The following is a 429,181-nucleotide window of genomic DNA, read 5'->3' as shown; positions in this document are numbered from 1 at the left end:
TTCTGTCTGTCTATGATGCCTGTATTTACTTAAGAAGAAATATGACCTCTAAAACACAAAGAGATACGGCAAGCATGATTAGATCAAACACAACGATGTTTTCCTTCACGCCCGTGTAATTTAGAGTTTCAATCGTCTTTGAAGACAAACTTGGTCTCCTTTTGTAGGGCTTGAAATAATAAAAGAAACTGAAAAATCTTAAGCACTTTGCTATAGAAAATTTCATCAACAGACTAAACAACATAAATACCGTTACAACAATAGAAAGCCTTAAATCTTCTATCAAAACGAAATGCATGAAAAAAATTAAAGATTAACGATAACTAACCAATGAAACCGAATTTAACAAAGGCAATGACATGTGAAGAAATGCCTCTCACTTTGGAAAGGTAGGCGAATGTACTCTGTCATGCACCATCAACTTGAAAAAAATTATAAACAGATAGAAACCTGAATTCAAAATTCAGTTGTTTCTTTTTCTTCAAAATTGTTTCGTTTCTTTTTTCTTTTTTTTGGAACAAATCTAAGCACTAATATAGAGTGGAAAAGGGAAAATGCACATACAAGCTTTGATATTTCTGAAAAAATGAGGGGATATTCCTAACGTTCATAACCACCTATATATGCTTGGACTTGTCTGTGACTTATCCACAAAACAAGATGTACATATTTCTGGTCAAGCTGCAAGTGTGTGCGTGGTTTTTGAAAATGGTAAAAATGGGATATACAATTTTCTCGTGACACTTATAAAGTGAAGAGTCTGTGCAAGTGTCAAAAGCCAAAGTCATATAAGTTTTGTATTTTGTACGGCTTGTAAAGATTTCCACTTTAGAAAATGTGAAGTATCACAAGTTATTATCAGAAACAGAAGTGGAACATAGGGGCTTGCAAGAAAGAAAATAACCCAGACAGTTGGTGACATCAAGAGTGCTAGAGACGGTACCCGAACTTGCTTGCTTGCTTACTTGAATTAAAGTGATTTTCGCTCTAATGGAGCATGTATCACTGGTTTAATAACGCACCGCGTGATTTTTAATTACTCCTGGGGAAGGAAAGAGAGCCTCATCCCCCCAGGGTTTTATGTACTCACAGACTACTTTTAAATTTAGCCAATCAGGTGTAGGACTAACTAGTCCTTAACAACCTGACTGAAAGGCTTTAAACATGAGTGGGAATTGTCTCACCACACACTCATTTTTCTATCCGAGCGTGGTAAAGGAGGAAAAAGGTGCTCAGCAAGACAGCCATGGATGTTAAGTACTCACCAAAACGCTAGCACGTACTTATTTCAAATCAAGTCGTGTCACCAAAAAAGACGACGTGTACGACATCAAAGGCATTGTCAAACGCAGAATGCCTCAGTGCTAACTGGCTAGGTCTGCATTTCTTGCTCCCGCTGCTGTTGCGTATATTTCTTCCCTCCAAAACTGAGAAAGACGGCTTACACCTACAACGTAAATGTATGAGTTCAAGTAGTGCGTAAAACTTAGTCAAATTAAATTTTTATAGTCAAGACGAAACGATCTCTTTTCGAACAAGAAAGCAGACACCAAGCGACAATGGCGATCCGTGTCACACAACACTTTTCAAAATGTATATTATCAGAGCTTTGTTCTAGCGATCTGCACGGTTAAATTAAATGTTGATGTATTTTGCAATAAGACGGACACAATTTCCATGGGATCGCCCATGGTACGAATGTTCGTGCATTAGTTTAATTTTTAAAAATATTTTTTTTATATAAATCGCCTATAGGATAGACCCAGTAAAGCATGGCCATTCTCGTCACTGTCTGAATAGCTACTCAAGTCAATTCGAAGCGAACGCGGTAAGAAAATAAGTATAGCCAAGGAAATGGCTTACAACGGGTGATGCATTGTTTTGTTCTAGGACTGTGTGGCATAATAATCCCTATGTTCTTGCGTTGTTACCATTACAGTGCAGACAGACTGAAATGTGAACTTACAAGCCCTCTTTGTGTGTGTTGTACCATTTCCTCTTACCACATCAAAATACTGAGCGTCACAGTATTGGTTCGCGTTTTCAAACTGACCATTTTTTTTATATCTCACTTAAACATTTCGACATAAACACTCACACTCACATCGGTAGAGTCAGAACAGACGTGTTACAGTATTGAGGGGCATGTTATCTTTTCGTTTTCAAACTAATAAATTTGGGGCTTGTATGAAGTAAAGAACCGAAAGTACAGTGAAACTCAAAGATGATGATCCAATCTGTCTGTCTATTGATGCCTGTATTTACTTAAGAAGAAATATGACCTCTAAAACACAAAGAGATACGGCAAGCATGATTAGATCAAACACAACGATGTTTTCCTTCACGCCCGTGTAATTTAGAGTTTCAATCGTCTTTGAAGACAAACTTGGTCTCCTTTTGTAGGGCTTGAAATAATAAAAGAAACTGAAAAATCTTAAGCACTTTGCTATAGAAAATTTCATCAACAGACTAAACAACATAAATACCGTTACAACAATAGAAAGCCTTAAATCTTCTATCAAAACGAAATGCATGAAAAAAATTAAAGATTAACGATAACTAACCAATGAAACCGAATTTAACAAAGGCAATGACATGTGAAGAAATGCCTCTCACTTTGGAAAGGTAGGCGAATGTACTCTGTCATGCACCATCAACTTGAAAAAAATTATAAACAGAGAGAAACCTGAACTCAAAATTCAGTTGTTTCTTTTTCTTCAAAATTGTTTCGTTTCTTTTTTCTTTTTTTTGGAACAAATCTAAGCACTAATATAGAGTGGAAAAGGGAAAATGCACATACAAGCTTTGATATTTCTGAAAAAATGAGGGGATATTCCTAACGTTCATAACCACCTATATATGCTTGGACTTGTCTGTGACTTATCCACAAAACAAGATGTACATATTTCTGGTCAAGCTGCAAGTGTGTGCGTGTTTTTGAAAATGGTAAAAATGGGATATACAATTTTCTCGTGACACTTATAAAGTGAAGAGTCTGTGCAAGTGTCAAAAGCCAAAGTCATATAAGTTTTGTATTTTGTACGGCTTGTAAAGATTTCCACTTTAGAAAATGTGAAGTATCACAAGTTATTATCAGAAACAGAAGTGGAACATAGGGGCTTGCAAGAAAGAAAATAACCCAGACAGTTGGTGTCATCAAGAGTGCTAGAGACGGTACCCGAACTTGCTTGCTAGCTTACTTGAATTAAAGTGATTTTCGCTCTAATGGAGCATGTATCACTGGTTTAATAACGCACCGCGTGATTTTTAATTACTCCTTATTTCAAGCCCTACAAAAGGAGACCAAGTTTGTCTTCAAAGACGATTGAAACTCTAAATTACACGGGCGTGAAGGAAAACATCGTTGTGTTTGATCTAATCATGCTTGCCGTATCTCTTTGTGTTTTAGAGGTCATATTTCTTCTTAAGTAAATACACGCATCAATAGACAGACAGATTGGGTCATCATCTTTGAGTTTCACTGTACTTTCGGTTCTTTACTTCATACAAGCCCCAAATTTATTAGTTTGAAAACGAAAAGATAACATGCCCCTCAATACTGTAACACGTCTGTTCTGACTCTACCGATGTGAGTGTGAGTGTTTATGTCGAAATGTTTAAGTGAGATATACAAAAAATGGTCAGTTTGAAAACGCGAACCAATACTGTGACGCTCAGTATTTTGATGTGGTAAGAGGAAATGGTACAACACACACAAAGAGGGCTTGTAAGTTCACATTTCAGTCTGTCTGCACTGTAATGGTAACAACGCAAGAACATAGGGATTATTATGCCACACAGTCCTAGAACAAAACAATGCATCACCCGTTGTAAGCCATTTCCTTGGCTATACTTATTTTCTTACCGCGTTCGCTTCGAATTGACTTGAGTAGCTATTCAGACAGTGACGAGAATGGCCATGCTTTACTGGGTCTATCCTATAGGCGATTTATATAAAAAAAATATTTTTAAAAATTAAACTAATGCACGAACATTCGTACCATGGGCGATCCCATGGAAATTGTGTCTGTCTTACTGCAAAATACATCAACATTTAATTTAACCGTGCAGATCGCTAGAACAAAGCTCTGATAATATACATTTTGAAAAGTGTTGTGTGACACGGATCGCCATTGTCGCTTGGTGTCTGCTTTCTTGTTCGAAAAGAGATCGTTTCGTCTTGACTATAAAAATTTAATTTGACTAAGTTTTACGCACTACTTGAACTCATACATTTACGTTGTAGGTGTAAGCCGTCTTTCTCAGTTTTGGAGGGAAGAAATATACGCAACAGCAGCGGGAGCAAGAAATGCAGACCTAGCCAGTTAGCACTGAGGCATTCTGCGTTTGACAATGCCTTTGATGTCGTACACGTCGTCTTTTTTGGTGACACGACTTGATTTGAAATAAGTACGTGCTAGCGTTTTGGTGAGTACTTAACATCCATGGCTGTCTTGCTGAGCACCTTTTTCCTCCTTTACCACGCTCGGATAGAAAAATGAGTGTGTGGTGAGACAATTCCCACTCATGTTTAAAGCCTTTCAGTCAGGTTGTTAAGGACTAGTTAGTCCTACACCTGATTGGCTAAATTTAAAAGTAGTCTGTGAGTACATAAAACCCTGGGGGGATGAGGCTCTCTTTCCTTCCCCAGGAGTAATTAAAAATCACGCGGTGCGTTATTAAACCAGTGATACATGCTCCATTAGAGCGAAAATCACTTTAATTCAAGTAAGCAAGCAAGCAAGTTCGGGTACCGTCTCTAGCACTCTTGATGACACCAACTGTCTGGGTTATTTTCTTTCTTGCAAGCCCCTATGTTCCACTTCTGTTTCTGATAATAACTTGTGATACTTCACATTTTCTAAAGTGGAAATCTTTACAAGCCGTACAAAATACAAAACTTATATGACTTTGGCTTTTGACACTTGCACAGACTCTTCACTTTATAAGTGTCACGAGAAAATTGTATATCCCATTTTTACCATTTTCAAAAACACGCACACACTTGCAGCTTGACCAGAAATATGTACATCTTGTTTTGTGGATAAGTCACAGACAAGTCCAAGCATATATAGGTGGTTATGAACGTTAGGAATATCCCCTCATTTTTTCAGAAATATCAAAGCTTGTATGTGCATTTTCCCTTTTCCACTCTATATTAGTGCTTAGATTTGTTCCAAAAAAAAGAAAAAAGAAACGAAACAATTTTGAAGAAAAAGAAACAACTGAATTTTGAATTCAGGTTTCTATCTGTTTATAATTTTTTTCAAGTTGATGGTGCATGACAGAGTACATTCGCCTACCTTTCCAAAGTGAGAGGCATTTCTTCACATGTCATTGCCTTTGTTAAATTCGGTTTCATTGGTTAGTTATCGTTAATCTTTAATTTTTTTCATGCATTTCGTTTTGATAGAAGATTTAAGGCTTTCTATTGTTGTAACGGTATTTATGTTGTTTAGTCTGTTGATGAAATTTTCTATAGCAAAGTGCTTAAGATTTTTCAGTTTCTTTTATTATTTCAAGCCCTACAAAAGGAGACCAAGTTTGTCTTCAAAGACGATTGAAACTCTAAATTACACGGGCGTGAAGGAAAACATCGTTGTGTTTGATCTAATCATGCTTGCCGTATCTCTTTGTGTTTTAGAGGTCATATTTCTTCTTAAGTAAATACAGGCATCAATAGACAGACAGATTGGGTCATCATCTTTGAGTTTCACTGTACTTTCGGTTCTTTACTTCATACAAGCCCCAAATTTATTAGTTTGAAAACGAAAAGATAACATGCCCCTCAATACTGTAACACGTCTGTTCTGACTCTACCGATGTGAGTGTGAGTGTTTATGTCGAAATGTTTAAGTGAGATATACAAAAAATGGTCAGTTTGAAAACGCGAACCAATACTGTGACGCTCAGTATTTTGATGTGGTAAGAGGAAATGGTACAACACACACAAAGAGGGCTTGTAAGTTCACATTTCAGTCTGTCTGCACTGTAATGGTAACAACGCAAGAACATAGGGATTATTATGCCACACAGTCCTAGAACAAAACAATGCATCACCCGTTGTAAGCCATTTCCTTGGCTATACTTATTTTCTTACCGCGTTCGCTTCGAATTGACTTGAGTAGCTATTCAGACAGTGACGAGAATGGCCATGCTTTACTGGGTCTATCCTATAGGCGATTTATATAAAAAAAATATTTTTAAAAATTAAACTAATGCACGAACATTCGTACCATGGGCGATCCCATGGAAATTGTGTCCGTCTTATTGCAAAATACATCAACATTTAATTTAACCGTGCAGATCGCTAGAACAAAGCTCTGATAATATACATTTTGAAAAGTGTTGTGTGACACGGATCGCCATTGTCACTTGGTGTCTGCTTTCTTGTTCGAAAAGAGATCGTTTCGTCTTGACTATAAAAATTTAATTTGACTAAGTTTTACGCACTACTTGAACTCATACATTTACGTTGTAGGTGTAAGCCGTCTTTCTCAGTTTTCTGGAAGTTCCTTTTTGCGTTTCTCAGATATGATACTATTTTTTATGGACCGAACGAAATTTCTTTTGGCATGAATCAGGACTCGTGGTTTTGTGGCATAATTGGAGAGCATTGATTAAAGCTCAGTTATGTCGTCTTCGAAATCGCTGACACGGATTTGAACTAACACTTCAGGTTTTGTGTGAGGCGATACGGTACATCATTGCTTTTTACTTCCTCAATGAAATCGTTTCATCTTATTGCAAAATTACATTTGACTAGGTTTCATACGCAGCAGGTCCCTGTATATAAGGAGAGTGTCTTAGCGTCAGAGTATTCATTCCGCTCTCAAACGATCAAGAAGATGGAAGAGTCAGCACAGATCGACCTGCTGGTCAAATATTTGTTAAAAGTCATACGAAAGCATAATTCACATGCGAAAGTGGCAACAAAACTTACTCTTTTGATCGTTGATTTGATGAGAGTCATACGAAAGTGTGTAAGTGCTAATGAAGTTTGCTATATCTGCTAAGGTAAATGGGTATTTGTCTCCAGAATACCTGCTTCGTCTAAGAAAGAGAGACAAAAGTCAAGATACCGAATATCGTTGTCAGGAGAAAGGACACTGGAATTCAGAGTGCCCTACGAGAAAAGAGAAGAAACAAAAACAAGACGAAACAGAGAAGAGGGATTCAGAAGAAGAAGAAATTGAAGATGATGAAGAACTTGTGCCAGTAAAGACATGGAAATGGAAAAATTGACAATGTGAGCCGATGCGTTGGCCCTGATGTGAAATTTCATACTACCTTCTAAAAGAGAATAGACCAGAAAGAAAACGTAAGTGTCTCTTGGTCTTGACATTGTATAATAAGGATGGCGTGTTTTGTTTTTACTCACACTTTATGAAATTGTGCTCTTTCACCTCTCTCTATCCCTCTGGATCATGTTTTAGTTAGAATTGAAATGGAAGGATGTTTTCCTTCACGCACGCTCTTTAGGCATGCAAGTCGGTAAACAATAGTCAGTCTATTCATCCATCATTTTGTGTCTTGATGTTTCCTAAATCACACACTGATGCCATAAAATAACGGGTTAAATGGGTTTTGTAGTGTTGGAAGTGGGGGTGGGGTGTCGGTGTTTGGCAGAGTTGGTCATTGCAGGTGAGGGCTTAGGTGCTTTCAAAAAACTTTTTCTTCTTCACTCTGTGTTGATAGTATATTTGGGGTTTGTATGCGTTGGCGTACGTTTGTGTGGATAGTTTATTTGGGGTTTGTATTATCTCCCTTCTGTGTTGATAGTATATTTGGGGTTTGTTTTTGCCTCTTCCCTCTGTGTGTGTGTATGTGTGTGTGTGTGTTTGTTCGCGTACGTTGTGTAGATCGTATATTTGGTTGTTTTTTTTCTTCTTCCTCCCGAGTGTGGATAGCATATTTGGGGTTTGTATGCGTTAGCGACGTTGTGTGACTAGTATATTTGGGGTTTGTATGCGTTCGCGTACGTTTGTGTGGATAGTTTATTCGGGGTTTGTATTATCTCCCTTCTGTGTTGATAGTATATTTGGGGTTTGTTTTTGACTCTTCCCTCTGTGTGTGTGTGTGTATGTGTGTGTGTGTGTTTGTTCGCGTACGTTGTGTTGGATCGTATATTTGGTTGTTTTTTTCTTCTTCCTCCCGAGTGTGGATAGCATATTTGGGGTTTGTATGCGTTCGCGTACGTTTGTGTGGATAGTTTATTTGGGGTTTGTATTATCTCCCTTCTGTGTTGATAGTATACTTGGGGTTTGTATGCGTTCACGTACGTTTGTGTGGATAGTTTATTTGGGGTTTGTATTATCTCCCTTCTGTGTTGATAGTATATTTGTGGTTTGTATGCGTTCTCGTACGTTTGTGTGGATAGTTTATTTGGGGTTTGTATTATCTCCCTTCTGTGTTGATAGTATATTTGGGGTTTGTTTTTTCCTCTTCCCTCTGTGTGTGCGTGTGTGTGTGTGTGTGTGTGTGTGTGTTCGCGTACGTTGTGTAAATCGTATATTTGGTTGTTTTTTCTTCTTCCTCCCGAGTGTGGATAGCATATTTGGGGTTTGTATGCGTTAGCGACGTTGTGTGAATAGTATATTTGGGGTTTGTATGCGTTCGCGTACGTTTGTGTTGATAGTTTATTTGGGGTTTGTGTTATCTCCCTTCTGTATTGATAGTATATTTGGGGTTTGTTTTTGACTCTTCCCTCTGTGTGTGTGTGTGTGTGTGTGTGTGTGTGCGTATGTCTGCGCGCGTACGCTGTGTGTGTGTGTGTGTGTATTGGTCTCTGTTTGTCCCTATAAAAACTCACTTTATCCCTATCAGATACACTCTACCTACCTACCTGCAGTAGCGTGTATTCAGGTCAGCCACTTGCAACACTGTTGACATTTATCCCCTAGTGTTCAGTACAGTGACGTCACTGACGCTGGAAATTTTGAGACTATAAATATCGACTTGGGGATTTCCACATTTTGTAGCTATACATATATACTAGAATTCATAAACAGGAACGTCACTCAAGCTGAGGCTATAAAAAGATAGTGGGATTTTCCAAAGGAAAAACCCACAAGTTGTAGCTATAAATAGATAGTGGGATTTCATAGGAATTTCAGCTGATTATAGATACATAGGTATTTATTCACGATCGTCACAGAAGTTGATATTGTAAGTAGTTACTAATTTTATCCATTTTAGTCTAAACCATTGTAACTTAATTTTCGGGGATATGTTTATTTTCCTTTAAATTCTGGGACAATTTCGTCATTTTAGCGTTACTTTTAGTCACATCCATTTTGTCGTTGAGCATTTCCTTGATTATAGCTATTTATAGCATCATTACAATTATGCAAATTTTTGAACACCCCAGCAAGATTTCAGGTCTTGGTAATGCTTTATATATAAATCTGACGCTTGTACTAGTGTATGTATGTTTCTGTCTCTGTTGTGTTTGACCCTCTACCATCATTGTCCCTAGACAATCCCACCATGTTCAATTCCCCTTGACGCTATACAGACCCACCATGTTCAATTTCCATATGTTCAATTCCCCTTGTCCCTAGACAGACCCAAACTCTATGTTAAATTCCCATTGTCCCTAAAGTGACCCACGATTTTTCTCCATGTTAAATTTCCATTGTCCCTAAAGTGACCCAGGGTGTTTTTTAATGCTAAGTCCCATTGTCCCTAAAGTGACCCCATTTACTACTAATATGTATTAGTTATGTATACTCCTTATAACAACATGTACTAGTCATGTATAATCTGTAGAGCAATATGTACAAGCTATGTATACTCTGTAGAGTAATATGTACAAGCTATGTATACTTTGTAAAGCAATATGTACAAGTTATGTATACTATGTGGAGGAACAAGTGCAAGTTATGAATCCACTGTAGAGCAACATGTACAAGTTATGTATTCTCTAGAGACCAATATGTACAAGTTATGTATACTCTATAGAGCAGTATGTACAAGTTATGCATTCTCTGTAGAGCAATATGTACAAGGTATGTATACTCTGTAGAGCAATATGTACAAGTTATGTATACTCTGTAGAGCAATATGTACATGTTATGTATTCTCTATAGAGTAATATGTACGAGTTATGTATACTCTATAGAGCAACATGTACAAGCTATGTATGCTCTGTAGAGCAATATGTACAAGCTATGTATACTCTGTAGAGCAATATATACAAGTTATGTATACTCTGTAGAGGAACAAGTACAAGTTATGAATACACTGTAGAGCAACATGTACAAGTTATGTATTCTCTATAGACCAATATATACAAGTCATGTATACTCTGTAGAGCAATATGTACAAGTTATGTATACTCTGTGGAGCAACATGTACGAGTTATGTATACTCTGTAGAGCAACATATTCAAGTTATATATTCTCTATAGAGCACCATGTACAAGTTATGTATACTATATAGAGTAACATGTACAAGTTATGTATACTCTGTACAGCAACATGTACAAGTTATATATACTCAATAGTGCAACATTTACAAGTTATGTATACTCTGTAGCACAACACGTACATGTTATGTATACTGTGACGAGAAACACGTAAAACTTATGTCTACTATGTAGGACATAATAGTACGTTTCTTCAAGATTATAGCTAACAAATAAAATACAAAGCAGAAAAAATAAAATAAATGTGTACAGTACTTACAAAAATTATTGTAATACTTATGTCATCTCATGTGATTAGGAAGAATCTAGTAAGCTCCGCATTTAAACATCAGAGTACCCAAATGACCAGGTATCCGTATATCTTTTTCCGAGAAATATATAGACAGACAGGCGTTGGGTAATGCTACTCAGTCATACTACGAGTTAATATGGTTATACATACTTTCTTCATGGCGTTGGGTAATGCTACTTAGTCATGCAACAAGTTAATATGGTTATACATACTTTCTGCATGGCGTTCTCATTCATGGATGTAGTTAATATAGTTATACATTCTTTCTGCATGGCGTTCTCATTCATGAATATAGTTAATATGGTTATACATACTTTCTGCATGGCGTTCTCATTTATCAATTGTATAGAAGAAAAGACATTTTCATCAGCTTGTTTGCAGAAAGGAGTTGTGTATTTATCGTTCTAGTCATCAGTATCGTCATTGTCACGTATATCAAGAAATCTAGACCAGATAAGTGTTTCCCGTGAAATATAGCGTGTTATATATAGTGTAACCCGAGTATTTTCTCGTGTGACTATTACTGTTATATAATATCATCAATAGGATAAAAAATGTAGTTGAATACGGCTATCTGTGATGTATAAATCAACAATTCTTCTACCAGTTTTACTATTCTCTTCATCACAATAATGTTTTGAAGTCTTAGTAAGAAATAAATGCATGGGTTGTACGCATCGGTTTTACGACCTGACGTTCATTTAATTGCGTATGCAGTCGAATAAACAATGATGACTCAACCTTGATTTGAAAATATTAAAAAGGAAATTAGTTTTGTTTCAGTACAGAGTTAAAGTAAATTATCGGTCAACCAGTAGTGTTTTCTGTTTAATTGTAACATTTGATTTATGCCAACAAGTAAAATTGTTCTTAAGGCCCACTTAAACCGATTTTACTTGCAAACCCTTTTAAATTTGATTACAAATTGTGAGCAAAATATTTTAATTTTCGAACATGAATATGATATATATATATATATATATATATAATATATATATATATATATATATATATATATATATATATATATATATATATATATATATGTATGTATGTATCATAAGTAGTAAGTTACATACACACACACACACACATACATACATACATACATACATACATACATACATACATACATACATACATTATTTCTTTCTGCGTGCAACGCTTGATAAAACAAGAAGTCGATAGTTCCAAACTCGCGGTGGCATCCTTTTTGTATTTTTTTTTATAATAAGAATTGTGGGGGTATTGTTATGTTCAAACTTACTTTTAAACTCCCAAAAGTTTTTAACTTTCTTTTAGTCAAGTATTGCTATTAGAGTTGCATTTAGTGTGTATAGATCAACAAGCTCTCTCCTCGGACATGATGAGACAAAGATAATAGCTATTCACAAATACTAAATTAATCATAATCTAAAGAGAACAGATCAACATAAATTATTGAGTTGCTCGCAATTTATTCGATTGTGTTATGAATGGTAGCGTATAAAAATGCTCGGTATTTTGGATTCTTTATTTGTCTTTTCACTTATCTTTCTGACATTCTCCGTCTATGAATCCCTCTCCGATACTGGTCCCTCTCAGATACCCGTTTTGCTTTCAATAATCTTATCCGAATAGATACGAAATTTGACAAATATAGAACCTCAAATTTATTTGAAATTTCCAGTACAAAATTTAATAATGCATTTGTTTAATTGAGAAAAAGTCAGTCTTAATAACGTCTCCCTTGTGTTAGTTTATTGACACGAGGTGTTGATTTTGGGCGTGTCTTAAGGGTAAAACCAGCTGTGGTTATAGCATGTCAGTCAATCGTGTCAGTCAGCTATATCCGTCAACAAATCATCGGTCTAACTGAGCCCAAATAAATAACAGTTCATGAATCAAGAATCGTAGTGAGGAAGCAAAGAGACAATTTTATTATTTTGCGGAACTCTCGGTTTAAGCGAAAAGTATAATAATATAACTGCACGGTATATTTCTTCTTTGTGGAAAATAAATCCATATTACCCAGGAAGTGCATATCAAGATGACCTGGCAAGAGCTTTTCGTTTTAGTGATGCTGCTGCTTTGTTTCATCCTAACTCATTATACAACAGGTATAACTTTTCTCTAATCTTCATTTTTCTCTTTAATAACATTTCACTTCCTCACTCTCGCGTCTGTATGCCGCTCTTACGATCCCTACAATTTTCACACTTTTACGTTCAGCGTACGTAGCATAATCCATCCATACGCACGTATCCATCGATCCATCAATAATACCATCCATCCATTCATATACACGTATCCATCCATACATACATCTATGCACGTACACACGCACACATACAAATGCACACACACACACACACACATACATACATACATACATACATACATACATAGAAAGCCGACATTCTTATACTAATATAAAACGTAAACGTTTGAATGTATAACACGGAAAGAAAATATTGAATTGGTTTTAACTCTAAACCTATTAATTTTATTTTAATCACTCTTGAAATGTCTTCAAACTTTGTATCCGATTTATATTTTGGTATAGTGTTCTGTACATTTATAATAGGCAAGTTCATTGTCCAGAAAGGTGTCCGTTTGTATCTGCGTTTATTTATTCATCTACCTAGGTAGCAAAACTTATCTATATCGTGGGTCTAACGGATAGTTAATAATATTGTTTGTGAACTAGCAACCTTACCCACGGCTTTAGTAGTGCATTAATATTCGTTTTTTATTTTTTTATTTTTGTTTGTTTTTTTCTGCGTGGGTAATCGATTTACGTACTGGTCTGGATCAATGGCCATAGGAATGCAATATTAAATGCTAGATGATTTACAATTCTTCTTTTTAAGCTGAGAAACACAGCAACATACATACATACATACCAATTCTTTTATTAAAATTGTATATAACCCCATGATATTAAGTCTATTGGGATACAAATTATCTAACCTATGAATCCAGTAACTTTCTTTAATCATTCTCCATGTACAATGTCAAAAGCATGAGAAAGAAAAAAAAATCTCGTCGAGTGATTATTTGTATTAAAATGTATTGAAACATTAGAGAAAAACTGAGAGTCTACACATTTGTTTAATATGAAAGCGATGATTATTCATTCTCTTTGAAGTTTTTGTCCAGCATATAGCGTGTTACATTTTTTTAATACAAGTTATCAAATAAATGACATCAGTTGATATGCAGTGTCATAATATAGAGGAAACACTTCTACTGGCGCTACGAAAATAAGTACTTTCTCTTATATGTATATATTGAGGGCACCGATATATGTTACATTTAGACGTTTTTTCATATTTTCGGTCAGTTTAGTTTTGATTATTTGTTTGTTGCAAATTCTTACGTCTTCTTTAAGCAATACTTGGTTGTCTTATATTAAGTGTTTTGAGACTGTTTTCATTTGATAAGTTAAGGAAACTCCAATATTTACTACTTGTAAGGCCTATATTTGGTAATGTAGAATTATTCTGTATTATGAAAGATTTTTGCTTCGTACATTTTGCCGTGTTTACAGACTTTTTTTGAATAAGATCGAAGGCTGTATTTAACACAGAATCATTTACATGTATAAGACAAATTTCTACCTGGGTAATTTGTTATAACTAATTCAAAGAATTTTGTAATTTGCAATCGCCTGAAATGATCCGTCGGTATCTGTTGACCTGGCTATATCGTACACCTGGGATGACAAGATGAATATTATACATACTGGTGGATATTTGTTTCTTTGGCATGAACATTTGTAGAGACAGTATTCCGAGTTTTCTTTTATTACATTTACATCTATAAATGATACATGCATACGATTGGCAATATAAGTAAATTTAATCGTCAGATGAAAATTGTTTAGGCGATAAATAAATTTGTGCATTTCTTCTTCTGCATGGTTCCGGATCATAAATATGTAATTTAAAAAGCATAACCATACAGATATATATATATATATATATATATATATATATATATATATATATATATATATATATATATATATATATATCACATTATGTCAGGCTACATGTTCTGACAACCTACCAACAGCAATACCCAGACTACACAAACAAGTGATTCGAAAGTGGCTAGAGTAAGACATACCGTGCTTAAATACAAATGAATAATTTATGGATATATCACACTGAAAAATGAATACAAAATAAACGTAAAATAGCTAAATTAAACAGGAGAAGAAAAGGGGGAGAAGGGGGCGAGACTCCGTAGCAAGTGATGGAGGGAGTTCATGCCAGTAGGTAGTGTGTCTTGGATGATTATTCAAATGTTTTAGTAATTTGAATACATATCTAAAAGATTTCAAAGATGCGAATGTTTACATCATTCGATAGTTCAGCTGATCCAAACAGCAAAACATTATTACTAACAGGAATGAATTCCTAGTTAAAGCAATCTTCGTGTTTGTACTGTCAAAATAATAGTAGGCAGTCTTCTCGTCGTCTTCTCTACATATGCACAGTGGTCTGTCAGTAAGAACATTTTAAAATAAACCTGTTTAAATCGTTGCAGTTGTTGCATATCGTAGAATGAAAAATCAATGTTATCTTGTTACCAGTGTAATAATATAAAGGGACATGATTATAATAGGTGATGTTAACCTATTACATATATGATAATGTAGGTGGACATGATTATGTATAGATGAGGTTACCCTATTTACAATTATGATAATAAAGAGGGACATGATTATGTATAGGTGATGTTATTCTGTGACAGATATGATAATATAGAGGGGCATGATTATAACAGGTATCGTTACCCTATTACAGATATGATAATATAGAGGGACATGATTATAATAGGTATCGTTACCCTATTACAGATATGATAATATAGAGGGACATGATTATGTATAGGTGATGTTATTCTATGACAGATATGATAATATAGAGGGCCATGATTATGCATAGGTGATGATGTCCTATTACAGATATGATAATAAAGAGGGACACGATTATAATAGGTCATGCTATCATATTACAGATATGATAATAAAGAGGGACACGATTATAATAGATGATGTTACCCTATTACAGATATGATAATATAGAGGGACATGATTATAATAGGTATCGTTACCCTATTACAGATATGATAATATAGAGGAACATGATTATGTATATGTGATGATGTCCTATTACAGGTATGATAATACAGAGAGACATGATTATAATAGATATCGTTAACCTATTACAGATATGATAATATAGAGGGACATGATTATGTATAGGTGATGTTACCCTATCACATATATGATAATTTAGATGGACATGATTATGTATAGGTGATGTTACCCTATTAACAGATATGATAATAAAGAGGGACACAATTATAATAGGTGATGTTACCCTATTACAGATATGATAATATAGAGGGACATGATTATGATATGTGATATTATCCAGTTACATATATGATAATACAAAGTGACATGATTATGTATATGTGAAATATAGCCATATCGAAATTTCTGGATGGGTTATTTGTTGAAAATTATTTCTTTTTCGTAAATTATATTGTGTTGTGTGTCCAATTAACGGATGTACACGTTCTTGGAGGTAAGAAGAAAAGAATCACATACAATTTGTGAAACTTACGGAGTTTTTGAAATTTCTTTCTTTCCGATATTGAGAGCCAATCGGTTTCTCTCTGAATATTGTTAGTAGAAGAGCCAGGTGCAAGCCCGGTTGCAATTCTTCCTGTTTTATGATGCAGTCTTTCGAGTCTAATCAGTCAGCGGTATGATAACAGCATACGCTCTAGGTGAGGTCGTTGGTAAGAGAGACTTTTTTTTTCTTCTCTCAAATGTTTCCTCTCTATATTGTATTTAATGGACCTCTAGAATTTTTGTGTGCATGTAAACAGTTATTATTGATATTCGAAGAAACCCCGGCCAAGTCGTACCACAAATTTAAAAATGGTACTAACAGCAGGGCACTCAACATTAAGAGGTTAGCGTTACGACTGGTCGGCTTGGGGTCAGGATAATGCGACAGGGCACGATGTCATAGTACTAACATCACTATAAACTGCCACACTGCAGACATCGCAGCGACATGAAAAATAACTACGTTAAAAATCCAAATCACACACACACACACACATGAACGGTGTTTGGGGGTGGCAAATGGGGCGACTGCCCCAGACCCACTATTGAGGGGACCCCGCGTTTCAGGCCAAGGTCGTCCTAATGAGTTTCTCAAGCTATATTCTCCGGTAAATTGGAACGCTGATACAGGCCGCACGTAATGCACGCAAATTATTGTTCTTAATTCGTGTCATGTTATTTGAAAAATGACAATAATAATTAGTTTACTAGGCCAAAGGCATTGTCGTCATGTTATTATTTCGATTAAAAAACCCGTTGTCCACAAACAGGATTTTTTAAAAAATGACTAACGAAAAGACTAAATCTAGATACCGATACTCTGGCCCCGCACACACACACACTACTCGAAAAGTACGGCGTTAGTGAATATTAGACCAATGTGTTTATGACGCTGTCGTTATTTTGGGGCTTAACACCAATTCTCAGCGCAAAACAGAAGTAAGAAATCGGGAAGGTCCCGGTATGAACCACTGGCCTACGGGAAGCTACCGGCACGCATTCTCAAATACCTGCATTGTCCGAGTCCGAGACTCGAACCCACGCACACAAAAGTGAGATGGCAGTGATCGATAAAAGAGTGTTTTAGACTCTAGGTCACCAGGGGTCCCGTTTATGATGCTCAGCAAAATGTAGAAGTTTATTTTGAAGCTCAAGCACGGGAAAAGCTGGGTCTAATTTGCTGGAAAAGAAAAAAAAAAAATAACTTCAGTCCTTGATGGGTTAAAACTTACTAGCTGTCGTTTGGATTATTGGTCTATAGTATAATGATCCGTGTTAAATACAGTCATTGTTATTGGACAGGTATTAGATGACGAGTGTCAAAGAATCTCTCTCTCTCTCTCTCTCTCTTCGCACGGAGAATTATGTCCTGTTGGAAACATTGTTTAGCTTTAGTCCAGAATTATTTCTGAACCAGTCTATACGAGTTTTACCAAACATTTTCTTAAATGCCTGTGACTGAAATAACCATACGAAAGCGTGGTTTTTATTTAAATGCTTTGCAACAGGATCGTCATCATTTCTAGTTTTAATTTTAGAAAGGCCCAGTTGTGTTCATTGGCGTCTTCTATCTTTTGTCCAATGGAAGATAAATACTTTAGTTGGTGAGCCTGACGTCACAAATAATGTTATTAAGTCATGTAATGTAAAGGGTAGAGGCCCATGGTCTCATCATAAATCAGTATTTTCACTACACTACTAACCTACAATCGTTGTATGTAATCACATGTAACAGGACAACGAATTCCAATGATGCTAATTTTTTTCTTGAAGGTCAAAATAATTGACTTTTGAGTCTGAGTTTAATTTTGTGTGGATTATATTTCGTGACCACAGGGCAAAATCATTTGAAAATAGGAACTCTACCTTTTCAAACTAATTGCAAAATTCCTCAAAAGTTGGATCATGCGCTTGAAAATGATGAATATATTATTAGAATTCAAATTATGCTCAAGGTTGTTTGGCATTTACGCGTACTAAGGTCGCCAAAACTGCACCCTCGCCTTAAAAATGAACAAATAAGCAAACAAAGTGCAAAAATAAAAGACTGCACCTTATCTATCTATTTCTATGGTTCAGTTTCAGTTGTTAGCATAGCTGACTCGTGGTCGAAAGGATGCAGTTTTGTGTGTGTGTGTGTGTGTGTACTTTGAATTTTTATTTAGATTTAACAATTTTCAAGTCATATCGCAACGATGTCTGCAGTGTGACAGTTTGTAGTGATGTCTAGCACTGAGGCATCATGCCGCAGACATGTAGCATGATGCTCCAGTGCTAGACATCACTACGAACTGTCACACTTATGTCCCACCCAGTCACATTATCCTGAGACCTAACACTAACCTCTTAATGCTGATCGCAAAGCGAGGCAGCTGCTAGTACCATTTTTATGTCAATGGTATGACTCGGCCGGGGTTAGAACTCGCGACCTTCAGCATCCGAAGCGGGCGCTTTCACCACTTAAGCCACCGGAGCGGTCGTTAATTGTTCCGAAATAATATATTTAAATGGCATCCTTGTATTGTCAGAAATATTTTTCCTATGTACATATTTCTGTTTTCCTAAAAGTACTGATTTTTACTTCATGCGAGCGGCTAAGACGAGGATTTTATAATATGCCAATATTTGTATAACTTTCGTCTATTCCTTGGATAATTAACTATTAAATATATACATTTACTAAAATAAGCATTTTACATGTGTTCATCTTGATAAGACTGAACATAATTTATGATCGATAATTTTATAATTTTCCCCACATATTTTATTTTCTTTTCTTGCATAATGTCACCGTGAAATAATCGAGTAATTATGTGGGACAAGCGTCAATATCGGTATTCAGAAAGGTTTTCCACTAGATGAAAAGAAGAAAAGTTATTTGTAGAATAACTACTTGCAAATAACGATGATATATTTAAAGTCGGTAATTGTAAATTGATAGTGAATTATTTACACCAGATTATGCTGTGGTGATCTCACCGCAACCCACAAAAAGCAAGAGATTTTACATCACAAAATCTACTGATAGTTGCTTCATGCATCGTGTTTAAACACCGCACGGTAGTTAATTAGATTATTTCTCATCCAGAGAAGATAGGAATCATTAAAAGTCGATATAGGTAATTAGGAATATCTTGTGAAATTACAAGCGGCAGGTATTGATGAAAATAAAACACTGGTTGAATGTATAAAAGGAATAAACTTAAGGCTTGTTTCTCTTTCTGGCAGTGTATCTACTATGTCACAATATCAGTTGTTTTCTTTCTCCTCTATATTTTGTGCCAACCAAACAAACAATGATCCCTACTGTACAATTTAGTTTTGATCAAAGATGGATTCCAACCAGTTAAAAAAACTGTATGTATGTATGTATGTATGTATGCATGCATGCACGGCCGGCACTACCATATAGGCAAACTAGGCAGCCGCCTAGGGCGCTGATTTCAAAGGGCGCATTTTTTAAAAAAATATATTGTTTATAAATTTTGAAATTGATATTTTCCGGGGGGAAGGACAGAATCTAACCTTGCCTAGGGCGCCAGATAGTCTGGCCGGGTCTGGCGCCGGCCCTGTATGTATGTATGTATGTATGTATGTATATATGTATGTCTCTCTCACTATATATATATATATATATATATATATATATATATATATATATATATGCACACACAACCATTTTCACATATTGTATACCGTATGCATTCATTAAATACATCCAGATAAAACAAAAGAAACTGATTTGTATTTGAAAACCAAAAGCCGGGTGGGGTAGGGCGTAAATGCAATTATCTTGGTCAATATGTTAATTACAACCGATAGTAGACATGCCGTCCTAGCTGTAACAGATTTCTTCGAGCATGAAGTGTATTTGGCTCTATCTTAACGAATGAATTTTTGTCATGGCTTGAGCAAACGTAGGTTATATACTGTTTATAGCAGTTTGCTCTATATAGATTTCAATGACCTTTAAAGGGAGTAAATTGAAAATGGTGATAAGAAATAATTTATAGTTTTGGTAGATGATATCAGAACTCATCTATTTTATATTTAAAGAAGACCACAGGTAAAGAAATATTAATTTTACGCCAACTTTGGGTGGAAAGATAACACCCAGTAACTCTTGAATCAATCTCTTTATTTTGGTTATCCGTTATACCATCGGAGATAGGGGAAGAGACTTGCATAACTATCCGTGTCTTAGTTGTATACATATTGTGATCTTTTGTGGTTGAACTATCTGTTGAAGAGATAAAATCTAACAGAGATGATATATTAAATACAGAGCAGTGGTATCAGCTCTTTACATAAAAAAATTAATTAGTTTTTCCATAGTTTCCTTATTCTTCTCCTCCCTCCTTTGTCCTTTAATAGTCCGCGTAACTTGTCAGCACAATACAACCACTAAAAGTCGCTAGAAACCTGGCAACCTAAGGAATTTTGCACCCATTTGCTAATGCCATCAAATGAAAGATGTAAAACCAAAAAGCAAACTCTATACACAAAGAAAACAGGATATTTTGCCATTCTCAGCAACATTTTGCGCGAGCTATCACTGGTGCCAAAAAAATTTAAAACGTGTAGCTTTCTCGAAGTTCGATGACGTGCTCTCCACACAGGCGATCAACCACCGTTTCACCAGTCCCCTCATGCTTTTCTTGTCTTTATTTCTTGCGGTGTTAAATTTTTCATAAATTCTCAGACATAAAGGATTATAATACGGTCATAGTATACATAATTCAACCAAACAAATATTGTTGCATCTAAAGAAAACTTGAAAATTTTCTAAGCTAAAATAACCTCCTAGATATTATTTTTTAAAATACAAAATCATAAGTTCCGAGAAGTAAAAATTAAAAAATGTACATTTAAAATTTGTATAAACTATGTTAGTTGCGCCGGACATCGTCGGATGTATCTTAAGTAATTAAGATAGTTATGCATCTCCATTTGAGAAAAATTTAGAAAATTAAGCGAAATCATGCTCTGGCCCCGTCTTCACTATATTTCTCCATTTTCCCCTCAAACAAAGTGTTTTATGCTTACAAACCAGTAAAATATTGAGACTTTAGTCTGGGTTAGAAAATATAAGAAATATAAATAATTATCCTTTACTTTTAATTCGTTACACCTGTGAACGTTTTAATTCATATAAAAATAATTAATTCCTTCAATTTGAAGAAGTCTTCAAATTGTCCACCGATATGTAACGAGAGTATTTATTGACTGAATTAAACACGTATTGTGATGAAATTCAAAGCCCTCTTTATGCCTGCTGAATATAATGAAAATTCATTGTTCCAAAACAGGTATTAGGAAACATATTTAAAAAATCTAAATTTTGAGGAAGAAAATTTGAGACGTTTAGTAAAAATAAGGCCTGGACGTCTTTGGTGTCAATGGCATGATCTCTGTAGAACAAAAAATTTTCACTTGGTGGAAATCGAAATTTTCGTTAGGACTATTCGGGCATCTTAGGCAGATCAGAGAACCTCCAGAATGTATGTTGAAAAACACACGTCTATATGTAGTCTCCGGGGAAGGAAAAGAAAGGCCTTTAAATTGTCTTTTATATTGCATACGGGAGCAAGGAACGATATGTACAATGGTAACAACCAGTCAAGTAACGACTACTACGATACAAACCAAATCACACAAGTTATTACAAATCGAGTTTAATGTATGAATTGCTGAAGCAAATGAAATAAACAGTACAACAAACATATCCCTGTAAGGACATACACAAATAAAGATGGAGTTTACTCTTAATATAGCAATGAAAGCTGCAGTATGAATTAAAACTAATAGCTTGATAAGCTGACTATATGAGGCCCCACTGAAATCACTGAGCATACTGAATGAAGATCCGTATGAATGAATTACTGGTAATTATCTGCAAGTATGCATAATCCCCTAGTCACAAACATCGTTTTTAATATCTGCACATCATTCTATATTGATCATAGAAAATGGGAAGAGGAAGCAATTTGCTCGATATTGTTAAGTTCATTCATAATGTTTTGAATAGCTCTACAGAGGAACATGGAGTAAAATTTTGATTTATAATATTTTGGAACCGCTGTAACTCAATTAGAAGTGCGTTGGACTCGTAATCTAAGGGTCACGAGTTTGATACCCGCCAAAGCCAGTTCTGATCGGTTCCCTTAATTTGTTCTTGGAGAAGGCACTTTGCTCCCGTTTCTTTGGCATGATATGGCCAATACTGGATTAGAAGTGCCTATAACCTCACCACTCAAAGAAAAAGAAATTTTTTTATCTCTAATGACCACGTATTCAAGACACCAAAATGCTTGATTTTTGTCATTATAATTGTCAAATTGTCGTAGTATTTCTGATACAAATCATGAAACTCGGACTAAATTAACAATTCTGACGAATGGATGGTCAGTGTTACGATGTTGACCAATCAAAGGGCGAAAATTTAAGTCAACTTTGAGTCTGAGAATTCTTATGATCTTGGGGCAGTCTATCAATGAATCATTGTTTATTCAATGAACCACTGTTCAATCTCGAGTTGGGCTGTATATGAATCATCAAATAAGGACACACTGGGTACAAAGCTTGTTTTGATATTGAAACAGTTCACCTGTGGTCTGATACCAAGGCGGTTTTCACTACAAAAGACATGTACAAAAATCAATTTGCCAAAACTTCACAGTATATCATTCTGCTTTTAATTGGTTCATTATACAAAACGCAAAGTTCTTCAAAATAAATGGGTAATAGTTTCATCACAGCATCTGTGATTATCTAAACAGACTATATTATGTTAATATGTAGGGGTGATGGTATAAACAAACAATGTTATGCTTATATGTAGGGGTGGTTATCACTGTTTTTTGATGCACTGGCAAATCAGGGTCTATGCTGTTCTCTTTGAAGCATACGTAGATTTATTTTTATTATTATTATTATTATTATTATTATTACTGCAATTTTGTGAGCATTGTTATTTACATATAACGAATTGGAAATATCAATATATTTTACAAAATGGGAGGTTACAGATATCAAAGGCGAGTGACTTCCGATTCTACATTAAAACAATCACCCATTTCCTTCTATAAATTTGAGTCCCATAGCCACATAGAAAAATAAACTTATAATAAACAGTATTTTAAAATAACCATGACATTCTCGGAGGGTCTGTAAGGAATGGTAGGGGTATATAGATATGACAGGACATGGCTTGTTGGCTTTACAATCCACACATTACAGCTACCCCTATCAGGATGAAGGAGAAATACTAATAAAAACTATATATACTTTGCTTACCTGAAGGTCACTGGTAGGAAAGAGGTAAATAGCCATGAAAGGCCAGAGGTTAGTGATTTTACAGTTCAACCATGACTTCTATACTTCCAAGGGTCTGGGACAAGAAAAAAACATCTAGAAAGCTATAACCAAACTTTCAATTTGCTGTCAGAATGAATGATATTTATGCCTTGCCAATGCTAAAGAAGGTAAGATGATTGTGTATATTCACTTCATTATTCATGCTGAAATCCATGCACATAAAAAATAGTAATTTTCTCGAATTCCTTATATTGATATTTTATCAAAACTAATCCAACTAAACTGACAGTCCCAAATGTCTAAAATGAAGAGAATACAATAGCGATGCAACAACCATAAAATATAACCTTTAATTTTATTTATTTATCTAAATTTCATAGGAGCAGACACTGTTTGTCCAAGGCCAGCTCCAAGACCATGATATTACATGGCTGAATAACCTTCGACAGGTAAAGATGAGTCTTAAAACTTCCTAATCATTAATGTCACACAACCATCATAATTCTGTTCTTTATTATCTTCAAGAGGTTTATTAACGTTGTTGTGTTACCTCTATGTATATGTGTACACATGCATACATATACACCTGCACACACAACCTGACATGTAGGTAGTGGTACGTATATCTGATTTAATATATATTTATTATAATTTAATTGTTTGTCAGTTTTACATTTTTATTTGTTTTACGTGCTATTGTAATGTAAAAATATTCACTAGAGATGATACTTTTTCAGAAAATTGTTTGACCTTGACTGTTAGTTTATAAACACCAGGTGTTGATCTAAATTCTGACCTGGATTCAAAATTAGTAAACAAATCTCTATTTTATTTAAAAATGATTAATTGTTGTCAAGGTCATGATGGGACTACGTGGGTTAAGAAGTAAACACTTTTTTAAAATTTGTATTCTGGGAATAAAATCATTAGTCTAATCAAGGCCACATCCTGTGTATGTGATAAAAACATGATCATGTGACCCCCTCTGATTTCGCAACTTGGCGGAATTTCGAAACTGCGTCTTATGATACAATATAATCTTTGTTTTGAGAAAGATTTCTCAGTTTTTGGGCTTTTCACACTGATGTCAAGTTAATTTGTTGTAGCCAGATCTTGAGCTATAATTTTCTTCAGATCATTTGGATTTCAAAAGGATTAATACTTTATTCTCTGGAAATATTTTGAGGAGTGCTCACACAGAAATTTTGGAAAGACATTGCTTGCAAATTTAATTTGGATTTCCAACACCGGAGTGCAATTATTTGTATTTCTACAAGGAACTGTAGATAAGCACAATAGTGACTACAGCATACGTCATCGTCATCCATCTTGGATTTTTCATCAGGATTCGAAGTTATTAGAACATTTATTACTAGGACTTTTGCAATTTAATTCGTGGATTATTCTTAGATTATTTTTGGAGTTGATTCTTGAAACCGTAAGTTCTTCTCCTTCTTTTAATTTTTACAGAATTTTCCAGGAAAATACTTTATTTGTTAAATTTTAAAAATCTTGTTGTTTTCATTATTTCTGTGTTACTGTTTATTTGAGCATAAACAAGTAACAGTATATAGAAAGTAATCAACACACGTGTATTAATCAATTAGGTCTTTTTTTTGTTCATCTAAAATTTTATTTGATCAGTATCCACTCTTATGGCTCATTTACTCAGCTTTAATCAATATGGTTCATTTAAATTTATTTAGCATCCATACTTAAGGCTCATTTACATTTATTCAGTATACGTCTTTATGGCTCATTTAAATTTATTTAGTATCCATCTTTTTAGCTCATTTCAATTTATTCCGTATCCGTCTTTATGGCTCATTTAAATTTATTCAGTATCCATTTTTATGGCTCATTTAAATTTATTTGGTATCCATCTTTATGGCTCATTTAAATTTACTTGGTATCCATCTTTACGGCTCACTGAAATTTATTCAGTATCCGTCTTTATGGCTTATTTAAATTTATTCTGTATCCATTTTTACGGCTCTTTTAAATTTACTTGGTATCCATCTTTATGGTTCATTTAAATTTATTTGGTATCCATCGTTATGGCTCATTTAAATTTATTTGGTATCCATCTTTATGGCTCGCTGAAATTTACTTGGTATCCATATTTATGGCTCATTTAAATTTATTAATTATCCATTATTATGGCTCATTTAAATTTACTTGGTATCCGTTCTTATGGCTCATTTAGATTTACTTGGTATCCATCTTTATGGCTCATTTAAATTTACTTGGTATCCATCCTTATGACTCATTTAAATTTACTTGGTATCAGTCTTTATGGCTCATTTAAATTTACTTGGTATCCATCCTTATGGCTCATTTAAATTTATTTGGTATCCATCTTTATGGCTCGCTGAAATTTACTTGGTATCCATATTTATGGCTCATTTAAATTTATTAATTATCCATTATTATGGCTCATTTAAATTTACTTGGTATCCGTTCTTATGGCTCATTTAGATTTACTTGGTATCCATCTTTATGGCTCATTTAAATTTACTTGGTATCCATCCTTATGACTCATTTAAATTTACTTGGTATCAGTCTTTATGGCTCATTTAAATTTACTTGGTATCCATCCTTATGGCTCATTTAAATTTATTTGGTATCCATCTTTGTGGCTCACTGAAATTTACTTGGTATCCATCATTACGGCTCATTTAAATTTACTTGGTATCCATCCTTATGACTCATTTAGATTTACTTGGTATCCATCTTTATGGCTCATTGAAATTTACTTGGTATCCATCTTTATGGCTCATTGAACTTTACTTGGTATCAATCTTTATAGTTCATTTAAATTTATTATTTATCCATCCTTATGACTCATTTAAATTTAATTGGTATCCATCATTATGGCTCATTTAAATTTACTTGGTATCCATCTTTATGGCCGATTCAAATTCATTCATTTTCAATCATTATGGCTCATTCAAATTTATTCATTATCCATTCTTATGGCTCATTTAAATTTATTTGGTATCCATCTTTATGGCTCATTTAAATTTAATTGGTATCCATATTTATGGCTCATTTAAATTTATTAATTATCCATCATTATGGGTCATTTAAATTTACTTGGTATCCATCCTTATGGCTCATTTAGATTTACTTGGTATCCATCTTTATGGCTCATTTAAATTTACTTGGTATTCATCCTCATGCCTCATTTAAATTTACTTGGTATCAATCTTTATGGTTCATTTAAATTTACTTGGTATCCATCCTCATGGCTCATTTAGATTTACTTGGTATCCATTTTTATGGCTCATTTAGATTTACTTGGTATCCATCTTTATGGCTCAATGAACTTTACTTGGCATCAGTCTTTATGGCTCATTTAAATTTACTTGGTATCCATCCTTATGGCTCATTTAGACTTACTTGGTATCCATCTTTATGGCTCATTGAACTTTACTTGGTATCAGTCTTTATGGTTCATTAAAATTTATTATTTATCCATCCTTATGGCTCATTTAAATTTAATTGGTATCCATCCTTATGGCTCATTTAAATTTATTCAGTATCCATCTTTATGGCTCATTAAATTTACTTGGTATCCATCCTTATGGCTCATTTAAATTTATTTGGTATCCATCTTTATGACTCATTGAACTTTACTTGGTATCAGTCTTTATGGTTCATTTAAATTTACTTGGTATCCATCCTTATGGCTCATTTAAATTTATTTGGTATCCATCTTTGTGGCTCATTTAAATTTATTTGGTAACCATCTTTATGGCCCATTTAAATTTATTTGGTATCCATCTTTATGGTTCATTTAAATTTATTCACTATCAATCATCAAGGCTCATTTAAATTTAATTGGTATCCATTCTTATGGTTTATTTAAATTTACTTGGTATCCGTCTTCAAGGCTCATTTAAATTTACTTGGTTTCCATCTTTATGGCTCATTTAAATTTAATTGGTTTCTATCTTTATGGCTCATTCAAATTTATTCATTATCAATCATTATGGCTCATTTAAACTGAATTGGTATCCATCGTTATGGCTCATTTAAATTTACTTGGTATCCATCTTTATGGCTCATTCAAATTTATTCATTATCAATCATTATGGCTCATTTAAATTTATTTGGTATCCATTTTTATGGCTCATTCAAATTTATTCATTATCAATCATTATGGCTCATTTAAATTTACTTGGTATCCATCTTTATGGCTCATTTCAATTTATTCAATATCCATCTTAAAATCTTATTTAAATTTACTTGGTATCCATCTTTATGGCTAATTTAAATTTATTCCGTATCCATCTTAAAGGCTCATTTAAATTTATTTGGTATGCATCTTAGTGGTTCATTTAAATTTTTTTGGTATCCATCTTTATGGCTCATTTCAATTTATTTAGTATCCATCCTTACGGCTCATTTCAATTTATTCAGTATTTAGTCTGCATCCAAATTTATTCAGTACAATAATGAAATCTAGGAACATAACAGCACTTCATATTTAGGTGTGTCATTAACACATTTGTTCCCATGTTTTTCTACCCTGTATTTCAATAATTAATACATTTCTTAGGAAGAACATTTAACAAGACTGGCAAATCTCAGAGCAAGCCAAATGTTTTCATGAAACCAGAATCTAAGTCATAACCTGCACGCTAAACATAGTACAACTTTGCTACACAACTCAATTACATTTGTACCTTCAACATTCTGGTTTATTTTCCATAAATGGCTAATTACATTCTGGTTTAATCTCTATAACCGCCATCTTATAATCTCAACAGAATTAGAGAACACTGTTGTAATTAGACAACTTTAACCTCTTTTAATACCATGTTACATGTCCAATAGAAGCCTTATCATAATGTTTTAGTTAGCCCATTCAATATCTTATAATAATATGCTGTTGGCTGAATAGAAACATATCACTGTTTTAATTAGCCCATTTAATCTCTATAAATACCATCTTATATGCCCAAAAGAACCATGAAACACTGTCTAAGTAAAGGAAAAAGGATATTTTTGGTCAGCATAGTTTGCAAATCAAGCAAAAGAAAACTAATTTTCTCAACAACTCCATGATTGCCAAAAGTTTTAGGTGAAAAGATGTACATGATATGAATGTTATCAACAACCTGAATGGGCAGTTCTGGAAGTTTGTAACCTGGATAAGATGTCTGTAGTGATGTTTAGCAAGTAAAGTTGTAATGCCCACAAATGAGGATATGGACTTGTGGATGGAATGCCAACAACTGAGCATGTGGACTTGTGGATGTAATGCCAACAACTGAGCATGTGCACTTGTGGATGTAATGCCAACAACTGAGCATGTGCACTGGTGGATGTAATGCCAACAACTGAGCATGTGGACTTGTGGATGTAGTGCCAACAACTGAGCATGTGCACTGGTGGATGTAATGCCAACAACTGAGCATGTGCACTGGTGGATGTAATGCCAACAACTGAGCATGTGAACTTGTGGATGTAATACCAACAACTGAGCATGTGGACTTGTGGATGTAATACCAACAACTGAGCATTTGGACTTGTGGATATAATACCAACAAATGAGCATGCTGACTTCAGGATGCAATGCCAGCAAGAGAGGATGTGGACTTGTGTATGTCACCAAGTAATTACACAGACTTGTGGACATAATGCCAGCATGTGAGCAGGTATTCTCAAGGATGCAATGTCAGCAAGCAAGCACACAGACTTGTAATGCTAACAAGTGGGCATATGGATTTGTGGGTGCTGTTTAAAAAGCACTGATGTTTTCTCAATAATTTGAAGATTGCTTACTGTTGGCAGCTATTATTTCTATCTCAAGTTTTAAAATCCCTTCTACTGGAATACAGTAACCACACTTCATTTATAGCATAGAATGAAAACACACATGGCATTTGTTTTAGAGGGTAAATATATTTTTGCCCACCAGTGATTTGCTAAAATTTGATGTTGCTAAGATGCCCAAACTAAAGATTCACTAACTGTTCATGTTGTTAATATGCCCAATCTGATAAGTCACTGAAATTTTATTTTGGAAATATACCCAAATCAAAGATTTCCTAAATTTAATGTTACTAATATGTCCAAATTAATGATTTGCTATAATCTTTTTCATTAATATGTCTGAATTAAAGACTGGCTAAAATCTGATGTTACTAATATGTTCAAAATTAAAGATCTGCTGCAATCTGATGTGCTAACATGCCCAAATTAAAGATCTGACACCAAAATATTGTAATTTACAGTATAGTTTATTTTGTACAACAATATCAAATTGAACAAACTCATACAGGAGCCAAGTATCTTCACAGCTTTCAAATTTTCTTTTTCAGATGGGGTCAGTGTCAAGCAAGCTGCTGAATGATCATGTTTCATCTCGACACAACTCAAGTTGCCTCAGAAAGTTATACCTAAACTATTTGTCTGCTATGTAAATAATAAAAATGATTTACACTTAAAAGTGTGCTTTGTTTCTCCCCCCTGTTGTTGCAGATAATGAGAATGAGTTGTGAGGAAAGAAAAACAAGAAATCTATATCATGTGTTAACCACTACATATCAGTCAAAAACCTTCATAACATCCAAGTGTCATAACAATGGTGTTGCCATAAGAACTAGCCTCAATGCAAGGACCCTGAAATACCTGAATTAACACTTTCTTGCCATTACAGCTGAGCTTACTCGTTATGCACTGAAGAGCCTCAAAGGTCAGATGTCATTTGGGGTAAAAGGTCTGCATTAGGTAGTTATTTGGCCAATAAAAGCTTAACTAAAGGAGACTATTATGTTGTATAGAATTTCATTTTTGCTATGGAAATGGGACCAAAATCTTCCATCTTTTTGTGCATTTATGCATTTTATGATGCAAATCCCATTAAGAATAATGTGCTTCTATCCCAAATGGCCATGACCTATTGCCAAGGGATGCAACTCACATGTATCCCTGGAGAATGTTTAGACTGGTGTGCTTACTTAGTATGTATTAACCAGAGATGATATATATGGTACACACCACTGCAGAACATTTTAAATAGGGTCTGAATACTTGCATTTGCTGGAGACTATGAACTGATGGATGATGAGAAATATTATCCATGTATTTCAACATCACAAGAAATATTTACATTGGATTCATTTTCTTAGCTTTCTCCAGATACAGACTCTCTCATGGCAACATTTAAAATATTACAATTTACAGAATTTAAATTAAAAAAAAAACAAGTTGGACAACAGTTAAAGATAAATAAAGCTTCAATACAAAATTATAATCATGCATATATATATATATATAGTAACTGCAACTACTAGCAAGATAAAAATCAGATGAGCCAAGGTTATTTGACAACTGATAGTGCCGAACAAAGCTCAATTTGTAATCGCTTTGCTTTCTTTCAGTAGAGAAGACACTACTCAATTGAAGAAACACACGTATTTGCTTTGTTTAAAAAAAACAAAAACAATTTCTCAGATAAAATTATCATTATTAAATTTATTGACAGATACCTACAATATTCATCAATAACAATGTTGGTTTCAACTTTATTTTTAAATTTTACATGTGATGATGTTCCTAAATTGATAAATTATAATAAAACCTGACACTGGATGTGGACATTTTAATGTCTGTACACATGAAATAACTGCCACTGCATCGGAATATGTGAAACAACAACATGGAAAGAAAAGCATTACTTTTGAACATGAGTTTATGAGGTGAGATGTACTATGAGTTTAAACTGGAATAATAACAGTGGTCCACAGTTATGTCAAGATGTCTTGAGCTTTGACCTCCAATAACCTCTCCATTTGAACAACATCTTCACACCACTGTTCCAGTCGCTTCTGCATGATGGAAATCTGAAGCAAGAGGAAGAAAACTGCATCATTAGAATAGAATACATCCTTTTAAAACACATGTTAAGGTAATGAAAGATATCATTGAAAACAAAACAAGTATCAGCTAACTCCAGGAGAAACCATTAGTAACTGAAATTCCGTCGTGACCATAGAATCTTAGTTATAAAGCACAGTCACACAAATGTAATATCTGTATGATTCAGAATTTTAATGTAGCTTTAACGATTTTTCAGTCATAGCGCTACAATGTCTGCAATGTGACAGTTTATAGTGATATCTAGCACTGGGGCATCATGCTGCAGACATGTAGCATCATATCCCACCCAGTCACTTTATCTTCACACCAGGCCGACCAGTCCTAACACTAACCTCTTAATGCTGAGCGCCAAGCGAGGCAGCTGTTAGTACCATTTTTGTAAGTCTTTGAAATGATTCAACCGGGAATCAAACCCATGACCTCCTGCATCTGAGGCGGATGCTCTAACCACTAGGCCACCAGAGCGGTCAATGTAAAATCTGATAACTTATTGACTAAGCTCATAATAATGGGGATAACTACCGTATATACTCATGGATCAGCCAAATAATTTAGGAAAAAATAAAGGCCTGGAAGAAGAGGGGTTGTTGGCTTATCCGCGGGCCAGTGTGTAAACTTAACAGTTTTTAGGTCATTTTGTTGACTACTGTAATGGCTGTAAATCTTGGGACATAAAACAATAATTTGTTCCATGTCCTAAGACATAGGCATGTAAAAAAAATTAACTTTCAGTGACATGATAATTATGAAACTGTTATAAAGTACTATGATTGATTTGGGGCCCCGAGTGGCCGAGTGGTCTAAAGCGCTCACCATTACGGATCACTGCCATCTCACCTCTGTCTGCGTGAGTTCGAGCTCAGGCTCGGCAAACGTGGGTACGTGAGAAAGCCTGCCAGTAGCTTCTCGTGGGTCGGTGGTTCTTCCTGGGGTTTTCCAGGGTTCTTCCTCCACCAATCATACTGGCCACCATGTATAGCCTATCTTGTGCTGAAAAATGGCGTTAAACCCTACAACAACATGAAGTTAAATAAATGTAAATACAGACTTCATAATTCGCGGGCCGGTTGAGTTTACCAGGGAAACCATGCTGAACTATAATGTACAGTACTTACACCAGTGATTCTCAAATTGTGTGCCGTGGCACATTAGTGTGCCACGAGACATTTGCAGGTGTGCCATGGGAGTTTTGAAAAATATTTAAAATTGCTAGCGTTTTGAAACCTTGAACATATCGAAAAATTAAATGGTAAATCAATGTCACAAAAGTTAAAAAAGTAACATATATAAAAACGAAAATTCTGTCAGTCTGTTATTCATTGGTTTCTTTTGTAACACGAGACTTGTGCGAGATCTCGGGAGAACTCGATCACTCTAATTATAATAATAGTATAATAACAAATACATGCAGCCCATTATACAGGTGTGCCGTGAAATTTTTTAGATCTTTTTGGTGCGCCGCAAGACAAACAAGTTTGAGAAACACTGACTTACACAGTGCAAAGCATCACTTAAATCCTTACTTATTCCCAAACCTAGATGCAGATTTTGCTTTATTCATTGTTTCGACCAAATTGCATTCTTCCAGATAACATTTCAGCTAGTCCTTAATAGCTGTTTCATTTACGTTGAATCACGCGCCCACGAGTTACTTATTTTAAATTATATAAGCGATCCTACAAATTGAGGTAATATTTTTAAAAAGGTATGCACGTTTATTTGTACAAAGCACATAACCGTCATAATTTACATGTTCCCAAAGAGTGGTAATAAAGGCTTAAATTCTCACAGAGATCAACTAAAATCAACATCAATCAATTTTAGTTTTGTGTTTTAGTTGAACAAATATAACTTTCCACACAATGGAAAGTTTGATGTCTCTGTGTCTCTTATGTTGATAGATGCCGAATTTGTCTTTCGTTTTGCGACAGCAGTGCAGGACACTTAATCATTAAAACCCTGAAACTGGCTTGTGATAGGAGGGAATTTTGACCGGTAAGTATACCAGTTTAACATTGGTATATACAGTATAATAATGCCAGGTGTTTACTCGTGTAAGTTTCTTTCGTGGGAATGGAGCTATAGCATATGGAGTTACAGCATTCATAGTGACCATTCTTGAAACTGAAATTAATTGTGGACGATTTTATTGTTGTGGTTTATCTTTTTGCTCTGGTATATTTTTAATTTTTTTATTATTGTAGAGGTAAAATTAACCATTAATTTATGTGAATAATGTTTAAACTTGTCATTCTATTTAGTGAAGAAGCGAATGCTTTATACTAAAAAAATTACTTCGTCACAACAATTCACAGGTGATACAACAGAACATGTAGGACTTTTCTTGTTTAGAAGAAATGAAAATTGAAGACATAATATAATAATCAGGAGTTCTCTACAAAAATCAGAACATATTATGAAATCAGGAGGTAGGTGAGGAGCAACCCCAAAAATCGTGAGTTTTTTTTCTCCTGGCGTGAAAGTTGACAGGTATAGTGTAAGGTCGCTTACAACACAGCAAACTACAACTCAGCTTTTACGGTATTAGCATAATTTTCGAAGCATTATTTCTGAAACTTTGTAAGAAAACAGAAAATTAAATAAATTACTTTTTAAACAAGTTATACCATTTCTTTTTAATAATCATGCATGCCAACCTTGAGATAAGTATACATGTAATTTTGTTAAATACAAGTTTATCTAAATAAATACATTTAGAACTTACCTCGTGCATCTTGAGATGCCTTGGAATTGTAAGTCGGCTTATATGTGGGTCATGCACTTTTTAGTGTTTATACCTGTTCAGTCTGGGGGGTCGGCTTATACGCAAATGGGCTTATGCTAATATATACGGTATACTGTAACTTAAAAAGCAAACTTTGTTCCGATACAAGTGAGCCATTTAATTCTGGCAATCAGGTAATCCACATACACATACAAACATGCCTACAAATTTAATTTGTCTATGTTATGTGGTTTTTACTTAATCATGAGAAAAAGCTTTTCATCCAAGAAAAATTAAAAGTTTTTATAATGAGCTGACAATCTAATCAGGTCTTCTACAAATACGCCTACCAAATTTTATATGTCTATCTCAAATGGTTTTTGCATAATTGTACCAATAAAGTTGTCTTTTCTTAAAGTCCAAAAGTTTTTACAAAATGTTTACAAAATTGAAACGTTCTTCTAATGGCCTAAAATCCAGACAGGGCATATATATATATATATATATATATATATATATATATACGGATCATGCCAGCAAAATGACAATTGTTCACACTGTGCAGTTTCATGGCATCTTGCTAAGATGCTTTTCAAGTTGGATGGACAGAAATGGCCAAATCAAGATGCCACTGCTTCCAGTAGTGGTGGCATAAACAGACCCCCAAAATACAGTGTGAGATCCATCTTTACTGAATGACCTTCATCTTCCAACATTATCAAAGACCTATGATCTCAAGTATTAAAGGAAAAAACAAAGAATAGTTTTTTCTTTACTAATGCAATGATTCATTATCCTTTTAAAAGAGATGACCCCTTACTCGAGTGAGTTTTGATAAAGCCATGATAATAATAAAGTGAATATTTATTTCTGATAGACTGTTGAGAGCTATTCAAAGTACAGTTTGGTCACTCGTGTACTGATGTATACATGAAGGGAGATAACTTGCATGTGTATTTTAATAATTTTGTTCCCTGTAGCCAACACAAAAAGATGGGGTACTGATAAATAAAGAAATAAATATTCGTCAGATACGTAAAACATTTTATGCCAATATTATTATATTTGAACTAGAAATATGCTGATACCCAATGATGCTTCCAGGTCTTCTTATTACCAAATCTGGTTTCAATCTGTTATGTCCTTCTATTATTACTCAACTGAAAATGAAGGCAAAGTTCTCAGCTAAACGTACAATTGTGCTGTAAATCATGAAAATGAAGCATAACCTAGGTCTTCCTAATCACTGTGTGTCTGTATTTTGGATTTTAATGTAGCTTTAACAATTTCAGTCATACTGCAACAATGTCTGCAGTGTGGCATTTGCTAATGTCTAGCACTAGGGCGTCATGCCACAGAAATGTTAGCATTATGTTCCACCCAGTCATTCTGACATCAGGGAAACCAGTATAACATTAACATCTTAATGCTGAGCACCATGTGAGGCAGCTGTTAGTACCATTTTTTACAGGTCTTTTGTATGACTTGGCTGGGATTCAAACCCATGACCTCCCACATCCAAGGTGGATGCTCGAACCACTTTGGCCACGAAAAGACATCCACTGAAAAAACTGGATTACAGTCCAGTGAATCCATAAAAGTTGAGCAGAAATGAAACTGAAAAGAAAAGTTCCAAGTCATGTAGTGGCCATTACTCCATAAAGTTTTGCCAGAAAAAGTTCAAAATCAACCATTCTTCAAAAGTTACCAAGCTGAAATGAAACTGAAAGCTTAAGTTCAAATTCAACAATGCAATTCTGCTCCCGAAAACGGTGATAATCAAACCTAAGTTGTGAACTTGATCAAGGTCTTCTTAATGTCAAGCCTTCATACCAAACATAATTACCATCCATTAAGTCCATAAAAGGTTACTGTGCAGAAACAACATTACAGTCAAATTTTGAAAATCAAACAGGAATCATAATTACTGTGGCATGCCTTATGTATAATGACCACACAAATGATTAAATATTTTAATTAAGCTAATGACATGGAATATTTTAATACCTAATAAACATGTATCATTATGGTAATGTAATTTAGAGAGGAAACCTTTACAAGTATAATCTAGTACAGTTACTACACTCTGAATAGCTTTGCATCTACCATTACAGCCTACAATATGTCTAGGGAGAACTCTGATACACAGATGGACTCTATTTGTCTCACCTGGAAGCAGCAACATGATGCATTTAATGTGTTTTCAAAGACTAAAAAAACAAAATTTTAATATAAACAAAGACACAGTGATTGTCATGGCAACATTCACTCCAGGAAAGTAATGCCTGTCTTACTATTTACAGGCAATATAACTAAAGAAAAACTCTAATTTTTTCTTCACTAAGGATGCAATCATTCCATTACCTGATCGAGATCCAGAACACGGGGCTGAACCCAGGTCAGATGAACTTTGCGGTCCACCTCATCCAGCGAGCCTTTGACAAGTCCCAGACTAAGAGCTTTCATAACTAGCAGCTCCACCTAGTGAGCAAATTATAAAACTATTGAAAAAAATCTACCAGGTTTCCTATTCATAAACAACATAAGTATATATTGGGAGTCATTTTTACATTGACAATAAAAAAACATACATCAACTAAAATGTGTAGATGGGTGAGTTATGACTATTACTAACTCAATTGATTATTCAACTAAAGTATCTGAAATATATGGTTTGACCACCCCCATCCTCTCCAGCAAAACTTGTGAACCTAGGGTTTAGTCCCAGGAGGTAGACTAGTTTTAACTGCTCATATGAATTGGGGTTTTCATGTCTAGTAAGTATGTGTCTATATATATATATGCCCTTGGGGCATGATTAATGGGCTCCATTCAAATCCCCATCTTACTTGTGTCCACTATGGGGTCAAATTCTCTGGTTCCTGGCAGTGGCAGAGGTTACATTATATTGTTGACTGAAGTCATAAGGCCATTTCACACATACTCCAGCGTACATTGTACATATAAGATGAGGTCATTACCTGTGCATTGGGTCTCAGCTACAACAATTATTTATCAAGTCTGAAGAGTTGTATGTGGCTTAGCAGAAACTCCAAAGGTCTAATTTGGGACAAAATCACATCATGCATCAGTCTGTCAAAAAGTCATGTCTGGAATATTGTTGTTGTTTTTGTAGAGTTTAATGCCATTTTTCAGCACAAGATAGGCTATATATGGCGGCCAGTATAAATGGTGGAGGAAGAACCTGGGAAACCCCCCGGAAAGAACCACCGACCCAAGAGAAGTTACTGGCAAGCTTTCTCACATAACCACATTAGCAGAATCTGAGACTCGAACTCACGCAGACAGAGGTGAGATGGCAGTGATCCGTAATGGTGAGCGCTTTAGACCACTCAGCCACTCAGGACCCCTGTCTGGAATATACTAGTATGACAAATTCTAGAGACCTGCAATCAACACATCCAAATTTAATTAACCACATGTCTGTGTGATTCTGATTGTGAGAAAATCATTTCCCAAAGACATTTATGAGACAATTCACACATTTAATTGAATAGGTAATCAAGTTTCTGCTCTTCCTGACCATCCTTCTTCAGCACTAAAGGAATCTTTATTGCTGTATTGAGTTTAAAGATAAACAGGACATAATAACATCTACAGTCATTTGATTTTCAGTTTTAATTCACAAAAGATACTATTCTCCTAAAATGTCATTTACATCTAGCATGCTATGTTCAGTCATTACAATGTGGCTTGAAGGGGTGGTGGTGTGGAGGAGTGTCACTAAAAACCTAAGTAGACAAAGAAAAAAGAATGGATCTAATACCTCTATGATGTGTGTGTTTGTGTGTATGTAGTAACATTTTTTGGCACTGCTGCAAAATAGAATGGATCTAATACCTCTATGATGTGTGTGTTTGTGTGTATGTAGTAACATTTTTTGGCACCTCAGCAAAATAGAATGGATCTAATACCTCTATGATGTGTGTGTTTGTGTGTATGTAGTAACATTTTTTGGCACTGCTGCAAAATAGAATGGATCTAATACCTCTATGATGTGTGTGTTTGTGTGTATGTAGTAACATTTTTTGGCACTGCTGCAAAATAGAATGGATCTAATACCTCTATGATGTGTGTGTTTGTGTGTATGTAGTAACATTTTTTGGCACCTCAGCAAAATAGAATGGATCTAATACCTCTATGATGTGTGTGTGTGTGTGTGTATGTAGTAACATTTTTTGGCACCTCAGCAAAATAGAATGGATCTAATACCTCTATGATGTGTGTGTGTGTGTGTGTATGTAGTAACATTTTTTGGCACCTCAGCAAAATAGAATGGATCTAATACCTCTATGATGTGTGTGTTTGTGTGTATGTAGTAACATTTTTTGGCACCTCAGCAAAATAGAATGGATCTAATACCTCTATGATGTGTGTGTGTGTGTGTGTATGTAGTAACATTTTTTGGCACTTCTGCAAAATAGAATGGATCTAATACCTCTATGATGTGTGTGTGTGTGTGTGTATGTAGTAACATTTTTTGGCACCTCAAAAAATAGAATGGATCTAATACCTCTATGATGTGTGTGTGTGTGTGTATGTAGTAACATTTTTTGGCACCTCAAAAAAATAGAATGGATCTAATACCTCTATGATGTGTGTGTGTGTGTGTATGTAGTAACATTTTTTGGCACCTCAAAAAAATAGAATGGATCTAATACCTCTATGATGTGTGTGTGTGTGTGTATGTAGTAACATTTTTTGGTACTTCTGCAAAATAGAATGGATCTAATACCTCTATGATGTGTGTGTGTGTTTGTGTGTATGTAGTAACATTTTTTGGCACCTCAGCAAAATAGAATGGATCTAATACCTCTATGATGTGTGTGTGTGTGTGTGTATGTAGTAACATTTTTTGGCACCTCAGCAAAATAGAATGGATCTAATACCTCAATGATGTGTGTGTTTGTGTGTATGTAGTAACATTTTTTGGCACTTCTGCAAAATAGAATGGATCTAATACCTCTATGATGTGTGTGTGTGTATGTAGTAACATTTTTTGGCACCTCAGCAAAATAGAATGGATCGAATACCTCTATGATGTGTGTGTGTGTTTGTGTGTATGTAGTAGAAAGTTTTGGCACCTCAGCAAAATCGTTTCTATATGGTACCAACCAAAAGTAAAATTTCAAAAAATGTAAAATGAACTGCACAAAAAATTAGGAAGATAAACCCTTCCAATTAAATGTAAACTGTAAAATGTATTAATAAAAACCTAATGGAAACATATTTAAGAGCCTTAAAAAAATGGTTATTTGCATCCTCTCCAAATATATTAAATGAATATTCAAACAGGAACATTTGGTATTTGTTTCAGCTCTAATATTACTTGCTCCATGGTCTGGACTCTTCTCCACCTCAGATTCTGATTTCTTCCTTTACTCTGGTGTGCACTGATTTTGCAAATCAATTTTCATTATTCTTCATCTGAAGAACCACAAAATCACATCATGCTATGGCAATTTGTTTTGGCAATAAAATGCAGCTTTACATCAAACATACCTCATTTTCTGGGAGTCTAGCCTCTGTGGCAATCTCCTGGAAAGTCAACTGTCTGTTTGTAGCAGGTCTCTTGAATGTCATCTGTAATAGACAGGTAAAAGTGTGAAACAGTCCCGTTTAGCAACAACATGCTTTTGAAACATATATTTTCACAATAATTAGTTTCAAGGTCATTAAGAAAAATCGTGCAACTTGTTCTAATGTAAATAAGCTTATCTTTAATCATTTCTTGGCAATATACAAGTATGTGACTATGTTATTGGAAAAGTATTGCTAGGTCAACATTGTCCCACTTGTCATTGCAGTGAAAAGCAATGTACATTTTCCAAAGAGATTCTACAGGAAATGTAAATTTAACATTCCAGAAGTGAAGGTAGCAATGAGATTACAAATGAAACATCAACTGAATCTTCTAGAAGTGCAGAAGTAACTTCATATGTTAAACAAATACAGTATTATCATTGTTTCCATGGACAGTTAAAAAAATACAGCATAATCTTTGTTTCCATGGATGGATAACAATAAAGTATTACCTTTGTTTCCATGGATGGATAACAATACGGTATTACCTTTGTTTCCATGGATGGTAAAAAATAACAGTATAACCTTTGTTTCCATGGATGGTAAAAAATTTTGTTTCCATGGATGGTTAAAAAATCACTGTATACTAGGTCTTAAAATTTGGGGTTTGTAGCAACCATAATCAGTTAAAAATTGGTATGCCATGAGAAATGGTGAACTCACAGAAATGTATCACATCTTGCACTTATTTGAACGGGAACTGGATTCATCCAATGCCATGTCTTGCATTTATTTCAATGGGAAATGATCTTTCATCTATTTCAATGGGAAGTGCTGATTATTTGCATCTTGGTTTAATGGGAAGTGCTGATTACACTGGTCAACAGTGAAATCATTACTGACTTGAAAAGGCCCTAATCTGTAGTATTTTGGTGTGCCGAACACGAATATAACCATGAAAAATTTGTATTGGCTCTCGTTTTGAAGATATTCATATACCTCATTTTCTATGTTTCACTGTGTAAATTTCTCCAGTAGGACTGCAGCAACATCCGGAATAATGATGTAACATTGCATAATACCATCATGCTCACATCATCCACAGTTGATTGCATCATTTTCTGATGCAATGCAATACTAATGCCATGCGGCTGCTGAAGTAAGTTGACGTCAGCAGTGTACTATACATGTGTAGGCCTATTATACTAATGCCAGGCGGCTGCTGAAGCTGACGTAAGCAGTGTACTATATAAAGCCCAATCAGATAGGTTCAGCATTTAAAATATTTTAGACGTTGTGCGAGACAGTTCAAGCTACTGTTACATAAAACTTATTATTTTATCTATTTACGTACAATAAAGAACAGTAATGCCTCGAAAGTGTGTTAATACCGCGGACAATTTTTGCTATATTTGTGGGGAAGTGACATTTGCCAACCAGAAGAAAAGTATCAATTCTCAAGTGAAGAAGGCATATCATCTTTACTTCGGATGCAAGGTTGGTGACCAAGACAAGCCTTGGGCTCCGCATATATGCTGTGCTACATGTACAACACAGCTTTCACAGTGGTTGAATTGCAAAAGGTCATCAATGCCGTTTGCAGTCCCAATGGTGTGGAGAGAGCCAAGCAACCACCTAAATGACTGTTACTTCTGCTTGGTTCCTCCTCTTTCCGGCGGAATAACGAAGCGAAAGAAGTCGAGAATAGTCTACCCAAACATTCCGTCTGCATTGAGACCAGTTCCACATGGTGAGGGACTTCCTATTCCAGAACCTCCAGCAGAATATTCTCTTGATTCATCTGACGAAGACAAAGGTGAGTCGACCTGTTCTTCTCCTGGTCCATCAGCATGCAGTGATCCAGATTTTCACTGTGGTGCATCATCAACCCCACACAGAATAACACAGGAAGAACTAAATGACCTGATTCGTGATTTGGACTTATCAAAGAACAAGGCAGAATTGCTAGGATCAAGACTCCAACAATGGAATCTTCTAGAAGAAGATGTCACAATTACTGCATATCGAAAGCGCCACCAGCAATTGGAGCCTTTCTTCAGAAAGGAAAGTAATCTGATATTCTGTTCCGATATTGAGGGCCTCATGAATGCTTTAAAAATCACTCATGACCCACAAGAATGGAGACTATTTGTGGACTCTTCGAAACTGAGTCTCAAGGCTGTGCTTTTGCACAATGGAAACATTCTTCCATCTATTCCAGTAGCGTATGCTGTCCACATGAAAGAGACATACGATAACTTAAGGCAGCTACTGAATTCCATTGAGTATAACAAGTACAGCTGGCACCTCTGTGGTGATTTGAAGGGAGTTGCCCTTTTAATGGGACTGCAGCAAGGATATACAAAATACATGTGTTTCTTATGCGAGTGGGATAGCCGAGCAAGGGAAATGCACTACATGAGGAAGGAATGGACTCACAGGCAGAATGTAGCCATTGGAGAGAAGAATATCCAACACCCAGCTCTGGTTGAGGCTCAGAAAATCTTGCTACCACCCCTTCACATCAAACTAGGTTTGATGAAGAACTTCGTGAAAGCCATTGACCGGACTTTGCCAGCATTCCGATACCTGCATGAAAAATTCCCTCGACTCAGCGAAGCAAAGATTAAAGAGGGAGTTTTTGTGGGTCCTCAGATTCGAGAGCTTTTCAAAGATGACCGGTTCAACAACTTGCTGGAAGGTGACGCGAAACAAGCATGGAATGCTTTTCGCCTAGTTTCTACAAACTTCCTCGGAAATGTTAGGGCAGAAAACTATAAGGAACTAGTAGAAGACATGTTGATGAAGTATAAGAAACTTGGCTGCAATATGTCTCTAAAGATTCACTTCCTTCATTCCCATTTGGATTTCTTTCCTAGCAACTGTGGTATTGTTAGTGATGAACACGGCGAACGTTTTCATCAAGATATCGCAACAATGGAACAAAGATACCAGGGAAAATGGTCCACTACAATGCTGGCTGACTACTGCTGGACACTCCTCAGAGATGCTCCCGAACAGCTGTACAAGAGACAGGCGAAGAAATCTAAGATGTAGTCAATGACTTGATTTTTTATAGGTAGGCTATTACAGTTGACCTTTTACTATTGGAATGCGTTTCGTTATGTAAACATTAATTTCTTGCAGATTACAAAAAAACTAGAGCCAATTTTGCAATTTGACTGTCATATTCGTGTTCAGCACATAAAAATTGATAAGAATTGACTAATTTTATTTCAGTAACATGACTTTTGTAAAAATGTGTTGTCCAGTGTTATTTGCATCTTGGTTTAATGGGAAGAGCTGATTATTTGCATCTTGGTTTAATGGGAAGTGCTGATTATTTGCATCTTGGTTTAATGGGAAGATCTGATTATTTGCATCTTAGTTTAATGGGAAGATCTGATTATTTGCATCTTGGTTTAATGGGAAGAGCTGATTATTTGCATCTTGGTTTAATGGGAAGAGCTGATTATTTGCATCTTGGTTTAATGGGAAGAGCTGATTATTTGCATCTTGGTTTAATGGGAAGACCCAATTCATCTATTACTATGTTCTTGGAAGTCTTTTCTTTTTCTTTCTTTCACAAAAGGTCAACACACATAATTTCTCATGTTCCTGTGTGTACATGATTGTGTTTTCCAGTGTAGAACAATCATGGAAAATATTTCTATCTTTCACTACATGACTGCTGTCTTTCATCACATGACCTTCCATTGTGATCAAAGTTACAAAACTCTAAAATCTCCTCAATTTCCATCATCACTTGAGCATTATTTAATAATACTAAAACTAAATATAAACTGCAACACATTCACATTTCAGAATACGTGGCAGTTATAGTTATCCTGAAAACGAGACATTTTGCACTGACTGACTTGGGCTTGGCCGATGTTGGCATGTAAGAAAACTTGACAGTAGCTTCCTGTGGGTTAATGGTTCTTACCTGGTTTTCCCCCAAGTTCTTACTCCACCCCTTATACAGGCCACCATGTATAACCTATCATGCACTGAGAAATGGTGTTACACCCAAAACAACAATATTCTGCACTCACATAGCTAAAGGTATAGATTCTGTAGTCCACTTTCAAGAGGAATTTTTGTTGTTGTAATCGTTACTTTTTTATCAATTCATCTTGTCATTATTTAAGAAGGGAAAAGGATTTCTAGATCAAAGCTCAATTAAAGACTACAACAGTATTTTTTAATGTCTTATGTATATTTAAACATAAGAGTGGACATTATTTTGACCTGCTCACATTTGCATCTTTGCACAAGCTATGTTGTCTGTACACAGTTATTGGTAGCTGGGTATGGTGATTACCTCGACAGTCTCAACCACAGATATTTGAACATGGATATGGGTACAAGTGTTATTTAAGTTTACACTGAAATTTTCCAAATAAACTGAATTTTTATGCTTCATCTCAAGGTAAAAAAATGTCAATGGATGTTTCATTGTTTTAAGGCTGCATCAGTATTCACAATATGCCTTTGACCTATTTGTTAGAAATGTGTGAAGAATAATCCTTCATTATGTGTCAGTGTTGGCTAGAAGAATTCCAGCCAAGGGATTATAATTTTCTTATCTTAGGTGAAATTTGTATATCCTGCCCAAAACACATTTGAGACATTCAATAGTTCTCTCTGACCAAAATATATCCACATGAAAAAGGTCTGTTGTGCTCTCTGACCAAACTTAATTGACATGAAAAAGTAAATTCAATGCACTCTGACCAAGTAAGTAAGTAAGTATGTATGTATGTATGTATGTATAAGTTATTTTTTTTTATTTATCTGGAAATGAACTGCAAGCATTTATAATAGTTACTGGGGAAAAATGCTTCAAAGTAAATGATGTATTTACAAAATGGACAATTTTCAAAATTATGATCAAATAATTAGTATTCATTATTATCACTGTATAGGAATGGTGAGCAATTTGCTCACGAAATATACCCCAACCTCTCCTGCATACCACCCCTAACACATGGAGATGAGTCAAAAGCATAAAGAAAAAAAGCATGTAACTATTCTGAAAAAAGTGTAAATTTTGGGAGGTGACGGTGGGTTTTAACAGCACTCTTAACAAATTATTGGCTATATATTGCAGAGGAAATGGAAGCCAAGTGACTTTGCCAAGAACACACTAAGTCACCAGAGTGTGTAAAATTACTGGTCAACATGCATTGATTTTGATGATGACTATAAAATGTACACAGCTAAAAAATGCTAATTAGTGCCATTCACAAAATTATGTTGTACACCACGTCCAGCTCTAGGTCAGAAAAGGACAATAACTGTTAATAAAATTGTGGGAGGAAAAAGATGTCAGTATGTGCATCTTTAGATGATGACAATATTATCAACAATGATCCATAAAAAAAACTGCAAGACAAGCTGGATTTAAATGATTCTGTCCAGCATTGTGTTTAGCTGTACAATATAATATAATGGCCAGAACCTGGACAAAAAAAATGACAGAAAAGTGATCTGTTGATTCATGTCTCTTCCAATGATGACCACAACATGTAATTAGTTTTATAACAATCCAATGAAAATGGTGGGTCTAGCTGATTCACAAGATTCTTTCAGCCACTATAACACATTTGAAGTCATATAATTCAACAATTAAACAAAATCACAGAAGAAGTGATTGGATGTTGTTATCTTCAGATGAAAATCATAACACTTCCTGTTTCATGATGATCCACTGAAACTGACATACTGGTTATGTTGTGAAGATTCTGCCATAAACTGCATTCAAGTAAGAAATGGAAAAGGTGGCGCTCACCAGATAATATGTACTTTTGAGAGAGTGACGTATGTAAGGTGAAGTAGTTCGCATTTAAAACATGCACAGTGGAGAGAACGTTTGCATACCTCTATGCTACATTAATGTAATGTGGATGATATTTCTTTTGGATATTGTACTTTTGGAAATTTTACATGATTTAAGCACGCTGCTAACTAAAATGACTGCTCCCTTGTGTTAAAAAATCAGTCTGAATTAGTCTAAAGTACACTATACATAGCAGCTATTAAAATAGGGAAAATGAATTTTGCCAGACTAGACAATACCAGCTTCTGAAAGTGCAATGAATGAATTACCAAATATATAAAATGTAAAAAAAGTTATCGGCTCTTTTTTATACAATTGACCTCTGAAGTTCAGGAAGTGAAAATGACCAAGTAGAGCTAGCACTTTTTTGAAAGGTGCACATTTGAAGTAAGGCCAAGCTGTATACTCTATAACCCATAGTACACCCATCAATCATACACCAAAATAAAGGGAATTAAAGGTTCTTTGCATTATACCTAAGATAAACAAGGTCTTTTTTAAATAGCCAGTATAACCAGTGAGGAAAACCGGGGACATTCTTTTTCTTTAAATTCCTAACCCTATGCAAAATGCAAAACTGTATAGCGCCACCTTAAAGAAAATAGAAAAATGTTTGCAATTATTTTTTTTTATTTTCATATAATTATGTATGATGTTCTGAATAAAATGGTACATTCATATTGTATTTAAGCATGAAAATAAGCTAATTATGATCATTTTTCTCTTGCTTACATAATTTGCCATGAGGTATGTTTGTGTGAGTAGTGACCTTAATTATGGGGAAATTAGAATATAGGAATAGAGTCAACTTAAATTTAAAACTGTTGCAATAAGTGACAGAAATATATGGTGAAAATGTTTCTTTTCATTTATTTGCAATGAAATAAAAAAATAAATGAAGAGAAAGTGAATTCGCTTCTTCCATATTAAACAATAGGCAAATATTTTACACTTTGACCTTTGACCTTTATGAAGCTGATGAGTTACCTCCCTTTTCTAATTGTAAAATTCATTGTTGATCCCTCAGAAATAATTCTGGCTAGTTTCATGTTCCTGTCATTCAGCATAACATTGGTTGTTATGTTTACAAAATGTAATGTGCATTCTTAAAATAGCTCACTTTTATCATGGGGGGGGGTAGGCTGGACTTGTTAGAGACTCTGACACTCATAAATACTGTTCTGTGGGGAAAAAGGCAGGAGAATTATTCATAAGGATTGTTTTGATGCTTGCGACTTAAATGTTTCAGCCATATAAACATAATTAAATCATAAAAAAATAACACCTACATCTTCTTTATGGTGGCGCTCACCAGATAATATGTACTTTTGAGAGAGTGACGTATGTAAGGTGAAGTAGTTCGCATTTAAAACATGCACAGTGGAGAGAACGTTTGCATACCTCTATGCTACATTAATGTAATGTGGATGATATTTCTTTTGGATATTGTACTTTTGGAAATTTTACATGATTTAAGCACGCTGCTAACTAAAATGACTGCTCCCTTGTGTTAAAAAATCAGTCTGAATTAGTCTAAAGTACACTATACATAGCAGCTATTAAAATAGGGAAAATGAATTTTGCCAGACTAGACAATACCAGCTTCTGAAAGTGCAATGAATGAATTACCAAATATATAAAATGTAAAAAAAGTTATTGGCTCTTTTTTATACAATTGACCTCTGAAGTTCAGGAAGTGAAAATGACCAAGTAGAGCTAGCACTTTTTTGAAAGGTGCACATTTGAAGTAAGGCCAAGCTGTATACTCTATAACCCATAGTACACCCATCAATCATACACCAAAATAAAGGGAATTAAAGGTTCTTTGCATTATACCTAAGATAAACAAGGTCTTTTTTAAATAGCCAGTATAACCAGTGAGGAAAACCGGGGACATTCTTTTTCTTTAAATTCCTAACCCGATGCAAAATGCGAAACTGTATAGCGCCACCAAAGTGATTTTCATGAAATGCACATCATCAGGTGATGACAATAATATTTATCAAGTTTTATGGCATTCTATCAAAATCTGGGACTAGTTACATGATTGTGTTTATGTGTCAAACGGAAGGATGGATTGATGGACATATGGATCACTATATGCCAACACTTCTAATGAGGTGACAGGCATAATTAATACATTTGATTCAGTTCTGAATGATAAGTAGAGACAGAGCTAAATTTGGGGATCTGGAAAAGAAATTAAATTCCTTTACAATGTAGCTCTCATGTAACTTTATGTACTATAGTTTAACATTTCTTTCAGCTTCTTTCACTAAATATATACACAGACAGAACATTTTCACCACATTATTTTTCTTCACTCCTTTGCAAATGAGATTATGCAATTCCAGTATACATTTGTATGCATTTCTGGAGAGGAAAAACCCTTCTTAAAAACTAAATGGCCAGATGCAAGCGTTCATGTGGAGTATGGGGTGGCAAGTGGAATCACTTTTTCAAAACTATTAATGGACGGTGAAGCAAAATCTCTCTGAAGAAACAGGCATGACACAGTTACCCAAGTATTTAACAGTCTTAAAGCTGGCTATGGCCTGCTTGTCTAGCCTGGCATGAGCTCAACAAAAAAGGCATTTATATAGCTAGATAAATACAAGTGCATACTGAATAGCCATAGTCTTAGGATTGTCATTTGCATGCATTTTCTAAAACCTTTGTACAGTCTCCTCATACTTGCCATGAATCTGCAGTGTCAAGACAAATGAACACAACTGTTTTGCAACATGCTTACTCAATTATGATCGGGGGGGGGGGGGGGGCAGGTCACACACTTTATAGCATTGCTTCAATCATGGGCCTGACATGCAGACCAGAACCTTCTTGTTTCAAAACTAAACCTGCTTATGGATGAGACAATGTTGATATTTCAATGAAATCTAAATCCCATACATGACATTATTTTTGTCCATATTTTAAAGAGAAATAGTTTTGTTTCCTGATCAGGATAGAGTTGTACTGACTACGCCACTAATGCGTCAGTACTTACCAATGAGCCTATATTAATCAAAATTAGCAATGAATCCATTCACATCATAATTAAAATGACCTGATTAAGATCAGTGTCTTTGCTTTGTCGACTCTGTAATGGTAATGTATGTAGACACCTAATTAACACATACCTCCATCAGACACAGAAGGGAGATTTTCTGCCTCATTTTAATTTCACTCTGTGCAAGATCAGGCTGAAATGAATGGTAGGAAAAATATTATAAACATTACAGATATAATTTGTGCTTTAACTCTATTTGTATAACAGTTAATATTTCATGAATGATTGTACCAGTAATATCTCTAGTGAATGAAACTTGGTTTCCCTTGTGTGAATATTTTGGTTCCATGTTAAATAAATGGAAATGCCACTTCGATGAAAGTGCCAAAAGGCCCCATAGCAAGTTTTAGAATATTTCACATGAAGCATAACAATTAATGATGATTATACCATTCCAGTCTGGTAGCCTAAGCTGTGTCATCTAATAAATCAAGCAAAATAAATGCCTTACATTTTGTTACAATGAATAAGATTCTTATATAGATAGATATATAGACAGGAAGGTAGATAAATGATAAATAGATATTCCACCTGTGTTGACCACTGCTTCTTCAACTCATCAAATTTAGTAATGTTTCCACTGTTGAAAGCATACAGTAAATGCACCAACCATTCTTTGTCTGTGTTTTTCAAAGACTCAAGGATAGGATGAGCCAACTATAAAGAAAAATACAATATTTTAAATAATATAATTGCAACAACAAAAAAATGACAACAGGTGAGGAATGTCCAAGTTTTAGAGAGTTGTCAAAATTACAAATACCATGTTTGAGGTCAAAAACATTCAACTATCTGATCCTTACTACAGATCAGCTATATAAAAATTGCAATCCCATACATAATTATGAATAAATTAACTTGTTTTTAAATACAGACAAAATAAGGCAAGGCCCATAACTCCTCAGTATGCTAAAGAATTTACAAAATCAAATCCATACCAAATAGGAGAGTTCTGTCCATCAAGTTCCTTTTAAGTTATTGTGTGAAGAAAAAAAATACAACAGAAAACAAGAAATATGAAAAACATACATGGAGACTGATTTCACACTCAATGCCACCCCATTACAGTTTACGGTGCAATAACAATAAAGACTGATCATATCATGCAGATTTTCATGCTCAGCATTAGTACAGTCAGATAATAGATATGTTGTTTATCAGATATAAATGGCAACAGTCTACTGGGAATGGTCAGTGGATAAAAAAACTACAGAATTTTCTGTGAGTTCTAATCTTGGCATTGGCATGCAGCCAGGCATGAGTCTTTAGTGCACTTTGTAGATAATAACCCAAAACTAATGATGGCATTATCATGACAACATCACATAAAAAGCATTAATATCATATCATGACAATTTTACACAAGAAAAGGCAATATCATAACATGACAATATCACACAAAATGTGGCAATATCACACAAGAAATGGCAATGTCATATCATGACAATTTCACACAAGAAAAGGGCAGTATCATGACATGACAATATCATACAAAAAGTGGCAATATCATGACAGTATCATGGCAATATCACATCATGACAATGTCATACAAAATGTGGCTGCCAATACCATAAGTATATCACACAGAAAGTGGAAATATCATGATACAACCATAGGCTTATGATAAAACCACCAAATATTTTTTCTCCTGCCAGGTCTGACAAAAAAAAGGGGCCATATGGCAGACGTCATTTGACAAATGGGGTCAATGGTGTGATCACAACTGACCTATCTCATTAAAATAAAGTGTCATTTACAAAGTCTATTTTACATGCTATCTGCATGAAAAACTAAAAAATATAATCATTTTTAATGCGGTATTCTCCATTTTGATGACTCCAACTGTGCAGAGAACTCCAAGAATACAACTGTTATGTCCCTCTAACATTAAAGTCATCAGTCTTTTATAAGTTTTCAGCTTTCCATTGATTTCTGAGGGTGGGATTAGTTTTTTTTTCTTTTCTTCTACCCCTGTGGAATGAAATTTTTTGTCAGAAGTTTCATTTTCTGTCTGACCTTTGTCTTGGATTTTGTAGATTTACCAGATTTTTCATATCTGCTGTAATTTTTATCACTTTTACTATCTGAACATGATAATCGGGTCATCTGTCATTCCATATCTAAGCAAAACTTTGCCGAGTTTACAAATAACTCTAGGTATCATGTGATTGAAAACATGTGTTTAGAGTAGTGAATCTTGAATTTGTTTAGTTTTTCATCCAGACTATTGTAATTCAGTCACATGCTGATTTTATTCTTAACCTTCTAGCCAAAAAATATTATGGGATATACCAAATATACAACTATTCTTGGACAGTTGCTTTACCATATATGGAATTAAGAGACTGGGGTATAATAGATAACTGAAGCACAGCAACCAGTACAAATGAAATAGATCACTTGATGGATTTTGTTCATTTTCATACAAATAATAATTGAGCAATTCAAACATTTAATGATTGGTTGGTGCATCTGTATCAGATTAAAGGTTTTAAAAAAAACAACATTCCTTGCTCATTTTTATCTTTGCTACATCTGGCACAATAAATCTCTTCTTTTGTACTTGCTGTCTATTTTGTGCAATTCCCACATGACAAGTTCTTCCCAACTCAGAACCAGTCCTCAAGGTAAAAGATATAAGACAAATAAAAACAGCAATAAAAAGAAATAAAATAAGGAATCTTTATGACTATCTCTGCTATATAAACATTTTGGGCTCTCCAGTCTGATTATTAAGTTATGAGAATTAATAAAACTTAAATTTCTCTCTGTTTATCTGCTCAACAGAACTCATCTCATGGTGAATTAATTGTTCATTTGCTTGTCTTGATACAAAATACCTTTTCTGGATAGATTCAATAATTGAAATTTGGTGTAAAAAGAGAACTTTTTACAAAAGTGCCATTGTGCAAATGTTCATTTCAGTTATTTATTCTCTGATTCCAAATGTTCTAGTCCTGCTCAATGAGGTACACCAAAATTCTGTTGTTCTTTTCTGAAAACATGAACCAGCCTGAAATTCCCCAAAACACATAAAGCCTACAAAATGATTTTAAGTCTCCACCTTGAACAATATTGAAGTAGTTTCATGCAAGCAATAACATACAAGCAAATACATGCAAAGAATCATACTCCCAAAGTTGTCTTTGCAACACATCAGGCAACAATGCCCATAAAATGTAAATGGTGTCTTTCAAATGTGTGAGGCAATAAGGTAAATAATATATAATGTTGTTTAAATGTGTCAGGCAACTATGTGTATAAAAAGTAAATGTTGTCTCTGAAATGTGTCAGGCAACAATACCCATAAAATGTCAATGTTGTCTTTGAAATGGCAAGCAACATTACCCATAAAATGAAAATGTCTCTAAAATGTGTCCGGCAACAATGCCCATATCATGTCAGGAATATGTGACATTTGACAGAATTGCACATTTAATGACACTTGACATGTATCCACTTTTGTCTAGTATCATGCACTAGAGTAATTTATACACACAGTAAGATACATTAGTATTACAACAGTACCAAGAGTACCAATGAATCAAAGCCACCTTAATCATCAACTTTTATCTTTGGTAATAACTATTCATGGCATGAGTACTTACAAGCTCTCCAAAGTTGTATACACCCTCTCCCAATACTGCTGCAAGACCCAGATTGAATGCTCTCTCAGCTTGTTCCCCAGCTGCAAAGTATGAACATTTTAATGTTATCTTTTCTCACTTTCAACAGCATGTGAGAAATAATAGCTAATCTGTTGGCATCTGTGTCATGATTGACAACACAACATGGCAAGTTTTGTATTAGTTTTGCATGACAACAATGATATATATGACAATAATACTTTTGCCACCATGTGACACTTCATTGTCTAAATGTTCCAGGATCTAACTTCAGATGTCTTGAAATCCCATCATGACAAAACAATATGACATTATTTGACCCTAAATAGTCAAAGTTTCCTCTGTAGGATTTGAAAATGTAAGTTCTGTGCCAAATAAATGTAAACTTATTTATAAATCTTGTTTGGCTTATTGTCAAGTTCAGGCCTATTTCTGATTCAAAATATTAGTAGATATGTGAAAAATGCTTCTGATTAACACAGAACTCCTAGTTTTCTTTTTCAATGCAACATCAATGTTTACTGACAACTGAATAAAAGCTGCTATATTTTGAAAGACTCGTACATTTTTCTCCCTTTGTATTAGCATTGATTAATATTCTATAGGAGATAAATTCCTGGTTTCAAATTTGTACATGTTATACTTTTCTTTACAAAGGCTCTCTTGCAGAACCATTTTTATTGTAAATTTGTAGGGTATTTTTTTAAAACTAGGACAGTAGGATGGCATGTCCTGACTCACATGGAATAGTACTGACATCTGTGCATCCCAGGAATCTGAGAGCTTCTTTGTAATATTCAGCATGGTTTCCCTGCAGCTTGTGGTAATTACTTGATAGTTCATAGAAACGACTGTGAACAGTTGTTACTCCATCAAATGAATCAAGAAGATTTCTGCATTCTTCTAGAATAGTCTGAAATTTCAAGTATAACATTATTATGCATGTGGTGGAAAAAGAAGAAATTTTCTAACAAGGCACACATCAGGGATGAAAATGGACTTTGTTGAAAATCCCTGAAAAGTTAGCTGGGGTTGGGTGGCTGCCTGGGCTCCAGAGGTGAAGTCCTGGTTATGCAATTGAAAGCACGTAGCATTGAGAATTTGAAAATCCAGAGCTCTGAGCTCTCCAGATCATCTAACAAGCAACTATGGGGAAAGGTTTATAAAATCTGGTGGGTCAAAGAACAGTACATTATATACAAATGATGCAACAAAAAGCACTATAACAAAACAAGGCAGTCCTATCCTCTGATACTATTTGTGTCAATCTAGATAAATGTAATCACCAGTATTGTAATCATTATCATCATAACAGCAGTTTGCATCATCAGCTTTGATGGATTTGCCAGTGAAAAGTATTGGTAGGTGAGATGCTCTCAACTTTGTCTTCTTAGCCTTGTATATATATTAGGTCATTAAGAGAATGGGTTATCTTTCATAAGGGGAATCCAGCCACTCAGCTCCAGAAGGATACCTGAGGTGAAGGCCTGATGCTCAGCATCCCCTCTTCCTATTACTTATTCTCCTAATGTAATGTGATTGGGGAATGTATTCAAAGGAGAAAGCAAATTTTAAAAGTAAATTATGTTTCTCTAAGAATACTTACCCAATCACATTGCTTAAAAACCCTCCCAACCACATCGCGATGTGAGGGTCCACCTTAATGTCTCACTCAGCTAAAAACGGGTGACACCTGGTGGTATCAAGGGGAGGTAATGACCAAGAGTTACTGCCCTTTGACTACCTAATGATAGACAATAAGACAAGTTTTGTCTTTTAGTAGGGCTAGAATCATGAGGTAGCAGGCTAATATTCCTAACATATTGTGATTGGGAATATTTGAAGGAGAAACAAGATTTTACAGATTGCTGCTATGGTGACCATATTGGATATCAGATTGACACAATTTTCATTTAGAACCAACTAGAAATGATAAGTCTTTCAGTAAAAAACATGACTTTCTGTTTTGGGGAACAGTAGTAACAAGATTTTCAAGATGGATGCCTTGGTAGCCATATTGGATGTCAGACTGGCAAACAATGTTGATATGACCATCCATTTAGGATGAGTAGCAATAAACAGATTTTCAAGGTGGCTGGTGTGGTGGCCACACTGACGCTTGTGCAGCACCATTTTCATTTATGGCCAACTACATCTTGGGATGGAATGTGTGTGCAAAGTTTCATGGCACTCCGCCAAGTAGTTCAGGACTAGCAATAATAAATTTGTGCTAACAGATGGTTGGATGATAGGCCAGTAGAGCTAAATAGAGGGTACCAGGTATTTAAAGGTGTGAAAGGACAATATCATTTGTGTCTTTTAGCAACAACTCCATGTTGATATGATCATCTATTCAGGTGGTGTAGCAATAAGACTTCCAAGACAGTTACTATAGTGACCATACTGGATGTTCCGGTGGTACCATTTTCAATTATGACCATCTAGACATTTTAAGAAGTCTTCCAATGAAAACCCAATGCCAATATGACTTTCCACTAGGGAAGAATAGCAATAACAAGATTTTAGCATGGATGCCATGGTAGCCATACCGGACATCCATTTAAGACCATCTAGAAATCAAGAAAAGTCTTTTAGTAAAAACACATGTTGATAAGACCATCCATTCAGGAGAAGAAATAACTAGGTTTTCAAGATGGCTGCTGTGGCAGCCATGCTTGGTGTTTGAGCAGCACCATTTTCATTTAGGATCAATTAGTACTTGGAATGAATGTGTCTGTAACATTTCATGGCAATTCTCCAGGTAGTTTCAAAAGAGCTGCAAGAACAAACTTGTGCTAATGGATGGATGGATGATACAATGATCAATGACCAGCTAAAAACAGGTATTTAATGGTGTGAAATAATAATTTATTCTCATGACAAAAGAACCAAAATGAATAAATTAATTCAAGTAGCAATGATGAAATAAAATTCAAACAATGAAATGAGGGTCTATAAAGTGTACTTATTTAGGAATGTATTTATTTTTCATACCTTTACATTGTCAACGTCTCTGTTCTTCAGCTTTATCAAGGCAATTGTTATCATACATAAAAGTTTGGCCTCATCATTACTTTTAGCCTGGAACAAAAAATAAAAATACAGTGAAGTTGGCTTTATTATTATCATAAGTATTTCAATTACACTTACAAATAAATTGGGCAATAATGTGCTATTCAGTGGTAAACAAAGTGGTTACAAGATCCCAGCTTAAGAATACCAACACATATAAAAAATATAGTTTTTTCTACTAAAAATATTTTTTTTAAACTTAGAGACAAGGAAATCTGTTGGAATGTAATTGACATGAAATTAAATTTCAAGATCGATGACGGCATCTGCATACAAGTATCATTATAGAAACATTAGCTCAGTGCTCAGCCTGCTAAATTCATCAACTGAAGGGTGCATTTTAAATTCTGCCAAAACAAGACCAGGTTGGCCACCTTTAGGTATCTCTGGCATTGCACTTTACTCAAAATGCCTCAGAATGAAATAATCTTTGATGAGTTGATGTGCTTATTAAATGCCAAAAACTGAACTAAAGCCATTTAACGACAAATGATAACAATACTTTATATGCTCCTATTGCTAAACATGGTTTGAATATTCCGATTAAGTTACTGAATATACCTGCTTACAAGTTGAATCAAACCGCAAATGACATAGACCATGATCAAGATGCACAATGCACAGACAGATCAGGGACCATGCTTTTTGTTTATTTATTGCTCCTAACAAGTTACATAAACCCAGATCTGCAGAAGCATTAAGCGACAGATCTGGGTCAGTGCAGTTTGCAGTTGGACTTGACTTATAAGCAAGTATAAAATTGTCAATAAATAATAGCATAAATGAACACACCTTTTCTTTGATCTTCTCCAGAAAGTCTATTGCTTGTTTTGGATCTGAAAACATTGATATAGGTTTAGAAACTTTAATGGGAAAAACATGCTAATTCTAATTAATAAATAAATGCATCCAAGTAGGTAGAGATTGCTGATTAATAATTATATGGTATGATCATTACATAACACAGGTGGAATGGGGTTTATTTTACTTCATAGAATGATATGTGTACTATGGTGATCTTTATATTTTTGGGGTTTGTTAACAGGTTGATACCATTCAACTCTAAAGCTTGTCTGAGCCAAATTTTACCTTGTCCCATGCAGTGGATTTGTTAATACTATTAGTACTGCAAACTATTTTTTGGTAAAAGGTAATGGACACTATGCCATAATCATGGATATATTCAAATCAACAGAAACAGTATATCCAAAACGTAACAAGAATCAAACAATTTTTAAAAACTTGTGATGGCTTACTTATATCCATGTCTGACTTCATTCCTTCGAGTCTAATATTAATAAATACAGTTATGGTTTTACTCCAACATATGATTTCATTCAAGTTTGATTTTACAGGAAATATTTGGTACTTACGATAATTCTGACACTTTTGCACACAAAAAAATTCCAATAGCCATGATCTGCTAAACAATGGAGCTTGTGCCATATTCTTAAAAATATTATTTCATGTGCCATTAAGGTTTCAAAGTGGAATCTGCAATAATCTTAAACAGAAATAGTAAAAAGAAACAGTGAGATGAAAATGTACATCAATAAGATAGTTGTTGCAATGAATATTGTGTGCCATGACAAAAAGTAGATGTAAACATTGACTGATTTTTATCTACTATAGCTGCTAATTTAGGACTGAAAACGAAGAAATAAAATAACATGAGAAAGACCATAATGAGTACTTACCTGATATCTGTCTAACAACAAAAATAATAATCTCTACCAAAGCCAGTGGGTTGATTCTGCAAAGAATAGATAAATAATTCACATATATTGAATTATAATTCAATTGTAGACATAATATATTAACCGATATGCTTACATAACACTGCATATTAAGTTCAGAAAAAAAGCTTCAGGATTTAAATGAAAATTATTGCAGTGTTCATGCCAAGAACAGAAGGTCTTAGAATCCATTATCTAACTCTTCACGCCCTACCCTGATTTCTGGCCTTAAATCAGTGTGTTCTCTGTACCTTTCCTAAAACCTGCAACCTTTGCTTTTTAGATTCTATGTGAAACATTGGACTGAGAAGACCAAAAAAAAAAGATAGATAAAGGAATTTACATCAATTAGAGAATTTACAGACAGTCTATAAAACAGTGATGTCATCATCATCATGCTTGCCAAACTAGGGATGTATTCACTGAATCTCCTAAATGCAAAAACTAACCAAGGTGTGACAGACAAACGAATGGACAAAAGTAATCCTACATGCCTCTACCATGGTCATGGTGGGGAATATCAACTACTTCCCTACAGTCTTTGAGATTTTAATTACACATAACTTACATAAGTTCTATTATTACCATTTCTTTTAAGCAACAGTATAAGTATACCTCTCATAACACAATGTGTCATGCTAAAATCACAATTATTTACCAACCCCAGACACAGTCATGTTTTGAAAAACAATTGTCAGTAATTTCAAAAAGAAAAAAAGACTACCTAAATAGGTGCATGTAGTATGTAATATGTACCTGTAACATGTAATATATATAAATGGCAAACAATCCTGGTTAGAGTGCATGTTGTTGTTGTTGTTGTTGTTGTAGGTTTTAACACCATTTTTCAGCATGTGATAGGCTATACATGGCAGCCAGTATTAATGGTGGAGGAAGAACCTGGGAAAACCCCGGAAAGAACCACCGACCCACGAGAAGCTACTGGCAAGCTTTCTCACATACCCACAGTGGCTGAATCCGAGACTCGAACATATGCAGACAGAGGTGAGATGGCAGTGATCCGTAACAGAAAGAGCTTTAGACCACTAGGGGGCCCCCTAGAATGCATGTAAATCAATCCTTGGATCAGTTTATACTGCTAGTTGTCACATCATTTTCCAGAATACTTAACTGGTCAACAACAGCTATGGTGATGTGTTGAGTCCTTTGAAGAGTACTCTGGTGGGAGGCCATAAACCTAATTTGTATAGGTGAAGTTCACAAGGTGGAATAACCCAATTTGTTTTGAGGTTAAGAAAACCACTGTCAGAAATGTTTCCTGAATAATAAATTATTATACACCACTGCCCTAAAGAAGAATGTTAAAGCCATCTTTATTAAAGATTTCTGGCAAGTTTGTGAACAGCAGCAACATTTCCTCCAACATTTTACTCCATATTTACTGCTCCGATGGCCTAGTGGTTATAGCGTCTGCCTCGGATGCAGGAGGTCGTGGGTTTGATCCCCGTCCAAGTCATACCAAAGACTTACAAAAATGGTACTAACAGCTACCTCGCTTGGCACTCCGCATTGAGGTTAGTGTTAGGACTGGTCGGCCTGGTGTCAGGAAATGTGACTGGGTGGGACATCATGCTACATGTCTGTGGCATGATGCCCCAGTGCTAGACATCACTATAAACTGCCAAACTGCAGGCATCGTAGCGATATGACTGAAATTTTTTAAAGCTACATTAAAAATCCAAATCACACACACACTTCATATTTAAAATCAAAACATGATTATTTCAGAATACAGAACAGTGTTCAACTGTGATTCATTTTTTATGGCAAAATGTTAAAATGCAGCTGTTGTTCAGGAAACAATATGCACCAGTGAATGCAGCAAAACAAAACTTCTGAACTCCTGGTTGATGGAGTTTGTATGTAACATAACAGCAAGTGGAAAATTTTATTCTTTGCATATGCTGTAAACACTAGATCAGCATTTGTCATTCTAGAGTGTAAACATCCATTGACATGACAGCACCACCTGTACGTAATATTGGGATAAGCCATAAAACACTCAAATGAACATTCAGGTTAGTTCTATTCATTATATTTTATTTGCATAATCTTGCTTAAATGCAAACTATCAATAGACCCATTCTTTTCATGATGATTTTCAACCATAAAATCAGCTGATTGAAAAACAGCAAGTACAGGTGCATGTTTACACAGTTCACTTGACGTGTTGATAAATAGATTGCATTAGCACCTGTACTGGACAGAGTATCTGTAAGGACCTCATTAAAGTCCAGTCACCCTCCCCAATGAACTGGCCATTCCTTAATGCAATGTGTATATTCTCTCATCTACAGTAACAAGTAAATCTTTTTGTCAAATTGCATCTGATATAGTTCTGACAATGACATCATTATGGCTGGCAAGAACAACTAAGTTATGAACAGGATTCACTCTAATGAATGAGAGAATCCAGTCTCTAAGAGTGCAAAGATGACCACAAATGACACTTGAATTACCTTGAAACCCCCTACTGAACTATTGCAAGCAGCAAAGACTGCATCCAATTAAGACAATATTCCATCATCCAATGGCTTTTAAAGGCAGAAACTTGTATTTTTTATTTAATGTCAGTATGGTTGTGATTATGCCTTTGCACATGTGTACGGTGTACTAAAAATTGATAATGCTGTCTACCAACTAATTTTCTGTGTGCAAGTGTATTAAACACTGTAACGAAAACATGTTATTTTCTTTTATACTGATTTTAGTTTATGGTAGTTTTTTTTACAGGCTTTTATGGAAAGGTAAAAAAAATAATTATTAACTGATGTTGCTTTTCTGGGGTTATTTGCACTGACCCCCCGCCTTAACGCCTTAAAACACTAATGGACTGTGGCAGGTACCAAGCCTTCCAATTCTGTTTGGGAATATGGCAGATGTGCAAAAAACAATGTTTTTTCTTTCTACATCATATTTATCTATAAATGATGAACATTCATTCTTTCAACCTAAATTATTCCATCCTAAATCACAGATTACTTTAATAAAGAAGCAAAAAGACTTTAAAGTAAACTCTAAGGAATCAAAGCTGAAGAAACAATTTATTTAGTTACAGGTAAGATGTTTATTTATTTGCATGCCATAGTCCTTATTAGAAGTTGTCAGTAAAAGGTTTTATGTAAGAAATCTATACCTGTGTTCAAAATCTGAGATAAAATTTTCATACATCTGAAATGGAAAAGACATGTTTCAAGCATTGAACAATATATGACTTGTATACAGAACGTCAAATACTTCACAAAGGAGAATATGTGTACATGATGCATAAATAAAACAAGGAAAATGTAAAATCTTAAAAAAATCCAACAGTTTCATATAAAATTATGTCCTCTTGGCTACTGAACTAAAGATGGGCTATTCTTATTTATGTTATTAGAAATTAATTGGACCCTGGATTTGCTAGGCACGGTGAAACATAAAATATATGATTCTGAACATAAGGCAAGGTTTGTTCTTATTCTTCTGTGTAGTCCGAGTTTCTTTGCCACCCCATTTTTTGATATTTGGACATTTATGTTGGGGTGTAGGGTCAGAGCGCATTTCCTATCGAAAAGCTGGAATTCGCCGACACCATTCAACATATTTCTACTTTGATCAAAATCAGATTAAAGATATGGCTGTAGAGTGATAACATCTTTGCCAATCAGATGCAAGAGCACCTAATTATGTGTGTTATCTCACCCACTATCAAACTTGTCCAAGATCTTGATGAAATGAGCATACATTCCAAGTGTGATCAAAACAGAAATATTGCTGGATCAAGCACAATGCCAAACATTTTGATGATATAAGCTCATATTACATGACTGATATTTGAAAGGACTGATGCTCTACTGGGCAGAAACAATTTCAGGAATTCAAGATAAGACCATTTTTTCTTTTTAACTGTCAAGTGTTGAAACCATCTCTGAGATTCTTCAGCAATAACAAGATTTTCAAATTAGCTGCTGTGGTACACATCTTGGAGGTCAACTTGGCATGATGTTCATTCAGGACAAAGTGGACATCATTAGATGTCTTTTGTTGAAAACCTCATGTCATAAAGATCATCCACTGAGGTGGAGTAGTGACAAAATGATTTTTAAGATAGTTGTCATGTCAGTGACAATGGATGCATGATTGGTACCATTTCATTTATTACCAACTAGGCATCATAAAAAATCTATTGACGTTGATCTGGCCATCCACTTGGATAGAAGGAGAGATAACAGTATTTTCGAGCCATGACCATCCATTAAGGAGTAGCATTAATGAGACTTTCAAATGGATTCTGTGATGACTAAACTGGATGTCAGATTGTCATCATTTTCATTTAAGAAAAACTGGATATCACAAGAAGTCTTCTGGTGAAAACCCAGCATCAATATGACTTTCTGTTTTAGTAGAGTTGTGATAACAAGATTTTTAAGCTGGCTGGTATAGTGGCCATACTGGATGCAAGATTGGTATTATTTTTAATGAGAACCAGCTAGATATTAAAAGAAGTCTTTTAGTGAAAACCCGATGCTGATATGACCGTCCATTCAGGAGAAGTTGCGATAACAAGATTTTTAAGATGGTTACTGCGGTGGCCATTATGGTAGCAGATCAGCACCATTTTTATTTACCATCAATTAAACATCACAATAAGCCTTTAGTAAACAAAACCTTCTGATATGACCATCAATTCAAGATCTTCAAGATGGCTGCCAGGGCAGCTATAAGGGATGTACTGTGGTGTCCATATTGGATGCCAGAGCAGCACCATTTTTGTTCAGGACCAATTGGACCATGTAATGAATGTGTGTGTACAGTTTCAGGGCAATCCTGCAAGTAATCTGGGAGAAGCATTTATAAGAAACTTGTACTATCAGATAGAGAGACGTCAAACTGACGACCCACAGGCAACACACCATTCCATAAGTCCTTCTGGTATACATCCAGTTGAACTAAAAACTGGATCAGTAATATGGACTCCAGTGGTAACAAGTTACTGATAGATGATGGGCCGTACCATAAGCTCTCTCTAAGTACTGCTATCAGGTTAATTTACATCAAAATGGTTCAAGTACTTTCTGAAATGGATGCCGAGCATTACATTTAATAGTCTGTATGAGAGAAAAGTATAAGGAAGTGTTGTCAGGATAATCAATGTTTTTTTCTGCATACAAGGCTATAATTTCAATACTCGGAATATGGACATTGTAGGTATCACCAACTAACTGCTTCCTTATATAAGTCCGTCAATTACTTCTACATTGGTGATGAAATACAGTGCATTTTTTAAACATCTTGGATGGGATTAAGTTTATCTAACTTATACAGGCACTAAGATAAACACAAAATGTCAAACAAGAGTCCCATGATGTGACCAACTGGAAAAGAATTTCCAGGAATTCAAAGCATGATCACTTTTTCACAACTGCTAAGATATGAAACATTAGAAGATATTCTTAAACATTAAGATTTTCAAATCAGCTGCTGTAGCATCTATGACTGTAAGACCAGTACCATTTTCATTTAGGACAAACTAGACATCAGTGGAAAAGTTTTGTTGAAAACCTCTTGCTGACATGACCATCAATTCTGAAAAATTAGTTGCAAGATTTTCATTATCTTTATTATGACAGCCATACTGGATGTCTGCAGTAAACCAGTTTCTTTTAGGACCAGCTAGATATCGTAAGCAGTCTTTTGGTGAAAACCCCATGTTGATATGAAAACCAATTCTGGATAACTAGCAGCACAATAACTTTCAAGATGGCCACCATGATGACCATGCTGGATGTCTGATAAGAATCATCTTCATTCAGGACCGACTAGATGGAATCATCTTCATTCAGGACCGACCTGATGGAATCATCTTCATTCAGGACCGACTAGATGGAATCATCTTCATTGAGGACCAACTAGATGGAATCATCTTCATTCAGGACCGACTAGATGGAATCATCTTCATTCAGCACCGACTAGATGGAATTATCTTCATTCAGCACTAAATAGATGGAATCATCTTCATTCAGCACCGACTAGATGGAATCATCTTCATTGAGGACCAACTAGATGGAATCATCTTCATTCAGGACCGACTAGATGGAATCATCTTCATTCAGCACCGACTAGATGGAATCATCTTCATTCAGGACCGACCTGATGGAATCATCTTCATTCAGGACCGACTAGATGGAATCATCTTCATTGAGGACCAACTAGATGGAATCATCTTCATTCAGGACCGACTAGATGGAATCATCTTCATTCAGCACCGACTAGATGGAATTATCTTCATTCAGCACTAAATAGATGGAATCATCTTCATTCAGCACCGACTAGATGGAATCATCTTCATTGAGGACCAACTAGATGGAATCATCTTCATTCAGGACCGACTAGATGGAATCATCTTCATTCAGCACCAACTAGATGGAATCATCTTCATTCAGGACCAACTAGATGGAATCATCTTCAATGAGGACCAACTAGATGGAATCATCTTCATTCAGGACCGACTAGATGGAATCATCTTCATTCAGGACCAACTAGATGGAATCATCTTCATTCAGGACCGACTAGATGGAATCATCTTCATTCAGGACCAACTAGATGCCACAAGTCTTCCGGTTAAAACCCCAAGTCGATATGACTTCCATTTAAATGTAGCAACAAAAAATTTGCACGATGGCTAACATGCAGCCATTATTGAGGAAACAAAGGTAACATTTATATTCTTTAACAACCAGACCATAATAACTAGTCTTCTGCTCACAGAAAAACATGTTGATTAGACTCACGATTTTGAAGGAGGACAAGTACAAAGATTTTCATGATGGATAGCACGGTGGACATAATCATGTCAGATTGGTACCATTTTTATTTAGAACCAAACTGTATTGAAGAACAACAAGACACTATACAGGTTAAAACCCATGCAGATATGACTTTCCAATCAGGAATAGCAGTAACAGGAATTTCAAGATGGCTGCTGTGGTGACCACTTGGACCAACTAGACATCATAAGAGGTCTTTTAGTGAAAGCCCACCCCGATCTGATTCTGGAGTAGTGACAAGATTTTCAAGATGGCCATTGTAGTGGCATGTTTGATGTCAGGTGGCACCATTTTCATTTAGGACCAACTATGCCTCATATGGAGTCTGACTGACAGAAACAACCTCATGCCAATATAACTTTTGCAACAAATGTCAGTGATGCTGGACAAGATACTGGCATTACTTTTGTAAGGCCAGAAGAGTCTTTCCATAAAAACCCCATGTTAATATGACCATCCATTTAGGACAAGTAGCAATAACAAGATTTTTTTTAAATGGATAACTTACCCGTATGAGAGCATCTCCTTTCATAAAAATAGGATTCTTCACAAAGTTAAGCAACCTTAGTGTCAGCTGATGCCATAATCTGAAGAGAAAAAAAAAAAAGAATACAAAATGCTTAAATAAAGCAAGACAGCTTTTTCTTTCAGGCAAAGTGTTAAAATATAAACAATATAAGCTTAAAAAGAAGCAGTCTCAGTAATTCAAATTTGGTCACCTTATCTGAACAACACTTCACTAAGCAGGGTTATGAAGCATTGAAAAAATATAACCAATTTAAACCTCCCATATTTCATATCATGAGATTTGACCTATTATAGTATAGTCTGATAAACTATTTTTCTAAAGTAAAATGAATATGCAAAAGCTTTTGAACAAAATGAAATTAAAATTTACTGGTTGTTGGTTTTGTTTTCTATTTTTAAAGGTCATGGGCTTTTTTATTCTGGGTAAATAAATCTGGAGAAGTGTTTCATGAGAAAATCAGATTGACTGTGCTTTGTTAGCAAAAATTTTTAAAAGAAACAAGTACAGTATATAAATTTCAAATAATCTGTAAGTAATGGCACTGAATAAATTAAATTCCTTGAAATAATGCACAATACAGATGATAATAAATTAATGAAACATGTTTCAGGCACATTAAACTGACAACATTGTAAACTTATTAAATATGTTACCAAACATATTCTTGCTTACAAACAGTTAGAAATTTAAAATGTGGTAAATATTTGGACATAAAACTCTGCATATAAATGTATATTCTTACCAAATTAATATCAATATTGGAAAGAAAAACAATTACTTGCAAAACACATCTACATGTGATGAAATTTTGATCCAAAATTAAAACACTGCACATAATTTATGCTAGCCTGCAATGTACATAAAAGTCAATATTTAAGCGATATAAGCCTATTTACTAAGTGTAATGAAAATCTCATCAGAAATAACTACTAAAGTGTTAACTTGTTCAATCCTATGCAAGATCAACTTCTCAACATCCACTGACCTCATTTAAAATTCTTTCCATCTAATATCTTGATGATTTAAGCTGATTTACAAAGTTTCATCAAATCAGATGAGAAATATGGCATCCAATGTGGCCACAAGCTCAGCCAGTCAGATACAAGATCACACCATAAATACACATGGATCATTCTCATTATCAGACTCCAAGATCCTGAAGATACATGCCCATATTCCAGGTCTTATCAAAATCAGGTCAGAAATAAGGCTTTCAAATAGGTAACAGGTTAATTGAATCTGGTGCATGACTACCTCTTTAATATGCATATATTTTACTTATTGTAACTGTGGTCCAATATTTTGATGATATAAACATACATTTCTTATCTGATTAAAACTTCTGATTTAGTCTGGTGGCGTTACGACCATTTTTCAGCACAAGATACATGGTGGCTGGTGTATCTGGTGGAGGATGACAACTGGAAGAATTATTGACCCACATGAAGCAATATACTAGCAAGTAGAGACTAAATGCATAACAAAGGTAATAAGAAATTGCGAATGGATAGAATGTACAACACACTACTGATTTTAGGGTCACACCACAAGCTCACTTGGCCTAATGACCAGGTGAGCTGAAAACAGAATGAACCACGAATACAAGGATACACAAAAACACAAAGTCTCTCTTATTGAGGAAAAACAACAAACCAGGCAGTTCAGAAAGTCAACTTGGTCATTATATGTGAGTTACCATCTAAAAGACATACCAGTACTTGTGTGGTCTGTCTACAAGGGGAGTCAAATGGTTCTGTTATATCAATCATATATAAATAATATAGGTAAAATAATTTAATTATCAGTAACTGGTTATATATGAATAAACCAGTAATCAAACATTTGGTAAACAATGAGTATAAACTGATTCAAGTAAATTATTACATGGCTTAAAAAACTTCAATGCACCAATTATTCATCTTGAGCCCTCAATACACTGATATAAGATCAATGCTGAATAAAGTGATATTCTAAGGAGAATGTACATCTTTAGTTGTTTCAAGTGATCTGAATGGTCCTGTTTTCATTGCATGTTGCCAGATGACTGCAAATGTATCTTCCAGCAACCTAAAAAGATCACTGCAAATGCATCTTCCTACAGACCTAAAAGGTTGTTTCCCGATCAATGCAAATGCATCTTCCTGCAGACATACAAACGGATGCTGCAATATCACTGCAAATGCATTTTCCTACAGACCTAAAAAGGCTGTTGCTAAATCTCTGTAAATGCATCTTCCAGTAGACCTACAATGGCATGTTGCCAGATCACTGCAAATGCATCTTCCTGCAGACCTAAAAAGGCATATACAAGTGTAAAATATGCAGATTCATTAATCACAGCGGGAATCTCCACAATTATAATAGTTTGTTAGTCACACAAAAGCTAAGGGTAATTTCTGGTTGCAAGTTCCAGTAACAAATTTAACAATAGCTGTTATATTTGAGATATATGGAGATGTATGCAGCATTCAGAAAATAAAACCAACTGAAAGCCACTGAGTGAGTGTGATTTGGATTTTTAATGTAGCTTAAACAATGTTTGAGTCATATCACTATGATGTCTGCAGTGTGGCAGTTTATAATGATGTCTAGCACTAGGGCATCATGCCAGACATGTAGCATGATGTCCCACCTAGTCACATTATCCTGACACGAGGCTGACAAGTCCTAACACTTAACCCTCTCAATGCTGAGTGCCCTAGCAAGGCAGCTGTTAGTACCATTTTTATGAGTCTCTGGTATGACTTAGCTGGGGTTCATGCCTGTGACATCATGTATTCAAGGTGGATGGTCTAACCACTGAGCCACCGGAGCAGTCGAAGGCCACCGATCTCTCATCTCTCTAGATTGTGATGAAATAAACTGACTGTACATTGACATGACAGTGACATTATACAACTGGAGATCACATTAGCAGATGTTAAGCCACAGTTATTCAGACTCAACCACCAGGAGGCAGAAATTTTGACATTGCTGGAAATCTTATTAGTTGTGAGGCCCATTTCTGCAGAATGTGAATGCAGGCTCAATCTTATGAACATTTTCACAAGGATAAGGGACTGACAATTTATTTTTTTTGGAAGGAGTGGGTGTGTCAAAAAGTAAAACAATATGGCCTCATCAGACAAGTGGATTTTAGCCAGGCAAATGATGTTAAAAGTCACTTGCCTCGGCCTGTGTATAAAAAAATTTCTTTGAGCACTGTTTCAGGTATCATTTCTGGGTTCTTCACAGGATTTTGAATGTTGCATACCAAAATAGGAATCCCAATAATGATACCTTTTCTTCATTATGCATTTATTGTATCACTAATAGAAAAAAAATACTAAGATTGCCAAAGCTCATCAAACTACTAATGGTCATCAGAGGGATATCGGAACACTTAATTACGCATATTTAGATGCCAATTTTTTATCTGGGATGCAGAAAATCAATGAGGTGGGAGACCTCCGTATGCATATAATAGGTGTGCGGAAAAATTCAAAGACTTGCGAGTCCTGCTTCCGCCACCTGCTTTGTGGGAAAATGTATTGATCAATTAGCTGTGCTAATATTTACAATGACAGAATTCAGTGACTGAAAGACCCCTTGATGTACATACATGTTGCCATTATAAGAGTACATCAAAAAGAACATGATGCAATAGCTGGGCAGCAAGTTCAAAGGCTCTGACTGATGGCCGGGTGGGAAAATCTACTGATATTTACAGTGATTGAATGAATTCGGAGTCAGAAAAAGCAGAGATGTACATGTGGTCATTTATAAAAGTACATCAAATAAACAACTTTACCTTTCGTTATTGTGTTCATTTCCAAATGTATCGGAATAATTAGTGCATGTGACCTCAAAATCAAAACATGTTGAGACTTAGACAAAATGCCATTCGTAAATTTGGATAAATATTTTGGGGTTAAACAGTAAACTTATGAAGTCTGTATCGAGATTCAGAAAAGTGCTAAAGCTGCTAGAATTGATATTTCGGATAGGACAGTAGCTAAATGTAAGAATGTGTGTGATGCCCAGCTTTGTGTTTGGAACAAGTCCTTACTTGGATTGACAAAATTCAGTATCACTCTGATGGACGAACAAGAGCTAGTTAAGATGTACCTTGACTGACCATACTTTTTTAAAATGCCCCTCGCCTTAGCCTGGTTAGTTCTAGTGTTGTAGCGAAATGGATTCATCAATACATCAGTAGCTAGGCCTAATTTTGATATCACTTACGTTGACAAACAAACTCTTGCCCATTCACAAGCATATGTTTTGATAGCTGATTGACCATTAACCCTTTTCCGAGTAAGGTAGCAACTATCAATTTCCTGCATGACATCCTTTGTTGATAAAACATACAAACTGCCTCTTGTACACTATTCTGTCATAAAATTAGTTTGAAACTGTAAGTGAACCAGTAGGCCTAACGGGAAATAATGGCAGACTTCACTAAGTCTGGGATGTACCAGTTTATTAGATTGTCTGTTTTCGCAAATCGGGCAAATATTTTCAGAAAAATATACAAATCATTGAAAGCAAAGCCAAGGTATTAATTTGTTAAAGATTTAACTTTAAAATGCAAATTATGTAGGTCAAAAACATATGGGACAATAGTATGTTGTGGAATTTGCAAGATGCGCTTTAAGGTCTAAGCTGTTTTCCGACTTGACACGTATGATCATCAGATTACGAATGCTCACTCTTTGTTAAATATTTTAAATTATAATAAAAGACAAAAGATCAAAGGTGATTGAGAACAGTGATAATTGTGACTATAACAATTCTCAATGTCTTTACCTTGCCATTTGTTAATTTTGTATCCAGCTTGAAGGAATCAAGGAAATTATGGTTTCTGTATTAATTTATTTAATTAGCTTAATTCCATTTCAAAACCAATAAATTTTCCAAGACAATGGATGAAAAAACAAATGACCAGATTTCCATTAACTAAATATAAATTATGTACTTTATATTTCAAGAGACACCAAGAAGCAATAAAAGGTAAATTTGGTACTATTAACTCTTTAAAACATGTCTTGATTCTTAGGTCATGTGCGCTTCTTATTCCACTACACTCGGAAACACAATAATGAAAGCTAAAGTTGTTTATTTATGTACTCTTATAAATGACCACATGTACATCTCTGGGTCTTTCTGCCTTTGAATTCAATCACTGTAAATATTAGTACATTTTCCCACCCAGTCGCCAGTCAAGCCTTTGAACTTGCCGCCCAGCTATTGCATCATGTTCTTTTGATGTACTCTAATAATGGCAACGAGTACATTGGTTCATTTCATTCAAGAAGCATATTACCAACATGAACCTACTTGAACTTACTTCGGCATACCTCGACTACCGTTGCATTGCAACAAATTCAAATGTATGTCAATGGAATGTAAAAATGTGTCCATTTGCTAATATCACATTTTCATACCGCCAGGATAAAGACAGCACAGTAAGCATATTAATTACACATAAATTAGTGGAAGAGTGTTGATATAGGCTGCCAAGTGTGCGAGATGGCCCTGAAACTTTGATTACGACATCGGAACACGCTATACAAGATGTTATTTGGATAGTAAGACATAGTACTAGAACAAAAACATGTGCTATGTCTTACACTGTAGGACTAACCCACAAACAGTCCATCAGTATCAACAGAGATCGTGGGTGGGGGTAGATTTACCTGACCGAGTTATATCCAGAAAATTCCCCCTTTTTGTCAAAGGAGGGGGGCAATTTCACCTCTCAATTTTTATTTTTTAAGAGGGATGCTGCTTGCGAGATATAAGCACTATGGCGATAATTGGTGCGTGCCTAAAGGTGGTTTGCGGCCAGTATTCCATTAGACACTAAAAATGCTGATTCATTTACAAGCCGGGAGATGTCCAGAATTAAAACGGACTCATTTGAAGATAAACGATTACAAATTCTATTAACTTTTTGTTGTACAACTCTTCCAGTAGTCCCCATTCCGTTGCTATTTCTCCAGTTGATTTCTTCTGTTGTTCAGCTAAATATGAACCTACGTCTTTCGGCATTTTCAAGCTGCAGCACTCCAGTCATGAGCGGAAGTAGTGACTGTTTATGTTTTCTTTTGTACATAGACTTCCAAGAGAGGTAACCCAATTTAAAACTTGTCATAATTATGTAGTGACATTATGCCATATATTTTACAGTTCGAAGTGTTTCGATAAACTTTACTTTATATTCATATTATAACTCTTTTATTTATTCAATAATTTTATTACGTTCATTTATTTTCTTTATTAGATGAAGAATTGATAAAAGTACTAGTAGTAACGAGTAACGTCTAGCAGTCTTCCTTAACTTTTGCAGAATTCGCTCATTAACGTTTTCTTTTCACGAAACTTATACAATTTTAATAGTACCTTTCTAACCTAGAATATGTGCAATGAAGAATTAATTGAGTGCTCGCTGTGGTAAAATCATCGCAAATATAAACTCAGAACTTTTATTCAAAGTCGGTACATCCAGTGTTTTCCTTCACCCTGATTTGTGCTTCAGGGACCCCCAAATGTCAATTTGACCCCCATTTTTTTTATATCAGAGTGTTTTCTTTTACTCAGCCTGACCCCTCAATACTGTCACCAAGGGCATTTTTGATTATCAGTCTTTTGCCCCTAGGGAATACACTAGTACATCATATATATATATATACATATATATATATATATATATATATATATATATATATATATATATATATATATATATATATATATATATATATATATATATATAATATAAGCAAGCTCTTCTTAGCCTTATCTACATTATTAAATTTTAAAAATAAAAATTCCCTACAAATGCACAGTTAAATTATTGTAAACTTAATGATCGGTGCCACCTACCCACCCATAAGGTGTGTACATGGTCTGTCGAGCACAGCTACAGGAAGAGTCAGTGGCTTGGCCCCGTCGGACTAGGTTGACTGCACACCGACCCTGTCTTGTCCGGAAACGGTTCAGTGTGGTCCACAAATGTCGCGGAAGTTTGAAGCCAGGAAAAGAGACAGATGGCTCAGATACCATGGTAGTGGTTTACAACATCTTTGAATACCGCTCGTCACTCCGTGCCGAAAGAGCCGTCCTGTCCTCCGGCAACGGACCTAGCCATATTGGCTGTATCGAAGCCAAGTGGACTGCTGGATGTGAGGTGATGCCCATATATAGTGGACGTCTCTCACTGGCATAAACCTTAGCCAGTAGTTTTGTGATTGCTTCCTGGCGATGGAGATGCGGAGGAGGCATGTTGCTGAGTACCGGCAGCTATAGTAAAAGAATAGAACATAGTGTTCCAGAGATTATACGCAGTGTTGTGTTGAGCTGGACGTCAGTTAACTTGATATGAGACGATCGAGTCAAGACAGGAGCGCAATGCCCTGCTGACAAATAACAGAGGGCCAATGCTGAAGTCTTGAGTGTCTGAGCACTAGCGCCCCAGGCTGATTGTTTCGAGTACTCAATTTTGCTTAAGTTTTCTTCAGGCGATTGTAGATTGTCAGTGATCTGTCCATAGTCACACCAAGGAATATTGTTGTTTGGTCGTGTTTTATGTGCTTCCCTATGAGAAGGATGCAAAGCTCGCGGTTCACATTTGCATTGTTAAAGTGAAAGACGCTGAAGACTGTCTTTCTTGTGAAAGTCTGTAGGCACCATTTCTTGAAGAAGTCAGACATTTCCTCCAGGTCCTTGATCAGTACCTCCTTAAGCTCAATACACGAGCGACTTTGGGTCCCGAGAGCAATGTTGTCTGCATACATGAACTTGCACGACTGTGTTTCAGGCAAGTCATAAACATTTAAGTTCTGTGGTGCCAGTTGTTGGAATGATTGGACCACCAAACTGACATGCGATTTAGTTTTCCTGCATCATTACCAAATATGACTGGCTATCGGCAGAAGTACCTATGAACTATACCTTAACGTATAGATAACGATTTGTACGGACGACTGATTTAACCCCACTGGCTGAAAAGTAGCATAAAATTAATTTCAGCATGTCAATCCTTTCAAGGCTTTCATTCATATTTTCTTGCGTAAAAAAAGAATGTAATAAAAGATTTAATTAATAAAATGTCAAATTAAATATGGCTTTATTCGTCATTGAAAATGTTTTCGGGGAAGGTTGAAATTGCACATAAATATTATGCACATGTAGTATTAATCAGAGTTTCTTCTGACACTTACCACACCATTTTTGATATTTGGACATTTCTATTATGGTGTAGTGTCAGAGTCATTTGCATATCGAAAATTTGGAATTTGCGGACAACATGTGGTATCTGCAAACGATAGCCGCTTACTAACCGGCCTAGCAAACTCGAACGGCCTTCCATCGTGATAAACCTGCGTGACATAGATAGGAATATGATTTATATTCTTGTAAATTGCGACTAAAGTATTCGTTATACCTAAAATCCGCTGAAAAACGAGACGAAACTACAGCGTTGATGAAAACTGACATGGAACTCGTCAGTCACATGATTATAAAAATCTTGCAACCTACATGTCCATGACACCAGATGTCAACAAGTCACGTAACAAGTAGTCATGTGACAATGTCAAAAATGGGAGAAAGGGTCAGAGGAAACTCGGAATAATATAGTATAAATAACAACTTTTAAAAGGGAATCCTTTTCGAAGCACAGAACACATGTTCGGTACAACCGTTTCGGAGAAGTACGTGCGCAATGTATGTCTTGTCGAGGATTCATCTAAACTAACCAATTCTCTGAAACCATCGATTGCAACAACACTGAAAGCTTGCAGATTTTTGCAATAAATCTAGCGATGGCAGTTGCTTTTCTCTTATGTCGAACACTTCTGTCCTTATACAAAGATGTAATTGCAGCTGCAACCATTGCCTGAATTGTCTTTGTATCACTTTTCACCATGGTCGAAGTAGTGTCACTGGATGGCCCAGCTTCTGATTCTGTCAACTGTCATATTGTGATGTCAAATTAGATGGATAATTTAATAGCTTGTTCCACCACCATAATTGCTTCAGTATTGCATTTCTTGTACACAGCAATACCTTCTTCAATTTCGCCAGTACTTTTCCTTTTCTTTAAACCGAAAAGATCATCCACTGCACATTTTGCTTTATTCTGTTGGAAATAATTTAAAAATTCATTAAAAAATAAAATAAATAAATTTGAAAAAAGGAATCGACGTTAATCGATTTTTGGAGACCAGAAAAGGAAGTTAATGCAACGTAAGTTCTTGGATCTGACTGTGCATGTATTTCGCATGGAAACAATCGGATGCAGCAGCTGTTCGTTTAAATATATTGCTCTCTTTTTTATTCTTTGCAGTTAAAATATCAATCATAACAGCAGATGTTGCATGCTTTGTTGTACGTACATTCCGGCATTGGATACAATTTATTTTATATAGAGGAATTTATATCTTTACTAACAAAGATTCTTGAGTACCTTTTATTTAGTTTCGTTTAAAAATGGGACATAAATATAGGAAAAGTGAAGTTTAGAAATTATTCGTTATAAGTGGAAAATATTCTCTGATTTCGACTCACCCCCTTCCCCTCGTTTTGGCTGAATAATGGTATTGTGCTTCTCGTTTTACATTCTCGTGCGGTCTCGTGCTAAGAGTGCATCTAGGAAAAAAATAAAATATGGTTCTTGAATTAAAATGGAAACATTTTACGATATACAGCGATTTTCTGGATGAAATCAAGACCTTGAAAAAATCGCGGTACCGAAACCTTATTGCGGTATGTATTGCCAGAACAGGAACCCGCAATATATCGTATATCGTTACACCCTACTAAAAAGGCAACCACAGGTCTACATACCTTTAAGACACGCGCTATGTACTGATCAGTTACAGAAATCAATATTTCCTTCCAATGATTTTCCAACAAATTCAGTTTGCTCAAGATATACTATTTCCTTCAAGTGTCTGGGGATACACTATTCTCTCCAACAAAAAAAAAAAAAAAGAAAAAGGAAAGACACTCATGGGAGTGACTAAGTACACTTAGAAACTGCCTGATGCGGATAGGAAAGTTTGCTGCCATGTCACAACCTTTGTGTGCAGTGTTGCAGCAGATTTCATGAAAGGAAGTCAATGAGAAATATTCAGACCTTTACACGATTACCAAAATGTGTTACAACTGTTTTCATTAAATTTGGAACGATATGTCGTGTGTGTGTGTGTGTGTGTGTGTGTGCGCGCGCTACTACCTTTCTTGGATTTCGTATACCAGCAGATTCATTGTGGACTAGTTGTGAACAGTACATGCAAAGACATCATCGTTTGTCACTCGTCCCACCTTAAATATGCATTATACACTCATTCTGTTAAAAGTGTTACGTTTCCTGATCGGTACTTCTCTACCTCTGTGCAAAGAAAATATTCGTTGCGCTTTAAGTACTGTGTATGCTTACCAACAAGTGTGTGTCGCTTGTGACGAGAACGAACACTGGAAAGATGTACATCATGAATACGTTTCGGCTTCAATGCCTGGACGCAAGAAGTGGCAGACTATGACATAGATTTGCACAGATAATTCAAGACAGTACGTTCGCTTATTGTGAACCCAACATTCAAGAGAATGTTAGAAATAGTTGAAGAAGAACCCGACACAGGAAAACCTTTTAGAAGTTCTAGACAGTACTTTCGTTTACATCGAAATGAACGAGGCAGAAAAAAACCGGAGGAGAAAAATAGAGACTGTGTATGGTGTAGAGACTAAGGAACATTAGAATGTGTACCTAGATTTCCCGGGTCAATACTTCGATCAAGTATATTGTACATTGAATTGTAGCAGCAGAGGAGGTGAACAGACCACTTGCCTGAAAGTCCATTTATGATAATAAAACCTCATACGAAAAAAAAAAACGAAACAAATAATGTCGATAACGTCAAACCGAAGCCTCTAACGTACCGAGAGTTTCTCTAATTGGGTTAGTTTTTTTTGTTACTTCATTTTGGTCGCTTGTGTTTTTTAAAATTTGTTGACCCACCGTGACACTTATTTGTGGTCGCACCCTCTCTGCTGCTATCAAATGTGTGAGTAATTAAATCATTATTATATCAACAATGAAATCTTACACTAGTAGATTAGCTAAAGAAAGATTAGAAGTAATTAGAAGATATCTTCCTGTTCACGATGCTCTCAAACAAAAACTGCAAGAACGACAAGAAGCACAAGTTGAATATGCAGAAGATAAAGAACGGTTTTTTAAAAACCTGTTACAAAGGTAACTGAAAGAGTTGCAGAAGCTACTGAAAGTCTTCTTCCGACAGTAAGACAAACTGCTGAGTAAACTGAAAAGATAGCAAGAAGAACCAAACAGACAAAAAAGATTTAAAAGATCTTCCAGCCATACCTTCGCCACAACCTTTACCTGAACTTAAAGGCGCTGTTAGTGAAGAACAACTTACAAAGAAATAAATGAAAGAAAGAATTAAATTGCTTAACAAATTTACCCCAAAAATCTATTGATGAAATAGAGGGACCACAATAATTATATCCTGGAAGATGTTTTTTTCTCCTGGGTATTTAGCCCATGGAATTCTTGGTAATTTTCCATATGAAGTAGCGATATCGCCACCAATTTTATTATTAGAAATAAATATATATTTTTTTGTATCACATTTCAAACATTTTCCTGTAAGTGCACGCTTTTTATTTTTTTTATTATTGTTGTTAATCCACATGTGGGGGTGGATGCTCTACATCGAACGCAATATAGATTCATATTATTTATTATATTTGTATAACATGGTGTAGTGGGGATATGAATATGAGTAGGTTCAAAAACTTTTTTTTAAAAGCACAATCTGCTTCACACGGATTTATAACAATAAATTTACATGATTCTCGATCACGATATCCTTTGGTCTTGATAAAATCTTTGGTTGAGAGATTGATTTAATTACTCAAACATTTATAGCAGCAGAGGATGCGCGACCTCAATGAAATTCCCGGCGGGTAAACAGAAACACACACAAATTTTAAAAATCACGAACAACAAAGATAAAATAACAAAGTAAACTAACCCATTTAGAGAAACTCTCGGTAAGTTAGAGGCTATGGTTTGGCGTTATAGCCCTTATTTTTTCCATTTTCGTAGGAAGCTTTATTTTTTCAAAGATGACGTTCTAGCAAAAGATCTGGTCACCTCCCTAGCTACGATGTCGTAACCTCAACTTGATTTGTTGTGGTTGAGGTACGAGTAAGGGTACTAATATTAGTACTAGTCACCTCCCCTGCTGCTGTTGTTTATATTCAGCTTTGTCAATTTTAATTTGTGTTTTATTGGTGTACATAATCATTTGCCACCTAGATTTTTGTATTTTAACATTTGTAAAGTTATATGAATACATATTAAATGTGTATGAAATGTATAAAATGTCTTTTTGTCGTCGATGTCATGATTCGTTCACTTTGAAAATGAATTGGATCCTAATGCTTAAGCTACACCCAAAACAAAATCCTCCCACAAAAGACTCCCAAAGATAAAGAAGAATGAGTGATGCCACGGCAATTGGACACCACACCAAAATTAAAAGCCCCAAGAAGAAGAAAATTCACAAGAAATAAGCATCTATCAAAAATAGAATCATTCCTGCTAGGACGCAACCTACTCAAACGAAACTAAAAAAACAAAAAAGACACACAAAAACAACAACAAAAAATACTGTCACCTTCTCCAATACCTTCCACTTCGTCTTTGACCATGATGAAGAACAAACATGATTTAACCTAAGTGTTTCCTAATTTGATTTAAACAAATGGAAACCCATTTCTAAATGAACTTCTCGAGCGGTAGCGACATCTTCTTCTTCTTTAGCTGCAGCTGCTGCCGCTAAAAAAAAGTGACCTCACCCAAGACCAGAGTCCAAGACATAACAGGAGTGTTACACCGTTTTTCGGATTTATCCAAACAAGAATTCTCATTTAGTCCGTTGAAAACATTTCAACGTCGAGTGATGCCCGTTATGAAGTTGATACGACGTACCAATAATAACACTGGACAACAAATTTTTACAAAAGTCATGTTACTGAAATAAAATTAGTCAATTCTTATCAATTTTTATGTGCTGAACACGAATATGACAGTCAAATTGCAAAATTGGCTCTAGTTTTTTTGTAATCTGCAAGAAATTAATGTTTACATAACGAAATGCATTCCAATAGTAAAAGGTCAACTGTAATAGCCTACCTATAAAAAATCAAGTCATTGACTACATCTTAGATTTCTTCGCCTGTCTCTTGTACAGCTGTTCGGGAGCATCTCTGAGGAGTGTCCAGCAGTAGTCAGCCAGCATTGTAGTGGACCATTTTCCCTGGTATCTTTGTTCCATTGTTGCGATATCTTGATGAAAACGTTCGCCGTGTTCATCACTAACAATACCACAGTTGCTAGGAAAGAAATCCAAATGGGAATGAAGGAAGTGAATCTTTAGAGACATATTGCAGCCAAGTTTCTTATACTTCATCAACATGTCTTCTACTAGTTCCTTATAGTTTTCTGCCCTAACATTTCCGAGGAAGTTTGTAGAAACTAGGCGAAAAGCATTCCATGCTTGTTTCGCGTCACCTTCCAGCAAGTTGTTGAACCGGTCATCTTTGAAAAGCTCTCGAATCTGAGGACCCACAAAAACTCCCTCTTTAATCTTTGCTTCGCTGAGTCGAGGGAATTTTTCATGCAGGTATCGGAATGCTGGCAAAGTCCGGTCAATGGCTTTCACGAAGTTCTTCATCAAACCTAGTTTGATGTGAAGGGGTGGTAGCAAGATTTTCTGAGCCTCAACCAGAGCTGGGTGTTGGATATTCTTCTCTCCAACGGCTACATTCTGCCTGTGAGTCCATTCCTTCCTCATGTAGTGCATTTCCCTTGCTCGGCTATCCCACTCGCATAAGAAACACATGTATTTTGTATATCCTTGCTGCAGTCCCATTAAAAGGGCAACTACCTTCAAATCACCACAGAGGTGCCAGCTGTACTTGTTATACTCAATGGAATTCAGTAGCTGCCTTAAGTTATCGTATGTCTCTTTCATGTGGACAGCATACGCTACTGGAATAGATGGAAGAATGTTTCCATTGTGCAAAAGCACAGCCTTGAGACTCAGTTTCGAAGAGTCTCCATTCTTGTGGGTCATGAGTGATTTTTAAAGCATTCATGAGGCCCTCAATATCGGAACAGAATATCAGATTACTTTCCTTTCTGAAGAAAGGCTCCAATTGCTGGTGGCGCTTTCGATATGCAGTAATTGTGACATCTTCTTCTAGAAGATTCCATTGTTGGAGTCTTGATCCTAGCAATTCTGCCTTGTTCTTTGATAAGTCCAAATCACGAATCAGGTCATTTAGTTCTTCCTGTGTTATTCTGTGTGGGGTTGATGATGCACCACAGTGAAAATCTGGATCACTGCATGCTGATGGACCAGGAGAAGAACAGGTCGACTCACCTTTGTCTTCGTCAGATGAATCAAGAGAATATTCTGCTGGAGGTTCTGGAATAGGAAGTCCCTCACCATGTGGAACTGGTCTCAATGCAGACGGAATGTTTGGGTAGACTATTCTCGACTTCTTTCGCTTCGTTATTCCGCCGGAAAGAGGAGGAACCAAGCAGAAGTAACAGTCATTTAGGTGATTGCTTGGCTCTCTCCACACCATTGGGACTGCAAACGGCATTGATGACCTTTTGCAATTCAACCACTGTGAAAGCTGTGTTGTACATGTAGCACATCATATATGCGGAGCCCAAGGCTTGTCTTGGTCACCAGCCTTGCATCCGAAGTAAAGATGATATGCCTTCTTCACTTGAGAATTGATACTTTTCTTCTGGTTGGCAAATGTCACTTCCCCACAAATATAGCAAAAATTGTCCGCGGTATTAACACACTTTCGAGGCATTACTGTTCTTTATTGTACGTAAATAGATAAAATAATAAGTTTTATGTAACAGTAGCTTGAACTGTCTCGCACAACGTCTAAAATATTTTAAATGCTGAACCTATCTGATTGGGCTTTATATAGTACACTGCTTACGTCAGCTTCAGCAGCTGCCTGGCATTAGTATAATAGGCCTACACATGTATAGTACACTGCTGACGTCAACTTACTTCAGCAGCCGCATGGCATTAGTATTGCATTGCATCAGAAAATGATGCAATCAACTGTGGATGATGTGAGCATGATGGTATTATGCAATGTTACATCATTATTCCGGATGTTGCTGCAGTCCTACTGGAGAAATTTACACAGTGAAACATAGAAAATGAGGTATATGAATATCTTCAAAACGAGAGCCAATACAAATTTTTCACGGTTATATTCGTGTTCGGCACACCAAAATACTACAGATTAGGGCCTTTTCAAGTCAGTAATGATTTCACTGTTGACCAGTGTAATCAGTGGAGACGAATTCCGGTATAAAAGGAAGTGACAGTGCGATTCACTTCATTGTTCTTACCCTTGGAAAACAAGATGTCTCCCTAAAAAAGTGCACATCATCATCTTCGTTGACCCCCCAAGACACCAAAAAAAGAAGGAAAAGGAAAAAGAAATGGACTTCTTCCTCGTTTAGTGAAACATTGGGGAAAACATTTCAAAGCGCCTAAAGAAATCATCGATACTGTATGTGAATGTTATTTGAATGTGTTGAAAGAATGGTACCTTCGTCCAAGCTACAATAAACGCTTATGAAAACATCGAAACGTTCTTCTCCAAACGGTGAAAAAGAAAATACCCATCCCTCAAAAGAAATAGATGCTTGTTCAGCAATGGAGGATTTCTACCCATGCTGACAGGACCTTTGCTCAAGATGGCTACTTCTTTTTTACGAGCGATTGCTGGACCACTTTTAGAAGGCGTCATGAGATAAGAGAGAAGAAGGTTAAAAGGACCCTTTTCTGGAGAACCACGATACGTATATCTTGGAATATAATGGAAGAAATAAAACCATGGGTCAAAAAGATGATGTCGACACTTTGTTTGGCAGAAGAAGAAAAAAGAAAGAAGGGAGAACAGAAGTGAAAAAGAAAGCAAGAAAAATGTCAGCCACAAGCCCCACTTAATCCAGTGGCTTGTCGGGCATATCAAACTTGCTCCGAACCACACGAATCGAAGAGTAGCATGTGGTGACATACGGAGGAGCCTCCGTCATGGAGAGCTGTTTAGCTATAATTTACTACAATCCTGCCCAAGATGTGGGTTACTTAGAAACGTTTTCAACCCACTTTCAAAGAACTCATGTGGAAGTATTTTACACATCAACACACTTTCAAGTACATCGGCATGTTTCCACATCTCGTCAAAGCGTACAATTAATTGTACCATCATATAATCGGATGTGGATTCCGAAGTGATCGAAGTGGCAGTGTTTGATCGATTATTTGCAAAGTTACCCTCTGCTGCACATAAGAAACGTGGAATGTTACAAAATGGAAGATTGGATTCACCTTTTTTTTGTCTTGTTCTCATTTCTTCCATTAAATATTCTAGTAACATCAACGCCAATCACGACCACAACAGAAACAGTGCCATTCACGACCACAGCAGAAACGGCCCTCCTTTGGAACATTTGTAAAATCATTCTCCGTTGACATGATGATAATGATGATGATTATGGTTGTTGTAATAATAATAATAAAGACTTTATTTAGAGAATGTAACTCAGTTACAGAACTAATATACCTTTAGACCTTATTATCTGTCATGTACAATATACACAGTATGTACAACATGATGTGAAGAATCTCGCTGGACACTATGTAATTAAGTGATTTTGAAAATCAAATGATCAAGCCTGGAACATATGCACAGGGAACTGTGAACACATAAACATATATAAAATATCATCCTGCATTGAAAAATTCAGCTGTGCAAATGATGCAAAATTACAGAAAAGCAGGCGGTATTTATTTTACTTGAACTGTTAAATTGTCTAAGTTTTCATTCATTTGAGACATTGATTATGAAAAGAAGAAATGCTCGGAGCCTGCCTATGGATTTTTCACTGCATTGATAGATTTTTGAGTGACTCCTCAGAATGTCGAACCATCGAATTATGAATAACCAGTTTTATTTAACATTTCCCACTGACAGTTCTATGGATGTATTTCCCAACAACACCTTATGTTGTACCACAGCCAATTTACCTCAAAAAATACAATTGGATCACGAAAGCTCATTGGAAAGTACCCTTATTAGAAATCATTCATCCTACGCAAGTCATGAATGTAAGTGGGAATCAAACTATTTTTAACCCTTCAAATCATCAACGAACAAGTGCAAGGACACCTGGATAAAATGATTATCCCTTTTACAAATTCAAAAGACCATTACCAGCCAATCCTCACTTGAATATATATTCCATAAAAATTCCTGGAGACGATTATTTTAGTTTTGAACATCTGATGATTGAAATGATTGCTGATATTTTTAATGATCAGTTTGGCAAAACCTTGGACAAAACTAAACGACGTGCACTGATCCAGTAAAATAAAATAGTTCGTCATCTGCAGATGAATTTTTCAGATGTCAGAATGTTGTCTATCATTTTTCTCCCAGTGTGTTTTATATTTTAGGTGGACACAAATAATAGCACCAAATTCAAACTACAACAACAACGAGCGATTTTACAGGTATAGTCGTCACTACGTTGAACTGACGAAGGCTGGAGTATGATGTTTGTGTACTCCTATGTAGTGGAAAACTGATCCACTCAGTTACTCAGAGTAATTCCTTTCAAAGTAGAATATGTTACTGCTGCTTACGAAGAATGTGAAAGAACGTTCACCGTGAATGTGTACGTCCTCATCATTGCGGTCAGGAAGTCGTATTTTCATACTGTCCACATTTGTATAAAGGGACAACTGGGATAAAATATTCCATTCTCGAAAGGACATTGCATGACTGTCCAGTGAATTGTAACCCGCGTATCCTTTGTACAAAGGAGTCGTTCGACAACGAGGATTTTGTTTAGGAGATATGTTAAAATCGGCTTAACGTACGGTTGAAACTCGAGGATTGTATGCTTTGAAAGATGCCGCTTTGACGCAAGAATTTTGTTTTCTTCGAAACGTAATCATCGACAAATAAAGTCCCAAAGATGCCTTCGTGAGAGCATTAGAAACGTGTACTTCAAACTGGGAAAGACCTTTTTTGATCGCTATGAAAAATACAATTTCGCTGCACTTTTTGGGCCAAGGTATTTTTTACTCTTCTATGCCACAGCAAGGACACGCAGAAAGAGCGGTCGAAACACCTTCAGAGTTCATCAACACGTTCAGAAAAGGAATAACAAAAGTGGAACAGAACAGCCAGAGATTTGGACGTATTTCATTACTAACTGAAACAGAAAATGATGAACTGAGATTCTTGCGAATGTTCCAAGTCAGAACTCGGTCTTTTTGCCATGTCAACTACCATGATGACCATGCAAGAATCCTAATGGGTAGAATTTCATACCGTGCCGTCTTTGAGTACCTTAGCTAAATCAAATTGGAAATCAAATAACAGACTGATAATTGCATTGATCTAAATAAAAGGCACTTGATCATGAAAGTCAAAGTTCGCACAACACAAATCCAGCAATTACAATCTATGCGTCAACAAGACTCCCAGTTGCCAATACTTTGATGAATATTAAAACTAAATCAATCGTACAAGGTTTGATGAAGATTTTTGTTGTTGTTTTGTTTACTCAATTAGGCTTTTCCAGATCTATCAAGTCTGATTAGGGGTAAAACTGTATGTCTGTAATTTTTCAGCAAGTTATGAATGAATTAGGCCTTAAGCAATTTAAGACTTCTGCGGGTCACGTAACCTTGCGTAAGAGTTTAACACTAGCCGCGTAAATCTTTAGACATCAAACACAACGCTGCGGTACAATTCAATGCAGGTAGATTATAGCTTATGTATGATTTTATAGCTGAGGCTTAGCAACGTGACACGCCCCCCACGCTTGAGAATAAAATCGGGGACCCCCCCCTCCATTGCTCAAAGTGCAAATGTGCGTTACTAAACGCAATAAAACAAACAAATTTATAACGACGCAACACGCTGACTGCGAACACCAATAAACACATAACATACAGTTATCTACTGAGCGATCTATGCCATGTCAGCGCTCCTGCTCATGAAATCGGCGCCTACGTTCTCTGTTCCTTTCACGTGTCTGACCTGCATCTTGTACTGTTGTAAGAACAGCGACCATCGCATCAAGCTTCCATTAGATAATTTTGCGTGGGGTTGGAGGTCGGTCTAAAATATGAATTTTCGCCCGTATAAGTACCGTTCGAACCGGGATATCTTGAACACGGTTCTGAGGTATTCACTCTATAATACGGAATAGTTCTTCTCGTCAGCATACAGTTTCCGACTGCCGTATGCGACGCGACAGTCTCCGGATAGCGCGTAGCGTAATCAACGACCATTAAAATATACCAATTTCCGTGTGCCGACGCGGGTTTTGTCGGTCCGATCATATCCATCGCGACGCGTCGAAATGGTTCATCGATAAAGGGTGTACTCCACAAGGGGACGGATCGATGATCCGTTTTTGGTGCCATTCTCTGACACTTTTCACAGAAGAGTCAGAACCGCTTAACGTCTCCTTGGATCCATGGTCAGTAGAATTCCTTGACAAGACGATCATGCGTCTTGGCGATTCTCATGTGTCCTCCCATGAGAATTTCATGCGGAAGTTTCAACATTTCACCTCACTTCTCCTTGGGCACGACGACTTGCTTTAAGTGCTCGTATCCTTTCCTGGCGTGGCGATACAAGATCCCCTTCTTGTATATGAACTGCATCGCGCCATTCGGAGTTTCTTTCTCTGTTCCTTCTGGAGAGTATTTATGCAACTGCGTCAGAGTTGCGTCTTTCTGCTAAAGCTTCCTCAACTTGGCCGGAAGTACGTTACTAACCGGTGTTGACGTAACTTCCATCGGGGTCGGTTTCGTCTGACGAATCTAGGACCTTTGACGTAAGAATTTTTTTTTCTTCGAAACGTAATCATCGATAAATAAAGTCCCAAAGAAGCCTACGTGAGAGCATTAGAAATGTGTACTTCAAACTGAGAAAGATCTTTTTGATCGCTATGAAAAATATAATTTCGCTGCACGTTTTGGGCCAAGGTATTTTTTTTACTCTTCTATGCGACAGCAAAGATACGCTGAAAGAGCCGTCGAAGCACCTTCAGAGTTCATCAACACGTTCAGAAAAGGAATAACAAAAGAGGAACAGCCAGAGATTTGGACGTATTTCATTACTAACTGAAACAGAAAATGATGCACTGAGCTTCTTACGAATGTTCAAGTCAGAACTCTATCTGTTTGCCATGTCAGCTACCATGGTGACCATGCAAGAATCCTAATGGGTAGAATTTCATACCGTGCCGTCTTTGAGTACCTTAGCTAAATAAAATTTGAAATCAAATGACAGACTGAAAATTGCATCGATCTAAATAAAATTCACTTGTACATGAAAGTCAAAGTTCGCACAACACAATCCAGGCGACGTTGCCTAAGTAACTCCCGTCAACAATTACAATCTATGCGTCAACAAGACTCCCAGTTGCCATTACTTTGATGAATATTAAAACTAAATCAATCGTACATGGTTTGATGAAGTTTTTTGTTGTTGTTTTGTTTACTCAATTAGGCATTTCCAGATCTATCAAGTCTGATTAGGGGTAAAATTGTATGTCTGTAATTTTTCAGCAAGTTATGCATGCATTAGGCCTTAAGCAATTTAAGACTTCTGCGGGTCACGTAACCTTGCGTAAGAGTTTAACACTAGCCGCGTAAATCTTTAGACATCAAACACAACGCCGCGGTACAATTCAAGGCAGATAGATTATAGCTTATGTATGACTTTATAGCTGAGGCTTAGCAACGTGACACGCGCCCCCCCCCCCGCTTGAGAATAAAATAGGGATCCCCCACCCAATTGCTCCAAATGCAAATGTGCGTTACTAAACGCAATAAAAGAAACAAAATTATAACGACGCTTCACGCCGACTGCAGACACGAATAAACACATAACATACAGTTATCTACTGAGCGATCTATGCCATGTCAGCGCTCCTGCTCATGAAATCGGCGCCTACGTTCTCTGTTCCTTTCAGGTATCTGACCTGCATTTTGTACTGTTGTAAGAACAGCGACCATCGCATCAAGCTTCCATGAGACAATTTCGCGTAGGGTTGGTGGTCGGTCTAAAATATGAATTTTCGCCCGTATAAGTACCGTTCGAACCGGGATATCTTGAACACGGTTCCGAGGCATTCCCTCTATAATACGGAGTAGTTCTTCTCGTCAGCATACAGTTTCCGACTGCCGTATGCGACGCGACAGCCTCCGGATAGCGCGTAGCGTAATCAACGACCATTAAAATATACCAATTTCCATGTGCCGACGCGGGTTTTATCGGTCCGATCAAATCTATCGCGACGCGTCGAAATGGTTCATCGATAAAGGGTGTACTCCACAAGGGGACGGATCGATGATCCGTTTTCGGTGCCTATCTCTGACACTTGTCACAGAAGAGACAGAACCACTTAACCACTCCTTGGGCCCATGGTCAGTAGAATTCCTTGACAAGACCATCATGCGTCTTAGCGACTCCCATGCGTCCTCTCAAGAGAATTTCATGCGGTAATTTCAACACTTCACCTCGCTTCTCCTTGGGCATGACGACTTGCTTGAAATGCTCGTATCCTTTCCTGGCGTGGCGATACAAGATCCCCTTCTTGTATACGAACTTCATAGCGCCTTTTCGGAGTTTCTTTCTCCGTTCCTTCAGCAGAGTATTTATGCAACTGCGTCAGAGTTGCGTCTTTCTGCTAAGGCTTCCTCCACTTGGCTGGAAGTACGTTACTAACCGGTGTTGACGTAACTTCCATCGGGGTCGGTTTCGTCTGACGACTCGTGGACCTGGTTTCCACAGCACTCACCGGCGTCGGTGTGCTGGATTCGGGGTTCGGTTGCGGAAATACATAACAACATCCCAGTATTGACGTCATGTGATAGCCCATCCAAGCACGCAGCTTCAATTTTCCCCTTCATGTACGGTGAATCGAGGTCAATGACAACCACTGGCAACGAGTCACGCGCGCTGTTCACGTACTGGACCTCAATTACCTCCCCTGTATAGTCAAGGTTTGATGGTCTACAGCTTGTCTCCGTCTCGCACTTCTTCCTAGCGACGGCATTCACCTGGGTCTGCCTGCCCTTGGGACAGTCCCTTGAAAAATGACCCGGGAGCTTGCAGTTTTAGCACGTCGGCGGACCTCGCTTGGTTTAGCTTATAAGAAATTTGACGGTGTAGTGTTGATGCTGAAGGAATACAATATTGATATTTTGCACATCAAGGGCAACGACGATTTAGTAACAGATGCACTTTCAAGTATAAAGAAATATTATGTTGTTTCAGGCATACTTTGTGTTTATCAAAGATTTCATTTTATGTAATTTTTATGACATGTATATTTGACTAATAGATACAACAAAACTGTAATGCATAAATCTTATGTGCTATGCATACTTAATTTGCATTTGTTTGTTGTTTTTGTGAATTTATTATATGCTCTTGGTTATGTAAAATGTATCTTTTAGCTGACCTTGTTCAAAATGGAGTTCATCCTGTACCTGACCAAAGTCATCGATTTTGTAAAAAAATAAATAATCTGTAAGCAACTAATACATAGCTAATATTTTCTCTGTGAGTATGGGTTAGGATCATTATTAATAGACGTTAATATAATTTTCTTGGTCTAAATCAATGACATTATGTTTACCATATTTCTATATTATAATTTTAGTAACTAATGTTATCTAGTAAACATTTGTATTCTTTCAGGATGACATTTTCAATCAGGTAATGGTGTCTGCTTATAAAAATAAATACTAATTGTGAACTAGGTCAGGTAGAGAAGGATACATTTTTGTTTACTGGAAAAATTACTTATTCGTACTGTAAGAGCTTGAAGCAGAATCATTGTTGTGTTCAGTGCTTGATTTGGGCTGAAATTATTTAATTTAAATGAGTCTTCTCTGGAAATACATAGTGCTTTATCAGCTTTCAGCGTTTATTTATTTTGGAATACCACTAAAGTTTATTCAGAACTTATTCATTAGGACTTCTGCGATATGATATGATATGATATGATATGATATGATATGATTCCCCACCTGTTAGAGTGCTTTGGTTATCGTTATCTTGGAGACGATCGACTTCCGAGCTATTGCTCGGGTTGAGTGATAAAGAACATAAAATATGAAATAAATGGATGGAATAAAAGGGATCTGAGCAAATATATAGAATAGAACAAGAGTCCCCGTGTGCAATATATAACACGTTAATCAGTTACATAGTAAAATTAAACTGAACATGATATCTGAATGATACACGTTCCATTACAAATAGAAATATAAAATTTATGCGAAATAAAATTAGTCGTTCTGATTTACAGATATAACAAATTTCATCTTACAATAGAGTAAATGATGGAACTCAAATTGTAGGCATGTCGCCATAACTTTTTTGCTTTCGGTCCTTTCCAAGTCACTTTTGGTGACAGGACAGCGTTGCCGTCTCTCTCTCTCTCTCTCTCTCTCTCTCTCTCTCCACCAACCTTTTCGTGTCCCCAACCGTAGCTTGGTTTCAGTCTGCACTCCCTCCCACGGTGTTGCACAAGTATGGGGCTAGTTTTCTTCTTTCAAATAAATATAATACGCAACCTAAATATCTGTCAGGTTTTTCTTCTCCTGAGATCGAACAGTATTCCTATTCTTTTTACGTCAGATATCTTCTTAACCATAATTCAACAGAAGTGAGCTAAGGTGGCGCTCACCAGATAATATGTACTTTTGAGAGAGTGACGTATGTAAGGTGAAGTAGTTCGTATTTAAAACATGTCAGAGGAGAGAATGTTTGCATACCTCTATGCTATATTAATGTAATGTGGATGATATTTCTTTTGGATATTGTACTTTTGGAAATTTTACATGATTTAAGCACACTGCTAACTAAAAATGACTGCTCCCTTGTGTTAAAAAATCAGTCTGAATTAGTCTAAAGTACACTATACATAGCACCTATTAAAATAGGGAAAATGAATTTTGCCAGACAAGACAATACCAGCTTCTGAAAGTGCAATGAATAAATTACCAAATATATAAAATGTAAAAAAAAGTTATCGGCTCTCTTTTATACAATTTACCTCTGAAGTTCAGGAAGTGAAAATGACCAAGTAAAGCTAGCACTTTTTTGAAAGGTGCACATTTGAAGTAAGGCCAAGCTGTATACTCTATAACCCATAGTACACCCATCAATCATACACCAAAATAAAGGGAATTAAAGGTTCTTTGCATTGTACCTAAGATACAGAAGGTCTGTTTTAAATAGCCAGTATAATCAGTGAGGAAAGCCGGTGACATTCTTTTTCTTTAAAATCCTAACCCTATGCAAAATGCGAAACTGTATAGCGCCACCTAATGTGGTCAGTTCACATCCTGATACACACACAGTCTATTATCATGAGATAATCGTCCTTCTCTAGCTGATAGCCGCATTCCTAACTGCATCCAGGACATAACTATTACGCACCACTATGTACTGTAAATTACTAGCTGAACGATGTCGGTCGACACACAGATTTTACTAGGTTAAGAGAATTTACAAGTTAATTGCACAAATGATTTGATGGACCTCACGTCTTGTCTTAACTACATTTCTTTATAATTAGCATTTCGTTGACAAAGACGTAGTAAAATCAATAGTAGTAAAGTGGGGCACATTAGGGACAATGGGAGTTAGCATTAAAAAGACCCCTGGGTCAGATTAGGGACAATGGAAATTTAACATGGAGAGAAATCGTGGGTCACTTTAGGGACAATGGGAATTTAACATAGAGTTTGGGTCTGTCTAGGGACAAGGGAAATTAACATGGGGAATAGAGTTTGGGCTTTTGGGATTTTTTTAAAATATTTTTTAAATTTAAATTTAAATTTAAATTTAAAAAAAGGGGTAGGCAATGGAAAGGCTATCTCTTTTCGAGAAATATGGCTGGCCCTGAAAAGGGCCTTTGGGTTTTCTTCTTCTTCTGCTTCTAATTTCTTCTTTTTCTCCACCAAGTTCTTATTTTATCTCCAACACTCTTTCTCTTCTTCTCTTTCTTTTTCTCCTGCTCTTCTTTCTTCTTCTTCTCTTCCTCCTCTTCTTTCTTCCTCTTTTCATTTTCTTCTTCTTTTTCAATCTTTTCGTTCCATTTGCTTATTCTTATTCTTTCCTCTTCATCCTCTTTCTCCTCCTTTATCTCTTTCATGACACCACTAATCTTGTCCTTTACCTTTTTTAAGTTATTAATTTCCATCTTTACACGATGGGGACTATAGGAATAATGGTCTTCAACTAGTCTTATTAACATCTGCTCCATCATTCCTAAGTTGTCTAAAACGTCTTGTAATGTTTGTATTTTGTCCATTTGGTTAGAAGCCATCTTCTTTTTTTATTCTTTGCAGAATGGTTTGAACGACGAATACTGTGGGTTCTTATACTTAAAGCGCGTACGTGAAGGAAAACATCCCCCTACTTTTTCATTTCATATAATAAAACCCAAACTATACTTTCTCATTTCATATAATAAAAACCCAAACTATACTCTTCACATACGCTAAGAACAATAAACAAATCCATAATCTACTATTCACACAATCGTACGTGAGCGGGTACAAACACAAACACAAACACACAAACACACAAACACAAACACACAAACACATACGCTAAGAAACAATAAACAAATCCATAATCTACTATCCACACAATCGTACGTGAGCGGTTACAAAACCCAAACTATACTCTCCACATACGCTAAGAACAATAAACTAATCCATAATCTACTATCCACACAATCGTACGTGAGCGCTTACAGAACCCTAACTATACTCTTCACCTACGCTAAGAAACAATAAAGAAACCCATAATCTACTATTCCCACAAACATACCTTAGCTCTTACAAGCACCAACACACAAACACATACCCTCACACTATCTTAAAAAAGAGTTAGTGTTTATAATCACACTACCCTACCTACACACATTGGCAAATCGATCGTTATTTCTTTTCTAGAGTATTGGGTAGCCCTGAAAAGGGCTGTTTTTTTTGGAACTTCATGGACACCTGGTTAATGGTGGCACCTTCCAGGCCTGGCGCCACATACACATCTTGTCCCCCAGTTACTTTTTACCTTTTTGGGGGAGAGAGCAGAGGCAGGATATGTCGCTTCAGAATCCCAATTTTCGCTCTCTGGGATTCTGAAATTTCTTCTTCTTCTCTCCTTTTCCTCCTCCTCCTCTTCTTTGTATCTTCTCTCCTCCTCTTTGTATCTTCTTTCCTCTTCTTCTTTATATCTTCTCTCCTCCTCTTCTTTGTTTCTTCTTTCCTCCTCCTCTCTTATCCTTCCCTCCTCCACAATGGCTTCCGCGGCCAGTTCATTTAATATGCGCCTGGCATATTCCAGATGCACATGAAGTTCCAACAGTTTCTCCAGTCTCGTGTTCATTTTTGGTGTTGATCAATCAACAAGGGTAGCTGGACTGCCGAACGAGTTTCAATTTATAGTGAAAGCGCGGACGTGAAGGAAAACATCCCCTAAAAACATAAAATTGATCTTACCTACATCATGACCAAAAAACAACAACGCGCGGACCTAAAAGAAACACTCACTCACTTTTTATGCTACCCATCACTATTTTAAAATTTTTTATAAATCACTTCAATAGACTATCCACATACGCAAAGCAATCCAATCTAACCCAAATTTACACCTCAAACACCAAAAAAAAGACATAATTTTAATCTACTATCCATACCAACTTACTTAACCACTTACAAACACAAACACACAAACACATACACTCTCACTATCAATAAAGAGTTAGTGTTTATTTTCACACTACTCTACCTGCACACATTGGCAAATCGATTGTCATTTCTTTTCTAGAGTATTGGGTAGCCCTGAAAGGGCTGTTTTTTTTGTTTGCTATGGCATTCTTTTTAGTTTCTAAGAATGCGATGTCCTCTGAGGATAGACTTTCTGGCGATAGGTCTGCTTCTTCGGAAAGAGAAGAAGAACTCTTTGGTGTCGATACGACAATCGACAAAGCCTCTGTCAGCTTCAGGTTGCTGCTGCTGCTCTTGTTGTTGTTGTTGCTGCTGTCTCTGAAGTCTGTACTTCTCTGTCCATTCTTCTTTTTCCCTGTTCATTTCTTCTCTGAAGAGCTCTTCTATCAGGTCTTCAGTGATTTTTAACATTCTCACATTCTCTATTTCTTCTGGCTTCGGTATCAGACTGTGTCTGACCCTATGCAAATTCACGTAGGCTTCGTTGAGTTTAGCTAGTTTGGAGCACATCTTCTTAGGAGGATGAGTCGACAATGGATGGTTAGACTGGAAACAACCCGGTTCTTAAAGTCAAAGCGCGGACGTGAAGGAAAACATCCCCCACACGGTTTTTGAGTCGCAACGTTTAGTGAGTGTCATGAGAGGGATAGTAAGAAATGAAAGAGCATCAATCCAACATTCTTATAGCTAAACAAAAGACAAAGGCATTTTTTTCAAAACAACATTTTTTATTCAAAAATCACTTAACACTAAACAACAACTCTAACATTTTTAACAATAATCCAACAATATAACATCAAACAATTTTTTCAAAACACAACATTTTTTATTCAAAAATCACTTAACACTAAACAACAACAACTCTAACATTTTTTAACAACAATGCAACACTAAAAGTTTCTCCACTAGGTAAAGAGGGATAACAGTCTTCCATGGTTTCTAGTAATCTAGGATGACTTCTCTCAAACTGTTGATTTCTATGGTATTATCGAATTCTGCATACAGGATGACGTTCACCGTTTCATCAGGGTCTCGGTCTTTAAACTGAATTTCCACACGAATCTGGCCGGATTTTATAGGGTGGAAATGTCCCTCGTCGCTGCCTTGGTCTGGAGTGAAATCGAAAGCCCACAAAGCGTAGCCTCCTGCATAATCCTCGTACGTAATACCGTGACTGGTGTTGGTTCCTAACTGTCCGGTGGCTTCGTACAGGGACAAGTACGATCTCAAGTAATTCTTCTTGGTAAAGTCAGGTTCGAAAGGTCGGGTACACAAGGTCTTGCCATCGCGACTGACTTCGATTTTGGACACACCAAAGTGTTGAAAGTAGAAAGGATTTTTTTCGGCAGCTCCGTTGAAGGCTGTATTCTCGACGATACCAACGATCAAACGTTTGGGTAACTGTCCTTGGAACAGATGATCTTCGATCATGGATCGCTGTCCCTTGGGAATGGTGAAGGTTTTCACTTCCACGCGTCGTATGGGATACTTGGCGGTCGTTCTGCTCAACGTCTGACTGATGTCGTTTCCCACTTTAGGTAACACTTCCACACGGCGTACGTAGAGTCTGGCTTCTAGGATTTTGGTTTTGTAACCGTCACTATCAGCCATCAAATGGAAAGCGGCACTGCTACTATTCAGTCTCAAGCGGACATCCACTCCGTTCAGCAAATACTTTTCTTGCAACCACATGTCCAAATGCAAACGATCCATCAGTTCTAAACTTGTGTCGGCTCCCGTGATTCTCTTTCTTCGTTCTACAAACCCATCATTGTTGTCTTTCTTTTCATCAGTTTCCAATATTTCAAACTTGGTAGGTTCGTCAGCTTCCCATACCACACAGGCATTGAGATGAGTGTTCCTGGCATCTATTCCGTACGTCAAGAGATTTTCCAGGTAGGCACGATAAGGGTAAGTATCCATGCTGCTACTGACCAGTTTGTTATTCAAGTACAAGTCCACTCCACTGAACAAGGAATGCATGAAATTGTTGACGGGAGCTACTGCTTCATCGTCTATAGCACCTCCAGTCTTATCTAGAATTTTGACTTTCAGGTACAAGTAACTGCTATTCAGATCGATGTAATCTTCGGGCTGTCCTTTGATTTCAAACTCGATGGGAGCGGAATCGGTCAGTGAGGAGACGGGGTGAAATTCCACCCACTGGGATTCTTGCATCGTCATCATCGTGGGGGGCATGGCAAACAGGTCCAGTTCCGTCTTGGAACAAGCGCAAGATTCTCGGTGCATCATTTTTTTTTGTCTCTTTTCTCAATAATCGAAAACGTCTAAGTCTCGAACGGTTCTTCTTTTCTTGGCCTTTCTCGCTTGAAGTCTGGTGAAAGGGTGTTTTCTTCGTCGTCTCTTTCTGCCTTGTCCTTGCTGAATGCCTGACTCGGTAGCGTGCAGGGCATTTATAGGTGTCTCTCGTTGGCCTAAAATGTCTTTGCCCGTTTGCAGCAAGACATTTTTGCCTGCCCTCATGAAGGCTTCTTTAGGGTTTTGTTTGTCGATGATGACATTTTGGAGAAATTCTTTGCCTTGCGTCAGTGCCGCATCTTTCAAGGCGTGCAATCCGCGTGTCACCATCGGTTTCAACACCGGGGCCACCGAACGAAAGGCCGATTTTAACATGTCTCCTAAGCCGTGTCCTCGCTGTCGAGCAACCCCTCGGTACACTGGATACATGACTTACTTACGAGTCGTGAGAGAACCGTTTTCGAAAATGGAGTTTCACCGTGACTTTTCCTTTGGTGAATGGAATATTTTGTCCCAGATCTCCTTTTATAGCAATGTTGACCGTGTCCAAATACGACTTACTGACAGGCAAATAGTGAGGATGGACAAATTCGCGGTGGACGTGGTAAGTGTTTCCACCTTCCTCGTCAGTGTTCGTGGCAGAATCCACTTTGAAAGGAATGACACGCAGTAACGGTACGGAGGTGTGTCCCACCACGTTGTACTCCACCACATCGGAATACACGAACATCAAATTCAGTCCTTGGTTCAGTTCTACCGGGGCACGAAATAACTTGCTAAAAGACTCGTTGTCGTAAACGATGGGTAATTCGTTTTTCTTGAGCATGGCCTTTCTCATGTCCATGTCTCCGCCCAACATGTCAAACAATTCAGGACAAAATAAAATGGACATGATTTTACTTCGTTCAAATTTCATCAAGAAGCGACGAGCTGTTTTGTGGTACTCCATGGTGACACTTTTGTTGACATGCTCCAAAGCTTTCAGAAGCACGACATTAAACCTGGAGGCTATGGTGCTGACCAAATGTTGACCACTAAAATAATAGCCTGGGGGAATGAACAAGTGATAGGTGGTGTACTTTTGTGTACGGGTTTTCTTGTCATATTTGACATTGCTATCCATCCACTGTTGCATTTGCTCATCATGAACTTCCACATCAAAAAAATTTTGATTGGGAAGGACATTGAGGACTTGGGTCGGGTGAATGATTTCTACTAAAGCCACTTCCCAATGGGCTTCGTGATCTAACTGGATGGCCTGAGGTAATTTGGCCGTGTAACAGCACAACGTGTTCTTGGGAAACACCTCCATGGAACTGTCACTGGGTAAAGTTAAGTAAAATTGGTTTTGGTGACTCATAATTCCAGAGTTCTGTGGCTGTCCGAGGGGTTACTGGACGTCAGAGGCGTGTCTCCGTCTAAAATGGGGTTCTGGTTGTGATTGAAGTGGTGACTGGCACTGGCACTGGACACAAGGTTCCCGGGGTTCCCGTTCGAGGTGAATTTCAGGGAGGGATTAGGAAGCAGGTAACCGATGCAACTGCTCAATAAAATGGTCCACAATTGTTTGTCTCCTTGTTGCAAACTCAAATTGGCGATGGCTGCCCCGATGACACAATACACCACGAAGATTTGGCAGAAAAAGACGATTTGCGTTTTAGGCACACGTTCTCCACACCACACCCACAAGGGTTGTTTTTGTAAATCTTGCACAGAAGAACTAGGTGAAGGAGGAGTGGTCGACGTAGCTGAGTCTGCTGTGTGAAAGGGCATGATGGTCACTTCTTTTTATAGTCGATGACTTGCGAAGCGTCGATCCAAGAATCAAAACTGGGTGGATATCCTTTCCAACGTACTTTGACTTCTTTGACACGTCGTTTGCCCACTTTACGGGTTCTGCGTTCGAGAATGCTTTCGATGTCGTACACGTCGTCTTCTTTTTTGGTGACACGTTGTAACTCGGGCAAATAAAACGTTCCTTTGAGCACTTCTCCGTTCATGTCTTCCAATTTATAGACGGCAGGATGACGGCCATGCACTCGTCCAGTGACGCGAAACAATTCGGTCGTCCAGTTAGGTAAGTAACCTTTGTCGAAAGTGCGTTTGGTTTTGCCAATGCGCACCCAATCTCCTACGGCCAACATTCCACTTTTCTCGGGGACAGCCCTCGTCGGGGACGTACCAAACAGACGCTCAAACACCAGCACTTCGTTGTCGGGAGTCACGTCTTGCGGGGCACGTCCGATGCTTCGATGGTAAGATTGGTTGTACGCTTGCACCAGGTGCGGTAAGATGTCGATGTACTTCAGAGTGTGGTGATGCGTAAAATATTTCCACATGCGTTCTTTCAAAGTGCGTTGAAAACGTTCCACGATGCTGGCTTTGGTTTCGGGATTCTCGGTGGAAAAAAATGAATGTCACGTTTCTTTAATTCTTTTTGGAAAGCTTGGTTCAGAAATTCGGTGCCTTTGTCCGTTTGCCATCGAAGAGGGTGACGACCGCTTTGTTTCAACACCCGTTGCAGGGCTCGCACTAACTCGCTGCTGGATTTGGAAGTCAAGGGCACGACCCAGGAAAATTTGGAAAAGACGTCGATGACACAAAACAAATATTTGTAGCCACGATTGTAGCTGGCCAAATGAGAGACATCGGCTAAATCGGCTTGCCATTGATGATCGATGCCTTCCACTCGGGTGCGACTTCTGGCAAACTTGCGTCGAATGGGTTTGTGTAAAGTGTAGGTAGCTTGTTCTTGTAACCATCGTTGCACTTGAGGTAAACGGAGACTTTTCAGTCGCGTTTTGGCAGCACGATACAATTTTTGAACTCCTGCGTAACCTGCAGGATGGGAGGGATCGTAGTAAATGCTGGCTAAGACTTTGTCCATTTTTCCATTTTTTTTTTTTTGTGTTGGTTGGTGTGTTAATAAGACACCCACTCTTGGAGGATGCTACTCTTTTTCTCTTGGGGTATTTTCTTGGATTGCAATGCTTTGCGTGTGCGGCCAGCAATAGGTGTCGAAGAGGAGAAGGATGACTGAGCGGGGGATATCGGTTCTTGTTTCACTTCTGTCTTCACTTTCTTTTTCTCTTGTGAGGAAGAAGGGGTGGCCATCATCTTTTTAATCCATCCAATTCTGGAGGTAGATGGTGTTGTTAACTTGCGTACTTTTTCTGGTGGAGTTTGAAACATTTCCTCTTCTTCTCCTTTTTCTGTCTTGGTCACGGGTACTGGTGGTACTGGTACTGGTACTGGTGATGGTGCTGGACTTTTCATCAAGGTCTTAAAATCTTTCAGAGTGGGTAGAGCTGTTTCGTCTAAAGCTTTCTGGTGAAAGAGTTGCAGTCGTTGCAAGAGTTGACCGTAGTTTTGCGATTTTTCTGTTTCGGACAAATCTTGGCGATCCATCAAGGACTGCAATTCGTGTTGTAACTGGGACATCTCGCTCAAATGGGGATTGGGAGGTAAATGCGGGGTGTGTTGTTCTTGCCACCGATGGTATTCCATCCATCGTTTGTAAGGCACTAAAGCTAGTTTTCGTCCTTCCATGGGGTTGTCAAGGGTCGATTCTGAGATCTTGGAACTTCCGAGGCCTTTTTATCTTGCTCCCACCAGTCCTCCCAACATGGTTCCCAAGACTCCTTTCAGTATGGGGCCTAACAAGAGAGGTAAAATACCTCCACGTTGCACTAACATCTTCTTTTTTTGCCGAATGGGAATTTTCTTTTGAACCATTTGGCGAAGAACGTGACGATGTTTGCCTAAGCATTGTTTCTGGTATTTGGACAAAGGGATCGTGCCTTTCAAAACGTTCAAACAACATTCGCACACGGTATCGATGACCTCTTTGGAGGCTGTTTGAATGAGTTTTTTTCGTAGGGGTGGAGAAGCTTTGGACAGGACAGATAACATGTCCCCATGTTTGGCTAAACGTGGTGGCAGTCCTTTCCTTTTCTTTCCTTGGGGTTTTCTGGAGGGTGACATCTTTGAGTCTTCACGAGCACCAAAAACACTGATACCCGACTTGGTCACAGGCCTTTTTTATACTGGAACGCGTCGCCACTGATTGTCTTTACGTCGTATTAGTTTGAGGACAGGCATGAGACGTCGTGCAGGGGTACGTAACGGACTACATCGAGCCAGTTCTTGCTTGGACAAATCCAGTAAACTTTGTAACATGCCCGATCTTTCTTGAACTTTGATTTTGGGTGAAGGTACTTTGTGAGCAGCAGCCACTGCCACTAAATTGGAAGGTCCTGCCACTGGGGAAGTTCTTTTGGGGGTCATCAACGGAGAAGTTCTTGGTGTGATCAACGTCTCCAAGTACTCTTCAGTTCTGGGTGTCATTAACGGAGAAGTGGACAAACGTGAAGCTGCCGGAGACTCAGTCACCGCTGTGGCAGGTCGTGGTTTGCGAGTGTAAGGTTGCGTCCTGGCCGAAGTGCCTCTCTTGCGACTAGTTTTCTGTGGACTTTTCTTTTTCTGGGGGCTTCTTTTCTTTTTCCGGGGTGGTGTCTGGTCAGAGGAGGGTCCTGCCACTGGAGAAGTTCTCCTTGGGGACCTGGTCTTTTTCTTCTTGGGGCTTCGTTGGACTTTTGTCTTGGGTATAACTTTGGGGGCATTAGGATCCCATCTTAAGAGTGAGCGAATGATGACCCCTCTTAGAGTACCGCTCCCTCCAGGTTTCAAAATGATTTGTTTTTTGGTTTGAGTGTCGATGCGGGGATCGGCCAGTTGGACCAAAGCGACTTTGTTTCGATCGAAAAAGCGTTTGATTTGATGAGGAATCTGAATGATTCCTTGGAGTAATTGACGTGCCGTCACCGTGAACCATCGTAAGACTTCTTTGAGACTAGCTTCTAAGACACGAGCTCGTGTTTGTGGATCTTTTTCTCGACTGATGCCATACAAGGCACGAATCAATTTGACGGGAAGATGCGACTGAAGGGACGTCATGTTCGCACTGAGAGTGAGACAGACGAAAAAGGGTCTGAGGTTTTTATAGATTTCTTTATGGGGAGTGAAATGAAGTCGAGGACGGAGACGTGTACAGGACAGGCCCTCCGTCTTGGCACCAGTGGTGAAACAAGTGGGTACGAAATCGCAAATCCTCGGGGGTCGTAGGTTTCAAATCGACGAGTAAATAGGCGTGTGGAGTTTGAGTGGCATCGTCGTACGTCTGGGTCAGCCAAGGCGTTCCTAACTGTTTGGCTAAGACTTGCACTTGCAATTTATCTCGAGGGCTTTTAAACAAGACCACGTAATGCGCATTGAGACTGATGGTGCGATGGGCTTTACTTTGTTGAAACAAATTTTGGGTGATGTAAACGACACTGGCATTACGGTGATGCCCTTTGCGCGTGAACCACAGTTTAATTTCTTCTTCGTCTTCTCCTAACATGTCGTCAAAAATGACCAAATGGGTTAGACGGGAGTCAGAGACGATGCCATCGTCTTCTTTAGGAATGCCTTCCACAAACACGATGGAATCGCCTTGACTTTCTCGCAAGAGGCTGTACACCGATTGCCACTCTTTGTAACACCACACGATTCGTTGAGGGGGTCGATCGATCAAATGATGTTTATGTTCGATCAAACGTTTGACGAATTCGGTTTTGCCTGAACCGCTAGGTCCGGCAATGAGCATGTTAAAGGGATGGCGAAGATACAAAGCCTCCCAACTGGCACGATCTAAGTGTTCGTCGATGACTTTGACAGTAGAGGAAGAGGGAGCAGAGACAGCAGAGGTAGCCATGGTGTGAGAAATGTCACTTGTGACACGAAAAACAAACAAGACAAGAGTTTATATACTTTTTCAGAACACGTTTATTGAATGTTTTTTTCAAACATGAATACGAAAGACAAAAATACATAAAAGCCAAAGGCTTATGTACAAGAATAAAAGGCACATCATAACCATGAACGTGGAATAAAAACAAGTGTCTGTACAACAACCACATGTTTTGGGTAATGTTCTAACCAGTTCTATAGTAGGGGGTAAGGTCACACAAGTGTCCTCCCGAAAGGGTCTTTCAGGCCTGTCCACGACAGTCCTGTCCTGGGTGACGGGTTCTTCTGGCACCGTCACTAACACAGGTTGAAAAGTAACTTTTTTCCTTGAATAACTCTCGTGCATACTGGGCCACCTCTTGTGTCCAAGCCTCAAAACCCTGGTCTCGGTGATGTCCAACATTTGACTCCTAACCAATCTGGTTTCTTCTTCGTCAACGACATGGTAAGTTACTTCAATGAACAATGAACTATCGATCTTGCCTAGGGTTCCTTTTCATATACAGACCAATACCGACGTGACCGTACGGCAACGTAAAGTGATTGGGAAGTCTCACTCGCTTCTGGTACACGATTTGATAGACTTTTTCCAATGGTCGACTGACGATGTGGTGAGTGGGTAAACGTACAATCTTGTTCGGTTGATAGGTAGTCACTTTAAAGTTTCCATCCTCTCCCGATTGCAAGGCTTCTTTCAATACCCCAAAGTTGACCACTCGACTGGTACGATGATTCAGAGTCAGTCCTTTCACTTTGCACGTCGTGTGCACTTCTCCTTGTTTGTCCCGGTATTCGTAGCCGTAATTTTTGGGGCCACCACTGACGAAACTTAGAATCTTGTCGTCGGGATGCTCGTCTGTCCAGGCTCCTAAACGGTCTCCTTCGATGTCAGGGTGATGTTGAATCGGGTGATGGATGTAAATGCAACTGTCCGTGTCAAAGTACAGGACGCGTTCTTCTAACAGTTCTAAAGCTTCGTACAATTTTAAGCGAGCATGGGCTGTCACGTAAGCCGCAATGATGACATTTCCAAAAGGGTCGTCTTGTACAAAGTCCAGATCTTCTTCGTAATTGACCAAGATCAAATCCTCTCGAACGACGTCCACGTGTTTCATGTATTTGGTTTTGTCGTGAATCATCTGGAAGTAGCGGGAAGGTTCTGTCAAATATTCCGTCTTGGGTAAACACGGTCGTTGTGCCATTTTACCCCACAAGCAATTTAACATCACTTTGGCAAACGATCGCCTGCCTTCGTTTTTCTCGATGTGGTCTAAAGAGATGCCTTCTTGTGCATAGTATTTCTCCTTGAATTGTATTTGGTCTTCGGGAGTGTGACACCAGGAAGGATAGCCGCTGGCTTCTTGCTTCAGTTTCAAAAAGGCATCCACGTAGTCGGCGAAAATGCCTTCCTGAGTAGGGTCACCCTTGTGGTACTGTTGTGTCTTGGGAAAGTGGCAAATTTCGTACACTTCTAACAGTTGGTATCCCATGTCCAGAGCTTTGAACAATTCTACGCTGACCCAGGTTCCCGTCAAGGCCCGTTCTTCCTGACTGTGATGACAAGGCTGATCTTGGTTGCACGTTTCGGCACAAGTACGGCACAAGGGAAACATCAGTTTGCCTTGACAATGGTGAGGTAAGACGGGATGGTACAGGTTCGTGGGAGGCAAAACTTTGCACTTGATCAAGCCTTCGTATTGTCGAATGTTTTTCATGTCGATGTGTTCCGTCAGCAATTGCGGGTGCCCTACAGGAAAGCGACAATATTTGCACACGTAGGGATACAACGAACACACGTCCAAGTATTTGATTTCTTCTCCTTTCTCTTCGTCGGCTTGGTACAGCAAACAGGTGGCATTGGTCCTTCCTCCGTACAAACTATCCCTCGGGTTCAGCGGGTCCATGAACTGGTAACTTTCCACGAGGCGTTTAAACTCGGGATCGGTTTTCATACGGTGATCGTACTCGTGTTCCCACATTTCCACCACTTGGTATCCTTCCTGTTCTAACTTTAGGCGTCGCTGACAAGTGTCCTGGTACAGGTCTTCCATGGTCCGTTGTAAAAACTGATTTTGAGTGTCACGGTCAGGGTAGCAGACGGGACATCCGTGAAATAAGCAACCGTTAAACTCGTACACGATCTTGGGGTTTTCTAAGCCACAGCCATCGACCGAATACGTTCCGATGGTCTTTTCGCCTCCTCCGTTGCGGGCATGCTGAATCCATTTATCTTCTTTGTCGCACAAGTAATGTAACCAACGTAGGGCTTTGACCGAGTATTGACGCTTGACATAGTGGGTCGTTTGAGGACTGATGACAGCCACGGTGTTTTCAGGCATGAATCGTTGGCGGTACACTAAGGAACACACTTTGGCAATGGTGCAAGCTTCTTTCAAAGGATCGACCCCTCCGTGTTCCATGAACAGTTCTCGAAATTTTCCAATGCAACGCCGTAAAATGTCCACGTCGGAACGACAATACTTTAGCATTTCTTCATGAAAGTCGAAAGGGTTCGAGGCGTGAGCTTGGTACCAAGTGTAGAAAGCTTCTCGTTGTTCGGTACGCATGTTGTCGGGGTCGTAATAGTGAGCCTCAGGTAAATGGGGTAGAACGGCGTGTTGATTGGCTTCCGTATTGAAAAAGTGAGGAAAGTACCCTTTAGCCATTTCTGTCATTCCAAACGTTTTAGGCATTCGACTCAAAGGCATGGCCAAGTAACTCATCGAATCTTTAAACTGCACTTGTCCCACTTGCATGAAAATGATTTTGGCTCCGTTCAAAGTCACTTTAGGACGCTCGGTGCCTTGTTCCGTATAGTATCTCAAAAGAAACTGTCCATCGTATCCGGAGAAATTGTGAGCCATCACCGTGGCATGACGATGACAATCTCCGTAACGTTCGATGTCCTCTTGGCTCCACGTCTTGTCGATGGGGTCTAAAACCCATTGGGCAAAATCGGCTAACGTGTTCTGTCCCCGAAAGATTTTTTCACGCCCTCCAGGAATCTTGCTGCAGTGAGGGCAATGACTGAAGATAGGTTCTTGAATGCACTTCTCGCACGCTCGATGAGCCACGCAGAAATTAGGAATGTGAATGCCGGTCTCTTGCATACATTCGAAATCGAAAAAGATGAAATTGCCTTTCTTCTTGTGACCGTCCTCTTTCTCTGGTGGGGGTTGGTATTTTTGCACGTAGCATTGGTGTTCCAAGTCCACGATGTGGTGACAAATGTGACATTTTTTCTTTCCTCGACATACGTGTGCCTTGGCATTATTGGTAAGTATGCCTTGTCCACAGGTAGGGCACAATCTCAGGAGTTGACAAGCACATTTCTTCTGTGAACCTTGTGTTTTCAAATGTTGTTGGTAACAGGTAGGGCTGACAAACGTGCGCAGACAAGTCGAACAAGGCACTGGTTCTTCGCTCAGACAGGGTGGAGAGGCCAAACATCCTGGGCATTTCCATCCACAATGTTTGTGTTGCTCTCGATTATTATAACCATAGTCACATTTCTCACAATAATAAGCATATCCCAGGAATCCAGTGATACTGGTAATGGTATCGAAATGGTCATCGTGATGATAAACATGAATGTATTTTCCGTCCTTAAAATGTTGGCCTCGAAACAACAGAGACCCGCGCATTTCTTGAGGGTGCACTTTCAAGGTGTAGCGTGGAGCTAGGGCATCTTGCAATTTTTGCATCTCAGGAATGCCACAGGGTGTGTCTTTGGACAGGCCAGCTTGTTGCAACAGGAGTTCTGCTTCGTTTCGTTGTTTGGTTCGGTTCGATTTTCGAATGTTCTCCCAGGTTCTTTTCCATTCTACCGTGTCGTTCTTGTTGGCATAGGTTCGTCCCACCACGATGGCACGGGCTAAACACATCTGGTCTTGAGGGTTGTTAATTCGGACGAGACTCTTTTTGGTGTTGCGAAGGTCGTTCACCAGTAGGACCTTTTTGCGTCCTGTCCCTTGAGGAAGAGAGACGTGAGCCATTTTCAGTGTGGCTTTACCATCGGTGATGTCAAACTGGTCATTAGATTGTTGTACGTGTTGAATCTTGTCCATGACTTTGGAAGGGGTTAGTTCTGCGGGTCTGCTAAACTCGATCCAAACAAGGGATTTCAAACCGTCGTGATCTATGGATAGTGTCAAGCGATCGTCTTCTTTGGGTTGACATTGTCGCTTGAGTGCGGTGAGCAAAGAATCCCACATCTCGGTGATAAACCCTTCTGCTTTCTCCAAGGGTACGTCGGCCTTGAAATCTTTAAACTTCACCGTGTAGGTGTAAGCCGTGGTTCTAAATTTTCTAGAGGAGCGCTTTTCCGTCTCTCGAATGGAATAGTACTTTTCAGGGTTGACTAAGGGTGGTGAACTTGGTTTAGAGGGTTCGGATTCTGGTTCACTCATGTCCTCTTCAAAATCACTGGCATGAATTTGTGCCAAGATTTCAGCCCTGGTACGAGGCGATAGATCACGTTTCTGCCTCTTACTTTCTTCTTCTTCTTTCTTCTCGAATGAATAGGATCGTTTCATCTTGAGTGCAAAACGTCAAATGACTCAAGTTCAAACACCATAGACTAATTTATAGTCATGGCAAACCAGCGTATATAAAAAGGGTGTGTCTTGTCCTTTCACTATTCATTTCACTCTCAAACCGAGGAGAACGATGGAAGAGACTACCCAGTTGGAACGTTTCGTCAGAGCTTTGCGAGGGGTCATTAGAAAATTCTCTTCAGACCAGCCGACGGACTACTCTCCTTCCTTTCGAGATAAGAGTCAGGATACTTGCTATATCTGTCAGAAGAAAGGGCATTGGTCTTCAGAGTGTCCAGACCGTCACAAAAGAAAAAAAACAGGGGCTAAAAAAGACAAAAGTCAAGATACCTGTTATTATTGTAAAGAAAAAGGACATTGGTCTCCAGATTGCCCAAAAAAGAAACAAGAGGAGTCAGAAGAAAAGAAGGATTCTTCAGAAGAAGAGAGGGATTCTTCGGAAGAAGAGAGGGATTCTTCGAAAGAAGAGAGGGATTCTTCGGAAGAAGAGAGGGATTCTTCGAAAGAAGAGAGGGATTCTTCAGAGGAAGAAGAGGAAGAAAGAAGACAATTTTATTTAAAAGAAGCAAAGAAACAGGAGAAGAAAAGAAGAAGGGAAGAAAATGAGGAAAAAACGGTGAAGAAATTCAAAAAACAGAGAGACTAAACAAGGAGAAAGAAGAAGTCAATGAACTTTTAATTAAAGTGTTCTGTGGTGAATTGTGAATTGGATTGTAAAAAAATGGATAAAAGAATACATGAATGATATAAGGTAAGTGTCTTTGAGTTTTGATTTTAAAATAAGAAGCTACACTCACGCACTCATACACAGACATGTACTATAAGGGTAAAATGGGTGGGTTATTTTTTTTTTTTTTGAGTTATTGGCAAATTGAAATTGTATTTCTTTTCGAGAAATGTGGGTGGCCCTGAAAAGGGCATTTTTATTTTGGTGTAGGGGTGAGTTTAACCAATCAGCTTTAACTGCCTTAAGCCTTTGCCACGGCCAAGGCCTACTTCTGATGATTGGGTTGAAATCACTAAGGGTGGTACGACAGGCTTAGTCACAGGGTTGGCGTGTTTAGCTCGGGAAGGTCGTATTCTCTTCGGTCGTGATAAAGAAGTCTGATACATTTGTTTCAGACTTCTTAACTCCGCTAAAATGTCCAACAGTACCGTAGCCGTTTGATTTTCACCCTCTTGTTTCTTTGCTGCTACTTCTTCTTGCTGTTGTTGCTGTTGTTTTTTTCTTACCTCTTCTTGTTGCTGTTGCTGTTGCTGCAGGAGAAAAGCTTGTTCCGCTTCCTTTTGTCGTTGCATAAATTTCTCCAATTCTTCTTTCTGTCTCTGTCTAAAATTCTCCACTTGCGGTAATGAAGAAGGTAACGAAGGTTCCGGAACAAATTCTTGCGAGGTAAGAAAATCCACAAAATCCCAATGTACCTCTTCTGAAAGTAAGTCCGGGTTCCCTTGGGCAGTCTCCCCTGCTGGTGCACCCCAATGGATCGTTTTCTGAGTTTCCGTCATGTTGAATCACTGTCGCATAGATTGACTGCACACAAGCGCTAGCGAATCTATATAGACCAACTGACGTCACAGACTACTCTCTTCGGATTGGATGCGGGCTGACTGAATTTTGTAACGCGTGTTTGGATTGGTGAATGAACTCAATCCGTTTCAATCCTTCCTGTACCTATAAATAAGCGCAGTTCACTGCATTGATTCACTTGTTCTCGTCGCTTCAAGATGTGGACCGATGTGCAATCTTCTACGCTTGTGTCTTCCATGATGTTCCGGACGGACATGCTCGTGTATGTCCGATCCAAGTGGACCGTTGTCCACAGGACAAACACCAGCCTGTGGATACGTAGGATCTACGTTGAAAGACAAGGATGCCTGAAAAGAGTGCTGATTTACGGACCAACAGTGAGACGTAGCCTAAGGATAAGAAGAAGACCAATGCGGTACCCTTTATGTTAATGAATACATTAACATAAACCCAAAGGCCCTTTTCAGGGCCAGCCATATTTCTCGAAAAGAGATAGCCTTTCCATTGCCTACCCCTTTTTTTTAATTTAAATTTAAATTTAAATTTAAAAATTTTTTTAAAAAAAATCCCAAAAGCCCAAACTCTATTCCCCATGTTAATTTCCCTTGTCCCTAGACAGACCCAAACTCTATGTTAAATTCCCATTGTCCCTAAAGTGACCCACGATTTCTCTCCATGTTAAATTTCCATTGTCCCTAATCTGACCCAGGGTCTTTTTAATGCTAAGTCCCATTGTCCCTAATGTGCCCCACTTTACTACTATCAATTCATACATGCCGCACATCATTTAAGACAAGAAAAGTTAGTTCTCACAGTTCGTATCAGAGTAATGCATGAAATTCCTACAAGTTTCTCTTAAAAACAAATCACTAAATACGAAGACATTCATATCAATGAAATATTTATGACAATCGTTCAATACATGAATCATTTAACATTCAAGACAATGAATGCACCATTAGCTTCTGAACTCAAAGAGAACTGAAGCATGAATTTAAAACGAATAAATTCAACAAATAATTATAAACTTACATCACTGAACATATTGTACCCGATTGAATCAATACCTTTGTCTTTGTGTCTTTCCGAGACCCGCTTTCTATGCAGCCGAATCTCTCTCTCTCTCTCTCCGTGGATCACAACTTCTTCCAGACCTCATCTCATAAACAATTTTAAAGAGAAGAGCACTTTTTACTTATCTCGGAGTCAAGATCCTTCCTATTCACAGAAAAGCTTGGATAGCCGAATGTCGGAAGAAAATTTTCTTAAAACATTGAATTTCGTCTGTGAAAACCATGAAACCATGTCGTCGCTTAGCTAAGCCAATTAGGATTATTTTTTTCTCTATCCGCCTACATTTTAACACTCCCACCCAAGTCAGAATAACTCTCTTTCCAGTCGGCCTTTATTAATAGCTGTGCTGGAAAAGAAAAAAATTGACACCTATTTCCAAATGGAACATATTTTCTCTGGATTGTCTCTTTGCCACTTCCTCTACATGACCTAACGTTAACATTTCTGTCATGTCCTAATTAAAATCCAGTCATGTATCCACAGAAGAGAGGTTAACCAAGCTACCAATTTATTGCGAGCCTATCCCATACGTCAGTCTTAATGTTGACGTGTCACTCCAACCACGACAAAGTGTACTACGACCAAACTTCTACAAAAATTTCGCACCTTTACAATAGCAAGCCAGGATCGGATCAGTGTGTGTGATCGTGTGTGTGTGTGTGTGTGTGTGTGTGTGTGTGTGTGTATGTGTGTGTGTGTGCTTTCCATGGCTTATAGCTCCTCCCCAGGCTATAAAAAGAAAAATAAGGTACACACGTTCAGACGTTTGAAACACTGATCATTTGAAGTTTGGACATCATTTTATACTTGCATACATTTATTGGGTATTATGCACACTTTGACTAAATAGACACATAGACTATTGATTTGGTTCCATTTTCAAAGAAAGTCATGGCTCTTTTAAAATATTGGAAACCCTCTCCCCGCCAACACAAGAATATAATCCAAAACAAATCGCGAATTCTTTAGATGAGGAAATGTCTTCTTGTAAAAGGGAGACAAGTACGTCGGTCTTAGAAGCGAGCTATATATTTTTCTTCCAAATGTAAAATCGTAGCCGACATCTTTCTTTTATGTGCTTTGTTTCCCAAGGTGTTTTAAACTCTTAAATATCACTTACAAACGGAATACGTGGTGTGCTTTTCTTTTGTTCTTTTATTTTCCTGTCTAACGGCATTTTATTCAACAGTGTGCAGCGTATAACTGTGCAAGCACCAACATGAGTTTTAAAAAATCAGGGTACTTGTTGCAAAGAGTTGTCAACAGATGGCGCTTCTCATAAGACAAACAGTCATCGGCAAATGGCGAAATGATTGAGGTGTGAATATATTTTGTGACTACCAATGTGAGTATATCTTCTGTTGAATGAGTTTAATACTTCTTGACATTTATTACAGCTTAGTCCGATGTTTACATATTTTCGGGCAGGATGTATGGTTCATATAAACTGAGAGGAAATTCAAAATTTGAATAATGATTGTGTGTACACTTTTTTTTGAAAACAATTGAACTGGTTAAGTAAAAGTTCTGTGCTGTAAATGGCTTTCAACAGGCGGCTGTAAGGGTGTCAGCAATATCTTGTCAAACTTGTAAAATGTCAATGTAAATGTAGGGAGACACCTTCACGTCCCAGAGGAAGATGCACGATTGCCTATGACAGTTTTATTATTTATGCACCAGTTGTTATGTTTTAGCAGAGGCTACTGTACCTCTCTTTTGGAATGTACAAATTCAATAATGTTAACTATTAACAAATATGGTAACATTGTTAAATTGTTAATTAAGTGATGACCACAGCGTTTATGTATAGATTAGTATATAACAAAATCAATGGTAAGAGTAACATGTGGACTAATATACCAGTATATAGAATAAGTACCCAATTGAGATTATAACAGGGGTATCCCCAATAGGGGATTTCCCATCTAATGTGAAGCAACATAACTAAAGTCTGTTTTTGCTATGAGTATTTACCATATCCAGATATATAATTTCTTAGATATAGTTTATTCTGACATGTCAATCTTGTTGGTAGGGGACAATAGTCTGACTATACATCCCCATTTGTTTGTACCCCCTACCGATTTAAATAGCGAAAACGTTTAATGTGATAAAAAGTGCACAGAACTAAGTCAACTGAATCTTTGATTTATAATTTCTAACCTGACTGACCAGAATGACACTAGTACTGGCATCCCCTGCGCATTTCATGTTTAACGGACTTTCCATACTAACATGGTACCATATTGCATATACTATGGGCTAGTTTATTTCCATCATAATGACGTTGTTCATCCTAATCGGTAACTGCTGTGTAATTCTGTAAATTACCATAATGTTGAGAGTTTGGAGTTATATTCTTACGCACACATGACCATAGAAATTAAACCGTTTGTTAAATCCATGTGAAAGGCAAATTTGTTGTTGTCATTATTTTCCTTTGCTTGATTCAACATTGTAAATATCGAAAGCAGATGACAAATGTATTTACATTTGTAGTCCTGCAGACCACTCCGGTGACCTAGTGGTTAGAGCATCTGCCTCGGATGTGGGATGTCGCGGGTTTGATCCCCAGCCGAGTCATACCAAAGACTTACAAAAATGGTACTAACGGCTGCCTTGCTTGGCACTCAGCATTAAGAGCTTATTGTTAGGACTAGTCAGTCAGGTGTTAGGATAATGTGACTGGGTGGGACATGATGCTACATGTCTGCGGCATGATGCCTCTGTGCTAGGCATCACTATAAACTGCCACACTGCAGACATCATAGCGATATGACTGAAAAGTTGTTAAAGCTACGTTAAAAATCCAAATCACACACACATTGTACTCCTGCACACACCTCTTTGCTCTTTGCTGAAAATAGACTTGTCCAGGAACTGGAAATGGATCTTGAGCATGTCCATCTATTTTATTGAAACTTTTTGTTAAGCATGAAACATGCAGATATTGACAGTGCTAGGGTCACTCTACTCACAGTCAGGTTAGAAATTATAAATCAAAGAATGAATTGACTGAGTTCTGTGCACTTGTTATCACATTAAAGATTACCATTTCTTAAATTGGTTGTGGGGTACAGGTTACAAACAAACGGGGAGGTATATTAAAACTATAGATAAACAAGTTTTTTGCCATTTTTCTGATACAAGTTGTGACCATTTTAGGACATACTTATATTATTCACATACCCTCCCATTTGTTTGTGCCACCCTATTGATTTTAAAATCAAAAGGCTTCAAAGAAATAAAAATGCATAAACTTAATCATTTCATTCTAACCTGATTGTTGCCAGCAAGTCCCAGACACTGTCAGCTTGTTGGCATTTCAAAATGAATGGGAGTTTCTTTAGTAACATCGTCACCATATTTGTATTGCAAGCCTATTTTCAAGCAACAGATCTGTAGTTCACTATCTTTCATAATCAAAATAATTTTGTAAATTGTAGTTTCATCTCTTTTTAAACACCTGTATCTCACTATGTGTTGCAGATATTAGACGCAGATGACAAAGTTTTTACCTAAATGGTTTTTTACTGAAATGGACTGTTCTGTTACCCAGAAAAGGACAGTGAGCAGCCAGTCTGCTTGTTTACATTGAGAGTTTTCATTTTCTTTGAAATGCCAATAAATTATTAACTAATTATTATTAATTAGTAGGAATGCTTGGTCTGTAATGTATTAGTACATGAATGTACTTTCAGATATTGATATAGTCCTTTATTTATATTTTGTTGCATTATTTTCATTTGTAATATATAATATGTATTATTTATGCATCTCTTGGCTTTTATGTATGCTCTGGTCAACTTGTTTTGGGTGAGTTCTGAACTAAGCATTTGCTGTCAAAGGAAACATTTTGATCCTTATTATTATCTAATGCTGCTGTTGCTATCAAGTCTCTTGACAGTACTCAATCACAATAAATTATTTCAGAATCTGATTTGATGCAAAGCAATGTTATATTGCTTAACAAAATAGACAATAGATAATTATCATATTACTATGACTGTCAATTCCGTTCTGTAAATGTTAAGCAAGTTGCACATGGAATTAATTAAATTATACACAATCCTTAATTGGAACAGCGGTATTTATTATAGGATTAAATGATCATGGTTGGGTATTTATCCAATAAATCATCGATAAATACCCAACCATGATCATTTAATCCTTATAGTTTCAATTTACTTTCTTTCTGTCATCATATAAGCAGATTTCATTAATAAAGCATTTTTTTGGGTAGCTTGAAGTTTTCTTTCATTAGCCTCTTCACTGCAATAGAATATAAAGCCCCATCTTTCTTAGTCCAGAGTGGTAGATTTTTATGTAGTAATATAGGGTAGAGTGTCATCGGGTCATGCCAGCTGTCTATGGAGCTTGTTATTATAGTTTTTTTCATTTAAAATAAATTGTTGATGCTGTTTAAATCAGGCTAATCCTGTTATTATAATTCCATATGGCACATGTTGGAGCATTTGTTGTTCATGCTTTATGTGCATTTTGATCTTTCAAAAGCAAATTTGTGTCCATTTTAGTGCTCATCATTTGACTCTTACTCATAACAACAGTTGTTGGAACATGTTATTGAAGCGAAAGGCTATAATTTCTGAAGACTGGCATGTAAAGCCTGCTGTATTTCTTCTTTGGCAAAAGGGCTTAGTGTTGGAGTGCAGGAAGGTCTGTGCAATTACATTGTTTTAACTTTTGATGGGTGATTTTAGTCTGGGGTATGTAAATTTTAGTTGGAAATCAGTTGTGCATGGGTGGAGGCTTGTTATTATTACAGTGTGAGGCGCTGATATAGATAAAACTTCCAGGAAACAGGAAACCAAAAGTAGTTCGCATAATTTATTGATGTGTAAAAAAATTCCAGATCTGTATCACTTGCCTATTTACATCCAATCTAATGGTAGAAAACATGGCTGCCAGTTAATACAAATTGGAATTATTTCAGTTTCATTAGGCGCATGTGAGTGCTATCCTCTTAAAAAAATAATTCACAAGAATGAAGTTTTTTGACTGCCATTTTTGTTCTGTCATTTTTAAATGATTGGCACATTGGTTGGTTAGAAATAAAAATTTTGATTGTATATCAAGAAAGACCATAGTCAATATTAGCTACTTTCAGGCATGTCAGTAAGATAAATTGGTATAGAATTTCAGTTATGTATATTAACATTACAGCTGTTTATGCACAACAATGTAAAAATGGATGAACACTTCTGATCTGTAAATGTTACGTAAAGCTAGTTTTTATGTCAGTCATAAATGACCATCTTGAGAGTGTAGAAAAAATACTGGTGTTCCCTTGCTGAATTCTTTAATTTTTATGGTCATCATTTACTTTTAATTGAAGATAAACATTATGTAAAATCTGTTTTTCTACCCATTTAAAAAAATTCTCTTATTTGGTCACATATCACATAACTTACCAGTTCCCATAACAGTCACATAACATCCTTACATATATTCTTAGCAAGCAAACAACATCTGTTTGGTCACATGATGTTTTTTGACATGATAGCAAGTGTGCTGTGTACAAATTGCAACTGTTTGGATTTTCAGTAAAAATAGAACTCAGACTTTTTCTCGTGTACTGGAGAAAGCTGATGGACATGGACAGTTTGTAAAGTCGTAAATTTGTCAAATGTTGAATTTATAAATGTATTTAAGTTTTCTTTATTCAGACACAATATAAAATGACTCAGCAATGTACATCTTAACTATTTAATTTACTGAAAATATTATGACAGGGAAAGTTGTTGAGCATCACATAACTGATCAGACATACGAATCACATGTAACAGTGGGGTCATAAAAGTTTAAGTTTTTAGCATTATTTTTCCAACCATCAAGACAATTAATGCATGTTAGAATACACAAGTTTGTACCAAACATCCATAGTTTTATCTACTAGCAGATATATATTTATAAAAATATTGTAATTTTTTTTATGTAGATGAGTTAATGTCCCATTTTGATCTGTCTGAAATGTAATGTTTTCAGAGATGACAGAAAATTAATAATTAAACAATTTTTATTTTATGACAGAACTGTCTTTATTATCGCAGTAGCACATGAGCATATATAATAAGTAATATTTTTTGGGAGGGTGCTGTCCCTGGTTGATCTGGCCCTCCTGCCCTACTTGTGGTTGTATATGTGCTTAATTGTTTGTCTTTATTTATATTTTTCCATCTTTTATTTGATTTCATATTATAATCTTTGTGTGTGTGTGTGTGTGTGTGTATATATATATATATATATATATATATATATATATATATATATATATATATATATATATATATCTATAGTTAATTTTTTGTTTGTACATATTGTATCTTTTTTTTATATGAGCAGTTAAAGTCTGAAATGCTTTTCAGCTATCATCTGATGGTAGACTGTACACAATGCCCAGAACAAATAATTATGAAAAGATTTGTTCCCACACATATTTAGTGCCTTACATGACACTTTACTAGGCCACTCTTCAGAAAGACCAAGACTATGACCTATATTTCATTGTCTGAGTGTTGAGTGGTCATTTAATCCATGAATGCCCCAGGACACCTAATACATCACCTAACACTCCAAGTGGTCAGGAACTGTCAGATAGATAGATACACCTGTTGGTAGGTGTTAGGGACACCTGCTGGATTATATCACTTTCCACTGTAGTACTTGTAAATTCTCATGAAGCCTATAGGCTAGAGAACTTGCTGAATATGTATTCTCCATGTAAAGCAGTTTCTGTTCATGGCTTTATAATAAGTTGCTTTAAAAATAAAAGCTACATACAGTTAATAAAGCTTTTATTTAGTGGCACTCTCAGCCTTCTCACTGGTTACTGGTACCCAGTACATTAATTAACATTTTACTATTGTTGCCATCAACTTTTTGCACACTTTTTTGGTTATATTGTTGCGTTGCTTTAACCTTGTAGTGTTTGAGTTGGCTGCTTCAAAAGCTACTCGGAGTGTTGCATACTACCTGTATGTCTTTAATGACAAATTGAGAATACTTTCAAAAGTTTTTGTGCCATAATAAAGCTATCTGTTGCAGACGCTGTAGGTTGCAGGTTCGATCCCTGGGTGAGTCATACCAATTACATAAAAATGGTATTTGCACCTGCCTCACTTGGCACTCAGCATTAAGAGGTTAGTGTTAGGACTGTTGGCCTATGTCAGGATAATGTGACTGGGTGAGACATGTTGCCACACTGCAGACATCGTAGAGATATGGCTAAAATTGTTAAAGCTACATTAAAAATCCACAGAACACAAGCACAGACACACTCATGTCACAGCTTGACAATTGTGACCTGCTCTGTCAACAGGTTTTTATGTACAGTTGGCACTTGCCAGATAGCTTGTCAGGTATTGCTGACCACTGGCTAGTCTGTCATGCATTCCCCTTTACTTAGTCAAGTACTTAGATGGGGAGGGTGAATTTTTCGGACAGGCGATAATCACCCAAAGCCATCGGTAATTGATCTCTGAGCAAGCTTGCATGTTTCTGCCAAATGATTATGCAAATCTGTTCCATACTGAGCTGTAATTTTAACTTCCTGCCCTTCTTTCAACTGTTCCAAAGTTCTTTAAGAATTTGCTTGGGACCTCATAGGTTTCTTCCATAAGTAATTAGAATAGATTGAATCCATTACTCTCGTTTGGAACTCCTTGATATGCAAAGAGCATTGCCAGAAGATATAAGTCCCAATCAGTCGGTCACTCATGCATCATACAATGCAACATGGTGCCATTTGACCACTCTATTAGACCATTGTCTGAGCATGATATGGACTTCCTGCAACTGTTGGATAGAAGTAGCCACATGATTTCTTCATGAGATCAGAGGTAAATTGTGCACCTCTATCACAGAGTATTTCCTCAGTGATCTCTACTCCAGAAAACATGTTAATCAATACCTTAGCCACAGTGGCATTGAATATGGCATAGGACTACTGCTTTGACCAAACAGGTTCATGGTCACTTGGTTGAAAGGAATGTCTGTCGCTGGCATTTTTCTTGTCTGGTTACTGGAATGCACCTGTTTTTTTTTTTTAAGCAAATGTCACACAAGGTACAATACCGTTTAGCATCTGCAACCACTCCAGACCAATGGAATGATTCTTATACCGTAGTGAGAGTTTGTTTTATACCTAAATGTCCACTCATAATACAGTCATGGGCATTTTGCAGGACAGTAGATCATAAATTAGCAGGTACTATTAATTGCAAAATGTACTACTGCAGTCGTTTGTGAAAAGGTGGTGTATCAACCATTTCTTCAGCTGGTAGCTTCTTGCATGTTTCTTAGTTTCCCTATTCTCTTTCATTTTTTGCTTTGGCAATTAACAGCTGATGAGGGGTCTGCTTTCAAACTCCTAGCTTTTTTGGAATTGATTTCCAGGTGTAAAAACATCAGAGTTTTTATTGGAGGGGGGGTTGTTTCCTTTTAACTACCTGAGCTTGTGTCTGTACTGGGCATGCAAGAATGGGCACAGTATCATCGACACTCCCAAAATTAACCAAGATAAGATTGACAGTGGGGTTATTGATTACCTGTGCCTTTACTTTGTCTTTGAAATTCATTGTATCTATTGATATTTCTGCTACCAGGTATTTTTCTACAGTACCAGGGAACATGACATTAAAGGCTGTATCTTCAGTATATTCATTGGGGTGCGTATCCCCACAGGTACATCCAGTGTCTCTTGAAACACTGACAATCTGGGTCTCTACTCTACCTTTGGTACTGGAGAGTGATCTTAATTCCATCATGTTTCTTAGCTACAAGTAGGTAATGGCCACAGTCTAATGATGCTTTCTTTTACAGTTTAATTCACTCACACCCTGGGCATCCATCACGAGGACTTATCCTAATTCCAGTGTTAGCGATAGCTGGTTTCTTACAGTCCCTAGCAAAATGTCCTGGCTGATTACACTTCCAGCATGTGTTGGAGTTAGAATTGTGCTTATTGGCCTGCTTTGTTGGACTGTAACATGCGGTAGTTTTGAAAGTACATGTATGGTGGCATTCTACAGTTTTGCATTTTGCACAGGGTTAAAATTTGAAAGAAAAAGAATTTCCCCGGCTTTCCTCACTGCTTATACTGGCTATTTAAAAAAGACCTTGTATATCTTAGGTATAGATCAAAGAACCTTTACTTCCCTTTATTTGGTGTATGATTGATGGGTGTACTATGGGTTATAGAGCATACAGCTTGGCCTTACTCCAGATGTGCACCTTTCAGAAAAGTGCTAGCTCCACTTGGTCATTTTCAATTCCTGAACTTCAGAGGTATATTGTATAAAAAAGAGCTGATAACTTTTTTTTACATTTTATATCTTTGGTAATTCATTCACTGCACTTTCAAAAGCTGGTATTGTCTAGTCTGGCAAAATTCATTTTCCCTATTTTAATAGCTGCTACAGATAGTGTACTTTGGACTAATTCAGGTTGATTTTTTTAGCACAAGGGAGCAGTCATTTTAGTTTGCAGTGTGCTTAGATCATGTACAATTTCCAAAAAGTATGATATCCAGTTTCCGAAGAAATGTCAGCCACATTACATTAAAGTAGCATAGAGGTATGCCAACATTCTCTCCGCTGTGCATGTTTTAAATGCAAACAACTTGACAGTACATACATCACTCTTTCAAAAGTACATAATAACTGGTGAGCGCCCCATCTATGAGGTGGCATTTGAATTATGGTGATACAGATACCCCTTCCACCCCTGTGGTTAAATATTTTTCCCTAAAAAGGCTAAATTATGAACCATGTTGGAGAGCAGGCGAAGTGAATCATTGACCAAGGGTGCTCTAAGGTGGTCCTCTTTTGGCAGTTACTTTCAGTCTTGAAATTTATTGGACTGTTTTGTATGTAAATAAGAGTTTTAAGTCAGAATGGCACACTTATAAAAATTGCTCATGCAAAATCAAGTCAGTCAGACCTTCAAGACTATGTTCGATTTTTGACAATTCAATCCATCTTTCCAAATAATGACATAATGCACATCGCAAAAGCCTGAAAAGTATCATCACTTTCAGGACACACCAAATACAATTTTGTACAGAAATTTTCATCTGAGCAATAAAAACGTTGAGCAGCCATTCTTTTAAGGCATCATAGATAATATTGGTTTTAATTAACCTGCGATAGAAAGGGCCTTACCAGTGAACAGTGTCAAGAAATGTAACCCAGTTATCAGAGACCTTTTACCATGTATGACCTGTTCAGAATGATACAAATATGCATCTATATCATCTGTTTCTTCCCTGAATGTAAGCATTTTTGGTTTAGTATCTGACACCTTTGGTACCATATGGCCATTATTTTGCTGCTGTACTGTTTGATGTTAAGACTTGCTACATACACACATTTTTTACAACCTCACACCCCACCAAACCCACACTCCTTCCCAGTACACACAAACACACTTTTACAGATTCAGAAAAACTGGCATAGCTGGTAAGGTTTATATTCAGTTGGTACATCAGTACGTCAAAGACAGTTGGAATTCATTTAGAACATTCTGTACTTTTGGACTCGTGATAGGACATTTAGAATTCTTTGGGATTTAATTTAAAATAATGTAAGTGTCTGTTAAATTTTCACATGTAACTTGGATATAATTTATCTGTTCAATTTGTTAGACTTGTTAGTTTGACTTCTTTTGTTACATAGTTTAAAATCTAGAGTTGAAACTTTACCCAGGTCAACACATTATCATAATAGTCAAGTCACTAGCTTAAAGGTCAGTGTCAGTGGGGGGAGGTTGAGATGAGTGTCATTTTTGACATTTAATGTATTGCTTTCTTGTAATTTTCTCAACAACATATGTATGAACAATATTCTTTTAATTATGTCAGCATTTGTATAAACAGTGTCCTGTATATTCTACCTTTATTCAACTACTTCAGGCAGTTTAACTACATCTCAAAAAGGAATTCTTTGTTCAGTGTTGAAATGGGATATAATTGTTTGCTTGTACTTCTGGGATCTTCATTCACATTGTCAAGTTGCATTGAAGTTTGTACTAAAGAACATTAAAAAGAGACTAGGCAGGACTCGAGATTTATCTTAAAAATGTTCACTTGTATCAGATTTAAACTAGAAAGTTAAACATTTCATTACATGTTATTTCCAAACAGGTTTGACCCCTTGGTTGAAGGAGGTTTATGTCATTGAACTATCTTGTAACTGGTCAGGTGTTAGCATTTCCCCTAAGGGGTAAAAAGGGTGAAGTAAATATCCCCCCAAACAGAACACTTTAAATTCCAAAAAGGGCAGTTTAAACATGTAGCTCTTGATGACAGTGGCACCTTTTTCATCATGAATTGTTGAAATCCGACCCTTCCAACATTATTTTTGATATTTGGACATATATGTTGGGGTGTATAACTGTCCAAATGTAAAAAAATGGGGTATAAAGGGTCAGAGGATAAACTCAGATTAGAAATGTTGTTGCTGTTATCATTATCATTATTATTATTATGATTATTATTTCAAAATTAGGAATTTATTTGAATAGTTTACATGTTATGTTGCAAAAATAATATGTTTGATACATACTAGACCCAAAAGAGGAAAATCTTTTCTCAGTATTAATTTTAATCTTTTTTTCATCTTTTCTTAGCCAAAGATGCATTTCCTAATTCTATTATGTTTTATATTTCTTTTCATTCTTTAAATGCATCCCTCGGATTCCACAATGAATAGTGATTGAATTTATTGATGGGGCTGGATCTCTGTTTGGTAGTTCATTAGATACTCTGGCTTTGGTCCGTAGATTGCTATTGTCAAGCATTCATAGAATGTTAAAAAATGTATACGTATTTTTAAGTTGAGGAACATTTGAAAATGTGAATTTAGTAAACGCCTGTCACATGGTATATGGCCGCATTTCAAGATTGATTTGATAGATGATTTTTGATCAACAGATTATATGATACAGAGTATTTAGGAATACATGTAGCTTTGCAAGAGATGTATTTTAAAAGATCCCACTGTTATGACATTTCCTTAACGTGTTGACTTGATGAATTAAGGTAGCAATTTGAAGATGATAAAATATGATAATCACATTGGACTCAGTCTTTCAATTTCTATTTTGTGACATCTCAATTCTGTATTGTGTTGAAAGGTTTGTACCTAATCCACATGCCAAACAGTAGTTTCTCGTTTTAGTATAAAAGGGTTCTTGCTGTATTGGTTCATCATTATTCTGAGGTACCCTTCTCGCTTATCCAAGCCAGGTTGATGGTATGGCTCTTCATGTGTCCTTTGTCCATTGTTTTATTGATTCCATTCACATTTGTTATTTGTACAACTTCTCAAAAAGTATTTGACAAATTTGTATATGATTTTACAGGGAGCATTCTGCTCTTTTGAAAATTGTGTTCATTGTTGTTGCTTTGCCATCCAACATTGCTGCCATTATTGAAAATAGAAAGATATTTGAACAACTTCTTTCAGTTTCGTTTCAATGATACCCATTCACCATTATAGACATACATGTATATGTTCACCCTCACTAAAAATAGAGAAACATGTAAATGACTTGTAAATAAATGCAAGCAAATTTTACCAGACTTGACAGAAAGCATCCTAACATAAAGCTCTTTAAAATTTGTACAAGTGATGCCAGTCTGCTTTGAAATACAAACATTGTTACAGAATACAGAGATACAGTTAAATGACTTCTTAAAATGGCTCAACAGAATTTGAGTGAATTTGACAGAAAGGAAATTGCATCATGGCATGAAGGCCATACAGATGATGCCAATCTGCCATAAAATATAGCTGCCATTACTAAAAATAAATGATTTATCAGAAACTGCTCACAATAAATTGACAGAAATTATTTTGGCAATATAAGGACATTGAAGTTTTCACTGATGTTGGTGATTACAATTAAATATAGTCACCATTACAAAAAGAAAATGAAAATCCTTTAAGTTAAAACTTCTTTTTAAAAAAAAACACCAATCATAATTTGGCCAAATTTGACAAATCATTCTGGCATGAAATCTTTTTAGCATTGTATAAATTATGCCATTTTGCCATCAAATATGGATGCTGTTACTAAAATGAGTACAGTTTTCAGCTTTGGCCTTAATTGAGTGTACACCCTTTTGCCTTTGAAGCCACCTTTGATCAGAATTAAGTTCTTGAACCATCACATACATGCTGGTACATTTTTACACACATTATGCTATTACTTTTCTGTGACTACCTCTTTTAGAGTTGCAACTACCCATCATCACTGTGTGTGTAAATCATGTGTAACTTGCAATTTCAACCCTATAATGTACCTGTAGTGAACAATATCAGAGATATTTTATATATAGGTAGTGACAGTTCAGTTTCATTTCTTATTTTAATGACTAATAAGTTATCAGGTTCCCACAAAATCGCTTTAAGATATTAGTAAGTTAATGCATACAAACAGCTAGGAGAAAGTGACAGCCACTCGTGCACATTGTGTCTCAAATTTTTATCTCCAACCCAGCTGGTAGAAATTTTTGCACCATAATCATCACCTTGTGCATGCAATGTGATGAAATTATGCATTCTTGATAACATTGTAATTTAACAGACAGGTACATAGAGATAAAGTATGGATGTCTCCATTCAAAAAGATTACCCCATGGCCAATTGCCTCAGATGTTTAGTGCAACCATAATAACTTTTGAAGTAAATCACTTAACAGAACTGATAAAATTCGATATAGAGAATGTTTTAACTTGAAGGCATTGCTCATTTATATCAATTTTGCCTGCATGTGTCTGCCTTCAAATATGGCCATCATTACTAAAAACACTTGCACATCTTCATCTAAAAATAAGAAACTGTTCTCTAGAATTTGGCCAGCTTTGACAGAAAGCATCCTGGCATAGAGTCCTTGCAATACTGGATGAATGAAGATAGAAAGGCTGGGAAATGTGTATGTACAACATTCTTCCGACTGATATTTCTTTGCAAACTGCACAAGAATTTGACTCTTAGGTAAAGAATTTAATGTTTTAAATTACGCCTTGCATCTTGGACAAGGTTTTCCAACAGTTTCGTACTTATTTTAAGTTGCCTCGGTTTACAAATTTTGAAGTACTAGGTATGGGCAGTCTATTACCATACGAATGGAGATACATGTACTAGTACTTTGTCATTGTTACTATGTAAAATTAACATTCTTTGGTTCCATTATTGTCTTTATTGTTTACGTTATTTTAAGATTGTTACCTATTATAAGTTTTCTTGTACTTCATGTTTACATTTATTTGGAAGGGTTTGTCTTCCTAATGTTCTTGTGCAGTTCTTAAATTTTACATTTTTGGAACCATATGGCTATTTTTTTGCTGCTCAACTTTTAGATGCTGACTTGCTTAATACATATAATTTTTTTACACCCCCGAACCACACTCCCTGCCTAGTACACACAGACTTTTGCAGGTTCAAGATGATTGGCATGGCTGATATTCAGTTTTTTGCTGGCCAGTCTGTTGTAATACTAATTTACTATTCAACAAGAATACAGCAATGCTAATTTCATCCAGCAATATGTGAATAAACTGTGAATGAAGATGATGTTGCCCTGTTGATTTCTTAACATCATCTTCATCTTTACTGGTCACTGAAGGTCAGTTTTATTCATTCATCTCTGAGGAGAAAACAGTAGTGTGTTGGCTCCTTTAATATCTTGATTTTGGCACGTCCTTAATAATGCCAAAGTACTTGAATAATTATGAAGGCTTTGGACTTCCGTCATGTGACATTACTTGTCCATGTCCTTGAATTTGATTGCAGAACAGTTTGTATTATTGAGCAGTTATGTAAAACTTGTGCGAAAATATTACATTTTTAATTTCTTGTATAGCTGGAATGTTTATAAATTTTAAAAACTTTGTTCACAGATTAAATGACCAGGACAAGAAAGTCTGTATCTTTTAGATGGGGCATATGAAAACAAAGATATTATGAATAAAATATGTGACATCATGGCCAAATTGATGTTTATGTTTTCCATTTTCCTAAATTTCAACTTTTTCTTCTGTCTGTTATTTTTCATTCACATTTTGTTATAGAACTTCACATATGGCATGAGACTTCGTATAACTCTACATACAGCATGGAACCTTGTGTCCAGTTAATTCCCAGGGTATTGAATTAAGCTAAGCACAAGTTATCCTTTGAAATAATGTGATAAACCAATTTCACAATGTATTTTATTACCTTTTCTTTACACAGTTTTTGTAATCTTGGTTATTTAAGATCATTTTAATTTGTCATTTTGATTTGTCATTCTGGGTCACTTGGTCCCAGTCCTGGAGCAGAATCAAGTGAACATATTTGAAATGTAAGACTTTGTTCCGCAATAGGCATTATATGGAACTGCATTCATCTTGCTGAAGAAGAATAAAATATTGTTTTGCATTTTTCTAATAAATTTGCTTTTTTTAATGGCTGTCCATCTACATGTACCAATTTTGACAAGAAATAGTTGTGTAGTATTAACAGTTTTTCACTTATATGATGCAAATACTGAGACTGCTTATGTAGCCTAGTGGTTAGAGCATCCACCTCTAAAGTGGGAGGTCATGGGTTCAAACCCCGGCCGAATCATACCAGAGACTTACAAAAATGGTACTAACAGCTGCTTGGCTAGGCGCTGGGCATTAAGAGGTTAGTGTTAGGACTGGTCGGCCTGGTGTCAGGATAATGTGACTGGGTGGGACATCATGCTACATATCTGCAGTATGATGCCCCAGTGCTAGACATCACTGTAAACTTACACACTGCAGACATCGTAGCGACATGACTGAATTTTTTTTAAAGCTGTGTTAAAAATCCTAATCACACACACATACACACACGCAGATACTGATGGAAATGCTGTACATATTTGTACATGTATGTAATTAAGCAGCTACTTCCAATTTAAACTATTGTACTATTACCATGTAACTTTCAAAGCATCAGGTACAACAAAGCCATATGTAAGTGTGACGGATTTAGTCCTTAGCACTGTTCTGTTGTTTAATGTTTTCCTTCATTGTGATAAGTAGTATGTGTTTGTTTGCCTGAAGGAATTCATACAAGTCTGTATTGTGTTATTTGTTGTAAGACAAAAAGGTGTCGTAATCTACTTTTGTCAACAAGTGCTCTTGCGTTATGTCAATTGGCTTTAGAAATGCTTTGTCTTGTCCAGTAAATATGCTGTGCATTCAACAAGGATTCTTTGTTCACGTCTTGTTATGGACTCTGCAGCCTTTTGTGGTTTTTACTGTTAAGAAATGTTTTTGCTGATAATACGATTCATACCATTAAGAATGTAGTCTTTGATTTGCCAGATAGTTAAGATACAAATATTTCATTTAGACTGGGTTCTTTAGGAAGAGTAGAGTTGTTAGATCCATGTTTTTTTTAAGTAAGCATTGGCTGCTATCATAAAATTTGACTAGCCCAACAGTTGTTTTTAGTTACCAGAGCTAGTAGCTGTCAGGGAACATTAGCAGGTTGGAGGTTAATCCGGTGGATCATACCTTGAATGTCCACCAGTAGATGCCATTGAACCACCTTGGCTATTTATGAAACAAATATTTACTGAGAAGTTGTGATTTTTTGTAAGTTACTGCACTGACATATGTCAGGAGCATATTTTTGTCTTGCAGAAATAGCCAAAGTGGTCTGTATGGATTCGGAAACTGCAGTTACTCAACTCAGGTAAAATACATGTATCCATGTTACTAGTGAGAAGAAAAAAATGCATTTTGAATTTAAAAAATTTGAATAAAGATGGTAGAACATCAGTCGAGGAAAGCAAAGTTATGAATCCAGTCTGAATATATACAAGGCTATGACGTGATAGCATACAGTATATATACAGAGTTATGAACACACAGTCTGCATATATACAGTTATGAACCCTTTGTCTGTATCCATACACAAAGTTAAGAACCCACAGCCTGAATACATACAAAGTTTTAAACCCTACTGTCTTCCTACATATATGAAGTTGTGAACTGACAGAAGTTAAGATCTCACAGTCTGCATATATACAAAGTTATGAGCTTCTCGTGGGTCGGTTTTTCTTTCCGGGGTTTTCCCTGGTTCTTCCTCCACTTGCCACCAAATATAGCCTATCTTGTGCTGAAAAATGGCATTAAACCCTACAGCAACAAAGTTATGAACCCACAAACTGCATATATACAAAGTTATTAACTGCCAGTATGCATATATACAAAGTTATTAACTCCCAGTATGCATATATATAGTTATTACCTGGCAGTATGCATATATACAAAGTTATTAACTGCCAGTATGCATATATACAGAGTTATTAACTGCCAGTATGCATAGATACAAACTTATTAGCTGCCAGTATGCATAGATACAAAGTTAAGAATAATGAATATCATATATTATCTTTTCATACTTAAAATGCAAGTTTACCAGACAATCTCAGTCTTTTTTTACCCCCTGGTTTCCAGAAAAAGAGCATCTGTGGACCTCCAGTGTGGAGTTTATATGGGCCTTGTGCACTTTTCAGGCCCTGAGTTGACCATGCCTATTATTTGATTATTACTTATTACTTAACAATTTTAAACATTTACGTGAAGTTCCCTTAAATTACAGCAGTACTAGTTCTCTTCGACACAAAAGTTTTGTTCAGTTAGTATTGTGCGAGCTTATACAGTGTTAGAATTTATACAGTACAAATACATGTACATTAGAATTGAAATAACATTACCTGCACACTGGTTCGAACCCCTATAAAAATGGTCAGTGTTAGGACTGTTTGGTGTGGTGTCAGGATAATGTGACGGTGTGGGACATCATGCTTCATGTCAGCTCATGATGCCCCAGTGCTAGACATCACTATAAACTGCAACACTGCAGACATTGTAGAGATGTGACTGAAAAAATTGTTAAACTACGGCAAAAATCAAAATCACAGACATAAACACCTCTGCACATGCAATAGTTATATTATTGTTGCAGTTAATAAGATGAAATCTTTATTTTTTGTTGTTGTTATTTTGAAACCAAACTTTCTTAATCTGAACAAACAATATAAGCAGAGTGTTTATTCCATTTTCTTGTGGATTCTTTACACTTGATTGCTGATTAAATTATTTCCTGGGATCTCTAAACTCATCATGCTTGCCTCGTTATAAAACCATCAGTTGTCAAAGCCTTCAGTGACTATTCAGTGTGAAAAAGTTAGCCATTATTTCTGTACAGTTTGCTCAATTACATCCATGTAGGAATTAATAGTAGATAACTAAGAGAAATATTTATACATACAGTTATTATAACTAATGGTAGAAAAGGGCATAAAGTTGCTTCTTCCATGCATTGCAGAGCATTGCCCTGCATTCTGCATCAGAACTTACATCGTACATGTATATACAGTATAAAAGGTGCAAAGGGCACATAACTTTACTATTTAAAGGGGTTTATAGGCATTTAGGATATTTAAATGGTAATGTTTACATGATATACAAACTGATTGTCTCATATCTTGGCAGTTGATGATGTTTTATGTATCTGTGTATTAGATGTGCCATTTTACTGTGAATGAATAAAAAAAATTACAAAATGAAGATTCTTCAGAAAGAAAAATTATAGTGTTCACTTGATGCAAAAATACACATGACATACAATTATACAAGAGGAGGAACTCTATCAAACGTTCAGATATAGTAAAGTCTGTGTTAACCAACAGCCTGAATAAACTACATCTTGCATACTTTAGCAATTTCTTGATTATCCTTTTAAGGTGTGAAATTACCATATGTTATATCTTTGATTCAAATTAAATTTAACTTGATACAAATAAAATATTGTAAAAATTTGTGTTCAGATAGTTATGTTCTACAGTGTGAAACAGCTGCCTACATGGAAGTATAGACATGACAAAATTTCCTTCCCAGTATAAGGCAGATTCCTTTGCCTTGTCCTGTACAACAGATAGTTGTTCTGAATCAGTCAGTTGTTGGTTAAGCATGGACAGTGGCAGAGATTTTATCAAAGACTTGAACAGAACTAGATAGTCATTGAACATGGATGCCTCACCACATAGCCTTAAAAAAACTGACCTAAACACAAAACTTTACCAAGGTGTTACATGTGGATGGATGGATCTATGGAGAGAGGGATAGGAGTAATTCAGCATGCCTTAACACTCATGAGCCTAACAAGAGCTTTTCATGATCCACATCATCAAGGTAGAAAACAGGAAGAACAGTCCTGGTTCTCATAGATCCCTATGTCTACAGGTAAAATAAACAGAAGAACAATCCTTGGTTCATATAGACCTGTGTGTCTACGGGTAAAATAAACAGGAAATAAGATAAGCAAATGAAGTAAAGAGGAAATTGAGTAAAAAATAGTAGTGATCTTAGTGATACAGACTTCACATGTTCATATATTGGATATTAACAGAACTCTACCAAATCTTACTCACTGTAACTTATCCTATAAGAAATTGGAGATCATATAATCTATTCGTAGGTTTATGGTGTGAAGCTCATTGTAGTGTTTTACTCACATCATGTACTGTACTTGTTGCTGACTCATTTTGTACAGTGACTCGGGCTAGGATTGTATCTTTAATTCAGTGGTATGGATTTGTATTAAGTGCAAATGAAAGGTGGAAATATCATGAGTGGGAATGAATAAAACAGCTTGTGAAAAGATTGAAGTATAGTTTATGTGTTCACTTATACTAGTAGTTTTAAAAATTGAAAACAAGGACATAAGTAGTGCACAGAAATTGGTCATTCCATTTATCATCCCCTAACAGTGTCATCCTATTAGCATTTCAAACCAGATGGAAGCTGTCATTTTATACAACAGACTGCTTACTATCATCTTCTAGTTCATAGACAAGTCCATGTTCAGTGAGAACTGCAGTCTGTCATTTTATACAACAGACTGCTTACTATCATCTAGTTCATAGATAAGTCCATTTTCAGTGAGAACTGCAGTCTGTCATTTTATACAACAGACTGCTTACTATCATCTTCTAGGGGCCCCAAGTGGCCGAGTGGTCTAAAGCGCTCTCCGTTACAGATCACTGCCATCTCACCTCTGTCTGTGTAGGTTCGAGTCTCAGATTTGGCCAATGTGGGTATGTGAGAAAGCTTGCCAGTAGCTTCTCGAGGGTCGGTGGTTCTTTCCGTGGATTTCTCTGGTTCTTCCTCTACCATTAATACTGGCCGCCATGTATAGCCTATCGTGTGCTGAAAAATGACATTAAACCCTACAACAACAACTATCATCTTCTAGTTCATAGATAAGTCCATTTTCAGTGAAAACTGCAGTCTGTCATTTTATACAGCAGACTGCTTACTATCATCTTCTAGTTCATAGATAAGTCCATTTTCAGTGAGAACTGCAGTCTGTCATTTTATACAACAGACTGCTTACTACCATCTTCTAGTTCATAGATAAGTCCATTTTCAGTGAAAACTACAGTCTGCATCCAATATTTGCAATGGCTAGTTTTAATATTTCTGTTAAAAAATTTGTGCAAAATAAAAAAGGTGTAATTCTTAAAAACATGTGTTCAGGAGATGCAACTCCCAAAGTTACAGATATTTATGGAATTACATGTGTTTGGATCTGAACTACATCACGTCTCTAAAAAAAATAGACTTGCCCAAATAAATATTGGGACCAAGTAGTAAGAAACTGTATAGTTTGAAACACGAACAAGGTGATAGTGTTAGAGACCCCTGGTAATGATCCAGTTAGAGATTATAAATTGATGAATAAGTGACTAAGTTTTCTGTATTTTTTATATCTTTAATGCCTTTGGTTTTTAAAATATGTATATGAGTACAATATGTCCATTGTGGATGGGGGTGTAAGTGAATACTATGATACATATTGGTTTTGTTTTGGACACAGCAATACAAATGGGTTATGTAGTCCTGAGGTGACTGGAGTAAATTACATTGCCACGGGCACATCTTGGTAACAATGCTGATCTAGGATTTGTTAGGATTCCAGACCTATCAACCCTTACAATTTTGCCATAAGTGTTATGGAAATATAACCCTTGAAATACGGACATAAAAGAATAAAAGCACATATTATGAAAAGACAATTGTTTGTGGTCAGATCTGTATACTGGCTTGTCCATGTTTGATTTGTATGTGTGTTTCATATTAGATTGAGTGGACTTTTTCAGGGAACCAGACTAACTTTATCAGAGTACCAACAAGTGACATGTTACAATGAATCGGACAATGATTCTGTAGTAGCGCCTTTCTGATGTCACTGCACTATGGGGAATTAGTCACAAGCAAGAGGGTTTCTTCTTTTCTACATTTAATGAATTATGTTGCCTCTAGTTCTTCATGCTGACTCCCTGCACTATGTTTGACCTGGCTTTTTTAAACAATCCTAGCTGACTTAAGAGAAAACATTCCCTGAAGACCTGTTCTATACTAATCTTCTGGTCTGATTGTGTTAGGTGCAGACCCTTTATCTAACTCTATTCTACATATCAAAATGCACAGTCTAAATTACGTAATCCAAAAATAAAGCCATATATGTACTCTCCATACACACTCTTTTCCCACTGATGCTGTGTGTTAGAATTTACAAAAATATTATTTTGAGTATGAAATTACTTTTAATGTTATCTTTTTGAGCAAATTAATTCAAAATTAAACTATAACTACCCAACTCTGTTTGAAGCACTTTAAGGCAAACTTGCTATAATTGATTTTAATTAGCTTTACAAACACATCTTCCAACTGTCCTACTGACTCCTTTGTTTCAATTTCTCTGGACTGTTAACTTGACACCATAGCATTTGAATAGCTGCTGGTAACCTAGTATTGACCTCAAATCTCTGCCTGTAAATCTATCGGCAGACTGTAGAGTTACTCCTCTATTATAGACATACTGTTATTAAATTTATGTAGAGAATTTAGAATTTTTTTTACACAAATATATCTTCTTTTCTAAAACTTATATAAATACCATAGCACCTGAAATAACTACATTTAGCACTATAATAATTCTCTTGAAAAGTTTTAAAAGTGCAGAAGAATAAAATGGAATAAACAGATTCTTGCAGAAAAAAGCAGGAAGGGAAGCAATTATGTTTAGTGGACATCATGTGTTGATTTGAGTATGTCATGTGGGGATAAAGATGATAGCCATCGCATGGCCCATGTGAATATTTTACAAAAATTTATATCAAGTTAAGAGATATCAAGAAGCCATTGGCTTCTTAGGGTTTGGAACTGTATTTTGTGAAACTGTACTGAAGATAATTTGATCAATTAACCTTAACAAGTTTTTAAGTTGAACATGATGTTTACTGTCGCTACTTTCATCTTGAAAAACACTTCTGGATATTTAAATGTGTTTCCCAACTGAACAATAGCTGTACATGATATTTTATTATGCCTTGCTGAAAACTGGTCCAGCTTATGGAAAAAAAATCAACTGCCTTACTGAGAAGTTTCATGTATGGGTTGGCAAGTGTTGCATTGGAACCTGTGCCCTTTTGGTTATTTTAGCATCCTAATTACTGCATCACCTTGGTTTTCCCTTCATTAGTCATCTTTCATGACATGCAGGAGAGCTCATCTTGCCTGTTTTATGTTCTCAGGCTTTCAAGGGCTTCAAAGGAATAACTATTGCAGTTAGAGTGGAGGTCTTGCCACCAGTAGAAAATTATGTTATGTTTTATGTAACATTGGGCTACAGGTAAAAAAGATAGAATAAAATGTTGACATGCAGATCTGGGTTTCAGTCTTTAGTACTTAATGATTAGTCTCGTTCTTTAGAATCTTTGTATGGAATAAAAAGTAAATTGAATGATTCAGGGCCCCGAGCGGCCGAGTGGTCTAAAGTGCTCTCCATTACGGATCACTGCCATCTCACCTGTCTGCGTGGGTTCGAGTTTAGGATTTGGCCATTGTGGGTATATGAGAAAGCTTGCCAGTAGCTTCTCGTGGGTCGGTGGTTCTTTTTGGGGTTTTCCCGGGTTCTTACTTCGCCATTAATACTGGCCGCCATGCATAGCCTATCTTGTGCTGAAAATGGTGTTAAACTCTACAACATCACAACATCAAAATCAGTGAAATTTAAAAAAGTTGTGATTTGATTGGTGAATGACAAGTTATGCAGAACATAACTTCATTTTAATGTCCATCAAATCTCCATGCAGGACTTTATAGATTTGATTTTGATAACAATGGACACAGTGTTCAGATGGTTCATGATTTTCATGGTGTTAACAAGCTAGCAAAAGAGTTAGCATTGGACATGGAACTATACACCGTACATCCATAATTACTTTGAGTTGGCAAAGAAAAGTACAAAGCTGTCCTCTCACTGTCCCAGTGTTTGTCAGATATTTTGTGGCACCTAAAATCTGTTCTACCTGGACAAGTGTATTGGACCCAATCATATAAACATGGTGCATATGGTGACAGCTGCTGTGTATGGTTCAGCGAAGATAAAACAAGGTTTGTTACATGTATGTAAATAGGAAACATTAAATATTGTTGTAAATGGACCCTATGAATCCACTTTGTTTTGGGGCCATGGCTGGTTCCTGAATTGCAGTGTTGTTTCAGAGGTTATTGGCCATTTGATGGGACATATTGTGCCTGTTTACATTCTGTAATATATTGTTTTATCTGTCTGGAGCTATAGTTTTGTGTCACTTGTGTAATCCTTACTACAGGGTAATGATGCCCCAACTTGGTCATTGGGGTCCATTAACTGTTAACAGCAGTTTTTACTAAACCAAACTACAGGGAAAAGGATAGAAAATTCTACAACACTATGAACAAGTGTTGGGGGTTGGCTGTGCTGGAGGTGGGTAGGTTAGTAAATAAGGAAAATCACAGCTAAATGTTTACTGCCTGCCAGTGTATATAAAAAATCTCACTTTAGATAGCCCCATTATTGGTGACAAATAATCAGTTTAGTGTAAGAACATTAATCATGATCTGTAAGCCATAGGTTTCTGCAGCATAACTAAAAATGTCCATGTCTGCTTGGCTGATGTTTTGAGTGGTGTCACAGGAAAAGGGACATCTTAGAAAGAAAATTGGAAAGCACTATGTGACTTATATTCATATTCTTCTGATGGGGGGGGGGGGGGCTATACATGCAAGTTTAGTCTGCAGCATCAGGTTTTCCCAAAAGGGAAACAGGTCAAATAGACAATTGCTTAAAATCTGCAAAAAGAGCAAGCACATCATATCAGTTTAAAATTGGTTTTTCAAGAGAATGCAGCTTTAAAATAATGAGAAGACTCATGCCATTAATGGTGTATTTTTATCATTATACGTTACATTATAAATCTACAGGCATCCAGATGTGTACACTTAACCTGCAGCAATCTCAACTTCTGCATGTTTTGCCATTTTTATGGTTATTATTATTATATTTTGCTATTATGGTTTGATATTTTTATTAATTATCCCCGTGCTGTTTCAAGGTGATATGGTGTTACTTGCCATCTGTCTGCCTGCCCACCTGTAACTCTTTCTGTCTTCTATAATTGTAAAACTGCTGTGTGGAATTTTAAAGGATATGTTTTACATTACCCATGTGATAAACATCTGCAAGAGGGGTATTGTTTGGGACCCATTTCCTGGTATTCCTTGATGGAAGGCAAGGGTCAAATACACTGAATTTAGGTTGACACTGTTTTGTTAAAATCAGGTGTGTTTGGGTCTAGGGCAATGGTCCCCAACCATTTTGAGGGTGAAGATCCCTTCTTAACTCAAAATACATTTTCTGGATCCACTTTCATAATCAGTTTAGTGTAAGAACATTTATCATGATCAGTAAACCATAGGTTTCTGCAGCATAACTGAAAATGTCCATGTCTGCTTGGACATTAAAATGTAGTACTAATAAACCACAACAGAAATATATAATTATCAACAGGTACAAACCCCATGACTCCCATGGGGGTCACTGGTCCACAGGTTGGGAACCAGGGATGTTATGAAAAGCATGTGTATTTGCCATGATGATCTATGGAAGTACTAGTCTTGATTTGTGGGTGTCCCAATGAATTTAATTCCACTTGTAGTTTTACCAAAATAATACTTATTTTGCATCTGGATGAGCTATGCTTCTTCACAAATGTTAGTACATAAATATTTTATAGTGAGATTCAAGTTTTCTTCAACCTGGAGGAAAATATTTGCATGGCTGGTGAATCAGATCTCAATATTTTCAACATTTTTGTGATAATAATATACATTTTGCAAGGAGCAGCTGCATCCTCTTCCCATAGAATAAACAAACCCATAACTTCCCTTAAATTGGTTGATATAGCTTGGCTGTTATATGGCCATGGCCTGGCACCATGTATTTATGGTAGCTAAGGTGTTGTTCACAATACCAGGAATTTTCTGACAGTTTAAAGAATATTGGACAAGACAGAAGAATGTGTATTGGGAATATCTCAGCAGGCTATTGTACCTGATGCAGCATTGTATGTGTAGTTTTATACATATAAAGTAGTTCAGACCTTGAATATACAGGGAACATTGATGGTTATGGCAGGGTATGACATTAGGTTGGCTGGAACTGATGCTGATCATTCATGGTTTTGATTTCTACGATGTCCATCCTGCTCAGATAGTCTCACCACGCCGTTATCTTTTTATTATGCTGCACATGCATTTTTGAGCTCTGCTGTTCATATTCATGGTTTATTTATTCATCACTGAGTCCATTCTTCTTTACAACCATGCATCCATCACATGTCTTATCTGTCCAGGCAATACTCGTTTGTACTTCATTGTACCTGTTGATAATTATATGTTTCTATAGTGGTTTATTAATACTGCATTTTAATGTAATAGGAGTTGTTTAGATTTCCTTTTGTTCTTCATGATATTTTAAGCTTTAATTGTTTGTGTATTGAAGAAGACTTTGATCCTTTTTCTGTTTTTGGCAATAAATGCAAATGAGCTTAAAAAGTGTTTTCTTTTTTTGTTTTGTTCTCATGAATCATGGGTTTTAAAATTTGGACTTGCAGTATTCAGATTTTGAATCTTGGAAATTTCATATCGGGTGCCCATGGCCTTTGAGTTTCAAGTCCTATGGGATGGAAGGACTCCTTGCCATATATCATGATCTGTTCACCTGTTGCCACCAAAGTTGAACTATTGAGCCTCTTGGGATGAAAGCATATTGTGAATTAAAATTAGATCACTGTGATTTACTTTCCATGATTAATTCAACATTGCTTTACAACAGTGAGACCTAGCACATGATTGGGATACATTGTCCAATTAAATTCATTGTTCTACATGTTCAGTAAATTTTATAGACATTGCTGTAAGTTTTCTGTTGATATCTGCATTGTATTTGTCAGCAGTTTGAGGTTTTGTTTACAGTTTTTCATTTGCTTATATTTCCATGATGACTGCTTAGACAATTCATCATATTACAATGCATGCCCCTATGACCTTTTACTCAAGGTTGTATTTTAAATAAATTTGGGTTAATGGCTTTGGCTCAGTCTTTATATGACCACATTAGATTATGATGTCCATCAGTCTGTTAGCAATTCTGTTTCGGCACAAAATCTTAAATTGTTCACAATCTACATTTGCCAAATTATATTGATGGTTTTCACTTTGGGTAAATGAAATGCACTAATTATTTTTGGGGAAAATTTTTTAAGGTCAATGTTGCTGTGACTGAAAGAAGAAAGATAGTTTCCACACAATCATCATGGAATAGGAAATTCTTACCATTCTCATGAGTTAAAAAAATGAGAACACAGTGGAAAATTATAAACTTTTATGCACATGGAAGGAATAATGCAACAGCAGTGCAAGGAACACTGAACTTGTAAAATTCAACATAATCAGATCAAGACAGGGCCATCAGCATTTAAAACAACAAACAGTACCAGGATTCATGAGGTGATGGAAGAAGGTCCAGAACTGAAGGATTTTGATCCTAATCCTGCTGTGGAGACATTTGTTAAAGTTTGTTCAGGAAAATAGTGAATGTATTGCCTAAAAATGAAATTAAAAAAATGAATGGAGTAAGTTTCTTTTTCTAATGTCTTGGAAAATTTATATATTTGAAATGGAATCAATCAAATTAAATTAAATGTTATATAGAAAAGAAGTGCAATCCCTTGATTCATTCTAGCTGCACACAAAGAATGGTATGGTAAAGGCATTGAGGATTGTTATAGCTGTAACAGCACAATCACAATTATCAAAGTTGTGAACTGCCTTTAATTTTTTATTCTATTACTATAATGCTAAATATTGCATAGTGAATGAACATTAGCAATCTGATGAGATCTGTGGCAAAATAATACATTCATAATATCTGAAATTATTGCAATGGAAAAAGTATTGTTATTGGATTGCAAGGTTTAGTGCTGGGACTGCATCTTTTTCAAGGAAACAGTTCAAGACTAACTTTCAAAGTCCTGTAGAGAACCCAGGAATGGGGTTTTCACTGAAAGATTTCAAATTATGGCTTTTTCGCTGTACATCATTAGGTTCTATCAGTCTATTAAATATTTTCTTGCCAGCTGAGTACTTGTTTTTTTATATTTATTGTCCCTATGTGATCGATGTCTTGCCCAGGTGTTGGTGTCCCACTCAAAGTTTCCTTGACTATTACATGGATAAATTATACACTTATGGGTTTTATCAGCAAGCTCTCTAATTTCAGTACAATGTCTTTTACAGGGTGTCAGTTACAGTATAAGCTGGATCATCCCACTTTAGTTGTCATTTTTAGATTAACAATGTATACAGCAATCAACATACACATACCAAATTCATATACTGTACTGACCATTTAATTTTCATAATTGGGGGGTGCATGGGCTGCAATTTTCTCTTAACCTGAGATATTTTACTTTATTTTATCTCAAGATAATTAATGTTTTCAAATAATATAATGTATATAATATGGTGCTATTTTACTGCAAATCAGAGCAAGATATTTTTCCAGCTATTGATAGACAGGCACCTGCCCCCAAAAGATGAAATTGTTGGTCCCTATTGTAATTGATGTATACCATAGGTCTCCTATCTGTAGAGTTGTGTGTATGTGTGTGTGTGTTTATGTGTGTGTGTGTGTGTGTGTGTGTTTTAAATCTGTATGATATCACCAATCCTCATTTTGTTGCCACTGTCATTGTAATGAATTGATGACAATATGACCATGGCAGTATATAACATCACTTTGCCATACATAATAATGTTGAACATTTTTATAGCATAGCTAAATCATAAACTGTTTTGCAAAACTCTGAAGTGTTGTACAAGTATAAGTTCCCTTTATTTATATGACCTATACATGTGTAGTCAGGCTATGGATTTGGACTGATGACAAAATTTCCTCTAGGCTGAATCACCTATGCAGTATCTCATTGTAAATTACTTTTATCATAATGAGATAGGGAAATTGAATATGGCCCAGACTCCTGGCTATGTAAAGTTGATATTAGCAGTATGGTAGCTTGTGTCAGATACATTTATAAAGTCAAGTCATTTACTCATCTTCCACTCAGCTTCATGTTTGATGAGGGTCATATACTGTTCAAATTTTGTATATTTACATTAAACAGGGGACATTGGGGTACTTTAAATTTGGTTTGGCTATGTCTTAACACATTAGTCCCTGGTGACTAGTTAAAGTTGCAGTAGGTAGTAGCTGAGCTCTGTAGTGTCAAGGTCATGTATGATATACTAAAGTGGGTGGTATTATAGAAAGGTAGACAGATGTAGCTCTACAATGATACCAAATAATCTGGAATTTCTAGTTGCACTACAATATATGAAGGGAAAAACTTTATTTTTAGGATCTGATTTTTTTTCTACCCAAAATTCGCTTGTGGTTGGAATCTGATTTTGTGTCTGGATTTTAGACTTTTTGGTCTCAGATCTAAGGCAAACCAGTATGAACTATAGACAGACTGATGAACCTTTGCAAAAAGTAGGATAAGATGGCACTTAGAATAAAGAGTAGTCTCGATACAAAAATAATGGGTCTGTTAACCGATTTGGCCCTGATCCTGTCTGTAGGCATGATGAAGCTGTACCCTATTTCTGAGCTCTGCAGCATCAAGGTCATTTAAGAGACACAAACATGGGTGGTATTACAAAAAAGCAGACAGATATAGCTCTAAAATGATATCAAATAATCTGGAAGTTTTAGTTGCACTACACAAACCGAGAGAAAAACCTCATTTTTGGATCCGTTTTTTTTTCTCACCCAAAATTTGCTCGTGGTTGGAATGCAATTTTTTTCTTCAGATTTTAGACCTTTTGGCCTCAGATCTAAGGCAGACCGGTCTTAAATGCTTATAGGTGGGCATTTGGAATAAATTACGGTCTCCATGTGAAAATGATGGGTCCATTAAGCAAAAAAAAAGAAGGAAAAAAAAAAGAACTCCAACTTTTACCCTTCTGCTCATGCACAAGCAAAATAACCAATGGAAAATGATGCTTCTAATACAATTAGGCATTAGTCTCATGGGAAATCTGTTGAAAGCTGATGTATTATGATGTATTCAGAAAAAGTCCCCCAAATGTCTTTCCTATGCACATTTCAGGCGAAAACGATAAAATCCTCTGGGGCCAAATGAATTAAGCAAAAAAAAAAAAAAAAAAAAAAAAAAACCTCCAACTTTTACCCTCTGCCCATGCGTGAGCCAATAGCCAATGATAAACTATGTTTCTAACACAAATAGGCAGTATGTTATTGCAAGATCACCTGGAAGTTAGTGTTTTCGGATGTATTCAGCTTTCAAAATGTGTTTTCTAGTCAAATGTCAGACAAAAATGACAAAAATCTCCAGCGGTTAATGTGTTAGGGTGGGGATTCTGTATCCTTTCAGCACTTCTCTACTTGTTATTCTCAGTGCATTAATGGTTAACTGGATATTTATGAATATTTATTTAATGATATATTTGCAGTAAGGCTTTAAATGCTTGAACTTGTCCAATCTTCAGTATGTATCAGTGCAGTGTTCGTTCCAGTAATGGTAAAGGTGTAGTTAAGTGTCCCCTTGTGAGGTCAAAAGTGGGACACTGAAAGAAGAAAAAAAGTGTCGTGAATATATGTACCTATTTTTTCATTATTCAGGAAATTAAACATGTATTATTATCACAGGCACTTGCATTATGGATTTATTAATTTGCAATAAATATTCCCATTTTTCAACATTACATGCTTAGAATTGTTGATGCAGACTACGGCATGATTTTGTACAGTTATCTTTTCTGCTAAGATAACAGGTCCGCTGTTCAGGACATGGTTATTGTAGTACAGTACATATAACTGCATGGTTTTCTAGTTTCCCGTAAAGGGAATGTTTTTCTCAGGTTTCCTTATTTACTCAAATAACCATGACCAATGCTCAGGACATGGTTGTTTTCACAAATAACTGTTGAAAAGTTGCTCTGATGTGAGTTCTTTTGACACGTCCACAAAAGATGCTTCAATGAAAAATTGTAGCAGTGGGTTAGTTTAGGGTGTTTGATTGTGGGGTTTATGCTAAGTTAATAAAAAAGCACTCCAAAAATAAACAAAATATGTGAAAGCCGTTCATTATATTTGCAAGCCCTGCCTTTATTTACTTTTTGAAATCTCTTGATTTTTATTTATTTATTCAAGTTTAGGATGGGATTTCCTCACAAAATTTCAGTTCTAAAATGGCCCTGCAAAGTGTATTTTTATTGAAATGTTGGATGTTATATAAATAACATCATTACAATGCAGATGAATAATTCTCAACTCACTGAGTTTGCGCCAGTTTTCTCCTTGTAGTATTTTTGAGTTGTGGGGACTCAGTGATGAGCATGCCGGACTTGAAGTGCATGGGTTAAAAAATCTTAACGTTGAATAGCATGGGTCAGCTACTATGTTGTTATCTTGGAGAAGGTGCATTCCGCCAGTTGCCTTGGCACTAAATAATTTACATGTTTTGCTGTATTTTAAAACACCAAACCGATTAAAAAAATACTGAGTATCACACTTTGTGCTGCTTTCATTATACATTAGTTTTTAGCTCCCATGTGAGGAATTCAGTCATTTGTAGCAGTGTAAAGTAGTCCCTGAAAATCAAGAACAGTGGTCGACACACAGAAAACAACTGGCCATTGAAGTTGCATTTTCTGATACAAGATCAGAGTCACATCCTCCCAGGATGCATTATTTTGGATTGTTTTGTGTTTTTTTTTTCTGAAAATAATTGACTCAAATGCACTGGATATTTTTGTGTGCAGAAAAACTCATTGTGGACATTTTTCTTCTTTTTCTTTCAGGTCCTGACTAACAGGTATTGGTGCTTGTTCTTAAAGGTGAACTCAGAAGGTACCTAATAGTTTATATTTTAATATAGCCATTAGCCACTAATGTTTTGGATAAATAAATATATAATATAGATAAATATTGATCTGTGAGTGAAATTGATGTGTATACTAACCTGATATTTTACTGTCTACAAAATAAAAGCATAGACTTTTATTTTTGTTTTTAGATTTGGCATATTTTCGTTGTTTCACTTGGTACACAACCTCAACTTAGTAAGACTCCATTAACTTCACAACAAAGGGAAGTAAGTAAAATGTTTTATTTTTGTATGAAATTACTTGTTGGGGCAAATTTTAATTCTGTTTTAAGCATGTAATTGATTCTCATATGGTCAGATAATGGTCATAACATGTATATTCTGGTGTCAGGTGAAACATAAGTTGTAACTTGCAGTAAATGTGACGGTTCAGTAATAGGCATTTCAATGTGTTTATCTGATGTGGACAGTATTTGGTGATGTATCCCTTTGCAGCTAAGACATGTCTTATTCTCTTGGAGAAACATCTGAAGAGAGATTCTATATAAGCTTGACTTAAGGAAACCTAGGTTTCCAGATCAACCAGATACGGTGCATTTTAGATTCACTCTCAGAAATCCACCTTTAATGTCAAATTCTAACTTGCGATATTACAATCTGTGGATTAAAAGGTCAGTGCCTTGGTCAGAGTTTTTGAAATCTCTTTACTAGATCGAATATGCAGGATACACAACCTGCCTCACTAGCGCACATACAGGAGGGTCTATAAATATTAAGAAATGATGGATATCAGTAGTGAGAAGTGGGTGTGAGTTAAGTGGTTGAATATTCATTTGAATTTATTTTTAATATATCTAATCTTTGAAAGATATCTGAAGCCTCATTCTAAGTTTTTTCAACATGCATGACAAGTGTACCAGCGAAAACATTATGCAGCATGTCATGGCTTTTTTGCATGTTAAATATGGATATATTTACGTATGATAAACCATTGATTTAGGTAAGATATTTTAATTATATTACATGTTCTTGCAGTGTTCTCAGTGTTCGATTATTCACTTGAAAGGAGTTTTAAGACAATACTGTGAGTGCAAGCTCTAACACAGGTAGGATTTGCATGTTTTTAAACTTTTTTATTCTCCCGCCTTTGCTTGATTTGATCAGCGTGATAATACAATGCAGGTCAATTTTTAATTGATTGTAACAATGCATCCAATGCATGATGGGGATGAAAACAAAGTCAGTACTTAACTAGGTTCTAATGTTGTAAAGCGCTTAGAGCTTGTAAAGATTAGGTGCTATACAAAGTCCTCATTATTTTTATTATTATTATTATTATTATTATTAATAAAAGCGCTCATGGGCATTGCCACCTTTATTTACTTCTTTATTTAATCTCAGGAATTGTCCCTTGTCCACATTTTTTCCACTGTTGGTGATGTGACACTTTTCAAAAGGTGCACAGTTCATGCAGATTTTCATATATTACTGATAGTTGGGGATGTTCCCTATGCTGTAAAAGAAATAACCAAGATTGATATTTTATTTCCAGATTTAACCATATTATTCCAAAGTCATACATGTAAAAGGGGACATTGAAGTACATATGAACACTTGAAATTATGAACAAAACAGCAGCAGTTTCAGTTATATATATATATATATATATATATATATATATATATATATATATATATATATATATATATATATATATATATATACGAACTTGAGGCATAAGAAACCTACAATGTATGTAGTATTCATTTTATTTTATTTTATGAGCTCCTAGTTTAGTTTCATTTAATGCAATTTCCTCCACTCGCTGGCTTTGGGTCCCCACATAATGTAAGCATAGGAAAATCTTATTAAATCAGTTTAGGCTACTGGTACTTGGCATGCAGTTAATGTAGTTTTGCCATGCAATGAGGTTGAACATCAGGTGAATGTATTTAGCTGTGAATGGTGGCCATGTGTTTCTAATGTTATGTTGGCTAAGTATGCAAGAACCTGGATAGAGGTAGTGCTTAAAATATATACCTGGAGAGTGAAAATGCGTGTGTACTATTGCTAGATAAATATGTATATATATGATCCTGAAATTATAATGGCTCTTGCTGTCTGGACATATTTTCCACAAAATTAACATGGCAGTCATATATTTGTGAAATTGAACTATAAAAACATTCAAAGGAGATATAAAAAGTTGTGACCATAAAGAAACTGCAGCTTTTGTTTTGGTATTATGCTTCATTGATTAACTGGTTTCATAGAAAGCTTATTATTCTTAAAAAAAATCTGTTGTAAAAAAAGTAATTATTGGTGGACAACAAGCTAATTTACTGCCTTGAAAATATATAATACCTAATTCACATTTTCATTAAAGTTGGACAGTGCAGTTTTATTTGATCAGGCATTCAAATAAGTCTTGGAGGATATAATACCTAATTCACATTTTCAATAAAGTTGGACAGTGAAGTTTTATTTGATCAGGCATCCAAATAAGTCTTGAAGGATGATAGTTGACGTTGTTGTGAATATCATTTTTCTTGATTTGAGCTAATGATGGAGATAAGGTATTCTAAAGTTATCATGGGTGGACACCCCACATTACACACCATATATGTGAAGGACAGATGTAAAGTTGTAGCGCAGGCCCCAGGGCAATCATTACATTGTAAGCATTCGTACCTCTTTTGTTTTGTGGCAGTCAAGTCTTGAAACAATCGGGGGAAAAACATGATGACAAACGAAGCTTAGTTGTTGAAACCTTTTAATTGGGGGCCCCGAGTGGCCAAAAGTGCTTTCTGTTACGGATCACTGCCATCTCACCTCTGTCTTTGTGGGTTCGAGTCTTGGATTCGGCCAATGTGGGTATGTGAGAAAGCTTGCCAGTAGCTTCTCATGGGTCGTTGGTTCTTTCCGGGGTTTTCTTGGGTTCTTCCTCCACCATTAATACTGGCTGCCATGTATAGCCTATCATGTGCTGAAAAATGGCGTTAAACCCCACAACAACAACACCAACAATAACAACCTTTTGATTGTCTGATAAAGAAACGACAAGTTGATGATATGTTGTTTGACAACTCCTATGACTGATGTCTGGTTGCTAAGAGTATGTGTCGATTAAAACCTTTGATCTACCTGTGTGTGTGTGTGTGTGTCAGTGTGTACTTAAGGTGCTTTAGTTCCTTCTGAATTTAGATCCTTTTTACATCAGACCCATTGTATTGTTAAACATAGCTAAAATAAACAAATAAATAATTCATCAGTTAACTTCTTGTGACAAAATGCTAAAGTAGAAGGCTGAGCTTTTTTTGGCCAAATAAAAAAAAAGTGCAAAATACTAAGTAAATTTAATCTTGGATTCATATTGCCAAAATATATGATTGTGTCACAAATAAATAAACCAAGGTGAAGGAAATGCTTTGCTTTCATACACTTGTTTGTGAGCTTTCACCAGTATAATCATTGGCTGGTCTGTTTAAAATTGTATAACTTTCTTGTATCTGCCTAAATATATGTGGTTTTTATAATTTTACCTGCCAGACTTGCACTGTGTGTTTGATGGTAGTCATTGAAAGCCATCGGTAGCCAGCAACATGTAGGAATAGACAGTAGAACATTGAAAATTCAGTGCATGATGGGCCCAGAATTTTAGCTCTGCAGGTGATAGACTAAGAAGAGCTTATGGGATGACCTGTTCTGTCATCTCACTGTTAGCACAGGTTTTATATTGCTTCTTTTACTAAACTAATTGGTGGATTGCCACAAAGAACTTAGCACACACATTCATGTTTGTCCTAAATGAACATGGTGCTGTTGGAACATCCACTACAGCATCAAAGTGGCCATCTTGAACATTTTTTATTGCTACTTCTCTTGAGTTAGAGTTTGAGTTAGATAATCATCATGGGTTTTCACTGAAAGACTTCTTATGATGTCCAGTTGTCCTAAATGAATATGGTGCTGTTTTGATGTCCATTTTGGCTGCCTTAGTAACCATGTTGAAATTCTTATTATTGCTACAATATTGATTTTAACCAAAAGACTTATAATGTCTGTTTCATCCTACGTCAGAACAGTGCTGCTTGGGTATCCATTATGTCTGACACAGTGACTGTCTTGAAAATCTTGTTATCACTACTTCTCATATCAAAGAAAGACATCTTATGATGTCTAGCATATTGGCCTTAAATGAAAATAGTGCCTATATGGCTACAACTGCAGCCATTTTGAAAATCTCATTATTGCTACTCTTAAAGTCATATCAACATTGGCTTGTAGCCCAATAAAACTACTATGGCAGCCATTTTGAAACTCTTGTTATTGCTACTCCGAAACAGAAAGTTACTTTGATATGGAATATTTACCAGATAAATTATGCATACATGCCACCCATTATGCTTTTGGGGTATTCATTACGCTTTTTTCCCACCAAAATGTATTTTTTACGCTGACCTGTGAATGGATTAAGCTTTCTTAGTACCATAAATAAAATTAAAAAGAAAGCAATAAAAAGTTGTTTCTGTAATTTTTATTATCATCTTGTTAATTCCACTCATAAAAATTTGATAATATTCTTATAAAGATTACTGCTGCATATGAATAACATACAAATACTTTCCTTACTTGCTATTTATAGCAACTGTATATTGTCCATTTCCTAGAAAAATGACAGGTTTCTTCAAATTTGAACTTTGCCTCACAGATTCATTATATTGATAAGCTATTAGCTAGCAGACCAGTCTATACTTTTAAAGAAAATCGTGCCACATATTAAGCGAAATACTTTACAGTGTGTTTTGTGGATTTTATATGACAGAAAATGTTTGAGCAGATGGATCTTTTTAAACTTCAAAACATGTCAGATCAGAAAAAGGACTAAGGAACACCACTTTACAAACTTTAAAAGAATAATATATGATCATGCTCATTGTAAACTTCCAGTTCACAATCATTTAGTGAAAATAATACATGTAGATTAGTCAGTGCTGAATACAAATAATTTTTCAGTATATTTTGTGTTTGTATTCTGGTTCTAATCCATACTTATTTTTCATGTTTTGACAAGACCTTTGACCAGCTGCAGAACCAGGTTTGTGGCAAAAATAAATGTATAATTTTCATAGATACTGTAATTCTGGCATGTAATATACAGATGACAACTTTTTATGCCCAGATTATGCTTTTTTGCCACTTATAATAGCAATAATTATGCTTAAACCTCTCAGGGTGTTGCCATGTATGATTATGATATATAATTGGTCTTAAATGAAATGGTGCAGATCTGATGTCAAATATGTTGGCAATAGCAGTCTTGAATGTCTTGTTATGGCTACTCTTCAGTAGAAAGTCATATCAACATGTCGTTTTCACTAGAAGACTTGTGATGCCTAGTTGGCGCTAAATGAAAACGATGCAGATCTGACAGTCCAGCTGTTGTGACCGTCTTGAAAATGCTGTTATTGCAATTTCTCCAGAATTGATGTTCGTATGAGCATAGGGTTTTAACCAAAGACTTCCTGTTATCTACTTGGTACTAACTGCAAATGGTGCTGGCCTTGCAAATATGGCTGTCATATTGGCCCCGTTGAAAATCTTATCGCTACTCGTCCTGAATAAATCATCATCTTGGCATGTGTTTTTCACCAAAATTCTTCTACTGATGACTAGTTTGTCCCAAATGAAAATGGTGCATCTTACATGCAACATTGCTTCCAGGTGGTGAATTTGAAAATTTTGTTGCGCTTGAAATGGTTTAAAAACTCAGCACTTAAAAATAACAAAACAGTCTTATCTTGAATTCCAGGAATTCTTTTTGGATAGTAGAGTGTCAGTTCCTTTGAGGGACTTCTTTTATTGCGAATGTTTGGTTGTTTTGAGCTTTCCCAGTTAGCAGGCAAGATAACACTTTACAGACAAACTGTAAAAGTCCATCTGGTGGTACTGAGTAGTCAAGATTTTAATTGTTTACTGACCAGTATATATAAAAGATCAATATTTTGTTATGCAAGTTACATTCATTTCTTTGTCTTGCCTTTGAATGGTGTGACTTGGGGATATACTTTTCTGATGGCAAGGTTTGTATTTGTTGTATATGCATCAGGTTTGTACTTTGTATGCCAGTATCCCAGGTGTTCTACCTTTGTCGTCATAATTGACCTATTGGTAGAGCAGACATAGCCCCCTACTCCTTGGCATATCACATCGTAATATCAAAGCATGTATGTTGACACTTGCCCAGTGTGAATTAGTGTTAATTTTTTAGTGCATAATTACAATTTCATGAAAAATGGTTGAAATATGTTGAAGTTACATGTATGATGATTTAAATTTACATAGGATATGTAGTGCCAGTCTGATAGGTGATGGACATCAGGCCAAAATGTTCGAAGTGATGGACATCAGGCCGAAATGTTTGAGGTGATGACATTAAGCTAAAATGTTTGAGGTGATGACATTAGGCCAAAATGTTTGAGGTGATGGGCATCAGGCAGAAATGTTTGAAAAGTTGCCATTGCACCAGTAAATTATATTATACTCACACCATTGCAAGTGATAGTATTAGCTAGCAGTTTATAGGTATTGGTATGTGTTAGAGCTTGAGTGAGATTGGGTGATACATTAATTCTACTTGTAGAAGAGGGACTGTGTTTCAGTTATTAGAATTGTATTGTTTTGACTGTGTAATGTTTAAAAAAATCATATGTTTGATATGGTACCTATTGATATGGACATAGGATAAAATGTGCTTGGAAGTGTTGAAAGGAGAAGGTGGATTTATGCATGGTTTTCTTTTTGGAAGCTATGACACATTTTTTCACTTCAGACCTCTGTTATCCATATAACCCATACTGCTTTGAAAATGGGTTTCTGGGCATATTGGGTGAGTAAAAGGCTTTTAGTTATATAGTTTTGCAGGTGTGGTTGCCGCAAAAGACTGGAGGATAAATAGCAAAGAGTGTACAGGGTGCTGGCTGTTGTATTACTGATCATATTCTTAATTGTCACCTTGCTGCCTGTATGACAACTAGATTAACCAGCAGGTGTTGATGTGCATTGGTGAGGAAGAATATCAGTCACTCTCACATCTGTGCTACATTAACTATTGATGTCAGGTGGGTGATATGAAGATATTTACACCTGCCTGTCTTGTAAAAGAAATTAAGGACTTCTCAGGTAAATTGGTTCTTCCGAAAGTAAATATTGTTACATGTACTGCAAATAATTCTCATGTAGAGAATGCTAGCAGAGTGATACACATACTGAGAATAGTGGTGTTGTACAGAGTGGTGCTGTGAGAATATTAGTGTCATACAAAGGGATATTGAGAGAATGCTAGTGTCTTACATGGGGATACTGAGAGAATATTAGTGTCTTGCTGAGTGATAATGAGAGAATGCTAGTGTCATACAGAGTGATATAGAGGGAATACTAGAATCATACAAAGGGATACGGAGAGAATATTAGTCTCATGCAGAGTGGCATTGAGTGAATGTTAGTGCCATACAGAGTGATGCAGAGAATATTAGTATCTTACAGAATGATATTTAGAGAATATTAGTGTCATACAGAGTGATACAGAGAGAATACTAGTGTCATACAAAGGGATACTGAGAGAATGCTAGTGTCATACAGAGTGATACAGAGAGAATATTAGTGTCATGCAGAGTGGTATTGAATGGTAGTGCCATACTGAGTGATACAGAGAATATTAGTGTCATAGAGAGTGATATTGAAAGAATATTAGTGTCATACAATGATACGGAGAGAATACTAGTGTCATACAAAGGGATACTGAAAGAATACTAGTGTCATACACAGTGATATTGAGAGAAAGCTGGTGTTTTACAGTGATACAGAAAGAATGCTAGTGTCATACAAAGAGATACTGAGAGAATGCTAATGTCATGCAGTGATATTGTGAGAATGCTGATAGAGATAATATTAGTGTCATACAGAGTGATATTGAGAGAATATTAGTGTCATACAGAGTGAATGCTAGTGTCATACAAAGGGATACTGAGAGAATATTAGTGTCATACAGAGTGATATTAAGAGAATGCTGGTGTCATACAGACTGATACAGAGAGAATATTAGTATCATGCATTGATACAGAGAGAATACTAGTGTCATTCAAAGGGATACTGAGAGAATACTAGTATCATCCAGAGTAATACAGTGAGAATGCTAGTGTCATACAAAGAGATACTGAGAGAATGCTAATGTCATGCAGTGATATTGAGAGAATGATGATACAGAGAGAATATTAGTGTCATACAGAGTGATATTGAGAGAATGTTAGTGTCATACAGTGATACAGAGTGAATGCTAGTGTCATACAAAGGGATACTGAGAAAATACTAGTGTCATACAGAATGATATTAAGAGAATGCTAGTGTCATACAGAGTGATACAGAGAGAATATTAGTATCATACATTGATACAGAGAGATACTAATGTCATTCACAGGGATACTGAGAGAATACTAGTGTCATCCAGAGTAACAGTGAGAATGCTAGTGTCATACAGAGCGATATAGAGAGAATGCTAGTGTCGTACAGAGTGATATAGAGAGAATGCTAGTGTCAGGAGTGATACAGCGAGAATGCTAGTTCATACAGAGTGATAGAGAGAGAGAATACTAGTGTCATACAGAGTGATATAGTGAGAATGCTAGTGTCAGGAGTGTTACAGCAAGAATACTAGTGTCATATAGAGTGATACAGAGAAAATACTAATGTCATACAGAGTGACATTGAGCTGTGCAAGTGCATGCACATTATTAAGTTAATTTTATGGGTTTTATTAACTTTTTTTTAAAGATTTATATAGATATTGAATGACCTTGACACAAGCCGAATAAAATGCCTTAATTTTCCTCATGGTGTAGTTCATCTTTTAATGGCTTCAGTGATGTGCTTGCATTTAGCTCAGAACTTTAAGGTTGGGGTATGTTGTATGCATAATTTCCTTCCTTTGGTCTGAAATTTCTAGAGAGGTTAACTATCATCTATACATGTACATACATTAGAATTCTAAGAGTTGATTGCATGGTGGCATTGGAGGCCTCAGCTATTGTGGCTACTCAGGTTTATGATGCATGAATTTTGACCATAAAAACATAGTATTGATGACTCCCATTATCAACTCACAACTTCTAAAGAAGCATTGTCTATCTGGTATTCTAGAACTGATAGTTTCACCCACCCCTTTTTAAAAAAGGGAGAAATTGTATGAATATAGGAGAGATTTGTCAAAGTAATAAAGGTTGGTCTTGAGTACTACTATGTGATTTTTTTTTTGTGTGGTGCATTTTTTTCATTTTTCAGTGTAATCTTTTAGTGTGAATAAAGCAGACACTTGTACTGAAATAGACCCTGACTCAACATTATTACTAATAACTGCAAAACATGAAGTTCATCACCAGCAGGGCATTGACTGTAGTGGCACTAGGCAATAGATTTGACCATATAATTGTATATAGCTGATTAAGGAACCTTTATCCTTATCACAAATTATGCTGTTCCAATGTTTTGTTGCATACATTTCTTTTTCTTAGAAATTTGCTGTCCTTTTTTATGCTTGGGTCATTTGCATGACTTTTTATATATTTTGTATTGACATAGAAGGGCAGTTTTAATTGAGGTGATGATGAATGATGGTTTAATTTGATGATTAAGGTGTACCAAATGTACCATGGGAAGGTTGAGTTAAATGGCCACATAGTATATTATTCAGTGCAAGGTCTTCGTCAGTTGAATGACCCTGTTAGGTTTTTTTTGGGGTGTGTTTGTATTTCATACATCAAACGAGAAACATTCAGAGACCCAGAGCTGTCTTTACATAATGCACTTGCAGATCAGAGTCCACTTTGTTTATGTGTGGGTCAGCGGCTTAGATTAAAATTTCTGAGTGCAGAATATGACTACAGATCAGGATCCATGAATTACTGAGGCATTTGGTTGTGTTTCATGCACAAGTAAATACATTATAATTGTGTTACCAGTCATGAATGGGAAGTGCTATAATTTTGTAGGTTGGGCTGTTGCAGTGTATAAATAATATATGATAATATATGATAAAACTGCTTACCTTTTGTGCTTTGTTGTATGGAACTTCAATCTCCAACATTGCTTGTTGAGAACTTGAATGAAATTCAAGGTAGTGGTATGAACTAGTTAAATCTGATCATTTCTTCTGTTTGCAGGTTAATTGCCTAAGTACTTTCATGCAATTATATATCAACAATTGGTGTCTTTTACTTGCCACCTTTTACTATGACCAGTCCCACAAGCCTTTTTAAGGGGATTTTTTAAGACTGTGGACAAGTGCTGTAAAATTTGCTTGTAAATTTTCATATATTGGACTGAGAACTGAAAGATGTTTATAAAACTCGTTTTCATTAGAGCCAGATTCTGATATAAGCTGTGTATTGGACTGAGAATTGAAAGATATTTATAAAACTTGTGTTCATTAAAGACAAATAAAACACATGTTCATTTTAGCCAGGTTCTGATAGAAACTGTATATTGGACTTACTTTAAAAACAAATCATTAGAGCCATTGTTCATTAGAGCCAAAATCTTACTTAAACTGTTTTGTAATGAGAAATGAAAGATATTTATAAAACTTATGTTTGTTAGTTCATTAGACCCAGATTCTAACATGCCCCAGCTACCAAGTGCAGAGTATCAATTCAGAAGTGTTCTTCATGGTATAGCAGTGTTAGGGACCAGCTTCACACTGCTAAAAGAGACCGCCGTAAAGCTGAGAGGCTCTGGCTTTCCACCAGACTCACTATTCATAAGCAAATCTATGAAGTCGCTAAGAAGAATGTCACAAATATAGTCCATGCAGCGAAATCAGCCCACTACACTACTAAGATCATGGAAAGTTCCAGCTGCAAAGAGCTCTTCGAGATTACTAACAAGCTAATATCAAGGAACAAATCTACACCACTTCCAACTACCTTCTCTCCAGTCGACCTTCTGGACATGTTTGCAAATTTCTTCTGTGAAAAAGTACAAACCATTAGAGATAAGCTTGACACCACAATTTCAGTTGACTCGTCGTCACCATACAGTTGGTATACAGAATTTGAGCGGCAACCATTAGCAGTATTTGAACCTGTCTCAATGGATTTCGTATGTACAATCGTGATGAAGAGTGCACCAAAGTCATGTGAACTTGATCCAATTCCAACATCACTGCTGCTTGAGTGCTTAGATCCAGTATTGCCTTCACTAACTGATGTTATTTCTCATTCACATCCTTTACCTCAAACAATAAATATCAGCAACGCCAACATTAAATTCACACAATCAGTACGAAACCTAGGTGTTGCTCTGGACAGTACTCTCACATTGCACCAACTTGTCATGAACATATGCAAGGCTGCATATCTTGAGCTGAGACGCATCAGCTCAATTCACAAATGTCTTTCAGTTGATTCCACTAAAACACTTGTGTGTTCGTTAGTACTTTCAAGACTGGACTATTGTAACTCAATTCTGTCTGGTTCATCTCAATATCTACTCCAGAAACTTAAGAAAGTTCAAAACACAGCTGCTCGGATCATACTTAGAATACCACGATCAGAGCACACCTCCCTGCTGCTCTGTACCCTAAACTGGCTATCCATTCGATCCAGAATCAAACACAAAATTTGTTCTCTGTGCTACATTTCACTGTCAGACTCCAGTCCAACATACCTATCTGACCTCACCCATGTGTACACGCCAGCAAGATACTTATGCTTCTCTTCTGACAATCGTATACTCATTATTCCCACTACGAAAACAAAGTCATATGGACAGCGTTCTTTTGCATAGCAGGGCCCAGCAATGTGGAATGAATTGCCCACTGAACTTAGACACAAAGACACAGTGATCACATTCAAGAGGGCTCTCAAAACTCACTTATTTCGACTGCAAGAACAAACTTAAAGACCTAATAATGTTTCCTACCTGAAATATTCTCAGCATGTTTTTTATTTTTTAATGTTTTTCTAATTTCATGTTGTTTGTTTTTGTAATAATATGATTATGTTTCTTATCTTATAGGTGTTGTCTAATGTTGTGAAGCGCTTAGAGCTTCTAAAGATTAGGCGCTATACAAAGTCCTCATTATTATTATTATTATTCTTACATAAACTGTGTATTGTAATGAGAAATGAAAGATATTTATAAAACTTATGTTTGTTAGTTCATTAGACCCAGATTCTTATATAAATTGTGTATTGGACTGAGAACTGAAAGATTTTTTTTTGTAAAACTCGTGTATGTTAGAGGCAGATTCATACATGAACTGTATTGGAATGAAAACTGAAAGATGTTTATAAAACCAAAGGTATTAAAAAATTGGTTGAAGTAGGTATAAGTTTCCTTAATGAAGTGAAGCTATATAATTGATTTCATCAACATTTGTGTTTTCCTTCATTTCATTAATTGACTTTGGCATTCCTCAGCTGCCATTGCATTTCCACAGACTGAAATGTATATCAACAAAATTGTCAAATGCATCCACTTGAATTTAATTCCATCAGGGAAAAAACATCATTGAAAGTATTGTCTGACTAAAACAATTAGACTTTAATTATTTTATCAGTGCCAGTATGGACCGCCAAGTATTTCAGAGATTCTTGAAAATTTGGCCTTTAGTTTTCCTGTCAGTCACTAGGAACATGCTGCACACAGTTTGTGTTGGAAGTAAGACATAGCACCCAATCAACATTAATATCGGGGTTGCATCTTACATTGTAGGATTAGATCTGAATGTAATCGGGACTAGTGTCATTGATAATGACCTGCACATTTCAGTAGGGTAATTTTAGACATAGAACCCAACTTATCATACAAAACTTAGTCTTACTTGTCAAGGTATTTATAATGCATTCAGGAAATTTCAAAAAGGCTTAGAGATCAAAACTAACTTGGGGCACTCAATTTTGTTGTTCTAGTTCATACGTTTTCTCTCTGTTATTTAATTGTCTCATTTCAGATGTGTATGGAACATCTGTAACTTGCCTCAATCAACTAACTTGCAATGATCCAATATGCCTTAGTCAGACTTGCAATGATCTGATTTATCATAGTCAGACTTGCAATGATCTGATATGCCTTAGACTTGCAATGATACATTATGCCTTAATCAGACTTGTAATGATCCATTATGCTTTAGTCAGACTTGCAATGAACCAATATGCCTTAATCAGACTTGCATTGATCTGATATGCAATAATCAGACTTGCAATGATCTGATATGTTTTAATCAGACCTGCAATGATACAATATGCCTTAGTCAGACTTGCAATGATCAGATATGCCTTAGTCAGATATTTATATACTTAGTCAGAAGATTACAATAACAACCTTGAACTGAATTCTTAAAATAAGCCCGTTTAATGCCTTTAATACATTAAAATCATTATTCATGTCTCATATATTTTATTTGCATAATCTGTACACACAAGTTTGCAGCTTATCTAACTGATTAGCTCGCAGATTTGTTCTGTTTAGTCATTTCTCTCCTTTCCCATGTCTCCTGTTTGTTTTGGTTTTGGACTGTGATTGCATAATCCTGTTTATTATAACCTGTACTGGTGTAAGTATTATTGATAGTTTCAGTTCATGGAGTTGTTTGTTGACTCTTTCATTCTTGCACTTTTGAAATGGAATGGTTTAATAATGACTGTGATATTACAGTCTTGCATTTATCTTTATAATCAACAGGTTAGTGAAGTGCCAAACATCCCATCAATTTAACTATTAAAACTGTATACCTGTAAGGTCTGTGCTAGAAGCGTGCAAGATATGGTGTCATTATTTAGACTGTTTACATAATCGAGATTTGTTCAGCTGATTGCAAAGAGGATAACATCTTCTGTTGTATGGTCATTTTTGGGTGACCAATTATTGGATCTTTGGATAAACAAAGAGTATTTTCTTGGAAGTTTTATTTTGAAATTGCCAAGATTTTACCAATAAAGCTTGCTGTCCATAAATTTTTAATATTTTGCATGCTCCAGCATCTTAATTTTCATTCACTTCTGCATCACAAATGGTGTGAAATTAAAGCCAGGGAACAGAGTTTACAAAGAATATTCTTCTGATTGTTGCAAAGAATTGCCTGGATAAGATTGTTTGGGTGTCTAGAAAGGTCTTGCCCAAGTTGAGTACTTAGCCATGGTTCTTCAAGCTATTGTGTCAGATCAGTTGTACATACTTTCCAGAACTAATCTGATTAAAATCAGATCTCCACTGTCGTACATGAAGATCTGACAGCAACTGCAATAGTGATCATGTTCTGATGACCTTTGAATTAGCCAATGGAAATACAGCTTTTAGAAATTTGAAAGTGAATCAGATTGTTCAGCACACATTGATGCTCTTCAGCCATACTACTCATTCACCCAAATACAGAGGTATAAGACTTCATCTGATTGGCTGATAAAATTAGTGATTATGGTAATAACATAGATCACCATATCATGACCCCTAAGCAGTCACGGTCAGATCTTCACATAGGACTGTGGAGATCTATTTAAATTAGATTTTGCCCAGAACATAGAAGATTCTGTTTCATACGCAGGACCTTATCATAATGTATCCATTGAAAAAGCTCCGCTTGGAAGTGTTTCAATTATCAGGCAAGCAATGGCCAACAAACTTACTGCAGTCAGTTTCTGATATTTTATGCTGCATTTGGAGACAGCACAGTTGTAATAATCGGACATATCTCCAGTGATGGCTCTGTTTTTATGACAAAAATCAGATGTATCTGTTTTGCTCATTGGTAAATTTTGTTTCAGAATTCTTAACTAGGCTCTTTCATGATGGAGAAGGATACTGTACTATCAACACAGCCAAATCTGCTATTAGCACATTTCCAGTTTTGTCAGATGGTTCAGTTTGCAACACCAATTGCTTACATGTCTCAGAAGCTGAGTGTTTCATGAGATTTAATTTAGCCAAGAATGTAGTCACATGGGATGTTGATATTGTGCTAAGATACAATTGCTTTCACAAGTTTGTAAACTTTCCTTGAAATTTCCCTCATATTTATTGGTTTTGCTTCTGGCATTGCTTTTAGTCAAAGAGGGCAAACCCTTAGTTTCTCAGATCGTAGGAATTTACATGTATAAATAAGAACATAGTTATCTTTAAACATGTACATGATTGGCATTTACTAGTGCTACTTTTTCTGACATTATCTTCCTGAAATATTATCAGAAACCTATCACATCAGACTTGACATTCAGTGCAGATCTGTTTGAATAAGCTCCAACCCAGTGTTATTAAATGTATGCTCTTGATTTATAATATCCAATGATTTGCCTTTTTACCATACTATGCTTGTGTCACATGATACTCTCTAAACATCGCATGGGGTCCCTTTGGGTACTAAAGGTTTAATGGAAAAGGAAAATTAAATGAGACTTGCCAAGTTGAAGTTTGATAATTTCATTGAACCTGTTGTACTGTTTGGGTCCTGGGGCCCCAAGTGGTCTAAAGCGCTCTCCGTTACAGATCACTGCCATCTCACCTCTGTCTGCGTGGGTTCAAGTCTAGGATTCGGCCAATGTGGGTATGCGAGAAAGCTTGCCAGTAGCTTCTCGTGGGTCAGTGGTTCATCCTCCACCATTAATACTGGCTGCCATGCATAGCCTGTCATGTGCTGAAAATGGTGTTAAACCCCACAACAACAACTGTTTGGGTCCACACACCCTCTCAGTGTCTCATCTTGTATCCATTGACCTCTCTAAAGACTGACCAGACACTTGACCTGTTCATCATTTTGTGTGATCCCTAAGAGTACTACAGGTTCAGTGAAATTACCATCAGACTTCAATTTGGCAAGTATCGTTTAATTTTCCAATTCTGTGTGAGTAGTTGGTAATGTTTACATCAAAGCAATGGATGAATTTCAGTTTAATTACTGTATGGCAGTACTGTACATGACTTTCCATAATTTCATCCCATGGAACATAAGATGTCCTTGAATTAATAGTATCTAAACTTGAAAGTTATTTAATATTTGCATTTATGAATTATTGAATGGCTGCGAAACTACATGTACGTTTGAATAATTAACTTTGTATCTTCAAGATCATGCAAGAGTTTAAAGTGACAGCAGCATTTTGTCTTTAAAAAAAAAACAAATTACTGAAGCATGTTAGAACCACACATTTTTCAGAGTTTCTGATTTCTGAAGACTTGAATAATGCTTTATGTAGTCACATGGTTCATTCAGCTGTTTGTCCTTACTTCCAAATAGGGTCAGTGGGATCCCATAATTTTTTTGTGCAACTGACAAGACCTTAAGGTCATCATACTTTGAGCTTCCGTTAATTTATTTTTGGTTTCAGTTTCAGTTCACATGAAATGACATTACAAAAACTGTGGCCTATTTGCTTCTGATTTAGGTTCATAACATCAGCACATTTTGGAAGACAGGTGCCGATCTATCAAATAGCTATTTTTGGATGTTCCCTTTAATATGGAGTTTCCAAGAGCTGTGGTAGCTCAGCATCAGATTTGTATTCCAAAGGTCTCAGGTTTGATAACCTGTCCAGACCAATATTATCAGTTGCCTCTGTGTCATTGGGACAATCACTTAACTCCCGCTTCTTAAGCATGATATACACAATAAAGAACTGTAAAATAGTATTTTAAAAAACAATCCTATAACATAATGAAACAGTGAGATTGTAAGATGAATATTACTGTAGCACCTGCAGGTCTACAGGTTTTGTTGATTGATGATCTCAGGACTGAGTACTGTGGTAGAATATAAACACTCTTGTTGTAACTCAAGATCACAAATTTTATGATCTCCAATAATAAAAAATAAAAAAAGATTTTTCCAGGTAGTTTATACTTTCTGCAGGTAAATTTTTCCACTGTGGTTCTTGGACTTGTGACCAGAAGAATGTTGATTTTATGCCCACCATTGCCAAGATCAGCCTGAATTGGTTACCGTGGTGTGCCCTGATGGGATATTTGTGTTTCATGAACACAGTTGTTGTTTTCTTTTCATTAAAAGAATTCCCCTCAATGGCAGATTTAAAAAAACAAACAAAACTAATGTGATCAGGAATAGTACAGTTACATGTACCAATAGAGATTTCAATAGGAATATGCAAATAGTGATGGAAAGTGTGCACCATTCTGATTAGTCAAATTATACACCAAATGATACCATTAGAGTCATTTGGTTGTTGTTATTGTCTGATTCATTTTGCCACTTTATAGCAAATTATGTTATGTTTGCATGTTAGTAACTTTGAATTTTTGTTTTTGTTAGCTGCTTGTCCTGCAGGGCAAGTAACTTTGAATTTGTTTTTAGTTGACTATTTGTCCTGCAGGCAAGCAACTTTGTAGTTTTTTTTAGTTGACTATTTGGCCTGTAGGGCAAATAACTTTGAATTATTTTTAGTTGGCTACTTGTCATGCCCTTCCTGTACCAATAGTACTTATTTTATGCTGTATAGTTTACTTTATCTGCTTACAGTGTCACTTGTCCAGTCAGATGAGAATCTTGAAATATTGACTTGCTCATTTGCAGCCTCCACTTGTAAATACAGACAATCGGAATTTTGTTTAAACACAATTTATAAGGCAAGGAAGAAAAAAATAAAAGAAAAAGTTCTAAAAGGTCTATGACAGGGTCTTCAACTATATATGCCACCACTGGATTTCTCCTGGTTGTTTGATAACATTTTCTACTTTGTTTATGTGATTCAGAAACTTTTTATGCTTCACTGCCAAAGGGTAATCAGTGTAACTATAATGTTTTCCTGAATACTGATAATAACAAATAATTTGAGTAAGCTACCTTTGATAGCCAAGGTGCCAAGGACTTGACACCTGATCTTACGCTGATAATTCTCTTGTAGGTCTTAATTACATGCATAATTCTTTGTTTAACTTGGAGGAGTTGGTGATTTCTGGGCAAGTCCACTTTGAACTTACGATGGAACAAGATGTTTTGTCATTGTATTGTATGTTTGTTAGAATTTTTCTCAGTGTTCCTTTCAAAGTTTAAATATTAATTCATTGATATGTGATTACTAAAAAGAGTTTACAAGTTTAGTTAACCATCCCAGCACAAAAATGGCTTAATTTAAGAACTATTTTGTAATTATACAAATTATTAAAGTCTTGAAACGTGTAAATATGTATGGCATGTAGGATGATTACTATGAAAGTGGATATTATATAATTTATCAGGTATAAAGTTACAAAATGATGCATTGTGGGGCACAATCATTGAAGCCACAGTTATTTATTTTATATTCCTTGTTAAGTATTTGAACATCTTCACCTGTTATATTTTCTCTTGTGGGACTAAATGTTAACATTTATTTGGAAAAGTACATCTTCCTAACATTTTTTTGGTCGCTTTCTACTTTAACAAATTTAATCAGCACTATTTGGCCACTATTGTGTGGGCATGCTATTAAACACACACACACACACACACAGATGGAAGATGGGAAATTTAAATGTATGTTGCATATTTGTATGATTACTTTGTATACATAACATCCATGGAATATATCAGGTACATGTCAAGATTTTATGGAATGATTGTGAATGAAGTAAAATTGAATGCTTTTGGTGGTGCTCTACAGTTTCGTATTTTGAATAGGGTTAGAATTTTTAAGAAAAAGAATTTCCCTGGGTTTCTTCACTGGTTATATTGGCTATTTAAAAAAGACCTTATATATCATAGGTATTGTTCCAAAAACTTTTAATTCCCTTTATTTTGGTATATAATTGATGGGTGTAATATGGGTTATGGAATATACAGCTTTGCCTTACTCCAGATGTCCACCTTTCAAAAAACCACTAGCTCCAGTTGGTTATTTTCACTTCCTGGACTTTAGATGTAAATTGTAAAAAAAAGTGAGCTGATACCTTTTTTCTACATTTATATGTTTAGTAATTCATCCATTGCACTTACAGAGGCTGGTATTGTCTAGTTGGGAAAAATTCATTTTTCCAATTTTAATAGGTGTAAAGATGGTGTACTTTAGACTTATTCAGGGTGAATTTTTAGTACAGTGGAGCAGTCATTTTAGTTAGCATTGTGCTTAGATCAAGTGCAATTTCCAAAAGTACAATATCTAAAGAAATGTCAGCCACATATTACATCAAAGTAGCATAGAGGTATGCCAACATTCTCTCCACTGTGCATGTTTCAAATGCAAACAACTTCACCTTACATAAGTCACTCTCTCAAAAGTACATAATAACTTGTGAGTGCCCACTTTTAACAAAATATTGGACATAAGGCCATAATTGTCAATGGCGCCTTCTCAAGGCCACAGCTAGTGTCCTCTAAATGCATACAAAAAATTTATCACTTCTATGGAAATATTTAGATCACATGTACATATTTGTCAATCATAAGTTATCCATGACATTGATAACAATCCAGAGCACTTGATTGATTAGATATTTTGCTCTTTGATTTGGAATTAATTGCATGTTTGAAAAATTTGATATGGTATTTTGTGAATGACACAAAGCATGAACTTAGAAAACACTCACTGAGCCAAAATCATCAGGATGTTAATCGTGCCTTTTAAAGTGCATCAAACTGCTTAGTGACCAAGACTACCTTAGTGTTGTTTGGGTCTAAATTGAGCATTTGTCTCGTTGATCATGCACTAGCATTCCAGGTATGCACAGAACAAGTCTCATAGTACTTTCTATTGATTGAAAAACATAGACTTAAAGGAAACGGAATATTCTAAAAAGCTTTTTGACAAAATGCTTAAATTTAAATTGTTTTGTGTAAAATGTATTTATGAGAATATTTACTGATGCATATTTTTAAAAAATGCTCGTCAAGTTTACCATTTTATCGTGGCTTTTTAAAAAATATTTTTTGACATCATTTACATATTGTACTACCATTATTAGGGTTTACATTTAGGAACCATATTAAGAAGCTGCTTCAAGGAATTAGGGACAAGAGCCTAAAATAATTTTTTTTTCAAATGATGTTGTTATCCTCAAAAAGAAATGTAGCAATAAAATGTAAATGTTAACTATTTTGTCTGATAATGAAACAGTAATAGCCTAAATATTTCCACCAATTTTAAATGACAAATTGCTTATTAAATTAGGATTGGCATCCCTATTTAATTCATAAATAATACAAGGCTTCAGTAGTCAAAATATTTAAATATTTCTCACTTTTCCAATTTTGGATCTGACTAAACATTTCATTCTTTAACATAGTACTCAAGAGCCTAGAGTCCTGCATCAGAGAAGCATTTAATTTTTCGAGTATGCACAGATCTTACTGTTTGCATGTGATCCATCTTTTTGATAATCGGTATTTGCAAAGAAGATAGAGTAATGGGCTAACAGTAAACAAACATGCAAGCCAGTGTGATTTCATCACAACCTAAATCACCTACAGTACCTGATATCTCAGTGTAACATCGCCTCTTAGTAGGAGGGGTGGTTAATTGGATTTGGCTGGCGTTATCTAGAGGATAACCTCCCTCAGTATTATAGCCTGGTGAGAGTGAAAAAAGAACAGAATTTCAACAGAGAACGGAGCAAGAATATTGGAAGAAATAAAGCAATACAAGCCCTCTTAGACAAGAAAAATAACAAATTTAATCAAACAAATTAAATGTGGCCATTCCAATTCAATCTAAATTATGTCAACAGAATTTAATAGTAGTGTCCCATTTGGATTTATTTCATCATAATAATGAGTGGTGAAAAGAGCACAATGTCCATGGCTGATTTGCATCACCTTCCTCCCCTTGATCATCGTCCTGTTTCCCCGACCCTTCCTATTCTCAACACTCCACCCCTTCCTGGACTTCCGATTCCTTTATTTTAAATTTGTCACTCCTTTTCTTTGGATTTATGTCTTTGGACTGTTGTGTCTCTCTCCCAGAAAGCTGTTCCTTAAAGGACAAAATTACCCCCAAATCTCTGTATGTACCACTTTCTACATGGACATAAAATTCCTTCACTTCTTTACTCAGAAGCACACTGGCTATCCACACACTGCGCAAATTCTGACCTAGTATGGTAGAACATTACCCTCGCTTCACAGTGACAGGTCATAAATTACCACGTGAATGTCTATCGAACATTACGGTATTCTTTTACCTATGCTACTACATGTTCAATTACTACTGCATTCACAAATTCTAACTTTACAGCAATCTCTAACCTACAAAATTAATTAAACATGACAAAATCAAATATAAATAGGTAATTATTGTTGACTCCTGATAATCACTGTCATCCTAACAGACAAAAGAAATTATTTCATATAACCCCATGAAATCTTACACATGAAATTTTGGATCACATGCAGTCAATTCTACCAATGAACTAATAACTGTAAAATTAAACTGTAAATTGCATAACAATTCTAGCATCAACACTTTTCCATGAAATTGAATAAATGATACATAATATGGAACCCAGTCATAGCAAACACATTTGCATAAAACGAACAATCAAAAAATAGAAAATTACATGGGAAATTAAAGTTGTGTATCTTAATGATGTTTTCTTTCAGAACTTTTGTGCCCTAGCACTAAACCCTTGTCTTTTCTCACAAGACAGACACCTGGCCCCTTTCTTGTTCATCGAGGAAAGCACTATTCTCTGTAGGCTTCCCCCGGAGCCAAAACTACTCCCCTCTCAGGAAATTAAGACTAAAGAATTCTGACTAAGGTCGTCACTTTAAATTCTCATTGCTTCTGAAGTGTAAACCTTAATTTATTCTGCCCAATCATAGGCAGTGGTTCATAAATTTTTCCCAAGATAATAATTTCTTCCATTAGATTTAGACAGCATAGAATCTGTGGACTATGGATTATATCAATTTCCCTTTGAAAAATGATAATTTGACATGGGTTCCTATCAAGCTGTTATGGTTGGTAGCTCAAATGTTTACATTCTCAGGACAGTGTAGCAATGCCCTTGATCAAATCTCACTCAATCATAAATTCTAGTCTTTAAAGTTTTAACACTGACACGGGGGGGCGGGGGAGAAAGGTCGAAGTGACCCTTCACCAGTGTTTCCCTTTACACACATTTGTGCATCAGTGATGCACGCTGGAGAAAATTGACGCACACATTTTTTTGCCGTGTTTTTTTTACACAAATGAGTCGCATAATGAGATCAGGATTTATTTAATATCCAATGCATTGGACAAGGGTGGCATCATGTATACTTCCAGCATAGGCATTGACTGGTTCCCCGCTTTGTTTACTCCCTGCATTGCGCTCCTCTATTCGTAAAGCGGAGGGAACATACAAAACAAGGAACCAGGCTAGCATAGGCAATGTTATGATGAAGTGATTTCCATCGAGCTCAGCAAAATGTCATCCTGATGTTTAACCTTAATGCTTATTGCACTAGAAAGTGACCTCCAGATTAAAACGTGCACTTAGAATCATTAGCGAAGAAGTGAAAGAAGCAGAACATAAAAGAGTAACTGTGAATCCAACTTCAAAAAATAGAGAAAATAATTCCCTTGACTGGAATATAGCACATCCATTAGGATTACCGGTGTGACTTCTGATCGCATCTTTGCCAGGACTGCAAAAGTGAATAATCCTTTCGCGACAGGGTGTAAGAATTTTAAAAAGTCTGCCCTCATTCACCACAAGATATCTTGAGAACACGTTATAACCCAAGACATTCTTTCACAAAAGAAATCAGTAAACTTGCCGAGAAAAATGTGTTTATTTGGATTACAAAGTCAGGGGGTCAGTGCAGATTTTGTTGGTTTTTAACTTTGCTGCAATAAAATAAAGATCTTAAAGTTCAAGTATAACTTTTTACAAACAAGATGAATCATTAGCCTCCTTGATTTTTGGATAAATTTGTTCTAGGACGAAGTACAACGAAACTGATGATAGTACACATTTTATGATGGCAGTAAATTAACTGCCATCTGGTTACAAAGATTTATTAGGCTTTTTGTATTGGCTTGTATGTAATGTGTTGGTCTATAATATTGCTTCAAAAAGGTTATAAAGAGACTGTTAAAAGTACGACTTTAAAAGAAAAACGAACTAATAAAATTATTCTTTGAATGGACAATGCATTTGTTTGTTAATTATGCATGTTGGTTTATTTGTATGTTTAGAGAGAGAGAGTATGTTGCGCACGTTGCATTATCCTATTTCAATCTAAAAAATTACAAGTCAAAGGAACATTTGTCAGTACATTTTTTACCCTGGAAGACACAATAACCCAAACACATGGACATGGAAGACACAATAACCCAAACACATGGACATGGAAATCACAATAACCCAAACACATGGACATGGAAGACACAATAACCCAAACACATGGACATGGAAGACACAATAACCCAAACACAAGGACATGGAAGTCACAATAACCCAAACACATGGACATGGAAGTCACAATAACCCAAACACATGGACATGGAAGACACAATAACCCAAACACATGGACATGGAAATCAAAATAACCCAAACACATGGACATGGAAGACACAATAACCCAAACACATGGACATGGAAGACACAATAACCCAAACACATGGACATGGAAGACACAATAACCCAAACACAAGGACATGGAAGTCACAATAACCCAAACACATGGACATGGAAGTCACAATAACCCAAACACATGGACATGGAAGACACAATAACCCAAACACATGGACATGGAAATCAAAATAACCCAAACACATGGACATGGAAGACACAATAACCCAAACACATGGACATGGAAGACACAATAACCCAAACACAAGGACATGGAAGTCACAATAACCCAAACACATGGACATGGAAGACACAATAACCCAAACACATGGACATGGAAGACACAATAACCCAAACACATGGACATGGAAGACACAATAACCCAAACACATGGACATGGAAGACACAATAACCCAAACACATGGACATGGAAGTCACAATAACCCAAACACATGGACATGGAAGACACAATAACCCGAACACATGGACATGGAAGTCACAATAACCCAAACACATGGACATGGAAGACACAATAACCCAAACACATGGACATGGAAGACACAATAACGCAAACACATGGACATGGAAGACACAATAACCCAAACACATGGACATGGAAATCACAATAACCCAAACACATGGACATGGAAATCACAATAACCCAAACACATGGACATGGAAGACACAATAACCCAAACACATAGACATGGAAATCACAATAACCCAAACACATGGACATGGTAGACACAATCATCCAAGCACATGGACATGGAAGTCACAATAACCCAAACACATGGACATGGAAGACACAATCATCCAAGCACATGGACACGGAAGTCACAATAACCCAAACACATGGACATGGAAGACACAATAACCCAAACACATGGACATGGAAGACAAAATAACCCAAATACATGGACATGGAAGACACAATAACCCAAACACATGGACATGGAAGACACAATAACCCAAACACATGGACAAAGTGAATCCGATATACCACCACTTACTGACATGAGAGTATAAAAGGAAATATTTTCAGCAGGCCACAACCCAAGAAATGAAGTTTTATTGGGGTTAATGAAAGATACTATTGAGAGAATCAAGTATAGCCTTGAAGATGACACAAACTTCAGACCTCTACCTACAAGACTTTAAATCTTTAGATAATAGAAAGCAATTAACTATTCACAGAAACTTATGCCATCCCAAGAATTATTATGAAAATTCTAAAACCACTCTGTATACCTAAAGACTATCCAGAGTCACATCCCAAAATGTCAAGTTTGTGTCTTTAATAGTATTGGAGATACTACGTCTTTAATGGTATTGGAGATAAACTGTATTACTAATGGAGGGACAGACATGAAGACATAATACTCACCTCTTTAAAAATTGCATCGGGATAACATTTTTTTCTTCTTATTTAAGCAAAAATAACACAAAACACAAAACATAAATCAAACTTTCCCTGTTGAATCTAAATCTATATTTACCTCTTTAAATTGGCAGAACTTGACTTTCAATAAGTGCCACAGAGCCAGTATTGTGTAGGGGTGAATGTGACATGAATTGGTATGTATTTCAATACAGAACCTTTGATAATCTGTATATGAATACATGTAAAGATTAAAAAAGCAAGTAACTAGTAAATACTTGTGGTAGGTGAAGATTAAATGTAACTGTTGCAAGTATTGTTTTGTATTGATTCTCCACCTTTTAAATCAGTTTGTATATTGAAATGGCAAAATTACTGATGAATCAGTAAACAAAATGCATGCATGCATACCTACCTACCTGCATGCATACATGCAGGTAGGCAGGCAGGCAGGAAGACAGACAGACAGACAGATGCAATAATGTCTGAAACATGACTTGCAGTTTAATCTGTGATTGGGTGCAAGTCCATCATATGTACATGATAACATTATTTGAGATATGGTACAAGGGATATCATTGTTTGCCATTCTTTCAAAATGAGTTTGTCTCTTGTCTAGCTTAGTAATACAACAATTATTATTGAAATCCCAAGGTAATCAATCTTAGTTCTTTACTTGAGTGATGACTGACAGGTACTGAAATAGTAAGTGATTGGTAGTGTTTGAATTATATTGACTGAAGGGCAGATTTTAATGAAGACCAAATTCACCATTTGATCTGTCAACTGTACAGCACAAATTTGATAAACCAAAAGCTATTGATCCTAATTATTGTTTAAATTGTACCAGTGCATGGCAAGAAACAGGTTAAACTTCTTTAAACCACTCCATGGGCCTAGTGATTAGAGAGTCCGCCTTGGATGCGGGAGGTTGTGGGTTCGATCCCTGGTCGAGTCATACCAAAGACTTTAAAAAATGGCACTTACAGCTGCCTTGCTTGGCGCTCAGCATTAAGAGGTTAGTGTTAGGATTGGTTGGCCTGGTGTCAAGATAATGTGACTGGGTGTGACATCATGCTACATCTCTGCGGCATGATGTCCCAGTGGTAGACATCACTATAAACTGCCACACTGCAGACATCATAGCAAAATAACTGCAAAATTGTTAAAGCTACATTAAAAATCTAAGTCACACACTGTAACTTCTTTTGCCAGGTAAATTTTTATGATTTGTTAGGCTTTCTGTAAAGTAAATGGGGAAGATTGTTTTTCTACACCCAGCACTTTCTTTAGTAAGTAGAAGATCCTTTGATTTTTTTAATAACATTTCAGCAACAAACAATTGTGACTCTTGGCATTTCTTTTTTTTTTATGTGTCATGTCAAGTTATGTTCTTCAATTGTCCCCACTGTAACCCAGCTACATCTGTTTACTGCGTACATGTTTGGTTCCATATGAGCATATTCTAATTAGGTATGGGTATGTATGTATTACCTAAAAGTACCTCAGCACAATAATGGCTATATAGTGCCAATTAAAAGTAATTTTCTTAAAATTTGAAAGTGGGGAATTATACAAAAACATACGGTGTTGAATATAGGTGATGACTGCACTATAGAATATTTCATTAGGCTGAACACGCATACAGGCTGTCCAGTTTGTCCTAAATGAAAATGGTGCCAATCAACCAGTATGGTTGTCACAGTGGCTAATTTGAAAATCTTGCCACTCAGGAATATGAGGGATGGTTTCAAAGAAGAAATGGTCGTATCATAAAATTCTTAGCAAATCTTATGGCCAACAGAACATCAATCTCCTTGAGAAACTCTTGTTGTTGGATTGCTATGAAACTTGATAATTATTATGGTCTTCATCTGAAGATGAACTTGTCAGCATATCACATTGTTCCTACCATATTTGTTAGAGTTATTGCTCTTTTTTGACGAGCTTAATGCAGTGCCTGACACAATACCATTTGTGCAACTAGTCTGCAGTTTTTGATCTTATGCCATGAAACTTCGTAAAAATTATGGTCCTTACCTGCAGATGTGCATGTTGACAAATGACTTTGCTCCCAGCAATTAGTTAATGCCATTGTTTTGTAACTTAATGTAGTGTGTGACAAAATCTTCTTAGTGGAACTAGTCCAGCAGTCTTTAGCTCACCTGACTGTTATTTTTGATGGATTGGTAAATGCTATGATATATGTGCAGATGCACATAACAAATCATTGTGCTCCAGCAGTTTGTTTTACAGTTATTACCCATTTTGTGTCTTGTAATTTATTGCAGAGTATGACAGTCTTGTTAGTAGAACTGGTCTTGCTGTTTTTTTGTTCACCTTACTGCAGTTCCATATGATCTTGTAAATAAATCTACATCTCTTACATCAGGGGTGTCCAAAGTCTGGTCCGCGAGCCAATCACGGCCCGCGGTAAGAGTTCATACGGCCTGCAGCTTTGGTCATATAATGTATCATTTATGGCCCGCTAGCACGCGAACCCTTCTCCGCTCATTTCTGCCATGGTGACTGAAAAGAAAAAGAGGAAAGTTGACAGTGAGGGCCGCCACTTTCAGGAGAGATAGGAATTACAGTACTTTTTCACAGAAAATCGAGGCAAATTGTGTTTGTCTCTTTTGTCATGAGACAGTTGCCTTGTTTAAGGATTTCAACGTAAAGATACACTACCAGACAAAACATGTAACACATACGACAAGCTAACAGGGAGTGACCGCGCTGAAAAAGTGAAGCAACTCCAAGCTGCTCTGGCATCACAACTTCGATTTCTGAAAGATCTTTTAAAAGACAAAAGCAAAATTCACTTGTTTTAAGCTTTAATGATAACAGAAAACTTTGCATTTTTTATAACTCCTGTTTAAAATGACCATGAGGCAAAGATATTTATCTAACGCATGGAAATTTAAGGTATTACATACAGTTCAATGTTATCTGACTCTCCAGATAGGAATGCAAGGCAGAATTGTGTTTTTAGAGTTGTTCATGTCTGCCTGAGTGGCTTATATTTAGTTACATTGCCATTTGAAAAATAAAGATGATTGTGACAATGAAAATTGTTTTATTTATTTATTGTTTATTTGTTTTTTATTTATTTATTGTTCTATAGCCGTGTATATTTGCATGTAACTTTTGTGGTTTGAAAAAAACATCAGAAGGAACTATTGGCCCCCGGGCATCTTCATTTTATCAAATCTGGCCCTCTTGGCAAAAAGTTTGGACACCCCTGTCTTACATCATCATCCCTCAAAAACTGCCATTCTAAATATTTTTGAAGAAGAAAAAAAACATTGGACCCATTTCAGTCAAATTTGATATCAAACATCCTGCCATGAAGAACTATTTCAGATGATGCCAATCTGCCAGATATGGTTGCCATTACTAAAAATTGTAGAAACAATTTAAACAACTTTTTACTAACCACTGAACTGAATAAATTTATGCAGATGATACTGATTTGCTATCAGATCTGGCAACCATTTACTGAAAATTGATAGATCTTGAAACATCTTTTCAAAAACCATATCCTGACATAGAAGGTTTGTGCAAATGAAATTGATCTGCTGTCAAACATGGCCACAATTGCAAAAATTAGAAAGATAGTGTACTGGCAATATCACATCTTGTGGCAAAGGGAGCTATGATGAGGACTATTGAAAATTACAGGTTTGGGGATATTAAGTGTTCATCCACTAGCAGATATTAAATAGATTTTTCAAAAGTAATTATAGATTCAGAATTTTAGTAAAAAGAGTTCTTTAAATTAGCAAAGTAATATACGCCATTAGGGTTTGATTTGAATAATTTGTAAATTGAGGTTGAAGAAAAATATAACATAGAGACACAGAGAAAGATTGCAAGTACATGTAGTACTCAAATTTAAGGAAGTTAATTGTGAATAAAAATATCATGGAAAAAAGTTACGTGTAACCAATCAAGGGATGGATTTTTGCTTTAATGCATCCTTTGATCAAACATCTTACTCTCATTGCCCAACAAAACATAACCAAAGCTTAACCTATACCTTGTTATTGTCGTAATATAAAGTTGGAAGTATTCATGTTTTTTCCCTTATGTGTATATGTGTATTTGTATGGCAATTAAACATTTAACTGACAGACTTATCTATTGCTATTAATCCAGATACCTGGAGAAGATATTGACTCTAGAAATTTGTGCCCATAAGAAAAGTAGAAATAAAAATAAACACAACAAGCAGATTTCACATTTGTAAATGTTGTGACCAGTTTTCATTTCATTTCATTCGTAGGCAATAGTTTTATGCATCTGATCTAAAATGAATAACCAAACATAGACAATCGATATTCAAGTATTCTTTTGTTTTTGAGTAGCAATTTGCATAACCAGCATAGTCATTGACTGTACATGACTTGTCATACAATTTTTGCATTCCAGTCAAGGGGCCCTGAGTGGTCTAAGGCACTGTCCATTATGGATCACTGCCATCTCACCTCTGTCTGCGTGGGTTTGAATCTCAGATTCGCCCAATGTCGGTATGTGAGAAAGCTTGCCAGTAGCTTCTCGTGGGTCAGTCAGGTTCTCTCCGGGGTTTTCCGGGTTCTTCCTCCACCATTAATACTGGCCGCCATGTATAGCCTATCGTGTGCTGAAAAAATGACGTTAAACCCTACAACAATAATAACATCCCAGTCAAGTTACATGACATTCTGTTCATGTGATTTTCATAATAAATAGATACTATATATACTTGGTTATGCATCAAGTCAGATTGCAGACAACAAAGATCCTGATCTGCTGTATCATAATATGCTTGCAGATTAGGGTCTGTTATTTGTTCTCCTGAGTACTCCTAACAAACTGCACAGACCCATTATGCAGCAGCAGATCTGGGTCTGTGCAGTTTGCAGTTGGATTTGTCTTATAAGTTAGTGCATATGGTAACTTTGTAAAGACTCTTCTGAGATAGCCCCAGCAATTAACTGAACAAGTAATTGAGAGTTACTGCCATTCTTGTCTACGCTTGTAACTTTGTTTGGTCATACTGGGTGGTGGAGTGGTCTAAGGCACTCACCTTTACAGATCACAGACATCTCACCTCTGTTTGCATAGATGTGAGAAGCAGACATGGCCAGCATGGGTATGTGAGAAAACTTGCAGGTAGCGTCCTGTGGTTTGGTGGTTCTTCCCAGGGTATTTTTAGGTTCTTCCTCCACCAGATATACTGGCAGTATAGCCTATCATGTGCTGAAAAATGGCATTAAACCCAAAACAACATCAACAAACATTTAGATTTAATCGAAATATATTCAACAGATATTTTTGAGCTGTATCATACACATTAAGATGCCCATCATCTAATTCATGTGCCTATGTAAATAATTCATTTTGACCAGTTTGTAATTCACTCTGACATTGATTTCAAGGTTAAAGGATGATAACACAAATACGATTCAGTGGATTTTTCTGAGATCCAGTTTTTTTGCATTCCTATTTCTAAAGAATATCTTGAATTATGCTAGCTGACTAACATGAGTTTCTTTTATAAAAAAATAAGATTGACAGATTTAACTCAACTTGACATGTGGGTATATCTGAGACCAGTTCAGTAATCTTCTGTGCATGATTTAATGACTAGGGTCAAAGGTATTGCTGTTGTCTTGCAAACATGCTGACAAAAATAATTTTGTTATAAAATTTAGTATGCTGGAAATTCCCAAGAAACTCAGGATTTTTTCAATAATCAGCAGTTAAAAGCAGTAAATAAACAGAAGAAAGGGATTTATTAGGGAATCCTGGAAAATACTTGTTCACCATGGTGTTATTTCCATGGAGGGAGAGTTACTTTTGTAATTTGTGTTTCTTATTGATGGATATGTGAGCTTGGCCAAAGGATATCACTGCATTCTTCAGAAACCCTGGAACAAAAGAGCATTTTAACATGCCTTGAGTAATATATCAGTAGATAAAGGAATGTCTTTCTTCAGACCATAACATGTGTGATCTGATATCATTTTGACATTTTACAGCTTTTTAACTGGCCATATGAAATTAGATTTCCTGTAACCTTACGTCCTTTGTTCATCAGGACAATAAGATGATTTTGTTAAAATGGAAATACCTATGAGGTGATACCAGTACAGGGACAGTAATTTTATCATCTTTGATCTTAAGACAGATTCCAACAGCATTTTTCTTGTAAACAAAGTTTATAATAATGAAATTTGATAGTTTTGCGTAATCAAATGTCTTGAAATGAAAAGCACCAAATATAGATTACCATATTAGTATTACAGTTTGGTGAAATTATTCAAGCATCTCATTATTTTTTGCATGTTACATTTTGATTATTGACTCAATTTGTGTTTGTTTGGAAATGTGATGCTGATGTCATTGTGCAAGTCTTTGTTAATGTTTTCTTCAAAGTTTTGTTATGTCACCATCAGGTGATCAGTGTTACATTGTTGTCTACTGAAGAACAACAAGAGACAGATTTCTTTGATAATTTGGGGATGCATTACTTTGTATGTATGGTATGTGTAGACCATGAATGCAAAACAAAATAGACTGAAATACTATATCGTATGTTGTGGTTTATAAATATGAAATTGCCCATCCTGCCACCTGATTAAAAAAAATACCTTGGTTGAAGATAAAATGAAAACTGCATAACACGTCTAAAAATATTTTGATGTCTACTGAACTTTTTCTAGTGGATTCCTATGGGAAGATTAACTATAGAATATATTTAAAAAACTGTTTTGAACTATTCCAAGATAATTAAATAACTGATAAATAAAGAGTCATGCTAACAAATATTGAAGTGATAAATTTATTTTCCTTTTCAATATTTAGCATAAATATATTAGGGTTTAACAGCACATCAGCACGATATTAACTATGTGGTGCCAGTTAAAAGTTAGTTATACATATGTAAATAAAAAGAATTACAGTAGATCATAGTTGTAATGGTAGCTGATGTCGTCAATGCCTGATTGAATAACTGGTACATGTGTAGTTGGGACAGTTGATATGGTTGAACTCTTTCCATTTTTCTAGTCTTGTACATAGTCATGTTGAATAGAACCCACATATCAAGAAATGTTCTACATCTGAAGTCAAAGAAATGAAAATTACAAGCCATGTCTTTACAGCACACTCCCCACAGGACCTGATGGGCATTTATCATTTGGTTTAGCAGGTCTAGCTCTATGATCTGTGTAAGTGAAAACAGGCATTTGTGTTTATGTAAATTAATTAAGTGATTATTTTCAGGACTTATAATCATTAGTTTTAGATTCTCAAAATGCTGATGATATTAGAGACAAGATAGTTGATTAAATGGATCTAATTACCGTATATACTTGTGTATACGCTCGTTCACATATAAGCCGACCCCCAAACTGAACAGGTATGAATGCTAAAAAGTGCATGACCTGTGTATAAGCTGACCCACAACTCCGAGGCATCTCAAGATGCACGAGGTAAGTTCTAAATGCATTTATTTAAGCAAACTTGTATTAAAAAAAATTACATGTACACTTATCTTGAGGTTGGCGTGCATGATTATTAAAAAGAAATGGTATAAACTTGTTTGAAAAGTAATTTATTTAATTTTCTGTTTTCTTATTGTTTCTGTCTAATTTAGATTTGTGTATAATTTGATTGAACGATGACAAGAATTTAGCAGTCGTGAGTTCCTGTAACATTACCTCTCTCTTTTGACTCGATTTTTTATTTATGCGTTATTGCATTGGACATTTTATATCAGCACACCAGTAATTACGTTTTTACTTTGCTTTGAAATTGTAACTACCTGAACTCATTAAAATGTAATCCCAGTATGACAACACAACAAACAAACAATACAGTTCAATTCAACGCTCGCAGTTAGGCTACTGAATATATTTACATAGTGGTGTCACCGCATCATGTACATTGTAGGTTTGATTACACGCTGAATTAAGTACATCCCTTGGAGTCAAATCATGGGCACCATTGTGGTCAACTTTTATGATAACTCCAAAATACAATAAAAAAAGTTTGGAAATAATGCTTTGAAAATTATGCTAATACCGTAAAAGCTGAGTTGTAGTTTGCCTTGATGTAAGCGACCTTACACCATGCCTGTCAACTTTCATGCTGGGAGAGAGAGAAAAAAAACTCCCAATTTTTGGGGTTGCTCCATGCCTACCTCCCGATTTCATAATATCTTCCAATTTTTGCAGAGAACTCCTGATTATTACCTTATGTCTTTGATTTTCATTTCTTCTAAACAAGAAAAGTCCTACATGTTCTGCTGTATCACCTGTGAACTATTGTTGTGATGAAATAATTATTTTTTAGTATAAAGAATTCGCTTCTTCACTAAATAGAATGTTAAGTTTAAACATTATTCTCGTAAATTAATGATTTTTTTAAACCTCTACAATAATACAAAAATACAAAAATAAACCAGAACACAAAAAATAAACCACAACAATAAAATCGTCCATGATTAATTTCAATCCCAAGAATGATAACTATGAATGCTGTAACTCCATTCCCACGAAAGAAACTTTCACGTGTGAACACATGGCATCTTTATGCTGTATACACCAATTTTAAACTGGTATAGTTACCGGTCAAAATTCCCTCTTATCACAAGCCAGTTTCAGGGTTTTAATGATTAACTGGCCTGTACTGCTGTCGCAAAACGAAAGACAAATTTGCCAACTATCAACATAGGAGACACCAAAACATCAAGCTTTCCATTGTGTGGAAAGTTAATGTTTGTTCAGCTAAAACACAAGACTAAAATTGATTGATATTGATCATAGTTGATCTCTATGAGAATTTTAGCCTTTTTTATTACCACTCTTCATGAACATCTAAATTATGATGGTTATGTCTTGTACAAATAAACGTGTGTACCTTTTCTAAAATATTACCTCAATTTGTAGGATTGCTTATATTATTGAAAATGAGTAACTCGTGAGCGCGTGATTCAACGTAAATGAAACTGCTATTAAGGACTAGCTGGAATAATGCAATTTGGTCGAAACAATGAATAAAGTAAAATCTGCATCTATGTTTGGAAATAATTAAGAATTTAAGTGACTCTATGCACGCTTTGCACCGTGTAAGTACTGTACATTATAGTTCAGCATGGTCTTCCTGGTAAACTCAACCGGCCTGTGAATTATGAAGCTTGTATTTACCTTTATTTAACTTCGTGTTGGAGAAATCAGAAAATATGCACATGCAAAATGTTATTGTTGTTGTGGGGTTTAACGCCATTTTTCAGCACATGATAGTATTAATGGTGGAGAAAGAACCTGGGAAAACCCTGAGCAGAACCACCGACCCATGAGAAGCTACTGGCAAGCTTTCTCACATACCCACATTGGATGAATCCTAGACTCGAATGCTCGCAGACAGATGAGATGGCAGTGATCCGTAACGGAGAGTGCTTTAGACCACTCAGCCACTCCTGGCCCCCCACATGCAAAATAATAACAAAATCAATCATAGTACTTTATAACATTTTAATAAGTGTCGGGTCATCGAAAGCTACTTTTTTGTTACATGCCTATGTCTTAGGACACTGACATTTTTTTTGTTATGTGTCCCAAGATTTACTACCATTACAGTAGTCAACAGAAAGACCTAAAAACTGTCAATTTACACATTGGATAAGCCGACCCCCCCCCCCCCTTCTTCCAGGCCTTTAATTTTTCCTGAATTCGGCTTATACAAGAGTATATGCGGTAGTAATTGTAACTTGTATATAGTTTTAAAGGATATATATATTTTATACTTGACCTCTGAGTACCTTTATATTTATTTTGAGGCATAGGTTGAAGTGAGTGCGAGTCTGATCAGATTTGTAGCATTCATTTCCATGTTTTCAAATCAACTTCATTATTGAGATATCAAAGGTTTAGTTGAACATAAGAAACACTGATTTGTGTATCAGAAACAATCAAGTCAGACTGAAGTCTTCGTGTGTGTGTGTGTGTGATTTGGATTTTTAACATAGCTTTAACAATTTTTAAGTCATATCACTACGATGTCTGCAGTGTGGCAGTTCATTTTGATGTCTAGCACTGGGACATCATGCTGCAGACATATAGCTTCATGACCCACCCAGTCACATTATCCTGACACCAGGCTGACCAGTCCTAACGCTAACCTCTTAATGCTGAGCGCCAAGCAAGGCAGCTGTTAGTACTATTTTTGTAAGTCTTTGGGATGACTTGGCTGGGGATCGAACCCACAACCTCCCACTTCCAAGGCGGACGCTCTAACCACTAGGCTGCCAGAGCGGTCACTGTGAAGTTACCTGGGCTGATATAAATACAGAGGCAGAAATGGTTAGAAGGAGCTTTTGAATTTGAATTTGGTCTAGTGAAAAGAAGCCATTAAATATGTAACCGGGAAGTTTGTTTGCTGTACCTGTTAATTCCCCAGATATCGAACCCAACACAACGCTTTAACACGTCTGTATGTGACTGGTTTATTTATTGTCAAGAAGTTGGCACTTTGATGTAAATACTACATATAAGTAAATAAAATCTAAATCTGCAATTCTGAAACAAGTTAAAATCTACATTCAATATGCAAAAAAGAAAAATGTTTGATGTGACTTTAAACAAGTCCATTTTGTTGTTGATTAAGTTCTTGTAGTGAATCATGTGGCTGACTAAATAGGTACTTTGATTTTTGGCAGCAGCTGCTGTTTAATTAAAGCTGCCTGATTCATTCCCAAAATGTAATATATCTGCTACCTTTCTGTCAAAGTGCCACTATAATGCTTTTACAGCCATCTCTTCATTCCAAAGAACTAGTTCTCATTTATCTACAGTCATACTTTTCAAATCTTCTCTGAGTTTACTTTTTCACACAGGTGTTTTTGTTTGCTAGTGAAAGGTTTTGAAACTCAAGGCACTTATCATGTAAGATCTATACTCGTGATCTCTGACACTTGTAGTTGAATAAAAATCTCTATTTTAGAGGGTTGTTGGTCTACCATACATGTTTGTATGATAGACTGGGTAATAAGTTTTACTGGATGTACTATTTGAGTATGGGATTGTCAGTTTTTGACAATTTTGGCCCATATCTTGACACCTGTGTACACTATGGCTTTATTTTTCATCCATTTTTTAAAATCAAAACAATTATGTATCTGTTTCAAATTTGGTGTGCCCTTCAGAGTTGTGGGACAGAAGGACACTGTTCCTTTCCTGAGGGTTCTAAGTGCAATGTGCTTGTATATAATAGTTTACTTCCACAACAATGATGAAAAGTAAGGTAGACATTCATTATGGATTATGAGTCAGCTATTGGCCATCTGATCAGGAAGGATGCAGCAGCTACATTGTGTTATTATAAAGGAAAAAGATACAATTGTGTAATAAACAAAGAAAGATGAAATTACAGATAAGAACTTGTGCACTTCCTAACCAGTCCACAATTTTACATCAGATTGACCTCCACTCAGTAAGCACTGTACAAAAGATCTTCTTAATATCAAATTTAGCACAAAATTCCATTACAGAACAGGCTATTCTCAATATATGGAAAAGAAATTCTTATGGTTGTGCTAGTGGCTTGGTTAAAGAGCTAGATAGTTGTAAGTGCTTAGTATGCATTGCACAGTTAAACAGTCATCTACCAGCTACCGTTTTTATATACATTGTGGGAAGCTTGATCAATGGAGTATGGTAATGGAATTAGTCACATGTGTATTTGTGATGGTGATTGTCCTCTCTTCCTCCCCCATATATATATATATATATATAATAGTTGGAAATATCCAGTCTGGAACATTCTGTATGCTCAGTTAGATTTTGCAGTCCATAGCACACTTTCTGTTCACATTCAGTCAATTTGTTACAGTATAAAACTGCCAGGAAGAACAGAACTTCCTAATAAATGTATTTGGCAGTCTAAAAGCAGAATTTAATGTCTGGACCAAATTTACCCTTCTAACTACCTAGTTACAAGTGAGCAACCTTGTCAAATACTGCATGCAGAAAAATCCAGTGGAATGGCATACTTAAGGTGTGGTGGGTTAACTGATTCATCTATGGAGATTCTTTTCTGTTCTGCTTCAAATGGGGGTAGGAAAAGCATTTTGGTGGGTACATCTGAATGCATTTAAATACATCAGCTTCTGATAGATTTTCATTTAGCTGGATGCCTAGGTGTATAAAAGACACTGCATATTTTCACCTGTCTCTGTGCAGTTCAGACCAGTCTCATTTAGATCTCAGGCCAAAAAGTCTAAACATCTGGACACAAACACTGGTTCTAAAACTGGTTATTTTTGGACTAAAATAAATTGGGTCCAAAAAATTATGTTTTTTCTGCTGTATTTTGTAATGTGAGTATAAAGTCCACTTTATTTTGAATCTTTGTACATCTTTATCCGACTACTAGTAATGTTCTGTATTACTACACACTTCAGTGTATTATAAACGATGTTGATGCCTCAGAGCTCAGAAGTAGGTTACAACCTTATGTTGTGTAGATGTGGCATACAGGGTTAATGAGTTCATATTTCTTTTGCAATACATATTGTCATCATTTTTAGCTTTACAAGTCCTGGACCAGAAGAGCTTATGGGATGGTATGTTGTCCATTGTCCATCTGTTAGCACCATCCCTCCTGAACTATTTAGAGGATTGCCATGAAACTTCACACACATTCATCTCATGGTCTTGTTGATCCTAAATCCAAATGCTGCTCACACATGGTCCATCCATCTGTTAGCACTAGTTTGTTATCACTGCTCCTCCTGAACCATATGGAGCATTGCCATGAAACTTTACACAAACACATTCAGCTATTGGTTTAGTTGGTCCTAAAAGAAAATGGTGCTGATCTGATGTCTAACATGGCTACCACAATGGCCATGTTGAAAATCTTGTAATGGTTACTCCTCCTGAATGGATGTTTTCACCAAAAGAGTTCTTCTGCTATCTAGTTGGTCCTAAATGAAAATGGTGCTAATCTCTTGGCTAATATGGCTGCCACAGCAAACATCTTTTCAATCTTGTTATGGCTACACATTCTGAACAATTTTTTAAAACCAAAAGACGTCTTATGGTGTCTAATTGGTCCTAAATGAAAATGGTGCAGTTTGTATATATCCAGTAGGACTGCCACTGCTGCTCATGCATGCATTTCAAACATTTTCTCCTGAATAAATGCCGGTTATATTATTAGTCTGGGGTTTTCACTAAAGACTTCTTATAATGCCTGGTTGGTCCTTTATGTAAATGGTGCGCATCTGATCTCCAATATGGCCACCACGGCAGCCATATTTTCAAAATGAAATGTCATATCAACGTGGGGTTTCACCAGAAGACTCCTTTTAATGCCTTGTTGGTTTTAAATTAAAATGGTGCTCTCTGACATCTAATATGACCACCATGATGCCATCATGAAAATCGTGTTATAGCTACAGCTATTAAACGAAAAGCCATTGTGACACTAGGCTTTGATTGGAAGAATTTTTAACATATCTAGTTGGTCTGAAATGAAAGTGTTACAAATTGATCCACAAAATGGCCAGCATTTTGGCCATATTGAAAATACTATTATCTCTACTCCTCAAATGGATGATTATATCAGCATGGGATTTTCACCAGTAGATTTTTATTGATAACCAAATTAAAATGTGTGTTGAAAACCTACTGAATGTAGAACATGTCATTGGTGTATGAAATAAAGTTATCTGACATTCTGTTTGATGTTGATGCTAGAGATCTCTGGATAAGATAGGATGAATTTTGAACACGGTCAGTGCTGTGGTCAGGTAGGTTAAAGTGTTTAGAAAACAGGTCTCCTTATTGCATGTATATTGATGATTTTCTTTTATTCTCACCCGGAATTCCCTTTTGGTCTCACTGAGATATTGTTTGCCACAGGTGTGGCAGGTGAGTAAGTAAATAAATTATGCATAGTACAAAGTCCTCCTAACTTAGAAGTATATTTGAGGTTTGTAAAGATTTTGGACTTATTCATTTTTGTGGAAAAGAAGCATTTAACAGTCTTGCAATTGTACTTTATTTGCACACAATTTACCCATTAGATTTACTTGAAAACAATCATTTAATTTTTGTTAATTTAAAGCCAGATCTGTGCAAAGATGGAAGAATTTTTGGAAAATGTCTGTAAAAGTTCAGTTGATAATTGGCCAAAGAGGTCCAATTGCACATTGGAGAAAATAATTATCTTTTTCATATGTAAAGAGATAGCTGGTATCAAATGATAATCTACATAATGCTCATCACAGAGCTGAATTCACAACCAATGACACATGTAAAATTTGTGTCACTAATTTCAACATTGCTTTGTGTGGACACATTTTAATATTTGATAGTGCAATGAATGTTTTTTTCTTTCTTTGCTGTTTAGTCTTTTTTGATTCAAAACTCCAGCTGAGATAGACCTTTGAGATATGTTGATTTTGTAAGATGTTTCTGTAAATGTTTCATAAAAAATTAAATTATTAATTCTTGCTAGCAGTTCCTTATCTAAATTAATTTGATTTTTTAAATATTTATTGTGGTCACCATGAACATTTCCAGGGGCAGATGGTATGCAATGTTAGGTAATAATATTGGACTCTCCATGACTATGCATGTATCTTTAATTTTTAATGTGGAATTACTCCCACAGCCTTTGATGGGTCGTGTTGAAACTTAGTAGGCTGCTGTTAGATTTGTTTTCTGCCTGATGAGTTCAGTTATGCATCTTTTCAATTATGTGTTAAAATCAGGGGCATCTTGGCCCTGTGGTCACAGTTCTGTTTTCATTACTTGTAGTCTGGATTCGTGTTTGATGGATCTGTATGAAATTGTTTTGTACACATGGGTCACATTGTATTTCTTATTTGTATGGAAGGCTCTTGATGACCTTTCAATGTTGACATGTGTCAAATTAACTTCATTTATTGGCTCTTGCCTGTAATTTGCTATCAATATTAGGTAATCTGTGATAGTATTTGCAGTACAAGGTGCCACTATCTGTTAACCTCCAGACTATCAGCTTGATTTATTGCATGTTGCATGATGTCAGGCAGAGGTCTTCATCAGTATCCCTATCCCATTAATAAAAAGTAGATCCTGTTTATTTGTAACAAGAATTTTCAATCTCATATTACAGTATCTCCATTTTTTATGTCAGGGATATTTTGATACTTTTTGTCTAATTGTCTGTCTGTTCATCTATCCATCCATCCATCCATCCATCCATCTGCACATCCACATTGCATGTTCTTAACTGCTGTGTGTAAATTGTTGAAATTTTGCAGTTGTCATATGGTTACATGTTGCCTTGTGGTTACAATCTTCTATTCGTGGGGTCCTTATGAGGATGCCAATGGTCAGATGAATAAAGGTTCAATTGCAATTACATTTTTAATTAAGACTTCATAGAATATATCAGTCATAGCAGGAAATGCATCCTGCATATACAGGGCTTTGGCATTTTGAACCCCAGTTACTGGGGATGGGCAGCGAGTTGGGGGAGGTGTCTTTTGGAGTAGGCAGTCATAGTGTTGGGATTTGAGATCGCAGGTTATTACATTTGGTATAGTTTGTCTTACGCTGTGCAGTTTTATGTTGTACTTGACTGATTTACAAGTTGTATATTTGGTCTTCAAATTTTACAGAAATTAATATTTTTTTTGGTGGTGTCTCATGTTGTAGCTCACACAATTTGTTGCCATTTTTTTCCACATGAATTCAAATGTAAAAAAAAAATACTTACCAAAGACAGATCACAGAGATCAGATTTCTGTGTTACATTGATTTTGTTTGTATCATTAATTGTAGAGCATCATTTGTCTGACACTGTTCCTTGTACAGTCATTAAAATTGATATTAAGCATGATTTGTTTGTTTGTAACACATAATGGCTTAGTTTTCTCACTTGTGGTCAGCTGGATTTTCACAGTATTTTCTTTAAATTCATGCTGTCTGCCAAAATGTACATGATCACAACCTCTACTGTAATTGTAGAAGTATTTTATAAGCTCTGTTTTAGTGTACCAGATGGTTTAATATCTCTTTTCTGATGTAGCTATTTCGGGACCATGTCTCATTCTTATGCTTTTTGGAACCATGCCATACTTGATTTGCCTAATTAAGATGATCCCCCACGTCTTGTGTATGTGTGTATGTATGTATGTATAAGTGAGTGTGTGTGTCTGTCTGTATATATATATATAATGTAAAGATTGTCTAGAATTTCAAAAACAATATAAAGATATGCATAATCTTCCTGATCGATAAATACATAAATGTTTACATTGAAGTTGGCCATTCAAGTTAATCACTGATCCATTCACCTGCCTTTGAAGACCATACCTTTATATATATTGTGACAGGAATACATAGATTACTCTAGCCTATATGCCTCAGTACTTGGGAGTATGTACATGCCTCCATATTTTTTGTGTAGTATAATGCAGTGAGTGACATTATTAAAAAATACAGCTTGAATTTGTGTGGATTAAATAATTAAAAAGTGTGCCAGAATAAAGGATCCTACTCCAGAAAGGAATATTATTTATTGAGGCAGCTCTCTTGACTAAGACATGCTTCTCATTTTGTTCTTGATCTGTGATGTTATTAAATGAAAAACAATGTAGAAAACAATCAGCTTTGAAGGATTTATAAGAAAATGACGAGTCTTTATGGACACATCAGATGGTGCTAATTGAACCAAAGAGTAGACACTGCATCGTAATCAAAGCCAATGAGACTTTATTCAGGACAAGATGGTGGTAAGAATGGTGAAGTAGTTTCTATCAGTTGCTTTTGTAATAGAATGTATTGTTCTACAGGTAATTTTCTTATAACTTTTGTTAACTGGGTGTTTACTTTAATGCTAATTTGATTCGATTTACAGTTGATAAGAATTTAATAAATTTATAGGAAATTAATAAATTAAGTATTTCAATCCCAGATTTAGAACTAGTTCTTGAAACATTAAAGTTGTATTTTGTGAACAATATGAAACACAACCTTATGATAGAAGACTTAGTCTTCATCATGAAGAGATTAATCCTTCCTTTTATAATGTATCAAGCTGCTTAGTGACCCTGATTTATTCAGGCTGTTTGATCATATGGTGTTTTGTCACAATTATCAAGTACTGTTAATTTGCACTTGCATGAACCATCCAAAAGTTGTCCTTATAGCAGAGTCTACATTGATGAAACATAATATTGTTAAGCATGGACTTTACCTTTAGGAAGGAAGTACATGTACGGATTTGTGCTTATTAACATTAAATTGATTTGCAGGATCTGTATGCATTAAAAAAATTCTTTATGCATTAGTGAATTTGTTGCATGTCTAGAGCACTGGATTTATGTACATGTGTGACATTATCTAAGTCTCCAAACCTGTCATCTGTTTTTCTTTAATGAAAACTTGAAGGTGAAAACAAAAGAGTTTTCAAAAATGGGGATTAAATTGTAGTGTAAGATGGAGCGAAAAAGCATGTTAGCTTTGCTCTGTTTCCTTTCCTTTTGAAAATAAAACACAATGCATAAATCTACTTAGAATGTTATGTTGACATTCTTGAACTAAAATCTTTACAGCAACCTAATAATCATTCATCCTCAAAGTTTGTCATTATCGTAATTATGGTAGCTTGTTTGTTCCTTCTTAACTACATCTTTAAAGACAAATTCAGTGAAACTAAGGAGGACTGTACATATTTCATGCATTTATGCATATTAAGGCAGGAGGAAAATGACACGCAAATAATTGCCCACCAACTCTTTGGAATTGAGGTATACATACACTGTATATAGCCTGCAGTTGTCTCTATATTTTCAAGGGGTGTAGTTTTCCTGTTATATTGGTATAGATCTTGCTTTGTATGCGTAACATGGTACATTGCCGATGAATGCTGTTACATATATTTGATTTAATTTATATCTGATTTAATTTAATTGTTTGTAAGTTTTAAAATATTTTTAATTTAATTTTATTACATGTCAAAGTAATGCAGTTTTGTTTACTAGGAATTTTATATTTTCCAGAAATTAGTTTGACATGACTGTTAGTCGTAAACACTGAACTTTGTATCTTTAGCCGACCTAGTTCCTGGCCTTGATTGAGAATCAAGTAAACAACTTCCTTTATTAATTCACTTTTAATGTGTGAATGATATTAGTGAAATCAAGGCTGACAGGGACTACATACCTTTAGATGTAAATACTTCTTCGCTGTTCTCGAAATTCTGGAGAGTTGACCCTCATTCGGGAATCTGTTTTGCATCTCAAGTTACTGTATAACCTTTCTCGATAGAGAAATTATGGAGTCAGGCTTCTAAACACTGGGATGTAAAGGTGTTCCTTTTGTTGTGATCAGTTCGGAGTTATATTTTAATTTTTATTCAAATTATTTGGATTGTAAAAGATTATTTCTTTATCCTGGAAATATTTGAGTGCTCATACAGAATTCTTGGACAAAGATTTTTCTTTAAATTTTATTTGGATATTCAAACACTGGAATATTGTTTGTAAATCAGCAAAGAACTGTAGACACATCCATAATATAAAGGCTGCAGTATACGTCATCGCCTTCCATTTTGGATATTTCGTCCGAACTCAAACTTGAGTTCATTTGAATATTTCATTACTAGGACTTCTAAAATTTAATTCGTGGATTATTCTTGGATTATTTTTGGATTTGATTCTTAAAATCGTAAGTTCTTATTTTTTTAGTTTTAGTGTTTTTCCAAGGAAATAAAATATTTGTTAAATTTTTCAAAGCTTATTGTTTTCAGTCTTTATTTTGTTACTGTTTATTAGAGCCTAAACACGTAACATAGGAACACACTTTATGGTATTTTTTTAATAAATAATGTATAAATCAGATTTTTACTTCAGCATGCATTTTAAGGTTTTGTCCCTTTTAATGTTTTTTGTTAAAAAAAACCCCACAAAGATGTGCCTGCCATGAAAATAGTTTAACCCTTTACCTCATGCAAGCGCCTTTGGACATCTCTACTCCATTCGCATGGAAGCGCCTTTTGACGTCTCTACTCCATTCGCATGGAAGTGCCTTTTGACATCTGCTGTAAACATCAGCCATTTTAAGCTGGTTTTTGTAGTGCCACCTTAGGGGAAAACCCCCTATTAAATGCTACATTCATTTCTGCGAATGACAATTATGTCAGATCACGTGGTCACTGTTTATGCTCTGGTCGATATCTGCTATTTAAAGTAACTGGTTCATAATCTACACTCTCCAAAATGGAGGTTGCGGATTTCATTCAGTACTTATGAAGTTTTCACGATTAGAATCACAGCTATGAAAGCTTCAATAACTTAGGTAACGGCTCTGATATTGATGTAGGCAGCAATTAGTTTTTATAAATTATCAAATTCAGATGACTTAGTGATGTAGACATGGACAAAAAACTTGTAAATTTCGAGTATGAGAAATGACAGCTACGGTTGGTCACGCGGTCTCACTGACTTGACGATGAACAAGTTCTCTCAAGATTTTAAAGCACATAAAAAATTCTTCTGTGAAAAATAATTACACGGCTATAACAATCAAACTTTACTCTTAAAATTTTCCACACATAATGTGTACCAAAAATGTAAAATGGTTAAAATTGCTGTTAAACGTAACATAAGCTACATTGCTTAACAGTTAACAGGCAGGCGTATGTGTATGGAGTCGAATAGGTAACAGGTGTTCTATTTATAGCACGCTGCACTTTGTAACTATGCTCTGTGAGGTAAAGGGTTAACTGAACTTTATCTCTTGCCTGTATAGTAACAACCGAGACAGAAGATAGAAATTAAACAGAGGTCTGTCTCTTGTTGCTCATATGTGCTAATATGTCTGGATGTCTTTCAATCATTGTTCACTTCACAAGATTTTTAAAAAATTGAACTCGATTAAAAGTTCTGCTTTAGCACTCTTGGTATTATTTTCCACTTTCTTCATATTCTCCTAATATATAGGAATACAAAAATTATGGTGATGTCCAATTGTAAATTTTTTAAAGAAATTGTCTGTGTGAAACTTTAAAATCATGTGTTCTTTTGCAGCACTAAATTAGAATCAAGGCTTAAGTCCATGATATAACTTGTAATTGAGGTAGTCCTATTTGACTCATTTATACTGAGGTAGTCTCACATTGACAGATCTAAATTGAGCTAGTCTCACTTTAACTTGCATTTACATTAAGGGGCCCCGAGTGGCCGAGTGGTCTAAAGCGCTGACCGTTACGGATCACTGCCATCTCACCTCTGTCTGCGTCGGTTCGAGTCTCGGATTCGGCTAATGTGGTTATGTGAGAAAGCTTGCCAGTAGCTTCTCGTGGGTCGGTGGTTCTTTCCGGGGTTTTTCCGGGTTCTTCCTTCACCATTAATACTGGCCGCCATGTATAGCCTCTCTAGTGCTGAAAAATGGCGTTAAGCCCTACAACAACAACAACAACAACAACATTTACATTAAGGTAGTCGGAGGGCACCAAGTGGTCTACAGCACTCACTGTTACGGATCACTGCCATCTCACCTCTCTCTGTGTGGGTTCAAGTCTTGGGTTTGGCCAATGTGGGTATGTGAGAAAGCTTGCCAGTAGCTTCTCGTTGGTTGATGGTTCATTCTGGGGTTTTCCCCGAGTTCTTTCTCCACCATTTATACTGGCCACCATGTATAGCCTATCTTGTGCTGAAATATGGCATTAAACCTTACAGTAATGACAAAAACAACAACATTAAGGTAGTCTCACTTTGACATATTGAAATTGGGCTAGTCTCACATTGTTTTACATGTTAAATGGGTTAGTCTAACTTTGAGCTGCATTTTAATTGGGCTAGTCTCGGACTTTGACACGTATAAATTGGGCTAGTCTCACTTTTACATGTATTTAGTCTTACTTTGACACATTTTAACATCCAGGGTTTTCCAGACTTTGTGCAGTTTCAATTAAATTTTCTCTCTGTATTGAAGATTTTCTCATACCATGCAGTATAATAATTTTTAGTTGATTTGTTTATTTATTAGTCATTTGACCTGATTCAGTCTGTACTTAGAGGTACCTCATAGTCTATTGGCCTGATTCAGTCTGCACTTACCTCATAGTCAGTTGGCCTGATTCAGCTTGTACTTACCTCTTAGTCAATTGGCCTGATTCAGCCTGCACTTACCTCTTAGTCATTTGGCCTGATTCAGTCTGCACTTACCTCATAGTCAGTTTTCCTGATTCAGTTTGTAGTTACCTGATGCAGGTGTTAAAAATGAAGCTGTTTGCAACAGCAGCTGCTGCTGGTGTAAACAGTTATTATGTACAGAATTTGTCGTGGAAATTACATATAATTAAACAAAAGATATAAGGAACTGAGCAACAATCTTAAGGTTATTTGGAGCTCTCTTGTCATTAGCAATATTTACTAGTGGTACAGCAATATACTGGTAGACTGGTATAATGCGGTTTGCTTTTCTGGTTATATATACCTCTATTTTATATTATACAATTTTCTGTTCCGCAGTTTTTTCACCATCTTGCTTTCATCTTACAAATCTGTATTCCTCACAATTTTTGCAGTTTCATTGAAGAACCATATTTTCTTTTTCTCATGGATTCACGCTTAGCACGAGATTGCAAGAGAATGTAAAAAGTGATGCATAGTTCCATTATTCTACCAGATTTTAAGGGGGGGAAGGGGAAAGTCAATATCAGGTGATATTTTTCCAGTTAAAAATAATAATTTATAAACTTCACTTTGCATCAGGTATTTATGTACTGTTCAGAATGACACTAAATGAATAGTACTCAGTCCAGACTTGATAGAGGGAAACATGAGGTTGACTTGTTTAGGAATGAATCCTTAATACCACTGGGTGAGGATCCTTTGAAATGGTTGAAAGCACAACAGTACAAGTTTCCACTCTTTGCACAAGTAGCTAGGAAAAGATAGTCATTAGTACAGCAGGAAGCATTGTTACTGCACAGAGGGCTTGTTTCATTTTTAAGTTAATTCTACGTGTTTGTTTGACTACAATTTGAAGAAATAAAAGGAAATATCATTTAGAGATGTAATTTTTCAAGTAGTAAATGTAATAGTGATTATTTTGTTGTTTTTATTAAGTGTTACTGTATTGCAATATGTATTGCAATTTTAGTTTGGTATATTGTAATATATCACATTACCTTTTTGGGCATATTGTTGCACTTCTAATATTTACTTTTATAATGTGACTGATGTGGTTAATGAAGGGGTAATATTGCAATGAAGCAATAAAAGAAATTTGTACATGCAATAATAATTTGTACATGCAATAATGCCAGACAGTAACCTGTTAGCATTTACAGCAGAAACATGTCACTGTTAACCGGTACTTGCAAAACATCAACCGAAGAACAAAAGAAAGAAAAAATATAAAGAAGTTGTCATTGATGGAGCAGGGACGGGGGAAGGACTTGTAACTTCAGCTCCGATATTATATATTTTTAATATCAAAATATATATAAGAGATATAAGAGCTTAAAGTGATGACTTAAGTAGTAATTGAGAAAATCTCTTAATTGTAATTATGTACTTATGCACAGTTTTGAAGATCTATCGATTGCAAGGGATTAATATTATATTTGTACTATGGGCAGTCAATTCCTATTGTTTAGTTTTTGAGGATAACATATTTTGCACATTCTATGATAAAATGCTTTGCAGTTTCTAGTTCACTGCATGAACATTATTGCTAGATGAAAATAGTTTTTGAAAAGTTTGTCATTTAATAAACTGCTACCAAGTAGAAGTCTTGTGTGCATAATTTGTGCAAGTCTTTCCCCATGTAATAGATCGGGACTTTTCCAAGATTCATATTTAGGATGGGGCCCCGAGTGGCTGAGTGGTCTAAAGCGCTCTCCGTTACAGATCATTGCCATCTCACCTCTGTCTGCGCCGGTTCACATCTCGGATTCAGCCAATGTGGGTTTGTGAGAAAGCTTGCCAGTAGCTTCTCGTGGGTCGGTGGTTCTTTCCGAGGTTTTCCCGGGTTCTTCCTCCACCATTAATACTGGCCGCCATGTATGGCCTATCGTGTGCTGAAAAATGGCGTTAAACCACACAACAACAACAAGAAGAACAACAACATATTTAGGATATTTACGAGTAAACAGAATTGTCGCCAAATTTCCATAGAGATAGATTCCATTCTCTGGCAGAATTTGGTGAAAATGAACTTTATTGTAGATCTGTCATGGTGAAGGACGTTTTGAGTTTTTTTCTATGATGATGTCTATTACTTGCTGGCTTACAAAGCTCACTGGTTTACAAAGCTGATGGTTTGCATCTGCATCACCAGGAAGCAACCACAAAAGTGTTGGCTAAGGTCTATGCCAGTGAGAAACTTCCACTGTACATGAACATCACCTCACATCTAGCAGTTGGCTTGACTTTGAGATGCCCAATCTGGTTAGGTTCGTTGCAGGAGGATATGACATCTATTTCGGCATGAAGTGTTGAGTGGTCTTCAACAGATGTTGTAAACATTTCCCTCATAGCTGAGCCATCTGTCTGCCCTCCTGGTTTCAACCTTCCACATCATCTATGGACCATATTGAACTGCTTTCAGACTGGACAGGGTTGTTGTGCAGTCAATCTTGTCCAATGGGGCCTGGCTACTGACTCTTCCTGTTGCTGTGGAGCTCTACAGACCATGTTACACGCTGTGTACAACTGTCAACTGACAAAGTTCCCCCGTAGACTGCAGGCTCTGTACCTTGCTGATGATGACGTTAAATGGCTGAGCATGTGCTGCACACGATAATATGATATATGTACTGGCTTGACAGTTGGTGAAATCAAAGCATGCATATATCCTGGAGCCATGCTGTGATACTTTTTTAAGTACGATTTTGATGAAATTCTTTCCCATTTCGTCAGTTCCAAAATTCCAGCACATGATGTAGATTTTATTGCCCCACAAAGAATTCTACCTGCTTCAGGTTGTATTTTTTCTATTTCATATTGGTCATGCTGGTGCATTTATCCCAGATAATATCACTATGCTTCAAAGGAGGTTCTATGATGGTGAAATAAAAAATATCGAATGATTTTGTTAAGTTTAAAATTTCCTACTTATTAGTACTGTATGTCTAACATTATCACAAGCATTTCTAGTTAATTTGTGTATATGTATATGCCAAGATAAAGATTCATTTAAAGTTAGGTGCAAGTGTTTATCAGAAATGGCATTCCAAATAACCGTGTCATTCGTTAAAAACGGGGGCTGTTGTTCCCCATGAGATTTTTCTGGATATGGTCATTGATTGTCTTTGCTTGGATTAAAATCAACTAACCATTTGTTAGCTAACAAATTGATTTATTGTAGGTTTTTGTTCAAAACACCAACAGTTAGGGTTGGGTCCTCAACAATAATTAATAATGATGTATCATCAGCAAACAGTCTTATACTGGACTCTCAGGACTGCTCTGGTGGCTTAGTGGTTAGAGCATCTGCCTTGGATGCAGGAGGTCCTGGTTTAGATCTCTGGCAGAGTCATACCAAAGACTTACAAAAATGGTACTAGCAGCTTCCTCACTTGGCACTCAGCATTAAGAGGTTAGTTCTAGGACTGGTTGGCCTGGTGTCAGGATAATGTGACTGGGTGGGTGATCATGCTACATGTCTGCAACATTATGCTCCAGAGCTAGGCATCAATATAAACTGTCACACTGTAGACACCATAGCAATATGACTGAAAAATTGTTGAAGCTGCATTAAAAATCCAAATCACACACACACACACGACTCTCAGTGACAATATCATTTATGTAATTAAAAAATAAGTGGTCAAAGTATAGGTCCTTGGGGCACACCAGCCCTGACATATTGTTGGTCTGAAGTACAGCCTTCTCAAACAACTTCTTGCATACTGTTTGAGAGATAATTTTCAAACCTTTCTAAAAGTCCATCACCAGTTCCAGTATTTCTTAGCTTATGAATTAAACCTTTGTGCCAGATTTCTCTGAAAACCTTATTAATATCACAAAACTGTGCTGTAATTTCTTTGGCATCATTGAATGCCTTGCAAGAAGCATTGTACATGTCATTGAAGTTTTGAGGGTAAAACCGGATTGAAGATAATTAATTAGGTTGTTGGCTGTAACACAATTGTAGTGTTTAAAGACATATTATTCAAATGTTTTTTCAAGCAGCTTAGTACTTAAATCAATTTTTAATTTAAACATTTTTTTGTCCCCATTTTAATGAATGGGAGTAATGTTAGCATCTTTTCACTCTGTTGTGGAATATGAAGATTTGAGCAAATAATTGAAGATTTCTGATAAATAATACAATAATACGTGAGTGTGCCTTCTGTAAGCATTAGGGTGGATCCTGTCAGGACCCCCTGCCTTACTGATGCTGAAATCTGAAAGAACATCTTCATCATCATTTTTACTAATGTAAATATTATAAAGGCTGATGTCATAGTAGTGGAAATATCTACCAAGGATTAATCAGAAAACAAAGATATTTATTAAATTACTTTATGAAAACTAGACTGAAAATATTGGCTATTATGTATCAGAAATGGATACTCAAGATTTTGTATTTTTTATTTGCATATGAAATGTGTTTTCATTCTACCAGATTTACTGACATTTACAAGCAGGAATAGAATTCATTATCAGTTTCATAATTCAGTAGCCTATGTAACAATGCATTTGAATTGTACTTATGCAAAACAGAAACACATGCTTTAGATAATTTGAGATTATACTTTATAGCTTCCACACACATATTTGATCTTCTACAATAACCTTGGAAGATAAAACATTTTTTTTTGTGATATCCAGATGAACTTAGGCTAAGTTGAATGTCTTCCATTACTGGGGAAGTTTAATATCTTCAACATTGCCTTCAAGATTGAATGCAGTCTCTAAATCTTTAGTACCACGGAAGAGGTTCACAATTCTCTGAGTCATTGAAATACCAGGCACTTTGCTTAGGTCAGGAACAATTTTCTTTTCATTTCTTAATTTATATTATTTTTATGTCATACAATTTTTTTTATTGATTAATTTATGTTATATTTTTATTTCATACATATTTTTGATGAATTCTAGATTGGTGTAATAAAGCATTAAGTCTAATGATGTTTGGAATTGCAAGAATGACATTTCATAAAGGTTTGTTAGACATGTTGATGGTAGAATTCTTTTTGGTGGTTTAAAAAAATTGCTGTTGTAGTGTGGATGCCTCATTATTTACACATTTACTTTCCAGAGGGTGAGTGGAGATGCACTATGGAGGGGAATGGGGTGAATGACCCCACATCAGAGCTTTTCAACAATTTTGTCAATTCCAATACATGCAAAAATATCCTCTCTTCATTCAACGCCTTATGTGAGGCTGTCGGCCTGAAACATGCAGACCACCGATATTTTTACCGACGTCTTAAGAGCCGGATCAACTCCTGGCAGGCTCAGTCGCTGTGGGTGAAGCTTGACAAGCGTGCTTCTCATAAAGAGTACCGCAAACAAGAGTCATGTGCTAATACTAGGGTAAGGCTGTAATTTGACAAGAATCATGTACTAATACTAGGGTAATCATGTAATTTGACAAGAGTCATGTGCTAATACTAGGGTAAGGCTGTACTTTGACAATAGTCATGTACTAATAGTAGGTAAGGCTGTAATTTGACAAGAATCACATACTAATACTAGGGTAAGGCTGTAATTTTACAAGAATCATCTACTAATACTAGATTAAGGCTACAATTTAACAAGAGTCATGTACTAATACTAGGGTAAGGCTGTAATTTGACAAGAATCATGTGCTAATACTAGGGTAAGGCTGTAATTTGACAAGAATCATGTACTATTACTAGGGTAAGGCTGTAATTTGCCAAGAGTAGCAGCAGGGGGGGGCGAATCCGACATTTTGTCCAAACGTCATTTGGCTTAATTAATACTTTCTGCACTCAGCGGATCCGGTGTCGTCAGCGCCTGGTAAAAAAAAAACGACGTCGTCGTCGTTGTCATCGTCGAGAGGCCAAATCGACAATTGTCCGGACGTCATTTGGTTTAATTAATACCTTCTGCGCGCCGATCCCCAGCGTCGTCAGCGTCCGGTAAACACATCGACGACCGCGTCGATGTCATCGCCCCCCCTGCTGCTATGATCTTACAAACAGAGTGATCACTAACTCCTCCTCTTGCAGATCAATTAGGTTATTTGACTGATCGGTAAGTCTGAAATTAATTCTCGTTAAAAGCCGATTATGGCATCGCATATAGACCGGATTAATCGGACTCTCAATGATCAAAAATCCCGGAGGGGCTGTTGGTGAAAACGAATAAAGGATATACCCCTGTTGAGCTTGATTTGATTGCTTGGTATCCACCTGGTAACTCCCTTCGATAACATCACACACCAGATTGATTGCTATCACCGATGCAATATTTACGTTGTATGGAGCAATATGCCTACCACCATCTCCGTTATCGTATCTGAGGATAGTTGATGGGGGGGCGTCCGCGGGTGGATTCTTAGGCCATCCTAGTATGGTTCTTATTGAACTGTTATAAATATCAACCATATACCCCGGTGTGCTTATTTCAATCGTCGACGATAACGTCGGTTCATGAACCGTAATAGCGATTTTTGATTCTTTTCCTGTGATCGATTTTATCCTGCGTTGAAATTCTTTATTGATTTGCTCTATTTGGTATGACCCAGTTGGTATTGTAACCTCATTCCAGTCTGGGGTCCCATCGGGCTTATTTGTCCATGCAAAAACCAGCGAGTTATTAGGTTGTTGTCCGTTAAATGCGTTCGCTCGAATATTAGGCCAACTGTGATATATTCGCAATTTTGCCAGCGCTATTTCCTTCACTGGAACCGGCGACGGGAAGTTCACAATGAATTCGGGTTTCGTTGACGTTATCGATATCATATTTGTTTGTACCGGAGTGGTGTTCTCCGCGATCCGTTGAAGCAACTGAAACCCTTCGGGGTTCAGCGACATTATTATTATTCGTTGTCTTTAGTGTCTAATTTCAGCAACCAGGTGGTTCCGGCTTCCAGTTCAAAATCCTCGATTTTTGACATTGCGGAGCTATACAACTGGACCATCGTGGAGAATTCAACATCGGATATGAACAAATTATCAATCGATAACGAGATCAACCCGGATAATTTCGAGTACACGTCGGATACTATTTGATGTTTTACTGTATACTCGTTGAGTTTTTTCTGAGCACACGATGATATCTTTTTAGTGATTGCGTTGGCGACTCCAGCAATTGTTGTCATCGCGGAGATAGCGATTGGAACAGCGATCGGGGCTATCGTGGTCACCGTGGATAAAATAACACCGGTGCCAGCTACTATACCCGACACCGAGTACACGACCGCGTCGATGGCGGTTATTTTACGACGGTATTTTTTTATTTTTGCACGGTATTGTTCGGAAAGCGTTTTTAAGTTCGCGGAGAATTCTTTTGCGGTATCGAATTGATATTGATGTGACGTCGGTGATACGTCTGATTCAATTACCTTGGTGGTCATTTTTATTTTAAAAGAGCTAGTGTTTTTAATTACTTAGATCCACTACAAATTCCGCATACCATGTGATGTTTGCCCTAAATAGACTGCTATCAACGGCTTTAATTATAAACCGTTCGATTGTATCCTTGTCGATGATTGTTGATATTGTATTGTTAAACCCGGATGAACTCGGCGATGATATACTGAACTGCATCGCCGAAATCAATGTCAATCGATAAATACCCTTAACAATTGCGGTGACATCTATTGCATTACGCGTAGGAGTCCAATCGAATGATCCGTATTGAACCGTGTATACGCCACTGCCGATGATCCCATGAGGTGTTTTCATTTTTTCGAGTTGCTCTGTCATTCTAGGTAGTCTGTCCTTAATCGCTTCAACATCAGTTTTGATTGTTTTTATTTCCCCTCCATACGCGTCTACATTTTTTTTGTTCGCTTCAATATTAGTTTCGAGTTGCTCTGTTATTCTCGGTAGTCCGTCTTTAATCGCTTCAACATCAGTTTTGATTATTTCTATTCTCCGCAAATTCGCGTCTATATTATTCTTGTTCGTTGCAACATTAGTTTTGATTGTTTCTATTTCCCGTGTATTCTCGGTCATACTTTTTTTGTTCGCTGCAACATCAAGTTTGATTGTTCCTATTTCATATGTATGCACGTCTATACCTTTTTTGTTCGCTGCAACATCAGTTTTGATTAATCCTATTCCCCGCCAATACGTGTCTACATTTTTTTTGTTCGCTTCAATATCGGTTTTGATTGTTCCTATTTCCTGTGTATGCGCGTCCACACCCTTTTTGTTCGCTTCAACATCAGTTTTGATTGTTCCTATTTCCTGTGTATGCGCGTCTACACTCTTTTTGTTCGCTTCAATATCAGTTTTGATTATTCCTATTTCTTGTGTATGCGTGTCCATATTATTTATGATCGTTGTAACATCAGTTTTGATTGTTTCTATTTTCCGTCTATGCGAGTCTACATTATTTATGATCGTTGCAACATTAGCGCCAATTATTTCTATTTCCCGCTCATGTACTACTACACCATCTCTGTTCTCTGCAACATCAAGTTTGATTGTTTTTATTTCCTGTCCATACGCAGTGATATCATTTATAGTTGTTGTAATCTCATCCAGCTTGGTATTTTTTTTACCAAAGAATTTATCAAAGTTGTCATCGATCCTGTTAACATTTTTTCGCAACGTGTAAAATTGGCCCGACAGCGTTGTAAACTCCGAAATAGTATTTTTTATTGTTGCAAGATTTGGTTCAGTTACCGTCGGGTACCCAAAAAAATTACCGATAGTTGTTTTCACATGCACGTCGAGTTCGATCATTGATCTATCCAACCTTATAAGATCGTCTTGGACTAATTTTATCATATCCTCTATCTCCAATATATGTTTACCCGGTTTGAGTCGTCCGTCGCCGGTATACAACACGATAACGTCCTCGCCGGCATTACGCTGTCGTGTTAAAACATCATTCAGTGACACATTACCGGATTTCAATTTACCCTGGCGGTCTTGAAATACAACTATTTCGCCCGGGTCAACACTTGTTAGATTCAACATATCAGCGATTTCATCCTCAATTAGTTTTTTTATGTCGGCGGCGGCCGTTTCCGTGGATTCTTTCAGCGCCGAAACCGGTCGTCCCCAGATATCAATCATTATTATTGTAAATGTTATTCTCTAAAATCCGTTGAGCTTCTACGACCCCACTAGTGTATTCGTTTACAACCACATGAGGTGGTTTTCGCGATGATGAAATCGCCGCAAGTACGTTTAATACCTCACTGACACATATCGGCGGGTCACTCAATTGTTGTGTTGGCAGCGTGGAATAAAAAACCCGGGCTGAACACGCCCGGATATACCGCATGAACTCTTTCGGCGGAGCTAACCCGTATGAATCAAAATAGACGATCGCACGCGGATCAATCGCGTATGCAACCCAATGAGTTCCCGCTCCAGAGGACCCATCGAGGTTAATTATACCGGTTTCAATATTTCTTGGTGCCGCCGGTAATTGATCCCTCATAAAAACACCTCTGAAGTTTTTTATCGCTAGCGCGTTTGCGGCGTCTATTAAATCAAAATTAGACATTGGAGTCATAGACTCTTGCGTTAATAAACGGTTCCCGGTAGTCTTAGACCCTTTCCCGAGTACCATGAATACGGGGTTCCCGGTAGTCTTAGACCCTTTCCGGCCACGGGTCGTTTTTTTTTGTAGCCTTTCCCGGTTGCCTTCTTTAATGCCATTCCCGCCGCGGTACCAACGGCCCCCAACGCAGCCGCCTTAGCCACTGCTGGTGCGGCCGCGGCAATCAACGCTGGAATCGCAGCTAACAGCGGAAATATCCCACCGGTCTTTTCCATGTTTTTGATTGCTGCGGCTGAAAAATCTATTTGAACACCCTTTTTATTCTTCATCGCATTATTGAAATGTTTTATTTGACGCGCCGTCAACGATATCTTATGATTACCACCCGCCATCTGTGACGGCTTCAGCGTTATTGTGGTCCCGCATTGTTTAGCCGACTTTGATCGTAATTTCTTGACTTGACCATCAGTCAATTCTACACTGACGACACTATACGACATTTTATTGTAAACGCGTTTGTGTTTTCAATTACATGTTTTCCACTGGCGCATCAACGATTCTCATTCGTCCGCCAGCACCTTCTAGCAGCATTGATTTATCACTGAGGATGACAGCAATAGCTCTATAATTAGCAATAGCGCCGCGAGTTACATTAGCTCGGAAGTGTATATCAACGACGGACTGTCTTGTTAAATCAAGATGTTCCAGCGAAAAGTAATAGATCGGATATAGTTCTTTGAAATCATATTGTGATATTTGCAAACCAGTGTCGACGTTTTGATCACGACTCATATATGACAGCAACCGATGGTACACACGTGCGACATGGTTTTGACCGTAATTAAGTTGTATATGCTCGGATGGTTCCTGCTGGCCGTTTATTCTCAGCGAGACGTCAGTAACGCCTAATCGATCAAATATCATATGGCTGAATAATTGATTATCAACTCTCGTCATATCCTGCAACGCAACAAATATATGACGCGGAGCCGAAATGCCTTGTTGTGATGCCAGGTTCCATGTGAATATACCATTGATATTTGATTGCTTAGTATCTGTTGTTGTTGTTAACCAACTTAGTAATGATTTTCCTCCCTGCTCCATAAAGGATAGCAATCGTGCCTCTGTGGTAATGGATGGAGTCATTACTGGCATCCACAATAATATTTTAGTTAAAACGACTTTACCAGAGTCATTATTTGGATTCGTAAGATCCGCTGGAATTCTCCAAATTGCATTTCTATCATCACCTTTTCGCACAAGCACCACGGTATGCTTTGCTCCGTAGATAACTTTTCGCACGTTCCTACAAAATCCAAATATATGATGCAGTGGAATCGCGCATGAGAAAGATCTACGCGCCCCTGTTAACATTGATATGCGTGTTGCAGCTCCGATGTTAAAATTAGGATCGCTGTTTATAATCATATTCTCAACATCAGCATCAGCGTTAGTAGCATTATTTCTTGGTCGCCTTACCACAAATTGCAAGTTTCCAGCAGTGTTTTTAGTATCCTTTGCAAACATCATAGATGGACCCGCTGATCTTGTATAATCGTCGGAATATCTTGCTAGCCCGATTATTGTTGTAGCAACATCAACATCGCGTTCTATAGACTCGATCTCTCGCCCGTCAATGAGATATTTTGCGCTCTCAAATAGCGCCATTACGCCGTTATTGACTAAGCCAACTTTGGTACCATCTGGATACGGTGCTGGTACAGCAGGAGTATCGGCCTCTGTTACAAGTTCTCCTTCGATTTCAATAAACGCTTCACACGGTAAAAAATATTTACTGGTATCATGGACTTGAAGTTCAATTCGCGATCGTATGTCGGGTTGTACTGCATGATAGGAATAAAATTGATAATTACGGACAGAATCATCCTTGTGCACTGGTGCATCCATATCAAACGCCGGGTCAGCTGTTCGTTTAAACATTTTATTTAATAATACGCTGATGCATCTAAATCATCGTCGTGGTTTTAAACCACTTCCCGCTATTATGTTTGCGATGTCATCTTGATTATTGTTTACCAACGACGCTAGTTTTTCTTCCACGGCGTTATTTATTACTTTACTGACATTCGCAGGCATCACTGTCGTTGATGGCATCACCGGTGGTTTCTGTTTTTTTCTCCTCACCAACGACATTAGTTTGTCCTTTGCTGCAGAAAGCGCCTTTCCGGCAATATCTCCAATAGCACTAATACCCTTATCACGAATAACATCAATAGCCTTCATTCCTAATTGTTTGGCTAACGGCGCTACTTTTGGGGCCATTCTTGTAAATAACCCCGCAATGGTGCTACCGAGACCATCTCCATAGTACGTGCGGTAAACAGGCAATCGCGAGTTTACCACGTAGACGAGTACTGGTTTATCGTGGTTGTAGTGTATGATCATCTTTATTATAAAAACACCAGTTTTTCAATTAGTGATTGTGATCACCAGTGATTGATCACCCCCTTCCCACTGCCGTGTGGAAAACCGGAATAAATTTTATCAAAATTTCCTGGGGTTTTTGCCCTCGATAAAAATCCGGTTTTTTTCCGGTTTTTTCTTGATTTTTGGTCATTTTTGGTCATTTTTTGTTGCCTATAGTCGTTTTTTTTCGATTTTTCAGCAAAAACATCGATTTTCTCTAAATGATTTCCTGGGGTTTTTGCCCTCAAAAACCAACCAAAAACGGTCAAAAAATGGCAAAAAACGGTCAAAAAACGACCAAAAACGGTCAAAAACGGTCAAAAAACGACCAAAAACGGCCAGAATTAACAAAAACGATAATTTTTTTAATCATCCACGAGTTCGTCTATGAGCGTTCGATACGCACTAACGTCCATGATACCGCCCGTAAATAACCGCTTGCAAATATCAGCGGCCTCATTGATTATTTCTGGAGAGTTATTTCCGGCTCGTTTTCCTCCGATTAGTACCTCTAGCCGTGATATATCACTGAGAACACTGTTAGGACAGGTAACGCCGTAGGATTCTTTGCCAACAGAGTATCCTTTTCCTTTTTTTTGTTTTACCCTTTTTTCAACTTTCTTGTGGAATGCGTCGTAATCGGGACCACCACCACGTGGTATTTCGTCCCTGTGTATCCTCGCTAAATGCACCATTCTTGTCCAATCCTTTAACGACTTTATATTTTTCTCGTAACCGCCATTGATATGCTCCTTATCTCGTATGCTCTTAGCAAAATTGGAGACAGTAAAATCAATTAATTCTTCCCCCCCTTGCTGAAGCCTCTAATTTGATCCCTTGTGCTCTTCTTAAGTACATTACGGGGTATACTCCTCTCTTTTTCTTCTTCTGGTATTTCTTCTTCCGGTATTTCTTCTTCTGGTATTTCTTCTTCTGGTTCTCTTGCGGTGGCGCCTAGTTCTTCCTCGTCGGCCATTGTAACATAAGGTTCTTGTGGTTCGGTTATAGCGAGTGGTGGTGGCCTCCGTGTTGCAGCAGCCGCTATTTTTGCAGGGAGTGTTTCTAAAGACCTTTTTGTTTGTTCGGTCTGAGCCGCTATCTTTTCAAGCGCATCGAGGACGGGTACAGTTGCCGCCGTAACATCTTTGGTCGCTTTAGTTACCGGGGCAAAGAGTTGTTCGCTTCCAACAGTAAAATCGGTTTGTAGTTGCTGCCGCGTTTGAAGTTGCTCTCGGACCCTGTCTCGTAACGGTATGAACTTTTTAAGCGCCGCTAGCCGCTCTCTGGCTAGCCGAGTAGTAAGTGATTCGCCTACCATTATTGCAATTGCGAAGCAATTTCTAATTTCTCGCCGGAATTTTCGTCTATAATCCTTCTAATGTTTTTGATCTTGCTAGAAATCTCCCGGCGTCGTTCATAAACACGTCCGAGTTTTTTTCGTATTATTTCAACGGCAGTAAATAGTCCAATGAATGCATTTGCGTCATTGTGGTACAAGTTTTCATTAATCTTATGTTGTAATCGTTATACAAAAAAGTACTCGCGGGCCAGGGTAAAACGTCCCCGTTTTGATTGCTCGTTAATAATTTCATAATCGGATAATATTTTTTCACTGTCGAGACCATCAGATAATTCAATTCCTTGATTTTTTAATTTTGAAATCTCGGCTAATATATTATTGATGTCTTCGATATTCATTATTCCTATAAAACATCTTGTTTTTAAATAAAAAAAAATGAAACCCCCGCGTATCAATTCCGAAGGTGTTTAATAATTCGTTTTCTTCCGGAATGGACAATTTATTGTCATGGCGACTTCGTCAGCGCCATAGGCGCCGGTGACTTCGTATCTACATATGAAAATCGAATTCTATGCCCGGTCTTTTTTGAGATTGCTGTTTGATATACTCGTTCTGCTACTTTTCGTATTGAGGCGATACAAATGTCAAAGTATCTACTGGCTTCATTCATCGACTGAAATATTTTTTCCTCGTGAGTTGTTGTATCAAATGACTTTACGGGTTTTGCTTTCTTTGGGTATTTACCGGTTTGGCCTTTTTTGGTATTTTGACTCTGCGAGACAGCTTGCAAGTTTATAAGAGAATTATCAGTCTTATTATTATTAATATGATCAATCACAAGTCCATTTTCGATTAATCCGTTGAATACCTCAAATACCGCCCTATGAACATGGTACTTCTTCTTTCCGGCACCAAACAACAGATACCCCTGATTACTTACGGTACCAACCGGCTTCTTCAGTTTGCGGTTTCTAACAATGCCGTCGCGAGATGCCTCGTAATTGACGAGCACAGGATGCGGCTGAAATTCTTGGTCCATTTGTATAATAATACTATTTGTCTAATTTATTATTTGGTTTAATTATAAATCTTTCAACGTAGTCTTGGGGGGTTTTGATGACGAAGTCGGCGGTGGGGTCAATGACGGCGTTTTTAATTCGCTTGTCATAATAGCGTTTTAGTTCCCTGTATCGCTTTCCGCCACAATTGATACACAACTGCGATTTTCCTCTTACACCGACGTGGCAAACCAAGCACGGGAGGGGACCAAGAGAACCATTACGAACGCTTTGTAAATGGTACCCGCAGAATTCACCTCTACATGATTTATTGCACGGGGTTGTCGACCCAATCATCAACCATTTGCAGTGATTCATTATACTATATTCTTTCATTTAAATACTTGTTTTAATTATATGGATGAGTTCGAGAGATTAGCAGCAATTAAGCCCCGGAAAAATATTAAGTTCAATTTCGATAGAGTCCTCAAGGACACACCAAAAGCGTTAATAAACGATAGAACCCTGTTGAGTAAAATACGCGATTGTATCGATGAATTCAAGCGTGATGGTGCATCTCATAGTTGGTCAACATTTCGAATTGATGGCGTTGTTGATGCTACCATGAACGACAACCGCGCAGCAACGATAATATCACAACTTGACGGTAAAAGGTATTTCTTCAGAGTAAAATTCATTGTCCGGGTGGAATCAGGTGATTGGATCATACGTGATAAATTTGAACCAGTTCTCAGCGAAAAGAAAACAGTCATTGTTAGCCGCGACTCCAAGCCGGGGTTGTTAACCGGAATTGACAGACCATACTATGAACGAGCGTATCCTGAAACAGCAGTTGTTTATGGAATATACCCGTTAAATAAGAAACCTGATATCGGAAAACTAGCGCCGATGAAACAGTCAACGGGGATAAATTGTGTAGCAGAACGAGTAACAGAGCATTTTACAAATGCGTGTCGAGGAAACAAGTTGACTGATTTACGACGTAGCAAAATCAACCGGTGGGAGGAGACAGTGCGCGAGCGTGGAGCAACCATCAGCGACATAGCGAGATTAGAAACGTCATTGAGATTTCCAATAACCGTTACAACGATAACCGGTGAAGTATTATACGAATCGAAGTACAAATCAAATGGATCCCCAATCAAAATTATTGATCATAACGAACACGCGTGGACGCCCGCGATCACAGTGTTTCCACGGGATAGAACGGTAAAGTATATCCCGGGGGAATTCCTGGAAGAGAACGGGTTTCTCGCGGAGAGGAAACTATTTGATGCTATCGCTTATTTGTGTAAAAACGACCCTGTATCAGTGTGGTTACTTCGCAGCGCTGATACCTTTGATCAGTTTGTAAGACCAAACGGCCAATTATATCGCACTGAAGCGTTTCACAACAGGATGAAAAAAACCGCCATAGAATTTGAAGAGCATGATGAACAACTGCTAACAAATTGTTTTTCGATTCCATCGGTTGCGGCTCATGTTGCAGCGAGGAAAAATGCGTGGAGTCCAACACTCAAGGAATTTCTACCGGATGTACAATCCAGTTGTTTGGAATACTATCACGGTGGACTATGGAACACTGAATACAACCGCGACGCTATGATTTCCGTTGATATGGTTGCCTGTTATCCAGCGAGTTTTCTCGGGTATGGATCCGCCGCTGAGTATTTCAAACGATTTGGACACCCCAGACATGAAATGACTCGTGTTGCTATTAATGGACCACTGCCTGATTTTGATTTAACCGGATTCGCTCGCATAGTATCATTTGAGTTCGCGGCAGGACTTCATCGCTGTTGCTATATTTGGATCGGTAGACACATGGCTGAAAAGAAGTGGTTGCCAATAGCGCTGCTACGGTACATGATTGATTGTAGCATGCTTGTATCGTTGATTGTCAGTGACGCGATTATATCATACCGAGCGCAGACTGAAGTCTGGTTACCAGAACCGGAGCGTCTAGATAGCATAATTGACGAGTCCAAAAAACACATCGATGCCGACGAGGAATATATCATCGAATGGTCCAGGAGGATATTCAACCAACGAAACCGCGAGGCAAAAGATCTCGGTAGAAGAATAATTGGTAAGTTCACACAAGGTGGAAAAAACTGCGATTACAAACGATATTGCTCACGGCTGATTATAGATGACGCAGAATATGATTTCGTAATCAAGGACGCAGTGGCGAAAAATAGATACGTGAACTGCGAAACAGCTTTCTTGTCCAATGGAACAAGGTTGGGTACAGTTGTTACCTACAGCGACGGAGACAGCCCGGCATACCCGCATTTGAGGGCGTCTATGCTGGGTTACGCCGCTATCAATTTATTCTCGATGATAAATAGATTCCCCGATACCGCGGTTAGAGTAGCCGTTGATTCGTTTTATGTTGACGTAGCGTATAAGGAAAACGTAGCCGGGTTTACTAGTCCGGACGAGAGTTGGGGTACATGGAGAATTAAAAATGAAATACGACGCGATTATTCCCCGTCAGCAAATGTCACCGTTGAAAATAATTACTTACGCGGTGATAAATTGTCAGAATGGTCTAATGCACCACCGTGTTCTGATCCAATTTGTAGACACAAGACGGTTTATTTAAGCGGCTGTGGCGGGTCAGGAAAGACGACTCGGGCAATTGAATTATTTCGAACGCGGGCAAGTATAATCGTGCTTACACCGACCCATAGACTAGCGCGAGAGATAAAACAACGAAATGTTGACGCCGTTACTTATCACAGCTTTTTTCGATACAGCGGTGGCGAGTGGACTCCTGATCGAATGGGTGAAAAATTTATTCCTGAAGTTATCATCTGGGATGAGATATGTACTGTTTCGTTAGATGTTTTACAAATGTTTCTTGAGTGGTTGCTGCGCGCGAATACAGCGGTGATCATGTGTGGCGACCATGGCCAACCACCACCATTTGTCGGCGAGGGTCCACATGATTGGTTAAGGGGTTTTGTGGACTATTATGAAGAAACCGATACTGATTACCGAGCACTTGATGAACAACTGCGCGGGGTTAAAAAATTAATCAGATTACAGCCGGATAGAATTCAATGTGAAATAATTCGCGAGGTGATTCCGGAAACGCCGTTAAATGAATTCTGGGAAACATGGAGACCAAACGATTTGATTGTAGCGAGTAGAAAGATAGTCAGAGACACACTTCAGCGGAAGTTGTTTGCGTTGCATAAGGAAAAGTTTCCAACGCGTCCAGTGCCGTTATGTTATAGACCCGCGGACACATGGCGGCAGAACATTGAAGTTGAAATCCCGGGCCGAACAGCGTCAGGGATAAAAAAACAAATTCTTGTGCTGAATGATATTGTGCTCGTTGATATCAGCGTCGTCGAGGACGCGCTACGTGCTAATAAATCCCCGTGGACGCTAGGATACGCAACAACAATACATTCCTTGCAGGGACTAACCATCACGGACACAATTGTTTGGATGGTTGATAATCGCATCGAATGGTCAAATCTAGTCTATCTTGCAGTGTCCAGAGTACGGAGGATAAATCAGCTTCGAAGAATTGTTATTGACGAAGCCACCGACGAAGCCGGCGACAAAGTCACCATCGATGCAAGCGTCATTGATAGAAAACTCTCTGGTTACCGCCAACAGGATAAAAAAAACAGCGGCGTTTTGATATTGATGCCGAATTAATAATTGCGTTACGACAACAACAGAATAATCACTGCGCGAGTTGCAATTGTGTAATGCGCTGGCGTTATTCGGATAAAGACGCTCGCCAATTTACCGTGGATAGGATCGATAACAGTCTCGGTCATGTCAAAACCAATGTGAGGTTGACATGTCTTGAGTGCAATAGACGCAACGGCGCTAGTTAAGACCACGCGGGGGTAATTGAGTATCGTCAGGTATCACTTGTAGTTGCTCGCGTGTAAATCCGCGCTGAGGAGCAGTTGAATCCAGTCTATAGATCGGTGGTCTACCAGTTGATCGTGTTATCGTTGATATGTTATGTGTGGTAACACTCCAGATAGGATCAGTAGCTCTTTTTTTACCGCCTTCAAGCTCTCCTGGTTCATACAGATATCTAACAGTGACATCGCCGAGAATCGGCTTGGAAACGCTATCTATTTTTGATCTTCCGGGTATATACTTTTCTTTAATCGCGTCGCTGGGCTTCATGTTGATTGCTCGGGTAATCTCGTTATTTAACGCGGCAATTACGCCTGGCAACCTTTTGACCCATTCACGAGATCGTTTTTCTTGGATGAATTCCTTCGCGTATTGATATCCAAATAACCGTTCAGCAACAGTCCGATTGAATCGTTCAACAATTGCCTGATCACGATGTAGCGCAGTATGACCTTGTCGTATCGCGACGCTATGATGTTTCAGCGTTGATAGAACAGCGCCGCGAAATTCACTACCGGGATCAACTTGTAATAGATTTGGCCAGCGCAGAGGACCTCTTCGATAAATTCTTTCAAACGCATCGGCTACTTCAGTTGCTGACTTTGTTTTCAACGGCTCCGCTTGTTTGTATCGACTCGCAACATCAACTACGGTTAGCGCGTATTTGTAACCGTTGTCATGCGGCAGAAATAATATGTCAGCCTGATGAACTTCATTAGGTACACTGACATCAAAGCGCGAAAAGTTGATTTGTTTAGGCGGTGGTAGATAAATTTGCCATATAGCCTGTTTGGATAACCAATTAGCCGCAGTGGCCCTCGTTACTTTTGCAGCGCTTGCAAGCTTACCAATTGCGGCCTTCCCCTTCCAGTATCCTCTCGGAGAATAATAGATGGATTCCATGTTGTTATTAATTACCAGCGCCCACCATTAATTTACCTTTCATAGCCGATTTTACCAACCATGAGGCCAATTTTTCTTTGACGGATTTATCAGGAATAGCATTTAATGCGTGAATTAATTTTACATCCGCGATATGACGCTGTTGCAGATCGCTACTTTTGTAAGCAACATCATGAGCATGACACGCCTTATCGATAGCGTTTATTGGATACTCACCGGGTTTGGGCTGATTTTGATCATCGAGTCTGATATCTAATCGTGTTCCGGGGCCACAGTAGCTATATCCTGGAAGGTGCTTTTCTCCTGGATACTTTGCCCACGGTGTTCCGGGGAGTTTTGATAACTTGGCTGCAATATCACCTCCTCGCTTTTTTTTAAAACATCCCCGGGTTTAATAGAAGTAAATCTAAATTTCTTTGTACCGCATTGTACACACCTACCAGTAAGCGCCGATCTATTATTTCTTGTTGTAACGGTTGTCATATCATTTGTGCCAGTACGCACTCTACACTTCACACAATATAGATCCATAATTTATGTATAGAGACATGAATATAATTGACTTTTCAGCGACTAAAACAAGAGAACCAGTTAAGCATGTTGCAGCGTTACCAAACTCGATCCGGATGATTATCATCGGACCATCTGGATCCGGCAAGACGCAATTGTTACTCAATTTAATAATGAGATGGATGAAGTGGGATAAGTTGTATTTGGTTGCTCCTAGCGTAGATGATCAACGATGCTACGAGGTGTTGAAAGATTTCAACGAGAATGCATCAGCGATCGCTAAAAAAAATGTTATTGAGTTTATTACAGATATCAATGATGCACCAGGTATTGATGATATTGATGGCGACGTTAACAATCTAGTCGTGTACGATGATGTTATGTTAGACAATCAAAAAAACCCAGCTAGGATATTTTCCAGAGGCAGGCATAAAAACACTGACGTGATATATGTCACTCAACGATACACTCAGATTCCAAAAGTAATCAGAGACAACTGTAATATTCTTGCTGTATTCAACGGCGTTGATACACACACGCTACGAAATATTTGGCAGACATGGTGCGGCGGTGACATGGACTTTAATGGTTTTCGAAACTTTTTTAGTCATGCTCAGTCGACCCCACATGGATTTGTAACGATAAATTTACATGATCCTCGGACACGATATCGTATCGGACTTGATCAAATATTTGGTTAGTTGTAACTAATTTTCATTGTAAATAACCACTTAGCAGCAGGGGGGGCGATGACATCGACGCGGTCGTCGATGTGTTTACCGGACGCTGACGACGCTGGGGATGGCGCGCAGAAGGTATTAATTAAACCAAATGACGTCCGGACAATTGTCGATTTGGCCTCTCGACGATGACAACGACGACGACGTCGTTTTTTTTTTACCAGGCGCTGACGACACCGGATCCGCTGAGTGCAGAAAGTATTAATTAAGCCAAATGACGTTTGGACAAAATGTCGGATTCGCCCCCCCTGCTGCTAGAGTCATGTGCTAATACTAGATTAAGTCTACAATTTGACAAGAGTCATGTGCTAATACTAGGTTAAGGCTACAATTTGACAAGAGTCATGTACTAATACTAGGGTAAGGCTGTAATTTGACAAGAATCATGTGCTAATACTAGGGTAAGGCTGTAATTTGACAAGAATCGTGTACTATTGCTAGGGTAAGGCTGTAATTTGCCAAGAGTCATGTGCTAATACTAGATTAAGTCTACAATTTGACAAGAGTCATGATCTAATAATGCTAGGGTAAGGCTGTAATTTGACAATAGTCATGTGCTAATACTAGGGTAAGGCTGTAATTTGACAAGAGCCATGTACTAATACTAGGGTAAGGCTGTAATTTGACAAGAGTCATGTGCTAATACTAGATTAAGGCTTCAGTTTGACAATACTCATGTGTTAATACAAGGGTAAGGCTGTAATTTGACAAGAGTCATGTGCTAATACTAGATTAAGGCTATAATTTGACAATAGTCATGTGCTAATACTAGGGTAAGGCTGTAATTTGACAAGAGTCATGTGCTAATACTAGATTAAGGCTACAATTTAACAAGTCATATGCTATTAACAAGGTAAAGCTGCAAATGGACAAAAGTCATGTGATAATGTAAGTATAAGGCTACAGTTTGACAAAGGCATGTGCTAATAGATAGTTCCTAAATGACATCATCAGGCGCCATATTTGTGGTCAGCTGGCAGATTTACTGTTGACTTTATATAGTGTTTGGAAGTTTAAATAAATCCATTGAATCTCAAGATACTTTTATGAAAATTACATGCATAAACAGAAAGCAATTCAAGTTTTCTGTTAGTATCTAAATTTGTGATTTATAAGTTGACTTTGCTTCAGTGTGCCTTGTTAAAAATGGTAAATTTTGGTTATCACATATAGAAGGCTACAATTTGACATGGGCTAATGCTAGGGCCATGTTGCATTTGGAATTTTTTGTTTACATGTTTATTTCTTGGTTGTTGGCCATCTTGGCACTGGTTGACCAGAGATTGGTTCCACACAATCATGACATTATATTTTATTGCAGCTGATGCTGTCTCTATGTGCATTTCAGGGTTCAAACTACACAGTAGCAAAAATATTAATTTTACTTTGTTTTATGGTTTTGTAGCCTCTGGGTCCCCTCAGGTCAAGAACAAGTCAGCAAATTTTTGTTTTAAGTCTGTGAAAATTGCGAGAGAAAAAATCCAAAGTCCTTGTTTATGGAAATTTTGATATGGATGAGTATTAGGGAAAATGTGTTGTGTCATGTCATTGGCTAGGGCTGCATTTTTTAAATCCCAAATTCAAATTTGAAACATTCAGTGAAGGTGTGATTATCACACACCATTGCTTATATCCTAACATAAAACTTTCATAAAATTTATTAAAGTGATGGAGTTAATAGTGGTTGTCTAATTCAAGTGTGGCCTTAAGATTGAAGAAATATGGTCAATTCAGTTGTTTGTCTGACTTTGAGATTACAATGTGTGGCCTTTGATAGGGTAAAGTCAGGAAATCTTGATTCCAGTAACTCATGGAAACCCATTACTTTGTGAAATATCTGATAGAGATTGCTTGCTGCCAAGAATTTTGTGAAAAAAGGTTTTGTTTTTGTGGGTTTAATGCCATTTTTGAGCACATGATATGCTTTATATGGCAGCCAGTACATTTGGTAGAGGAAGAACATGGGGTTACTCTGGTAAGAACCACCTTCTCATCATTTACTTCTTACAAACTGCATAGACTTAGATCTGTTAGTGCATTATTTGATTGAAGATCTGGTTCTGTGTAGTTTGTTGTTGGACTTGACTTGTAACCATATATAGATGGTAAATGTTTAATTCTAGCCCCGCTTTTCAGAGTTGATATATTTCTTTCTCTTTAAAATGCAAATAGCAGCTCTTAGCAGCAGCTTATTTTTTTTAACACAGCTCAGTCTCATGAAAAGATGAGTTTTTGTTTAATACAGTTTAAACAAAAAATACTACAGAAAATAATTCCTGGACTGGTTTTGTGAAAGTATTAAAAAAAATTTTGGTTAAAAGCGACCTTGCATGTAAAATATGAATGTTTCAATCTAAAATGCTTTCTAAGTGCTGATTGTTTTTACTTAAAGTAAATATAATCAAATTAGTATGTTTGTATCCCAGTACTCTGATGATATAAAAATCAGAGAGAGGAAATTCAAATCAGTTTGCTTTGTTGCAGGTTTTGATTATTGGTGGTGGGCCATGTGGGTTGAGGACAGCTATCGAGGTGGCATTATTGGGTGGCAAGGCAGTTGTCCTGGAGAAGCGTGACAGATTTTCACGAAATAATGTTCTTCACTTATGGCCATTTCTGATCACAGACCTAAGAAATCTTGGTGCTAAAAAATTCTTTGGTAAATTCTGTGCTGGAGCCATTGATCATATTAGTAAGTATTCCAGTACAATTAATTAATTGTAAAAGTTGGTGTATTTAGCTGTTGACAAGTCCATGGTTGATGATAAAATACAGTAATGTGAAACAAAATTGTGACATCAGTGAAAGTATATGGTATGTAGGGAGATTATTTTGTGGTTTACAACTTGTGCTCATTTAGCTGTACAGACTTTCTTTTAAAGAAAAACTGCTGTGAAGTCATTAATTGTGCCAATTCTGAACAAAATTTCACTCACCAGCATACTATTTTCTTTATATATTTGATAAGAGGAATCAGTCAGTTTCAGCCTGTGTAAATTAAATAAATATTTAAATATTTATTCAGCTTTTATTTTATTGCCAACTAGTGACAGGGTATACACTTCCTTAACTATTCTATGTAATGACCAGTACTTGTGCAGTAATATCCAACTAAGAATGGTGGAAGAAAATGCACAAAACCCCATATATTTTTAAGTGATTTTAGATTGCTTGAATTCTTAGTGATGTAAAAAAAATATTAAAAGAGTAAGATGCTCTAATATTTGACATGCAATTTTCCCTAAAAAGAAATATATTACAGAGGTCTAATTTAAATGGAAGTGTTCCAGATAGGTGGCTGGTCACTACAGACATTTAAAAAGAGACTTGTGTGGTTTAATTAAGAATGATTTGGAAATATAACCATTAATTCCTAATGGATACAAGTAACTTGAGGAAGTATGATCATGGAAAATGTAACCATTGATTCCTTATGGATAAAAGTAACTTGAGGAAGTATGATCACGGAAAATGTAACCATTGATTCCTAATGGATAAAAGTAACTTGAGGGAGTATGATCATGGAAAATGTAACCATTGATTCCTAATGGATAAAAGAAGATGTAACCATTGATTCCTAAGGTATACAAGTAACTTGAGGGAGTATGATCATAGAAGATGTAACCATTGATTCCTAATGGATACAAGTAACTTGAGGGAGTATAATCATGGAAAATGTAACTATTGATTCCTTATGGATAAAAGTAACTTGAGGGAGTATGATCATGGCAAATGTAACCATTGATTCCTAAAGGACACAGATAACTTGAGGGAGTATGATCATAGAAGATGTAACCATTGATTCCTAAAGGATACAAGTAACTTGAGGGAGTATGATCATAGAAGATGTAACCATTGATTCCTTATGGATAAAAGTAACTTGAGGAAGTATGATCATGGAAAATGTAACTGTTGATTCCTAATGGATAAAAGTAACTTGAGGGAGTATGATCATGGCAAATGTAGCCATTGATTCCTTATGGATACAAGTAACTTGAGGGAGTACCATATATACTTGCTTATAAGCTGAATCCAGCATACAACATAGAACCAGATTTGCTGATATATTATGTGATGGCAAATCAGGGTCTGTGTTTTTTACAGTTAGACTTAGTTTATAAGTGGGTATAGATAGTAATAAAAAATTGATACGTAAGTTGTGTCTACATTTTTTGTGTGACAAATTATCACAGTTTTTGTGATTTCTACAAACAGTGAATTGAAACTCACAGTAAATAAAGATGCATCTGTGAGGACAGTAGGACCCCACTTTTTCTAATCTGTGAATTTATGAGCCAAGAAAATTTTCATTTTTTTTGTGTAAAACCATGAAAATCAATAGTCGCAATCTAATTGAATTTGTAGTATACTGGCTTTTGTGAAAGACAAAAACAGGAAGTACTTTAGGATGATACCCTAGCTGTGTTTCCATTCAAAATACTGACTTTGTGAAGAAACATTGCAGTAATAACTGCCTGATACCCTACCTACCATGAACTTGTGTTCCCAGTGCATATACAAACTTCATGTTAATTTGCAAGTTGATATGAACTACTTCTAATTTGTCATCCTTGTGTTTCAGGTATACGACAATTGCAGTGCATTCTGCTAAAGGTTGCCTTGATATTGGGAGTAGAAGTTCATGTGAATGTGAGTTTTGTTGACCTTGTGCAGCCCACTGGGGACCACAGTAAGCATGGTACTAATAACCTTTATTATAGTTGTAGTTAATTCATGTCTCAGCTGTGAAGGGCATTGGTATCACTTTTCCAGTGATGTCATCATCAGTATCATGTCTGCATTTTGTGAAAGGTTTAATCTTTTATATTAACCATTGTATTCAAATGAAACTTTGGAATAATTTTAGGTGTCTGAAGTTTGTGTCTGGATATCCATGTGTTTCTAGTAATGCCTGCAACTGAAACATAGGCAGTAGCAATGTTAAGAAACACTAATTAGATCAAATTTGATACAAAGCACCATGGTATGAAGGGTTTTTAATTTGTGCAAGTGATGTTAATCTGCTATTAAATATAGCTGCCTTTACAGCAAAATGAAAAACATCGGAACAACTTTATTTAAAAGAGTCTCAAGAGAATATTGTGATGGCATATATTATTATTTTGCAGACTATGTTTTTGTACCATCGGTTATGGTTGAAAATTTTGAAAAAAATAGAAAAACCTCAAAACAGTTGTTTTCCTAAAATATTGGATCAGCAGTGTTGGAAGGCATTCTTATAAAATGCATTCTACTGACTTGGACATTTTGCCAGCTGCTTGCATTTAACTGTTAGTCAGATTTTTGCTTATTTTGCAATCAGAGGCACACTTGGGCCCCATACATGCCAACCTTTATGCTTTGAATCACTGAATTAATGTCTTACGCTTGCCTGTATATGGATTATGCTTTTCTGGCACTTAAAAAAAATAAAAATAAACTAACAAAAAGTTGGGGGTTTTTTTCATTTATATTAGCATATCTTTAATTCAGCTCATCATACAATTTTTAGAATATTTTAAAAGAAAGACTGCTGCATAAGAATAGCATAAGAACTAATTTGCCTATCATAAATCTACATGTACTTTCCTAATTTTCTTTTTATAGCAACTGTATATGACCAGTTTCCAATAAAACAGACTGGTTTCTCTAATTTGAAACTTTACATTGATAGTCAATTTAGTTAGTGGACCAGTCTGTTCTTTTATAGAAAATGGCACCAGATATTAAGTGAGACAGGCTTTTATTGTTTGACTTGAGGATGAAAGTTCTTAGAGCAGATGGGTCTTTTTAAAACTTCAAAGCATGTCTGATCAGAACAAGGATAAATCAACACCACATTACAAATTTTGTAAAGAAGAATATTAGAGTGATGCAATACAGCACTTTAATTGAGCTTATTGCAGAATTTATGTACTTCATGATCATTTGGCAAAAGTTAGACATGTAGACTAGTTAAAGTGAATGTTGAATATAAATAATTGTTCAGTATGTTTGTGTTTTGTATTTTGGTTCTAATTTGCATAGATTTTGAAAAAAATTGACAAGTATTTTGACCTGCAGATTCTTGTTAGTAGTAAAAATTAAATGTACATTTTTCAAATAATGTACTGTAATTATTGCATGTAATATATTAGCTACACTGGCATAGCCTCATTGAAGTAGGGATACTAATATTAGTACTTAGAATACATTGGGCCCCCTCTTATACAGCCACCCCTTCTGCACTGGGAAAGTGGCCTTATAAGACAGGTGGCCTTTCCAGAGGGAGACTAACTTTTTTGTGCGAAGTATAGGTAATGTATGTAGTAAGAAAGCTACATACTTCAAGGCATTTAATATCTTCATTTAAAAGTAACGTTAATTATTAAAAGGTTATTCTTGTTATAATAATATACTTATTTCAACTGAATATACATTAAAAGTTCTTATTCTTGGCAAAAGCGTGATATGTGAGTGGGTATTGTTGTCATGCACATTGCAGAACTCATTCAAAATGTCATTTAAATCTTGGTACATGCATAATTCTCTTTCCATTTGCTCTATTTTCCTACTGCTGCTGAATAACCTCCTTATTGGTTACGACATTTATTCTAGTCTTCTCTATATAAAATTGTTTGACAGGTCCCCCCTCCCCACCCCACCTGTTGTCGTTAGATAGAATAACTGACTTTCTTCAAAAATAATATGTCTCCATTTACATGTTGACATCATAATGTTTGGTAATGATTTATTTGGATGCTGCTAACTGTATGTAATTTAATTGTGCAGATGAAACTTTGGTAGAGTGGACAAAATGCCTTCTTCGTAAAGGAAGCGATAAATTTATTGTTACATGATTTTTTTGGTCTTTGTCTGGTACCCTGTTTAGTTCAAGGTTAATATCTCTTTGTATGTGTTAATCCACAAAATCTATTTTCAGCCTATGCTGACCATGTTATGATCTTGACAATTACATCTGGTTGCAATCATCAAAGATAAGAACTCGACAGAGGTGTGAACCCAAAACTCTATCATAACATTGTTGATTAACCCTATTGTCCTGATAACGTTAGCTTTTATTGATAATGATATTAATCTTAGTGTTACATGTACTTTAGTCAATACTTCTTTGAGTAATGGAAACCTGACATTCGGAGACATGTATCGACAGTAGAGATAATCTGATTACTTACCTTATATCACAGTATGAATTAGTTATTGGTTCTGGGCACATTTGAATACAGATCACATGTTTGATGCTCAGATTACACTTTTTTGCCACTTACATTAGCAAAAGTTATGATTATACCTCTCTTGAGGTTGGCATGTAATAGGCTCCTTGAGGATTTGCATATATTTCCTAAACTCTTTGATGGATTCTCATGATATTTGGCATGAACTATTAAATTCATTCTTTGGTATGTTGTGTTGTGTTCAGGCTTAGTCCACGATTGATTCTGTCTGTATGGCATGAATTATAATGCAAATTTATTCATACCTAGGATCTTGGAATCAAATATGCCCTGTTGATAATCAATTCAAGGTCAGAGTAAGAGGAATTAGTTTTTTAAGGTTTTGGTTAAAGTTACTTCATTTCTGTTATTTCCTAAACCCATTGATGGATATTCTTCATAGTTCGGATGAATCATTTTAAAGCTAAGGTAATTTATTCTGTGACAATGCTTGCTTGCCATGTTGACTTTGGTTTCAAGGTCACAATCATAGAAAATCTTTGTTATTGTTCTGGTTAAAGCTTTTTCATTTGCTTATATTTTCTAAACCCCATTTGGATGCTATTCATACTTGGAGTGAATCATTATCTAGCTGAAACAATTCATGCTGCAACATGCTTCCTCAACTGATTGACTTTAGGGTCAAGGTCACATTTTTTATAGCAATGCTTCAGTCCAGGACTTGACATGCATTCTCTTCCCTTATTATTTTATTTGATATTTTCTTTGTCTTACCAAATGAATGTCACAGTTTTGAAATAGTTCTAGTGATGTATTTTGTGTCAGATGAATGTGTGAGATAAATACTTATTCTGATTTATATTTTGTGTGTCATAGAACATGTTTTTCCAATATTACTATCAGGATATGGATGGCGATGTCTTACTGATCCAGAGGACCATGTTGTATCAGAGTATGAGTTTGATGTGCTTATTGGAGCAGATGGCAAGAGAAATACCTTGGAAGGTTAGTTTTAAGACAGAAATAGTACTCAGCACTGTATCACTTGTTAATTGTTCCCACCTAAATTTGGCCTGTCTTTCCATCAGTTTGTCCTTCCTTCTGTCCATTACACTTCAGTTTGTACACAGTAACTCCGTTGATTATGGTTATAATTTAACCAGATTTGGTACATAGATAGAAAATGTTGAGACTTTGGCTAAGTTTGATCATAAGTCTTCTATGTCATCAGAATTCAGGTCCCTAATTATCAGAATCTCTGACTTTCTTTCCCACAGAACAAATTCCTTGATTATAATTTGATTTTAACTAAATTTGGTATGCAGCTTGATAGTGACCTTGATCGAGTTTGATTTTCAGTATTCAGCATCATTTAGTGTTGCCATAGCTTCTGATTTGGGAGACTCACCCACTTTAATTTGTATGAAGTAAGTTGTTTGATTTATATTGTATCTCAACCAGGTTGTTTTCAGTATAAAGATAAGTACCACTTAACAAACCCAGATTTATTCATAGAAAAGTTTTTCAAACCACAGGGTATGGCTGTAACATTTGACCTTTCTTGCAAATTATTTAAGCATTATAATTTACTAAAACAAGTATTTACTTGTTGGTTATATATTATTTTAACAGAACTCTTCATAAGCCATAGAGTAAAATTAATTGTGAAGAAGAAAAAAATCATTTAATCTATGCGTGTCTTGAGGTGAGATTCTGTTACACTGATATATACCATTTTGTGTACTGACAGACTAAAATGTATTTCATGTATTGAAAATTAACTGTTTCATCATCAAAGTTTCTCATTAGCTAGCTTATTCTTTTTATGCAGTTGTGGTTCCTTACACCTGTTGATTTTGATCAGTGATTGATGGCAACTACATGGCACCAGAAGGAGAGTTAGCTTATCTCTTTGATGGATTCAGGCAATGTAATGGTATATACATGCAGTATATTTATGTCTCCTGAGAGTATTAGAATAAACAACATACAGTTAGGTCTGAATCTCCTTTGTTATCAAAATACTGAAACACAGTATTGGAATGCTGTTGCATGATGTGTAGTTTCTGTCTGATCAAAGCATGAAGCCACATAAGGCAAAAGCTGACTCTGTTTCTGGTGCTGTTGTATTTAACTGATTGCTTTTACGCGAAACAATGAAAATTAGCCCCGTCTCCCCAACCTCCTTCTACTTCACTGACGTTAACATTAGCTAAGTCAGTCGCTTTCTGCTTCATTCCATTTTAATGGTTTGAAGTCATGTCTCAGCAATTGATAAATTCATTTTTAAAAGAAAATATTAATGATAAATTGACAGTTCTCAGTATGATGCTGCTGATGAAAATGAACACAACATTCCAATTTCAAAGGAAGATTTATTAAAGGCTTTTTCCGTGGCACAAATTTCACATTCAGACATGGATAAATAAAAAACTGCCTGAAAGAAATTAAGAACTAAGTAGTACAGTGATGCCTGAGCACATGACTTTTCATTGCACCGAAGAGTCTGAAAGAAAAATAGTTATTTTATGTAGTTTGCAAAAAAGCAAAGAAAACAAATGGGTTTATAAAAGGATTTAAAAATTGTATATGATTGGTGCAAGTTGACCCTCAAAATAGTTCTAACCACATAAGTACAGTTGGAATCCATAAACAGCAGAAAACCTGCTGTTGTGGAAAACATTAAGAGCAAGACAACTTCTTTAGAACCACATATGAGGGCTGTACTTGGCTAGCTCCAGGAAATGTTGCAGCTAAGTGTTTCCTTGTTTGATGAAAATATTGAAAGATTGTGGATGCCAGTCTCTTCAAAAATAAAAGACATATTCCCAGCTAGACACAGTAGAATGGAAATCACCCATGTCAAAGCTACCATGGAAGAAATTGATAAGCTAACACTGAATGGCCCTATATAAGTATAATCATTGGTAAAACCATGAATTTGATGATTTAAAAAAAATCTGATTGTCTATTGGCATGTGATTTATTATGGAAACTTATTGATTGGAAATTTTACTGTCATCAGTGGAAAAGCTGAAGCAATTACAATGTTTGTGAAGTATTGACAGACATATTCCACTGAAAAAAGTTACTGGACTCTTGTACAATGGAACAAGTGTCATGAATGGGAGACATACAAGTATGTGGGTACATTTACATGAAGACAAACTTTTCTAGATACACATTTACTGTGCAGCTCATTGTGTAACACTCATGATGAAAGCTAAAGCTGTACAAAATTGCAGATTACAAGAACGCAGCCAATGAAGCCTTCTAGTTTTATCAGTATTCAGGAACAAGAAACCAGTGCTTAAATGAACTGCATAACATTTTGAGAGATGAAGAATTTTTAGGACTTAAGCATCCTTGTTCTGTACGATGGTTATCTCTTGGAAGAGCTGTTGAATTTCTGAAAGAAATAAGGCCAGATGTTGCGCTGGAACTTGAAGAAGAAGCCAGCGACTTAACAATGCTATTACCAAAGGACTTGTGCAAAAAATACAAATGTTGTCTTTCATTACGATCACCAACATAGTAACTGACATTTTGGCAGTCATAAACATACTGAATCTAGTTTTTCAGAGTGGTCTGTCAGTCTGAGTATTATAGAGTCAGTGGTTAGTTCCACAGTCCTTGAACTGGGCAATCTTGGTATGTCAGGAGGCCTGTTCAGAGCTCCAATCATGACTGATGGATATTACAGGGACATCAGAACAACAACTGACACTCAAGTCAGTATACTTGGTAACGATTGAATGAGAACAGAATTTATTCAGTCTCACTGGCAGCCTTTTAGCACATTTTTCAGAAAAAGGCATAGACATCATTACGAATATCAGTGCTGTGTTTAATGTTTGATATTTCTCATATGGAGTGGATGCATTGCATGATTACAGCAGTGATGCTGTTACATGAGTTGCAGACAGTTTTGGACAACAAAGGATGTCGGTGAGCAGGTAGGTAAAACCTGCAGTGTTTAATGAAGCCAAACTAAAAAATTGATTTCATCAGATAAAAATGAGCCTCAAGGGACATGGCCAGCTGAACTTTGATTCTTTTTGTGGGACATTATGAGAGACTATTGTGACATCATTCTGCAGTTTACAGAGAATGCAGATCGGATTAAATTTTCCACTAACCAGCGTACCAGCTGAGTATGATTCTAGTGCACAGAATCAAATAAAAGCTTTTGGAAGAAGTTGTTTGAAGGAAGTAAGAGTGACTAGATTGATGCTATTAGCAACAGAAACTTCATTCATTCCAATTCCAATTTCAACGGGCAATTACATATTTCAATTCAGTAAATCAGCATTAACACTTAATCAGTAACAATCAGACTTGAAGACCCACACTGACATACAAGCTTGAATATTTAGATATTCCTATTTTATGGTGTTTATTTCATCTGTATATCATGTGTACCTTTATTTCTTTAAAACAAATTAAATAGCCACACACTTGTTTGCTGAGGGATTGGCTTGGTTTGGATTTTCCCACTTTCTATTTTTAGCTGACCATAAGTCATGTGATCAATAAACAAAGCTGAAGTTGGAGGCATTCACTTGCACCAAGCCACTAAAACTAAACTTTGTGTATGGTGCATGTAAAAACCATAACTATTTACTTTATAAGTGAACAATCAACAAAAGTTGTTAATTGTTCGTGGAGTAAGCTATTGATGGACAGTCACGATATTGGAATGGTATTACTCTGTTGTTGTGGTATTGAAATTTACCCTTAAAATACACTTAACGGCATACAAGCAAAAACTACAGAAAAATGATCATTACCAAAAAATCTGAAAAATTTGTTCATCCTTGTTTGATTTGGATCTGGGTTTCGTATTAGAAATAGTGAAATTGGTCATGGAACCAGACTAACTTTACAGCAGCACGTCAGACACTTTAAGCTGCACATATTTTTTTAAAATGGCGTCCAGCAAGCATTGCATATTTAAGACAAAAGAGGAAATAAGGCTCTTGAAAAGTGTTAATAATCAACACAGAAAAATAAAAAGGAATATTCAGATTCTTGTGAATATAAGCTGGAAGGGACACAATTATGTTTATTGGACATCACATGCCAATTTGAGTATGCCTCATGGCAGGAAATATGATTGCCTTCGTCAAGTGAAATGGAAAAAAGAATTTCCAGTAATTAATAAGCCATTGAGCTCCATAGGGTTTGGAACTAAAATTTGTGCAACTGTACTAGTGGCAAATAAAGTCTACACGTACTTTACAAACTTTTTAGTTGAACATAATGTTTATCGTTGCTGCACATTCCGAATACCGAACTTTAAATTACGTTTTCCAGCTTTACAATAACAGTTTATGATATTTTGTTACATCTTACTGAAGTCTGGTCAAACTTATGGGAAAAAATCAACTGCCTTACTGAGATGAACTAGTCAGGGTTGGCAGGTCTGGTAATGACTTCTGATGTTCTCCATTATCAGCGCAGCTCCTGTAAAGGTCAAAAACTCTTTTGTGTCATTTTCATTCTCTAAAGTAACATGATTTCTCCACTTTATGCAAATGATAAACCATGCATTGATGAGATTGGTTGATTAGCATTTGTACTGGTAACATTTGGCCTTGTACCATTTTTTCCGTCCTTCACAGTATGATGTACCATGGCACAACCCTAGCGGAAACACAGCAGGGGAGATAATTATTTAATCTGTACTTTTGAGAACTGTCTACTTTTATTCAAAAGGATTCAGACTGGCAGTGGTCATTATTTCTTTGACTTGCTCAATTTTCGGGTAAACAAACAAAATCTCAGAAAACATTAAATTATTAAAAAGAAAATGATATTTAAGCTTTCTATATTTTTATGAGAAGTCTTTAGAAAGAATTTATCAATAGATGATTTGAAATCTGATTTCAAGGATATTTTTCTTAATAGATAAGATGTTTGGTAAGCAGTATTCTTGTACACACGTACAAATATGAATGTTAGAGTCATAAATCCATTATTTTTTCTCTAAACTCTCTTCACCTAACTTAACATTGCTGATTAATAAAAACTATTCAGAATGCACTTAACTAAAACATGCGTTTGCATTTCAGACTTGTTTTTCAGAAGCTTTTCAATGTAAGAAACTTTGAAAGTTTTAAAAAGAAAATAGTTAATTTTCAGTGCATTGTATTTCTTTGGTTATAATGTGCATGTTTTTGTTCATACATGTATTAACCCTTTACTGCACAATCCTGCCTTTTGACATCAACCCCTTTACTGCATATTGGCACTTTTCATGACATCCAATTAAGATACCCATTACTACCAAAATAAACTCTTTGTACGTGTAACTATACTTATACAACTGAGATAATGAATCTAGAAATAAGTATGAAGCAAATTATTTGTTTATTCAAGAGATTAAAGTTGCTGCAAAATTCAGGCTACACTCGTCCAATATATATTACTGTATCCGCCATTTGAAATGTGCTCTGCATCTCACAGTTACAACATAAAGTCAATTTAAACTTTGAATGTAAAGTTGAAAGATTTTCTATAATATTCATAGTTATATGCCATTCTTTTAACTTGTCCAGTTTATTGTTATCAAGGTTTCACAAAAAACAAATGGAATGTTAGAGCAAACTTCAAACCTTTGAATGAGACAATATGTTAAAAAATAAGTTACTACTGTGTGTTCATTTAGGTTCACATCTGTCATTTCTGCAAAAAAGGGATGCCCAAGAAGCATTGATTTCTTGAGAATATGGATTTTCAATTTTTAAGGAAAACATTTACTTGCTAATTGTAATATGAATTATAACAAAAAGTTTACAAATGAAGTCCTCAAATATTAGTCTATTTGTAGAAACAAGGAAAAGCCATTAGTCACATGGTACAGTAAATTTTACTCAACTCCACCAATTGATAGTGCATGTTTATCATAGTGAAATTTAGGATTTACCCTAAGTTAAACAGGTTTCAGTACTTTGAAATCTTTATTTAATGTCATATTTTTTAAAAGTTATTATATTTCATATTTGGTTTAGTTTCACATAAAAGTCAGTGCGCAATAGGGATTTGAAATCGATTAAAATCATTAAATGTACTAAATATTACACATCGATCATGATTCTTGCCCTGCCCCCCTTCCCCCGGTAGAACCTTTGACCAATGTTTAATTATTGCTAGTGAGCAAAGGATCCAATATGCTAGATTAATATTATGATAATTACATGTTTTAATTTTCTTCTTAATCTTCTCCCTCCTCCATTGTCCAGGTCACTGAAAGAAACCTATTAAACTGTGCTATGTTCTATTAATTTTATATCTTACAGTTTATGTTTTATTTAATATAAAATACTTTATAAGTGGAAGCTTCTTTTTTCTTTATTTTTAAAAGGACATCCTAAATATTGTGACCAAAAGTGATTTTTGTTGAAAAATAATTATTCCAGAATGTTAATTTTGTTATGTTTGAAAAATGACCCCTTTGTCCCAGAATGTGTCACTTTTGAACAAGGTTTTATTCTTGCATCCCCAACAAAATTTGATTTAAGAATAAAGAATAGATTTCAAAGAGGAGCACAATTGGATTTTGGATAAAGCATTCAGCATAAAATCTGTTTAGTTCCATGATGCAAAATAATAAATCCATGATCAGTAATTCACACTTGTATGAAGATTGCAACAACAGGAAAATCCTGTAATACATTTGAAAGCTGATCTTGATTTAAAAAAAAACATTTTGATATTTGGATATAATAGCTTGGTTCATTATCAGCAGATATTGTGGTATATTCCTTAATATAATGCATAAAAAAGCGCATGCATATGTATACAAATAAATAAGCATGACTGATAACACTTGTATCTTCATGCCTTTTATGAAGTTTTTGTCATTCATCAGCTTTCTTTCAACTTCTGAACTTGAACACAGACGTTCATATTTTAAAGTTGTCGTAAAACACAGCATTAATATCTCAATATTACCACTTCAGTTTTTATTGTTACCATAGTAACCAAGCTGTTTGGCATACATTTCAACAAATTCATTGTTAGACCAAAGTACTTTCTGATATTTGACCATGTGAGTACATTCAAGAGAAATATAAGTACATAATATACAGTCAAAACCTCATTATCTTTAAGTGTTCAGTTTTAACACTTCACTGGCAACAAAATACCTGTTTTGCCATTATTTGGTGGAACTTAAAATAAAATCAGAAAATCTCAGTCATAACATGAAACAAAATTCAAAGCATGACTGATCTGGCAAGATCAGTAGTAAGCAAGTAGTAAGCTTAATGGAATTGAATTCTGAAAAATATGTAATTTTGTCATGAAATGTAAACATTCTACGCTTGATTTGATTGCCAAGGCAACCAAAAATTTCTTCCCCTACATGCTACACTAAAGTATACCCAATATGCATCCAGCATCAACAACAAATTTCCTCCTATAAAGAATATTATTATTGCATAGGAAGTAAACTCAGAAGGGATGCCAACATGAGTTAATGGATAAATCCTGTGCAAATCAGGCAGTTCATCCTCCGGACTGATGTCCAGTAAAGGGTTAATGGAAAAGTGATACAAAATTTTCTGACAGATGCTCAGTATCTACTGTTTATTAAGTTTTGGTTAAAGTTTTTCATTTGCTTATATTTTTTAAACTCTTAAATGAATTCATATTATACTTTGGATAAATCATTCTATAAAAAGTGCAATTTCATTCTGCTTCACACTTAGTAGCACATTTGACCTTGGAGTTACAATCACAGTCTAAGAAGATTTGCATTATAAGTTTTTGTTGCTTACATTTCCTGAACCATTTAATGGATTCTCTTTATACTTGGGATGAATTACTATGAATCAAAGACAATTCATTCAGCAAATTTTTGCTCATCCTTTTCACCTTATTTCCTTAACCCCTTTTTGGATTCAGTTAGTACTTGTGTCTCATTATTGGCCAAGAGAGTTTATTGTGCTACATTTGCTAATCCTTATCATCTTGAGATCAAGGTTTAAAGGTTACCAGAATGCTGGCGGGGGGGGGGGGGATCTAGTTTTACTCACGCTTTAAATTGTCATTCTAGTTACAGCAGGATTTCAGTTCTATTGATCATATACTAGGATAGCTTATGGAATGTTGTCCATCATCTGTCGTCAGTCATTAGCACAAGTTTTTTTTATCACTACTCCTCTTAAACTACTTGGAGGAATGCCATGAAACATTACACAAAATTTCATCCCATAGTCACTTTATCCTAAATTAAAAAGTTGCTGCTTCCAAATACAATACAGCCATCATAGTGGCCTTCTTGAAAATCTTGTTATTGCTATTCCTCCAGGATGGATGGTCATATCAAGATTGGGATTTCTCTAAAATGCTTCATATGATGTCTAGTTGATCCTGAAATGAAAATGGAGCTGATCTGATGTCCATACTGTCCAGTTGTAATTTTCAGTACTCTGTTTAGCACTGCTTACCTTTTTGCATTAAAGCATCAAGCATCAGTGATTGTTTTGTGATGTTACCTCAAAAAGGTGACTTCTCACTGTTAAAGTATTAATGTAGACTTAGTCCTTGCATTACCCTTGTTTTTACATATAGGTATATAGATGTTTTTGAGTAAATCTTCTTTTCAGCATTCTTTTAGAGCAATGTCTTAGGATGTGGATAGATGTGGTCACAGGATAGACCCTTGGGATACACCCCACTTGCCTATCTTGTACTGTACATGCTGTTATGGAAGAGGTGGTTGTCCTTTTTGCAACCTATATTTTTATGTGGTGTGGGAGCTTGCGGAAAATAGACGTACCTTTCAGTGGAGGAAGAAAATTCTTTCCATGTCTTCCACAAGAAGGCTTATCAGAGTCTCTTTGTCTCAGAGGACCGATCCCAGGGGAGGTTATACAGGGTTTCCACGCTATCTGGAAAAGTTGGGAGAAATGATAATTCTTTTCCCGACCATGGAAAGTCCTTGAATTTTGCAAATATTGATGAAAGTTGGGAAAAACCCAGGAATTTTTTGTCACCACTTGACGCCCAAAACAATCATCTGAGTCTTAACTTACAGTGAGTTAAATTTATCGAGTTCTAACCAGAATATTCGGAGGGTGCAGTATGGATCATTTGGGTACTTCAAATAAACATATATGCTGAGTCAGTCCAAATGCTCAGTGGATTAGATTCAGCTAGTAGAGTTTTATTTTCAAACTCAGCTCGATACCCATATCTTTCGTTACATGGAAGGTATAAAAACCAATCTTGCATCAGAAGAAGCCAACATGCTCATGGCAAAGCGTGGCTTCTTACCAGATGGCCGAGCAAACTTAAACTTTGTTAGATCGAGTGATACCTGCATGATATTGATATGAAAATTACTTATTTTCTTAGAAATTGTGAGTATTAAAATCATTATGTCTTTAATCTGCTGAAAGACAAGATATAACAACGGCGTCTATGAAATGTTACCTGGTACTCGTGATTTGCATTGCTAGTCGCATAGTACACAAATCTAACAACCCACATTTTCAAATGTTGCAGAGAAAAAAATATTAAATGAAAGTCGTATGCTGGTTATGCTGTAATAAAAATACAAAAATGAAAGAACACAAAATTCTCCATGAGTTTTGTTGTATCACGTGACTACCATGTTGACATGTGCTCTCTGCTTCATAAATCAGACTGGCCAGATTGCTGGTTTTTAAAAAAATTATCTGACTTTTATTTAATGTAATTGAATTTCTGTACAACAAGATTAAAAATGAGTTTGTTGTTGATATCATGTGACTATTGTACTTCTGATGTCGTCGTTTGAGATTTATGAAGTCATGTGACTGGTAATGCAAATGTTGAGTACATGGTCAGGTTTCATCTATGCCGTAGTTTCGTCTATTCTGTCAGTGGATTAAAGACATAACGTTTATAACACTTGCCATTTCTGAGAAAATAAATAATTTTCTAATGGTTTGATGTAGGTTTGAGTCAATATAATATAAGTTTAAATTTGCTACAATATGTAGCTATGCACGGTGGCGGCAAATTCCAAATTTTCGATATGCAACTGCAATCACTGCACACCCCAACCTAAATGTCCAAATATGAAAAATGTTATGGGAATATTCAGAGGAAACTCTGATTAGAAAACGGACTGCTATTCGTTTTAAGCCAAATTTGTAGTCCAGATTGTTGAATCGCAGAGCTAAAATGAGAAATTTTCGTCCCTTGTATTATATATTAAAAAATGATACAAGCCCCTGTATCAATACAGGCGTGGGGACAGGTTAAATGAATTAAAAGAAAACAAGTTTATTTTACAGAAAATTCTGTCCTTGTATACAACAGTATTTAATCTTGGATGTCTTTTGTCAAAATTTAAATCAACCCGTTTCAAATGTTTTTGAAATGATGGATTTTTAAACAGATCGTCTTAGGTTGTTTGAAAAATCTTGTTTGGAATTTTATTGGCACAGATAAATAAATATAGGGTTAAACTCTTTCATTACAAAACAAGATTTTAATTATTTGCGTTTATTGTTTTTTTCCCTACTGTAATAGGAAATGTTTACTCTATAAGATGCTGTTGTTGTTGTTGTAGGGTTTAACACCATTTTTCAGCACAGGAAAGGCTATACATGGCGGCCAGTATTAATGGTGGAGGAAGAACCTGGGAAAACCCCAGAAAGAACCACCGACCCATGAGAACTTTATAAGATGCACACACACACACATATATATATATATATATATATATATATATATATAATTCTTTAAAATTAAAGGTTTGAAAGGAAACAAAACTATATTATGTTCATTATGTTGTTCCCACTTGGCAACATAATGCAGGTCAGCAAAATAATGTTAGAATTTTTATTCTGTACATTGAAATGACTTTACATGCCAATTCACAGGAATCAAACTTGTTTCATGTGATACATTTTGTGGTTTTGTACACGATCATCTTTTCGGACTTAGATGTTTTGGAGAGTCTTGAAAGAGAAACATCTTTAGATTTAGAAAATGCATGTTTTACAAGCTAAAATGTTCTTTAATTCCATTCAGTAATGATCACATGTGAACCTTAAAGAAATTGGAAAAGCCCAGGAAATTTATCTTTAGAAAACCGTGGGGACCACAGTTATAAATGTGTGGAAAGTGAGTTGCACCATCCTGTTAGGGAGGAGCAGACACTCCAAATTGTATAAGGGCAGAGACTGAGTTACTCTTTCCCCTGATGGAGGATCAATAATCAATAGCCACCCCCTGATGGAGGATCAATAATCAATAGCCACCCCTGATGGAGGATCAATAATCAATAGCCACCCCCTGATGGAGGATCAATAATCAATAGCCACCCCCGGATGGAGGATCAATAATCAATAGCCACCCCCTGATGGAGGATCAATAATCAATAGCTACCCCCAGATGGAGGATCAATAATCAATAGCCACCCCCCTGATGGAGGATCAATAATCATTAGCTCTAGATGGGTTGAGTGTTGTTTTTACCAACCTGCTGAGTCTGCTTCTTAGGACAGTCAGCTAGAAGAGTGGGAAGAATAACCAGTTCAAGTTCATCCTTATATTTTCCCTGCAGTATAGAGACAATGGGTTGGATACACCTGCCTCCCAGGAGAGAGTTGGATGAAGATCTTCTTTCTGTCCCAGACTCCTCGCACCTGTCAGTAACAGCAGCAGGGGAGGAAGAATGCTGGTCTTTCAACAAGATAGCAGAGCAACCTGCCTTGTGACCTGTGTCCCAAACCTTGAAGTTCTGGTGACTTTTTGAGGCAAATTCTTGACCAGATCTCTTGTTGCTTCCTTACTCAGTTATAATTAAGGTGTTGACGAGACCATGGACCAGGATAACACAGGACTAAATGATCTTGCCACTACTCCCAATGAACGATTAGGCAAAGTTGATGACAGAATTTCCTCTTTCAGCAGGCTGAACAAGGCTACTAAAAAGATTGGCCAGAGAAGCTATGTGCTACACTAGGCCTCTTTTCAAGGCTTGGTCTTTGATAATGGTCTATGACTAGGTCCTTTTTATTATAAAAGATGGCTACTGGATTTTGTTTTTGGATCTCCTTCCTTTAGCAAGGTCTTCCATTTTCTTCCCCCATTTAAATCTTGCACACTCAAAGGAAGAGGTTCACTCCCATATTCAGAAAGGTACAGTAGAGAAGGTGTTAAATTACCAATTTCTAGCCATCTACTCTCAGAGTTTCCTGGTTCACAAGAAAATAGGAATGACCCTTCTAATAATTGACCATTCCTCCCTAAATAGATCAAGCTGCACAATAGAAGCAGGTAAGTATTACATCATTAAAATTAGATTTACCCCCTCAATCATTAAAGTTAGATCCCCCCCCACACACACATATTGCTGAAGAAATCAGAGATGGTTTCAACATTCAACAGTTTAAAGGAAGAAATGTCTTACCTTGAATTCCTTTCAAGGAACTTTTGTTTTATTTAATGTATCTGTGGTTGCAGTTAACGTTCGCTTATGAACGTGTGTGAGTGTGTTTGTGTCGATTTGGCAGTGCTTTAAGTGTAAATGCTTACTTTAAAACTTGTATGTTAGAAAACCCTATGATTTTCCTTGATTTTAAAAAATACTGATGATTGCTATTCAGATGTTTATTGATTCAAAACTGGTTGCCCAATTGGACTTTGTAAATCACATGATTGCCCCACATGGAATCCTGACTGTATAGGCTACTTGTAGAAGAGGAATTTAATGCTCTTGATCTGTGTAGAGCAAGGTGGTCATCATCTAAAGATGGTCATTTTGATTACTGTTATACTCCATTACTGCTCAATGAAGTTACTGTCATTATTGACTTAAAGCTTTATATATACCAACCTCGTACATTGTGTATGATTACATTTTGAGAGCAAACTAGTCTCATAGTTTTTAACATTGTTTGATTCTTTGTAGATTTCATGCCTTAATCATAGCACACTTGATCAGAAATGAAATGCAGTGATTTAGAATAAATGATCAGCAATTAAAAAACTGATTATTTTTTAAACAATCCTTTTTTTAAAACTAAGTTCCAAGGTGTCCCTATATATGAACTAATTTTCTGAATTTACTGAGCAGAGGGTCCATAAGTCTTTAAAAAGTATGAACACTCCTGATCTGTTTTGGTGCAAAGGAAGGACTCTTGTCCCATGGGGATCACAAAGTGGTGTCAGAAACTAATCCCGCAGTGCTACTTCTGAGATTGGGTGGAATTTAACTGTCCAGCAGTATGACATAATATCATATTTTTTGAAGTAACCATGCTTCCCTGATGTGTGAGACACATGATCTAAGTTTAAGATAATACAGTCAGACAGGCATGTGAATAACAGTAAAATTATGGGGTCATAATTACTCTTAAACAGGTATCTTTAATATACAGGACTGGCACAGGGCCATAATTATCCTTTTAAACAGGTGTCCTTTACATACAGGACTGACACTTTGGTGTATTTCATCCTGTTGAAATACTTGGCACTATATGTATATCTGTATGTGTATTTCTTAATACATGTATACAATTCTGAAAGTATTTTTACACTGACAGACTTTTTAATAAAAATATATCAGACAAGTTTATAATGTTGAACAATTTTAGGTTATCATTTTCAAAAGAATTATTTTTATGTCAGCGATTCTTCATTAAATTTACCAAGAAATCTTTTATTTGCAGCCATCTTTTATTATATTTGTAAAAAAATATATTTGAAAATTATAGTTTTAGTCAGAGAATTTTGTTTTACATGATTAAAATGTCTCTTTGTAATGAACGCTCCGGGGACCTGAATGGTTTGAGGGACCACCTCGGATGCAGAAGTTCGTGGATTCAAACCCTGGCAGAGTCATACCAAGGACTTATGAAATTTGTACCAGCAGCTGCCTCATTAGCACTAATTATTAAGAAGTTAATGTTAGGACTGGTGGCCTGATGTCAGGATAACGTGACTGGGTGGGACATGATGTTATATGTCTGCAGCATGATGCCCCAGTGCTAGACATCACTGCCAAGGCTTACAAAAGCTGGAATTGTTCAACTTGTTTCATAAATTCAGTATTAAATCATTACCCCTTTGAGATCCTCTATATACAAAATGATTTACTATCTAGTACCCATGAGGCAGTGGCTACTCTAAGTGTCTTAAGAATATAATGATAACAATATTAAATAATAAACAAACCTCGATATTCCTATGGAACAAGCTTTGTCTTATCATTATTTCACCACATGAAAATGACTTATTTCATTAAATGACAAATTGAGTGTTTGATTATGACCATCCAAAAAGTCAGATTACTGAGGCTGTATTGTCTCTTTTTTTAGTATATTGTACATTCTGAAACAGACAGTGCATTTTTGTTATCAAAAGTGTAAATCATGTCTAAAAGAGAAGTGGTTCAATGGTAATGTTTAGGATGTGAAATTCATGTTGGCCAAGGGGATTTCTGACCAAATTGGAACGATAACATTCAATAGTTTTTGTATTCTATGTGAAATCTCAAGACCTAATTGCTTGAGCCCAAACAATGATAGTCATACATTGATAACTTGTACACAATATCAGGCAACATTTTCTGACAGAAAAGGCAAGAAAATCTGTAGAAGTAGCAGTACAAATGTAGATAGATTGAAATGTCATTTTTGTAAAAAGGAACTCAGTGTGAAAGGTCACTGATTGTTTTACAGTGATACATAGATTCTAATTGCTGGCCTCATCATGCAGATGATTTAATTATTCAATGAGTTTAATAATTTCATTTGAAATTAACACAGATGTAAAGTTCTGTTTATAACATGATGAACAGTATTGATTTTATTTGACAACACTGCAGAATGGTATAGTGAAATGACTGAAATATTCTTGAATTTCTGTTATTGCCTTACATGATGTCATGATTCATTTGGTTCTGTCATTTGTGTTACTATATATTAAATGTATAGAAATTTTAATATTGGTAATTAACCTTCATAACACAGTAGTCAGTATGTTAACCTAAAAATACACTACTTGTGTGATAAATTAACATGGCAGTAATGTACAACTTGATTAAACCTTTATCAGGCACATTTTGCATTACCCTGGCATGAACTTTGTTTCTTTCTCCCCCATTCTGTCTTTTCAAGATGTATACAGTAAACATATCTTGAAAGACCACTGCTACGAGTCCATCTGTCTTGTGAGGCATGGTGCCAGTTTCAAAGTTGTTCAGTTTTATGTTGTCAAAAAGAGATTATGCATTATCTTGTTTAAGGTATTTCTAATAATGTGATTTTGTGAGTCATATCTCAACTATAATACAAGGGATGAAAGACAACTCTTTGATTTTTTATACCGATGTAAAAGAGGGGATGAAAAATAACTTTGCAACATTGGTGTAATACAGGGGATGAAAAATAACTGATTGTAAATCTGATGTACTATATTGGATGAAAAATAAATCTTCGATTCTAACACAGATGTAATACAATGAATGATAAATAACTTGGATTATAACTGATGTAATACAAATAATGATACATAACTTTGATTGTAACTGATGTAATACAAGGGAGGATAAATAACTTGGATTGTAACTGATGTAATACAAGGAATGATAAATAACTTTGTAACTGATGTAATACAAAAGGATGAAAAATAATGCTTTGATTGCAACACATGTAATACAAGGATTGATAAATAAATCTTTGATTCTAACACTGATGTAATACAAGGAATGATAAATAACTGACTGTAACTGATGTAATACTGGGATGCAAAATAACTCTTTGATTGTAACATTGATGTAATACAAGGAATGATAAATAACTTTGATTGTAACTGATGTAATACAAGGGATGCAAAATAACTCCTTGATTGTAACACTGAAGTAATACAAGGAATGATAAATAACTTTGTAACTGATGTAATACAACAGATGCAAAATAACTAATTATAACTGATGTACACTGATGAAATACAAGGGATTAAAACTAACTTTGTAACATTTGCACACTGACGTAATACAGGCGAATACAAAAACTGATTTAGAATTTTACATTGATGTAATACAGGGGATGAAAAAGAACTTTCACTGTAAAATTTGCACACTGGTGTAATACAAGGAATGAAAAATATTGTTTTGGGTAAAATTACACACAGATATAATAAACAGTATTTAAAAATAACTCTTTGTAACATTTGCACACTGATGTGATACAGGTGATTAAATATAACTATTTGATTTAAAATTGTACACTGATGTAATACAAGGAATGAAAAACAATTATTATAATGTAAAATTGTACACTGAATACTCCAATTATTCTTGAAAAAAATGAGTTAAAGAATTCTTTTAATTTGAAGAGGTTTTGAAGAAGTCCCCAGTTCTTCATTAGAGATATTAAAACTAATTTCAGGAAATGCCTGCTCAATGTTCAGTGGAACACTTAATTTCAAATCATATGGTGAGACAGATATTCAAAAATTTTAATCTCAGGAATAAAATTCAAAACATTTAGTGAAACTGAGACCAGATTCATGAGTCAACCTGCCACATTGATTTATTGGTTATATAATGTTATGACCTGTCATTAGAGTCAACCTGCTTTGAGAAACCAGATTCTTAATGCATAGACTTATTGACTTTGTAATGTTATGACCTGTCTTGAGAGTCAGTCAGCCTTGAGAGACCAAATTCTTAATGCACGGATTTATTGATTATGTAATGTTATTATGTAATGAGAGTCAACCTGCCTTGAGAGACCAGATTCTTAATGCACGGATTTATTGATTATGTAATGTTATTATGTAATGAGAGTCAACCTGCCTTGAGAGACCAGATTCTTAATGCTAGGATTTATCGATTATATAATAGTATGATCTGTCATTACAGTCATCCTGCCTTGAGAGACCAGATTCTTAATATTGATTTATTGATTATATTAAGTTATGACCTGTCTTGAGAGTCAACCTGTCTTGAGAGACCGGATTATTAATGCATGGATTTATTAAATAATGTTATGACCAGTCATTAGAGTCAACCTGCCTTGAGAGACCAGATTCTTAAGGCATGGATATATTGTTTATACAGTGTTATGACCTCATGAGATGCCACCTGTCTTGAAAGATTAGAGTCTTCATGCTCAAATGCATTTATTATATAGTGTTATGACCTGTCCTGAGAGTCATCTTGTCTTGAGAGACCCAGTTCTTAATGCATGGTTTTATTGATTATATAGGGATATGACCTGTCTCAAGACACCACCTGTCTTGAAAGACTAGATTCTCAAGGTCAGATGCATTGATTATGTAGTGTTATAACCAGTCATGACATCCAAACATATTCTCATTGCATCAATTGATTAATTAATTATACATGTATAGTATTACAAAAGTCATGAGACCCAAACAGATTCTCATTGCATTGATTGATTGATTGATTGATTGATTATACATGTACAGTGTTATGACCAGTCATGAGACCGAAACAGAGGTGGTCTTTCTAGATGGGTTCTGCTGTATAAGATTCTTCTTACCATTGGGATACTAACACCTGCCACAGTTATGGCTATGGAATATTTGTTTCATTTTATAAAGTATTGTAAAATATGTAAATAACATTTGTTTAGAGACCAATATCAAGATGATGAAGATGATAAATCTTAGTGTACACTTGAATGTCAAGCCATCTTGTTTATCTAGTTCAATATATTCTTCACCGCTCCGGTGACCTCGTGGTTAGAGTATCTGCCTCAGATGCGGGAGGTCGTGGGTTCGATCCTCGGTCGAGTCATACCAAAGACTTACAAAAATGGTACTAACAGGTGCCTCGCTCGGTGCTCAGCATTAAGAGGTTAGTGTTAGGACTGGTCGGCCTGGTGTCAGAATAATGTGACTGGGTGGGACATCATGCTACATGTCTGTGGCATGATGCCTCAGTGCTAGACATCACTATAAACTGTCACACTGCAGACATCGTAGCGATATGACTGAAAAACACACACACACTCACAATATATTCTTCTCATAGCATCACTGTTAAAAGAAATATGCTTCCTGCATTTTTATTTTTATGGACTGACACAAATTCAAAGTATGACCTTTAATTTCTTTAAAATGAAAAATGCATTGATAGGTTTTACACTACCCAGATGTGACTGTTTTGATGGAGGAGTTGGATTGGATTTCTGCAGGGTCAGTTTTTGAAACGAAAATTAAGGGGGATATTTACTTCTCCATTTCAGAAGAAGAGGGTGGAGGTGGGAGTGTTTTAGATGTAGAAGGAATTGAATTAAGAAATGATACGTGTCTTGTATGGATAATGCACGATTTTTGCACTTAAAGTTTCAGCATGATGTTTTTAGAATAAATATGAATCTCACATTTACACAATGTGGAATAGACCTGGTTTTTCTGGTTAATTATTCTTTTTCTATTCATTTTGACAGGTTTCACAAGGAAAGAGTTTAGAGGAAAGCTGGCTATTGCCATTACTGCCAACTTTATTAATCGTAATACTCAACAAGAGGCACGTGTGGAGGAGATTTCTGGAGTGGCTTTTATTTTCAATCAGAAATTTTTTAAAGACTTGTATGAAAAGACTGGTATAGATCTGGAAAACATTGTCTATTACAAAGATGAAACTCATTATTTTGTTATGACAGCCAAAAAGACCAGCCTCCAGGACAAAGGTGTTCTTAAGATGGTAAGTATGATTTGATTGCTAGTCTGAATGTTGTTTATTAATTATTTGATTTGGTGGATGGATGGATGGATGGATGGATGTACATTAATTTTGGTCTGTTTATTAGGGTTTTTTTATACAAAGAAATGAAGTGATAATATATTGTTTTTTCCTTTCTACCCCAATCTCCACTTGCATGGGTTAAATTTTTAAATTTTTACCAACTATTAATCCTAAAAACTTTGTTTACAATGTAGCTAAAATACATATCCTAGGCTTGAATATTGATGAAAATTTAACAGCATATATTTTCTCCAATTAGCATTATTCACTTTGATACTGATCTGATGTACAGAATAGTCTGATCTGACATGCAGAACAGCAGTCATCTTGAAAATACTCCTCATAAATGGATGGTCATATTAATATGGTCTTTTCACTGAAAGGATTCATCTGATGTCTAGCTGGTCCTAAATAAAAATGGTGCTGATCTGAATCCAATATGGTCTTTATGGCACCATCTTAAATATCAACTCTACATAACAGAAAGTCGTATGGACATGGAGATTCACTGGAAGATTTCTTATAATGTCCATGTGGTCTTAAATAAATATCATGCTGATTTGACATCCATAAAAGGTTCTACACAGCAGCCATTTAAAAAATCTTGTTATCGCTACTCCTGATGGGATGATCATATCAGCATAAGGTTTGCACTAGATGACTTTTTATGTGTTGTTGGTCCCAAATGAAAATGGTGCTGATCTGACTTCCATTATGGCCACCACAGCAGCCATCTTGAAAATCGTTTTATTGATACTCCTCAGTGGAAAAGCATATCTTGAAAATATTGTTATCTTGACTCCATGTTTCACACTTTACTGGCTATATTATATCTTAGGTTAATGTTTTAAGATTGTTGATGCTGGAATCATTAACTTATATAGCAGATGAAGGTTACTGTGATGTGTATTTTACATTTTACTGCCTTAGGTGTAGATTCTACATAATACTTATTGCCAGTGATTGTGTTGAAAATTTGCATAATCAGTTCTTTTCTTGGGGATGTGTGTTCATGTTAGAATCAAGAAACTTGATAATTAAATGCATCTTTGTTAGTGCTATACCTTACAACCAACAAAGGTAATTATGAAGTACATTTTTTACTTTACTGATTTAAAGTATTTGTGTTAAGCTCATGAACACCTAGATTTTTCATGTTTTCTACACTCAAATCAACACAAAAAGCCCATTCAAACGAGTGCAATTTCAAGGAGGACTAAATATGTTTATTCAGTGGTAAACTTCCCGTATTAATAATTGTATATTTTATAATGTGATAGGCTACACTCAAGGCTTAACTGTGTATTGTACATGTTAATAAGTAGATGTTAAAAGAGTGGACTGCATGCATTTCATTTGAGGCTTCAGTTGTAGTGGCTAATCAAGGTAATTACTGACTATGAGCCATGCTTTCAGTAGTGGTCATACTTGCTGTCAGTCCGAATTTAGCTAAAGCATTTGACTTTTACCCAGTCAAATCCGGCTTCTAAGTGTAAACAATTCTAATAGCTTAATGATCAGATCTTATGAACATTTGTTTAAAGACTCCCCTCTTTCCCTCCAATGAATCCCTCGACATTAATGCATTATAATACTTCTGATTTGATATCCTGGTAAAGATTATGTTGCCTCTCTTCTCATCTGTATAAACATGATTAAATAGAAGTTAAATTTCTGATGGGGGCAGATTCATCATCTGTGGCATCAATAATGTTAAATTTTGTGCTAAACTTTTTGAAAGTCAAAGATACTAGCTTCACTGACAAGCATACAAATGTAGACGAGACAGTGGTTCTTTTGGAACTTATTATTGTTTTGTACCTTTATACCCTATCACATCAGTCAGTATACCATAGAATCAAGATCACTTTGGTCTGTTTTTATTTTCTGCATGATAATTAATGTTCTGCTCTCAGCTGGAGACCACTAAAACTTGTTGACTGTATACTAGTTTTCAAACTTAATGAAGACACTTGAAGCTATTGAACTTTACTCTTGAAAAGAAATAGTATTGTTACATAATTTCTCAGGATTCCAAAATCTGATTTTATAAGTAATAGGGCTGTGTGTGTGTACATGTATTACAGGATTATGTATCTAACTTTTTAAGTGAGGCCCAAGATGCATGAGCAGTTAAAAGTGCCAGCTTTTACTGATCACTGCCGTCTCACCTCTATCCTGATGGGCCTGGCCAGCGAGGGTATGTGAGGAAGCTTGCCAGTAGCTTCCCATGGGTCAATGGTTTATACTGAAATTTTCACTGGTTCTTCCTCCACCAGTTATACTGGCTACCATGTAAAGTCTGTCATGTGCTGAACAAAATGGTGTTAAACCTACCACCATCACAAGCTTTAAAGTAATGGGACTGTGTATGTATGTGTTACCTAATTATGCATCTAACTTTACAGGTAATGGGACTGTGTGTTACAGGTTTATGTATCTAACCTATTTTAAGCAATCGGACTGCATGTGTTAAAGGATTAGTATCTAACCTTTTAAGTAATGAGACCGTGTGTGTTATAGGATTATGTGTCTAATTTTTTAAGTAATGAGACTGTGTGTGTGTTACAGGATTATGCAGATACATCAAAATTACTGTCTATGGAAAATGTGAACCAAGAAGCGTTATTAGCCTATGCCAAAGAAGCAGCTGACTTTTCGACCAATCACCAGTTACCACACCTAGAGTATGCAGTCAACCATTATGGACAGGCTGATGTGTCTATGTTTGATTTCACCTCCATTTTTCATGCAGAAAATGCATCACGAGTTGTGGAGAGGAATGGTTACAAGCTTGTAATGTGCCTCGTTGGTGACAGTCTGTGTGAGGTAAATATTTTTTAGAAGATAAATCCTCTAAAGGACTAACAGAACTTCTCATGCAGGAAGCTATTTCTTTTTTACGAGATTTTATGTTTGCATTTGATTTTTATGTTGATTTAAGTATGTTTGCATTTGATTTTTAATGGAGCCAATGATCCATACTTTACTACTGTATAACCTTACACTTTCATCAGATCAGCTGAGTTGGCCATCCAGCTGTCTCAGTCAGGTGATCATACTTGAAGAACTGTATGTCTTGTCAGGCCAGTGGCTTTGTTTTCTTAAATTATGGAGGTCTAGATGATAGATACGTCTGTTCTACAATACTATGGTTGTATACAGTTACAGCTATGGGGATATCTTTTAGTGATAGATCCATCCATCTTGCCAGGTTTATGCCTTCATCTCTCTACAGTACAGGAGATCTTAATGATAGATCTGTCCGTCCTAGCAAGTCATTGCATTTGGTTGGCATCAGTGGTGAACTCTCCATCCTTCCAGTGGGGAATGCTAAGGCTTTCTTTTCGTAGAGCCAAGTACCAGCGACATTTTCGTCCTGCTGGTACAAGACGCATTTCATCATCTATCATACTGCACTCCTGCTATTAAATAAAAATTCAGTGGCAATTTAACATGTCTGCCCTGCTGGATAAAAAATGCGTTTCTCACCACATCAGAGCAGGTGCAGAACATTGTCACCATGTCTGTGATGTTGGATTTTACCTCCAAGCCAATTTTCCAACTGATGAAAAATTGGCCAAGCAGCATGCCTGGGAATCAGCTCCCAATTTACTCAAGCCATTAACAGAGCAACTCACCATTCAGTGGTGAATAAATTTACTGCCTCTGTCAATCTTGATTTGATACATCATGACAACTGTTTGTGCATCACATCACTAAAATCACATCAAGCTCTGTTTTAAGGATGATCCCATTTGGCTTGCCATTGCTGTTTGGGGGAAAACTGAAAAAGGTTTGGAGGCAGGCAGCACCAGAACTACACCTCCAGCTTGCCATTCCACCCTTATCCTCATTTTAAAACCAGCCATCTCAACTACAATGGAAGGTTGATAAGTGAGCCAAACAAAGGGGATCTTTTACCACCCAAATGCCATGCTTTATGCCAATAAAGAGAACAGCCAGTCTAGGCGGCACCATAACAGGGGAGGTAAGAAACCAAGTTTCTCCACACCTAAGCCTTCTCTCTCCTGCTGCTGACTTAACACTCCCTACAGCCTGCAGATAGTCGACCAGTTGTTACCAGACTACTGCGATTCTGATCAACCTTTTTCTGCAAAATCAATTAGTGGTCCTAGTCATTTCAGAGGGACTTCACATTTAATTTTTCCAACTCTTTCTTCCGCTCTTCTTCTAACAGATGAGCCATCAGTTCAAGAGAAGGATAATATTCTTTAGCAGGAGATACAGTTGCTTATTGACAAATATTGGTGAAAATTTACAAAAACCATAATGTCCAGGTTCTATTCACAGCATTGCCTTTCCAAACAGTTGAGGTAGATCTTAGAGTCACCTCAGTGAATTTATTCTTCCATCAATTTTCAAGATAGAGAGGGTGAGTTCTATATGATTTTTCAGAAGAACAAGTATGCCATCATTCTTGCTTTCACAGATAACTACTTTCTTGCCCCTATTGACATGGCATTGCGAAAGTTGTTTGATTTGGTTATCATGACAAAGTTAACAATTTAGTCCTTCTATTTGGTCTAAATATGAACCCCAGGGTTTTTATCCAATTCTAGATTTTGGTATCACCCCGTTCCAGTCAAAATCCTCTACAAAAACATATGGTATGTTTTGTTCTTCTCATGGGCATATCTGGACAGTCTCCTTCAAAAAACATTTGGTTAGTTCTATTCTCCTCAAGGGCTGAAATGATCTATTACTTTTTAATAATCTTGGTTTTCTCGTAAATATGGAAAAATCCGATTTTCATCCAGCCCACTGTTTTCTCTACCAGAACATGCAGTTTTATTAAAATCATATCTCATCCTAGACCTCACTGTAGTTGTTATCATACTAATCATATTTCCTGCATGTAGGGTGAGTGACTTAAATCAATTTTCAGTGGACCTGATATATCTTTAGTTTAGATTGAATGGTTTGGTGATCCTCATAACACAACTAGGCTTTGCAGCAAAGAACTGGTTACTGTCAGTGGGCAGTCATTGTCGTCAGGATGCTTTTCTCTGTTGATAATGCAAGAGCAGAAGCCATGCAAGATCCTATCCATGCCCTCAAGCACTACTTGAGACACGCAAAGGCAAGTCACAAATAACACTTTCTCCCCATGAAGGTGGGAAAGCATGATATCACCTCTCCAGCCTGATCTTCGTGGCTTAAGTGGGCTATACACTTGATGTACTCTGACCTCATGAGAAAATTTACTCATGAAATTAGAGCAGTCTCTGTGAGCCTCTTGTTCAGATGCAGAGTCAACATGGTAAAGTCTCAGTAATTCGCTCAAGTCTCATGACTTTGGCACAGTCATGTCTCAGTAATTCACTTGAGTCTTACGACTGTAGCACAGTCAAGTCTCAGTAGATCAATCGATTCTTATGATTGTAGCACAGTAAAGTCTCAGTAATTCACTTGAGTCTCGTGACTTTTGCACAGTAAAGTCTCAGCAATTCACTTGAGTGTTATGACTTTATCACAGTAAAGTCTCAGCATTTCACTTGAGTCTTATGAGTTTATCACAGTAAAGTCTCAGTAATTCACTAGTCTTATGACTTTATCACAGTAAAGTCTCAGTAATTCACTAGTCTTATGACTTTATCACAGTAAAGTCTCAGTAATTCACTTGAGTCTTATGACTTTAGCACAGTAAAGTCTCAGTAATTCACTAGTCTTATGACTTTATCACAGTAAAGTCTCAGCAATTCACTTGAGTCTTATGACTTTAGCACAGTAAAGTCTCAGTAATTCACTTGAGTCTGATAACTTAGCACAGTACAGTCTCATTAATTCACTTGAGTCTCATGACTTTAGCACAAATAGCTGTTCATGTTTACTTATAGTATGGACATTAGTAAAATTAAAATAAAGTTAGACTTTCTGACTTGAGGCAATACATGTTTTAGCTCATTCAGATGATGAACTTTAAGGTAATCTTTGCAGTAGAAGAGGAATGAAAGTGGTTCCAAAATATACATGTTACAGAATATACACATTGCAGTGTACATGTTCTGGAAGAAAGCCTTTTTCTTAAAACTGTGTTCAACATTTATAAAGTAATAACACTATGTTAATTCCAACATAAAATATTTCATTGATAGACATATATTCACTTCACACTTCAGTTAAATCATAAGATTTGTGATTTTGCATCATAGATTTTCACCATTGCAGCCCTTTTGGCCAACTGGATCAGGGTGTGCTCGAGGCTTTCTAGGAGCACTTGATGCAGCATGGATGATCAAACGGTGGGCATCAGGGAAGATGACAACCCTGGAAGTAATTGCAGAGAGAGAAAACATTTTTCAGCTACTGACACAAACAACACCAGAAAATCTCCACAAGAACCACTCCCAATACACTATTGATCCTAGCACTAGGTATGTTTTACATAGAAAGAAAGGGGTACAATTTTCTTTTAATTACGGCCTGTCTTTAATGTCATCACACCCCCACCCCCCGCCATTAAACTGAAACCCCTCAACCCTGAATACCAAAAAAATTTTGATCCCAAATTTTAATTTTGTTCTTAAATCTTCCACTTACAACCAAAACTCAGTTACACCTTGGAAATGCATTTTGGCTGCAGAATTCCTGAAACATGCTTGAACATATCAGTTATGGTTTAAGGGTACTGTAGTGGTCTGATCTGTGAAAGTAAACCCCAGAAAAAGTCCTAGCGAGCACATAAGGTTAAAACAATTCTTGACAACTGTCGACACAGATTAAGGGTGACAATATGCAAATCTGATTTTGAACCATAAAAAAGAGTCAGCTTTTAAGGTTAATTATTAATAACTAATTAAATGCCTGTAGGTGAATATAGATTATGTTTATCTGCTTAGTGTCTAATTGGGATTGATGCTGTTCATTTATGTTCATCATGATTAATAAAACATTTTTTAAATAAATTGATTACTGCATTTTATTAACCAGGCATATGGTCTTGCTTGTGATGGTTTATTGACAAAGCAGTATTCTAAAAGTCAGATTCACCCAATTTGCTTTTGATCTTTATACATTAAGAATTATATGGAATATTAAAATGGGAATGGAGTATCATTCATAATTCAAATAGACTTAAAGTTAAATTTAAGTATCTTGTTGCTCAAATGTTTTTTTGATGAGGACTGTATTCTTTGTGGAACAACTGTATTTATTCATGTGATATATGTGAAAACCTAGTGAATTGAAAACTCTCAAAACTGAATATTTTAGTCCTAATACTTTTAAGTTTTGATGGATTTCACTATGCATATATATATATATATATATATATATATATATATATATATATATATATATATATATATATATACACACATTAAAAATAACATGGCTGTTAAAGCGTTGGTCTAAAGCAATTTGATGTACCATACTATTGGTATATCAAATTGTGATCTGCCCGTGGCACAATAATACGAAAATATAAACGTTCTTGGAATTGGATACTGTCGGTTCTTTTCTTATAGATCATTGATGAATTTCCACTCATTAGTGATATGAAAATAACAATTAAAAGTAATAATAACCCCCATTTTCTAAATGTATTTAGCATGGTCTCATGCATAAGGGACAAAATATGCAGAAATCTGGAGTGAGAGAGTAAAAGAAATTGGGGTAGATGAAAATGTTGAAACTGAACTTGCACCAAGTAACTTGCAAGAAATACGGTTGTCATAATGGTATGTGTACAGTTCCCTTGGAATCTGTCTACAGTGTTCATATAATCAATGATGCAAACTTGCAATATCCCGTCTTGATTATGGGGCACATGTAATGTATTTAATGCTTTGTTGTTGTTTACTAAACCTTTTATAAGTTCTAAAAATTGATCATTAATTAAATATGAAAATGTCCAAAGCCCCCCCACCCACCCACCCAGGTGTGTGACCATCTTAGCAGGACAGGCAAAAATCCATGAAAAGACAAGTTTAGATGATTTTCGCTTGTGTCATACCATAATGTCTCTGGATCTATGAAGAATGATAGTAAAAGTTTCATCAAACCCACCAATGGTGGGGGGAGAGAGAAAAAAAAAAAATTTATGGTCAGTAGTAATGTTAAAGCAGAATAATGATGTGGGTCAATGGTAAATATATTAAAATATTTTAATTACCTCGTGTTGGTTCATCATTTCACTTAGTTTCTATTCCACACTAAATTCCATGCATGTGTACATCAGTGGTTGATTGTTCAGTGTTCAAGAATGTACGAATTTGTAGTGCTCTACTTTCATCATTAAAACCATCTTTCATGTATAAGTCATAAGTCTGTCTGATATTGATTTAATCAATATAGCGGACACACTCGGCAGGATGTGAGTTCATTCACTCGGTCAGTACACAGTTGCCCATAGTCAGTCTTAATTCCATACACAAGGCAAATATGTCTATCTGTTTGTGATATAAATAAAATATATGTATAGTATGTATGCTGTATGAATGATATAATACTCAAATAAATTTATACATCTTGTATGTCATTGGTACAGACTACATATATATATATATATATATATATATATATATATATACACACACACACACACCCTTCCCATCTGTTGATCTCAGAATTTTCCCTAGTCCAGTAAGTTGTTGTGGCATCTTCATCCTTTCCCCATGATGTTTTTTTATACCACAGTAACTTACATCCATGTACTGCATCGCTTTGATACAGCATTAAAAAGCATTGCACCAATCCACCCGAAGATCTCAACAGGTATTATTTAGTGCATATAAGTGGTTCTTTGCAAGCAGTGTTCAGAAGAATTTGACCAAATTTGACAGAAACACTCAGACTTAGAGGGCTTTTACTTTTCATTCCAATGATGCTAATGCACCGTCAGATATGGCCACCGTTGCACAGAGTAGAACAACAACGAATAGACTTCTGAAAAATTGCTCAACATAATTTAGTTCAACTTCACGAAAAGTACCATGGCATAAACGGTTTCCGTATTTAAATTTTGTACAAATAATGCTAGTCATCCATAAAATCAAAACAAAATTTACACATCAGTTGTCTGTTAACAGTTGTGAGCCAGATAATTGATCTCAGAGATGCTGCTAGAGAAGGTGGGAATTGCATGTGGAGAGCGGTGATGCACAAGAACTCCTGCAAATTACTTTAATGTTGTGCAAATAAAAATATACTCTGGACAATATGCAATTTTTATTTATCTGTTAACCCTGAAAGTGCTTGTTGCAACATTAGTCAAATTACATGGTAGAGGTTTCGCAGTACTTGTCTTTTTTCAGGTAGGCAATTGTTTATACATCTGGATTCTTCAGTTTAGCTTGAATGGTTCTTCAAAATGAATGTGATTGGCACATTGGGCCCTGGAACAAACATTCTGTCTTAGTTTGAACATTACATTGAGGCAATTTTAAAAATGCTTGTTTAAAAATCCAGGCTACTTAGAACACCAAAATGGCTTATTCCCAGTGTGGTTCTTCAGACGATGATTTCATTCAGCAAATTTTGGCTTATGATGGTGACTGTTTTTTGAAGTTTGAACTATATCAAATTGTTGGAGCTAGGAAAGTGTTAATGAAAATACCAGTGGAATGTGTACACATATCATTATAAGACTTGGGTTTATATATATTCAATCTTGTCATCTTGCTCAAATTATTTTTTATTTTGCACTCCACGTATTTCCATGTATTGTTATAGTTGTCCCATACAGCATGAGGGAGAGACAATACAGAAAGCAAAGGGAATTTTGAAGAAAAAATTGTGTAGCATGTTTAAGTCATTACAAAATGGGGAATTTTAAGAGTATTTTTTTCCTTTTTTTATATTAGTGATTAATAAGTGGAAATTGATTACAAATCTAGAGATTATAAAAGCAATAGTCCACTGCTGACCAGTAATTGTGTGTATTTTTATTTACTTTATTCCAACTCTTTAAAAGCTATTTTTAATGTGTGTGTGTAAAGTAGGGAACAGTTACGATTTATTTATTTTTTAAAGCAGTATAGATTTTTTTTAAAAACCTATCACAATGTACAGATGCTTAGGAACATAATGTAAGCTTATGTTAAACAGGTATCCCAATGTAAACTTCAAATGCATGAAGCCTGAGCAGGTGCGACATTTATATGACACAGATGATAACAGCTACAAGGATGAGATTGTAGAACTGCCTGCCAAACGATCTAGGAATGGTAAGTTTTCTTTCGAATGGCAATGAGATTAATATTGTATGTATGAACTTTGATCATGACAAATTATGTCTTCTTTTCTTGTCCACGCCAAAATTTAGAAATGGCCTGGTCTGTGGTTATTACCATGACCTGTTTTTTTTGCTTTGAATGACATAATTTTCCTTCTCAGGCAATAACCAAAGTATATTTCTAATGGGGATATTTCCAAATATTTCAGTATCAGTGCTGTGACTTCAGGGCCAAGATGTGATGGCTTTATGCAATTTATTAGTATTTCAATTTGGAAAGTGAGGAGTGAGGGGTGTGTCAGTATCAATATTAAACTTTGTTACCACACATCATCACGATCAGGATATTTTCTTGAGGAACGTTACGTTAGACTATCACACCAACAACAGCTGATGACTATATTAGTACTTCCAAGCAGATATATACATTTGTTGCACTGGGTATTGCATATTTTTATTCTATCACAGTCTACAACTGAGGACTATATTAATATTCGCAAGCAAATGTATACTTTTGTTGCTTCAGCTTCATTATGATTCCAGATCTTGACAACAATAATTATTGTTCTTGTTCCAAACATTGTATATTCTTATTTCAGATTTTGTGGATACCTACAACTTGTTGTGCTGGTGTCAAAAGGTCCTGAACACAGGAAAATACCACACCATTCACATTATGGATCTTACCACCTCCTGGCGTGATGGTCTAGCCTTCTGTGCCCTCGTCCATTACTTCAAACCAGAACTCATGTAATAAAATGGTTGTGTTAATATATATTGCTCTGAAATGAAACAGTATTTGTAAGATAGATAGACCAACAGATAAACCCACAAGGAAATTGCATCTGAAAAAAGGGCAGACATCACATGGTATCTTCATGGACAATCTTTATGGTTCTGTCAAGTAGCTGTTGAATTAGGTTATTGATAACCTAAAAGCTTTTTACCAGCATGTTGCTTAGTAAAGAAATCTGACATGTTACCATCTGAACCAATATAATTATAGGGAAATAAAATTAAGGAATAGTAATAACCAAGTGAGTGTCACTGTCAGCTGAGTGGTGAGTGGCTGTGAGGCCAAGTGAGCTTTTGGTATGGGTTTTGTCCATAAGACCTGTTGCATCATCTGTTCACAATTGTTATTAATAACTTTTTGAAAACCACTTGACCATTATACACATAATTTAGTATCATCCAGGCATTTCATATTTTTTGGTTGATACCCATCTGGCGTCTAATTTGGCCACCGTTGCTAAAAATAGATAAACCTTTAAATGGCTTCTCAGGAACTGCCAGGCAGAATTTGATGAAATTTGATTGGAAACATCATATCATAAAGCTCATTGAAGTTTATAAAATTGTGCAGAATTGCCATTGAATATAACTACCATCAAATGTTATGCAGAACTGCCATTAAAGATAGCTACTGTTGAATGTTATGCAGAACTGTCATTAAATATAGCTACCATTAAATTTTATGCAGAACTGCCATTAAATATAGCTACTGTTGAATGTTATGCAGAACTGTCATTAAATATAGCTACCATTGAATTGTATGCAGAACTGCCATTAAATATGGCTACCATTGAATAGTATGCAGAACTGCCATTAAATATAGCTACCATTGAATTTTATGCAGAACTGGCATTAAATATAGCTACCATTGAATGTGTGACAGCATAACACAATGACTTGACTTGGATGAATAAAGAATTTTTCATGTTAATTTATTTACATTCATTATTATAAATTGTTTAGTATAAAATTGCTAAAAATTAAAAAGGGTATTATGTTTTTAGAAACCATGTGAAACACAAGCCCATACAAATCGGTCCTGGTACCTATAGTCTCGAGGGATCATTGGCCACACATACCAGAATCCTATGTTGAACCCTGCTGGCTTGACGGCATTTCAGATTTGTACAAATGATGCTGATCCATCATCAGATATGGCTGATATTACTATAAAGATAAAAATCTTTGAAAAAACTACTTCCCAAAAACCGCTTTTCAGTATTTGACTATATTTGACAGAAGCATCCTGGTATGAAGACTTTTCAAGTTTATGCAAATGATGCCAATCCCTCATCAAATATGGCCACCAAAAATATAAAATCTTTTAAATGACTGCTTCTCAGAAATAAGAACGTTTACACAGCTGCTTCTTTGTTTTTGAACAGAATTTAAGCAAAGTTGCATGAAGTCTTTTTTGCATGAAGAGCTTTCAAGTCTGTACAAATGAAGACAGTCAAGGATCAAATATGGCCACCATTACTAAATTAGAAGAGCCTTTCAAAAACCACTGTGCAGAACTTTAAACCTTATTTAATAGAAATGTCCTTGCATAAAGCCTTTCCAATTTGTGCCAGTGATGCAAATCTGCCATCCTTTGTTGGGTTTAATGCCATTTTTCAGTACACAATAGGCTATACATGATGGTCAGTATATTTGGCGGAGGAAGAACCTGGGAAAAACCATTGCTCCAAGGGAAGCTACTGGCAAGCTTTTTCACATACCCAAGTTGGTCAAGCCAAGACTCTAGACTTGCATGGACATAGGCAAGATCCATGAGTGATTTGTAATGTTGAGCGCTTTCGACCATCCACAGCCCCTGAAGTGTCATCAAATATGATTGCTATAACTAAAAATAGAAAAACCTGTAAATGAGTTCTTACAAACCACTGGACAGACTTATACCATATTTGAAGGACAACCTCCTGTCATTGAAGGACTTTGAACTTTGTACAAATTGTACAGATTCACTATTTAATATGGCTACTGTTGCTAAAATTGGTCAAAACATTGAAACAACAACTTCACAGAAACTGCTGAATTAAATTTTAGCAAATATGACAGTAGCATCCTGGTGAGAAGACTTGTCATATTTGCCCACAAAGTGATCAGCCATCAAATGTGTGCTCATTACTAAAATAAAAACACAAAACAAAAAATAACTGTTAAATAGAATTTGACATAAAGCACATTTAGCACAAATGATTCTGTTGCAATAATTACTAAGGCCATATAAAATAAAAAAAAGTAAAGCCACGTTATAAAATAAAAAAGTAAGGCCATATTATGAAATAAAAAAAGTAAATAAATGATTTCTCAGACACTTCACAAAAGAAAATGAAAGAAAGCATCTTTGCATAAGGCTTTTGAAGTTTGCATAAAAGATAATGATCCGCTTTCTATTATGGCTGCCATTAGTAAAATAATTTAGAAACACTTAAATGTCAGAAAGCATCACATGCTAACCTAGATTTTTTGGCAAATTGTCCTTGCATTTAGGAAGACAGGTAGTGATCTCAGTGACACTTGTTCCTCTTTAAGTTACCATTCTTCTTGTTTTTTTTCTAAATTATGTATGTAAAAAAGTTGTTTCTTGAGTTGAAAATGGACTTGAAGTTTAGATCATGTGTAAAATAAAAAAGAATTTTGTCAAGAGCAGGATGATGGAGTTGACACTATCCAGATTTGAAATTTTGTATTTGTGCTAATTATATTTACATGTACATGTAAGTGATACTGTTACATTTAATTTCACAGAGACTACAACAGCATGAATGAAGCTGATGCTGCTAAGAATTGCCAACTGGCATTTGACATTGCCCAGCGTGAGATGGGCATCAATCCAGTTATGAAGGGAGACGACCTAACCATCTGTGATAAACCTGACAAACTTACCATGGTCTCATACCTTTCACAGTTCTATGAGTACTTCAGGAAGGAGCAGTTGAATAATGGCTGTATGTTCCATTACTTTACTTGGAGTTGAAATATCCATCTTTTTCAATCAGATTTGCCAGTCTTCTCACCTCAGTATTCATTATGAAGGCAGGCTTAACCTATTGTAGTGTCTCCAGGTCATCATCTGTTTGATGGGTATCTTTGGTTGAACTTCCTCATTGTGATAGATCAATCTGCATTTTTTCCATGGAGATGAGTTATGTTCCTTTGAAATTCGTTGGAGGTATTTGGGGTAAAATAAGCATTGTACGCTATCAGATGAATAAATAATAATCATTCACAAAATATTGAAGCATTTGGTTGCATTTCATTGTAGACTAAATTCTTCACAATATGTTTCAGATTCTGCAGCACATGCTAGAAATTGTCATCCACATTAATCATATCAGGTTTTCATGCTGAAAGGGAAGCCTATTCAATGATTATTCAGGAGAATTTTAATTTCTTTGGAGGTGAAGGATACTTAGAGTAAAAAATCAGAAATGTTCCTCAGTTTTAGTAGCTTTCTTTATGGTCAAAAAATGTAGGGCTGATCAAATCCATAGCCCATTGTCTCAGACAATACATTTTGGTTGTTGGACAAGTAAGGCCCTAGGCTGGGACAAGTAATTTTTTTCTTCCTATTTTAAAACTAGCTGGGCAAATGCTTATTTTTATACTGCAATCACTTAATCTAACTTTATTTGGCTTATCATGCCCACTGGGCATACAGAATGATCGAATCTACCTCTGTACATTCACATCCTGTGATACTACAGTAAATGGTCATTAATAATTGTTGCTTGTGCTCAAGTTCTGTTGTTGCTTGACTGCATACTGGTCAAAGTGACCAAATTATCAGTCAGTCAAAACAAAATCTGGTATGATTAATTAGCAATGCTTTTCATGACCTTGTTATGTTGTGTTTACTTAACATACTTATGAGGGTGATGTGTGTCATCCTTTGGTTCCACCAAATCAGTGCAGTGAAATTAAAGAAATGTCTGTTTTCCTTTATGAACTGATTCAGTGACTAAGACTGAGGTAACTGTTCCTTCAAAGAGACAAGTCTGACTCTGTGGCAGTAAACAATATAAAATACTGCACATCTTAAAGACATGCTCAGCGACATTGGGTTGATAATTATCCACATGTGACTTGAATTCATGGACTCTAAAGTAATGATTTCTGCAGTTCTTGCAAACAGTATCCCAAACTGGCACAGGCTGGAAATTCAGCCAGTTGATTTGTTAGTGAAACTGACAAATTCAGGATTTAATTAAGCCAGTCTTGTGTTAGGTTTGGAAATTCAGCCAGTTGATTGGTTAGTGAAACTGACAAATTCAGGATTTAATTAAGCCAGTCTTGTGTTAGGTTTGGACCTAATAAAACCTGTGCAGCACAGTGCAGAAAATCCCAGCAGTTAGAGTTGCTAGCACTCTACTAGGAAAGGCCAATTTAAAACTAAATGAGAATTAAATGAAAAACAATATGAGTTTCTCTTTAATTCAGCCTACACCCAAGTTTAATATGGAAAACTATTCTCCGATATTGAAATGCTATTTGCGTTCCAGGAGGAGAACAGTCTTAAACTTGATGCTGATTATTAGAATAGACTCAGTGTCAGTTGCTCAAGTATTGACATAAGAAGTTAAGGAAGTTCTGAATTCCTGAAAATATCGTTCCATTCATGCTGATGGATGTACTGATACTAACATATCTTAAGAAGAAATAGTGTGTATCAGATACCTTGAGAGTACCAAAAACTGAAAAATGTAACCATTTGAAGAAATAAATTAATTGTACATTCTTTTGTTTACAATATGGATTAAAGTGTATACATCATGCTAGAGATTGAAATTTTGGGACAAGTTAAAATGTAGGTGGGCAAGTGAATTTTCAGTGGTTTAAATGAAATTTGATCAGCCCTGAACTGTAAACAATATTTGACATGCCAGAATGTTTGAATAGTTATTTAATTACAAATGGTTTGGAAATAATTTGCCTTTAACTTTGTTGCATCCAGTTTGAGAATTGCAACAGAAATAACATAAACATGTGGTTGTTTCATACTCCTTGGTTAAGAAGAATTAATAATGGAACAATTATTCAAAGGTAATGCCTTCCAATTTTACAATTGTCCCATACTTTTTCAGTGGAGCAGCCAAGCTTCAACAAAAGCGGTATCAAGCTAGACGAGAGTATACACAGGCACAGATTACCATCACACAAGCTGTCCCTATTGCAGAAACTCAAAACCAGGGCCAGTCTCTCCAAACTCCGAAAGGTTTTTGTCTAGATGTCTTAAATGTTTATTTCACAAGTTCACAATCTTTTGTTGTTGTTGTTTTAGGGTTTAACGCCATTTTTCAGCACAAGATAGGCTATACATGGCGGCCAGTATAATTGGTGGAGGAAGAACCCTGGAAAACCCAGGGAAGAACCACCGACCCACGAGAAGCTACTGGCAGGCTTTCCCACGTACCCACGCTAGCTGAGCCTTGGACTCGAACCCACGCAGACAGAGGTGAGATGGCAGTGATCCGGAACGGCGAGCGCTTTAGACCACTCGGCCACTCGGGGCCCAGTTCACAATCTAACTTGGAGGTTAAATTAGAGCTGGCAAATGCAGGTGCATATTGCTTGTGGCTTGTGCTGCAGTGGACAACATGATGGCTTTTATTTTAATTCTTATTAAATATGGGAAAAGAAAAATAAGGAAGGCAAAGAATTGAGTTGAAGAAATTGATGTTTCTAATCATAAATATAGCAGACAATCTGTATCACCTACCATATGTTTTGATGTCCATCAATCTGTCTTTTATCAATTTAATTTCTGCACAGTAACTGGAGTTGTCTGTCATTTACAATTTCCAGGCTTTATGGATGGCTTTCACTCTGTGTGAGGAAGAAGCATGTTGATTTTGTTGGTCAATAGGTCAGGGTCATTAGCAAAAAGAAAACTGGTTTCAGCATGATAAAATTTGTTCTGTATCACATGCCTAGATCAAACCTAATGGATGACTTGAACTTGTGGTAAGAAAGAAGCCTATCAGTTATGGGGTCAAAATTTCAATGATCAAGGTAGAACACTTCTTTTTTTTGTACACAGAAAAATCAATTCTGTATCAGAGACCAGTATCAGACTTTGTAAATGGCTTGTACTTGCAAGGAAGAAGCTTGTTGATTTGGGTTTTAAAGTACAAGGTCACTGTGACTGAATAAAGGCAAATGGGGGTGGGGTGGTTTGCACTCAAATTTTATTTCTTTACCATATACCTTCAAAGAGGGTTTGGTAAAACAAGTTTTGTTCTAGAGTAATCTCCTTGATAAATCCTTGTGGATGGCTTGCAATTAGGGTAATACAGAAATTATTGTTTCTGAGGACTACAGTTTATGATCATGGTCAGTCTAATAAGACAATAATGGTTTCTGCATGGTAAATTTGGCTGAAGACCACATGCCGTTGACCCAAGGTCTAAGTCATTGAGACCCATTAGTGATCTCCATTGTCAACTATGCCTTAGTACTAGCTACATTGAGGGCTTTTAATGAGAGGAAATATATATAATCCGTCAGTAATGGTACTCTTCAGGAATGTTGTAAAAATCTACACCTTTTGATGCATTCATCAGTAAGGACATTTAGTTGTGGGCATATCTTGTATAATCTGTAGCAGTGAAGGGAAACATGCACCTTCTGATGGGTGCAGTAATAATTCTTGTATAATGTACATTCATTTGTAAGCAGAGTAGACCTTCTTTTGCTTGCTTAATGTACCAACAGATCAGGGTATATGATGTTTCTTGTCAGGAGTAGAATGTACAGCATAGACCCTGACCTGCTGGTTTATTATGCAGATAATCGATTCAGGTCGAAGCTGTTTGAAGTAGGGTACGAATTACATACATTGACAGATATGATTCTTTATAAACTGATTGAATATAGCCACCATGTTATTGTATTGCTGGAGAAGGCATAGGTGTCACTTTTCTTATGTTGGTGCTATTGGGATAGGTGCCAACATTAAGATTTTGTATTCAGCAAATTTTCTCAGAAGAGATGCATATTGAATCTTGAAACTTTTTTGTACATGTTTTCATCATGGAGTATTCTGTTCATCACAGACCAAAGGAAGTCACAGTGACCAACTTTTCATATTCCAATGACTTTGCAGTTTACAGGGAACATGGCTTTACACAGCAGTTGAGACACAGAATTCTGCAAAATTCTTTTTTAGTCTAATGTAGAAGGATAGAAATTAATAATCCTGTCTATATGTTTATATCCATTTTGCAGAAAAAAGAGATTGATGAAAGAGACCACAACAAAAAGAGCATTTATCATGTGGCTAGGAGCAACAGAGAGGAAATGGTATGTTTTTTTATATCATCAGTTATGTTATGTATATTTGATATAATTATATCTGATTTAATTGTTTGTAAGTTTTAAAATAGTTTGACCATGACTGTTCATTTTAGTAAACACCAAGTGTTGACCTAGATCCTGACCTTGATTCAAAATTAGTAGCAACCACGTAAATAAGTTCTATTTGTATTTTAAAATGATTGGTTGTTGTCGAGGTCATGATGGGACTACATGATTTAAGATGTAAACAATTCTTTTTATTTTATTTCTTTGAGTACAATGATTGGGTCTTATCAAGGACATACAGGGGCTACATGATGTTTTTTATATGTAAACATGACCATGTCACCTTTATCAGGTGTGTAAAATTCAAGTTTTAAACCGTCGTATTAGAGAAGTAAACACAGTTGGGTTATTACACTGGAAAGTGACTATTGTGCCGTTAGGAGTTATTTCAGATTACTTGGATTCAAAAGGATTAATTCTTTTTTCCTGGAAAATATTTGTGTTCATATGAGATTCTTAAACAAAGACAGCTCTTATAAAATTTTTATTCAGATTTCCAAATTGGGAGTGATTATTCTTGTTTCTACAAGGAACTGTAGACTTCAACACTACAGGTTACAGCATACGTCATCGTCTTCCATCTTGGATTCTTTGTTGGGACTTGAAATCATTAGAACATTTTATTATTAGGACTTCTAAAATTTTGTTCATGGATTATTCTTGGATTATTTTTGGATTTGATTCTTAAAACCGTAAGTTCATATTTTTTTCATTTTTACAGAATTTTTCCAGGGAAATAAATTATTATATTTTTCAGAGCTTGTTGTTTTCATTCTTTCTTGTGTTACTGTTTATTTGAGCCTAAACACATAACATAAGAGATATAACTGATAATAAATGCTTATAGTTTGTGTGTGCATGTGCCTACTGTCTGCAGCAGACAGAAGCATCTTTCTTGGCATCTGTCCATATATTTGTACTTCCATCATGAGAAGCTTGTTAGAAAGCTTGCACAAGAACCTCACAACACATGAAATTTTGCTGGTACACTTGAATCCACAATTAGATGATTTGATTAGATTTTTAGACCATTATATTCTTTTCTTTTTTTAAAGCTTCACATATTTGATCTTGGAAATGTAAAAAAAAGCATTGTTCTCTTCAAAACATTAAACCCAATTTGAGATTTTATTGGCACATTTATATTTACATATGTGTGTGTGTTTGATTTAGATTTTTAACTTTGCTTTAAACATTTTTCAGTCATATCACTACAATGTCTACAGTGTGGCAGTTTATAGTGATGTCTAGCTCTTAATGCTGAGCACCTAGTGAGGCTTCTGTTTATATTTATATGTAAATGAACTGCTAATTAGATGTTATTACCATTACAGAAATATTTAATTTTTCCTTCGAATATGTTCCCCAATCACATTGGGAATATTAGCCTGCTACTTTGCGTATCCAGCCTTACTAAAAGACAAAAGTTGTCTTTTCTGTATATTTCAATAGACAAAAGGCAGTAACTCTTGCCCATTACCTCCCCTTGGCACTGCCAAGTGTCTCTAGTTTTTAGCCTTGCTGCAGTACTAGATAACATTGTCCAGTTTATCCTCCACCATTCTAAGCCATTTTTGTGTTCTATGATTTTAGACTGTTTTTACAGCTTTACTACAAAATAAAAATTTATCAATGTATTAGTCAAAGTTAAGCCTGAATAAAATTCCTTCTCAAAACTCCTTAGCTAAGTTAATTCATTACTGTTTGCTTCTGCTGTAAATGAAAGTTTTTCAAAGAAGACTTTTTCAAACCTGATGTTATCAAACAGTCTCAACTAATTAGATAAGGATGGTGCTGTTTATGTATTGATTTCAAGGATCTGTATGGCAGTAGACATATTTGTCTTCAGATACTTTTGCCGGTCACATTAATGTTACAATATTATGATATAAGCCTGCTATCTCCTGAATCCAGCCCCTTGCCTCTACCAGTAACCTGTTTATAGCTTCACTTCCATACTGTCAACTTTGTATGGTCTACCTCCACAACAGTTCACACTGATATGTGAAAAAAATTTAGACATCCATTCAGGAATTTGGAATTATTGTAAGTAGGAACCATTCCTCTATAGCAGGGGTGCGCATCCTTTTTCAGCCAAGGGCCAGATTGCCTTTTCTAAGACCATTCGGGGACCGCAAACACAAATTTCTTTAATATAATTGCTGTTCATGGGCAAGATTTCTGTGTTGTATTAATATGCCCTGAGGGCCGGACAGAACACGCTCGCAAGCCGGATCAGGGCCATGGGTTGTGCACCCCTGCTGTGCAGCAATAATTCACAATTTTTTTTTCACGAACCACTTGAACATTGATGAGAGTTTCAGTGTACCACTTAATGACTGTTGAGGGTCTCTGTATAATTCCTCTTGAGAAACCCCAAATGGAAATGACTGTGTACTGGTGCCAGTATCTATAGTTGATGTGTCCACCTGTTGCTGGACTTTGATATGGTCATCGACTCATAGAAGCAAAGGGATCGGCCACATTAACCTTATTGAAATGAAGGCTGCTATCGATGCAATTCATTTCTGGATTAGCTTTCTAGAAAAACAGCTCAAGTTATGTTGGACAACTCTGTAAGGGTGACCTTCACCCTCAAACAGGTTGGTATCAAATCACGTCTTGTGCATTCTGATTTGGCAGTTTATATCTTGGCACATCTACATATCAACATATAAATCAGGCACATTCCCAGCAGACTCATTATCCTGACAGACACTATCCAGATTGGGTCTAATCATTCCTACAGAATGGTCTCTCCTTCAGATTAATCTTTCTTTTGGATTTGCACACTTTGGGATCGTCTAATGATTAATCTTTTTTGTGACAAGGTGGAATCACAAGTTGCCCACCTCTGTCTCACCAGTTTCTTTGGCCATTGATGCACTGCCAAACAGCTGAGAGGGTTTATGGGCCTTTTCCTACACCCCCACAATCCTGGTAAAAAAATAATCCAGAAGCTGCTGGGTCAGAACTGCAAGATGATTTCTGATAGCCCCTCTCATATGCGACAAGTTCTAGGTGACCACTCTACTCAGTCTAGAATTAGAACTGTCCGGGAAGATTATGTCCAAGTCAGATCTTCTCAGACAGTTGTGGTGGTGAAGTTCCACCTCAGCCCATACTGTCTTCTTCATGTTTATCTCTTGTCCAGACATCTTTGCAATAGAAAGAATTTAAACCTTTGATTGTGGAGAAAATCTTGCGAGCAAGTTGGCACTCCACAATGAAGGCCTATGAGGGAAAGTGGCATATTTTCAAGGATTGGTGCAGAGTCAAGAACATTGTCCCTTTGAGTGCCTCAATTCCTCATAAGACTGACTTTATCTCTGGTTCTCTGAGGAGAAACTGTTGATCCCAGTTACCATTAAATTACAACTCCATGATATTGTACACATCCCAGCATCATGGCAGAAGTGATATTGGTCACAATAAAGATTTATCAGACATTTTAGCCAGTTTTGATATGAATTGACCAAAATCCCTCACCCTATTTCAAAAAGGAACTTATTCTAGGTTTTGACCTAGGTTAGTTCAATGCAGATAAATCTGAACCTTTAATCTGCACTTAAATGAAGCTATTATCCTGATAACATTAGCTTCTGCATACAGGGTGAGAGAGTTACATGTCCTTTGCATCGACCTAAGCTATCTTCAGTTCAGTTTGGATGGTTTGGTGGTCCTTTTGATGCAGCCAGGCTTTGTTGCCAAAAATATGTTACTGTCAGCAGTTAGAGAGTTGTCATAGTATACTCCTTTCATCCACAGACATGTCAAGAGCAGCAGCCATGCAAGCCCCTGTTTGCACTTTCAAGTATTTGAAGTGCACAGGTGCAAATTGTGGGTCATCCAAGCAAATCTTTCTCCTGGTGAAACTCTAGAAGCAGGATATCACCCCTCAAGCCCTAACTTCATGGCTGAAGTGGGTTATATGCTTGGCATACTCTGAGGTCTCAAAGATCAGAGTGGCCTCATAAAGATCTCATTTCATGAAATCAGAGCATTGTCTGCAAGCCTCATGTTCGAATGTAACGTTTCGATCAGAGACATAATATAAGCTGTTGGCTGGTTTGCATAGTTACCATTCTTCCATTTTTTTATCTTGGAGATTTAGACTCACAGAGACAAAAATTTGAATCTGATGGGTCGGGTTGCAGTGGCTCAGATGATCACCAGGCCAAATTAAAAGTGAACACAACCTATTAACTTCACTGGATTCACCAAAGAAAGAAGATCTAACTAATCCTCTTCTTAACTGGGTATAGGGACCACAGATCATGTAACCATAGGCTCTGTTGCTTATCAGCAAGGACATAGAAGGATACCCAAGGTATAGGTTGGACATTCAGCATTCCATGCTCCCATTATCAATTCTCCAAATGTTAATATGATCAGGGAGCATATTTGAAGGAGAAGTCAAACTTTTTAGTATATTATCTTTCTCCATGAATCACTTACCTGATAACTTTACTTAACAACCCTCCCAACCGTTACCCAACCATATGAGCATCCTCATTGGTATATTGCTTGATTTAAAAATTAGTGGCACAGTGGTGGTAATAGGAGGTAACAGGCAAAAGTTATGCATGTGATATAGACAGAAAATACAAGTTTTTTACTTTTTAGTGGAGCTGGATTTGGGAGATGGCTAACTTGTATCCTAATAATATAATCGGTATTCTCAGAGTAACATAATTTACACAAAAGTTTGCTTTCTTTGTAGTCGCTCATTGAACTTAATGCTGATAAAATTTTACATTAATGACAAAGTTTATGCTTAATTTCATAGAATGGAGATGTACAATTGACACGTTTCTGCAAACTGCCAATGGAGGAGATAGCTAACAGGCTTTACACAGGGAAGAACAAGACTGATGAAGTTAAGGCACAGAAAGAGGAGATTCAGTCCAATGTCAAAGTTAGTGCCATGGCAGAGATATTGGTGTCGAAGCTCAAAGGCAACTTTGAGCAGCAACCCCAACCTCCACCAGAAAGGAAATTGGTAAATTGAATCGATTTATGTGTTTCTGTTCTTTAGTAAGTCATTGTTTGAATCACAGCAGATCACATTGTGAAATAGTTTGTGAAAAACGTGGTACAGAATATACTTGTAAGTCGAATACAGCTGCAAACTGTGCAGATACAGATCTGCTGTCACATAATGTGCCAGCAGATTGAGGTCTATAAAGTTTGCTAGGAGTAATTCATAGAACAAGTGAAATCTGTATATGACAGGTCATTACAATAGTTATTATTTTTTTAAAATATTGACAAATTTTACTTTTTTAATGAAAATTTTGTTGGCATGATTAATCAGCCACTACTTCATATAGACGTGATGAAATGAGGTATGCATAATTACATATTGGTAACCTAATTAGAATTATAGTAATACTTCAGATTTTGTTTCTAAAAATTTGAATTTTTTACTTGTACTTTCAGTCTGTATGTCTTCAGTGGGTCATGCATGCTTTACAAACAAAGGTCTAGTTTTGCAGATTAAACCATGATTTTAACAGTATTCAGAATGGCTCCTTGCAGTAATCAGAATGACTTCTTGCAGCTTGTCCAGTCTATTTGAACATAGTTTTATGAGTGGCTTAAAATTCAATCCAACATTGAATAATTGAATAATAATTCCCTAACAGAGTTGAATATTTATGGGTTTGGAACTTCTCCAATTTATTTGTACATCATGCTGTATTTGTAGAAAGGACAACCAACGCTGCTTGCGGCCCAGCCAGCTAGTGAATTCTGTTTCTTCTGTAAGAAGAGGGTATATATCATGGAGAGGATGATGGCTGAAGGAGTGTTCTTCCACCGGCAGTGTTTACGTTGTGACTTCTGTGATTGCACACTGAACCTCAGCAGTTATAGTGTGGACAGAAACTCCTATGGGGATGGTATGGCAAAATTTTTACTGACTTGTTGGTTACTGAAAATGATTTTACCATTATTATATTATTGAATAAATTGCAAAAGTTTCAAGAAAATTAATGATTTTTGTGAATAAAGAATGCAGTTTGTGAGGTACAAGATATGGTTGCCAGAGAAACCATGTTTGAATGAGAAATCCAGATTGTTTAGTAAAAAGTTATTGCTATGTCTTAAAAACGATTTCTTTTCAAAATATTGGAGTATTTAACTTAGTGAAAATTGGAGTTTTTAACATGTATATTGTATATTTTTACATAGGTTAAGTTTCCAAGCAGTCCAAAGTCTCTTAAAAATGCATAGATTAATGTGTGTTTCCTAAGGCTCTGCGTGGAATGAGTTTTCAAAAATTCATAAAACTTGCACAGCTTGAAAAGCATAGATTGGTCTGCACCAAAAAATGTGTGTTGTTGAGTGACATTATTCAGTATGACACATTTAATCAGATCACATTCTTTTTTCACAACAGCATGCCTGCACAGCCAATTTATGGCAGGCTATAAATCAAAAAAAGATTTTCAAGGCTGTCATATTTTTCAAAGACTTTAGTTCACCAGACTTGTACACGCCAACCATTACACTTTTTGTGTAATCATTTTGCTTTTTTCATCAAATTATTATTTATATGTATTTTGCTTTATTGTTTCAAGAAAACTAAAATAAAAATAAAGCAATAACAAGTTATTTTTGTCATTTTTATTATCACCTCTTTAATTCCACTCATAAATCCACTCATATATTCTTAAAAAGATGACTATTGTATAAGAAAAGCATAAGAGCACTTCCTTTATTTGCTTTTTATAGCATATATATATATATATATATATATATCCCATTTCCAAAAAAAGCAGACCAGTCTATGCTTTTAAAAAAAGTGGCACCACAAAACAAAATGCTTTACGGTGCAAGTTGTTGATGTTATATGACAGAAAATGCTAGAGTAGATGGACCTTCCCAAACTTCAAAATAACTTCAAAATATGTCAGATCAGAAAAAAGGACAAATCAACACTGCTCTTCAATCTTTAAAAGAAGAATGTGAGAGTAATATAGTACAGCACACTGAGCACATGATAATGCCTAATTTAAAATTCAAGTTCATGATCATTCAGTGAAAGTTAAACATGTAGACTAGTTAAAGTGAATGTTGAATATAAATTATTTTTATCATCATATTTTGTGTTTGCATTCTGGTTCTAATCTTTATAGAGTTTGTCCTTTGTGACAGGGGGGTTAGTAGCAAAAATAAATGTATCTTTTTAATATGTGTTTTGATTCTGACATGTAATATATAGGCTACACTTTTTACGCCCAGATTACGTTTGTTTGGCAGTTATAATAGCAATAATTACTCTTATACCTCGGGGTGGGTGGTTGTCATGTATGCAGACTGTTAGTGCAGTTACTGAAATTGTATACGCATATTTCTTTTTACATGTCTACCATTTTGGTAGAGTGTATTATGTTTTGACCATGTCTGTTTGCTTTTCCTATTTGCTTGTACATAGTGTTAATCATAGAGATTTTAGAGTTATTATGTCAGTGGTCAAGATCACTGACTGAAAGAAGATCATTGATTTTCTTACAGTAGTATTATTTCAGTATCACAGACCTATACTACACTTTGTGGATGGCTTGCACTTCAGGTAAGGGAGAAGCCAACCTGTTTCAGGATAAAAAAGTCAGAGGTCTAGATCGGTGACTGAAGTAAGAGAAACGGTATCGACACAATAACTCCAGTTCTCCAGAATGTACAGTTACCAAACTTTGGGAATGGTGTGCACTTGGGGCTAATTAAAAAAACCTATCAATTTGGAGGTCAAATGAGGGGTCACTGACTGAAAGAAGAAAAATGGTTTTGCACAATAACTCTAGTTCTCTGCATTTGACATGTACTAAATTTTCTGCTACCAAATTTTGTATGTGGCTTGCACTTGTGGTGAATAAGACCCTTTTCAACTTTGGGGTCAAAAGATCAACAATCAAGGTCACTGTGACAAAGAAAAACATTTCCGTACAGTAATAATTGTATGTCACAGAACTGGACCAAACTTGGTGGATGGCTTGCACTTCAGTTTAGGAAAAGCCTATTGATTGTAGGCAAAATTCAAGGTCACCAACTGAAATGGTTTATGCTTAGAAATTTCAGTAATTAACATATACCTTCACCAAAGTTTAGGGATGACTTGTATAACAAAGCTCTCTCATGATTTCATTTTCAAAATTGTAAATATTTAAGATCAATGTGACTGAAAAAAGTAAAGTGGTTTTTGCTTAATAACTTCATTTCTTGACTTATTACCTGGATCAAAGTTTGTGGGGATAAAAAGGTCAAAAGTCAGAGTCACTGTCATTTTTATTTTAAAAAAAGGGTTTTGGAGAATAACTTTTGTTTTTAAATAATTTGCTTGACCAAATGTTTTGACGGGCTTGTACTTAGGGTAATAAAGAAATGTTAAATTCTTGAGTCTAAAGATTTTTGTTCATTGTAAATTAATCAATAAGTAATGGTTTCTGGTCATGAACTTCATACCTTGATCAAAGGGTGTGGTCATTGATACCTGTTGATCACTAATATCTCAAGTAAACCATATACTATTAGTGCCTACAGAGTGAAACATGTGGAGGGCATAAAATGTGCTGTTGACAGTACTCCTGTTCATTATTTTGTACATGACAGAAGTTGCAGCCATAGTCTATTATGTCCAGTTTCTCCCAGAGTTCCAAGTACTATGATTTATCTAGGTAAAAAATTACTTCATTTTGATGGCATCATAGCAAAGTGAACATGATTCAAGCTGCACTGTAAGCAATGCTTTTACACAAGTGGACTTCTTAACATGAATTCATTGTGTGTGTGTGAGTGAGTGAGTGAGTGAGTGAGAGAGAGAGAGAGAGAGAGAGAGAGAGAGAGAGAGAGAGAGAGGTAACAAATGATGGAGAGATGGAGAGAAAGACTTGTTTTTGTACTGTTCGTGTCATTCAAACTTCACAGTAAGCATTCATCTGCACAAATGGACTTCCTTTACGTGAGTTTAGTGTTTTTATGTGCATTCGTATGAAAGAGAAAGAAAGAACGACAGAAAAAATGGTAACTTGTACTAGACATGTCATTCAGGCTGCATGGTAAAAATTGGTTTTGCAACAATGGACTTAGCGTGAATGGAGACTTTTGGTGTGTATCAGAGATACTTTTGTTTTGTGCTAATCATGTAATTCAGGCTAGAAAGTAAGCATTTAGGTACACAAATGGACTTCCGTAACATGAATTAAGGGTTTATGTTGTTGTTTTTTGGTTTAATAACATTTTTCATCACATGATAGGCCATAATATCTGGTGGAGTCAGAACCTGGAACAATCCCAGGAAGAACCAGGAACCTATGGAAGCCACTTTGCAAGCTTTCTCACATACTCATGCTCTCCAAACCCCATGATTCAAACCTACAAGGACAGAGGTGAGATATCAGTGATCTGTTAAGGCAAGTACCTTAGACCACTTGGCTACTTGGAGCTTAAAGGGTTTTAGTGTACAAGTGTATGTATATGATAGTGAAAGAGTGCGACTTTTGTTTGAACACATCATTTTTCTGTATCCAGTATGAAATCAGAGAAGCATATAAAGATGAAGAAATGTTTGGGCTTGGGTTCAAAATGAGTGTTCCATTTACAAATGTTATATAGTATTCTTGTGTATTCCCAGTGAATATGTGGAAAGGTCTATGAAATTTTCTTAATATGATCGATTCTGATTCATCAGTTAACTGTTCTTCTTTCATCTTGACAGCAATCAGATTCTTCTGTTTCCGCCATGCACGAGCAGAGAGTCGTGTCGGCAGATCTAAGAGAAAGAGGAGCCCTGGTGCCAGAAATGAAGTTGTTTCCAAAGTAAGTTTGATAAATGGTATAGGTCTTACATGTATAGAATATTCATTAATCTGGATCTTAAAATAACAAGAAAAAAATCATTGTTTCTTTGTTGAAAGATTTTTAAAAATATAAATTAAATACATACATTTTATGGCAAATGAAGGTTTTATTACTGGCATATGACACAAAGCCTGCAAAGAATGTAATGGTAGATGTATAGAAGATGTAGATTATATCTGGAGTGTATCCGTCTTTAAAAGTGCTATAGTCCAGACAGTGTTGATATAGAGTATACACTCTAAATTATTCGGTTTTGAAGGAGCAAATGAATCATCTTCATATTGAAGTAACACTTTTGCTGGCTTTTGGAGATGAAAAGTTATTTATCAACATAATTTGTAAGATAAAAGACAAAAAAATATAATGATTTTTTTAATATTTCTCTTGAGGAAATTTGCTAGGGTTTTTGGAATTCATCCAGTAAGGAACAAACTTTTAAGATTCAAAAATTGGGAATTCTGTATGATTTTGAAATATTTTTCATTTGGATGTGGGTCCAGTTATAAGCCCACTTGGAAATTGCTCTTTCAACTAAATGTGTATCAATCATTAATCCTAATTGCATATAATAGAAATATGCTAAAGTTGGTGGGGAAGTATGCTACATTTTGATTAGCATTTAAAAATATGGAACTGACAATGAGTACTTAAGTAAAACTGCATACAATTCAAAACCTGATTTCTTCTTTCAGGAGAACATTCCAACTGACTCAGCAGATGAGGCTGGTCTGACTCCACCAAAAATGTGCACACCAAATACAAGGTCACCAAAGAAAGGTACACCAGGTATAGATGCGGATTTATTTTTTGAGACATGCATTATCTTGAATAATATTTTGACCGTCACTGATAATTTTCATAAATTTGGAACTGGTTTAGATAACTGTTAGTAAATTTATGGGAAAATCTTGCAACAAACATAGACATATGTTGAGTTTGTACACAACTGTTTTAGATAAAACTACTCATACCGTTTTGCATTTTGTTTAACATGAAGCTAAAACATTATCAGTAACAAATATCAGATAAGCACAGATACTGTATATGTAATTAGCACAGATACTGTAATATAATACTATAATGTATACTGTTGCACAAATTATGCCTAATGAATTGTGTATTCTTTTATTTCTGTGATTGTATGGATTAGTTAGCCTATGTGAGAAAGCCATATATCCCATTTGAGTATGCTCATTGACAGTTAGTGATTGTATGGTATAGTTAGCCCATGTGAGAAAGCCATATATTCCATTTGAGTGTACTCTTTGACAATTAGAGGTATCATCATGTTCGTGACCTCAGCATTTTTTCTGGCCATTTAATATTAACAGCAAATCTAGTTTACAGCAAAGTCTTCGGTATGTTGTAAACTGAACTTCTTATTCTCTGATGAATAAAGGTTTTGGTAGATACACCATAGTTGTATAGCTACATCCAAATGAGGACTCTTGTCAGCTTGTTATAAGTTCTTGTTTTTATTAAGAAATATAAGATAAATGAGTCGTAATAAGCTTTTGATGTGGGATGAGGAATTCCTACTCTTGTGGTGAGAATTTGTGGGTTAAACTGTAAGTTCTTTTTTTGACCCCAGCCCCCTTGATGCCAAAGTCATTGGCTGTACCAGAAGATCTCAGTGGTAGTTTGAAGACTCCAGAGAGAATAGAGTTTGAGAACACCATTAATGGGCTGCCCGAGGAGAGTGAGGAGGAACAGACTGAGTACAATCTTCTAGCCTCCGTCTCTATGGACAACATATTCATGGATGAAGAGGAGGGTGATACTGATTCAGATTTAGAGTAAGTTCTTTTTCAATTTTAAAAACTTTCAGTTGATTAATAATAATTGACTTGTGTTTTTTAACTTTTTTTCTTCAGTTTTGATGGCATCCCCATTTCCCATAGTTTTTTTAAAGTAAAGTTCCCGAAATTCAAAACATTCAAGGAAATAACTTCCTTGAGTTGTATCCTTTTTAATTTTTTATTATTATATAAATGTACATTATAATTATGAAATTTGACAGTCATATTTGAGGTTACTTTTAAATGATCTCTTTCTCTAAGGTGATTTTAAACATACAATGGGTATTAAATCTCAAAACTTTCTTCTTTAACATAGACCTGTATACTGAAATATTTCTGCTCAGAACTTATTGCAGATTTATTTTAATTTGGATTTCCAAGCTAAACTTGTATAAACCTGCTGTGAGGTAGAGTGTTATTTGTTATGATGTTGTCCATTCCCTTGTCTGCCCTTTCATCCATCTGTCTATCATATATCTTGTACCAGTTTCATTATCACATAATAACCTTTAGTTGTGCACCATATACATTTACCAACCTTCTGAATTTCGGTGTCAGAAAGTCAAAGGTGAAGGTTACTGACTGAGAGAAAGAGCATTGTTTCCACACAAAAACATTAGTTTCACATCACATATCTGGACTGGATCAAACTTTATGGATGGCTTACACTTGGGGAAGAAGCCTTTTGATTTTTGGGATCGAAAGGTCAAAGGTCAATGTCACTGTGACAGAAAGAAGACAAAATTGTCTTTACAAAATAACTTCAGTTCTACATAAGAGACCTCTGCCAAACTTTTGTGGATTGCTTGCACTTGGGACCTCCCAAGGCAGAAGCCTTTTTATTTTGGGGACAAAAGGTCAGTGGTCAGAGTTACTAACTTGACGAATGGTTTTTGCACAAAATTTAATTTATTTACATAGATGACTGTTAAGTACAGTGTGGCGTATCATTTACAGTTCACAGCACTCTTGTTTCTAGAGACATGTCAATGTCTTTCAGTTCATCAGGTTTGTCTGTTTTAAAAAAAATTCAACATTTTACATGTACTCAATAAATTAATGCCTATTTTTGTGCCAAAATGTTATCAAAAGTCTTTCGGTTATTTCATCCACTGTATGTTTTCAGTGATTTCCTTTCTGAGTGCTCTGATGCAGACTTGGCCTCAATTCTCTATGAGTGGTAATTATTTTTGGCAAGCTTGTGTGATGCATATGCAAATTTGAGATTAGTTGCAAATATGTATGCAGAATTGTATGGTTTAGTATAAGTTGATATGTGTTTATATTTCAAGGAGTTATTTTGTGGAACAACCCCTTGTAGCAGTGCAAGAATGAGATCAGCATGACAGTTTTGTAAAATTCTATGGTTAATATGTGTTTATATTTCAAGGAGTTATTTTGTGGAACATCCCCTTGTAGCAGTGCAAGAATGAGATCAGCATGACAGTTTTGTAAAATTCTGATGGATGAAGATGATAGTTGTGATAATGGCAATGATGAGTTTAGTTATTGAGAAGCTCTTTATTTTTTGGCACGGAGGAATTTCACTACCCCTTAATGTTCATTCACTCTGAAATATTGTTTGTATTGCTTAAATTGATTATGATCTTGCTACAATTAGTAACATTTTTAGATCATTGGTATTTAGGTATATAAAAAAATTGTCTCAAGAGAGGCAAGTAGAATTTAGGTCAGTGATTACGCATTATAATAATTATCTCTCAAATAGTAATGCTTGAAACAATAATAATGCTTTTGAAAGGAAATCATAATTCCTTCAGGAATAATTCAAATAGATGTTAATATAAATCATGTGGCAACATATTCAAATAAAGAAGGGAAAAAAATAAAAAATGTAACAATTCAGATGTTGATATAAATTGTGTAGTGACATAAAAAAGAAGGAAAAAAATAGAAAAATGTAAAGATTACTGAAAGCAGGATGTTCAAAATTGTAATAATTTCTATGAATAGCAGCATCTGACCTGATGTAAATAAGTATAACTTGAAACCTCTAATCCATCAGTATTATCAGTACTTTGATTGTGTGAAAACACCCACAATGGCAGTGATAGAATTTTATTAGCATTGCTATTTTGCGAAAAGTTAATGATGATGATGCAAGTTTAATTAAAAAGTAATGCTTTTGTGCAAATCTGACAGTGGAATAATGAAATATTTGTAAGTATTTTGCTACATTGATTGAGTGATGATGATGATGATGATAATGGTGACAAAAGTTACAATGACAGAGATCACTAAAATGAAAAAGGAGTAATGTTGGTGCTCCCTCTCTCTGTGTCAGAATTAGATTTGTGTAACATAGTGAATGATGGTCATAAAGACAATGTTGATTATTATATAGAGGAATTATGTCTGCATATCACCCACTGTGGCATTGCCAGACTGTGATTTGCATGGAGACAATGGTGATTATTATATAGAGGAATTATGTCAGCATATCACTCACTGTGGCATTGCCAGACTGTGATTTGCATGGAGACAATGGTGATTATTATATAGAGGAATTATGTCAGCATATCACCCACTGTGGCATTGCCAGACTGATTTGCATGGCTGTTTTGCAACATAGTGATGGATGATAATGTACTAAAGAGAGATAATGTTACTGATGACTGCAACCACAATCACTGAAACAACACTTGTTTTTGAAACAACTTGTGTTTAGCAGTGCCATATTGAATTAAGCATGTTTGCTTTGCATTACAGTGTTGATGATGACAACAGATATAGATTTCTTTATAGAAGTTTCCTTCCCAGTAGGATTTATGTCTAATAATGTACTCGCTTTCCTCCAGAAATAAAAATGATTTCAACTGAAGTTAATATACAAATGTATTTTGTAAGTCTGAACAATATTATATATTTGAAATGAATGTTCCGTGAGGATCAGAACTTTTTCCTATTCAGGCAATGATATGTTTTGTGCATATGACTGTAGAGATAACATTGTTATAAACAATGGATTTAGATATAGTCATATCAATAAATTTAATAGACTGTAATCCCCAAATTATGTTCAGTTTATACATACAAATGTATCAGATTATTGGAATATTTCTTCATATGACTGCTTTATTCTTTAGATTCATTAGCCCATGTCACATTTCTTTCCAAATATTCACTAACATGATATCACAAATGGTGTCATGTGAGATACAAGCATAATATCCAAATATCCAGATTTATTGAAAAGTATAATATCCAAAGTATCCAGTATTTACTGAAAAGTATAATATCCAAAGTATCCAGCATTTACTGAAAAGTATAATATCCAAAGTATCCATTATTTACTGAAAAGTATAATATCCAAAGTATCCAGTATTTACTGAAAAGTATAATATCCAAAGTATCCAGTATTTACTGAAAAGTATAATATCCAAAGTATCCAGCATTTACTGAAAAGTATAATATGCAGAGTATCCAGATTTGTTGAAAAGTCCAGTCACTATTTTGCAATTTTTGTAACTAACCTGGTCAGGAAGCCAACTGAATCTTAGTGTGTTTCATAGGTCATTATTTTCAACTTCTCAAAAGCCATGAGACCAGTTTCAACCAAATTTGTCATAGAGCATCCTAGCATAAAGTCCTTTGAACTTTATACAGTTTATATCAATCCATCATGTAAAAAACTGCCATTACTAAAAGTAGAAGAATGTTTAAATCTCCTTCAAAACCATTGAACAAGATGATCAGGTTTGACGGAAAGCATCTTGGCATGAATCTCTTTCAGGTTTATACATACAGCGACGATCCACCATAACCAAAAGTAGACAAATTCGTTCATCATTAATTAAAATTGCTATTTTCAACTTTCTTTAATGAACCAAATGACCAGTTTTGACTATTAAATATTTGGCACAGAGCATCCTATCAAAAATACCATTTATGATCGTAAAAATGAGGCAGAACTGCATGCAGTATGGTATGGCCAGTTACTCAAATACAGAAACCTTTAAGTGTCTTCATCATCAACAACAACAAAATCTGCCAGAGTTTGATTAAATTTGACCAATTATCCTGACATGACAACTTTCAGATTTGTAAAAGAAAGTTGCTAATCTGCCATCAAATATGACAGACATTACTAAAAATAGAAAATCCTTTTGACTTCTAAAACTCTTTGGATAGAATTTGACTAAACTTGACTGAAAGTATCATGGCATGAAAACCTTTCAAGTTTTTACAAATGATGCTGATCCACCATAATATTTTGTTTCTAAAATTTGTTTTAATCAGCATATTATTTATTGTCCCAAATCACTGAATATAATGTGACCAGAAAACCTCATGGCATGATGGCCTATTATTTTATACAATCGATGCCAAACTGCCATCAGAAATTAAATCAAGAAAACCTTAAGTAACTTATTCTAAATAACTGTTGAACAGAGTTTGACCAAATCTGAATACCTTTCAGACTTATACAAAGGATGTAATTCTGCCTTCAAATATTGCTGGCATTACTAAACAAATAAAATAGAATTTTTTAAACACTTTTTGTGAAAAATAAACATGCTGTGCCATCACATAAGCTATAGAAAACTTGAAACATTTGTTTTTATAACATGCAACTTACAGTGCTGGAAAAATGCAACAGAAACCATCCTGCTGACCCATATTTTTGGCCTACTTTTCATGTATTTGGCCTACTTTTAATGCATTTGGCATTTAGGTAGAGGTCAGTCTGGTGAGTGATCTTGGGCCCACTTTCATCTCATGTTAAATACGTATTGCACATTGCATCATTTGATGTAAAGAATCTTACATTTATGAACATTTCAAAGTATGAAACTTTTGAAAATACTTTTGTTGCTTGCCATTGGTAAAAAAAGAGAGGGAAATTATCTAACTGGTTTGTAATGTAATTAGATACATTAAAGGTAGATAGAGTGTAAGCTATTTAACTGTAGTTAGATACATTAAAGGAAGATAGAGTGTAAGCTATTTAACTGTAATTAGATACATTAAAGGTAGATAGAGTGTAAGCTATTTAACTGTCATTAGATACATTAAAGGTATACAGAGTGTAAGCTATTTAACTGTCATTAGATACATTAAAGGAAGATAGGGTGTAAGCTATTTAACTGTCATTAGATACATTAAAGGAAGATAGTGTGTAAGCTATTTAACTGTCATTAGATACATTAAAGGAAGATAGGGTGTAAGCTATTTGACTGTCATTAGATACATTAAAGGAACATAGGGTGTAAGCTATTTGACTGTCATTAGATACATTAAAGGAAGATAGGGTGTAAGCTATTTAACTGTCATTAGATACATTAAAGGAAGATAGGGTGTAAGCTATTTGACTGTCATTAGATACATTAAAGGAAGATAGGGTGTAAGCTATTTAACTGTCATTAGATACATTAAAGGAAGATAGGGTGTAAGCTATTTAACTGTCATTAGATACATTAAAGGAAGATAGGGTGTAAGCTATTTAACTGTCATTAGATACATTAAAGGAAGATAGGGTGTAAGCTATTTAACTGTCATTAGATACATTAAAGGAAGATAGGTGTAAGCTATTTAACTGTCATTAGATACATTAAAGGAAGATAGGGTGTAAGCTATTTAACTGTCATTAGATACATTAAAGGAAGATAGGGTGTAAGCTATTTAACTGTAATTAGATACATTAAAGGAAGATAGGGTGTAAGCTATTTAACTGTAATTAGATACATTAAAGGAAGATAGAGTGTAAGCTATTTAACTGTAATTAGATACATTAAAGGAAGATAGAGTGTAAGCTATTTAACTGTAATTAGATACATTAAAGGAAGATAGAGTGTAAGCTATTTAACTGTAATTAGATACATTAAAGGAAGATAGAGTGTAAGCTATTTAACTGTAATTAGATACATTAAAGGAAGATAGAGTGTAAGCTATTTAACTGTAATTAGATACATTAAAGGAAGATAGAGTGTAAGCTATTTAACTGTAATTAGATACATTAAAGGAAGATAGAGTGTAAGCTATTTAACTAGCGGTTTGAGCAAAGTAAGTGTCAAATTGCTGGATAGTTTTCATTTGCACAGTTACTTGTTTCTTTTTTTATAATTAGAATCAAGACAGGTAACAAGATAAAATCAGTACACATTTGACTTCTATGCTAATATAGCATGCTATGCATGGGAAGGACCAACTTAATTCACTTTAAGTTCTACTGAACCTAAATGTCCTAGAATTTAATATCTTGAGGGGAATTGAAAATAGTTATTGCATGGATTTATAACAAGAAAAGTTTAGAAAATTGTGTTGACCAACTTTTCATCAGGTCATATTAAGTAGAAAAATCAGTGTTGGATAAAGTAGTCTGCATGACTTATAATAAGTATATAGTGCTCATCCTTTGTTTGTCTTCTCTAATTACATTGTACAAGCATAAAAAACTAAATTTCTAAGGAATGTGAATTTGATCATTTATATGCATTGAAATGAATAGTGGTTTGCATGTTACTTTCATTGTCAATATAAATGGGTTTTGAAAGACATTTTACTGTTATGTAATCATATAAATCATGCTAGTTATGATTATTATCTTTATTGAAAATTGAAGACAAGTGTTTCTTTTAGTAAGAATTTCAGACTTGCTTGATCTTGTTTGATTTGCTAAATGTTTCTTACTGTGTGTTGAGAGTGAAGCTTTATTCCCATCCAATGAATTCTCTGCAAAACACCATTATATATGCCTTGTCTTGTCACTCCCAAAGCTAATTTTTTTTTTAATTAATTTAGTGGTATGGATGTTGAATTTATTGGAAATCAAGTTTGTAGGCAAATGATTGGTAGAGCCGGTTACAGAGGTATTTGTGACAGTAATCCCACTATCTTTTTCTTAAATAAATACTCCAAAGAAAGTCTTGTTAGTGTGCTTCTTGACAATATCTTTAAGTTTATGAAATAAGTAATACCAATTTTATTATAGTTTTTGTTATTTTGCTCTTTTAACCGTGTTCATCTTCAATCAGATGTTCAACTTGGTATTCCTATTGTCACAGCAGCCTTTGATTTTTTCCCCACTAAAATGAAGTACGGAGTATAATGTGCTTAGCTAATGGAAATGTTAATGCCATTCCCTTGTCAGCATTATTATTTGGTGTTGGGACATCTCAAATATCTATAGTTATGGGATCTTAGTGATAGATCTAACCATTTAGCCAGTGTGTGTGTGTGCGTGTGTGTGAGAGAGAGAGAGAGAGAGGATGGAAATTTTATTAAAAAAAACTGTGAGTATGGTGAACTCAGTGGTCACACATGCCAATATTGATAAGGATGGTAACAGAAAATCTTTCCATCCACCCATGCTTCTGACACACTGGTATTGAAGCTGACCAGTGTGCGAGAATCATTTCAGCAAGAAAGTTTTTGCATCTCCTTTGGTTACTCAATGTGGCAGCAGATCTGATTCTGCTGGGCTGCCTATTATAAATGATTAGTTCACCGGCACCCCTTTTCCATTCCACTAGACCAGAAGGTCAATATCTTGAATGATGAGGTATGATCATTCCTGTTTTGTTGGTGCAACCACAAATTGCTTATGACAAATTCCACCAGAGAAACACCAACCATACATGATGATATGTACAGATGCCAGTACATACGGGTGGGGAACCCACTTGCTTCTGGGATTCAGCTTGGTCAGTGGCAAATGGTGACCAGGCGTACAGCCTCTTCTTGTCATCTTTCTTGAAATTAAAGCTACTGTAATGCATTTCACCTCTGGAAGGACCAAATCTGATTATGGTGGACAACTTTGTAGTGGTGACTTACCTCCTCAAACAGTGGCACCAAATTGCCTGATCTGTGTGTACTCGTTTGGCAGTTTCTTTGTTGGTGTTATCACTTTAAATTCAACATGCAAATCAGACACATTCCTGGCTGACACAATATCCTAGCTGATGTTCTGTCCATACAGGGTCAGGTTATTCGTATGGAATGCTGCCTTCATCCCTGGCTTTTTCATCTCATTTGTGTGCTTTGGGGGGCATATGATGATCAACCTTTCTTGCGAGCTCCCCACCTTTCACTTGCCAGTCCTGGAGCCAGAAGCTTGAGGAATGGATGTACTATCAATAAATTGGAGGGGGTTATGGGTCAGTGCTTTGCTCTCCCCAGTCTTAATATTGAAATTATGAGAAAATAAGGGGTCACAACTACAAGATAATTCTGATAGCCCATCTCAGAAGGGTCAGAGATCATACTTGAGCTAGTATAGACCTACCCATAAAGATTATGGCCAAATTGAATATTCTCAAGCAACCAGTATTTCCAGATTACAGTATTGACCTTGAGTTATTAAATACTAGTAGTTGTGTTAATCGCTAGGAATGAATCACTGTTAGAAAATGGGGAGAGGGGGCATCATCCTACGTGACTCATTTTTTGTTGGGGATTTAAATTCGTGGTTTGGGGCAACAATGAAAACCACAAAAATTGGTCCTCCACGAAAATTGATGATACTACAGTAAGCAAGTACCCTTACTTTGAGTATTCATACTCGTACCTTCTTTTCAAAATATTTTGGCTTGATACCACCAACACTGCTGCTAACAGAAAACATCATGCTTACTATGTCTTTCATTTTGCTTGAAGAAAAATGAGACAAAATTTTAAACACAAGATAACAGAGAGAATCGACATGTTTTCATTAGATCAATTATCTGAACTACAGCCACAGAAATGCAGCCAGTGCATCATTCGTCATTCCAGGACAAGTAGGAGAATATGTGATGAACTTGTCTGGTTATCTATCATTACTTTTCATCTGATATTATAAGTCTGCAGAAGGATATCTGTTGAAACCAGTCATCTAGGCAAGAAATAGGAGTGGGTTTCATGGGTCTACCTCTTAGGGGAGGGGTTGAGGGGTCTAAAGTTTACATACTATGATTTATGCAACCTTGAAAAGTCATTTGTTGATACACTCTTATAATGGTGACAAAAGGCCACTGAATTTATTTAAGGAAAATAAAACTTTAAAACAAAGTAATATATCACTTATTAAATTATGAATTTTGTTATTTACATATAAAATTTGGTAGCTTAAATGATGGCCTAGTGGTTAGAGCATCTGCCTCAGATATGGGAGGTCACAGGTTCTAACCCCGGCCGAGTCATCCCAAAGACATATACAAATTGTACTAACAGCTGCATCGCTAGATGCTCAGCATTAAGAGGTTAATTTAGGACTGGTTGACCTGGTTGTCTGCGGCATGATGCCTCAGTGCTAGACATCTCTATAAGCTGGTCCACTGCAGACATCATAGCAATACGACTGAAAAATATTTAAAGCTATTTTAATAATAAAATTTTAAAAACACTATCAACTGCCACACAGCAGACATTGTAGTGATATGACTGATTTTTAAAAAAACTATGTTAAAAATCTAAATCAAACACACACACGTGTGTATGATGCCCTGGTGCTACACGTCACTATAAACTGCCACACTGCAGACAGAGAAGCGATATAACTGAAAAATTGTTAAAGCTACATTAAAAATCCAAATCACACACACACACGTTTTGGTGGCTTATGTTAAACTTTTGCATTTAGTGCATGAACACGTACTTTTACTGCCTGTAAGAATACCATTATACTGGGATAAGTTCTACATCCTTATTTTAAAAAATAGATATGTGACCTATATTTGATTCTCCAGTGACTTTCTGTAAATTTTGTGTCTATAGTTCAATTATTGGGTAATATTTATGATTGGATCATGAAACTTTATAACTGGACATGTCTCTGTTAGTTTACACTCTTATAATCAAAGTTCACAGTGACCTACATTGTATGCTTTGATAGCATGAGTTATGTTTTTGTGTTTAAAGACTGCATAGATTCTTCCATAGTATAAACATCTAAACATACTCTGAAGGTTCTCGCAGACCAGTGCAAAGGAAAGTAGGAATAAATATGTTGATTCATTGGTAACTTTCCATATTTATGACTGTATAACATATTGTGATCAGTTACCCTCAGCAGGTTAATTGTATATTATATATGGGAATTATTATAGGACTTAGATGTGTGCACTGCAAGCCTCAGCTGTAGTGGCTAATCAAAGTAAATATCAATGCATGAATTATGCTTGTATGTATTGGCTGTCACTCAAGGGCTACCAGAAGCATGTGACTAAAGTTTAGTAAAATCAGGCTTCCAGAGGTGGACAATGATAACAGCTTCTGAAAAAAGGTTTTAGGAACCATATTAGAATTTTTTTCTATAGTTTGAAATCTTTTATGCTCTGTCACATTTGGCAGGTAGGTTGGTGAGTGGGTATGTTGTGGGGGTAGGTGGTTTAACATTATGTTGGCAGAATACTAGCTATATCATGCCAACTGAAAGGTAACATTTAAAATTTCAGCTAGGTTAAGAGTTAAACTGTATAAACCAAATACCTACAAAACTTGAATTAGAAAAGGGCAAACATGTCATTTTGAGGATCACTTTGGTCTAATCTTACTTTCTGCATGATAATATTTACATTGGCTGCAGGAGAGTACTGAGATGCTTTTGATGCAGATTTCTGGTTTTGTACGGAGTTAATATCACTGTTTAGAATACTGACAATGCAGAACTTTGTTTCAGGTCAGATGAAGAGTTAAAGGAGGCAGTTGACCTTTTCAATGAGGGTCACTTGGAAGAGTCCATCTGTCTGATGAAGGAGAGTATGAGAAGGTCCCAGGACAACCTCTTTGACTTTCATAAACACGTGAAAGACAATGGCTATGAGGAAATGACAAATGGAGAGCCAGAAGAAGAGGATACAGAAAATGATGGTATTAGAAGTCATAACCAAGAAATATGTATTTGAAGGATAATTACGTTTATCCTATAGATATATATGTGGGAGTGATATGGTATTAGCCCTGCCAGACTGACCTGTCCTGTCACATGATGAGAGTACTACCCATATGGATTTGCTCTGTCCTGTCACATTATCAGGGTATTACCCATGTGGATCTACTCTGTCCTGTCACATGGTCAGAATATGATCTATGTGGGTCTGCTCAGTTCTGTCACATGATCAGGGTATTACCCATGTGGGTCTGCTCTGTCCTGTCACATGGTCAGAGTATTATCCATTTGGGTCTGCTCTGTCCTGTCACTTTATCAGGGTTCTACCCATGTGTATCTGTTCTGTCCTGTCACATGGTCAGAGTATTATCCATGTGGGTCTGCTCTGTCCTGTCACATTATCAGGGTTCTAGCCATGTGGGTCTGCTCTGTCCTGTCACATTATCAGGGTTCTAGCCATGTGTGTCTGGTCTGTCCTGTCACATGGTCAGAGTATTATTCATGTAGGTCTGCTCTTTCATGTCATACTAGAGAATTGTTTCCAGTCAGTAACTTTGAAACACTAGTATGAAGCTTTACATTAAGGATCTTATTTTCATCATTGTCCAAAAACATGTAACATATGAGTTATGAACCCTGTTTGACTTGAAATTGTGCCATTTTATTGAATCATAATTTAGTTTTCTCTATAACTTGTGGAGAGCATGAATTCAAACCAAATTTGATATGTTGCTTTATGATCAGAAAACCTAGGTCAAGTTTCACAATGTTCCACCGGATGTTTTTGAGTTATGGCCCCAGTTTGAACTGGAACTTTATCCTCTGTTAGCGTCAGAATTTTATTTCTATTCAAGGATTTTGAAATGCTGAAGAATTGAACTTTTCAAAGTTTATAATTTTACATAGCTAAGGGTCTAAATGTACAAGTTTTTGTGCATTTTCTTGTACTAAGTTTAGTTGAATATCTAATTAGTATCTTAAAATTCATCAAATTTGCTTTGATTAATATTATTGTACAAAAGAATGAGCACTTTCTGTTTCCATGTTATAGTCCAAGCAAATGTTTTTCCTTTTAAATAATGTACAAGTACAACATGAAACATGTCTGCAGGCGTAAGAAATAAGAATGACTCTAAAAATTGGAATGAAAATTGATTACTCAATTTTCTCTTTATTTACACCTTCTATTACCACTCTATTTTCACAACATACCCCCATGTGACAGATGATACTATTCTGTTTCAAACTACCTATTTATGTGACCTAACTCATTCAATAGGAATTAACTTTATTCTTCTAAGATACCACCTGACTGATCTGTCCAGTGGGACAAAGGCAGAATCTTGTAAACATGTTTACTAATAATTATGTTATTATTAACTGTCAAGATGTACTTGAAAATCTAATTATAGTTCCTGTGCAATTTTGCATTCTTTAATATCCCTAAAACTGTCCCTAGTCATGTAGGCTTAATCTAAAGATAATCAGTGCAATTTATGACCATGAATAAAACTTACAAAAATTAAATAAAATCATGTATCAGAAGTTATAAAAAATGATACTATTTAAGACCTCCCCTCATAAGGAAAAGAAACATTTATGCATTAAAGCTTTCTTTTTCCATATTAATCAAACTCACAAATGATATTGATAATGAAATTAACAGGAAGATGTTGAATGTACAAAATTGTCTACAAAATAAAGCAATATAAAACTCGATACACATGAAAATGCATCTGTGATTAAATTTTCTTTTCCTTTGATGTGTTGAATGGTGATGTTATATTATTGCAGCATCATTCTCCGTTCCAACAACCTCTGATTTTTAATTTAAGGTGGTTGTGATCACTGAATATAAGAATCAGAGAAGGAGCAGAATTAATTACTTCATAGTGTTGTAAAGTCAAAATTAAAGCCAAATGCTCCTTCTTCATATTGGAATAATTTCTTTGGTGCTTATTTAATATTTTGGAGAAATAGCACACTATTTATAGATCCTATGCAATTTTACATTCTTTAATATCTCTGAAATGGACCCTAGTTACATATGCAAAATATAACTAAAGATAATAACTGTAACTGAGTGCCATGAATAAAAATTAAAAATTTTAGATAAAATCATGTAACAGAAGTTACAAAACATAGATATACATAACAATTAAAATTGTATAAACATTTTTCTGGTGTTTGTTGGGGGAAGGGGGATGAACTTCATAACAGACAAAAGTCACAATGATGACATTTTATGTCCAGTCTTTCTCCAAGATTGCATAGCACACTATGCTTAAGTAACAAGTGGTATAAAATCAGTATGTTATGATGTAGTGATCATATCATTTCAAACTGCATAGCAAATTTTGATCTTTCCATTCATTTATCCTCATGATAGAGGATTATGGGAGCATAACCCAAAAACAATGCTCTGAGTTACTTTGATGCTTAATGACATGGTTATGGTTTGAGTAAGTTTCTTGTTTTTAGTATGGATACATTTTCAGAAATGTTATTTGCTGTTTATTTTGTTAACCCTTTACCTCATAGAGCATAGTGACAAAGTTCAGCACGCTATAAATAGAACACCTGTTACCTAGCAGACTGCATCCACATAGGCATGCCTGTGAATTGTTAAGCAATGTAGTGGTGTTACGTTTAACAGCAGTTTTAACCATTTTACGTTTAAGGTAGACATCTATTATATATGGAAAAATTGAAGAGTAAAGTCCAATTGTTATAGCTGTGTAATTATTTTTCACAGAAGAATATTTAATGTGCTTTAAAATCGAGAAAGAACTCATTCACCGTCATGTCAGTGAGGCCGCGTGACCGACCGTAGCTGCCATTTCCCATACTCGAAATTTACACGTTTTTCGTCTGCGTCTACATCACTAAGTCATCTGAATTTGATAATCAATAAAAACTAATTGCTGCTTACATAAATATCATAGCCTTTACCAAAGTTATTGAATCTTTCGTGGTTGAGATTCTCTCGTGAAAACTTCGTAAGTACTGAATGAAATCCTGCCTGTGAACTGTTAAGCAATTTAGTGTATGTTACGTTTAACAACAATTTTAACCATTTTACATTTTTGGTACACATATATTATATGTGGAAAAATTTAAGAGTAATGTCCGATTGTTATAGCTGTGTAATTATTTTCCACAGAAGAATTTTTTTATGTGCTTCGAAATCTTGAGAGAACTCGTTCACCGTCATGTCAGTGAGGCCGCGTGACTAACCGTAGCTGCCATTTCCGATACTCGAAATTTACAAGGTTTTCGTGTGCGTCTATATCACTAAGTCATCTGAATTTGATAATTTATAAAAACTAATTGCTGCCTACATTAATATCAGAGCCTTTACCTAATTTATTGAATCTTTCGTGGTTGTTATTCTAATCGTGAAAACTTCGTACGTACTGAATGAAATCCGCAGCTGCCATTTTGGAGAGTGGAGATTACGACCCAGTTACTTTAAATAGCAGATATCGACCAGTGCATGAATAGCGACCACGTGATCTGACGTAATTGTCATTCGCAGAAATGAATGTAGTATGTAATAAGGGGGTTTTCCCCGAAGGTGGCGCTACGAAAACTATCTCAAAATGGCTGATGTTTACAGCAGGCGTCAAAAGGCGCTTCTATGCGAATCTTGCAGAGGCGTCAAAAGGCGCTTCCATGCGAATGGAGTAGAGGTTTCAAAGACGCTTGTATGAGGTAAAGGGTTAACTTATTTTACTTTATTTAAATATCATAAAAATGTATTTTAATTACATAATAACATTTAGAATTAAAAATGTATTGCTACTGTTAACTATGAGGAAAAACAATTGTTATCAGTAACTAAAAGTGTTTTTTTATTGTTGTTTTTTGTATGATGTATTATAGTATTTGCACACACCCATATGTTTGTACCCCCTTAGCAATTTTGAAAACAAAAAGCATCAGGTGTATAAAAAATGTACAAAACTAAGTCATTTTCATTCATTGACTTATAATTTCTAACCAGGCTGTTGCCAAGGGGTCCCTAACACTGTCAACTTTTTTATTTCAAAGCAAACGGAAGCTTTCAGTATAAACAAGCAAACAGACTGTTCCCTCTTTCTTGAATAGTCCATTTCAGTGTTGTATACATCCATTACTTGCAATGTCTATTTATAATATTTATAAAACAAATTAAACAAATATAAAGGAGCAACTCTTGTATAAATGTATTCAAACAAATTAAGGCCAAAAATATGGGAATTATTGGGACTATCAAAGATGGTGAACTACATGACATCTGTTGATTGAAAACACATTTGCTCATGCAAATTTTGCAGACCATGTTACTGAAGAAACTCACATGATTCAAAATACCAACAAGTTGACAGTGTTTGGGACTCCCTGGTGACAGTCGGGTTGCAACTTATAAATCAGTGAATGCAACTAAGTTTTATGCATTTTTTTATATCCTTAGAATCTTTTGTTTTTAAAAGTATATTTTACAAAACGATAGTGAGAACATCCTTTATGGTTTTTATATAGAGTCAGAATATGAGACAGATGAGGATGAAGATACTGATATGGGGGAGTCTACAGAACCAACTAACAGTAAAACAGAGCCATATTCCTCATCTAGAAGTGACAAGAAAAGCTCGCTTGAGGTCATCAGTGGCAGCGCAGTTCTTTCTCCAGCCAGTCCAGGGAGCCTCAATTCTGCAAGGGCGAAGTTTTTCACATCCCCAGCTGAAGTGGTGAGGCTGGACCCATGGAAGATGTTTGCTTTGGATAAGAATAAAGAGGAGGAATCCCATGAGGCAATAGAGGACAAGAAAGAAAATACAAAGTCTTGGAATGACTCCGATGGAGATGCTACTGAAGGCACTGATAATCAGGTGTGACACTGATCTGCTCTAAGCCTTTCTTTCTTTCTTCCAGCAAGAAAAAGAGCTGTGAAGTATTGGTTAGGTTACTCAAAGGGCAAGAATTGGATTTTCTTCATTCTCTCCAGCATGACTTGCTGTTTAAGTTTCAAGGATTTGATTTCAGATAACTTAATAGTATTCTTAATTGTTCATAATTTTTTTTAATTCATTCTTGCTACTTCGCCAAGCTGTAAGGGCTGTTCCAGTAAAACATATACCCCCCCATGGGGAAGGCACTTTCAAATTCACCCAACCCTCAAAAGAAGCAATTTAAAAAATTTGATCCACCACCAGATATGGTTTAATCAAATAACACTGCCCCCTACAGACGCGTATTTTTTTAACATAATTTCTGGCTATGGGTTAGTGGGCAGTAGAAGCAATTTCAATGTTGGGTTGGGGTCAGAAGCCATTTAAATGACAGCTGGCTGGAGGTAATCTACTGAATTCTTATACATCACATAATCTACTGTGTATTTTGATTTGTATTCATTCATTATAATCAATCTTTTGTCCTTTTGTTTGTTTGTCTGTCATTCATGTATGTTTCTGATACTGTGAAATTGCAAATTTTCATGGTGGCTTATTATTTGTATATGCCATTGATTAGTCCCTTAATACCTACTAATTTAATGTCCATGAATACAGATTTTACAGTAGGGATTTCTATTCTAATTCAGACATCGTGAAATTGTACCCTTACTAATTTGTGTGTTTACTAAAGTGATCACTATGTTTTGCTATTTTTCTTTGTTCTCAGGCATGCTGCTTTTGATTAGAAAAATAGTTCAGTCTTGTATTGCTTTAAATGTGTAGTCAGATGCTTTGATTCATTGTTATTATTTTTTTCAATAAATGTTTTGGTAAACTTATAATACAAGACTAATATAAAGTTTAAAAAACAAAAGAAATATAGCAAGTCAAATATTTTTATATCATCAATTAGATTATTAAAAATGGATGAAAGTCCAGGAATCATTTTTCCCAGAGTACTTGTAAAATCAATGTCATTGCAGTTAATTGTATTGTCAACAACATTATCATCATCACTGACTGCCTAGCAGTAACACTCTGCACTTTCAATCCAGTTGCCACAGGTTCTATCTCCCACTTCTAGTCTTTCATATGAGACTTATACCTATGGCATGAGGGGCTTTCATGGCAGAGTGGTATGAGATGCTTGTCTTGTGATACAGATCTGAGGGGCTTCCATGGCTGAGTGGTACAAGATGCTTGTCATGTGATTACTTGTCTCCAATGTGTAAATGAGAATGTTGTAAGTTACTTGTGGAAGATCAATGGTTCTACATAAGTGGTGTTTGGTGTCTCAGAAATACTTGGATTTTCTTCAGCAGTAAAACTGGCTGCCATATATAGATTCTCTTCATCTGAAAAATGGTGTAAAGGCCATAATGATCTACCAAAACCCAAGATCTCATGTCTAAATGACTTTGGCTGTTGGAGATAAACATCAGATTAACAGAGGCTTTATGTGCCCATGTGTACTCAGGTGCTTGCTTTTACATCACTTGCACATCTCACAGAGTGAGTTTTTGTCACAGATCAACCAATTTGGGTTGGTGGTCTTTCAGGGTTTTTCCTCCACCTAATATATTGTTAAAAAACCTACGAAAAAACCCAAACCAGACTAAATCAACCAACTAATCAACTGTGACAACAACAGCAAAGGTACTAGTCCATCATTTTTGCCACAGCTGTATGAGTTCATAAATTTTGACTAGTAATTTTTGTAGACCTTTGAATATCGTCAATTATGCCTTTCTGACAGTTACCAAAAAGTCATCATCAGTTGGTACAAATGGATTTTTCATGGTGAGCATATGAGATGGAGAAGTTTTAAGGAATCCTGCATCACATGCTGCCAAAAAGTTTACATTTTAGCTCACTTAAATTTTCTCTAACAATGTCCATTGTTCCAACTACAACTGTTATAACTTATTCAAGCTATATAATATTCATTGATATCTGGAGATATACATTTGTAATAAATATTTGTAACAAAGTATGAAAATGCATCATTGTTTTTCAGTGATGTATTTGAATTGAGCAGCAACAACAATCAACAAACCAATAAATAAAATTATTCACATCTCTCAGACTGAAGTACAGTGTATACTGGTAATCATAATCTGCAAAATTTGCCAATTTGTTTCCAACCATACTGATTCAGTGGACATAATCATCAGAACAGATATAACCAGAAGGTTAAAATCGATTTGACACATCTTTTATGTAGCTATATTCACATGGTTTAGTTAACTGTACACCCTTTGTCTTCCCTTTGATGTAATTTCTTATTGAACCTGAGAAAATAATGTTGCACACATAAAAAGAGGCACACTTCTTCTACTCGTTTTTATTATATATGTCCATTCCAACCTGTTCTTATGATCTTGTCCCCCCCATACTGTTTGTCTTGTTTATGAAAGGTATCTAAATTAACCCCTTACTTTTACTAATATACTAATTGTCTGTGAATATGCATATCAATGTGAAATGCAATGGGGAGACTAAATCCTAGATTGAAAACCTCTACATTTCTGGATGTATTCTGCTTGGATTCCATGTTTCTGCACTAAACTCAAGAAATCAGGACTTGCTGTACTAATTCAGTAACCACTGTAAACCTGTGCAAACACCATGATATTAAAATTTCAAGAACTTAAATTTTTGAGTGCTCATGATCAAATTTATATCAGTATAGACACATCTATGATGACAGCTTTTGTGAAAAAAAAACCATAACAGCTGCACCATTTTCTGGACCTACACAAGTTTGAAATGTGTGCTTTCAATACAGCAGCAGAGAGTCAGCTGCTGATTCAGTAACAAGTCTTCCAAACTCAGGTCTGTAAAGGGGCGGAAATTATGTTAATAAAACAATGTCCCTCACCTTTTTCAGTTACAAGTAGGACAAGCCCTCAAAAGAATCTTTTTACTAAAATCTTAATTTCATCTTCAACCAGTCAGGGACAGTCAAACCCATTTATACTCTAATTTATCTTCACTGATTCATAGTATGGTTCTCGTTCTTTCATATCTATAGTAATGGGAGTCCTTCATCAACTTCATTGGTTGTAAGCCTTTCTCGACCATGCTGACTGGACACACTGTAAGATAATGTTCATGTAACAGAAATATCATGCGATAACCAGAGACCAATAAAATCAAATAAAATAATTATCTCCCATGCAGGGATGCTGCCAGGATTTCAGTATTTACTCTAAATTTTGTGTGTGTGTGTGATCTCCAGTGAGGAAGTGGAGGCGGGAGGAATAGCCATTGTTAAATATCTCCCTGACACTTAAATATCTGTCACTCTTTCTTACTGTTCCACTCTGTTATGGCTCTACTGAAATCAAAATACTCAAAGAGATGTCATCTCGAGTTGTATAGCAATTATTACTGTGATGTCATTGGGCATGGTCACGTGGTTGTGGTGGGTCTTGGTTGGGATGAAAGAAAGACCATAGGCTTACTCCATATTTGACAGTTAATTGCGATGTTGTCAGAGGATTTTAAATTTTTCTAACAATTCAGTTGATGTTTATTTTGGAGCCATGTTCCTCCATCACATTCAAGATTTGAATATACCAAAGGTGAAATTAGTAAAGTTGCATCCAAAATTACTATCATGGCTACTTCAAATGTTATTTAATGTGATACTTTAATGCCAGAACTCATAGCTTCAGTGACTTTTGGGTTAAAAAGAAATTCTTCTCAAACAACTCAATTTGGTGCAGATTATGTTTTTTTTTTTGATGATACCGTGAGAATTCTTGATGTGTAAAAATTGCACAAGAAACGAACAACATCAGATCAAAAATTAATACCACTGGGAAAATACTGATAGGAATATACAGAAATAATGATATTATTATTTAAATGGAATATATGGTGACAATACAAGTGCTGGTTCTACAACATTGCAAAATACATCTTGTTCAACTATTCTGTTGTTTCTAACAACACTGTAATATGGCAATAATTTCTGCACCCTTGCTAATTAATAGTTTTAGAGTTTACAACAAAATTAAGCACATTTTAGCTTTTGACAACAACACATCATTACAGATATTTAGATTGCAAGAAAATAGAATTTTTCAAGTATTTTTTAATCAATTTCATCATTAGTTAATGATACTGCTTCAAAATGTTGTACTAGATAATAGCAATCCATTTTGCAATACAAATACCAAATGTTGGTTTGGAACTAAGTGCCAAAAAGATCTGCAAAAAATATCACTATGACTAAAATATACATAGGAAGAACCGAATACAACAGGACAGATTTTATCCATCTTGCTTTGAGTTTACACAGATCAGTCAGTTTCTTATGTTTTGTTGTCATTTAATTTTGCACAAAGAGAGCATGTACTTCATTTGGTAATACATGATATGAAAGTTTTTCTCGTTATTATTTTGTTGCCATAGTGGTTCTGCCAACTAGATATCTACACACACGTAATTATGTTGTATGGGGATTCTTTGATGTTCCCTGTGAGCATTAATCAGTTAATTGTTTCTGAATTTAATATGCTCTTTCTCTGGGCACGAATATTATTCTGTGCTGAAAACTCCTTTCATTGTCTGCTGTCTGAAACGCATAGGCATAACTAGCTTGAACAAGTTACTGTTCTTTATGGTTGTGCAATTTTCAACATCTCACAGGTATGACCCCGTGAGTATTCTCTCTTTGATTTCTCTGTTCCAAAAGAAACGTTTTGCAGAGGTCTCACTAGGACTTTAAAACTAGGAGTACAGGACTCCCATTCTGGTAAAAATAGGAGTCCTACCAGCAAAAGTTGCAGTCCCCTCCCAGAAAACTATGCATATTATAAGAACTATTGGTTGCCAATGAGTTTAATTCCTACATTCTTTATAACACTGACATAGCTCTTGTTTTTCATCAGAGTGAGTCTGAATTTTGTCAATCTAAGGAAGGTCTTATTCAAAGCACTAAGCTAGGCATTACACGCTTTCTTACACTTGGCTACTGTCCCATCCAAACTATCAGTTCTAACAACTTTAGCACTCTCCTGAATCTCATTACAATCTTTGTCAGTTTACCGTTGAATCCCAAAATATTCATTCAAGTCTAAGTCTCAGCATGTCATGATTCTGAGGTCACGTGCACTGCTTATTCCGTTACACTCGGAAATGAACACAATAATGAAAGCTAAAGTTGTTTATTTGATGTACTGTTATAAACGACCACATGTACATCTCTGGGTCTTTTTTGCCTCTGAATTCAAGCACTGTAAATATCAGTAGATTTTCTCACCCAGCTGACAGTCAAAGCCTTTGATCTTGCCACCCAGCTATTGCAACATGTTCATTTGATGTACTCTCATAATGGTGACCTGTGCAGGGGCGGGGGGCTTTCAGCCACTAAATTCTGTCGTAAATATCAGCACAGCTAATTGATCAACACATTTTCCCACTAAGCAGGTAGCTGAAGCATGACTGGCAAGTCTTTGAATTTTGCCGCCCACATATTACATGTGTACAGAGGACTCTTGCCTAAGTGATTTTCTATGTCCCCAATAAAAATTTGGCATCCAAATATGCATGATTAAGCATTTCTGAAACCTCTGAGTTTTCACTAACATGAACTCTGCCAAAGATTCACTTCATTGAATCAGTGCTTTGCTGCTTCTTATGCCAGATTTTTTCTCTTCCATAATGCTGCATTAGGGTTTTAAGCTCAACATTCCCATAGTCTGCTTGTTCAAACATGGGTATCTTGAATAAATATAATCGGCATATTGTCCATCCAAACATACATCAATTTTGGGCTGAAAATCACACACTGGTATTTTCCAGTGACATTTGCCCAATGTCCAACAGATCGATATACATGAAATTCATTGTCATCATAGCTGTCACCAGCCAGTATTTGCCAACTGAAAATGTCATCTGAAGACAAACCCTGTTGTGATTCAGCTATTTTGGTTTCCTATGTGGCTCTTATTCAAAGCACGCATTTGTAAAACTTCCATGATGAAAATAAAGTTAAAACTACCATAAAATGCTTGTTCCAGGGCCCAGTGAACCAATCAAATTTAGTTGAACAGCCATTCATGTCGAACCGAAGTATATAGCTATCTGAACGTCACATTAAGCGCTGTGAGACCACTTCTGGCAGTGCGAATTATGTTGCGAAATGCTAAAAGTTAAAAGTTTTATAAAAATTGCATACTGCTTAAAGCATGTTTTATATCCGCGATGTTGACATAATTTGCGGAACGCGTATCACTGCTTTCAAGGTATGCAAATTCGTACAAATTACATGCACTCGTGTACAGGCATCATTTTCTGACCCAATGTTTTATTCACATTAGACCACTAGGAGGGGGTTAGATGCAATTTTAAATATATATTCATTTTATTTTCTGACAACCCCACCAGCAATTTCTCATTTTGTTAACACAACCCACAGTAGAAGTGATTTTCCTAACCAACCTTCCACTGTCAGAATTAAAATAGATTGAAACACAACCTCCTACAGAAGCTTTTTGAAGTGCCATCCCCAGGGGGAATATGTTTTACTGGAACAGCCCTAAGGCCTAGTGAGCTTATGGTATGGCAGTCAATCAACGTTTGCTTCCTAACCTTCTGTTGGTCATGTTTTTCATTCAGTTTTGATCAAACTTTGGGAGTATAGGTTTATATCACCATTATCTTAGGTGAGTTTGAATATCAGTGAGCTGGACACGTATATGAGATGATATTACATCCAATTGGCTTAGCTTGTTGCCTCTTTGGAGACAGTTTGCTCGTAAGATTTTGATCGAGTCAGTAGTGAGCAGGATGCACAATATTACCGAATAAATGATGTAACCTTGAATTTGATTGGCTGAGCTTATCACTCTGGAATCCATACTATTTTTAATCTGATTTTGATCAAACTTGGAATAAATACTTTTATCATTAAGATCTTGGACAGGTTTGATAAAGAGCAAGATGCACACATACTGATGATGTGGTCTTGAACCGGATTGGCTGAGCTGTTTACCATTTCTGAAACTCATATTTCTGATCTGATGTTGATCAGATGAGAATATGGCCTTATATCATCAAGCTCTTGGATGAATTCAGAATAGACAGCCATGAATATTAATGTGGTGATCTTGTATCTGATTGGCTAATAATGTGAACACTCTTGTGGCCATAAGTCCAATCAGATTTGATTTGATATGTAAGCAATACATTGGATGAATTTGATTAGGAATAGCCATGGTGCATATTAATGAGATGATAATACATGTAATTGGCAGAGGTTTTAAACACTCTTGAGGCCATATTTGTATTCAGATATTTAGTATGTTTGTATTGTCAGAATCTCAGATGAGTTCATCTATGAGCAAGATTCAATTAAGTTAAAAAGAAAGGGGCTGATAATGTGTTGTTGTTGTTGTTGTTGTGGGGTTTAACGCCATTTTTCAGCACACGATAGGCTATACATGGCGGCCAGTATTAATGGTGGAGGAAGAAGCCGGGAAGACCCGGAAAGAACCACCGACCCACGAGAAGCTACTGGCAAGCTTTCTCACATACCCACATTGGCTGAATCCGAGACTCGAACCGGCGCAGACAGAGGTGAGATGGCAGTGATCCGTAACGGAGAGCGCTTTAGACCACTCGGCCACTCGGGGCCCCCTGATAATGTGAATTGAACCCTCAACCTTCTAGTCACAAGTCCAATACACTAACTACTGAGCCACTCCTGCTGTATGGTTATTAATGGTTTCCAAGTTCATGATCTAGGGGTGGGAACATGGATGGCTGGGTAAAAATAGATGCCCATTATCCATGGTGACTGACTTAGAAAAACTCACCTTATAGGGCCAGGTAAATGTATTTTAAGAGTGGTATTCTGAACAAGTTATTAATTGGGGCCTAGACCGCAGAAGGTAGAAAGAGACTACTTACGTGTCTTTTCTTTTTTATGTCAAGAAAGTGATATTGCATACAGGTGACATTTAATTTATGCCAGTTCGATTGATATGCTTTTATTTTAATGCAATTTATAAAGAAGAAATAACATTCAACTCATGCCATCGTGCTTGTTTTTATGCCATTGCTTGTGCCATGTGCTGTGACTCATGCACACTCACATAATCTGTTTGAAAATTATGCACAAATAATCATTACTTGAAAACTCAGACGTATAATTTTCCCAAGAACTTCCTTAATTTACAAGTATCCTATTGGAAGATCATTTCTTTATTTACACCATAACCTCAGGAATGCAAATCAAGCATCACCTGTATATGGCATTAGAAAGATGTCTGACACCAGTATTATACAGAAATGTATCAGCTATGTATAATTTTTCTTTCCTCCACTAAAATTTCAGTATGTGTTAATTCCTTCACAAGCTGACATATGTCTGTTACTTGGGTGAAGGATATTAGGCCCACTTAGATCTCTTGTTTGCATCATTTTGTCCCAACCACCAGGTTATTTTTGTTCAGGCTGCTTCCTCCAGCTTAAACTGGTACCAACTGATTTTATACTAAGTAGACGTTAAGTTAATTATCTTCATCCTATTCATTATTTAACAATCTAAATTCTTAGGTGGAGCCACACATTTTGGATGAAGTAAAGGAATTGAGAGCTGGAGATAAAGAAGTCAATACAGAGGAAGAAATAGATGAAGTTTTTGTCTCGGCAAATTATGAATCCATTTCTGATGAGGAGGCCATGGAAAAGATGGCTGTAAGTCAAGCAATGGAAGTTCTTCTGGCTCAAATGGACAAAAGATCATCAGTCAGATCATCAGTTGGCTCAGTGAATGATGTATTCAAAAATGGCAGTGGGAGCAATTATGAATGTAATGTGGACTCCCTGGATGAAATAGGAGATGATGAGGTTTTCCGAGAAAACCGAAGAATTTATTCCAGTCGATCCTCTCATTCACAGTCAGGGAGTGAATATGGCAGTGGAAAGCACTCCAAGGCTTCAAGATCTGGTAATGAAGGAATGGGACATAAATTGAAATCAAGATCAAGTGACATGTCATTTCTTGGCTCAAAGTTGTATGATGAATATGGCAAAGATTCAGTTAAATCACAATCCAGTAGTGACAGAGACACAGAAAAATTAGTTTTACAAAGTGTTCAACAAATGAGGGATAATACAACATCTGGATCAGGGGAGACAACTTTTCATGTATTGGAGAGTGTGGAAGCTTTGAAAGATTCTGAGGAGAAAGATATTAAACCATGTATTCAGTCTCTGGATGATAGATTTGTGACAAAAAGACCAAGAAGGAATGCTTGTAGGAAGAAAATGAAATCTTCACGGCAGAAATCTGTGGAGTCAGATTCCAGTTTTACTATTTCTACACCTAGTCATTCAACATTAAACTCCTCAGCCAGCTCTTTGTCGTCTGAGTCTGAAAACGGTGATGTGCAGATTGCAGATGAAATTGAACAAGAGGAAAAACCTGATGCAGATATGATGAAGGACTATTTTTTGACAGTCAGTCAAGCTTTAGGTGAGGATGAAAAAATGGAGCACTTGGAACAAGATGACAATATAATTATATCTAGGGCTAATGTAGACCTGGATGAAACCTTGCATGCAGAGAATGAAATGGACATACAGGCTGAAAATCTTCATGCAGATGTATCATCACCAGGGCTTAGTAGTCACTATGAGACACCAAATACAAGTTTTGGTGAGCCAAGTTTTCTTAGTGCAAGATCAGAGCAATCCATAGAAACCGAGACAAGCAAACAATATTCAAGGAGTCCTTCAGGAGTTAGACCCATAATAGAGGAAAAGAAACCAAAAGTGAACTCAGACTCTGTGGAAAGTGTTCACAAAAGAGATTATTGGAGGTCTCCTAGTTCTGAACCTGGTGCAGATCAATCTGCAGATGAGGATAGATTAAGAAATATTAAGGGAGCAGACCCAAGTGCTACAACTTTGGTACATGTTGATAGAGACTCTGTGACCAAAGGAAGGTCAAATAGATTAAGCAGTGGCAAAAGTGATCATTTATTCATTGAAAGAACAGGTAGATTAATAAGTGGTAGTAAAGACACTGTGAGTTCAGTACGGAAAGATAGATTAAATAGTGGTGAAAGAGATACTGTAAGTGCAGAAAGGATGGATGTAGCTGGAATTGTTGATGGTGAACCTGCTATTAAAGGAAGGACAGATAATTTTAACAGTGATAAAGACACTGTTAGTATGGAAAGAACAAGCCCCTTACATAGTGAGGATCTGGAAACTCCCAGGACTTCCCAAACAACTTTCTCTAGTGGCTTGAGAAAAAGTGATTGGAGACCCCTACCCCCAGTGCCAAAGGCATCAGCCTTTTCACCTCAGATGTCAAAGAAGAGTAAAGTTGGGGTTGGAAGAAAACTGCCTGAGATAAGTAACTTGAAAAGTAAAAATTCAGTGGCCTTTCAGAGCAAATTTATGAAGCAGAATTACGTGTCACCTTCCAACTCATTTGAGAAGAAAGAGGGTGAGTTAGAGGAGAAGGATATAATGGAAACTTCAGCTGTTGTTAGTCAACCTCGACCATTGCCCCTGCCACCAATGGAATGCAAAGATCAACCAATAAAAGGTCTACACCCAAGACCCCTAGACATAGCTGGTAAAACCAGAGTCAGTGTGGACTATAAAAGTATCAAGTCTTTCTCAGACAGCAGTGGTGAGGAAACTAGACTTAAAAAGATTCCAGTGGATGTTTCAGTTATAAAAAGTGTGAAACAAAATAGTGTTGAGGACAATGTGGATGATTTTCCCTTTGCAGATGATACTGAGGAGGAGAAAAGGTTGGAAGAGAAAATTTACACTTCATTGACAAACAGGCCGCAAACAATATGTACAGAAAAACTTCAAAGGGACAGTCGTAAAAGAATCTTACCAACTCCACCAAGTGACAATCCTTTAATGTTGGGTGCAGAGCAAATCCGTGAAATTAAGAGAATTGAAATGGACACTGCTAGAGAAAGAGCAAAACAGAAAGCTCGACTTAAGAGTGATGAAGACTTAGGTTTACAAAATATGGATTATGCTTCTGGATCAGCAAAAAAACTTGACATACATAGACAGTTGAGTAGAGAGAAAAGTGCTGGCACTTCCTCCCACTCCATGTCATCACACAGCAATACCCCAAGTGTTAGTGACCATGTTACTGATAGTGATGATGGTCAAAGGGCATGTCCATTTCTTACCTCAACTCCAGACATTGTGCTGTCAAGTACAAATCCAAAAGAGAGTAAAGAAAAAAATAAGAAAACGAAAGATTCAGAAGAATTAAATGTATCAGCAGAGTCTGGACATTTGGACCATGGCAGCAAGGTTGCAAAGAAAAAGCGGTCTTTGCTAGCAAACTTGCTCTCAGGTCTTACACCGGAAAAAGGGAAGATCATGAAAGAAAAAGACAGGTCATCATTTTATGATATGTTAGATGAAAAAAAAACAAAGAAAAAGAAATCCCCCAAAAGTTCAAAAGCAGAAAAAAAGGAAAAGAAAAAGAAAAAAAGAATCTCAGGTGCTGACAGTTTAGATCTCTCTGACAATTTCAAAGAAATGAAGATTGGAAGTGTTTTCATTGAAAGTCGATCGTCTCGACGGCCTGGTAAAGCAGTTCCATTACCTCCAAAAGCATCAGGTAACCTTTCACTAATTCTTTAATGCTGTTGATTCTTTGGTCGGAGGAGGAAGTATGTGAATGAACAGATAGGTGTATGGATAGATGCTTCTATATTATGGAACATTGAAATTATATATAAGAAAAAATTAGATTATTTATATATAGACTTATTAAGCATATAAACTGTTCAGCAAGTTTGATAAATTCAGTTGGAATCAAATCAAGAGGTAGTGATATATTTTGTTTTAAACAGTTTAGTGGTAAGATTTAAGTTATTTATGTACACCTCAGATGCTGCATGTACCATCATGATTTCTTTTTACCTATCATGTAATTTTGAAAGAGAGATTGATTTATGAAATTTTGTGATTGACTAATGCTAAAACCATGACATAATTTTGTTCATAATCATACACCCCTACCTTTATCATTTCCAGCTTATTGACTTTACCTGTTTGATATATTGTAATCATTGATCAGGGTCATGATTTTGATTACAACCATGCAGATTTATGTTTTATCATTCCCAGCTTATTGGTATTAACAATGTATCACTCATACCTAAATGCAGAACGGCATAGATCCACATCCATTGTTACATAATATACCAGCCAGGTTTTTTCAAAACATTTCGCTAAGAAACTCATGCTCTTGCTTGAAGTCCTCAATATTTTGACAGTAACTTTAATTAGAATAAAGGTAGAGGTGCAAAACTTTGAAATATTTCTCGAGTCCGGTTACTAGACTGCCAAAATTTTATGGTGTAATGTACTGTTTCATATCTGATTTGGTGATTTTCAGCTTGGTCTCTAGTGTCTTGTTTATTAGTTTTGAATTGTACATGATGAGCTTCTACACCATTCAGTTTATTTAACGATTTCAAGTTAACAGCAGTTGTATTCAGGCTTAGTGTCCATGGTGTTTATAGTTAGATATATGCACATTTTGTTGAGCCCATATTCATGGTAAATGGACACGGCAGTTACTTCTCTGGTATCAGTGTTATTGTCATCCTCATTTAAGATTTTTGTTTAAGTAGTTTGTGATATTTGAGTATGGCAGCTTGGAGGAATAGGTTTCAGAAAAATAATGATATCCTGTTAACAAGGATTAGCAATTATGACTCAGTGTCTGCAAGAAATGTACATTGATAAAATGAGAAATAGAGAGAAATTGAAAAACCTGTTTACCAAACAAAAATCCTTATATTTACAAAATAAGAAACAAGCACTGTCACTTATTTTCAGATCAGAAATCTCAGTCTGCCACTTTAGTCATGTAAAGATGTATAGCAGGAATGAAAGCATTTATAAATAATTTTCGCAATTAAATATTACCCATTTTTGTTTCACTCCTGTCATATTTCCAACGCTATGCAAGATCTATATGGTAAACAAAATACTTCTCTTTTGATCCTGTTCAGTGTGCTTTGCAATGTTGTATCAACCAAATTATGTTGTATGCATGAAATACTTTAGCTGGATAATGAGGAGGCTTGGCTGAGTTCCGTTTTCAGCATCCTATGTCATTATTTAATAGAGTTATAGGCCCATAGTTTTGGACCGATCCAGTTTTGTTTCTGTACAGTAACTTCCTTAATTATTTTATATATATCAACCAAATTCAGTGTGCAACTTAAAATTGATGAGACATTGGCCAAGTTTAGTTAGCAATCTGTGGCATCATTTTGTTGACTTTTAACCCCCAATTGTCTACCTACATTTATGTCTGCACAATAATTATTGGATTTCAACCAGTTCTGGTATGCTGCATTTTGTATAATTAGGAGGAGTTGTGGACCTTGATTGTCAGATCAACCCACAACAACTCCCTTAAAATATTGTTGGATTTGATTTTATAAGCAGCTTGATATTGAGGAGGCTGAGAAAAAGAGGGTGACAGTAATTCCTGTTAATCTTTATTCGTAGTCCAGATGTTAGGTGAAAGAAGTATGAAGAATTGTCAAACATGTATGTAACTCAAGGCACAAAACCTTGCAACATTCATACATAACGTGAAGTTAAATAATTTTTTAAAAGCATCGTCATCATCATCATCATCATCATCATTGCCATGATAATTATAATATCACATATATTTTGTTTTTCTAATGTGCACATGACATATTTGTTACTGTCCAGAAACAAAATTTTACAACAATTTATGTCTCCAAACTAAAAAAGACTAATTTACTATGTGGTCATGTTGAAGAATAGTTTCTTGATTTGTTTCACATGGTAATGGGCATTTTTTTTCTTTTCTAGTGGATGATTTCTGTGATTTGGATGAAAGTGCATCAGACACAATGACAAGAAGAACAAAATCTGTAAGTCTGTAGCTGTTGCTTCTTTTTTTTTAAAGGCGATTTAGAAAACTTTAGACAGTTTCCCATGCATATAGATTAGTAATTTTATTTACACAGAAGACAAAAAGACATGTTATTATGTAGGTGTTTTCATCAAACACTTAGGGAAAGCAGGATGTTTACTAGCGCGTTTTGGAGAGGAGAATATTTTGTCTTAAACAGACTACCTCATTATCTGAAGATGTGGATTGTATGTATAATTTATACTTTTTTGTATTTGGTGTAAAATTATCAGTCTTCATCCAGGAACTTTTATTTTAATAGCAGTAATGCATTACCCGCTACTATTGTGTTGCTTTAACTTTTCCTGGCACTAGTCCCCAATCCAAGGAGATTATTCCCTTTTCCAGTTAGCGGAATAAAGAGCAACATGGCCCCAGTCTTGTACCTTACTCAACTTCTGACAGTGTCGTCCTATATTTCCTTGGACTTCTTCCGATTCTCCTGTGTTTATCCTTAGTAATTTATATTTTAATAGCATTAGTGCATTATCTGTCACTATTGCATTGCTTACCTTTTTGTAATGGGAATTAGTCAGGTCTGTATAGGAAAATTCCATCCTCCCATTATTTGAAACTTACTAGAAGTCCAAAATGTGAAAGAAGACAGGCCCACTCTGTCATCCCAGGTCATAGGACCATCTACAGTTGTCATCCTCTTTTTACGGATGATATCTTTTTCAGCTGATTTTAATCATGCAGGAGCAGAATGTTTGCCTTTTCTCAGGTCAAGATGTGTCCTAGTATTTAAATAGGGGATTCCATATAGTTAAGAGTGTTTACATCTTAATATAAGCTCATGTTGAGTTTTGAAACATTTTTGTTCTGTTTTGTCAGCAGTGTTCTTTATGTTAGCCATCTCCTTTGTTTATAGGGTAAGCCATAATATCCTTCATTCATTAAGTTTGGAAGTTTCTGCACTTCTAGGGTATGTAGACGTCTTCCTCTTCAGATCCTGAGTTTTGACCTGCATTTTTTTTCCTGCATATATTTTTATAATAACTGGTTTGTTGGTCTATTGACTGATATTACTTTATGAATTTTAGGCAGTCTTAGGAGATTTCATACCATCATTAATTTCAGATAGTGTGTTTGGGTGGTCTCAACCATGGACTTGAAAGAGAAATAGTTATCTCAGACTTAATTGGAGAGATTGTGGAAAGCTTGTGGTAAGATGTGGAGACCCAGTTAAAACTCCTTTTCACAACTCTTCTTATGACAAATTCGCTGGAGGGGCCAGGGGCGGAAGTCTATGGATCCCTCCCTTTTCCCAATGGAGGGATGCAGTCATCTCAAGGAAGCTGCACTCTCTTAATGAAAAACTCACATTTAAGTGTATACTAAAAATAATGAAAGGGTTTTCATAGGTCTTGTATATATGTATTGTGCCAGAAATTAAATTGTAGGCCTGAAATTTAAGATTCTTGTTGATGTCCTTTTAATAGAAATTTTTTTTAGATATTAATTGCAGAATTTACGGAAAATGATTGCTGTAATTTCAGGATTATGGTCCATTATCCGATGAGGAGTTTGATGCCAAGATTGCCAGGAAGATTCAGCATGCAGCTAAGAAGCAACAGAAACAGCAAGAGCAGAAGCGCCTCCGTCAAGCGCAGGAAATTCAGCGTAAACTACAAGAACTTGATGTGCGACAGAGGGAGTTGGAGGTTAGGGGTGTTCTTGTGGAGAAAGCACTACGACGGGAAGGTCCAGAGGCCAGTCGACCAGAAAAGGAGCTTATGCAAGAATGGTTCAATCTTGTCAATGAAAAGAATGCTTTGGTGCGACAGGAATCGGATTTGGTAATCAGGTGAGTTAATGAATAAGAAAGTTTAGCAGTATACGCATTGACTATATTTTTGTTACACTAGAGTAATCAACTTACAAGAATTTCATTTTTAAATTGGCATGCACACTTCAATATTAGTTTATTTTTGGTTGAAATTTTGCCAAAATGGTTCAGTTATGACACTATGAATTATACATAGTTCTTACATTACCAATGCAGAAATATACTAGGCAGTGATTTGTATAAGACTTGCAGTTAGCAGTTGATAAACATTCCTAATAAGAAGTCACTTAGCAGTCCACAAGTATCCCTGATAAGCAGTTAGCAGTCATCAAGGTTCCCTGACAAGCAGTCAGTTAGCATTCGACAAAGATCACTGTTAAGTAGTCAGTTAGCATTCCACAAGGCATACTGATAAGCAGTCAGTTAACATCCACAGAAATCCCAATAAGCAATCATTTAGGGATGGGCATGGTTTACAGCTGTTAAAATTCAATAATTTCTTTTGGAGAATAAAAATCAAATGACAATATATCATGAGAAATCAGATGCTTATATTCTCTAAATAAATAATACACAAATGGTTTGCATAAAACCTTTTCAAGCTACATTGTGTAGGATACATAGGAAGGCTCCATTATAAATAAGCTTGATTGATGTAAAGCCAAATGTAAAATAATCCTTATAAGAAATGGAAATCACTTTCCTCCATCAGAAGCTTATTCACCAGTTTAAGCTTAGATTAAAATGTCTTATTTTGTGCAGAACCATTACAAATGTAACCCATGACAATCACTGATTCCATCGCATCTTGATAAAAACTCCAGATTGTACTTGGCACCGATTGCATTGTATCTAGACAATCAACAAGTCTCTTTTATCTTGGCAATGAATAACGACTATTCTACCTTGACAATCAATAAAGCTTTTTTCAGTCAATGATTCCATTGTATCTTGACAGTGAATCAAATGTATGTTGGCTGTGAATGATTCTGTTGTGTCATGACATTAAATCTATTGTATCTAGACAATAATTCTGTTGTATCTTGACAATGAAATAATTCTTTTGTATCAAGACAATAATTCTATATCTTGACAAGAATTACATTGTATCTTGACAGTCATCGATTCCATTGTATTTTGAGTCATTGATTCCATTGTATCTTGTAAGTCATTGATTCCATTGTAACTTGACAATGATTCTACCATGAGAATAATTTCATTGTATCTTGAAAATCAGTTATCAAATTAAAAAATTCTTGTAGATCAAAGGAACTGGAGTTGGAAGACAGACAGGGAAGATTACAACAAAAACTGCGAGAAATGATGGCCATTGATGGTAAGATTTGATCTATTGCAGAGATGAAAAATAAGAAAGGATCTGAAATTTATGAAGATAATTTTTACTAATGCTTTTAGAGTAAATGGTTATCTTTAAATATTTATAGATCAGTGAACAAAGGTATTTATAAGGAATTAACAGCAAGTAGTGCTTGGATAGATGCGAAGGAAAACAGTTGCTGTTGACTTACTAAGCATGTCAGTTATATAAAGGTACTCAGCATAAAGCTTTTGCAAATCAGTTTTCCCATTTTGAAAAGTGAAACATCTAGATATCTTTATTTTTGACGTTGTATTTATGTTTGTCCTTCAATGCATGCATCTAAATTTTCTATTTTGTCAGTTTGTAAATGTATGCATTATTGTACCCCAGTCATGAACCCTTCATGGCATTCTTCTTTCTACTAGATTCAGTAAGACTTGCAGATGTTTGTTGTCACTAGTGATTTATTTATTGATTGCTTCCTTTTCCTGCCAGAAGTATAAACTTAATGAACATAATGTTTATTTTTCCTTTGTGTTTTTACAGAAATCTTCTCTGGGTTTTTTCAAACATGAAACAATTTAGTGGGTGCCAATGAATTTTTATAAATTGTTCAAAGATGTGTGATTTGCTTTGGATTTCTTGTTCTTAGATAGTAAGAGCAATTGTTATCAATTTGATCTTATGTTAAAAATATGGCATTTCTCGCACACTGACTAAAAAGGGCAAACAAGGTTTTCTACAAAAGTCCTAGATAAAAACTGCATACCAAATTGCATGAAATATGGTTCTTCTAAAATTATATAAATCTTATTTATTTTTTTAAAAAAATATGTCTTTATAAATAGACCATGCAAAATTGGGTAGATACAAAACTGCAATGAGAGAAATATAGACTCACATGAAAACATGTATATCCCCCCCACAACCATTGTCACTGACATGGTTTGTCAGTGGCAGATCATGAGAAGAGAAAAGGAATTTATTTGGTTCGTTTTGGATTAATTGGATAGAGCCAGCATATGACTGACTGATCCGGTGACCTAGTGGTTAGAGCATCTGCCTCAGATGCTGGAGGTCGTGGGTTCGCTCCCCAGCTGAGTCATACCAAAGACTTACAAAAATGGTACTAACAGCTGCCTCACTTGGTGCTCAGCATTAGGAGGTTAGTGTTAGGACTGCTCAGCCTGGTGTCTGGATAATGTGTCTGGGTGGGACATCATGCTACATGTCTGCTGCATGATGCCCCAGTGCTAGACATAACTAAAAACTGCCACACTGCAGACATCGTAGCAATATGACTGATTTTTTTTTAAAGCTATTTTAAAAATCCAAATCACACACATACACACACACACCAGCATATGACTGCTAAATTCTAATTAAGTTTTGGTGTATGTTTTGTGTATCTGTTTAGCAAAATTATTATAAAAACTTTGAATTTAACAATACTTATTATTTGGGATGACATGTTTGAAGGCTAGATTTTCCCTTGAACAAGAGATTCAGTTTGGCAGTGAAATTGCAATTAAAAAAAGTAGATACTTTGTTCGTAAATAAAATTAATTATAAAACAATGGAACCCTTAATATTTCTGAACATTAAAGTATTCTTGCAATTCACCTATTGTAGTAATGATTATTTTATCATTTTCCAAGTTTGATATGGTGGTAAAAGTGAACTGAACTCTTCCAACATGTTTTAATGAAAATATTTTATAAAAAATTTGCAAGTATAGTTCTTTGATCAAAATAAACCTCATCAGATGCAGGACTTATTGAAAAATTATTAGGAATAAAGCTTCAGGATACAAGTTCTTTATAAGTGACAGTGCCACAGAAAATTAGACACGTTATTATCAGTGACACTGCCACATAAATTAGACACCTTTTCAAAAAAATGTTACAGAATTTGACACCTTATTATCAGTGACAGTGACACAGAAATTCCAAATCTTATTAGCAATGACATTACCACATAAGTTAGACACTTTATCAGAAAAGGGCCACATAATTTAGACACTTCATGATTATCAGTGACAGTGACACAGAAATTCTACACCTTATTGTCAATGACAGTACCACAGAAATTAGACACCTTCTTATTGTTGAACACAGGTTCATATGATCGTGATGATGATGTATTTGAAGAACCACATTTGGAGCCCAAATCTATTCAAAGTTGGATAGACAGAGCAGCTAAGGGTATATTGCATAATAATAATGGGAGTTGGATGGAATTTGACATTATGATTGTGTGAGGTTTTACTTTATGCCATGGAAAAATGCATACAAATATTAGTTTTTTTATATATAGAGGTTTTAATGAATGCACACAAAGTTATTTCATGGTAGAAAATTTTCAGTAGCCATTTCACAAATGATGACTTCTATTCTGAGACTTGTCAGACAATGTACTGGTTTGTTTATTTAACCTCTTCTGTGTACGAACCAAATTTAATCTATTTATCCAGTACTTGAACCTTCACCACAACCTATCAAAACAAACTACATCACAAGTCCTTGTTATAATGTTTTTGTGTGCATAGTAAGCTGTGAAGCCACACATGATGTGCTTTAAGATTAAACTGTAAACTCTCCATCTTTATGGAAAACCTTTCTTATGAATTTTGTAAAAATGGAAACAAGTTTGTTTATTGTAATTATATATACAGATTTATTTCATGTGTATGAAACTTCCCTGTAAAGTTAATGCATCCCCTGAATAATGAAAGCTGGAGTAGACACACTCATAGTGCATCCCCTGAATAATGAAAGCTGGAGTAGACATACTCATCCCCTGAATAATGAAGGCTGCAGTAGACACAATAGCATTATAAAGTAGAACAGTATCCATTGTACTTACATTCTATTTTGGATCTACTTTTCATAGACCATAAGAACTGCTGGGATAGCTGGTTTTCCAGGGCCCAGTCATTAGCCGTTTGTTATTGTTACACCTCATAAAGTACTTGGAAGATTGCCATGAAACTTTACACACTCATTCATTCCACGGTCTAGCCAGTCCTAAATGAAGGTGGTACTAAAGTGGCCAACAAAGCTGCCATCTTGTTATCGCTACCTCTCCAGAATGGATGGTCATATCAACATGGAGTTTTCCCTTTAAATACTGTTGTGATGTTAGTTGGTACTCAATAAAACTGGTGCTGATATGATATCCAGTATGGTAGCTATGGCAGCCATCGTAAAGATCATATTAGTAATTCTCCTGAATGGAAAGTCATACTGAAATGTGGTTTTCACCAAGACACTACTTTGATCATTTTGTCCAAAATGAAAATGTTTCCATTTGGCTAGTCAATAATGCCTCTGAGGTAGACATATTGAAAATATTGTTATGGTTACTCATCCTGAATGAATGTTCGTATCAGCTTAGGGTTTATTTCTAAAATCTATGTATACTTAAACGCAGCACCCCAACACTCCTTACAACATTCAGAGAAATACTGCAGATATTATACAAACATAGTTTGGTTATACATTGTGATACAGTACAGGAAAGTTTATGGATCGGGTTTGGTGCTGAAATTCTGCCTCATTGCCAGTGCCAAAACTTGTCCATTTTTCCCCGTTTTAGAATGAAAAATTTCCAATCAGGCCTTGTAAAACAATCCATGTCATGTACTGTATTGAAAGGAATAACTGTATTGAGTTTAGCAGGGAATCTAAAGAGTAAAATAACCTCTGCTAATATATCTGAGTCCATTTTGGACCTGAATGTTAGGGCAAAATGATCTTTCTGCACCAAAAATAGGGCGAAAGTTGCAAAATAAGGGGAAAATGAGTTTAGAAAGTTAAAAATGTACATTATTTAAGATGGTTGCTTTAAATTCCTGACTTTGCATATGCCTAAGTACTGTTGTACTGTTATTTAAACTATGGAAATATTACAACTTTACCTATTTTACCTCAAAACATTTGTTGTATGTACAGCATAAATGGCAGCACAAAAATAGGATACAGTCAAAAATTGGCATCTGTTTGCATAGCAAAAACTCTTAGTTTGGACCTGAGTACATCCACTGAGTCATAATTCACTTCTGACTGGAATTCAGAAAACTAAGTTTCTGTTTTGGGTTTTTATGTGGGAGGGTTTTCACTCTAAAGAATATTGTGCAGATATTTGGAGTGAATTTCATAGATACCCAGGTAATTTCTTGCATTTATGATCATCAGATAAGCACCAACAATGACTATAGAGCACAGAGTTTATTTTTCAAACTTTCCACTTTTCTTTAGTTGGACATTTGACACAAAAGTCAATGTTTCCTTTGAATTATTCCGTTGTTCAAGAATCTTTCTTTATAAATGTTTAGTGAATAATCTGTAATTTTTGTTTATTATCCAAATTTTACATTTTTACCTAAAAATTCCTTATTTATGGACCCCTGTCCAATCTTTGAAATGATAGAAATAGAAATCTATCCAGAAACATTGTATGGTTATACACTGTTGTACTGTAATCTCTAGAGATATTTTGATCTGGAAGAAATGTTTATTTTGCACATTGCATTTTTCCATGGCAGAGTGTGACCCAGTATTATACAGAGTTATGGGTCATTGTTGTGTTTAATACATGGTGTTATTAAGCTGTAAAATATTGTATTGGCCAGTTAAAAGCAGAAGCCAGTGTTTACATTTCATGGCCAAAAAAAACCCCAATGTATTGAGTAAAACAAAGGCACATAACTTTTATTACTTTCATACTGTGATCTATCAGACATTATCTCCACATCAGCACAATGCATGTTTCACAGAGCTGAAATTGCTGTGAGGAAATGTGCATGGTATTACTGCTGAACATGTGTAACTTCTTCAGCCAATGAAAATTTAAGATCATTTTTATGAAAGTAATAAAACGTTGTATTAATGAAGTTGCACTTTTTGGCACAATTTTTTGTTCTGTTTTGTTGCACACAACAGATAGTCTCAAAAGGAAGTGGCAGGTTGGTGCAGGTATTTTATTCTCCAGTTTAGAATTTATAATAACTTTTTATGAAAGTCATAAATCATTTTATTGATGAAGTTGCACATTTTTGTACAGATTTTTGTTCTGCTGTTTTCACAGAGCATCATTGTTTAGATTATACTCCTATATATCTGAGAAGGAATTGGTGTTGTTGGTGTTGGTAAATTGTTCTGTAATAGTGGATTAACCAATTAAGTATTCTAGCTACTGGTGAAGAGTTAAAATATGCCATGATTAGAAAGGAGTGGTACTTAATAGAGTGGTACTGAATGGGAAGAATACTATACATTTTTACCATTGCATGAATTGTGTACTGAATATTGTTATGTTTTGAAACATATTTCTTAGGATTATATAACACTTGTTTTTTTCTTCTTCCCTTGTTAGTGATCTTTTTCTTTTCTTTATTTTAAATTAAGATTTGTGTTTATTTGTGCTGCCTTTCCATTTATACATACATGTATTTGGAATATCTTGGTATTATTCTTTGTAGATATTGACTATAGTAGTCTTGCACATTTATTTTGACATCTCAATGTATGAAGACATTAGGCAAATCAAATTCCATTGTGACATATGTCAGAGGCATCTGCTGTTTTAAATGTTGACTTATAGAAAGGAAACCATGGGTCTTGGCAGAAAAATTAGTCTGAGTAATGGAAGCTTCAGATTCAGGAATCAGCAATTAAATGTTTTGTGAATAGATTGAAATAGTATCTTTGAAGATAATTAATGTCATCTTATTAAGCAGTTTTCAGACAATGGATAGATTTTTTAAAATCTTCTTGCTTAATTTGAGATAAATTAATGTGTTTAGAAGTGGTTAAGTTTCTTTGCTTACAAACGTGTTCTTCGACTTTGAGGCTATCAGCTGTACTCAAACAATGAGGTCAGTTTCTGCTGGTTTTACATATGTACTATTGCAACATCAGCTGCACTCAAACATTGAGGTCAGTTTCTGCTTGTTTGACATGTGTGCCATTGTGACATCGGCTGAAATCAACAATGAGGTAAGTTGTTGCTGGTTTTACATGTCTACAATCTTGACATCAGCTGTACTCAAACAGTGAGGCCAGTTTCTGCTGGTTTGATATTTGTACGATTGGGATATCAGCTGTACTTGGTGAGGCCAGTTTCTGTTTGTTTGACATGTCTACCATTATGACATCAGCTATACTCAGTGAGGCCAGTGTCTGCTTGTTTGACATGTGTAGCATTGTGTTATCATTTGTACTTGGTGAGGCCATTTTTGCTGGTTTGATGTGTACCATTGTGTCATCAGCTGTACTCAATAAGGCCAGTTTCTGATGGTTTGACATGTGTACCATTGTGACACCAGAAGCACTCAGGATTTTCTGTGCTTGTTGTTTACATGACTCTTCATTTAAATTAAACAAATTGCTCTGATTTATATTGGTTTGTTATACAGTTTAATAATGAAACACAACCTTTTGTTTCATATAGTTTTGGTATATGACTAATGGAATTAAATAAAACCCTCTTTTTCGTAGTTTTGGAAGATAATTTATATAATTAGTGTTACATTGTGTAAGAATAACGATCATACATTGATTGCCATTTGTAAACATTTACTGGAGCACTCAGAATGACTTTCAGTATGCAGGCTCAACTCTTCCTTGTGCATCCGGCAAATGTATGTACGTAACAAACAGTGGATTAGGCAAAGTCAGTGTGTTGTAGTTCTAGGCTCTGCAGACCTAGGATCAGATAATTTTGAATCTTACCCTAGTTAGTGCATATGTGCCTGTAATCTTGATCAAGTCCACTGAACTGAAAAAGGATAAGCAACTGTTGCAACTGTGTTAACATGCATGGACTAGTTTTCCATCCAGTGTGAAAGTTGTGCACTCAAAGAAGCTTGCTGCAGTAGAAATTTGGAAAATCTCTGGCCAAGATTCTACCAACAAAACTTATATGTGGACTTAAGTCAAAATTCTAAAATCTGATTTGCTTGAAGTTTAAATATGTCCTTAAATCAGATGTCTTAACTTTAAGAATTGCATTGTTGACAAAAAGCCTGTATTAGGAGCCAGATTTTATTGTTATTAGCTGCGATACACATATGGCAAAGAATTCTTGTTTAAGATTATTTTGTAAGTATAAATGCTTTGGAACACATTCTCTCCACCCCCCAAAATACCAACAAAATACAACATATGAGCATTGAAGGTAATTTTGTATGTGAGCATTTTTGCTTTTAGTTTATTTATTTTATATCTTGTGATTTTGTTGTTTTAACAAAGTTTAGACTGCATGCTAACTAACAGCATCCCCCTTTTCAGGACAGAGAAAGAGCATGGAGCAAAAGATGGAGGAGGATAGGGTATACAAGGAATATTTAGAAGTTATAGAGGAGAGAGACAAGATTGTAACGCTGCTAGAAGAGGAAAGGCTCAGGTATTTTCAAATTGACAGGGAATGCATGCATGTTGTGTATTAGTCAGCCAGTAATGTTTGTATCCTTGGTTTGTTTTTTCAGCTTTTGCATGTTATTATTATTACTTTAATGACTTTGAATTGTTCACAGTAGCTTGAGCACAAAGTCATATTTTGGCAAAGTTTGTATGATTACAGATTCCTCTTGGGTTGCACAACTTCTGGTACTTCTTACTGGCAAGGGCGAAATAAGGCCAAATCTGACTGGTACAAATGCTAATCAGCTAGGATCATCAATGAATGGTTTATCATTTGCATAAAGTAGGGAAAATTATGTTCTAACAATACTTTAAAGAAAGAAAATGAAATTAATACATTTCTGACCTTTACAGGCACTGCATTGATAAAAGACAATGTTGCAAATCAACACCACGACAGTAGTGTAATCCCTTGTCCTGAGTTTCGTCTGACCCTTTCCAACGCATTTTAGATATGTTGACATTTATTGACAAAAGTTGAAATTCGCCCCCATGGCAAGGTGGTGGCATAGGGTAACCACTTAGTAATGGGCCTAGCACACCTTAAGGACCTCATATTGAGCCATACCAGCATGAATTTGATTGAAAGCAGATTTATTTTCTCAGGAATTTTGATTATAATATTCATTATGTTTTTAATCTGCTGATAGACAAGATGAAATAGGACCTGGTACTTGCAATTCACACTGCTGGTCACATGACTAAACAAATTTTGTATCCTACATAACCATGACATGAGATGTCCATTAGTCAGGTCATATCCACAATAAACACCTTTTCAGTGTTGTTGTAGAGAATATTTGAAAACATTAAATGAAAGTTACATAATATTTGTAAAAAAAAGAACTAATGCATGCTTAATTCACAACATATTTATTCAGAGGACAAAAGCCAGAAACCTGTCACTGTCACAGCAACATAGGGAAAATAAAAAAATAAATCTAGCAGAAAGCAACACAGTAGTCACATGATACCCTCAAAAACATTGCTGACAAGAGCTCTATGCTTCATGAATCTGGTGTTCACCAGATGGCAGCAAATTCCATTTTTTTATATAGCCAATTAGCACTGATAATATACCACTGTGTGGGAAGAGTCATAGGAAACTCTTATTACATAATCCCATTCCACCATCATTACTGTTAGTCACCAACTTAATCAGCACACAATTGTCAACATTTGTTCAGAGTTCACGTAAGTTAAAGTAAGTAGTTAAGATGTTTACGTGCACTGCATAAAATGTTTAATTTTAGTGGCCTGGTGTGTATGAAAGCCTTCAACTTCAGCTTGGCTTGTAAGGTCACATGACTAATGGTCATCTATAAATAGAAAGTGGCAAAATCAAAACCAAGACTGTCCTTGGCAATTCATTTGTTTTGAACAAGAAGATATAAAAACTCTGATGGATTATGGCATTGTTTTGACAGCAACCACATATAATGAAACTGGTTTCTGGGCTCCCTCACATGCTAAGCTGCGACAGCAATCTAATACTATTTTTCAGTAATTTGATAACTATGCGAACTCTAGCCCTAACTGTAAATGGTCTGTTTTAACAGACTAGGAAGACAGAATTGTACCATATGTCTATACTATTATGCCACATGAATCTCAGAGATAAGCCCACTCTTCTGGTGCTGTGTTGCTGTTGTCAATTACAGATCATAATTGGTAGTTCGGGAACCCAATATTATGGAAAGAACAGATTGGCATCTGACAGATTATGATGTTGAGACAGTTGACTTTAAAGACTTAAAACCTATTTTACTCTGTATCAGTACATGAATACAGACAGGGTAAAAAAAAAACATTTGGTACAAGGATGTATTTTACTGGTAAAAACTAGCATGTATGGTGTAACGGAATCTGTATGATATGGCTATATCCTTTGTTCATTTGATCTGAATGGGGCTTGGATAATGCAAGAAGAATGCATTTGCATTGCATTTCTGTGGCTCCCATTCAATCCTTGTGTCCAATGCACACAAGATCAAATGATCACTCATTCAAGGATGTTAGTTTCTTTCACATTCCCTCATTCTCTTCTCCTTGAACATTACATGCAAACATCTGAGTGATCAAGACTGTATCAGTATTGTGTGTATTTGTTGTTAATGAAATTTTAAACTTGAACAGATCATTAAAAACATTGCACGTTGGTGATATGTATAGATTGAAGAAAATGTTTTGTTAAAGTAGTGCAATTAATATTCTATGTTCGGTTCACTGTCTTTCTTGCCTTCACAAAGATATCAATGTGGCAGTCTAGAGAAAGAGAACACCATTTTTTGTAGAAGGGGTGAATAATTATTTATTGTAATGATTTTTACATGTCACGTTTGGCACAGCACAAATTAACTATAGCCCTGTCTGCCATCTGTCCATTAATTTTTCCTTTTCAGCATGATAACTTCAATTCTCCATGATCTACTTTTATGAAACTTTGTGCTTTAGATAAGAAAAAACCAGACTGATTTCAGGGTCAGAAGGCCAAAGGTCAGAGTCACTGACTTAAAGAAGAAAAATGGTTTCCACATAATAACATGAGTTCTACATACTTTTACAAAACTATGTGGATAGCTTAACCTGATACAGAGGAACACTGTTAATTTCAATCCCATAAAGTCAAAAGTCAAGGTCACTGACCGAAATTAAAAGGATAGTGTTTGTGTAAAATGTTTGTTGTACATCACATGCATGATATGTATATATGTATTAGGGTTTAGTGACATGTCAGCTCAATGGTATCTATACGGTTTAAATCAGAGGTAAAGTTATTATGTTAACTGCAAATCTAATGAATTAGAATTTAAACTGTACTAAATAACTGAAGCACTGCATGATAAGAGATAGAAGGTAGACAAGTTAAAATTATGCAAATGAGGATAGTTTATACTTTGTAAGGAAAAGCCTTATCAATTTTGGGGTCAAATGGTGAAAGGTGAAGGTCACTGTTACAGAAAGAAGAAAGAGGTTTCTGTGCAGTAACATTAATACTAAATTTATATCTGCACCAAATTTTGTAGATAGCTTGCATTTAAAGCACTTTGATATTGGGGTGAAAAGATCAAGGATCAAGGTCACTGAATGCATGAAGATTGGTTTTATTTTTTCACAAACATTTATTTTCTCTGCCAAAGTTGGTGAATGGCATATACAATGGTAATAAAGAAACCAACAGATCATGGGGTCTTGAGGTCATAGGTCATTAATATGGCAAGTGTGATAAGGTTTCTACACAGTAACTTTAGTTCAAGATCACACACCTGAACCAAATATCCAAGTCATTGAGGCTCATTGGTCAATAATTTCCATAGCAAGTCATGCCATACTGGTTTGTATGTAGATAATATTACTTATTATATCAATAAGTAGCTGTTCACAGTACTCAGGTTAGCTGCTGAATTATGTGTATTGATCACACCAGTATTTCAGTGCTACATGAATTTTGCTCATAATTGTGCAGTTCAAAATGTCCAAAGCTATTCAGCTTCAGTCATCTTGTTTTATTAATGGATTTCTGGTTATGTTTGTTTTAGGGATCATTTAAAACGTCTTTGTTTTTTTCAAAAATTGTTTAGTACAACTGTATTAGTTCATAAATTTCCATTTCTATGCTGCAGAGAGCAAGAAGAAGACCGAGATCTCAAGGCTGTCATGCATTCCAAGGGTTTCACACTGTCACCTGTCAACTGCTCCAAAAATATCAGAGTCACCTGAGAACTTTCAGTTCAGCAGTAGCAATAGTTCAACAGAAGTTTCAGGTGAAGAATCTGACTGGTCTTCAGATCAATCCCTCCATTTATCATCATTTTCCATGTCACAGAATTCTGTCAGTGAACAGAATATATTGCCAACACCATGATCATCATGCAGTGCCAGAATATGCCCAATTACACCTTATTGGTAGGAATATTCTAAGCCAGTACTTTTTTAATGAAGCTGTCTTGATGTTGTATTAAATCCGTATAAGTTCCATGACCAATGCCTGATAATTCATGCCTGATGACATGTCTAATTATAAATATTTAAATATGTATGGTTGATTTTTAATGTTCACATGAAATTTATACAAGTATGTAGATGAACTTATGACAGTCTGTTGTCTGAAGTTTTGTGAGCCATTCCTTTCATTTATGAGAGAACTGTCAGTACAGGTTAATTTGCATGCTGCTTAATGAAGATTGAAAGAATTCATTGCTAAGAAGGCTTAAATTCAATGGTGACTTTAACCTATACAATGAAACCATATGCTTCATTAGATCTTTGCACTCGGCAGAGTAAGCACAGTGGTCACTTTTTTGCTGATACTTGAAAGTTGCATATCATTTGCTGCATTCAAGTGAAACTTTGGGGTAAAATAAGTCTCCAGTTTATGCCATGATATCTTGCCTCAGATTTGATAAAGCAGAAAGCTTCTTGCTCTGTGGTGAACAGTGTTAAAGTTTGGCATTGAAGTCTATGGATGTCACATCATATCTACATGATTCAGTGGCTGCATTCAACAGAAAGTGTAGTATAGTATTGCTTTGGTTCAAAAGCTTATACCCATGCAGGGAGTTCCTATGTTGACTCACATACATTAGCAGAAAGCTTGGTTGATCATCATAAACAGTGTTGTGTTATAGTTTTTGAAAGCCATGTTTCTTTAACATTTGTTGCAGCATTTAACTGAAACTATGATATAAGATTATCATAAGTCAAAAGTTCATATGACTATGTGCTAGAAGTGCCCATCTTGCCTGATTAAACAGAAAGTCTGTTTCATACTTGTCAGTTGGGTTAAAGTTTTGCATCAGAATTTTTTTTGAAAGTCACATTATCATAAACGTCAGTTTCTGTTTTCAAATGATCTGAAACTTATGGATATTATTACTATAGGCCTATGGTTTATATGCTTATATGTGAGGAGTTTTGTTGTATCTGTCTTAAGCAGAAAAACTTGTTGCATTATGGTCAGCTACAGGTGTTTATCCTGACGGTATACAGTTATCCTGACAGTAGAAAGGTATACAGGTATCCTGACAGTATACAGGTATCCTGACAGTATAAAGGTATCCTGACAGTATACAGTTATCTTGACAGTATACAGGTATCCTGACAGTGTAAAGATGTCCTGACAAGTATACAGGTATTCTGACAGTATACATTTATCCTGACATATATATATATATATATATATATATATATATATATATATATATATATATATATATATATATATATATATATATGAGATGGGGAAACACCAGGTTCTGCAGAACATTTGTTTTTGAAAGTATTCCTGTACGTTTGATGCAAGCTATGTATAATTATCAAATCAGGATCATGTGAGCTTAAGCTGTGAAATGGGAGCTTTTGTAGAATAAATGTCCTTATTTAGTGTGAGCTATTTAATAAAATGCTTATTCATGATGTATATTGAAAGCATGATGCTTAAACTTGTTTAATACTTGATATTTATTATTATTATATTCATGTGATCAGTCATCAGTTTGTGAAAGGAACATGCTTGCATAGCTGTTTTTGTGTAGTCAATAGAAGGCTAATTTAATCAGTAATACAATGACTTAGATAGAAATGTATAAATGTATAAATCAATTACCTGCTAATTATCTTGGCAGATGGGCCCTTTTGAAGAGGGTCAGAAATAATGCATTATTATCCATCCATCCATGATTTATAAAAAGAAAGAAAAAAAACTTGTTCCATTAAGGCATAGACAATATTTGGGGTAAGCACTTTCATCTTTGAATAGCCACTAATTGCTGCAATTGATACTTTGCTTAATGATCTTCAAGGATTTATCATAATTGGTGCGGGTAGTTATATCTCCTAAAACGACCTTTCCAGGTAAAGAGCTGAAAAACAATGATTGGTCATCCTCTATGTAATTTCTTATTTATTTATATAATGTTTTTTTATCAAATGCTTTATGCCACAACCTAAAAATGAATCAACACAGCAGCCAGTACTATAATAGCTTCTGTGATACATTTACTTGCTGTTATTTTCATAAATGTCTTGTTTATGTGAAGAGGCAAGCAGGAAGAAATGTTTTGCAAATAGTTTGCTCTTGAAACCTGACGTTTGTTTTATTATCTAATTAAAATGTGATACTTAGTAGTTTACTTTTTATGCAATTAATGAAAGTTGGTTATTTCTGTCTTGTTTAATTAGGACTTCATGGTTGAGAAAAATTATGTTTTTAATCTTAATAGAATTTAAAGAACCTTTTAAAATCCTGACAGTTCTTAATGACGCGATGTAAATCCTCCTCTAGTACATGTATATTATGTGCAATATATTTCCTAATTGTAGAATGCAGACTGGAACGAGAATATTTTTCTTACTTATCCATATGTATTATAATGCACCTTCTGTGTTGATTTTATGCCAAGGAAGACAAGGCACTGCAGGTTCAATTTACATGTGTAAATGCTTTCTCTTAACTTGAGCATAATTGTTTTATGCGTTACAAGTCTAGAGAACTAGACAATTAGCCCCAGCTATATTACATTGCACATGCCAGCTTTCACATACAATGGCATTGGGTCAGTTTTTATTTTGTGTCGATAATTCAGATGTGGCTTCAGATGTGGTTTTCCTCTTAGGATTGTTACTATTAACATTTCTTGTTCTTTGTTTTTGTTTCAAATTCACAAATATAAGTATTTTTATAGTGTCTGTTTTTATCAACAAAATCAAGGTACCTTAGCTTTACTGACACATACTCCCCTCCCTTAAAATTATTATCCTACTGGATATATCTGTATGAAATTGTTTGCATGTATAAGAAATTACAGATATTATATAGTTGATATCATGCCTATAGTTGATATCATGCCTTTGATTTCTAAATCTACTGTTCATAGACCTGCCTAGCTTACGTGATGCCCTGTTTTCCACTGTCTGTTGGTACACATTTGTTATTGCTACTCCTAAACTACTGGGAAGACTGGCAGAAAGAACACATTCATTCTAAGGTCTAGTTGATCCTTGATGAAATTGGTGACCATAGGACAGCCAGTATGGACACCATGGCATGGAGTTCTTGCAACAGAAAAAATGTTATAATGTTAATTAGTCCTCATTGAAATTGGTGCTGATGAAATCCAATTTGGCTGCCATGGTAGCCTTGTTGAAAATGTTTTTATGGCTCTTCTCCTGAACAGATGGTCATATCAAAATGGAATTTTCACAGGAAGACTTCTTACGATCTCTAGTTGGTCTTGAAGAAGAAAGTTCTGATCTGCCAACCAATTGGTGGCAATCTTAAAAAGGGCCCAGGGTGGCAGAGTGGTTTAAAGCACTCTCCTTTACAAATCACTGACATCTCACCTCAGTTCACATGGATTGGAGTCTTGGCTCGGTTAACATTGGTATGCAAGAAAGCTTGCCAGTAGCTTCTGATAGATTGGTGGTTTTCCCATAATTCCTCCACCAAATATACTGGCTGCCATGTATAGATCATCATGTCCTAAAAAAATTACTTTAAACCCCACAAAAACCAAAGTTTCATATTGCCACTTCACCTGAATCCTGGTTCATCTTAAAAAATCCCTCAAGTTTAAAGTTACCTTGCAAACTCCTAATTTAAAAGAAAATTCTTTGATAAGTTATTTTGTTCATTTTGGCCAAATCTCCTTGTATTTATTTGAAAGAATACAGAAAGTTTAAACAATAAAATATATCGCATTTTAATTTCTAGTTCATTTTATTGACATACGTATTTTCAAAAAATAGTAGAAAGGGATAGAAGTAGGTAAATCAAAAAGACAAGACACCGGTAGTTGCCATGTGGAGTAGCATCCATTACTGTAGTGGTGATGTTAGAAAAGGATAAAATTGGGTGGATTTCCTAATGTGTGTATGTGAGAAAGTTCACCAGTAGTTTCCCCTGGGTCAGTGGTTTTTCCGAGGCTCTTCCTCTACCAAATGTTCTGGCTGCTTTGTATAGTCTGTCATATGCTAAAATGGCATTAAACCCCCAAAATCACAGATCTCTTGTACTTTTGTATCTCTTTATGGAATGAAAAGAAAGGAACCTATTGAGTAAGCCCAGTTTCCATAAGGAAATATACTCCTTGAAAATTTTAGCATTCATTGAAAGTACAAACAATTGAATGAATGGTCATGGGGTTTTAACTACTCCTTAACAGATGGTTGTATTGACATTTTTTGCTAAATGACTTCTTATGGTCAAGTTGATCCTGAATGAAAAGGTGCTTCTTAGACAGTATAAAAAATATTATTTTTACTCCAAACTTGAAACTTCTTACATTCAAAATGGAACTTCTATTCAGGCATTATGGGGTTGCAGTCTTACTGATATCCTAAAATTGAAGAGCTTGACAACGTGAAAAACTACTCACCTCCAAAACTGAAGATTTTAACAGTAGAGTTTTATGTTTTACAAAAACACATATTGTTTCAGATTACAATGAGGATATTAATTAGACTGACATCATCAAGTCCTCACAACAAATTACAATGAGGACATTAATTAGACTGACATCATCAAGTCCTCACAACAAATTACAATGAGGACATTAATTAGATTGACATCATCAAGGCCTTGCAACAAATTACAATGAGGACATTACTTAGACTGACATCAAGTCCTCACAACAAAATACAATGAGGACATTAATTAGACTGACATCAGCAAGGCCTTGCAACAAATTACAATGAGGACATTAATTAGACTGACATCATCAAGTCCTCACAACATACAATGAGGACATTAATTAGACTGACATCATCAAGACCTTGCAACAAATTACAATGAGGACATTAATTAGACTGACATATCAAGTCCTCACAACAAATAAGATGTTATCTGGTAGGTCCTACAAGAAAATGGTGATAATCAGACAAGTATCTTCGTAACATCTGAACTCTGGTGTAGAAAAATAGTTACGTTATTGGATATGGTATATTGGACATTATTAAGATTATCAGTGATGTTTTGAAAGAAAAATACCACAGACTTATCTAGGATTCCTGGAAATTCTTTTTGGCCAGCAAAGCTTAAGTCCCTTTGAGGAACTCTTATTATGACATAAAGTTGGCTATTTTAATTATTTTAAATATAAATCTTATTGAAAAATGTTGATGTGGGACTTCCTTGAACCTAGTGCCAATATAAGGTAAAAACAATAAGTTTTGTGACAGTGAAAATTATGTATTTCATCAGGAGCAGTTTCCATGTGTCTTGATCTGTTTAAATTTTTTAATAAACCTGGTTGTAAGATCAAGGGAGCTTATGGTATGGTTATGCATGTGTTGACTCATTTGTTGTGCCATCCTTCAACGGTTGCTTGTTTTCCCTCTGGAGTTTGCATATTTGATCCAATTTGAATTATCCTTGGAATATGGGTTTACATCATCAAAATCGTGGACGAATTCAAATATTGAGCAAGATCCATGCATATTAATGAGCTGATATTATACCTGACTTGCAAACCTCGCCTTCAATCTGTAGGCAGTATATTCAGTTTTGATCAAACTTGGAATATATGCATATATCACCAAGATCTTGGATGCAATAGATAATGAGTGACATGCACATTAATGAGGTAATTTTTTATCTTTTTTTTTTATTGGCTGAGCTTGTTACCATAATGGAAGTCATATTTCTCAGAACACTAATGGTTATACAGAGGGTAACAATTTTAATTTGGACCATTTAGTCTGGTATGAAGGAACATGGAAAGCTTTCACAATATTAAAACTTGTTCTACTGTCTGTGCAAAAATTGGGATGGTTACATGAAAGTTTTTTAACCCAATAAGGAGTTTTATTTGTTTGGGATAGTTTGGTGTAGAAATTGTTGTCCTCGAATATGCTTGCTTTTGGTCTGTACACCACAGTCATACCTGTCTTGTCCAGATCAGGATCTGGCATCCATCATTAAACATTACTCCATATCAAGAGTTATCAATTTTACTGAGTAATACTATTTGAATGTAGCCTTTGATTGGTCATGTCTTGTGAAAGTAAAAATTGGAATCTTCAGCTCAGAGGGCCAGTACATTACTGTTATCCTTGGACCATATTCTTCCTTTTGTATACTGGCTACTTTGTACCATCAGCATACTGGCTTAGAATGATAGAGATATTAGCTGCAGTACTCATCTGTAGTGCCAGTGTTACACAGCTTGCTGTTATTTATCACATGATTATTACAGATTCATTTCAAAATATTTTACTCCCTTAGAAACAGAACCTAGGTATAATTGTATATAAGCAAATTTACTCAAATGAAAGAATATTGAAACATATAATGTATAGTATTTGAATAATTTCATATGGAGGAAAACCAGTTGTTTTGGCAGAGGTTTTGTTTCAGTTATTTATAACTAATGTCAGGACAGATTGTAGAGTGGGGGAAGCAGTAGGACAAGTTTCTAATAGCAGTCATCCACTTAAAAATCTAATTGCAAGAACCTGCTTGTCACTCTGTTCTTTTGTGCATTTTTAAGGCTGTGAGTGTGTCATCACTAAATATCCATTGTTTTCACATGACTATATTTGACCTACATCCACCACAAAAACAATATTTCACCATACTAATTAATATTGATTTGGCACAAGCACTTGTTTTTTAGAAAAGTATTTGTACATAAATCTTCTGGTATAATATGCATGCTATGAAATTTTTATTCCATAACTGATATTGAATCCTGAAGATCAGTGTCCGGGAACACTCTTTCAAGATGACAGTCTTAGGGACGTCATACAAAATATTTTTGTAAATCTCAGTATTGACTGTCAGAAATAGATTTCTATTTGATAGCAATGACCATGATTACAGCTCAACTTCACTATTCTGACTTTCAGTATAAGTCAGGGAATTTCCAGCTTTATTTTTACTTTTGTGCTATAGGGAAGCTTAATTTCAACTATAATCTATGCATCATTTTGATGAAGTAAATATTCCTATGGACAATTCAATGAGATTTTTTAATCTTGAACATACGTGACAACTAATGTTGATAAAGGTTTGTTAGTGACTCAACATGGTTATGCATTGTGTTGCATGTTGCATTATAGGTCTTTGCATACACATTCATGACATCTGTGAACACAATGCATATGATCTGAAGGTTCTGATATGCATCTTAGTGATAAACAATAATAATTTAACACATACTTATTTTATCATTTGTCATTGTAGGTAGTGAATTCATTTTAAAACAGCACATCCTAAGATTTATTCCATGTTTTAATTCACATTGAAATTTCCATGAAATGCTTTTCATTTTTATTGAATATTTATTACATAAATGACTTTTTTGTACTTGTATATTATATTAAGATTTTTTACAGAATTTTATAGAATATTGCAAATTGAACTGTTTATTTTTATTTGTTCTGTCTTGTTTTATTCACAACAGCAGCAAGTTGATCGCACTGTGTATGTTTTTAATCCATGGCTATTCATTCATTCATTCACTATGTGAATTGGATCTAAAAGTCATCAAATACATTTATGTGATCTATGCACCGTGTTTTACAGTTAAGAAGAAAATGTCTTTCATTTCTTTGAAAACTTTTTTCACAAGTAGATTTGTCTTATGTGATAAGGATTTTATTTTTTGAAAAAAACTGCACATTGTTTGCATAATATTCATTGTAGCAGAATTTTTCAGAATATAAAAGTAATATTTGGGCAATAAGTGAATTAATTGGGTAACACATGTCACCAAAGAGAGCTACTCTTCAGTTTTGGAAAGCAAATAAATCTACCTCGGTACCAAGAGGTAGGATTTCAGTATTCAGTCATATTATGCAGATTTGAAATACAGATGACATGTAGCTAAATGGTAACTTTATTGTAGGAGTAGAACAGTTTCAATACATTTACAAATATTGACCATGAAGAAATTTTTAGCAATGGACAGATACTTGGCATGTCAACTCAGATCTGGCTGGGTTTTGCACTACCTTGAAATACCCAGTCTGGCCTAGTTTTAAGACAAAAATTTGATCATGCCATGTCAGTACCCTCCCCCCCAGGCATTTTTCTAGGCAACAGTAATAAAATAAAAAATATTTTTAAGACTTTTAAAACAGAAGAACTTTTTATGGTTGCAAAATTGGAGTAGAGAAACCAAAGTGGTAGAAACCTACCTTGCCTGTTACCCAGACCTAGCAATATTTCCTACCCATCCAACCCTAGTTATTTGACTATAAATATGAATTAATTCAAGTCTCTTCATGTAATCCAAATTAATGAAGATTCAAACAGAATCACAAATTTTCAGGAAATGTAATCACAAATGGCATCAAAATCAGTACTGATATCATTTCATGTCATAACTAGCAGTCATCTCTAAACCTACCTTACATGTGTATCACTGGGTAGGAAAGATACTTTTAATGGCCAATAGTCGTAGCTGCAAAGAAGTGTATAACTTTGCACTAGGTTAAAGGACTCTTCCTGTATAGTTAAATTGCATATGGCTTTTATAATGTGTACATTTATACAACCACTTTCACCTTATGTTAACTATACTTTATGTAAACCTTGATTTTCATTAATTATGACCTACCAATCAAAGTATATTTCATAGCTTTATAGAAATTAGAATTTACTTAATTTTTTAATAAATAAGCGGGTTACATTTTATGTACATAAATTTGTAGTAAAAGACTTTTTATTAAAACAAGACGCATAAAATATGATACAAAGTGACCAAATTCTCAGTTACTTGCAAGTAAAATCATGATTATCATTTTTATAAAATTCATTAATGTATGTTTGAGATTAATTGTTCAGTAAAATTGGGGTCTCATTATAGGTCTGGTAATCATCTCCACTTATACAGTAGGTGTTCATAAAATAAGTCTAACCTGTATATGTTTGACTAAATTTCTAAATTTTTCATTTTGTAAATCTTGATTGGTCGGATATTACACAACTTTGATTCTGTTTTTATGTGTGAGTACTTAGTCTCCTGTAGTGGTGGTGTTTTTTATGTCTAGTTTTTCTCAGAAGTGATATTGGTGTACGTATGATTTTAAACTATGTTTGGCTGTTGCAACATTTTTTAGTGTGTATATATATCTCAACGATTTTGAGATGTGATCTCTAGTCATATGAAATTAAATTTGCTGTAAACAGTTCACCTGAGCTTTTATTAAACCTGTACATGGCTTGGGTTGTGATATGTAAAATAAAGTGAATGTTATTCTCATCCAATTTTCTTCCTGTTATTTATTTTCAAATATTGCAATGTATTACTCAAGTTACTCTGCATAAATTGTTCTCATGACTTTTTTATTCTTCTATTCAGACAAGTATTTTGCAGCTTTCATATTGGTAATATGTTTACTGAGCAATCACTGTTGCATAGCTTATACTTTTCCCCAGGAGGAAGAACTTTCATGCATGCCAGGTGTACAATCCTCATGTTCTAGAAAGGTCTTAAAACAATTGTGCATCAACTCAGCCATACTCCATACAGTGTGCCCATGCATAATAGCATCACTTTATTTTGGGGTTGTAACATTTTGTGACTATTTTAAGATACTAACTCTCCAGTTTAAAAAACAAACCATTTTCCAATGGTTTGTTAATGTTTCAATCTTGTATTCATATTCCTCATAAGTAGAGTTCATTATCCGTCTGTCCATTACTTATTAACTTCTTATGCAAAGTCCACGGTGATAATTTTCATTGTCTTTTGGTCACAATAAGCCTCTACCCTCTCCGTCCAGGGTGATAATTTTCATTGTCTTTTGGTCACAACAAGCCTCTACCCTCTCCGTCCAGAGATAATTTTCATTGTCTTTTGGTCACAACAAGCCTCTACCCTCTCCATCCAGGGTGATAATTTTCATTGTCTTTTGGTCACAACAAGCCTCTATCCTCTCTGTCCAGGGTGATAATTTTCATTGTCTTTTGGTCACAACAAGCCTCTACCCTCTCCATCCAGAGTGATAATTTTCATTGTCTTTTGGTCACAACAAGCATGTACCCTCTCCATCCAGAGATAATTTTCATTGTCTTTTGGTCACAACAAGCCTGTACCCTCTCCATCCAGGGTGATAATTTTCATTGTCGTTTGGTCACAACAAGCCTCTACCCTCTCCATCCAGAGATAATTTTCATTGTCTTTTGGTCACAACAAGCCTCTACCCTCTCCATCCAGAGTGATACTTTTATTTGTCTTTTGGTCACAACAAGCCTCTTCCCTCTCCATCCAGGGTGATAATTTTCATTGTCTTTTGGTCACAACAAGCCTCTACCCTCTCCGTCCAGGGTGATAATTTTCATTGTCTTTTGGTCACAACAAGCCTCTACCCTCTCCATCCAGAGGTAATTTTCATTGTCTTTTGGTCACAACAAGCCTCTACCCTCTCCATCCAGGGTGATAATTTTCATTGTCTTTTGGTCACAACAAGCCTCTACCCTCTCCGTCCAGGGTGATAATTTTCATTGTCTTTTGGTCACAACAAGCCTCTACCCTGTCCGTCTAGGGTGATAATTTTCATTGTCTTTTGGTCACAACAAGCCTCTACCCTCTCCCTCCAGGGTGATAATTTTCATTGTCTTTTGGTCACAACAAGCCTCTACCCTCTCCGTCCAGGGTGATAATTTTCATTGTCTTTTGGTTACAACAAGCCTCTACCCTCTCCGTCCAGGGTGATAATTTTCATTGTCTTTTGGTTACAACAAGCCTCTACCCTGTCCGTCCAGGGTGATAATTTTCATTGTCTTTTGGTCACAACAAGCCTCTACCCTCTCCATCCAGAGATAATTTTATTTGTCTTTTGGTCACAACAAGCCTCTACCCTGTCCGTCCAGGGTGATAATTTTCATTGTCTTTTGGTCACAACAAGCCTCTACCCTCTCCATCCAGAGATAATTTTATTTGTCTTTTCGTCACAACAAGCCTCTACCCTCTCCGTCCAGGGTGATAATTTTCATTGTCTTTTGGTCACAACAAGCCTCTACTGTCTCCGTCCAGGGTGATAATTTTCATTGTCTTTTGGTCACAACAAGCCTCTACTGTCTCCGTCCAGGGTGATAATTTTCATTGTCTTTTGGTCACAACAAGCCTCTACCCTCTCCCTCCAGGGTGATAATTTTCATTCTCTTTTGGTCACAACAAGCCTCTACCCTCTCCATCCAGGGTGATAATTTTCATTGTCTTTTGGTTACAACAATCCTCTACCCTCTCCGTCCAGGGTGATAATTTTCATTGTCTTTTGGTTACAACAAGCCTCTACCCTCTCCGTCCAGGGTGATAATTTTCATTGTCTTTTGGTTACAACAAGCCTCTACCCTGTCCGTCCAGGGTGATAATTTTCATTGTCTTTTGGTCACAACAAGCCTCTACCCTCTCCATCCAGAGATAATTTTATTTGTCTTTTGGTCACAACAAGCCTCTACCCTGTCCGTCCAGGGTGATAATTTTCATTGTCTTTTGGTCACAACAAGCCTCTACCCTCTCCATCCAGAGATAATTTTATTTGTCTTTTGGTCACAACAAGCCTCTACCCTCTCCGTCCAGGGTGATAATTTTCATTGTCTTTTGGTCACAACAAGCCTCTACTGTCTCCGTCCAGGGTGATAATTTTCATTGTCTTTTGGTCACAACAAGCCTCTACCCTCTCCCTCCAGGGTGATAATTTTCATTCTCTTTTGGTCACAACAAGCCTCTACCCTCTCCATCCAGGGTGATAATTTTCATTGTCTTTTGGTTACAACAATCCTCTACCCTCTCCGTCCAGGGTGATAATTTTCATTGTCTTTTGGTCACAACAAGCCTCTATCCTGTCCGTCCAGGGTGATAATTTTCATTGTCTTTTGGTCACAACAAGCCTCTACCCTCTCCGTCCAGAGTGATAATTTTCATTGTCTTTTGGTCACAACAAGCCTCTACCCTCTCCATCCAGAGATAATTTTATTTGTCTTTTGGTCACAACAAGCCTCTACCCACTCCGTCCAGGGTGATAATTTTCATTGTCTTTTGGTCACAACAAGCCTCTACCCTCTCCATCCAGAGATAATTTTCATTGTCTTTTGGTCACAACAAGCCTCTACCCTCTCCGTCCAGGGTGATAATTTTCATTGTCTTTTGGTCACAACAAGCCTCTACCCTCTCCATCCAGAGATAATTTTATTTGTCTTTTGGTCACAACAAGCCTCTAACCTCTCCGTCCAGGGTGATAATTTTCATTGTCTTTTGGTCACAACAAACCTCTACCCTCTCCATCCAGAGATAATTTTATTTGTCTTTTGGTCACAACAAGCCTCTATCCTCTCCATCCAGGGTGATAATTTTCATTGTCTTTTGGTCACAACAAGCTTCTACTCTCTCCATCCAGGGTGATAATTTTCATTGTCTTTTGGTCACAACAAGCCTCTACCCTCTCCCTCCAGGGTGATAATTTTCATTCTCTTTTGGTCACAACAAGCCTCTACCCTCTCCGTCCAGGGTGATAATTTTCATTGTCTTTTGGTTACAACAAGCCTCTACCCTCTCCGTCCAGGGTGATAATTTTCATTGTCTTTTGGTCACAACAAGCCTCTACCCTGTCCGTCCAGGGTGATAATTTTCATTGTCTTTTGGTCACAACAAGCCTCTACCCTCTCCGTCCAGAGTGATAATTTTCATTGTCTTTTGGTCACAACAAGCCTCTACCCTCTCCATCCAGAGATAATTTTCATTGTCTTTTGGTCACAACAAGCCTCTACCCTCTCCGTCCAGAGTGATAATTTTCATTGTCTTTTGGTCACAACAAGCCTCTACCCTCTCCCTCCAGGGTGATAATTTTCATTGTCTTTTGGTCACAACAAGCCTCTACCCTCTCCGTCCAGGGTGATAATTTTCATTGTCTTTTGGTTACAACAAGCCTCTACCCTCTCCATCCAGGGTGATAATTTTCATTGTCTTTTGGTCACAACAAGCCTCTACCCTGTCCGTCCAGGGTGATAATTTTCATTGTCTTTTGGTCACAACAAGCCTCTACCTTCTCCGTCCAGAGTGATAATTTTCATTGTCTTTTGGTCACAACAAGCCTCTACCCTCTCCATCCAGAGATAATTTTATTTGTCTTTTGGTCACAACAAGCCTCTAACCTCTCCGTCCAGGGTGATAATTTTCATTGTCTTTTGGTCACAACAAGCCTCTACCCTCTCCGTCCAGGGTGATAATTTTCATTGTCTTTTGGTTACAACAAGCCTCTACCCTCTCCGTCCAGGGTGATAATTTTCATTGTCTTTTGGTCACAACAAGCCTCTACCCTCTCCATCCAGAGATAATTTTCATTGTCTTTTGGTCACAACAAGCCTCTACCCTCTCCGTCCAGAGTGATAATTTTCATTGTCTTTTGGTCACAACAAGCCTCTACCCTCTCCATCCAGAGATAATTTTCATTGTCTTTTGGTCACAACAAGCCTCTACCCTCTCCGTCCAGAGTGATAATTTTCATTGTCTTTTGGTCACAACAAGCCTCTACCCTCTCCCTCCAGGGTGATAATTTTCATTGTCTTTTGGTCACAACAAGCCTCTACCCTCTCCGTCCAGGGTGATAATTTTCATTGTCTTTTGGTTACAACAAGCCTCTACCCTCTCCCTCCAGGGTGATAATTTTCATTGTCTTTTGGTCACAACAAGCCTCTACCCTGTCCGTCCAGGGTGATAATTTTCATTGTCTTTTGGTCACAACAAGCCTCTACCCTCTCCGTCCAGAGTGATAATTTTCATTGTCTTTTGGTCACAACAAGCCTCTACCCTCTCCATCCAGAGATAATTTTATTTGTCTTTTGGTCACAACAAGCCTCTAACCTCTCCGTCCAGGGTGATAATTTTCATTGTCTTTTGGTCACAACAAGCCTCTACCCTCTCCATCCAGAGATAATTTTCATTGTCTTTTGGTTACAACAAGCCTCTACCCTCTCCGTCCAGAGTGATAATTTTCATTGTCTTTTGGTCACAACAAGCCTCTACCCTCTCCATCCAGAGATAATTTTATTTGTCTTTTGGTCACAACAAGCCTCTAACCTCTCCGTCCAGGGTGATAATTTTCGTTGTCTTTTGGTCACAACAAGCTTCTACCCTCTCCATCCAGAGTGATAATTTTATTTGTCTTTTGGTCACAACAAGCCTCTACCCTCTCCATCCAGGGTGATAATTTTCATTGTCTTTTGGTCACAACAAGCCTCTACCCTCTCCGTCCAGGGTGATAATTTTCATTGTCTTTTGGTCACAACAAGCCTCTACCCTCTCCGTCCAGGGTGATAATTTTCATTGTCTTTTGGTTACAACAAGCCTCTACCCTCTCCGTCCAGGGTGATAATTTTCATTGTCTTTTGGTCACAACAAGCCTCTACCCTCTCCATCCAGAGTGATAATTTTATTTGTCTTTTGGTCACAGCAAGCCTCTACCCTCTCCATCCAGAGTGATAATTTTATTTGTCTTTTGGTCACAACAAGCCTCTACCCTCTCCGTCCAGGGTGATAATTTTATTTGTCTTTTGGTCACAACAAGCCTCTACCCTCTCCATCCAGGGTGATAATTTTCATTGTCTTTTGGTCACAACAAGCTTCTACTCTCTCCATCCAGGGTGATAATTTTCATTGTCTTTTGGTCACAACAAGCCTCTACCCTCTCCGTCCAGGGTGATAATTTTCATTGTCTTTTGGTTACAACAAGCCTCTACCCTCTCCGTCCAGGGTGATAATTTTCATTGTCTTTTGGTCACAACAAGCCTCTACCCTGTCCGTCCAGGGTGATAATTTTCATTGTCTTTTGGTCACAACAAGCCTCTACCCTCTCCGTCCAGAGTGATAATTTTCATTGTCTTTTGGTCACAACAAGCCTCTACCCTCTCCATCCAGAGATAATTTTCATTGTCTTTTGGTCACAACAAGCCTCTACCCTCTCCGTCCAGAGTGATAATTTTCATTGTCTTTTGGTCACAACAAGCCTCTACCCTCTCCCTCCAGGGTGATAATTTTCATTGTCTTTTGGTCACAACAAGCCTCTACCCTCTCCGTCCAGGGTGATAATTTTCATTGTCTTTTGGTCACAACAAGCCTCTACCCTCTCCCTCCAGGGTGATAATTTTCATTGTCTTTTGGTCACAACAAGCCTCTACCCTGTCCGTCCAGGGTGATAATTTTCATTGTCTTTTGGTCACAACAAGCCTCTACCCTCTCCGTCCAGAGTGATAATTTTCATTGTCTTTTGGTCACAACAAGCCTCTACCCTCTCCATCCAGAGATAATTTTATTTGTCTTTTGGTCACAACAAGCCTCTAACCTCTCCATCCAGGGTGATAATTTTCATTGTCTTTTGGTCACAACAAGCCTCTACCCTCTCCATCCAGAGATAATTTTCATTGTCTTTTGGTTACAACAAGCCTCTACCCTCTCCGTCCAGAGTGATAATTTTCATTGTCTTTTGGTCACAACAAGCCTCTACCCTCTCCATCCAGAGATAATTTTATTTGTCTTTTGGTCACAACAAGCCTCTAACCTCTCCGTCCAGGGTGATAATTTTCGTTGTCTTTTGGTCACAACAAGCTTCTACCCTCTCCATCCAGAGTGATAATTTTATTTGTCTTTTGGTCACAACAAGCCTCTACCCTCTCCATCCAGGGTGATAATTTTCATTGTCTTTTGGTCACAACAAGCCTCTACCCTGTCCGTCCAGGGTGATAATTTTCATTGTCTTTTGGTCACAACAAGCCTCTACCCTCTCCGTCCAGAGTGATAATTTTCATTGTCTTTTGGTCACAACAAGCCTCTACCCTCTCCATCCAGAGATAATTTTCATTGTCTTTTGGTTACAACAAGCCTCTACCCTCTCCGTCCAGAGTGATAATTTTCATTGTCTTTTGGTCACAACAAGCCTCTACCCTCTCCCTCCAGGGTGATAATTTTCATTGTCTTTTGGTCACAACAAGCCTCTACCCTCTCCGTCCAGGGTGATAATTTTCATTGTCTTTTGGTTACAACAAGCCTCTACCCTCTCCCTCCAGGGTGATAATTTTCATTGTCTTTTGGTCACAACAAGCCTCTACCCTGTCCGTCCAGGGTGATAATTTTCATTGTCTTTTGGTCACAACAAGCCTCTACCCTCTCCGTCCAGAGTGATAATTTTCATTGTCTTTTGGTCACAACAAGCCTCTACCCTCTCCATCCAGAGATAATTTTATTTGTCTTTTGGTCACAACAAGCCTCTAACCTCTCCGTCCAGGGTGATAATTTTCATTGTCTTTTGGTCACAACAAGCCTCTACCCTCTCCATCCAGAGATAATTTTCATTGTCTTTTGGTTACAACAAGCCTCTACCCTCTCCGTCCAGAGTGATAATTTTCATTGTCTTTTGGTCACAACAAGCCTCTACCCTCTCCATCCAGAGATAATTTTATTTGTCTTTTGGTCACAACAAGCCTCTAACCTCTCCGTCCAGGGTGATAATTTTCGTTGTCTTTTGGTCACAACAAGCTTCTACCCTCTCCATCCAGAGTGATAATTTTATTTGTCTTTTGGTCACAACAAGCCTCTACCCTCTCCATCCAGGGTGATAATTTTCATTGTCTTTTGGTCACAACAAGCCTCTACCCTCTCCGTCCAGGGTGATAATTTTCATTGTCTTTTGGTCACAACAAGCCTCTACCCTCTCCGTCCAGGGTGATAATTTTCATTGTCTTTTGGTTACAACAAGCCTCTACCCTCTCCGTCCAGGGTGATAATTTTCATTGTCTTTTGGTCACAACAAGCCTCTACCCTCTCCATCCAGAGTGATAATTTTATTTGTCTTTTGGTCACAGCAAGCCTCTACCCTCTCCATCCAGAGTGATAATTTTATTTGTCTTTTGGTCACAACAAGCCTCTACCCTCTCCGTCCAGGGTGATAATTTTATTTGTCTTTTGGTCACAACAAGCCTCTACCCTCTCCATCCAGAGTGATAATTTTCATTGTCTTTTGGTCACAACAAGCCTCTACCCTCTCCATCCAGAGTGATAATTTTATTTGTCTTTTGGTCACAACAAGCCTCTACCCTGTCCGTCCAGGGTGATAATTTTCATTGTCTTTTGGTCACAACAAGCCTCTACCCTCTCCATCCAGGGTGATAATTTTCATTGTCTTTTGGTCACAACAAGCCTCTACCCTCTCCATCCAGAGATAATTTTATTTGTCTTTTGGTCACAACAAGCCTCTTCCCTCTCCATCCAGGGTGATAATTTTCATTGTCTTTTGGTCACAACAAGCCTCTACCCTCTCCATGCAGGGTGATAATTTTCATTGTCTTTTGGTCACAACAAGCCTCTACCCTCTCCATCCAGGGTGATAATTTTCATTGTCATTTGGTCACAACAAGCCTCTACCCTCTGTGTCCAGGGTGATAATTTTCATTGTCTTTTGGTCACAACAAGCCTCTACCCTCTCCATCCAGAGATAATTTTCATTGTCTTTTGGTTACAACAAGCCTCTACCCTCTCCATCCAGGGTGATAATTTTCATTGTCTTTTGGTCACAACAAGCCTCTACCCTCTCCGTCCAGGGTGATAATTTTCATTGTCTTTTGGTTACAACAAGCCTCTACCCTCTCCGTCCAGGGTGATAATTTTCATTGTCTTTTGGTCACAACAAGCCTCTACCCTCTCCATCCAGAGTGATAATTTTATTTGTCTTTTGGTCACAGCAAGCCTCTACCCTCTCCATCCAGAGTGATAATTTTATTTGTCTTTTGGTCACAACAAGCCTCTACCCTCTCCGTCCAGGGTGATAATTTTATTTGTCTTTTGGTCACAACAAGCCTCTACCCTCTCCGTCCAGGGTGATAATTTTCATTGTCTTTTGGTTACAACAAGCCTCTACCCTCTCCGTCCAGGGTGATAATTTTCATTGTCTTTTGGTCACAACAAGCCTCTACCCTCTCCATCCAGAGTGATAATTTTCATTGTCTTTTGGTCACAACAAGCCTCTACCCTCTCCATCCAGAGTGATAATTTTATTTGTCTTTTGGTCACAACAAGCCTCTACCCTGTCCGTCCAGGGTGATAATTTTCATTGTCTTTTGGTCACAACAAGCCTCTACCCTCTCCATCCAGGGTGATAATTTTCATTGTCTTTTGGTTACAACAAGCCTCTACCCTCTCCATCCAGGGTGATAATTTTCATTGTCTTTTGGTCACAACAAGCCTCTACCCTCTCCATCCAGAGATAATTTTATTTGTCTTTTGGTCACAACAAGCCTCTACCCTCTCCGTCCAGAGTGATAATTTTATTTGTCTTTTGGTCACAACAAGCCTCTACCCTCTCCATCCAGAGTGATAATTTTCATTGTCTTTTGGTCACCACAAGCCTCTACCCTCTCTGTCCAGAGATAATTTTCAGTGTCTTCTGGTCACAACAAGCCTCTACCCTCTCCGTCCTTTGTGGGTTCAGGAATTACCTGGTAGGAATACAAACTAGGTCATCAAAATTTACATGAATGTTTACATTTAGTGAGAGGGTACATGTTTTACTGTCATTACTGTTGTTTATTGCAGTCTATTATTACCAGCTATTTGATTTCAGAATCACATTAGAAGAGATTACATGTTTTTCTATTCATTACATCGTGATTGTAGCCAAGTTTTAAATTCTTAGATGATGCTTCTTTATCTCATTTTTATCTTAGTTAATAAAAAAAAAAATACCAAAATACCTGACTGAGGTTTTCTCTGGTAAGTCATTCGTGTGACAGAACAGAAAGGTCAGCTTTTGATTGATCTTGACATTTGCTAAATTTTGTCAGGAGTTTGGGATTCAAAAAGGGGTGGGGCCCCGAGTGGCCGAGTGGTCTAAAGCGCTCTTCGTTACGGATCACTGCCATCTCACCTCTGTCTGCGGCGGTTCGAGTCAAAGATTCAGCCAATGTGGGCATGTGAGAAAGCTTGCCAGTAGCTTCTCGTGGGTCGGTGGTTCTTTCCGGGGTTTTCCGGGTTCTTCCTCCACCATTAATACTGGCCGCCATGTATAGCCTATCGTGCTGAAAAATGGCGTTAAACCCCACAACAACAACAACAACAAAAAGGGGTAAATTTTCATCAACCCAATTTTTAGCATGCAAATGGAGAAACATTACAACTGTTGAATGAACTTCCATTTGTTAAATAGTAAAATATGCACATCATTTCAACCAATCAGACCTTTCACATACTTGCCTTATAGGTACCACAACCATTTTGGGAGATCATTGCCTGAATTATATTTCTAGCAGTCCTCATCATTGTTGATGTTGACAATTTGGAGATGGTGTATTGTTACTGGATCCAAATTTCTTGTAGAGCAGGATTTTTACAACCTTTTTGAGTATGAGGACCCCTTAACTCCCTAAAAAATGTTGTGGACCCCCCGATGCTAATAGTTGTACTTTGAAGCTCCCTTTGAATAACCACTGATCTAGAATCCAGTTGAATTTTCCTTGCCACTATCAGTGTCATTTTTGTTTTTGTCATCTTGTCAATAAAAAGCGGTTTCTTGAGACAACTGGTCATTCATAACAGGGTTATGCAAAGGACCAGTTTCCAAGTTCAAAATTCAACACAGCTCAAGGAGAAGTACACACACTCACTATACATGTATTCTTTTTTGATAGTTCATTAAAATGTTGTTGTAGGGTTTAACGCCATTTTTCAGCACACGATAGGCTATACATGGTGGCCAGTATTAATGGTGGAGAAAGAACCTGTGAAAACCCTGGAAAGAACCAGTGACCCACGAGAAGCTACTGGCAAGCTTTCTCACATACCCACATTAGCCAAATCTGAGACTCGAACCCACGCAGGCAGAGGAGAGATGGCAGTGATCCATAACGGAGAGCGTTTTAGACCACTCGGCCAATCGGGGCCCCATTAAAATATTGCATGCATTCATCTGAAAATAATTTTATATAACAGCATAGAAAGACAAGATAATTAAACATTCACATTTATATTTGAAGATCACGTGTACATGTACTAGCATATAAATTGCAAAATTAACTGCCAGTAAAGTAATATTTATTTGTCCAGTCCTTGAGTTAATTTATCTTCCTTCAGTTGCATTAATGTTCTCCTTCAGTGTTACAATATTTCTCTTTCTCATTCGATGCTCTGCCATTGTTATCAAGGTGTTAATGTTATATGCAATCAGTTGTAATATTGACTAGCAGTTTTGCTGTTGCTTTGAGTAAATTGGAATATACATATACTGTATTTGTGTATGTGTCAGTACCAATGTTTGAGATCAAAGGTCATAATTAACTCATCCAGGAACAAAATAGAATTATTTGGAGACAACAGCTTAATGGACTAATTCTATAAACAAAGGAGTAACTGGCTACCCTCAGATGAACAAATGACGGATTGGTGAGTGGGTTGTAATTACTGTAACATCAAAAAGCAACAAACAACACAAGCCATTTAATGGTGACAAGTGAGGAAAATAGTTATCACTTGCGAGTATTTAAGATGAAGATGACTTCACTCATCCTAGGCATTACAGATTAACTCAAAAGGCTAATGATGTACTTGACCATTATATTGAAGCCCATTAAGAGGTTTTGCTTTATGACATTATTGGTGGTGTCTGGATTTTCATAAAGGATTTAGAAAAAATGAAAATTTTAAACATGCAAAACTATTTCCTTTGAAGAAAGAATGGTCAATCTTGATAGGTATTCATATGACTTAAGCACCACAATGGTAGTTAGGAACATATACTTTAGTATGAATGACACTACCATCATGACCTGTAAAAAGTAGGAAGCCAGTTGCCAACCTCATATATTGCATGTATTTTTGTTGTTGTTTTGAACAGTTTTAATTGGTTGTGGTACAAAGGCTTATATAAAGGTCATTGGTGTTTGTCTCGGGTTTTGCGATATTGTCATTCACAGCTGTGCTGTTTTGAACAATCTGCATTTGGCATGCAGTCTTTCCTAAGTGGTAAAGTTTACAAACAATTACATCAAGATCAATAGTATCAATATCAATAATAATAATAATGAGGACTTTGTATAGCACCTAATCTTTAGAAGCTCTGAGTGCTTTATAATAGTCCAGTCTTGAAAGTACTAATGAACACAAAGTGTTTTAGTGGCATCAACTGAAAGATATTTGCGAATTGAGCTGATGTATCTCAGCTCAAGATATGCAGCCTTGCATTTGTTCGTGTCATGTTGGTGCATTGTGAGAGTACTATCCAGAGCAACACCTAGGTTTTGTACTGATTGTGTGAATTTAATGTTGGTGTTGCTGATATTTATTGTTGAGGTAAAGGATGTGAATGAGAAAGTCTTTGTGTTGTGATCAGAATGGCCTCAGTTTTATCATCATTCATCTGCAGCTTGTTACATGTCATCCATGATTTCACATCAGAAATGCACCTCTCTACACCTTCATCAACTTCAGTTGGGTGGCTAGATTTGTATATTTGGATGCCATCAGCGTACAATTGGTGAGACACTGGATGATGATCTATGACACTTGAGAGCAGCTGTGTGTATAGAATGAAGAGAACAGGTCCAATAACAGACCCCTGTGCAACACCACAACATAGATCAACTGGGCTGGAGTGTATCCCATTTGCAGATACAATTTGTGTCCTGTTGACCAAGTAGGACTTGAACCACAGTAAGGCTGTATCATGAATGCCAAATACATGCTGGAAATGCTGAAGTAATATATCGTGGTCTATTGTGTCAAATGCTGCAGACAAATCAAGGAGGGTGAGGATTGTAATCTTTCTGCTATCCAACACAGAGAATGTCATTAACTACTTTTAGAAGAGTAGTTTCAGTACTGTGACAAGGGCGATATGCAGATTGTACATTGCTAAAAAGACTGTTTGAATTCAGATGAGATACAAGCTGGGATAAAACCTTTTCTAAGATTTTTTATATGAATGGGAGATTAGAAACTGGGTGTAGTTCTTTAAATCGTTTTGGTATAGTGTTGGTTTCTTCAGCAGAGGCTTTACAATGGCAGTTTTGAAAAATTATGGGAATTCCCCGGATGAAAGAGAGGTATTAATAACATCAGTTAGTGAAGCCAATACTGGATCTAAGCACTCAAGCAGCAGTGATGTTGGAATTGGATCAAGTTCACATGACTTTGGTGTACTCTTCATCAGGATTGTACATCCAAAATCCATAGAGACAGGTTCAAATGCTGCTAATGGTTGCCGCTCAAATTCTGTATCCCAACTGTATGGTGACGACGAGTAACTGAAATTGTGGTGTCAAGCTTATCTCTAATAGTTTGTACTTTGTCACGGAAGAAATTTGCAAACATGTCCGGAAGGTCGCCTGTAGAGAAGGTAGTTGGAAGTGGTGTACATTTATTCCTTGACATTAGCTTGTTAGTAATCTTGAAGAGCTCTTTGCAGCTGGAACTTTCGATGATCTTAGTAGTGTAGTGGGCTGATTTCGCTGCATAGACTATGTTTGTGAAATTCTTCATGGCGGCTTCATAGATTTGCTTATGAATAGTGAGTCTGGTGGAAAGCCAAAGCCTCTCAGCTTTACGGTGGTCTCTTTTAGCAGTGCGAAGCTGGTCCCTAACACTGCTATACAATGGAGAAAACTTTTGAATTGATAGTCTGCACTTGGTAGCTGGGGCATGTTTGTCAAGCAATGAACGTAGGCAGTTATCGAGTTGTTCTGCTGTAGGAGGTAAGCAAGTTGTTAGGTTTGCTTTTTGGATGTCGTGCATTAGTTTGGTTCTATTTATCATATGGAGGTTTCTCTTAGTAGCAGATAAAGGTGGAGGGTTAGGGACTGATACGTCAAGATGGCATATAATGCAGAGGTGATCTGATGCAAGGTCATGGGATATCAGGGATGACCGTAGAATGTTATCATCAGGTCTATGAAGAATCCAGTCTAAAATGTGACCATGTTTATGGGTGGGTTGGTTAACTGACTGTTTGAGGTTGAAAACATTAATGGAATCATTGCGTTTGGATGTGTTTGGGTTTCCGGGACAGTCAGAGTGAAAGTTGAAATCTCCAAGAATAATCAGGTTGCCACCTATCAAATTTCCATACACCAGAGATTCGGAAACTGCTCCAAAAAGAGATTCAGCCAGCTTGTTTTTTCTACTAGGAGGAGGGCGGTATAGGCAGAAAAAATGGACTGACCTCCAGTGTGAGTATTGTTTGTACTAGTTCAAATGATGTGTGGTCGAAATTGAATGTTGTGGTGTGGTTAAGACGTTTGATCATGGAGTTCTTTGTGATGACAGCAATTCCACCTCTGCAAGAGTTACGGGGGAATGACTTGATGGAGTAACCAGTGGGTGTTAGATCCATACACTTGGGTTCGTCGCCTGATGTTTTTAGCCATGTTAATACAATCCATATTCTGCAAAGTTCAAAGACTAAAGCCAAACTGACCATGCAGATAGAATCAAACAGATGTTCATTTTTTTAACTAAATTGCCAAGTTTAAGCAAGTTTACAGTCACACGATCAGTCTTATCATATATATTTTATGTTTGAAACAATGTGTGAAAATAAATGGACAATATTTTAAATTTTTAAATGATTTTTTGAATGTGGAAGATTTCAATGAGTGATGGCAGGCATTGTTGGTGGGGCATTGAAAGACACTCCTTACACCTACCACACTTTGGTGGTGTTTGTTTCTTAGTTTTAATTTTTTTAAATTCCATTGCATCTTATTGTAATGTAACTTTATTTACTGGATTTGACATTGTCCAGAAATTCAATTCAGTTCTGTCTGACCTGACTGTTAAATTTTATTTTGAAAAACAATTAATAATAGAAAATAGTTTCTGACGTTGAAAGTTTTGGTAAACAACATTTAAAAAAAAAAATATATTATTCTTTGTTGGAGTAAGAATTATTAAGTTAAGTCAAGGCCATACCTGGACAACATGATAATTATCATGTAGCAAACTTCCATTCCTTCTGCAAAGATGAACTCTTGATCCCCATCCAGGAATCTGTTTTGCATTGTAGTTAGTCTTATAACTGATGTTATGATAAAGGGTAGTCAGGTGGGCTCCAAACATATGTTGTGACCAGTTTGAGTTGAAATTTTATTTTATTGAATTTCAAGTGATTCTTTTCCATGGAAATACATAAGTGCTCCTACAGAATTCTTGAACAAAGACATTCACTGAAATTTATACTGAATTAAAAACTGGAATAATATTTTCTGTGATTCAACAGGAAACTTGACATAACAGCACTTTGTAGGTTACAATAGACATCATCTTCCATTTTGGATTTCATCGGGATTCTAGCTCAGTTTCATTCATTCAGGACTTTTTATTACTAGGACTATTGTTTTAATTCTTTGATTATTTTTGGATTTGATTCGTAAAACCGTAAGTTCTTTTTTCTCATTTTTCACTTGATATTCTAGGGAAATAAATTATTTGTTGAATTTTACAAAACTTGCTATCTTTACTCTTTTCTGTTACTTTTTGTAAGAGCCTAGACTCATAATATGAAAAATGTGTGCTCATCCTTGGGATATATGAATTTGTCTAAAAAAATTCAGTAAACTTTGGGTTTTTTAAAATTTGAATTCCCCATGTTTCTGAATTTGTTTAAAAATCCCAAATATTATTGGTGAAAAGAATGTTTTGGTTTTGATCACTAAGTCTGATTCAGACTCTGACATTAAAAGTAAAGGAATTAAAATTTAAAATACAATATGGATTTACAGTTAAGAAAGATGGAACTTCAGAAAGATAAAGAAGAAAAACAAATGCAGTTGCAATTGGAGAAAGAGAAAGAACAAATGTTATTGAAGAAAGGAGAAATAGATGCAAATGCAGTTACAAGTGCAGAAAGATGAGAGAGACATGCAGTTACAGAAAGAAGAGAAACAAATGCATTTGCAATTGAAGAAAGAGGAGAGATAGAAACAAATGTAGTTAGAATCGGAGAAAAAGGAGAGAGAGACAGATGCAAATGCAAAGAGAAAAGGAAGAGAGAGAATATCAGTTTAGAATAAAAAAAGAGCTGGCAAGTGAAATGCACATTCCCACTTCACATACAAATTCAATTTTTGATGTTACTAAAAATATTAGTTTAGTGCCCCCTTTTAGAGGAAAATAAGTAGACAAATATTTTCCTCAGTTTGAAAATTTGAAATGGCCAAGGGAGCATTGAACTCTGTTATTACAATGTGTATTTACTGGTAAAGCTAGTGATATTTACAATTCACTGTCACTACAGCAAAGTGCTGACTATGATCTTAAATTATTTGTTAAATTTTACAAAGCTTGCTGTCTTCACTCTTTTCTGTTAATTTTTGTAAGCGCCTAGACTTGTAACAAGAAAATTGGGTGCTCGTCCTTGGGATATATGAATTTTGGCTAAAAAATGTCAGTAATCTTTGTTTTTTTAAATTTAAATTCCTCTAGTTTTTGAAGAAAAAAATTAAAATCCCAAGTATTATTTCATATTTTAGAAATATTTAGTAAAATCAAAGGTGGAGATCTTTCTTTCAAATCCTACCCAGGAGCAGTTAGACTGTTTAAAAAAAAAAAAATTGATTCAACTTGCCAGAAAGTTTGATCCTTGTGAGGCAAAAGCTTCTTTAATGAAACAAGAAATAAAAATTATTTGGGTCCAGTATTTGGTGGAAAAGAATGTTTTGGATACAAGTGTTTTGGTTTCGATCGCTAAGTCTGTATCAGATGCTGAGATAAAAGTAAAGGAATTAAAATTAAAATACAAGATGGAATTACAGTTAAGAAAGCTGGAACTTCAGAGAGATAAAGAAGAAAAACAAATGCAGTTGCAATTGAGAAAGAGAAAGAACAAATGTTATTGAAGAAAGGAGAAACAGATGCAAATGCAGTTACAAGTGCAGAAAGATGAGAGAGAGAAAAAAATGCAGTTATTGAAAGAACAAATGCAGTTACAGAAAGAAGAGAAACAAATGCACTTGCAATTGAAGAAAGAGGAGAGAGAAGCAAATGCAGTTACAGTCAGAGAAAGAGGATGGAGAGAAATGCAAATGCAAAGAGAAAAGGAAGAGAGGGAATGTCAATTTAAAATAAAAGAAATAGAGCTGGCAAGTGAAATGCACGTTCCCACTTCACATACAAATTCAATTTTTGATTTTTCTAAGAATATTAGTTTAGTGCCCCCTTTTAGAGGAAAAGAAGTAGACAAATATTTTCCACAGTTTGAAAATTTGAAATGGCCAAGGGAGCATTGAACTCTATTATTACAATGTGATTTACTGGTAAAGCTAGTGATATTTATCATTCACTGTCACTACAGCAAAGTGCTGACTATGATCTGGTTAAGGAATGCATCTTAAAGGATTATGAGTTAGTCCCTGAGGCTTATCTGCAAAAATTCAGGAACTATAAAAAAGAAGCTGGACAAGTTCATGTCGAATTTGCAAGAGAAAAAGTGGTTATTTAATTGATGGTGCTTAGCCAAAATGTTTATCAAGATTATGAAAAATCTCATACAACTTGTATTACTTGAAGAGTTCAAGAACTGTGTCCATCGTGACATTAAGACTTATTTTGATGAGCATAAGGTTGAAACCTTGGAAAATGCTGTTCATACTGCTGATGAGCATTTCTTAGCTCATAAAGTTTCTTTTGTAGGCAAGTCTTCAACTCAGCAGTCTTATGGTAAAAAGGTTTTCATCATGATACAAGCCCTTCTAAATTTCAATCTGGCACAACTTTTAGCAATGAAGCTTCTGATAAGCTTGATCACAAATCACAAATATACGTCTTAACATTTTTTAATATGCTTATGGTAATGAATGAAAAATTCATGTTATGTATATTTATAAAGACTGAGTTACTGACTGCGCTGAATTAAGCCATCCTTATAAGGAGACAAAAGCCTAATATTCTTGACATCACCAAAATCATGCCTATATTTATGCCACTGTATACCTCTCACAAAAAGGACACCATCCTTATGAATCAAACTTTTTCATTAGAATTAAGGCTTTAATAATAGGAGGGACAGTTTCAGTGATTCAGAGAGAGAGATCGGCAGCAGGGGAGAGGGGGACTGAAAGGCAAGACTAAAATGAATGATAAAAGACAAAGATGAATGCAAAATGAATAAAATAATTAAATATATTTTTAAAGTCAAGTTAGCCGACTCATTTTTGTAATTAAGAGTCACAAAGTTTATATTTTTATGCATTTTATTGGCCTTGGTGTTCTTCCTATAAATAAAATCTGCATTTAGATTTCGTTCCGCAACCAATTTTCATTTGTCTTATTTTATATTTATTTGTGTAGTATAAATGAATGTTTTGTACATTCGTACTTCAGTTTTATTAACTTATAAATAATTAAATATTTTAATATGATATGAGTACTAATTATGTAGTAATTACTTTCTAAATAAATGATCACAGTAGATATATGTTCAGTATGTAGTTTTGTAACACGCAATGAATACTAATATTATCCTATCACTAGCTTTGCTCGAGGAAATGCCCGGATGTAGCGCCAAAATTTGATGTTTGTTCCGAAGGATTAATGTTTGTTGTGCCAAATTTCCTTCCATTATTTTTTTTACAATGGCTAACGAAGACTCCTTAAGAAATTCTTCGCACGACTCTGGTGTATCAGTCGTTAAGGCAAATGATGAAACTTTGGAACAAACCACGGAGAAAGATAATTGTCTGCCCGTAGTGTTTCAGTGCTCCCAGTGTAACTCCATTCTCGGAGATTCACTATCTTGGGTTGGCGCAAACCCGATAATGCGAACCATCTCAATCAAAAGTAAGTCTAGCGCTGCATCAAGTTATAGCATTTCATCATCACTTTTAGAAATGAACGCGTTGCATCAGTTTAACATGAAGCAATTAGGTTCATTGGAAAACTCGAATTGTTTACATATGCTAGGGGACTTGTAGCCTGGAACGCTGTATTATCGCGGTACTCAGTGTTCTTATCGGTACATATTAAAACTGTTTTGCTATTGCTGCTTACTTATTATTAATAACGTTTCAATGACTTTCCCTCTTTCTATTCCTATAAGAATGCTTTGTCAATCGGAGCTCGTAAATGTAAATATAACAGCATATGGTGACTGACCCAGATTAACGTACCATAGGGGGACAACTCTATATTATCGCGGTATTTGCCTAACTTACGTATGGTAGCACGCTGGTATTATAATAAATATAAAATACCACTTACCTATGAAAAGAAATGTCCACGCTTGTACTGGCATAATATTTCCAAAATAAATGAAAGGATCCAATAATAAAATCAAACACACATATGTAATTCAACTGTAATTCCATGAATAACAAAATACAAATTAAAAGCAGTTATTATTTAACTTTATCTGATATTTTAATTGCAATGTGGGCAATGAAATGTGAATGTATAACAACTATTATTAATATTATTATTGAAATATTACTAATTTACTGATTTCATGAACGTTTAACTGTTATTATATTCTTATATATTTATGAGAAGTATGATCAGAAGCAACATTTTGTAAATTTTGGTCCATAATGGCTACCATGCAATGAAATTGCTACCTTAACCTTGTAAGGACATGTATGACACAAGCAGTATATGACCTATACTCATCAAACATCAGACAATACACTGAATATAATTCATAATCAAAGCCAATGCTGGTATAGCAAGTTCGACTGGAGTTTTCTATATGATGATTAAGGTAAATGAATGCACTTTACAAAAAAGTAATGTTAATTTTTTTTTTATTTTAAAATTATAAAATATGTAGATATTTTAGAGGATATTGTGCTGTACGATATTTGCATCCTTACTGGCAACAGCTTTACATATGTAAACAACTGCTAGACGGCATGTGTCCAAAATTAATCGGGAAATCCTGTTTGATGCGATAATATAGAGCCCGCGATAATACAGCGTTGGACTATATAAATCAAACGGTCCTACCAAATACTGTTATGCCTGACAAAGCCATGCAAAGTAAAATAAAAAATGTATATTAATTATATTGATGAATAAATTAACCAAACCGAAAGAGTAGTTTTCAACACACACTCATATTTGAAATATTATTATTTTATAAATTGTTCTTTTGGCTGATTATGGACAGAAAATGCAATTTTCTGATATATGTTGCAACGAGTTATCAATATTTATCTACTTTCGTCTATATTCGACACAATATCACAAAGGTACACAAAGACAGAAAGTCATATTAGGAAGGTGTATTTATGTTGCATTATCAGATTGTTAAATAAATCAACCAAACAGAAAGACTAGGGTTATACACGTACTCCATTAATCGATCGCAAATTGGGAGATTAATTAATTTGGATAATAACAAAGTCAGACAAAATCATATTTGTATTTTGTATTTTTATGAGTTACTTGGATAAACCTTGGAAATACAATGCTGTATCTTCAGGTATGTCCTTTTGAGTTATGAAACATATGTTTGCAAACTTAACAAGTGTGTCGATGTTTGACAAAGCAAAACAAAGGCACACAAATCCTGAGGAAATCATGACTAAAATGTTTATTTTAAAAAATATATATATTCTGTTACATTATCAACAGAAATGGCTATTTTTCACACAGGCACACAGTGTCATAAAATAGCAGACAAAATCATGCAAAGACATCACAGACAGTATTGTTATCATTCCTAACTTGAAAAATAAACCACCCAAAGTGTAACACCTGTATATCTTTGAAAAACTAACCAATTAAAAGCATGCAGCATGCCAAAAGATGCCTAATAATACTATGGGACATGTAAATATTGGTATGTCAGTTTAAAAAAAAGGCTACTCCGTCCTTTTGTGCCTATTCACAATCAACTTTGTATATTGATAAGTTGATTGTTTACATTTTTGAGTTTCTATTTTTATTCACATTGATTAAATAAATATAAGTCACACATATGATTTATACATGAAAGATGATTTTTAAGAAGAAAATAGGCCACTCCAAACACATAGATTCTTGAATAATGAACACTTGTTATGCAGGCACATGGAAATTAGTGTGGAATAGAAACTAGGCGAAAAAGTGAGCCAACAGTAGGTAATTAAAATATTTTAATATATTTAAAGTTGATCTAAGTCATTATTCTGCTTTAATTAACATCACTACTGACCATAAAATTCTCTCTCTCTCTCTCTCTGTCTCCATCATCCTTCATAGGTCCAGAGACATTCAGGTATTTCACAAGCAAAAATCCTCTATTCTCGTTTTTTCATGGATTTTCTCTCTTATCTTGTTATGATGGTCAACAGAGAGAAAAAGAGAGAGACCTTTGGATATGGATATATTTTCATATTTAATTAATAATAATGGATTTTAGAACCATATATTGTTTTATTTATATATTATTCTAGAGGAAAAACATTTGGTTTGTCTGTTCATTGGAAATAGAAAGTGTTCATTATTTGAACAATAATATTATTCTGGAACTATTCAGAGGAGTTCTGGACAATGCCATCATGACAACATCACAATTCTTGGCAGACAAGCACGTTTCTGGTTTTTAAATTTATAAGAAACTTTTCCTTCTTTTGGACTTTCATAGAACTTGATCAGGAATATTTTGGATTTGCTTCCTCTCACATTTTCATTTATAACTTTGTTAATTAAATTATTTGTTAAGTTTAATGAATCTTGTTGGTTTTGCTTCTTTCTGTTACTTAGTTTGTGACCAGAGTCTTAACAATAGTCTGAATTTATTTTCAGAATAATGTTTCCTTTAGCTGCTTAGGCTTTCTAGATATTTAATCATTATAGTATTGGTATCCTTTTCAGATATTACAAGCAAAGTTGGTATACATGAAGCAGTAAATCTATCAACAGCTGGGACAGATGCAGGGAGGTAATTGAAGTCATTCTTATATTGACATTTATGTTTGTACTATGATGACAACTCACCATCTAGTTAAAAACATTAGACAGGAATAGCATTGCAATGAATTTATCATGTACAGTGGATTCGTGGTTTTTATTTTGGTGTTTAATGGCTCATCAAAATCTTAATACATGTAGTTAGATCAGTTTGGTGTTTAATGGCTCATTAAAGTGTTAATACATGTAGCTGTATCAGTTTGGTGTTTAATGGCTCATTAATGTGTTAATACGTGTAGCTGTATCAGTTTGGTGTTTAATGGCTCATTAAAGTGTTAATATGTGTAGTTAGATCAGTTTGGTGTTTAATGGTTCATTAAAGTGTTAATACATGTAGCTGTATCAGTTAAACACCAAACTGAAAAACACATTAACCATTAAACAACCAACTGAAATAACTAGATGTATAAACATTCTGATCGGCTAGTAAACACCAAACTGATATGACTATATCAGAGGTCTTGCTAGGATTTTAAAACTAGGAGTCCAGGACTCCCATTTTGGTAAAAATATGAGTCCCACCATCAAAGGTTGCAGTCCCATCTATCCTACAGAATCAACACAGACGTGGGTGCATCTATTTTTAGATGGAGAGGTTTTTGTAATGTAATCACTCACTGTAATATAGCTTCATTACAACAGTCCATTGATAGGATCGCACATTTATGGTTTATTTATTTGTATACATACTTGTTGTAATTTTAGGCAAATAAATAGTATCAGATTTGCTGTTTTCTCCCATATTTTTGCAAATATGTGTCAAGTCAGAAAACAGCTTAGACCTTAAAGCGCATCTTGTGAATTTCACAACATAACATTGTCCCATACATTTCTGACCTACATAATTTGCATTTTAAAGTTAAATCTTTAATAAAATAATACTTAGGCTTTGGTTTCAATGATTTGTATATTTTTTCTGAATATATTTGCTTGATGAAAACAAACAATCTAATAAACTGGTACATCCCAGAGATAGTAAAGTCTGACATTCTTTCCCGTTAGGCCTGCTGGTTCACTTACAGTTTCAAACTAATTTTATGACGAAATAGTGTATAAGAGGCAGTTAATATATATCCAGATCACCGATTCTGATCTGAAAACACATGTTACTGGGCCTAGTTACTGATGTCTTGATGAATACATTTCGCTACAATACTAGAACTAACCGGGCTAAGGCAAGGGGCATTTTAAAATAAGTATGGTCAGTCAGTGTACCTCTTATATAGCTCTTGTTCGTCCATCAGTGATACTGAATTTTGTCAATCCAAGTAAGGACTTATTCCAAACAGTAAGCTAGGCATCACACACTTTCTAACACTCAGCTACTGTCCTATCCGAACTTACAATTCTGGCAGTTTTAGCACCTTCTGAATCTCGTTACAATCTTCGTAAGTTTGCTGTTTAACCCCAAAATACTTATCCAAATTTATGAATGGCATTTTGTCTTAGTCTTAACATGTTTTGATTCTGAAGTCACGTGCACTACTTATTCTGATACATTCGGAAATGACCACAATAATGAAAGCTAAAGATGTTTATTTGATGTACTTTTATAAATGACTGCATTTACATCTCTATGTCTTTCTGACTCTGAATTCAATCACTGTAAAATATAAGTTCTTTACCGCCCGGCCGCGTCAAAGCCTTTGAACTTGCAGCCCAGCTATTGCATCATGGTCTTTTTGATGTACTTTTACAATGGCAACATGTATGTACATCAAGGGGTCTTTCAGTTACTGAATTCTGTCATTGTAAACATCAGCACAGCTAATTGATCAACACATTTTCCCACAAAACAGGTGGCTGAAGCAGGACTGGCAAGTCCTTGAATTTTGCCGCACACATATTACATGCGTACGGAGGACTCCCGCCTCAGTGATTTTCTGCATCCCAGATCAAAAATTGGTGTCCAACTACACGTAATTGAGCGTTTCCAAGATCTCTGGCATTAACTCAGGACAGTAGGCCTAAAGCATTGCTCCCTTGATCTGGCAAGGTTGTCAATTACCCTTGATTTGTCTATATGTCATCAGCAGGTGAGATTCATTACTCACAAACTGATGTATTCATTGATGTATCTGTTTCTCACAAGTTGCTGTATTCACCCATGTTGTCATTCTATGTCATTTATAGACTGTTAAATTCATTCTTGGTACCAGAAGCAGACAACCATTTAGCTAGCATTACCAGTGGTATATAGAGAAAAGTGTTTTGTATACTGCCATGTGTAATTTTACAGAGAAATCATATCCTCACTAATGCCAGCAGTGAAGTGAAAACTACAAGAATGCCAAAGTATGCAATTTAAAGCTTCCATTCATCTTCCAGACAGCCGCTCAGCAAGACTCTGATGTCATCTAAGATGCAACGCAAAATTAATGACAACATTGATATACCTTTACTTGTATATGTCATAGGTATAAGAATATAGATTTTCTGTTACTATTTAATCGAATAATTGACTTGAATTTTTTTATCAGCTTTGACCTGTATATCTTGTCCCTCATTTGCTTCGTGCCCATTTGTGGAGCTTCGTTGATATATTGTTGTTGCTTAGTGTTAAGGTATATGTGGGTTGTATGTTTATTTGCTTTGGATTGATTGGAAGTTAGGGAAAGAGGAATATTCACCATTAGTTAGGAATATATTGTCCTTGTTATTGTGTGTATGGTGTATCTGCAAGTAAATGTTTTGTGAATTGTCACATTTATTTAGTGTTTCTATCAGAATGATTTGTCCCTGTTGCCAGTGAATTCATTTCCAAGGATAGCTGTTAAGAGTTATATCCCTTGGATTTATGTGACAAACACCATGGTTTCTGAGCAGTAAATATAGGTCTAAGTCACATCTTGACCGAATTCTGTGTCTGGTGGAAAATAACTTCAGTTACATACCACATAATGGCACCAAAAAGGAGGACTTGTTAATATGGGAAAGAGATGCTTCAAATCTTAGGTCTGATAGATGAGTCACAATGAACCAAATAATATTAGTTGGTTTTCTATGTATTGTGTTTTTCAAATAATTTGTAACTGCTTTTGTTAAGGAATGAACCTATTGCTTGTATGTCAAATGATCAAGGTCATGATCAAAATCATCCAGAGTCTGCCATATCCTAAAGGAATTCTAAAACCAGGGCAGGCATATATTGTTAATATTAGTGTTGTTCAGAGTAAAGTTTACCCTTCAATTGTAATTTACATAACACAGGACAGATTCATTTAACTATTTCATATATTGCAATCACATTAAGAAATAACTCTAATGAAATTTGACCTCCCACTTGGCAGCTTGTTAATTTGGCTGGTGAATAACAATATACATTGTGGATTGTTAATACTGACAAAGCTCTTTCCTGAATTTGGGACACAGCTCAAGTTTGGGCTTCCATACAGGTCCAGGTGTGGAGTTTATCCTCAAAATGATGCAGAATCCCATGTGGTTTTTATTTTGGGTTGAATGCCATTTTTCAGAGCATGGTGGACATTATAACTCATGGAGGAATAACCCAAGAAAACCTGTAAGTGGTAAGAGCCTCCAACCCATAGGAAGCTAATGGCAAGCTTTCTCACATACCCACATTGGCTGAGCCCAAGATTTGAACGAACCGGAATGGATAGAGGTAAGATGGTTGTGATCAGTAAAGGCTAGTGCTTTAGACCACTTGACCAGTTGGGGTCCCAGATCCTTTGTAAGGATGCTACAGAGTTTTTCACATATACATAAATTATATGTGATATGATTTCATTTTTTGTAAACTCACATGACTTGAAAAAATATTTCATTATTTTCTAAAATACTTACTTTAATTTTTCCAGCACTTACAATAACTTATTTTGTGAGGTATGCAAAGAAGAATTTGGGAAGAAATATCTGGCATCTCCGCCAAACTTGGACGCTATGAGAGGTCTCTTCACCTTTAATGTGGACAAGCTCAGCAGGTATGTACCACACTAGTTAATTGACTATGGATTATGGTTCTTTATATATCAATAGGTCATTTGTCAGATTTTTTTTTCATATAAAATTTCAGATAGAATTATTTTTTTAAAATTTGTGCAGAGTTAAATGTTTATCCAGCAATAGTGTTTATGCATCTTTGTAGCAATGTAGTTGTCATCAGATAAATAAAATTAGTTAGTGCCTTAAATTCATTGTTCCCACTTATTGTACAAACTGATGGACAGGTTGTTCTGTCCATCTGTCTGTCTGTCTTATGTTTCCACACAATGACTTCCTTAAATGGATTTCAGCCAGATTTGGTGTGCAGATTGTTATTCATGAGACCTTGACTGACTTTAGTTATTAGTAGTCTCTGTCACTGTTTACAGTCACACATTTTCCTTTCAGCCCACTTTCATTTCTGGGCTGTAACTCTTTTAATTATTTTTAAATTTCAACCAACTTAAGTAGGCAGCTTGATATTGCTGAGAATTTGGCTGTCTTCAGCTGTCAGCTTTCTATGTTTTCAATTTGCATTGTTACAGTCCCTGATTCTCAGACCAGGGATCGTCCTGGGCTTCGCCAATGTCGCAAATTGCGATTTTTTTTCCTTATTGGCGACAAAAATATCCCATCTGGCGATTTTTTTGGCGACATACTTTTTGGTTATTTAATTTGTACATACAATCATGGATTTGGACTGAATAAATTTATAGCCAGAACGAAAGGAAGCCATAAACTTGACTAAGCAATGCATTGGAATCAATCTGTTACACAAACGATCCTTTGTTCTTATTGACAACCCTATCTTTACAGTGCATTGTTACATCATAATCTGCTTATGCTGACATCTGGGCTGAGTACTGTATGCTGTGATACAGTCAATCATGCTACCGCACTATACCTACAACTGACCGACTTCTGAAGACGTGAATAGAACAGATACAATTAATTGTATGGCTAATCCTTCTGTTTTTTTTTTTTTTATACATATACCAATACAGTAGTTTTGCTGAACCTTCATAGAAAACTGATAACCTTTGAAGTACTGACTACTGTGTATAAATACAAAGCAAATGGAAAAAATCTCAATCACAATTACTTCTGTCGCCAGTGCAGCATTTTACTCATTGATCTTTTCCTTTTGCCATCAGTACCGTGTTACGGCTGCAGAGACTTAAACTCCGCAACAAGAAATAGCAAAAAAAACCAAAACAGTTTTGCATAATTAATAATAATTATTTTTTTCTCAAAATACAGGAGTGAAAGAATCCCTAAATTGGGTGTGAATTTACGCTTATATATACGGTCCAATATTGCCAGGTGTTGACTCGTGTAAGTTTCATTCGTGGGAATGGAGATCCTATTTTTCTTGTCGAGAAAATTTATACAGCATTCAGTGATCATTCTTGGGATTTAGGAAGCAATTCGCTACAAGCTTTGTGAAGCTAGCCATAAAAGGGGTGGGGGTGGGGGCTGCTGAGAGACTACTGGTGTCACCTGTCAGCACTGAGGACTGTGAACGTGGATTCAGTAAGATGAACCTCATAAAAACTGACATCAGAAATAAGCTCTGCATTTCATCTCTCGAGAATTTAATGAGAATCAGCATGTACAGATGTGAAAAATTAGACTTTGAAACTGCATTCAACAAGTGGGCAGCCCTAAAATCGCGACGGATCTTCATGTAACACTTTGTAACATTTTGTTAATGCTTGTTGTAATTAAAGTATTAACTAATCCATCTTTTGTAATTTTCATTGCCTGTTACATTAATAGACTAAATTAACACTTGGAAAAATGTACACTACTTTTTTTGGCGACACTTTTTGAAAATTGGCGACAAAATATTGAGGTTGGCGATTATTTTGGCGACAGCTTTTTAAAAGCCAGGACCATCCCTGTCAGACCCATCTATTTTCATTTCTGCAGAAATGGCTCTCTTAATTATTGTTTAGATTGTACCAAAAAATTTTAATGTGAACATTTTTACCAGCAGCTTGATATTGATGATGTCTTGGATGAGTTTAAATGTGAGCATTTTTCCAGCAGCTTGAATTTGAGATGCCTCGGCTGACTGTGATTGTCGGAATTTTACAACATGATTAGGCAGAGCTATAGCCCTGATTGATGAATCATTACAATCTCCTTTGTTGAACCAAATTTGGTAGACAGCTTAATATTGATGTGGCATTGGTTGATGTTGATTATCAGCATTTGTTATTATTATTTAGCTGATGTATTGTCACTAGAAATGAGATTGCAATTAAATTTAGACATTTCCGAGGACTCTAATATAACACATTCACTTTAGTACAGCTTATGCAATTTTTCATCAATCAGCACATCATGGTATGGGTGGAAAGATTTAAGAAACAGTCCCTCATCTGTTTATCCCACATTTTTCAACATTTTACCCTTATAAACTAACTGACTTATTTTTATTGTTTCAAATGAAGTTTTAGGTACCATTAACTTAATGGAAAAGATCTGAAAACTGTATTAGTACTAGGTTTTAAATGTACAAGTGCATTTAAAAATACACTTACTGAAATTGAAGTTAGTGACATTTTATTTTTTTAAAACTCTTTTTAGGATGTCTTTGATATGTTTAACTATCTCTTTGAGAGGACATTAGAAAATGAGTTTTTAGTTTTTCTCATGAATGAATGGTCATACCAGCATTGAGTTTTCACTGAAATATGTTTTAAGGTATCTAGTTGGTCATAACTGAAAATGGTTCTGATAGGTCTTGGAACATGACTTCCACTATGATCATCTTGAAAATATTGTTATCAGTCTTTCTCTAACAACATTGTACTTTCCCCAAAAGACATCTTTTTAATGTCTAGCTAAAAGTCAACTGAAAATATGATTTACCAAATCCTCAGATTACTTTCAGAGAGAAATGAGAGAAAGACAAATAATTTGTGAAGACATACAACTACTTATGTTTTTTTTCACCCAAAAAATTTGATACAAGGTACATACAACAATATGGGATTTTGGATTATAAGTTTTTGGGGTATTGTAGATTTCACTTGTGGAATTGACATGTCTTATGGCGCAGCAATGCATGAATTCAAGGCAGGGTTAGACTGCTGATTTAGGCTCACTTCTCCCCTTTCCCTTTCAAGAAATCAGATATTTTTAGGTTTTAGGGGCTCCACAAAATCTTGTGGTCTCCCAGTGAACCAGACCAAACATCAGGGTTAATAGAGCTGAGGCGGCTGGATATAGTTTGAGAAAGAAACTTGTACTGATATGTTTATGTTGTGAGTGTTCCACGTCACAGTAATTTAGATAGCCATTCAACTTTCCTATCAATAGGTAAACAATATGAACCAGATAACATTAAAGAGAGATTTTGATTTTGGATCCTGAGCTCAATATAGTAGACTTGAAGAATATATAGTTATAGACCAAAACAAGTAAATGCAGGTGAGCAAGCTATAATCGATGGTTTACAGTGTTTCTTCTTTGTTGGAAAATAAAATCTCAGAACATTGGCAATTTATCATCATTAGTGTGCCATATTAGGCAGTGTTGCTGTAGGTGCAAGTCGGTGCCAACATATGCGATCTTGTGTCTGTTCAGTCAGGTGTGCAGTCTGAGGTTGAACTTCCTGAGGTCTTTGTCCTCCATGTGGAGCAAGATGCTTGCTGGTCTTTCCACTATGCACTTCCACCCCTTCACTTGTTTTCCGATTGCAGCTTTAAGTGCACAGTTGTGACCCATATGATATGGGGGAGTGCTTTCGCAATTTGGCCTAACAACAGCAGGTGTTGAAACCTGATGGTGTCTGTGAATGGCATTTGCTTTGTTCTGTCTCTAATCTCGACATGATATGTTGCATGCAGTGGATGCTATGGAGGCACCACTGAACAAAGTCAGTAAATGTATTTACCGTAAGTGTCCATGTGTTCACACCATATAGCAAGATTGATAGAATGTACACATTATATAGCCTAATCTTTATAACAAGACTGACCTTTTGAGTGCCATATGTATCTCTCCGTGGTTTCTTGAATTCGTGAGTGATTCTTTTATGCAGCTTCTTATATCTGATTTATTACTACCTGAGCTGTAGTCAGCAGACAAGATATATCAATGTGTCCAGTACCTTAACCTCGTGCACTGTGGTGTTTTTGCTGACATGATGCTTTGTTTCCTGGTCACTTAAATTTTGGTCTTACTCCAGTAAATCTTGAGGCCAAAAGGTTTTATGTTCTCATCAGCATAATCATGCGTCCTGTCCATGGGTTGCAGAAAAACATTTGAGGTAGTGGTACATCCCTGTTGATAGGAAACCTTTGGAGACATTCACCATCAACTTGAATGCAGCTGATGATGTTGGTACAAAGGGCTTTCATTGAGCTGATGACCTTGTAAGGGAGACCTATGAGTAGACGCCTGAGTGGGGCTGAATCACCAGAGTCAAATCCAGCTTTTAGGTCATTGTAGGCTATCCATAGAATCTGCTTGGAGAAATAATGGCTGTGTTTGAGTGACCTGTTTTGGGATTTGTGCCAAAATGTAAAGTATGCATTCTTGGATGTTCCATGATGTGTGAGCCCTAACAACTGGTCTTCAAGTTAAGAACAGAATAACAAACTTGGTGTTTCACACTCAGCATGTTCTACTTTGTTTGATCTACTTTCGCTTCAGAGGTGGTTTGAGTTCTTACCCAGAGAACATTGTTCTGTATGTTAACAAGTATTTTGGAAATTTTTACTAATTGTCAAGGAATGGCTAAATTTGTCATTTATGTGCAATGTTGATGCACAAGTGATTAAATATGCAAAGAATATTCAGATTTGGTGACGTCATCACAATGCACCCATTAACTCATTAACCCCTGGAGGTTTTTGTTGTTCTTGCTTGAAATGCAAGTAGGAAACACATTTTGGGAGCTATTTCTGAATACATTGACTTCCAGGAGATTTCCCATTAACCTAATGCCTAGTTGTGTTAGAAACATCATTTTTCATTGGCTAATTTGCTCGCACATGAGCAGAAGGGTAAAAGTTGGATTTTTTTTTTTCCTTAATGGACCCATTATTTTTGTATCGAGACCATGCTTTAACCCAAATGCCCATCTTATCCTACTTTTTGCAAAGTTTTACCTGTCTGTGTGCAATTGAGACCTATCTGCCTTAGATCTGAGGCCAAAAAGTCTAAAATCTTGACACAAAATTGGATCCCGACCACAGGTGAATTTTGGGTGGGGAAAAAAATCGGGTCCAAAATATTAGGTTTTTCATTCCGTATTTTGTAGTGCAACTAGAACATCCATTATATTTGATATCATTGTAGAGCTACATCTGAATACCACCCACTTTAGTGCATCATACATGACCTTGACACTACAGAGCTCAGCAGTAGGCTATTACCTCCTGCCATGTAAACCTGGTGCCAGGGGTTAATGAGTTAAGTCTAGTTGATCGCATCAAGAAGTGCCTTGCCTTGCTACATTATGCCATTTTGATTTAAAGGAGGAATAGTTGTACAGGTTGTCTGCATTAAGAGATGGCTCTTAGTGTAGTTTCTTTAAAGCTACATTGTAACAGACTTGCTTTACTACTACTGTTGGTGCTGCAGCATGGTAGAAAGATGGTATAATCTGTCAGCATATCAAAGATAAATGCTCCACTTAATTCAAAATGGTGGTATAATTTTGGTCAACCCTCTTTTTTTGGAAGATTTAGTTTGGTATCATGTTACAATAATCAGACCGTGGAAGATTTGTTATTCAGAGAAATTGATTTTCCTTTTCTTTCACAGTTACCAGGTTGGTAGTACTAAACCAAATGCTGGAGATCCATTGGATCTTTCCGATATAGTGTCCCTCTCCTCTCCGTTGTGTATGCAGCAACACATTCACAAGGTAAGAAAAATATACTTCATTCTCGAGCTTTTAGATTTTTTACTAGTCCATCTTTAAGTCTTTGCAACAGTTTATGCCATTCTTAGTTTTATTGTTGAGCCTGTGTTAGAAGGGAGATATAACAGTCACTTTTCTGGCAGCAGCAACTGCGTGTGTCTGTTAAGATTTTATTTGCATTTATTTCCTTAGAGAGATTATTATCATGCTAGTCATGAAATCATTTAATTACGTGTTTGATTGTACCTTTTACCATAGTGTCAGGGTCTTGGTTATAGAAAATGTGTGTTCAATTTTTTTTTTTAAGTTACTTATTTGCTCATTTAAAAAACTCCTTGATAAATTCTCTTCATATTTGGTATGAATCATTATGTAGTTAAGACAGTTAATGTTTTTCCATATCTCAGTCACACCATCATACATGGACCTCCAACCAATACTGTTGCTGGGAAAAAAAGGTGTGATGCATGTGATTTACATGTTCACTGGAAACTTATCAGACATACGGGGCTAATATCCATCATCTGACACTGTCTACCATGTTCAGATTCAGAGTAATGTCAGAGCTTCAACATTTTCAACCAATTATGATGAAGTTTTCAGAATGTGCTAAAAATTAACATTAATTGACATGGAGTAAGTGTAATTTTGTAATATTTGTTAAGGTATTGTGTAGGCATGGTTAAATCTGCTCAGGCTTCATGTCATTTCATTCTGCAGCATGCTTGGTCACCCTTTTGGTAATGAGGTCATCTCATAGAAAATTGTTATGTTTTTAAAAAAATGTTTTCATTTGCTTATGTTTTCTGAAACCCGTGATGGATTTTCTTCCTGCCTTGGATGAAGCAATATGAAACCAAGCCAGTTAAATCTGTAACACGTGTGCTTGCCCCAATAATCTTAATAAACTGATCTATAGTCTGATAATACAAACCCGTTTGTTTGTACCCCCTACCGATTTAAATAATGGAAACATTTAATGTGATAAAAAGTGCAAGGAACTTAGTCAATTCATTCATTGATTTATAGTTTCTAACCTGACTCTGAGTAGAATGGCCCTAACACTGTCATCTTATGCACGTTTCATGCTTAACGGAAGTTTTCAGTGTAATAGATGGACATGCTCGGATCCATTTCCAGTTTCTGGACAAGTCCATTTTCAGCAAAGGGGTGTATCATGACTACAGATGTACATACATAAGTTGTCTGCTTCTGATATTTACAATGTCGAATCAAGCAAAAGAAAAATAATGACAACTACACATTTGCTTTTCATGTGGATTTAACAAGTGGTTTAATGTTCATGTATGCAGAGAGATATAATTCCAAACTCTCAACATTGTGTAATTTACACAATTATTCAGCAGTTGCCGAACAGAATGAACTACGTCATTATGTTGTCTGATGGAAATAAACTAGCCTATAGTGTATGCAAAATGGTGCCGTGTTAGTATGGAAAGTCTGTTAAGCATGAAATGTTGCAAGGGATGCCAGCATTAGTGCCATTCTGGTCAGTCAGGTTAGAAATTATAAATCAATGATTCAATTGACTAAGTTCTGTGCACTTTTTATCACATTAAACATTCATGTTTTTGAAATGGGGGGGCTGGGTTACAAACGAACTGGGATATAGAGTCAGACTTTAGCATCTGATTGGCTGAGCTAGTTGTCACTCTAGAGTCTGTTCCACTTGAAATACAGGGATATGTCATTAAGATCTTAGATAGGTTCGATAATGAGCAAGATCCATGCTTAGTAACAGTGTAAACTTGCATGTGATTGACAGAACTCATTGCCACTCTTGAAGCCTTTATTTGCATTTGATTTTGATGAAACTTCAAATATAGGGTCATAATCAAGATTTTGCATGGTTTCTACAATGCATGAGAACCATTTGATTCATATCAGGAGGTCATCTTAAATGTGATTGACTTAGTAATTTAGAGACTGCATTCCTAATCCAGTTTTGATCAAACCTGGGAAATATGTTTAAATCATTATGCTTTTGAATCAATACAATTTTGAGAAAGAACCATGAATGCTAATGAGGTGATTTTGCATCTGATTAAAGGTCATTTCGGTCAGTAGTCATACATGTATATTTCCTATAATTGCTATTCTACTTCATCACTGCCATTCTCATTCTCACTATCATTTTCTCATCATTATACTCGTAATTATTCATATTATTACCAACAAATATTAATATTATTGTTGTTGTTGCTGCATATGTTCAAATATAATCCTCACCTTTCCAGAACTACATTGTAATAGTCCAAATGATTGTCCTGTAGCTGTCTAAATGTACTCATCTTTCATACAGTTTTGGAAATGTATGCTTAAAAACAATGACAAAATCCCGTTTGAAAATAGCAAACTGCGCAGTTACTTGGTTCCTTATTGTAATAGCCCTTTAAAACTGAGTGCCTGAAATTTAAGTTAGAAATGTTCATTTTGTACACATGTGAAAAGGGTCAGAAATACTTAAACAGTTTGAAATGTAATTGAAGGAAGTGTTCAGTATGTACCATATGAAAACGGGTGGTGTTTTTGTATTTTATTTATATTGAACTTTTACCTGACAGGTTACTGGTAGGATGCAATATTTTGTTTAATAGGATTATGGAAGAGGGAGTAAATATCAATGCAATGGAAGGTATTTTCATTCTCCCTGTAAATATAAAGTGCTTAGAACATATTCATTATATTTTAAAGCTCATAATTTCAACCAAATTTTTTTTTACACATTGATGAAAGAGTAAAATGAAGCAGTGGTTATTTAGTTGTACATATGTTACTTCCTGCTTTTCAGTTGGACCGCCTTATTGTTTCCATTGATAGAAGGCTTCAAGCCATTGAGAACTTTTTGTCTAAGGAAGGCTCTGAGTCATCATCAGAGACAGAATGTACAGTGGACACTGATCACAATAGTACAGCTCCCCAACATGGACAGAAAGGTGACATCACTTGTGAGATAGCGACAGACACAGATCTCTTCAACCGCAAACCTAGTATGAGGCAGGAAAATGGAATGTCAGGAAAAACAATTACCATCACCTCACCTCAGAAGACCCGTATTGATGGTTATGATGGTACATGTTCGCCAGTTAAAGATAGTAATACCAGTAATATTAGAGCCAGGACACAAAGCAGAATGACCCCACAGCATACTTCTTCTGAAATATTGCAGAGAGGTCAGTTACTTAAAAGGGACTCAGTGGAAAGAGTGGATAGTCACCAGAGATACTCCAAATCGTCTAAAGGTCATTTATCTCAAGATAGTAGAGGAATACAGGAACAACAGGATATGGAAATGCCTTCCCACAGATCAAAGAGAAAACGCATCCTTTCTGACAATCTATAGGATGATTGTATGTTTTTGATGTCTGTAAGATGCATGAAAGTTTTAAGTATTCATTTTAAAGACTGATCATTACAGTACCCCATTCTTGTATGCATTTCATTTACATAATTTTACTTCCCTGAATATTTCTTTTATCAGTGTTATATTCTCAGGATCTTTAAAAAAAATTGTGTCAAGAAAAAGAAAACGTGTGTGTGGCTAATTTTACTGTGTCAAAAAAAGGAAAACGTCGCTATGACTAATTTATATCACCACATCCAAGTTGGTGGGGAGGGGGAAATAGTGATAGGTATATATGTTTGTCATATACAGGATAGTTGTGCAGTAACAGGAGTTCCGGTTCTTTTTGCACAAACCTGAACGGTGGACTGCCCTTTGGTAGGGAAAAGGACCATTTATATCTGGGAGTAAAATTGTGCAAGATCAACATAATTAAAACCCAAACTGAACTTTTGGTTTCTGAATGATCAATCAAGTTTTTTTCACCCATTCTCATTCATCTACTAAAATGGGCGTCCTGGGTGCTAATAATTTGAGGGTTTGATGGCCAAGTATCAAAATCTTTGAAGCTAAATATTTATTTAATGTTCATACAATAAGATCCAATTTCAGCACTATTTTTCATTATACATTTTAGGTGGATTACAGTTAGGTAAATTAGATATCAAATTAATTTGGGGTTGTAAGGTCAAAGGTAATGATCATTGAAAATGAAATTATCATGTTTTTGACAGCAGCTGTTTCGTTAAACATTTCTTGTTCATTTAATTCATTATCTTGTTTTGTCCAGGATGTCTTTATTTTAAAGAGTTGAAATAAATAAAATGTGATGTATGTTAGCTTGTGGCTTACATATCATGCATTAAAGTAAATCATCAGTATAGTTATCTTCAAGTGTGCAGTCCTGAAATAACTGGATTTTTAAAAAAAAATGTTAAACATTTATGTAAGTATGTGCAGATGATTGTTTGATAAAGTGAAGAAACATATTAAAATTCATAAACACATTGGTATATTTAGTTTGTTGTTTGTTCATTTTTATATTATTAATATATTTGTTGTGCATAGAGCTGAATTTCTGGTTCATTAAAATCTTTTGTCTGTAAATATACATATAAACTACATAAAACTTCAAAAACACATGCATCTCAATGTCTTCTTGGTCCTTAGATTAAAAATGGTGATATTCAGATATCCAGTAGGGTTGCTTTAGCAGCCATTGTGTTATTGCTACTCCTTCTGAGTAGATTGTCATAACAACATGGGGTTTCCACTAGAAAAGTTTAATACAATTTGTGTGACTGGTTCTGACTGAAAATTGTGCTAATCTGATGTCCAATATGGCCACCATAGCAGCCATATTCAAAATCTTATTATTACTTCACCTGAACAGAAAATCATACCAATGAGGGATTTTCACAAGAAGACTTCTTATGATGTCTACTTGGTCCTAAATGAAAATGGTGCCAATCAGACATCCAGTCTGGCTACTATAGCGGCCGTCTTGAAAATCTTGTCCTTCTTCTACTGAAAGTCAACTCAACATTGGGTTTGCACCAAAAGACTTCTTATGTCTTGTTGGTCCTAAATGAAAATGGTGCCAATCCATAGCAGCCATCTTGGAAATCTTATTATCCCTTCTCTTATTGAATGGAAAGTCACATTAGCATGGGGTTTTCCCCAGAAGACCTCTTATGATGTCTGGTTAGCCCTAAATGAAAATGGTAATATGTAGACATCCAATATGATCACCTCAGTGGACATCTTAAAAAAAATCTTGTTGTATTGCTATTCCACCTGAATGGATAGTAAAATCAACATTGTATTTTGACTAAAGGACTTCTTATGATGTCCAGTTGGTCCTAATGAAAATGGTGTTGATCTGATCTCAAGTATGGCCACCATGGCAGCCTTCTTGTAAAATCTTGTTATTGCTTCTCCTTCTGAAGGGAAAGTCATATGATCATGGAGTTTTCACAAGAAGACTTTTTATGAAATTTGGTTGGTTTTAAATAAAAAATTCACTCAAACTGATATAGCCATCATAGTGGTCATGAAAGTCTTACTGCAACTCCTTCCAAAAATTAAAGGTGATATGGACGTTGGGTTTTCACCAGAAGACTACGATGTCTAGTTGGTGCTAAATAAAAATGGTTTTAATCTGGCATTCAGTATGGCCACCATGGCAGCACACTTGAAAATCTAGTTATTGCTACTACTAAATGATGTTGAGTGAAATCAATGCAAACCTGAGATCCTGTATGGTGTCAATCTTGAGAAAAAAAATTGTCACTACCCCTTCAGAATTTAAAGTCTTCTCAACATAAGATTTTCACTTAAAGACTTATATAGCTAACTGGTCCTAGATGAAAATGATGATGTGCAGGTTGATACCATGAACATTCTGAAAATCTTGTTACTAATTCTCCAGATTTGATGGTTATGGGTTTTTTCCACCACAAGTCTTCTAATGGTGTCTTGTTTGTTCATAATGAAAGTGGTGCATTGGAAAATCATATCACTCAAAAATATCAGAGATGGTTTCAACACTTAGTAGTTCAAAAGAAGAAACTGTCTTATCTTGAATTCCTGCAAGAACCTTTTGTACAGGAGAGCATCAGCCCCTTCTAACAACTCTTGTTTTTTGGGGTTGGAGGGACCATGTCCTGGCTTGACATAACTTTTAAAAATTCATCCAAAAATTGAGATTTGAAAATAATTTTATATTTTTTATTTCTGATAATTGAATTTTTATCACAGGTTGTCATTAAAAAAATTATATAAATAACTCTTTGGTTTGAAACATGTATACCTGGAAATCTTGTTTAATTAAAGAAAAAGAAAGTTGGTGAATTGCCCAATTTGAGGAAATTCTAAAACTTTTCTCTAAGATATTAAAGGCTCTTGTTTATAATTTGAGCCATTACGACTATTTTATTTCTTAATGTCTACATAATGTTAAATGAAAATTTGGTTTTGCCAATCCGAATATATGAGAGATAAAATATAGTTTGAAAAGAAATCTAAGATGTTTGCTGAGACTGTGCCCATTTGAGCATGCCTTTGTAAAATTAAGTGTGATATTGAGTGCTATAAAACCTATGTAGTACAATTTTTTTGCACAAAGGTCATTTGTCGGTTGAGTTCCATTCCAGTTTCAAATTTTGCACAGATTAAATTTATAAAGAAAAAGCGAGGCCTGACATTTAACCTATGGGATGGATCTATGTTATTTACAGAAAAATTGGAGAATGCTTATGTTGGTATTCATCCATTTTGTTTCAGTATTCGTTATGTACCAGATGTACTATTTGCATGTAGCTCACTATGATTAGCACAGGTCTGAGATGCATAACGATTCGCACAGAGTGGACACCCAGTTTTAGAAGCAAAATGTGTATCCAGTGATGTGGGAATTCCATGTTTGGGATTTTCATCAGTGCCTCTGCATATTCCATTTGTGGATCCAACACAGTAGCACACCATTTAGAATCCACTTTAGTCTAGGCCTATAAAATGAACTGTAAATCAGTCTGAAAACCTGGTTTTACTGGTTTAATATCTGAGGCAGCCGCTGGTACCATTATTATGTCTTTGGTATGACTTAACTGGGCTTCAAACCTGCAACATCCTGCATACAAGGCAGGCACTCAAACCTATCATGTTGTGAGATTTTTTTCATATACATTTGTGTGTGAAAAAATAAATGATTGGACTGATTAATTTCAGTATTTATCTGGCCATCAGATATAAAATAGATGTACATTTTGTGGGTACCTGTATTTTTGTGTGTGCTTGATTTGAAAGTTGATACCTTTTAAGACCACTATAATGCAGTTTGTTATTGTGTGTACTCCCAAATCAAGCTATATGCAATGACTGTCAGAGTAGAAGAATTTTAATTCTCACTGATTTCAGTATGCACTTGTGTTCAGGTAGTTGCATGAATTGAAAAACTCTGATACGAAACATTGATTGGGACAGATATTTTCAATTCTAGAGCTGTACATCTTTTCTGGATCACTTTCTTTGCTCTTTTTGCAAAGTATCAAAATGCCTTTCAAGCTCATCCTGTGAGAATTAAATGGGATGTTTGATTAAGCTGTATTTGCTGCTGTGTCTCCATGGTGATGCAGGTGCAGAAGAATGTAACCCTTTCTGTACTTACATTGGTGCAATAGATTCATATATAATCCCATCGTAGGCTCATTTTTTCAAGTTTATATTGTTGATTTCTGCCTATTTAATCTGCTTCTGCAGGAATAAATTAAAATCTAAATTCCTGCAGAAGAGTAAAATGATATGGTGGAAAATTGTGTTAAATCTCAAATCCTGCTGATGCACACGAGAAAACTGTGGAAATTTTGTGTTAAATCTCAAATCTAGCTGAAGAGCACAAGGATAGAGTGGAAAAGGTTCTGTTAGTGTCTGAAAGTCAGTAATATTTTAAACATCATTCCTTACAACAGAAACCCTACAGCTTCCATACTAATATTTTGCCCATTAGCAGTACTTTATCATAATTTTCTGATTTTTGTTCACTTACTATACATTGTTCAAGTCTGTTTTTGCTCTAACAGATCATTGTATACCATGAAAATATTGTAGTTATTTAAGTTTGAAAGATAATAGCTACTGTATGACATGATGATTTGTTTTGCAATCATTGCATCCAAAATTGTTTACCACTGCATTTTTATGGCCCCCTTTAACCTTTATATCAAACAACAGGAAGAAATTGCCTGGTACAATGAGAGACAGCATTGGTGTTGTTGTCTGTAATGTTTGGATTTAAATTCTGCTAAATGTTTATGTGATAGTCTTTTGTTGGTTTGTTGGACAAAGGTATTTAGTTCTTGATGTATGTTTGGTTGCTGGGGCCCCAAGTGGTCTAAAGCGCTCTCGTTACGGATCACTGGCATCTCATCTCTGTCTGTGCTTGTTTGAGTCTAGGATTCAGCCAACGTGGGTACGTGAGAAAGCTTGCCAGTAGCTTCTTGTGGGTCGGTGGTTCTTTCTGAGGTTTTCCCAGGTTCTTCCTCCACCATTAATACTGGCCGCTATGTATAGCCTATCGTGTGCTGAAAAATGGCATTAAACCCCACAACAACAACAACTTGTTTGGCTGCATGCTTGGAACTATTTATTTACATTTATGTTATGATTTTGTTAGTTTTCTATCCAAAAATAACTATGAATATTGCATTTCTTTTTTTGTACAGAAAATTCTTAAGCAACATGTGCACCAACACACATCATAAGTGTTTTGAATATATATTTGCATTTGATCATTAGAAGGTTGGTTAAAATTGTTCAATCAAGATTACTTTTGTTTTTCAAGTTTTGTATTACTTTCAGAATCATTTCTACCATCATAATTATGTAGATACATATAGAGGAAAAGCATCATCCAGGTTGTTAAAATTCTCCGACACCTAACCTTGTTCCCTTAATCTTTTATTCAATTAGACAAGTGTATTTGATCAGCTTTCATTAAATTCTGAAGTTTTTCTCTGGTAAACTTCTATCTCTGTCATCTTTGCACAATTACTTTCTCTATATCTACAGTTGCAGCAGCAAGATTGAACAGGAAGTTATTTCCTGTAAATGCTAGATCATCAGCAAGATTGAACAGAAAGTTACGTCCTGTAAAAATTAGACCATAAGCTATTGCTTCTGCAATCATGGCTGCCACTTTGTACATTCATTGTGCTGGAAACAGCACAATAAAGTCTATGTTCTTCCTGTAGGCAGACATATCCTATAAACGTTTTAATTTGCTTCTTTATTATTCTGTATTTATGAGTACACTTTCAGAGTGAATTCTGAGAATGAGCTCTGTGATCTTTTAATATCATTCTAAGATTAAATTTTCCAGATAGCATCGCCTTTACTCTTGCAGATGAAAGGAATATTCTGATTCCTTCATTGAGTTCGTGGCATAAGTAGAATATTGATTTATTACCTCTGTATAAATTATATATAATGGAATTTCATTACCATTTCAGACATTCAAGTTTAAGAAGATGTATACAGTCATGATTTTCTGAATGACATTGTCACAGAAGAATCCATTGTATATGACTTTAGGAACATGATGGAATGTAGCTAGATCCATAACTAGTAATTGACAGCTGTAGTTTAGTTTAGTTTCAGATTTAAAATATCCAACAAACATTTTGTATCTTCATGTATAACTTAACCATGACCAGGTGATAGTAGTGCTTGATAGATTTTTGTTTCCCCTTTCTTGATTGCAGATAAATTCAATAGTATCAGGGTACTCTCTCAGACTCAGTATAATCATAATATCCCAACGTATTATACAGCCTGGCAATAGTATAGTTTTGTCTTCAGTTTCATTTTTGCATTTATCTGTTTACTCTTTTATTGGTCTAATTCTTTGACATATATCTCATTTCCATGTTCTATTTAAAGTACAGTTTCTGTATTTTGATTTTTCAGTTCTAACTGTATTGAACACTAAATGTGAGAGACCTTTTGTTTATCTCAGTTTTAAATATTGATTCAAATGTTAATGTGAGAGACCTTTTATTTGTTTCAGTTTTAACTGTATTGATTCATAAACACTAAATGTGAAATGCTTTTTGTTTAGTTAAGTTCAGCATATCGATTCAAACACTAAATGTAAGAGACCTTTTTGTTTATTTCAGTTCTAACTAGAGATTCAAACACTAAATGGGGTGATGGCTGAGTGACCTAAAGCGCTCGGCATTATGAATCACTGACATCTCACCTTTGTCGTCGTAAGTTCAAATCTTAGGCTTGGCTAATGTGGGTACATGAGAAAGCTTGCCACTAGCTTCTCGTTTATCTCAGTTTTAAATATTGATTCAAATGTTAATGTGAGAGACCTTTTATTTGTTTCAGTTTTAACTGTATTGATTCATAAACACTAAATGTGAAATGCTTTTTGTTTAGTTAAGTTCAGCGTATCGATTCAAACACTAAATGTAAGAGACCTTTTTGTTTATTTCAGTTCTAACTAGAGATTCAAACACTAAATGGGGTGATGGCTGAGTGACCTAAAGCGCTCGGCATTATGAATCACTGACATCTCACCTTTGTCGTCGTAAGTTCAAATCTTAGGCTTGGCTAATGTGGGTACATGAGAAAGCTTGCCACTAGCTTCTCGTTTATCTCAGTTTTAAATATTGATTCAAATGTTAATGTGAGAGACCTTTTATTTGTTTCAGTTTTAACTGTATTGATTCATAAACACTAAATGTGAAATGCTTTTTGTTTAGTTAAGTTCAGCGTATCGATTCAAACACTAAATGTAAGAGACCTTTTTGTTTATTTCAGTTCTAACTAGAGATTCAAACACTAAATGGGGTGATGGCTGAGTGACCTAAAGCGCTCAGCATTATGAATCACTGACATCTCACCTTTGTCGTCGTAAGTTCAAATCTTAGGCTTGGCTAATGTGGGTACATGAGAAAGCTTGCCACTAGCTTCTCGTGGGTCGGTGGTTCTAACCTAAGTTTTCCAGGGTTCTTCCTCCACCAGTTATACTGGCCGCCTTGTATAGCCTATCTTGTGTTGAAAAATGGGCTTAAACCCTACAACAACACCAAACACTAAATGAGAAACCTGTTGTTTTAATTCTAACTATTGATTCAAACACTAAATGTGAGAGACATTTTGTTTATTTAATTTTTCAATACTTTTGTATCTCTTGCATACATTTGTTTCAGTTCATTAAAATAAATGTTCTGATTTGTTTATACCATTTTTCTGTTTTGTGAAAACCACCATGCACTATACCAGTATTTTATCCAGTCCTCAAGATACACTTATGTGTCCTTTTTAGATCATTCAGCTATAGCATGTATTTGTTAAATTTGGTGAAAGTAAAAATCTTTTTTGTTTTGATCTTATAACTTAGGTCAGCGATATAAAAATGCAAGATTGTTTTCTTCTGATCACATTTATTTTCTTTTTGACAGTTTTGGTTATCTCTTTTCAAGTCATTCTTTTTCCAACAGTATACCAGTAATGGGTGTTATCTTGTCATTTAGGTCATTAATATTTATGTTAAAATCATTCATTATTTACATAATTTCTAGGTTGTTCATGATTCTAGTCATTCTGATATTACTCCAGTTGAGATTGCCAAATACAGTTGTTTTCAAGAGAGATTTTTTAATCTCTCCATGTCACTTTCAAAAGCATCAGTCTTGGTGTTTACCATCTGTTTGATTGGTTGTATGTACTGTCTGACATCAGGTACATCATCTGCTTGATTGATTGTATGTATTGTCTGACATCAGGAACTTTATCTGTTTAATTGATTGTATGTATTGTCTGATATCAGGTATTTTATCTGTTTAATTGATTGTATGTATTGTCTGATATCAGGTATTTTATCTGTTTAATTGATTGTATGTATTGTCTGATATCAGGTATTTTATCTGTTTAATTGATTGTATGTATTGTCTGATATCAGGTATTTTATCTGTTTAATTGATTGTATGTATTGTCTGATATCAGGTATTTTATCTGTTTAATTGATTGTATGTATTGTCTGATATCAGGTATTTTATCTGTTTAATTGATTGTATGTATTGTCTGATATCAGGTATTTTATCTGTTTAATTGATTGTATGTATTGTCTGATATCAGGTATTTTATCTGTTTAATTGATTGTATGTATTGTCTGATATCAGGTATTTTATCTGTTTAATTGATTGTATGTATTGTCTGATATCAGGTATTTTATCTGTTTAATTGATTGTATGTATTGTCTGATATCAGGTATTTTATCTGTTTAATTGATTGTATGTATTGTCTGACATCAGGTACATCATCTTATAATATAGTTCTTTGTATTGTCTGACATCAGGTACTTCATCTGCTTGATTGGTTGTATGTATTGTCTGATGTCAGGTATACCGTCAGCTTCATTGGTTGTATGTATTGTCTGACATCAGATACATCATCTGTTTTCATGTTTTTGCTATTTGCAGGCTTGTGGAGCAGTGAATAAAGATCGAATCTCTGTCTGAACAGTTCCTGCATGTCTAAACTTTTGTTCTCCTTTTATCTGGACAATTCAGCGGATTTAAAACCCTTTTTTTATTCTTCTGTTATGTTAATCTGTGTTTGTAGCTGTGAAATTCTTCTAACTTTTTAACAGTAGCTTTTATTTTATTGTCAACATGAGCCCTCTCTGTCATGATATCTTTAAGATGTTCATCCACCATAGTTTTGAGTATCAACTCTTTTGGTGCAAACTTTCTGTTAACCACATTAAATGTTCTTACTAAATCTGATAGACTGGTAATGTGGTTCTTGTTTTTACTGAATCTGATAAACTGGTTATGTGGTTATTGTTTTTACTTGATCTAATGGACTGGTAATATGATTATTGTTTTTATTGAATCTGATAAACTGGTTATGTGGTTATTGTTTTTACTTGATCAAATGAACTGGTAATATGGTTATTGTTTTTATTGAATCTGATAGACTGGTAATGTGGTTATTGTTTTACTGAATGTGATTGACTGGTAATTTTGGTTGTTTTTACTGGATCTGATAAACTGGTAATATGGTTATTATTTTTACTTGATCTAATGGACTGGTAATCTGGTTATTGTTTTTATTGAAACTGATAAACTGGTAATGTGGTTATTGTTTTTACTGAATCTGATAGACTGGTAATGTAGTTTATTGTTTTTACTCAAGCTGATTGACTGGTAATATGGTTATTGTTTTTATTGAAACTGATAAACTGGTAATATGGTTATTGTTTTTACTGAATCTGATAGACTGGTAATATGGTTATTGTTTTTACTTGATCTAATGGAATGATAATATGGTTTTTTATTTTTCTGAATCTGATAGACTGATAAGGTAGTTTTTTGTTTTTACTGAATCTGATAGACTGGTAATGTGGTTATTGTTTTTACTGAATCTGATAGACTGGTAATGTAGTTTATTGTTTTTACTCAAGCTGATTGACTGGTAATATGGTTATTGTTTTTACTGAAACTGATAAACTGGTAATATGGTTATTGTTTTTACTGAATCTGATAGACTGGTAATATGGTTATTGTTTTTACTTGATCTAATGGAATGATAATATGGTTTTTTATTTTTCTGAATCTGATAGACTGATAAGGTAGTTTTTTGTTTTTACTGAATCTGATAGACTGGTAATGTGGTTATTGTTGAGGTTGAAGTCACTGTTAATTGTTTCACTTAGTGCAGAATATTTGATCCAATTCAGAACTCATTAGGACCATTAAGAGGTATTTATCCATTCATTACGTGCATTATGTATTAAATTTTTGTCATATCGAATACATACATTATAGGCGTGATAGGAATATTTATTACTTTTCTATCTTCATCTCGTTGGCATATATTGAATCTGTTAATTGTTTGTAATAACCATTAACATTACCTGATAAAAGAATCTTTTGAAAAATATTTACTCTAAAAAACATGAATAGTAGTCTTTAATAGTGTAACTTTTAATTTTTGTAGTCAAAGACCAGAAAAACATATGGGATAGCCTGTTGTCCCTTGTCTGTCCACCCATTAACTCAAGTGTATTATCACCACACCTCCTAAACTACTTCAAGGATTCACATGAAACTACAGTGAAGAGATGATCATTGGAAGGCAGATGACAGACAGCATACCATCCTATAAACTCTTCTGGTCTATTAAACTTTACACGTTATTTTTTATTTTTGCCTTTCTTTGTAAATCTCATTTTATCTGTTGTACTAGTTGATAATTAAAATAAACTTTTGATAGTTGATTTAGCTTTACTTCTTGGTCAGCAAACTATACTTAATTGGAGGATTGCCATGAAACTTTACACACACACGCACACTTGGAGGATTACCATGAAACTTAACACACACACACACACACACTCTTCATCCCAAGCAGATGTAAAAGGGAGCTTTTACTTCAACCTATTGAGTATACTATTGACTTATAAAACTCCCGAGTACCTGTGTCACCAACGGAAACTGAAATTAAAAACGGTGGGTTGTTACTTTAACTATTCTACGGAAATGACCTTGTAGCTGGAGTTGTCACATAGCAACTTTGATTTGAGGTCTGCAATTGTGGTGAGCTTTCCTTCGGTCAAGACGCGGATTTCGTCATGCTTTTAAGCTTTCATGGATGGCTGAAGGCTGATAAAAATTTCCGGCTTCAAATATCAGACCACATCTTAAAGCTGTAATCTCAAGGGTGATCACGATGGGGCAAACAATAATTGTTGAAAATATTCCATTGTGCCCAGTGTGGTATCAAAAAATATTCCATGGTGCTAACATTGAGGTGTCATCATATTCCACTGCATTTACTGCACACTTGTACTTTTTGTATGAAGTGTACAGCTGTTTATCCTCAGCACAAAGGAGGTTTCAGCCTCATTGATATTTTTCTTGTGGATTTTGGGGTATAGCGATATTATAATTCATCTATAAGTAGTGTGATCTGAAAGTTCATTATATGGGGGGGGTGAGGGTAGCTTCCATGTGGAGAAGTAAAACTAACTGGTCGCCGTGGCTTACCGGTAAGACGGTGGTTATGTCAAAGAAGATGTGTCAGTTTGCTTGATATATCTAGATCAGAAAATAACAAGGTCTTCAATACTCGTCAAGTGTCAGATACCATGCCTTTTGCCTACTGGTGCAACGACTGTTTGTTTTTCTGACCGATTACCATGATAAGGTAGAACATACCTTTTGGGGGGGGGGTCTGTTGGTGAGAAAAGTGATCAATGGCCCATGATACCCAAAGTTATCGATTAGAACATTTTGCCAAGTACAACATTGTTATTGTAGTAGCAATTGTACCTGAGATGCCCTTGAAAGTGTACTTTTGGCTACTGGTGCTCTAGGTAGCGCCGGTGTTCGATGTCCATTTTCTTTGCATCCTCGATTCTTCCCAGTCTGAACGGATATAATGTCGTCTCCAAGGAGGCTCAGAAACTCTTACACCAGTGGTTTGTATTCTCTATTTCATAAATTTGTGTGAGTTGCACCAACATTGTCTTCTTCACCGATTGCAGGACTAGCAGGTGGCACTAATGATTCTTGTTCCTTTCTTGTTTGATTGCTTCCATTGTTTTTGTTTTTTAATTTGCATAGTACGGGTTCTAATTGTGGAAGCTGAAGATGGTCAGAGTGACTGAGAATCCCGATGGTTCTGCGTTAACATTGAGGCCCTCACTCTGGATGGTGTCTTCAATGGCAAGCACAGAAGTATATAGAAAAATATTGTGCTCAGGAAGCTTGGTTTGAGATGGAATAATTGATGACTTGTTAGGAAGGGATAGCATGCTGTCAGATAGGATTATTGATGGCTTGGAAGGAGGCGATATTTTACTATGAGATGGGATAATTAATGACTGAGAGAAAAATAGTTTGCTATGAGATCGGATATTTGTTGACTTAGTAGGAGGGAATATTTTGCCGTGAGATGGGATAATTGATGAATTGGGAAGTGATGATAGTTTGAGGAAATTGAAGATGGGGATAATTCTCTTAACTGATCTCAATATAATACTTAAATTTCATGTGAAATTTTATTGGAGCATCTTTGTAAGATAATCGATTGAACTCCGCCATCCACCTGAGTTGTTGAAGCCACTTTAAGTTAATAACGGCCATTTTTATAACGAATACAGTATTATACTGCTCAACTGAGTAAACAGCAAGTATCTGGTATTCACCGGCCATCTAACTTGTTATTTCTGCTACTCCAGTTATAGAAAATTTAGTTCTGACAAATAAAGGGAAGCTGTACATGTGATAGTTGCATAAGAGAGAAGAAAATTGAATAATGTCAATATTTTTTGGGAATTTGTGTAAAATTTTCAGCGATACTGGTCGTTTCTATTGTATGTACGCATCTTGGAAAATATCAAAATTTAAGCCATGGTTTTATACTTGTTTGTATATCGTACACAATAAATAGTAGTTACAATTTAATCATTTATGAAAAGTGATCATTATTCTATGATACATTTCTGGAAATTAGTGATATGCATTGTATTTCATGTCTTTGGATACGTTATAATGTGTGTGTGTGTGTGTGATTCAGATTTTTAACGTAGCTTTAACAATTTTTTGAAAACACTGCTTGGTCACTCAGGCTGCTGCCGGGTGATGGTGTCGTCTCCGGATCAACACCAGACGACCAAAGGCCTGAGTCGTCTGCATGCAGGATTGGGGCTGCGACTTCTAGTGACATCTTTCACCTGGCGTTTTCGCCCCTTTCCCATCGCTGCACGGCTTGATAGAGTCAAACGTAAAGCTCCGCAAGCTATTTACTAGTGTTAGAAGAATACGCAAACTTCTCACCTTTGACCTTTGACCTCTACGAGCCTGATCTGTTCCACCCCTGTTCAAACTAACATTCATTAGTGAGATCTCAGGAATAATTGTGGCAAGTTCCATTCTTTTTGTCTTTTAGCATAACCTTGGTTGCTATATTGAGGTAGTGCAAATAGTTCACTGAGTTTAAGAAAGCTCTGATAATGGCAGTGCTTTCTATTTATCTAATGTCCATATCTCGATTCACACATGCTGGTGTGGCGAAGGAAGACGAAGAGGTTTGGAAATTTGAAATATGTGTGTGAAAAAAAAAAACGTTTTAAATAAAGCCAAATAAAACAAGTTCAGATTCCTGCCAGGTTATTTCTTTATCGACCAAATTATATTATATTTGGCGACTGGAGAAAAGGTAAATCATATGCGTGACAATAATTTTGCAGGGCAATAAAAACGTCAGATTTATCTGGAAAAAAACAGACAAAAACAACAACAAACAAATAGTAAATTGATATCTACTATAGCATGTCACAAAGCCGGTGAATAAATAATAATGGATACAATTCGAAAATCGGGGAAAACAATCAGAAAAGAAATATATGTGAGTGCGGAAAGCTGTGATAAGAATTTTACCATTACCAGAAAAGTAAATTTTCTACTAACTTTGTATTCAGTACATATAACTATAATAAGTGTACACAATAATTGATTCTTATATATCCAGAAATGTTAGAAGACAATTTCAAACCGTTTTAGTGCCTCTTCCAACTAGGACCGAAACTGAACAGGCAAAATATAAAGAAAATTATCACCGGAAGCCTCAGTGGCTTCTTACGTAGAGCTATAAACAGAACAGATTTGATTGTAAAAATTAGCAGAAATTGTATCTGTTTTTAACGACCTCAAACCATTGAAGAAGAACAAATAAGAAAATTAGATATTTGGGTTGTATAAACATTCAATTTGATTTAACATGAGCATGTTTGTTTTTAGGAATATTTGAGTATAAATATAAATATAACAAAAAATTGAAATATCATCAGCAGTACTGAGATAGTAATCGACAGACTTTTGAAAGGTTGCGTGCAATATTTCAGCAGGAAACGGCTCAATATAAAAATTGGTTGTTTGGTAGTAAATAATTTTACAAATTATATGTAGATAGATACCAAGATCATACAAAGAATGTGTGTAAACAACAAATGAGGGGAAAAAGCCGTGTTAACGTTCAAAAATATATGACAAATGTTTCTTCTATACCATAGGTTCTTTCATAAACCCTCCAATACATCGTCTACTCAATCAAAATATAACTGTAGCAGATACAAAAAAATTGTCTTTATATATGACTTTGAAAATGAGTTCAATGTATCTTTGTATACATAAGGTCTCCGGCAACTTATTATTTTATGATCTACGGAATCAGCATACATGTATTGCGGTGGTATATTGAATACCTTATTTTGTCGCGACCAGGCTGAGAATAATTTATAATTTGTTTTATTACTCTTGCTGCACATGTATTAATTAATATAATGGGTGCGATTTCACCATGCCGAAGTTTTGTATTGGGCTACTACAAAGGAATGAATTTTCTTTAAAACAAGCCGCGTAGCATATCCTTTTCTTCCTGTTCAAAGTTTCCTCTTGGTTCGATTGTGGATAGGACATGTTTACACCGAATCTTTAGTGATGTGGAGAAACAATAACATTACGGTATATGATAATTTAATTAATTGTTTGAGTCGATACTAATTGGAAAGATAACGTCGTCACAGACAAAAAGACAATGTATTCTGTTAAATTAGGTAGAGTGCCTTTTCTCTTTCCACAACATACAACCATTTTGTTAGGTACTTTTAAATACATCATTTTAGTTCTAACGCTTTTAAATTTTCTGTGTATAAAATCAATGTTAGATTCTTTCGCTGTTCTAAAGGAGGGATCATAATATATCGTGTCTTTATCCTCGCTGTCAGTAAGAACTTATTCCCATATTAAGTCATGCTGTTGTGTGGTTTTCTCGCGATTGAAGGAATTTTAGATGTACTAAAATCATGCATGAAAAAATATCTTTTCTAAAAATTATTGGGGATAGTTAGTGTTTGAAACACCGTTTCTGACTAAGACAAAATTGGCTAATAATTTGAAATCATCTACAACTTGGTCAACCATATTTTACCATTTATTTAATTACCCTTTAGCATGCTCAATATTTGGTGTACCAATCTATAGCCCTTGTTACGACTCTATGGTCATAAACCACGTAACAGAAAGAAACAAAATCAACAAGTTTTGCAAAACTTAACGAACGATTATCAAAATTATAAAATGAATATTTAAGAGGAACGTACATTATTAGAAACTGAATCCAATATAACAAAGTACTATTAAAGTCCAAAAGAATAAAATGTTCTGTATTAATATCAGATCCAAGAATATACTAGTCCATCAACAGTCTTGACGTGTCAAAATGGCATTGTCCAAAACTTGTTTGAATCATTCACAATAGTTCCAAAATAATATTTTAGTCCAATGAATACATTATATTTCCACTGACTGATCCAAACGAATTTCTCCTCTCGAATAACATCTAAATACAACATAAAAATACGTCTGCAGACATGGTGATACAACAAGAATACAAGAAATGAGAATGAGAAAATTGTCCAGTCTGAGCAACTTATACACAATTGAAGGGTAAAACACATATTGTCACTACTCGTACGTGACAAATCGCAAATCTCCAACATCGTAAAAGATCTCACATCACTTAACCCTTCCAATGGGAATTAACTTAATTCTTCTAAAATACCACCTGAACAACCTGTCCAGTGGGAGAGAGTCCGAAACTTGTCAACATATTAACTAATAATTTTGTTATTATTAACTGTATTCAAAAAATTTGGCGTACTTACTATCTTAAAATAGAACCTATGCACGTACAACATGACAACTAAAGATAATCAATACAATTTACAATCATGGGTAATATTTACAGAATATATATATATATATATATATATATATATATATATATATATATATATATATATATATATATATATATATATATAATTCTTTATGTTATAATCGTCTTTCAGCGTTTTAAAAATATATTCGAAGTTAACTTCGCATTCTGTTATACTTGTCCTTTTTCTTGCATGTGATATCATTCATTGCTTTATTCAGTGATTGTTAAGATAACAAATGTTTCATTACGTTTCTCGGGAGGGGCCCCAAAAAAATCGAGTGGTTTAATGCACTCTTCTTTACCGTTCACTGCCATCTCACTTCTGTCTGCGTGGGTTCGAGTCTCGGGATAGGCAAATATGGGCATGCGAGAAAGCTTGCTCGCGGGTCGGTGGTTCTTACCTGGGATTTTCTTACACCATTTTTACCAGCGCCATGTATAGCATATCATGTATGGAAAAAATCCGGTGAAGCCCACAACATTTATCAGGTTGATCAATTTGTTTTTACTGTGATGTTTGTAAGATTTTCGTCTGCTTGAAGCTTTGTACTTATTCCAAAAACCTAAATATCACACCCGCTTTTACACAAGAATTTGACGGGGGGGGGGGGGGGGAATGAAAATGTATAAGCACAATATTTGTATGACTTGCTTTTGAATGAGTACCTGAGCATCCGACATAAAAAAAATTAGGCATTTTCTGTGCATCTAATTTATCTTTCTGTTTATCTGTAGGTGTATACTTTTTTGAACATTGGCTTATTTATGATCACTACCATGCAGTCCATCATCATGTGTACGTCTCAAATCAAACAAGATAGATCATATACAAATTATATTTACATTGCTGAGTTCCGTTGTTACTGTTTTCGTCAAACAAGTATTTTGTGCCTCTGTTTTTATCCTCCGCGAACAAAATGTGTTGGGTAATCCTTCTATAGCTAAACTGATAAACTTTTCTAGATCAGTTAGCTGTCTTTGTTGCCCTGTGCACATTTTTATAACTCTTTTGTTTAAGATCAAGTATGATATTTATTAGCGTCGTATTAGCTGCTACGTTACTAATTCTCTTTCATCTAATATGTGTGTGTGTGTGTGATTTGGAATTTTAGCGTAGCTTTAACAATTTTTCAGTCAGATCGCTACGATGTCTGCAGTGTGACAGTTTATAGTGATGTCTAGTAATGGGGCATCATGCCGCAAACATGTAGCATGATGTCCCACCCAGTAACATTATCCTGACACCAGGCCAATCAGTCCTAACACTAACCTTAATGCAGAGCGCCAAGCGAGGCAGCTGTTAGTACCATTTTTTTGTAAGTCTTTGGTATGACTCGGCCGGGGTTCGAACCCACGACCTCCCGCATCCGATGCGGACGCTCTAATTACTAGGCCACGGGAGCGGTTCTTCTAATGTAAAAGTAGTCGAAAGGAATTCTGTTCTTATCATTATTGCTAACCGATATAGCCACTGTATCTGTGGTAATCATATCGTACTGGAGATAAACATTTTCCTGCTCGTAATATTTGTTACCACATTTTATCATTTTTGAGGCTTTTGCCAAGGTAGTGGCAAATCTAATGTCCTAAATAAGAATAAAATAATGCAGTGGGCAACGATCCGTCGGTATCTTGAAGTCAAGTTGCAATCTACATTTTTTTCCATTTATTGCAAACTAAACAGCGTATGTTCCAGCATCGTTTCCTCGATGATACCTTGCTTTTTTTCTGTTTGCTTTCACATAAATCGATAACCGTAATTCTTAATATACCATGAAATCGGCGAGTGTACATTCAAGTTTTAAAACATGCAAACAAACCAACAACAGGAAATCAAGCAAAAACAATAAATCAAAACATTATGAAAGAGACTATACACTCAAGCCAAACTCCTGGACCATCTGGGATAATAACACCAAGGGAACCACCAACCTATGGGAACAAATCCAATGAATTAGACACTACCAAACTACCCAGCAGCATCACTAATAAGGCAACCAAAAGACCCCAAACACCCCCCCCCAAAAAAAAACACATACCTAGGTAAAGGCAAGGGCCCGCTAAAACCCAAAAAACAACCAACCCCAACCCCCACAAGTAAGGTTAACTCAAAACACGAAATAAAACAACAGAATCCCCAAAACAAAATTGACAATTATCATTCCATCGTACACACCATATACATAAGCAGCAGGTGCAACAGAATTACTAGTGTAAGTACCTATAGTATTATGACAGCACTGGACAATTCAAACTGATAAGACCAAGGCGAAACTACCTGATTGTCCAATGCAGCACAATTCAACAGGTGGAAAAAATCATTCAAATTGAAACTATAGGCCCAATAAAGATCAAAGTAGAGAGACACCAGTAGTAAGGTGGGGCACTATACGTACAATGGAAATTAGCATTACGGAGACCCCTGGGTGAATATACGTACAATGGAAATTTAACATGGCGAAAAATCGTGGGTTAATATACGTACAAGGGGAATTAACATGGGAAACAATTGTGGGCCGATATACGTACAAGGGGAATTTAACATGGGAATAGAGTTTGGGGTTGTTTAGGGACAAAGGGGAATTGAATATGGGATTTTTTTTTTTTAAATTTTTTTTAAAAAAGGGGTAGGCAATGGAAAGGCTATCTCTTTTCGAGAAATATGGCTGGCCCTGAAAAGGGCCTTTGGGTTTTCTTCTTCTTCTTCTTCTTCTTCTGCTTCTAGTTTCTTCTTTTTCTCCACCAAGTTCTTATTTTATCTCCAACACTCTTTCTCTTCTTTTCTTTCTTTTTTTTCTCCTGCTCTTCTTTCTTCTTCTCTTCCTCCTCTTCTTTCTTTCTCTTTTCATTTTCTTCTTCTTTTTCAATTTTGTCATTCCATGCTCTCATCCTTATCCTTTCCTCTTCATCCTCCTTCTCCTCCTTTATTTCTTTCAACAGATCCCTGATGCTTCATTTTTCGTAAATTGTTTATCTCCATCTTCACTCGATGGGGACTATAAGAATAGTGATCCTCGTTTAGGTTAACCAACATTTGCTCTATCATTCCTAAATTGTCGAGGACGTTTTGCAATTTTTCCATTTTGTCCATTTGGTTAGAAGCCATCTTCTTTTTTTATTCTTTGCAGAATGGTTTGAACGACGAATACTGTGGGTGCTTATACGAAAAGCGCGGACGTGAAGGAAAACATCCCCCTACTTTTTCATTTCATATAATAAAACCCTAACTATACTCTCCACATACGCTAAGAAACAATTAACAAAATCCATAATCTACTATCCACACAATCGTACGTGAGCGCTTACAAAACCCAAACTATACTCTCCACATACGCTAAGAAACAATAAACAAAATCCATAATCTACTATCCACACAATCCTACGTGAGCGCTTACAAAACCCAAACTATACTCTCCACATACGCTAAGAAACAATAAACAAAATCCATAATCTACTATCCACACAATCCTACGTGAGCGCTTACAAAACCCAAATTATACTCTCCACATACGCTAAGAAACAATAAACAAAATCCATAATCTACTATCCACACAATCGTACGTGAGCGGTTACAAAACCCAAACTATACTCTCCACATACGCTAAGAAACAATAAACAAAATCCATAATCTACTATCCACACAATCGTACGTGAGCAGTTACAAACACAAACACACAAACACATACCCTCGCACTATGAAAAAAGAGTTAGTGTTTATAATCACACTACTCTACCTACACACACACACACACACACACACACACACACACACACACATTGGCAAATCGATAGTTATTTCTTTTCTAGAGTATTGGGTAGCCCTTAAAAGGGCTGTTTTTTTTTTGAACTCCAGATGCACCTATCTAATGGTTGCACCTTCCTGGCCTGGCGCCACACACGCATCTTCTTCCACAGTCTCCTTTCACCTTTCTTCTGGGGAGCGCAGAGGGAGGATGATTCGCTTCAACACCCCAATCCTCTGTTTCGGGAATATTGTACGACATCCTCTCTTCTAGTTTCTTTTCCTCCTCTTCCCTCTGTCTTCTCTCCTCCTCTTCGTTCTTCATTCTTTCCTCTTCTACTATAGCCTCCGCGGCCAGTTCATTTAACAGGCGCCTGACATATTCCACATGTATCTGGAGTTCAAGAAGTTTGCTTATTCTGCTATTCATTGTTGTGTTGATCTATCAACAAGGGTAGCTAGACTGCCCAGCGAGTTTCAATTTATAGTGAAAGCGCGGACGTGATGGAAAACATCCCCCAAAACATAAAATTGATCTTACCTAGATCATAACCAAAAAACAACAACGCGCCGACCTAAAAGAAACACTCACTAACTTTTTTATGCTACCCATCACTATTTTAAATTTTTTTTATAAATCACTTCAATAGACTATCCACATACGCAAAGCAATCCAATCTAACCCCAAATTTACACCTCAAACACCAAAAAAAAAAGACATCATTTTAATCTACTATCCATACCAACTTACTTAACCACTTACAAACACAAGCACACAAACACATACCCTCACATTTTTTTTAAAAAAGAGTTAGTGTTTATATTCACACTACTCTACCTACACACATTGGCAAATGGATTGTTATTTCTTTTCTAGAGTATTGGGTAGCCCTGAAAAGGGCTGTTTTTTTGTTTGCTATGGCATTCTTTTTTAGTTTCTAAGAATGCGATGTCCTCTGAGGATAGACTTTCTGGCGATAGGTCTGCTTCTTCGAAAAGAGAAGAAGAACTCTTTGGTGTCGATACGACAATCGACAAAGCCTCTGTCAGCTTCAGGTTGCTGCTGCTGTTGTTGTTGTTGCTGCTGTTGCTGCTGTCTCTGAAGTCTGTACTTCTCTGTCCATTCTTCTTTTTCCCTGTTCATTTCTTCTCTGAAGAGCTCTTCTATCAGGTCTTCAGTGATTTTTAACATTCTCACATTCTCTATTTCTTCTGGCTTCGGTATCAGACTGTGTCTGACCCTATGCAAATTCACGTAGGCTTCGTTGAGCTTAGCTAGTTTGGAGCACATCTTCGTAGGAGGATGACTCGACAATGGATGGTTAGACTGGAAACAACTCCCTTTCTTAAAGTCAAAGCGCGGACGTGAAGGAAAACATCCCCACGGTTTTCGAGTCGCAACGTTCAATGAGTGTCATGAGAGGGATAGTAAGAAATGAAAGAGCATCAATCCAACATTCTTATAGCTAAACAAAAGACAAAGGCATTTTTTTCAAAACACAACATTTTTTATTCAAAAATCACTTAACACTAAACAACAACTCTAACATTTTTAACAATAATCCAACAATATAACATCAAACAATTTTTTCAAAACACAACATTTTTTATTCAAAAATCACTTAACACTAAACAACAACAACTCTAACATTTTTTAACAATAATCCAACACTAAAAGTTTCTCCACTAGGTAAAGAGGGATAACAGTCTTCCATGGTTTCTAGTAATCTAGGATGACTTCTCTCAAACTGTTGATTTCTATGGTATTATCGAATTCTGCATACAGGATGACGTTCACCGTTTCATCAGGGTCTCGGTCTTTAAACTGAATTTCCACACGAATCTGGCCGGATTTTATAGGGTGGAAATGTCCCTCGTCGCTGCCTTGGTCTGGAGTGAAATCGAAAGCCCACAAAGCGTAGCCTCCTGCATAATCCTCGTACGTAATACCGTGACTGGTATTGGTTCCTAACTGTCCGGTGGCTTCGTACAGGGACAAGTACGATCTCAAGTAATTCTTCTTGGTAAAGTCAGGTTCGAAAGGTCGGGTACACAAGGTCTTGCCATCGCGACTGACTTCGATTTTGGACACGCCAAAGTGTTGAAAGTAGAAAGGATTTTTTTCGGCAGCTCCGTTGAAGGCTGTATTCTCGACGATACCAACGATCAAACGTTTGGGTAACTGTCCTTGGAACAGATGATCTTCGATCATGGATCGCTGTCCCTTGGGAATGGTGAAGGTTTTCACTTCCACGCGTCGTATGGGATACTTGGCGGTCGTTCTGCTCAACGTCTGACTGATGTCGTTTCCCACTTTAGGTAACACTTCCACACGGCGTACGTAGAGTCTGGCTTCTAGGATTTTGGTTTTGTAACCGTCACTATCAGCCATGAAATGGAAAGCGGCACTGCTACGATTCAGTCTCAGGCGGACATCCACCCCGTTCAGCAAATACTTTTCTTGCAACCACATGTCCAAATGCAAACGATCCATCAGTTCTAAACTTGTGTCGGCTCCCGTGATTCTCTTTCTTCGTTCTACAAATCCATCATTGTTGTCTTTCTTTTCATCAGTTTCCAATATTTCAAACTTGGTAGGTTCGTCAGCTTCCCATACCACACAGGCATTGAGATGAGTGTTCTTGGCATCTATTCCGTACGTCAAGAGATTTTCCAGGTAGGCACGATAAGGGTAAGTATCCATGCTGCTACTGACCAGTTTGTTATTCAAGTACAAGTCCACTCCACTGAACAAGGAATGCATGAAATTGTTGACGGGAGCTACTGCTTCATCGTCTATAGCACCTCCAGTCTTATCTAGAATTTTGACTTTCAGGTACAAGTAACTGCTATTCAGATCGATGTAATCTTCGGGCTGTCCTTTGATTTCAAACTCGATGGGAGCGGAATCGGTCAGTGAGGAGACGGGGTGAAATTCCACCCACTGGGATTCTTGCATCGTCATCATCGTGGGGGTCATGGCAAACAGATCCAGTTCCGTCTTGGAACAAGCGCAAGATTCTCGGTGCATCATTTTTTTGTCTCTTTTCTCAATAATCGAAAACGTCTAAGTCTCGAACGGTTCTTCTTTTCTTGGCCTTTCTCGCTTGAAGTCTGGTGAAAGGGTGTTTTCTTCGTCGTCTCTTTCTGCCTTGTCCTTGCTGAATGCCTGACTCGGTAGCGTGCAGGGCATTTATAGGTGTCTCTCGTTGGCCTAAAATGTCTTTGCCCGTTTGCAGCAAGACATTTTTGCCTGCCCTCATGAAGGCTTCTTTAGGGTTTTGTTTGTCGATGATGACATTTTGGAGAAATTCTTTGCCTTGCGTCAGTGCCGCATCTTTCAAGGCGTGCAATCCGCGTGTCACCATCGGTTTCAACACTGAGGCCACCGAACGAAAGGCCGATTTTAACATGTCTCCTAAGCCGTGTCCTCGCTGTCGAGCAACCCCTCGGTACACTGGATACATGACTTACTTACGAGTCGTGAGAGAACCGTTTTCGAAAATGGAGTTTCACCGTGACTTTTCCTTTGGTGAATGGAATATTTTGTCCCAGATCTCCTTTTATAGCAATGTTGACCGTGTCCAAATACGACTTGCTGACAGGCAAATAGTGAGGATGGACAAATTCGCGGTGGACGTGGTAAGTGTTTCCACCTTCCTCGTCAGCGCCCGTGGCAGAATCTACTTTGAAAGGAATGACACGCAGTAACGGTACGGAGGTGTGTCCCACCACGTTGTACTCCACCACATCGGAATACACGAACATCAAATTCAGTCCTTCGTTCAGTTCTACCGGGGCACGAAATAACTTGCTAAAAGACTCGTTGTCGTAAACGATGGGTAATTCGTTTTTCTTGAGCATGGCCTTTCTCATGTCCATGTCTCCGCCCAACATATCAAACAATTCAGGACAAAATAAAATGGACACGATTTTACTTCGTTCAAATTTCATCAAGAAGCGACGAGCTGCTTTGTGGTACTCCATGGTGACACTTTTGTTGACATGCTCCAAAGCTTTCAGAAACACGACATTAAACCTGGAGGCTATGGCGCTGACCAAATGTTGACCACTAAAATAATAGCCTGGGGGAATGAACAAGTGATAGGTGGTGTACTTTTGATTTTGTGTACGGGTTTTCTTGTCATATTTGACATTGCTATCCATCCACTGTTGCATTTGCTCGTCATGAACTTCCACATCAAAAAAATTTTGATTGGGAAGGACATTGAGGACTTGGGTCGGGTGAATCATTTCTACTAAAGCCACTTCCCAATGGGCTTCGTGATCTAACTGGATGGCCTGAGGTAATTTGGCCGTGTAACAGCACAACGTGTTCTTGGGAAACACTCCATGGAACTGTCACTGGGTAAAGTTAAGTAAAATTGGTTTCGGTGACTCATAATTCCAGAGTTCTGTGGCTGTCCGAGGGGTTACTGGACGTCAGAGGCGTGTCTCCGTCTAAAATGGGGTTCTGGTTGTGGTTGAAGTGGTGACTGGCACTGGCACTGGACACAAGGTTCCCGGGGTTCCCGTTCGAGGCGAATTTCAGGGAGGGATTAGGAAGAAGGTAACCGATGCAACTGCTCAATAAAATGGTCCACAATTGTTTGTCTCCTTGTTGCAAACTCAAATTGGCGATGGCTGCCCCGATGACACAATACACCACGAAGATTTGGCAGAAAAAGACGATTTGCGTTTCAGGCACACGTTCTCCACACCACACCCACAAGGGTTGTTTTTGTAAATCTTGCACAGAAGAACTAGGTGAAGGAGGAGTGGTCGACGTAGCTGCGTCTGCTGTGTGAAAGGGCATGATGGTCACTTCTTTTTATAATCGATGACTTGCGAAGCGTCGATCCAAGAATCAAAACTGGGTGGATATCCTTTCCAACGTACTTTGAGTTCTTTGACACGTCGTTTGCCCACTTTACGGGTTCTGCGTTCGAGAATGCTTTCGATGTCGTACACGTCGTCTTCTTTTTTGGTGACACTTTGTAACTCGGGCAAATAAAACGTTCCTTTGAGCACTTCTCCGTTCATGTCTTCCAATTTATAGACGGCAGGATGACGGCCATGCACTCGTCCAGTGACGCGAAACAATTCGGTCGTCCAGTTAGGTAAGTAACCTTTGTTGAAAGTGCGTTTGGTTTTGCCAATGCGCACCCAATCTCCTACGACCAACATTCCACTTTTCTCGGGGACAGCCCTCGTCGGGGACGTACCAAACAGACGCTCAAACACCAGCACTTCGTTGTCGGGAGTCACGTCTTGCGGGGCACGTCCGATGCTTCGATGGTAAGATTGGTTGTACGCTTGCACCAGGTGCGGTAAGATGTCGATGTACTTCAGAGTGTGGTGATGCGTAAAATATTTCCACATGCGTTCTTTCAAAGTGCGTTGAAAACGTTCCACGATGCTGGCTTTGGTTTCGGGATTCTCGGTGGTAAAAAAATGAATGTCACGTTTCTTTAATTCTTTTTGGAAAGCTTGGTTCAGAAATTCGGCACCTTTGTCCGTTTGCCATCGAAGAGGGTGACGACCGCTTTGTTTCAACACCCGTTGCAGGGCTCGCACTAACTCGCTGCTGGATTTGGAAGTCAAGGGCACGACCCAGGCAAATTTGGAAAAGACGTCGATGACACAAAACAAATATTTGTAGCCACGATTGTAGCTGGCCAAATGAGAGACATCGGCTAAATCGGCTTGCCATTGATGATCGATGCCTTCCACTCGGGTGCGACTTCTGGCAAACTTGCGTCGAATGGGTTTGTGTAAAGTGTAGGTAGCTTGTTCTTGTAACCATCGTTGCACTTGAGGTAAACGGAGACTTTTCAGTCGCGTTTTGGCAGCACGATACAATTTTTGAACTCCTGCGTAACCTGCAGGATGGGAGGGATCGTAGTAAATGCTGGCTAAGACTTTTTCCATTTTTTTGTGTTGGTTGATGTGTTAATAAGGCACCCACTCTTGGAGGATGCTACTCTTTTTCTCTTTGGGTATTTTCTTGGATTGCAATGCTTTGCGTGTGCGGCCAGCAATAGGTGTCGAAGAGGAGAAGGATGTCTGAGCGGGGGATATCGGTTCTTGTTTCACTTCTGTCTTCACTTCTATCTTCACTTTCTTTTTCTCTTGTGAGAAAGAAGGGGTGGCCATCATCTTTTTAATCCATCCAATTCTGGAGGTAGGTGGTGTTGTTAACTTGCGTACTTTTTCGGGAGGAGTTTGAAACCCTTCCTCTTCTTCTCCTTTTTCTGTCTTGGTCACGGGTACTGGTGGTACTGGTACTGGTACTGGTACTGGCGATGGTGCTGGACTTTTCATCAAGGTCTTAAAATCTTTCAGAGTGGGTAGAGCTGTTTCGTCTAAAGCTTTCTGGTGAAAGAGTTGCAGTCGTTGCAAGAGTTGACCGTACTTTTGCGATTTTTCTGTTTCGGACAAATCTTGGCGATCCATCAAGGACTGCAATTCGTGTTGTAACTGGGACATCTCGCTCAAATTGGGATTGGGAGGTAAATGCGGGGTGTGTTGTTCTTGCCACCGATGGTATTCCATCCATCGTTTGTAAGGCACTAAAGCTAGTTTTCGTCCTTCCATGGGGTTGTCAGGGGTCGATTCTGAGATCTTGGAACTTCCGAGGCCTTTTTATCTTGCTCCCACCAGTCCTTCCAACATGGTTCCCAAGACTCCTTTCAGTATGGGGCCTAAGAAGAGAGGTAAAATACCTCCACGTTGCACTAACATCTCCTTTTTTTGACGAATGGGAATTTTCTTTTGAACCATTTGGCGAAGAACGTGACGATGTTTGCCTAAGCATTGTTTCTGGTGTTTGGACAAAGGGATCGTGCCTTTCAAAACGTTCAAACAACATTCGCACACGGTATCGATGACCTCTTTGGAGGCTGTTTGAATGAGTTTTTTTCGTAGGGGTGGAGAAGCTTTGGACAGGACAGATAACATGTCCCCATGTTTGGCTAAACGTGGTGGCAGTCCTTTCCTTTTCTTTCCTTGGGGTTTTCTGGAGGGTGACATCTTTGAGTCTTCAGGAGCACCAAAAAACACTGATACCCGACTTGGTCACAGGCCTTTTTTATACTGGAACGCGTCGCCACTGATTGTCTTTACGTCGTATTAGTTTGAGGACAGACATGACACGTCGTGCAGGGGTACGTAACGGACTAAATCGAGCCAGTTCTTGCTTGGACAAATCCAGTAAACTTTGTAACATGCCCGATCTTTCTTGAACTTTGATTTTGGGAGAAGGTACTTTTTTAGCAGCAGCCACTGTCACTAAATTGGAAGGTCCTGCCACTGGGGAAGTTCTTTTGGGGGTCATCAACGGAGAAGTTCTTGGTGTGATCAACGTCTCCAAGTACTCTTCAGTTCTGGGTGTCATTAACGGAGAAGTGGACAAACGTGAAGCTGCCGGACACGCAGTCACCGCTGTGGCAGGTCGTGGTTTGCGAGTGTAAGGTTGCGTCCTGGCCGAAGTGCCTCACTTGCGACTAGTTTTCTGTGGACTTTTCTTTTTCTGGGGGCTTCTTTTCTTTTTCCGGGGTGGTGGTGTCTGGTCAGAGGAGGGTCCTGCCACTGGAGAAGTTCTCCTTGGGGACCTGGTCTTTTTCTTCTTGGGGCTTCGTTGGACTTTTGTCTTGGGTATAACTTTGGGGGCATTAGGATCCCATCTTAAGAGTGAGCGAATGATGACCCCTCCTAGAGTACCGCTCCCTCCAGGTTTCAAAATGATTTGTTTTTTGGTTTGAGTGTCGATGCGGGGATCGGCCAGTTGGACCAAAGCGACTTTGTTTCGATCGAAAAAGCGTTTGGTTTGATGAGGAATCTGAATGATTCCTTGGAGTATTTGACCAACCGTCACCGTGAACCATCGTAAGACTTCTTTGAGACTAGCTTCTAAGACACGAGCTCGTGTTTGTGGATCTTTTTCTCGACTGATGCCATACAAGGCACGAATCAATTTGACGGGAAGATGCGACTGAAGGGACGTCATGTTCGCACTGAGAGTGAGACAGACGAAAAAGGGTCTGAGGTTTTTATAGATTTTTTTTTATGTGGAGTGAAATGAAGTCGAGGACGGAGACGTGTACAGGACAGGCCCTCCGTCTTGGCACCAGTGGTGAAACAAGTGGGTACGAAATCGCAAATCCTCGGGAGTCGTAGGTTTCAAATCGACGAGTAAATAGGCATGTGGAGTTTGAGTGGCATCGTCGTACGCCTGAGTCAGCCAAGGCGTTCCTAACTGTTTGGCTAAGACTTGCACTTGCGATTTATCTCGAGCGCTTTTAAACAAGACCACGTAATGCGCATTGAGACTGATGGTGCGATGGGCTTTACTTTGTTGAAACAAATTTTGGGTGATGTAAACGACACTGCCATTACGGTGATGCCCTTTGCGCGTGAACCACAGTTTAATTTCTTCTTCGTCTTCTCCTAACATGTCGTCAAAAATGACCAAATGGGTTAGACGGGAGTCAGAGACGATGCCGTCGTCTTCTTTAGGAATGCCTTCCACAAACACGATGGAATCGCCTTGACTTTCTCGCAAGAGGCTGTACGCCGATTGCCACTCTTTGTAACACCACACGATTCGTTGAGGGGGTCGATCGATCAAATGATGTTTATGTTCGATCAAACGTTTGACGAATTCGGTTTTGCCTGAACCGCTAGGTCCAGCAATGAGCATGTTAAAGGGATGGCGAAGATACAAAGCCTCCCAACTGGCACGATCTAAGTGTTCGTCGATGACTTTGACAGTAGAGGAAGAGGGAGCAGAGACAGCAGAGGTAGCCATGGTGTGAGAAATGTCACTTGTGACACGAAAAACAAACAAGACAAGAGTTTATCTACTTTTTCAGAACACGTTTATTGAATGTTTCAAACATGAATACGAAAGGCAAAAATGCATAAAAGCCAAAGGCTTAAGTACAAGAATAAAAGGCACATGATAACCATAAACGTGGAATAAACACAAGTGTCTGTACAACATGTTTTGGGTAAAGTTCTAACCAGTTCTATAGTAGGGGTAAGGTCACACAAGTGTCCTCCCGAAAGGGTCTTTCAGGCCTGTCCACGACAGTCCTGTCCTGGGTGACGGGTTCTTCTGGCACCGTCACTAACACAGGTTGAAAAGTAACTTTTTTCCTTAAATAACTCTCGTGCATACTGGGCCACCTCTTGTGTCCAAAGCCTCAAAACCCTGGTCTCGGTGATGTCCAACATTTGACTCCTAACCAATCTGGTTTCTTCTTCGTCAACAACATGGTAAGTTACTTCAATGAACAATGAACTATCGAACTTGCCTAGGGTTCCTTTTTATATACAGACCAATACCGACGTGACCGTACGGTAAGGTGAAGTGATTGGGAAGTCGCACTCGCTTCTGGTATACAATTTGATAGACTTTTTCCAAGGGTCGACTGACGATGTGGTGAGTGGGTAAACGTACAATCTTGTTCGGTTGATAGGTGGTTACTTTAAAGTTTCCATCCTCTCCCGATTGCAAGGCCTCTTTCAATACCCCAAAGTTGACCACTCGACTGGTACGATGATTCAGAGTCAGTCCTTTCACTTTGCACGTCGTGTGCACTTCTCCTTGTTTGTCCCGGTATTCGTAGCCGTAATTTTTGGGACCACCACTGACGAAACTTAGAATCTTGTCGTCGGGATGCTCGTCTGTCCAGGCTCCTAAACGGTCTCCTTCGATGTCATGGTGCTGTTGAATCGGGTGATGGATGTAAATGCAACTGTCCGTGTCAAAGTACAGGACGCGTTCTTCTAACAGTTCTAAAGCTTCGTACAATTTTAAGCGAGCATGGGCTGTCACGTAAGCCGCAATGATGACATTTCCAAAAGGGTCGTCTTGTACAAAGTCCAGATCTTCTTCGTAATTGACCAAGATCAAATCCTCTCGAACGACGTCCACGTGTTTCATGTATTTGGTTTTGTCGTGAATCATCTGGAAGTAGCGGGAAGGTTCGGTCAAATATTCCGTCTTGGGTAAACAGGGTCGTTGTGCCATTTTACCCCACAAGCAATTTAACATCACTTTGGCAAACGATCGCCTGCCTTCGTTTTTTTCGATGTGGTCTAAAGAGATGCCTTCTTGTGCGTAGTATTTCTCTTTGAATTGTATTTGGTCTTCGGGAGTGTGACACCAGGAAGGATAGCCGCTGGCTTCTTGCTTCAGTTTCAAAAAGGCATCCACGTAGTCGGCGAAAATGCCTTTCTGAGTGGGGTCACCCTTGTGGTACTGTTGTGTCTTGGGAAAGTGGCAAATTTCGTACACTTCTAACAGTTGGTATCCCATGTCCAGAGCTTTGAACAATTCCACGCTGACCCAGGTTCCCGTCAAGGCACGTTTTTCCTGGCTGTGATGGCAAGGTTGGTCCTGGTTGCACGTTTCGGCACAAGTACGGCACAAGGGAAACATCAGGTTGCCTTGACAATGGTGAGGTAAGACGGGATGGTATAGGTTCGTGGGAGGCAAAACTTTACACTTGATCAAGCCTTCGTATTGTCGAATGTTTTTCAGGTCGATGTGTTCCGTGAACAATTGCGGGTGCCCTACAGGAAAGCGACAATATTTGCACACGTAGGGATACAGCGAACACACGTCCAAGTATTTGATTTCTTCTCCTTTCTCTTCGTCGGCTTGGTACAGCAAACAGGTGGCATTGGTCCTTCCTCCGTACAAACTATCCCTCGGGTTCAGCGGGTCCATGAACTGGTAACTTTCCACGAGGCGTTTAAACTCGGGATCGGTTTTCAAACGGTGATCGTACTCGTGTTCCCACATTTCCACCACTTGGTATCCTTCCTGTTCTAACTTTAGGCGTCGCTGACAAGTGTCCTGGTACAAGTCTTCCATGGTTCGTTGCAAAAACTGATTTTTAGTGTCACGGTCAGGGTAACAGACGGGACATCCGTGAAATAAGCAACCGTTAAACTCGTACACGATCTTGGGGTTTTCTAAGTCCCAGCCATCTACCGAATACCTTCCGATGGTCTTTTCGCCTCCTCCGTTGCGGGCATGCTGAATCCATTTGTCTTCCTTGTCGCACAAGTAATGTAACCAACGTAGGGCTTTGACCGAGTATTGACGCTTGACATAGTGGGTCGTTTGAGGACTGATGACAGCCACGGTGTTTTCAGGCATGAATCGTTGGCGGTACACTAAGGAACACGCTTTGACAATGGTGCAAGCTTCTTTCAAAGGATCGACCCCTCCGTGTTCCATGAACAGTTCTCGAAATTTTCCACAGCAACGTCGTAAAATGTCCACGTCTGAACGACAATACTTTAACATTTCTTCCTGAAAGTCGAAGGGGTCGGAGGCGTGAGCCTGGTACCAAGCGTAGAAAGCTTCTCGTTGTTCGGTACGCATGTTGTCAGGGTCGTAATAGTGAGCCTCAGGTAAATGGGGTAGAACGGCATGTTGATTGGCTTCCGTATTGAAAAAGTGTGGAAAGTACCCTTTAGCCATTTCTGTCATTCCAAACGTTTTAGGCATTCGACTCAAAGGCATGGCCAAGTAACTCATCGAATCTTTAAACTGTACTTGTCCCACTTGCATGAAAATGATTTTGGCTCCGTTCAAAGTGACTTTAGGACGCTCGGTGCCTTGTTCCGCATAGTACCTCAAAAGAAACTGTCCATCGTATCCGGAGAAATTGTGAGCCATCACCGTGGCATGACGATGACAATCTCCGTAACGTTCGATGTCCTCTTGGCTCCACGTCTTGTCGATGGGGTCTAAGACCCATTGGGCAAAATCGGCTAACGTGTTTGGTCCCCGAAAGATTTTTTTCACGTCCTCCAGGAATCTTGCTGCAGTGAGGGCAATGACTGAAGATAGGTTCTTGAATGCACTTCTCGCACGCTCGATGAGCCACGCAGAAATTAGGAATGTGAATGCCAGTCTCTTGCATGCATTCGAAATCGAAAAAGATGAAATTGCCTTTCTTCTTGTGACCGTCCTGTTTCTCTGGTGGGGGTTGGTATTTTTGCACGTAACATTCGTGTTCCAAGTCCACGATGTGGTGACAAATGTGACATTTTTTCTTTCCTCGACATACGTGTGCCTTGGCATTATTGGTAAGTATGCCTTGTCCACACGTAGGGCACAATCTCAGGAGTTGACAAGCACATTTCTTCTGTGAACCTTGTGTTTTCAAATGTTGCTGGTAACAGGCAGGGCTGACAAACGTGCGCAGACGAGTTGAACAAGGCACTGGTTCTTCGCTCAGACAGGGTGGAGAGGCCAAACATCCTGGGCATTTCAATCCACAATGCTTGTGTTGCTCTCGATTATTATAACCATAATCACATTTCTCACAATAATAACTGTATCCCAGGAATCCGGTGATACTGGTAATGGTATCGAAATGGTCATCGTGATAATAAAGGTGAATGTATTTTCCGTCCTTAAAATGTTGGCCTCGAAACAACAGAGACCCGCGCATTTCTTGAGGGTGCACTTTCAAGGTGTAGCGTGGAGCTAGGGCATCTTGCAATTTTTGCATCTCAGGAATGCCACAGGGTGTGCCTTTGGACAGGCCAGCTTGTTGCAACAGGAGTTCTGCTTCGTTTCGTTGTTTGGCTCGATCGGATCGTTGAATAGTGTTCCAGGTTCTTTTCCATTCTGTCGTGTCGTTCTTGTTGGCATAGGTTCGTCCCACCACGATGGCACGGGCTAAACACATCTGGTCATGAGGATTGTGAATTTGGACAAGACTACGCTTAATGCTGCGAAGCTCGTCCACCAATAACATCTTTTTGCGTCCTGTCCCTTGAGGAAGAGAGACGTGGGCCATTTTCAGTGTGGCTTTACCATCGGTGATGTCAAACTGGTCATTAGATTGTTGTACGTGTTGAATCTTGTCCATGATTTTGGAAGGGGTTAGTTCTGCAGGTCTGCTAAACTCGATCCAAACAGGGGATTTCAAACCGTCGTGATCTATGGATAGTGTCAAGCGATCGTCTTCTTTGGGTTGACATTGTCGCTTGAGTGCGGTGAGCAAAGAATCCCACATCTCGGTGATGAACCCTTCTGCTTTCTCCAAGGGTACGTCGGCCTTGAAATCTTTAAACTTCACCGTGTAGGTGTAAGCCGTGGTTCTAAATTTTCTAGAGGAGCGCTTTTCCGTCTCTCGAATGGAATAGTATTTTTCAGGGTTGACTAAGGGTGACGAACTTGGTTTAGAGGTTTCAAATTCTGGTTCACTCATGTCCTCTTCAAAATCACTGGCATGAATTTGTGCCAAGATTTCAGCCCTGGTACGAGGCGATAGATCACGTTTCTACCTCTTACTTTCTTCTTCTTCTTCTTTCTTCTCGAATGAATAGGATCGTTTCATCTTGAGTGCAAAACGTCAAATGACTCAAGTTTAAACACCATAGACTAATTTATAGTCATGGCAAACCAGCGTATATAAAAAGGGTGTGTGTCTTGTCCTTTCACTATTCATTTCACTCTCAAGCCGAGCACAACGATGGAAGAGACTACCCAGATGGAACGTTTCGTCAGAGCTTTGCGAGGGGTCATTAGAAAATTCTCTTCAGACCAGCCGACGGACTACTCTCCTTCCTTTAGAGATAAAAGTCAAGATACTTGCTATATCTGTCAGAAGAAAGGGCATTGGTCTTCAGAGTGTCCAGACCGTCAAAAAAGAACAAAAACAGGGGCTAAAAAAGACAAAAGTCAAGATACCTGTTATTATTGTAAAGAAAAAGGACATTTGTCTCCAGATTGCCCAAAAAAGAAACAAGAGGAGTCAGAAGAAAAGAAGGATTCTTCAGAAGAAGAGAGGGATTCTTCGGAAGAAGAGAGGGATTCTTCAGAGGAAGAAGAGGAAGAAAGAAGACAATTCTATTTAAAAGAGGCAAAGAAACAGGAGAAGAAAAGAAGAAGGGAAGAAAATGAGGAAAAAACGGTGAAGAAATTCAAAAAACAGAGAGACTAAATAATGAGAAAGAAGAAGTGTACGAACTTTTTAAAGTGTTCTGTGGTGAATTGTGAATTGGATTGTAAAAAATGGATAAAAGAATACATGAATGATATAAGGTAAGTGTCTTTGAGTTTTGATTTTAAAATAAGAAGCTAAACTCAAGCACTCATACACAGACACGTACTATAAGGGTAAAATGGGTGGGGTTTATTTTTGAGTTATTGGCAAATTGAAATTGTATTTCTTTTCGAGAAATGTGGGTGGCCCTGAAAAGGGCCTTTTTTCTTTATGGTGTAGGAGTGAGTTTAACCAATCAACTTTAACTGCCTTAAGCCTTTGCCACGGCCAAGGCCTACTTCTGATGATTGGGTTGAAATCACTAAGGGTGGTAGGACAGGCTTAGTCACAGGGTTGGCGTGTTTAGCTCGTATTCTCTTCGGTTGTGATAAAGAAGTCTGATACATTTGTTTCAGACTTCTTAACTCCGCTAAAATGTCCAACAGTACCGTAGCCGTTTGATTTTCACCCTCTTGTTTCTTTGCTGCTACTTCTTCTTGCTGTTGTTGCTGTTGTTTTTTTCTTACCTCTTCTTGTTGCTGTTGCTGTTGCTGTAGGAGAAAAGCTTGTTCCGCTTCCTTTTGTCGTTGCATAAATTTCTCCAATTCTTCTTTCTGTCTCTGTCTAAAATTCTCCACTTGCGGTAATGAAGAAGGTAACGAAGGTTCCGGAACAAATTCTTGCGAGGTAAGAAAATCCACAAAATCCCAATGTACCTCTTCTGAAAGTAAGTCCGGGTTCCCTTGGGCGGTCTCCCCTGCTGGTGCACCCCAATGGATCGTTTTCTGAGTTTCCGTCATGTTGAATAACTGTCGCATAGATTGACTGCACACAAGCGCTAACGAATCTATATAGACCACGTGACGTCACAGACTGCTCTCTTCGGATTGGATGCGAGCTGACTGAATTTTGTAACGCGTGTTCGGATTGGTGAATGAATTCAATCCGTTTCAATCCTTCCTGTATCTATAAATAAGCGCAGTTCACTGCATTGATTCACCTATTCTCGTCGCTTCAAGATGTGGACCACAGTTGAGTCATCCACCCTTGTGTCTTCCATGATGTTTAGGACGGACATGCTCATGTATGTCAGGTCCAAGTGGACTGTTGTTGATAGGACAGATACTAGTCAATGGATGAGGAGAGTTTACATAGAAAGGCAAGGATGTCTCAAGAGGGTACTTGTGGATGGACCGGCAGTTAGAAGGAGTTTAAGAAGAAGAAGATGTGACAGATGCCATCTATGTTAATATTAATATTAACATAAACCCAAAGGCCCTTTTCAGAGCCAGCCATATTTCTCGAAAAGAGATAGCCTTTCCATTGCCTACCCCTTTTTTAAAAAAAATTTAAAAAAAAAAAAAAAAAAAAAAATCCCATATTCAATTCCCCTTTGTCCCTAAACAACCCCCAAACTCTATTCCCATGTTAAATTCCCCTTGTACGTATATCGGCCCACAATTTTTTCCCATGTTAATTTCCCTTGTACGTATATTAGCCCACGATTTTTCGCCATGTTAAATTTCCATTGTACGTATATTCACCCAGGGGTCTCCGTAATGCTAATTTCCATTGTACGTATAGTGCCCCACCTTACTACTGACACCATATCACTCTAAGGAAAACACTTCGAACTCCAAATACAGTGAAACCACAACTAATCTGGCTGACCCACTAAAACCACTATCTTTAAAAAAGTAATAGCACTAAACGGATACAACAAGGACATAATCAATGAACTCCTACTTCATAAACTCACAGCAAATGGAACACAAACCACCAAAGTCTATCGTCTTAAAAATCACAAGGTACAAGAAACAAACAAAGCAGTTATAGAGGTTACCGAGCCAATACCTTCAATAATAAAACTAGGACAGTCAGGAGTGTACCATAAGCTGGAAAACTACTTAAATAGGCCAAGATTTTGCACCAAATGCCCGCACTGGGGACACTATGCCCTCGGATGTAGATTCAAACCAAGATGCAAGCACTGCGGCGGTCCACACAACTGAACAAAAATGTGTTAACTGTAAAGAAAACCATTATCCTAGATCGGCAGAATGCAGATTTGCAATAAAAGAGAAACAAATAGTGGACTTAATGAACGAATAACACCTCACCTACCATTCTGCCAAAAACATTATCTGTAAAAACAACCCCAACACACCAAAATCTACCTCTGAAACAATCAATGAGCACCAAAACTCTCCACACAGAATCAGAAGGGAAAACATTGCACCACAAAACGTACATTCGAATCAGGAAACAAAAGAACCAAAAACTTCAAGTACAACCCACATTGTAACAAACCAAGACCACCCTGATAACACTCCATATACAAACAAAACTGTCACCCCAAACCTAACACATACCCCAACACAGAATTAATACAGGAAGTAATGAACCTAACAACAGGAACCCTAATACAAGATCTCAATAGCATAATGAGAACCCTCAAAACCATTTTCACCATACTAGCTGATTGGACCACAAGACTAACAGATGAAGACAACGTCAAAAATGGTAAGTACAAAAAATAATAAAATCACCATCTGGCAATGGAACTGCAGAGGAATCTTTAAAAACCTATCAGAACTGCAGAACAAATTGAATAATACAGCCATAAAACCAGACGTAATCTGCCTACAGGAAACCCTCATAACACAAGAACACAAACGCCTGCCCAAACTACAAGGCTATACCAGGGAATCTTTAAAAACAGACCCAAGGGGCAGAAAGGGGGTGGACTGAATTTTTTTTTTTTGATAGATACATTAATCTGCTATGTAATAATAGAAGTACCCCCTAACCTAAACATCAATAATAGCATCAAAATAATGTCAGTAATAACAAATATAGGAACCACAAACATTCAAATATTAAATGCATACGACCAAGGGGGTACCTTCTGCCCTACCAACCTAATCTCACTAAGGGTGCTCACTAATAACAACAACAATCTAATTATCTGTGGCGACTTCAACGTACACAGTGAATTATGGGGAGGTAAAAAGAAAGATCAAAGAGGGAAAATGGTTGATGTTTGTTGTTGTAGGGTTTAACGCCATTTTTCAGCATAAGATAGGCTATACATGGCGGCCAGTATTAATGGTGGAGGAAGAACCCAGGAAATCCCCGGAAAGAACCACCGACCCTCGAGAAGCTACTGGCAAGCTTTCTCACATACCCACATTGGCCAAATCCGAGACTCGAACCTACGCAGACAGAGGTGAGATGGCAGTGATCCGTAACGGAGAGCGCTTTAGACCATGGTTGAAAAATGGATAACTGAGAACAATTTGGTGATCTTAAATGACGGGTCGAACACTAGATTAAACCCTGAGGATGGCACTCTCTCAGTCATAGACCTAACCATCACTACCCCAAAATTGGCTCAAATCACAGATTGGTGGGTGGATCAAGAAGATACGTTAGGAAGTGACCATTACCCCATCACAATCAATATTCAAACAAAAACTCAACACATTCCAAACACGAAACCCCAACTAAATGGAGGTACCAACAGGCAGACTGGGACCAATTCCAATTATTACTAGTTATAATAAATCCAGATAACTTAGAAAGCCCAAATATTAACATGTATTATGATAACACAATTATAGAGGCATCTAAACGATGCATCCCAAAAACAACTAATATCCAAAATAAAAACCATGTACCATGGTGGAATAAACAGTGCTCTATAGCACATAAAGACAAAAAAGGGCCTTAAATAAATATAAATGCACCAAAAAATATATCTACTTCCAGCAATATAAAGATAAAGAAAAAGCACTAAAACAAACTATAAAAAACTGCTAAAATTAATCTATGGCAAATCTTTTGCTCTAAACTAAGTCTAAAATCAAACTCAAAATAAATATGGGACAAGATAAACTACCTCAACCCCAAAAATTAAAAATGCCATAGCAAATAAAGATAAGGCAGACCTCCTAGCGAAGCATTTTTCGAACATGAGTAGCAACAATAACCACACCAGAAACTCAAGAACACAAAAAAACTAATGGAGGAAACCCAACCTCAAATGTTTCAAGACCAAGGAACAAAAGAATCTCACCTAAATAGCGACATCACAGTACATGAATGGGAGATAGCCCTACGATCCAAACACGATCAGTTAGGTTACATTATCTATATATATATAAAAACTACCTATCAATATAACAATAGCCGTAATCAAACTCTTTAATAGGATATGGGATAAAGGCCAACTACCCACCAAACGGAAACAGGCCATATACCAATCCCCAAGCTAGGTAAAGATCCCAACAACATAAATTCGTACCGACCAATCTCCCTTACAAACAATATTTGCAAAATAGTGGAGACAATAATCGCAAATAGGTTAAAACACCACCTATAAACCCATAACCTACTCTGCATAAATCAATGTGGCTTTCGGAACAAACTGTTAACCACTGACCAACTTCTCAGATTGGAAACAGACATCAAACTCGCTTTTAACGCACATAGGAAAACCGATCGCAACCTCATAGAGGTTTTTCTAGACCTAGAAAAAGCGTTCGACCTAGTATGGACCAATGGACTAATGGCCAAATTAAACCAATTTGGAATAACTGGACGCTTGTTCAACTGGATTGGCGATTTCCTCACAGGCCGGAAAATTACCACAAGAATAGGCAACACCCATTCGGAAGAATTTTCACTCCCCTACTATTTAACCTAATGGTAAACGACTTTGAGCTCAATGCAGCCTCCACAAAAATAAACTTGTCACAATTTGCAGATGATGGTGGCATATGGAGGAATGGAAATCCTGCCAATAAAACAGTAGTTAAATAAATCCAGCAGAGCCTAGACAACATAGGGAGATGGGCGGACAAATGGGGTTTCAAAATATCTCATGAAAAAACTGGCAATCATATTCACCCCAAACGAAATAACAACATAGTCTATCCAAACTTCTATATACAAAATCAAATAATCAAATACATAACAGTAGTAAAATTCCTAGGAATGTTCTTTGACAACCACCTCACATGGAAACAGCACATCGAACAACTCACCCAGAATTGTAACAAAGATCTCAATTTACTCAATAACATCACAGGGACTGACTATGGATCCAACCAGGAAACCTTCCTCAATATATATAAAAACCCTAATTAGATCAAAACTGGATTACAGTTGCCAAGCATATAACTCGGCTAAGCAACCTGTACTACAAAAACTATCCAGAGAAAAGCCTTACTATTTATTAAGCACAGGAACACTCCCCTCAACTTCATTAGAAGAACTACAAACACTAACAGGAGAACTACCCTTAAAATTACGCAGGTAAGAACTGCTCCTCCGATACTCCATTCGATTAGATACCCACCCAGACATCCATCCCAACAAAATAGCTATAAACAAGTGTAAAGTTGTCTTCAAACCCAAAATCATACCCACCACACTAAGTGGCAAAGTAATCCTTGAACTAAGAGAAAAGATACCTCTACTTTAAAAAAGAAAAAACAGGTAACAAACAATACAGACCAGAACAAATCATCATGGTTACAAAATCCACCAAGGATTAACATTGAAGCTACCAAATTAGGCAATAAAGAAGGACAAGAAAACTTACTAAAACCAGTACTGGTAAACGAAATCAACCAAAAATACCCGGACTATGTTAAAATATATACCGATGGATCAAAAACAAACAACCCACCAAGAACAGCAGCAGCAATAGTCATCCCTGAATTCAATATACAAACGGGATCCAGATTACCTGACTATTGCTCCATTTACACCACTGAATTCTGGGCTATACTTGAATCACTACAATGGATTAAAGACAACCAAATACCTAATGCAGTAGTAGTGAAGGGGGACACCCTAGGGACTAGGGGAGTTCCATGTTAAAAAGGCAATATCCACTCTGGGGACTATGGAAAATTTAACATGGGAGAAAAAAATATCCACTCTGGGGACAAGGGAATTTAACATGGGAGAAAAAATATCCATTCTAGGGACAAGGGGAATTGAACATGGGAGAAAAAATATCCATTCTAGGGACAAGAGGAATTGAACATGGGAGAAAAAATATCCATTCTAGGGACAAGGGAAAATTAACATGGGATTTGGTTTTTTTTTTTGTTTTTTTTTAAAAAAGAGAGGGTTGGCAATTGAAAGTCAATCTCTTTTCGAGACCTATGAGTGGCCCTGAAAAGGGCCTTTGGGTTTATGTTAATATGCCCTTAACATAAAGGGCATCTGCGGCATCTTCTTGTCCTCAAGCTGCGTCTTACTCGGGGGCCATAAATCAGTGTCCTCTTGAGGCAACCTTGTCTCTCCACGTACACTCTTCGTATCCACAGAGTGGTGTCTGACTTGTGGACAACTGTCCACTTGGATCGGACATACATTAGCATGTCCGTCCTAAACATCATTGAAGAAACAAGGGTGGATGATTCGACTGTGGTCCACATCTTGAGGCGCCGAGAACAGGTGAATCAATGCAGTGAACTGCGCTTGTTTATAAGGGTAGGAAGGATTGAAATGGATTGAGTTCATTGACCAATCCAAACACGCGTTACAAAATTCAGTTAGTCCGCATCCAATCCGAAGAGAACAGTCTGTGACGTCACGTGGTCTATATAGATTCGCTAGCGCCTGTGTGCAGTCAATCGATGCGAGACAGTGATTCAACATGACGGAAACTCAGAAAACGATCCATTGGGGTGCACCAGCAGTGGAGACCGCCCAAGGGAACCCGGACTTACTTTCAGAAGAGGTAAATTGGGATTTTGTGGATTTTCTTACCTCCCAAGAATTTGTTCCGGAACCTTCGTCACCTTCATTACCGCAAGTGGAGAATTTTAGACAGAGACAGAAAGAAGAATTGGAGAAATTTATACAACGACAAAAGGAAGTGGAACAAGCTTTTCTCCTACAGCAACAGCAGCAAGAAGAAGAGGTAAGAAAACAAACAAGAAGAAGAAGAAGTAGCAGCAAAGAAACAAGAGGGTGAAAATCAAACGGTCACGGTACTGTTGGACATTTTAGCGGAGTTTAGAAGTCTGAAACAAATGTATCAGACTTCTTTATTACGACCGAAGAGAATACGACCTTCCCGAGCTAAACACGTCAACCCTGTGACTAAGCCTACCGTACCACCCTTAGTGATTTCAACCAAATCATCATCATCAACAGTACGCAGTCCAGAAGTAGGCCTTGGCCGTGGCAAAGGCTTAAGGCAGTTAAAGTTGATTGCTTAAACTCACCCCTACACCAAAAACCAAAGGCCCTTTTCAGGGCCACCCACGTCTCTCGAAAAGAGATACACTTTCAATTTGCCAATAACTCAAAAAAAAAACCAAACCATTTTACCCCTATAGTACGTGTCTGTGTATGAGCGCGTGAGTGTACGTTCTTATTGTAAAATCAAAACCCAAAGACACTTACCTTATATAATTAATTTATTCTTTTATCAATAGTTACAATCCAATTCACAATTCACAACAGAGCACTTTAAAAAGTTCTTACACTCCTTCTGTCTCATTGTTTAGTCTCTCTGTTTTTTAAATTTCTTCACCGTCACAGTCTTTTCCTCTTCTTCCTCCTCACTTTCTTCCCTTCTTCTTTTCTTCTCCTGTTTCTTTCTCTTCACCTGGCTGCTTTCTTCCTCTGAAGAATCCCTCTCTTCTTCTGAAGAATCCCTCTTTTCTTCTGACTCCTCTTGTTTCTTTTTGGGGCAATCTGGAGACCAATGTCCTTTTTCTTGACAATAATAACAGGTATCTTGACTTTTGTCTTTTCCAGCCCCTGTTTTTTTTCTTTTTTGACGGTCTGGACACTCTGAAGACCAATGCCCTTTCTTTTGACAGATATAGCAAGTATCTTGACTTTTATCTTGAAAGGAAGGAGAGTAGTCCGTCGGCTGGTCTGAAGAGAATTTTATAATGACCCCTCGCAAAGCTCTGATGAAACGTTCGATTTGGCTAATCTCTTCCATCGTTGTGCTCGGTTTGAGAGTGAAATGAATAGTGAAAGGACAAGACACACACCCTTTTATATACGCTGGTCTGCCATGACTATAAATTAGTCCGTGGTGTTTAAACTTGAGTCGTTTGACGTTTTTCACTCAAGATGAAACGATCCTATTCATTCGAGAAGAAAGAAGAAGAAAGTAAGAGGCAGAAACGTGATCTATCGCCTCGTACCAGGGCTGAAGTCTTGGCACAAATTCATGCCAGTGATTTTGAAGAGGACATGAGTGAACCAGAATCCGAACCCTCTAAACAAAGTTCACCACCCTTAGTCAACCCTGAAAAGTACTATTCCATTCGAGAGACGGAAAAGCGCTCCTCTAGAAAATTTAGAACCACGGCTTACAAATACTCAGTGAAGTTTGAAGATTTCAAGGCTGAAGTACCGTTAGAGAAAGCAAAAGGGTTCATCACTGGGGTGTGGGATTCTTTGCTCACCGCACTCAAGCGACAATGTCAACCCAAAGAAGACGATCGCTTGAGACTTTCCATACAACACGACGGTTTGAAATCCCCTGTTTGGATCGAGTTTAGCACCCCTACAGAATTGACTGCTTCCAAAGTCATGGACAAGATTCAACACGTACAACAATCCAATGATCAGTTTGACATCACCGATGGAAAAGCCACACTCGACATGACCTACGTCTCTCCTCCTCAAGGGACTGGACCCAAAAAGGTGTTATTGGTGAACGAGCTTCGCATCACCAAAACGAGCCTCGTCCGAATTCACAACCCTCAAGACCAGATGTGTTTAGCCAGTGCTATCTAGGTGGGACGAACCTATGCCAACAAGAACGACACGGTAGAAAGGAAAAGAGCCTGGGAGAACATTCGAAAATCGAACCGAGCCAAACAACGAAATGAAGCAGAACTCCTGTTACAACAAGCCGGACTGTCCAAAGACACACCCTGTGGCATTGTTGAGATGCAAAAATTGCAAGATGCCCTAGCTCAACGATACACCTTGAAAGTGTACCCTCAAGAAATGCGTGGGCATCTGTTGTTTCGAGGGAAAGACTTTAAGGATGGAAAATACATTCATATCTATTATCACGATGAACATTTCGATACCATTACCAGTATCACCGGATTCCTGGGATACAAATATTACTGTGAGAAATGTGACCATGGTTATAATAATCGAGATCAACACAAACATTGTGGATTGAAATGCTCAGGATGTTTGGCCTCTCCACCCTGTCTGAGCGAAGGACCAGTGCCTTGTTCAACTTGTCTGCGCACGTTTGTCAGCCCTGCCTGTTACCAACAACATCTGAAGACGCAAGGTTCACAGCAGAAATGTGCTTGTCAACTGCTGAGATTGTGCCCTACGTGTGGACAAGGCCTACGTACCAATAATGCCAAGGCACACGTATGTTCAGGAAAGAAAAAATGTCACATTTGTCACCACATCGTGGACTTGGAACACCAATGCTAAGTGCAAAAATACCAACCCCCACCAGAGAAAGAGGATGGACACAAGAAGAAAGGCAATTTCATCTTTTTCGATTTCGAATGCATGCAAGAGACTGGCATTCACATTCCTAATTTCTGCGTGGCTCATCGAGCGTGCGAGAAGTGCATTCAAAAACCTATCTTCAGTCATTGCCCTCACTGCAGTAAGATTCCCGGAGGACGTGAAAAAATCTTTCGGGGACCGAACACACTAGCCGATTTCGCTCGATGGGTCTTAGACCTCATCGACAAGACGTGGAGCCAAGAGGACATCGAACGTTACGGAGATTGCCATCGTCATGCCACGGTGATGGCTCACAATTTCTCCGGATACGATGGACAGTTTCTTTGAGGTACTATACGGAACAAGGCACCGAGCGTCCTAAAGTGACTCTGAACGGAGCCAAACTCATTTTCATGCAAGTGGGACAAGTACAGTTTAAAGATTCGATGAGTTATTTGGCCATGCCTTTGAGCCGAATGCCTAAAACGTTTGGAATGACAGAAATGGCTAAAGGGTACTTTCCATACTTTTTCAATACGGAAGCCAATCAACACGCCGTTCTATCCCATTTACCTGAGGCTCACTATTACGACCCCGACAACATGCGTACCGAACAACGAGAAGCTTTCTACGCTTGGTACCAGGCTCACGCCTCCGACCCTTTCAACTTTCAGGAAGAAATGCTAAAGTATTGTCGTTCCGACGTGGACATTTTACGACGATGCTGTGGAAAATTTCGAGAACTGTTCATGGAACACGGAGGGGTCGATCCTTTGAAGGAAGCTTGCACCATTGCCAAAGCGTGTTCCTTAGTGTACCGCCAACGATTCATGCCTGAAAACATCGTAGCTGTCATCAGTCCTCAAACGACCAACTATGTCAAACGTCAATACTCGGTCAAAGCCCTACGCTGGTTACATTACTTGTGCGACAAGGAAGACAAGTGGATTCAGCATGCCCGCAACGGAGGGGGCGAAAAGACCATCGGAACGCATTCGGTCGATGGCTGGGACTTAGAAAACCCCAAGATCGTGTACGAGTTTAACGGTTGCTTATTTCACGGATGTCCCGTCTGTTATCCTGACCGTGGCACTAAAAATCAGTTTTTACAACGAACCATGGAAGACCTGTACCAGGACACTTGTCAGTGACGCCTAAAGTTAGAACAGCAAGGATACCAAGTGGTGGAAATGAGGGAACACGAATACGATCACCGTTTGAAAACCGATCCCGAGTTTAAACGTTTCGTGGAAAGTTACCAGTTCATGGACCCGCTGAACCCGAGGGATAGTTTGTACGGAGGAAGGACCAATGCCACCTGTTTGCTGTACCAAGCCGACGAAGAGAAAGGAGAAGAAATCAAATACTTGGACGTGTGTTCGCTGTATCCCTACGTGTGCAAATATTGTCGCTTTCCTGTAGGGCACCCGCAATTGTTCACGGAACACATTGACCTGAAAAACATTCGACAATACGAAGGTCTAATCAAGTGTAAAGTTTTGCCGCCCACGGACTTGTACCATCCCGTCTTACCTCACCATTGCCAAGGCAAACTGATGTTTCCTTTGTGCCGTACTTGTGCCGAAACGTGCAACCAAGATCAGCCTTGTCACCACACCCAGGAAGAACGTGCCTTGACGGGAACCTGGGTCAGCGTAGAATTGTTCAAAGCTCTGGACATGGGATACCAACTGTTAGAAGTGTACGAAATTTGCCACTTTCCCAAGACACAACAATACCACAAGGGTGACCCCACTCAGAAAGGCATTTTCGCCGACTATGTGGATGCCTTTTTGAAACTGAAACAAGAAGCCAGCGGCTATCCTTCCTGGTGTCACACTCCCGAAGACGAAAAGACATTCAAAGAGAAATACTATGAACAAGAAGGCATCACTTTAGATCACATCGAGAAAAACGAAGGCAGGCGATCGTTTGCCAAAGTGATGTTAAATTGCTTGTGGGGAAAAATGGCACAACGTCCGTGTTTACCCAGGACGGAATATTTGACCGAACCTTCCCGCTACTTTCAGATGATTCACGACAAAACCAAATTCATGAAACACGTGGACGTCGTTCGAGAGGATTTGATCTTGGTCAATTACGAAGAAGATCTGGACTTTGTACAAGACGACCCTTTTGGAAATGTCATCATTGCGGCTTACGTGACAGCCCATGCTCGCTTAAAATTGTACGAAGCTTTAGAACTGTTAGGGGAACGCGTCCTGTACTTTGACACTGACAGTTGCATTTACATCCATCACCCGAGTCAACAGCACCCTAACATTGAAGGAGACCGTTTAGGAGCCTGGACAGACGAGCATCCCGACGACAAGATTCTAAGTTTCCTCAGTGGCGGTCCCAAAAATTACGGCTACGAATACCGGGACAAACAAGGAGAAGTGCACACGACGTGCAAAGTGAAAGGATTGACTCTGAATTATCGTACCAGTCGAGTGGTGAACTTTGGGGTACTGAAAGAAGCCTTGCAGTCTGGAAAAGATCAATACTTTAAAGTGACCACCTATCAACCGAACAAGATTGTACGTTTACCCACTCACCACATCGTCAATCGACCCTTGGAAAAAGTCTATCAAATCGTGTACCAGAAGCGAGTGCGACTACCCAACCACTTTACTTTGCCGTATGGACACGTTGGTATAAAACATTGGTTGTAAGAGGATAGCCACCCACCAGAAGGATGACTTCGCCACCGCAAGAATCGAGTGAGAAACCCGATGAGAACTCCAAGTTCAAACCCTACCATTTTCCAGTCTTCTTACCTTATTATTGTGATTGTGCCCGTCGATTGGACACGTTTCAGAAATGGCCTACGGATAGGGAAGGATTACCTTCTTCGCATGTTTTAGCTAGAACAGGATTTGTCTACTTGGGACCTGAGTCAGGATTGGGATATGAAGTACAGTGTTTCGCTTGTGGCCTGAAGTTACGAATGGATCTATGTATCTATAAAGATTCAGCTATTCTGGAACATACTCGATGGTCTCCGCACTGCCCTTACCTTTCTATGGCCTTTCTACCCATGACATTACGGTACAATGATGACGGTACCTTAGAGACGGTACCTTCCAAAACAAGACATAAAAAACATAATAAAGGAACGATGTACAAGCTTGAGACTGCATTGCGACTAGTATAAAAAGGGGCTATGGTCAAGATCGATAGTTCATTGGGACTACCAAGACCGAGCGAACAAGATGAATACTTTCAGAGAAACACAAAACAAGTTTAGACAGGCACAATTCAAGTGTGGGGCTTCGGAAGTGTAATGCGATTGTGAGCCTTGCGATGGGACCGATGCTGTACGTTGTGACCTGAGCGATGCCGTAAAGCATCATGGGAACTTTGTTCTCACTACCCCTATCATGGAAAGTGATGCTGTGCGTGTCAAACCTGAGGGATGCGAAAGCGATGCCGCTCGTCCTCTTGGACATTTTACTGGGTTTCTTTTTAAAGGTGGATGTTCACCTTCACGTCTACCCCCCTACGGATGTCATCCAGCCCTGAGCAAACTCCTGTCCATGTCACCCAACCCTCATCGAAACGAACCTGTGAAAGACGAATATTCGTTTCCTGTGCGTTTGTCGGAATACTGCGACTTTGAAAATTGTCTTCAATCGTTCAAAGGAAAATGGCCTAAGTATCTGGGAGGACCGACCCCCGAAGAATTAGCCAGAGCCGGATTTTTCTACTTGGGCGAAGGAGATAAAGTCAAGTGCTTCAGTTGCGGTGTGTCACTTCACCACTGGGAACCGCAAGATTCGGCCTACGTAGAACATGCTCGATGGTCACCGAATTGTCATTACTTACCTTTAGTGGGACAGAGACATTAAAGTAACTTACCATGTCGTTGACGAAGAAGAAACCAGTTTGGTTAGGAGTCAAATGTTGGACATCACCGAGACCAGTATTTAAACTTCATTTCAAAAACGATATTGAATCATTACCTAAAGAACTGCAAGAGAAGATTTACAAAGAAGTTTGGCAGGGGTTTACCAGAGTGAAATCTCAATGGGTCACTGTAGAACTTTTGTGTCGAGAAATTCATAAGAGGAAAGTGAAGAAAATCAACCAGTGTGTTAGATTTCTTTGGGTCAAGTGTGCATTCGTCCTATTGTATTACTCTAGACCGTTTACATCAAAAGAGTTCAGTGACATTCTTGGACGTTACCCTGAATGGCATTGGCCAGAAATTACTCACTATGTGGATTACTTTTGCTCTAGGAGAAGATTGTGAATTATTCGGACTGACCTATTCATGGATACTTTGCTAGAGAACATTCGTGCTTTGCCTGTGGAGTTGAGAGAACGCATTTACCGAGAACTGATCAAAATACAAGTGAAACGCAAACGCAAAGTTATTCATCCGGTTTTAAATTATGCTCTGTTCCAAAGTATAAGAAGACTGATTATGAGTGGATATTACATCAGCCACAAAGGTAAACGAGGCTATTGGCCACCACCTAAGGATTCCAAAAACAGTGTATATACTTATGGATACTTTACAAGAGAACATTTTGGGCTTGCCCGTGGAGTTGAGAGAACGCATTTACCGAGAGCTGGTCAAAATACAAGTCAAACGTAAAGAACAGTTGCATCCGTTACGTCACCAGATCTTTAACCACTGGTACCTGAATGGTATAAAAGAACTGATTCGTCAGAAATTGTTTCAGTGGTCAGACCTTGTTAGTGAGTTAGTGAATGAACGAAATGTTCGTCATTTTGGTTACTTCGAGATTCACCTTGAGCAACGCACTGAGGAAGACGAGTTAAAGGATTACCAACATATGTTACGTGGAACCTGCTTAGTGGAAGAGAAAACTTCTAATCGAAGTTTGAACTGTAGGTTACAGTATTCTAGATTTCCTACTGGAAAACGAAGATGTCTGGGTAGAATGTACGTGTATTGCTTCCGAAAAAAAGAGAGTATAAATACAGGAATCCATGCCACGGCTTATGTCACAAGTGATTGAACAGATTCCGTGGAAGGAACTCAATGACCATATTCAAACCGTGGATCATTACCATCGATTATTACGAAAACTGTATCCATTCAATTTGGGTCGACAAGTGGTGTGTGTCTTAGTGACTTGTTTTCTGGGATTTCGTTTACCAGCCGATTCCTTGTGGACTCTTTACGATCAGTATTTACCACCCCATTCAACATGAAAGTGGTGCCTTTAAATGTTCACGAGAGACTCCTTTTGCTCAAAGCCTTACGTTTTCATCTGGATACTTCTCGACCTCTATGGGAAAAAAAGATTCGTCAACTTTTAGCTACCCAAGACGTGTATGACGATGTGTGTGTAGCTTGTGACTTACACCTCCATTGGACAGATGTCCGTGACTGGAAAAAATGGGATTTTGAGGCTTGGACCCAAGAAGTGGCCCAGTATGCACGAGAGTTGTGATCCTTCCTTTCAACGTCCAAAGAAAAAAGTTACTTTTCAACCTGTGTTAGTGACGGTGCCAGAAGAACCCGTCACCCAGGACAGGACTGTCGTGGACAGGCCCGAAAGACCCTTTCGGGAGGACACTTGTGCGACCTTACCCCCTATAGAACTGGTCAGAACTTTACCCAAAACATGTTGTACAGACACTTGTTTCTATTCCACGTTGATGGTTATCATGTGCCTTTTATCGTTGTACTTAAGCCTTTGGCTTTTATGTATTTTTGTCTTTCTTATTCATGTTTAAAACATTCAATAAACGTGTTCTGAAAAAAAGTATATAAACTCTCGTCTTGTTTGTTTTCGTGTCACAAGTGACATTCCTGACACTATGGCTACCTCTACTGTCTCCGCTCCCTCTTCCTCCACTGTCAAAGTCATCGACGAACACTTAGATCGTGCCAGTTGGGAGGCTTTGTATCTTCGCCATCCCTTTAACATGCTCATTGCTGGACCTAGCGGTTCAGGCAAAACCGAATTCGTCAAACGTTTGATCGAACATAAACATCATTTGATCGATCGGCCACCTCAGCGGATCATGTGGTGTTACAAAGAGTGGCAATCGGCGTACAGCCTCTTGCGAGAAAGTCAAGGCGATTCCATCGTGTTTGTGGAAGGCATTCCTAAAGAAGACGACGGCATCGTCTCTGACTCCCGTCAAACCCATTTGGTCATTTTCGACGACATGTTAGGAGAAGACGAAGAAGAAATTAAACTGTGGTTCACGCGCAAAGGGCATCACCGTAATGCCAGTGTCGTTTACATCACCCAAAATTTGTTTCAACAAAGTAAAGCCCATCGCACCATCAGTCTCAATGCGCATTAAGTGGTCTTGTTTAAAAGACCTCGAGATAAATCGCAAGTGCAAGTCTTAGCCAAACAGTTAGGAACGCCTTGGCTGACTCAGGCGTACGACGATGCCACTCAAACTCCACACGCCTATTTACTCGTCGATTTGAAACCTACGACCCCCGATGATTTGCGATTTCGTACCCACTTGTTTCACCACTGGTGCCAAGACGGAGGGCCTGTCCTGTACACGTCTCCGTCCTCGACTTAATTTCACTCCACAAAAAAATCTATAAAAACCTCAGACCCTTTTCGTCTGTCTCACACACATTTTGAACATGACGTCCCTTCAGTCGCGGGGCCCCGAGTGGCCGAGTGGTCTAAAGCGCTCTTCGTTACGGATCACTGCCATCTCACCTCTGTCTGCGGCGGTTCGAGTCTAGAATTCAGCCAATGTGGGTATGTGAGAAAGCTTGCCAGTAGCTTCTCGTGGGTCGGTGGTTCTTTCCGGCGTTTTCCCGGGTTCTTCCTCCACCATTAATACTGGCCGCCATGTATAGCCTATCGCGTGCTGAAAAATGGCGTTAAACCCCACAACAACAACAACAACAACAACCCTTCAGTCGCATCTTCCCGTCAAATTGATTCGTGCCTTGTATGGCGTCAGTCGAGAAAAAAATCCACAAATACGAGCTCGTGTCTTAGAAGCTAGTCTCAAAGAAGTCTTACGATGGTTCACGGTGACGGCACGTCAATTACTCCAAGGAATCATTCAGATTCCTCATCAAACCAAAACGCTTTTTGATCGAAACAAAGTCGCTTTGACCCAACTGGCCGATCCCCGCATCGACACTCAAACCAAAAAAGAAATCATTTTGAAACCTGGAGGGAGCGGTACTCTAGGAGGGGTCATCATTCGCTCTCTCTTAAGATGGGATCCTAATGCCCCCAAACTTCTCCCCAAGAAAAAAGTCAAACGAAGCTCCAAGAAGAAGAAAAAGACCAGGTCCCCAAGGAGAACTTCTTCAGTGGCGGGACCCTCCTCTTACCAGACACCACCCCGGAAAAAGAAAAGAAGCCCCCAGAAAAAGAAACAGAGAAAAAGTCCCCAGAAAAAGAAAAGCCCACAGAAGAAAACTAGTCGCAAGAGAGGCACTTCGGCCAGGACGCAACCTTACACTCGCAAACCACGACCTGCCACGGCGGTGACCGCGTCTCCGGCAGCCTCACGTTCATCCACTTCTCCGTTGATGACACCAAGAACTGAAGAGTACTTGGAGACGTTGATCACACCAAGAACTTCTCCGTTGATGACCCCAAGAACTTCCCCAGTAGCAGGACCCTCCAATTTAGTGACAGTGGCTGCTGCTCACAAAGTACCTGCTCCCAAAATCAAAGTTCAAGAAAGATCGGGCATGTTACAAAGTTTACTGGATTTGTCCATGCAAGAACTGGCTCGATTTAGTCCGTTACGTACCCCTGCACGACGTGTCATGCCTGTCCTGAAGTTGATACGCGTTCCAGTATAAAAAAGGTGACCAAGTAGGGTATCAGTGTTTTGGTGCTCCTAAAGATGTCACCCTCCAGAAAACATCCCTCTTCTAAACAACTCCAAGGAAAGAAAAGGAAAGGACTGCCTCCTTGTTTAGTCAAACATGGGGACATGTTATCTGTCCTGTCCAAAGCTTCTCCACCCCTACGAAAAAAACTCATTCAATCAGCCTCCAAAGAGATCATCGATACCGTGTGCGAATGTTGTTTGAACGTATTGAAAGGCACGATCCCTTTGTCCAAACACCAGAAACAATGCTTAGGCAAACATCGTCACGTTCTTCGCCAAATGGTTCAAAAGAAAATTCCCATTCCTCAAAAGAAGAAGATGTTGGTCCAACGTGGAGGCATTTTACCCCTCTTGTTAGGCCCCTTGCTGAAAGGAGTCTTGGGAACCATGTTGGGAGGACTGGTGGGAGCAAGATAAAAAGGCCCTCGGAAGTCCCAAAATCTCAGAATCGACCCCTGACAACCCCATGGAAGGACGAAAACTAGCTTTAGTGCCTTACAAACGATGGCTGGAATACCATCGTTGGCAAGAACAACACACCCCGCATTTACCTCCCAATCCCAATTTGAGCGAGATGTCCCAGTTACAACACGAACTGCAGTCCTTGATGGATCGCCAAGATTTGTCCGAAACAGAAAAATCGCAAAAGTACGGTCAACTCTTGCAACGACTGCAACTCTTTCACCAGAAAGCTTTAGACGAAACAGCTCTACCCACTTTGAAAGATTTTAAGACCTTGATGAAAAGTCCAGCACCATCACTGCCACCACCACCACTACTACTGCCAGTGCCCAAGACAGAAAAAAGAGAAGAAGAAGAGGAAGGGTTTCAAACTCCACCAGAGAAAGTACGCAAGTTAACAACACCACCTACCTCCAGAATTGGATGGATTAAAAAGATGATGACCACCCCTTCTTCATCAGAAGAGAAAAAGAAGGTGAAGACAGAAGTGAAACAAGAAAAAATATCCCCTGTTGAGACATTCTCCTCCTCTTCGACACCTATTGCCGGTCGCACACGCAAAGCATTACAATAAAAAAAAATACCCCAAGAGAAAAAGAGTAGCATCTTCCAAGAGTGGGTGCCTTATTAACACACAAACACAAAAGAAATGGAAAAAGTCTTAGCCAGCATTTACTACGATCCCTCCCATCCTGCAGGTTACGCAGGAGTTCAAAAAATGTATCGTGCTGCCAAAACTCGACTGAAAAGTCTCCGTTTACCTCAAGTGCAACGATGGTTACAAGAACAAGCTACCTACACTTTACACAAACCCATTCGACGCAAGTTTGCCAGAAGTCGCACCCGAGTGGAAGGCATCGATCATCAATGGCAAGCCGACTTAGCCGATGTCTCTCATTTGGCCAGCTACAATCGTGGCTACAAATATTTGTTTTGTGTCATCGACGTCTTTTCCAAATTTGCCTGGGTCGTACCCTTGACTTCCAAATCGAGCAGCGAGTTAGTGCGAGCCCTGAAACGGGTGTTGAAACAAAGCGGTCGTCACCCTCTTCGATGGCAAACGGACAAAGGTACCGAATTTCTGAACCAAGCTTTCCAAAAAGAATTAAAGAAACGTGACATTCATTTTTTTACCACCGAGAATCCTGAAACCAAAGCCAGCATCGTGGAACGTTTTCAACGCACTTTGAACGAACGCATGTGGAAATATTTTACGCATCACCACACTCTGAAGTACATCGATATCTTACCGCACCTGGTGCAAGCGTACAACCAATCTTACCAGCGAGGCATCGGACGTGCCCCGCAAGAAGTGACTCCCGAGAACGAAGTGTTGGTGTTTGAGCGCCTGTTTGGTACGTCCCCGACGAGGGCTGTCCCCAAGAAAAGTGGAGAGTTGACCGTAGGAGATTGGGTGCTCATTGGCAAAACCAAACGTACTTTCGACAAAGGTTTAGGAGATATGTTGAAATCGGCCTTTCGTTCGGTGGCTCCGGTGTTGAAACGATGGTGACACGCGGATTGCACGCCTTGAAAGATGCGGCACTGACACAAGGCAAAGAATTTCTCCAAAATGTCATCATCGACAAACAAAACCCCAAAGAAGCCTTCATGAGGGCAGGCAAAAATGTCTTGCTACAAACGGGTAAAGACCTTTTGGGCCGACGAGACACATCTAAGTCAAACATTCAGCAAGGACAAGGCAGAAAGAGACGACGAAGAAAACACCCTTTCACCAGACTTCACACGTCTAAAGCTAGAAAGGCAAAGAAAAGAAGAACCGTTCGAGACTTAGACGTTTTCGATTATTGAGAAACAGCAACAAAAAAAATGATGCACCGAGAGTCTTGCGCCTGTTCCAAGTCGGAACTGGATCTGTTTGCCATGCCCCCCACCATGATGACCATGCAAGAATCCCAATGGGTGGAATTTCACCCCGTCTCCTCTTTGACAGATTCCGCTCCCATCGAGTTTGAAATCAAGGGACAGCCCGAAGATTACATCGATATGAATAGCAGTTACTTGTACCTGAAAGTCAAAGTTCTAGATAAGGATGATGGTGGAGTAGAAGACACTGAGAATATAGCTCCCGTCAACAATTTCAAAGACAAAAAAAAATCTTACATAAAAACAGTTTAGAACTGATGGATCTTTTGCATTTGGACATGTGATTGCAAGAGAAATATTTGCTGAACGGGGTAAATGTTCGCTTGAGACTGAATCGTAGCAGTGCTGCTTTCCATTTGTTGGCTGATAGTAATGCCAAAAGCAAAATCGAGGAGGCCAAACTCTACGTACGACGCGTGGAAGTGTTACCCAAAGTGGGAAACGACATTAGTCAGACATTGAGCAGAACGACCGCCAAATATCCCATACGACGCGTGGAAGTGAAAACCTTCACCATTCCCACTGGATATCATTCCATGATCGAAGATCATCTGTTTCAAGGACAGTTACCCAAACGTTTAATCCTTGGTATGGTCCTGAATTCAGCCTTCAACGGAGCCTTCACTGAAAATCCTTTCCACTTTCAACACTTTAAGGTGAAGAAAATCGAAGTCAGTCGCGATGGCAAGACCTTGTGTACCAGACCTTTCGAACCTGACTTTTCTCCCAATAAAATGAATTACTTGAGATCGTACTTGTCCCTGTACCAAGCCACCGGCCAGTTAGGGACCAACACCAGTCACGGCATTACGTACGACGATTACGCAGGAGGCTATGCTTTGTGGGCTTTCGATTTCACTCCAGACCAAGGCAGCGACGAGGGACATTTTCACCCTATAAAATCCGGCCAGATTCGTGTGGAACTTCAGTTTGCAGAACCACTGGACAAGACAGTGAACGCCATCCTGTATGCAGAATTCGATAATACGATAGAAATCGACAGTTTGAGAGAAGTCATTCTAGACTATTAGAAGCTATGGAAGACTGTTATCCCTCTTTACCTAGTGGAGAAACTTTGGAGATGGAATGTGAGGAGACTGTGGAAGGAGAATCCCAAGACAAAGACGAAGAAGTTGTCATGATGAAGTCGAGATGGCCAGAACAAGAAGCCCATTTAGTCTCCTGTTTTGCCAAACACTCTGGTCGAAAAAATGACGGAATTGATCAAGAAAGATTGCTATGGATGTCAAAACGATCATCCCAGTCAAATTCAACACGATAAATGCCTAATGCTGAGTCAAGAAGAAAAGTTGGACGAGTATCTGGACGAAGCTTGGAGTCTCATCTCGGACGAAGTCGTGTTGCATCAGTGGTATAAAGACTTGTGTGAACATTCTTGTCCACCATTAACCACTCAAGAGATCCATCGTATCAAAGCTCTCCTGAATCAGAGTGAGGAGACGAAACGAAGAAACGGTTATTTGTCAGACATTTTCAAGCAAAAAGTCAGGATCGAATTAATGACTTATTATTACCTGTGAAGAAGAAAAAAAAACAAAACATGGATACCTGGGAACTTTATTACCTTTTGAACCACAGTTCGTATACGGCTTCTTGGAACCCTGTCGTCTGTGCTAAAGATGAACTCCCTCATCGCAAACCTCAAGACCATCTAGCTTATGTGATCAACACGGACGACAGTCATCTCCCAGGAACCTACTGGGTAGCCGTTTACTTTCCTCAAGAAGGATGTGTGGAATATTTCGATTCGTACGGATTGCCCCCTTTGGAAGACGATATCATTGACTTTATGAGAAGAAATGCTCAGACTACCCGATTCAATAATGTGAAATTACAAGGCACAGATTCCTTGGTGTGTGGACAATATTGTGTGTATTTTCTGCATCATAGCAGCCTGGGTTATTCCTTAGAACATTTAGTGACTCATTTTGATCCTCGTTCTTCTTCTAGAAACGATGTGAAAGTAGATCGATGGTTTTGTGACCATTATGCTTATCTTTTGTCTCAAGCTAGGAAACGTAGTGTCCATCAATGGCCTAATGATTTCCAACAGTGGAAATCACAATTTCATTCACAACGTTGTCAGCCCTGTTTAAAGTAGAGTGTTAATTAAAAAAAAGTGTTTGTCATTTGAAAAAATGTTTGATGTTATATTGTTGGATTATTGTTAAAAATGTTAGAGTTGTTTGTTAGTGTTAAGTGATTTTGAATAAAAAATGTTGTGTTTTGAAAAAAAATGCCTTTGTCTTTTGTTTGGCAATAAGAATGTTGATTCATGCTCTTTGACTTCTTACTATCCCTCTCATGACACTCATTGAACGTTGCGGCTCGAAAACCGTAGAGGGATGTTTTCCTTCACGTCCGCGCTTTGACTTTAAGAACCGGGGTAGTTTCCAGTCTAACCATCCATTGTCGACTCATCCTCCTACGAAGATGTGCTCCAAACTAGCTAAGCTAAACGAAGCCTACGTGAATTTGCATAGGGTCAGACACAGTCTGATACCGAAGCCAGAAGAGATAGAGAATGTGAGAATGTTAAAAGTCACTGAAGACCTAATAGAAGAGCTCTTCAGAGAAGAAGTGAACAGGGAGAAAGAAGAATGGACAGAGAAGTACAGACTTCAGAGACAGCAGCAACAGCAACAACAACATCAGCAGCAGCAGCAGCAGCAACCTGAACCTGACAGAGGCTTTGTCGATTGTCGTATCGACACCAAAGAGTTCTTCTTCTCTTTCCGAAGAAGCAGACCTATCGTCAGAAAGTCTATTCTCAGAGGACGTCGCATTCTTAGAAACTAAAAGATTGCCATAGCAAACAAAAAAAAAAACAAAAAATAAAAAAACAGCCCTTTTCAGGGCTACCCAATACTCTAGAAAAGAAATAACAATCGATTTGCCAATGTGTGAATGTAGAGTAGTGTCAATATAAACACTAACTCTTTTTTATAGTGTGAGGGTATGTGCTTGTGTATAGGATTGTGTGTTTGTAAGTGCTCATGTACTTTTGTGTGGATAGTAGATTAAGATCATGTTTTTGTTTTCTTTTTGCTGTTTGACGTGTGGGGAGAGTAGATTTGGGGTTTGATTGCTTTGAGTATGTGGATAGTATATTGAAGTGATTAATGAAAATTTTTAAATTAGTAATGGGTAGTATAAAAAAGTGAGTGAGTGTTTCTTTTAGGTCCGCGCGTTGTTTGGTCATGATCTAGGTAAGATCAATTTTGTTTTAGGGGATGTTTTCCATCACGTCCGCGCTTTCAGTATAAATTGAAACTCGTTCGACAGTCTAGCTACCCTTGTTGATTGATCAAGAGAATGAACACCAGACTAGCAAAACTGCTTGAACTTCATGTACACCTGGAATATGCCAGGCGTATAGTGAATGAGCTGGCTGCAGAGGCCCTAGTAGAAGAGGGAAGGATGAAAGAGGAGGAGAGAAGAAACAAAGAAGAGGAGAGAGGAAATTTCAGAATCCCAGAGACAGAAAATTGGGATTCTGAAGCCACTTATCCCGCCTCTGCTCTTCCCCCAAAACGAGTGAAAAGAGACTGGGGAAGAAGATATGTGTGTGGTGCCAGACCTGGAAGGTGCCATCATTAACCAGGTGTCATGGAGTTCAAAAAAACAAACAGCCCTTTTCAGGGCTATCCCAATCTCTAGAAAAGATATAGTAATATATTTGCCAATGTGTGTATGTAGAGTAGTGTGAATATAAACACTGACTCTTTTTTATTAATGTGAGGGTATGTGTTTGTGTTTGTGTTTGTGTGTTTGTGTTTGTAAGCGCTCACGTACGTTTGTGTGAATAGTAGATTATGGGTTTGTTTATTGTTTCTTAGCGTATGTGGAGAGTATAGTTTGGGTTTTGTAACCGCTCACGTACGATTGTGTGGATAGTAAATTATGGATTTTGTTTTAATGATTTGCGTGTGTAAATAGTAGATTTGGGGTTTGTTAATTGTTGCTTCACTTATGTGAATAGTATATTATATGAAATGAGAAAGTAGGGGATGTTTTCCTTCACGTCCGCGCGTTGTTTGGTCATGATCTAGGTAATATCAATTTTATGTCTTAGGGGGATGTTTTCCATCACGTCCGCGCTTTCACTATAAGAACCCACAAGGTTTGATGTTCGAACCATTCTACAGAATAATAAAAACGAAGATGGTGGTTGCAAGTGAGTTGTTCAACAACTTGGTACATATATACAATTGGATAATGGATGGTATCTATGTAGTGGAGAGACTAGAAAAAGAATGGAAGATAGCAGAGTATCTGGACTACGCTAAATGCCTAAACGTAGCAAAAGAAGTGATAGCAGAAATGATAGAAGAGGAGGAAAAGAGATTGAGAGGTATGATAAATCCCACCTATGTCAGAGTGGGAAGCCTAAAGGAAGCACTTGACAATGCAAGCAAAGTCAGGTGCTTTCTTGAAAATATGTCACATGGGACAGAGTGCTCTTTTGTGGAGAGAGGTCAGGACAGACTGAGGAAAGGAGAGGAGTTGATGAGAAAAGTGATGGAGGTAGAGGTAAAGAAGATTAAAGAGAGATGGAATAAAGAAAGAAAAGATCAGGAAAACAAAAAGAAACAGGCTGATTTTGAAAGGCTCAATCAGAATTGGATCAAAGTCCAGGAAAAGTTTAGAGCCTTGGGCCATCCTGACTGGATGCCAGAGGAGAAAAAGAAGAAGAAAGGAATAATGGAAAAGGTGAGGACTTGGTGGAAGAAGTGGAGGAGTTAGAAGAAGAAGAAGAAACCCAAAGGCTCTTTTCAGGGCCACTCATAGGTCTCGAAAAGAGATTGACTTTCAATTGCCAACCCTCTTTTTTTTTTAAAAAAAAACAAAAAAACAAATCCCATGTTAATTTCCCCTTGTCCCTAGAATGGATATTTTTTCTCCCATGTTCAATTCCTCTTGTCCCTAGAATGGATATTTTTTCTCCCATGTTCAATTCCCCTTGTCCCTAGAATGGATATTTTTTCTCCCATGTTCAATTCCCTTGTCCCCAGAGTGGATATTTTTTTCTCCCATGTTAAATTTTCCAAAGTCCCCAGAGTGGATATTGCCTTTTTAACATGGAACTCCCCTAGTCCCTAGGGTGTCCCCCTTCACTACTGGCAGTCATTATAAGCGATTCCCTAAGCGTTGTCAAATCGGTCCAAAATCGCAATACACACTCTAGGTAACAATTCCTCGACAGAGCATGCCAATTAATCGACGATATCACCACAGCACATCAATTAGTCGAGCTCATGTGGATACCGTCGCACATTGGAATCTCTGGCAACGAAACAGCAGACAAAGTTGCACAAACCAAACTAGGAGATCAAAACTCTATCAAGCTTAACTATAGCTCTACAGAAGCACTAAGCTTCGCACAAACATATATAGACCAAAATTGGCAAGATTTTTGGAGCTCCTCCACAAAAGCTAAAAAGCACCGTGAAACCCAAAAAACTAGATAGAAACATACAGCTACCTAAGAGTACCTATTTAGAGCAGAAAACCATAAACAGGATAATAACTGGAAAAACTAAACTAGCAAGCAGTTTTGGAAGGTTTATAGGACCCAAACCAGCAACCATTAACTGCTTTAACTGCCACTCCAACGAAGATCTACACCACGTATTCAATATATGCCCAAAATATTAACCCGCTAGGAAAATATTTATCAAAAACCAAAAAGAGATCTGATCACCACACACATACCCAGAGTTACTTATCGACTCTAATAAAAATAAACAATCAGGATATAAAAATATAAATAAATTCATAGACTCAGCAGGACTTAAGAGCAAAATAGAATTACTATCCCACAAAACCAAAAGACCCAGTAACTAGCTAAATAAATTTAGAAGCCCCCACATAAAAACCCATAACATATCATTCAGTTTTACAAAAATATTAATAAATAATTCACTTACGAAGCACCTATCAAAAATTAAGGAAGCTGTAAAATCGGATGTCCTAGATATCCTTAACGAACCGAGTAATCAGCTAGGACTCCGGTCCTAGATGTCCTTAACGAACCGTGTAATCGCTAGGACTCCGGTCTCTTGCTAAATAAAGTATGAATAACATTCAATCTCTAAAAACAGTAATAAATAAATATCTTAAAGAGGCAATATCTAAAAACGTATAAATAACATAACGTTGGAAGTACACTCTAACATCACGACTAATAATAGCATAATAACCTTGAAAATCTCTCTTCATACATGATTTCTACTAACAACCAGTATAAACCCTCCCCCCTTTTAGAACATTTTGAAAAATAAGAAGAAAAAAAACGCAAGAAACACCAGGCAAATGCAACAAGAAACCAGCGATGTGAAGCAACCAGGACTGTTCCCGAATTCTCCTTCCCACTAATGACACCCAACCATTCAACCTTTATGGACCCACAGATTGAGGCCAAACTATCAGGGTTCATTGAACCCATAAAAGCCTGGGAGGGGTGGGATGGCACCATTCCCTCCCCCAGGAACATCTAGCAGGCTGCGGTGCAGTCAGAAAAATTCACAATTGTGCGCACGCCACTATAATTAAACTCAACAACAACAAGCCATTTGGAATCAGAATTTATCATTCCGTTTTGCTCTTTAAATCATTTAATTTCATATGTGTCATTTCATTTAATACCACGACATTTGGAGTCTGAATTCATTTTTTCATTTGTTGGGTTATGTAACGGTCTCGTAGACTACCTTAGGTCGGGGTGGGTTGCTCCCAGTATTATCTTTAATTATTACAGAAGACCCACCCTGGCTCGTTTTTGTTAGAAATTGAAGTAGTGATAGAGATGCAAAGTTCCGACCCCGAGTCAGCGATGCCGACAGTTAAATTACTGAATACACAAAAGGTGAAATTCAAATAAACAACAAATGCAATGCTAATTGCCATTCAATTACAGATAGTCCTTCCTCAAATGAAATTCAATAAAATAAAAAAAAATATCACTCGTCATTCACTCGACCAAGTGACGGCCTGTTTCATCATCTGACTTAGTGTGATAGATTTTCCTCCTGTCCTGAGTTTCTACTCATCTGTAGTATTTCTTGACCGGTACCCAGTACCCCTTCAGTCCAACAACCACGTCCTTCACCCTTCCACCACTTCCGTTCTCTCCTTTTCTTGTCTCCCAGAGACTCGGGACCAACTGTACCAGGGCATTTCCCTTCTCTGTCTCCTACAGCTCCTCCGGTCCCTAAAAGCTTCCTGTCCGAACACACACAAGGACATTAGTATATTCCTCTAGCTATCTAGCCTCACTCTAAACAACAATATGGAATCAGTTCACAATTAATACTTCCAGTTCAGTACCCACGAATGTAGTTCTAGTCTATTTTTAGAACATTTTTTCCTCTCTCATTTTGGTGGTGATAGAAGAGTTTTATTTATGCATTTTTGGTAGGGATTTAAAGGTAACTGTTTATTCTTGATAATATGAGCTCAGGGTGTTGTTGTCTGTATGTATTTTGGCGACAGTGCACAGTGAGTAATAAGGCCTTGGTGATGATCCGGAAGTGAAATTCATGTTCTGGTTACATGCTGTTATGTTGACAGTCAATAATCTAAAAAAAGAGCAGGTCAACCTTTGACAAGAACTTCACCGTGAAGTCATCTTTGAAGGTATTTTAGATTAACATATGATTTGCATTGATTGTCACACAGTGGAAAGGTCAGTACTGAGAAACAAATGTAGAGAACATATAGTAAAATTAATTGTGTACTATGTCCTGTAAGGGCAGTATTGGAGCAAAGTTTAAATTGGTATAAAATCTTTATTATTAAAGATAGACACATGAAATTTTAATATGTCATGTATATTGACTTTTAAAATATAAGAATGAAATTAAAAGTAAAAAATTAATTTTTATTTTAAAAATTTTAATAAAATTTTAAAAAAATTAAAAAAAATAATTAAAAAACCCCTAAAATGCACATATATAATATTTTTGGGAATCATATTAAATGTTATCAGCATGTATATATTCCTACACCATATAAAAGCTCCAATGTTGGATTTTTGTCACATTTTGTCAGAGAAAATATCTTTGTAGTCAAAATGAGACCTTCATTAAAAATACATGAAGACAAAATTATAATTTGTATTGGCCATTCAGACTATTTATTAGGGGTCCAATCAGTTAATTTATGTGTTTATGATGGGGTCACTTCCTGAGTAACAAACTTCTGCTTGTATAGCCTTCAGTAATTGTTTATAAACATAGTTATAAGGTATTTAGTGAGAGGACAGCGATGAAAACTTTATACTAGAACCTACTCAAGTTCTCTACTAAATCATTTTAAACTGTCTGAGAATGAAATACAGGTCAAAGGGATAAAATATGCTTCCCCCAGGTATATTTACCCTTGGATGTAAGAAAAAAGCAAAATGATGTAAGTTGAATACAAAATGCATTCCATTTTATTGTTCAGTTAGGTTAAGATATTGATTGGTGTAGTGCGGCATTGTGGCCTATATGATGTTATGGGAATTCTAATGATCCATCTTGCTTTATGCATTATTAATTACTAATACTATTTGTTAACTGACACTCTAAAGATTACATAAGAAGCATTCAAACAAATTATTTGAATTTAACTTTGTACATGGTTACATATCCCACATGTACAAATATCCATCCATTTTAGAATGTTTGGGATCAAAAGTTCACATTCAGTACATCATATAGGCTGACATTGTATCTATAGTGAACCTGTAAAGCACATTTATGGCTATGTGCACTGAAAAGATCCCAAAATGTTATTTTCATCATGAATATGCCTATGTATGGTAACATATTTCAATTTAGTACTTTGACAGAGTGCGGTATTGAAACATCAGCTGATATCTGATTCCATTCAATCAATGAGCTTAATAATTGGTAACCAACACTCTTCAAAATACCATATAAATGTTCAAATAGATAATTTGAATTATGTTTGCACATTTGATCTTAACAAGTACATTGTATATGTCCTACATATGCAAATTTCCATCCTTGTTTACAAGTTTTGGGGATGAGAATTTCACATTTAGCTGATGATATAGGATTTATTGGTACTTATAGTTGATTTGTATGACCACATTTGGCTGTATTCACTTGCAATATCCAAAATTGTTATTTCCCTCATGAATAAGAATGCTTATAGTAACACATTCTAATTTAGTACATTGTCACCTGACTTTCCTGTATACTGGTATGTAATAATGTTTACACCAATGATCAAACCTCACCGCCCCAACATTGCCTTAAACTTTATGATACATAGTCTACCTGATTAGTTTTTTAACTTGTAAATGGCTAAATGTGCTTCTAGAAACCTCATATACTTTTAGGATGAATTTAACACTTTAATACATGGCCATTGCTTCACATTTCTGAGTGTCACTCTGTCAAGTTTAATATTTTCCCCCATGCTTGCAACCTTAATGTTAATTTGAAATCACCATATCTAACACAGTTTAACTTCATTTACATAGATCTTACTGTTTTCTAGAATTAAGTGAAACATATTGGATCTTTTCAGGTCTAGCCTGGTATCTGGAACAAAGTGTTAGAGTTGGATTAGCTTGGAAGCTCTCCTGAGTAGTCTGGTGGTAATAGCATGGTTTCATAAGGGCATGTGCAGTGTACTGCCATAAGTGACCAAGATTAGTTCATATCACCACACTGATATATGGCACCTCAAAGACATGGCTTAGGTTTTCATGAGAGAGATCAGCACCATTTTTCAGTAAGGTAGAACCTCCCTAGTAACTATTTTCCTGTCCCATTGCCACCTTTTGTTGTTATCGACATTGAAATGGAATGCATTTTTGCTATAAAACATGGTAGTGGTCCCATTAGAACTTTAAATCTGAATGTGCTATTAGTTATGGAAACAACTGCCTAAGTACCTGACACAATAAATGTGGAACATAGCACCTGTCAGTGTTTCTTTAGTGTGTACACCTATATGCATCTGGACAGGCATATTGCGGTTTGCTGCCAAAATCACTATGAGCTATGATGCTTCACTACCCCTGGGGAAAATGTTATCAGTTATACAGACCCAAACTACCATTTGTTTTAAATATCATTCATTAGTCAACTTTTCTGTCTAAAATTTGTCAAACTGTGTTTTAAAACTTGTATGAAAATTTAAGTTTTCAATAAAATTTAGTTTTTAAAATTTAAATGTTAATTTAATTTGCCATTAAAACTGAATTTATCAACATTTGTAATTTTCAAACATATTTTCAGACAGGGCTTATCTTGTATCACAATTAGGTTTTTACTGCATTGAAAAATTCCTATAATTAAGGAAGATATAGCAAATTTAGTTTTGGTTTCTCAAGAGCACTTGGACCAGAACTTGTACCCTGTGGAACACCAGCACTACATACTTTCTGACAGGTGTCACATGTTTTCCTTGCAAGGAAATTCAAAAAGACTTCATGTATAAAGTTGAAATAGGTATAGCATGCAAATATAAAAGTTTGACTAAAATTGGCGTAAAACATGTAGCCTGTCAGGAATCAGTTCACAATTAATACTTCCAGTTCAGTACCCACGAATGTAGTTCTAGTCTATTTTTAGAACATTTTTTCCTCTCTCATTTTGGTGGTGATAGAAGAGTTTTATTTATGCATTTTTGGTAGGGATTTAAAGGTAACTGTTTATTCTTGATAATATGAGCTCAGGGTGTTGTTGTCTGTATGTATTTTGGCGACAGTGCACAGTGAGTAATAAGGCCTTGGTGATGATCCGGAAGTGAAATTCATGTTCTGGTTACATGCTGTTATGTTGACAGTCAATAATCTAAAAAAAGAGCAGGTCAACCTTTGACAAGAACTTCACCGTGAAGTCATCTTTGAAGGTATTTTAGATTAACATATGATTTGCATTGATTGTCACACAGTGGAAAGGTCAGTACTGAGAAACAAATGTAGAGAACATATAGTAAAATTAATTGTGTACTATGTCCTGTAAGGGCAGTATTGGAGCAAAGTTTAAATTGGTATAAAATCTTTATTATTAAAGATAGACACATGAAATTTTAATATGTCATGTATATTGACTTTTAAAATATAAGAATGAAATTAAAAGTAAAAAATTAATTTTTATTTTAAAAATTTTAATAAAATTTTAAAAAAATTAAAAAAAATAATTAAAAAACCCCTAAAATGCACATATATAATATTTTTGGGAATCATATTAAATGTTATCAGCATGTATATATTCCTACACCATATAAAAGCTCCAATGTTGGATTTTTGTCACATTTTGTCAGAGAAAATATCTTTGTAGTCAAAATGAGACCTTCATTAAAAATACATGAAGACAAAATTATAATTTGTATTGGCCATTCAGACTATTTATTAGGGGTCCAATCAGTTAATTTATGTGTTTATGATGGGGTCACTTCCTGAGTAACAAACTTCTGCTTGTATAGCCTTCAGTAATTGTTTATAAACATAGTTATAAGGTATTTAGTGAGAGGACAGCGATGAAAACTTTATACTAGAACCTACTCAAGTTCTCTACTAAATCATTTTAAACTGTCTGAGAATGAAATACAGGTCAAAGGGATAAAATATGCTTCCCCCAGGTATATTTACCCTTGGATGTAAGAAAAAAGCAAAATGATGTAAGTTGAATACAAAATGCATTCCATTTTATTGTTCAGTTAGGTTAAGATATTGATTGGTGTAGTGCGGCATTGTGGCCTATATGATGTTATGGGAATTCTAATGATCCATCTTGCTTTATGCATTATTAATTACTAATACTATTTGTTAACTGACACTCTAAAGATTACATAAGAAGCATTCAAACAAATTATTTGAATTTAACTTTGTACATGGTTACATATCCCACATGTACAAATATCCATCCATTTTAGAATGTTTGGGATCAAAAGTTCACATTCAGTACATCATATAGGCTGACATTGTATCTATAGTGAACCTGTAAAGCACATTTATGGCTATGTGCACTGAAAAGATCCCAAAATGTTATTTTCATCATGAATATGCCTATGTATGGTAACATATTTCAATTTAGTACTTTGACAGAGTGCGGTATTGAAACATCAGCTGATATCTGATTCCATTCAATCAATGAGCTTAATAATTGGTAACCAACACTCTTCAAAATACCATATAAATGTTCAAATAGATAATTTGAATTATGTTTGCACATTTGATCTTAACAAGTACATTGTATATGTCCTACATATGCAAATTTCCATCCTTGTTTACAAGTTTTGGGGATGAGAATTTCACATTTAGCTGATGATATAGGATTTATTGGTACTTATAGTTGATTTGTATGACCACATTTGGCTGTATTCACTTGCAATATCCAAAATTGTTATTTCCCTCATGAATAAGAATGCTTATAGTAACACATTCTAATTTAGTACATTGTCACCTGACTTTCCTGTATACTGGTATGTAATAATGTTTACACCAATGATCAAACCTCACCGCCCCAACATTGCCTTAAACTTTATGATACATAGTCTACCTGATTAGTTTTTTAACTTGTAAATGGCTAAATGTGCTTCTAGAAACCTCATATACTTTTAGGATGAATTTAACACTTTAATACATGGCCATTGCTTCACATTTCTGAGTGTCACTCTGTCAAGTTTAATATTTTCCCCCATGCTTGCAACCTTAATGTTAATTTGAAATCACCATATCTAACACAGTTTAACTTCATTTACATAGATCTTACTGTTTTCTAGAATTAAGTGAAACATATTGGATCTTTTCAGGTCTAGCCTGGTATCTGGAACAAAGTGTTAGAGTTGGATTAGCTTGGAAGCTCTCCTGAGTAGTCTGGTGGTAATAGCATGGTTTCATAAGGGCATGTGCAGTGTACTGCCATAAGTGACCAAGATTAGTTCATATCACCACACTGATATATGGCACCTCAAAGACATGGCTTAGGTTTTCATGAGAGAGATCAGCACCATTTTTCAGTAAGGTAGAACCTCCCTAGTAACTATTTTCCTGTCCCATTGCCACCTTTTGTTGTTATCGACATTGAAATGGAATGCATTTTTGCTATAAAACATGGTAGTGGTCCCATTAGAACTTTAAATCTGAATGTGCTATTAGTTATGGAAACAACTGCCTAAGTACCTGACACAATAAATGTGGAACATAGCACCTGTCAGTGTTTCTTTAGTGTGTACACCTATATGCATCTGGACAGGCATATTGCGGTTTGCTGCCAAAATCACTATGAGCTATGATGCTTCACTACCCCTGGGGAAAATGTTATCAGTTATACAGACCCAAACTACCATTTGTTTTAAATATCATTCATTAGTCAACTTTTCTGTCTAAAATTTGTCAAACTGTGTTTTAAAACTTGTATGAAAATTTAAGTTTTCAATAAAATTTAGTTTTTAAAATTTAAATGTTAATTTAATTTGCCATTAAAACTGAATTTATCAACATTTGTAATTTTCAAACATATTTTCAGACAGGGCTTATCTTGTATCACAATTAGGTTTTTACTGCATTGAAAAATTCCTATAATTAAGGAAGATATAGCAAATTTAGTTTTGGTTTCTCAAGAGCACTTGGACCAGAACTTGTACCCTGTGGAACACCAGCACTACATACTTTCTGACAGGTGTCACATGTTTTCCTTGCAAGGAAATTCAAAAAGACTTCATGTATAAAGTTGAAATAGGTATAGCATGCAAATATAAAAGTTTGACTAAAATTGGCGTAAAACATGTAGCCTGTCAGGAATCAGTTCACAATTAATACTTCCAGTTCAGTACCCACGAATGTAGTTCTAGTCTATTTTTAGAACATTTTTTCCTCTCTCATTTTGGTGGTGATAGAAGAGTTTTATTTATGCATTTTTGGTAGGGATTTAAAGGTAACTGTTTATTCTTGATAATATGAGCTCAGGGTGTTGTTGTCTGTATGTATTTTGGCGACAGTGCACAGTGAGTAATAAGGCCTTGGTGATGATCCGGAAGTGAAATTCATGTTCTGGTTACATGCTGTTATGTTGACAGTCAATAATCTAAAAAAAGAGCAGGTCAACCTTTGACAAGAACTTCACCGTGAAGTCATCTTTGAAGGTATTTTAGATTAACATATGATTTGCATTGATTGTCACACAGTGGAAAGGTCAGTACTGAGAAACAAATGTAGAGAACATATAGTAAAATTAATTGTGTACTATGTCCTGTAAGGGCAGTATTGGAGCAAAGTTTAAATTGGTATAAAATCTTTATTATTAAAGATAGACACATGAAATTTTAATATGTCATGTATATTGACTTTTAAAATATAAGAATGAAATTAAAAGTAAAAAATTAATTTTTATTTTAAAAATTTTAATAAAATTTTAAAAAAATTAAAAAAAATAATTAAAAAACCCCTAAAATGCACATATATAATATTTTTGGGAATCATATTAAATGTTATCAGCATGTATATATTCCTACACCATATAAAAGCTCCAATGTTGGATTTTTGTCACATTTTGTCAGAGAAAATATCTTTGTAGTCAAAATGAGACCTTCATTAAAAATACATGAAGACAAAATTATAATTTGTATTGGCCATTCAGACTATTTATTAGGGGTCCAATCAGTTAATTTATGTGTTTATGATGGGGTCACTTCCTGAGTAACAAACTTCTGCTTGTATAGCCTTCAGTAATTGTTTATAAACATAGTTATAAGGTATTTAGTGAGAGGACAGCGATGAAAACTTTATACTAGAACCTACTCAAGTTCTCTACTAAATCATTTTAAACTGTCTGAGAATGAAATACAGGTCAAAGGGATAAAATATGCTTCCCCCAGGTATATTTACCCTTGGATGTAAGAAAAAAGCAAAATGATGTAAGTTGAATACAAAATGCATTCCATTTTATTGTTCAGTTAGGTTAAGATATTGATTGGTGTAGTGCGGCATTGTGGCCTATATGATGTTATGGGAATTCTAATGATCCATCTTGCTTTATGCATTATTAATTACTAATACTATTTGTTAACTGACACTCTAAAGATTACATAAGAAGCATTCAAACAAATTATTTGAATTTAACTTTGTACATGGTTACATATCCCACATGTACAAATATCCATCCATTTTAGAATGTTTGGGATCAAAAGTTCACATTCAGTACATCATATAGGCTGACATTGTATCTATAGTGAACCTGTAAAGCACATTTATGGCTATGTGCACTGAAAAGATCCCAAAATGTTATTTTCATCATGAATATGCCTATGTATGGTAACATATTTCAATTTAGTACTTTGACAGAGTGCGGTATTGAAACATCAGCTGATATCTGATTCCATTCAATCAATGAGCTTAATAATTGGTAACCAACACTCTTCAAAATACCATATAAATGTTCAAATAGATAATTTGAATTATGTTTGCACATTTGATCTTAACAAGTACATTGTATATGTCCTACATATGCAAATTTCCATCCTTGTTTACAAGTTTTGGGGATGAGAATTTCACATTTAGCTGATGATATAGGATTTATTGGTACTTATAGTTGATTTGTATGACCACATTTGGCTGTATTCACTTGCAATATCCAAAATTGTTATTTCCCTCATGAATAAGAATGCTTATAGTAACACATTCTAATTTAGTACATTGTCACCTGACTTTCCTGTATACTGGTATGTAATAATGTTTACACCAATGATCAAACCTCACCGCCCCAACATTGCCTTAAACTTTATGATACATAGTCTACCTGATTAGTTTTTTAACTTGTAAATGGCTAAATGTGCTTCTAGAAACCTCATATACTTTTAGGATGAATTTAACACTTTAATACATGGCCATTGCTTCACATTTCTGAGTGTCACTCTGTCAAGTTTAATATTTTCCCCCATGCTTGCAACCTTAATGTTAATTTGAAATCACCATATCTAACACAGTTTAACTTCATTTACATAGATCTTACTGTTTTCTAGAATTAAGTGAAACATATTGGATCTTTTCAGGTCTAGCCTGGTATCTGGAACAAAGTGTTAGAGTTGGATTAGCTTGGAAGCTCTCCTGAGTAGTCTGGTGGTAATAGCATGGTTTCATAAGGGCATGTGCAGTGTACTGCCATAAGTGACCAAGATTAGTTCATATCACCACACTGATATATGGCACCTCAAAGACATGGCTTAGGTTTTCATGAGAGAGATCAGCACCATTTTTCAGTAAGGTAGAACCTCCCTAGTAACTATTTTCCTGTCCCATTGCCACCTTTTGTTGTTATCGACATTGAAATGGAATGCATTTTTGCTATAAAACATGGTAGTGGTCCCATTAGAACTTTAAATCTGAATGTGCTATTAGTTATGGAAACAACTGCCTAAGTACCTGACACAATAAATGTGGAACATAGCACCTGTCAGTGTTTCTTTAGTGTGTACACCTATATGCATCTGGACAGGCATATTGCGGTTTGCTGCCAAAATCACTATGAGCTATGATGCTTCACTACCCCTGGGGAAAATGTTATCAGTTATACAGACCCAAACTACCATTTGTTTTAAATATCATTCATTAGTCAACTTTTCTGTCTAAAATTTGTCAAACTGTGTTTTAAAACTTGTATGAAAATTTAAGTTTTCAATAAAATTTAGTTTTTAAAATTTAAATGTTAATTTAATTTGCCATTAAAACTGAATTTATCAACATTTGTAATTTTCAAACATATTTTCAGACAGGGCTTATCTTGTATCACAATTAGGTTTTTACTGCATTGAAAAATTCCTATAATTAAGGAAGATATAGCAAATTTAGTTTTGGTTTCTCAAGAGCACTTGGACCAGAACTTGTACCCTGTGGAACACCAGCACTACATACTTTCTGACAGGTGTCACATGTTTTCCTTGCAAGGAAATTCAAAAAGACTTCATGTATAAAGTTGAAATAGGTATAGCATGCAAATATAAAAGTTTGACTAAAATTGGCGTAAAACATGTAGCCTGTCAGGAATCAGTTCACAATTAATACTTCCAGTTCAGTACCCACGAATGTAGTTCTAGTCTATTTTTAGAACATTTTTTCCTCTCTCATTTTGGTGGTGATAGAAGAGTTTTATTTATGCATTTTTGGTAGGGATTTAAAGGTAACTGTTTATTCTTGATAATATGAGCTCAGGGTGTTGTTGTCTGTATGTATTTTGGCGACAGTGCACAGTGAGTAATAAGGCCTTGGTGATGATCCGGAAGTGAAATTCATGTTCTGGTTACATGCTGTTATGTTGACAGTCAATAATCTAAAAAAAGAGCAGGTCAACCTTTGACAAGAACTTCACCGTGAAGTCATCTTTGAAGGTATTTTAGATTAACATATGATTTGCATTGATTGTCACACAGTGGAAAGGTCAGTACTGAGAAACAAATGTAGAGAACATATAGTAAAATTAATTGTGTACTATGTCCTGTAAGGGCAGTATTGGAGCAAAGTTTAAATTGGTATAAAATCTTTATTATTAAAGATAGACACATGAAATTTTAATATGTCATGTATATTGACTTTTAAAATATAAGAATGAAATTAAAAGTAAAAAATTAATTTTTATTTTAAAAATTTTAATAAAATTTTAAAAAAATTAAAAAAAATAATTAAAAAACCCCTAAAATGCACATATATAATATTTTTGGGAATCATATTAAATGTTATCAGCATGTATATATTCCTACACCATATAAAAGCTCCAATGTTGGATTTTTGTCACATTTTGTCAGAGAAAATATCTTTGTAGTCAAAATGAGACCTTCATTAAAAATACATGAAGACAAAATTATAATTTGTATTGGCCATTCAGACTATTTATTAGGGGTCCAATCAGTTAATTTATGTGTTTATGATGGGGTCACTTCCTGAGTAACAAACTTCTGCTTGTATAGCCTTCAGTAATTGTTTATAAACATAGTTATAAGGTATTTAGTGAGAGGACAGCGATGAAAACTTTATACTAGAACCTACTCAAGTTCTCTACTAAATCATTTTAAACTGTCTGAGAATGAAATACAGGTCAAAGGGATAAAATATGCTTCCCCCAGGTATATTTACCCTTGGATGTAAGAAAAAAGCAAAATGATGTAAGTTGAATACAAAATGCATTCCATTTTATTGTTCAGTTAGGTTAAGATATTGATTGGTGTAGTGCGGCATTGTGGCCTATATGATGTTATGGGAATTCTAATGATCCATCTTGCTTTATGCATTATTAATTACTAATACTATTTGTTAACTGACACTCTAAAGATTACATAAGAAGCATTCAAACAAATTATTTGAATTTAACTTTGTACATGGTTACATATCCCACATGTACAAATATCCATCCATTTTAGAATGTTTGGGATCAAAAGTTCACATTCAGTACATCATATAGGCTGACATTGTATCTATAGTGAACCTGTAAAGCACATTTATGGCTATGTGCACTGAAAAGATCCCAAAATGTTATTTTCATCATGAATATGCCTATGTATGGTAACATATTTCAATTTAGTACTTTGACAGAGTGCGGTATTGAAACATCAGCTGATATCTGATTCCATTCAATCAATGAGCTTAATAATTGGTAACCAACACTCTTCAAAATACCATATAAATGTTCAAATAGATAATTTGAATTATGTTTGCACATTTGATCTTAACAAGTACATTGTATATGTCCTACATATGCAAATTTCCATCCTTGTTTACAAGTTTTGGGGATGAGAATTTCACATTTAGCTGATGATATAGGATTTATTGGTACTTATAGTTGATTTGTATGACCACATTTGGCTGTATTCACTTGCAATATCCAAAATTGTTATTTCCCTCATGAATAAGAATGCTTATAGTAACACATTCTAATTTAGTACATTGTCACCTGACTTTCCTGTATACTGGTATGTAATAATGTTTACACCAATGATCAAACCTCACCGCCCCAACATTGCCTTAAACTTTATGATACATAGTCTACCTGATTAGTTTTTTAACTTGTAAATGGCTAAATGTGCTTCTAGAAACCTCATATACTTTTAGGATGAATTTAACACTTTAATACATGGCCATTGCTTCACATTTCTGAGTGTCACTCTGTCAAGTTTAATATTTTCCCCCATGCTTGCAACCTTAATGTTAATTTGAAATCACCATATCTAACACAGTTTAACTTCATTTACATAGATCTTACTGTTTTCTAGAATTAAGTGAAACATATTGGATCTTTTCAGGTCTAGCCTGGTATCTGGAACAAAGTGTTAGAGTTGGATTAGCTTGGAAGCTCTCCTGAGTAGTCTGGTGGTAATAGCATGGTTTCATAAGGGCATGTGCAGTGTACTGCCATAAGTGACCAAGATTAGTTCATATCACCACACTGATATATGGCACCTCAAAGACATGGCTTAGGTTTTCATGAGAGAGATCAGCACCATTTTTCAGTAAGGTAGAACCTCCCTAGTAACTATTTTCCTGTCCCATTGCCACCTTTTGTTGTTATCGACATTGAAATGGAATGCATTTTTGCTATAAAACATGGTAGTGGTCCCATTAGAACTTTAAATCTGAATGTGCTATTAGTTATGGAAACAACTGCCTAAGTACCTGACACAATAAATGTGGAACATAGCACCTGTCAGTGTTTCTTTAGTGTGTACACCTATATGCATCTGGACAGGCATATTGCGGTTTGCTGCCAAAATCACTATGAGCTATGATGCTTCACTACCCCTGGGGAAAATGTTATCAGTTATACAGACCCAAACTACCATTTGTTTTAAATATCATTCATTAGTCAACTTTTCTGTCTAAAATTTGTCAAACTGTGTTTTAAAACTTGTATGAAAATTTAAGTTTTCAATAAAATTTAGTTTTTAAAATTTAAATGTTAATTTAATTTGCCATTAAAACTGAATTTATCAACATTTGTAATTTTCAAACATATTTTCAGACAGGGCTTATCTTGTATCACAATTAGGTTTTTACTGCATTGAAAAATTCCTATAATTAAGGAAGATATAGCAAATTTAGTTTTGGTTTCTCAAGAGCACTTGGACCAGAACTTGTACCCTGTGGAACACCAGCACTACATACTTTCTGACAGGTGTCACATGTTTTCCTTGCAAGGAAATTCAAAAAGACTTCATGTATAAAGTTGAAATAGGTATAGCATGCAAATATAAAAGTTTGACTAAAATTGGCGTAAAACATGTAGCCTGTCAGGAATCAGTTCACAATTAATACTTCCAGTTCAGTACCCACGAATGTAGTTCTAGTCTATTTTTAGAACATTTTTTCCTCTCTCATTTTGGTGGTGATAGAAGAGTTTTATTTATGCATTTTTGGTAGGGATTTAAAGGTAACTGTTTATTCTTGATAATATGAGCTCAGGGTGTTGTTGTCTGTATGTATTTTGGCGACAGTGCACAGTGAGTAATAAGGCCTTGGTGATGATCCGGAAGTGAAATTCATGTTCTGGTTACATGCTGTTATGTTGACAGTCAATAATCTAAAAAAAGAGCAGGTCAACCTTTGACAAGAACTTCACCGTGAAGTCATCTTTGAAGGTATTTTAGATTAACATATGATTTGCATTGATTGTCACACAGTGGAAAGGTCAGTACTGAGAAACAAATGTAGAGAACATATAGTAAAATTAATTGTGTACTATGTCCTGTAAGGGCAGTATTGGAGCAAAGTTTAAATTGGTATAAAATCTTTATTATTAAAGATAGACACATGAAATTTTAATATGTCATGTATATTGACTTTTAAAATATAAGAATGAAATTAAAAGTAAAAAATTAATTTTTATTTTAAAAATTTTAATAAAATTTTAAAAAAATTAAAAAAAATAATTAAAAAACCCCTAAAATGCACATATATAATATTTTTGGGAATCATATTAAATGTTATCAGCATGTATATATTCCTACACCATATAAAAGCTCCAATGTTGGATTTTTGTCACATTTTGTCAGAGAAAATATCTTTGTAGTCAAAATGAGACCTTCATTAAAAATACATGAAGACAAAATTATAATTTGTATTGGCCATTCAGACTATTTATTAGGGGTCCAATCAGTTAATTTATGTGTTTATGATGGGGTCACTTCCTGAGTAACAAACTTCTGCTTGTATAGCCTTCAGTAATTGTTTATAAACATAGTTATAAGGTATTTAGTGAGAGGACAGCGATGAAAACTTTATACTAGAACCTACTCAAGTTCTCTACTAAATCATTTTAAACTGTCTGAGAATGAAATACAGGTCAAAGGGATAAAATATGCTTCCCCCAGGTATATTTACCCTTGGATGTAAGAAAAAAGCAAAATGATGTAAGTTGAATACAAATGCATTCCATTTTATTGTTCAGTTAGGTTAAGATATTGATTGGTGTAGTGCGGCATTGTGGCCTATATGATGTTATGGGAATTCTAATGATCCATCTTGCTTTATGCATTATTAATTACTAATACTATTTGTTAACTGACACTCTAAAGATTACATAAGAAGCATTCAAACAAATTATTTGAATTTAACTTTGTACATGGTTACATATCCCACATGTACAAATATCCATCCATTTTAGAATGTTTGGGATCAAAAGTTCACATTCAGTACATCATATAGGCTGACATTGTATCTATAGTGAACCTGTAAAGCACATTTATGGCTATGTGCACTGAAAAGATCCCAAAATGTTATTTTCATCATGAATATGCCTATGTATGGTAACATATTTCAATTTAGTACTTTGACAGAGTGCGGTATTGAAACATCAGCTGATATCTGATTCCATTCAATCAATGAGCTTAATAATTGGTAACCAACACTCTTCAAAATACCATATAAATGTTCAAATAGATAATTTGAATTATGTTTGCACATTTGATCTTAACAAGTACATTGTATATGTCCTACATATGCAAATTTCCATCCTTGTTTACAAGTTTTGGGGATGAGAATTTCACATTTAGCTGATGATATAGGATTTATTGGTACTTATAGTTGATTTGTATGACCACATTTGGCTGTATTCACTTGCAATATCCAAAATTGTTATTTCCCTCATGAATAAGAATGCTTATAGTAACACATTCTAATTTAGTACATTGTCACCTGACTTTCCTGTATACTGGTATGTAATAATGTTTACACCAATGATCAAACCTCACCGCCCCAACATTGCCTTAAACTTTATGATACATAGTCTACCTGATTAGTTTTTTAACTTGTAAATGGCTAAATGTGCTTCTAGAAACCTCATATACTTTTAGGATGAATTTAACACTTTAATACATGGCCATTGCTTCACATTTCTGAGTGTCACTCTGTCAAGTTTAATATTTTCCCCCATGCTTGCAACCTTAATGTTAATTTGAAATATCACCATATCTAACACAGTTTAACTTCATTTACATAGATCTTACTGTTTTCTAGAATTAAGTGAAACATATTGGATCTTTTCAGGTCTAGCCTGGTATCTGGAACAAAGTGTTAGAGTTGGATTAGCTTGGAAGCTCTCCTGAGTAGTCTGGTGGTAATAGCATGGTTTCATAAGGGCATGTGCAGTGTACTGCCATAAGTGACCAAGATTAGTTCATATCACCACACTGATATATGGCACCTCAAAGACATGGCTTAGGTTTTCATGAGAGAGATCAGCACCATTTTTCAGTAAGGTAGAACCTCCCTAGTAACTATTTTCCTGTCCCATTGCCACCTTTTGTTGTTATCGACATTGAAATGGAATGCATTTTTGCTATAAAACATGGTAGTGGTCCCATTAGAACTTTAAATCTGAATGTGCTATTAGTTATGGAAACAACTGCCTAAGTACCTGACACAATAAATGTGGAACATAGCACCTGTCAGTGTTTCTTTAGTGTGTACACCTATATGCATCTGGACAGGCATATTGCGGTTTGCTGCCAAAATCACTATGAGCTATGATGCTTCACTACCCCTGGGGAAAATGTTATCAGTTATACAGACCCAAACTACCATTTGTTTTAAATATCATTCATTAGTCAACTTTTCTGTCTAAAATTTGTCAAACTGTGTTTTAAAACTTGTATGAAAATTTAAGTTTTCAATAAAATTTAGTTTTTAAAATTTAAATGTTAATTTAATTTGCCATTAAAACTGAATTTATCAACATTTGTAATTTTCAAACATATTTTCAGACAGGGCTTATCTTGTATCACAATTAGGTTTTTACTGCATTGAAAAATTCCTATAATTAAGGAAGATATAGCAAATTTAGTTTTGGTTTCTCAAGAGCACTTGGACCAGAACTTGTACCCTGTGGAACACCAGCACTACATACTTTCTGACAGGTGTCACATGTTTTCCTTGCAAGGAAATTCAAAAAGACTTCATGTATAAAGTTGAAATAGGTATAGCATGCAAATATAAAAGTTTGACTAAAATTGGCGTAAAACATGTAGCCTGTCAGGAATCAGTTCACAATTAATACTTCCAGTTCAGTACCCACGAATGTAGTTCTAGTCTATTTTTAGAACATTTTTTCCTCTCTCATTTTGGTGGTGATAGAAGAGTTTTATTTATGCATTTTTGGTAGGGATTTAAAGGTAACTGTTTATTCTTGATAATATGAGCTCAGGGTGTTGTTGTCTGTATGTATTTTGGCGACAGTGCACAGTGAGTAATAAGGCCTTGGTGATGATCCGGAAGTGAAATTCATGTTCTGGTTACATGCTGTTATGTTGACAGTCAATAATCTAAAAAAAGAGCAGGTCAACCTTTGACAAGAACTTCACCGTGAAGTCATCTTTGAAGGTATTTTAGATTAACATATGATTTGCATTGATTGTCACACAGTGGAAAGGTCAGTACTGAGAAACAAATGTAGAGAACATATAGTAAAATTAATTGTGTACTATGTCCTGTAAGGGCAGTATTGGAGCAAAGTTTAAATTGGTATAAAATCTTTATTATTAAAGATAGACACATGAAATTTTAATATGTCATGTATATTGACTTTTAAAATATAAGAATGAAATTAAAAGTAAAAAATTAATTTTTATTTTAAAAATTTTAATAAAATTTTAAAAAAATTAAAAAAAATAATTAAAAAACCCCTAAAATGCACATATATAATATTTTTGGGAATCATATTAAATGTTATCAGCATGTATATATTCCTACACCATATAAAAGCTCAATGTTGGATTTTTGTCACATTTTGTCAGAGAAAATATCTTTGTAGTCAAAATGAGACCTTCATTAAAAATACATGAAGACAAAATTATAATTTGTATTGGCCATTCAGACTATTTATTAGGGGTCCAATCAGTTAATTTATGTGTTTATGATGGGGTCACTTCCTGAGTAACAAACTTCTGCTTGTATAGCCTTCAGTAATTGTTTATAAACATAGTTATAAGGTATTTAGTGAGAGGACAGCGATGAAAACTTTATACTAGAACCTACTCAAGTTCTCTACTAAATCATTTTAAACTGTCTGAGAATGAAATACAGGTCAAAGGGATAAAATATGCTTCCCCCAGGTATATTTACCCTTGGATGTAAGAAAAAAGCAAAATGATGTAAGTTGAATACAAAATGCATTCCATTTTATTGTTCAGTTAGGTTAAGATATTGATTGGTGTAGTGCGGCATTGTGGCCTATATGATGTTATGGGAATTCTAATGATCCATCTTGCTTTATGCATTATTAATTACTAATACTATTTGTTAACTGACACTCTAAAGATTACATAAGAAGCATTCAAACAAATTATTTGAATTTAACTTTGTACATGGTTACATATCCCACATGTACAAATATCCATCCATTTTAGAATGTTTGGGATCAAAAGTTCACATTCAGTACATCATATAGGCTGACATTGTATCTATAGTGAACCTGTAAAGCACATTTATGGCTATGTGCACTGAAAAGATCCCAAAATGTTATTTTCATCATGAATATGCCTATGTATGGTAACATATTTCAATTTAGTACTTTGACAGAGTGCGGTATTGAAACATCAGCTGATATCTGATTCCATTCAATCAATGAGCTTAATAATTGGTAACCAACACTCTTCAAAATACCATATAAATGTTCAAATAGATAATTTGAATTATGTTTGCACATTTGATCTTAACAAGTACATTGTATATGTCCTACATATGCAAATTTCCATCCTTGTTTACAAGTTTTGGGGATGAGAATTTCACATTTAGCTGATGATATAGGATTTATTGGTACTTATAGTTGATTTGTATGACCACATTTGGCTGTATTCACTTGCAATATCCAAAATTGTTATTTCCCTCATGAATAAGAATGCTTATAGTAACACATTCTAATTTAGTACATTGTCACCTGACTTTCCTGTATACTGGTATGTAATAATGTTTACACCAATGATCAAACCTCACCGCCCCAACATTGCCTTAAACTTTATGATACATAGTCTACCTGATTAGTTTTTTAACTTGTAAATGGCTAAATGTGCTTCTAGAAACCTCATATACTTTTAGGATGAATTTAACACTTTAATACATGGCCATTGCTTCACATTTCTGAGTGTCACTCTGTCAAGTTTAATATTTTCCCCCATGCTTGCAACCTTAATGTTAATTTGAAATCACCATATCTAACACAGTTTAACTTCATTTACATAGATCTTACTGTTTTCTAGAATTAAGTGAAACATATTGGATCTTTTCAGGTCTAGCCTGGTATCTGGAACAAAGTGTTAGAGTTGGATTAGCTTGGAAGCTCTCCTGAGTAGTCTGGTGGTAATAGCATGGTTTCATAAGGGA

General features: G+C 36.4%; 3 protein-coding genes and 1 long non-coding RNA gene across 9 annotated transcripts; 3 read left to right on the top strand and 1 right to left on the bottom strand.

Moving 5' to 3' along the window:
* The first annotated feature begins 12,529 nt into the window (after positions 1-12,529).
* Positions 12,530-30,133, top strand: LOC149769972 (uncharacterized). Its single transcript, XR_016418995.1, has 3 exons — positions 12,530-12,820; positions 24,054-24,122; positions 30,006-30,133. It is a non-coding gene; the product is annotated as an uncharacterized LOC149769972 (long non-coding RNA).
* Positions 30,134-31,141: 1,008 nt separating this feature from the next.
* On the bottom strand, positions 31,142-70,605 carry LOC149769971 (26S proteasome non-ATPase regulatory subunit 13-like). The gene is made up of 13 exons (XM_089949577.1): positions 70,473-70,605; positions 64,520-64,598; positions 60,339-60,373; positions 57,143-57,198; positions 56,238-56,281; positions 55,368-55,454; positions 53,115-53,286; positions 52,356-52,435; positions 49,279-49,404; positions 48,818-48,880; positions 39,815-39,895; positions 36,656-36,772; positions 31,142-31,529 (listed from the first exon to the last, which is right to left on the bottom strand). The coding sequence occupies exons 1-13, from the start codon at positions 70,571-70,573 to the stop codon at positions 31,434-31,436; spliced, it is 1,137 nt and encodes a 378-aa protein (XP_089805703.1). The 5' UTR covers positions 70,574-70,605; the 3' UTR covers positions 31,142-31,433.
* A 37,312-nt stretch (positions 70,606-107,917) lies between these two features.
* On the top strand, positions 107,918-314,787 carry LOC149769970 (uncharacterized). Of its 6 annotated transcripts, XM_089949580.1 has the most exons (31): positions 107,954-108,004; positions 133,363-133,731; positions 137,984-138,032; positions 139,045-139,115; positions 189,184-189,461; positions 206,858-207,065; positions 208,956-209,072; positions 212,452-212,553; positions 230,978-231,234; positions 233,848-234,105; positions 237,469-237,674; positions 241,348-241,466; positions 242,074-242,224; positions 245,024-245,223; positions 247,360-247,490; positions 249,503-249,577; positions 254,427-254,639; positions 255,348-255,540; positions 259,356-259,456; positions 260,191-260,284; positions 261,090-261,294; positions 262,424-262,477; positions 271,919-272,109; positions 276,653-277,002; positions 285,637-288,694; positions 290,941-291,002; positions 292,543-292,850; positions 294,095-294,168; positions 296,271-296,357; positions 301,446-301,560; positions 305,201-305,439. In XM_089949580.1, the coding sequence occupies exons 5-31, from the start codon at positions 189,204-189,206 to the stop codon at positions 305,295-305,297; spliced, it is 7,284 nt and encodes a 2,427-aa protein (XP_089805706.1). In that variant the 5' UTR covers positions 107,954-108,004; positions 133,363-133,731; positions 137,984-138,032; positions 139,045-139,115; positions 189,184-189,203; the 3' UTR covers positions 305,298-305,439. The 6 variants fall into 6 exon arrangements, 5 of the variants coding, with proteins under 5 accessions (XP_089805705.1, XP_089805707.1, XP_089805709.1 ...); XM_089949579.1 differs by lacking the exon at positions 133,363-133,731 and having other exon boundaries at positions 107,918-108,004; XR_016418996.1 differs by lacking the exons at positions 133,363-133,731; positions 296,271-296,357; positions 301,446-301,560 and adding an exon at positions 310,542-314,787 and having other exon boundaries at positions 107,918-108,004; positions 305,201-309,467.
* An 18,251-nt stretch (positions 314,788-333,038) lies between these two features.
* Positions 333,039-357,380, top strand: LOC149769969 (uncharacterized). Its single transcript, XM_089949576.1, has 5 exons — positions 333,039-333,331; positions 336,347-336,413; positions 340,261-340,383; positions 346,169-346,271; positions 349,081-357,380. Exons 1-5 carry the CDS (start codon positions 333,127-333,129, stop codon positions 349,630-349,632), a joined length of 1,050 nt encoding a protein of 349 aa, XP_089805702.1. The 5' UTR covers positions 333,039-333,126; the 3' UTR covers positions 349,633-357,380.
* Positions 357,381-429,181: the final 71,801 nt, after the last annotated feature.

This window comes from Sinohyriopsis cumingii, unplaced genomic scaffold (genome assembly GCF_028554795.1).
Source record: "Sinohyriopsis cumingii isolate HCF-2022 unplaced genomic scaffold, ASM2855479v2 utg002916l, whole genome shotgun sequence".
Lineage (NCBI taxonomy): Eukaryota > Metazoa > Mollusca > Bivalvia > Unionida > Unionidae > Sinohyriopsis > Sinohyriopsis cumingii.
This window is presented reverse-complemented; position numbering and strand designations above follow the sequence as displayed.

What these genes read in the sequence shown, in the direction of transcription:
- LOC149769969 (XM_089949576.1), top strand. Translation starts at nt 333,127, where the DNA reads ATGGCTAACGAAGACTCCTTAAGAAATTCTTCGCACGACTCTGGTGTA. An exon ending in GCGAACCATCTCAATCAAAA is followed by an intron (nt 333,332 to 336,346) that starts GTAAGTCTAGCG and finishes TATCCTTTTCAG; the next exon opens with ATATTACAAGCAAAGTTGGT. An exon ending in AATGTGGACAAGCTCAGCAG is followed by an intron (nt 340,384 to 346,168) that starts GTATGTACCACA and finishes TTTCTTTCACAG; the next exon opens with TTACCAGGTTGGTAGTACTA.
- LOC149769971 (XM_089949577.1), bottom strand. Translation starts at nt 70,573, where the DNA reads ATGCCGAAAGACGTAGGTTCATATTTAGCTGAACAACAGAAGAAATCA. An exon ending in ATCTCAGATTTTGAACACAG is followed by an intron (nt 57,199 to 60,338) that starts GTATAGATTTCT and finishes TATTCTTTGCAG; the next exon opens with AATCAACCCACTGGCTTTGG. An exon ending in AGATGTCAGTACTATTCCAT is followed by an intron (nt 52,436 to 53,114) that starts GTGAGTCAGGAC and finishes CATACTTTGCAG; the next exon opens with CTGGGGAACAAGCTGAGAGA.
- LOC149769970 (XM_089949579.1), top strand. Translation starts at nt 189,204, where the DNA reads ATGGAGGGGAATGGGGTGAATGACCCCACATCAGAGCTTTTCAACAAT. An exon ending in AGTCATGTGCTAATACTAGG is followed by an intron (nt 189,462 to 206,857) that starts GTAAGGCTGTAA and finishes GCTTTGTTGCAG; the next exon opens with GTTTTGATTATTGGTGGTGG. An exon ending in TGACAAGAAGAACAAAATCT is followed by an intron (nt 291,003 to 292,542) that starts GTAAGTCTGTAG and finishes CTGTAATTTCAG; the next exon opens with GATTATGGTCCATTATCCGA.